The sequence below is a fragment of the Oryctolagus cuniculus genome, chromosome 10, assembly GCF_051225735.1.
Source record: "Oryctolagus cuniculus isolate XC-2025 breed Fujian yellow rabbit chromosome 10, ASM5122573v1, whole genome shotgun sequence".
Lineage (NCBI taxonomy): Eukaryota > Metazoa > Chordata > Mammalia > Lagomorpha > Leporidae > Oryctolagus > Oryctolagus cuniculus.
This window is the reverse complement of record NC_142876.1, coordinates 123,023,878-123,589,387: the sequence shown is the minus strand read 5'-3', so window position 1 is coordinate 123,589,387 and position 565,510 is coordinate 123,023,878. Positions and strand designations below refer to the sequence as shown.

At 52.9% G+C, this 565,510-nt stretch overlaps 3 protein-coding genes and 6 long non-coding RNA genes across 30 annotated transcripts; 3 read left to right on the top strand and 6 right to left on the bottom strand.

The window, feature by feature from the left end:
* Positions 1–15,631: 15,631 nt before the first annotated feature.
* On the bottom strand, positions 15,632–65,849 carry LOC138843993 (uncharacterized). Of its 2 annotated transcripts, none has more exons than XR_016214495.1 (3): positions 63,170–65,849; positions 17,880–18,011; positions 15,632–15,739 (listed from the first exon to the last, which is right to left on the bottom strand). It is a non-coding gene; the product is annotated as an uncharacterized LOC138843993 (long non-coding RNA). The 2 variants fall into 2 exon arrangements; XR_016214496.1 differs by lacking the exon at positions 63,170–65,849 and adding an exon at positions 22,799–22,944.
* A 34,321-nt stretch (positions 65,850–100,170) lies between these two features.
* On the bottom strand, positions 100,171–101,706 carry LOC138843995 (uncharacterized). The gene is made up of 2 exons (XR_011379290.2): positions 101,565–101,706; positions 100,171–100,742 (listed from the first exon to the last, which is right to left on the bottom strand). It is a non-coding gene; the product is annotated as an uncharacterized LOC138843995 (long non-coding RNA).
* On the top strand, positions 101,169–108,883 carry LOC100346827 (histone-lysine N-methyltransferase SETMAR). 2 transcript variants are annotated; one of them, XM_089305671.1, is made up of 3 exons: positions 101,691–101,890; positions 105,037–105,215; positions 106,764–108,883. In XM_089305671.1, the coding sequence occupies exons 2-3, from the start codon at positions 105,066–105,068 to the stop codon at positions 107,532–107,534; spliced, it is 921 nt and encodes a 306-aa protein (XP_089161797.1). In that variant the 5' UTR covers positions 101,691–101,890; positions 105,037–105,065; the 3' UTR covers positions 107,535–108,883. The 2 variants fall into 2 exon arrangements, with proteins under 2 accessions (XP_051687881.2, XP_089161797.1); XM_051831921.3 differs by lacking the exon at positions 105,037–105,215 and having other exon boundaries at positions 101,169–101,890.
* Positions 106,350–195,507, bottom strand: SUMF1 (sulfatase modifying factor 1). 5 transcript variants are annotated; one of them, XM_051831916.3, is made up of 10 exons: positions 195,191–195,507; positions 180,155–180,328; positions 175,855–175,929; positions 157,529–157,611; positions 154,889–155,011; positions 153,974–154,088; positions 151,608–151,721; positions 130,778–130,837; positions 107,778–107,936; positions 106,350–106,603 (listed from the first exon to the last, which is right to left on the bottom strand). In XM_051831916.3, the coding sequence occupies exons 1-9, from the start codon at positions 195,476–195,478 to the stop codon at positions 107,814–107,816; spliced, it is 1,155 nt and encodes a 384-aa protein (XP_051687876.2). In that variant the 5' UTR covers positions 195,479–195,507; the 3' UTR covers positions 106,350–106,603; positions 107,778–107,813. The 5 variants fall into 5 exon arrangements, with proteins under 5 accessions (XP_051687876.2, XP_051687875.2, XP_089161796.1 ...); XM_051831915.3 differs by lacking the exon at positions 106,350–106,603 and having other exon boundaries at positions 107,197–107,936; XM_089305670.1 differs by lacking the exons at positions 106,350–106,603; positions 195,191–195,507 and adding an exon at positions 194,986–195,072 and having other exon boundaries at positions 107,197–107,936.
* Positions 195,508–221,894: 26,387 nt separating this feature from the next.
* Positions 221,895–519,621, top strand: ITPR1 (inositol 1,4,5-trisphosphate receptor type 1). 13 transcript variants are annotated; one of them, XM_089305665.1, is made up of 63 exons: positions 221,950–222,124; positions 222,763–222,844; positions 242,558–242,665; positions 243,834–243,863; positions 246,436–246,506; positions 337,705–337,820; positions 348,834–348,920; positions 350,927–351,085; positions 353,842–353,940; positions 355,374–355,457; positions 355,551–355,697; positions 360,898–360,993; positions 362,225–362,269; positions 365,087–365,241; positions 371,402–371,501; positions 372,240–372,400; positions 373,734–373,875; positions 375,667–375,825; positions 377,118–377,290; positions 378,319–378,438; positions 380,593–380,787; positions 382,970–383,221; positions 383,632–383,773; positions 384,503–384,656; positions 386,021–386,208; positions 389,518–389,656; positions 390,301–390,355; positions 392,502–392,667; positions 392,742–392,912; positions 393,314–393,379; positions 394,012–394,149; positions 396,651–396,776; positions 398,535–398,735; positions 400,304–400,555; positions 403,796–403,921; positions 406,897–407,025; positions 411,186–411,306; positions 413,373–413,557; positions 416,940–417,088; positions 417,814–417,925; positions 422,891–422,923; positions 430,229–430,264; positions 431,343–431,393; positions 435,318–435,450; positions 437,365–437,555; positions 461,545–461,725; positions 462,887–463,140; positions 465,388–465,588; positions 467,001–467,111; positions 469,866–469,961; positions 472,226–472,348; positions 473,279–473,383; positions 475,896–476,088; positions 481,462–481,584; positions 487,859–488,034; positions 491,435–491,599; positions 495,411–495,606; positions 497,205–497,297; positions 497,933–498,072; positions 498,445–498,610; positions 500,863–501,023; positions 514,151–514,312; positions 518,435–519,621. In XM_089305665.1, exons 3-63 carry the CDS (start codon positions 242,574–242,576, stop codon positions 518,519–518,521), a joined length of 8,280 nt encoding a protein of 2,759 aa, XP_089161791.1. In that variant the 5' UTR covers positions 221,950–222,124; positions 222,763–222,844; positions 242,558–242,573; the 3' UTR covers positions 518,522–519,621. The 13 variants fall into 13 exon arrangements, with proteins under 13 accessions (XP_069906114.1, XP_069906113.1, XP_069906122.1 ...); XM_070050013.2 differs by lacking the exon at positions 243,834–243,863 and having other exon boundaries at positions 221,895–222,124; positions 431,346–431,393; XM_070050012.2 differs by lacking the exon at positions 243,834–243,863 and having other exon boundaries at positions 221,895–222,124.
* Positions 439,727–442,885, bottom strand: LOC138843992 (uncharacterized). 2 transcript variants are annotated; one of them, XR_011379286.2, is made up of 2 exons: positions 442,336–442,885; positions 439,727–441,715 (listed from the first exon to the last, which is right to left on the bottom strand). It is a non-coding gene; the product is annotated as an uncharacterized LOC138843992 (long non-coding RNA). The 2 variants fall into 2 exon arrangements; XR_016214493.1 differs by having other exon boundaries at positions 439,727–441,740; positions 442,336–442,875.
* On the bottom strand, positions 510,620–512,519 carry LOC149124470 (uncharacterized). Its single transcript, XR_016214494.1, has 2 exons — positions 512,171–512,519; positions 510,620–511,759 (listed from the first exon to the last, which is right to left on the bottom strand). It is a non-coding gene; the product is annotated as an uncharacterized LOC149124470 (long non-coding RNA).
* A 24,958-nt stretch (positions 519,622–544,579) lies between the features above and the next one.
* Positions 544,580–548,859, top strand: LOC127487213 (uncharacterized). 3 transcript variants are annotated; one of them, XR_016214466.1, is made up of 2 exons: positions 544,580–544,966; positions 548,608–548,859. It is a non-coding gene; the product is annotated as an uncharacterized LOC127487213 (long non-coding RNA). The 3 variants fall into 3 exon arrangements; XR_016214467.1 differs by having other exon boundaries at positions 547,190–548,859; XR_016214465.1 differs by having other exon boundaries at positions 545,909–548,859.
* Positions 548,860–553,750: 4,891 nt separating this feature from the next.
* On the bottom strand, positions 553,751–557,180 carry LOC149124469 (uncharacterized). The gene is made up of 2 exons (XR_016214492.1): positions 555,958–557,180; positions 553,751–553,871 (listed from the first exon to the last, which is right to left on the bottom strand). It is a non-coding gene; the product is annotated as an uncharacterized LOC149124469 (long non-coding RNA).
* Between the last annotated feature and the right edge of the window lie 8,330 nt (positions 557,181–565,510).

Below are 565,510 nucleotides of genomic sequence, written 5' to 3'. Positions count from 1 at the left end.
TCAAAACAGTGCCCATATAATATAGAATTTCAAGTACTGTTATCTACTGATGAGCTTTTTTAAGATAACCTAGCAGTAACTAAAACAAAACCTGTGAGAAGTAGGTGAGTTAACATTTCTGTATAGGAGCTTTAGCTCTTGGCCAACTAAATGCTAAGGGACTTCTGCCAAAACTGATAATTTTTGAAGTAACTCATTTAAAGTAATAAGATCATAGGGCCACCTTCCATGCAGACTGCTCTAAACTTAAAATAATAAAAACTCTATCATCAGCATTTAAGCAAGTGTTTACCCTTCTATTCTCTGTAGCAGGGAAGTAATAATTTGACTCATCCAGGAATAAGATTAAGTCATCAAGACACATATTAACAATGAGAACCTGAACACACCATATTCGGTCCCTGAAGTTATCTACTCTGCCTAGAAACTCTCTAATGATGTGGATTCTGGCACTGGTGTCAGGAAACAAGGTACAAGTTTTATGTAAGTATCAGAAGCCAGCAGTGTATATCTAGGGCATAATCAATTGCTGTACTTAAGCCAAGGAAAGATCAATAAAATCAACAATTCCAAGGCTCTCAAAAAACTTATTAACAAACTGATGAAGCCTATATAATACTGGTCAATAAGAGAGGAGCTGTGCCTAATGTCCAGGGTACTTCCCCTGAAAAATACAGTCATGAGAAATCTCTAATTCCCACTAACCTAAAGGAAACTGACCAATGTTCGGATGGAACAATTTAGAGGAAGCATTCAGCAGTTTCCACTAGACTCATCCCATGTATGAACCTAGCATTTGTTTTCTCACAGGTAACAGAAGTAACAAACACACAAGGAGCTATGCACACCAGGAAAGCAGTGTGGAATATTCCAAAGAACTGATCTTTACCTGTTTATGTAATCAGAGACTATTAGGAGGACCCAGGTCATGGCCTTTAATTTCAAGGAAATGATCGTGGTTTTTAAAACTGAGAATCTGGCTCAATATCACTCTTTTTTATTTGACAGGTAGAGAGAGAGAGAGAGAGAGAAAGTTCTTCCTTCCACTGGTTCACTCCCCAAATGGCCACCATGGCCGGCACTGCACCAATCCAAAGCCAGGAGCCAGGTGCTTCTTCCTGGTCTCCCATGCGGGTGCAGGAGCCCAAGCACTTGGGCCATCCTCCACTGCCCTCCTGGGCCACAGCAGAGAGCTGGACTGGAAGAGGAGCAACTGGGACTAGAACACGGCACCCATATGGGATGCCAGCGCCTCAGGCGGAGGATTAACCAAGTGAGCCACGGCACCGGCCCCTCAATAATCACTCTTTTTGAACACTAAAAAATAAACTAAGAACACATTAATTTTCATCACCTATGCCTTTACTATGGAAAAGAGTTTCTTGCTAATGTACACTCTGGGAGGCAGAAATGATGGCTCAAACAATTGCTTCCCTTCCACCCATGTGGGAGACCTGGATTGAGTTCCCAGATTCAGCCCAGTCCAGCCCCAGGATTTTCCAGCTTTTAAGGAGTGAACCAGCAGATGGGAGCATTTTCTCCCCTCCCCTCCCCTCCCCCTCCCCCTTTCCCCCTCTCCTCTCTCTCTCTCTAATAAATAATTTTTAAAAGCATATTAGTCACCAACTCTGAATTGCACTAAGATTACTAGGATATAACACAGTGGAACACGACAGCTGAGATTGGTTTTTGGATACCACAACTGTACATGACAATTTAGACAATGAGTTATATAAAAGTACAAAGCACTATATTATTAAATGGCACATCAATTAAAAATACTTTAGGCGGCCGGTGCCGCGGCTCACTTGGCTAATCCTCTGCCTGTGGCGCCGGCACCCCAGGTTCTAGTCCCAGTTGGGGCACCAGATTCTGCCCCAGTTGCTGCTCTTCTAGGCCAGCTCTCTGCTGTGACCCGGGAGTGCAGTGAAGGATGGCCCAAGTGCTTGGGCCCTGCACCTGCGTGGGAGACCAGGAGGAAGCACCTGGCTCCTGGCTTTGGATCGGCGCAGCACCCCAGCCGTAGCGGCCATTTGGGGGATGAACCAAAGGAAGAAGACCTTTCACTCTGTCTCTCTCTCTTTCTCTCTCTCACTGTCTAACTCTGCCTGTCAAATAAAACAAAATAAATAAATAAATAAATAAATAAATACTTTAGGCTACAAGGAGCAGAAAATGTGCCTATGACAGCACAAATTTTGGGAACGTATTTCTTCTCACACAAATCAAGTCCAGAAGCACGCATCTGCTGTGGTTTGCCTAGATCCAAGGCTCCTGAATTCCCTCAACAGCTCCTTCAGGGACCCACGTGGGCTTTTATGGCTCCGTCTAAGAGATGCTATCCCAGCTTAATGGAAGATGAAAAGGAGTCCAGCTCTAAGCCAAAATTTTACTTCTGAGTGATCAGGCCAACCACAGGCAACTGCAAGGCTTTTTTAGGCAGGCTTCATGGCGGAGGAGGGGGCTTCCCTCCCTACGTCAGACTTGGTGCACAGCCAGTTCAATGCAATTTTCTGTACTGAGACAACCCCCTATTCATATGCATGTCAGCATCCCTCGTGCCCACTCACAGGCCTCCTTACCATGAGCCTTGGCTACTCCATTCTGACTTAGTACTTCTCTACTTTCCTGGTCCTCCTTTTCTGAGTCCATAAAAAAAGACAGGAGTCTTCTCTATTTGGGACCCCTCGATAATAAAATATTTCCCCATCCACACTGTTACCCCTTGACCCTTACTCAGTGCTGTTCCACGGGAAAGAAAACAGAATACGAGGAATCCAATGGCCACTTTATGCCTCTTGCTCTTTGTCACAATAAACCAATAAATTCTGGATGGTTACTTTCAGTTTGATTCACTATCCTAACTGTCCATCTCAACACCTGGCAGCTTGACAGGACAACAAACCTTCCCAGAGACTCCATGGCAAACTTCTACTCCAACCTTATTCCTGAACAGAGACATACACGGCCGGTCTTAGAAGATGATTACTGTGAAATAAAATTTTGTAGGAGGCCATGGATTCAGGCTGGGCATTTGTACTGCATCCAACAGACTAAACCAGTATAGAGTTTACTCACAATGACTGAGCTACAGTTGGTTAAAAGAGGCCTTCTAGCTAACTGACTAAGCTGTAAACAACTGCCTAGTTAAGCTGTAACCAAGTGACTGGAGGACTAAGTGGTAGCCAGTTGAGTTGTTTTCTATGTTTCCCTTCTGTTCTTCTATAAATACTGTCAGACCATGTTCTCTGGAAGCTATTCAATTTATGTAACATCTTTTGTTATTTTTGCTTTTTTTAAATTTTTTTTTACTCAGGCAAACTCTACTTAATTTAATTGGTCTGAAGAGTTTCACATCACAAAAGGAAAGTTCTGTTTAAACAACCTTCAGGGCCAGTCATAATCTAGAAGTGAATTCTATGAGACAAATGCAGGATCAAGAGTTCAGAAAAGTCTGGGCTCAACTCAAGGGGATGATTTCATAAAAAAGACTGAACTGTGCTCACACAGATAGATAAGGCTTAGAGATGAGAGGGCAAGACAGAAAGAATAAATAGGCCAAGGAAAGGTTTTTGAGGAAGGAATGAACTTCCAGAGAAGAAATTACCTTCTTATCTGGAGAAGAGGAGAAAGCTTTCCATCAAGCTGCCATCCAGGGGATGATGCAGCTACTCTGAGAGCAGAATCCTGAGCAACACTAGTACTGACAAGTCAACTAGGAGATGACTGTAACTCATGGGCTTTTGTCTCCCCAAACACGGGAGGAAACATTCATGCCTAACATGTGGCCTTAATACATGCAGATTATACTTCTCAGGAAAACCAAGTAAAAAACGCCTTGTGCAACATACTGAAGACAGCACCAATCTGCCAGGATCTCTGCTTTGACTCCCACTGTGATCCACAGGGTTTCCATTCACAGATCCAAAGCAGCATATGGTTCCAGAAATACAAGTCTCTGATCTTACAAAGAATAGAGTGATCTTTAAATTAAAACATCAAAAAATGCTCCTGAATAATAACGAGTTTAAGCTGATGATGTCTTTCCTTTTTTTTTTTTTTTTTAGGCTTGCTTTCTTTTTCCTCCTTGTGGTAAAAGAGATAGAAACATTGGTCAAATGAAAAATGCATTCAACAATTGCAGCAGATACAATCAAAGCAATAGTTTCTTTATATTCCCTAAGAGACATGCTTCTCCTGTTCTTTATTAATTGACAGTGAAAATTTAAACAAACAGTGGAGATAAATTCAATGAATGGGATTCTTTTCATGACTGTTGGTTTATCTCCTATGGAGTAACATGCAGCTAGACAACAACAAGCTCAAAGGACAAGATTTCCCCACCACATCTAAGTGAGCTACAGCAGAAGGAAACAGGAAATGTGCAATAATTGCTCTGAGGGAAGTCATCTATTAACTTAGTAAAAGCTCCACTTCAGATAGTTCCCAATAGTCTCACTTGCAAGAAGAAACTTTTTCTTCTCTGACCCCCACTGGTAATTAGATACTCCTGCTTATCTACCCAAGTGACTATTCCCGAAAATTAAAATGTGGGATACTTTCATTATGCAACTGTGCTGCAGACGGAAGAAAATAATGAAGTGTAAATCCATACTATAACCTCCTAAAAGTGAGGAGACCGACAATGGCCCCACAAAAAGAAGACATTTTAATTAATATGCCTCCCTGTGGCTTTGCCTTTCTTCTTGTGTGCTCAGCTGGAGTAATCAGAGGAAAACCTGAGGGGAGCCTGCCCCGGAAGCCTCGTGCCCCCCCCAGCTGAGCCTGCTCTTCCTGAGGGGAGCCTGCCCCGGAAGCCTCGGCCCCCCCCCCCCAGCTGAGCCTGCTCTTCCTGAGGGGAGCTGCCCCGGAAGCCTCGCCCCCCCCCCAGCTGAGCCTGCTCTTCCTGAGGGGAGCTGCCCCGGAAGCCTCGCGCCCCCCCCAGCTGAGCCTGCTCTTCCTGAGGGGAGCTGCCCCGGAAGCCTCGCGCCCCCCCCAGCTGAGCCTGCTCTTCCTGAGGGGAGCTGCCCCGGAAGCCTCGCGCCCCCCCCAGCTGCGCCTGCTCTTCCTGAGGGGAGCTGCCCCGGAAGCCTCGCGCCCCCCCCAGCTGAGCCTGCTCTTCCTGAGGGGAGCTGCCCCGGAAGCCTCGGCCCCCCCCCAGCTGAGCCTGCTCTTCCTGAGGGGAGCTGCCCCGGAAGCCTCGGCCCCCCCCAGCTGAGCCTGCTCTTCCTAGCAACCGCCTCGGCTGAGGAAGAGACTCAGCAGGAGCTGCAATGCACCTCAGCAGGAGCTGCAATGCACGTCTGCTCTGGGGAAGAGTCCCTCCCAAGACCACAGACAGGACCACCATTTAACAGAAGAAAAGGACCTACTCCCTTTAAAAGGAAGAACAAAGAAATAATCACATAGAAACCCTTCTAAACTTTCATCGTGTTTGCATACCTTTCTCTTTGGAAACATACCCTTTCTTAGTAACATTTTAAAGTATGATATGGTAAAATTAACCCACTAGGAGCACACAGTGCAAATGAGTGCAACCATCACCACAATCAAGCTTTAACAAATTTCCATCGCTCAAAAAGTCATTGGTGTTTTTTGTTTTTTTGTTGTTGTTTTTTTGTTTGTTTTTTTTGTTTTTTTTTTTTTTGTTTTTTTTGACAGGCAAAGTTAGACAGTGAGAGAGAGAATGCGAGAAAGGTCTTCCTTTATCCATTGGTTCACCCCCAGAGTGGCCGCTACAGCCAGTGCGTTGTGGCCGGCACGCTGCACTGATCCGAAGCCAGGAGCCAGGTGCTTCCTCCTGGTCTCCCACACGGGTGCAGGGCCCAAGCACTTGGGCCATCCTTCACTGCACTCCCAGGCCACAGCAGAGAGCTGGACTGGAAAAGGAGCAACCAGGACAGAACCTGGCACCCCAACCGGGACTAGAACCCGGGGTGCCAGCACCACAGGTGGAGGATTAGCCAAGTGAGCCCCGGTGCCAGCCCCCTAGTGTTCTTTTGCCATCAGTCCTTGTTCCTATTTCCAGCCCCAGGCAACCAATGACCTTTCTTTCTCTGTGTTTTGCCTTTTCTTAAAATTTCATAGAAATGGGATCATGCAAAATGCATTTTCTTTCTGTCTGGATTCTTTCCCTTTGTATGTTTCTAAAGTTCATTCACATGGTTGCATGCACAGTAGTTTGCCCTTCTTTATACTGAATGTGATTCCATTGTGTAGATTTAATATCTTTTTTTTTAAAGATTTATTTATTTATTTATTTGAAAGGCAGAGTTTCAGAGAGAGGTAGAGACAGAGGGTCTTCCATCTGCTGGTTCACACCCCAGATGGCTGCAACAGCTGGAGCTGTGGCAATCCGAAACCAGGAGCCAGGAGCTTTTTCTGGGTCTCCCACGTGGGTTTGGGGACCTGAGGACTTGGGCCATCTTCTACTGCTATCCCAGGCCATAGCAGAGAGCTGGATCGAAAGTGGATCAGCCAACTCTCAAGCTGGTGCCCATGTGGGATGCCGGCACTACAGGCAGCGCCAGCCCCTTTGCTACCTTTTACCTATTCCTAGCTGATGGATGTCTTAGTCTGTTTTCTGCTGCTATCAAAAAATATATGAGGCTGTGTAATACATAAAGAAAAGAGATTAGCTCACAGTTTTGGAAGGTGAAAGTCCAAGTTAAGACCACAAGTCTGCCAAGGGCCTTATGGATATAGCACAATATGGCAGATGGCAACATGGAGGGAGCATGTGTGACAGAAAGAGGAACAGTCACATAGGCAGGACAGGATTCCAGAATTCAAGAGCTAGCCTTGCTCTCTTTTATAGCAACTCACTTACAGGAACACATTAACCCCTTCTAAGGGGGAGCCCCAGTGACATGACCTTTCATTAGGCTCTACTTCCTAAAGGCTCCACCACCTCCACACTGCTACACTGGGGACCAAGCTGGCAGCACATGAACCTCTGGGGACACAACCATCCCCACACAATAGCAATGGAAATTTGGAGTATCTCCCATTTACAGGTATTACGAATGACATGAACATTCAGATACAAGTCTTCATGTGGACACAGGATTTTGTTTCTCTTGGGCAGCTATATGGAAAAGAAATTACTGAGTTGTGTAATAACCATACATTCAACTTTTCAGGAAACTGCTAGGCAGTTATTCAAAGTGGCTATATTGTTTTCCATTTCCATCATCAAAGTATGAGGTTTCCAGTTTGTTTCTTCATTAGCTCGGTAATGCACATTCCTTTTTGATCACATATATTTTATGAATTACGTACTGATATCTCACAGGAATTTTAATGCGAATTTCCCTAATGCCTGATAGTATTCAGCATCTGTGCTTATTTCCATTTCAGCAATCTTTACAGGTGAGGTTTCTGGCCAAATTTTGATGACTTTTAAACTGTGTTTTGTATCTTCAGATTATTTGAGAATTTTCATATTCTGGACATTAAGTCCATTATCAGACATAATTTGCAAATATTTTCTCCCTTTTATTTAGCTTGCTTTTTTTACATTTTCATAGTGTCATCTTTTTTAAAGCACAAGTTTTACTTTCTATTATTCATGTATTTTTGTGTCCAATCTAAGAAATAATTGCCTAAATCCACAGTCACAAATCTGTTCCCCTCTTTAATTCTAGAAGTATTGTAATTTTAGCTCTCACATTTAGATTTATGGTCTATTTTTACTAGAATTTTATATATGACGTGAAATAAGTGCTAAGATTTGTTTATTTTTTACAGATGCCTACTGTAATGATAATTTTAGCTGTCACCTTGACTGGATTAAGGGACACCAGACAGCAGGTGAAGCCTGACATCTGGTGTGTCTGTGACGGTGTTTCAGGAGGAGACTGTCATGTGAGTCAACAGACTAAGTAGGGAAGATGGCCCTCAGTGTGGGGAGCAACATGCAATCTTCTGAGGGTCTGCGTAAACAAAAAAGTACAGGCAAATTTGTTTTCTCCCCTGGAGTGAGGATGCCCTTCTTTTTCTGCACTTAACATAAAAATCCAAATTCTCCAGCATCTGGACTCTAAGAATTTCACTAGTGGTCCCCAAGTTCCTAAGGCCTTTGGTCTGGGACTGAGAGTTAAATCATGGCCTTCCCTAAGCTGAGACCTTCAGACCTGAACTGAGCCACAGCACTGACTTTCCTGCTTCCCCAGCTGGCTGATAGCCTATCACAGGACTTCTCAGCCTCTATAATATTGTGAGCCAATTCCTCTAATAAATCCTCTTTATATAACTATCTTTCTATACACAAGAGTACTTCCAAAACTTCATGACAGAGCCCAGCATTGTGGTGCAGTGGGTAAAGCTGCAGCTTGTGATGCCAGCTTCCCACAGCGGAGTGCCATTGAGTCCCACCTACTCTGCTTCTGATCCAGCTTCTGGCCAATGTGCCTGGAAAGGCAATGGAAGATGCCCAAGTACTTCTGTCCCTGCCACTCTTGTGGGAGACCCAGATGGAAATCCTGGCTCCTGGCTTTGGACTGGGTCAGCCCTAGCTGTTGCAGTCATTTGAGGAGTGAATACCAAGATGGAAGCTTTATCTCTCTCTTTCTCTCTCTGTATTTCTCCTCTCACTGTCACTCTCTCACTCTGTCACTCTGCCTTCCAACTAGATGACAATAAACGAAGAATAAATTTTGTTAAAGCTTCTTAGAAAACTGATTTACTTGTAAGTTTATTTGGAGGCAAAAAGCACTGGAGGCCATACACATGAAGGCTCTCAAGATATTCATGGAAAATTAATATTATGAGAAAAGTACACATGCCTTTGAAATTTCTTCTGCACCAAAATAAACTTACTTTTTGTCGCTCCCCCTCTTCGTGGAGGAACGACACAGGACCCTGCACTGTTCTTTTGTCTGCTCGGCCCTCCCCGGGTTTGCTGCTGGTTCTTCCCGGGTTGGTTACCGACCCTTCCACCTCCGTGGAAGGGCGGTTCCCCCTGGCCACTTTCCCCACTTCCGCAGGGGAGCGGCACACCGCCGGCCGGCTCTCTCGGGGCTGCACAGGTGTTCCCCTTAGATGTTCCTGGTGCATGTTGTCTCTCTCCTCCTTTATAGTCCTCTTCCACCAATCCCAACTCTGCTACCCACATGCCGAGTATGCTGCTCTCCTCCAATCAGGAGCAGGTCCTACAGTTTATTGGTGGAACTGGAGGCAGCTGTGTAGAAGCTGTTACTCCCTTCTCAGCGCCATATTGTGGGAGAGCAGATGCATAGAATAAGTCTTAATTCCAGTAACTTAGTCTAGTCCGAGTTGCTCCCCACAGATCCCCCTTTCTTTTTATTTTTGGTGTTGATACGCGCCTGTCTTCGGTGCCCCGCGGCACACACTCTGCTCTGCTTGCTAGAGTTGCCCACAGGTGCTTACAAGCCCTACCAATCAGGCAAACCGAGTCCGGGTCCTCTCTTCGCCATGTTGTGAGGAGGTTTTTAGGCGCTGATGCGTGCCTGTGTTCGGTGCCCTGCAGCGCATGCTCTGCTCTGCTAGAACTGCCTGCAGGTGCTTACAAGCCCTATCAATCAGGCAGACCGAATCCAAGCCTTCTCATTGCGGTATTGTGGGGAGACTTATTGATGTTGATTTGGGCCTGTCTTCGGTGACCTGCGGCGCATAAGCTGCTAGCCGCCCGCAGGTGCTCACCACCTCCCTAATCAGGCAGACCGAATCCAAGCTCTCTCATTGCCATGTTGAGGGGAGGCCTTATTTTTCTCTATTTCTCTATCTCCGGGCATTCCTATCTCTCCCATTTTACTTCTATCTGCCAGCATTCCTATTTCTCTCATTTTACTTCTAAACTTGTATTTCTCTTATCCCCGTGGTTTCGCGGCACCCGCCCTGAGGCTGCTTCCCGGCGCCTCATCGCCCCGCAGTGGCTTCCCGGCTTTGCGCCGCTTCAGCCCGCGCTTCTCTCATCTGCGCGGCTTCCCGGCGCCCGCCCTGCGGCGGGTTCCCGGCTCTGCGCGGCTCGGCTTCGCGCGCTCCGCGGTCTCCACGCCCTTCGCGCCCGCACCACGGCCTTCGCGCCAGCCCCGCGTTCCCTATCTATTCACGCCCCGTGCTCTCTCTGCACGCGGCGGCTTCCGCGAATCACACAGCGTAGCTCACGTTTCCGCCACCGGCATTCAGTCCAAGTTCCCCGGACTAACCTGGCGAATTCCAACCTGGCGGCCCACTTCTCTGCCTCTGGTTCCAGATTTTCGCCTTTTGCTCCCCGGGCTGATTTGAAGAATCCCAAGATAGCTTACGTCTCCGCTTCAGCCTGCACTTGCGGCTTCATCCTCCCTAACATTTTTCTCTACCTGGTATGTTTCCCTAAGTTTTCTTCCAACAATGTTCCTCCCTCATTTCTCCTGGCTTCTCCCCACAGTCCGTATCCGAGTCTGTTTGTTCTAGCTTTCACTTTCGCTTTCGACCTTAGAGATTTCTCCCAGCTTCCCCCCGTAGTCCGTATCTGAGTCTATGCCTAGGCTTTTGATAGCTTCTTCCGGCACCTTTTCCGTCCGGCTTTTCCCTAGGCTCTTTGCTAATCTCTCTCTCCGGTATTTTCCCACTTCTTCCCGTTTCTTCCCTCCTAAGTTTCCTATCCGAGTCACGGCACCATTATGTCGCTCCCCCTCTTCGTGGAGGAACGACACAGGACCCTGCACTGTTCTTTTGTCTGCTCGGCCCTCCCCGGGTTTGCTGCTGGTTCTTCCCGGGTTGGTTACCGACCCTTCCACCTCCGTGGAAGGGCGGTTCCCCCTGGCCACTTTCCCCACTTCCGCAGGGGAGCGGCACACCGCCGGCCAGCTCTCTCGGGGGCTGCACAGGTGTTCCCCTTAGATGTTCCTGGTGCATGCCGTCTCTCTCCTCCTTTATAGTCCTCTTTCACCAATCCCAACTCTGCTACCCACACGCTGAGTATGCTGCTCTCCTCCAATCAGGAGCAGGTCCTACAGTTTATTGGTGGAACTGGAGGCAGCTGTGTAGAAGCTGTTACTCCCTTCTCAGCGCCATATTGTGGGAGAGCAGATGCATAGAATAAGTCTTAATTCCAGTAACTTAGTCTAGTCCGAGTTGCTCCCCACACCTTTTAACTCTATGAACTTTGTGAACTACCCTCATGTACATTACTTGTTCTGTCTCTTTGAACAGTCTTGACTAATACTCACCCAACTGCTCCAGCTTAATTTATTGAAAGCACTCATTTTTCCCACTGAATTGTCTTGCATTTTTGTCAAAAATCAAGTAATTGTAAATGTACAGGTTTATTTATGAGCTTAATTCCGTCTTATTGGTCCACAGTTTGTGCAGCTAGCAGCACACAAGCTGGATCACTGTGGCTTTTTAGTAAGCTTTGATAACTAAGTAGCATAGAGTCTTCAACATTGTTCCTGGGTTTTATGAATTTATTTATGAGCAGTTCCATTTAAATTTTAGAATCTGTTTCTCAGTTTCTATAAAATCCTACTAAGATTTTGATTAGGAGAATGTTGACTATATAGATCAATCTTAGGAGACCTTCCATTTTAACTAAATTGATTCTTCCAATCCATGAACATAGTGTATCTCTGCACTTATTTAGGTTTTCATTACTTTCTCTTAGCAATATTTTATAGCTTTCAGCATGCAGTTATCACACTTTTTGTTAAATGTATGCCTACATATTTTATTCTTTTTGGCTCTAATGTAAATTATTTTATTATCTTGATTTTATTTTTGTATTATTTATTACTAGCATGCAAAAATACAATTAATTTGGGGGTTTTGATCATGTACCTTGTGATCTTGCTAAATTCATTTAATAGTTCTAGCACCTTTTTGTAATATCCCTTAAGATTTCCTACATATAAATCATATCACCCATGAACACAATTTTCTTCTTACCTTCCCAATGTTTTTTTTAAGATTTACTTATTTATTTGAAAGGCAAAGTTACAGGGAGGCAAATGCAGAAAAAGAGAGAGAGAGAGAAAGGTCTTCTACCCACAGGTTCATTACCAAGATGGCCACAATGGGCAGAGTTGGGCCAATCCAAAGTCAGGAGACAGGAGACTCTTCCAGGTCTCCCACGTAGGTGCAGTGGCCCAAGGACTTAGGCCACCTTCTGCTTTCTCAGGCCGTACCAGAGAGCTGGATCAGAAGTGGAGCAGCCAAGGCTTGAACTGGCACTCATATGGGATGCCAGCATTGCAGGCAACAGCTTTACCTGCTACACCACAGCGCTGGCCCCTGTATTTCTTATTCTTACATTATTGGACTGATTAGAATCTCCCATACAATATTGACTAAAACTGGCAAGAGGAAACAACCTTGTATCCTTTCACATTTACAGAGAGAAAACATTCAAGTTTGTAATATTAAGCATGATGTTACCTGTAGCTATTAATCAAGTGAAGGAAATTTTCATCTATTCCTAGTTTGTCAAAAAAGTTTACCATGAATACACATTGCATATGTTCAAATGCTTTTCTACCTGCACATATGAAGCCATACATGTAAGAGATTATTCTTTACAAGATTATTTGAATAGAGAAATTACAAAATGACTCAGATGTCCAACAATGGGGATATGCTGGAGTATGGCTGAAAGATATCTTACACCCAAGCAATACAGTAATTTGTAACTTTAAAAATAGAACAAAGGAGCATCTTATGTACTAATATCTGCTGGATGAAACATTATGCAACCATAAAAATATGAAATTATTTTGAAAACGAGATGTCTACATAGTGATGTATAAATGTATACTGATACAGAAAGATTGCCAGAACACATGGAAGTGGTAAAAAATGGTAAAGAACAATGAATACAGAACACAAAATATTCTCAGTTTAAAAAGCAGTAAAGGATGGGACCGGCACCATGGCACAGTAGGTTAATCCTTCACCTGCAGCACTGGCATCCCATATGGGCGCCAGTTCTAGTCCTGGCTGTTCCTCTTACAATCCAGCTCTCTGCTATGGTCTGGGAAAGCAGAAGATAGCCTAAGTCCTTGGGCCCCTGCACCTGCATGGGAGACCCAGAAGAAGCTCCTGGTTCCTGGCTTCAGATCCGCACAGCTCTAGCTGTTGCAGCCATTTGGGGAGTGAACCAACGGAAGGAAGACCTTTCTCTCTGTCTCTCCCTCTCATTGTCTATAACTCTACCTCTCAAATAAATAAATAAAATCTTTTAAAAAAAAAGCAGTAAAGATGTGGGCACTGTGGTGTAGCGGGTAAAGCTGCTGCCGGCAGTGCCTGCATTCCAGGTGGGTGCCAGTTCAAGTCCCAGATGCTCCACTTCTGATCCAGCTCTCTGCTATGGCCTGGGAAAGCAGCAGAAGATGGCCCAAATCCTCAGGCCCCTGCACCCACATGGGAGACCCCAAGGAAGCTCCTGGTTCCTGGCTTCAGATCGGTGCAGCTCCGGCTATTGCAACTGGGGAGTGTGGGGAGCAACTCGGACTAGACTAAGTTACTGGAATTAAGTCTTATTCTATGCATCTGCTCTCCCACAATATGGCAGCTTCTACACAGCTGCCTCCAGTTCAACCAATAAACTGTAGGACCTGCTCCTGATTGGAGGAGAGCAGCGTACTCGGCGTGTGGGTAGCAGAGTTGGGATTGGTGGAAGAGGACTATAAAGGAGGAGAGAGACAACATGCACCGGGAACATCTATCTGAAGGAACACCTGTGCAGCCCCCGAGAGAGCTGGCCGGCGGTGTGCCGCTCCCCTGCGGAAGTGGGGAAGGTGGCAGGGGGCCCGCCCCTCCATGGAGGTGGAGGGACAGCAGCCAACCCGGGAAGAACCAGCAGCAAACCCGGGAAGGGCCAAGCAGACGAAAGAACAACGCAGGGTCCTGTGTCGTTCCTCCATGAAGATGGGGAGCGACAGGGAGTGAACCAGCAGATGGAAGACCCCTCTCTCTCTCCCTCTCTCTCTCTCTCTGCTTCTCCTTCTCTCTCTGTGTAACTCTGACATTCAAATAAATAAATCTTTTTTTTTTTTTTTTTTTAAAAAGGCAGTATGGCCGGCACCGCGGCTCATTAGGCTAATCCTCCGCCTGCGGCACCAGCACCCCGGGTTCTAGTCCTGGTCGGAGCGCCAGATTCTGTCCCGGTTGCTTCTCTTCCAGTCCAGCTCTCTGCTGTGGCCCAGGAAGGCAGTGGAGGATGACCCAAGTGCTTGGGCCCCTGCACCCGCACGGGAGACCAGGAGGAAGCACCTGGCTCCTGGCTTCGGATCAGCATAGTTCCATCTGTAGCACCTGGGGGGTGAACCAATGGAAAGAAGACTTTTCTCTCTGTCTCTCTCTCTCTCTCATTATCTAACTCTACCTGTCAAATAAAAAAAAGCAGTAAAATGAGAATATATGTTCATATTTTCTTCTATGTGCATAAAACACCAGATATACAAAAAGAAATTAATAAAAATTACAAATCACAGCAAACAGGAAATGGGGAAACAGGGCAGATAAGATCAGGGTAAGAGAAACTTCTCATCATATACTATTTGGAAATAATTTTGATCTTTGACCATTTAAATGCCTCACCTACTAAAAACTTTTTTTAAAAAATTAATTGTATCATCAAGAACTGTTCTTAAACATCAAAAACAGTAAAAATGAAGACTTATACCAGTTGGGAAATTATTTAAAGAAGTTATACAGTCAAAAATACAGACAAATCACCATAAAAAAAGATTTTACCTGGGAATAAACAAAGAATAGGATTGTAATCAAGGACACATGTACAGGCAGGGGTGGCCTCTGGTATACTCAAAGAACGATGAAAAATGTTGGGATCTTAATGAGCAAGGAGAAAAGCTACATAAGGTGTTTTGGAAGCAAGTTCATTGACACTTGTGGTATTTGGAGGGGCTGGCAGCTCTGACGGGGGACTGGTGATAGCTACCAGGTAGACTAGTCTTGAGTTATAGCAGGTTCCTCTGTTAACTGAGCTGGCAAACAGTGTGTTGGGCAACTATTCCTGTACAAGCAGCTAATGTCCTCATCCTACCAGCTGTCCTTGTGTGACTTATGTAGTCACTGTGGTTTGCTAAGATTTTCTTGTGATAGTCTCCTATTGTCAGACAGCTTGTATGAGAGCCCTCCTGTGCTTGCCTTCTCCAGTGCCACTGGCCAGGTTGTGACACAAGTGATTTCACTTTGAACCCGACAACTTCCATAAGAGAAAAAGAATGTTCTACAGTTGTTAAAATTAAATTAAATTTTAAAAACCAGGTAAATCCTGATTTGAGATAGATACCCACGTTCACATGTCCACAAATGAATGAACACCTCACTCTGTAATCCTTTGTTCTTTTCTGTGGAGAGGGAGAGGAACAGGGATGGGGTGGGGAAAGTCTCCCAGGGGTTTGACCTGTGCCTGTATTTTATTTCTTTACACAGACAGGAAGGGAAGACCCTAGTGAAAACACTGGAAGACGACAGCCACCCACAAGACAAAGAGCTAGACCTTGGACGAAATCAACTCGGTTCACACACTGACCTTGAACTTCTAACTTCTGAATCATGAGCAAATAAATTTCTGTTATTTCAGCCTCACACAAAATAACAACAATAATAATATATAGTAATGACAGTAATGACATGAAGCAAAAATGGCAAAAGACAATTTTTACCAACCTGGATGATAGGTGGTAAAGTGCAGTTGAGTCCTGTGTGCTGAAGACACCACAGGCCTCTGAGAAGAACACTAGATCTTTTAAATCAAAGCACTTCATTGTTTTCTCTGTGGACAAGCAATACAGAGAAAAATAAACATGGCTGAAAGCAAAACACACACACACAGAGTACATTTAGAAGGCCTTGTCTCATCAAGATGTCAGAATAAAGTCAGCTAGCGTCTCACTCAGCAGTGGAAGCTCAGAACCAGCAAATCCAGCCTTCTGAGTGCCCTGCTGCTGTGACTGGGGGCTGGGCTGAAGCATGAAATGTCAGGATTCATGTGAGGGCATCGATTTACAAACACACCAGAAGCTACTGTTCTTGTAATTCCTGTAGGCAATGTGCATAGTTTCCAAATTAAAAACAAGATGGAGTAACTATGACGCCTTCAGAGACAACATTTTGTGCATATTTCATGATTTCCTTTTAGGGAAATACACAAGGTCTAATTACATAAGCTGTCTATTCTCCTCATTAGCCTTTTGGGTTTCAGCATGTGTGGGTTTTCTTAAGCTTTTCTCACTATTAAACTCAGCCAAATTCATACAGAGGAAGTCAGATGCCAGTCTGCAGCTCTACAGCAGATCTCCAAGCTTCCTAACTCCATGGGGTAATCAAAAACATGCTCTCGGCTGCTAGATGACTTTTTCTTTCCTCTTGCAAATAGCAATAGAGGATTAATGTCAACACACACTCTCCTGCACAGGCTTAGCCTGTTTAACTGCAATTACTCTCCTGAGCAAGATTCTTTTTGCCACTTGGTAAAGGTGAAAAGAACAGAGGGTGAAGAGAACAGACGACTAATGTAAAGAGCACCTGATATTATTCAGCAATCTGCAAAGTTCTAAGCACCATCACATGCTTGACCCTTATAAATCAATGATGAGGCAGGATAGGAATTAACATTTCCATTAACCAATGAGAAAAGCTGAAGCTCAGGGAAATTAAATAGCTAGCCAAAAAAATTATATAGCTCATAAGAGGGTGGAACCCACACTCATCCAGAGTTCTTTCTACTTTGCCAGATATCAGACAGGCTCAAGTCAAAAAATTAGTGACAGCTTTTCCAATTCCTTTACAGCCATTCATAAGTTTCACATTTCCCCCAGTCATGACTGTCTAATATATCCAATCCCTTTAGATGTTTTGTTGATCAATCTTTCCCAAAAATCTCTGTTCCTCCTCTTTGGCCTACCATGGACCTGAATTCCCATCATTTGAGGTCATTTCTCCATGCAGGCCAGTTTTTGTCAGTGTAGTTTCTGTGGTACCTGCATCAGAAATATACTGCAAACGTGTTAAAAATATAAATTTCTGGGCAGCATCCCAAATCCATGGCATCAGATTCTCTTGGGGGTGTGTTTAGGAATTTGCATTTCTAACAGCTCCCCCTCCCTGTCAGAGCTTTGAAGTTGAAAACCACTGCTTTCAGCACTGAAAAGCCTGAGATGTCCTGAGCCAGAGACTGGAATCATCAAAGGCTTATCTTAAGAACACAACCTTGCTGGTATGGTGTAGCACCAACTGGAGTGGAAGCTGACTGGGGTCTAGGAAGAGAGATCACTGTAGCAGCCCAGCTGAAAAGCAGAATGGGAAATAAGGATAAACATGAGAATGAAAATAAAATCTGGAATGGGGTATAAGTAACTGTTATCTCCTTGTTTTCTAAAAAAAATGCCTATCCTTACTGTACATTTTTTTCTTCATTTCACCTAGGTTCCACTAGCCATTAGTTAAGAGGCCGAGTTAATTCTGTGAGCGTATCTCATCATTACTGTGACTCAGCTCCTCTGTGTGTGCCTCACTTCATACTAGGGGATTTTGCTATGGTTCATGCTAGATGCTTAATTAGTCTCCTGTGACCAAAATTGAGTTCTTTTGCTAAATTCATTTAGATGAGAAAAAGCCAGTGAGTTTCCAAAACTAATGTCTGATGCATTTCAATTTCATTCCTGAAACTGCAATCCTCCCACTTTTTCATGTGTGCTGAAGAAGGACAGGGTAGCATTCCAACAAATCATTCTGAGTGACTTGCGAAGGATTTGCTAGGAGTGAAAACCACAAGATGCATTCCGCAGCAAAGTTCTCACTTGCACTGGTTTCCTTTGTCTTGACTTCCTCAATCTCCCCTCTTCTCCTTATCCAAACAGATCTCAGATAAAAATGATACTCAGCTGTTGTTCAAGGATGTCTTCAGTTTTTACCTTTCTCACAGCAGAATCTCACAAACCACATCGGCCTAGAACCCAAGGTCCCTGAGTTCTAGCTGCAGGGACCTCTGACTTGCTATGAGACCTTGAGTTACTCCCCTCCACGTCCAGAAGCTCTTCCTTCACCTGTAAAATGAGAAGATTGGACTGGCTGGTACCCAAGATCACTCTAACCCAAAGATCCTACATTTCTAAGTTGACTTTTTTTTTTTTGACAGGCAGAGTGGACAGTGAGAGAGAGAGACAGAGAGAAAGGTCTTCCTTTGCCGTTGGTTCACCCTCCAATGGCCGCCGCGGCCGGCGTGCTGCAGCCGGCACACCGCGCTGATCCGATGGCAGGAGCCAGGTGCTTCTCCTGGTCTCCCATGGGGTGCAGGGCCCAAGCACTTGGGCCATCCTCCACTGCACTCCCGGGCCACAGCAGAGAGCTGGCCTGGAAGAGGGGCAACCAGGACAGAATCCGGCGCCCTGACCGGGACTAGAACCCGGTGTGCTGGCGCCGCAAGGCGGAGGATTAGCCTAGTGAGCCACGGCGCCGGCCTAAGTTGACTTCTTGGATCTCTTCTAGCAACATGAAAGTGTGAGATCTCTAGATCCACATAGCTGCTTGGTTCATCTGAGTTCAGAGCATTTTCAATGTCTCTGAGAGTGCACCAGAGTCTTCTGCTGCAGCAGTGGAGCTATAATAAAACTGGCTTAGCTACGTAACGGTCTTCCCACACATATTTCTTACCACAACTGCTTTAATCAGATCTAGCAAACAAGATAAGGGAAAGAAGAGGTAATGAAATAAGATGTCGTCTTAGCTTCTGGTCGCATCAGAGAACTATCACACATCTGTTATTCACCACAGGGTCTGCGAGTAGATAATTTTCTATCACCTTCCTCCCCCTACCAACACACTCAACGAGACATGTGTTGATACCAAAGACACACGTGGCACTGTTCTGGCAATACTAAGTTAACTGGACATGTTTCTTGCCTTCCTAGAGCTAGCTGGAGAGACAGGGACAGTGCTAGGAGGTGGTTTGAGTTGCCATAAATCTTGAAGTTAAAATGCAGCCAAAAACACAACTTTTCATTGAGTAAAAGTTGCAAATGGATGTGTTGCATTTTATTTCTGCTTTGGATTTTTTGTTTGTTTAACTGACAGAGGGGAGAGGAAGAGGGAGAGGGGGAGAGGGAGAGAGGGAGAGAGGGAGAGAGGGAGAGAGAGAGAGAGAGAGAGAGCAAGCACATTCTTGGTTCATTTTCCCAAAGAGACCAATGGCCAAAACACTGTCATATGGAAGCTGGAAGCCAAGAACTAAATTTAAATTTTCTTTGTGAGAGGAAACGCAAGACCACTCAAGCCATCCCCCACCCCTCCCAGGGCCTGCATTAGCAGAACGCTGGAGCCAGGACGCAAACCCAGAAGCTCCAGTATGGAACATGGGCATCCCTATCAGCAACTTAACAACTAAGGCAAATGCACACCCCTGGATGTTTTTAATGCACTGATAGTAACACTACCTGGCATCTGTAGTTCTGGAAGTCCTTTCCCATTTCCAAGTGCTTGGACAGCATTCCTATTACCTCCTAATTCAAGATCCATCACAAGGTGGACCTATTACACAGTCATTCATTCACTTTACAATTAAGCACTAAATAACTACCTATCATGAGCCGGGCACTGTGCTGAGAGCTAAGAATTCTCTGACACATGACACAGACATAGTTGACACCTTTATGCTTAAAAATCTGTTTTTTCTGGGGCCAGCACTGTGGTGCAGCAAGTTAATCCCTGGCCTGCAGTGCTTGCTCCCATATGGGCGCTGGTTTGAGACCCAGCTGCTCCATGTGTGATGCAGCTCTCTGCTATGGCCTGGGAAAGCAATAGAAGATGGCTCAAGTCCTTGGGCCCCTGCACCCACGTGGGAGACCCAGAAAAAGCTGGCTCCTGGATTCGGATCGGCACAGCTCCGGCCTTTGCGGCCAATTGGGGAGCAAACCATCAGATGGAAGACCTCTTTCTTTGCCTCTTCTCTCTCTGTGTAAATCTGACTTTCAAATAAATAAATAAATCTTTTAAAAAAATCTTTCTGGGGGTGAGTAGTGTTGGTGGGTGAAAGATACTAATCAAATATCTATGGGAGGCTGGCGCCGCGGCTCACTAGGCTAATCCTCCGCCTAGCGGCGCCGGCACACCGGGTTCTAGTCCCGGTCGGGGCGCCGGATTCTGTCCCGGTTGCCCCTCTTCCAGGCCAGCCCTCTGCTGTGGCCAGGGAGTGCAGTGGAGGATGGCCCAGGTGCTTGGGCCCTGCACCCCATGGGAGACCAGGAAAAGCACCTGGCTCCTGGCTCCTGCCATCGGATCAGCGCGGTGCGCCGGCCGCAGCGCGCCGGCCGCGGCGGCCATTGGAGGGTGAACCAACGGCAAAGGAAGACCTTTCTCTCTGTCTCTCTCTCTCACTGTCCACTCTGCCTGTCAAAAAAAATAAATAAATAAAATAAATAAATAAAAAAATATCTATGGGAATAAAATGTAGTATATGTCGCTCCCCCTCTTCGTGGAGGAACGACACAGGACCCTGCGCTGTTCTTTTGTCTGCTCGGCCCTTCCCGGGTTTGCTGCTGGTTCTTCCCGGGTTGGCTGCCGTCCCTCCACCTCCGTGGAGGGGCGGGCCCCCCTGCCACTTTCCCCACTTCCGCGGGGGAGCGGCACACCTCCGGCCGGCTCTCTCGGGGGCTGCTCAGATGTTCCTCAGGTGTTTCTGGTGCATGTTGTCTTTCTCCTCCTTTATAGTCCTCTTCCACCAATCCCAACTCTGCTACCCACACGCCGAGTACACTGCTCTCCTCCAATCAGGAGCAAGATCAGCTCCTGCAGCTCAGTCAATCAAATTGGCGAGAGGCAACTGTGTAGAAGCTGTTTCCTCCTCTCCCAGCACCATATTGTGGGAGAGCAGATGCATAGAATAAGTCTTAATTCCAGTAACTTAGTCTAGTCCGAGTTGCTCCCCACAGTATATATATTATATATAAATGTTTTTTGCTGTTTTGCAAATATACACATACATACATATATACCTGCAAAAATGTTGGGAAGCATATGCACTCAAATGGTAATAGTAATAATTGCTGAGGGGTAGAGTATTTTTTTCCATCCTTACAATATTTCGTACATCCTCTAACTTTTTGCAACCATTACACTTTAATAATGAGAAAAAACAATTTTTATTGTAAAAATGTTACATTTTTGAAGATTTGTTGACACAGAAAAGTGACATATATTGCTTAAAATCAAAGTTACAAAACAGCAAGTTTAAGATTTAATTTTTGTTATATAATGCAATAATACGAAACTGAAAGGATATGACAAAATATATCAATTATCTTTGATGTGATAATTTTTTTCTTTTTAAGTTTTTACTTATTTGAAATAGAGACAGAGAACTTCCATCCACTGATTCACTCCCCAGATGCTCACAACAAATGAGGCAAGGCCCCGCTAAAGCCAGCAGCCCAGGACTCAATCTAGGTCTCACATGTGGGTGGCAGGGACTTAAGTACTTGAGCCATCACCTGCAGTCTCCTAGGATTCGCATTAGTAGGAAGCTAAAATCAGAAGCAGAGCACTCTGATAAGGGATGCAGGCATTTCAAGCAGTTCTTAACCACTTAAACAAATGCTGGGTAATTTTAAAAATTACCCAGAGCTGTAGCACATCAACTTAAGTCACCACTTGTGACACCAGCAGCCCATATCTGAGCACTGGTTCAAGTCCTGGTCTGCTTGGAATGCCTGCTTCCAATCCAGCCTCTTCTAATCCAGCCTCCTGCTGAGGTACCTGGGAAGGCAATGAATGATGGCCCAAGTGTCTGGGTCCCTGATACCCATGTAGATCTGGATGGAGTTACTGTGTCCTGGCCCCACCTGTGGCTGTTGCAGCCACTTGGGGAGTTAACCAGCTGATTCATGATCTCTCTCTCTCTCCCTCCCAACCCCCCCCAACACGCCTTTCAAATAAAAAAGTAAATAAGTGTTTAAAAATAAAATTATCCAAGATTTCTCTGTCATCTATGTCACCTTTTACTTGTTTTATCTTGGAAGCCCGCCACCTCTGGGAAGCCCCCTCTGACCATCCCCACACTCAGCTCATGTGCTCTGCTGAGATGCCTATGAAACACGTTTCAACTACTGCCCTGCTCACACACAGTAGGAGATGCTGTTTGCTCTTATTCTTCCTGGGAACTCTGTAAGGGGGCCCCAGGTGTTTTGCGTCTTTCACGCACACTAGTATTTGATCCTGGTCAGTAAACACTAGTAGCCACACTGTTTTCTCTCAAATGCTGCCATGACAGGTGAGGGTTCAGTGATGAGCTGGGCAGGCAGCCCCTACACGCGGCTCCCACCCTCTGCCAGTGTGCCTGTGTCTTCATCTGACAGAACCAGCTCTAGGGGGAGGGGCTCCTTTCTATGTCCAGGGTTTTTCATCTTCAGCCCATCAAGGTTCACTGCAAAAACCAGCAGATGGAACCAAAGGAAAGGGCTCATTATCACAGAACATAATGTATTACCCACAGGATTCCTGAGTCTCTGCCACTGGGTAAAGAAATCCAGATTCAGAGAATGTTGAAATAGGTGGATCCCAAGACCCCAGCTGGGGGCAGAGTCACCCCTCCTACTGCAGCATCCTGAGTGATACATTAAAACACAAAATAATCTGCACAAAACCTGCTCAGTTGGCTCTAATTCAGTATTATGTTTCTTATGTAAGGCTAAAGCATTATATTTCTGAATTGATAATTAACGTTCAAACTTCATAGAGCTATATCTTTTTAAAAATAAAAACATCTGATAAACATAATACCTCTTACTAATAGCATTGGCTCTGTGGACAGATTTCTGAGGCCACTTTTTTGGCTTCTTACCAAATTCACGTAGCACCTTCTAGCAGCCAAGCGTGTGGTTCAAAGCGAGATCAGACAGGTTCAAGTTTGCATGCAAATTTTACTTTCACCGGCTGTGTGGTTTGGGCGAGTTAATTAACCTCCTGTGCCTGTGTTCCCTCAGCAGCGGAAGACGGAGGTAAGGGCAGCACATCGCTCACAGGGCTGCCACAGGAATTAGCCAAGTAACGCCTGACAGTGCACAGAGGGAGCTGGAGCAGAGCAGCTGCTCACTCTGCTGACTGGTTTTCATCATCGCCTGCCTGCAGGCTACTGTAACTGCTGCTGCCACTCCCAGGCTGACTTTGTGAACCAAGACAGAAGTCACTCCTCATTCAGCTGCTTCATTCAAGCTGCTTCTGTTCCCTGGAATGGTCTACCCTTTCCTTTCCATTCAAGATTCACCTCTCCAAAATTAGCCCTAAACCCCTGTCACACACACTTCCCACCTCCAAAGTATGAGTATGTGCCAGCTGCGGCGGTCAGGGGAGGAGGGTAGCACAACACTATGAAACACACGAGTGAACACCAGGAGGAAAAAGAACCTGAACTCTGCAGTCAAAAGGCTCTGACTGACACTGCTCTCTGGCAAGGACCAGCTGTGCGGCCGCGAACAGATCCACTTACACTCTGCAAGCCTTCATCTCTTCAGCACGTCTCCAGCCATTCCTTCCACCAGTGCAGCAGAGAAGAGCAACAAGGCTAAGAGCAAATGAGAACAAACAGGAAGACAGAGAACAGAATCAAGGGTGGTGAAAGGGCTGAGAGAGTGGACAGCGAGGCCAGGGAAGATGGTCAGAGCTCAGTTGAGGGGGGAGGCTGGGCCCACATATCCATCATCAGTCTCACTCCCATGAGCAGAAACAGAGAAGCCTCGCGAGAGCCAGCAGGCTGGGAAAGGTAATAGTTTCTATTAGAAAGCCAAGTCTACGGCCCCGAACGCACCCGATCTCATCTGTTAGAAAGCCAAGCAGGTAAGTTCAACATTAGTTAGGGGAAGACCTGGATAGGGAAGGAAAGGGTAACAACTGATCCTACAAACTGACAACAGATGGCCTTGCTGGGAGGCCTGGTTACAAGCTGTGGAGCTAGGAACTGCTTTATACTGAATTCAGCTGCACAGTGTTCGAGGCATGTGTCAGTGGCAATAATGGGTGGTTTCCTAGCACATTTGCCCCCATCTCTTACTTTTACAACAGACCTTGCCATGTGCACCAATACACCCACCCTAGGCTCACAGAGAGACAGATGTCTCAGATCTGGCTGCTCAGAATATCCCCTTTCCAGTGATGCTGCCCAAAATATCTCACAGCCAGAGCATCACTGGCCAGGACGGGTTCCTGCCACAATCATGCTGTCACACTGGCACATGCAGGCTGTACGCAGCCCACCTACTCTCCTGGGCACAGGATGAGTCAGCAGATGACACAAGGCTAACCATGGCCATTCAGATCCTCCTCGAGGAATGAAAAACAGACCTTGGGAAAAAGAAACAAAGCTTTTTACATTAGGACAGCTAAGATGGGAAAATTGAACTGAGAGAGCAGAATGAAAACAATCCCACAAGCAGAAGCGAGCCAAGTGCACAGATAAACCCTCCAAGGGTGTCCTACTCCTCAATGCCTGCTCCTGCACTTTTCTCTTTGATTCTGTTGTCTGCACCGTCACCCTTCCCAGTCACTTGACTGTCTCGTTTTTCTTAAACTTATTCAAATTGGATTTGTCATGTGCAATCATGGATTTTGAAAAACATGTCTCTGCTCACAGTGGCCAAGTAGCTGGGCACAAGAAATATCCGTGTACCAAATTAATCGCAGGGAAAGGCAGGGGCCATTAACAGCACAGAGGAAGGGGAGGCCCAGCGAGTCTGCAGGTTCACTTTTGGAGAAAGTGCACTTTAGAGGAGCATCTGCCAGAAACTGCGCTCAGCAAGCCCCAGTGTGCCCCTCCTGTCACAGCACCCCTGTCCCATGTTCACTCCTCCCAGGCCTCTTGCTTCTGTGCTGTATCTCTGGGCCACTGTTTGCACTGTGGCAATCTGTTTATCTCAGTATCATGGAGCAAAAGATGCCCTGGATTTACCTTCGAGTAAACAGTCACTGAGTGTTTATGTCATAAAAAAAAGGTCACATCCCACACATAAAACTCCACAGCGTCTACCCTGATCAGGCAGGAAAGCTGCCTCCGTCCTACCCATAGGTCTGTTAGATCTACATCTGGGTGACCTTGCTAGTGAGTAGTGAGTAGAGGAGTTATAAACATCTCAGTAGGTTCTTAGTATTTAAGAAAAATCTCTGAAGTACAAAGTTTCAAAAATACGGGGCTGGCACTGCAGCAGAGCAGGTAAAGCCACCCTCTGCAGTGCCAGCATTGCATTTGGGTGTTGGTTCGAGTCCTGGCTGTTCCACTTCCGATCCAGCTCTCTGCTATGGCCTTGGAAAGCAGCAAAAGATGGCCCAAATCCTTGGGCCCCTGCACCCACGTGCAAGACCCAGAAGGAGCTCCTGGCTCCTGGCTTCAGATCCACTCAGCTCTAGCCACTGTGGACATTTAGGGAGTGAACCAGCAGATGGAAGCTCTCTCTGTCTCTAGCTCTGCCTCTCTGTAACTCTGCCTTTCAAATAAACAAATAAATAAGTCTTTTTAAAAAATGCAGGGCTTGAGAAAATCTACACAGAGAATTCTATCAGTTAATCCCCTCTCAAACAAGTTCATCATAATGGTCAGACATCACTAGGCTTACAAATGCTTGCAGCTTACCATAGGATAAACATCAAGGATAGCCAAAAAGACAGAACTATGTAAGATTAATGGCCCCTCAGAGAACAGGAAGGTGGGAGCAGACACAGAGAAGAAGGCATGGTACCATACCCACGCTCTTCCAGGTCATACAGATGTCTGATCAGCCTCCACCAGGATCCCCTAACCTGGGTAAGCTCTTGGTCCACTCCAGATAAACAGGAATCACTCAGTGTCCATTTATATGCAATAATAGTAGCCATTCAATAAATGCTAGGTGTATGCCAGACACTGTGCTAAGCAGTAAGTAAGTTAACACTTGGAAAATGCTTGGCACAGTGTGTAGACACTTAGTAAGAACTTAATAAATGTTAGCTATTCTCCTCATCATTATTATCATCATTTTTAAATTTCATAAGAATTATGTGTCTTTTGTTGCAGCTATTTTGTAATTTAGGAATTCGAGGCTTAGAGAGATTGAGTGAATTGTTCAAAGTTACTCAACAAGCAAAGAAGCCATGAAATTAAACCAGACATCCTGGTTTAAGAGCTTCTAACTACTATGTTCTACAGCCTTGTTTCTGTTCAAAAGGGTGTTTCAAAAAACAACAGGGAACATTGTGCCAGTATTTTATTCTTATTTTTGTTTATGTGAGAGGCAGAGAGAAGACAGAGAAGTTCCATCCACTGGTTCATTTGCTAAATGTCCACAACAGTCACAGCTGGGACAAGGCTGGAGCCAGCACAGCAGCTGGGAATACAACCCAGGTCATCCATCACCTGCTCTCTCCCAGGCTCTATACTAGTAGGAAGCTAGAGTCAGGAGCAGATATGGGCATAGCACGGAGACACCCCAGTAACACTGCAGAATGACTGCCAACCTGAAGGAACACACAGCACATATTTACCAAATGAGCACACAAAAATACATGAAATTTCAAATTGGGCAAGTGCTATGGAAAAAAAGTGAAATTTCCAGAGAAAACCACATTGGAGGCTGCAGTGGAGCTCTTGGCTGTTATTTACCCAGTGTGCATTCTTCCTCTTCCTCCCCTACAAACCTCCTGCCCCACCTCTCCCACATCCCAGATACGTCCTGCATGTGACTCTGGGAGAATGACCTCCATGACATTGCTCTGTGCCTTCCCTGAACCCTGGGCCTAGCCAGGCCAGAATGAGAGACATAAAGCACTCTCTCATGTCAGGCCTCCTTTCCCCATGCCACATGGTAGAAGTCAGCCCCAGAGGGGGAGAATGAGAAGTGAGTCACCCAGCCAAGAGGAGGGAGGAACAGAGCAGAGCTAGAATGCAGGAGGTGTTCTTTTGGAGTCCCTGGAGCCAGTAATGCCTGAGTCAGCTCCATCCCAGGGTTCCCTGGTTCAAGAGAAAAAAAAATCTTTTTCTGCCTAATTTTCATTATTATATTGAGAAATAATCATTATAAACTCAAGAATCTAATTTGTATTTGAAATAAATGCTTCTTTGAATAAATAATGATTAGGTTAATTTGGAAGAACTAAGTAGGAATAGCTAAAGGGAGAGTTGGAAGTTGTAGTTCCTGACATGGAGAACAAGAGACTCTGAGGTCCAGCAGTGAGAAAGAGGTCCCTGCAGGAAGTAGAAACAGAGCTGGCACGAGGACCTCTGTTGTGGGAGAGGATGGGGAGAGATAGTTGGGGTCAGACCATGCAGACTACATGGAGGACCCTGTACCTCATTAACTTATCAATAATAACTACAAATCTGACTAATCTTACAATTTAAATGGAAACAGCTTGACTTACATCAAAGTTAATTTTCCAAAACACCTGCTCTAACTTAAAACACAACTACCCAGGGCCAGAGCTATGGCATACCAGGCTAAGCCTCCACTTGTGTCCCAGCTGCTTGTCTTCCAATGTAACTCTCTGCCTACGGCCTGGGAAAGCAGCAGAAGATGGCCCAAGAGTGTGGGCCCCTGCGCCCACTTGGGACACCAGGAAGAAGTTCCTCGCTTCTGACTTCTTACCAGCCTGGCTCCAGCCACTGCAGCCATTTGGGGAGTGAACCTGCGGATGGCATACCTTTCTCTCTGTCTCTCCCTCTCTCTGTCTGTAGCTCTACCTCTCAAATAAATAAATAAAATCCTTTTTAAAAGTACAGTTATCCACATACCAAGCACTCCGTTCTATCTTCTTCACCCTTTCTCCACACCTGTTTCCTACTGTGTTCGGCTAACTCCAGCTCAATGCCCCTTCTGGCCAAGAAAAAATGCACACATCTTTTGGTAGCAAATGGCAGAGGAGGGAATACCCAGGGTAACACCGTGGCTCTAACAGCTGAGCTATGGAAAGTTGCCCCCTTGGGGCCAATTAGCACCAACTCTAATGAACAGCAGCGGCCATGGTCTCTGATCTGTCCTCACCTTTACACAGCTCTCTTTCACTGCTTCACTAGATCAGGTGTAAGGTGAGTTTAAGGATGGCAGAAAATGTGGTTACTGAGAAGCTCAAACACCTGCTCCCTCTAAGTATTAAGGACATTCAATATTATTTCCTCCAGCATCCCAAGGTCCCAAATCCTAAAACTATGCTGTAAATTCTTTTAAATAGACTAGATTAGTGACAAAGTCCCCACAGCAGCAACAGCAGCCGTAGATGCCTCCTGTGGCCATTATTGATAACGAGCACTGGGAGGAGCCTCCCTAACTCGCCAGCACCTGGCCATGCACATTGCATTCTGTGAAATCCTTGGTTGAGCCCTGACAATTCTCCTTTCTTTTTTTAATATTATTTATTTATTTATATGAGAGGTAGAGTTACAGTGAGAGAGAGAGACAGAGAAAAAGGTCTTCCTTCTGTTGGTTCACTCCCCAGATGGCCACAATGGCTGGAGCTGCGCCGATCCAAAGCCAGGAGCCAGGAGCCAGGAGCCAGGAGTCTCTTCTGGGTCTCCCATATCGGTACAGGAGCCCAAGGACTTCGGCCGTCTTCTACTGCTTTGCCAGGCCACAGCAGAGAGCTGGATCAGAAGAGGAGCAGCCGGGACTAGAACCTGGTGCCCATATGGGATGCTGGCGCCGCAGGTGGAGGATTAACCTACTGCGCCACGGCACCGGCCCCTCTCCTTCCTTAGTAATGTCCACAGCCCCAAAATCCCAAAGGGAGACCACCCCAGCAGGTCTTAGTCATGTCACTTGCCCTCAGAGCTCTGGCTCTATTCCTACTCACTGCGTAGGTTAAGGAAACTAGCTAAGCTCTCTTAGCCTTAGTTTGCTCATCTATGAAATTGCCTGCCCTATGGGTAGCAAAGTGTACACTATGAGGACCACATGAAATAACTCCTGCACAGGACTTGGGATTTGGTACAGAGCCTAACACAATGAATTTTTGATAAATTTCAGCTATTACCAGCAAATGTGTTACCTTGTCCTGCAATTCAATTCAATTTGGATTATAACTACCCAGTTTGTGCCAGACTCGAAGGCCCAGCAGCTCAGCCCCATAGACTGCTCTCAGCCCTGATGCCAACTGCAAGTACTGGGCACCCAGTGCACCCAATCTTTCATCTGCTTTGGTGGCAAAGGCAGTGCTCCCCAGATCCCATCTTTTGGTTTTGCTAATCTGGTAAAATGGCTCACAGAACCCAGGGAAACATTTCACTTAGTTAGCAGTTTGTTGTAAGGCATACAACACAGGAAGGGCAGAGGTGGGCAGCACAGAACCTCCATGTCCTTTCAAGGGGCACCACTCAGCCCCAGCCCCTCCTCAGATTCATCAACCCAGAGACTCCAGGCTCACAGCCTGCGGGATTTCCCAGAGGCTTCATTATGTGGGCACAAGGAATTAGCTCAGCGTCCACTGGTGATTAGCTCAGCACCCACTGGAGATTAGATCAGCATCCACTGGTGATTAGCTCAAACTCCAGCCAGTCTCCCCTTCTCAGAGGCTGGGGACAGTCAGGGGGTGGGGGCCTGAAAATTTCATCCCTCAATCTTTCTGGTGACCAGCTCCCATCCTGAAGCTACCCAGGAACCACTATGCACCTGCCACTTCACTTGTATCAGTCCATAGATTCCAAGAGTTTTGGAGCTTTGTGCCAGGAAGTAGGAAAAAAAAAAAACATATATTTTCTATTGTATCACATGTGGGTACCCAAAAAGGTTCCACAACTTTGAAATAAGTCTGTGATATAAAGAGGGGTATATTTGATTCACAGGGCCTAACAACTCTTGTGCACACAAGAACTCCAGAAGGGGTAAGATTTTTTTCTTACTTTCTAAGGGAAAGTTCTGATACCAGAAAATAAAGGCTCATGCTGCTCATCTCTGGAAGACCAATTTACCTGGGCCAAGAGTTGAAGCAAGAAAATCAAGATTATGCAAAACACTAGTGGCCTTGGGGGGAAAGCAGACTTTTCTGTATCAAAAGGGCTTTTTCCACTTTGCACGTCAGCAGGAGAGCTAAAGCAGGAAAGGGGAGCTGGGGGACAATGAGGAGGATGATGGGCTTATTAGCTGATTGTCAGAATGATTTCTAAGGTCAGTTCCAATCACCATCTTGATGTCGGTTGGGTGATGGTCCCTCTGATCTAAGGCTTGACTGTTAATAGTTGGTTGTGGGGGCCGGTGCTGTGGCACAGTAGGTTAATCCTCTGCCTACAGCACTGGCATCCCATATGGGTACCAGTTCTAGTCTCAACTGTTCTTCTTCTTGTCCTGCTCTTTGTTAAGGCCTGGGAAAGCAGTAGAAGATGGCCCATGCATTTGGGCCCCTGCACCCGCATGGGAGACCTGAAAGAAGTTCCTGGCTTCTGGCTCCTGGCTTCGGATCAGCCTGCTCCAGCCATTGCAGCCATTTGGCCAGCTCCAGCCATTGCAGTGGATGGAAGACTTTTCTGTCTCTCCCTCTCACTGTCTTTAACTCTACCTCTCAAATAAATAAATAAAAATCTTAAAAAAAAAAAAAGTAAATAAAAACTAGGAAAAACTGACCAAAAAAAAGTAGTTGGTTATGATAAATAACCAGGCAGAGATCCCTTTGGCACTGGACTTAGGGGTCACAAATTCCTTCCTTAGAGGTCTCAAAATTCTAACCATTTCCTTGTCATTAATCGCTGGAATTCTTAAGCAAGAATTATTTATCTGTTGAGTCAAATGTAGGTATACTCACAAAGCCAGCAATTAATTTTTCTTAAGCAGAATGTGAAAAGAGAAAAGCAAATTTATTCACTTTCATAACAGTTAACTTTTCTAGACAAACAAGACAACTAGCAAGCCAAAAATTTCACCATGGAGAAGAATGACAGGGAGCAAAACCTTCCAGGAGGGAACCAACAGAGAGCTGGCCTGCTCTAGCCAGGCACCATCCAGTTCTGAGAGATGGGAACGCAATTATTACAAGAATGGGTTGTAAACAACTATGTAATCCTAACCGGACTAAACAACTTTTATTGACTTCAGTTTCCTTGCTGATAAAAAAAAAAGTTATCCACAGATAACTTTTCAGGGCCCCTTTGGCTCTCAAATGCAATGATCCTAGAGAGGCTACCTTTGCCTGGGGAAGACAATCCAGAGAACTTTGCTCCAGTAACACCACACTTCAAACTGAAAGAAAGCTATTTTACTTCAGACTCTACCAGGTAGAGTCTGATCTCTGATTATTTATCAATAATATTAATTAATAATTATTATTATTATATTATAATCACATAATAATATTGTTGTTGTTATAATAAATTATTAATATTAATAATATATTAATATATTTCTATTATTATATAATATAATATGTTGTATAGTAATATATTAATATAATATGTTGGAATATTTTATTAATAATAATTTATTATTGATAATTATTATAATTAATTATTACCTGACCTAAACCAGGTAATAATTTAATCTACAAGAAACCAAACATGAATGGATAGTTCTGAGGTTTAGCGACCTGCCTGTCCCAGTGATATGCCTTTTCCAAAGACAGGAGCACCCTCTGGAGCAGCTGGAGGAGGAGGGGGAAGAGGAGCAAGCATAATAGACTTCTAAGAAATCACTGGAGCTTGATAACATATGACCCTTCATGTTAAATTCTTCGCATTCATCTGAGGAGTATCTTGGTAGCAGCATGCTGTTTGCTTGGCAAGAGAGAATCTACAAACATGAGGTAAACAGGTATGTTACATGGGCATCACATAGAAAAACCATCCTTCCTTTATGCCAGAATCATAATGAATATATCAGAGTGATCTCATTATTGGAGAATATATTACATGTCTTATTAAGTCAAGGAAAATATGAATTTCTTAATCTGTTAAGTTCCAAATAGTCTAGGTGGCACTGGGGAAAATTAATTTAATGGTCAGAACAAGGAACTAAAACTGAGTATCTCACATAGATTCCTCCTGGCACTTCAATGATAAATGTAAAGGGAGTCAATTGTAGGCAAGTAGACTTAAACACATGCAGGCTTGGTGGCAAGCAACAGAAATGTTAACTAATAATCACAAGAAAACACGCAGTGACAGCAGCGAAGTGTCTGGAGGAGCAGGCTTAGAACACCCAGCGATGAAGGGCACTCCAGAGGACACCAAGACAGAAGCACAGACAGATCTTGTTGCTAAGGCAGTGGGGCCTAGATGCCACTGCAGCTGCGCCTCCAGGACAAGCAGTATCAAACTGTACACTGTGTACTTAGATCACGGGCTCAAGATTCGAAGTCCTAAGCAAGCAAGAATCTTACTGCCAGGGTGGGTCAACATGTGCACCCTCAGGAAGCAGAAATCAGAAGGCTCTGTACTTTCTGGATTCCATGGAGGGAAACAGGTGCCTGCAAGTTTACACTCGCAGTAACACCACACAAACTGATGAAAGGCAGTTCAGAGGAAATCAACACAACTACTCAGAAGCAAGAAGTTATGTTTGCTTGCAACCAAAAGAGAAAGAAAAAGAAAGCTATAAGCAATAGAGTGTGTATGTGTGTGCTTGGTTATCATTTAACAAATCCTTCAAGGTCATGTGATGTTACCAAGAAGGCAATTCCAGAGCACAGAAGAGTTCACCAACCGAAAACACAACATCTAATACACTCTCAGCTCCTTAGGTGTCCTGAACCGCTGTGCATTCAGGAAGAAGGGCATCCCAACATGGTTGCTACACCTGTACTAAAGACTAAAATGTCCAAGCACTTGGTTGTGTTTTGAGTCATTGTTCACTGGTTCACTGTTGTCCTTTTCCTACCGCATCTAAAGAAGTTGATTCCACAGGAGTCACCAAGAGTTCCTCATTCTTGAATTGGAGATAACTCATTTATTCACCTACAGTCAACAAAAGCCCATGGTTTTAAGTAGGGCAAACAGCTGCACTCCTTCTTAAGCCAGGTTTCCAACAGTGAATCCAAAACAAATGATCTGGACTTATAAAATGTCTCACTCAGATCCCAGGTACAGACAGGAGTTTGGCAGGAACACACTCTTTGTAGACCAACAAAGGCTACACTGTCTGTGGGAGCTTGACCAGACTTTATTATAAGATCTGCAGATGGCATCGTGAGGGATGTCACTATGGCTGATCACATCAATATAAGTTGATGTGTTGCAAAAACTGTCTATTTTTAATCCTCCTATTTCATCAAAGAAGTGTGATGTACAGTAATAAAACTCCTTGCAAGGAATTTTCATCTATAGAAGACAGTTCTCTTATTATGTATAAGGCATTTTCACTTTTTAATAGAAAATGCTTATAAGCTCTTCTTCCTGTTTCATGAAGTAGCTAACCTAGATATTTTCAGTAAAAAACTTACTATTTTTCAAATGTACGAAACTAAATTGGTACATGTGTTTTTGCTAACATATATAAAAGTCTACTTTGTTCTATTAACAGAACATGTGGGCCAGTGCCACAGCTCAATAGGCTAATCCTCCACCTTGCAGCACCGGCACACCAGGTTCTAGTGCCGGTCGGGGTGCCGGATTCTGTCCCGGCTGCCCCTCTTCCAGGCCAGCTCTCTGTTGTGGCCCGGGAGGGCAGTGGAGGATGGCCCAAGTACTTGGGCCCTGCACCCCATGGGAGACCAGGAGAAGCACCTGGCTCCTGACTTCGGCTCAGCGCAGTGCACCGGCCACAGCGCGCCAGCCGCGGCGGCCATTGGAGGGTGAACCAACGGCAAAAGGAAGACCTTTCTCTCTGTCTCTCTCTCTCTCACTGTCCACTCTGCCTGTCAAAAAAAAAAAAAAAAAGAAAAAAAAAGAACATGTGACCAATTTGAACAGTTCAAAATAAAATATTCAAGTCAGCAATGCTTTAAAATATCACAATGCATTTTCAAAATATTTGAGTCATGGAAGACTATGTGGACACAGATAAGCAGATAAGAAATGCTGCTATAGAAGTTTCTCCAGGGAATCCCTGAACCTGTGTGAGTTAGGAGAGGAAATAAGTAATGAAGTAAGATCCACATCAAACATGCCCCAGAAAGAAGGGTGGGTGGTTAAAAACAAGGTACTGTCATCCCTCCCCACAGCCCAAATAAACTATCAGCGTTTCCTCCAATGCACCAATAAATGCTCAAGTATACCCAGAGTTACCCCAACATTTGCCAGATTCTCCTAGGACTAGTTATTGATCCTGTGTTGTTCATTGGTGTCCTATATCCTCTGAAGTGATTGGTTCCTGGCCTGAAGAATTGCGGCTGTTTTTTGAAAGGCACCTAGATTGGGGGCATGGATAATTTTGCACAGGATGTACAATGCTAATCATTCATGAGTGTTTAATTAAACCCTAATGACAGACCATCAAGAAACAATGGTGCACAAAGGAGGAAAAGGTACACAGAACTACCAGAACGTAGCACAGAGCATTGGCAGGACTGGATGACCAGCTGGGTATGGGAGATGACAAACAGGGAAGAGTGCACGATGGCACCCAACTGTCCTGCCTGAACAATGGTTTCATGGTGATGTCATGCATTGTAAGGCGAGCTGGAGGCAAAGGACAGGTACAATATGGGTTCCATGTTTGAGGTGCCCATTCCAGGAGAGGAATAGCAGACTAAAGATACAGATTCACCAGCATATTTAAGGTGAGGTCAACTAGGGACAACTTGTCAAGAAAGGAGAATACAGAGCCTAGAAAAAAAGCCTTCAGGGGCAACCCAACCACAAAATGGCTAAATTATCTATTTTTTAATTGTATGAACATTTTCAAATACTAAAATTATAATTAGGAAAAATGCGTTATGACTTTCTGTGGCATTTCAGAGGTATACCATAAAACTGAATGTATTACCACTATGTGCTTGTACTTAGAGACATCCTGGCCCTTCTCTGGGTAGACTTAGGGAACCTCAAGCCCTCATATTCTAACAGCAGGAGAAGGCTGCCACAAGAAGCAAGGAAAGCTATTTGCTGATATATTTTATGTGAAAGGACCTCAGATACTTTTTAAATTGCCATTGCCACAGGATGAGAATGCCATCGCCTTCCCTTCTTTTCACTTAGTGCTGCCCTAAATCACTGCCTCTCTCCCCCACTTGCCATCCTGCTCATCTCTGAGCTGTTTCCATGGCAATGAAGTATTGAAGAAGAAAGACAAACACACCACTATCCCAAGATGTACAATACATTAAAATTAAGATGCCTAAAATTTAGTTTAAAATCTGCAATGGAAACTCACATAAAAACCATATATCTGGCCAGCGCTGCGGCTCAATAGGTTAATCCTCCGCCTTGTGGCGCCGGCACACCAGGTTCTAGTCCCGGTCGGGGCGCCGGATTCTGTCCTGGTTGCCCCTCTTCCAGGCCAGCTCTCTGCTGTGGCCAGGGAGTGCAGTGGAGGATGGCCCAGGTGCTTGGGCCCTGCACCCCATGGGAGACCAGGAGAAGCACCTGGCTCCTGCCATCGGATCAGCGCGGTGCGCCGGCCGCAGCGCACCGGCCGCGGCGGCCATTGGAGGGTGAACCAACGGCAAAGGAAGACCTTTCTCTCTGTCTCTCTCTCTGTCCACTCTGTCAAAAAATAAATAAATAAATAAATAAATAAATAAAATAAAAAATAAAAAAACCATATATCCAACAAAAGTTGGCAAGGAATAACATTTGTGATCTAAAAATCTTCATCATTTTAAGCAAAGGCTCAATAAAATTTCCCGAACCTTAGTAGTCAAGGACTAGAGATAGAAACATCTTACACCTACAAGAACTAAAAATATAAATAAGAGGGGCCAGCATCATGGCACAGCAGGTAAAGCTGCTACCTGCTATGCTGGCATCCCATATGAGGACTGGTCTGTGTCCCAGTTGCTCTACTTCTGATCCAGTGCCCTGCTAATGGCCTGGGGAAAGCAGCGAAGCATGGCCTGTTACCTGTGAGGGAGACTGGATAATAATCCTGACTCCTGCCTTTGGCTTGGCCCAACCCTGGCCATTGAGGTCATCTGGGCAGTGAACCAGCAGATAGAAAATTCTGTCTCTCTCTCTATGTCTCTCTCTGTCTCTGCCTCTGTCTCTCTGTCTCTGTCTCTCTGTAACTTGACTTTCAAATAACTAATAAATACATATTAAATATATATATATATAAGAAATGGCCAAAAATGGATATGTTTTCTAATAAGAGGCCTGCAGAAAGGAGAAAAGAGAGGTTTTTTAAAGACTTTGTTTTCTAGAGCAGTAAGTAGAGAGTTCCCATATATCCCCAACACAGAACCTCTCGCAATATCAACATCCCTCACCCCATAGTACATCTACAACCACTGATGAAACACTGACACAATCTTATCCCCTGACGCCCACAGATTACATCAGGGTCTGCTCTTGGTGCTATACATCCAATAGGCTTTGACAATTAGATAACGGCATGCATCCACCATCACACCATACACAGCCCTCTGAGTGCTCTGAAACAGCTGTGCTCCACCTATCCATCCCTTCCTCCCCCAACTCCAACCTCCGGCAATCAACTAATGTGTTTATTGTCTCCATTGTTTTGCCTTTCCCAGAATATCACATAGTTAGAATCATACACTATGTAGCCTTTTTAGATTGGCTTGTTTAAATCTGCATGTAAGATTCCTTCCTTTCTTTATATACCTGAATAATATTTCATTATGCAAATGTGCCACAGTTTATTCACTGAGTAAAGGACATCTTAGTTGCCTCCAACTTCCAGTAATTGTAATTAAAGCTGCTATAAACATCTCTGGGAAGTTTTGTATGTATATACAATTTCAATTCATTTAGGTAAATACCAAGGGGCGAGATTACTGGATGGAGTGGGAACAGTATATTCAGCTTTGTGCAAAACTATCTTCCAAAGTGGCGGGGCCAATCTGCATTTCCACAGCAATAAATAGAAGTTCCCATTGCTCCAGTGCTTACCAACATTTGATATTGTCAGTGCTTGGGCTTTTTGCCATCCTAGTAGATGGATGTTGATATCCATTATTATTTGAATTTGCAATTCCCTAATGACAAATGGGGTTAAGGATCTTCTCATATGTTTATCTGTCATATGTAAATCTGCTTGGGTGAGTGGATCTGTATAGATCTTTTGCCCACTTTGTAATTGGGTTGCTGCTTTCTTTTTTTTTATTTTTTGGGGGGTTGTTGCTTTCTTATTATTGAGTTTTAGAGCTTCTTTATATATTTTTAGATAATAGTCTTTATCAGCGATGTCTTTTGCAAATACTCTTTCCTTGTCTGTGATCTGTTTTCTCATTCTCTTGATAGTGTTAGATTAAAATATATTAAACTCATATGATAGAATGTCATTTTAAAAACTTGAAAATAAAAATGTTTTAAAATAATTTTTTCTTTACTGGAAGGAATTACATAAAATTTTAACATTAAAATATGGAAGGTAGGGGCCGGCACTCTGTGGCATAGTAGGTAAAGTCACCGCCTGCAGTGCCAGCATCCCATGGGGGCACTGGTTTCAGTCCTGGCTGCATCACTTCCAAACCAGCTCTCTGCTGTGGCCAGAAAAGCAGTGGAGGATGGCCCAGGTCCTTGGGCCCCTGCACCCACATGGGAGACCAGGAGGAATCTCCTGGCTCCTGGCCTTGGCTCAGTTCAGTTCTTGCCATTGTGACCATTTGGGGAGTGGGCCAGTGACAGATGACCTCTCTCTCTTTCTCTTTCTTTTTCTCTGCCTCTGCCTCTCTGTGGCCCTGCCTTTCAAAAAAATAAAAAAATCTTGCTGGCACCGTGGCTCAATAGGCTAATCCTCCGCCTTGTGGCGCCGGCACAACGGGTTCTAGTCCCAGTCGGGGCGCCAGATTCTGTCCCGGTGGCCCCTCTTCCAGGCCAGCTCTCTGCTATGGCCAGGGAGTGCAGTGGAGGATGGCCCAAGTGCTTGGGCCCTGCACCCCATGGGAGACCAGGAAAGCACCTGGCTCCTACCTTCAGATCAGCGCGATGCGCCGACCGCGGCAGCCATTGGAGGGTGAACCAATGGCAAAAGAAGACCTTTCTCTCTGTCTCTCTCTCTCACTGTCCACTCTGCCTGTCAAAGATAAACAAATAAATAAATACATCTTAAAAACAAAAAAGAATATGAAAGGTAGATTATATTTTTTTTTCCAGTTCAAAGGCAGAGAGAAACAGCAGCCAAACAGGACAGCTTCCTCTACTGGTTCACTCCCCAAAGACCATACTGCCATCAGTGGCTCAGACTGAAGCCAGGAGCTTAGAACTCAATCCCTGTCTCCAACATGGGTGGCAGGGACCTTCTGTGTCCCAGGGTGTGCATCAACATGAAGCTAGAAATGGGAGTGGAGTCAGGAAAACTCAGGCACTCTGGTATGGGATGTGAGCAAAGAAGTATCTTAACTGCTACACCAAATGGCTGCCCCTATATTTTATTACTTATACATTTTATATGATATGTGTTGATTTGACAATCAAAAAAGAATTTAGAGTTTTTCTTAAGGAATTTAAGTGTCAGATGACTCTTTGAAAAGGGTCTCAGATCAAGATCTAAAGTGCAAAATGACATTTTTATGACCCTGGATAAAAACAGTTATGATCCCTATACTATTGTTATCATGAGATAAATTTAAGCACCCAAAGCACAGCACACATAAAACTCTATCAGAGAAATCAGCAGAAAGTAATCAGTGGTGGTGGCTTTATTAGAGGCAGAATTTAGATAATTAGAAGAGAGAATTGGGTGTTAGGAATTACAGAGGAAGGATAAATGAAAGAATTATAGTCAAGAACCAGAAAAGGCTCTTCAAATATCTCTGTGTAATGTAATATCTCAACAGCGAGACTTCAATGCCTCAGATCCTGTGATAGAAGTCATTACTATGTACAGTCTACCCTCCCGTTTGTCATTTATCTTCATTTTGGGGGCAGAGGCCCTACCCAGCAAAATTTCACTGACCCACTTGTTCCCAAATAATGTCTGCTTATATAAAAAGACGCTTGGCATTGGTGGCATAGGTTCAGAACTGAAGTCTGAAAGTTCAGGTTTAAATCCCGGCTCACTGCATATTTAGGGTATGAGTCAGATAGGTAACATAATCAATATGGGACAGTTATCTCACTTGTTTTTACCAATTCGGTATCTATCACAGAGCTACGATGACTACCAAATGAGATCATATATATATATTAGATATTTTCAATGAAAAACTGAATCCTTAGTTGAAAAGAACTGACAATCTGATCTGTCTGCCATGTGAAGCCACCTCTTCCCCCCTGGCTACTACACATGCAGTACCCCCTGAATCTAGGGCCATTCTTTAGCTGAAATTTATTTGTATATCTGCTTCCAGCCTGGAACTACCAAGCAAGCTCTCACAGGTATCTCCTTCCATGATGTATCGGGATACCAGGTTACTATACATGACATTTACATATAGTATTTTTACATATATATTATACAGGACACCAAAGTTGAAAACATTCCATTAAAATTCTAATTTCAAAACAGCACTTTATTTTCTTGACTCTATTTAAGTAAGACAACATTGGTAACTCAAAATAGTGAGATACTCTTGATGAATCCAACCATTATTAATACTGTTGGGAGAAATTAATAAAGTGAAATGAGTTTTGGGCCATAATTTTCTTATCCTTTTCCAATACGAGGTACCAATAAGTTTTGATTAATGAAAATAATAACATGGATCATAACTGACTAGAAGAACTGAAAAATTCTACCAAGCATCATGAGTCTAAATATCAGCATCTAGAATGGAGTTCTCACAGTATTAAGATATACTACTGTGTCCATCAACAGTGAGATGTCAAAAGTAACTGGCTTGTAATAACAGCAAAAGTATTGAAGTTAGCAGATGATTGATCTATTTGTGGTGGATATCCCTACAGTGACTTCACTCTCACTCATATTCATTCTGAATTGTTTTCTTGCATGAAAGAGAAAAGAGCAGTAATAGCACTGAAATGTTAAGGGTGCACAACGCACAACCTCATCTGTATTAAATGAGATCATCTGTGATATGCTAAAAACCTCACATCATTAATATACCAGTGGATAGGCTGGTGCCACGGCTCACTAGGCTAATCCTCCGCCTGCAGCACCGGCACCCTGGGTTCTAGTCCCGGTCGGGGCACCGGATTCTGTCCTGGTTGCTCCTCTTCCAGGCCAGCTCTCTGCTGTGGCCCGGGAGTGCAGTGGAGGATGGCCCAAGTGCTTGGGCCCTGCACCCGCGCAGGAGACCAGGAGGAAGCACCTGGCTCCTGGCTTCAGATCAGCGCAGCATGCAGGCTGTAGCGGCCACTTTGTGGGGTGAACCAACGGCAAAAGGAAGACCTTTTTCTCTCTCTCTCTCTCACTGTCTAACTCTGCCTGCCAAAAAAAAAAATTAAAAAATAAAAGAATAAAAAATTAATATACCAGTGGAAGTTGAAACTATATTTATTTATCTTAACATTTGTGTGCTATATGTGATCCATATATTTACTTTTCTTCTTTCATACATAGGTATATATATTAAATTTCAAAGGAAGAAAGTATAAAGATTGGTATTTACTTTAAAATTTACTGCATATGGGTAAAATGGTCATTTTCTTCATTGAATTATTGCTTATAACTGTTGCCTATACTCCCACCAAACTAGCATCTTTTTGCTTTCTACTTGATAAATTTATCTGGTGAAGCATTAGCCTTTTTACTGTAATATACATTTAAAATATGTTATCTCAAAAACTGAAAAAAGAAATTAATAAAAGGACAGGGAGGGAGGGCAGAAGGGAATATCATAGTCTTAGAATTGTAACTACAAACTATACTAACTCTGTTAAAAACTAATTAAAAATTTTTAAATAACAATAAATTATTTTCAAAAAAATTTTTTTTGCTTTTTTTTTCTTTTTCTTTTTTATTTTATTTAATGAACATAAATTTCCAAAGTACAGCTTATGGATTACAATAGCTTCCCCCCCCCATAACTTCCCTCCCACCCACAACACTCCCCTCTTCCACTCCCTCTCCCCTTCCATTCACATCAAGATTAATTTTCAATTATCTTTATATACAGAAGATCAATTTAGCATATATTAAGTAAAGATTTCCAGTTTGCACCCACACAGACACACAAAGTGTAAAATACCATTTGAGTACTAGTTATAGTATTAATTAAACACCTAAGAGTAATTGTGTATTTTTTTTTATTTTCAAAAAATTTTAAAAATGAAAGCAGTAACAGATCAAGAAAGCATGAATGGTATACAGACCGACTCAATGCATGCATGAAAATTATGTTGAGGACATTTTTGCTAGTAATTGCACAATAATTATAATTTCTAGGTCCAAAACCATAACATACTACAAGTGACCTATGTGGTAATATTAGTCATGTAACTAATATTTACAGTCTTGAAATTGGGGCTGGTACTGTGGCACAGCAGGTTAAGTAAGCTGCCACCTCTGATGCCAGCATTGCATATGGGCACAGGTTCAAGGCCAGATGTTCTGCTTCCAAGCCAGCTCCTTGCTGCTATGCCTGGGAAGGCAGTGGAAGATGGCCCAAGTGCTTAGGCCTCTGAATCCACGTGGGAGACTGCAGTGGAGTTCCAGGTTCCTGGCTTCATTCTGGCCTCGCCCCAGCCATTGTCGCTATTTGGGGAGTGAGCCAGCAGATGTTAGATCAATCTCTCTGCCTCTCTCTTGCTCACTCTTTCCTTCTGTCTCTACCTCTCACTCTGCAAATCTGTATTTCAAATAAATAAATATATCTTTTTTAAAAATGTCAAAATTGGCTGGCGCCACGGCTCAATAGGCTAATCTTCTGCCTTGTGGCGCCGGCATACCAGGTTCTAGTCCTGGTAGGGGCGCCGGATTCTGTCCCGGTTGCCCCTCTTCCAGGCCAGCTCTCTGCTGTGGCCAGGGAGTGCAGTGGAGGATGGCCCAAGTGCTTGGGCCCTGCACCCCATGGGAGACCAGGAGAAGTACCTGGCTCCTGCCATCGGATCAGCGCGGTACGCCGGCCGTGGCGGCCATTGGAGGGTGAACCAACGGCAAAGGAAGACCTTTCTCTCTGTCTCTCTCTCTCACTGTCCACTCTGCCTGTCAAAAAATAAAAAAAAAAAAGTAAAATGTCAAAATTAACTTTTGTAATCAGAAAAATAAAATCAAGCATTTCATATTTAGTCTTTGGTGTATCAAGTATATTTGCTATTTTTATCACCTGGTAGAGCATAACTCCTAAAGTAAAGATAAAAATCATATTAGTCAGAATAATTGATTTTCCTATATAATCTACAATTTTGAAATGCTAAAATTTGCAAATGTATTACAGATATGCCAGCAGAACAACTTAGTGAGTGTTATGCCCAATGAATAAAGCTTGATGGGATTACTATCGTCTTTACTTCAGATTTCAGCCCAAACTGCTGCACTTGTGGAAGAGGACTAAGCCTGGGAATTACATGTCTCATGCATCATGTCAGAAAAAGTCTGTGGTCATTAAGGCTAGAGACGCAGAGACTGACACAAGTATGAAAGGGTAGGCAGGCACCAAAGGGTCACAGAGTGCTGGCTTTTCACAGGGTTTGACGGGCAGGCGTCTGGGAGTGAGAACACAGCCAGGACAGAATCAGTGGCACAGGCACTGTAAGGACCAAGAACAAGAATTCAGGCTCAGAGACGTAGGAACAGGAGCCAAAGACCAAACTGTGAGAGTGCAGGGTACAGGATGTTAGCTGCAGCTGGAAGGGAACTGAAACCAGGAATCTGACTTCCGCCTCGACCGTGGGCCGCCGGCCAGTGTAGAACAAAGCACGTTCTGGTGGCCATGTGGGGCCCTTACTTCTTATGATCAGAGAATTCAACCCCCTAAGATTAGCTCCCACCTAAACACTCAGAAAAGTGAGGGGAAACCTGCCAACAGCAGAGAATGAACATCATGTGAGAAGCTTCAGAGGGTGGGATGAGAATGACAATCACCCCGTACTCAAATTCTGGCTTTGTCACCAACAAATTGAATTTAGATGGGTTACTTACTCTCTGTGCATGCTGATTTCTTATGAATAGAGATTTTTTAAAAAAAGATTTATTTATTTATTTGAAAAGCAGAGTTAGAGAATGAAGAGAGAGAGAGAGAGAGAGAGAGAGAGAGAGAGAGGTCTTCCATCCGATGGTTCACTCCCCAGACAGCCCCAACAGCCAGAGCTGTACCGACTCAGAGCCAGGAGCCAGGAGTCTCCTCTAGGTCTCCCACGTGGGTGCACGGGCCCAGGCACTTGAGCCATCCTCCACTGCTTTCCCAGGCCATAACAGAGAGCTGGATCAGAAAGTGGAGCAGCTGGGACTCAAGCCAGCACCTGTATGGGATGTTGGCACTGCAGGCAGCAGCTTTAACTGCAACACCACAGCGCCGGCCCTAAGATTTTTTTTTAAAGGGTCAGTAATTCCCATTCCTCAAAGATATTTAGGAAATTAATTGGGAGAATATATGTGAAAGAGCATGGATCCTGGCAAATATCCATTTCTGTACCACCTCCCTTGTATTCGTAAGGGCCAGCACCCATTACCTTCCCCCAACAATGTGACAGTGCTCATTTCTGCTCCACATGCACATTACAAAGCCACAGTGGCCTTTTCAAGAGGTTTCTGTTAATTTCCTTCCTTGATTTTATGTGATACTTCTTTCCTTCCCACACATGTTATGATTGAACAATATTCTTAGTCTTAGAAATGAGTGATTTAGTTTGAAAAAATCTGCACAGTATTCAAACAGTGCGATTATTTGGAGAATAACTGAAAATATTCATTGGTCCACAATGCTGCCCTCAGTCAAGGTGTCCTCAATGCTCTAGGGGCTTCATCGAACCCAAATCACACCTCCATTCAAAAACAAGCAAGAAAAATAGCTGGATCCACTAACTCAAAATCCCTGCTGCTTCTAAAGAAACATAATTAAACTTCTCCCATCTCAGTATCAATGGCTTCAAATGAAGATAATCATAGCTTAGTGATAATGTCAAGTGAACGATGTTATTGTCTAAACTAGTGCTCTTGGGAAGAGCAATTTTCTGAGATATTTGGAAAATAAGGCATTTTTTAAAAATGGTATTTGCTGGGGCTATCACTGTGGTGTAGTAGGCTAAACCTCTGCATGTGGCACCGGAATCCCATATGGACACCGGTTCCAATCCCAGCTGTTCCTATTCCAATCCATCTCTCTGCTACAGCCTGGAAAAGCAGCAGTTCTTGGACCCCTGCAACCACGTGAGAGACCTGGAAGAAGCTCCTGGCTTTGGATTGGCTCAGCTCCAGCCACTGTGGGCATCTAGGGAGTGAACCCGCAGATGGAAGGCCTTTCTCTCTGCCTCTCCCTCTCTCTGTCTGTAACTCTGCCTCTCAAATAAATAAAAATCCAAAACAATAGTAATTATAAAGGTGTTCAGATAACTACAATCTGTATGTTTTTTAGTAGTAAATACATCGCTTTTCCACAGCTATAACTTGGAAACATCAAACCCTAAAGTCAACTCTGAAAATGCCACAACTCCAGTGAATGCTTGCCCTAAATCTGGCCTATCAATAAGAAATCCATGCAAATATAAAACTACCAAGCATTACAACAGCAATAACATAATCCCTATATTTTCCATGTAATTATTAACTGACTCTTTCATTCAATTTTAAAAATAGCAACTGAGCACCTACACATACACAGGATTATGTAACACAGCAAATAATAATTTTATTCCCAAATTAAAAAAAAGAAACATAAAAGCAAAGCTGAATTAAGGGGGTCTAAAGGGGGGAAAAATGGAAAATACAACAAAGAATCAAAATAGCTTAAATTATTTTAACTTTTTATTTTTTTAAGGATTTATTTATTTATTTGAAAGTCAGAGTTGCACAGAGAGAGGAGAGGCATAGAGAGAGCAGTCTTCCATCTGCTGGCGCACTCCCCAATTGGCCACAATGGCTGGATCTGTGTCGATCCAAAGCTAGGAGCCAGGAGCTTCCTCCGGGTCCCCAACGCAGGCGCAGGGGCCCAAGGACTCAGGCCATCCTCTACTGCTTTCCCAGGCCATAGTGGAGACCTGGATCAGAAGCAGAGCAGCCAGACTCACACTAGCACCCATATGGGATGCCGGGTACTGCAGGCAGCAGCTTTACCCACTATACTGTCGCTCCCCCTCTTCGTGGAGGAACGACACAAGACCCTGTCTAGGTTTGCTATCCGAGTCACGGCACCATTATGTCGCTCCCCCTCTTCGCGGAGGAACGACACAGGACCCTGCGCTGTTCTTTTGTCTGCTCGGCCCTTCCCGGGTTTGCTGCTGGTTCTTCCCGGGTTGGCTGCCGATCCTTCCATCTCCGTGGAAGGGCAGCTCCCCCTGCCACTTTCCCCACTTCTGCGGGGGAGCGGCACACCGCCGGCCGGCTCTCTCGGGGGCTGCTCAGATGTTATCCGGATGTTCCCCTTAGATGTTCCTGGTGCATGTTGTCTCTCTCCTCCTTTATAGTCCTCTTCCACCAATCCCAACTCTGCTACCCACACGCCGAGTACGCTGCTCTCCTCCAATCAGGAGCAGGTCCTGCAGCTTGTCAAGTTGGTGAAAGGCAGCTATGTAAAAGTTGTTTACTCCTCTCCCAGCGCCATATTGTGGGAGAGCAGATGCATAGAATAAGTCTTAATTCCAGTAACTTAGTCTAGTCCGAGTTGCTCCCCACACTATACCATAGCGCAAGCCCCTTTAACTTTTTAAGTAGCAGTGTGTATCTACTATTTAAAGTATATATATATATATATATGTATGTATTTTTAATTCATTTGACAGGTAGAGTTATAGACAGTGAGAGAACGAGACAGAGAGAAAGGCCTTCCTTCCGTTGGTTCACTCCCCAAATGGCTGCCATGGCCAGCTGGCACTGCGCTGATCCAAAGCCAGGAGCCAGGTGCCTCTTCCTGGTCTCCCAGGCAGGTGCAGAGGCTATTTAAAGTATATTTTAAATTTCTAACCTCTATGAGAATCAACATATTCTGGTAGATTACTGAAAACTTGATCCTGTACTCTCTACCGAGTTCTATCTTGCTGAGTCCACCCACACTTTTTTTTTCAACTTTTATTTAATAAATATAAATTTCCAAAGTACAACTTTTGGATTATAGCAGCTTTTCCCCCCACTTTTGATAATCATCAGGGCCACTTTTATTCTGGCAAACAGTATTATTCTGGAATCAGTTGCTGGTTTGTATTATTTCTGCTGAGGACATCTCTGCCTTTGTTTCTGTGACAGAAAACTCTGATGAAATATTTCTCTCTCACCCCACAACCTTTTGTTATTTTGTCCACTGAAGTAATTAAATTTCTAAATCTTTGCCTACAATTTGTGTAACAGCTGGCCTTGGAATATGACCTTGTGATACAGGATTCATTAACAACTCACAAAGTCATTTAATACTCCTTTTTAACTGCCATTGTCATCTAAGCTTTTTGCTTTTCTCTCTGTTTCAACACTTTTTATAAAAGAGACTTCATGGCCGGCGCAATGGCTCACTAGGCTAATCCTCTGCCTTGCGGCGCCGGCACACCGGGTTCTAGTCCCGGTCGGGGCACCGGATTCTGTCCCGGCTGCCCCTCTTCCAGGCCAGCTCTCTGCTGTGGCCAGGGAGTGCAGTGGAGGATGGCCCAGGTACTTGGGCCCTGCACCCCATGGGAGACCAGGATAAGTACCTGGCTCCTGCCATCGGATCAGCACTCTGGCCATCAGATCAGCGCGGTGCGCCGGCCGCAGCACGCCGGCTGCAGCGGCCATTGGAGGGTGAACCAATGGCAAAAGGAAGACCTTTCTCTCTGTCTCTCTCTCTCTCTCACTGTCCACTCTGCCTGTCCAAAAAAAAAAAAAAGAGAGAGAGACTTCACAACCCAACAAGAGAAATCACTAAGCTGAAAGTGTTAAACAAGCACCCCCAAATCCTGACATCTCCATATTTCCCTGTGACACAAGAACAAGGTAAACATAAAAGGGACCCAGTGCAGCATTAATTCTGTAGGCCATGGATCTATTTCTTAATTACATATTTTCTTAACCCATCATTTGTTTTAACTGAATTTTAACCATTTTTTTTTCAGGGTTTATAAGTAACTCTGAAGCTTTAAGTACCTATCATGAGCAGTTGGTTTCAAGGCATCTCCATACATTGACTTTCTGTTTTAAATATTAATTTCCAGGGCCACAGCTAAGGTGTAGTGGGTAAAGCCACCATGTGCAGTGCTGGCATCCCATGTGAGCATCAGTTCGAATCCCAGCTACTCCACTTCCAATCCAGCCCTCTGCTATGGCCTGGTAAAGCAACGCAAGATGGCCCAAGTCCTTGGGCCCCTGCACCTGCATGGGAAACCCAGAAGAAGCACCTGGCTCCTGGCTTCAGATTGGTGCAGCTCCAGCCATTGCAACCAATTGTAGAGGGAACCAACAAATGGAAGACCTCTCTCTCTCTCTCTCTCTCTCTGTAACTCTGATTTTCAAATAAATAAATAAATCTTTAAAAAATATTAATTTCCATCATGTTATTTAAATGGGCTCATACAATTAATAAAACAACATGGCAAAGAGGCATACAGCATACAACGTGCACTGCACCATTGCCCAGATGGTGAAATAAATGAGTCAGCAGCAGAAGTGGTACTGAAGACAAGGACAACTAATTCACTGTACAACTTCCAAAGCAGGAAAGATAATAGTTTTTAGGAACATGTTTTTGGGACCGGTGATGTGGCACAGCGGAATTAAAGCCATGGCCTGAAGGGCCGGCTGCTATGGGTGCCAGTTCTAGTCCCAGCTGCTCCTCTTATAATCCAGCTCTCTGCTATGGCCTGGGATAGCAGTAGAAGATGGCCCAAATCCTTGGGCCCCCACACCCACATGGGAGACCCAGAAGAAGCTCCTGGCTCCTGGCTTCAGGTCAGCACATTGCTGCCAACTGGGGAGTGAACCAGCAGATGGAAGACCTCTCTCTGTCTCTACCTCTCTCTGTAATTCTTTCTTTCAAATAAATAATTTTAAAAAAGGAACATGTTTTCTACTATTTCTATATTTGGCCCAGTCTACTCTGAGCTAAGATGTTCTTGATATTTCTAAGAAGAGCATTAATTCAACGCTTCAGCTCCATGCTAGACTGAAATCAACAGGCCCCAAAATAATAATAAAGATCTCTGTGTAAAGTTATTAAGTTTGGGCTCCAAAATTAAAATTCAGAACTTCATAAAGTGGCAGCATTCACTATTCACAACATTAATCATTCAGGAAATCTGTTTATAACCTTGTACAATATATTACCACTACTAAGAAATAGTAATACACAGGGTAAGAAGACAGATGGAGATGTAAAAGGTGGGGGATTGTCTTAGATTTCCTGGAAACCAAGCAAGGCATGAATTGGTGCAAACACCTACCATCAAGTCTAGAATCAGAGGGAAAAGCTCAGCATAAGCAGAGGAAATCAGTCAATAATGGAGGAAAGAGCCAAGGTCCACCAGGCATGGGAAAGTGTCAAGAAGAAAAATGAAGCAACCCAGCGAAGTGCCTATAGGGTCCTGTTGATCCATGAACCAAGACTTTGGTGAAGTGCAGAGAGTGCTTACAGTCACAATGCCTCAGTTCCAGTCTGGAATCAAAAACTCTTGACCACATTTTGGCCTGGGGTTAGCCCCTGGATTCCTCTGCATCTTAATCCCCTCTTACAAAATGGGTTTTTTTTAAAAAAACTACCTTGAGGCTGCTGGCACTGTGCTGTAGTCCATTAAGCCAGGGTCTGCGGTGCCAGCATCCCTTATGGGCACTGGTTCAATTCCTGGCTGCTCCACTTTCAATCTACCTCCCAACTAATGAGCTTGGGAAAAGCAGCAGAGGATGGCCCAAGTGCTTGGGCCCCTGCACCCATGTGGGAGACTCAGAGGAAGCTCCTGGCTCCTGGCTTTGGCCTGTCTCAGCCCCAGTCATTGTAGCCATTAGGGGAGTAAAAGCAGCAGATGGAAGATTCTCATTCATTCTCTCTCTCTCTCTCTCTCTCTCTCTCTCTCTCTCCCCTCTCTCCCCTCTCTCCCCTCTCTCCCCTCTCTCCCCTCTCTCTTTCTCTGTCTTTCCTTCTCTTTATGTGTAACTCTTCTTTCAAATAAATAAATATTTTTTAAAAAAGAAAACTGCATTGCAAAGTTGTGAAAATAATGAAGAACTTCATCAGAAAATGGTTTATAAAATTCAAACTGACACACAAACATCACATTGGGGTGGTGTCATTATCATGGTTTTTTGATATCACTAATATTAATCAAATAAAACAGCATTTTGAATACTGACAGGTAAATCTACAGGCTGGATAAGTCTGGTTGCTTTGCAATCCTCAAATCACTGACGCTAAATCATCCACTGCTTGAGGAAGGAACCCACCTGAAAAACAAGTGAAGCCCTTGCTCAACTTCAACCTTCAAAATAGCCTTTTTAGAGTCATAAAAGGCATATTAATCATGAAAAGCAATAGACTTTTAACTACAAAACCATGCACTTAAGAGGGGGAAAAAGGTTTCCTGAATTCCAGAAGCTTCCCTTTATATTAACTAAATCCTGACTAATCAAGATATAGCTTTGGTTTTTCCTAAAAGTAGGAGCACAGAAAAATACAAAACTTGATGCTAGAAAAACTTCAACTAAAAGGAAGCCCCTCAAAACTATTCCTAACCAGAATAAGAAAAGAGTTAGGAGGCAGGCGCTGTGGTGTAGCAGGTTAAAGCCCTGGCCTGCAGAGCCAGAATCCCACATGGGTGCCAATTCAAATACCAACTGCTCCACTGCCGATCCAGCTCCCAGCTGGATGTGCCTGGGAAAGCAGCGGAGGATCGCCCAAGTCCTTGGGCCCCTGCAGCCATGTGGGAAACCTGAGGAAGCGCCTGGCTCCCGGTTTCAGATGGGCTCAGCTCCAGCTGCTGTGGCCATCTGGGCAATGAATCAATGGATAGAAGACCTCTCTCTCTCTCTCTCTCTCTCTATGTCTCTCCCTCTCAATGTAACCCGGTATTTCAAATAAATAAAATAAATCTTTAAAAGGGAAAAAAGATGGCCGGCGTCGTGGCTCACTAGGCTAATCCTCTGCCTGCGGCGCCGGCACCCCGGGTTCTAGTCCCGGTTGGGGCACCAGATTCTGTCCTGGTTGCTCCTCTTTCAGTCCACCTCTCTGCTATGGCCCGGGAGTGCAGTGGAGGGTGGCCCAAGTGCTTGGGCCCTGCACCTGCATGGGAGACCAGGAGGAAGCACCTGGCTCCTGGCTTCGGATCGGCATAGTTCCAGCCGTAGCAGCCATTTGGGGGGTGAACCAACAGAAAGAAGACCTTTCTCTATGTCTCTCTCTCTCTCTCTGTCTAACTCTGCCTGTCAAAAAAAAAGGGGGGGGGGGAACCACTCAGAGACTATTGGAATTCATAGAAGAGTTTAGTAAAGTAGCAGGATATAAAATCAATACACATATATCAACAACCTTGGTATACACAGACAATGCCACAGCTGAGAAAGAACTTCTAAGACCAATCCCATTCACAATAGCTACAAAAAAAAAATCAAATACTTTGGAATAAACTTAACCAAAGATGTCAGAGATCTCTATGATGAGAATTATAAAACATTAAAGAAAGAAATAGAAGATAACAAAAAATTTAAAAATCTTACATGTTCATGGATTAGAAGGATCAATACCATCAAAGTGTTCATTCTTCCAAAAGCAATTTATAGATTCAATGCAATACCAGTGAAAATACCAGACATTCTTCTCAGCTCTAGAAAAAATGATGCTGAAATTCATATGGAGACACAGGAGACCTCGAATAGCTAAAGCAATCTTGTACAACAAAGACAAAGCTGGAGGCTTTGTCACAATACCAGATTTCAAGACATATTAAAGGGCAATTGTAATCAAAACAGCCTGGTACTGGTACCAAAGCAGATGGATAGACCAATGGAACAGAATAGAAATACCAGAAATCAATCCAACCATCTACAACCAACTTGTATATGATCAGGGAGCTAAAACCAATCTCTGGAGCAAGGACAATCTGTTCAACAAGTGCTGCTGGGAAAACTGAGTTTCCACATGCGGAAGTGTGAAGCAAGACCTCTACCTTACACCTTACACAAAAATCCACTCAACATGGATTAAAGATCTAAATCTACGACCTGACACCATCAAAGTATTAGAGAACATGGGAGAAACCCTGCAAGATATTGGTACAAAGACTTCTTGGAAAAGACCCCAGAGGCACAGGCAGCCAAAGCCAAAATTAACACCTGGGATTGCATCAAATTGTGAAGCTTCTGTATGGCAAAAGAAACAGTCAGGAAAGTAAAGAGGCAACCGACAGAGTGGGAGAGAAATTATTTAAAAATTATGCAACTGATAAAGGATTAATAACCAGAACCTATAAAGAGATCAAGAAACTCTACAACAACAAAACAACCCACTTAAGAGATGAGCGAAGGACTTAAACAGATATTTTTCAAAAGAGGAAATCCAAACAGCCAACAGACACATGAAAAAATGCTCAGGATCATCAGCCACCAGGGAGATGCAAATCAAAACCACAATGAGGTTTCACCTCACCCCAGTTAGAATGGCTTTCATAAGGAAATCAACAAACAAATGCTGGCAAGGTGTGGGGAGCAACTCGGACTAGACTAAGTTACTGGAATTAAGACTTATTCTATGCATCTGCTCTCCCACAATATGGCGCTGGGAGAGGAGTAAACAACTTTTACACAGCTGCCTCCAGTTCGACCAATAACCTGCAGGAGCTGATCCTGTTCCTGATTGGAGGAGAGCAGCGTACTCGGCGTGTGGGTAGCAGAGTTGGGATTGGTGGAAGAGGACTATAAAGGAGGAGAGAGACAACATGCACCAGGAACATCTAAGGGGAACATCCGGATAACATCTGAGCAGCCCCCGAGAGAGCCGGCCGGCGGTGTGCCGCTCCCCCGCAGAAGTGGGGAAAGTGGCAGGGGGAGCCGCCCTTCCACGGAGGTGGAAGGATCGGCAGCCAACCCGGGAAGAACCAGCAGCAAACCCGGGAAGGGCCGAGCAGACAAAAGAACAGCTCAGGGTCCTGTGTCGTTCCTCCACGAAGAGGGGGAGCGACAGCAAGGTATGTGGGGAAAAAAAGGTACCCTAATCCACTGTTGGTGGGAATGCAAACTGGTAAAGCCACTATGGAAGACAGTTTGGAGACAGCTCAGAAATCTGAATAGAGTCCTACCATATGACCCAGCCATCCCACTGCTCAAAATCTACCCAAGGGAAATGAAATCAGCACTTAAGGAAGAACCTACACCTCCATCTTTATTGCAGCTCACTTCACGATAGCTAAGACATAGAATCAACCTAAATGTCCATCAATGGAAGATCAGATAAAGAAATTATGGGATATGTACTCTATGGAATACTACACAGCAATAAAATAATGAAATGCGGTCATTTGCAACAATAAGGATGAATCTGGAAAACATCATACTTAGTGAAATAAGCCAGTCCCAAAGGGACAAATATCATATGTTCTCCCTGATCTGTGAAAACTAACTAAAAGGAAACCTGTAGAAGTGAAATGGACACTATGAGAAGCAATGACTTGATCAGCCCTTGTCCTGTCAAGGAACAGCTTAATATTTTTTTTTACTATTTTCTTTTTATACTTAATACCATTGGTTTAACTCTTTACTTAACACAGAATTATTCATAGGTGTTTAAATCCAACTGAAAATTGACCCCAGTAAAAAATAAAGAGTAGGAATTAGAGAGGGAGGAGATATACAGTTTGGCACACGTTCCCACGTACTCACCCCTAAAGGTAAAGCCAAAAACTTGCCATGGTACTCCAAATCCCATCAAGCTGGGTGGAACTAATGCCATCTTACTAATAATCATTTAAAGTGTGCAACAGATCATTTAGATAGGAATAAGTGTCTAAGTGTTCACATAAATAAGACCAAGTGTCTGCTAATAATAATAGATAGAATTAAAAATGAGAGAATGATCCACGTGGGAAGCAGGCCACAGAGCATACTCATAGAATGACAAATGCCCTAAGTAGCACTCTGGCTTCAGAATCAGCCCTTAAGGCATTCAGATCTGGCTAAAAAGCCCATGAGAGCATTTTAGGCATGGAAAGCCAAGACACTGTGGCAAAAAATGACCTACATGAAGGATCTCTGTGAGTGAGATCTTGGTGGAAAGGGGCCATCAAAGAAGGAGGTACCTTTCTCTAAAGGGAAGAGAGAACGTCCAATTTGCTTATGGTCCTGTCTAAATACTGAGGGAGTTTGTGGACTCAGAAGGCTTCCATGGCTTTGGCAGCTCATGACAAGAGCCTCGGGTGAACACTGACATCATAAGTAAGAACGTCAATTATTAAATCAACAACAGGAGTCACTATGCACTTACTCCCCATGTAGGACCTCTGTCCTTAAAGAGTTGTACTATGAGAATTAATAGTAAAACTTGTCTTCAAAGAGTACTTTATACTTTGTGTGTCTGTTTGGGTGCAAACTGTTGAAATCTACTTAGTAGAGTTGGTCTTCTGTATATAAAGATAATTGAAAATGAATCTTGGGGCTGGCGTTGTGGTGCAACAGGTTAAAGCCCTGGCCTGAAATGCTGGCATCCCATGTGAGCGCCGTTTCTAGTCCCAGCTGCTCCTCTTCTGATCCAGCTCTCTGCTATGGCCTGGGAAGGCAGTAGAAGATGGCCCAAGTCCTTGGGCCCCTGCACCCACATGGGAGACCCAGAAGAAGCTCCTGGCTCCTGGCTTCAGATAGGCGCAACTCCAGCTGTTGTGCTCATCTTGGGAGTGAACCAGTGGATGGAAGACCTCTCTCTCTGTCCCTACCTCTCTCTGTAACTGTCTCTCAAATAAATAAAATAAATCTTTAAAAAAAAGAAAATGAATCTTAATGAAGAATGGGATTGGAGAGGGAGTAAGAGGTGGGACAGGAGTGGGAGTGGGAGAGTGGGTATGAGGGGAAGAACTGCTATATTCCTAAAACCGTACCTATGAAATTTATATTTATTAAATAAAGCTTTCTAAAAAACAGAGAGAAGAATTAGATAACAGTGAAGGCTTTTCCTGCATCTTCTCACACTTCCCCCACATACCTGGAATGGGAGAACAGGATTAGAAACATCCTCAATTGTAGCAGAGACAGAGGACAGTTTATAGACACAGGGAAACAGGTGCAGCCAGAGAAACATGCAAGAGCAACATGTTCTAGAGCCAGCATGCACTGTGGAAGAAAACCAGACCTCCTCAGCTGCACCTCCAGGCCCTGCACAGAGCAGAGGGGCAGTAGCTTCAGAAGCCTGCAGCAGGATAGAGAAAGCATGGAAACCACAGGTGTGGTCCACTGGCACCCCCTCCTCCTCCTCTTCTCATTGAGTGGCATCTCATTGAGATGCACCAAATGCCATTTATCCCACTCAGCTGGTTAAGTCTCCCCTAACTCAGGACTTTCTTCCTTATAGACTAGTATGCAAAATTAGCAGAGAAAAGCCCTGTTCTCTGGAAGACTGGGTGCCATTTGTCTTTCACACTTAGCAAACCTGTATCAAAGGAATGCTGGTCTGCTAGGGACTGTGCATTCCACTGCTGAGCTACAAGCCCAAATACATGTGGAAGTGGGAATTTCCTGCCTGATTTCCTCACTGTCTTAACCCCACTCACCAAAATAAACAAAGAAATGAGTAATGCTGAAAAATCTATTGATGGCTTCTAAGAATGATCTCAATCTCCTACAAAATACAGAGACATTACAAAATGGAGGTAGAACTAAATGTTTGAACTATATCCTTTTCTTCTTCTTGGCCTACATAACTGTCATTTCTAGGACAACCAAACACCCCTGAAAAGTCAACAAGAAAGTAGCAAATAATATTTCTACAGGAGGTTTTAGATTTGCATTCAAATGGACACACATACATATACACACACACACACACACACATCATGGGCTGTCTAAAAATATCTGCACAACCTGCCCACACTGTCTATTATCCCAAATTGAAAAATAAAGTAATCCCTAAATAGATTCACCCTTTGAGACCACTGAACTTTCAAATACTGAACAATAAAACCCTGAGTGGCAGGACTGGGGAAGGAAGGCCGCCAAGCTCATTACCAGCCTTCCCTTTTGCCTCTTCTACTGGTACAATGAAACTTAAAGGTCTCAGGGAAAGAATGAAAACTAGGAAAATTGAAAGTTACAACCTCAAGCAGTTTTCCATCAAACCACTTTCTTCCCAATTTGCTATACGCACCCAGCCAACCCCATTCTTTCCCCTAGGTACCATGGGAAACAGCAAAGTAAAAAATTCTACCTCCAAGAAAAAAAACCTGCAACCTACCAAATGTGGTACATAATCAGATAATCAGTAGATTATCTAGGACTACACTTGTTTTCTAATATGGAAACATAAATATTCACCATAAAAAAACACGCTCATGATAGATTCTGAGCTGAAACACCACATTCTCCAACAAATCATTGCTCTTCTAAAACCAGCATTGAGAAACACTGGACTTAGATCATCTAAATTCCAATGCAATTCATCCCAATTAGTCTTTATTACGTGCTCCTCAATAAAAGTTTTCCTTTTTCCTTTTTTATGACCAGGTAAATTATTTTTCTTTTTTAAAAAGACTTATTTATTTTATTTGAAAGTCAAAGTTACAGAGAGAGAGACAAAAAGATCTTCCATCTCCTGATTCACTCCCTTAAATGACCACAATGACCAAAGTTAGGCCAGACCAAAGCCAGAAGCTCCATTCAGGTCTCCACACGGATGCAGGGGCCCAAGCTCTTCGGTTATCTCCTGATGCATTTCCAAGTCCATTAGCAGGGAGCTAGATGGGAAATAGAGCAGCCACGACTTGAACCTGCATCCACACAGGATGTCAGAGTTGAAGGTTATGGCTTTATCCACTATGCCACAATGCCAGCCCCAAGTCCAGATAAATTTTATGTCTCATGAGATGGAACATAATAAAAGAAAAAAATCACTGTGAAAAAGCTTTGAGTTAAAACACTAACTCTATTTTGTAAGTAATTCTTGATTTACTCTCCATTTCTTGTGTTCCCTTCAAAAAAGGTTCATCTTTTGAGCATGATCCTTGCTTATCTTTAGCAAAGCTGTGCACTGTTCCTGTACCCCCTAACCCTAACCTTTACCCCATAGTTGCCACTGAAACTATAATTTAAATTAACATCAACCTACTTGACTTACCTATTACACAAGGCAAAAAGACAGATTTCAGGGAATCTGCAATTGTGTAAAATGTGATGGTCAATCAACACAAAACAAAAACCTCAAATGTGAACTATTTTCATGTTTACACTTTTTCAACGTAATATTTGTATTAATTGTGGGATATGTGACTTTTTTGGATTGTGGTTTTGTTTTTGTTTCCACCAATAAATCTCAGTACCTTGTCTTTGGGGTTATAAACAGCTCTGCACCATCTAGCAAGGAAATTACATGTCTCAAAATATCAAGCAATGAATAATTCTCCATTCAGTTCTCTTTGTCTAGAGCTCAGCTGTGGTAGTAGCAGGGGCCAGTGCTGTAGTATAATGGGTTAAGCTCCCATCTACAGTGCCAGTTTCAGTCCCGGCTGTTCCACTTCTGATCCAGTTCCCTGCTAATGAGCCTGGGAAAGCAACAGGGGGTGGCCCAAGTCCTATCTGCCTGGCTCCACAATTAATGAATAAAAACAATTAATGACTTGGGAATGCATAGCACTTCTGGATCATCAGCATGAAAATTAATTTTTTATGATAGGGCTGAAGCCATGGAAGGCATAGAATGGGTTTTAAAACTGAAATGCTCTTGGGGCTGGCACTGTGGCATTGCGGGTAAAGCCACTGCCTTCAGCGCCGGCATCCTATATGGGCGCCAGTTCCAGTCCCAGCTGCTCAACTTCCTATCCAGCTTTCTGCTATGCCTGGGAAAGCAACAGATGATGGCCCAGGTCCTTGGGCCCCTGCGCCCATGAGGGAGACCCGGAAGAAGCTCCTAACTCCTAGCTTCAGATCAGCACAGCACCAGCCCTTGCGGCCAACTGGGGAGTGAACCAGTGGATGGAAGATCTCTCTCTCTCTCTCTTTCTCTTTCTCTCTCTCTCTCTGCCTCTCCTTCTCTCTGTGTGTAACTCTTTCAAATAAATAAATCTTTAAATATTTATTTCATTTATTTGAAAGAGTGACAGAGAGGCAGAGACAGAAAGAGATTTTTTTTTTTTTTGACAGGCAGAGTGGATAGAGAGAGACAGAGAGAAAGGTCTTCCTTTGCCGTTGGTTCACCCTCCAATGGCCGCCACGGCCGGCGCGCTGTGGCTGGTGTACTGCACTGATCCGAAGGCAGGAGCCAGGTGCTTCTCCTGGTCTCCCATGGGGTGCAGGGCCCAAGCACTTGGGCCATCCTCCACTGCACTCCCGGGCCACAGCAGAGAGCTGGCCTGGAAGAGGGACAACCGAGAAAGAATCCAGCACCCCGACTGGGACTAGAACCCGGGGTGCCGGCGCCGCTAGGTGGAGGATTAGCCTATTGAGCGGCAGCGCTGGCCAAATAAATAAATCTTAAAAACACACACACACACACACACACACACTGAAAGGCTCACAGAGGAATCAAATGGGTCATATAAATGAGTAGGTACAAAGATCTTGTGCATAGACCTCCTGTAGGTACTACTTAATTCTGGCTCATTTCAGTAAAAAGAAAAGCACTCGTGATCATATTCTCCTGTGTTGTGCTTTACTGAGGCTATTTATGTATGTGTTTATGTGAAATCCCAAAACTTAAAATTTTTCAATTAAACAGTAGTGTTTAAAACATGCATGCCAACCCACATTAATATGAGCCTAATTTGGCCTATGGGTCAGTTTGTAGCCTTGATTATCTGAGATTGGGACAAATCTGAGTAGGATCTAGGTCACATTCCTGATCTAGGGAACAGCACTGGGCAGAGAGCAAGCAGCACAACTGTATAATACTGACAGAGACTCAGGAGTCAACCAAACGGTGCGCAGATTAATGACCCCTCCCCCCAGAGATCTGCATGTCCTAGTCCACTGAACTTACAAATGTCACCTTACAAGGCAAAGAGGACTTTTTGGATGTGATTAAATTCAGGATTATTGGGGAAGAGGGGGAATCCAACCTACTCACATGAGCTCCTAAAAATAGAAGAAGAAAAATGAGTAGGGTCAGAAAGCCAGGCCATGAGAACTCGACCTGCCCCTGCTGGCTGTGATGGTGCAGAAGGGCCACAGCCAAGGAGCACAGTGGTCTCTAGATTCTGGAAAAGGCCAGGAGGAAAGGAACACTGCCCTGACGACACCTTGATTTCAGCTGAGTGAGAAGGGAGGACTTCTGATCCACAGAACTATTAAAAATAATAATGTGGTTTAAGCCACTAAATTGGTAATAATTTGTCACAATAACAACAGTAACAAACTGAATCAGTGGCCCTAGTTTGATATTTTAGAAATTGGAAAACAAAAGTACACAGAGTATAATGTCAAAAATAGAAAGAAAATAGGTCTCAAGAGTTTCTTTCTAGTAATCTGTACTAGACTGCCTTGATAGCTTTTTAGTTGCTTTTATGGAATTTTCTCATAGGAGGAGAATGAATGGCATGGAAGAGAGAAGGGGTGGAGGGAGAGAAGAAGGAGGAGGAGGACAAGGAGGGAGAAGAGAGGGGAGGGGAGGAAACAGAGGAGGAGATTCTGTTTCATTAGGATTTAGCTTGAATAGAAACATTTGGTTTGGGATTCAGAGTTAGGTAACAGCAAAATCCAGTCAGAGGAAGGCATTATGCCTAAAAACACAAAGCTGCTTCAATATATAAAATCAGCCTACCTTCTTACTGCTACCTAATTGCTGACCTTTGATCCTTTGCTATGTAACCAGTTTGGAATCTGCATAAATTAAAACATCCTGGACCTGGGCTGCCCGCCCTGCTGTCTCTGGAGGGTTTGTAAGGGTCTGTTATCCCATGGATTATGCACATTGTGGGTTGGCTTAGGTGTCAGCCATCTGCAGTCTAACTGGAGCTATGATACGCCTGCCGAGATCATGATTACAGTCACAGCTCAGTGGCCCCTGCAATGCCAGAGTCAGCAGCATGAAGGACATCAGAGCTCAAGCCTGCTTAGAAAATCAGTCCACGCTCACTTTTGCGTCCCCTCCCCATGTGCACGAGAAGATCAACATCAGTGCCACACACAGATTTCTCCCAAAAGCCCCACAAAGAGCGCCTGTGCTGCTGGCACCTGAGCAATGATATACACAGCTGGCAGGGACAGGAGACGATTCTGCTTTCTGGCCCTGAAAGTCCACAATCAGTATCCCACTCTAATGAACAGTATACAGGTTGTCCTTTCTTCATCTCTCTGTGATACTCATTTTACCCAATTTCAACAGAGAACAAAGCATATGACATAATCTGCCCCTCCTCTTCTCCAAATGGCCCAAACTGACCACATCTCCAATCTGCTCCGTGCAAACTGCCATTGGCAAAAGTCCATCTGTGCCCCATCTCATCCCATGCAAACAGCTGCAAGGCAGTATGGTTGCCTCTCCCTTCAGAAAAACTGACCTGGAGGGTACTTGGATGTGACTTTTCCTGGGCCCAGTGAGGGAAACACTTCGCTCAGCACACCTTCAGACCAAGGTGTTGAGAACCAAGTCTGATGTACCAAAGCTATCCCAAATAGTTGGCAAAGTTCCCTAGGAACTCCACCTGCAGCAGGAAGACCTCCCAGATCACTCAGCTCCCAAAGAGGGCCTCCTTCCTCTAGGTTCACCCCCTCTCTGGCATGCAGGGGTTGCTCTACGTGTGTTTGTCAATGGCCAAAATACTGTCCAAAGTGGCACAAGTTTAAAAAAAGAATTATTTTCAGACAAAACTGAAAATCCCGTGGCTATAAGCCAACTTGTGGTATGGCCAGTGCTCAAGCAAGATTCCCAGATGGCCGCTCCCTCTGCTCCAGGATCTGCCTTCCCCTGGGTGGCTCCACTCTGAACCAGTTATAGCAAGATGGCTAGCAGCAGCTTTAAGCTCATGTTGTATTTTTCTCAGCAGCCCTGGAGTAAAGCATGCCTCTTTTCCAAACATTTCAACAAAAGTCACAGAATTTAGTCTCTGGTTCCAGAAGGCCTGGCTTGACCCCATCCCCATCCTTAAGCTAATTACTATTGCCAGGGTGATGCGATTGCCCTTACGGCCATGCCAGAATCCTCTTGATACAGCAATAGGTGAGTTCCACTGTCGCTCCCCCATTCGCGGAGGAACGACACTAGACCCTGCGCTGTTCTTTTGTCTGCTCGGCCCTTCCCGGGTTAGCTGCTGTTCCCTCACTCGCGGAAGAACGATGCCATCCCGGGTTAGCTGCCAGCCCCTCCACCTCTGTGGAGGGGCGGCACCCCCCCCTCCCCGCCACTTTCCCCGCTTCCACGGAGGAGCGGCACACCGCCGGCCGGCTCTCTCGGGGGCTGCTCAGGTGTTCCCTCAGATGTTCCTGGTGCGTGTCCTTTCTCTTCCACCAATCCCAACTCTGCTGCCCACACGCCGAGCACGCTGCTCTCCTCCAATCAGGAGCAGGATCAGCTCCTGCAGCTCATCAGTCAAATTGGTGAAGGAGCTGCGTAGAAGTTGTTTACTCCTCCCCAGCACCATATTGTGGGAGAGCAGATGCATAGAATAAGTCTTAATTCCAGTAACTTAGTCTAGTTTCAGTTGCTCCCCACATCCACCACAACCACAGAGCTCAAGAATAGTCTCTGTCTCCAGGGAAAATTGAAGTGCTTCTTCAGGAAGAATGAGGAATGGCCTCCAGCAATGTCCACCGAACTCCAACAGCACCCTGACCTGAGGCCAGAACCATGACAGTAGGATGAGTTGCAGGAAGAGAAGAGCAGAGGATGAGTGTGTTTGTTTTTCTCTCTCTTTCCAACCTTCTGTAAGGTTATTACATTGGCTTTGTTCTTTATATAGGATGCAGACAAGGACTGAAGGCAAAGAAAAGCAATGCTAAGTTCTAAATAAATGTAGATATGATCCTATAAAGGTCAAAGGTCTCCTTCAGAATTAAAAAAGAAAACCCATCTGTAATACATGTGATCTTTTGTAACACTACTCCAGGTGTGTAATAACTATCAATCAGTTTTAAAAGTCACTCTTTGCAAAGATGAAAAATAGGACTAATGACATCATGAATTGCCTTCCAAATGATTTCTGCTCCACTAACATGTATATCTCAGAAATCAGAAACATGACTACAAAATAATTCAAGGTAAATGTGTGCAGTTTTTTTTAAAAAAAAATCAAAGGAAAAAGGTATTTCAACTGGTTCTAAATGCTGTGCTGAGAGATACAGTACTGCCAGGTTACTCAGCTCGCAGACCCAAGACCATCCCTGACCCGCCACTGCCTATCTCTCAAGTCTTGCCTCTAGGCGCACTAGCAGGCACCCCCTACTCAAGATCCTGTTACATTCTTATTCCAGCAACCCTCCGAGCATTCTCAGGCCTCCTATTATTTCACCCAGCTCCCTGATTGGGTAATGCCCCAGCCTGTTCTTTGCCTATAAAACGCTTCTCATCTTTGGCGCTGGTACTGTGGCACAATATGTTAAGCCACCACTTGCAATGCCAGCATCCCATATCAGAGGGTCAGTTTGAGTTCTGATTGCTCTGCTTCTTATCTAGCTCCCTGCTAATGCACCTAGGAAAGCAGCAGATGATGGCCCAAGTACTTGGGCCCCAACCACCTATGGGAGACCCTGATGGAGTTCCTGGCTTTGGCCTGGCCCATGCCTGGCTGTTGCTGGCATTTGGGGAGTGAACCAATGGATGAAAGATCTCTGTCTCTCCCTCTGTGTTACTTCCACTTTTAAAACAAATAGGTAAATCTTTAAAAACCAAAAACTCCTCATCTTTGAAGGCCCAACCAAACATCACGTTTCTAGAAAGCATTCCCTAATCCCACTCATAAGTTCTCTGAGCTCCCAGAGCACACAATGGATTCTCTTCTCTGGCCCTTGCTTTGCTCTGTGTTACATCACAGGTAGCTATGCTCTCTATGTCATCTGCTGCATCACTGGCCTCCTTATCAGAAGGTTCCACGTCCATGGATTCAACCAGTTGAGGTGCAGAAATACTTTAAAAAAAAATGTGCCAGTGCTGATGGTGTATAGACTTTTTTTCTGGTCATTATTCCCTTAAAAATATAGCATTATGGGGCTGACACTGTGGCGCAGTGGATTAAAACCCTGACCTGAAGCACTGGCATCCCATATGGGCGCCGGTTCTAGTCCCACCTGCTCCTCTTCCAATCCAGCTCTCTGTTATGGCCTGGGAAGGCAGCAGAAGATGGCCCAAGTCTTTGGGCCCCTGCACCCACCTGGGAGACCTGGAAGAAGCTCCTGGCTCCTGGCTTCGGATCAGTGCAACTCTGGCCATTGCGGCCATCTGGGGAGTGAACCAGCAGATGGAAGACCTCTCTCTCTGTCTCTACCTCTCTCTGTAACTGTCTCTCAAATAAATAAAATAAATCTTTAAAAAAATACATACAGCATTACAACTATTTCCATAGCACTTACATTATCCTAAATGTTATAAGGAATCTAAAGGCAATTTGAAGTATACTAGAGGATGTGTGTGGGTTCCATGCAAATTTGACACCATTTTATATAAGGGACTTGAGCACCCCAGATTCAGGCATCCATGGGGGTTCTGGAACTAAAATCCCTCAAATACTGAGACGCAACTTCATTTACATAACCTCTTTCCCACCCTTAAGATCACAATTAGAATGCCAAGCTTTATCTTATTGATTGCATTGATCAATAGAAGCCCAAAGAAAAGAAGATAGAGGTGTTCCTCCAAACACTACAGATGGAAGATGGAAGATATACAGGAAATCTGTAGTACTATGCACATAATATTTCAGAGCTTCCTATCATTTCATTTCCTTTTCCAAGTGACAAAAGAGAAGAGGAAAATGGTTATGACCCATATTAAATGAAAAAGGAGCTGTAAGTATGAATCTAGCTCTCCTTACTATAATCTGACTTCAGCCATCATCTGAAATTGGGAACAGAGTTAAACATAAAGCTCTCACCCACAAGGCAGCCAGGATACAGCCCAGTCAGGCTGAATCAGCAGCTTTCCAGAGGTACTTCCCAGGCAGTTAAATACCACCACACACAGCTCTGGGACCAGAGCCGGAAGGCCATTAGGGAGCCTGGAAGGAAGAAGGACGCTGAAAAGAAGAGCTAGCGCAGCCTCAGCTGGGACACCATGCCTCTGAATGCGAGAGTTCCTTTCTCATCTGTAAGCACCACCACACTGAGAAACATGAGAGGGGAGTCTGGGGGAAGAAAAATCTGGTGAACCAGAGGATGTTCCTGGGAGTCTCAGCAGAACACGTTTTGATAAAGGAGAAACAGCAGGGAAAGGCATGTGTTGTATTTTCCCAGATGCAACTTGTGAACATCTAAGTCAGGTGTCCTTTGACTGCTTTAAAGAGACTTTTATTTTGAGAAGAAGAGTACTCCATTCAAGTTTCCCATCAAGCTTGATTAATTGGCAATAACACGAGTACTTCTGCAAAGTGTATCATCAGAGAGTGGGCTCACTCTAATGGTAAGATATGTCAGACAAGGAAAAGTGTTCCCGCAGACTATAAAAGTGATCTTTAACTATCTACTATCAGACCTCATTACCACAGCAATTTCCAACAAGTCTGACCCCTACCCAAGTCAGCTAAAGTACAGGACACGAATGTGTCCAGTGCATCTAAGAGGGGCAAAGACAGCCACTGATGTATGGAAAATTTTGCTGCTGCTGAATGCCATGTTCTCTGAAACACTGTCTTTAGCTCAAAGATCACAAACAGGTGGGCCATATTTTTAGTTTCTTTAGAACTCCTACAGTTACTTACATGTGACTTCAAATATGGCTCATCAGTTTTTTAGCAATACTGATCATGATCCCTCACTTAGAATAATACTTTGTAGTTTATAAAACACTTTTTCACACATGTTATTACTTAAATTCTCACAATGTCTCTGCTAGTTGTTCCAAGCTTACCTAACTAACCCTCAGATACAGCATTTCATAAAAATACAAAAATAATTTAAATCTTATCAATTCATTTTTGAGTAATAAAGTAAAATGTTTTCCTTTTAAATATTAAAAAAAATTACAGGGTCTTATTTCAGAGCTCTGAGTGCTGAATTAATCTATTATTAGTAACACATAGTTAACAAGGGTCTAGAATATATTAGAACCTTAGCATTCCAAATTTTCAAACCTTAAATGCATAAATACAATGTTAATCTAGATTTAGTTATGAATCATAATCAAAGGGTGTTTATAAATATATGCAAATATCAAGCACTCATAACGACAGTACCATATTCCAAATTATCTGACATATACAGAAGATAGGGAAACAGTAACAAAGAGAAAATTTGTTAAGAGGGTACTAAAAATTTTATGGAAAACAGAATCAAAAAATCAATGTGAGACAGGCTCTGTGGCTCCATAGGTTAAGCTGCAACTTGTGACGCTGTTACCCCATATGAGCACTGATTTCAATCCTGGCTGCTCCACTTCTAATCCAGCTCACTGTTAATGTGCCTGGGAAAGCAGTGGAAGATGGCCCAATTGCCTGAGTCACTGCCATCCACATAGGAGACCTAGATAGAGTTCCAGACTCCTGACTCTAGCCTGGCCCAGCTCTGGCCTTTGCAGACATTTGGGGAATGAACCAGCAGAAGGAAGATCTCTCTCTCTCTCTCTTTCTCTCTCTCTGTAACTCTTTCAAATAATTAATAAATAAATCTTTAAAATAAATTAAAAATCATTTATTTTGGTGCAAAAAATTCTGAAATCTATGCATAATTTTTCATATGCATTTTCTATGAACTTTTTGAAAACTCTTTATATGCTTGAATTTCAAGGATTTTTTTTTATATTTACATAGACAGGGAATTGAGAGTAAGGGGAATTTTAATTTAAGGCAAGAAGAAGGTCATCAAAAATTAAATGGCACTGATCTTTGCCTCAGATTTTAACAAAGGACACCAACATATGGGAAGCTCCCTAATCATGCAGAGGGCAAACTGACCAACTAGCTCTGACTACACTATATGAATTTTCAAAGTCACAAAGAAAAAATACTTTTAGATCTATAGAGTTACACACATCACAACACTAATAACAGTAGTATGAGAAATTACCACAATGCAGAACAAAAAACCAAAAGTCCTGGAATATATCAAACTCAGAGTCACTGATAGCATCTCAGAGTGAACCTGATGGACCACAGAGTACCATCACCAGCTATGTTTCATGAGGATCTCAACTGTGTTTTTCCTTCTGAATAAAATGTTTAACATCCTGAAAAACTAGTGACAACCAAAGTCTGAGGATAGAAGATGAAGAGCAAGGTATCGAGTAAAAAGACTAGGCCAAATTTTAATCCTCGGCCTCCCTGGTGCTCTTGGGTAACCCAACCAACCAACTTTTAGCTGCCAAGTATTTTCACCTACAAAATAGCAAGGTTGAACTAGATAAATCCTGGAATTTAATGTTCTCTGATTTTATAAGATATCACTAAATTTCCTTATGTCTACTTTATTCAAATTATTCTACCATCAACTGAAACATTAATTAAAAATGAAAGCCATATCCTGTGCTCAGAAGTGTCTCTAAAAAGGAGTTCCTCACAATTCCTTTTTTTCTTAGAGCATGCAAAATGAAGTTTATTCCTACCTGTCTACTGATCTCTGGTAGATACAAGACAAGGTAGCAAAAATTATTTTTTGAAGAATAAAGTGTTGGGAATTTCTGTGATAAGAAATTCTCTTTTCTCTTCACGTGGCTGCCAGTTTAACTAACATTTCACTGCCCCCTCCAGGCAGATACTGAAAAAACAAGATAATTTCTTCACAGGAACCGGAATTTGGCTTCAGACATCAGTGGAATACAAGGGATATTCAACATGTAAAGTAAGATGTGTATGATGAGAAAGCAGTGCACAGGTTTAAAAAATTTTACAAGAAAATTAAACAAATTTTAATCTCATATTTTCCACATATTATTTGAATATTCTCAAGCTCTGATTCTAGCCAATAGAGGATCTACTTAATTAAAGTAAGTATAAATATAAACTGTAACATTTAAAAGATAGCAATTTGGGGTGAACATGTGCCCTAGCACATATGTATTCCACATCAGAGTTTGATTCCTGCCTCCAAATCCTGATTCCAACTTCCTGATAATGGCAGATCCTGAGAAGCAACAGTGATGACTCAAGTAGCTGGCTTCCTGTCAAACCCATGTGAGAGACCTGGACTGAATTCTCACCCCATCCGTACATTGGCCTTTAGGAAATGAACTAGTAGATAGGCATTCTCTCTCTTGCTTTCTCAAATAATTTTTCTTTTATTGCTTCTGAGGTTGATTTTTCTCAGAAAGCTTATTAGGATGTGCTTTGGGGATCAACCCTATTTCTTTAGAAGAAATGAAAGAGGCAGAGATTGGGCTCTAATGTGGTTCCAACAAAGGCACTTGTTAACCCCACAAAACAGCTCTGAATTTAAATGGCCCATTGGAACTGTCCTGAGCTGGGGCAGGAAGAATGGGCCTTCCTAACCATATATCAACTAGTCACTGGTTACAAGCTGTTTCCAAGGACAATTTCTGGAATGGGCTGACATCGGAGGACACCAGCAAGCAGCAGGGACAAGGGACGGCCCTTCTGGTCCTGAAGGAGAACCTGGATGTGGTGGAATCAGAGTCTGCAGCATAATTACTTTGCACTGTCACTGGTAATTCTGCTTCTTAATAAATGCACAGCAAACACCAACTAATAACTGGCAGATACCAGGAAACTAATCTTATGTATTCTTATACATATAAGGTAAAGTATGAAAAACACAGGAAATGGTGCAGTCAGTTTGGAAAGCAGATGTAAAGTTTCTTTAGAAATTAAATTTACCATATTATCCAGTAATTCCAATCCTTGTTGGAAGACAAATGACAACACATGTCCAAACAAGTCCTCATACAGGAATTATCATAACACCATTATTCATAAATTGTGGAAATCATTCAATGTTCCGTCAACTAGTGGATGGATAACAAAACATGCTATATGCATAGAATAGAACAAAGCACTAATATATACATGCTACAATATGGAAGAAGCTCAAAGATATACCAAGTTAAAAAGCCAAGGGCAAAAGATTATACAATTATAAGATTCCATTTATATGAAACATCTAGAAAAGGAAAACCTAGAGAGACAGAAAGCAGACCAAGGACTGCCTGAGGCTGGGGGAGGAAACAGGCAGCAACTGCTAATGATGAGCACAAGCAATCTTCTGTAAGTTACTGACCTATTCCACAACTGCATTCTGTGATGACATCACTGCAAATTTACTAAAAGTCTTTGAATTGCATACTTTAAATGAGCACATGTTAGATTAAGTAAATTAAACTCAGTAAAGCAGAAAGAAGGAAGAAAAGAGCTAGGGGTCAGCATCACGCTCCTGGGTGGCATAATCTGATCAATATTTTTTCTCTATCTGAACATAGCACATGAGGTGGAAATAACTGCGTGTCTGCATCCGTCAGAATACGTCAGAGCAGCAGGTCCCTGAACCTCAGTGTTAGTGACTACATTCATTTTGGGAGCGGCCCAGCACAGACAGGCCACATAAACAGCGTAATAGATAACTCCTTTAAGGCAGCTGGTAGGAGCCTGGCCTGTCAATAACTTGAAAAATAAACCGTTCTCAGATATATACACTCATTGTAGCTCTACATCTCCATCTTCACCCAATTTGACAAAGCAAACTGCTCTTTCTCATTCCTTCCTAGTTATACTGGCTCAATGCTACTATTTCCTACTTATTTACCTCTTCAAGATTTTCCTTGATTTCAACTTGACGTCACCAAGAAACAACATGGGAGGGGGGCGCAAAGGGAGAAGTGAGGATGGGAGGGGAGAAGAAAAAGATTCTAACCTCTGCTGAAGGCACACTCACTGTGCCAGGTATTCTTCACACATGGCAGCACTTAGTCTAAGAACAGGCTGTGCAGAAAATATTGTTCCTGTTTAATATATGAGAAAGCCGAAGCTCAGAGGATGAGGAGACCTCTTTGGAAGTCTTTCAGCATGGTGGTCAGACAACCAGGAAGACCGCTGTACACACCAGATAATACACAAAGATCGGACTATTCCATGAGGGTCTTTCTGGAGTTACACACTCAAGCTCTGCCCCTATGAATAGGAATGGGGGTTACCCCGAAAAAAAATTACTTGGAAAGAAGTTTTTCTCAAAACTGAAAATGATGCTCCAAAAACAAAACATCTCCTCTCTAGTCCCTTTGCCTGTGACGCTGAAGTTCAGGGCAGTCTGGAACAGTCAAGCAGGATGGGGTGCCCCTGGCCACATACAGGCAGGGCAGCAGGCACTAGGAAGCCAGCCTGGAATCACAGGCTGGATTCTCAGATGATATTTAGGGTACAAGATGTCTACCAGGGAACATGCTCATGAGAGGAAGGAGGCAGGACAGGACAGAAGAAAAAGTTCCAATGTGATGCAAGCCTGCAGAGCCCTGACCAACCTGGTGGGACTCTGGAGCAAGTTCTCTCATCAGAGTCATTCTGTACTGCACATCGCTGTGTCTACCAAACCTAGCAGGAGATGCTGGGGTTGCCCTGGGCTTCTGACTAGCTGAAAATTATTCTGCACACTCTACATCCTTTTCATTATAGTCTTGCCTCAGTAGTGCTCTGAGAAAATAGGAAAAGAACCTGTGACTATAAACGAATAGATGCAAAGATGTAGCAGGAGAGATGTGATAATTAGCATGCCTTCTGCTGCAACTGTAGACAAACTATTTCCATTGCTTGAAATAAGATGTGTATTGTCTCAGACACAGGGACATAAGAGTTAGCATGACTCCAGAGTTTATGTGACTGGAGCTCCACTTCCCTGTGCAGGCCTGGATTTTCCTGTGTTGGCTTCTTTCTTAGGATGGTAGTCAAATAGCAGGTTTATATAATTACTTTGTCATAGTTGCTGAATATTTTTACATTTTGGAAAAGGATTCACTCTAACTCAATAAGTTATAAGAAATGTACAGTATTGCAAGTGAACTAAAGTCACTAAAAAGACATGTATTATAGATCTAAAGCCTATCAAACCAAAATAAAAATAAGAAAACAAAAACAAACAGTTTATTTGTCCACAAATGATACTATAGTACAACATGCATCCTATGAAATCAATTATATCTTGCAGTCATAGACTATGATGATTAAGGGAAGACACTGTGGTACAGCATGCTGCGCTGCTACTCATGATGACCACATCCTACACTGGAATGCCTGCTTTGAGTCCTGGGAACTATGACAAAGTAATTACATAAACCTGTACACAACTATAACCAGCACTGCTTTAAATATGCTCACACCACCAGTCTTCAGGACTTTCCAATGGAAAGTGAGAACAGCGGAAGGCAAAGAAACATGAGGTAAAATATCTGACATGTAGTTTCAAAAGTGGGTAACACTTTGGAGATAATCTATAATCAAATCCACTGGTTCTCAAATCTAGATATACACTCTGTTGCATATGGAACTGGTTTAATATCAACTGTTGCCTCACTCCCACTCCCCAACCCTAAAGAAACTCAGCAATTCTGAAACTGGTGAAACAGACCTTCTGTATTTTTATCAAGTTTCTCAGGGATTCTGAAGCACAGGTTAATTTAGAAGCCATTGCTATGGTTGAAATCTCTTGAATAACAAGAAAAATATTTAAACAAGTCAAATAGTTAAAGAACAAAAGCAAAAAAAAAAAAAATACTCACGTCATCTTTACCAAGTCTGATATTCTTTCCCTTACCTCACCAATCCATGTGTACTATAAAAACAGTATGATGAATACTAAGTTAGGAAACTGGATGATTTTTTTTTGATCCAAGGACAAAGATTATCCAAAACAGAGCAAGAAAATGAGAAGAGCATTAGCTGGCTTTAATACAGAACTAACTAATATAGAACTAACTAATGTAGACCCTAACCTAGTAACAAAAACAGAAAAAAAAGGAGGGGAAAGAAGCAGGAGACAGGAAAGGCAGGGATGCCATTCAAGCTACTGAAAGAGAACAGACAAACACATAAGACCTTAGATGGAACTGAAAATGAAAATCATACTCTATACATCTGGAAACGCTCAATGGAACTAGTATAAATGAGGATGACCGCAGGTGTCCATTCTGTGTTATACTTTCTCATCAGCATATCAGCTGAAATCGAGGATTGCAACAGGGAATTACAAACAGTATTAGACTACTCCAGAGAAAACAGAATGACAACCGGTCACTGGGGCCCCAGAAGAGCTCCCCTGAGGTCCACCATTTCTAGACAAGTACCTTTAACTAGGGCTGCTATAGATACAGTAGGGCTTGTCACCCCAAAACTCACACAGATGTTTAAATTCGGATTCTCAATGTTAATGACTGATGAATTAAGATTAAGTGAAGACTTGATCTAATTACGGCTTCTGAGAGATGGGTCTGGTAGGAGATGCTTGGGTCATCTGGGGGCATGACCTCAGAGGGTGGTTATTTGAGTTCAAATTTGGCCTGGCTGTTTGCTCTCTGCTTCCTGGCTCACCATGCGATCCTCCTCTGCAGACACCTACCACAGGGCCACCCTATGCTGAACTGTAATCACCAAACTGTAAGCCAAAGTAAAACTTTTGTTTCCCAAAGAAGCCCCTCTCCAGTGTTTTAGTTAATGAAAAGTAGACTATTACAAAGGCACATTCCAAGTTTTAAGGCAGTAATTTAATAACCTAAGCATTACATCATCATATTATCATCATCAATTTAAAAATGCAGGTTGAAAGTACAGTAGTTACACAAAAGAAAAATTCCATGAAGAATCCTGGAACTACAAAATGAATTTCTTCTTGTGCTGCAAGATAAAAAAGCAATTTGGTCCCAAGTATTTAAAGATATTTAAATCTATTTAAAGATACTGCATACCCAAACTTGCTTATTTTTCTGATATTTTTGGCACTTTTATGCTCTTAATATTTCCATTAAAAGGACTGTTAGATCTTTTTGATGGCAGGTGAGATAAAAGAAGAAAAGCAAATTTTTAAAATCTGGAAAAATATATGACATATACTGTAACTTTTCAATGTACAAAATACCTTAAGTTGATAAAACTTTAAAATTTTATTTTCCATTTAAAAAGGATTAATTTTATTGCAAGGTCATTTAAATTTACCTATAATTTTAAAGGATAAATAGTTGTAATTAACTACTGGTAAAAACTAAAGATAAATTTTGAACATACTTGCTTAATTTCAAAAATATCCTGAGCTTGTTAAATTTGTTTTTAAAATGTCTTGCTATGGTGGGCCTACCTATTAAGCTTCCAGATGGGACATTCACATGCTATACCACAACATTTGTGTTTTCAAGTCCCAGCTGCACTGATCGGAGGCATCAGATGACACATATCAATTAGTGGACTCCCTGCCACACACAGGGACCGGCACTGAGATCCCAGCTCCCAGCCCCCGGTTTTGGTCTAGCCCAGTTCCAGCCATCAAGGGAATCTCTGGAATAAACCAGTGAATAGGAGGCCTCTTTATCTCTCTGCCTCTCAAGTAAATAAATAATTTTTTGAGATTTATTTATTATTTGAAATGCAAAGTGACAGAGAGAGAAGAAGTTGAAAGGATATGTCATCCACAACATTCATCCAAATAAATTTATATTTTTAAAATCTCTTCCTACATAGCCATAAAATACTTCTGAGACTGGTTTTTCTTTTTTTTTTTTTTAAGATTTATTTATTTATTTGAAAGGCAGAGATGTGGAGAGAGCGAGGAAGAGAGAGAGAGATCTTCCATTCACTGGTTCACTCCCCAAATGGCCGCAACAGCTAAGCTGGGCCAGGCTGAAGCCAGGAGACAGGAGCTTCTTCCAGGTCTCCCGCATGGATGCAGGAGCCCAAGAACTTGGGCCACCTTCCACTGCTTTCCCATGTGCATTAGCAGGGAGCTGGATCAGAAGTGGAGCAGCCAGGACTTGAACCAGTGCCCATATGGGCACTGTGTCACAGTGGCAGTCCCAAGACTGGATTTTCTTTAAGGAGTATTATTAAGATAGATCACAGAGGCCGGCGCCGCGGCTCACTAGGCTAATCCTCCGCCTAGCGGCGCCGGCACACCAGGTTCTAGTCCCAGTCGGGGCGCCGGATTCTGTCCCGGTTGCCCCTCTTCCAGGCCAGCCCTCTGCTGTGGCCAGGGAGTGCAGTGGAGGATGGCCCAGGTGCTTGGGCCCTGCACCCCATGGGAGACCAGGAAAAGCACCTGGCTCCTGGCTCCTGCCATCAGATCAGCGCGGTGCGCTGGCCGCAGCGCGCCGGCCGCAGCGGCCATTGGAGGGTGAACCAACGGCAAAGGAAGACCTTTCTCTCTGTCTCTCTCTCTCACTGTCCACTCTGCCTGTCAAAAAAAAAAAAAAAAGATAGATCACAGAAACAATTTAGATATACATGATCTCCTACAAGTGGCATTATCATCAATCCCACAGAGATTAGGTAAGTTAACAAGCAAAAAGCAATTTTACTTGTTACAATGAAAACATTAAATTTTTATGTATATGGTATTCTTTCAAGTGAATATATAGGAAGGCATTTAACACAAGGAAACACTGTTTCACTTACAACATTTTGTGATGAAACAACAAAAATTTTTAAATGTAATAGAAATTCTGTGTAAAACTTTGAAAAATTTATAGAAAATGAAAAAACTATGTGGGGATTTCAAAAAAAATTTTTGTACCAAATCAACTTATCGTTCAATTCCATTTTCCATAGACTTTTGAAATACCCTTCTGTTCTCAAACTTTTGGTCCCTTTTAGATCCGAAAAAAGACTGAGAGCACCAGACCACTCTTTGAACCACTGTTCTGCATTAATCACCTAAGCTTCTTATTTTTTAATTTCATTTTTTTTAAGATTTTTTATTTCTTTACTTGAGAGGCAGAATTATGGATAGAAAGAGAGACAGGCACAGAGAAAGGTCTTCCATCCGCTGGCCACAACAGCCTGAGCTGAGCTGATCCAAAGCCAAGGGCTAGGAGCTTCTTCCGGGTCTCCCACGTGGGTGCAGCGGCCCAAGCACTTGGGCCATCTTCTACTGCTTTCCCAGGCCATACCAGAAAGCTAGATAGGAAGAGGAGCAGCTAAGACTAGAATATGGGATTCCAGCGCCACAGGAGAAGCTTAGCCCACTACACCAGAGCACCAGCCCATCATTTTTCTCATAATTTGATTTTACTGCATTTTATAAAAGTACTTGTCTGCAAAGGATTAAAAAATAAAAATAAATACAATCTTCCACATATATAGTTGAAGAATTGTTATAAATCAGCCCTGAATAACTAAATTGGACATTTCTATTTCCACCCTGAATGATTCATAGCCACTTCATTTGACAGACTGAGTTTGTTACTATTACATTGAAGTACTATATGAAAGTCATGATAACCTACAGTAGCTCACTGAAAACCAGGTATGTGCAGAAAATCATTTAAATGCTCTTAACATTTTTATTCTGTCAATTCATTACTTCAAAATGAGAAAATGAAAAGGTCAAGGCTCTTAGAAGGGTCAAATATACTTTGTTAGTAGTTAAAAGAATGGAAGCAACTGGCTGGCACCGCGGCTCGCTTGACTAATCCTCCGCCTGAGGCACCAGCACCCCGGGTTCCAGTCCTGGCTGGGGAACTGGATTCTGTCCCGGTTGCTCTTCTTCCAGTCCAGCTCTCTGCTGTGGCCCAGGAGGGCAGTGGAGGATGGCCCAGGTCCTTGGGTCCTGCACCCCATGGGAGACAGGAAGGAAGCACCTGGCTCCTGGCTTCAGATCGGCGCAGCACACCGGCCGTAGCAGCCATATGGGGGGTGAACCAACGGAAAAGGAAGACCTTTCTCTTTGTCTCTTTCTCTCTCACTGTCTAACTCTGCTTGTTGGAAAAAAAAAAAAAGAAAAAAAAAAGAACGGAAGCAGCCTACACGTCCATCAACAGTTAAATGAACTAGGACACATCCACAGAATACTGTAAAGCTGTGAAGAAGCCTGAAGAAGCTTTTGTGTGCTGAAGCACAACTCCCTCTGTTGTACGTTAGGGCAAATGCAAGTGGGAAGGAATATGTGCCATCATCCCATTTACATGAGAAAAAATGGGGGAAGAGGGTAGGTCATATATCTCCGTGCCTAAGTTGCAGACACTGACTTTATATGATATCCCTGCTTCGGGAGAATACTATTAGATAGATATGGTGTGGCTGGAAACTCCCAAGTGGAAAAGGGCCAATCTGCTCCCTAACTCAAGCAACCAGTTCCTGATGCAGGCCTGCACGTCCAGGCAGTCAGACAGCAGAGGAGACCAGAGGTTGCCATCTTGTTGAGGATTACTCCCACGTTGCCAACTGGGTCTATCCAGAGAACATGGTAGAGTCCTGGAAGGAATCATACTATCTAGGGACCACTGGACCTGAACATATTTGAGAGAAAGAAACGCCTCAGCAGAGTCCGTTAAGGTCACCACACTTTCAACAGTGCTCAGTAAACAGAAACCTAAAAGTTATAAATCAGATCTGAGATCGAGGTTTCTAAATGAAAAGGAGTCCGCTTTGAAGAAATGGGATAACGAGGCTGTTCTAACAGATAGTGCCTGAACAGTTATGCAGGTGAACTGTGACTACTCATTCTTTGGGGAGAGGGGATATCATAGCAGAGCTAGAGGCAATAAATGCAAGAAAACAGAACCATTTAGTGTTTATACTCTGAGAGGAGACTGGTAATGCGAACCAAGTTACATATGCCACCCTGCAGGCTGGAAGACAATTGTTTTAATGGGACCACTTTTTCCCAGCTCCTGGTTTTAATTAGAGAGCTCATTTCCTAAAACTCACAACTTTAGGATGCATAAAAATTAGTGTACCAGATGGCATACACACAAAAAATTGCATGGACTCTATTTTTACGAGATATTTTAAAAGCATTTTCTAAAGGTGTTTTTGACTATGTCTTAAAGCTAACTTTAACGAATCCTTGGAGCTGTGTTCCGTAAAGGATTTGACTCCACCATAGTAAAAACATACATAAGAGATGACACAAACCATCTGTAAAAAAAGAGTAATTCCAGTTTTAAAAATCACTAAGTGGCCTCACCACAGAAGAATGATAAGTATGTGAGGTAACGCACATGTTAATTGCTCTATTGAGCCAACCCACAAGGGAAACCTTTTTCAAAGCATGATGGGGCCAGCGCCGCGGCTCACTAGGCTAATCCTCCACCTTGCGGCGCCGGCACACCGGGTTCTAGTCCCGGTCGGGGCGCCGGATTCTGTCCTGGTTGCCCCTCTTCCAGGCCAGCTCTCTGCTGTGGCCCAGGAGGGCAGTGGAGGATGGCTCAAGTGCTTGGGCCCTGCACCCCATGGGAGACCAGGAGAAGCACCTGGCTCCTGCCTTTGGATAGGCGCAATGCGCCGGCCGCAGCGTGCTGGCCGCAGCGGCCATTGGTTGGTGAACCAACGGTAAAGGAGGATCTTTCTCTCTGTCTCTCTCTCACTGTCCACTCTGCCTGTCAAAAAACAAACAAACAAAACAAAAAGCACGATGGTATACATGATAACGACATGCAATGATTACTTTTCAATTTCAAAAATTTAATTTTTTTAAAAAAGAACAATGTCAAGAGACATTTTATGAATGTACTGTTATGGAACCAAGGATCTAATCAAGAACACCTTAAGGCTTCCAGTTCACTTAACATAGGTTTGCCTGGTCCACACACTGTTTTAGCAATCACTGGGAATTCAGAGGTGAGAAGTAGCTGATGGTCACAGTGCCAGGGCCGGAAGTCCAAGATCAAGGTATGTGCAGGCTATTTTTCCTCTGAAGGTGCTGCGTTCAGGGCCTCCTGCCAGCATCTGGCAGCTCCTTGACTTAGGGGAGTGTAACTCTAGTTTTCATATGGCATCTCCCTGAGTACATGGCTGTCTGAGTGCTCTTTCTATAAGTACACAATCAGATCCTGTGAGGGCCCACACTACTGATATACTCTGAACTTGATCATCTGCAGAGACTCCATTTCCCACAGTCACAGGTACGAGGGATGAGGATTTCAGTGTCTTTTGGAAGAAGACATGATTCGGTCCCCAGTAGCCTGTAAGGTAGATAAGCAGGGACTGGGAAGAAAGCAATGAGCAGTACAGCAGGACAAAAGAATTAATAACTTGAGGCTGGCTGAGAAGAGCCTGGATCATAGGTGCATCATATAAAGAGCATCACACACCCTTGGAAGTGCATCCTCTGTGCAGGTGACTTTACGAGCCCAGAAAGAACATTCTATTCCAGTGTGAAAGGAGATGGCCAGGGCTGACCTACAGACAAGAAGACTATCTGTGAGGTTGCTATAGCTTCAATTCAAGGAAGAGATGGTAAACCCTTCTTCAGGGATGGAGAGAGAAAGTGTCGCTCCCCCTCTTCGTGGAGGAGCGACACTAAACCCTGCGCTGTTCTTTCGTCTGCTCGGCCCTCCCCGGGTTTGCTGCTGGTTCTTCCCGGGTTGGCTACTATCCCTTCCACCTCCGTGGAAGGGCAGTTCCCCCTGGCCACATTCCCCACTTCCGCAGGGGAGCGGCACACCGCCGGCCGGCTTTCTCGGGGGCTGCACGGGTTCCCTTAGATGTTCCCCATAGATGTTCCTGGTGCATGCCGTCTCTCTCCTCCTTTATAGTCCTCCTCCGCCAATCCTAACTCGGCTGCCCACATGCCGAGCACGCCGCTCTCCTCCAATCAGGAGCAAGTCCTACAGTTTATTAGTTGAACTGGAGGCAGCTGTGCGGAAGCTGTTTACTTCTCTCCCAGCGCCATATTATGGGAGAGCAGATGCATAGAATAAGTCTTAATTCCAGTAACAGTCTAGTCCGGTTTGCTCCCCACAGATCCCCCTTTCTTTTTATTTTTGGCGTTGATACGCGCCTGTCTTCGGTGTCCCGCGGCACACACTCTGCTCTACTTGCTAGAGTTGCCACAGGCTCTTACAAGTCCTATCAATCAGGAAAACCGAATCCGGGTCCTCTCTTCGCCATTGTGAGGAGGTTTTTAGGCGCTGATGCGTGCCTGTGTTCGGTGCCCTGCAGCGCATGCTCTGCTCTGCCCGCAGGGGCTTACAAAACCTATCAGGCAAACCGAATCCAAGCCTTCTCATTGCCGTATTGTGGGGGAGACTTATTAGTGTTGGTTTGTGCCTATCTTCGGTGACCTGCAGCTCATGCTTTGGTCGAGCTGCCTGCTGGTGCTTATCGCCTAACTTAAATCAGGCAGACCGAATCCAAGCTCTCACATTGCAGTGTTGTAGGGAGGCCTTTCTATTTCTCTATTTCTCTATCTCCGGGCATTCCTATTTCTCCCATTTTACTTCTATCTCCCAGCATTCTTATTTCTCTCATTTTATTTCTAAACTTCTATTTCTCTTATCCCTGCAGCTTCCCGGCGCCTCGCCCTGCCGGCAGCTCCGCCCCGAGGCTGCTTCTCGGCGCCTTGCCGGCTCTGAGCCGCTTCAGCCCGCGCCTCTCTCATCTGCGCTGCTTCCCGGCTTTGCGCGGCTTGGCTTCGCGCACTCCGCGGTCTCCACGCCCTTCGCGTCTGCACCACGGCCTCGCCAGCCCCGTTCCCTATCTATTCACGCCCCGTGCTCTCTCTGCACGCGGCGGCTTCCGCGAATGACATAGCGTAGCTTACGTGTCCGCCACTAGCATTCAATCTAAGTTCCCCGGGCTAGCCTGGCGAATTCAACCCAGCGTACGTCTCCGCCCCACGATTTGGCTTCCCGTCCTTTGCTCCCCGGGCTAATCAGACGGATCCCAATCTGGCTTACGTCTCAACTTCTGGTTTCAACTTTTCGCCCCCTATTCCCGGGCTAACTTGAGAACCCCAAAGTGGCTTTCGTGTCCGCCTTGGCCTGCCCCCCGCGGCTTCAATTTCCCTAACATTTTTCTCTACCCGGTATGTTTCCCCAAGCCTTCCTCCAACGATATTCCTCCCTCATTTCTCCTGGCCTCTCCCCACAGTCCGCGTCCGAGTCTGTTTGTTCTAGCTTTCACTTTCGCTTTCGCCCTTAGAGATTTCTCCCAGCTTCCCCCCGTAGTCCGTATCTGAGTCTATGCCTAGGCTTTCAATAGCTTCTTCCGGCTCCTTTTTCGTCCGGCTTTTCCCTAGGCTGTTTCGAGTCTATGCCTAGGCTTTCAATAGCTTCTTCCGGCTCCTTTTTCGTCCGGCTTTTCCCTAGGCTGTTTGCTAGTTTCTCTCTCCGATATTTTCCCTAGTTCTTCCCGTTTCTTCCCTCCTAAGTTTCCTATCCGTTCTAGGTTTCCTATCCGAGTCACGGCACCATTATGTCGCTCCCCCTCTTCGTGGAGGAGCGACACTAAACCCTGCGCTGTTCTTTCGTCTGCTCGGCCCTCCCCGGGTTTGCTGCTGGTTCTTCCCGGGTTGGCTACTATCCCTTCCACCTCCGTGGAAGGGCAGTTCCCCCTGGCCACATTCCCCACTTCCGCAGGGGAGTGGCACACCGCCGGCCGGCTTTCTCGGGGGCTGCACGGGTTCCCTTAGATGTTCCCCATAGATGTTCCTGGTGCATGCCGTCTCTCTCCTCCTTTATAGTCCTCCTCCGCCAATCCTAACTCGGCTGCCCACACGCCGAGCACGCCGCTCTCCTCCAATCAGGAGCAAGTCCTACAGTTTATTAGTTGAACTGGAGGCAGCTGTGCGGAAGCTGTTTACTTCTCTCCCAGCGCCATATTGTGGGAGAGCAGATGCATAGAATAAGTCTTAATTCCAGTAACAGTCTAGTCCGGTTTGCTCCCCACAGAAAGCACTGGAGAAAGGGAAGAGAAGCTGCTGTGCACTGACTATCCACCACAGGCTACTGGCTGGAGGCTGCCTCATTTAATCCTCATAGCAACCCTAAGTCAGAAATGCAATACTTGCCTTGTACAAACGAACCAACTGAAACCCTTAAATTTAACCCAAAGTTACACACTTAGTTGGCAGCAGAGCCAGCAGTAAGATAAAGGCATGTTTGATCAGAGAAGTCAAACAACCTAGGGAAACTGTTTACAGGTTAGAAGTAAGAGAAGGCCGGCGCCACGGCTCACTAGGCTAATTCTCCGCCTTGCGACGCCGGCACACCAGGTTCTAGTCCCGGTTGGGGCGCCAGATTCTGTCCCGGTTGCCCCTCTTCCAGGCCTGCTCTCTGCTGTGGTCAGGGAGTGCAGTGGAGGATGGCCCAAGTGCTTGGGCCCTGCACCCCATGGGAGACCAGGAAAAGCACCTGGCTCCTGGCTCCTGCCATCGGATCAGCGCGGTGCGCCGGCCGCAGCGCGCCAGCCGCGGCGGCCATTGGAGGGTGAACCAACGGCAAAGGAAGACCTTTCTCTCTGTCTCTCTCTCTCACTGTCCACTCTGCCTGTCAAAAAAAAAAAAAAGAAGAAGTAAGAGAAAAGAGAAAATAATTAGAATAACAATTAGAAAGGCACATGCAGGAAAATCTGTACATAAAGTGAACCCCTGGGGAAAACAGAAGTGAAGAGAATAAATATGTTCTTACAAAAGGAAAAATTGAACAAATTCAGAAGAAACTAACAAAAGTTCTGACCTGGGGAGTACAGAGTAGAGAGGGAGGAGATAAAGAAGAAAAACAGCAGGAACAGGAGTAAGAATAAGGCTCCTTAATACAAATATGTTATATTCTCTTGAGGTTCTTTTCCCTTTGAACACACTTCTTCTTTAAAAAAGCATAAAGCATAAAATATTTTATAAACAAGGAACAATTCAGTATAATAGCAAAGACAGTCAAAATCATATCGCAGAAGATTATATAGGTATTTATCTTTTGGTAAAAACTGACAAGCTAAATTTTGTTTACTTAGCATGCCCAATTTGTGATTATCATTATACATTTTATTTAGAAGAAAAAAACTTCTTTGTAGACTCTGTGTGAGTTTGAAAGATAGCTAATTTCAATAACAATGTAGAAAAGATTAGAATCAGTAATCCCTATTACCATTTGTTAAATCACTAATCACCATGAAACATAAAATCAATGTGCTTATTTAGCCATAGAAAGAATTCATGTTCAAATGTGTACGGTGGAAAGCTTATTGCAGTTTTACCAGATGAAATGTCTGGCCACTAACATGATACAGAATTAAGAATTTAGACTTTTGTTTTCTGAAAGTAAAGAAATGTTTAGGCAGAAAGGACGTAGAGTTAAGGCACTGCTATTCCTACTAAATTTCTATAGTCTTTAATTAGAATAAAATATCAATTCACACAAACCTTCTACAATTTCCCTGTTCCATAATTCTTTCCTAATCAGAGCAAAGGAATAAAACCACTTGGTGGGAAAAACCACTCCTGACAACATGAATGGCTCTTAAACCACAGTTATTACAATTTCAATCCTTTTATACTAAACGGCACTTCCAGTGAAAATAATGATAGCCTCACAAGAGTGGAAGGTGGGAGAACTGTCGCTTAGTCAATTCCTAAATGGAAATACATTTTAAAAGAAAATCTCATTCTGAGTCCTAAAGGTCGGGAAGCACGTCTTTTACAGTAAAATGTCTAGTTTCTGTGTTGCATCCTACAGTCCCTCCTCCCATGACTGCCTGTGGAGGCTTAACATCACCAAACACAGTGCCAAACAAGAACTCCAAAACTGTCTTTATTGACTGGACACTCCACCCAGTGAACAATTTTTTTTTTTTTGTCAGAAATGGCTGTCAGAGCAATTTTTATTACCCTCCTAAAGACTCAATCTGGGGGCCGACAGTGTGGCGTAACAAGTAAAGCCACCACCTGTAGTGCTGGCATCCCATATGGGTGCCAGTTCGAGACTCAGCTGCTTCACTTCTGATGCAGCTCTCTGCTATGGCCTAGGAAAGCAGTAGAAGATGGCCCAAGTGCTTGGGTCCCTATACCCGTGTGCGAGACCCGGAAGAAGCTCCTGGCTCCGGCCATTGCCGGAGGAGCAAACCAGGGGATGGAAGACCTCTTCCTCTCTCTCTCTCTCTCTACCTCTGCCCCTCTATAACTCTGCCTGTCAAATAAATAAATAAATAAATAAATAAATATTTTTAAAAGACTAAATCTGTAATCATGTACCACACTTCTGTACTCTGAGAACAAACTGAATTAGATGACGCCTCTCTTCTTCAGACTCATAGTATGCCGTTTTAGCAGCTCGGAATGGACCCGAAAGGAACTGATGCTCTGCATTTGGTGCCTTCCCCTTGAGGACCTTTATACTCTGAGACTTTCTTTTTTAATTTAGCTTAGGAGAGAAGGTTTGGAAACCTGCTACGAGTTTGCTCCTTCAGGAAAACTGCTTCCACGTGCAACTTCTAGAGACACCAACAAGTGTACAAAACCTTGTGGAAAGAAATTTTCAGATGCATATTTGCATTAGAAGCCACACATAGCACTCCCCTCTTCTTTTATTCTTGTCAAAAGAGATATGTTCAACCACAACTGTGTGACCATCTGACTGAGGGTCCTTCATATCAGCCCTGTCTCCAACCCACCTCAAATTTCAACACTTTCTCAGTTACAGGTTTGCCTTTCTGTAAGTTTTATATTAAAATTCCTGTACAGTAACAGGTTAACCAATCAAAATATCCTAAGTAACTAACCTCTTGAAAGTATCTGGTAATTAGTTAATTTTCCAGCATAACAAAGAAAAGAACCAATGGTATGCACAAGCTTTGATAAAGGGAAAACTCATAAAGTATCAGTCTAAGTACCGACTACCAGCTAGAGAGGACAGAGACAGGAGTTATCACCAGAAATGCAATGACTGGGTCCATTCAGGGTGCCAGAACAGAAAATCTTAGGCTGAGTGACTTATAAATAACATCAGCTTTTTCCTCACAGCTCTGAAGGCTGGAAGGCCAAGTTCAAGGCAGCAGCAGGTTTGGGATCTGGTGAAGACAGTGCCTTCTCCCTGAGTCCTCACATGGTGGACGAGATCAAGAAGCTCTCCGAGGTCCCTTCTCAAATGGCACTAGTCACCTTCAAAATGCCCCAGCTTCTGGTGAATCCTAACCATCACCTTGAGAATTGGGATTTTAACATAAGGATTTTGAGGAAATGCAAACGTTCAGTCCATAGCAGAAACCCTAGAAAAATTACCAAGGGAGAGCTAAGAATAAAGAATGCTGAAAGAAAAGCTAAGAAAATATTTTTTAAATGGGGAAGGGGAGCTCGCCTTGCGTTTCCATGTTGCGTACAGCTGACCCTGATATCAATTTCCATTGTAGACATCAATGATCCACTTTAGAAACTACCTCTGACATATCTTTAACTCCAACGTGATATTCTTGTTGGTTCTTCCAACAAATTCACACTAACATCAACAACTACTTCAAACTAAGGAGGACAAACAAATCTACTGGGTGGAAAAAACACCATAGATCCCAACACAAAAGAGAATGAAACACAGCCTGAGGGCCGGCGCCATGGCTCACTAGGTTAATCCTCCGCCTGCGGCACCGGCATCCCTTACAGGCACCGGGTTCTAATCCCGGTTGCTCCTCTTCCAGTCCAGCTCTCTGCTGTAGCCCGGGAGTGCAGTGGAGGATGGCCCAAGTGCTTGGGCCCTGTACCTGCATGGAAGACCAGGAGGAAGCACCTGGCTCCTGGCTTCGGATAGGCATAGTTCCGGCCGTAGCGGCCATCTGAGGAGTGAACCAACAGAAGGAAGACCTTTCTCTCTGTCTCTCTCTCACGGTCTCACTCTGTCAAATAAATAAAATTTAAAAAAAAGAAAGAAAGAAACACAGCCTCATTTGCTATTCAGGGTTATCTATACACAGTGGTTTTTTTTTTTTTTTTTAAGATTTATTTATTTATTTGAAAGCCAGAGTTACACAGAGAGAGAAGGAGAGGCAGAGAGACAGAGAGAGTCTTCCATACTGGTTCACTCCCCAGTTAGTAGCAATGGCCGGAGCTGCACCAATCTGAAGCCAGGAACCAGGAGCTTCCTCCAGGTCTCCCATGCAGGTGCAAGGGCTCAAGGACTTGGGCCATCTTCTACTGCTTTACCAGGCCACAGCAGAGAGCTGGATGGGAAGTGGAGCAGCCGGGACTCGAACGGGTGCCCATATGGGATGCAGGCACTGCAGGCAGCGGCTTTACCTGCTATGCCACAGCGCTGGCCCCTGCCCACTGTGCTTTGAAAGGAGAATAGTTAAGAGAAAGGGACTGTTCAATGCATTACTTTTTCCTATAGAAGGAGTAAATAATAAGCAAATGACACTTCAAATAGAACGATTTAACCGAGAAATCCTTGTGGACATTCTTGGGAGTGAAGGTTTGCTAGGCATTTGGCAGCGTGTGTAACAGTGTCTCTAAGATCAGCTCAGAACCCTCTTCTCTCAAGTAAAATGAGGCTTGAAACCATTCCTGAGTAGCTTCGGCATTCTTAGAACTCCATGAGTGCAACTCTCTTGTCCCAAAGCCACCAATTAAGGTAGCAATGTCATCTTTTCATAGCTCTTGGACACACCTGAAGTTACTACCACAGCCATAGCCAGATCACAACTGTTCATAAAATCACATGTACCTAAAGCAAGTTGACTTAGTATTTCCTTTTTCACAATCACCAACAGGGGCTATATGTAAAACTTGCATATTCCTAAGATTGTACCTGAATTAATATCTTTATAAACAATTTTTCAAGAGTCTACTTAAAATAATGAATGTCTAAGGTTCTACACTAAAACACTAATGATGGTATTGTTATATGAGGCTACAAATTATTTCTTCCTTGTAGATCTCTAGTTTTTGCTTTTTTCAATGAAAATACATTATTTTAATAATTAAAATATATGTGGCTATTGTTAACCATCTTTTAAAATGTTTTATCTATTCATTCTCATCTTGTTTGAAATTGAGAGAGAGACAGAGACAGAGAAAGACCTTCCATCTGTTGGTTCACTCCCTAATTCCCACAATAACCAAAAGTAGGGTGAGCTAAAGCCAAGAGCTAGGAACTATATCCAGGTCTCCCACGTGGAGGGCAGGGACCCAAGCACTTGAGCCATTACCCGTTGCCTCTCAAGATATGCATTAGCTGAAAGTTGGATCAAAAGAGAAGGGGCCAGCGCCGTGGCTCACTTGGTTAATCCTCCACCTGCGGCACCAGCATCCACCTGCGGCACCAGCATCCCATATGGGTGTCGGGTTCTGGTCTTGGTTGCTTCTCTTACAGTCCAGCTCCCTGCTGTGGCCCAGGAGGGTAGCGGGGGATGGCCCAGGTGCTTGGGCCCCTGTACCCGCATGGGAGACCAGGGAGAAGCACCTGGTTCCTGGCTTCGAATTGGCGCAGCACTGGCCGTAGCAGCCATTTGGGGAGTGAACCAGTGGAAAGAGGACCTTTCTCTCTGCTTCTCTCTCTCATTGTCTCTAACTCTGTCAAATAAAAAGAGAGAGAGAGAAGCCAAGATCCAAACCCAGGCACTCCAGTATTGGATGCAGGTATCACAAGCAGCATCTTAACCTTTGTACCAAATGCTTGCCCTGGTACCAAATGCTTGCCCTGGTTATTGTTAATCTTTGACAATGAGATTTCCTTAACAAAAATGTGTCTCTACATGAATGCAAACTGTATGCTGTTATTAACATTTCTTTTCCAATATTCAGCACTTTCTTCCATATAGTCTACTTACCTGTATAGATATATCACAGATGCTACATATATCTGTGCCTTCATACATAGGGCCTCATATTTGATAGGTGATTAACAGCTCTTTGAGCAATGAATGACACTTCCAAGAATATAAAAGGTTAGGATTGATACAGCTATCCAATAGACACCATTACTGTTAAAACATTAAATATTTAATGTTAGTTAAGAAATGGGCAAAAGACCTCAGTATAGAGATCTCAAAAGAAGAAACATAAATAGGCAACAAATATATGAAAAAATGCTGAATATCACTAGCCATCAGGGAAATGCAAATCAAAACCTCAAGATATTACCTCACCCCTGTCAGGATGGCTTAAATCCATAAGACAGAGTATAATTAATACTGGAGATGATATGGAGAAAGGGGAACACTTATGCACTGTTGGTGGAAATGTAAATTAGTGTAGCCACTGTGGCAAAGTGTGCAGATTTCTTTAAAAACTTAAAGCAGACTTGCCATACGATCTAGCAATCACCTACTGGGTGTGTACCCAGAAACCTGAACACACTGCATCAAAGAGACACCTGCACCTCCATGTTTATAGCAGTATTGTTCCCAACAGCTAAAATTCAGAATCAACCAGGGTGTCCATCATCAGATGAATGGATAAAGAAAATGTAGTATATATATATACAATGGAATATTATTCAGCTATAAAAAAAGAATGAAATTCTACCATTTGCATCAAAATGGATGCAACTAGAGGACACCATATGGCGTGAAATAAGCTGGACACAGTGTGGGGAGCAACTGGGAGCAACTCGGACTAGACTAAGTTACTGGAATTAAGACTTATTCTATGCATCTGCTCTCCCACAATATGGCGCTGGGAGAGGAGGAAACAGCTTCTACACAGCTGCCTCCAGTTCAACCAATAAACAGCAGGACCTGCTCCTGATTGGAGGAGAGCAGTGTACTCGGCATGTGGGCAGCCGAGTTGGGATTGGTGGAAGAGGACTATAAAGGAGGAGAGAGACAACATGCACCAGGAACATCTATCTGAAGGAACACCTGAGCAGCCCCCGAGAGAGCCGGCCGGCGGTGTGCCACTCCCCCGCGGAAGTGGGGAAAGTGGCAGGGGGAACCGCCCTTCCACAGAGGTGGAAGGACGGCAGCCAACCCGGGAAGAACCAGCAGCAAACCCGGGGAGGGCCGAGCAGACAAAAGAACAGCGCAGGGTCCTGTGTCGTTCCTCCGTGAAGAGGGGGAGCGACAACACAGAAAGACAAATACCACATACTGTCACTTATATGTGGGAGCTAAAATTTTTTAAAAAGGAAAAACAAAATTTTAAAAAAGAAATGCCTGTATATATCATATTATAGCAAATATAGTTTTGTAAAATTTTTTATATCTTTGTCAAACCAATGGCTGAGAGTGTTATACTACTAGAGTTTTAATGATCTGTAATTACATTAAAATTTACTGTATAAGGGTAAAATCATCATTTTTTGATTCAATTATTATTTACAGCCATTGGCTATATTCCCACTAAAGTCTTTGTTTTTAATTCATTAAACTTCTTATTGAGTGAAGTATTAAGCATTTTTACTGTAATTTAAGTTTACAATTTGTTATCTCAAAAACTAAAAAAAGAAACAGAGAAGGAAGAAGCGTAGGAGGCAGATAGAGAAAGGAAGGGAAGAAGGGAATATGATTATAATCATAGAACTGCATCTACAAACTATATTGAAGCTGTTAAAAACTAATGAAAAATCTTTAAAAACTGAGAAAAAGCTTTAAAAATGTGTTGTATCTACAAACTATATTGAATTTGCTAAAGCTGTACTCTAGATGTTGTGTGTGTGTAGGTGAAAAATGTTGAAATCAGTGCTTAACATGGAGTTGATCCTCTGTATATAAAATCAAACTAAAAATGAACCATAATGAATAAAGGGATGGGAGAGGGAGAGGGAGGTGGGGTGGGAATCGGGGTGGCAGGGTGGGTACGGGTGAAAGAACCACTATATTCCTATAGTTGTACCTATGAAAAATGCATTCATTTAATAAAAACTTAAAATTTTTTTTTCAATTTAAAGAATTTTTTTCACAGATATATGATTAGTTTATAATATAACAGTAGTTCTAAGTAAGAGTTCTGTTAGATTTTCTTAATTTTTCTAAAGATGTTTCTACTGTATTTCTTGGTCACATTCCAATTATACATAAGTACACTTATTACTTATACAACGTCCAGATTGTATTGGGGCCGGTGCCATGGCTCACTTGGTTAATCCTCCGCCTGCGGCACCGGCATCCCTTACAGGTGCCGGGTTCTGTCCCGGTTGCTCCTCTTCCAGTCCAGCTCTCTGCTGTGACCCAGGAGGGCAGTGAAGGATGACCCAGGTCCTTGGGCCCTGCACCCACATGGGAGACCAGGAGGAAGCACCTGGCTCCTGGCTTCGGATCGGCACAGCACTGGCCATAGGGGCCATTTGGAGGGTGAACCAACGGAAGGAAGACCTTTCTCTCTCTCTCTCTCTCTCTCTCTCTCTCTCACTGTCTGTAACTCTACCTGTCAAATAAATAAATAAATAATCTTTTAAAAAAAATAGTAGTTTCTACCATTAAACTGATTCCATCGGCAGTTTCTAATACATAATATTTTTTCCAGAGAATTAAGAGTTTTGTATGTCTTATCCTCTCCTCAGCACTTAGAATGCTTTATAGAATAGGCCATAATATCCTATGGTCTCAAATAATAAACTCAAAACTTGCTAAAACAAACTCCATGGAATAACCTGCTAGCAATCTATATTTGGAGGAGTCACCGCTCCCTACTCTCACCCCCATTTCCATTACCTCTCTTTAAAACCCTTCCTGAAATAACATCCTGATGTGGCCTTTAGATCACAGACTTTCTAATTTTTCTCTGAGTCCATATAAATCCGGGCTTAAATTTTACAGCAGATTTTAGGCATGCAGATAAGGGTGTCCTGATGTGACTCAGATTTACCTTTGTCACTTAACTGTTAGTGTAATGCCTGCTGGTTAAACAATACAATTGTAATATTTGCAGTTATAACCTATGCCTGTTAAAAAAATTTTTTTAAAAAAAGTCCTTATTTTCATCAGAAAATCCTTGGACTTAGGTGGCTAAAAAGGTAGGGTTATCCTGCCACCTTGTGGACTACTAGAGGATTACTGTGTCTGGGCCAAAGCACTTCTAAGAACGGGAACACTGGCTGCTCCTGCTTTCTCCAATCCTTACCCATTTCTCCAAACACAATAATGTTCCCCTCCTAGAGCATCACTAACAGCAAATGAAAATTATAATAAAACGGATAAATGAAACCACTTCTCTGCTTGAAGCCTTCAAGCCTCCTTATCTGGTTCCTCTTCTACTTTATATTATGTAGTCTATGTCACCCACTAGACTGCAAAGATTTTGAGGACAAGTGAACAATCTCCTTCAGAGATGAGCTGAAGCCGACTCGTACCTATCCTTAAAAGCAGTTTCATGTTCAGAAAGTTTTGCAAACCACTGTTAAACTATTGGTAGCTTGAAACTGGCATGATAGCTGTATGTACACAATGGAAATCAGGAATCACTGCATATCAAAGCACTTAAAATGTTCAACTTGAACCTCTCCACACATCACTTTCTCTACATGTACTACGTAATGGAGAGAAGTGATCTTGTCTATTTCACAATATCGCTGTAACAATTAAATAACCCATATACTCTGTCCAGTATCTAGCAAATAGTTTATACCCACCAAATATTACAGTAATTATTTACTACAGCCCTATTTTTTTATTTTTTAAATATTTATTTTATCTAAAAGGCAGTGTTAAAGGGAGAGAAAGGACACAGAGAGCGAGAAAAAGAGATCTTTCATCTGCTTGTTTACTCCCCAAAAGGACACAACAGCTGGGGCTGGGCCAGGCTGAAGCCAGAAGCCAGGAGCATCACCCAGGTCTCCCATGTGGCTTCAGGGACCCAAGTACTTTCCCAGGCCATTAGCAAGGGAGATGTATCAGGTAGTGGAGCATCCAGGACACAAACCAAACTGATTTGCATAAAGGATGCCGGCGCTACAGATGCTGGCTTTATCTGCTGAGCCATAGCACTGCCCCTCACCACAACCCTACTGCAGTGTCTTGCAAATAAATGGGTTCTTGGGGCTGGCGCTGTGACACAGCAGGTTAAAGCCATGGTCTGCAGTGTCGGCATCCCATAAGGGCGCCGGTTCGAATCCCGACTGCTCCACTTCTGATCCAGCTCTCTGCTATAGCTTGGGAAACCAGAAGATGGTCAAAGTCCTTGGGCCCCTGCACCTGCATAGGCGACCCGGGGGAGTCTCCTGGCTTCAGACTGGTGCAGCTCCCACGGCTGCAACCGCTACCGTTGCAGCAGTCTGGGGAGCGACATAGCAGACAGAAGAACTTTCTGTCTCTCTCTGCCTCTGCCTCTCTTTAACTCTGCCTTTCAAATAAATAAACTAAGCCTTTAAAATCTAGAAAGAAAGAAAGAAAGAAAGAGAGAAAGAGAGAAAGGGAGGAAGGGAGGAAGGGAGGAAGGGAGGAAGGGAGGAAGGGAGGAAGGGAGGAAGGGAGGAAGGGAGGAAGGGAGGAAGGGAGGAAGGGAGGAAGGGAGGAAGGGAGGAAGGGAGGAAGGGAGGAAGGAAGAAAGAGGTCCTCAATAAATATCTAATTGTTAAATGCAAATAAAGTCGAGAATTTCAAAGGAACGTTTTCAGATATGTTAACACTGATGGTAGTTCCAGATTAACAGGCCAAATCATTATAGGTAATACACACACTTTAGTTATAAATAATTCAAATTTTGTCCTTTTCCCTCTCTCCTATCTCCTTTCCCTCTCCCTCCTCCTCTCCCTCTCCCTCCCCCTCTCCCTCTCTCTCTTCCTCTCTCTCTCTCTCTCTTTCCCCCTCCTCCCACCCCAGTCTCCATTTCTTTCCCGTTCTGATTCATTCTAAAGTGTCTTCCTTTTCTCCTACCTGTTTTTACGACTCTATCTCAACCGTAAAATAAATAATTTAGACCTCACTTTATTCTGGAAAAGGTTTGCAGTGAATAATAGATAAGCAAGCTTCATGTTAAGTGAATAAGCATTTTATATTTCTCCAAGGGAAGAAATGAAATAGCTTTGACCACTTCTGTCTCTCAGCCCACACTCCTGTTTCACTGACCTTTGGCAGGAAATGCCTCTTCACATTGCAAAGTTGAAACCTGGACTGCTGTGCGATCCAGACACTAAGAGGGAAGCTGGAGACATCTTTGTCTCTTCAAGCTGACGTGGCCACATTTCTAGACAAGCAAGCTCTCCCTGATCCTCAGGGTACAATCTCTGTATTACACCACCTCTGCCGAAGGTTGCTCACTCTCCTCTTTGGGCTTCTCTCCTGTCTTCACCTACCTCACACCCCACACCTAAACTGATGTCTCCTTAGACACAAACTTCTTCCATCAATGAGGACGTTTAAAGGTCTGCCAGTAGCTTCACTTGCTTGCTAAAAAACAAAACCAAAAACCAAAACAGCTAATTAGATGCAAAAACAAGTTTGGAATATGATTTACTCCAGATGGTTTAGAATCAAATTCGAATTGTTCAAATGCAAATTTATTCATCTAAAATAAATTTCCCTACTTGTCTGTCATTAATTAGCATAAAGATTTTTTGAAAGCAGTAAAAAAATTAAAATATTGGCTTTTCTCTAAGATAGTCATTTGCCCTCTACCGTACAAATACTGCCCACAATGACTTCTGCTTTCAAAACGCACAACTGTTGAAACAAACAGCACACTTAGGAGACAATGGTTAAACGCAAGGCTTTTTGTTCAGTGGCAAATCTACGTCAACGTCAGTGTACACGGAGATGATGCTGTGCCTGACAGCAAGGGGCTTCATCCAAGAAGCAGACATGAGGTGGGATGAATGAGAAGTAAAAATTCCACCTAACCCGTAGGCAGGCATCTGTAAAATGAAGCAATCTATTGGATCTGATTCGCCTCCTGGTCTGTCCCAAATGACACTGTCAAACACAGCTGCCACCATCACGTTGTTTACACTTTGTACTTTCCCATTATGCTCAAAAGCAAAACCTGGAGCAGATGGCTAGAATCTGTGCCAGAGCAAAGTTAAAACTGGCTGCATCACTCATACAGGTACTGCCAAATTTCATTAAAGAAAAAGCCCCAGCAACAAATATCCACAAAATCTAGGGTCTGCAAAGCACAGTCTGACCACCTGAAAACAAAATCCTTCTTCTGGGGAAAGCATTCCTCAGTTTGCAAAAAATAAAGGAAGACTCAGGCCGGCGCCGCGGCTCACTAGGCTAATCCTCCGCCTAGCGGCGCCGGCACACCGGGTTCTAGTCCCGGTCGGGGCGCCGGATTCTGTCCCGGTTGCCCCTCTTCCAGGCCAGCCCTCTGCTGTGGCCAGGGAGTGCAGTGGAGGATGGCCCAGGTGCTTGGGCCCTGCACCCCATGGGAGACCAGGAAAAGCACCTGGCTCCTGGCTCCTGCCATCGGATCGGCGCGGTGCGCCGGCCGCAGCGCGCTGACCGCGGCGGCCATTGGAGGGTGAACCAACGGCAAAGGAAGACCTTTCTCTCTGTCTCTCTCTCTCACTGTCCACTCTGCCTGTCAAAAAAAAAAAAAAAATGATAAAAAAAAAAAAAATAAAAAAAAAATAAAGGAAGACTCACATGTTCCTGGATCACCAGCCTGTAACTTCCAGACTCTGTAAAAGGTAAATCACATTCACTGTTCGTCTAAGCTGAGCCCATGGATGGGTTCCAGAGCTGAAACTGCACTAAAGTGAACATGTTGCAAAATATCTCTTAAAAAATGACACTGAAAATTAAAATTACAATGAAACAGCTAAGTGAAAAGTGAGACTTCCTAATCAAGGAGATTAAAGCCAGAACCAGGAGTAGAGGAGGGAATTCAGAGCTACAAGACGTGCCCAATCATTCATTAACCACATAAGGTAATTACATGTCACTGAAAGAGCTTAGGATTAGAGTGACACTGAAGAGTTCCTCCTACTATGGCAAAGAAAGTTCCATTTCCCATAAAAATAATCTCTGACCTTCCATTCTGAAACTGAAACTCCATTCTGAACTGCAGTTCAGAGAGTCGCCTATTTCGCCTCTCCCAAGTCGCACAGACACACAGTCACCTATTTTGCCTCCACTGACTTATAAGAAAGACCAAAAAAATATAAAGAGAACAGAACTAGAAAATCACTTCTGTGCCCATCCATACAGTGGTGCTTTTCTCAGCATTTTCATTTCATAATGTTTTATGAATGACAATGTTTTCTCAGCACTGTCATTTCATAACCCATATTCATAATAGATTTATGTTATTTAGCATCCTCTCTCAGGTAACTCACAATTAGCAAAACGGCAGCTGATAACAGTTCAATGTTAGAGGCAGAAACCTCAGTGCTCAGGCTTCAAGACTGGGAGGGTCAGCCGTGAGATGAAGCTCTCTTTTGAAGCAAGCTCATTAACCTGAATATATTCTCGAAACACAAGGGGACAACCCCTAGGAAAAAGATCCCCCAAGCTACTAATTACCTTCTTCACATAAAACACAGTGCTTTCAAAGGGGAGGAGACTTGCATGTATTTTTTAATTTCAAGATTATAATCCTTTACTTTCTTCACAGCAGCCAGAAGAAGGCAGCTTCTGAAAGTGGCTAAGTCCTAGTGAATGCTGAGTAACCTTCTCTTCATACAAGCAGTTTCATACCTGGGCCCAAATCCCACTCTACCATTCACACTTAGACCACTGGAGGTAATAATATAGCTGACCATGGAGTTGTTGTGAGGTTTAAATTAAAAATATACACAGCATTTCTTTTTTTCAAATTCAGTTCCCATACATAATGGCCATATTTCACAGCTTCACTAGTCACATGTGGCTGACAAAGCATTTTTATCATCAAAATTTTTTTGGACAGCATTAGAGAATGAGGTAAGAGTTCAACAATAAATGTTCACCTAATATCTGACATTTTCCCTCCTTCTCCTCCTCACCAGTTCCTCTAAGTCCTCAGGCTTAACCTAGGCACATCCTTTTCAGGAAGGAAAGTGACAGGATAAAACCTATCTGTGGCTGTCACGTTCTTCACTCCCATGAATACTGCAATTCTGAAAGAACATTCCACAAGGAGGTTCTAAAGACAGGGGCCTTAGGCATGTCCAGATACTGAAGAGAGTCCTTTTGGACTGAGTGTGAGGAGACAAAAACAGTGAGGAGACAAAAACATAGTACTCCTCAATTCACACAAGAAGACTCACCTACCTATGGCAATGGCACTAACATATCCAGATCTACGGGATAATGAAAAGGGGAAGGGAGGATTTTTCCTCCTGATTGAAATATCTAAAATAAGCAGAAATCATCATTCTTCCAGAGTAACCAAGTTAGTTTTAGACTCCTGAGTAGAATTCCGCACCTTTGATTTTGTGTTTGTTTCTTTCGTTTCCTTCCTTTCTCCTTCTAAATGCCAGAGCTGGGACTGGGAAGGTACCAGTGAAAAAGCTGCTAGGCCCCTGAAAGCTGCAGGATACTAAATTACGAGAAGCTGAAAATTAATACGATCCCTAAAAAGGATTCCAGTCTCAGAGGATATACAGGAGTAGCATGAAATTGTCTCACAGGACTTACAGACCTGGCTTAACTGTTAGGGGTAGGTTTCTGCATAACAGGATGTGTGTGACACTCAGCTTCCGAGAACACACATCTTTGCTTTCACAGCTAAAGCAGAAGAGGAAGCCACGCCCCTCATTACAGGTGAGGAGGAGGAATTAGACTTTACGAGTCAGTAGTGTTTTTCCAAGTTGTATACAAAGCTTGCAGCCTAGAACATGAAGTGAAAATCAGAATGCATGAATGCAACTCCAGACCGTGCTTCTCAAGATCAAGTAGCAAAAAGAGAAGTCTGTTCTGGTCACCTTGGTAATCGTGTTTGATATATCTGGTAACAGACTTGTTCATACCTTTCTCATGAGTGAAATTAACTCCTTCCTTGTGACATTTCAGGTGAAGTGAGTTATGAACCATGAGCCAATGGAGCAGACTAGAGAGCCCTGTTACAAATCCATGTATCTTCATACAGCCAAGTGATTCTGCAAGGACAACCTCTTCAATTAAAGTACTGAGAAAATTGCTTATCCACATGCAGAAGATTGAAACCAGAACTTACCACACCCCATCCTCCCTCTCACCTCATGACAAAATCTACCAAATATGTTTCAAAGATCTAAACACTAAGAACTGAAACTACAGAACTATTAGAAGAAAAAACATGGGAACTATTTCAAGACACTGATATAGGCAATGACATTTTGGGTAACAGCCCAAAAGCATAGACAGCAAAAGCAAAACTAGACAAATAGCATTATATCAAGCTAAGAACCTTCTGCACAACAAAGAAGCAATCAACAGACAGAAGAGACAACTGGGAGAAAACATTTGCAAGCTATTCGTCCAAAAAGGGACTAATATCCAGAATATTTAAGGAATTAAAAAACTCATTAACAACAACAAAATCCAGTTAATAAACAGGCAAAGGATCTGAATTGACATTTCTTAAAAGAAGAAATTCAAATGGCCAACAAATACATTAAAAATGCGCAGCATCGGCCGGCACCGCGGCTCACTAAGCTAATCCTCCGCCTTGCGGCGCCAGCACACCGGGTTCTAGTCCCGGTCGGGGCGCCGGATTCTGTCCCAGTTGCCCCTCTTCCAAGCCAGCTCTCTGCTGTGGCCAGGGAATGCAGTGGAGGATGGCCCAAGTCCTTGGGCCCTGCACCCCATGGGAGACCAGGAGAAGTACCCGGCTCCTGCCATCGGATCATTGTGGTGCGCCGGCTGCAGCGCGCCAGCCGCGGCGGCCATTGGAGGGTGAACCAACGGCAAAGGAAGACCTTTCTCTCTGTCTCTCTCTCTCACTGTCCACTCTGCCTGTCAAAATAAATAAATAAATAAAAAATAAAAAATAAAAAAAATGCGCAGTATCACTATTAGAGAAATGCAATAGAAAGCTATAATGAGGTACCATCTCATTCCAGTTAGAAATAGCTACTATCAAATAAACAAACAACAACAACAACAAAAAACACAGTAGCAAATATATGGACAAAGGGGAGCCCGAATATGCTGTTGATGGGAATGTAAATTAATACAGCCACCACGGACAATTGTACAAAGATGACTCAGAAAATTAAAAATAAGCTGGACATTTGGTGCAATGGTTAAACCAGTTTCAACACCAATATCTCATACCAGAATGCCTGAATCTGAGTCTCAACTACACTCCTGATTCCAGCTTCCTGCTAACACATACAGTGAGAGGCAGAAGATGAAGGCTCAAGGAGCTGGGTCCCGGTGCCGGCACTGTGGCACAGAGGGTTAAAGCCGCGGCCTGCAGCACCGGCATCCCATTTGGGCACATGTTCGGGTCCCAGCTGCTCCACTTCCAATCCAGCTCTCTGCTACAGCCTGGGAAAGCAGCAGAAGATGGCCCAAGCCTTAGGCCCCTGTACCCCCGTGGGAGACCCGGAAGAAGCTCCTGGCTCCTGGCTTCGGACAGGCTCAACTCTGGCCATTGCAGCCATTCAGGGAGTGAACCAGCAGATGGAAGACTTATCTTTATCTCTCCCTCTGCTTCTGTCTCTCTGTAACTCTGCCTCTCAAATAAATAAATAAAATCTGTACATATGAAATACATGAAATTTGTTCCCCTCATATAAGTGAAAAATTAAAAACATTTTTAATAAATAGTTTAAATGTTTTCAAAAGCATAGATCAAGATGCCACAGTGTTTTTTATTCTGCTGAAAACATATTCATTACAAGTCTAAATACAAAACAATCTTTCAGAGAACATAAATAACACAGGCTCATAATTTTTTAAGATACAACCACCAAATTCCCTTAATCATTTGGCATATTTCATCTTACTGCAAAGCAATCCATATGTCTTGAACTCTGACATAAAATTTGAGCAAACAAAAAGATATCTTTTCTAACTTACTTTGCATTTTTGCTGTTTTTAAATAAGACTAGGCACAATGTGGATTCAGAGTATTATTTATCTTTATTATTAACCCTTCCACTAGATAGGAATTTTATGGTTTTTTTTACTACTTTTTGATGCCATAAGTTTCTATTAATATTATTTGGGAGAGGCCATCTTTAGTGAAGGCATATCAGAAAGGTAAAATGGTAAAAAAGAAAAAAACAATAATTTACCGACTTCTAAAATGAACAAAAATTCATAGACATCACCTAATTTTTGTAGAGAGGAAAGATATAATTATGTAGCCTTTGTTTTCCAATATTAACCATGGTAATTATATCACAAAGTGCACAAGGCTTTTGCTGCTCAAATCCTCAGACCAAATTAACAGAAACCACTTTGTGTAAAACCAAAGAAAGAATTTATTATAGAACAAGTATGTCATATCAATCAAAATCCAAATATGGAACAAAAACAGACAGCTGTCACTAACTAAAAAGTCTTTTCTCCCAGTCATTTACCTCTCTTACTTTTCCTTGGAAGGCTGACTTTGCTTTGCCTCTCCATCCACATACCAAATAAAGCTAACTCTCAGCTCCCAAATTACAAACAGTATTTGCTCTTAATTGATCCCAGCTCCTCCTCAGGGGAGTACAATCAGCCTAGCTTGAATAAGCGATGCACCTGGACACCAAAAGCTGGACAAGAGCCATTTAACTGTGTGACAGAAAAATGATTGCCAGGGAGTCTGCCCCCAAATGATGGGCTGGGTGGAAGCTGATATGTTCTCATGAGGGAAATAAGCACTGAACTGGGCAAAAATATTCTCAAGTATCAACTGCTTGTTCTCTTCAACGTGATTTCATTTACACAAGCTTATTTGATGACAGGATCCAGCGCCTATCCTTTATCTACTTAATACTTGGCAGTAATAGTTCTTACTGGGAAGCTAAGATGTTCCAAAACTTTTCTATTCATGCTGTCATCTAACCTAACAAATATGTAACTTCTGCTCACTCTAAAAGTCCCATCAATGGCTGTAAAGTGCATCCAAAATGATGAGGCTCAGATAATGCCAGTGAGACGCTGAAGAAAGAATGGCTCTGAATACAAATCCATGAAGAACTTCATAAAAACCATCACACAGAAGAGTGAGTTAAACACCTCCATCAGAGACCATTTTAAACTTTAAAAAAAGGTCATACCTCATAATTCAGCCAAAGATAATTGAACCTATGGAATGTTGGAGTCCTACATTGAATTCTTTTCTTTTTCTTTAATGTTTCTCTTTATTACTGATTTTATTATGGCAGTGAAAAAGTCAAAAGAAACTTGAATGCTCAATGGAATAGTCAGGTCTAAATCTATTTATAGCAGTAAATCAGGGCAATTCGTTAATGTTCATGGATACTTTTTTTTTTTTCTTTTCACCATCAAGCTACAATGATTTTCAGAGCAAGTTCTGAAGATCAAGGCTGCTGGTCAGAGAAGAGCGGGTGTCTACAGAAAGTAAGATGGGTTTTTAGACCTGGGAAAGATGAAATACAGACTGCTTGGCATTCTGAAGATTGGTTATATCAGCCTGCAAACATCCCCTTATTATCTTAATCTCATACTCTGTGGATCCTTCGCCAATGAGATAAAAAATTAAACTGAAGTTCCCATATGAACTGAGTATCTTATTTTGGAAGCACCCTCACCGACAGCTTCAGAAAAATAAAATAAAATGGATCGTTTGAAACAGTTTTACACTAGACAGATATTACTACCAAGAGCAAGTCAAAAATAGAAACAGCACAATATCTACAGGAGTGTGGTTCCCCTCACAGCTCCCATAATCCTTTCTTATAAAATCCTCTGAATTTATTGCTTTCTCTGAGTGTAACTGTTTACTGGCTTGCAAGCTCTCAGAGCAGCACGTCTTCATATGTGCACATTCCCAACACCGGCAAACACGGAGTTACGCATGTAATCAGTGCTCAAAAGCTTCCTGAAGTGAAAGAACTCCCACTTCTTCTAAGTTGAAGGGACTTTCATTACTTGAAGATGTACAAGATTCTCTTATTAGTCATACTTGCTGAAAAACGATATTTATCTCTAGCCAATGTTAAGTTGCTCTTTTTTATACATACCTTTTTCTTTCTTTGCTCATGCTATCTCTTCTGCCTGGAATGTTGTTTCCTAATCTTCCCAAATCCTATCCCTCCTTCCAGGTCAATTCCATATAGCCTCTTCCTTACGAAACTTTCCCTAATCTCCCCAGCTAGAAGTAATCTTTCCCATTTTTTAAGTTCTATAGCACTTTACGTAATGCATCCTATCTCTCTTAATTACACTACAAGTAGCAAATTTTATTGCATAAGACACTCTCTCTCCTTTTGAGGAAGACCAAGTACATAACCGTATACTGAAGGGGTATGTCTGATAAAATACTTACTAGGCATCCACTTTAAAATCCCTGATTCTGGCCAGCGCCGCGGCTCACTAGGCTAATCCTCCGCCTTGTGGCGCCAGCACACCGGGCTCTAGTCCCGGTCGGGGCACCGGATTTTGTCCCGGTTGCCCCTCTTCCAGGCCAGCTCTCTGCTGTGGCCCGGGAGTGCAGTGGAGGGTGGCCCAAGTCCTTGGGCCCTGCACCCCATGGGAGACCAGGAAAAGCACCTGGCTCCTGGCCTCGGATCAGCGCAGTGCGCCGGCCGCAGCACGCCGGCCACGGCGGCCATTGGAGGGTGAACCAACGGCAAAGGAAGACCTTTCTCTCTGTCTCTCTCTCTCACTGTCCACTCTGCCTGTCAAAAAAATAAAATAAAAAAAATCACTAAAATCCCTGACTCTTCTAATTCAGGCTGCTCTTAAAGCTTATTAATGAGGATCTGTGCTTGCATTTGAGCCACCCTCTGGGAGGACAAAGATGAGGTCCCAGGTTGTTCTGTGCTGCTGTGTGGACAGCTAAAAGCACTGTTTCCAAAGAGAGACAGCTGATGCCTCCGCTAGTAGACCTGGCTTCGGTCCCATACCTTTCTGAGTGAGCCCAACACCATGCGTCGTCCTGTGAATGTGAACACAGAGGAATCTAAAACAGCCCTGTGCTGCGTGTCTGCCATGTCTTATGATGCCGAGTCAGTGAATCAGTACATGGGAAGTGATTTAACAGCGCCTCAGGAGCCAGCTTTCTGGTGCAGATTAAGGCACTGCTTGCGATGATGACATTCCATACTGGAGCACTGGTTGAAGTGCTAGCTATTCTACTTCCAATCTAGCTCCCTGCCAACGCACCCAGAAAAAGCCACTTGGACTCTTTCCCAAATGTCCCTGGCTCCTGTCTTTGGCCCAAACCCAGCCGTTGCAGCCATTTGGGAAGTGAAAAGGTTGATGGAATACTCTTTCTCTCTCTCTCCTTCTGCCAGTGGATGGAACATCTCTCTCTCTCTCTCTCTCTCTCTCTCATATCTCCCCATCTAGAAGTGTCCATATATATCTATAGATATATATAGATAGATATACAGATAAATCAACCTGCCTTTCAAATACATAAATACTTTAGAAATAAAAACAGAACCTGACAAAAAAAAAAAAAAAAAACTAAGTAATGGTTAGCAATTGTTGCCCATGGTTAGGAAGCAGTAGAGTAGGAATGAATTTATCCACGTCTGATTCTAACCGCTGCACTTTGGTTCTTTTCTGTATATGTAATCGCCTTCTCTTCCCCCTAAAAACTAATTTCAAACACATTTTAGTATCAGACACATACTTCAGTGCAAAATTGGGTATATTACCTGCTGATGGACACCCATTTTTAAGTCTGATCTTAGAGCACATACCCAAACCTCTTAATGCAAAGAATAACCGTTTTCATAATATTCTGAGATGATTTAATGAGTGCAAAAAGTTTTTGCCCTCTAGGAAAACAAAATTAAATACTCCAGAAAGACTCAGAGAGGTTGGGGGGTGGGAAGGCACACACACAAAAGTTCTGCCATTCGAAGTAGGTGTGAGGAAAGCGTAAAAGACTAGGAGAGGAGGGACACACCGTGCTCGCATCGCTTCACTGCCTTTCAGGTATGTCCCACTTTAAAGACTCCAAAACTGGACCTCTGACTGAACAGGACATAGAGCTCTAACCCACAGACCACACACAAACTCTTGGCCCTGTATCAAAAGGCTGGCAGATACATGTAACAAAATCATTTAAGTTAAAAACAAAATGTTTCTACCATCTATATATCTATATATATATACACACACATATATGCATATACATATAAGTTTATTATTTCAATAAAGAACTTCGTGGCAATATTAAAGAGGCTATGACAAACAGTTTACCAAGTGGGAGAACCAAAGGATAAAGAGTGACCAATGCCATACGAACAGTCAGGAAAATGACAGGCAAGTGGACATTTGAGCCTAAGGTGTACACACTGGAGACACAGTATGATGCGAACGAAGACACAAAGGCCTGAGTATCATGGCTTGTTAATAAAGTGTCGGTGCCACAAAGGATTCAAAACAGAGTAGCAGCAACAGAGACCAGAGAAATAAATGAGGTAGACTCAGAGAAAACATGGGGCACCCACAGGGTTTTAAGCAGCAAAATATAACAACTGGATGTCCGTCTTCACGAGCTGACTGGGGGCAGGGATCTGGCCCAGTAGTTAAGATCCAGCAAGCCACAGAACCTGCATTTCACGCGTGGCTTCAGTACCTGACTCCAGCTTCTCGCCAAAGCAGACCCTGAGAGGCAGCTGCCACCTGCGTGGGAGACCTGGGTTGCAGTCAGCTCCCAGCTTCAGCCTGGCTCAGCCCTGGCCACTGCGGCTATCTGGGGAGTGAACCACAAAATCGGAAGTCTGTATTTGTCTATTTGTCTCTGGGTTCTCTGCCTCTCTAATCCATCAAAGATAAAAATTGTAGAGCAGCAACAAGGGTGATTTGGGGGGTATGGAGAATGACAGACTTAAAACAAACTCAATACTCCAAGTTAAGCAATGAGCGCCTAGGACCAAGTACGAGAAAATGGAAAACACCATGAACACAAAATCAACCAGACTTGGCACACAGTCCTTAGCTTGAGGATCCAAGGAGCGAAAAAAAAAATACAGGGGAACTTCGGCATGCTCTTCCGGTAGCTCTGCAGATCACCAACAGATTACTCTCCGCGTGTGTTTTTAAGAAGGAAAAGTCAGATTTGCACAAGAATAACTGAATTCCTGTCCTTTAATGTGAACGTGAAGACCCTCCAGAACGACGGGCTGGGCCCGCATCGCCCGAGTGGGGGGGAGGCAGCGTCCGGCGCGGGGTCGGAGAGCCCAAGGGCCACCCGCGCACGTGTTCTCACTGCAGAGCAGCCCCGGGTGGCAGCCGTCCTCGAGTCAGGCAGGGGCCCCGAAGGCCGCTGGCCACGCGCTAGCGCCCGGCGCCGCTGCCTTCCCCGCCCCTGCCTCAGCCCAGCCATCTCGGCTCGGCTCCTCCGGCGGCCGCCAGTGTCCGCGGGCAACGCCGCCCTGGCGCAGGCTCCGAGGGGGCGGCGCGGGACCCCCGACGCGGGCGGCCAGCGCGGAACGGCGTCGCGAGCCCGCGCCAGGCGCCGCCTGCAGCCCCCGACGCTCTGGGGACTGTGGAGGGCCGGGTTCCGTGTCCGTACCTGACACGGGTCCCAGGCTCGCGCAGGGGCGCCCTACAACACGGAGACGGGAGGCTGAGGGAGACGCCTCCCCGGGCTCGCCTGAGGAGAAGCCCACGCTCCCAGCAGGCCGCGCGCCCGCCGGCTGCGGCTCCCAGCGTCCTCCGCGGCCTCGCGGCCGGCCGAGTGCAGCGCCGACCCGGCGGGGACTGGTCGGGGAAGCGACGGCCATGGCAGCGTCGGAGGACGACCGTGAGGCCGCAGCTGAGCCGCTGGATGTTGCGCGGGGCCTGGAGAACTTGGCGGTGAGCGCGTGGCCCCCGGAGGCGAGGCCGCCGCCCTTCAAGGTAGGGAACAGGAACGGGTGGCCGGGAGGGCTCAGCGGCCCGCAGCGGAGACGGGCAGGGAGAGCGGTGCGCGAACCCGGGAGCGGGGTCAGCGGCCGACGGGGCTGCGCGTGAGCAACCCCAGGGGGCGGGGCTGGGCGGCCCTCGGGGCGGTGCGCGAACCCGGGAGCGGGGTCAGCGGCCGACGGGGCTGCGCGAGACCCCCGGGGGCGGGGCTGGGCGGTGGACGGGGCTGCGCGACCCCCCAGGGGGCGGGGCTGGGCGGCCGACGGGGCAGCGCGAGTCCCCCCCAGAGGGCGGGGCTGGGCGGTGGGCGGGGCAGCGCGAGTCCCTCAGGGGGCGGGGCTGGGCGGTGGGCGGGGCTGCGCGAGTCCCTCAGGGGGCGGGGTCAGCGGCCGACGGGGCCGCGGGAGTCCCCCTCAGGGGGCGGGGCTGGGCGGTGGACGGGGCTGCACGCGAGCAACCCCAGGGGGCGGGGCCAGGCGGCCGACGGGGCTGCGCGAAACCCCAGGAGGCGTGGCTGGGCGGCCCTCGGGACAGTGCGCGACCCCCAGGGGGCGGGGCCAGGCGGCCGACGGGGCTGAGCGAGTCCCCCTCAGGGGGCGGGGCTGGGCGGTGGACGGGGCTGCGCGACCCCCCAGAGGGCGGGGCTGGGAGGCCGACGGGGCAGCGCGAGTCCCCCCCCAGAGGGCGGGGCTGGGCGGCCGACGGGGCAGCGCGAGTCCCTCAGGGGGCGGGGCTGGGCGGTGGGCGGGGCTGCGCAAGTCCCCCCCTCAGGGGCGGGGCCAGGCGGCCGACGGGGCTGCGCGAGACCCCAGGGGCGGGGCTGGGCGGCCGACGCGGCGGTGCGCGACCCCAAGGGGCGGGGCCAGGCGGCCGGCGGGGCTGCACGCGAGCGACCCCAGGGGGCGGGGCTGGGCGGCGCGCGACCCCCGGGGAAGAACCTGGTGGCGGAGAGGTGCAGGCTCGCGGCTCCCTATGGACTCAGTTCCGCAGCTCACGGATGCGCGGCTTTGGTCTCTGGCTTTACTGCGTCGTGGGTCTTAGGGCCCCTGTCCGCAGCCCCCGCACCCGGCAGGTCATTTCCCGCCCCGGCCCAGGCTTCCTGCGTTTCCCTGGGCCGCAGCCGAGGGGCAGGCTGAGCCCGGCCCCGTGGGACGTGAGCTCCTGGCTGGGATCTGGAGTCCGTCCGCCTCCCTGGCAGGGCTCAGCAGACGTGCACTGCAGTCCGCGGGCGAGGTGGGCAGGGAGGAAACCAGCCGGGTGCTCAGTGCTGGCCGCCTGCCCTTCTGAGGGTCAGAGGGCCAGCCAGGTGAGACAGCAGACCTGGGAGGACTGGCCAGGCACAGCAGGACATGCACGTCGGACGTGGTCTTTCCCGCGGCTGCCTTGGGCAGTGCCTGGCCCAAGTGCCTGGCTAGCACCACATGACCCCTGAAAGCTTACTCAGTGCCAGCCACATCGTGGAAGGCCCAGTTAAGGCCTCCACCTCCCGTAGTAGCAGGGTGCCTGGGTTCCACGCTGGTGCGACCCCAGGAAACTCAAGGAACCGGTCCCTTCTGCCCCCGCTGGTGTAGCGGTTGGAGTTTCTCCCTCCTCCCAAATCCATGTGCTATTTAACCTGCTGGTATGTTCTTCACTCAGCAAGTGACTGGATGCCCGTATCGTGCAGGGACTGTTAGCTGCACTGCTGTGACCCGTCTTAAGGAGATGTAACGAGTTCTTGCTGAGAACTGACCGTGCACAGGGCGGTGGAGTTCGCTCGCCTGCCAACCTGCCTGCAGATTGTTGCGGGCCCACTTCAGGAGTGGTTTTGAGCGTCTGTGCTTTTAGATGAACTGTAGCTTTTGGTGTGTGAGTTCTGTAAATCCGTTTCAAAACTACAGTCATAGTTTTCTTTGCCATATCCAAGAACGGTTATGAAACTATTTGTTTAATATATCTTCCTTAACTCACTTATTTTAAATATGAAATTATCTTATTTAAGATTAATTTATATAGCTGTCTTCTCTAGAATAATCGTAATTATTAGTGTTCATTAAATCATGGGGTTTGATGTACATTAAAATAAATGCCTGCCTATGAAAAAAAAGGAGCCAGAGCCGAGGAAGCCTTGTGTTTGTCCCTTAGAAATAATTTTTTTTTTTTGACAGGCAGAGTGGACAGTGAGAGAGAGAGACAGAGAGAAAGGTCTTCCTTTGCCGTTGGTTCACCCTCCAATGGCCGCCGCGGCCCGCGCGCTGCGGCCGGCGCACCGCGCTGATCCGATGGCAGGAGCCATGAGCCAGGTGCTTTTCCTGGTCTCCCATGGGGTGCAGGACCCATGCACTTGGGCCATCCTCCACTGCACTCCCGGGCCACAGCAGAGGGCTGGCCTGGAAGTGAGCCGCGGCGCCGGCCTTGTCCCTTAGAAATAAATGAGGGGAGGCGCCGCAGCTCAGTAGGCTAATCCTCCGCCTTGCAGCGCCGGCACACCGGGTTCTAGTCCCGATCGGGGCGCTGGATTCTGTCCCGGTTGCCCCTCTTCCAGGCCAGCTCTCTGCTGTGGCCCGGGAGTGCAGTGGAGGATGGCCCAAGTGCTTGGGCCCTGCACCCCATGGGAGACCAGGATAAATACCTGGCTCCTGCCATCGGATCAGTGCAGTGCGCCGGCCACAGAGCACCGGCTGTGGCGGCCATTGGAGGGTGAACCAACAGCAAAGGAAGACCTTTCTCTCTGTCTCTCTCTCTCACTGTCCACTCTGCCTGTCGAAAGAAAGGAAAGGAAGAAAGAAGGAAAGGAAGGGAGGAAGGAAGGGAGGGAGGGAGCGAGGGAAGGAAGGAAGGAAGTCAGTCAGGGGCTGGCACTGTGGCACAGCGGGTTAAAGCCCCGGCCTATGCCGCCAGCATCCAACATGGGCTTGAGTCTCTGCTGCTCCACTTCCAGTCCAGCTCCTTGCTGACGTGCCTAGGAAAGCAGTGGAAGACGGCCCAAGTCCTCAGGCCTCTGCACCCATGTCGGAAACCCAGAAGAAGCTCCTGGCTTCAGACGGGCTCAGCTTGGGTCATTGTGGCCATTTGGGGAGTGAACCAGTAGTTAGAAAATCTCTCTCTCTCTCTCTCTCTCTCTCTCTCTCTGTAACTCTCTTTCAAATAAATAAATAAAGAATGAGTGAAATCAGGAGATTGAAACTCCATGCCACAGTTATGCGCAGCTCTGGGCCCGCTGGAGTCACAGAAAGAAGACAGGACCCTTCCTCTGGAGCTTCGCAGAAACACGCCCGGAGCGCTGGCGAGAAGAGAAGCCAGCAGTGCCTTCGCGAGCGCAGAGCCGGTCTTACGAAAGGTCAGAACCCTTTGCCCACTCCAGACCGTGCTTTCTCAGATGCATACATGTGCAGGAACTAAGGCATGCGACACGCGAGGCAAAATACCTTCAAGTCTGGTTTGCTTTGAGGTGCAATGTAGAAAAGAACATTAATATGTTCAGATTAGAAACACAGCATAACCTCATCCGTGGAGAAAATAAAAATAAAAAGTAATTCATTTTCTTGAGCTAAGAGTTGGACCTACCCATTTTTCATGTCTCTAAAAGCAGCTTCAAACATTATTTTTAAGACTTTGGGTCTTGAGAATCACCTGGCTTTCATTCTCCTTACAGTTGCCTGGGCCAGAAACTGATTTATGAAGCTGGAGGCCAAGGACAAAGATTGTTGTTGCTGGGTTTCAACACAACCAAAAAAGGAATGAAGATTTCACAACACTTGGTTAAAATTCAGAATTGAAGTCCAGGTTTTCAGCCTAGAATGCTGTCGCCTGCTTCCATGTGGGCCTCCTGTATAGCCATGGCTCACTGAAATTTTTTCTTTTCTGGTGAAAACCTGAATTCTCCACTCAGAGCATCATTTTACCCTGATCACACTGCATTTATGCCCAGCTTCTACCTCAAGAAGAAAAGGTACAGCTTAGGTTGTGACAGTGCAAGAAATGAAAAGCCTCATTCTCCAGGCCCCTCCCCCTTCCTACTGTCCTGGCCATTGTTTCTGAATGCCAGCATGTGCACAGAGCAGGCAGAGAGGCGGTATTTGGGGACTGTGTCAGCTCTTGGCTTTCACCTACCTGTGAGGGGTAAGAAATGGAGGACAGGAAAAGAATCGTGTGGCGTCCTGGCCAGTATTGGTTTGAGTATGGTCCCGCCTGGCAGCTCAACTCCAGAACCTGATTTCTTCAGCACCCTGCTATTGTGCCTGCGTAATTCTCCTGAACACCAGAGTAAGCTTTTGAAGTGGATTCTTGCAAGATTTTTTCTCTTCACAACAACAACGTTCAGGGATGAAGGGCTCAGGGAGGGATGGAATGGTAAGGAAATGTTGAGAGATGAATTTGGCAAATGTGTGATATCATAAGTACAACATGTAAACACAGCATCTGAAAGAAGAGAAGCTAACTATCCTTATGTGGCACTGAGTGCAGCATCAGGTTTTTTTTGTTTTGTTTTGTTTTAAGACTTTACTTGACAGGCAGAGTTACAAGGAGGCAGAAGGGGAGAGAAAGAGAGGTCTTCCATCTGCTGGTTCACTCCCCAGATGGCCACATGGCTGGAGCTGGGCCAATCCAAAGCCAGGAGCCAGGGGCTTCTTCTGGGTCTCTCACGCAGGTGCCAGGGCCCAAGGACTTCGGCCATCTTCTGCTGCTTTCCCAGGGATGCCGGCACCGCAGGCAGCGGCTTTCCCACTGCACCACAGCATTTATGGAAAACACAAATGATGAAAATACTATGCGTGGATTTCAAAATAAACTTCTTTTAATTCCATTTCCCATGAACCTTGGAAGTCCCTCACCTATGAACAGTATGACCTCCCGTGCTGACTCGGGACATCTGTGTTTCTTGCAGTACACTCCTGATCACGTGGAGGGGCCCGGAGCAGACACTGATCCCACTCAGGCTGTCTTTCCTGGATGCGCGTGCACCACGGCTCCCTGCCTCCCTGGCACCTGCTCCTGCCTTCGCTGGCAGGAGAACTACGATGATCGTTTGCGCCTTAGAGGAATAGGAGCCGAAGCAGACCACGCCGTGCCCGTGTTTGAGTGCAACATCATGTGCCAGTGCAGTGACCGCTGCAGAAACAGGGTGGTCCAGCGGGGCCTGCAGTTCCACCTCCAGGTGTTCCAGACGGACCTGAAAGGCTGGGGGCTTCGCACCTTGGAATTTATACCAAAGGGCAGGTTTGTCTGTGAATATGCCGGGGAGATTTTAGGATCCTCTGAAGCGCAGAGGAGAATTCACTTACAAACGATCCATGACTCCAATTACATTCTAGCCGTCAGGGAGCACGTGTCCCAGGGGCAGGTCCTGGCCACGTTTGTGGACCCTACCCACACGGGCAATGTCGGGCGGTTCCTTAACCATTCCTGTGCGCCAAACCTGCTGATGGTTCCTGTCCGAATTGACTCAATGGTACCCAAGTTGGCACTGTTTGCAGCCAAAGACATTTTACCAGGAGAAGAACTCTGTTACGACTACTCAGGGAGGTTTCTTAATCGTTCAGATGGTGAAGACAAAGACGGGCTGGATAATGGGAAACTGAGAAAGCCTTGCTACTGTGGGGCCAAATCATGTACCGCGTTCCTGCCTTACGACAGCTCGCTGTACTGCCCTGGGTAGGAAAGAGATTCCGGCCCGCTGGCCGCCCTGTCCCGTGTCAACAAGAAGGAAGCAAACATGGGGCTCAGCCTCATCTGTGTTCCCCGGTGCAGGCGCCCCTCCGTGCAGGGGAGCCGGTGGCCAGCCAGCTTTGCTGCCCGAGTTAACTAGGCGTGTGGCAGAGACCACAGATGGCTCCCTCAGCATCCTTTCTCCCGTCCTGTAATAGCATCCCCCGTTTTGCCTGGTACATGGAATACTCACTTCCTGTGTGGATGTGGCTCCGTGACTCTGCTGGAGCTAACAGGATAGCAGTAAAAACTGGCATGTCCTTCGGTGGAGCTGCCCTTTCTCCTCTTCCTGTTGGCCTGACTGCATGCTGAGGGCTAAGGCTGCAGCAGTCCTGGAGCACCCAAGATCACCCTGGCAAAGGGCCGAGAATAGCACATGAACAAGATGGAAAGGGAACTGCATCTCTGGCACCACAGAACATCCTATGAGTTGTGGCCTGACACCCTGGACTTCTAAAGATTTGTTTGTTTATTTGAGAGGCAGAGTTACAGAGAAGCAGAGTCAGAGAGGTCTTCCACCCACTGGTTCACTCCCCAAATGGCCGTGATGGCTGGAGTTGGGCCAATCCAAAGCCAGGAGCCAGCAGCTTCTTCCAGGTCTCCCACGTGGGTGCAGGGGCCCAAGCACTTGGGCCATCTTCTTCTGCTTTCCCAGGCCATTGCAGAGTGGGATCGGAAGGGAGGCAGCTGGGATTCGAACAGTTGCCCATATGGGATGCCAGTGCTACAGACGGCAGCTTTACCCGTTACTCCACAGCACCAGTGCCCTCACCCCTGGACTTTTAGATGAATAGTTTCTCCCTTAAGTCAATACTCTTGAGAGTTTGTTAGCACTCACACTAATGTTAATCATTATCCAAGAGAACCTGTAGGTGCATACCTAAACCCTACCTTCTATTAAGTTATGATATTTTTTTCCTAATAATTTATTTACTTATTTGAAAGAAGGAGTGACACGGAGGGAGGCAGAAAGAAAAACAGATATTCCATCCATTGGCTCAGTCCCCAAATGGCTACAAGTACCAGGGCTGGGTCAGGCCAAAGCCAGGAGCCACGAGCTTCATCTGGGACTCCCACATGAGTAGCAGGGACTCAGGCCCTTGGGCCATCCTCTGCTGCTTTCCCAGATGCGTTAGCAGGGAGCTGGATCGGAAGTGGAGCAGCTGGGTGGCAAACCAGTGCTCCACTGTGGAATTCCGGCATCCCATGCAGCAGTGTAACCTCCGTACCACACAGCCCACCCCAGCCTTCTGATCAGCTTTTTTTGGCAATAAAAGTGCTACTCTGATTTCTGTCCAACTCCTGCATCTTATTTCTCTAAGCATGGATCAAGGGGAAAAAAACTACAATTAATTATCACCTGCATGAAGTCTAATAATATCACCAATTATTGTGTTGTCCTTTTAACGTTAATTTACTGTCATCTACTTAGAAGGCAGAGACTATGCAAAGAAACACACAAGGAGAGAGATCTTCCATCCGCTGGTTCACCCCTGAAATGTGTGCAACAGCCATGGCTATACCATGGCAAAGCCATGAGCCCCGAACCCCAGCCAGGTCTCCCACATGGGTGACAGGGCCCCCAGCACTTGGGCCATCATCTGCTGCCCTCCACGATATATCAGCAGGAGCTGGACAGAACACATTAGGTGGGACTGGAACCAGCCCTCCAGAATGGATGTGGGCACCCCACACAGTGGCTTAACCCACTGCACCACAACAGCATCGGTGAGCTTGTTCTTAGCCACTCAACAGCATTATGTTTTGCCTGGCTGCCCAAAGCACAGGTCATCGATAATTTTCCTCCTCCCCACAGCTGGTCAGTCACTGACCAAGTCCCATAAAGACACGCCCTGCACACCCCCTGTATACTCTTCCCTCCTGCTTCCACCACCTCTCCCCTGCAGCAGCCTGGCCGCCCTCCCATCTGTGCCCTGCCGTGCATTCTCCACCTCCCAACCCTTCCAAGACTTCTCAGCACTCCCAGGAAGGTGCCCAAGCTCCTGCATGGGCCGGACGTCCCTGTGGAAGAAGCTTAAAGAAGCAGGATGCTTAAGTCTGCCTTCAGAAAGAGGGAGGCAGGGAGAGTGAGGGAGACAGAAAAGAGGAACGCGTGGTTTCACTTTACATTGTCCTTACCTTGTTTCTCCGCGGAACATCTGGATTCTCCATCCTGATGTTACTTTGGGGTATTTCTGGGGTTTCTTACACTCTTCTTGTTTATATGGCTACTAGGTAGAAAAAAAGGGGGTGGGGGCAGCAATATAATCTATTTCCTGTCTCATTTTCCTTCCTCCCCCCTCCTCCATTGGCCACCAGCCAGCTACCCATCACGGATCAGCCTGCTGTCCCCTTGTCACTCATTTTCCTGCAGTCACTCTCTCAAAGCTGAACTAGGAAAACACAGGTGACTTCCTGTACCACACAGCCAGCCCTGTTCAGTCCTATTCCATGGCCCCTACTTTCTAAGGGCAGCCACTCACAAAGCAGAGTCTATGCACTCTCCCCACCTGGCCCCACCCCTTGGCCACTTGAGCCCTCTCTCCCTGTCTTCTGCTCCATCAAAGCCTCAGTGTATGGCAGGCAGTCATGAAAAGGAGTCCCAAACAAATGTGAAACCCTCCTGCACGTGGACGCCAGGGAGCCCTCCACCTGCCCTCACATTCCAGGAAGTGGTCATTCTTGGGGTTTTCGTGGTCGTGTTTGCTGGCCAGTCTGGATTGTTTTCTTTCCTCCCCAGTAACCAACTCACCTGCCCTCTCTCCCCCAAGCATGGACACGTCCTGCAGCTGTTCAAGGCAAGAAGTCAGGGACAGCTCAGGCCAAGCCTCGATCTTCAGGAGCCTTAGACCTTTCCTGTCCTAACTTGCTGGGCAGTAAACTTCCCAAACTTCAGATGAATGCAAAACAAATTAGTCTCAGTGGCTGAATTGTTGACTCTTTCAGCCTAATAAAAATATTTTAAAATAAACCAGAATTTACTGTCACAACAAAGAAGAGGCCCCTTGGTACAGGGACGCTCAGCACAGTCGCCTGACCCCTCAGCATCCACCACTCGAGCTCTCCCAGAGTTTCTCTCCGTCGGAATAACCAGGGCTCAGTCCGACACACGCTGCTTGGCCCCGATCCCAGAGTGGCTGTTTTTTAATTTTATTTATTTGGGAGACAGAGAGCTCCCATCTCTGTTTGATCCCCAAGCAATCACAGTGGTCAGGGCTGGGCCGAGCCAAAGCTGGGCGTCAGGAGCTCAGTCCAGGCCTCCCACGCGGCTGGCAGGAATCCAAATACTTGATCGTGACCTGCTGCCTCCCAGGGTCTGCATGAGCAGAAAGCTGCGGCAAGAGCTGCAGCCAGGAATGTGAGCCAGGCCCTCCCATGTGGCGTGTGAGGCATCTTAACCCACGTTGTAACTGCACGAATGCCAGCCCCACGCAGAGTTTTTGACTTCATGGATCTTTGGTGGGCTAGAAGTTTCCAGGCAGGGCAGGCCCATCCTGGGGGGCCGCATCACGGGTGAACACACCTGACTTCTCACCATTCACATTGTGATCACTCCGGCCACCTTGTGCCCCGTGGATGCGGCATTGTCTGAGTCGTGTCCCCTAGGAAGGCAGAGCGCCACCAACCACACGATGGTTCTTGTCCCACGGGAAAGCAGATGGAAACCCCAGTGGGGTCCGAGCATAAGGGGCTGGACCACACCTGCATTTCCAGAAGCTCATTGTGGCTGTGCTGGGGAGACTGGCTTGTGCAGGGCTGGGGGGGGGGGGGTGCGGGCTGGGGGGTGCGAGGGGAAGAGCAGAGCAGGGGGAAGGCTGCATTCAAAAGAGCAGGTGTGGGGGGGCACTCTGGCGCAGTGGGTTAATTCCCTGGCCTGGGGTGCCAGCATCCCATGTGGGCACCGGTTCGAGACCTGGCTGCTCCACTTCCCATCCAGCTCTCTGCTATGGCCTGGGAATGCAGTGGAGGATGGCCCAAGTCCTTGGGCCCCTGCACCCGCGTTGGGGACCCGGAGGACACTCCTGGCTCCTGGCTTCAGGTCGGTGCAGCTCTGGCCATTGCGGCCAATTGGGGAGTGGACCAGCAGATGGAGGACCTCTCTCTGTGTCTCTCTCTCTCTCTGCATCTTCTCTCTCTCTCCCTCTCTCCCTCCCTCCCTTCCTCCCTCCCTTCCTCTCCTCTCTCTGTGTAACTCTGACTTTCAAATAAATAAATAAATCTTTAAAAAAAAAAAAAAGACAGGCACAAACGAGATCCAGGGGGTCTTTCGGAGGCAACGGTGACAAGCCTTGGCGATGGACGGCGGCCCAGTGACCGTGCCGTCTCTGCTTGGGCTGCCGTGTGCCAAGGCCAGGTCCTCGCTGCGGAGAGAAGCAGCTTGTGCAGCCCGCATCTGCAGAGCGCTTACAACTGTGTGCATCCCCCAAAATATCAAGTTGCAAAGGCTGGCTGAAAAAGAACTCCTTCCTTGCTCCGTGTTTCTGCCTTCTGCCACAACAACACTGATTTTCCCACACCATGTTCCGAATGTGAGGAAACGGACGCACTGTGGCTTTGGCCTCCAGAAATCTGACCATCAGAAACCGATGGGAAGGCTCACAAGAGAACATCTCGTTCTGAGCCGGCTGTACCCCAGAAGCGACAGAGGACGTCACACAGTCTGGTGCACTTGCCAGGGAGCGCATCCGCATTTTGCCAAATTTGCTGTCCTCAAAGGCAACCTCTGGCCACTGCGATAATAGCACGGAAAAAGGAGAAAACGCGGAGTGAGGACACACTGGGGAGTGGGGCGTACCGGATCCAATGCACACACGCCCGGCGGGAAGCAGAGGGGCTCAGGGAACGGCAGCCATGGTGGAGAGAGTACTGGGTGTGGAAACCCCTAGGCCCCCTCTCGTGAGACTTGGGGATCTGTCCCTGGTTCTGCAGTGAATCTGTATCCATAGCTCTCCTGCATTTTTTGCTGTTGTCTGCCAAGTGGACACACGGTGCTTTTGTTTTCAGAACACAACGGCATTATCCAAGAGTAGGTTTTTACAGTTCTCAAAATCCTAGGAGACTCTGAAGACTTAAACCCAGAAACAATTTGGCACCTGTCGCAGGCAGTGACCTGAGGTATGGCAGGGACTCAGGTGCCTGCTGCTGGACAAACATGGAATGGGTTCGCTCCACTTTTTAAGATGCTTACTTCCAGTTCCATCTTAGAAACTCGATTTCTGTACTGAGACACATGTGCATGGGTGGCTGGCTGAACTCCCTGCCTGCCTCTCCTGGACACACCACAAAATACCCACAGTGAGAAATGCTGTTTGCATTTCTTCTCTTTTTTTAAACTACCAGAAATTCGTTCAGGATACTCCAGTTTCGGTTCCATTTACAAAGAGTGCCACTCTGAGGCCATCCAAGCCGATAACCAATAAACAGGATCCCTCTTCACTCAGTCCACTTGAGCCTAAGAGTCGGGAAGAGAGGATGGCCCGTCAAAGTCCCGCAGCTTCAAGTTCACAGCGCAGAACCACCGGTACCAACAAAGCAAGCACATGCAGTGCATAGCCTCAGGGCTGCAGGGCACGGAGCGGGCACTGGCAGGCAGTGTGGAGTCACCCACAGACTGACCGTGAGTGTCCAGTCCAACCATGTCAAAAGTGCAGGCCATTTAGCCAGCTGTTAACACCCGCTCCACACCAGCTACGGCTGGGGTCTGGGGTGTTCAGTGCAGGAGCTCAGTTTTCAGCAGCTGGGTTCCCCTTCAGGTTCTTTCACCCCCGCAGCCTGGGCACACAAACCCAGGGTGGTAGACTCCTTAGGGAACAGGACCACGGGGCTGACAACGGCCCCATGCCAAGGGAGGCCCACACACGTTCTCAGTCCCAGCTCCCTCCCAACTCCATTATGCAGAAGCAAGAAAGAAAAGGCCAACACAGAAGCAGCACCATCATCCTCCAGGAACAGGGCCACCCAGACAGGCCCAGCGGTCCTCGCGGGAGCCACTCTCCTGGTTGGAAATGTCCCAGCAGGCTCACGTGCCCAAGCGCCCCGCCTCCTCCCTACACCAGGGTCCTCCACACATCCAGCCCGCATTTCCCAGAGGCCATACAACACCCCCAAGGGACAGGGGCCCACAGCCCAGGGGTGGGGCAGCCAGGAGTCTAAACATCCTGGCCTCAATTTCCTGCTCTGGGAAGTGCACTGTGGAGGGGCCAGGGGCAGGAGTCAGGATGGGGAGCCGGTCCCTGCTCTCCAGACCAGGACTGTTTAACTTGCAGGGACAGCGGAGGTCAGACACATCCCCCGCCACGCGTTTGCAGGAAAAGTCAGTGTTCTCAGCTCAGCGAAGGGCCACAGAGCTCAACAGCACAGGGAGAGAAATAACAGGGCCATTACAGGCGGTGAAGAGGTCACTGCGCACGGCGGGCAGCGGGGTGCAGCTTGCTCCTGAACACCGACTTCGTTAGCTGTGAGTCACTCTTGCAGGCTGCAGCCCTGCACCACCACGCTGGGCTCATTAGCATACCCCAGGGTTGGGTGTCAGCCAGAGAAAGCAGGGAGAGTGCCAGCAAGGAGGCCTGCGTCGTGGCACAGCAGCTCAGGCCACTGCCTGCAATGTTGGCATCCCATACGGATGCCGGTTCAAGTCCCGGCTGCTCCACTTCCGATCCAGCTCCCTGTTAATGCCCCCTGGAAAGAGCAGCAAAAGGCTGCCATGTGGCTCCTCCACCCACATGGGAGACTGGGAAGAAGCTCAGGACCCTGGCTCCTGGCAGATGGAAGATCTCTCTCCTCTCTGTCTCCCTCTCTCTCTAACTCTGCCTTTCAAATAAATAAATAGAAATCTTAAAAAAAAAAAAAAAAAAAAAAAAAAAACAACGCAGGGCTGCTTCATCCATTTCCCCCCACTGCCACTACCCAGAGGTTCCCAGACTGCAGGACACAGAAGCCGGCAGGGCAGATTCTCTGCGCGAGGCTGTGGGGCTGCGACACAACAGGCAGACGGCAGTTTATCCAGCAATGCTGCAAGTGAAACAAACAGGTCTGCTGGGACTCTTCACATTGAAAACCAGAAATAACCCAGAGACTCATTAACAGGGGCGGCTTAAATACATCAACTCAGCTATTTATAGAACGAGTCCACTTTGCTTTTACACCTGTGTAAGCTGTACGTACTACGGACGGTTCCTTGGTGTGTGCAGAGGGTTAAAAATCTCTGCATTCAATACACATAGCTCAATGTACACACATACCAGTACCAGATCTTTGTAATTGTGAAGAAAAATCTAGAAAGGCAGACTAATTGCTGGCCCCGGTTACCAACTGGCATGAACTTGGCAGACCAGGACTCACAAAATGAGGAACTTCTAAGTATATTTTGATCAAGTTTTTTTTTTTTTTTAATTTCTAACTTTACCCTGTTCCTCTGATATTTAAAAATACTAATATATATTTTTATAAAGAAATCTGATAATTCAACATAAGATAATTCTCCATAAAAGCAGAAGTTCAACAACAGAGAAGACAAAAAATCACTCCAAAGCCTGCAATAGGTGACATTCTCTTCCCCTCTCCCTCTGTGAATGTTTGTTTATTTTTCTTTATTTGAAAGGAACAGAGACAGAGAAAGATGGTGCATCTGCTGGTTCATTCCCCTATGGCCACACAGCTGAGGCTGGCCCAGGGTGAGGCCAGGAGCCAGGAGCTCCATCCGAGTTTCCCACACAGATGGGTAGGGGCCCAAGCACTTGGGCCACCTTCCACTGCCTTCCCAGACACAACAGCAGGAAGCTGGTTTGCAAACAGAACACCCAGGACTTGAACTCACTTCCATATGGGATGCCAGTGTCACAAGCCAGGGCTTAACCTGCTGTACCACAACAAAGACCCCGTCTCCTTCCTCTCTTGAAAATATAACAGTGGGGCCCGGCAATGCGGCATGGTAGGCTGGGCCTCCGCCTATAGCACCGGCATCCCATATGGGCACTGGTTTGAGTCCCAGCTGCTCCACTGCCGATCCAGCTCCCTGCTCAGCCTGGGAAAGCAGCTGACAATGGCCCAAGTGCTTGGGCCCTGCACCCTTGTAGGAGCTCCACAAGAAGCTCTTGGCTCCTGGGTTCGGATCACCCCAGCTCCAGCAGTTGTGGCCACTTGGGAAGTGAACCAGCAGATGGAAGATCTCTGTCTCCCTTGCTCTGTATGTAACTCTACCTCTCAAATAAACAAATCTTAAAAAATGCAATAGTGTTGGGGCTGGCATTGTGCTTAGCAGGTAAAGCCACCACCTGCAAGGCAGACATGCCACTGGGTGCCGGTTCACATCCCAGATGCTCCACTTCTGATCGGCTCCCTACTAATGGCTGGGAAAGCAGTAGAAAATGGCCCAAATGCTTGGGACCCTGCACCTATGTGGAAGACCTGGGAGAAGCTCCTGGCTCCTAATTTCAGCCTGGCCCAGGCCTGGCTGTTGCAGCCACCTGGGGAGTGAACCACAGGATGGAAGATCTCTCTCTCTGTCCCCCTCCCTCCCTTCCTCTCTCTATCCATCTTTTCCTCTCTCTATAACTCTGACTTTGAAACAAACAATAAATCTTTTAAAAAATGCAACTGTGGAACACTTCAGAACAGTTCTACCTATAGAATAAAGGTTTATGCCTCCTCCTGTATCACACCCCCTCTTCACCCTCCAAAATCTATAGCTCCCCTAAATGCAAGGCTCTCTCCAATACTAGAGGGTGTGTGAGAGAGAGAAACCAACCAAAACCAAACCCCAATCTGGCCACTAGAGGGAGAACACCACCCAGCAAACCAGGTCCTGCCTTCACTTCAGAGGAAAACATTGCCACAGATGGAGGCACGAGTTGGCTCCGAAAGTGCTTGTTAAGGCTAAAAGCCCACAAGCAGTAGCCAGCGTGGTTCAGCCTCCGTGGCTTGCCTAATATGTCCTGAAGCTAAGGGCTTCACTAATAAATATAAAATTACAGATGCGAATGTGGCTCCCACAGCAGCGAGGCCCCCACCCCGGCTGATCCGATGATTTCCAGATGTTCTGAAGCAGAGGCAGACGCTGGCTGGGAAGCTGCCCTGCCACAGCATCTGCACAAACAGCGCCGGTGCTGAGCCCGCCACAGAGCTGGGAGCGGCGAGGAAGAAAGGGGCCTCGTCTCGCCAAGACCCGCAGCTTGCGCTCTCCAAAGCAGTGCGCCCGTGCCCGTGGCCCCCACCGCGGGCCCTGCAGGCTCCACACCACCTCTCCAGCCTCTGTCAGCTGTGGACGGAGCCCAGGGCCAGCATGCTGACAGCGCAGCTGCTGACCCACCTTACTCCAGTGGATGAGTGGCCACTCGTCCAGGCCCTGTCCCACCAAAAGGCAGAAAGAATCCGTGTCTTTAGGGCACAGAACCATTTTGGAAACAGAGGTGGGTTGGGGCCAGAGCTGTGGCATAGCAAGTAAAGCCACTGCCTGCAGCACCCGCATCCCATATGGGCGCCAGTTCGATTCCCAGCTACTGCACTTCCAATACAGCTCCCTGCTATGGCCTGGGAAAGCAGCAGAGGATGGCCCAAGTGCTTGGGCCCCTGTACTCGTGTGGGAGACCCAGAAGAAGCTCCTGGCTCCAGATCGGTACAGCTCCAGCCATTGCAGCCATTTGGGGAGTGAGCCAGCAGATGGAAGACCTCTCTCTCTCTCTCTCTCTGCCTCTGCCTCTCTGTAACTCTACCTTTAAAATAAATAAATAAATCTTTAAAAATAAATAAGTAAAACCGAGGTGGGACATACTGGGGAGGGGAGGAGGGTGGTAAATACACGCCTTTGGAAAACACAGACTTCACCTGGAGCACCCCATTAGCACACCGTGCCTCGGCATCGACCTCGGCCCCACGGACAGCACTCAGTGCAGGGCAAAGGTTCACACGCTCTCGTCCCACACAGAAGCCTCCATAGAAATTTCCAAGTCTGAAGACTAAACCAGCTTAGGAACTCTCCCCGAGACAGCCTGGCTGCAGAGCCCATGCAGCTGTCTGCCCGTCACTCCTGCCCTGTGTTGTCCTCCAGACCATCATCTCCTGCCCCAGAAGTCTCCCCTTGCAACCCACCCCTTCCCACCCCAAACAGAAGTCATGAGATTGGTGCAAGTCCTGACTGGGCCACATCACCTGGGCCCCGAGCAAACACCAGGACCTACTTTTCTGAGTGCCTGTTGGGAATTCCGACCAAAAATATCCAAATCCCCGCAGATTGCTCCGCAAGCTGGACCAGACAGCATCCACCAGGCATCCAGCACAGCTCCTGGCACCTGTCGGGAGCCCAAGATGCTGGCTGGAAGGCCAGCCGGCCAGGAGACAGAAGGGGCAGGCCACAGCTCCCAGCCCCTGCCAACAGGGCCTGCAGCAGACAGGCAACGCGGTGACGCTCTCACCTCTCTCCCTGGCTCTGTTCCACAGCCACCATGAGGTGGCAGGTCCCACACTGGTCAGCAAACCTTGCCCAGTGTGGGCCTCGTACTCATGGGACCCTGCAGGGAGTCCTTCCATTCAGACTGATTTCAGCTACCGGATCGCTGAGCACAGCCCGGGCACAGTCATCCCGCACAGGCCTGGGTCCGCCATCGCCGCCTCCATTAAAGTCTGATGACTCAAGCAGGGCCCTGGGTCCGAGCCCATCTCCAGGGCTTCCTCTCTGACCATTCCAGGCTGAGCAGCTTCGCGTCAGCTCTTGGTCCTGGGTCCGAGCCCATCTCCAGGGCTTCCTCTCTGACCATTCCGAGGTGACCAGCTTCGCGTCAGCTCTTGGTCCTGGGTCCAAGCCCATCTCCAGGGCTTCCTCTCTCTGACCATTCCAGCCTGACCAGCTTCGCCTCAGCTCTTGGCCCTGGGTCCGAGCCCATCTCCAGGGCTTTCTCTCTCTGACCATTCCAGGCTGACCAGCTTCGCCTCAGCTCTTGGTGGGTCTTCCTAGCTAAAGGGAAAGAAATTCACCTGTGCAGCTAGCAGTCCTCGCTAGCTTCTAGCTTCCTAGAAGTGCTCTCTTTTGGTTCTTGTGGTCACCTGAACCCACCTCTCCTCGACTGGCCCCAAGACGTGCGCAGGGGCCGCTTCTCTTGAGACAGACTCGGGCACTCTCAGATCTGGCTTTTCTCCTGGGCCACCAACTCTCAAGTTTCTTGATGTCAGGAACCCTGTAACCCCACAGAAATAAGTAAGGACCCCCAAGAACCTTTGTAATCTAGAGACATTTGACACACTAACAATGAAGCCAGAGGAGTTCTTAAAATATAAAAATAAACAAGGTCACAGCCTGTGAGCCACCGGGCTACTTAGCATGCAGTCACTGGAAATCACTGTACACTCATGAGACGCAAGAACAGAAAAGGCAAATGGGCGGGCCCTGGCCTGGAGGTTAAGACATCTGTACCCGACACGGGCATACCTGGGCTTGGTTCCAAACTCCAGCCCCTGACTCCAGCTTCCTGTTACCACAGACTCTGGCAGGCAGCAGTGATGGCCCAAGTGGCTGAGTTCCTACCACCCACACGGGTAGATCTGGATTGAGTTCCCCGCTGCCAGCTGCCAGCTTTAGCCTGGCTCATTACTGAACGAGCAGACAGGCGCTCTGTGTCTCAAATACATATTTTTTAAAGGCAAATAACTTTGCTGTAAGATAAACAGTTCTGAATCACAGACCCCCTGGGAGGGAGCTCTAGACCCTGGGGCAGGGGGTGGCGGGCAGGGGAAGTCCGCAGACCACACTTTGAGAACCCGAGCTTGATCAAGTCCACTTCACCAACCCTGCGAGTCCTGTCTGACAAACCCTAAACCACCTCCCTTTGGATATCCTCTTGGTTTTTAACTCTGGTAACTTAGGAAGTTGGACCAATAGCCTCAGAGACGGCCTGAATGAGGAGGAGGATGCTGGCCATGGTTGTTTTTTACTATGTTTGACATGGGGTCAAGGTCATGCTTTATATGGCCTCTTTGCTTTTTCTTGGTAGTTCACTTTGATCTCTGTCCCAGACCTGCAACTTCAAGGCAGAACCTGCATTGGCAGCGTGGGAACAAGCGCCACGGCAGCACCCACCCAAGCACCCAGACTTCCTTCCTGCATTGTCTCCAGGCGTTACCGTCACCCCCACGTCACCTCAGACGGCACCACAGCCCAAAGTGAGACGGCGGTGGTGTAGGGCCAGGGTCCCAGACCTCCGCATGCCAAGCTGCTGAGCTGCCAACCATGGCAGGACCGAACACAGCACATTTAAAGGTGAACAAATACAATCTTACTTGGCAAGCGCCTGGGGCACAGAAAGATTGTCGATCTGGACAAAGCAGCCAACCAGGGCTCTCCCCACAGGCGCCGGAGTGGCCGCGGGCACACTTCCCATCAGCACCACCTGCCAGGAGGGGCTTCTCCCCTTTCCCCGAGAGGCTGTGAGCCCGGTGCTCTCCACCCAAGCGTGGGCTCTGGCTTCCAACGTTACCCTGCCGGGCGGCCAAACTGACATGTTGAGAAAAGCTGGGTCTAATCAGCTGTCCACCTCCTTCGGTCAAGGAAACAAGGACTCTTCAGACATGGCCAGAGCCCAGAGCAAGCCCACCCGGCCTCCGACTCCATGCTGTGGGCCCAGCCAGCTAGCTCGCCGTGAAGACTGTGGAGCCGACAACCATGTCGGGGCAGATTCGAATCTGATCTGGGGCTGAAGAATGCCCCCCTTGGTGCCAAGCCTTTGAACTTTCCAGTCATTATTGGGGCAAGTTTCATTCTCTCATTTCACAGCCTACCTGAGAACTGCCCATAAAGATTTTGCTTTATCAAAAAGTAATTAAACTCTCCTCTAATGGTCTGCACACAGAGGAGAGGGGGAAAGGTCTCCTTGCAGTTAGCTATTTCCAGGGTGCTTTGCACTTGCAGAACAGCAAGCCTATAAAACCAGGATCCGCTCTGGGGACGTTTGTATTCCAGAGAGTGAAGTTTTAATAATAAAGTGAAACTAACCTGCAAGAAACCAACACTTCCGCTGAGCTCCCATGTTGATCTGCAAACTCAAGGTCATGAACACGGCTATCCCTGGCCCTGCAGACACCACCCCGGGCTGTCCAGGACAGGCCATGGACAGGAGGGGACAGCCGTCTCAAGGGGCACTGCTGGGTGAGCCAGTGCCCTCCCTCACATCTGCCCACTTCTTCCTAGCACGCTACGTGCCATTCTCCAGACACAAACTCCTGACATTCTGTGCTCCATCAAAGGAAGAACCTTCTCATAATCTGGGTTACAAAGTGGCACCGCACAGGCTGCAGAAGCCATTCATGAGGGCTTCGCAGAGTTTGCTTTCTAACTCTGAAATGGATGCAAATATTAAAAGCTCCAAAGACCGCTCACCAAAACGCAAATATCTGCCCCCTGCTGGAAGCTGTATGACCGTGCAGCCGTGGCTGACATTTCTGGAGGGCATGGGCAAGCACAGATCAGTGACAGCCCCTTTAGAAAGAGCCTGGCGGGGCCAGCACTGTGGCGTAGTGGGTTAAACTGCCGCCTGCAGCACCATCATCCCACATGGCCACCAGTTCCAGTCCCAGAGGCTCCACCTCCAATCCAGCTCCCTGCTAATGCTCTTGGGAAAGCAGCGGAGGGTGGTCTAAGTGCTTGGGCCCTGCACCCGCATGGGAGACCTGGAAGAAGCTCCTGGCTCCTGGCTTAGGTCTGGCCCAGCCCCAGCATTTGTGGCCATTTGGGGAGTGAACCAGTAGATGTGGATTTCTGTCTCTGTCTCTCTGACTTATAAACCATTTAGTTTTTAAGAATTCTATTTGCCACTTGTAAAACAAGGATGGAAACACCATCTAATTAGAAAAGGTGGTTAATAAGAAGCCCAGAATCCTAGGATCCCACAGATGCAAAGCTATCGCAATATTTCTCGTCTCCAATGGCTCGCTTAGTAAAGGCGTTCCCTGGACAACGGAACTTCCCAGTGCGCTGTCCTGCGCCTCCCACCCAACATTTGCATAACAAATGTGCCTTCCATTTCTGTTTTCCTGAAGAGTCACATGAACAACTAGGAAACTTCATCCAGGAAGCAGGGAGGGTAGACGGCAAGGAGAGAAGAAAAACAAGTCTGTATGACAAGGGCCTGCACTCCAGAGTAAGCCACAGGCTGAGCCACACATGGCTTGAGGCTTCTTTGCAGTGCCACGAGTCCCAAGAGGGAAATGTCATTCCTGATTACCACCTCCACCTCTGGCCCCTTCTCATCATGCTTAAAGGCATCAAGAAAGAGGGTACGCCTGCGTGCCACTCAAGCAGATGTGCATGTGCCCCAGTGACAAAGAGAGACTGGCCCAGATTCAGGACCAAACCAATGCCAACAACAAAGCTCAGACTCTCTCCCCACTTCCATGGGGCAGGAAACAAGAGCAGGAAGTCAACCCCACTCCCAATACAACAGGAAGAACAAAACAACAAGGGTTTTAGTCCTGGAACCAGTGCACCAGCTAGACAGTCCGTCCTGCTTCTAGTGCGTCTTCAATGCAGAAGGAGCTCACAATTAGCAAACAAAGGTGGAGGGCAGGGGCAGAGGCGACCTAGGGAGTGTTTCCAACACTCCGCCCCGACTCCCCTGTCTCTGCCCTGACTCCCCTGTCTCTGCCCTGACTCCCCGACTCCCCGGGAGTTTTATTTTTTGTGTGCAATGTTGCAGAAGGAAAGGTTTTTCAGGAACATTGTCTTTAGCATTGAAACCAAAAATCCTTGCATTGTCATTTTGCTCATACTTAGTCTGCAGTGAAGAGCTTGTTTCAAATGCCAGTATTATATGCTGCTTAAGTGCAATTTCAAAGACTATGTCCAAAAACACTCAAAAATATTGACGTCGTGTAAGGCTAATTAACAAGAGAATTCAAAATATACACCCTGTAAATATAACAACATAAAAAGTATACGCAGGTGGGAGGTAAACAGTAAAAAATAAAGAAGAAGAAACTGCACTGGAGTCCTGGTGACTTTAAAAATAAAATACCTCATTTCCTACATTAGCTATTTCCTGCAAATATTTGTTTCTTTCTTCTGCCTAGGATTAATCATCAACTGGTGGCAGTTTGCAGAGAAACATTTTATACCCACAAAGTGATTTACCCCCCTGGCTAAACAGGCTCCACGACTGCGCTCCAGGACAGAGGCTCTAAAACACCAGGAGGCGGTGTGCACAGATGCAGCCAAGGGTCACCCACTACTCACGGACAAGGGAGGGCGGGAGCAGCCAGCGCGCGGGACCCCGGTGTGGCAGATACCAGTTTATTCAGCACAGTGCATGATTCAGGGCTCAGGATGCCCCAGAGCCACCAAGACTCCCCACTTCTCTATCACAAAACACAGCGAAGCTAAGGGTTCCTCTCCCCCGTCTGGAATTGTGCACACATCTCACTCAGCGAAGGCTTGGGGGTGAGGGGAACACAGGGCTGCCAGCCACCCCTGGACCAAAGGCACTTAACGTCAGAGACAGAGCACAGCCGAGGCCCGGGACGCCGCCAGCACGCCGTCACCGGCCATGAGGGACTCACCGTGAGGACGTGAGGTTCGCTGCTTTCCCCAGGAGGACACCGCGCAGCAGGAACAGAAAGCGTGCGTCGGCCCCTCCCTTCCGGAAAACAGCACAGCGCCGAGCTCTGACTTTCTGTGACTGCTATCACCCACATTCAACCAGGGGAACAACGGCCGAAAATAACCTGGCGTAAGCTCTCACTACGCAGTCACCATCGAAGCTGATTGCACTCACAGAATCTAAGAGCTGCAGAGCCTTGGAAGCCAGCTTCCATCCCCCCCATTCGATGGATGAGGGCCCCAAGGCCCAAGAGGACAGGTGCTGGGCCCCAGGCTCCCACCACCCCTTGTTCGGGGTTCCCTGTACTCCCCTTTCTCCCTAAAAGACTCAAAAGTAAAACAGGGCTGTGGTGTCCAAAGACAGGCCACACACGAAGCACGTGCACTTTCGCGGGTCAGCGAGTGGGTCTGTAAGACAGTTCCTTTGGCCGCTGGGCAGGTGTGTGGCCCACCTCGGGGTGGGACTACTTGGCACAAATCGTATGGAGTTCTGAAGGAAGCTGAGCACAGCTTGGTCCCGACGTCTTGGACTCAGGAAGGCTCTCCTTGGCTGTCAGTCCGTGCTGGGCAGACGGTCAGCCGCACAGCGGAATCCCAGATTCGAGGCGGAGCTGTCGGGTGTGTTCTGGCTCCGGGCGGCGCAGCGGTACCTGTAGCAGTAGGACTGCGCAGAGAGAACAGGAAAGGTGAGTGCTCGGGGCCTCCAGCCAGGGGCCTGCGCGCGCAGGGCCTGTGCAGAGTCCCCATAGGCGGGGACTGCAGACGCCTGGCACACAGCCTGCCCTCATGACACTGGACGTGGAGGGGGCATGAGGGGCAGTGCGCTCAAGAGTTAACCACGCGCTACCCAGCATCCTTCGTCTTGCCAGTGTAACATAGATGCAGCACAGAGATGCCTGTGCCAGCGTGACTTGGAACAGCGCGGAAGAACAACGCAATGACCCATGACTACAGAAGTCTGGCACATGCATTTGACGGAAGAGCAGACAACCATCGAAAGTCACGTCCTTACATGACGCTCATGATGTAGGCAATCCTCATGCTCGAACATCAGATGGAAGCGTTAGCGTACAAAACTGTGCATGTCGTGTGACCCCCGTCCAGCTAGCTGCACAGCTCCCCTCCACACAGCAGTTACCCTGGAGCAGCAGGCTTTCAAACTTCCCACACTCAGGAGGCAGTAACTACTGACATTCCACCAAGCATGAAGATAAAGAGCAACCGAGAAAGTACCGAGAACATTAAGCTATCATTTAATATCCAACACACTGGCAGAAATTAAACAGCAAGCTTAGCAACACAAAGTGCAGCACAGGCTGTGTAAAACCACAGCTCTCTTTTAAAACTGGTCTCCTGTGCCTTTGGAGCCTAAATCACAGTAAGCATGAAGCCACACAGTGTGGTTTGTTTTATATCTGTGTAGTTTTTAAACAACAGGGACAGTGTGCCCATGAACACAAACACAAGCAAGGAGCAGCCGGTTCACCCCAGGCACTGCCATCTGCCATTTCATTTGACTGGAACAGCCCAGAGGAACTAAAAACCACCCAATATCACCTAGCTGGTAAAGGGGGCTTCCCAGCTTCCAGAAAGAACCACCATGGCACTCCTGTGGCCTGGGACTGATCTCTGATCCAAAACAAAGGAGGACGACAATGCACGAGTCCCCCTGCACACGGTGAGCGCAGACTCTGAGAGGGCTCAACAGAACCCAGGGCCCTGCCGGCTGGCGACACACACTGCACAGACTCGTGCTGAGTAACGCTGGAATTCACAAAGAAGAGATAACTTGGGGGTGGGGGAAGGCTAGGTCAGCACGCAAGAGTTGTTTTTTTTTTTTTTTAAAGTTATTATTCTCTTGTCTCTCACAAAACTCAAATGCTTCTAATGCTCATAAAAATCAACTCTAAAGTTAACATGGAAACTGCCAGGCGCATTTCCACCATAATACATAGACACAGCGCTTTGCCTTCGATGGACAGTGAAACAGCAGCAACCGATTTTCTCATTTTCTCTGCAGCCAGAGAGCACTAGGATGTATTACCATTCCTGGGGTAGGCAGAGGGAAGATGAGTAAACAATGTGCTTGAAACAATGCAACACTGGGGACGGCACTGTGGCTCACGGTTAATCCTCCACCTGCGGCACTGACATCCCATATGGGCGCCGGGTTCTAGTCCCGATTGTTCCTCTTCCAGGCCAGTTCTCTGCTGTGGCCCAGGAGGGCAGTGGAGGATGGCCCAAGTGCTTGGACCCCTGCACCCGTATGGGAGACCAGGCGAAGCACCTGGCTCCTGGTTTCGGATCGGCGCAGCACACTGGCCGTGGTAGCCATTTCGGGGGTGACCCAACAGAAGGAAGACATTTCTCTCTGTCTCTCTCTCTTACTGTCTGTCTCTACCTGTCAAATAAATAAAAATTTAAAAAATTTAAAAAAAGAAATAATACAACACTGATGGCACCTGCTCCCAGGTGTGATGCACACGCAACGGACACTCTTGCAGGTGACCCTGCAGGAAGACATGGCAGAGACCCTGCTCCACAGGGGGTGATGGGAACAACCAGCTTTGCTAGTTCTAGAAGCAATGCCGTGGCCTGCCCAGGCCCCCGTGCAAACCACACCCGTGAGGTGAACTCCACACTGCAGCAGGTTCAACTTCGGGGGAGGCCGACTAACAGGCGCCTTTGACATTCTTGTCCCATGATTGTGCTGCACGGGACGAGACACAGGCAAGTGTGTGTGCACACAGGGAGGAGGATGGATCTAAGCCTGGGCCTGTCTGTCTGTGCAGAGACCACAGGCTGGTGGAGCAAACAGTGACACATCCATCAGCTCCGGAACATGCTAGGGTCGAACAATTCCGAGCTTCGTAGAATTCAGGTGAAGAAAGTGTCACTGGTAGAATGCCAGTCTTCAGCAATGAATTCTGGGAGAGTAGACCTTGACCTTTGACCTGGGAGGGTGTGCACAATGATGGCAGTGGTTAGGGAGAGCTGCTTTAAAGGCCTGCTCCTGGCCGCACACCCGGAGACTCAGGTTCCACAGGGCTGGGGTGGGGTCCAAGAACCTGCATTTCCAACAAGCGTGCTGGCACTGCTGATGCCGTGAGCCCGTGGGCCACACTCCGAGAAGCACCGATCTACAGGAGCCAGAAACTAAGCAGGAAGGAGTACTAGCGGGGAAAACAGTGACCTCAGAGGCATGAAAATGGAAAAATCCAGCCAAGTTCAGAGGACAGCAAGACCACAGCCTGACCGTGTCAGAGCCTGGCTTTGTTTATTCATTAAACACATGAGCTCTTACAATATGAGAGATGCTATTTTAGGCATGAGGGATATGGTCAGGCAAGACAAATAAAGCACCTGTTATCAGGGAGCTGGCATTCAACAGGGAGTAGTCAGCCAAGAAATAAACCACTTCCGGCCACAGCCATCTGAAGGAAGCACAGGACTGAGAAAGGGGTACGGGGGCTCCTTCCGACAGAGCAGTCTGGGAAGGAGGAGACCTGTGAGCCAAGCAGCTCCAGGGCGTGGAGATGAGAATCCCAGGGAAAAGCTGTGGCAGGAGACTGGGTGGGCTCTAGAATGGTCAAGGACAAGAAGCAGGAAGCGTGGGTGGGTCAGAAGGGTGGAGTCGCATTACAGTCTGCTGGGCAGAGGGGCTGGGGCTTGACACAGATGCACCAGCAATAAGCAAACATTTGTTAAACTGCTCACCAGAAAGGGCAAACCCAGGACTCCTAAGCTCTTTGGCCTTGGGCAAAGGCTCTCTGAATCTGTTCCTTCACAGACAGAGTGGGTCTATAAAGGAATGACATTCAAACCCTTCTCTTCGTCTTTAAGTTAAGAAGTGGAGAACTGGACACTCTGTGACTGTAACTTTTACTAAACACAACATCCCAATCCCGAGGGCTAACTGGGCTCTCTCAGGCTACCCCGTTGGTTAGGCTGCTTCCTTCTAACACAACAAAAGCACAGTCAGCCTGAAAAGTTCACGCTGGACTGCAGGGACTCGTGGCAGCCTGGGCCAGCATCTGAACACGGACACAGCTTTGCTACATAACCAGGACCTCCCCTTGGTCCCCAGAGGTCCCCAGGACCTCTGCTGATACTACACAGGGCTGACATTACCAACGGTACCTGTCTGCATGCCACAAAGCCCAGGGTGGAGCAAGTCCGCTGAACCACTGGTACCTGCCCCCAGCATGGTGTTGAGAAGGATCCTGCAGCCCTAACGGGAGGGCACGAGACCCATGATACAGAAGAGACAGTGATCACTGCCATGGTTGAAAACCCTGGTCAATACAGGTACACAAAACGGTCTGGCAGAATACAATCTACGGGGTTTTTCGGAAAGCAGGATGAGTTGGCTCACAGATAGGATGACACTCAGGAACCTGCATCCCGTATCAGAGTTCCTGGGTTCAAGTCCCGGCTCCATTTCCAATCCAGCTTCCTGCTGATGCACACCCTGGGAGGCAGCAGGTGAGGGCTCAGTGCTTGGGTCTGTGACACCCAGAGTGAATTCCTGGTTCCTGGCTTCAGCCTGGCCCAGCCCTGGCTGCTGTGAGCACTTATGGGGTGAAACCAGTGGAAGGAAGATCTATCAAGTCACCTATCTACCTGTCTACATCTGCTTCTGTCTCTCCTCATCTCTCTACCCTTCAAACAAAATTTTTAAAAAATAAACCTTTTAAACAGAAAGCAGGATTAATGGTTTTTATTTTCATCTTTATTATTTACTTTCTAAATTTTCTGGAATGAAAACGTTTTGTTTCTGCAACAACAGAGAGTTGTTGATCTTCATTAGATCTTAGCAATCCCTGAGACCTCCCCCAAAACAAGGACGAAGAACTGAACTGTAGAAGCAGGTCTCACCACGGAAGTGAGCAAGGAGAGCAGTCAGCTCCCACCATTGCTCCATTCACTCAGCAAACATTTATTAACAGGCCGTTCATTTTAAATTCCAATAATGGGCACCTAATGGAGCACGTAATTAAAGAGGTAAATGGCCTGGTTATGAATGTCCTCGTTGCTCTTTTTTTCCAATTCTACTTTTAGCACCGAAAGTGGTTCTTAAGGACGTAAGGTCTTTGGGTGGCTGAAAAATGGGTCACACTGCTAATGAAGAACAGGGGGAGTGGAAAGTACCTGTTTTAGCCCTGTTTCATCAAAACGGCTAATTACTGCGTGAAACTGAGCTCAGGATCTGTGCTGAGAATGCAGCCCTGGGCTCATGAGCACTCCATTCCAGAAATGACGTCCAGCTGTGGGGTTCTGAAATCGAACGGGACAGCAATGTGGTTTTTCAAAAGGGGGTCTTGCAGTGATAAAAGGTAATCGTAGCTCACACAGTGGGAATCCAACAGCAGAACACAGATCCGCTGGTTTCCCATCCTCTGCTCCTGCCTCTGACACCAGACCAACAACTCGACCTGGTGGGAGGGGAGCACGTCCTCCAGGCTGCAGAGTGGACTAGGACTCCACGGGGATTAATCCCACAGCAGCAACGGACACAACGGATACCTTCGAATATTTACTACAGCAGCTGGTCTAGGAGCTTCTTGTGCACTGACTCACTGAAGCCTCCCAACAGTCCTGTGCAGAAGGCTGCTGTCAGAATCCGCATTGTGCACACGCAGGGTGTTCCCAGAGCCCCTGAGGTCACTGAGTTCACTGTGGGGGACGCAGGACTCCTGCCCCTGCCACCCCAGCCCAAGGCGACTCTGACCCGGACACTGCACTGCCTCATGGCCTCCCTTCCAAGACCATCTCCCCAGGCAACTGAACTTTGGACGGACTTCAACAGAACCATGACCTATCATCAGAATTCACTGCAGCCACACCAACCAGCCTGGCCCAGGACCAAAACTAAGGCATTGGGACCGGCACTGTGGCACGGCAGGTTAAAGCCCTTGCTTGCAGCCCCAGCATCCCATATGGGTGTCAGTTCAAGTCCCAGCTGCTCCATTTCTGATCCAGCTCTCTGCTTTGGCCTTGGAAAGCAATAGAAGATGGCCCAAGTACTTGGGCCCCTGCACCCATGTAGGAGACCTGGAGGAAGCTCCTGGCTCCTGGCTTCGGATCAGCACAGCTCTGGCTGTTGCAGCCAACTGGGGAGTGAACCATCGGATGAAGACACCGCTCTCTCTCTCTGTGTAACTCTTTCAAATAAATAAATATTTTTTAAAAAAGTAATAGGTAATAAGCCAAAAGAAAGAAAATAAAGTGTTAGAAGTTACTTAGGCCAAAAGAAGACAGTATCAGAGAAAAGAACAGACCAAACAGGAAAACTAAAACCAAAACAGGAAGGTGACACACTTAAACTCAACCATGTCAATAATTACATTAAATATAAATTATCTACATATTCATTGAAAAGGCAGAGATTATGTCAATAAATTCAAATATTCAGACAAAATGGACAAAAAGACACAAATGATCAGAGCTTATTCAAGAAGAAACAGATAACCTGTATAGTCTTACATCTATTCAATACATTAAATTATAGTTATAGCTTCAGGCTCAAATGCCACTACCAGGAAATTCTGTCAAACATTTCAGGAAGAAATAATGCTAATTTTATGTGAGCTTTTGCAGAAAACGGATGGTGAGGCAATGTTTCCCAACCCAGTGTATGAAGACAGCAATACTGATACCAAATGTAGAAAAAGATATTCTAAGAAAAGAAAGAGACCAACACAGATGCAACAATGCTCAGCATTTCAGCAAATCAACTTCAAAGTATACAAAATGGTGTAACACATCATGACTAAGTGGTACATATTGCAGAAAGGCAAGGATGGTTTAATATTTGAAAATAAATCAGTGTAACTAACTCACCATGCTAACAAACTGAAAAAGAAAACCTCTTCATCATCTCAACCAATCCAGAGAAAAATTCTAACAAAATCCATGTCTACTGCTGATAAAAAAAAAACTCCTTAAAAACTAGGAACAGAAGGAGCTTCCTCAAGCTGACAAAAGCATCTACGGAAAAGTGACAGCTAATCTAACTATGAAAAACCAGATAAATGTTTATCCCCGAAGATCAAGAATGAAGTACAAGGTACCCCTCCTACTCGAGGAATCCTGGAGTTTCTAGCCAATGCCACACAGCAAGAAAAATATCACAAAACACATTCCGATTAAAGAAGAAGTGAAGTTGTCTATATTCACAAATCATGATTTCTCATGAAGAAAATGTGACAGAATCTACAAAAACATTACTAGAGATAGTATGAGGAGGCTTCCAGAAATCCGTGGATAATGCACATTATCTTGTAATTCCACTTTTCATGAGATTTTTTGAGGTGCTTTGTAGGTAAGCTTAACAAGGCTAGAGGAAACGAGATGAACACAAACGTGGTACAGGGCTCTCAGATGAAGTAACTGACATGAGGAAAAGGGACAACGCTGGTCTCGCAGGGACACGAGTCCGCAGCTGCAGCGTGGAGCTGTGGGTCATGCACAACCTCTGCTTCGCCTGCCGCGCACCCGTGCTATGAGCCGTTCCCAGATTGCCCACCATTCTCTGGTTTGGAAGGTGACCAGTGGATCTCAGCATAAGTGAAGGGGACCCTCTGGGAACACACGAGGGGAGGGACGGCACTGACCTTATGGCACATGTAGGATCCACCTTTCTTCACCCGGTCCTTCCCCGAAGGGGGTCCTTTCTACGGATGGAGAGAAAAAAACACCGTCAGTCCAGGGTACGCGGCTGCCTCTCACACCATGGTCCTCACCAGCCTCCTCTGCTGCTCTGAACTCTCCACACCCACTGCTGCCCCAGGACCTCAAACAGGCTCCTCACACCTCCCCGCCGGTCCAGGTCCCCAGATGCCCTCCTGCCCTTTCTCATCACACCCCCTCCCTTCCCTTGGTGGAGTCTTAAGACCACCGGAAGCGATCCAGGTGCAGCCCCCACAGCACCTCCTCCTGGCAGCGTCTCTGGCCTCATTGCACCCCCTACAAATTCAGCCTGCACTGTGACTGCCCTCACCCAGCCTCATTATAGGTTTTTGTAGGGTTAGTAAACTCTTTGCTGATTGATTGAAAGGATTTTCCTTTTATCTTTAAAAAGAACAAATGGGGTAAGATTTATTGGGGACTTAATTTACAAACAATAAAAAATAACCTTTTTTTTTTTTAGAAAGTAATCGTTACATTGATGGTTTCCTTTCTGTACTAACAGCGACTGTATTTACAGGCGACAAAGCATGGATATACACACACTGATCAAATCAGGCGTATCCCAGCATTCCTCCTTGTTTATTGTTTTAAACTTTATTTATTTATTTATTTGAATGACAGAGTTACAGAGAGGTAGAGACGAAGAGAGAGGTCTTCCATCCGATGGTTCACTGCTGCAACAGCCAGAGCTGAGCCAATCCAAAGCCAGGAGCCAGGAGCTTCCTCAGGGTCCCCCACACAGGTGCAGAGGCCCAAGGACTTGGGCCATCTTCTACTGCTATCCCAGGCCATAGGAGAGAGCAGATCAGAAGAGGAGCAGCCGGGACTAGAACTGGCACCCATATGGGATACCGGCGTTTCAGGCCAGGGCTTTAACCCGCTGAGCCACAGTGCCGGCTCCTCCCCCTTCTTTGACATCACTTTATGGCTGCAGCCCTGGAGCACCTTTCTCCTATTTGCTCACAAAATACATAATAGAATACCCACAATGTAACACTAGGAGCTAATTGATGTTTAATGCACAGCTTGGATAAGTTTTGACAAATAAATACAGTGATAGAATATGGCTTATCTAACTCCTTTAACCAAAACTTTTCTGTAGTGCCTACTCTGAACCAGGCCTGGCTGGGAGCACCTGCAAGGATGGGCTCCTGTGCTCCCCACACAACCCCAGGGCCATGGGTCACAAGTGGCAGAAGAGGCCTTCTGAGAGTACAGTTTGAAAACCTGCTACGGGGTCCCAAATCCCCTTGGGCTCTCCAGGCTCCAGGCTCTGCAGCACTCCACCTGCTTCCAGAGACCAGCAGGGCAGAAAACGACTGTACAAAGAAGGAAGGTGACGCTCACTGTGATGAGAATTAAGAGCCAGACACAGCCAGGCAAAAGGTACGACTGTGTTTCTATGGAGGGCTGAACTGTAAATCAACATGCTGAAGCTCGGCTGCCAGGACCAGAGCCTGACATCAGGCAAGTGCACGCAGACATCTGAAGGTACCAGGAAGCTCCTCCATGCCAGAGCCACACCAGAGCCACACCACACCGGGGCCACGCCAGGGCAGCCTGAGGGTGGGAGTCTGTGCTTCTCATTCATGCAGACAACCCATCACACAGATGTCTGCTCTTTGTTTACGGAAAACAAAAGGCGCCTGGACAACCCTCACCCCTCCACACACAGAAACCCTGGTTTTCCCATTTCTTGTCAGTCACCTCCTGGCCAGGGCCCTGGCCCAAATGGCAGAAGCTGAAAGAACCGAGTGTTCCCTGAGCACGGCTTAACACTGCCTTTCAAATGGCAACTGCGTGGGCAGAAGCGCGTCATTCCTTCAAAGCACTTCCAGATGCTCAAAGGTGTCATAGGCAACGCCACTGCCTAGCCTTCCTTCCTCTGCGTGGCTCCGGCAGTTCCACTGAAAGACCTCAAATGCTTAATGTTACATCACCAACTCTACCAACCGTAAAGGGTCAACTGGAACATGCGAAAGCAACACGTGCAATCAAAAGGCGACTACAGCTCAGCTTTCCCCCCCGAGGCACGGAGAACCTAAAGCTGCGGCGTGAGAGCCTGCTGCGTGAGTTTATGACTCCACACGGAGTAAGCGCTTCACCAGGAAGGCACGGCAGCAGAATCGAGAGCAGTGACGACCGGGCAGCTGCTCCGTGTCAGAGCCACCCTCGCCTAGGTTCTCCAGCTGCTGTGTCTCGACGGCCCACATGACAGTTAAAATTCTGAGCCAACTCTCTCACAGGATCTCCCAGCAAACAAGACTCAATTCTTGGGCCGGCATTGTGGCGCAGCAGGTTAAGCCACCACCTGCAGTGCTGGCACCCCAAACGGGCGACAGTTCAAGTCCTGGCTGCTCCAATTCCAACTCGGCTCCCTGCTAATGCACCTGGGAAGGCAGTGGGACATGGCCCAAGTGCTTCAGCCCCTGCACCCACATGGGTAACCCTGATGAAACTCCTGGCTCCTGGCTTCAGGCTAGCTCAGGCCTGGCCTTTGCAGCCATTTGGGAAGTGAACTATTTCTGTCTCTCCCTCCCTCCCTCCCTTCTATAACTCTGACTTTCAAATAAATAAAATAAACCTCATAAAGAAGAATTCTTTTGTTGAGAAGAACATCTAAGAATGAGAGGGAGCTGATGTGCCCATGGGAAGGGATGCCCTGGGCCAGCCAGCAGCAGGCGTGGCACCTGAGCACGAGGGACTCATCAGATGCCTCCCACTCTGACACAGGGCAGCGAGAGGGCTGAGTCCTCCCTCTAGGGGGCTGCCTGGCCAGCTCTCGCAAATCTAGAAAACAACGCGAAGCCGCCACGGTGCTGAAAACCAGGAAGATTACTAGGAGGGGTGAACGGCGCCCTCAGACTTCCCCTTCACTCAGAGCCCCAGGGTGCAGCCTGATTTGGAGACAGGGGCTTTGCAGACTCGTAACTCTCATAATGAAGGTTAGGACACATCTGAGGACAGCAGGTCCTCAACCCAATGACTGGCGTCCTTTGGAGAGGAGGAGAGGCCACAGCCACGTGCCAAGGAAAGCCAAGGAGTCCCAGAGCCCCTGAAGCCAGGAGAGGAGCGGAAAGACCTCCCTCGGAGATTCAGCCCAGCCGGCTCCTGGGACTGCTGGCCCCCTGGTCTACACGCTACTGGGGCCATCAAGACAGTTTGCTAGGGAGGTTGCAGCGAACCACTCCAGCAGGCGAGGACACCTGCCTTCTATGTGTGAAAGAGAAGAGCAGCACATCAAAGTGAATGCTCTGTCAGTGCCTTCAGCAACCACGGGCACACGCCCACACCACGCGTGGGCCAGCCTGGCGTGCGAGCCTGCGGGAGGGCGCATGTCCCAGGGCCAGCGACAAGGACACACACTCCTGTGCGTTCCTTCACTCCAGTGTACTGGCAAGGTGGCCACAGAAGGGTCCAAGAAGGGGACAAATCCCCACCACCCAGCAGTCGACAAGTGCTATCACTGACCGTGCTGCCGAACGAGATCCGCGGCTGGAACCATAAGCACCCACCGCAAGAATGAGGCTGTGCATGTTTTTGTATGAAAACAACAGCAGCTGCATTTTTTTTAAGGTTCACTTAATTATTTGAAAGAGTTACACAGAGAGAGAGAAGGAGAGGCAGAGAGAGAGAGGTCTTCCATCTGCTGGTTCACTCCCCAATTGGCCACAACAACCAGAGCTGCACCAGTCTGAAGCCAGGAGCCAGGAGCTTCTTCTGGGTCTCCCATGTGGGTGCGGGGGCCCAAGAAGTTGGGCCATCTTCCACTGCTTTCCCAGGTCACAGCAGAGAACTGGATGGGAACTGGAGCAGCTGGGCCTCGAACTGGCGCCCATATGGGATGCCAGCACTGCAAGCAGCCGCCTAACCCATTACACCACAGCGCCGGCCCCAGCACCTGCATTTATTTGACTTTCTTATATAAGAAACACTCAGGGAAATAGGAGAGTTAGTTAGGAGGGAATGAGCCACAAAGAGGAATTCCACACAATTACAGCAGTAAAAAATAACATCCCTGAGAACACCACTGTATATTTAACTCAAAAAAAAAAAAAAAAATCGAGGCATTGAGTACCAATGGCTGCTAGTCACTGCGTGACATGCTGTGACAGATGGGGGGGACAGGCAGGGCCTGCTTAACTACTGGTCAATCTTACTGTCAATCTCACTATAAATAATACCATCTTATCAGCAATCACTACCCCAAGAGCCAGGCAAAACGTGCCTCTGTACTCTCACGTCCCCTACCTCTGATTCAGCTCCAAACTGCAGGAAATACAGGGGTCAGAAGAACACTAAAGTCACACAATGTCGATGCAATGACCAAAACAACGTGGGAAAATTCTTAAAATAACCGAGGGGTTGCAAGGAGCAAGTTTTTCACAGCAAATCAGCAAAGGGTGACAGCAGAAGGGGCCCATCAGCCGCCAGACTCAAAGCACTCATGGGAGAGTAGGAGAGGCAACCCCGCGTGCTGTGACAGCCTCTGTCCTGCACTGTCCCCATGCATGTCTGCCCAGCAACAGTCGTGGCAGATGACCGAGGCCAGACCTGTTTCCTGGGCAGGCTGTGAATGTCACAGGCTGGCGTGTGTACTAGAAACCCCTTCACGCGACTGGGACTTTCCCAGCTCAGGATTGGTCAGCTGTGGCACAGACCCACTGCGTGTTCCCACAGAGTGTAGGGACAGAGGCAAGCAATGTGAACTTGAACTTGTGTTCCCTGCTGCACTGAGAATGGTAAGATTGGCTGACTCCCATACAGGAGTTTTGGTCTTCTGCCAGATCCACAAAACAGCAGCAGTCGGGGCCGGTGCTGTAGCATAGCAGGTAAAGCCACCACCTGCAGTGCTGGCATCCCATATGGGCGCTGGTTCGTGTCTCGGCTGCTCCACTTCCAATCCAGCTCTCTGCTGTGGCCTGGGCGGGCAGTGGAGGATGGCCCAAGTCCTTGGGCCCCTGCACCCACTTGGGAGACCCAGAAAGAGGGTCCTGGCTTTGGATGGACGCAGCTCTGGCTGTTGTGGCCAGTTGGAGAGTGAACCAGCAGATGGAAGACCTCTCTCTCTCTCTCTCTCTCTCTCTGCCTCTCTCTCTCTTTGTGTAACTCTTTCAAATAAATAAACAAATCTTAAAAAAAAAAAAAAAAGTAGCAGTGAACTCATCAGCTCATGAGCAGGGAGGATCTTGGGTCCTTGTAGTCTTGACAAAGACCAATCAACCCCACAGAGTATTACTGCTAGATATATTAAAGTTAGACAAGTGAAAAATTCAATACCCTTATCGCTTTAAATCATCTTGGGTTTTTTCCAAGGAATTCAGAGGGGAGAAAAGCAGTCATGGATGCTTCCCCTGTGTTTGCCTAGCCGCCCTGCCTAGTGCTCGCCAGCCCAGACTGTGCAGCCACGCTACCATCCTTCCAGGAGGGACAAACAACCCAGGGTCTCCAAGATCATGGCAGAACCACTAACAGACTCGCTGGCTTTCTTTATCTAGAATGACTTTATCTTTCCATTAAAAACACTAAACTTTTATATGACGTCACTGTAGACTCACAGGAAATGCTAACAAGTAATAGAGATGTCCCATACCCAGATTCCCCCAGGACCAACCTCTTCCAAAACCATAGCACTGTCTCCCTGGTGGGAGCTGACCGTCCCCCCCAGGTGACCCCCGTGTTGTCTCTCCACGGTCACAGCCACGTCCTTCCTACCCCCAACCCCTGGCCAGCACCTGCCTGGGCTCCACTTCTGTACTGTGCTGTTTTAAGAATGGTGTGTCAGTTTAAGTGTGATCATAGAGACATGACCTTTGTCCCCCAGCAGAGTCCTCTCAGGAGTCGCCTGGCCCACTGCACACGGCAGCCTGCTGCTTGTCACCACCGAGGCACAGCCACGGCACACGGCACAGATGTGCTGGTCTGTTAGACACTCAGCCCCAGAAGGACATCTCAGCAGGTTGCAGCTCTTGCCTATCAAGAACAAAGTGGCTGCAGTGCCTTTGCACCTGCTGTTTCGGGATGAGCATGAGTCTGCATCCCCAAGGAGGTGCAGCTTGGGCTCACAGAATGGCTGGATGTTCAGCTTTTTGTTCCAACTTAATGTTTTAGTTAGTATTTTTTGAGATAACCTATTTTTGATTTACATTATAGTCAAAGGCTATTAACAAGTTCAACAAATAAAAAGTAAAAACACCAATTAACTGCCAAACTGCTTTTCAGAGTGGCTGTAGCAAGCTACATCACCATGCAACACATAGGTGACCCACTTTCTCTGCATCCTAGCCAGCCACCGTTGTTCAGTGTAGCCATTCTGACACATGTGTGATCTGCTTCTCCACCAAAGGCTAATGGCAGTGAGCATCTTTTGTGTGCTGACAAGCCATCTGCATGTCCTCTAAACTCTCAAGTCTCTTCCTGTTCTAAATGGACTGCTGGGCTTTTACCGAGGAGTGCTGAGCAATTTTTTTATATATATATTTTAGGGATGGCAATCAAGAGATGGCTTGCAAATATTTTCCTCCACTCTGCAGCTTGTGTTCATATCCTAAAATATTGGGGGTGGGGAGGCACGGAGGGAGGGCAGGTGACAGCGAGGAGCATCATGCCCGTGTCAAGGAGAATAAATAGTGAGGCCTAGAGGAATGAAGTAAATGCCCCGGTCTGGCAAGGGGTGAGGGCCAGGGCCAGGAGTCTCAGTGCACCACACCACGGCTCCTGCAGGCTTACCGGACCTCCGCCAGAGCAGACTGGCTGTCAGCCAGACCCGCAGCTCCTCTATCCAAGGTGTACACAAGAAAAACAAAGCCAAGTTCCCAAAAGTCACTCTTTGCACCCAACGGCAAACACGACAGAGGACTAGAAGTGTGGGCAGCTGAAAGCGCGACTTTAAACAGATTTCTGGGTTATGGGCAATTTTCATTATTCCTAAGACAAGGACAAGCCAACAAGGGAGCTCCAATTAGCTTTGGTTATTGCATAAAGTAAGGAAAAGGAAGGTGACACCCAAAGAAAGGTCAACAAAGAACTGGAGAGCAAAAGGGAAGGAATAGCACATTTCACAGGCAAAGCAAATTAGCAGCTCCCACGGATGTCCTCCGCAAAGCCAGCATGCCCACCGCGGTGCAACGAATGAAAACAGTCCTTTTCTCCACACTGCGTCCACCCACGCGAGGGTGAACAGGCAGAGAATTCTCACAACTGGTTCAACTGGCTCACGCCACAGTGGCTCCCACCTCCCAGTGAAATGTTCCCTTTCACAGCCCAAGGAGCATGCTGACAACACTTGCATCTATAGAAACACAGCAAACCGGGCACGCAAGCTACCGACTCCAGCTAATGACAAAACGGCAACCAAACAAGTAACAGTGGCAAAGATCCACGGAGCACCTGTTGTAACTCAGCACTGCTTTTTACTGTTCAGTCTTTAAAACTTCCCGAGTGGGCTCTGTTACTGGTACAAGAATCACACAATTTATTGTCCAAACAAGGACATTTTGGGGAGTGAGAGGGCAGGCTGCTAACTGCCAGGTTCAGGCGTGAACCAAGAATCTCCGCACACCTGGCCGTCAGCCCATTTCACAAACAGGGAACAAAGGACAGACAAGTCAAACAGCCCCTGCCTGGTGTCTCCGAGCCAGTGGGCAGGCGAGCCAGGTCTCAAACCCGGCTCCAGACCCATCCTCAGCCACCAGCCACATCTGCTGTGACCTCACTCATAGGTATTCGACTTTTAAAATAAGCTATTCCACTGTTCCAACTTGAGGTGTACAATCTTTCTGTACCTTACAAGCTCCTCTCAAGAAAATGGCAAAAATCTGAACAGAAATGAGGGTCAGGAGTTCATACTCTTCTTCTTTTTTTTTTTTAAAGACAGCCATTAGCTTTTTTAAAAAAAGTTTATTTATTTTTATCCACTTGAAAGTAGAGTGACAGAAAGAGACAGATGGGGGGAGAGAGAGATTGATTTTCCTGTTACTTGCTCACTCCCCAAATGCACACAACATCCAGGGCTGGGCCAGGCCAAAGCCAGGAGCCCAGAACCCCTTCGGAACCAAGTACTTGAGCCATCACGTGCCTCCCAGGTTGCATTAGCAGAGATGCAAGATGGCACGTGCCTCCCAGGTAGCTGCCTCATGTGCTGGGCCCCAACACCACTGCCAGCAGCTTTCTGGTGGGCTTAGACGTGCACCTTCTCAGGTGTGCTTTTCCCAGGCTTTCCCTCAGTCTGGGATATACACGCACAGAGAGCAGCGAGCCTGCGTCTCGGACGACCGCACTGGGGTGCGCACCGCAGGCCCGTGTGCTTTCTGCGGCTCAGGCACCCCCGCCAGGTTTGTGCCTCTCAGCCTCACCGGTGGGGGCGGCTGCTCCATTTCAGGAGTGAGTTGGCAGTTTCACTTTCTCCTGGGTAGGACTGGAACAGTTCGCAGAAACCTCCAAGCAAACCTCACGTCTCAGAGGCAAAGCGCCCATCAGGCATACGACACTGACTTCTCACTACAGGTCCCGCACCCTGCACTGGACCGGAGCTTGGCGCGTCAGCAGCCCGACTGCGGTGGGTGCACTGCTGAAGGCAGCATGCACCGGTGCGTCTGACCCTGCGCCTGTCTTGAGTCCCTCAGTGCCATCTACTGGCCCTGGCCTTGGCTGCCCCCAAGAGCCCTGCAGGGCTCACTCCGTCACAAAGGGTGTCCCCCAGGTATGCTGCAAGAGCGTCCTCTCCCCTTGTCCCACACATCCCTGTCCCCCAGCTGTGGCCTCTGTCCCAGCCTCCCCACACGGAGCTGTCAAACCCTTCAGAATCTGCAGGGTCTTTCTCTTGTAGGCCAAGGAGAAGCAGACAGGACAGGAGCCAGGATTCGAGGGCTGCACTACCTATACCACCCCTCACTGGACACTAACGCCAATCACCAATTCTCTAATCAACCATGCTCAGGTCATGACCCCGCCACAAAAAACGCTAAATCCGCAGAGAGCATCCAGGCCGGTGCCCCAACTCCACACCCTGGCCTCGGGCTCTTTCCCACCGGGCTTTGCCTGCGCTACAGCCTTTATGCAAACTGCTAATCACAAGTGCCTCCCCGAGTTCTGTGAGCACACCATCTCACCTGAACCCCAGGATCTGGAGCTGGCCAGGCACAAGGGTGGGTGGCCTGGGCACCTCTGCAGAGCTGGTGTCTGTACTGAGCCCCGCAGGACCAGTCCTCCACCTGTGCGGTCTGCGCCCACTCTAGGAGTCGGTGCCAGAGCTGAACTGAGTTGCAGAACACCCAACTGGTACTGGAGATCCAGGGAAGGGGTGCAGAAAAAACCCAGACTTGGTGTCAGAAACAATGAACTACGCTACAGTCACACCCCATGACAAGTCACACAGGCACTCACCTCTCCGCTAGGGGGCGGGCCCTGGCAGCCTGGCCTCTGCCCTGTTCTCAGCCTCTGCACGGAGCCCGCCGGGGTCTGAGGCTGGGAATGTCAGCAGGGAGGTGTCCGCTCAGCAGATGCCGCCCTGCATCGAACGTCCTAGGGGCTGGCTCCTGGCTGCAGGGCCCGCTCGGCAAAGGAGTGGGGAGGACGTGAGAAGGTGGGAGCAGCTCCTCCACAATTCACCAGCAGAAAAGCACAAAACAGAGAGCCTTAACCTGAAGACAGACGCAGCAGAAAGCACCTAGGACAAGCCCAGGACGGAGTCAGCGCCAGGGAGCCACTGCACAGGTCGGGAGCCTGGACAGCCAGCTCCGCCCAGGCCTGGCTCTGTCCCCTCACTCAGGACCCGCGTGCCCTCAGCTCAGAGACCTGGTGAGGTCCCTCGTGCACCAGCACTGCAGGAGCCGGTGGACACTCCCCACACACTCCCACCGCACGCCTTTCCCAGCCCAAACTGCTGAGCCCCCCAGGGGAGCTTGCCCTGTGCTCTGGCTGAGAAGTCAAATCAATGACCACAGTCTCCTTCCGGGGGCCTCTGCACTCCAACAGCCACCCCCCAACACAGGCCCCAGACTGGGGACGCCTAACAAGTACAGGTTCTAAGAACGGAGAAATCAATCGTGGCTTTTCAATACAAGGCTAGGAAGCACGGAGGTGCTAAAGCAGTCGATTCAAACCCAGAAGAAACACCTAACTCGTCTGGTTCCTCCAGCAAAGGAGTGGCTTTCTCATCACCTCCTAATAACGGCATCCTGCATGACGGGATTTTTCCTCCTTCAATTATGCAGGTGCTTCTTTAACTTCAGAGAGCTTAACAAGGGAACGCACAAGAGAAAGGAGCATTCAGCTCCAGCCAGTGCCAGGTGGGTGAGTTTGAGAGAACAGAGCAAGCAGCTCACTTCATGCTAAGGGCGCGTGGACGCAGCAGCAGTACAGTAAACAGGTGACTCCCAGGTGAAGGGGAGGCAGCGACACTCCGGGGCACACACAGCTCAGCTGCTGGAAGACCTGCGGCACACTCCACCACATCCGCGTCTCAACAGCTGCAAAACTGCCCCGCCCTGCAGCCCTTAAAGTGAGAAAATGGACGTGCTGAGTCTACTAAGGATTTCTCACGTTCTCCTACCCTCAGAGCCTTCTGAGTTCTCCCCTGGCAATCCAGTGTGGGAGAATACTACTAGCTTACCATGAAACCACACTGTACCTTCACCATTATTTTAAAGAACTACTTGACGACTTGGGTGATTTCACTGGGGTACTGCGCAAGCCCAGCTCTGTCTGCTCAGCGGCAGCGTTGACTGCCTGTCCTGACCACTCGCCCACAGCAATGTCCCTGATAGCCGCATGTGACCCGGGGGCTCCCCTCTGTTCTCCCCGCACTCCTGAAAAGGAGAACACGAGTCTCCATGGAGTTGGTTTCAGAGTGAGGTGCAATCTCACGGCTGCCTGGCTTATTCCATTTAAACATTCATGACATAAAGCACAGTAGGCGTGACACGTTCCCAGCCACCACGTGCATTCCTCCCTAAAACAAGGAGACACGTGGCTGTTCTCGCACACCTGTGCACCTGGTGTGTCTGCCGCGAGCTCTGTGAGGCCAGGGGCCACGCCTGCAGGGTTCCCAGAACCCAGCACACGGAGCTGGCATTCAGCCAATCAACCTGCTAAACGGATCAAGGTGAATGTTTATGTGAAAATTACACATTTCGATACGCATACAGTCACACCCGGGTACTTCAAAAAGGTAGAAAACAGAAGTGTTTGTTTTGGTGCAAAATATTTTGAAATTCATCCATACTTGCATCACAGTATGATTTTACCATGAACTTTCCTAAGAGCTTTGTATATATGATTTCAAAAATGTCTACACCAACATAAACTTATCTTTGTTTAATAAATTATTTTTCTGAAACTTTTATTCATTCATTGGAGACAGAGCGAGAGGCACACACACAGACAGAGAGTAAGCTCACTCATTCTGGCTCACCTCCGAAATGCTCACAACAGCCAGGGCCAGGCTGGGCCAAAGACAGAAGCCAGGAGCTCTGTCCAGGTCTCCCACCTGGGTGGCGGAGGCCCAGTCCCTGAGCCATCACCTCTGCCTCCCAGGGCTGTACTAGCTGGAAACAGCAGCCAGAGCCGGAACCGGAGGCAGGCACGCCAACATGCAGCTCGGGCACCTTAATCAGCAGCTAAGCACCCATTCCAAAATGTACCTTTTAATTCCATTTTTCCGCAAACTTTTCAAGTTCCCTCATACTATAAATGTGTTCACATGAAGAAAAAAAAAAAAAAAAAAAAACACAGCCGACCCTGTACAAGAAAGAAAAACCCAGTAAGTTAGCTGTCCTGTCTTCACCTGTCAGTGACAGTGTCAGCTCTGGATTCTTCAGGGGGAACACGCTGGGGCAGGAGGCACCACAGGTGATCCAGCAATTCCTGCACCATTCGCTAACCAGGTAGATGCCACAGGCAAAAACCGACCCCTCAAGGCAACGATTTTTAAGAATAATCTAATGGAGACAAGAGATTAAGAAGGTAAGAACAAGAAGCTAATTAAAAATCCCAAGATACTGAAAACTACAGGCATAATTAGCTCCCTGCCTTCTCGCTGCCTTTATAAGAAACCTCTGCGTGACACAGCAATTCGCATCTCTCAAATTATCTTTCACATTTACAACACTGTTTGAAATTTCTCATCTAACGTATGTGGTCTCTGATAAAATTTTACAACAGGGAAGCAAGCAGCCCTCCGTGTTTTGTGTGCAAAAGGACACCGAGCGTCCAGCAAACACCTGGATATGAGGATGCACGGATTCATTCTCGACTGCAAACCCTGCCCTAAACTCCACTCCACAAACCATCCTAAGAAATGGGACTGAGACCACCATCTCCCTTCATACTGTCAGGAATATTCTGCAGATATGAGCGAGAAATGGAGAGGGAAGGACAGGGAGGGAGGGAGGGAGACAGGAGGGAGAGAGGGAGGGCAGGGGAGGGAGTGCTGAGCGCCTCAGAGGGAGAGGAGCCTATGATAGATGCAAAGACACACACCGGCTTCACTGCCCCACGGCCGCTGCCCCGGGAAGCCTGGGGTGAAGGCAGGAGACACACAGACCGGGCTGAGCCACCTCCGCACCCAAACCTGATCCACACTATTAGTCTATAAACCACGCGTGGAGAAGGCCCAGGGACCACTCTCCAAGAATAATGAGACCGTGCTTCTCCTTCCCTGGGGTTCAGGGCTGGTGTGGGGAAATGGCCTATCACTGAGTGCTAGGTGGGGACACTGGGAAGACAGGAACTGTTTTCTGGGTCAGAACTCACACACATGTGACCTCTGCCAACGGCTGAGTGACTGTGGTGAGAACTCACACACGGGTGACCTGTGCTGATGGCCTAGAATGACTGTGGGTCAGATACACACATGTGTGACCCGTGCCAATGACCTAGAATGACCGTGGGTCAGAATGCACACATGTGTGACCCGTGTTGATGGCCTAGAATGACCGTGGGTTAGAATGCACACACGGGTGACCCGTGCCGATGGCTTAGAATGACCATGGGTCAGAATACACACATGTCTGACCCATGCCGATGACCTAGAATGACCATGGGCCAGATACACACACGTGTGACCTGTGCTGCCTCCAGTGATCCTCCACACAGAGAGGCCACGGTTCACACTGGGTCCTGCTCTTTTTGGTCAGGCAGAGTCAACAGTTATTAGCATGAGGAAATCTGAAGGAATTACTATCGCAAAGAAGAAACAAGCAGCAATTACATCCTCTTCCAAAAAGTGAGAAGAACAAGCAGTCACTCTTTGGAAGCCAGAAGCATGTGTTTGGAAACACATCTGTGGATCCGTGTCTCCTGGCCACATCCGTGGATCCGCGACTCCTGGCCACATCCGTGGATCTGTGTCTCCGGGACACATCTGTGGATCCGCGTCTCCAGGCCACATCCGTGGATCCGTGTCTCTGGGACACATCTGTGGATCCGCGACTCCTGGCCACATCTGTGGATCTATGTCTCCGGGACACATCTGTGGATCTGTGTCTCCGGGCCACATCCGTGGATCCGTGTCTCTGGGACACATCTGTGGATCCGCGACTCCTGGCCACATCTGTGGATCTGTGTCTCCGGGACATATCTGTGGATCTGTGTCTCCGGGCCACATCCGTGGATCCGTGTCTCTGGGACACATCTGTGGATCCGCGACTCCTGGCCACATCTGTGGATCTGTGTCTCCGGGACATATCTGTGGATCTGTGTCTCCGGGCCACATCCGTGGATCCGTGTCTCTGGGACACATCTGTGGATCCGCGACTCCTGGCCACATCTGTGGATCTATGTCTCCGGGACACATCCGTGGATCCGCGTCTCCAGGCCACATCCGTGGATCCATGTCTCCAGGACACATCTGTGGATCCGTGACTCCTGGCCACATCCGTGGATCCGTGTCTCCGGGACATATCTGTGGATCTGTGTCTCCGGGCCACATCCGTGGATCCGTGTCTCTGGGACACATCTGTGGATCCGCGACTCCTGGCCACATCTGTGGATCTGTGTCTCCGGGACATATCTGTGGATCTGTGTCTCCAGGCGACATCCATGGATCCACGTCTCTGGGACACATCCGTGGATCAGTGTCTCCGGGCCACATCCATGGGTCCGTGTCTCCAGGCCACATCTGTGGATCTGCGTCTCTGGGCCACACCCGTGGATCCGTGTCTCCGGGCCACATCCGTGGATCCGTGTCTCCGGGCCACATCCATGGATCCGTGTCTCCTGGACACATCTGTGGATCCGCGTCTCCTGGCCACTTCCATGGATCCGTGTCTCCGGGACACATTTGCGGGATCCATGTCTCTGGGCCGCACGTGTCCCAGCTGACTTCTGCTTCCTCACAGGTCTTTGTGCTGTTTCTAAGAACCACAGGTAAGCGGCAGTGTGCTAGTATCAGCACTGCCTCAAAGACGAGAACAAAGGTGTTTTCTGAACAGTCCAGCGAGGCTGACATTCATCAGACCCTGCCTTCCTGTGGCCACTTACCACGCACAACTGCAGCCATGCTAATTATCACAGGACCCTCACTAACACCCTCGTGCCTTTGCCATTCTGACTGCGAGGTCACCCCCCATCAGGTTGCTGCATTCACGCCCCTGGGAGATCCTCATGGAAAACACCAGCGAAGGCACAGGGCTGGGCCGAGAAGCCCAGGGACGCACAGAGCTCCCCGGGCTCCGGGCTAACGGATGAAGCTGCTGTGGCAGACTCCACGGAGATGGGTCAGGAGACCGAGGGTGGCCTCCTGCTGTGGACAGCAGCCTGGTGCTTGTATCACACATGGAGACACACGTGGGCAGGCAGGGAGGAGCAATCACGAGTGGCGGCTAGGAGACCCACAGGAGTGAGGCAAGGACAGCCCCATGTCCAAACACGCAGCAGCCAAGACCCACCCAAGGCTGGCACCTGCTCACAAACCAAGAACAGGCATGTCCCCAGGGTGGCCTCCTGTGCCACGTGCAGGTGGACAAGGGCTCAGCAGGTGCTCCCTGGAAACCTGCCAAGTCTAAACTGAACACACAGAGGTCAGCGGGAAGGGCAGCGCCTCCCAGGTCCACTCTCCAGGTGTCTGGAGCCACACCATCTGCCGTACAGTCCAACTCCACAGAACAGAACCCGGCAAGTAGCATGGATTTGCTCTGAGGAGAATCGTGCTGGGACGCTCTCTGTCCCTGCTGGACTCTGAGTGGCCAGGACGCAGGAGGTCCTCCAGTGAGGACGCCTGGGGACCTGCTCATGTTCCTGATGAACCCTGCTGGTGTGAGCACATGATGCTCCCATCAGGTGGCCAACGTGAAGCATAAACAAGAAGAGCAAAACCACACTGTACATAAAAAGTATTATATATATACACATAAAGTATTTTCACATGCACTGACAAACTTCACAACATTTTCATCACTGCCCCCATCTGTTGATAAGGAAATATTCTAAATATAGAGCTATTCCTTAAATGTTAAGTGCAATCCCAGTTATTTTGGCTACTTACAAAACTAGCATTCTTACAAAACTAGCATCTCCCAAGAGGGGAGAACTGCCTAGGAGCAGTGGTGTGCTCTCTGCGAGTGGAGGACAAGCGAGGCCCCACGTGGCTTCCCCACCAGGGCTCAGTAGGCGGGCCTGGGTCCTGACAGTGAGCACAGGGTATGGGAGCTCGGGAGCTTTTACAAGATTAATAGAAGTTTTTACTGAGAGCACCATGTGCTGCCATGGTTAATGTGGGTGTTCGCGTTAGGTACACAAAAAGGAAAAACACAAACCACATTTTTAAAAAGTACTACTTGGGGCCAGCACTGTGGCATAGTGGGTAATGCCGCCACCTGCAATGCTGGCATCCCGTAAGGGCACCAGTTCAAGTCCTGGCTGCTCCACTTCTGATCAAGCTCCCTGCTAATGTACTTAAGAAAGCAACAGAAGATGGCCCAAGTGCTTGGACCCCTGCACCCATGTGGGGGACCAGATGAGGCTCCTGCCTCCTGGCTTCGGCCTGGCCCAGACCCAGCTGTTGCAGTCATTTGGGGAGTAAATCAACACATGGAGGATATTTCTCTGTCTGTCTGTCTGTCTCTCTCTCTCTCTCTAACTCTGCCTTTCAAATAAATAAATATTTTTTTAGAAATACTATTTGGTGGGGCCAGCACTGTGGTGCAGCAGGTAAAGACACCATCTGCTCTGGCCATTGCAGCCAGTTGGGGAGTGAACCAGTGGATGGAAGACCCCTCTCTCTGCCTCTCCTTCTCTCTCTGTGAAATTCCGACTTTCAAATACATTTTTAAAAATCTTTTTAAGGCCGGCGCCACGGCTCACTAGGCTAATCCTCTACCTTGCGGCACCGGCACACCAGGTTCTAGTTCCGGTCAGGGTGCCGGATTCTATCCCGGTTGCCCCTCTTCCAGGCCAGCTCTCTGCTGTGGCCAGGGAGTGCAGTGGAGGATGGCCCAAGTCCTTGGGCCCTGCACCCCATGGGAGACCAGGATAAGTACCTGGCTCCTGCCATCGGATCATTGTGGTGCGCCGGCCGCAGCGCACCGGCCAGGGCGGCCATTGGAGGGTGAACCAACGGCAAAGGAAGACCTTTCTCTGTCTCTCTCTCTCACTGTCCACTCTGCCTGTCAAAAAAAAAAAATCTTTTTAAAAAATACTAGTCGGTTAAAACACAGCATAGCACTGAGCACACCTTGAACTGTGAGTGAAAAGGGGTGAGTGACGCCCTCTCAATGAGGGTGAAGAGAGGCCCTTGCAAGGGACACACATGGAGCTAACCCCAAACCAACTGAGCTTCAGGCAGCCCAAACACCTCTTCTTCTCTCAAGACCCTGGAGCTTCCCAGTGAAATCGGAATCATGACTAACCTGCACTGCCTCATGCCCCTGAAGGGAAAAAGCCACTTTCTAAGCAGCTTTGTCCTCGGGGTGCTGACTTCTGCCAAGCGCGCCAAAGAAGCCTTCCAAGTATTTGTCCTGAAGAGTTAGTCTTGGAGGCAGCATAGTAGGAGACGCTGACGAGGCCGGTTCCTGAGCCGAAACGCTGAATAGTCACTTGGACGCTCTGGCTCAGAACATTCCCTGAAAATGTCTGCTTCCAACCAGCACTTGGTTCTAAAACACCTGGGGTTTGGACAGGGATCTAATTTGAATTCTAGGTAGCTGGAGCCGGCATTACCAGAGGATCAGTGATCACACCAGCACCAGCCTCCTGCTACACACTCGAGCTTCACAGGCCGTTAGGGAAGCAAGGCAGAGCAACTGAAGCCTGGAAGAGGCGGAGGGCTTGGCCGGCCAGGGTGAGAACAGCCCCAGTGTGAAGAACGGAAGGGCTCACAGCCCAGGGAGCACGGCTGCCCGGGAGGGGAAGGCACCCTCTCCACAGCTCTGCCGCTGCCCAGTGGGCGAGAGCGAGGCTGTGGCTGCACAGAGCTTCCCACAGACCCCGGGTGGAACTCAGCAAACGCAGACCTGGCAGTCCAGACCCTTCAGGAGAGCAGCCATGGAACACCCCGGAGCTTTGGTGAACATCCCAACAGCTACGCTCAGAGTGAAGGAGACAGCCCTCAGGACTGCAGCTTCGGCTTGTCTCAGTTCCTGAAAGAATGAAGCTAACCCGAGGCAGAAGAACCCGGAAGCAGAGGTAACTCTGCCGAGGGGGTGATCAGACTATCCAAAGCTCAGACAACCGCTACAACTTCTCACACACTGTGGCTGGCGCTCAATCAAAAACAACCAAGCATGTGAGCAGACACCGTGTGACCAAAAGCCAGGAATGCCAACAGAAGGAGCCAGGCATGACCACCCAACATGAGAGGTGTCACATGCAGGCTACATGTAAGACACGCTGGCTCAAAACCACCGTGAAATGGTGCTGCACACAGAGCAGCGCAACGAAAAATACTGCTAATACCAAGTGCTGACGCAAAGAGTAGCAAAGAAAACACAGGAGCTGTATACCATCTCATAACTAAATGTAAACATCTCATAACTAAATGTTTAAAGAAGAAGAAAGAGGTTTGGCAGAGAGAGATCGGCAAGAGCTACGTCATTTTCATAGGCCCATCCAAGAGTTCACTCCTCCTCCTTCAGACAAGCAGCCTTTAAGGCCTCTAAACGGGAGAGCGGCGACACAAGAGCTGCCCGGTCCACGGTGGTCTGGCAGGGAGGCCGAGGAGGGACCAAGATGAAAGGTGACGGCAGCATTCGCTGGAAACGAAGACCACATGTAAGCCCCTGAACCCAGCTGTCCAGGGGTTTGCAGCGGACTTTCTAAAAGTGTTGACTTTTGGGGCTGGCGCTGTGGCGTAGCGGGCAAAGCCGCCACTTGCAGTGCCGGCATCCCACATGGGCACTGGTTCTAGTCCTGGCTGCTTCTCTTCCAATCCAGCTCTCTGCTATGGTCTGGGAAAGCAGTACAAGATAGTCCAAGCCCTTGGGCCCCTGCACCCACATGGGAGACTGGGAAGAAACTCCTGGCTCCTGGCTTCGGATTGGCGCAGCTCTGGCCATTGCAGCCAGCTGGGGAGTGAACCAGCAGATAGAAGACCTCTCTCTCTCTCTCTCTCTCTCTCTCTCTGCCTCTCCCTCTCTGTGTAACTCTTTCAAAAAATAAATAATCTTTTTTAAAAAAAATGTTGACTTTTATCCTTATCAAATCACATAGCAAATGAGGCCACTGTGACAAAAATACCCCAAAAATGGGAACCATCCCATGAGAGCCGGGGCTGGTACAGAGCCTGGGAGTGGTCAAAGGAAAAATGCAAATATTCCAAGCGGGAAAGGTACAGGCAGTCGGCTGTACTCTGAGGCTCGGTGGGCCCTCACCATGAGCCCAAGCACTGGAGCTCCCGCTACCCCCTTGCACGTGGGCAGACGGTTCAGCCTGACTGTGCCACAGACGCCGAGGCGTGTCCTGCCCGTAGATAACAGCAAGCCGAGCACAGACCACCAAGAGCCCCGCGGCGCCAGGCCCACTCTGGGGAGACCGAAGACCTGCTGCACACCTTGGCCTTCTCACCACAGGTTTCTTGGGTGAAGATGAAAAAGCCAAGTCTCGTCTGCAGGTCCCACCTGAGCAGTCTGCGTGTTAATGGTGCCAAGGAAACTGCACACAGCCCACAGCGACGTACCCCACACTCTGAACCCAGCCTGAGGCACAGAGCCCCATGGTGCCGGCAGGGACTCCCAGCCGTTTAAGCCTCTGTTGAGAAGAGACTGGGAATCTCTCCACCACTGCCCTTCATGCATTTCAAGAGCTTAGGGTCCAAAATCAAGCAGATCAGGTTCCCGGTCTGGCCAGTCCAGGGGGAAACACACATTCCTGGTTGCGAAGACCCAGTTTCCGGGAAATGGGATTCTTACGGGACCCTTCCCCAAGTCTGTTCACACAACCGGAAATACGCAGGCAATATTCTTCTAAAGGAAGCACTTCTACACACGTGCCCACTGCAGTGTCCCAGTTCCCACTATTCCACTAGCAGAGTCGGCTCTAGCGGCAGGGGAGTATATGGTGCGCTTCAAAAAGTTCATGAAAAATGGCATGGAAAGGTAGGTAAATTTTGCTGCAAAAAAAAAAAAAAAATTTGAAATCCACACACATGATGGCTCTTCAAAAGGTTCATGAGAAATGCACATTATGATAAAACTGTGCATGGACTTCCAAATTTTTTGTACCAAAACAAACTTCTTTTACTTCCATTTTCCCATGAAGCTTTTTAAGTACCCATCAAATGCGGGGAGCATGCAGCTTTCTTCACGTACGAGAATACAGAAAACTCGGACAGCTCAGGGGGGCTTCTGCCCCAAGATGAACAGTAAGAGGAGGCACAGGAAACAACTACTGAGTAAGCCACCTTCCTGACTCAGTGTCGACCCAGAAACCAGCCTCTCTTGTTTTCTCCGAATAATAGCACAGAACCAAAATGTCAGCCCTTCAGAATTCAAGCAGCCAGCTGCAGTGGCACCACCACGGGGCAGATTGAAGAGTTAATAAAACACTGATGAGTTCTGCAGTTATTTTTACATCACACTTTGATCAGAGTTGTGAAACTGGAAAGAATTTCAAGTCGAAGGCAGATATCACCCTCACAGAGAAACGCTCACACTTTCACACCACGCTCCAAGGTGGAAGTAAGAAACTAGTACTTGCTGGGGCAGGTGCTGTGGTGTAGCGGGTAAAGCCCTGCCTGCACTGCACGCGTCCCATATGGGCGCCAGTTCAAGACCAGGCGGCTCCACTGCCTAGCTAGCTCTCTGCTATGACCTGGGAAAGCAGTAGAAGATGGCCCAGGTCCTTGGGCCCCTGCATCCACATGGGAGACCTGGAAGAAGCGCCTGGCTCCTGGCTTCAGCTCGGCGCAGCTACAGCCATTTGGAGATGGAAGCCTAACTCTCTCTCTCTCTCTCTCTCTCTCTCTTTCTCTCTCTCTTCCTGCCTCTCTCTAACTCTGCCTTTCAAATAAAATAGATAAATTTAAAAAGAGAGAAAGAGAAAGAGAGAGAGAGAGAGAGAGAGAGAGAGAGAGAAAGAGAGAAAGAGAGAAAGAGAGAAAGAGAGAAAGAGAGAAAGAAAGAAAGAAAGAAAGAAAGAAAGAAAGAAAGAAAGCAAGCAAGCAAGCAAGCAAGCAAGCACGCACGCACTTGCCAGGAAATTCTGGTTACTTTTCAAAGCACGTAAAGACCCTCAGAAACTCGGGAAATCCTCCCAGCACAGGGCCCTGAGCACAGATGCCACCACTCCAAGGGACATGCTCTGAGAACAACCGACACTCACTGGGTTCAGCGTTTCTTCAACAGAGTGGTGACGGGTCCACCAGTCTGAGGTCCACTCCCAGGCGTTGCCCACCATGTTGTACAAGCCGTAGCCATTGGGAGGAAAGGCATCGACCTAAAGACAAAGAAAGGGAAACACTGTGGAACACTCGCCATGATTAGAAAGCCAGGGTCTGCGGAACTAATTCCAGCCCACGAGTATTCACTTACATTCCAGCGGTCAAAAGCGGCCAGTGTGAAAACAAAGAAGGAGAGTGAGACCTCAAAGGAGTTTAGAGACGTACGAAGAGTTCATAGAAATGGTATGGAGAGTGAAATTCTTCCTTAAAGAGGTGATCATAAATTCTATCTGTTTGACAGTGGGCGTCGGTGGGGGATCAGAGGTGAAATTCAGACTATCAAAGTCACTGACAGGAACATCACAGGGGACCAGTGTGAGTCGTGTCACCTGAACTCAGCTTGGCCAGCCTCCAGGCCCTCTCCACCACCCCGCCAACTCACCGGCTCATCTTTAAGCACACCACTCCCATCCAAGCACTGCGGAGATGGTTTCTAACAGAAAGAGGTAAATCTCTGACCAAGTCTTTATAGAACAGACAGTCTGAGCCTTGGCCCAGAAGCCACAGGGAAACCATACACAACCTTCCGGAATGACCATCCATACTCCTAAGGCAGGTCAGATGGCACCACAAAACATGGCCCCAGACATGGAGCCAGGGTGGGGTGCAGGTATCAAACTGAAGGAGAGAGCAAAAAAAACCTCTACTGAACAATTCAAAGGTACTTCAAAAATTTTGTGGGAAATGGAATTGAAAGACCAAAAGACAAGTTTATGTTGGTGCAAAGAAATGTGGGAACGCAGGCATAGTTTCTTATTGATAGTTTCCCATGAACATTCTGAAGCCCCTCATAGAGAACCGCTTTACTCGTGACTTAGAATGTTAAAATTTTATTTATTTATTTTTATTCTGTCTGAAAGGCAGAGAGACAGAGGGAAGAGGGCTCTTCCATTTGCCAGTTCACTCCCCAAATGCCTGCAGCAGCAGGAGCCCAGATACTTGGGCTGAAGCCACAGCGCAGAACCCAACCCAAGTCCCCCCTGTGGGCTCCAAGAGCCCGAGTACTTGGGCCATCATCTTCTGCCTTCCAGGATGCACTGGCAGGAAGCTGGATGGGAAGTGGAGCAGCCAGGCCTCCAACTGGCTCTCTGACATGGCATAAAGGCAACCTAGGCAGTGTCTTAACAGCTGCACCCAACACCTGCCCCCACCACCATTTTAAATTAAAAAAAAAAAAAAAAAAAAAAACTCAAACATAGTGGAAAATTTCTTTCTTTATGTTATGGCTAAAAAGAAAAAGCAAGCTATCCTTGGGTTTCTTTACTTGAAATTCATACTTTTTCCACGCTCATGAAGCGGGGCTGAGGAATGAATCCACCACGGCTCATCTCTGGGGGCTTCTGCGGGTTGCCCATCCACTGCAAACAAGGCAGAGCCACGCTTTGGGCAGCTCAGAGCGTTCAGTCCACGCTGCGGAGCTTCTCTGAATAGATCTTCACCTAGACAACCAAGTCTGATTCATGATTAGTGTTCGGTGTGTGCAACAGTGGGCGAAGTCCAGGGGAGGCAACACATCAATGAGCAAGTGAATGATGCGTGAAGATGCCGGTCAAGATGCCCACGCCCTTGAGGCCAGTGCTGTGGCATAGCAAGTGAAGCCGCTGCCTGCAGCGCCGGCATCCCATATGGGCACCAGTTCAAGTCCTGGCTGCTCCACTTCCAATCCGGCTCTCTGCTGTGGCCTGGGAAAGCAGAAGACAGCCCAAATCCTTGGGTCCCTGCACCTGTGTGGGAGACCCAGAGGAAGCCCCTGGCTCCTGGCTTCAGACAGGTGCATCTTTGGCCACTGCGGCCATCTGGGTAGTGAACCAGCGGCTGAAAGACCTTTCTCTCACTCTTTCTGCCTCTGCCTCTCTGTTGCTCTGCCTTTCAAATAAAAAAATAAAAAGATACCCACACCCCACACCCCACACCAGAGTACGTGGGTTCCATTCCCAGATTCAGCTCCTGGCTCTAGCTTCTGATCACATGAGGCTTTGGGAGGCAGCAGGCGATGGCTCAAGGAGTTTGTCCCTACCACCCACATAGGAGACCTGGGGTCAGTTCCCAACTCTGGCTTTGGCCCAGCCCAGCCTGGCCCAGGCTGTTGCAGGCACTTGGTGAGTGCACTGGTAACCAGGAGCATGTTCTGTGTGTGTGTGTGTGTGTGTGTGTCTGCCTCAAAACTAAATGTAAAAGAAAAAGGGAAAAGAAAGAGATTGGCGCCTTTGCCCCACCTCCCCCCCAGGCTCAGGTGCCCCACACTCACGGGCGCGGTCCCCCGGAAGCCGTCCTCGCCGGTGTTGGTCACAGGAAAGTCGCCCTGCCACAGGTTGGCGTAGTGCTGGCCTCGGGGCTGCAGCTTGTTGCCCCAGGGGAAGAGTCTGGTGGGAGAGACAGAGGCACCCGCCCGCCAAGCGCGAGTGAGAGGAGGAGCCAGAGCACAGCTCGGCGCCCACTCGTCCTGCCAGAGCCATCTACAAATCAGTAGCTACAGCTTTCAGGGCGGACCCGGAAATCTCCCAGTCACGGCCCACGTCACACCACCTCAGTCTCCCCGAGTACTCGGCAGCACTGAAGTCACTGTGTGGCTACAGGCAGGACACAGAGGAGGCTGAGGGTGGACGCGGCTCTGGACGCGGTGGTGGTGTGGCGACCAGGCACCACCACAGCACACTCGTATGCAGCTGGACTATCTGAAGGAGCTTTTCCTAGAGGATGAGCCCACATGTGGGTCTCTCCCTCAGGGATCTTGAGCGGAGAAATACAAGTGCTTCAGAAGACAGCAAAATAAGACAATGTGGAAAGCCAGGTGCCTCCACACTGGGAGGAGCGCCACGGAACCAGGGCAGGCGTGGAACCGGGGCAGGCGCGGAACCAGGAGCAGGTGTGGAACCAGTGCAGGCATGGAACCGGGGGCAGGCATGGAACCAGCGCAGGCGCGGAACCGGGGGCAGGAGCAGAACCAGGGCAGGTGCGGAACCGCCACCACGTGCGCTGGACTACAGGAAGCCCAGCGGGCAGGTTATCGGGCTTTGCAGCTGCAGAGGGCCAGCAACCTGTTCACCAGCATCTCCTCCTGAGTGGCCTCACAGGAACTCCGGCAAGGCCGGAGCTGTGGTTCTCGTCAGCCTCCCAACTAAAACGAGCTCTGGGGTCAGGCGAGGTGAGACTCCCCAAGTACCTGTTCTGCAGACCGCCACGACAACTGTATTCCCACTCAGCTTCTGTGGGCAGCCGCTTCCCCGCCCACGTGCAGTAGGCAACTGCGTCGTTCCAAGAGACGTGGAGTACGGGATGGTGCGGCCTAGGCAAGGGGCAGAGCACAGGTGGGAGTGGACCCGCTGGACAAGCAAGGCCCAGCCCCAACAGGTGGGAGTGGACCCACTGGACAGGCAAGGCCCAGCCTTGGCAGGTGGGAGTGGACCTGCTGGACAGGCAAGGCCCAGTCTCAGCAGGTGGGAGTGGACGCACTGCACAGGCACAGGCCCAGCCCCGGCAGGTGGGAGTGGACCCACTGGACAGGCAAGGCCCAGTCTCGGCAGGTGGGAGTAGACCCGCTAGACAGGCAAGGCCCAGTCTCGGCAGGTGGGAGTGGACCCGTTGGACAGGCAAGGCCCAGTCTCAGCAGGTGGGAGTGGACCCGTTGGACAGGCAAGGCCCAGTCTCAGCAGGTGGGAGTGGACCCACTGGACAGGCAAGGCCCAGCCTCAGCAGGTGGGAGTGGACCCACTGGACAGGCAAGGCCCAGCCTCAGCAGGTAGGAGTGGACCCACTGGACAGGCAAGGTCCAGTCTCAGCAGGTGGGAGTGGACCCACTGCACAGGCAAGGCCCAGTCTCAGCAGGTGGGAGTGGACCCACTGCACAGGCACAGGCCCAGCCTCCACAGGTGGGAGTGGACCCACTGGACAGGCAAGGCCCATCCTCAGCAGGTGGGAGTAGACCCGCTGGACAGGCTAGGCCCAGTCTCAGCAGGTGGGAGTGGACCCACTGGACAGGCAAGGCCCAGCCTCGGCAGGTGGGAGTGGACCCACTGGACAGGCAAGGCCCAGCCTCAGCAGGTGGGAGTAGACCCGCTGGACAGGCTAGGCCCAGTCTCAGCAGGTGGGAGTGGACCCACTGGACAGGCAAGGCCCAGCCTCAGCAGGTGGGAGTGGACCCATTGGACAGGCTAGGCCCAGTCTCAGCAGGTGGGAGTGGACCCACTGGACAGGCAAGGCCCAGCCTCAGCAGGTGGGAGTGGACCCGCTGGACAGGCAAGGCCCAGCCTCGGCGGCCGCCCTCAACTCAGGGCATAAACCCCAGCCGCCCTGATCCTGAGCCCAGGCCCTGAATGCAAGCTCAGCCCGGCCACTTCGGTCACCACCAGGGGTTTCTGATGTCCAGACTCCACTCCCCCATGCATTGCAGTTCCTCTCGGACTCAAAGCACTGCTTCACCTCGCAGACTTGGTTCCCACAGAACCTCATTAGCGCGGTGGGTGGCGAGTCTGAGTTCTGAACAGCGCTGTCGGCGGAAGCATCCAGCCCCTTCAGGGTTCTGCAGGGCTGCAGGAGTTCCCTCAGGGTCCCCAGTGATCCCCACAGCAGAGCCATGAAAGCCCAGTCCCTGTGGCCATCCCAGCCCAACCTGGGGGCCCCCACTGCTGGCTGCGACGTCCCCTTCCCGGGGCCTGCCTGGTGGCCGTGTCTCCGCCCTCTGCCCAGTCTGGCTCCAGCACCCTCCTTGCAGGTCAGGGCCCTGACACTCCACGTGCCACTCTGTGCCTCGGCCCCATTTCACAGGATCCAGTCCTGGCAGCTGGCTTCCACCCCTGCCTGCCCACCTTCCCACGACAGATTGGCAGCCACGTCTGCCTCTCTTGAGCACATCTCGAGCCGGTCTTCCAGCTTCCTGGAGGCAGAGAGGGCTGGAGAAGGCTGCAAGAACTCTGAGGCCCAGGTGGCGCTGGCCGAACTCCCCAGACCTCTCTCCTGGTCCAGGCCTCACAACCCTCTGACCTGGCCACAGCTAGCCCACCAGGTCCCGCGTTTATTCTAAGGACCAGCAGGTGCCCCACAGTGTCCAGCACTGATGGAGGCACTCGCCCTGGAGCTGGACTCACAGTGTTTACGGCATGAATACATCACAGCCCCCATGGGGTCTTCCTTCCTGCCCTCGCTGCCTCCTCTCCCAGAGTTCAGGAAAGGAGACGCCCTCCTGAGGTGCCCGGGAACCCCATGCGTCCACCTCACAGCCTGTTTCCCCACCACGCTCTGAAAGGTTCCTGACCTCTGTCCAGAGATGACCCCGCGCACACCAGCTGCCAGATGGTGAGGGCGGTCACCAGGAATCTTGCTGAAAGCAGGTGAGGAGAGCGGCGTCCCACGCTGTCGGGGCCTAGCCCCCCGCCCTGAGTCTCTATTTCTGTACCACGTAGTAAGTTCCTGGCCTCCCTAGAGACTCACACCCCACGTGGCTTCAAGACACGTCAGGCCAGGACTGAAGGGTCCGGGGGTCCCACAGCGGGGCCAAGCTCCTGCAGTGGCCGACGGCAGGACGCAGCTGCTGGTCCTGAGGCAGACTCCTCCCTCCCAGGACATGGTAAACAGGCCTAGGGCGCTGTCCCAGGGCTGTCGCAGGCAGGAGGCCCGCAAGGTGCCACCCTCCTACAGGGAAGGCGCAGCATCTGGGTCACACAAAGCTTGCTTCCTGCCACGTCCCTATGCCACCCGTCACTAAGAGCGTGTCGCTCACGCCATACAGAGGAAGAGGACCAGGGACTTCTCGGCGCACGGGGATCTCTGTGGGACAGAAACCCACCACCGGAGGAAGCAGCCTCACCTGTGCCGGATGGTGGAGTCGGGCCCCTCTGGGTGTCTCCAGTCAGCGCCTTTCACAGGTAACCACCAGGGAGCAGCCGCAACCTCAGAGAGACAGGACAGGCCGGCGTTAGCCACGACCTCCGGAGGGAATCCCGTGCCTTGGTGCATGCACCCTTGGATCAACCCAGAAGAGGCAGGTGTCGACCATGACCAACTCCTCCTGGCCACAAGGACCCTAGGGAAGCCGCGCCTCAGTACATGCAGTACAAACCTCACTACGGGGCTGAGCTCACGTGTGCATCACCACTTCGCCAGAATCCCCAAAATGAGGACTCACACCTGAATGAATCTTTACTTAAAAAAGGCATATTCTTTCACTTCAGAAAGCACCCCTTAACCAAGTGAGTAGGAATTTAAGTGCTGTGCCCCACAAGAGCATCCCACAGGTGTACTGGGAGCCGGTGGTGAGGCCAACGAGCCCACGAGGGGCTGAGGGCCATCACGTGCGTTTTCCAAAGACTGGACTATGTTTTCCAGCCGTACCTGAGCCGTGGGGTCCTGAGCAATGTACTTGTCTGCCCCTCCCCCAAGTCCTTGCCTGGGAACAGCAGCAGCCCTACCTGTCTCGAAGACAGGGAAGGTCAATCCCATAAGACCAGGAAGTACTTGGCTCCTAATTTGCATTGTTAACCAAAATACCAGTAGCAAGTGCCTTGGCTTCCCAGAGGGTTGAGAACATAGGCCTTGGTGCCAGTCAAACAGACCTGAATCGTGGGCCTGGCAACAGATTTAATCTCCCCAGTCCTGTGACTTCATCGCCACATGGACACAGGAGCACAGCCTACATCTCAGGCCATTACCAGGACACAGCTCACGACCGTGCCCTCAGCAGTCAGCCAACAAAGCAGCAGGCAGGCAGAGACGAGAGCAGCCCTGGGACACAGCTCTGGGACAGTCACAGGGGAGCCACGGCAAATCGTCACCAGTGCCACCAACACAGCCTGAGCAATCTCCCCATGGAGCCAGCACAGACGCAGGGTCAGCCCCAAACGTGAGGCTCTTGTCCACCTGCGTCCTGACCGGCATGGTGAGCACAAGTGAAGGGGACTGCCCTGACCGCCCAGCGACCTGCAACACCACGCCCACTCTCTTCCGTCTGCCTTCGTCCCAACACCACCAAACCACTCACGGACGCCCAGTCACATTCCAATGGGAAAGACAAAACTTGTTCTGTTTCAGCAAAAAGGCCATAAACACTGCTCCTCCAGGTGATGGATTAGACAGTGCACAGGAGAACCAAGGTCTAGGCTTGCACCGCACCTGCGCCACAGCAAGAAGCCAGCCCAGGACACGTGCCGGCTGGGCTGCTCTGTGTTAAGGGGCCAACAAGAGGCCATTGATCCTCCAACAGAGAAGGCACAGGAAGCAGGGTCACCCACCCTGGGTCCTGGGGAGTCTCCAGGTTGCTTGGCCACCACCCCGTGATAAGTCCCACCCGTGCAAAAAGCACCACGTCCGTACTGAGAACCAGCACCAGAGGCTTCTAACTCTCAAATTAAAAAAAAAAAAAAAGGTAAATAAGACAAATATGGAGAAACATGGAGAAACAGTGGCCTCTGCTAACTCTGGGCAGCAGATATAGGAAGGTCGTTTTTTCCTGCAACCTTCAGTGTTCTGGAATAATTCAGTCCCAGCAATTTTTAAAACCTCGTGATTCATTCATTTATCCATCATGCTGCTGAGGGGCAGCAGGCATTCCCGGGCAGGGCCAGGGTGCACTACGCCCCCTCTGACGGCACACAGAGCCATCTCAGGCTTTGGGGGTGTGTACTTCCGCAGACCACACACCAAGGGGTGGAGACCAGGGTCACATGCACTGGTAGCCTCAGCAGACACAGGCTCAGTGGTCCACAAGCCCTGAGACCTCCCACCCTCCTGCCCTTCTGCCCCTTCTCACAGGGGACCCCACAGAGGGGGCTTAGGGATGGGAGACCCAGGGCAGCGGTTTTGGCAGCCTCAGGCCTCTCCCTTCCTGTCCTTCCCTTCAGGTCACCCAGCACCCTAGCAGGGCAGGCAACCTCCCAGAGGGGTTCCACAAGTCCCACAAACCCTCAGAGTAAACGGAAGGCAGGTGCTACATTGATAGTTTTTAAATGATCTATTTTTCCACATAATAGTGAATTCTTTCATGGCAAAAAATAAATGAGGAACAAAATATGAACGCAGTCACCTCATTTCATTCAGAAATGTCTGCAGAATTCGAATTGGTGGGTCCAGGCACCACCGCACACACATCCAGGCTACAGTGTCCGGTTCCTTCTCCTGCGTGCCACACTCCCCGCCTCTCCTCGCAGCCACCCCCTTTCCACTTCTCCAAGGACCTCTCCTTTCTCGACGTTCTCGGCCCACCCCAGCAACCCACCAAACTAACCAGCTTACGAGACGCCAGCCGCGGAGCTGCAGGACAGACACAGCCGCAGCAAGCAGAAACAACACACCAGCCATAGTGAGGGAGGGACCGCCAGACAGCACTGCCCTGGACAAAGGGCTGTGACCTGGTGTTCAAGTCCAAAACATGCCACAGAGTGGGAGGTGAAGACACGCTCTGACCTGGACGTGGGAACAGAACATGTTGTGTCATGAACACTACTACAGAACACATACGTGATTCTGTGCATATCAAACGTATGCAGAAGCATGTGTGCTGCCAGGGCAGGCACCTGGCTAGCAGTTAAGATGCCCATTAAGACACCCACACGCTGTGTGCAGCACCCACTCTGAGTCGTGCCCCCAACTTCCTGCTAACCCACACCCTGGGAGGCAGCGGTGACGGCCCAGCGACTTCGGGGTTCCTGCCATCCACACGGGAGACCTGGATTGAATTCCTGGCTCCTGGCTTCAGCCCTGGCCACTGTGGGCACTTGAGCAGTGAACCAGTGAATGGAGCCCCCTTCCACTCACTCCTCTCTGTCTCTGCCTCTCAAATAATAATAATAATAAAAAGAATGTGTTAGTATCAGGAGAAGGAAAAGGGAAGCCGTGTGGAAGAATGTGTGTACACTGAACAGGAATGAAAGATCAGGTTAGCGTGAGCACAGGCCCTGTAACGGGTGTTCTCCCCGCAGCCCTGCTGATGTTAGGCCAGAGGATTCAGTAACACAGACGCCTGTCTCATACACCACAGGACACTTAGCTGTGTCCCTGGCTTCTACGCCCCAGAAGTCGACTGCATGCTCCACGCCCACCCAAACCGGCACACAAAAGCGTCTCCAGACATTGCCGAATGTCCCCTGGCAGAAGCACAATGCAATAATCAGAACAGAAAATACCAGGGCATGCGCTGGCCTAGCAGTTCAGACCCCTGTGGCCCGACAGGGGGCCTGGGTTGGTGCCCCGCTCCAGCTGCCGACGTCAGCTTCCCGCTCATAAGGACTGGGAGGCGGCAGCAGTGGCACAGGGGCTGGTTCCCATCACTCACGTGGGAGACCTGGACTGGCTTCAGCCCCGGCCCAGCACCAGGCGTCTGGGCAGTAAACCAAGGAAATGAAGTGTGCTCTCATGCTCGCTCGCTCGCTCTCTCTCTCTACCTCTCTGCCTCTCAAAATTTTTTAAAGAAAAGAAAAAGTGCTCTTCTTTCATGTTAACATGGGGTGCACAGCAACACTGTAACAAGAGATTCCCACCTTGGAGCCAGCTGCTGGAATTTCAACAACAAATTACATGAAACAGGATCTGGGCCTCCTAACTTCACCTCTGTGGGCCTCAGTTTACCAATGTGAAAAATGGGGATGAAAAATACTACTACCTACTGTGTGGAGCTTCTGAGGACTAAATAAGGAAACGCATGTAAAGCATCAGAACCCTGTCTGCCAGAGGGTAAGCTGCCGTCATCACTTTACTCGGCAACGTGGCTGCTCGCTGCAATACTGCCTTAGAGCTGTCTTATAACAGATTCTAACAGCTGAGAATCCCCCTGCCCTGATGCTTCATCTGAGCCCTTCCCCCCACAGGCTTGTCTTGCCCAGGCTGAGAACAGTGCTGGGGGCGGGGAGGGCGAGAACACCTGTCACCTCCCAAGAACCCTCTTGAAAAGCCTGTTGTGACTGCCTTCCATCACAGTCCTGATGGAGAACACCTAGACATAAACGAAACCATGGCAGGGAGGCATCCGGGACAATGGGAGGCCAACAAAAGGCCCCATCCCTCAACTGCCAAAGCAAAGCCAGGAGCCTGCAAGAGGAGTGCAAACCACACGGCCGCTGCCTGTGCTGTGCACCTGAGTCATCACCATCTGGTCCAATGCAGAGTCAGGAACCTTGGCCCCAGGTGACAGGCACGCAAGGGAAGACGGGAGCCCCGAGTCTCCCACGGGGAAGAGGAGGACAAAGGAGACAGAGGGGGCCCCAGCCCCCAGCCAAGCTGCCTGCAGGAAGCCAGGGCATTTTCTGGCCAAACTCTGGGCAAACCCCATCTGCCGTCACCATCTATCTTCCTTTCCCAGACACCACCGTCTCCTAAGTCAGCATTTAAAACTTGAAAATCAACGCTGTTCTACTCTGTGTAGGAAGTTACAGAGAATCGCAGCCAGGCTATCAAGGTTCCCCCACAGCAGGAGGCATCCCCAGGCCCTCCTCTGCCACAGGCACCCGTGGGAACCTCATCCTCAGAGCCCCGTTTTCTGGATGAGGCTGTCCGCCGCCACATTTTCTGCTCAGCTGAGACAACTTCCAGAGGCCCGGCACTCCCTTCCAACCCTGGAAAAGGACTTGAACCTGACCTATTTCTAGTGCGCCATCGCCATAGCAACTGTCGGGTTTAAGGTGAAACAGCTGCGCCAGACGAGGCAAAGGGGACCCACGTGAGGGCAAAGACGTCCACTTGCCACCTCTCTCCGAGGACAGAGCTGGACTGGTAGTAACAGCTTCGAGAACAAGACAGGGGAGTACAGCCGTGGTGTCTTTCTTCTGGATAGCAGTGGTAAATCACGTTTCTCACACACATGCGACCTGGAATGAAACCTGCATAGGGAGCCACAGCTGTGTCACCATGCAAATTGACGTGTGAAGACGGCAGACTCAAACTTCACAACTGCGTGCTTGGAAATATACGCATTTAGACAAGGAAATTAAAAAGACAGACGTTTCTTGGAACGTAGCATAAACATGACAGCTACAACTATAAAAACAGCCTGGGAGGATTCTTCAACTGGCACCAGCCAACAATGAGAAAGTGCAGATCTGTCCAAATTCATGAACTACAAATAAAACTGGAAGCGGCTCCAGCTACGACAAGAAGCACACAGAATGGCGGGACAGGGGAGGAGCGAGCTTCATCAACTCCCAGGGCAACGTGGGAAGCCAGAGAACCAGCTGGAAGACTCGAGGAGTTGAGTCTGACAAGTTCACTCAAATTATATCCTAAATCAAGCACCCTGTCGACTTCAGACCATGGGAGAGAAAAATGCATGCTTTTAGACAGGGTACAAATATTTATGAAACTTAAGGCAGACCTGTAATATTTCTGCATTTTTTTTTCATTTCTCAGTACAATTCCTCATACTGCAATAAAATGCATTCCCACAGCGCACAGTCAGGAACGCCCTCAGCACCTCCACTCCCACAGCGCACAGTCAGCTCTCTCAGGGTCTCCCAACCCGAGGAGAGCAAGAAGACAGACAGGGCCACCACCACACCAGGTGTGAAAGGGAGCCATGGAATCCCTGAGAGGCACAGACTTCACACATTTTGAATTAAGACCTGAGCAAGCCTGGTTGGGAGCGGGGAGCTGGGGCTTTGTAAGAAAACAGAAACGAGGCCGGCGCCGTGGCTCACTAGGCTAATCCTCCTCCTGCAGCGCCGGCACCCCGGGTTCTAGTCCCGATTGGGGCACCAGATTCTGTGCTGGTTGCTCCTCTTCCAGTCCAGCTCTCTGCTGTGGCCCGGGAAGGCAGTGGAGGATGGCCCAAGTGCTTGGGCCCTGCACCCGCATGGGAGACCAGGAGGAAGCGCCCGGCTCCTGGCTTTGGATTGGTGCAGTGCCAGCTGTAGCAGCCATTTGGGGAGAACCAACAGAAAAGGAAGACCTTTGTCTCTGTCTCTCTCTCTCTCTCACTGTCTAACTCTGCCTGTCAAAAGGAAAAAAAAAAAAAAAAAAAAAAAAAAACCCTAGGACCTGATGCCTTCACTACTAAATTCTACCAGACATTTAAAGAACTAACTCCAACTCTTGTGAAGCTATTCAAAAAATTGCAAGGGAGGAAGTCTCCCAAACTCCTTCTAGGAAGCCAGTATCACCTTGATTCCTAAACCTGAAAAAGATACAACAGAGAAAGAGAACAACAGATCAATATTCCTGATGAACATAAACATAAAAACACTCAACAAAATATGAGCCAATCGAATCCAACAACACATTCGAAAGATCATTCACCAGGACCAAGTGGGAATTCCCCCTGGTGCTCAGAGATGGTTCAACATTCGCAAAGCAATCAACATGTTACATCACATTAACAAACTGAAGAAGATAAACTATATGATTATCTCAAAAGATGCAGAGAAAGCATCTGACATAATATAACACCCTTTCATAAAGAAAACTCTAAGCAAATTTGGTATAGAAGGAACACTCTTCAACACAATCAAGGCAATATACGACAAACCCATGGCCAGCGTCCTATTGGATGGGGAAAAGTTGGAAGGATTCCCACTGAGATCCAGTACCACACAGGGATGCCCACTCTCACCATTGCTATTCAATATAATCCTGGAAGTTTTAGCCAGAGCCATTAGGCAAGAAAAAGAAATCAAATGGATACAGATTGGGAAGGAGTAAGTAAAACGATCCCTATTTGCACATGACATGATTCTATACATAGGGGATCCAAAAGGCTTCACAAAGAGCCTACTGGAACTCACAGAAGAGCTTGGTAAGATGGTGGGATATAAAATCAACATGCAAGAATCAATAACCTTTGTATACACACACAATGCCACAGCTGAGAAAGAACTTCTAAGATCAATCCCATTCACAGTATCTATAAAAAAAATCAAATACCTTGGAATAAATTTAACCAAGGGCATCAAACATCTCTATGATGAGAATTACAAAGCATTAAAGAAAGAAATAGAAGACACAAAAAAAATGGAAAAATCTTCCATGTTCATGGATTGGAAGAATCAATAACATCAAAATGTCCATACTACCAAAAGCAATTTACAGATTCAATGCAATACCAATCAAAATCCAAAGGACATTCTTCTCAGATATGGAAAAAATGATGCTGACATCCATATGGAAACACAGGACACTCCAAATACTTAAAGCAATCTTATACAATAAAAACAAAAGCCAGAGGCATCACAATACCAGATTTCAAGACCTACCACAGGGCGCTTATAATCAAAACAGCCTGGTCCTGGTACAAAAACAGATAGATAATCCAACAGAACAGAACAGAAATGCCAGAAATCAATCCAAACATCATCTACAGCCAACTTATCTTTGACAAAGGAGCTAAAATCAATCCCTGGAGCAAGGACAGTCTCTTCATCAAATGGTGCTGGGAAAACCCGATCTCCACATGCATTAGTATGAAGCAAGACACATTACACAAAAATCCACTCAAAATGGATCAAAGACCTAAATCTACAACCCAATATCATCAAATTATTAAAGAACATTGGGGAAACCCTGCAATACACTGGCATCAGCAAAGAGTTCTTGGAAAAGGTCCCAGAGGCACAGGCAATCTAAGCCAAAATTCATAAACGGGATTACATCAAATCGAGAAGCTTCTGCACTGCAAAAGAAACACTCAACACAGTGAAGAGGCAACCAACAGAATGGGAGAAATCATTTGCAAACTATGCACCTGATAAAGGGTTAACAACCTGAATATAAAAAGAGATCAGGAAACTCAATAACAACAAAACAAACAACCCAGTTAAGAAATCGGCAAAGGACTTAAACAGGCATTTTTCAAAAGAGGACAGGCATCACTTCCCCTCAGCCGTGCCTATCACGTTCAGACCATTCTGACAGAGGTTCTGAACCCACAGCTGAACAGAACTCTGTCCGCAAGGAGGAGGTTCCCAGGGACCACAGAGAACAACTGGACTCCTCCTGCATCACCTTCCAATCATCCACACAACAGTCTAACTCACCCCTGCTCAGGGTGACAGCCTAACTCACCACCGGTCAGGGTCAGGAACCTGCCTGCTGCCCCGGGATCTCCCATCCTGAATTAAGGCACCACACTCAGGCCTGCCAGCACTCTGAGGCCCTTCTCGGCATCTAGATCCCTCCAGCTGCCCTCTGCACTCCTCCTGTCACCTGGACTTTCCCAGAAGCCCACAGAGAGGTCACAGCCGTCTCCAAACGCAAGCTGCATCCTGCATTCCACCTGAGCGTCAGCAGAAACCCTGGCCCCTCTGTGGTTCACGAGACTCTGCACTCAGCTTGGTCAACTTCTCCAGCCCAACCCTGGCCTGCATAATCCGTATCTCAAGCCTCCCCTTAGTGGGCACAGGGGCCCCAACTGTCCAGGTTTCTGCTCGGTGTCACCACATCAGAACCTAACCCCCCAGACTGCAGCCACTATTGACTTCAGTCACACGCTCATCCATCCGGAGTCGGTAGCCCCTGGGAGAACTCGCCTGTCCCTGATGCCCACTAGCGAGCCCTGATCTGCTACACCAAGTCACTGGCCTCTTAGGTTCACACCGTTTCTAGTCCCCTCCTGCTGGGTCTGGAAAAGACCAGTGCTGGGTCCAGCCCTCCAGCACACTGTGCCTGTACGGGGAAACAACCAGATCCTGGCGTCAGGTTTCCAGCAGAGGCCTGCAGGGAGTGGGACAGCGGGCAGGCCAGCCCTTGGACACTAACAGGTGCCACTCTTTGCTCTGCCTGGTGCAGAGGCCAGCCATGCCCCCTTCCAGGCCACACTACCACCTCTGTCCAACACCTGTGCCCACGTGACTCTCAGGTCCAGCAACCTGGGCCCCTCTGATCCTGCTCGAGGGTGGCCCTGCAGACCCCACAGTAGGGGCAGGGACATGAGAACCACTTGTATTCATTAATCTAAGTCAGGCCTCAAATGACCCATGACTTGAAAGGGAATTCAAGGTCACTTTAAACAGGGTTTTCAAATCTATGCTCATTCAGATCAGGTGCCCTGGGCAAGCTGGCCTGCTATCTGTTACCAACTTGGCCTGGGGCAGGCCACCCTGCCATCCTGCTACTGACCAGGCCTGGGACAGGCCACCCTGCTATCGGTTACCAACCTGGCCTGGGGCAGGCCACCCTGCCATCCGTCTGTTACTGATCAGGCCTGGGGCAGGCCGCCCTGCCATCCGTCTGTTACTGATCAGGCCTGGAGCAGGCTGCCCTGTACTATGAGGCTGGGCTCTCATCTGCCAGTGTTATCAGGCTCCGCTTCCTGAATCCACGCCACACACTGACTCCACAGGGAAGCGAACAACTACTCTTTTCAAAGGCACACAGAAGGCGTGAGCTTCTTATCACACGCACTCAGCCAGCCCTTCTCCAATATCTGAGTCAGTGCAAGTCCATCTCGACCCCGGTGACCAGGCCAAGGTTCTCTGGCCAAACAACAGCTGACCCTGTAACACGAGAGGGGTAGGATGGGGTCAGGTCCATCCAAAAACCAAACGCCCCACAGTGCACACTCGATGGATTTCATCCCACGACAATGTTTTCAGGAAGCTTATCAGGTGAGCTTTAATGTGCTGAGGACGTGGTGGGGAACGGCACAGAGGCAAAACCCCAATTGGGTAATCACAAGGGGAGAAAGGAAATGACAGAGGAAACAGGCAGGGAACTTTAAGTCACACCAATACAAAGTACACGATCTGAAAACCAGAGAGAAAACAAGCAAGGCCTCATAAACCGATATAATAACATCCAAAAGGCTAACATTTATGCCTTGGAAACCCCAAAGAAGAGGAGAGACTGATGTCGAAAAATACATTTAAGGATGCAAATTTACAGACAGAAGAATCTCCACAAACCCCAAGCAGATTAATTCCTAAGAAACAACATCCAACTGCATCCTGTGAAATAGCTGAAGACTACAGATTTGGTACGGCACAAGCACGTGTGGGAACAGTGAGTGCCTGACTGTCCTCAGGAACCACACAGAGGGGACGGCATTTGGCCCAGCAGTTAAGATCAGCTTGGGACACCTGCAGCCCACACTGGAGTCCTGGCTCCATTTCTGACTCCAGATCCCTGGAAGGCAGCAGGTGATAATGGCTCCAGTACTTAGGTCCCTGCTATCCGTGTGAGAGACCGGGACTGAGTCCTCAGCCCATGGCTTGGATCTTGCCCAGCCCTGGCTGTTGTGAGCATTTGGGGAGTGAACAGTGGATGGGGGCAGGGGAACCACTGTGCTAACTCATGCTGGCATGCTCTCTCACTCTCTCTCTCTGCTTTTCACATAAATAAAATATTTTTTAGGAGCCGGCGCCGTGGCTCAATAGGCTAATCCTCCACCTTGCGGTGCCGGCACACCGGGTTCTAGTCCCGGTTGGGGCGCCGGATTCTGTCCCGGTTGCCCCTCTTCCAGGCCAGCTCTCTGCTATGGCCAGGGAGTGCAGTGGAGGATGGCCCAGGTGCTTGGGCCCTGCACCCCATGGGAGACCAGGAAAAAGCACCTGGATCCTGGATCCTGCCATCGGATCAGCGCGGTGCGCCGGCTGCAGCGGCGGCCATTGGAGGGTGAACCAACGGCAAAGGAAGACCTTTCTCTCTCTGTCTCTCTCTCTCACTGTCCACTCTGCCTGTCAAAAATAATAAAAAAAAAAAAATTTTTTTAAAACACAGAGAAATCACATGATCACAAACGCCCAGAAAAGAGCTCTAAACTCAGAACTCTGTACGTATCTAGAGAAGCGTCTTCAGGATTAAAGGGACTTACAGCGTCAGATGAAGAACAACTAGGAATTCATCACCCGGAGACTTTATCAACAAGAAGCACTACAGGAAGGCGTTCAGGCTGTGGGGAAAAGATGCCAGAGGGAGGCGCTGGGCCGGGAGCACAGGAACAGCAACAGTTTGGGCGCATACAACACAGACTCTTCCTTAAAGTCTTGAGACCACACATGCACCACATTCCCAGCAAAAACAGAACACTGTCTCGGTTGTTTGCAGCATACACAGGCATAACACACATGAGCTTTCTAACACAGGGGAAGGGGGAGAGCAGCCCGTGCTAGCCAGGTGTCCACAATGACCTAAAGCTTCAAAATGGTGACTATAAAGGTCACTGCAAGGAGGAGGGACCATGTATTCTGAGAAAAAAAAAATGTTCAGCTCAACAGGAATGCATGCCTAAAAACTGACACTGCCCTTTGCATAGTTATAAAATATAAAGCAAAAACTGAAAAAGAGAAATTACCCAACCTACCATCTCATATGGACACTATTTTTAAGACTTATATTTCATTTAAAAGGCAGAACCACATGCACACACAGAAAGAGAGAGACAGACAGAGAGAAATATTTTCCATCCACTGGTTCACTCCCCAAATGGTTGCAATGATCAGGGTTGGTCAAGGCCAAAGCCAGGAGCCAAGAACTCCATCTGGATCTCCCACGTGGGCAGCAGGGCAGCAGAGCACAAGTACTTGATCCACCTTTCACCATTTTCCCAGGCACATCAGAGGGAACCGGATTACAAGCTGAGCAGCCAGGACTCAAACTGGCACTCCACTACGGGATGATGGTGCTGTAGTCTGTGGCTTAATCTGCTGTGCCACAATATCAGCCCTCTTAAATGGAAATATTAAAAATCTCCCTCAGTGGACGGCGCCACGGCTCACTAGGCTAATCCTCCCCCTGCGGCGCCAGCACACCGGGTTCTAGTCCCGGTCGGGGCACCAGATTCTGTCCCGGTTGCTCCTCTTCCAGTCCAGCTTTCTGCTGTGGCCAGGGAGTGCAGTGGAGGATGGCCCAAGTGCTTGGGCCCTGCACCCCATGGGAGACCAGGAGAAGCACCTGGCTCCTGCCTTCGGATCAGCATGGTGCACCGGCCGCAGCGCGCCAGCCGCGGCGGCCATTGGAGGGTGAACCAACAGCAAAAGGAAGACCTTTCTCTCTGTCTCTCTCTCTCACTGTCCACTCTGTCAAAAAAAAAAAAATCTCCCTCAGTAATTTTTAAGGTCAATCAGAGGGAAAAAAGCTAGTAGGAATATTGAAAATTGGCCCAGCCGCATTAGAAACCTTTCTATAACAAACATGTACAGAATACTCCAGCCAACTGAAGGAAAAGGCACACCCTTTCCAAACACACAGGGAGAGCTGGCCCTGGGGAGTGCTGACACTTGAACAAATAATAAATTTCAAGGACCAGTGCCACACAGACCCAGTTACCTGACCGCAGTACCATCAAGTCAGAAATCAGCACCGAAATGTGAACAAAATAGCTGCAAGTTAAGCAGTAAAAACCTTACACATAACGTAAAGAAGAAATGATCACAGAGGAAACCAGTTGGTGGTAAGCAATCACAATACTAAAATGGTGCATACTAAATGCTGTGCTAACCAAGAGGACTCTGGGACATGGAGAGACACAGGCGACGGGAGCTTGAGCAAGGGCACCAAAACATGGAGGGAGCAAGCTGTGGTGTCCCACGGCTGAGGGCGACCACGGGTGGCAATCACCTACTTACTACATGCCATGGATGCACAAAGCGTCCAAACAGAAGTGACGACGGGGCGGGGGAACCATTACTCACCCTGACTGGGTCAGTACACAAGTGTGGCAGTATCACACTGTGCGCAAAGGAATACGCGGAATTAAAACAACAACGTCGGGGGCAGGCATTTTGCACAGCAGTTGAGACGTTTCTTGGGAAGCCCACACCGCGTACCAAGGTGCCTGGGCGGGTTCCCAGCTCCACGTCCAATCTTCAGCTTCCTGCTGTGCGCACCCTGGGAGGCAGCAGGTGAGGGCTCAAATACTTGCGTCTCTGCCACCCATGTGGGACGTCCAGATTGAATGCAAGGCTCCTGGCTCCAGTGTGGCCCAGCCCCGGCTGCTGCATGCATTTGGGAGGGAACCAGTGATGGAAGATCTCTTTGTTTCTGTCTGCCTGTCACTCTGTCTTTCAAGTAAAATGAAAACAAATATTTTTTTAATGAAATCTGTTTTTAAAGAGGTAAATGACATTAAGAAAATGATACAACAAGGCAGAATTGTGGTGCAGCACGTTAAGCCACCATCTGCGATGCCAGCATCTCAGGAGGACTGGTTCACGTCCCAGCTGCTCCACTTCTGATCCAGCTTCTTGCAAGTGATCCTAGGAAAGCAGCAGAAAATGGCCCACATGTTTGGGCACCTGACACCCACATGGGAGACCCAGATGGAGGTCCAGGCTCTTGGCTTCAGCCTGGCCCAGACCCAGTCACTGCAGCCATTTGGGGAGTTGATCAGTGGATGAACGATCTCTGTTTCTCCTTCTGTCAGCACACTTTTAAGTAAAAACAACAAACCGAAGGAAGAAAGCTAAGTGCTAAAGGTGACAAAGGACACGTCCAAATCTGAAGCTCAGAAGAGGAACAGAGATCTGGAAACAACCGGAAATGAAAGAGAAAGTCACTTCAGAAAGGAACGCAGGTAACTTGAGAGACACAGAAGGAAGAAAACTTCAACTCAAATAAAGATAAAAATGATTCAGAAGAAATGGCAATGTTGCTGAAAATGATTCAAAAGAACCTTATACACGGATCTACATGTGAAGAGCTCCTAAAGAAGAAAACAGGAAGGCACAAGAGAAAGAACTGTAAAGGCTAAAGGAAATGTCTCCAAAGTTTAAGATCCATGTGAAGCCCTACAGTGAAAGAGGAAACCCCGCAGCGAGACAGGACCCACCCCCTCACCAACACCAAGAGCGAGTCGCCTGGAATCACCACCATTAAAGAAAAAGAAAGAATCCTTTTGACTTAGACCACAATGAACAGCTTTCAAGGCAAAGAAAACAAGATTATCGCCAGACTTTTCAACAGCAACACTATTCCACAAGAAAGCAAAATTAGGACATACGATTCTCGAGACAAAGATGTAACAAACACAAGACCCAGCAAAATGGACTCCGTAACAAGCACTGAGGAACCACTGTGCACACAGAGAAGCTCGGGCAAGCCCGTTGCCACGACCGTTCCCAGAAGAACCTCGTAGAGAAGGAGTTTCACACTCAGACAACTGGAATCGACACAGAAGCATTAAAGGAGTGGGTCTCTCTTCACGGCACATGTGCTTCCACAATACAGAAATAGCGCAACTATTTTAATACCAGGGGAGAAACAGGAAAAGCATACGCAAAAGTCTGTTGTTTTTTTAACCTACTCTCAATCATTACTCTGTGATGGTTGCATTAGTATTTTTTTTTAAAGCCTCAGTATGTAGTTTGGGACAAAATGAGTAATTCCAGGCTCCTCAAATCCTATCATTCTCTGTTTCCTGAAAAACAAGGACTCTGCTGCAGAGTAAGGAGGCCAGGGTAACACCGGACAGATGAAGTCACAAAGTATGCAATGCAGACCCAGCGAGACCCTTGGGGCCTGCATCTGAGTTTGCTATCTACCCAAGGGCATGGAAACAACAACCCGACACCAATGGGCACCCTCAGAACCCAGATCAGTCCACATCACGGGGAATGCTCACAGCCCAGGCCAACCCAACACCACCATGCACACTCACAGCCCAGATCAACCCAACACACGAGGTACTCTCACAGCCCAGGTCAACCCAGCACACAAGGCCACAGCACTAAGCACACTCACAGCCCAGGACAACCCAACACCACTGAGCACACTCACAGCCCAGGACAACCCAACACCACGAGGCACACTCACAGCCCAGGTCAACCACAGCACTAAGCACACTCACAGCCCAGGACAACCCAACACCACCATGCACACTCACAGCCCAGATCAACCCAACACCAGGAGGCACACTCACAGCCCAGGTCAACCCAACACCACCATGCACACTCACAGCCCAGATCAACCCAACACCACGAGGCACACTCAGAGCCCTGGTCAACCACAGCACTAAGCACACTCACAGCCCAGACCAACCACAGCACTGAGCACACTCACAGCCCAGATCAACCCACAGCACTGAGCACATGCACAGCCCAGGACAACCCAACACCACCATGCACACTCACAGCCCAGATCAACCCAACACCAGGAGGCACACTCACAGCCCAGGTCAACCCAACACCACCATGCACACTCACAAACCAGATCAACCCAACACACGAGGCACACTCAGAGCCCAGGACAACCCAACACCACTGAGCACAATCACAGCCCAGGACAACCCACAACACGAGGCACACTCACAGCCCAGGACAACCACAACACTAAGCACACTCACAGCCCAGGACAACCCAACACCACGAGGCACACTCACAGCCCTGGTCAACCACAACACTAAGCACACTCACAGCCCAGGACAACTACAGCACTAAGCACACGCACAGCCCAGACAAAGTCCCTGGAATATACTTTCTATTAAACACATGACAGCTTCTCAGAAAAATGGTTAGTTCCAGGCTGGGGGTAGGGTGCTGACAGCTCTTGTCATTGGAGAGGGCACAGCAAACAGGAAGGGCTTCCCAATCCCCTCCAAAAGAACTCAGGACTACTGTCCGGGGCTGCGGTGGGACTGAAGGTTAATGGGCACAAGGCTTCTTTGTGGCCTGGCAGGAATGTTCTAAACTTAGACTGTGGTGGTGGTTGGGCAACCATATAAAAAATCCCCCAAAAAACACCAGTACACTGGATTGTATATTTTCAATGGTAAGTCTTACAGCATGTAAATTGCATCTCAATAAAGCTGTTATAAAAAGGAGAGGAAATGGGTGTTGTGTCACAGCAGGTAAACCAACACGTGAGACACCTGTATCCTACATGGGAGTGTCTGGGAGACAGTCCCACCTCGGCCTACAACCCAGCTTTCTGCTCATGCTCACCCTGGTGGGCAGCAGATGATGCTAAAGCACTTGAGTCCCTGCCACCACCCACGTGGAAGACCAGGGAAGAGCTCCTGGCTCCCGGCTTCAGCCTGGTCCGGGCCCAGTTATTGCAGGCATCTGGGGAGTAAACCAGCAGACAAAAGATTCTCTCTCTCCTCTTCCTCCTCCCACTCCTCCTCCTTCCCCTCCCACTCCTCCTCCTCCTTCCCCTCCCACTCCTTCTCTCTCCCTCCCCCCTTCAAATGAGACAGAGTGAAAAGACAGAGACTCACAAGAACTTAAAGAGTCACCGAATGCCCAACAGAAAAAACTATCCTTTAAAAGAGATCACGATTCAAAGAGAATAAAATCCATAAAACACAAGGGTACTTCAAAAAGTTTATGGAAAACAAAAGAAAAAGAAAATTTTGGTGCAAAGAGTTTTTGAAATCCACACAAATAAGGGGGCTTCAAAAAGCTCCTGGTGCAGGTGGGAGAGGGGAGGGGAGCACCTTCTCAACAGTTACGATATCTCTTGGGACGGCCACATCCTACATCAGAGTTGCTGGTTCTAGCCAGCTCTGCTTCCAATCCAGCTCCCTGCTAAAGCTCACCTTACGAGGCAGCAGAGGTCAGTTCAAGTACTTGGGTCCCTGCATCCACATCGAAGATCTGAAATGAGTTCCTGCCTTCGGCCTGACCTATCTCCGGTTGTTGCAGGTATCTGGGGAGTGAACCAGGGTATGGAAGAACTCTCTTTGTCTCTCCCGGCTTTTCAAATAAATGAGTGATTAAAAAAAAAGTAATTTCATGAAAATAAACAACTTACTAAATTTTAATTAGTACTGTAGCTTGAAGAAGGTGTCGAGGCTTAGTTCTGTGCTAAGAGAGACCAAAAAGTGTGCCTGAGCACCAAGGGCATGCAGGCCACGACAACACTTCCTTGGCAATCAGGTCTTCAAGGACAACCGAAAGAGAGACACTCGCTCAGGAGCTCCTGGGCTTAGCCACCCACCACCTAAAACCACGCCCTGCACCATGTAGAGTCCCAGCTTCTGGGAACTCTGGGATTGAAAGGGCTACAGGGAGGAAAACACGAAGGCTCGCCTCTGCCAGGTCACCTGCAGATTTCCTTCAGGTGCTCAGCACTGCCCAAAGCTTAAAAGGCGTGCTCTTAAAGGAGAGTTGGGCAGAGGGGTGAGCGTGTGAGCACGGCTCCTCGGCCGGTTACCAGCACACACACTTGACCGCGCACTCCACGGGCGCCCTCAGAGCCAGCCCCTCACCTGCGCCTTCACGCCTAACCTGTTCACAGGTTCTCGAGTGACAAGAGGCCCTGGATCTCAAAGTGCTGCTCACGTGAATGAGCGCAATGCCCTCCCTCATTGCGGGCCCATCAACCCCTGCCTGCCTGACCGCAGAGCCCCATGGGGAGGGGTGGCTATCCGATTACGTAACAGGCCTGTAACAGAAGCTTGGCTGTGGGCAAAGACACCGACAGGCAGACAGCAAAACCAGGGTTCTCAGACATTTATCTAAAACACGTTTTAAAAAGTGGCCTGAAGCGCCTACAAATGGCCGCAAAGCGAGCCTCTCTTGGCTTCATCTTCTCCCCGCAGGTGATGAGCAAGAAGAGGGGCCGGGCCAGCCTCGTGTTTCTGCCTCACTGCTCAGAGGACACAGCCACGCTAGCCCAGGAAGACAAGCCCCCACCCCACCCCGCAGCTCGGGCAGGAGAGAGGAGGGGACTCGCAGATCTTTAACACCTGTGTCTCCGGGAATGCCAGTCTGGTTTCTTCCCAGCCTCCTGCCTGTCCCGCACTCCCTCCTCTCTGGTCACTGAGCCCTCAAGCTCCCAGCTCACCCTCACACCTCCACTGCTCCCAGGTTTTCATGACACTGAACCCAGCAAATACACAGATCTGCCCACCCAGGCGCTTAGGGAACTGCACTCCCAGACCTCCTCGGCCAGGGCCAAGGGCAGACCCAGCACACTCCCCACTGCCGCGCCCAGCAGGGACCCCTCCATGATCATTCCTCTGGTCCCGTGAACACAGCAGCTCCGAGACCAAGACTTGAAGAAGAGAACTGAAACCGCTGTCATCAGCCCCTCCACTCCAGAAACAGCCAGACGCGAAAGACAGGCTCAGGTGAGCTCCACGTGGCATCGCGGGACACGACAGAGTCGAGGCAAATCCAGCGCTCCCTTGGATGCCCTCTGCCTCGAGGTAAGGTGACTGAGCCCACGGCCGGGAACACAGGCAAATCTACCATGGAGGACGGCACGGTGCTGGGGGCGGGGGCCCTCCCATGGGGTTTCTCAACCAGCCCGTCTCAGGGAGCCCGCTGGAATGTTACTTACTGCCTGCTGGATGTCAGTCTTCACCCGCTCACTCAGCATGCCTTCGAAGACGAAGGAGTCGCCGAACGTCTCAGCCTAGAGGAAGGTAGAAGACAAAATCCGGAAGAGGCTGTGGTCCCGCATTCCCCAGGGCCATTCCCGTCTCACGGCACTGGGGTGACTCTGCCTGCCCAAACGACTGCCAGACGACTCGCGAGAGCATCTGGCCAGCGTCACTTACAGGACACTTGTCATTCAAGACCCGGTAGGCTGGAGGGATTACTGCTCCTGCTGACGGAAACACACTGCCCGTGTTACAGGTGGCTTCAGAAATGTGCATCCCCAGGACCCGTGCAATCACACTTGAGCTTTGCCCCCCATCCCACCCCTGGAATCATGACGTGAGAAGGCAAGGGCGCCGCCTGCTGCTCTCCTGACACACCTGAGTGCCACGTGGGTGTCAGCCATGCTTGTGAACCTCAAGCAGCCAATCTGGACAGAACAACTCCAACCGACACTGAAATCTCCTCCCCGCAGCTCCCTGGCTCTCTGTGCTGGAAATGGAGAGTTTTGTTTTTTTTTGTTTTTTTTGTTTGTTTGTTTGTTTGTTTTGACAGGCAGAGTGGACAGTGAGAGAGAGAGACAGAGAGAAAGGTCTTCCTTTTGCCGTTGGTTCACCCTCCAATGGCCACCGTGGCTGGTGCGCTGTGGCCGGCGCACCGCGATGATCCGAAGCCAGGAGCCAGGTGCTTATCCTGGTCTCCCATGGGGTGCAGGGCCCAAGGACCTGGGCCATCCTCCACTGCACTCCCTGGCCACAGCAGAGAGCTGGCCTGGAAGAGGGGCAACCGGGACAGAATCCAGCGCCCCGACTGGGACTAGAACCAGGTGTGCCAGTGCCGCAGGAGGAGGATTAGCCTAGTGAGCCACAGCGGCGGCTGGAAATGGAGAGCTTTCTCCTTCGGCTTCCGCAACTCTGCTTCCCTGGTTGCTTCTACTTTCTAGTCTTGAGCTCTGCCCTGGGCTCCCTGTGCCTCTCCCAATGCCGGCAGCTCTCAGACTGTGTGCAGCTGAGATCAGCCACACGGCTCTGACAAAAGCACACAGCTGTCCTGCAACCCAGCAGATCCTGATTCTGGGGGAGCCTGGGCTGAGGCCGAGGAATCTGCGTGTGGACACTGCTGCTGGCGGCTCAAGTGAGGGGACTTGAGGTACAGCGGGTGACCACCGCAGAGCCTGCTCTGGCTCAGGGCTGCAACCACGGCAGTCTAGGAACACGCTCTGATCTCCACCTCTGGTCCTGTCCCGTCTGCACCACAGGGAGCACCGTGTGGACCTAGAGCTGCCGCTCCCACGGGAGCTCATCACCTGTGCTTCACCAGGAGCTGTCTCCTGGATTCCCTCCGACACCAACACATGAGTAACACATCATGGATTCCTTCTACAAACACGTACTGAACACCTACCACGTGCCTGGTACGGGCTAGATGAGCGGGCACCAGGTCAGTACCCAACAGGCGTGGCCCCTGTCCTACCTGTGCTTGAGTGTGGCGCACAGGCAAAAGTCAAGAGAAAGAAAATGACTACAGTTTCACCTTGCCAGGCAGAAGTGTCGAGGACAGTCTCCTTGAGACACTGACACCTAAGCTGGTGCGGCGCAAGAACAAGGAGGAGCCACACAAGAAAGTGGGGAGGGGCTGTGGAGCCAGCCGGGGGGTAGGCTGAGCTCTAACACTGGCAAACCATGACAAGTTCTCAAGGGACAGGAATCAGCCGGCGCCACAGCTCACTAGGCTAATCCTCTGCCTGCGGTGCCAGCACCCTGGGTACTAGCCCTGGTCGGGGCGCCGGATTCTGTCCCAGTTTCTCTTCTTCCAGTCCAGCTCTCTGCTGTGGCCCGGAAAGGCAGTGGAGGATGGCCCAAGTGCTTGGGCCCTGCACCCGCATAGGAGACCAGGAGAAGCACCTGGCTCCTGGCTTCGGATAGGCATAGTTCCGGCCGTAGCGGCCATTTAGGGGGTGAACCAACATAAGGAAGACCTTTCTCTTTCTCTCTCTCTCTCTCTCTCTCACTGTCTAACTCTGCCTGTCAAAAAAAAAAAAAAAAAAAAAAACAAGGGGAAGGGGGGACAGGAACAAGACCAGGGGCTGCAGTGCAGTGAGCAAGGGTGTGTGTGTCAAATGAACACAGAGAGATGGGAAAATTCTGGAAAGTGCCCTCTATCACAACAAGAAATGTTTGGCTCAAGGCAGGGGTTCTGGCCCTTCCTGTGCCCGACACCCCTCTGGCAGGACCAGGAAGCTTCTGGACTTTCTTCTAGAACGAAATGCTTAAACGCACAAAACCAAACCCAAAGAACTGCTAAGAAAACTAGGTGGACTGAAATACCAGTAAAATAACTAAGCTACAGTAGCATACGCACTATTTATTAAGGTCTCTCACTGATCATGCATCAAAGTGGTGATAAATGCAAACTATATTCCAGCACGTGTTATGGCAACTATGCAATGAAAGATGTCCACAGTTTCTGGTGGTGACAAAGTGACGGGCACTGCTGCTACCACTGCGGTTTGCTGTCTGCATCATAACTGAGGAAATGCTAAATTCTACCTAGAGGACAGCAAATATCCAGACTAATTCTCATCCATGTTCCCGGACACCGTGAAGCCAATTATTCCGCCCAATGTTCATGGAAAACCCAGGTCCAGGCAAGGCCTTCCTCCCAGATCAGTCTTGGAGCTCAGTGGACCACGAAGGAGCTCAGCCTGAGAGTATCCTCACAGAACAAAAAGAGCTACAAATCTGCATTAAAAAAATCTAAACCATGTAAATCCCAGAGAAATATGACAATGCAAAACCAAACCTGAATGCTATTCTGCTTTCGGCATTCACTCTCAAATTGCTTTTTTAATTAAAAAAAAAAAGATGTCAGTGGCCTAAAAACATAGAACAGGGACTCCACAAACTAAACACAAGGTAAGGACTCTCAGTGGGAGGAAACTGGAAGTATTTAAAAGACCAGTGTGGATCAGACACTCACAGGAACACTAGAAAGCCTTCTGCTCCTCACGCGGTGAGGACAAACATCAGAACCCTGCCTTGGGACCTAGGGATGGCAGGACAAGGCCTGGAAGCAGCACGGGACAGAGTGGGCGTGGGCATGGAGGCCATGGGATAAAGCTGTAGACGAAAGGCTGTGTTCCAGATCTGTCACTTACGAGCACACTGCCACTATCTGAGAAAGCAGAATGGCCTCACTTTCCATGCCATCGGGTGTCCCGGGACCCTGAGTGGTCAGTGACACTCGCCCACATACGAAGGTATCACAATAAGCAGAAGGGCTCAGCACACACGTTCTGAGGTCACTCCCGGGCCTGAATCCCAGCTGGAACACAAACTGGCCATGCAGGTGCAGGCAAACCACTCTTCTAATCTTCAGTTTGTCACTGGGAAAATGTCCACTTGTGGGGTGACTGTGAGGGGTTAAGTGAAACAGCCATCACTCGCTAGCCAAGGACCCAGGCTCCAGGGCTGCCCATGGACACCAGGATCCAAGGAAACACAAGCCCTTACATAAGATGATATAGTGTTTGTGCAGAACCTACTCCTGTTACCTATAATCCCTAACAAAACAGAAATGCCAGTGAACAGTGGCTGCGTTGCATTGTTTAGGGACCAGTGACCAGGAAAACAGTACTCAGTACAGACACGACCTTTGTGCAACGTCTCCCATCTGTGATGGGCTCAGTTTGCAGATATGGATCCCACTGAAAGGAAAGACTGACTGCATACAAAGAAGCTTTCTAAAGCCCACAGCAGCAATGCATGCGAGAATTTTCCATAATTTTTTTTTCACTTTCTTAAACAGACACATAAAAACTATACATATTTGTGTGATATTTCAATACAAGTATACATTGTGAAATGCCCAATTAGGGTAAACATAACTCTCTGCTCAAAGATTTAAAGTCTCTCTGGTAGAAACATTAAAACTTGTATCTCCAGTTGTTTCATGGAGAAATGCAGGGGACACAGACGTTATCTACAGTCACCTGCTGTGTCAGAGCCCAGAACTGCTACCTCTCCCACAGCCACAACTCAGTGTTCATCCATCAACCTTGCCCCAGTCTCTGGGAACCAACATGTACTTCCAGCCTGTAGGAGGTCCCGTTTCCAGGCTCCCCGTGAACTTCCTGAAGCCCCCTTGTACTGAGCACAGAGCTAGGCACAGGGAGAGACTGGCCAGCGCTAGCTGTGATCACAGCATTCCAAGAAGCTCTGGAAAAACCCGAGTTCTCCTCCCACCCCGAGCCCCATTACCTCTGTCAAATAGCCAGTTGAGTTCACAAACTTCTCAAAATCAGCGTTACTGACTTCATAGGCATCCATGTAAAAGGCGTCGATAGTCACTCTCCTGGCTGGTGCTTCCCCATCCTGCTTTATCTGAGGATCGTCCGTGCCCATGGTAAACACCCCGGCGGGGATGAGGACCATCTGCAGCGAAAGCAGAAACACAGGGAGTCACACGTCACACGTGTCAGGTTCCCAGCACAAGACCAGTCAACCCTGACCACGAAATTGCTGCGCCACCAGTGAAATCCCTCGACCCCTCAGTGAAGGTGTCACTAGTCACAAGAAGAAGCAAAGAAGTCCTCAAAAAAGAAACCTCTCCAGACAAAACCTCTCCAGGCAAAATCCCATGTTACAAATTCATGCACATGACAGGGACAGTCCTGGAATCAGACACGCAGGCTGCTCATACATGGAACACAGGGCAGGGAGACTGTCCCACTTTTTTCTTTTTATATTTGTTACACTTTTTAATTTATTAGGCCCTTGGGGTTTTCTGTTTTTAAGATTTATTTATTTATTTATTTGAAAGGCAGATTCACAGAGACAGAGGAAGAGACAGAGATCTTCCATCCGCTGGTTCACTCCCCAGATGGTGGCAATGGCCAGGGCTGGGCCGGCTGAAGCCAGGAGCCAAGAGCTTCATCCAGGTCTCCCTCGTGGATATAGGAGCCCAAGCACTTGGGCCATCTTCTGCTTCTTTCCCACACCACGAGCAGGGAGCTGGATCAGAAGTGGAAGAGTCAGGACATGAACTGGCACCCATATGGGATGCCAGCTCCACAGGCAGCAGCTTTACCCGCTGCACCCCAAAATCCACCCGTTTTGTTTTTTAAATTACTTTTAGGGGCCAGCGCACCAGGTTAATCCTCCGCCTGCGGCGCCGGCATCCCATATGGGCACCGGTTCTAGTCCTGGTTGCTCCTCTTCCAGTCCAGCTCTCTGCTGTGGCCGGGGAAAGCAGTGGAGGATGGCCCAAGTGCTTGGGCCCTGCACCCACGTGGGAGACCAGGAACAAGTGCCTGGCTCCTGGCTTCAGATTGGCGTAGCTCCAGCTGCTGCAGCCATCTGGGGAGTGAACCAACGGAAGGAAGACCTTTCTCTCTGTCTCTCTCTCTCTCTCTCACTGTCTGTAACTCTACCTGTCAAATAAATAAATAAAATCTTTTAAAAAATTACTTTCAAAAGTTAAAAAAATTCCACAAAAATACGCTCAAAAACCACTGTGTGAATTCTGGAAAAGACTGACGTCACTGAAATGGAAGCCCTGGGAAGCTTACTGAGGATCCGTGTGAGACACAGTTCTTTATTAAAGCCTTTATTACAGTGGAATGCAACCGATCCACCTTCACATGAACTCGGGCTCCAAGAGGGCGGGGACTCGGGGCAGGCGCCTGCAACACCAGCGTCCCACATGGGCACCAGTACATGTCCCGGCTCTTCCACTTCCGATCCAGCTCCCTGCTCGTGGCCTGGGAGAAGCAGTGGAGATGGCCCAAGTGCTAGGGAGCCTGCTACCCACGTGGGAGAACCAGAAGAAGCTCCTGGCTCTTGGCTTCAGCCTGGCCCAGCACTGGCCTTTGCTGCCATCTGGGGAGTGAACCAACAGATGGACAATTTCTGTCTCTGTCTCCCCTCTCTCTCTCTCTGTAGCCCTTTCCAAATAAATAAATCTTAAAAAAATAAAATAAAAAAGAGGGCGGGGACTGTGGCTGCCTTGCTCACCACTCAATTCCCAGCAGTGAGCACAGGGGTGTGAGGATTGCACTGAAAATGCTAGCTAAAGACAACAAGCGTGGGGCCAGTTCTGCGGTGCAGCAGGTTAAAGCCCTGGCCTGAAGCGCCGGATCCCATATGGGTGCCAGTTCGAGTCCTGGCTACTCCTCTTCTGATCCAGCTCTCTGCTATGGCCTGGGATAGCAGTAGAAGATGGCCCAAGTGCTTGGGACCCTGCACCCACATGGGAGACCTGGAAGAAGCTCCTGGCTCCTGGCTTCAGATTGGCACAGCTCCAGATGTTGTGGCCATCTGGGGAGTGAACCAGCAGATGGAAGACCTCTCTCTCTGTGTCTCTACCTCTCTGTAACTCTGTCTTTCAAATAAATAAAATAAATCTTAAAAAAAGACCACAGGGCAAGCTCAGCATCATGAGTCCTTACAGAAATGCACACACAATGAGAGTGAGCCCACCTGATATCCACTACCACAGCTATAACCCCAAAAAGAAGCAAGGGCTGATGGGGAAATGTGAACACGGAACCCTCACAGATGTACAACAGCACAACCACCATGGAAAACAGTCACACAGCTCCCCCCGGAAACAGAGCACACAGCTACCACGTGAGCCTGTACTCCTAGGTGTATACCCAAGGGAAACAAACTCGGTTCACACAAAGCTCACAGAAGCATTCCTCACTACAGGCAAACAGAAACAACCCAAGTGGCCATCGGCTAATAGAATCAGAACAGAACGTAGTACCCCCTTCAAATACAGTAGCAGCCATAAAATGGAATGAAACACCGAGCCACACTACGCTGTGGAGGAGCCTCTAAAGTCTTGCACTCATTCAAAAAACCCAGTCACAACAGGCACATAGTATATGAGTGCATTCACACAAGATAAGAATCACAAAGTCCAAAGAGAAACAAAGTGGCTGAGCGGCAGTGGGATACAGGCTCAGACGCTTTCTGTGAGGATGAGATGTAGAAATAGACTGCAGTGATGGTTAGGACCACACTAAAAGCCACGGAACCGTATGCACGCATGAAAGGAGAACTGTATGGTGCATGAATTTCGCCTCAACCCTTGCGCTCTAAGCCGCACTGCCTCTTCAGGCTGATTCTCTGACTTCATTTTCTCTACGCGACTTGAAGCCTTGTTTATACATCAGAGGCTTGACACTTTCTAGCTCCTGAGAAATCTAATTGATTTTTCACTTAAACGATTTGAAAGCAAGACACTGTGTCTGCAGAGAATGTATTTCTGACAGCTGGTTAGAGACACAAGACAGCTGGTTAGAGACACAATCCTGAAAGAAACAGCAATCAGGAAACAGGAGTTACTGCTTCTACTTTGTATCTCCACTGACCCTCTGTGCTAGTGCAAGCTTCCATGCCATGTGTTTCTGCCTAAAAGTGCTACTACTTTCATCCATGATGTGGGAATAATAAAGGGTGATTTTCCTAAGGGATGACCACTGCTCCCAACCATTATCCTGGACTGCTCGTCCCTGACCCCAGCCTCGCCTGGCTGGATCTCTCCGATCGTCCCCTGCTGCTACTCCCAGGTAACTGCAGCAGCATCACCCAAGGTCTTGCTGTCCCCAGCCTCACCCTCCCACAGCTCTCCTGGCTCCTAAGCCACCTACCTTCCCCGAGTCACTCGCACAACCCACAGTGAGCCCCTCCCAAGCCTTCTAAAAACACTACTCCCCTGGCTCCAGGGCAATCGCGGCTCTGAAAAGCTCTACTGCTCGTGGACAGGTTACGAAGGTTGTGGGCCAACCATACATTAAAATTAAGCAGCCATGGCCGGCACCGCGGCTCACTAGGCTAATCCTCCACCTGCAGCGCTGGCACCCTGGGTTTTAGTCCTGGTTGGGGTGCCGGATTCTGTCCCGGTTGCCCCTCTTCCAGGCCAGCTCTCTGCTGTGGTCCGGGAGTGCGATGGCCCAGGTCCTTAGGCCCTGCACCCCATGGGAGACCAGGAGGAAGCACCTGGCTCCTGCCTTTGGATCAGTGTGGTGCGCCGGCCGTAGCGGCCATTTGGGAAAAAGGAAGACCTTTCTCTTTCTCTCTCTCTCTCACTGTCTAACTCTGCCAGTCAAAAATAAATAAATAAATAAGCAGTCATAAGAAGACAATAGAAGAGGAACAAGAGGACGCTTTTAGAGCATCACCCTGCAGAGACGGCAGCAACATGCAGAGCTGAGAAGCAACGACCTCAGCAGTGCCTGGGCGGCCGCTCTCAGGGGCAAAGGAGAAGAGCTTTGTGTTTCCGCACAGGCAGACGTCCCTTCTCGGACAGACGAGAAACACGGGCAGCAGTGTTCTGAGGGAAGGACAGGAAGCGAGATTTCCCACCACACACCCTTCTATATACGCTTAGTTTTTTGAAACATATAAATGTACCAATTACTAAAAAATAAGATGTCAATCCGATGACACCATTTTCTTACTCAAATTCTTTAGGGATTTCCGTCACCTTTCAGGGCAAGACAGCTAAACCTCAGAACCTAACCTCTCCCCATCTCTGACCCTGTATTTTACCTGCGTGTCCAGGAGCCGCCGCGTCTCTCTGTAAACAATGTCACTGTTGCAGTACCACCATCTCTAGGAAGCCCTTCCTGCCTGCACAGCTCACATGGCCACCCCTGATGCACGCCTCTGTCCATGATGACGGACACACAAGGCATCTGCTTCCCTAGATCCAAATTCCCCTGGGGACCAGAAATACACTCTTCATTTCTGCCTCCCCAGCAACCACACAGTGCACTGCCCACAGTCGACACTCAAAAAATCTTTACCAACTGAACGAGTAAGACTGAATACATGGAGGAATCCATCATCTGAATTACTCATAAATTCTAACTCATTTATAACCCAGTCCCAGACGCAGACAGCGTGTCTGCCTTCGATGAGCCCTGCTGCAGCTCCCACTCCAGGCACACAGCTGCCGGGCGTGTTATCTCCACCATCCTGCAGGCGTGTGGACCCCAGATGCCCCAGTCCCGGCTCTCAGAATTTTAAGCAGCTCAGGGCCAGCGCTGTGGTGCAGCAGATGGAGCCATCACCTGGGACGCTGGTATTTCATGTCGGGCACCACCTGAGCACTGGCTCCTGTTTCCAGCCCTCCTTCCTGCTAATGTGCCCGGTAAGGCAGAGGAAGGCGACCCAAGTGGCTGGGCCCTGCACCCACTCAGCAGCCCAGACAGAATTTCCTGGCTCCTGGCTTAGCTGTGGCCCAGACCTGTCTGTAGTGGTCACTGGGAGAGCGAACCAACAGATGGAAATGCTCTCTTTCACTCTCCCTCTGTTATTTTGCCTTTCAAACAAATAAACCTTGTTTTTTAAAAAAAGGAATGGGGGGGGCAGCACTGTGCCATAGCAGGTAAAGCCACCGCCTGCAACACCAGCATCCCACACTGGAGCCAGTTCCAGTCCCGGCTGCTTCACTTGTGATTAGCTCCCTGCTAACGAGCTTGGAAATGCAGTGGAGGATGGCCCAAGTGCTTATGCCCCTATACCCACTCCTGGGTTCTGGCTTCAGCCTGGGCCGTTTGCAGCCATCTGGGAATAAACCAGTAGATTGAACATCTGTCTCTCCTTCTCTCTCTGTAACTCTTTCAACTAAACAAAACTGAAAAAAAAAAAAAGAAGGAATTGTAGAGAGCTGGTTTTGTGGCATAGTAGGTAAAGTCGCTGCCTGTGATGCCAGCACCTCATATGGGCACCAGTTCATGTCCCAGTTGCTCTACTTCCAATCTAGCTCCCTGCTATGCATCCAAGAAGATGCATGGGACAATGCACCCATGTTGAAGACCTCAAAGCAGGTCCTGGCTCCTGGCTTTGGCCTAGCCCAGCCCTGGCTTTTGCAGCCATCTGAGGGAGTGAACAAATGGATGGAGGATCTGTGTGTGTGTCTCCCTCTAACTCTTTGAAATAAAAACAAATAAACATTTTTTAAAAAATTTTTAAGCACTCCTACAAAAAAATAGAAAAACTGAAGACTTGGGACAAAACCTCAAGAGCATTTTTTTTTTTTTTGACAGGCAGAGTTAGAAAGTGAGAGAGACAGAAAGGTCTTTCTTCCATTGGTTCACCCCCAAATGGTCGCTATAACCGGCACGCTGCGCTGATTCAAAGCCAGGAACCAGGTGCCTCCTCCTGGTCTCCTATGCAGGTGCAGGGCTCAAGCACTTGGGCCATCCTCCACTGCCTTCCCGGGCCACAGCAGAGAGCTGGACTGGAAGAGGAGCAACCAGGACAGAACCAGCGCCCCAACTGGGACTAGAACCCGGAGTGCCAGCGCCGCTGGTGGAGGATTAGCCTAGTGAGCCATGGCACCGACCTAGAGTAATCTTAAAATTACTGTTCAGAGCCCCAACACTGGGGCTAGCACTGTAGCATAATGGGTAAAGCCACTGTCACAGTGCCAGCATCCCACATGGGTACAGGTTTAAGTTCCAGCTGCTCCACTTCTGATCCAGCTCCCTGCTAATGCACCTAGAAAAGCAGCAGAGGATGGCCCAAGTGCTTGGACCACTGCACCCACATGGGAGACCCAGAAGAAACTACTGGCTCCTGGTTTTGGACTGGCCCAGCTCTGGCCATTATGGACATTTGGGGAGTGAACCAGCATATGGAAGATCTCTCTGTAATTCTGCCTTTCAAATAAATACATAATGGGGCCGGTGCTGTGGCGCAGCAGGTTAAAGCGCTGGATTAAGCACCGGCATCCCATATGGGTGCCAGTTCTAGTCCCAGCTGCTCCTCTTCCAATCCAGCTCTCTGCTGTGGCCCAGGAAAGCAGTGAAGGACAGCCCAGGTCCTTGGGCCCCTGCACCCATGTGGGAGACCTGGAGGTGGCTCCTGACTCCTGGCTTTGGGTGGGTACAGCTCCAGCCATTGCGGCCATCTAGGGAGTGAACCAGTGGAGGGAAGACCTCTCTCTCTGTCTCTACCTCTCTGTTTAACTCTGCCTTTCAAATAAATAAATAAATCTTTAAAAAAAAAACAAAAAAAGGCCGGCGCCGCAGCTCACTAGGCTAATCCTCCGCCTAGCGGCGCCGGCACACCGGGTTCTAGTCCCGGTCGGGGCGCCGGATTCTGTCCCGGTTGCCCCTCTTCCAGGCCAGCTCTCTGCTGTGCCCAGGGAGTGCAGTGGAGGATGGCCCAAGTGCTTGGGCCCTGCACCCCATGGGAGACCAGGAAAAGCACCTGGCTCCTGGCTCCCGCCATCGGATCAGCGCGGTGTGCCGGCCACAGCGCGCTGGCCGCGGCGGCCATTGGAGGGTGAACCAACGGCAAAGGAAGACCTTTCTCTCTGTCTCTCTCTCTCACTGTCCACTCTGCCTGTCAAAAAATAAAAAAAAAAAAAAAAAAAAAAATAAATAAATAAATACATCAATCTTGAAAAAGAGGCCCCAAAAGCTTTCCCACAGCACACGGGGAGCTCCTGTCACAAGAGCGGCCGTTCAGCCCTCAGCTCAGAGTCGAGTCCCCGGGAAGCTGCGCCAGTGCCCCCGGTCAGGGTTCACTATCAACCACGTTCCCATCCTCCTCCCCTCACGGTGAGCGTCACCAATGCCTCCACTGTGGACTCCTGGCCTACTTTTCTGTCTCCTGCCATTAACCAGGGAAGACGCCAGAGCTGGGCGAGCCACGTTTCCATCCTGCAGGCTAAGATAAAAATAGCCTGTGTTGCTCTGAGAGGATCATCATTTCCAATTGACACTAATGAAGTTTTCTGTCCTACAAATGTAAAATGTCACTCTGGCGAAATCCAGAGCACCAGGTATCTCACTCGGCAGGACTGAGGCCCAGTGGAAAGAACCACCCCAGTGAGGTCTGCACTCAGGGTCTAGATTCAAACAGCCCATTCTCAGAGCACAAAATGAGTAACAGCCCCTCTGCCACCGCCCCCACAAACAACTCTGTTATCTGTTCCCTTTGGCCCAGTAGTACCCACGTCCCCTACTTCTTGGGACAGCACCTGAAGTCCCATTTGAAAGCCACTTCTTAGGCACCCACAGCCCATGTGCAGAGAATGACCAACTCCACCTGCCACGTCTCAGGCTTGGCAAATCACGGCACACTCTGATCACAGAGCTGTAATGACAGAGAGGCCCATGACCCAATCAAAGTGCATCTCAGCACTTCTACGAGGAGCTGCCAGGAAAGGAGGAACTCCCTCTCTTCCGATTTTCTCAGCAGGAAAAGTAGCAAGGGGCCGGTGCCCTGGCGCAGCAGATTAAAGCCCCAGCCTACAGTGCCGAGATCCGATATGGGTGCTGATTAAAGTCCTGGCTGCTCCACTTCTGATCCAGGTCCCTGCTAATATGCCTGGGAAGGCAGCAGAGGATGGTCCAACTCCTTAGGCCCCTGCACTCATGTGAGACCCAAAGGAAGCTCCTGATCCTGGCTCCTGATAGGCTCAGCTCTGCCCATTGTGGCCATTAGGGGAGTGAACTAGCAGATGGAAGATCTCTCTCTCTCTCTCTACCTCTCTGTAACTCTTTCAAATAAATAAAATAAATCTTAAAAAAAATAAGAAATAAGAAAATTAGCAAGACACAGCCAGGTGCCAGGGCAAGGTGCTGAGGCCCTGGGTCCAGCTGCGTCTGGGCCACATCTACTCTTGGACACTGCAAGCCGGAGATCCCTAAGTGTTGCCTCCCTACTCTCTTCCCTCCGCGTCAGTTTTCATGATCTCCTCTTCACTTGTGCTTCGTACCTCTGTCTTCGCACAGAAGCTCACGTTGCCACGCCACCTCCAAGTCACTCCTCTCCCTTCCTGCCTTGCCAGCCCACCACGCCAAGTGAAAGACCGCAGTCTCGGCAGGAAGCCTGTGAACACCCAAGCATGCGCTCCGGCTGTTCACCAGCAGCTGCCTCCTCCACTCACACAAGGGTTCTCTGTACTTTCCCCCGCCTTGCTGCCCCACACCACACAGGCATCTCAGAGGGAGCCACAGTCAGCCCTTTCCAGCCCTTGGGTCAGCAATAATGAGTTCCCTAAGTCGCTCACTTGTAAAGTGGAGAACACACCTCAGGAAATTCTTGAAGGACGGGTGCAGCAAAAGCACATTTAGAAAGGGTCTTTCAAAGCGTTATCAGACGGTGGGCCAGCACTGTGACACAGCAGGGGAAGCCACACCTTGCCATGACCACAGCAGACCACGACCTGGTTCGAGTTTCAGCTGCTCCGCTTCCCACCCAGCTTCCTGCCAGTGCTTCCTGGGAGCCAGCAGGTGAACACGAAAGAGCCTGGGCCCCTGAAACCACACCGGAGACTGGGGTGGAGTTCCAGGCTCCTTGCGTTAGCCCGCACGAGCAGAAGGGCCATACTTCTCTGTCTCTCTCAATCTGTTAGGTGTGTTACTCTGCCTTTTAAACAGATGAAAAATAAACAAACTTTAAAAATATTGAACAGAGTAGGCATTTAGCCTGGTGGTTAGGACACCAGTTACAGGGCCTGTGTCAGGGGCCGACACTGTGGTGTAGTGGGTAAAGCCGCCACCTGCAGTACCAGCATCCCATGTGGGCACTGGTTCAAATCCCGGCTGCTCCACTTCCACTCCAGTTCTCTGCTATGACCTAGGAAAGCAGAAAATGGCTCAAGCCTTTGGGCCCCTGCACCCATGTGGGAGACCCGGAGGAAGCTCCTGGCTTCTGGCTTCAGATCGGCACAGCTCCAGCTGTTGCAGCCAACTGCGGAATGAAACAACAGATGAAGACCTCTCTCTTCTCTGCTTCTCTCTCTGTCTAACTCTGACTTTCAAATAAATAAATAAATCTTTAAAAAGAAGAAGAAGAAGAAAGCCCGTGTCCAACGGAGCCAGCACTATAGCACAGCACAGCATCCCATATGGGTGCTAGCTTGAGTCCCGGCTGCTCCACTTCTGATCCAGCTCCCTGCTAATGTTTCTGGAAAACAGTAGAAGATGGCCCAAGTGTTTGGGTCCCTGACACCCACATGGAACACCAGGAAGAAGCTCCTGGCTTTTGCCTAGGGCAGTGCCAGAGATTACGGCTGTTTGAAAAATAAACAAGCAAATGAAAGATCTCTCTCTCTGTCTCTCCCTCTGTACCTCTGCCTCTCAAATAAATAAATATTGAAAAAGAAGAGTAGGAGGAGGAAGAGAGAAGGAGGAAGGAGAAGGAGAGGAATGCTGGTGCCCCACACTGAAGTGCCTGGGTTCAGTTCTCGTTCCAGCTCCTGATTCCAGCTTCCTGCCCATGTGGACTCCGGGAAGCAGCCGGCGAGGACTGCTCACGCAGCTCAGTTCCTGCCACTCACATGGGAGACCTGAACGGAGTTCTCAGCTTCAGTCCCCAAAATAACACAGGCATCTGGAGAGTGAACCAGCTGCTAGGAGTTCTGTCTCTCAAATAATAAATAATTCTTAAAGTAGCAAACATCCTTTCTTTCCCAAGTTAATTTCTCAATATTTTCTTCACCAAAAAGGCAAAAAATCATTCAAGAAGGGGCTAGGACTGTGATGTAGAGGGTACAGCCACTACCTGGGGTGCCAGCAACCCATATGGGCAATGGTTCAAGTCCCAGCTACTCCACTTCCAATCCAGCTCCCTGATAGCATGCCTGGCAAAGCAGTAGAAGATGGCCTAAGTCCTTGGGCCTCTGCACTCACATGGTAAACGTGGTAGAAGCTCCTGGCTCCTGGCTTTAGCCTGGCCCAGCTCTAGCTGTTGAGGCCATCTGGGGAGTGAACCAGCAGATGGAAGACTTCTCTGTCTCTTCCTCTTGCTCTCTCTGTAACTCTTTCAAATAAATAAATCTTTTTTTTTTTAAGACGTCAATCAAGAAATTAAATAAGAAGAATTGCCTGTGTACCGCAATGGAGCACCCAGGTTCAATTCAAAGATGCTTACACTGCATAAGACATCTGGGGGGACACAGAGATCAAAATGAGCCCTGGGGCCAGCGCTGTGGCGTGGTGGGTAAAGCCGCCGCCTGCAGTGCCAGCACCCCATATGGGCGCCAATTTGAGTCCTGACTGCTCCTCTTCTGATCCAGCTCTCTGCTGTGGCCTGGGAAAGCAGTAGAAGATGGACCAAGTCCTTGGGCCCCCGCACCCACATGGGAGACTGGGAGGAAGTTCCTGGCTCCTAGCTTCAGATCGGCGCAGCTCCGGCTGTTGTAGCCACTTGGGCAATAAGCCACTGGGTGGAAGACCTCTCTCACTCTCTCTCTCTCTCTCTCTCTCTCTCTGCCTTTTCTTCTCTCTCTGTGTAACTCAGTTAAGAAAGTGATTTAACACCAGGGTCGCATAGGGGAGCATGGGTTCCAGTTCAGGCTGCTCTGTTTCTTTTTTTTTTTTTTCTTTTAAGATTCATGAATTTATTTGCAAGTCAGAGTTAGAAAGAGAGAATGAGAGGCAGAGACAGAGGTCTTCCATCCACTAGTTCACTCCCCAAATGGCCACAACAGGAGCTGCGCTGATCTGAAGCCAGGGGCCAGGAGCTTCCCCCGGGTCTCCGAGGTGGGTGCAGGAGCTCAAGGGCTTGGGCCGTCTTCTCCTGCTTTCCCAAACCATAGCAGAGAGCTGGATCAGAAGTGAAGCAGCCAGGACTTGAACCAGCGCCCATATGGGATGCTGGCACTGCAGATGGCAGCTTTACCTGCTACGCCACAGCACTGGCCCCAGGCTGCTCTGTTTCTAATCCTGATAATGCGCCTGGGAAAGCAGCCGATGACGGTCCAAGTGCTTGTATCCCTGCCATCCATGTGGGAGACCCAAACGGAGTTCCTGATTCCTAGCTTCAGTCTGGTCCAGCCCTGCTGATGCAGCCATTTGGGGAGCGAACCAGCAGATGGAAGATCTTCCTCTCTCACTCTGCCTTGCAAATAAATAAATAAATCTTTTTTAAAAATAAAATATATACACTGCCATCAAGCAACAACAAAAAGTGCTATGGAAACTCGGAGGATTAAAAAAATAAAAAATAAAAAATAAAAAAAACACTTCTTGAAAGACAGTTTTCACGGAAGACACGACGCTCACTGGCCCTCTGAGGCCCAGAGAAGCATGAGGCTGGTCAGAAACTCCCAGCATGGCAACCCTACCCGTGCACACAGGCAGGCACTGACAACGCCAGCATCCTGTCCTCCCAAATGCCTTTCCAGACTCTTTGAAAGATGCAAGATTAAGACATCTTGCTCCCTTGTTACACAACAAGAAGCCAGGTAGCAAACTGCTAGGATAATTTTCTCAAGGAGAATTGTTTTTTTAAACAAAATTTAAGCTAAATTTGAAAATATCTATATTTTTTCCCACGCAATTCTTACTGTCATTAACTTCCCAGTGAAACTGTAAAATCCTTGAGGATAAAGTCAGTGCTACTTACTGCTCTGTGTTCTTCATCCTGCCAAGTGCTCATTAAAAGGCAAAACATTCCACACTTTAAAAGTGTGACATCAGCAGGTGTCATGTCACTCCCAGAAAACCTTTACTCATTCCATTTCCTGAAACACCCCATGTGCTTCCCGGTGTTCACATGCTGATGCTACACTTTTTGGAATGCCTCCAAGTTGACATCTCCAGCTCCTGCAGATGTTCCCCCCCAGGGCTGCCTCAAATGTGTCCCTTTCCTCAAGGAACAAGCTGACGTGCAGGAAGAACGAATCCTTTCTCCCTCCATACATACTCCTCCTGGAGCTCTGTCACCACAGGGACACAGTTTGTGTGACAGAGACAGCCAGCCAGCGAGAGAGCGAGAGAGCTCAGTGTCACAAGAGAACAAAGTCTTTACTTCTCTGTATGCCCAGCACACAGAACAGTCTTATGAGTGTCAAATAAACACCTGTTGAATTAAATCAAATAGAAGAGAAAGAGATCAGCACTGTGGTATAGCAGGCAAAGCCATTGCCTACGACACCAGCATCTCACAGGGCCACTGGCTGGTGTCTGAGCTGCTACACTTCTGATCCAGCTCCCCGCTAACAGCCTGGGAAAAGCAACGGGAAAAAACAGCCTAAGTGTTTGGGCCCCTGCCACCCACACGGGAAACCCAGAGAAGACCCTAGATCCTGACTTCAAAATCCCAGCCCCTTCCAGCCTTCTGGGAAGCAAACCAGAGGATGGAAGATCTCTCTCTCTGGCTCTTCTCTCCCCCTCTGTGTAACTCTGCCTTTCAAATAAGTAAGTAAATCTTTAAAAATAAGTAAACAGAAAGAGGGGGAGTAGATCTACTACTGTTTACCTCCCCAGAAGTCTTGGTTTCCTTGATTTAGAATGGCTTGTCAGAATTAGACCAAGGTCATCTGCATACGAACTAAAATATTTGAAACCAAGGAAAACAGCGATGAAAAGCTGTGTCCTATGAAGTCTCTCACCTTGGTAACAAGAGCTCAACCAGCAGGTTAACAGTCCTGGGGGGGGGGGTGCCAGCGCTGTGGTGCAGGTTAAGCTGCTGCCAGTAACACCAGCATTCTGTACTTGAGTGCCGGTTCAAGCCCCAGAAGCTCTGCTTCCAGCTCCCTGCTAATGCAACTGGGAAGGCAGCAGGTGATGGGCCCTGCCGCTCACCTGGAGACCCAGATGAAGCTCCTGGCTCCTGGCTGTAGCCTAGCCCAGGCCTGGCTGCCATTTGGAACCAGCAGATGAAAGATGTCTATCTGTCTCTCTCCCTCTGTAACTCTGTCTTTCCAATAAATTAAATAAATAACCCTTTTTTGAAGCAGTTCCTGAGGACTTGTGAGCTACCTCCTCATCAGCCATAAACTTCACAATGCTTTGGGACACCTGCAAACATTACCGGAAGTGAACACACAAGCTGGTCACGGATGACCTGCACGGCATCCAGTCAGAACACAAAATCACTCGCTAGAGATGAACAACAGCATTTTATAAATGTAATTCAAAACAGGCTTGCACCTACATCCTCCTCAGGAGCATACAGAAAGATAGCGAGTTTAAAAATGAAGAGTATTCAGTACTGGCCAGAAGGCTCTGGGCAGGTTTTTGACACAATATGTATGAAAGTGTGCTTCAAATAGTCACGGAAAATAGAAGTAAGAGATAGTTTATTTCGGTGGCAAAAACTTTTGAAATCCAAGCATGGTTTTTTCCACACTATGCATGGTTTCAAATCTTTTTGGCACTAAAATAAACTTATCTTTTTATTCCATTTTCTCATGAATTTTTTGAAATACCCTCATATATGCAATTAAGACAGCTGCCCTGTTATCTACAGGGCAGACAAACAGACACAGGCCCTTTTTCCTTAGAAAGAGAGAATGATCATCTGTAACCACACAAGTTAGAGCGAAATTAAAATAAAGTATGGCCAATATACACTGAAACAGCAACTAAGACGCCTCACCATACCAAGGGTGCAGAGCGCCCTCCGAGGAGTAACAGGAGGAAATGAAAGGCCAAGAACCACACAGGATATGGAGAAACAAGGAGTTCAGGTACTGCCACCTTGACTCTGCAGCTGAGATACTAAATCGCACAGACCAGCACCTTTAGCAAGCGCGGGGTCAGAGTGCACACAAACTACGGAGGCGGCCGGTGCAAACACGGAGCGGAGAAGGGGAGGCATTCAGGTAAGGGGGAGGGGTGGGTATCGCTCCCCTGGGTTCTGGACGTGGGTCAGAGTAAACCGAGAGCGAAGAAAGGTGGGCTGGAAAAGGAGCAAGCTGCACCAGGCGTACAGAAAGGAGTACTCGCTCCACAGTGGGAAGCCCGGGTTCCAGCCCCACAACCTGTCGGCACAAACACGCCAGGCCCAAGTCCCTGGCAGGGTGTTACCGTGTATGTAAGCGAGACCCTAACACACCCCACTACGTGAAAGGCACAGATACACAGCAGTGACCCTCACTGTCAGCTTGTCCCGCCTGGGCGGTACTAAGGACAGCAGGATGACAGCACCGGCCTGGCCCTCAAGGGGCGGAGTCCGCCGCAGGAGGCCACAGAGAAGTGGGGCGGCGGAGACAGCGTCCCCAGGGTCCTCGCTTCTCCACAGCCCAGGAGCGGCAGTGAGGTCTCCGTCCAGAGGGCAGCGCGGAGGGAGGAGGAAGCAGGAGCGAGAAAGAAGAAGGGAGGCACAGGAACCTCAAAGTGCAGAAGCGCGCAGAGCCCGAGGCCCAGCCTGTCTTCCGGTGCGGGGCGCGGAGCAGCGGCTGCCGGTCAGACCGGACCCGCAGGTGCACGTCTCCAAGGGCGGGAGACCTTCACCTGCCTTCCGGCCAGCGCCGCGCCGCGCCCCGCCCGGGCCGGCCCGAGCACCCCCACCCACTCCGAGGAACCCAAGGAGCACCTTGGTGGGCGCCAGCGTCCGCTCTCCAGGGACAGGGCCCGGGGCGTTCGCCTCCCGCGAGTACGGGTGCGCGGCCGCCGCACTGCCGTGGGCCCCGGACCGCTGCGGCGCGCCGCAACCGCACGAGCCCGCGAGGGTCGCCGTGCCCGCCCCGGCCCCGGCCTCCTCGCTCCCCGCCGCCCCGCAGAGCAGCGAGAGCAGCGGCAGCAGGAGAACGCGAACGCGACCGCGACCGCGACGGAGCCCGACCGGGAACCCACGAGCCAACCCCAACGCGGGCGCAGCCATGTTGTCCCGCGGACCATGTGACCTGCTGGGCCACGTGGGCCTGCCCTCCTTAAAGGGGCCGACCCGGGCGCGGGACGCGGAAGTGGTGTGGGGTCCGAGCTCTGCTGCCTTCCAAACGCCACGACAGCACGACAAACTGCAGAACCCGAGGCGCCCCCTTATGATTGCGTGGTTGAAAATGAGAGTCGAGTCCAAGGAGCACTGGCTGAGTGCCCGCGGGCAGTGCTGATGGGCTCCATGGAAACTCATTTTTTCCTCCCTGGGACCCTGGGTACGCGGTCACGGAGCGATGCGGGGCCTCGCCGGGGGTCGCGCGGAACGGGATCCGACTCCAGACCTGGAGTTCTAGCCCTTGGCCCGGTCCCGGGACGCGGGCAGGCGCCCTGGGCCGGGGGAAGAGGTCGCGTGGGCGCCGCCGGGCAGAAGTGAGGCACCGCGGGCCCAGGGCTGCCGCGGAACATGGGTGAGGGGCAGCGTGTAGGTGGAAACCCGTGTAGCAGGCAGGTGCAGTGCAAGGGTGTGTCCACAGCTCCGAGGTCATCGGGGAAGCGGGGCGACAGCTCCGAGGTAGTCAGAGGAGGGAGGCCGCAGCTCTGAGGTAGTCGGAGGAGGGAGGCAGCAGCTCTGAGGTAGTCAGAGGAGGGAGGCCACAGCTCTGAGGTAGTCAGAGGAGGGAGGTGACAGCTCCGAGGTCATTGGGGAAGCAGGGCGACAGCTCCGAGGTAGTCAGAGGAGGGAGGCCACAGCTCTGAAGTCATCAGGGAAACGAGGCGATAGCCCTGAGGTAGTCAGAAGAGGGAGGCCACAGCTCTGAGGTAGTCAGAGGAGGGAGGCCACAGCTCTGAGGTCATTGGGGAAGCAGGGCGACAGCTCCGAGGTAGTCAGAGGAGGGAGGCCACAGCTCTGAGGTAGTCGGAGGAGGGAGGCCGCAGCTCTGAGGTAGTCAGAGGAGGGAGGTGACAGCTCCGAGGTCATCGGGGAAGCGGGGCGACAGCTCTGAGGTAGTCAGAGGAGGGAGGCCACAGCTCTGAGGTAGTCAGAGGAGGGAGGCCGCAGCTCTGAAGTCATCAGGGAAACGAGGCGATAGCCCTGAGGTAGTCAGAAGAGGGAGGCCACAGCTCTGAGGTAGTCAGAGGAGGAAGGTGACAGCTCTGAGGTCATTGGGGAAGCAGGGCAACAGCTCCGAGGTAGTCAGAGGAGGGAGGCCACAGCTCTGAGGTAGTCGAAGGAGGGAGGCCGCAGCTCTGAGGTAGTCAGAGGAGGGAGGTGACAGCTCCGAGGTCATCGGGGAAGCGGGGCGACAGCTCTGAGGTAGTCAGAGGAGGGAGGCCACAGCTCTGAGGTCATTGGGGAAGCGGGCGACAGCTCTGAGGTAGTCAGAGGAGGGAGGCCACAGCTCTGAGGTAGTCAGAGGAGGGAGGCCACAGCTCTGAGGTCACTGGGGGAAGGAGGCGACAGCCCTGAGGTAGTGGGGGAGCTGGACCACATCATCAAACTGGATATTTGATAACAGAAAGGAAGGACTGGGCCGGCGCCCCGGCTCACTAGGCTAATCCTCCGCCTGTGGCGCCGGCACACCGGGTTCTAGTCCCGGTCGGGGCGCCGGATTCTGTCCCACTTGCCCCTCTTCCAGGCCAGCTCTCTGCTGTGGCCCGGGAGTGCAGTGGAGGATGGCCCAGGTGCTTGGGCCCTGCACCCCATGGGAGACCAGGAGAAGCACCTGGCTCCTGCCTTCGGATCAGCGCGGTGTGCCGGCCGCAGCGGCCATTGGAGGGTGAACCAACAGCAAAAGGAAGACCTTTCTCTCTCTCTCTCTCTCTCTCTCTCTCTCTCTCTCACTCACTGTCCACTCTACCTGTAGAAGGAAGGAAGGAAGGAAGGAAGGAAGGAAGGAAGGAAGGAAGGAAGGAAGGAAGGAAGGAAGGAAGGAAGGAAGGAAGGAAGGAAGGAAAAAATAGACCACCGAGGGTTTGCTACCCAGAAACAGGTGATGGTGGGAAGAAATGGCTACGCATTAAATCTGATCGACCCTGAGCTGACAAGTGGTGTAGCTGGCTGGTGAATATTTGGGGTTTACTTTACTATTTGCTCTTAATATATGTTTGAATTTTTTTAGCATAAAACAAAGTTCTTTCCTCTTTGTTGTATCTTACAGTTTTCCAAGCATTTTCACACATGTTTTCAAATTGAAATTGCAACCAGTTGACAAGAAATCTATTTTTAGTACAGGATGAACATCCCTAAACCAAAATATGAAACTTTTTGGGCCCTGGGCATGACACCACAAGTGGAAAATTCCACACCTGACCTCATGTGACAATCGCATTCAAACGCAAGGTGCCTGAAAACATTGTGTGGAATTACTTCTGGACAATGTGTGTAAAGTGCTTGTGAAATGTAAACAAATTGCCAGCTTATACTTGGGTCCCATTCCCAAGTTATGCCATTATGCATACACAAATATTAAAAATCCAAAACCTGACACAGCTCTGGTCCCAAGCATAGGGGATGGTCAAGCTGTACACTCATTTCAGAATCGATGAGGCTAAAAAGTCAGTGCCCTAACAAAGGCTAAGCACAATATATACTCCAGGATCTAGGACAGAGATACCAGAGATACCCTATGTCCATTCCTTTTTTTTTTTTTTTTTTTTTTTTTTTTTTTTTGACAGGCAGAGAGAGACACAGAGAGAAAGGTCTTCCTTCTGTTGGTTCACCCCCCAAATGCCTGCTACAGCTGGCATGCTGTGCCGATCCAAAGCCAGGAGCCAGGTGCTTCTTCCTGGTCTCCCATGCGGGTACAGGGCCCAAGCTCTTGGGCCATCCTCCACTGCCTTCCAGGGCCACAGCAAAGAGCTGGACTGGAAGAGGGGCAACTGGGACAGAATTCAGCGCCCCAACCGGGACTAGAACCTGGGGTGCTGGTGCCGCAGGCGGAAGACTAGCAAGTGAGCCACGGCACCGGCCCCCTTTGTCAATTTCTTCCAAAAGATCAGTCTCAGCACCTGCTGTGCTGATGGCACTTCGGGGGCCTGAAGTCTTGGGGTCACCATCATGCCAAACCATTGGACTATGAAATCCATAAAGCTAAGGACCCTTCCAATATCTTGGCAAAATCCAGGCAGAGAAAGAAGTCAGGAAGAACAGGCACTGAATTAATGGATAAATTGAATGCATGACAGAAATCATTACCTATTTCTTTTAAAGGAAAGCAAATTGTTTTCCAAATGATGTAAGTTGCAGACTCAGAGTTGCATTTAAGTGGACCACTTGGGGCTCACGTTGGGATGTAGTAGGTTAAGTCTCCGCCTATGGCACCAGCTTCCCTTATGGGAACTGGGTCTAATCCCAGCTGCTCCTCTTCCAATGCAGCTTTCTGCTATGGCCTGGGAAAGCAGTAGAAGGTGACCCAGGTGCTTGGGCCCTGCACCCATCTTGGAGACTCGGAAGAAGCTCCTGGCTCCTCATCTCAGAGAGGCCCAGTTCCGACCATTGCGGCCATCTGGGGAGTGACCCAGAGGATGGAAGACCTCTCTGTCTCTCCTTCTCTCTCTCTGTAACTCTACCTCTCAAACAAATAAATAAAATCTTTTAATAAAAAATAAAGTCCCACTTACAAGAGGTGGGACTTGGGAAAATTATTTCTCCTTTCTGATCCTATGTTTCTTCCTGAGTGGAACGCGGATCATAAAATCTCCTTAACAATATTAGGAGAGTTAAATGAGATAAATATGGAAAAGGCATTCAACATGTCTTGGAGAAAGTTTGCCATTATTAGCAATCTTTATCAAATGTGGAGCTCTGGGGTCTCCGTGGTGGTCATTCTCTCTAATTCCCGCACATTTCTTTCTCAGTCACTCTCCTCAGTAAGTGGAAAACACTGACGACACGTGCTAGGTGAGAAAGCCTGTGCCACAGGTTAAAGTGAGAGGTGCAAGCAGCAGTCAGCTCTGCACAGATTGGCACAGTGTTACAGGATTTCCCCCGCCCTCCATGTCTCATTTGAGATCCTCTTGTATTTTCCCATCTTCCTTACACCTTCCGTCCCTTGAAACTGGACGACCGTGGTCCTGGGTGTGCTTTGTGCATGCAGTCGTCAGCAAGGCGGCCAGCGTGGCCGCAGCGGAGTGAGCAGGGGGCAGTGAGAGGCAGGGAGGCGGCTGTCACCCTGCTGGCGGGCATGTCCAGGCCACGGCCCTATGTTGGCGGGACTCACGCACTTCCTGCTGAGCGGGGTTCTTTCCCCACCAAATCAGGTGCGCCTCTTCCTGCCTGCTGGTCCTTGAACAAAGGGAATCAGCCCTCTGAGGCAACTGAGGCCCATGGTTCAGGGGGACCCTTGCTGGGCCTACAGAAAGAGAGCCCCTCCTTGGGGATCAGGATCAGCAACTCCGCAGAGCCCAGAGTTGCAAGGATGAGGAACCATGTCCCCACAGGGCCAGCGCGATTGGGAATAAGTGGGGCCGCTCCTTCCACCTCTTATTTCCAGAACCCATAGATTGCTCTTCCTGGGAACCCTGTGTCACATGGACATCACAGGCTGAATCCGCATCCTGCCTGCTCCTCCGTGGTCCCTCCTAACAGCACAGAATGTGCGTCTGTGCCCCCGCCACCACCTGTACGCTGTGCAGGAGCGTGCGCCTGGCTGCTTGCCAGCTCCCAGATGGTAGTGCGGGCTGGGGCTGTGGACCTGGAGCAGGGAAGGCACACTGCAACCACCTGCTGCACTCTGAGCTGATGATGGACATTTGGTTCCAGTTCTGGCTTTTAGGAAAAGCGTTGCCGTGGTCATCTGTGTGGGCATCTTGTGTGGACTTGGGTTTCCATTTCTTCCCGGAAGCCACTAGGAGTAGGACGGCCAGGTCACGTGGCAGCTCTGTGTATCTACTTCTGAGGGCTGCCCTTTGGCTTCACCGCCAGCTCCTGCTTCTCTGCAACGCAGCAGATTCTTGCCTCGCCACCAAAATAAAACACCCTCCTGTCTCAGGCTCAGTGAGTCTTCAGCTGTACTCAGATTCTACTCTGGTTATGGCCCTTTTTAAGTTTTTATTTATTTATTTGAGAGGTAGAATTACAGACAGAGAGAGGGAAAGAGAGAGAAATGTCTTCCATCTGCTGGTTCACTCCCCACATGGCCACAGTGACCAGAGCTGAGCCGATCCAAAGCCAGGTGCTAGGAGCCAGGAGGTTCTTCTGGGTCTCCCACGTGGGTACAAGGGCCTAAGCACTTAGGCCATCCTCTACTGCTTTCCCAGGCCATAGCAGAGAGCTGGATCAGAAGAGGAGCAGCCGGGACTTGAACTGGTGCCCATATGGGATGCCACACTGCAGGTGGAGGCTTAGCCCCATGCCCTAAGTTACAACACTGGCCACTCCCATAGGGCTGCTGCTGGAGGCTATCGGTTGACGGCACACCAGTGGCAAGTTCTGTCTCAAGCACACACCTCCAGCTGCCACCTTGGCCAAGGAGGGCTTCTGCCATCCAACTGCCACCTGCTGTTCTGACCTCAACTTCCATCAACCTGTGCCTCACACCCCATGGCCCAGCCACGTGTGCTCCTACCACACTGAGAACTTATCAAGCACAAACCTACCCCAGGCCTTTGCCCTTGCCGTGCCTTCCACCTGTGGTGCTCTGCTCTGCTTGTGTCTGGCTCTTTCTTGCCCTTCAGGTGCCAGCACACACATTACCTTCTCGGAGAAACCTTCCCGATCCCCAGACATGAGGTGACCCTTCCCTTCCCCACCCTGCTGTCTTATCACCTCTTTTATGGATTTCATAGCACCTGCCATTACCTGAGCTATTCTGTGTGTTCTCCTCCTCCCCGGGGGCATGGACAGCATCTTCGGTTTGCATTTCTGTAACTTACATGCCTACAACAACACTGGGTGTGTTTAAGTGCTAAGTCAACATTTGTTAAATGAAAGCATCATCCAATGAGTGAAACCTTGCAGGCTATGAAAAGATTTAAGTGTGGTTGGGCCGGCGCCGCGGCTCACTAGGCTAATCCTCCGCCTAGCGGCGCCGGCACACCGGGTTCTAGTCCCGGTCGGGGCGCCGGATTCTGTCCCGGTTGCCCCTCTTCCAAGCCAGCTCTCTGCTGTGGCCAGGGAGTGCAGTGGAGGATGGCCCAGGTGCTTGGGTCCTGCACCCCATGGGAGACCAGGAAAAGCACCTGGCTCCTGGCTCCTGCCATCGGATCAGCGCGGTGCGCCGGCCGCAGCGCGCCGGCCGCGGCGGCCATTGGAGGGTGAACCAACGGCAAAGGAAGACCTTTCTCTCTGTCTCTCTCTCTCTCACTGTCCACTCTGCCTGTCAAAAAAATAAAAATAAAATAAAAAAAGAAAAGAAAAGATTTAAGTGTGGACGTCATCCTCCTTGAACAGCTGGGCTTTGAGGCATGGGTTAGGCCGACCTGGCGGTCATGGTCTTTTCCGGGTGGAAGCTTGCTGCCTGACGGTGTCTTTCTCTGAGTCATTTGGGTGTGGCTTTGCATCTTCACGGCCAGCAGGGCCTGCAGTTGACACATCCCCCAAGGGTTCTTCAAGATCCTCTGTAATTCCTTCGACAGCTGTCTCCTGGTAGCCAAGCACTGAAGAATTCTTGGCCTTGTGAAACTGACGTTAAAAAACTTAAAACGTGAAACACTTGGTGCCGAAGATTGGCTCGAGAATCATCAGTTATGATGATTGCTAGTGTCGATTTATTTCACACCTAAAATGACTGCTCAAAAGTAGCTTTTTCTTGGCTGCACGGTTCTTTGATTAGCCTCTCTTCACTGTCACAAGGAGAAATCCCCTGCCTGGAAAGCCCGTTGACAGAAGTTTTGCTAATGTGCACTGTGGCCGATGAGAGAGAGTTACGTCAGAGAACGTGGTGTTTTTGTTGGTTTCCTGGTTTCTTGTCCAAATGCTTTTGGTCTTCTCTCCCGCCCTGAAAACACACACGTGTATGCACACACATACACATTCGTGTACGCACATACTCTTTCACGCACATAGATGCATACATGTGCACACGTGCACACACATACACAATCACAAACACAATCACAAGCACACACAAAGACCATGCAAAGAGCAAACGTGTGTAAGGAGACAGAGACCTGGGACTGCCAGAGGGCAGGAATCAGACTGCAGGGGAGGGGCGTCCTGGGCTGGACCGGAAGCTGCAGCAGCTGCAGGGACCCCAGCAGCCTTCGCTCTGGGGCTGTCCTCGTCCACTGCCCGCCTCCCGCACATTCACTCTTTCCCTTCCGCTTATCTTGCTTTCCCAACCCTCTTGTTGTTGTCTACCTTTATTATTCTGCTGGCTTCACAGCTTCTGCTCAGTGCCAGTTTCAGTTTCCAGCATGCTCGTGAACTTGTGGGCTCAGCTGTGCAGCACAGCCTCTCCAGCCTGGACTCCTGCGGCTGACTCTCAGAGACACGCTTCCTCAGAAGGGAGGCTGCCCTGCCGGCTCCTCTTTCCTACACGAGAGCACACCCGTAAGAAGCTGTAGCTTGGCTGCACTTGCCTCTGGTGGCCGTTAGAGGGTCAGGCTCAGGCTGAGGCCTTCTGGAAGCCCATGCCCAGATTTGGTGGGTCTGCCGTGCCCTGGGAATTCTCCTTTCTAACAGCGCCCCAGATGATACCGATGCTGCTGGTCTGAACTGTTGGTGAACGGCTGCTTTCATGCAGGAAGCCACGGAGCACTCGTGTCCAGTGGAGCGTTTTCTCTTGGCGACACATGGCAGGCCCAGTGACTGACAGCTGCTGGGCAAGCTGTGAGCATCCTGCCCCACCCCCACTTACCTTCCTGATGACACCCAACAGTGGTGATTGGAAGGACGGGTGAGAAGGAGCCAGAAAGGCATCAAAAGAAATTGAGAGCAAGTGTGTGAGAGAGACAGGGCAGAACGACAGAGGAAACCATAGCCCTGGGCCCTTCTGCAGGCTCTTCCTGCGAGGCTCACACTGTCGGGCTAATGGGATGATGGCGTTCTTCGACAAGAAGCACCAGAGAATGTGTCTGTTTGTTAACAATCATGCGCAAGCTTTTAGAGGGTAGGCAGAGGGGGCACAGTTAGTTCAGGGCAACACTAACTCTAGGATAAAGCCAACATTGGCGCCACTATGCTTCTGTAGTCAGCTTGAAGGTCACAGAGCCTACGTAGCCTTCCAGGTGTTCCTTATTTACCTGACTGACAATTAGGAAGCGGGGTTGGGGAAAATGTACCTGGGGTTCTTGCAGCCTGCCAGCAGTCAGATCATAGGGTCTTTCCCGGGGGGCATGGTGTGCCATGCCCACTCAACCTCCCGCATGGGCCAGCCAGGCAGTCTCCCAGCCAGGCACAGGATCACCCACACCCTTCCAGACCCAAACTTTCACGTTTGCAGTCGAATCAGATGGGGGAAAAGAATGATTCCGAGTGTTTCAAGAAAAAGAGCTCACTTGTGAGACCAAGATATGCAAGGACCCTTCAGAAGTCATGGAAACAGAATTAAAGGTAAGTTTATTTTGCTGCCAAAAAAAAAAAAAAAAAAAAGCTCTTGAAATCCATGCATGATTTTGCCATACTGTGTTTTTTCCAATAACTTGTTGAGGACCCCTGGAGCCAGCACGTGGGTTTACATGGACAGACACTGCAAGATCGGACAGTCGTACCTTGGCAGTTTCACTTCTACTGCCCATCCACTTGAAAATCAGAAGTCAAGGAGCTGCCATGGAGGCAGGGATTGGCAGAGGAACCTGCGTGGGAGACCACGGCAGCACCTGTGCTTGGTTGGAAGGTAAAGACACACACAGCCTCTCCAGACTTAGCCAACGCCCAGCAAGCGGAGGGACTCCGTGTCCTTGCAACTGCTCTTTGTTTCGGGGGTCACGGAGGAGGCAGCTGCTTTCCCAGAGGTCAGCTCTGGTCTGGATGTGGTCTGTCCCCTCCGACACTCCTGCCGGAGTTAATCCCCAGTGGGATGCATACAGGTGGGAAGTGATCAAGGATTAGAGAAAGCCCTAACAGAAATCCGGTGGACTTCAAAGGAGAGACCGGATGGAATGCAAGCATGCTGCCTGTCTCACCACGTGGTGCCCTGAGCAGCCTAGGGACTCTGCCAGCAAGAAACCCATCAGCAACCACAGCCCTTGACCTTGGATCTCTAGAACCAGAATAACGTCCCCAGCCGGTGGTATTGTGCTATTAGCAACAGAAAATATACAAAGATGAAGAGTAAGGCGCGGCTTTGCCCTGGGGTTAAGACCTTGTGTTGGGCTCTGGGCCGTGGCATTCATTTCAGAGACTTTTGTCTTAGTTAATCTCCTAGGAGCCTCAGTTTTCTCTTCTTGCCTGCTTCATAATAGTGCTTTGTCGGGATCACCTGTATAGGGATCAGAAGGGAATAGACACTGGGTGATAGTACCGTGGTGCACGACTTTGCTTCTAAGACACATTTCTACCCCATCCTACAGTTCCTAAAATGTGAATCTATGTTCTCATGGTGCTTATTTTCTCTCAAAAAACAAAGTTTGTTTTTTTTGTTGTTGTTGTTGTTAAAGTAGAGATGTGCATGAAGTCATCTTAGAATGGCTGGGAGCACCTGTGTTCATTTTCTCCTCTTGTTCTACCTCCTGGAGCTCTCAGGGTCTCTGATGCTGGACAAGGTCTGGCCAGCTCCCAGACAGCCTTGTGTCATCACCGCTGGTGAGAAGCCTCCCTGCTCAGCATGCAAGCCAGGTGCAGCTGGTTCTCTCCCTGTCATCAAAATCACCCGGAGGGCAGGCGCCTGGCCTAGAGTAAAGCTGTCAGTAGGATGGCTGTATCCATGCTGGAGCACCTGGATTCAATGCCCTGTCCTTGACTCCACCTTTCTTCCACTGTAGCCCCTGGGAAGCAGCAGATAACGGTTCAAGCAGTTGGCCCCCAACAACTCCTGTGGCAGGTCTGAACCGAGTTACTGGCTCCTAACTTCAGCTTTCCACCCATTGCAGGCATTTGGGGAGCAAACCAGTGGATGTGAACACTCTGTCTCCTCTCTATCTCTATCTCTCCCTCTCTCTCTCTCTCTCTCTCAAGTAAATCAATGTTTTCTTAATTGCTGTCCCTGAGGCCTGGAATTTCTGACTCCGTAGATCTGCGACACAGCTGGAAAATTTGCGATCTTAACAGTCTCCCAGGTAGTGCTGATGTTACTGGACCAAGGGCTCTGGTTTGAGAACCACAGGCAGAGTGGGTAACAGCTTGGGATTCAGCCAACCCTTGCTGTGGCCCAGGTGAAAGGTCTTAGGCAACTTAAAATTTGGGAGTCTTCCCTTTCTTCATCCATCAAACAGGATCAGAACTGCAGTGAGGATTAATGAGGATGATCTTTGGAAAGCACACAGTACATAGTTGGGCCTTAAAACATGGCTTTTAGGTGAATGTGGGTATCATTATTATGATTAGTGACAAATCACAAGGCGTAGCAATCAAGACAAGGGGGCACACCCACAGACAAGCCAGTGGCAGAGAACACAAACAGCCCCCACCCCTGCCACTTTCTCCAAGTCTTCTCCACCCTGGGAAAGTCACCTCCCTCTCTACTCAGGACCCCAGAGGAAAGAGTCCAAATCAAAGGCTTCGCCCTCAAAACAGAGTGAAAAGGAAGCAGAAAGTTTAAAATATTCTGTCTAACAATAGAAAGAGGAAACTCATTTGGGTGTGATGCAATGGCTACAGAAATGAATAAAAGTGAAGTGGCCAGGAGCAAATTAATTTGAAAATAATTAATAATTGCAGAGAAGAAAAAGGAACTGTGCCACGCTTTGTCTTCTGGGAAGTCTGACAAGAAAGTAAGGATTTGGGTTTTTTTCCTTCCTGTTCTCGGATAATTGGCACTGCCGTCATGTGAAGAAAAATGAAAGTCACCCTGGGAGGATTTCATTTCCCTTCGATGTGAAGAATTTGTTCTCTGGGCCATAGCAAAAACAGGTTAGGTCATGGGAAACCAGGACGTTCTGGTGATTTCCCCGTGGACAATGTCTCCGTCCTGGTGAATACCTGCCGTGCCAGCGGACAAGCCAAGCACTCGGTGGAATAAAGTTTTAATTAGTTGTGGATTTATTACAATTTTTGTAATAAGACTTATCTAGGGAGGAAAGCAACTACCAATAGGGCTTTAATCATCTCTTCCTGTTCAAAAGGAAGTGCCGGTTGAAAGAACAGATCGAGAGATCTTCCAGGTTAATCGAGCAGTTTAAAGGGCAGAGATCTGCGACGCTGTGGATGGGTCAGGCACCGGGTCAGGCAGTCGGGAAGGCTGGCTGCCGCCCCAGCCTGGTCTTCACGTGGCTCTGTGTTCCAGGTGCTGTCCGGAAGAACTGCAGGCTTTGCAGACGTCAGTTCCCTCATCAGCCAAAGGAGAGGTGAACAGATACGGAAATCACCAAAACTTTCATGACTTTTCTTGTATAAACAATCTTGTTCAATCACTGATCATCAGAGCGTTGCAAGCCAACACCACAGCAAGGTGTGACCTCACTCCGTTTAGAATGGGTGTTGACAAAATGACAAGAAATCACAAATGCGGCAACGATGTGGAGAAAAAGGAACCCTTAGACACTTTTGGCAGGAATTAAATTAGTAAAATCAGTTAGGAAAACAGTATGCAGGTTACTCAAAAACTAAAAATGGAATTACCATACAATCCAGCAATCTCACTACTGGGCATGAATCCAAGAAAAATAAAATTATCTTATCGGCACATTCATGTTTATTACCACACTATTCACAGTGGCCAAGATTTGGAATCAACCAAATGTTGAATGTGGTCTACAGACACAGTGAAATACAGCCCAGCCACTAGTGAGAATGAAAGTGAGAGCACACCATGTTAACTTAGGCAAGTCAGACACGGGGACACCATGTGATCTCGGCAGAGGGCAGAGTGGTGGTGACCCCAGGCTGGGAGGGCAGTCGATGGGTGGCAAGTCACCGTCAAACTGGAGGAGCCAGTTCTGGGGTGCTGTGGCACAGCAGGGGGCTGGAGGCAGTGCAGTGTGTAGGACAACGCAGGTATTTTCTTTTTTCTCTTGATTCTTCCGCTGAGACAGCACTAAAGATGATTTATTATGTATGTGCTACTCCCGGCCACAGCTGAGCACAGGACTAGTCCCGAATGTCACAGGGCCGGGACAAGATTCCACCAGGAGATATTTTGAATGAGCAAGGTGCATCTCTGGTGGGTGTATTAGCTCAGGACCCACTGAGAGACCAGGTACGGTCAGCGCCTCACTGCTTCTCACAGCCTTTGCATTCACTTCCTGCTCAGCCCGAGTCTCTTAGTTTGGGGATATCTAAGAAGATGGTGTTCGGGCCAAGAGGAAAACAATGCTTTTACGCAGAGAAGTGAAGAATATACACAGTGATGGGAATGCTAATTGTACTGATTTGACCATTACATAAAGAATAATATGTGCAGATGTGTCACACTGTGCTGCATGAATGTGTACGGTTATAATATCAATAAAAAAGGCAAGACGTAGCCCTTCCAAATTTTTTTCTTTTCTACCAAAGGACTTCACATTGTGAATAACTTAGTGGAACCAGCAATTTAATTAAGTGCCTTTGCTTACAAGGAGTGAAATTACATGAATAAAAGCAGACTGGATTGAGTAATCATAGCTCTCGTGTGTGGAGCACTTAGTTTGTGCTGCACACTTAGAGACATGCATTATCTCACTTAGTTTTTCCAGTAACTCTAAGGTATCCTTCTGTCATCTGCAGTGGACAGACAAAGGAACCAAGGCTCAGTTTGGATGGCTGGCCCCAATCCCAGCTAGGACATGGTAAGCTAGCATTTCCTTTTTTTTTTTTTTTAAGATTTTATTTATTTATTTGTTTGAGAAGTAGAGTTACAGACAGAGAGAGGGAGAGACAGAAAGAAAGGTCTTTCATCCACTGGTTCACTCCCCAGTTGGCCACAATGGCCGGAGCTGGATGGCTCCAAACTCAGGAGCCAGGAGCTTCTTCTGGGACTCCCACATGGATGCAGGGGCCCAAGCACTTGGGCCATTCTCCACTGCTTTCCCAGGCCTTAGACAGAGAGTTGGATCTGAAGAGGAGCAGCTGGGATATGAACTGACATCCATATGGGATGCGGGCATTGCAGGCAGAGGCTTAGCCTACTATGCCACAGCACTGGCCCCAAGGATTTTTTAAATTACTGTTTTCTTTCTGAGAAGGAGGGAGGGAGGAGGGAAGGAGGGAGGGAGGGAGGGGGGAGAGAGAGAGAGAGAGAGAGAGAGAGAGAGAGAGAGAGAACGAGAACAAGAGAGCACTCCAATCCAATGGTTCACTCCCCACATGTGCATAACTCAATTCAGGCCTCCCATATGGGAAGCAGCCACTCAATTATCTGAGCCCTGATGGCTGCCTCCCAGTGTGCACACTGGCAGGAAGCTAGAGTTGGGAGCCTGGAATCCGACACAGGTGCTCTGATGTGGAATGTGTGTCTCTTAGCCACTAGGCTGAAAATCCACCCTGAGAAGCTGGCTGTGAACAGGGGTGTTGGACTGCTACAGTTTGCCCGGTGCAGCCCTGTTCCTCAGCTCCTGGCTACACAGGCTCACATGGCGCAGGTGCACAAGGCGTGGGCTGAGACATGGCATGTGGAGCTCAGGTGTTCTGGGCTGTGCACCTCCACTCATGCCATCCTCCTTTGTATCTCCTCCACATCCCTGCCTCACGCTGCCGCATGCTCTGTCCCCTAGCAATCACTTCTGTTCTCTCGTCAATAAATACAATCTGCACATGCTCACCAGTGCCTGCAACCTTGAAAATTCAGGCTGCAGTCATTCACCCCTGTCCCTCCGTTTCTCCAGTCAACCTGAAGAGCAGGAATGTGATCGACCCCGGTCATCGTTTCCTGTGCAGCTGTGCTGTGGGCCGCCAGACACAGGGCCTGGTGTGCACCCTCAGTGGTGCACAGTACAGCAGGGTGATGTATGGATGGACCAGGGCCTGGAACCATCACTACAGCTAGCACTGACTCTGGACTTGCCACGTGGGAGGCTTTGTGCCAGAATTCTTTCATTTAATCTTTTTTTAAAAAAGATTTATTTTATTTATTTGAAAGAGTTACAGACAGAGGCAGAGAGAGAGAGAGAGAGAGAGGTCTTCCATCTGCTGGTTCACTCCCCAGAAGGCCGCAATGGCCAGAGCTGCGCCAATCCGAAGCCAGGAGCCAGTAGCCGCCTCTGGGTCCCCCACATGAGTGCAGGGGCCCAAGGACTTGGGCCATCTTCTCCTGCTTTCCCAGGCCATAGCAGAGAGCTAGATCAGAAGAGGAGCAGCCGGGACTAGAACCGGGACCCATATGGGATGCTGATGCTTCAGGCCAGGGCTTTAACCCGCTGTGCCACAGCGCTGGTGCCTCATTTAATCTTTACAGCAAAAACTGAGTGGGGGACACCATGCTGGCCCCTCTTCAGATGGGTGACTTACCGAACTTGGTGCGTATGTGGCAGATGCCAGGATTCTGATCCATCGTGTGACAGCTGAATTGAGAAGTAACTCGTAGACCATGGAATTCACTCATGTGAAGTATACATGAAGTCAGTGGGTTCTCGGATAATTACAGCTGGACAGTCACGATCACAGTCAAATCTGGAGGCATTTCATTTCCTCAGCAACAAATCCCCAACAAATGTGCTCGCGCAGTTAGCCCTGCCCCCGCCGAACACGCCCTCATTCAAGCAAGCACGCCTCTGCTTTCTGTCTGCGGAGCTGTCTGCTCCGTGCATTCTGCAAAACTGGACTCTGTGTGTGGCTCTTTTCCTTGGCACAGCAGCCTCAAGGGTTGTCCATGTATGCTGTGTGTGACGTCTCAATAGCTTTTTCGTTAGTGGCTGACACAAAGTCCACCGTATAGATGTTGGCCTTTGGTTTATGTATCATTTGATGGACGCCTGTGTGTTTCCTCTTTTTGCCTACGATGAGAAACGCTGCTGTTGAATATTCATGCACAGGCGTGTGTGTGACCACATGTCTTCGTTTCTTGCACAGATGCCTTTCTGGGGAGAAGGACTCTGGGCATTTTCACTCCAGGCTGCCTGTGGCCTGGAAAGCCCCACCTACCCTGGAGGGATCAAGTGCATCCTAGTCTAGTACAACTGTCAAGTACATCCTAGTTTAATGAGCAATTTGTGTAAACGCATTTCTCATCATACATGCAGGTGAGGAGTAAGGAACCAGGGCGGCCAGCACTGTGGCTCACTAGGCTAATCCTCCACCTGCAGTGTCGGCACCCCGGGTTCTAGTCCCGGTCAGGGCGCTGGATTCTGTCCCGGTTGCTCCTCTTCCAGTCCAGCTCTCTGTTGTGGCCAGGGAGTGCAGTGGAGGATGGCCCAGGTGCTTGGGCCCTGCACCCGCATGGGAGACCAGGAGAAGCACCTGGCTCCTGGCTTCGGATCGGCGCCGTAGCGGCCATTGTGGGGTGAACCAACGCAAGAAAGACCTTTCTCTCTGTCTCTCTCTCTCACTGTCTAACTCTGCCTGTCAATAAAAAAAAAAAAAAAAGGAACCAGGGGCACCTGGCTTGTTTGTAGCACGTCAGCGCTCTCCGGTATCACTTTGTCTACTCCGGTATTACTTTGTCTACTCCTGGTACAGCCAGATGCTCATGCATGAAATGACTGAGAAATAGAAGGGCCAGACGTGTTTAACTACCAAATGCGTAACAAATCTCATCCACTGTGTGCCCAGTGCTGTGGGAGGAACTGGCGAACCCACCAGCTAAGGGGCACAGCATCAGAAAATGTTCTGAAATCTACCTGTGCATTCTAAGTTCTACCCAGAGTCCCTGACTGCTGTGTGCTTTGTGGACGGCAATATTTGCCAAACAGGTATCTGTAAAAGAATGTCCCACCCTGTGAGCAAAAGGTTCCTGCAGGGACAGACGTTTGCTCTAGCAGTTAGGATGCTTCCTGGGACAACCGTGTCCCATGCTGGACGGCTCAGGTTGGAGTTCAGGCTCTGCGTCCAATCCAGCTGGATGCTGATGTGCTCCATGGGAGGCAGCAGCGATGGCTGGAGCAGTTGGGTCCTTGCCACCACACGAGAGACCAGACTGAGCTCCTGGATCCCAGCTACAGTCAGCCCCAGCCCTGGCTGTTGCAGGCGTTTGGGGAGCGAAGCAGCGGATGGGAGATTGCTGTGTCTCTCTCTGTCTGCCTCTCTGTCTCTCAAATAAGTAAAGTAAATTTTTAAAGATTCCTGCAAGTCCTTGCTAGGCTTCTACTGCACGGGGAAATGACAGAAGTCCTGGATTTCCTCCCTTCACAAAGGGCCCTCGAGGCGCACGCCACTGTTTCCTGATTTCCTCAGACATTTTCCACTTCTGCTACAATTGAAATGCGACAGACCACAGTAAGAGCCAAAATTTAGGGTTGCTTAGGAGTTATTCCACAGGCACCCATTTGGCATAGTGGTAAGGCTAGGACACAGATTCAGAGGACTAGAGTTAAAGTCCCAGTTCTGGCTCCTGACTCCAGCTTCCTGGAGGATGCAGACCCTGGGAGGCAGGGGTGGTGGCTCAAGCACCTGGGTCCCTGCCCCTCATGGGGGAGACCCAGGTTGAGTTTCCAGCTCCCAGCTTTGGCCTGGCCCAGTCCGAGATAATGCAGGCATTTAGGAAGTGAGCCAGCAGATGGAAGATCTCTGTCTGTCTGTCTCTATCTCCCTAACTTTCAAATAAATAAGGAAATAATTTCAGAGGATGGTTTTCCCTTTTTCCTGTCTTGTGGTATGGATTGACGTGTCACCATTGTCACTCTCTTTAAAACATTGTTCTAAAGTAGGTTGGCATTATAAGGTCTTTTTTTTCCTTTTAATATTGGTGCCTCTTCCCTTGAGATATGTTCTGAAAATAAGTTAGGTAGAAGGGAAATGAAGGCCAATTTAATTTGAAAACCTAGTTTCTAAGACTAATTTGAGGTCAGAATGAGCACGTTTTTCTTTAAAAAGGAAAAATTAGCAAGGACAACAAACAGTAGACAAAGATTTGCTAGTAGCAAATTCTCACACTACTTCTCTAACCATGTGAACATTTCCAAAACCATATGGACTTAGACATTTTGTTTTATCCTGAATGATAAAGCGAATGATCATTCAATAATGCACAAATTAAAAGTACCTGGCAGGTTTTGGGCTGGTGTTGTGGTGCAGGAAGTTAAGCCTCTGGCTTGTAACACCAGCATCCCACATTGGAGTGTTGCTTGTGTTTACCACCCAGCTCCCTGCTACCGTGCCTGGGAAGGCAGGAATGATGGCCCAAGTACTTGTGTCTCCACCACCCACCTGTGAGACCCCGATGGCATTCTGGGCTCCTGGCTTTGGCTGTTGCAGACATTAAGGGAGTGAAGCAGCAGATGGAACATCAGTATCTGCCACCTCCCCATCATTTGGCCTTTCACATAAACAAACACTCAGTAAACTCCTTCCGGGATTCTTCTTTGGAAAGCCCAAATGTGTTTGCTTGTCGCTTCGTGGAAGTCTTTTCCTTGAGCCTTATCACAACAAAGAGTGAATGTGGAGCCCTAGTGAGAAACACCTTGCTTTTCCTGCGAGTGGGATTCTTTTTCTCAATACTTTTACTTATTCATCTCTCTCTCTCTCTCTCTTTTTTTTTTTTTTTTTAACAGGCAGAGTGGAGAGTGAGAGAGAGACAGAGAGAAAGGTCTTCCTTTTGCAGTTGGTTCACCCTCCAATGGCTGCCGCGGTTGGCGCGCTGTGGCCGGTGCACCGCGCTGATCCGATGGCAGGAGCCAGGTACTCCTTCCTGGTCTCCCATGGGGTGCAGGGCCCAAGGACTCGGGCCATCCTCCACTGCCCTCCCGGGCCACAGCAGAGAGCTCGCCTGGAAGAGGGGCAACCGGGACAGAATCCGCCGCCCTGAATGGGACTAGAACCCCGTGTATCGGCACCGCTAGGCAGAGGATTAGCCTAGTGAGCCGCGGCGCCGGCCTTATTCATCTCTTAAATACTTGTTTATCATTTATGATAAGATCCCTTATGCTTGTTTAATTTGTTGTGTTAAGAACACATGTTTACCAAATGGCTCGTTGGTTTCAAGAGAGCTGATTTCTTTTCTTCTCAAGGTATTTCAGGTGTTGAAGCCGACCGAGGCTTCCTTCAAAACAGATGCACTCTCTGCTTCTTCCTCCTTCAGAAGGTAGCCAGTTAAAAGGTAAAAGGGGGGCTTGTTTGAAGGCAGCACTGAGTAAAGAATCTCTCAGAGCAAGCTGTGTCTCCTTTGCTTGCTGTATGATTTTTTTTTTTGACAGGCAGTTATTCAGTGAGAGAGAGAGAGAGAGACAGAGAGAAAGGTCTTCCTTCCGTTGGTTCACCCCCCAAATGGCTGCTGCAGCTGGTGCACTGCGCTGATCCGAAGCCAGGCACCAGGAGCTTCCTCCTGGTCTCCCACGCGGGCGTAAGGCCCAAGCACTTGGGCCATCCTCCACTGCCTTCCCGGGCCACAGCAGAGAGCTGGACTGGAAGAGGGGCAACCGGGACAGAATCCGGCGCCCTGACCGGGACTAGAACCCGGTGTGCTGGCGCCACAGGTGGAGGATTAGCCTAGTGAGCCACGGCGCCGGCCCCTGCTGTATGATATTCAACATGTTTCAGCGACAAGGGTCATCTCGATCCTCTTATGGAGATATGGACCTGTCGTGGAGAAACCCAGATGCACAAACAGGTGCCGGGTGGTGGTGAGGTAGCTAAGAAAGGCCTGCAGACTGTTCCCTACATCACAGCTACTCTGCAAAACATCAGCAGCAGAAAGAAGGAAGCCAAGGGCACGAAAGGCCAGCTGATGACGACAGCCCCTGGTAGCAGGCGGCCTGTCTTCCCATGTCTTGTCCTCCAAGCACAGTGCCCAAAATGCCTCCAGAAGGAACGTGGTGATTAAGACAAAGGCAGATGGCAAAAGCCCTGAGCACTCTGGGCTCCCTCCCCCTTCCCTCAGGGCCCAGGGTGCTGCCTGGTAGAGACGTGAGATAGAAGCCCGCTGCAGATCAGGGTCAGACCGACAACCTGCGGCTTAAATAGCCGGGATAGTCCCGGCTGCCGTCCCCTATCTCCCCTGCCCACCCCACCTCTCCCACGAGGACACTCCTGGGTTGAACCCGCATGCGGGTTACCCACGTCCTGAGACAGTGAGTAGATGGAACAACTTCCTACGAGCCGGGTGAGAAGTGGGAACGCAAGCAAGCAGCTAGGCTGCTGAGTTGGATACGCTGAGGCTGCAGCGTCTGCCTGCTGGTGCCTGGATTGTACGAGCCGGGTGCCTGGTGCAGCGGTGACTCCCACTGATCCTTCAGTAACTGCCTTCAGGGAGGGGAGCGCTGACACTCGCAGGCAGTTCCGTGTCGTCCTCCTTTCCTTGCTCCATGCATGATTGCCCTTGCTTTTCTGGTTGATTTGAAGGGACCCTCCAAAGGATATACTGTGGCAAATAGAATTACTCATCACTTGGAGACTGCTGACACAAAAGTCCCTTTCTAACCAGCTTATTTTCCATTGTGACCAAAAAGCCAAATGTAGACTCTACAAGAGTTGATTGAAAATTAAGTGCTACTTCCAAAGGTAAAAAATGACTTCTTTACTGTAACTATGAAACCACAAAAATGTGTATACAAATATTTATTAACACGGCAAGATTGTAGATTATTTTTTGAATAAGGTACACAAGTTTAATGAACAAATAGAAAAATTTTGTATGAAATAGGCAGTAATGTTTTGAGTGTGAGTTTCAGATACCATGAGATATTTTTTAAGAGTTAACAGTATTTATTAGTGTCAAAGGTCTCCAGCCAGAGCGGCATGGAGGGGGAGCTTCCAAGAGGGGAATAAACCCAAAGGGACTGGAGGCAGTGGGCTTCTTAAGTGCAGTTTCGAATACCATGCGATTTTACTTCACGTCTCCTAAGGATTGGGACATTTTCCTACATAACCACAACATCATTATCACACCCAAGAAAACTATCCACAATTTTAATTAGAAGATAATCTATATTCAAAGCTCTCTAGCTACCCAAAAATGTCTTCTACAGATTTTTAATAAATGTTTTTCAATCTGGGATGCAATCAAGGGTTACACGTTATATGTTTGGTTCGGCGTCTTTCATCCTAGATAGTTTTCCCGCCATTTTTAAGAAAAACGTGTGGGATATATTTGGAGAGTGCAGCCCATGTATTCTAGAAGGGCCCACACTCTGGGCTTTGGGTTGCTGCCCTGTAAACACTTGTGGTTTAAACATTTCGTAAGTGACGTCGTCGTGTGCTTTGCATGGAGTCATACAGACGTGTAAGCAGGGTCTGATTGTTGCTGATGGTGCTTTGGATCACTTGGTGCAGGTGGGTGGAGGCAGCACATCTTCACTGCTTGGATCCATTCTTCTCTCTCTCTCTCTTTCTCCTCTCTCTCTCTTTTTACAGGCAAAGTGGACAGTGAGAGAGAGAGAGACAGAGAAAGGTCTTCCTTTGCCGGTGGTTCACCCTCCAATGGCCGCCGCGGCCAGCACACTGTGGCCGGCGCACCATGCTGATCCGAAGCCAGGAGCCAGGTGCTTCTCCTGTCTCCTATGTGGGTGCAGGGCCCAAGCACTTGGGCCATCCTCCATTGTACTCTCTGGCCACAGCAGAGAGCTGGACTGGAAGAAGAGCAAGCGGGACAGAATCTGGTGCCCGACCAGGACTAGAACCCGGGGTGCCGGTGCCACAGGCAGAATATTGGCCTATTGAGCCGCGGTGCTGGCCTGGATCCATTCTTTACCTCGTAGTCTGTAGACAAGTAGGGGGTGATTTTCAGGACCACGAGAATATCTTTTCCCCAGCAACTTTTTGCCCAGGGGATTTGGCAACAGTATTTGTGAATATTAATAATACATAAAAGAAAATTAATTAATACTATTTGTCAATAATGCCAAATTAAATTTTTTAATTACATAGGTATGCATTTTTGGAGAGTGAATTTCAGATACCACTTCATGAGCGTTCACTTTGTGGATTCTTTGTCTAAATAAATCACACCCAGGAAGCTGCAAAAGGGTGATTTTTTCATTTTACTGCTTCTTCTGCATGTGTTCTCTGAATCCTTCTGTAAAGAGCTTAATGCATTTCTCATGACGCAGACTCCACCCTGGTTCACTCACTAAGGGAAGACACCAAGGTCTCGGATCTGCCTGGCCACGGGAACAATCTAGGATGGGAGTCTAGCGGATGGAGGCAGGAGCCAGGAACTGAGTGGACAATGACCCTCTGTTCTGTGAGGTCCATAGACGACCAGTGTGTAAAATAGTAGCTGTTCTGGGTCAGTGCTGCGATGTAGTGCGTTAAGCCTCCACCTGCAATGCCACCATCCCTTTGCACGCCGGTTTGAGCTCTGGCGTCTCCGCTTCCAGTCCAGCTCTCTGCTAATGCACCTGGGAAAGCATCGGAGGATGGCCCATGTCCCACCTGTGAGCCCCGGATAAAGCTCCTGGTTTGGTCTGGCCCAGCCCCAGCTATTTTGAACATTTAGGGAGTGAACCAGCGGATAGAAGATCTTTCTCTCCCTCTTCTTCTTTTTGTGTATCTCTGCCTTTCAAATAAGTAAATAATTTTAGAGAAGAAAGTAGGCATTCCCTTGTCCGGACACAGATGCTGGACAATAAGGCTGCCTTCCAGGTCACTGGGAGTTTGCCCAAGTTCCCTCTACTCAAAGGTGACTGGCCAGCGGGGCGGTTGATCCTGCATTACAGTGAAGGGAGAACAGAGGCAGGGACTTGCCCTGTTCCTGCCTCTGCTCAGCCTCACTGGATGCCCAGATCCGGGACCCAGGGAATATCTTACTGCTCTGAATTTTATCACAAAATGTTCTCTCTCCTGTTCTTGCTCTTTTTTGGACACCAGCTACAATGTGCCTGTTGGGCAGCCACACGTGTGTGGGCTGTGTGCACGTGTGGACTGCGTGCGCAGGCCGTCTTCTGGCCACCCTGCATTTCTTTTTTTTTTTTTTTCTTTTTGACAGGCAGAGTGGACAGTGAGAGAGAGAGAGAGAGACAGAGAGAAAGGTCTTCCTTTGCCGTTGGTTCACCCTCCAATGGCCGCCGCGGCCTCACCCTGCATTTCTAACAGTTACCAAGCCGAGAAATGCCCAACACCTGCTCTGAAGCCAGAGCTGAGCTGGACACTCCAGAGGGTGCGCAAACAAGGGACCCCTGCTGGGGAAGAGTTATTATGGCTGGAGACAAACTCTCAGACAGATGGAAGTGAATCTCGCTGGGGTGTCTATGAGTGAATTTCTTGGGGTGCGGGTGGTACAACAAACTCCAACAACTGGCACCAAAACCATGAATGTCTGTGTTGTGCTGGGACAAGTGTCCACGGGTTTCACAAGATTCTCAGAAAGGACTGTGTCACTCAGGAGGTTAGCCATGACCAAGAAGGAGCAGCAGGACCGGTGATTCTCTTTTCAGATATTTCTCAGCATCTGTGACAGTGTCTGTCACATCGGGCGGGAAGTCAGCACCAAAAACCAGGTGGAATTCTACAGTGGGGTGTCTTGCCATGTAATGAAGAAATACAGTGAAACATTTGAGACTCACGGTGGCATCCACTGGGGAGTGAGGTCTTACCTGCAGGACAAAAACGGCAATGGCACCACCAAAACCCGAGCTTTGGTCTGCAGCCGAGGGCTCTATCGGGCGCAGCTACACCTCCTGCTTCAGGACTTTGAGGGTGAGTTGGCCAGCCCTTCTTGGCGGGCAAGTCAGGTGGCCAGGCAAGGGCCAGCCAGAGTGGCTCTGCAGGTGCAGCTGGCTGTGAAGCCCGGTGTTGCCCGCCCTGTCTGGCTCTGCGGCCAGGCAGCAGTGGAGGTGAGCTTCGGGCAGGTAGATTCCATCGCAGTTCTCGGCCGCAGACGGCTGGCCAGGCCTGATCTATTTGTGGCTTCCCTGGGGTAGTCTGATGTGCTAGTTTTGGACTTTTGCAGACTTCTGCTCCATCTGTAGCTCTGGACCGACATGGCAAAGCAGTCCAGCTTCCCTGTAGGGCGTTTCAAGGGCACGGTCATAAAGGGTCATTTTCACAGTGGACATCATCTTGACTTGTGGCTTTGGGAGTCAGAGCTTTGGTTTTCTAGAACAGCACTATACAACAGAACACAATATGGGCCATAGATGTCATTTTTCATTTCATGATAGCCACATTAAACAAGTAAAATAGAGGCTGGCGCTATGGCACAGTGGGTTAAAGCCCCAGCCCGTGGCGTTGGCATCCCATGTGTGTGTCGGTTCAAGACTCGGCCGCACCACTTCTTTTTTCTTTCTTTCTTTCTTTCTTTCTTTCTTTCTTTCTTTCTTTCTTTCTTTCTTTCTTTCTTTCTTTCTTTCTTTCTTTCTTTCTTTTTTTTTTTTACAGGCAGAGTGGACAGTGAGAGAGAGAGACAGAGAGAAAGGTCTTCCTTTGCCGTTGGTTCACCCTCCAATGGCCGCCGCGGCTGGCGCGCTGCGGCCGGCGCACCGCGCTGATCCGATTGCAGGAGCCAGGTACTTCTCCTGGTCTCCCATGGGGTGCAGGGCCCAAGCACTTGGGCCATCCTCCACTGCACTCCCTGGCCACAGCAGAGAGCTGGCCTGGAAGAGGGGCTACCGGGACAGAATCTGGCGCCCCGACTGGGACTAGAACCCGGTGTGCTGGCGCCGCAAGGCGGAGGATTAGCCTAGTGAACCGCGGCGCTGGCCCGCACCACTTCTGATCCAGCTCTCTGCCATGGCCTGAGAAAGCAGTGGAAGATGGCCCAAGTGCTTGGGCCCCTGCACCCACATGGGAGACCTGGAAGAAGCTTCTGGCTCCTGGCTTCAGATCAGTGCAGCTCCAGCCATTGTGCCATCTGGGGAGTGAACCAGTGGATGGAAGATCCTCTCCCCCCTCTCCCTCCTCTCTCTCCCTCTCTCTTCTCCTCCCCCTCTCCCTGCCCCTCTGTTTCTCCCTCTCTCTCTGTGTAATTCTGACTTTCAAGTAAACAAATAAATCTTAAAAAAAAAAAAGATGGCTCAAGTGCTTGGCCCCTGCCACTCACATTATTGAAGCTCCTGGCTCCTGGCCAGCCCTGGCTATTGTGGCCATTTGGAGAGTGAATCAGTGGATGGAAGATCTCTCTCTCTCTCTAACTCTGCCTCTCAAATATATAAATCTTTAAAAACAAAAGTAAAATAAACAGGCAAAATTCATTTACATTTAAGATGCTATCGCTTCAACATGCAGTCAGCATGCAAATTATAGGTGGGATACTTTGTGGACTATCTCTTTGAAATTCAAGGTGCATTTTACACCTACCTCACATCTCAGTCCAACTGTCCACAAATTAAGCACCTAAATGGTTAGTGGCTTCTGTACGGAAAGGTATAAGTCTAGAAAATTCTTCCAGGAAAAAATGCTGTCAAGGAAAAGCAGTTCCCTTCCCTCCACGGATCACGGAGAATGACATTCATCAATCGCACGTACTCACGGGAGCCCCTTTGCATCGGACTGAAATTGATGTGCAGTGACCTAGCAGCACCCACAGCCTGCAAAGCACTGAGCCGCTCTACCGTACCTGCAGGTAGGCGGGCCCACAAAGCACGCGCAGGGCAGGGGCCACATGTTCGGTGAACACGTTCTGCCGACACTGATTACTATGTCTGCTTGAGTGTGCGCAGCAAGGGTCCAGACCTGCTGGGCTGGGGAAAACAAGCAGGAGTGGACATGGCCGCTGCCCCTGGTGAACCCGTGGTCTGAGAAGGGAAGATGGTAGATCAAGCAGGTAGTGGACAACACAACTGTGGTGAGGATGGAAATGCCCCAGCTCAGCTGTCAGATGCGACAGTGTGGTCACTGCGACACCTCTGTGAGTACCACACCTGTGTCTACGCTAGGAGCACATGCAACCCTAAGCCTAACCCTTCACCCTTCACCGGTCCCATCAACACAGAACGCGGAAAAGCAGAGTCGAAGACTGAAAGTGGAACAGGTTGTCCTCATTAGAGAGAAGACAAAGGTAGGAGCTGCTTGGATATGGCAAGTTGAGCGTGTGTGCATATATGTGTATGCCTGTGCACGTGTGTGCACTTGTGTGCCTGCGTGTGCGTTGGGGGTGCTGTCTGGACGATGGGGAAGGGTGGCATGAGGTGTCAGGCACTAGCTCTACTACCAATCGACTAGGGACAATGCTGGACAGAGAATGACACGTGGACACACGACTTCCATCTCAAAAGCCCTGCCCATTCCGGATGAGGTACTGGGCGCTTCCAGGACCCCGCAAGTCCTAGCGCACCGACCTGGGGAAGCGGCGGGACCCAGGGGTTAGGTTCAGGGTTTGGGAATCAGGCGGCCCAGATTCCTCGTGACTTGACCTTGGTGTGCCTCAGTTGTCTCAAGGGTCAGGAATGGTCGGTCCTTCGATGGGATCTGGTGAAGGCTGGACACACAGAGCTTGCATCCCGACCACCGTCAGCACTCGCTATTACTCCAGCCAGGACTCACGAGGTCCCGAAGCCCTGGTCTCTGCACTCAGCACTGTGGGCAGCAGGCACTGGTGACCCCCTTTGAGACGGCAACGACCTGTCCAGGGGCTCGGGGCGGCTCCAGAAACGCAAGCTGGTGTGAATGTCGCCTCGACGCGGGCTCAGGGTAGCTGGACATGGCCCCCAGTGTAGTCGCGAGGAGCTCCCCGCGTGCACCTGCGGGCTTGCACCTGCCTCACCGCGGCCGTCAGCGCACCTGAGTTCGGAAGGCGGCGCGGCAAGACGCCCGCACCGACCCTGGGGTTGGACGCCTTTGGCTCCCCGAGCCCCGCGCCCACTCCGTTCCCTCGCCCCGGCTCCTGCGCTCTCGGCGGTTCCTCCCCTCGAGTATTCGCCGGCCCCGCACCGCCGGGGCGCAGTAGCGCTCAGCCTCCCCGTCTCCAAGAGCGCGCGCGCGGCGTCAGGACGCCCCGACCCGCGCGGCTCCCTGGCTGAACGCCCGCGCAGAGCGACCCCAAACGATGCCGCGGGGCGCCCCGGAGCGCACGCACTCCGGGCCCGGGCGCCCGTGGCGGGGAATGGCCAGCAAAACTTCCCGCAGCTCCGATAGAGCCAAGCCCCGGCGACGCCCAGGCTCCCGGGAAGGCAACGGAGCGGGGCCGGGGCGCTCCCCGAGGGGACCCTGCCTCTGGGGGCCCCAGCGCAAGGCCGCGCACGGTCGCCGGGGCGCCCCGCAGGGCGCTCCCCGCCCACCCCCCCGCCGCGCGTCTATTTGGGGCTCAGCCCGCGGCCCCGGGGGATGCTGGGACTTGTAGTCCCTCCCCCGCCCCAGGCGCCGCCGCGACCCGGTAGGCGGACTACATTGCCCAGGGAGCTCCCCGGCCTATATAAGGCGCCGGCAGCCGCTTCCCGGCGCAGTAAGCATGTGCCTGGGCTGCTGAGCCGCTTCCTCGGGCTGGCCGGGGCGGGCGGCGAGCGGAGGCGAGGCGGAGGTGGCGGGGAGGAGCGCGCCGAGCGAGGAGCGGCGAGGGCTGGCCTCGGTGCTAGCGGAACGCGCTCGCCCCGCAGACATGGGCTCGGTCTGCGGCCGCTGACCGGGTCCTCGTGCCGGCTCGCCGGAGCGCCGCGGCTCCCCGGGCACCAGGTAGCGCGGGGTGGGCGGAGGTCCGCGGGGCGTGGGCCTGGACCCCCGCGCGCACAAGTTTTCGCCCCGCTGCCGGGGAGTTCTGGTGGGCTTGTGCGCGCTCGGCGTGCACGTGGGGGCTTTTTGGCTGTTATTTCGTGGGAGTCTTGAAGGGCCCCCGGTGCCCTGGACCCCGGTGCGTGGCTCGGGGGGCTCCCCGCTCTGGGCCGGGACGGCGCCCCTCCGCCCCGAGCAGGGCACTGAGGCAGCAGCTGCAGGAAATAGTTGTGCGTGTGTGTGTGTGTGTGTTTTCGGAGGGGGCCGTGGGGGTGTCCTACGCGAGGCAGCCAGCTTCCTAAAACTGCCGCGCGCCCCTGGGGAGCGTTTTCAGAGGCGGACGAGCGCGCAGCTCTGCCCCGCGGGGATGCGGGGTTCGCGTCTCGGCCTCGGCGCGGGGAAGCGAGTGCCTGGCCGGGGTGGGGGGCTCCGGACGCTTCCGCGCGTGGGACCCCCGCGCGCCCCGAGTTGGCGCGGGGCCGTGCGGTCCTGCCCCGTGGGCGCTCCCCAATGCCTGCGCGCTCGGGGTCTTCCCGGGGAAGGGGGCGTTCCTGGGGGAGCGCTGCCCGCGGGGTCTCACGCTCCGCCCTCTGTCTTTCCAGGGTGTAGGCGCTGACCGCGGAGGAGCAGAGCCGCACCGCTGGCTGCGCGTGTTCTGGCCGCTCGGTGCCTGACCTGGGTCAGGTGAGTGCTGCGGGGCCGGGGTGAGTTTTAGGAGGTGGGGCGTGGGGAGGTCACGGTCGCCGCTTTGGGGCTGGGGACGCTCCGGAGGGGGCGGCGTGGCCCGGGCGGCGCTGGCGGCTTCCCTTTGCAAGGGTGCCGTGCGCTTCGTCTGCGGAGAGATGTAACCCAAAATTAACTGCCTCTTGCAAAAATAGTGCCTTTCCCCGTCGCTGTGCGTGTGTGTGTGTGCGCGCGCGCGCTCCACCAGAGTGGGCTGGACCGCAAGAACGGAGAGCGGCTGCGGGCGAATTGAGAGTTAGAGCTTGAAAAGAGGAAGTTCCTTCTGGAAGCAAAACACTGCGGCCGGCCGGCCGGGGGCCCTGGCCCAAGCCCCCCGCTGGCCCGGGACCCGCGGCCCCGTGGTGGGTGGGAGCTGCGGGCCGGCGGGTTTGTGTGTCCACACGACAGCGCCCGTGTTTTCCCCAAAATGGTCAGCCTGCGAGCCCGGGAGAGAGGGAGGTTTCTCCCGGCGTTTTCTCCTGCTCTGGGTCCCGGCGGGGTCGAGGGCTGCGGAGACGCCGTGTAGGTGGCTGGGTCTCACCAGCGTCTTGAACCTTCCTTCCAAATATTTAGCCGTTCCCTGGGCTACAATCTTTGGGCTTCGCTAATTAGGAAACAAAAGCCAGACGCTTCGTTATGGTGGGGCAGGGCTTTTGTTTCCTGCCGATAAGATCTTCAGGGGTCCTGGTGCAGCCAGGGTGCAGTGGGCGCCCGAGTTCTGGCTCCTCCTTGGAGTCCTCTTGTTTACGGCTGTGCCGGCCCTCCCGGGGCTCCACATGGGGTCCGGTTTCTGCCTTCAGACCACGACGGGCTGGAGAAAAAACTGGCCCCTCCACTCTTGTCGCACTGGTTGCTAAAAATAGCTGGGAGTAAGGCTTTGAGTACTTGTGGGCCAGGCCCAGGGCCATTCCTCAGCGAGATCCTGTAAGTCCAGGTGAAGAAGCAGGTGCAGAGGGCAGGCCCGGGTCTGGCGGCCAGTGGGGGAGGGCAGCAGGACCACTGCTGTGCCCCTCACCAGCCCTGAGGGGGGAGGGGAGAATGGTGAACAACTGCCCCGGTGAAATGACTGGCGTATGTCCACCCGTGATGCAATCACAGCTTTGGCCCTTGGTGAGAAGGAAGTGATGTGGCCAGAGACCTGGGTTTGAGGATGCGTTGGGTGCTAGGCTGAGTTCTGTTTGGAGAGCTACAGGTTGAAAGCCTGCACGGGGAGAGTGAAAGGAGACAGCAGACCCGTCAGGAGTGCTGCAGGGGTTCCGTGTCTGGCTGGCCTGCCGTCGAAGTGCACCCTGGGGTCGGAGCGCTGCTTCTGTCTCTGCTTGCTCTGGGCCCCTGGTGTGGCGCGGTTTCCAGGGATTCCTTCGTGTGTGTGTGTGTGTGTGTGTGCATTGCACACAGTCTGATCTGCACTTGGCTCAAATCACAGCAGAAAATCCCATCAAGGCTTCTGTCTGACGGGGCAGGGCAAGTCCCGTTCTCTGAGTGGCTCCGGCCTCTGGGAGCCTTGGGCAGACGGTGGAGTCACTCCTTAGCACGGTGGGGCTGCCCTCGGGAAGCACTGGCTGCTGTGTTTCAGGGGTGAGACGGAGTGTCTCAGTGCCCTTGAGAAAGACCTGTAGTCTCCGAGGGAGACAGGACGGGAAGGGAGCCTGCAGCCCGGTGGTGGCCCCGCAGCTCCTGTGTCGTGAGCTCATGGAAATTCTATCTGATTCGTTCACAGGCAGCTCTTAAGAAACAAACTGAGTCAAACACACACCAAATATGAACAACAGGAAAAACCACCAAAATAATGCTGGGCCTGAAGTTAGGTTTCTGGGTCAGGCTGTCCTTGGGCACATCTAATTAAGGAGTGTGCACAAGGCCGGTGTCCCATCTCATTTGCTGTTGGTTTCATCTTTTCAGACGGTTCACGTTGCATCTGCAGGCTGTCTGAACCAGAAGTGCTATGCTTTTCAAGTTCATTTCTGCTGTTTCAGAGTCTGGCCTGCCTGCTTTGATGAGTGCAGCTGAGGCTTGAAGTCAGTGACACAAGTAGTGTCGCTGTTAAGATTCCTTCTGATTGTCACCGTGTCTGAGGGGTGCGCTGATGAGGGTGTACGCCGCGGTAGCTAGCGCCTGTTGAATATGGGGATTTCCCGAATTGCCCACAGTTGAAGGCCGCTGGGCGGTTGCTGTGTTTGACTGACCCCAGTGCCTGTCAGTGTTGCTGAAATACAGATGCAGGTTTTTTTTTTTTTTTTGTTTGTTTTTTTTTTAAGGTTTATTTGTTTATTATTTGAAAGGCAGAGCTATGGAGAGGCAGAGGCAGAGAGACAGAGAGAAAGCTCTTCCATCCACTGGTTCATTCCCCAAATGGCTGCAACGGCCAGAGATGGGCCGATCTGAAGCCAGGAGCTTCTTCCGGTCTCCCATGTGGGTGCAGGGGCCTAAGGACTTGGACCATCTTCTGCTTTCGCAGGCCATAGCAGGGAGCTGGATTAGAAGTGGAGTAGCCAGGACTTGAACTGGTGCCCATATGAGATGCTGGCACTGCAGGTGGTGGCCTTACCCACTATGCCACAGTGCCGCCCCACCCCCTTTTAAAAAAATTATTTTATTCCTTGCAAAGAGTTACAGAGAGAAGTAGAGACAGAGAGAGGGAGGTCTTCCATCCATTGGTTACTCCCCAAGTGGCCACAATGGCCAGAGCTGGGCCAATCTGAAGCCAGGAGCCAGGACCATCTTCCGAGTCTCCCATGTCAGTGTAGGGGTCCAAGGACCTGGGCCATCCTCTGCTGCTTTCCCAGGCTCATTACGGAGCTGGATTGGAAGTGGAACAGCCAAGACTCAAACTGGCACCCATAGGGGATGCCAGTGCTGCAGGTCGGAGCCTTAAGCCACTGTGCCACAGCGCCGGCCCTCAGGTGTTTCATTCCTTGTGCAGCACATCCCTGGGGCACCTGCTCTGGGCCAAGCGGTGTTCTGAGTGCTGGGGAAGCTGCAGGGGCCACAGTCCTGTTCTTCCCTGGGGACTGGCCAGTCTGAATAACCAAGGGGTCTGACAGGTATGAGGGTGAGGGGGACACAAGACAACCAGTGTGGGCGTGGAGGTGGCCAGGCAGGAGCCTTGTGTGCTGCTGGAGGGGACGTGAGAGGGTGCAGCTGCGGTGTGTGTGGCATGGTGAGTCTTCAGAAAGCTAAACAGGGCTGACATGGGATCTGGCTCCTCCCCTGGAAACCACGTGCCCCAGAGAGTCGAGGGCAGGGACTTGAACGTGTGCATTGGTCACGGTGACCCAGAGGTGGGAGCTGCCCCTGTGTGCAGACGGGTGAGGGAAGCAGCAGGTGGACTGGGCACACCTGGTGTGGTGGCCCTGAACAGGAAGGACGTTCTGACCGTGCTCCCCCCGGGGAGGCCTTGAGAGCACGGTGCTGAGCGGCGTGGGCTGGGTGCAGAGGCTGCTCAGCAGTAATGCTGCCTGCACAGGGAGCCGTGAACGTGCGCGTGTGCGGAGATGGAAGGGAGCGTGGTGGGCGGACGAGCTGTTGAGTGGGTACACAGTGCGAGGGGAGACGCGGGAGAAAGGTCTGGAGATGGCTGCACACACAGTCCATGAGCTTTTTCCTTGTGGTGGTAAAGATGGAGTTGTTTGTTTGCAAGGCAGAGTTACAGAGAGAAACTGAGAGAGCTCTTCCGTCTGTTGGTTCACTCCCCAGATGGCTGTGATGGCTGGGGCTTGGTCAGGCAGGAGCCAGCAGCTTCCTCCAGGTCTCCCACGTGGGTGCAGGGGCCCAAGCACTCCGGCCATCGCCTGCTGCTTTCCCAGGTGCATTACGAGGGTGCTGGCTGGAGTAGCAGGTGGCACATAGTTAGCCCACTATCCCAGAATGCCAGGCCCATTGTGCGTGAGCTTAATGCTGCTGAACTGTACGCTCACAGGCAGTCAGGCATGTGTGTGTGTATTTCATCGCAGGAAAAAAAATGAGCAGCAACAGCAGAACAGGGTGGTACAGCAGAGGTAAGGGGTTGGGAGCCGGGATGTGTCCTGGAGCGGAAATCTGAAGCAGGGGAGCCAGGCACATACCAGGGGTTCAGCGTGTTCCAGGTGTGCAGAGCAGTGAGTGCAAATGCCCTGGGCTGGGAGTGGGCGGCACTGAGGGCCCTGGGCTGGGAGTGGGCGGCACTGAGGGCCCTGGGCTGGGAGTGGGCGGCACCCTGGAAGCCAGGGTGGCTGCGGCTGGGGGAAGAATCGGTGTCCAGGCTCGAAGCGCCAGGTTCTGCAGGTTAGTGGTTGGCCTGTGATTTGTGAGCCCACAAGGGCAGCTCAGCGCGTGTTTCTCCATCACCGAGCTCCGTGAGCCTTTCTGAAGGGGAAGCTGAGGCTGGCAGGTGCGCAGACCCGGCGGAAGCTGGCGGGGCACAACCCACATGTCCAGACTGTCCGGGTCCTCACCGGCCTCACCTGGGGTCGAATTCGCGTCAGTCGCAGAAGTCTCTGATAGGCAGGTGAAGTTGCGGTTGGTTTGGACAAACTCTGAGACCCTAGTGACAGTCCTGGGGCTTTAAGGTCAGCTTTCCGAGCCCTGCTGCCACTGGCCATGTGTCTGGCCAGGTTTTAAGGTAATGCCAGCAGAGGCCTCCTGCTGTCTCCCACATCCTTGGAGACATCTACAAAACAGATTTCCCCATACACGCGCTGACCCCTTCACGTGTGCGAACGGAACCCTCAGCTTGTGTGGCCGCATCGGGAGGCACCAGACACTAGGAGTGAGGATAAGACAAGACACAGAAGTGGTGTCCCTGGGCCCAGGGCCAGGGTCCCGGGCTTTCCCTCTGTGTGCTCCCGTACAGGTGCGGTGTGTTTGAATTTCATCCAGGGGCCGTGCACTGCCTCCCATACTTGACCTTTTCTGCCCGGTCTTACCCACGGATTCTTGCTAGCCTGTGGACACCTGCGTTCTGGTGTTGCTGAAGCTGTGGGTGCGCCTGATGGGATTTCACCCGAGGATGACACAGATGGATCACTGGGGCAACCAAGGCCCAGGGTGGGTTTCACAGCCATCGCGCAGCAGGGGTTTTCCGTCTCGTTTACGTTGTTCCTGTAAGAAGGCTGAGTGGAGACAGCCCTCTGTGCCGGTCGGCTGCCTGCAGAGGAAAGCCTTGTAATCCTCTCCCGAAGCAGACCTTGTTCCGTGTGTTCCCAGGAGGCAGTGGGGCGGGCACTCCCCTCTGGTGTTTGTACTTGACCAAGAGATTCAGGCACAGCGGTTGCGAGCCTGGCAGGGTGAGCCGCTCGTCCCTCGGTGTTCCGCGGACACCATGTGTCGCCAGGCTCCTTCCCGCCTTAGCCCTGTGGCGCACTTCTTTAGTATTTGAGTTTGCGTCTTTAGGTTTGGGATTTTTTTTTAAGTGTTGGCACATTACAATTGCCTGCCACAGCTGTAGAAGAAGTGCAACACATTTCCCTTTTAAGATTATTTATTTATTTTGAAAGGCAGAGTTAGAGAGGGAGAGAGATCTTCATCCTCTGGTTCATTCCCCAGATGGCTACAGTGGCCAGGGCTGGGCGTGGCCAAAGCTAGGAGCCAGGAGCTTCTCCCACATGGTTACAGGGGCACAAGCACGTGGGCCGTCTCCCCCTACTTTCCCTAGGCTATTAGCAGAGAGCTGGATTGGCAATGAAGTAACCAGGACACCAGATGCTGCCCTTACAGGAAGCTGGCGTCACAGGTGGCAGCTGTACCTGCTACGCCACAGTGCTGGCCCCCTACAGAATTTTTTTGAGCATGTGTTCAGACATCTGCATAAAAATGCATACAAGTATTTTATGTACAGTTAGTTACACGTGTATTTAACAGTTTTTTTGGGGACCCAAATGAGGTTTATTGCAGATGGCTTGTGTCTTAGTTTGTGTGTTTCTTGTACACTTCTTTTGTCTGTGCACTTTTTCGGTCATTGAAGAAGCTGGGGGTTAGATTGCTGCATAGCTTGGACTTGGTTGCTTGCACTGATGTGTTCAGTGTATCCTCCGTCTCCTCTGTGGTCCTCATTTGGTGGTCAGACGGAGAGGCTTCGTCAGGGTCAGGTTCCATTTTCTGCCCAGGTTCACTGTGGGAACATATCTCAGGAGCGTGTGGGTGTCGGGAGGTCTCCCCCAGGGGTGCCAGTGACCTCCTTGCTCACCGCCGTGATCCTGAAGTTCGCACGTGCACGCCCCTCGTGCCTCGTCCATCAGCGAAGCTGTGTGAGAAGCCTGCTCTTGCTTTTTGATCACCGTGGAGTGCGGTTTGTACGGAAGAGGGAGCAGCGCAGGACTCTGCCCTGTGCTTTGCCAGCTTCGGTTTCTTGGCTTGCTGCTGGTGCGGCTTTCACCTGGGGACCCGTGGCAGGGTCCGGGCACGTGATTGGAGAGGAAGAGCCGCCGGCACCCAGGCTGCCTTCCTGCAGAGCGCCCGGTGCAGTGTCGGCACTGCCACTGTGGGAGGGCCTGCACCCGAGGCCGGCAGGGGTGTGGGCTCAGGGCTCCGTGAATGCTGGGCTTACACATTGCGGGTCTCCGTGTAGCATTCCGCCCTGAGGGCGACATCGCCTGCTGTGGTCAGCGGGTAGGTGTGAGGCTGTCCACACAGCCCCGGGCGTCTTTGGCGGTGCTCTCGCTCTCTGTGTGATGGAGATGCTCCAGGCTTGTCCCAGCCCAGCCTGTTCTCCGAGAGGTCCTCTGGCTGCTGGGCGGGAGCCGCTGTTCACAGACCTGGGCCACGCGCTCTCCTGTCCTCGTCTTACGGGGGAGAACGCAACTCCAAATGAAGAGAACTTACAGACGGAACGTTGCCTTTTTTTTTTTTTTTTTTTGACAGGCAGAGTGGACAGTGAGAGAGAGAGACAGAAAGGTCTTCCTTTGCCGTTGGTTCACCCTCCAATGGCCGCCGCGGCCAGCGCACCGCGCTGTTCCGATGGCAGGAGCCAGGTACTTATCCTGGTCTCCCATGGGGTGCAGGGCCCAAGCACCTGGGCCATCCTCCACTGCCCTCTCTGGCCACAGCAGAGAGCTGGCCTGGAAGAGGGGCAACCGGGACAGAACCCGGCGCCCCAACCGGGACTAGAACCCGGTGTGCCGGCGCCACTAGGCAGAGGATTAGCCTAGTAAGCCGTGGCGCCGGCCGGAACATTGCTTTTTTAAAGATTTATTTATGTATTTGAGTGGCAGAGCTAGAGAGAGAGAGATCGTCCATCTCTCTGGGTTCACTCCCCAAATGGCTGTGATGGCTGAGGCTGGGCCAGTCTGAAGCCAGGAGCTTCATGCAGGTCTCCCATGTGGGTGCAGGGCCCAAGCACTTGGGCCATCTCCTGCTGCTTTCCCAGGCGCATCAGCAGGGAGCTGGATCGGAAGTGGAGCAGCCAGGACTCAAATTGGTGTCCTTGTGGGATGCCAGTGTCACAGGGGGAGGCATAACCTACTCCACCACAGCTCTGGCCCCTGAACATTTTTAGTGAAGCGATTCCAAACCACAGTGGATGTATCCTCATCCTTTAATAAAGAATTCTGAACATAATCTTAACTTAAAAAAAATAATTGGTCCGTGTGTTAGCCTGTGGGTGCTTGCACAGGGGCACCTGTGTCCTCCCCGAATCAGCAAGAATGTCCCTCTAGTTCTGCAGCTGTGTTGTCAGGCTCACGCACCCTCCAGAGGCCCTGAGATCAGTTTGTTGGCCTTGCTAGATTCTTTCAAAGAAATCTGTTTTATTGAGGCAGAACAGATAACATCAAAGTGTGCTGTGCACATCCAGGTAGAGTGTCCCACCTCTGAAATGCTTGTACCAGTGGTGTTGGGGGTTTCGGATGTTTTAGGGTTTTGGAATATTTGCATTTCATGAGACACCCTGGAAATGAGCGAGGACGTGGAATTTATTTAAGCTTCATGTACACCTCGTAACAGGGCCTGGAGGTCACTTTATCCGGTACTTTAATGATTCTGTGTGTGCGACTGAGTTACATGGTGTGCACTTTTCTAGTTGTGACATCATGCTGACTCTGAAAAAGTTTGAGATTCTTGGAGTTTCGGGTCTGGGATTAGGGAGGCTCAGATGATGGTGAAGAATGGTACATAGCAACAGATCTCCTCCCTCCCCCGTCCTCTGTCTCACACGTACACTCTCGGGGTGAGCGCTGGGTTTAGTCACTGTTGTTTATAAACCGAATTGCAGTGAAAAGTTGGACCCTCTTCTGCATCTGTCCCCATGTGCTCCTGAGTGGCATTACTGGCCCTGTGGCTATTGTGTCCTCTCCGGCCCCATCTGAGACCCATGGGGCAGAATCTGTGTTTTAGCAGCGTCTCCAGGGAGCTGATTCACACCTGAGCCAAGGGTTTACCTGCCGCAGGCTGCCTGTCTCTGGCTTGAGTGGCTGTAGAGAGACAGGTAGAGACCAAGAGCTGCACCTGCGCCTGCTCAGGGATGGGAGGTTGTAGATGGATGCCAGAGGCAGCCTCCTGGAATCGGGTGTGGAGTGTGTGTTAGGAAGCCGCTCAGTGGCTCAGCTCCCTGACAGCCTCATGCTGTGTGGCTCCCCAGGAGGAGGAGGGCACAGGAAGACCATGGCGGCTTGTGGGTTGCTCCGTGTTCTGCGTGTCCCCACTTTGGGAAGTGATTTTTGTTTTGAAGCAACAGCTGAAGAGCATGTTGGACACGTATATCTGCATTGCACAAACTGAAGCCACTCCCCGACGGGCGTGGATCTGTTAGTGCACACGTGTGCACACGCCTGTCCACATGTATGTGTCACCATGCCACGCCTGCTGCACCCCCCGCACCGCTCGGCCGTCGGGCCATCTGTGTCTTGGGGCCCCACCCGGTGCTTCCATTCCAGCAGCTAAGGCCCCTGCTTCTGTTGCCCTCGTGGGACCTTTTACATTTTTTGAACCTGTGGGGTCACCTGTCCCCAGGAGCCGCCCCCAGAGTATTTGGTGAGTGAGGTAATTTGTGCGAAGTCTGGTCCTGCTTAGGAGGTAGTCAGAAGCCTCTGGGGTGGAGACCCCTCTCCTGTGTCAGTCTTTCCTGAACTGGCCGAAAGCCAGCAGGGCCCCTCTGTGTGGAGAGCAGGGTGAGGGCCACGTGGCCTCTGGGTGTCCCTTGAGCTGTGGCCAGGGAACGCTCTCTGGGGTGCCAGCTGTGCCACACTGCTGAATGGTGTTCAGCCCTGAGGCTGTGCTGGCTTACCCAGCGAGCCCTGGGGTAGGCACACCTGAGTGCCAGCACTGATGTCCTGTTGGACGTGCACAGAGCCAGGAGCGCTCGTCTCTTAGCTCTTCTGTGGGCCGGGCATAGAAAGGCCAGCTGCAGGTCATCGCCACCACGCTGTGTAGCACTGGACGCCCGCGGAAGGTCTTAGAAATGAAGTCTGAGCGCATCCTGTGCCCGTGGCGCTGGTTCCCAGCCAGGGCCCGACTGTGCCCTTCAGGGGACGTTTCTGGTTGCCACATCTCGGGATTGGGCTGGGGGTGCTTCTGGCATCAGTGGCGGGGAGGGCCCCCGGAACTCTGCCCCCAGTGTCGGGACGCCAAGGCTGGGAAACCCTGAGCTGGAGTCGCTTCCCTGGGCCTGGGGAGGCTTTGAGCTCCCTGAGGATGTCGCACCTGCTGTGTGGGCAGAGGGGGGTCTGGGCTGACGTAAACGTTTCATCAGCGTAATCCCAGCCTCCCACTTACCCACAAGCACTGACCTCGGTGTCTGGGGCCCCGTGGTCCAGCGTGGTGGCTGATGGGCTGTGTGACTGCTGGGATATCTGTGTACCCCGGGCCGGTGGGTGCTGGCACCTGCAGGGTGAGGGATTTGGGGTGTGTGCCCCCCAGTACTGGTTGTCTGGCCACAGTGGTGGGTTTGTGTTCCTTCAGCCTCGGGGAGCAGGAGACGAGCAGAGGTCAGTGTGGGCATCTTGAGAAGAATCTGTGTCGGTTGTGCACCTGTCACTCAGCAGGCGAGTCGTGGAGGGCGAGCAGGTGTGTGTGTGTGTGTGGGGGGGGGGGTTGATGAGCAGTGTTTCCACCAGAATCACTCTGAGCTTGCATCGACACCTGCTGTTTTAGAGTCGGGACCTCTGACTGCGAGTGAAAGCGGAACGTGACTGCAGAAGGGCCTTTGTGTTGGCATCGGGGACGTGCGTCTGAGGGCGGCCGGGGAGCCACGATGGGGCGAGGGGGCTGGGTGTGCGCGTGTGTACACATGTATGTGCGTGCGTGCACAGGCATGTTGGGGAGGGCTGGCGGCGTGTCCAGGCTGTTCCACTGTGCAGTGGATCTCACCACGTGTCTGCCCAAAGCCAAGCTGCGGTGGTGACCGGCAGTGCCCGGGGACAGGGCCGAGGACGCCGTGCAGAGCGCTCTCCTCCCTCTGGAGCGTGCCCGGGGTTCCTGCCCGTGTCGGCAGCCATGTTACCATATATGTCCCGGGCACGGGTGTCCTCCTGGGGCTCGTGCTCCCCTTGGCCCCAGGCCAGTGGCTCGTCCTCCTGGGCATGCTCCGAGGTTCCTTGCCTCGTGGTTTGCCCGGCACCTTCGCCCCTCTACCTGGGACTGCTTGACCTGGAAGTGAGGCCTGGCCTTGTTGTCTCAGCCCCTGTCCACGGGTTCAGGGGCGGCAGCTGCGGCTGCACGCAGCTCTGGAGTGGTTCAGCCTTTGTTTGTGAGCCCCTGAACTTTAAAAGAGGCTTTTCCGGTGCTGCTGGTTTTAAAGCAAGCTGCAACAAAACCAGCCCTGGAGGGCTTCGGCCAGGGCACTTTGGTGCTGGGCTGGAGGTGGCGTGGACGGGCTTTCCCGATGCAAGGCGGCCCGTCGCAGTGCATGGTGCTCGGCGGTGCAGGGGCGGAGCCTGGTGGCTGCAGGGTCCACGGGAGCAGCTGTCCTGCCCCGCTGTGCCCGGAGGTTCTGGTTTGGTGGGGAGCGGCGAGGAGGATGTTGTGCAGGTCGGTGCTGATGGAAGGAAAAGACGTCCCCTCCTGCATCCTTTCTCTACAGCTGATCCTGCGCTGACCGGGAGCCCTGAGAGGACGAGGGGCTGATGGGAGTGGATGTCGAGCAGAGGAGGAGGTGGAACAGCCCTGGGGGACAGCAGGCTTCCTGTGTCCTCCCTGGGGGCTAAAGAAGCGGGACTTGTCTCAGAGAGAGAGAGAGAGCGAGCGAGCCAGCAAGAGAGAGAGCTCCCATCCACCGGCTCACTCCGCGAGCTGCCTGCCACGGCCGGGGGTCCCAAAGCCAGGAGCCCATCCCAGGTCTCCCACGTGGGCGACAGGAGCCCAGTTACCTCAGCCTTCATTGCTGGCTTCCCCGTCTGCGGCAGCAGGGTGCTGGAGTAAGGGGGAGCCGGAATCCCGCCCGGGCACTGTGCTGTGAGGCACAGGGGTTCCCTCCCGGCCCTTAGCTGCTAGGTGCCCCTGCTTCTCTCTTTTCTCTCACTGAATGCTCAGCACAACTGTCATTCCCATTCTACAGATGAGGACACTGAGGCCCGCAAAGAGGAAGTCGCAAGCACAGGTGGCTGTCTCACGCTGGCTTCTCTCATCCCCGGCCCTGCCTGTGCTTGACCTGGAGGTCACTTCCTGTTTCTCGCCCTCGCCAGGGCTCCTCCTGCCTCCGGGCCTTCGCATTGCCTGCAATGCTTCTTCCGACTGATGTGTTTGCTACTGCCTTGACTTTGAGGTCCTAGCTTAAATGTCTCACCTATTTTTCTTTCTGACCAGCTAAAATTAAGTTGTCGCCCAGTCATGTCATGCAGTTCTGATGCTTGGGGTTTATGTAACCACTGTCTGATTTGCTTGCTGGTTCGTCTCTCTGGTTGGCTGGTTTATTCTCGGAGTGCCTCAGCGCAGCGTAGCTGTCACCGGAGCGGGACCTGGCCCGTCTGGCTTTGACCTGTGTCCCCGGCACCTGGGGCGGTGGTGGCACCTGGTGTCAGCGCACGCGTCCACAGGCAGGGTTCTAGTCTGGACGCCCTCTCTCTGAAGCCCTGGCTGCTGAGGTGTGTGTGCTGCATTTTCGTCCTGTTGTGTCTGACATGCGTCTGCTCAGTGACAGCCCCAGGATCTCAGCCGGTGCCAGAGCCAATCAGAATCAAACAAAAGTGTACACTCGCAAAGGCGAGGGTCTCAGGAGCTCTGGACGTAGCCACAGCCGCGCACTCAGGTGGCTGGGAGGTGCACCCCTATGTATTTACCGTGTTAGAGACAAAATGAGACCTTGTTCCACAGTTAAGGCGGCCACAGTTTTTATGAACAGAAGCTTAGCGAGGAGAGAGAGTTCCTTCTTGAGGGGAGGCCAGCAGGATGCACCTTGCGCCTCTGCTTTGCGTCTTGCGCCCTCTGGAAAACTCTGTGTGCGCCTGGCCGATGCCGAGGCCCTGGTGCTGCTGGGAAAACTTCTTTGACCTTGCAGGTTCCCTGACGGGGTCCTGGGAGCCTGGTGGAGAGCCGCTGGCTCTGAGGTAGGGGAGCTGGAAGGTTGGCTGGTGGCGTGGAACGCTGGCGAGGGGGAAGTGGAAGGCTTACGTGGCAGGGTGCAGATGTCCCCGTGTGTGGGTTTCTAGCAGATCTTTCTGTTCCGAAATAAATGCATGGGGATGCTTTTCAATAGTTTTTGCAAAACAAAACTGCCTCCCAGCTAAAGCTCACCCTGAACGCAAAGGAACACTCAGAACTTGTCCCTGTTTTCCTGTTGAGCGAGATCGCCCTGGGGCGCCGAGCTTGTGCGGTGGGCTGGTCAGTGGGAGCTCCGTGTCCGAGATGGCCAGCTTCCTTCACGGCTGTCCCACTGGACCCGTGCTGGGGGTCCCCGTGGCTTCGGCCCCCCACTGCACTGTGCAGGGCAGGCCCAGTGAGGTAGCCTGGAAGCCGTTTGTCTTTGGCTCTGTTGTGGCTGGGGTTACAACGCTCGGAGGAAGGTCCCCAAAGTTGAGATCCCGTCGCATCCGCCAGCTTTGCGGTTTAAGAAGGGCGATTCCAGGTCAGGCCCTTTGTGTGCTCAGCATGTGATGGGAGGTGAGTGGAGCGGAGGCAGGCGTCGCGGGGGTCCTCAGTGCCTGTCCTCCCAGCTTGCAAGGCCTCACAAGGGTTGCACGGATTCCGGGAAGTCCCTGCCCAGCCCCACTGGCCAGCTGCGTTCCTCTTCATTAGACCAGCGGCAGTCTTTGTGGTGTGGGGACCAGTGACTGCGTGAAGATGGCCCCTGGTTTCCCCCAGACGTCCACTGCTTGTTGGGTCGTGTTGAGAGTTTAGGCTTTGCTGGCTTTTGGGTTCTGAATGTGTGTAGGCGAAACTCCAGAGTTGTTCTTTTAGAAAACAGGGTAATGCAATTAGTGAAGTGTACGCAAGAGAAGTCATGGATGCGAAAAATAACAGCCCATGAGTTTTGTGCAGCAGTCAACGCTTTTAGCAAAAATAAAGTAACAGACACAAACCCCAAGCCTGCTTGGCGCGGCCTGACAGGAAGCCGGCAGTTCTTTGGCTGTGGGCATGGCTGCGTCTGTCTGAACACCACGGCAGGGGAGGCTCTTGATCCCGAGTTGTTGAAGGGCCTGCCGCCGCCCGCCTCCCAGCGGGGCCAGGGTTTGAACTCTGATGTGCCTTCCGGGGGTCAGCCACCGCCTGCCTCGGCTCTTGGCGGGCCCCCGCATTTCCTGCCCTGTGTCCAGCTGTGCTGACCGATGAGAAGCACATTCCAAGTAGGGCACTGCCAGGGTAGGGGCGGAGGTGAGCGGACACAGAGAGGGAACGGAAGTGAAGGCTTCCATGAAGAATGCAGACGTGAGCAGCTGGGCAGGGCCTGGCCACGGGAGACCCAGGGTGGGGGTCAGTGAGCCCGGGGGGTTGTCACGAGGGAGCCGAGCTTGGGAGGACGAGCACACATGCTCTGTTTCTCGGTGTCGCCTCTTGTCACCACTCGCAAGCCGTTTTGGACGTGGGGAGAGCGTGGTCCACGGGACTAAAGTTGGGTTCCTTCCAGGGATAAGAGTTAGGGGTTTGGGGACGGGTGCTCGGTGCAGTGGGAAACCTGTGTCTCACATCAGAGTGCCTGGGTTAGAGTCCTGGCTCTGCACTGGATTCCAGGGTCTAGCTCATGTGTTCCCTGGGGCGCAGCAGGCCATGACTCACTTAGCTGGGTCTCTGCCACCCACATGGGAGACCCAGATTGAGCTCCCAGATGGGGCCTGGACTGGCCCTGGCTGTTGCAGGCATTTGAGGTTTCTGCTGAAAAGTTCGGTGTCCTTGCTCCAGACAAGTGTGTGTACAGAGTGTGGGGCATTCGGGCAGCAGGTAGGACCCCGGAGCTGCGTTCACCTGCTCCCCGTCCCAGGCTGGGTGTGGGGACTGCAATGCCTGTGGTCCTTGAGTTCAAGGGCTGTGGCGCGAGGAAGCAGCTGCAGGGCAGCAGTGTTAAGACAGCGCTAGTGGACCAGGGCTGGCCCGGTGCTTTGTGGAGATGTGCAGTGGGGACCTTGAGCCTAAGTGGCGACTTCTGGCTGGAGCTGTATCTGTGAGTGGAGTTGGCTGCAGCTGGGGGTGGGCGAGGAGCTGAGCGTCTCAGGCACCAGGCCCAGTGTTTGGTGCCCACAACTGCTAGGACTGGGCCGGGAGGAAGCCAGGAGCTGGGAATTCAGTCCGGTTCTCCCACGGGAGTGGGCTGGGAGCCATCTGCTTGAGCCATCATCTACCTCCCGGGGTGTGCCTTGGCAGGAGCTGGAATCAGGAGCTGAGCTAGGACTTGAACCCAGGCCCTGCGATACAGGACAGCTGAGTTGCAAGTGCTGTCTTAACCACTGCATTAGATGCCTGCCTTTCCCAGCTGCCTTTTTTTTTTTTTTTAATATTTATTTGATAGGCAGAGTTACCAGGAGGGTTGGGGGAGGAGAGATGGACACTGTTTCTCTGCCCAAATGGCTGCAATGGCGAGAGATGGGCTGGTCTGAAGCCAGGAGTCAGGAGCTTCTTCTGAGTCTCCCATCTGGGTACAGGGGCCCAAGCACTTGGGCCATCCTTTGCGCCTTTCCCAGGCCATCAGCAGGGAGCCAGATCAGAAGTGGAGCAGCTGCGACTCAAACCACCTGTATGGACTGCCACCCAAAAATGTCTTCTACAGATTTTTAATAAATGTTTTCCAATCTGGGATGCAATCAAGGTTTACACATTATAATATTTCGTTTGGTTCGGTGTCATTTTTTTTTTTATTTGACAGGTAGATCTACAGACAGTGAGAGAGAGAGAGAAAGGTCTTCCTTCCATTGGTTCACCCCCCAAATGGCTGCTATGGCTGGTGCTGCGCTGATCCGAAGCCAGGAGCCAGGTGTTCCTTCCTGGTCTCCCATGGGGTGCAGGGCCCAAGCACTTGGGCCAACCTCCACTGCCCTCCCGGGCCACAGCAGAGAGCTGGACTGGAAGAGGGGCAACCGGGACAGAATCCGGCGCCCTCATGGGAGGCTGGTGTCGCAGGTTGAGGATTAGCCAAGTGAGCCACGGCGCCAGCCCCGGTTTGGTGTCTTTTATCCTAGGTAGTCTTCCTGCCATTTTTAAGAAAAATGGGTCGGATTTATTTGGAGAGTGTGGGCCCATGGTATTGTAGAAGGGCCCACATGCTGGGTTTTGGGTTCCTCCCCTTTAAGCACTTGTGCGATGGCTGGCGGCTTTACCCACTATGCCACAGTGCCGGCCCTCCCAGGTGACTTTTAAATGGGTTCCTTTATAGAGATAACTAGCATTTAGGGATATGAGTATGCCAGCGACTGTACCAAGCACTTCTTTGTTTTCAAGTTGTTTTTATTTGATTTGAAAGAGCAGCAGAGACCAAGATAGACACAGAGACAGAGATCTTGCATCGTGGGTTCATTCCCCAGATGCTGGGAGACCACATCCGAGTCTGTGTCTCCCTTGTGGATGGCAGAGAGCCTCCAACTTGAGCCATCACTGTTACCTCCCAGGGTGTACACTAGCAGTAGGTGGGAACCTGGAGCAGAGCTGGGACCCACACGCCCACATTGTGATACTGGGGCCGGCGTCCCACGTGGAGCCTAGCTGCTCTGCCGAGTGCCCGCCCGCTGGTGCTTTCTTTTATTTTATTTGAGAGGCAGAGTTACACAGAGAGAGAGATAAAGCTCTCACATGCACTGGTTCGCTCCTCAAATTGCCGCAATAGTCAGAGCTGGGCCACTGCAAAGCCAGGAGCTTCTCTCTGGCCTCCCACGTGGGTGCACTTGGACCATCTTCCGCTTCTTTCCCTGGCCATAAGCAGAGAGCTGGATTGGAAGAGGAGCAGCCTGGATACGAACCGGTGCCCATGTGGGATGCTGGTGCCGCAGGCAGGCGGCCGCTTAGCCTACCTCGCCGCAGCACCGGCCCTCCTCGGGCTTTTTCAGTTACTTCATCTGCTGCTCACAGCAGCTCCAGGGAGTGTTGTTCCTGTTTTACAGAGGAGGCACGGGCAGCGGAGGGGCTGACGGCTGACGTGGTGGCTGGCCGTGGAGGCTGATAATGGAAGCTGAGGTGCAGAGGGCCAAGTGGGGCTGGAGCTGAGCCCGGCCTGTCGCCCCACGTGGCAGAGGGGCGCGTCAGCAGAGGCCTGTGTGTCACCAGTGCCCTGCAGTTTTGTGGCGCGTTGGCGCCAGCTGTTTTTTTCTCCTAGGTGGTACCCAGCCACTGTGTGAGTGACAGGCAAGCCCCGCCTTTGCAGGCACAAATGGCCCCTGATCAGATAAGGAGGCACCCCCACCCTGCTCCTGAGCCAGAGGAAGTGTCTGTGGCGGCCTCTCCCCCTCCCACCCTCCAGCCCAGAGGCCTTTGTTTTTCCTCCCAGGATGTCCCTGTTAATTGCACCAGGACCCTCCCCCACCCCCCCATCAAGCGGAGACCTGCAGAGGCCTCTAGCCTGCGGAAGCCTCGCCTGGACTTGTGGGCCAGAGTCTGTCCTCCCCACGCCTGTCCCCAGGTGTGTTACCTGGTGGAGGCTCACGAGCAGGGGGGCTGGCTGGCCTGTGTTTTGGGGAACATGTCCCATGTGGCTGCAGGCTGCCAGTTCACTCGTCCTGCCTATGTAATACGCAGATTGGGTCAAGAGAAGAGGTTTCGTTGTTTTATTTACAAAAGTGTTCTGTGACCATGGTAGAAAAGTTAGAGGATGGCACCGCGGAAGGATTAGAACTCAGAACCCTGCCTACAGAGGAGAGCCTACTCCCCGTCATGTCCTTGGGGTGAGGACCCACGCGGTTCACGTCTGGGCCCGTGTCCGGGTGGCTGCTGCGGACGGCTACACGGGCAGTCTCGTGGCTCTGGCCCTTCTGCTGGCCAACTGCGTAGGTCTTGGGCAGCTTCACCTCTTCGCACCTCGGTTTCCCAGCAGTGAAGTGGGCAGCGCGTGGTGCCTGCCTTGCTGTGGTCCCGAGTGTTCGGACAGAGGTCACTGTGAAGCCTTTTGCCCGGTGGTGCCGTGAGGGTGCCTGATAGACGAGAGTGGCTGCTCCTGGCCACGGAAGCCATGCAGACGCGTGCTGTGGGCGGTCAGCTGCGGGCCACGCCGGCATGTCTCGCCTTGTCTGCTGCCCTGTGTGCTTCTCCCGTGAATGGCCTGGGCTCTTTCAGTCAGGCATCTGGCATCCGCACGCGTCGTGGCCTGAGCAAGCCTGCGAGGAGACTGCCATGCTGGAGGTCGCCCTGGCCCCCGCGCTGAGCACCTGCCTGCCCTCTGCATTCCCCGCCGCCCCTCCTTCCTTCTGGGAGGCTGGCATGTGCAGACATCAGTCTGGTCCCACTCAGAATCCAAATTGATCTCCAGTAATTGGCTGCAGGAGTACACTGGCTTCCTAATTGTTTATGATAAAGCTTTTTAAAAAATTGTTATTTTTAATTTGAAAGGCAGAGCTGGAGAGAGTGAGATCGATGTTCCTTGCTGGTTTCTTCTCCACATGCCCTCACAGCCAGGGCTGGCTCAGGCGGAAGCCCGGAGCCTGGAACTCAGTCCAGTCTCCCCTATGGGTAGTGGGGACCCAGGTGTTTACGCCGTCACTTGCCGCCTCCTAGGGTGGGCATTAGTGGGAAGCGGAGCTGGGACTCAGACCCAGGCCCTGTGACTCAGGATGCAGCTGCCCCAGGGGGCGTCTTGAATGCTGTGCGCCAATACCTGCCCCGGTTACGCTTTTCAGCGTACGGAAAACACGAATGTCCCTTGATGTTGTCACCTGTACCTTCTTTGTGGCTGTGGTTTACAACACTGGGTGGCCATTAGGAAGAAGCTGTCTGGTTCCGGGGAGAGGACCTGGTGACCGACACGAGAGCAGAGCGGGCTGGCCGCACTGTGCCCCCGTGCACTGTTTCTTTGTCTCTCCCCGAGGTGCTGGCCGGGGTCTGTTCTGTGTTCTCAGTCGCTGTCCCTCTGGGTGACCGAGTCACGTGCGGTGGAACGCTCTCTGCCTCTCTGCCATGTCTGGGTGCCGTGGACGCGCAAGGGCGTCTCCTGAGCCGCTCCCGGCAGGGAACGCGGGTGCCGTGGGCATGCAGGGGCGTCTCCTGTGCCACTCCCGGCAGGGAACGTGGTTCCCATGGACGTGCAGGGGCATCTCCTGAGCCGCTCCCGGCAGGGGATGCGGGTGCCGTGGACGCGCAGGGGCGTCTCCTGAGCCGCTCCCAGCAGAGAACACGGGGTCTTCACGCTCGGCTCGCAGCAGCTTCCCCTCCTGCTCGGGCTTCCACGCTGGTCCCCGCTGAGGACCGCTTCCTTAGAGAGATGTGGCACCCGTGGAGCGGCTGGAGGAGAGGGAGTCCTCTGCACAGTGTCACAGCTTCTGCAGCTTGCCCGGTGGACGATGTCTAGAGGGGGTCTGGGGAGGGGCCCGGGGTTTGACGAAGTCTGTTTCAGATGGGTGTTGGGCAGACCCCGGGCAACCTCTGCGTCTCCCCCAGGTGTCTGGGAGCCGCCATCCGCAGCTGCACAGCCGGGCTGCGTCTCTGAGTCCGTGTTTAACGTCCTCCGTGTTTATGGCTGCAGCGAGAGCCGTTTGACCCGTGTCGGTGTTTTTGTTGCTCTTTGTGCGCGTGTTCAGTGACTCCTGGAGCGCCCTGACAAGCCGTGAGCTCCTGGCCGGGGCCTTGTTCTTGCCCTGATGCTGCGGGCTGTGCCAGCGGCTGCTCAGGCCTTCTGGCTCTGGAAGTTCGGGCGTGGAAGGAGGTTTGGGTGAGGCGTGTGCAGTTGCTGAGTTCTCTGGTGGTCGCTGGCATCTGGGGATTGGTCACCTTTGAGTGTGTTTGTCTTGGCGTTTGGTCCCGCAGCCCAGGCGTGGTGGCCTTGCCAGACCCGAGTCTGGTCCTAGGTGTTTCCTTCTGCCTCCCCATTCTGCGCGGGGACTAGAGGACGCGCACGTCTCCCAAGTCAGACTTTCAAGCGCCGTGTCGATCATGGTGGGGTTCTTGGCCGAGTTCACCGCCTTGGTGTTCCAGGGTCGTCAGTGAGTAGAGTCCGGTTCTGGGAGGCTGGTTAGAGACAGATGTTACTGTGCTTGGAATACCTGCAGTCGGACTCCGAGGCGGGTGTGGGCGCACGTGTCCTCCCTGCAAGTGCGACTGCTAAGAAGGGGTCCCCGGCCCGTGAGCTGGGCCAGCTCCTGGGACTGTCTGCACCCTCCCGCCATTGCTTTCCCGCTAACGATGTGCATGTTTTACTTTGTCTAGGACTTTCCGGAAAGACATGTCTGACAAAATGTCTAGTTTCCTGCACATCGGAGACATTTGTTCTCTGTACGCAGAGGGATCAACAAATGGATTCATTAGCACCTTGGGGTAAGAAAATGTGGCTTTTTTTTTTTTTAATGTGGCACGATTTGTTTCAGACATTGTAACAAGCTTAACAATTGTGATCCCCTCCCCCCAAGATAAAAATGCTGCCATTTTCCTCAGCATGTCCAAAGGCGGCAAAATCATAAATAGCAAATCTCGTGTTAGCCGAGTTTAGCCTCTTGCACTGGCAGAGGCTCCCCTCGGTCTGAAGGAGCCAAGCCCAGTCCTTAGGTCTCTGTTCATTCAGAGTCCCGTGCAGTTTGTTCTGTGTGGTGGGGGAGGTGCTGGGTGAGTGCGAGAGGAGGTGAGCGGAGCGTTTGCCCTGCCAGCCAAGGGCCTCTTAGCGGTCCCGGCTCCTCGCTCGCCACGGAAGCCAGGACCAGGCCTCCTGGGATGCTCGTGTCTCTCTGAAGCAGAGCCTTTCCCCTTCGGAGCTGCTGTGTGCAGTGGAAAGTGACAAACCGGGTGCGGCCCTGGACGTCGGCCCCGGCCTGCGTGTGGTGCTCGCCCCAGCCTCTGTCCACCTCTGAGGGGGAAGCTCTGTTGGATTTGTCTCCCCTCCTCGTCCCTCCTGTTGTCCAGAAGAGGAGGTGAGATGTGGGATGGCCCTCGGGGCAGGCAGGAGCCCCGTGGAGACCGGACAGCCCTCTCTAGCATGTCTCCATGCTGTGCCGGAAGGTGCACTTCGGCCCAGAGTGGCCTGGGTGCCTTGGCAGGAGCCGGTTTCTGAGACGTGGGGGGCAGGAAGGCTGCGGGCTCTCCCCGCACCCCCGTCGTCACAGCAGCCAGCTCCTCCTCTTGATGGTGGCCGTGTTGGAAGCGTAGTGGTTGGTGGCAGTTAGCCCAGCACTCCAGGGACTCAGGCTACGTCACCTGCAAGGAGTGAATTATTTCCCCTAGACGACCGTAGCTCAGTTAGACTGTACTGTCACCCTACGAATATTTTGTTTCAAGAAGTCCGCCTTGGCAGCCGGGTAAGCAGTCCCACCTCTTGTTTCCACCTCGGGCTTCTCCGCTCCATGAGCCCCTCACAGATTAGCTCTGGCTTTGCACACAGCCGCCGCCTCCTGCCTGGCCGCCCTGGCTGTCTGCCCTCGCCCTGCCCTGTCCCCGCGTCTGGCTCCTCCCCTGCCATCCCCGTGGTTGAATGCTGCCCTCTTGTATCTTTCAGCAGTGGCATCAGCAGTGATAAGTGGCAGTGGTAAGCGCCCCCTCGTGCCGTGGGTGTTCACGGTGTGCCCGGCACTGAGCTGTGTCTTTGGTCCTCTGCCCTAGTCCTCAGTTGGGGAGCACTGTTCTGGTTGCTGGACAAAGCTGGACCTGTGGGCTTCAGTGGGTGACACCACTTGCCCAGGGTGTCGTGGCTTGGGACACACAGGCCTCCGGGCCCGGGGGTCCAGACTGCCACCGTCCACAGGGCTGTCTCCCGCCCTGGCTTCCCAGAGCTACCCCTCACTGCGTGTCCACAGCTCCTGACTGGTGGCCCTGTCCAGCCTCACTCCCAGGTCTGTCGTGACCTCACGGCAGTGCCCTGCCAAGCCCCTGACACCCGGGTGCCTCTCTCCCTGCTTGCCTTTCTCCTGGTGCCAGCCCTGCTTCCTGGTGTCGGCCGCGAGTGTTGGAGGCGCGTCAGTGCCGAGCCCTGCTCTCCGTGGCAGCGTGCAGGCTGCTGGGTTGAGTCTGGGCTCTGATACTTCCTTCCTGTGCCTGGTCTGTGCCCTTGATTCAGGACAGCTGGTGTCAGATGCATTTGGAAGATTGCATGTGACCTCTGCTGCTGCTCTTTTTTTTTTTTTTTTTAAAGATTTATTTAATTGAAAGGCAGAGTTACACAGAGGCAGAGGCAGAGAGAGAGACAGAGGTCTTCTATCCGCTGGTTCACCCCCCGGATGGCTGTAATGGCTGGAGCTGTGCCAGTCTGAAGCCAGGAGTCAGGAGCTTCTTCAGAGTTTCCCACGCAAGTGCAGGGGCCTGAGGACTTGTGCTGTCTTCTACTGCTTTCCCAGACCATAGTAGAGAACTGGATTAGAAGTGGAGCAGCCAGGACTCAAACCGGTGCCCATAAGGGATGCTGGCACTGCAGGCAGTGGCTTTACCCGCTTTGCATAGCGGCAGCCCCGCTGCTGCTCTCACGTGGCTGGCTGACGCTGCAGCCCTGTCGCGTTGGCGTGGGTGGTGCTTGCCCGCGAGTGGCTTCCTCTCTTCCTTTGCCTTTATAGCAGGCCTTGGGAGATGCTGCCTGTGCCTGCACTGTACTAGTGAGTGGTGGGGACACAGCTTTCCTGACCCGGGGGGAGCAGGTCCTGGTGCTGTTGGGAACGTCACCCTAGTTGGGAATGCTGAGCCCGGCCGGGGTCATCTGCAGAGGAACAAGCCGCAGCAGGGGTGGAGACACTTGTGCTAGGAGCTCCTGCCACCTGCACTTCTGTCGCCTTCTCAGCCTGGGGGCGGGAGGTCCTTCACCCTGCAGCTTTCTCCTCGCATGAGCACTTTATAACTCATTCAAGGCCTGCTTTGGACTTTGGAGTGCGCCCTTTCAAGAATGACGCCCATGCTGCCCCCAGAGCCCCAGGGCCTCAGTGTGGGGCTTTCTCAGGTACACGTTGTGCCCTTGTGTTTGTGGTGGACTGAGCCACTGACCACGCTGTCCTTGCTCATGCTCGAGGTCCTGTGTCTTGAAGCTGAAGGAGACACCTGGTAGGGACTCTGCATGCTTGTGTTCACTCACCCCATACGTGTGGAGCGGCTGCCCTGGGCATCTCCTGGGCCACGCTTCCGGCGGCTCCCAGCCTTCACTGGAGCACGTGGCCTGGAGCACCTGGGGAGCCAGCCAGTGGGCAGAGGCAGCGAGGGCCTGGGGGTGCTTTGTGGAACAGGATGGGCTCTGAGCCAGGGCCTTGAAGGATGGGCGGGGCTTTAGGAAGGAGAAGGAGTTTGGAGGGAAGGCGGCTACACCACAGGTGAAGGCTGAGCGCCTCCTGGTCCCGGTGCTTGGCCCGGGCGGCAGCTCGGGGCCAGGGAAGGAACCCCAGGAGACCCTGGCACGTGGGCTGGGAGCACGTCCTGGGGCCGCCTGGAAAACGAGCCAGTGTCGGCGACTTCTCAGAGCCGTCCTGTCTTCATCTGTTTCGAGGAGCAGGCTTTGGCGCTGGTCGCTTTGGTGGGGCTTCCTTCTTGCCATCCCCTGCGCCTGGTGGATCTTACTTCTCTGTCCCCATGCGTGTGGTCCCCTCACCTGAGACCGCTCCCCTTCATCCTCCGACCCCTTTCGGTCTCAGGCGTGCGTGCAGCTTCTCGGGCAGCTTCGCTCACGGCTCTTCCCTGCCTGCACGGTCTTCTTCCCGCCCTCTGTGGCTCCGCCCCCTCCCTGGGCTCCGAGAGGCGGAGGCCAGCTCCTGTTGCCCTCCTTCCCAGGACCCAGCACAACGCCTGGCGCAGAGTCCCTCCTCTGCCACCTTCCGTCGAGTGCTGTGGCCCCTGCGTCAGCAATAGAGCAAACTGTGCTCGAGTCCGTCATGGGTGTGGCCGGGGACAGGGAGCCCCGCTCCGTGGTAGCCTGATGTGTTCCTCACAGAACAGAACCCTGGGCTCTGGCTTGGGCTCAGCCCCAGGAGTGGGGCTCACCTCCAGCATGAAGAGCTCCCTGGCTGGAGAACGTGGTAGGCTAGCGTTTGCCCAGGAAAAGCCTGGGATGTTGGGTTTTCGCATAGTGCTTGGAGATTGACTTGCCTCCGTGTGTCCTGACGGTGCATTTATCTGTGTCTTCCCTGCAGCCTGGTTGACGATCGGTGTGTGGTGCAGCCAGAAACCGGGGACCTTAACAACCCACCTAAGAAATTCAGAGGTAAGATGGTGGCCTTCCCTTGTGGCCCATGGCTCACTGGGAAATTCACCAAGTGTGTGGCCCCATGCATGTTCTGGATTTCCGTGAATAATCCCAGGTTTACTTACTTGGCTTCTGTGTGGTTTTGACGCCCCCTGACTTCCTGAAAGCTGCATCAGGTCAGTGTTGAGATTGGGATCGCCTGTGTTAGCGTGCCTGTGGCAGGTGCTCACTCAGGGAGACGCCCGGCACTGCCCAGGGGTCTCCAAACAAAGAGGAGTCACGGAGCCAGCAGGAGGAGCGGCGGCCATCCCTGCTGTTCTCGCTGTCCGAGCCGGCAGCCGGGAGGAGGTGCTCTTGGTGCGGCAGACACGGGGCGGGCGGCCCCCCGCAGCCACCGACTGGCTCCCGAGTCTCCTGTGCCGGTGTCTTCCGCCTCAGACAGCCGGGTTTATCACAGGAGGTGCTGGGAATGGGGTTGGTGTCCGCGATGCTGAACACTTGGCTTCTGCTTTTTGTTGCAGTGAGGTTCTCAGCTCTTGGCACAAATTAAAATCATCTGGCAAAGGTTCTGAATTTAGTAAGTGCTTAGGGCGCCACTGCGAACCCCTGAGATTCACCTGTGGAGGTTGGAGCCCGGCCTCCCGGTGTCTGCTACCAGCAGGCCGGGTTCAGGACCCGCTGGCTTAGGCGTTTGACTGCTTCATTCCCCAAGGGCTCAGAGCCGGCCGTTTGCAGATTATGTCGTTTGAGTGCCACATTCTTGTTGTTTAATGACTTAGAACCCTGTTGAATAAAAGCTTTTAAGAAATGAGAACCTAGTGGAAGGAGGCCGTTCTCAGACAGCTGACACCAGACCGTCCGGGTGACGTTTTCACCTGAGGTGGCTGGCCGTCTGCAGCGGGGGTGGTGTGGTTCCGGCGTGCGCGCAGCCTGAGGCAGCTGGCGCCTTCCTGAGTGGAGTGGAGGGGCGGGTCTAGTAAGCGTGACCCGGTCACTCGTGGAGCTGCCCCACCCTGGACGTGAAAAGGGACAGGTGCATTGGCTGTGTTCAGGAGGCTGCTCCGTGTGCTCAGGGATTCCCTCCACCTGCAGGGGAGTGACCGCGTGGCCAGTGCCTTGTGTATGGTCCCATGGCGGCCACGGGCAGGGCGGCCACCGTGACCTGTGACTTCGGCTGCCCCGGGAAGTCACCTGGACAGCTTTGCAAGCCTCAGATGCCGAGCTGCACCCTCGGGAGCTCTGGGTTCCTCATCGCCGTGGGCTTCGATGGCTCCCAGGTGATTCTTCGGTGCAGCGGGGTTAAGGGCCCCTGCTCGCAGCCTGGGCCTCCAACTCTGTGACTGAGGGCTGGCTGATTCAGGCGTGGCTTTGCCATGAGGACCTCAGGAAGGGATCGGGGTTGGCCGCATCGCTTGGGTCCCTGGGAGCTCTTGCGCTTGGGCTGTGGGACCTGGGGATGAACGGGGGAGCGACTTCAGAGCGCTGCACTGCGTGAACCTGTGATGCGTACGCACCTGTGATGCACACGCATGGGGCTTCAGAAGCGTCGCGTGTTTTGCTGCAAAAATACTTGGAAATCCACGTGTAGTATTTTCATAATACGGATTTTCCACAAACTTATCTGCATGGGTTTGGTTGTTTTTTGCCATAATAAATACCAGATCATAATAAATACCATACCATAATAAATGCACCTTTACAATTTCCACAAACTTTTGAAGTGCCGCGAGTAACACGAGGTTTTGAAGTACTTATGAGCAGGATAGCCTGCTGCTTGGGTGCCCGCGTTCCCTGTTGGAGTGTGGATGTGAGTTCCACCTGCTCCACTCCCATCTGCCTCTCTGTTAACGCGCCTGGGAAGCAGCCGGTGATGGCTCAGCTACTGGGGTCCCTGCCAGGTGGGAGACCCGGTTGGAACTTCCGGCTCCTGGCTCGGGGCTGCCCAGGCTGTTGGGGCTGTTTGGGGAATGAACGAGCGGATGAAAGATCTCTTTGTTTCTCCCTCTGTCACTCTGCCTTGTGAATAAATAAATGAATCTTCACTAAAAAATATTTACACATTTCTGGAGTGGCTACATTGAGCTAACTAATGTAATTATTACCTCACATACTTACTTCTTCATAAAGAACCTGTTCTGATGGTCACCAGGTTGTGCAGCGGCTCCCCGCTCCCCGGTTTGTTCCTCCAAGCTGAAGTCGCCCCACCTCCCCACCACGGCCCCTGGTTACTCCTGCGAACCTCCGTCCTCTCCGCTTCTGTGAATAAGGCTTTTGTAGATGCCACGTGTGAGTGGCCGCACAGTCCCTCTGTGTCCTCCAGTCCGTCCGTGGTGGCCGTGTGAAGGCAGGGTTAGAGCGAGCAGATCAGTGGGATCCCGGCAGGGGGGCAGCAGGAAGAGATGCGAGTTCTCCTGACACTGGGCTGAAAGCGCCTTGTGCTGGGATGTGCATCTGGCGGCTGCTCTCGGGGGACGGGTTTGGGGGAACAGCGACCGACCGTCTGACAGAGGCTGTCGCTGCTCGCAGGACAGGGACTTGATTTATTGACTGCCTTTATCCGTAAGTTAAACCCAGAGCTCTCTGGGGCTGAGCTGCTTTGCAGTGGTGGGAAAATCTGGCTCAGAGAGAGCAAGCTCTGTGCTGGCTTTGTGAATGTGGGTCAGGACCTGCTCAGCTCCGCCGTGGGCCAGCCCAGGGCCTCCCGCCAGGGCCGGGGTCCTCGTGCCTCTGCCTCTGTGAGGGCGGGCGGCAAGCACTTAGGCCTCCTCTAAGGCGTCCTCCGCTGTGCTGCAGCACACGGTAAAGGTTTTTTTTTTTTCTAAAAGGAAGAGAGAACGGTCTGGAAGGCCCTGCTGCCTCTCCAGGTAGAAGCGTGCTCCAGGCGAGGTCGTCGTGGTGTTCAGGCTCTGCGCAGAGGGCGGTTGGGCCCTTGCGGGGCTCTGGGGCCCTTTCCTGGTGGGGTTTGCGCCCTGGAGGTTAATAGCAGTGGAAGGAGCCTTATCCGAGGATCTTGAGCCCGTCGCACTTGCTGTGGCTTCCCTGTGTCCTTGCCAAGTTACTTCCTGTATTGAGAGCCATGCTGAGCCATTCTCGGTAAGCGGGAAGCCAAAGCCGTGTTTCTGAGGTTCTCTGGCTTCGCACTTGGGCTTCTCGTTCCGTGAGCTCTGCTGCCCTGGAGGTTACCGGAGGGTTCCTGGTGCAGACCCAAGTTCCGCTCATTCTTAGGCGTGTGACCCCAGTGTTTTGCCTGCTCTCTGCAGACACTGGTTCTCCCATCTGTGGAACGGGAGATGATCATAGTTCTCACCTCCTGGGGCCGAGCGAAGAACCTAGTGCTTGCTGAAACCCTGGTGTTAGTTTCAGAAGAACGTTGTTTGAAAGGAGACTCACCGTTGGCAGTGGGGAGAAGCTGGGGCCAGGGAGATGAATCGGACGCCTTCCCACGTCCCTAAGTGCTTTGTGCGAGTTGGGCGGGGTGGGGGGAAGTCGGACAGCAGCAGGCTAGCCCAGCAGTCCAGTCTGAGCTAACATATTAGGGGTGTTTTTTTGTTTTTGTTTTTAATGTCATAGGGAGGGAGGGAGAGAAGGTTCCACAGTGGCCAAGGCTGAGTTAGGCGGAAGCTGGGAGCCTGAAACTCTGACCAGGTGTCTCCCATGTAGGAGCCAAGGACTACCAGAGGAGCTGTCACCTGCTGCCTCCCAGGGTGCGTGTAGGCGGGGAAAGTGGAGTCAGGGGCCTGAGCTAGGGATCTGCCTGGGGCCCGCTGATGTGGGAGGCGGGCAGCCTGACTGCTAGGCCAGAAGCCTGTCCCGAGGCCCTGCTGTCCACCTGCTGCTGGCCTCGGTGATGGAGGAACAGGATGTGCTAACTGCAGACCTCGGGTTTCCCGGAGAAGCAGACCTGCCTTCCAGATAGTGAGTGCCGGCCATGCCCGGGTGCTGACCGGGTGCAGAACGCTGCCCATGGTGCACCCGTCCTCCAGGCGTGTGACCCACCTGCGAGGTGTAGGCGCTCTTGTCCTGCAGGTGAGCACACGGAGGCGCTGAGACTTGGGTCGCTTGCCCACCTGGTAGGAAGATGATTGCACACGCACTTGTTGGCACCCACTGTGTGCCACCCTCCATCGTCTGTGGGGGAATGGAGCAGACGCTCTTGCAGGCGTGCACAGCTAAGCCTTGGGGGGAGCCAGTTGAGAGTCAGGTGCTGTCCACTGCAGGTAGCAGAGCGCAGTGCACTGTCTTGGTGCTGGTGTGCTGGATGCGTTGGCTGGTGGCCTTTGCCACCTGCGTGTGGCAGCACCTCACACCAGGGCACATGGCTGTCATGGTTTTTCAGCACTTGTTGTGTAGTGCTTTATGTTTTCCAGTAGACTCTAAGCTCCGTGAAGATAGCGGATGTGGATTAACTCCCCAAGTGGCCACAATGGCCAGAACAGTGCTGATCCAAAGCCAGGAGCCAGGAGCTTTCTCCAGGTCTCCCACACGGGTGCAGGGGCCCACGCACTTGGGCCATCTTCACTGCTTTCCCAGGCCACAGCAGAGAGCTGGATCAGAAGTGGAGCAGCTTGCACTCGAGCTGGTGCCCACATGGGATGCCGGCACTGCAGGCAGTGGTTTTTACCTGCCATGCCACAGCGCCGGCCCCCCAACTCGCTGTTTTGAAATAGACGACTTCGTTGGTCATGATTACCTTCCTGTCCAGTTGCGCACCTGCAGGGTCACACCTGTTACACCTGACGCCATTTAGGGGTCAGGATTGGAGCTGGCTCAGCACCACTGACGTGGGAAGGGTGGGGTCAGACCAGAGCCTGCCTCCCAAGCTGGGTCCAGTGCTTTGCCCCTGTGCCCTGTGGCCTTGTGTCCCCTGCATGGTCTGCAGCTGAGGGTAGGCTGCTGTCTGCAGGGCTCTGCCTAGCCATAGGACCACTAAACCCAGACGGAGGCAAGTGGGAGGATGGAGTACGGGCAGTTTTGGTGCATTTTTAAGGCATTGCCAGGACCAGCAGAGGAACAGTGGTGTGTTACAGCGTGACCTGCGTCCTGTTGGAGTGGAAGTGGGGGTGCAGCCATCTGGGGGCACTTGCAGGCTGAGGTGCTGGCTGAAGACCTCCCTGCCACAGGGGGTCCCCTGTCGAGAGTCGGGATGGCCGAGTGGCGTGGCGCGGGATGGGTCCCTATAGAGAGTCGGGATGGCCGAGTGGCGTGGCGCAGATGGGTCCCTGTAGAGAGTCGGGATGGCCGAGTGGCGTGGCGCGGGATGGGTCCCTATAGAGAGTCGGGATGGCCGAGTGGCGTGGCGCAGATGGGTCCCTGTAGAGAGTCGGGATGGCCGAGTGGTGTGGCGCAGATGGGTCCCTATAGAGTCGGGATGGCCGAGTGGCGTGGCGCAGATGGGTCCCTGTAGAGAGTCGGGATGGCCGAGTGGCGTGGCGCGGGATGGGTCCCTATAGAGAGTCGGGATGGCCGAGTGGCGTGGCGCAGATGGGTCCCTATAGAGTCGGGATGGCCGAGTGGCGTGGTGCAGGATGGGTCCCTATAGAGAGTTGGGATGGATGAGTGGCGTGGCGCAGATGGGTCCCTATAGAGAGTTGGGATGGATGAGTGGCGTGGCGCAGATGGGTCCCTATAGAGAGTTGGGATGGATGAGTGGCGTGGCGCAGATGGGTCCCTGTAGAGAATCGGGATGGCCGAGTGGCGTGGTGCAGGATGGGTCCCTGTAGAGAGTCGGGATGGCCGAGTGGCGTGGTGCAGGATGGGTCCCTGTAGAGAGTCGGGATGGCCGAGTGGCGTGGCGCAGGATGGGTCCCTGTAGAGAATCGGGATGGCCGAGTGGCGTGGTGCAGATGGGTCCCTGTAGAGAGTCGGGATGGCCGAGTGGCGTGGTGCAGGATGGGTCCCTGTAGAGAGTCGGGATGGCCGAGTGGCGTGGTGCAGGATGGGTCCCTGTAGAGAGTCGGGATGGCCGAGTGGCGTGGCGCAGGATGGTGCTGAGACCAGCAGTGTCTGCTGCGCTGTGACAGGTGCCTGTGGGCCCTTAAAGCAGGGGTGTGCATTTTAGGATCAGACTTGGGGCCTTCTGAGTTCTACAGGACAGTTCCGTTCAGCGTGCTGGTGCCTGCTCGGGCCCTGGGTTCAGTGGCATGGCTCAGTCGAGAGGGAAGGGGAAGGGTTTCAGATACCTTTATCGTTGCCCTGGAAACCTGCCGGCAGCTCGGAAAGGGGCCTCAGCTCCGGGTGATGAGCGGTCTTTGAGGAGCAGTAGCCTGCTTGCCTGACCGTTGTCTTGCCTGCAGGTTAGGTTGAGGTTCAGATGTGGGAAAGGCAGCGTCTGCCGCACCTGTTGTGCCACCTGTGGGAGTCGGTGACTCCCAGGATCCCTTACAGGCGCAGCCTTGTGCGCAGTGGCAGGCACTGGGTCCACGTTGTGTGGGAGGGCGTTGAGTTCCAGAGCCCTGTGCAGCCAGCCCAGAAGTGGGTTCCTGTGTCCTGGGGATTCTGGTCTCTGTCAAGATCAGACGAGTGATGGACGCACCAGGCCTTGCCCTGAGGCCAATGTGGACACAACCTGCTCTTGGGTCAGTAGGGGTCACCTTGTGGCCGCAGCACACTCAGTGGCTTAGCTTTCTCTCAAGGCGCCCTGTTGGACTGCAGAGTGTTTAAGTTGTTGCTAAGCAACAGTATTTCTTATTTTTCTCTTTGGGAAGTTATTGGGGGAGTGAGCTCTTGTGCATAGGGTGGGGTGTAAGTTACTCTGTTCCTTGGATTCTTTTTTTTTCTTTCTTTCTTTCTTTCTTTCTTTTTGACAGGTAGAGTAGACAGAGAGAGAGAGAGACAGAGAGAAAGGTCTTCCTTTGCCGTTGGTTCACCCCCCAATGGCTGCTGCGGCCGGCGTACCGCACTGATCCGATGGCAGGAGCCAGGTGCTTCTCCTGGTCTCCCATGGGGTGCAGGGCCCAAGTACTTGGGCCATCCTCCACTGCACTCCCGGGCCACAGCAGAGGGCTGGCCTGGAAGAGGGGCAACAGGGACAGAATCCGGCGCCCCAACCGGGACTAGAACCCAGTGTGCCGGCGCTGCTAGGCGGAGGATTAGCCTAGTGAGCCGCGGCGCCGGCCGTGTTCCTTGGATTCTAATCCGTGATGGGTAGGGGACCAACTTTCTGGCTGTCGTGTGAAGTCAGGAAGGTCAGCCTTGAGGTGCTTGGGTGGGTTGTACATGCATGCAGCTGCCTCGCAGGAGAGCTTTTGCAGGTTGTTCTGAATTGACAAAACCAATCCAAATTTAATCAAAGGATTAGTGTAAATAATCATTTCAGATTTCCCAGCTTACGTCAGTCTTGCAGGGACAGACTCCATATAAAGGGAACAGTGCTGTCATTTAAATCTGTTTCCAGGCAACACAGGGGGCTCTTCATGTGTCACGTCTTCCCTGGGGATGGTGCCACTGCCACTCACGTGGGCGTCCCGCACAGGGATCCTCCTTTGCTTTGAGCTGGGAAATGGGGTCCCTTAGGCCCAGGGAGCCCTTGGTGCTTGGACAGCTCATGCACTCATGGAAACAGACCCCAGAGCCCTGCTGATGTCCACTGCCCTTAGAATATTTTTTTTTTTGAAGATTGATTTAATTGTTTGAAAGGCAGAGTTACAGAGAGGCAGAGGCAGAGAGAGAGAGATCTACCATCACTAGTTCCCTCCCTAGACGGCCACTTTGGCTGGAGCTGCGTCGATCAGAAGCCAGGAATCGGGAGCTTCTTCTGGGTCTCCCCCGCAGGTGCAGGGGCCCATGCACTTGGGCCATCTTCTGCTTTCCCAGGCCATGGCAGAGAGCTGGATTGGAAGTGGAGCAGCTGGACCTCAAGTCGGCACCCATATGGGATGCCGGCACTGCAGGTGGCGCTTTACCCACTATGCCACAGTGCTGGCCCCTCCACTGTCCTTAAGATTCCGTGGCTCGGGGAGAATCCCTTTCAGATCGGTTTGTGGAAAATGCCTCCCGTGCCGGAAACACATGTGCTTCTCGTCCACCCAGCCTGGCCACCGTGGCTTCCTCTGCTGAGAGCGACGCAGACTCGGGGACACCAGCAGCCAGCTGGGTCGTGCTGTCACCGTGCCATCTGGGCCCCTGACGCCAGCGTGCAGTGGTTTGGGGCAGGCAGTTTTACCATGCTGCCTTCCGAGCACTGATGAGCCGTGTGAGGATCCCTTGCTCCGAGGGTGATTCTCTGGGATCTAAACCAGCCATTGCAGTGCGGGACGCGGGCATTCCTGCTGTTGCTCCTCTGTGCCTCCTTGTGGAATTGGTGAGCGGAATCGGCGCAGCTCTGCAGATGCCCACTGCGGTTCCCTGGTGCACTTAGGCTAAGAGGCAGTGGACTCAGAGGGCTCGCAGGGCCTGCGCATCCGCCTCAACTTGCCTCGTACCCTGTCTTCAGTCCCCACTCCACGGCCTGAGCCCTGCGTGATGGATCTGCTTGCTCCTGACTGTCAGGCAGGGCCTTTGGCCTCTCGCTTGTGTCTGATGCTCCACCACCTACTCTGGACCCGTCCTCATGCCCACTCCTTGTGACCTCAGGAGTCCACGCTGGGGGTGTTTGGCTGCCCCTCTCCCAGTGTGGACTTGTAAAGGAGATGCCGGGATCGTGACCGTCAGCCCTGCTTTCTCTGGCCTGTCACCATGGTGAAGTGTTGAACCTCCCGATGGCTCTGTGTCCTCCTCTGAAGGTGGGAGACTGTGTGTGCCCCGTGGGGTTTTGCTGAGGATGGTGTGACTGGAGCCGGGAAGCACTGCTCAGGGGTCTGGCCCATCTTCCAAGGCGCCGGACTGTGTGCTGACGTTTGGGTTCGAGCCTTTTGCTGTTTGCCCTCTCTCTTAACTGCGAGCTTGGGGTCCCCGAGGCTGTGCCCGGAGTGGGTGTTTCCGTTAGTGGGCTGGGTGAAGAGAGACCTGCAAGGCGCTGCTTCTGGAACTCACACCTGCGTGGGAAGCGTCAGGGTGCTGCAGTGGGTGTGGGCGGGCCCTGGCCCCTGTGCTTGTGTCCCACTCAGCTCCTGGGAGCCCTTGACAGATGTCGTCACCCTGGGTTCTGAGCCTGGAGCAGCAGGGAGTGAGGCCAAAGGGTCCAAGTGCCCTGGACAGGCATGGTTCTCGGGCCTCAGTGGTCCCCGGCCCCCCTGGGCTGCCCGTCTCTCGGCAGCTCGGGAAAGGGAACTTAATGGGCTGGGGCAGGGTGGGGCGCGGTCCCTCTCGGCCAGCGGTGTGGGTGTTTTCCCACCGCCGGACCCAGCTGTTCCGCTCGCCTGGCTTCCTGTGGAGCCTCTGGCCGGGAGCGCTGGGCCAGCAGCAGCTGGGGAGACTGCAGACCGCGCCGAGGAGCGCAGGAAGCCCCGCCGGTTCAGGCCAGCGGGGTGGGGGACGGGGCGGAGTAGTGGGAAGGGGAGTTCGTGAAGCTTTGCAGAGGTGGACGGCTCGGCTGGAAAAAGCAAAGGCCTTTCCAAGCTGCGATCCTGCTGAAGCAGGTTTTCCGACTTTATTTTTACAGTTTGAGAGGCTGAGAGGAGAGAGACAGAGGCAGGCACAGAGAGGTGTTCCATCAGCTCATTCACTCCCCAGCTGCCCGCAACAGTCACAGCTGGGCCAGGCTGAAGCCAGGGCAGGTGTCCAGTCTGGGTTTGCCACACTGGTGGCAGGGACCTGAGTGATTGAGCCCTCGCCTGCTGCCTTGCCTCCAGCATGCCTGTGAGCAGGAGGGTGGAATCGGAGCAGAGCCGGGGTTTGTGTCCTGGCACTGTGCTGTGGGATGCAAGAGTGCCGGGCACCGTGCCAAGTGCCTGAGTCTGAGGTGCACGGGGGGCAGTGGAACACGGTGGTAGGGAGCATCGGCTGGAGTTGAGTGTGGGCTCGGGTCCCTGCCCCACCAGTTCTCACCGTGTGGCCAGGGCAGGTCCCCGGGCCTCTGTGAGCCTTGGTGCCTGTGCCCAGTGGCTGTGGTAGAGGGTGGAGTGGGGGCTTCACTCAGCACGCAGGCACCGCGTGGACCTGGGGACACAGCGGCCGTGGCTGTTGTGACCGATTCTGCAGCCAGCAGCCTCAGGACGCCTCTTGCCAGGTTCGAGTCTCTTGCAAGGTTCGGACTCGGCTGGCTCCGTGGGGAAGTTCAGCCATGGCGTCCACACAGGCGTGTGCAGGCGGCCAGACTTAGCTTTCCTGAAGGCCTGTGAGAGCTGTGGCCCTGGTGTCCTTGGAGAGGCCTCGGTCAGAGCCTCGGTGCTGAGGGGTCACTTACTCAGGACGGTAATCCTGCCTTCTGGATAGAGTTACAGAGTCAGCTTGGAGAGGAAGTGGTGTTTATCTTACTCCAAACAGCGGGGATTCCAGGGACTCTTGACAGACAGGAGGAAGGTGTCGCCATCTGCTCTTCCCCAGAGCTGCCCCTCCCACCCCGCGCGCAGTTTCCAGTCCCGGGCAGATCCCACCCGTCAGTGTGCAGGGCGGCCTGGCTGGCCTGGCTGCAGGGTGTGGGGACGGCTGCTCCCATGGTGCTGGCCCAGGAGCCAGGGCGAGAGGCCAGCGTGGCTCTCGGTGGCACGCGTGCTCTTGGCCTTGCCTGGGGGTGACGTGAGGAGCGTGGCCACAGGTGTGCAGCAGGGGGTCCCGTGTGGCCAGCACTGGTGGGTTTTCCTCGAGGAAGCCTTAGCCGCGGGTCAGTGCGAGAGAAACTGCAGCTTGACGTCGTGCGGTTACTCCTTTGCTGAGATTCCTAAGTCCTCTCTTTCCCTTCCGTCTGGTATTTTTCCGGGTACATTTGAGTTCCAATTTGGGTGTTTCTGAGTTTTCTGGATGTTTGCCGCTGCTAAAATTACATGTGTCTAAAAATGTGATCAGTGGTGACACTTGCATGGAAGCTCGCTCAGACTGCTGCTCACGGGGGTCTGTGGCTGAGGTCCCCTCCCCCGAGCCCTGGCCACACAGGTGGCCCTTGGGGTCAAGGTAGGAGACGGGCCAAGCTGGCCGCAGTTAGCCGTCAGCCGGTCCCCTCGGCGCAGAATACTGGGGTTTTGTTGCCATAGTTTCGCTGAAACTCTGACCTTAGCCACATAACACACAGTTAGAAAGAACCAGCTAATCGGCTTTCTAAAATTAGTGTTCTCTACTACATAAGCCAGGAGGAGCAGAGCATTTAATTAAATATTCCGCAGGGCTCTCAGAGGCCCAGGAAATGTGGTCCCGCGGCCTGGCGGGGGCGGAGGCGAGCCCCCAGGCCGCAGCCTCTGCTCTCTCGCAGGATGTGACTGGATCTTTCCTAGCACAGATTTTATTTTCAGAGCCGCAAGGAATGGGTTTATTCAGCGTGCGGAGGGAGCGGAGCAGGACACAGGTTATGTGCAGCCGTCGTACAGGGTGCCGGGCCAGGGTTCCCTGGCTGGTGATCTCGCGGTCGGTTTGGTGTGAAGGAGTGATGTCTGGCTGCCGTGCAGGTGTTTCTGCTCGTGTGTGGACTCCTGTTCCTCTGTTGCTTCGTGTGTTACATGGAGCCACAGCCCATCCCGGTGCAGCTGTGTTCTGCTTCCCGCTCCCCCAGCCCATTGAGCCCTGGGCAGTGTTCAGTCTGGCGTCTCTTGTACCCTCCTACCAAGAGTTCCTGCCGTTTGCATCTTGGCCCCAGTAGCTCCAAATGGCACCCGTGCTTCCTGGTCACCTTGGAGAACTATGGTACCGGTGTGGCAGTGAGGTGGCTTCCAGGATTTTCGGGTTCAGACCAGCAGGTTTCTGGCCCCTTCGTGATGTCCTGGTCTCGTTATGCAGCTCCCGCCCTGGGTGCTGCCGAGGGGCCAGCAGCTTCACTTCTGTGCTGGGTTTTTGAACACCTTGACGTTGCTCTGGGTTTTCTTGAACTTGCATTGTTGGATCTTTGTGTATTGATAAATGTTGTCGATTCCTTTTTTTTTTTTTTTGACAATTTCAGCTTTTAAGTTTTACTTTAAGGTAATTTTGCTTGTTTCTAGTAAGTAGCAATGGAAAATATGTCCTTGGCAAGGCTCCTGGAAACACAGCCCGGAAGATTTTGGATTGAGCTGGCATCTTGACGACTCGCAAGGTCACGGCACCTGAACGGGCGGCCACGGTCCCTGCCCCTCAGGAATCTGCCATCTTGGGAGGGAGGTGACTGAGAACTGCTTTGTGGATTGTTCTGGGGAATGTGGAAGCCCAGGCCTGCCTCTGCGCTCTGCCTGCCACTCGCTGTTCCATCGGCTCCCTGTGCCCAAATAAGTTGAGTGCATGATGGTAATACCTGGAGAAGAGTGCAGTAGAGAGCTTGCTGGGGAGGGCACCACGCGCCCTGGGCAGGACTTGTCTGCGTGCACGGAGGCTGTGGTGCGTAGCACCTGTCTGAGACCGTGTGTGTCTGGTTGTGTGGTAGAAGGGAGCCCGTCAGAGCTCCTGATGAGGGTGATGGCTGGTGTGAACTCGCGGAGGCAGAGGGCCTTTTCCTGGTTCCCGCAGTCCCCACCCAGCAGTGGGGTTCCCCGGAGGGCAGGGCTGCTGCAGGGGCTCCAGGAGGGACAGGCGCGTGCCCTGGAGCTGGCGCACCTGCGTGTGCCCTCCCGTCGTCTCTCTCTGCTTTGCTTTCTTGCCTGGTTCTGCTGGTGCGGGTAAGCGGTGTGTTGAAGACGATTCCTGAGGCGTCTCCTCTTTCCCTGGGAGAGCTTGTGCAGCAGTGCAGTGCCCTGTTTCTCAGTGGCAAAACTGTGTGCAGGGCTCACTCTGCATTCGTGCCCTTGGGGCTGTGTCTTCAGGCCCCTTGTCAGTGCTGTTTTCTATAAAGATACCCGCATCCTCCTCACCCTCTGAGGTGACCCAAGTCCCTGAAGTGGCTGTGATGGCTCCCCAGAGAAGTCTGCATCCTTGTCCCAGGAACCTGAGAAGGAAAGAGAGACTGTGGAGGTGAGAGTTGGGGGAGGGTCCCCAGTTCTTCAGAAGGTGTGCTGCTTCCGGCACAGGCCTGCTGGGAGGGCAGCAGTGGCCAGGAGACCTGGGGCTAGGAGTGATGTGGCCACGAGCCGGGAGCACGCTGAGCTGCTGTGGTCAGCGAATGGATTTCCCCGGAGGCTCCAGAGAGGACGCAGCCTGGCTGTGCGTCACATTCCGACTGCCGTGCCGTGGAGCGGTACGTGGCACTGCCAAGGCCACCATGGTTTTGGTCATCGGTCACAGCATGAGAAGGACACAGTAGTGCTGTGTCTAGCTAGTGTTACACATTTGTGTACTTGTTTTTCTGGGTGAATACTGATATATCTTTCTTGTTTGCTCATTAGTCATTTCAAAGAAATACATTTTTTCCTTTATTGATTTTTTTTCCTGTTGTGCATTAGTTTTTTTTTTTAAGATTTATTTATTCATTTGAAGGAGTTACAGAGCGAGAAGGGGAAACAGAGAGATCTTCCACTTACTAGTTCACTCCTCACATGGCTGCAACTGCTGAGGCTGGGCCAGGCCAACCCCATATGGATCCCCAGCTTGGGTGCAGGGCCCAAGCAGCTGGGCCGTCCTCTACTGCCTTCCCAGGCTCACAGCAGGGAGCTGGATCGGAAAGGGAGCAGCTGGGACGAGAACTGGTGCTCAAATGGGATGCGGCGGCTTAGCCTGGTATACCACGACAATGGCGCCTTCATATAACTTTTGAAGTTCATTAATTTCTGCCCTTTTAAAAATTATTATTTCTTCTATTTTTTAAAAAGGATTCCTTGTTGGATAACTAACTTCGAAACCTCTGTCTTCTGGCATGGTGATGTTAATTAAGCGTCTTAAACTGTAAATGCCCCTGAACGCCGCTCTGGCTGCGTGCCACTCGGACTGGTGTGTCGTGGCGTTTGTCCTCGCTGGTTCTGATCGTTTGCTTGCATTGACTACATGTGCTGTGCTTGTGAGTTACATGGCTGTGTTTTTAGTTCTCTGAATTGTGTGCAGAGTTTGTAGTTTGTTCTTACTGCTCGGATACGTGTTGGCTTGTGCTGGAGGAGGCCTGCAGACCCCACGGGCTTGCTCTGCCATCTGTGTGATCGGCCTCTGCGCGTCGCCCTGGTGGTTGCGGGAACACGCGTGTCCCAGCCCGGGGTGCAGCGTCCTCACATGAGTTCCTGAGCTTTTTTGTGCTTGCTTGATTGATCAGTTGTTGGAATCACTTGCTGAAGTTTTCCACTGCTAGTGTTTTGGGTTGTGAAGCTTCTAGATCCTGGTAATGGTGGTAGTTGTGTGAAGTTACACGTGTGGTAAGACTCATTAGAACTGCACGGAGCAGAGGAGAGGCGAATTTTCCTTTAAAAAAAAAAATCCCCGCCGGCACTGCGGCTCACTAGGCTAATCCTCCACCTTGCGGCGCCGGCACACCGGGTTCTAGTCCCGGTCAGGGTGCTGGATTCTGTCCCGGTTGCCCCTCTTCCAGGCCAGCTCTCTGCTGTGGCCCGGGAGTGCAGTGGAGGATGGCCCAAGTGCTTGGGCCCTGCACCCCATGGGAGACCAGGAGAAGCACCTGGCTCCTGGCTTCGGATCAGCACAGTGCACCAGCCACAGCACGCTGGCCGCGGTGGCCATTGGAGGGTGAACCAACGGCAAAAGGAAGACCTTTCTCTCTCTCTCTCTCTCTCTCACTGTCCACTCTGCCTGTCCAAAAAAAAAAAAAAAAAAAAAAAAAACCCACTATGGTAGCAGTTTCACCTTGTAGTTTTGTTTTTGATGTTTTTCTTCAGCTTTTATTTTTTTTATGTATAATGAGGTTATGTTAGTAGGGCTTATACTTAAAATGCTGTTTAACTTCCTGATGAACTAAATATTTATTATTTTATAAGGAACATTTTTATCTCTAACAATGTTTTATATCTTAAAGTCTGCTTTGTCTAATATTAACATACCCACAAAGATTAAGTTAATAGTATAATATTTTAAATTGGGCCTGGTGTTGTGGCACAGCGAGTTAAGCCACTGCTTGTAGTGCTGGCATCTCAAATCCGCATTGGTCCAAGTCCCAGCTGCTCCACTTCCTGCACAGCTCCTTGCAAATACACCTGGCAGGGAGGTAGAGCATGGCCCAAGTACCTGAGCCCCTGCTACTCACGTGGGAGACCTGTGTGGAGCTCCAGGCTCCTGGCTTTGGCCCAGCGCAGCTCTGTCTGCAACCACTGGAAAGTGAACTCACGGGTGAAAGATCTCCTTCCACTACTCTCCCTCTCATCCTTCTGCCTTTGAAATAGAAAAATGTTTTTAAGATAAAAAAAAATTACCTGTTCTTCTGTTTTAGACATTCATAAATTGTCCGTACCAGATATTTTAAAAAGAATTTATTCATTAGTTTGAAAGGCAGAGTTACTGAGAGGCAGAGGAAGAGGTAGAGGTAGAGGGAGAGAGAGAGAGAGAGAGAGAGAGAGAGACCGACTGACCGACCTTCCATTTGCTGGTTTACAACCTGAATGACTGCAGTGGTCAGAGCTGGGTGGATCTGAAGCCAGGTGCTTCTTCTGGATCTCCCCCGTGGGTTCAGGGGTCCAAGGACTGAGACCATCTTCCACTGCTTTCCCAAGCCCATTAGCAGGGAGCTGGATTGGAAGTGGAGCTGGTGGGACTCAAACCAGTGCCCATGTGGGTTGTTGGCACTGTAGGTGGTGGCTTTACCTGCTATGCCACAGCACTGGCCCTGATTTTTAAAATTTTTAAAAACCATGCTGACAGGCCGGCGCCACGACTCAGTAGGCTAATCTTCCGCCTGTGGCGCCGGCACCCCGGGTTCTAGTCCCGGTCAGGGCGCCGGATTCTGTCCCGGTTGCCCCTCTTCCAGGCCAGCTCTCTGCTGTGGCCCGGGAGTGCAGTGGAGGATGGCCCAAGCACTTGGGCCCTGCACCCCATGGGAGACCAGGAGAAGCACCTGGCTCCTGGCTTCGGATCAGTGCAGTGCACAGGCTGCAGCGGCCATTGGAGGGTGAACCAATGGCAAAGGAAGACCTTTCTCTGTCTCTCTCTCTCACTGTCCACTCTGCCTGTCAAAACAACAACAACAAAACCGTGCTGATCACGTTTACCTGTGAATGGAGATGTGTGGTCCACTTACCTGTGTGACCATTTCTGATCCTGCCCCCTGCTGACTTGGTCACGCTGTGTTACAGCAGTTGCCCCAGGTAATGCAGTGTGAACACTTAATACAGCGTGAAGTTAGTTGCTGTCCTTATTCTCTCCCATAGCATTGGAATTGCCGTCACCCTCCCTAACTCTGAGGCCGCTTCAAAAAGTTTGTGGGAAATGGAGTTAAAAGATAAGTTTATTTTGGTCCAAAAAGTTTTAGAAATCTTTGCCTAGTTTTTGCATAATACTCCTTTTCCGCAGGCATTTGGAAGACCCTCTGGCTGTGTTCATGTTAGTGTGTGTTTTTTAATTGGGATGTGGGCGTTAGGTAGAATTTTGGTTTCTTCAGTCAGTTTTGAAAAACTGGTGCTGGGGAGCAGCAGGTTGAACCACCGCCTGCCTGCATCCTGTGTGAGCACCTGAGTCCCTGCTGCTCTGCTTGTGTGTGTGTTTTTTTTTTCTAAGATTTATTTTATTTGAAAGAGTTACACAGAGAGGAGAGGTAGAGAGAGCGAGAGCGAGGTCTTCCATCCGCTGGTTCATTCCCCAGATGGCCCCAATGGCCGGAGCTATGCCGATCAGGAGCCTCCTCCAGGTCTCCCACACGGGTGCAGGGGCCCAGGGACTTGGGCCATCTTCCACTGCTTCCCCAGGCCACAGCAGAGAGCTGGATCAGAAGAGGAGCAGTCGGGACTAGAACCGGCGCCCACATGGGATGCCGGCACCGCAGGTGGAGGGTTAACCTAACGTGCCACAGTGCCGGCCCCTGCTCTGCCTCTGATCCAGCTCCCTGGGGAAGCAGCAGAGGCCTGGGTCTCTGCCGTCCACGTGGGAGACCCAGACGGAGTTGCAGACTCCTGGCTTCGGCCTGGCCCGGTCCTGGCCATTGTGGCCATTTGAGGAGTGAAGATATTTCACCCTCTTTCTCTGTATCTAAGTCTGCCTTTCAAATAAATAAATAAATCTTTAAGAAAACACGTTGTCTCTAAAAATTTGAGTAGGTGAGAAGGCTTCAGGTCCCCCTCTGTCCTCCTTTCTTGCGGCGTCCGGGTATAGGGTGCCGTCTCCCTGTGCATGCCACGCTGGGGCCTGGGAGCCAGTGGGTTTGGAGCTGCACCTGTGGGCTTGTTTGTAAACCAGGTGAGGTTAGGGTCCTCCTGCGAAGTGTTTGTTCTGCTCCCTTGCCTGACAGGCTGCCAGCTCAGGAGGGCCTTAAGCCAGGGGTGCTGTTTGTTACTTTGTTTCGTACATGAGTTTTGGGGTCTCCTCCACGACTCCTCACAGTGACAGCTGCGCCACGGGCCCTGTGGTCATGCCGTGCTGAGGGTTCTCTGGGTGGCGCCCAGTGCTGGAGTCAGGATGCTTAGTACCTCACCCTCCTCCTCCTCGGAGTGGGTGCATTGCAGGTGTGAACCTCATGGGAGGAGGTCGGTTACCTGGGGTAGGGCACAGCTCTCTCCTCTCCCCAGAGGTGGGATCTCGGCTGCCTGAGCCGTTGTTCTGCAGGTGGATGGCGGCCGCAGGGCTGACTCACCCCGCGCTGTTGCCCGCGTCCCTGCCGCTGTCTCTGGGTTCCTCGCCAGCTGACTGCCCTGGCTGCGTTGCGTTGCCGTCAAGCTGTGATACCATTTCTCACCTTCCTGTGCCTCCTGCGCTGCTCATTTGGGGGTGTGGGCTGTCAGCCGCCAGAGTGGAAGGGAGTTGCCTGCAGCTTTTTGTCTGACTGCGCGCATTTTCTGAGTGACAGGGAGCAGGCTGCTGGTGGCTGCTGCACTTCACTAGTGCACAGAGACAAACGTGAGGACACCATTTGCTGGTGAGTTAGAAATCCGGAGGTGGGTGCCATCAGGCTTGGCTTTGCTTTGCATCGTCAGAGTAACTGCTTTTCCTGCGTGTTTGTGTTACCTCATGCTTGCAGAATGGCTGCAGTTGCTCCGTGTATTCTGTTTGCTTTCATGATGAAGAGTAAGGGGTGAGGGCAACACGGGGAGCCCTTCTGTCTTTCCTTTGCTTTGTACACGGCAGCAAGCAGTTAGCTCTGTGCTCCCCGCAGTTTGTTGTCACTTCAGTGGTCAAAGCTATGTTTCGTGCTTGTTACCCCTACCCACACTGCGTTTGAAGAGTGAGGTTCCGAGCCTGTGTCTGAGGGAGCAACCAGGGAGCGAGGTGTTGGAAGTGGGGTGGGTGGACGACAGATTTCTGAATTGGGCTGTTGGTGCCGTTCTGGGAGGGCTGGTGTGGTTTCCTTCCATCTGCCAGGGTCTTGGTCCTTGAAGACCACTGGCGTCTCCCAGTGGTGTCTGCACTGCCCCGTCCGTGTGCTGGAGCAGGTGTGTCACTGTTGAAGTGACTCGTAAAAAGTGTGTGCAGGTGACCAGACGCGTCTGCTGCCTGCCAGCGTCCATCATGGCCACGTAGGACTGGGACTGCCAGTCACAGCAGGAACAGGACCATACAAATGGCCACTTCCTGTGTTTGGCGGTCTTGCTTGGGGGAGTGCGTCCCCCGTGGTGGAGTCTGCCCTGTTTGCCGTCCCCAGCTGCCCCTCTGGGTCACTTGGCAAGGGCTCGCTGTGTCGCTCAGGTGACAGAGCTGTCAATGTGCCGCTCCGTCCACTCGCCTGCTCTCTGGAGCAGCTTTTTACACCCTGAAGCGCGCTTGGGGCGTCCAGGACAGTTTGTTGAGTAACTGTCGGCCTCAAAAAGGAGAGAGAAGGCGCCGAAGTGAGCACGGAGATCCGGTTTCTTCCAACGCCGTTGCCCATCCTGTGCATCACTGGGCTGTGGGTGTGGGGGCGCGAGTGCTTTTACTCCTGGAACCCTTCCCTTCTTTGTGTCTGGCGTGGGGTGGAGGTTCCATGCGCCTCGGGATGAGTGTCCCTCTGGAAGCCCCGGTTGTGAGTTCAGATCCTGACTACAGTGTGCCCTGGAGTCAAGTATTTACTGTCTGGATTTGCTCATGTTACTTGGAAACCACACAACCTGGAAGGGTGTGGGGCTTAAAGGGAACATGGACTGTGTGAGGAGCACGGCCCGGTGAGCTGTGGGCGTCGGTCTTGCCTGCCCTCTCTCTTCCTCCGCTGGTCAGAAAGGAGCATTCTTTTCCTGGGGAGGACAGGGGCGCAGGGCGCTGGAATGTTACAGTGTACAGCTGGTGAGCGTGCACACCCTCAGCCCTGCACTGCTGCAGCCAGTGAGTGTGCACGCCCTCAGCCCTGCACTGCTGCAGCCGGTGAGCGTGCACGCCCTCAGGCCTGTACTGCTGCAGCCAGTGAGCGTGCACGCCCTCAGCCCTGCACTGCTGCAGCCAGCGAGTGTGCAAGCCCTCAGCCCTGCACTGCTGCAGCCAGTGAGCGTGCACGCCCTGAGCCCTGCACTGCCCCGAGCCCTGCACTGCCCCACCTGTCAGTGCATACTCTCAGCTCTTGCAACTCCATTCTCATCAGCTTTTCCTCATTTCAGCTTTGTGTGCTTGCTACATTATACCCATTTTCTTGGCCAATGGAAGTTGACCTCATAGGTTATGTAACTTGGCCCAAATGAAAGCTCTAGGCACAGGTAGGCTTGTGGCTGGAGGCTAGGAGTCAGCTCCTGGTGGGTATCCTGGCTGGCTTGCGCCTACCCTAACTCAAACTTCTCTGACCGCTGGCTGTGGATGGTGCCCTGCCTGCAGTACCCAGACGTCTGCCAGCAGATCTGTGCTTTAAGCCTCATCTGTTTTGTGGCTCTGCCTTGAGAGTGGTGAATAATCTAATGGCGGAGGTGTAGCATAGTGCTGGAAACTCGGGACAGAAACCCGCACCGAGACAGCCACAGCTTTTCTCTCTGGAGTTGCTGTGTGCCGTGTTGTGCCGTCAGGCTTGGTGGTCACCCTGGAGGCAGCTCTGCACTAATGGGAGTGAGCCCCAGCACAGAGAGTCCGAGGGCTGGCTCACGGTGCTCAGGTTAGGAGCTGGAGCCCTCGAGTCCTACCCTCCCCTGTGCCCCTGCCCAGCACCGTGACCCCCAGTGTTGCCTCTGCTCCTTCCCCTGTGATGTGTGTTGGACCAGAGGATGCAGCAGAACCCAGCTTCCCTCGCATGTCCGTCCCGCGCGAGCCCGGGCGGCTGCAGTTCCGTCTTCAGTCGTGCAGGTGCCCTCGCGCTCCGGGGGTGTCCTGCTCTCTGCTTTGTGGAAGGGGAAGCCTGGCATTTTGCTTTTCTCAGTTTAGGAAGCTCTTAAGAATCCTCCAGCTTATCACCCACGTTTAATGTATGAATAAGCAGCATCCCTGCATTTATTAAAACTGCTTCGCAAAGAAGGTAGACATTGTGCTGAGCTTACTGTCGTGGGAAGCTCTGACGGACGCAGAGGAGGGACCGCTTGTCTTCCTACCCTTGCGTTCTGCTCCTGGCGTCCCTGCGTCCCTGCGCCCCAGTGGACACGGCTCTCCCTCTGCAGATGTTGTGAGGCCTGGTGGCGAATCCGGAGACCGCATAGCTCAGCCTGTGTCTGGTACTGACTGCTGTTTCCTGGATGCTGACGCTTTGGGAGCCCAGTGACTTAGATGGTCCCAGAATCCTCGTCACAGAAGGTGCCTCCTGGGTCTGTTGCTCACCTTCTGGGTGAGCATGGAGCCCCATTCCCAGCTGCCCTCCCTCCAGTTACATCTGGAGTCAAAGCCACTTTCCGGGACAAGGAGTTCGCCCTCAGAAGCACCACAAACGTCCCCATCACCCTCCTGCAAGACTTACGGGGAGCAGGGCAGGCGTGGTACAGTGGTTCAGAAGTCACTTGGACCGGTGCCGTGGTGTAGCGGGTAAAGCCACCACCTGTGACGCTAGCTTCCCATACGGGCACATGTTCGTGTCCCTGCTGTTGCATTTCTGATCCAGCTCCCTGCTAATGGGCTTGGAAAAGCAGCAGAAGATGGCCCAAATGCTTGGGCCCCAGCATCTATGTGGGGGATGGGAAAAGAACTCCTGGCTTCTGGCTTTGGCCTGGCCTAGCCCTGCCTGGCCGTTGGAGCCATCTGGTGAGTGAACCAGTAGATGGAAAATCTCTGTCTCTCTCTGTGTCACAATCTCTGTGTAACACTAATTTAACATGGGCTTTTCTGAAGCCAGGAGCTTCTTCCAGGTCACCCATGTGGGTGCAGGGGCCCAAGTATTTGGGCCATTCTGTGCTGCTTTCCCAGGCACATTAGCAGGGAGCTGGGTTGGAAGTGGAACAGCCAGGTCTCCAGCCAGCGCCCATAAAAATCACTTGGGTTGCCCGTAGCGCATATTGCAGCGCCTCTGCGTCCAGTTCCAGCTTCCTCCTGCTGCACATCCGGAGAGGCAGCATGACCTGAGAGGTCGTGGCAGTCGGGCTGGGTTCCCGCATCCATGTAGGAGACCCTGATTGAGTTCCTGGCTCTTGGCATTGACCTGGCCAGTCCCAGATGTTGCAGTCATTTGGGGACAGACCCAGTGGCTAGAGATCTCTCTTTCCCTATCTTTGTCTCCTCTGTCTGTCTTTCTAATAAATAAAGTAAATAGATTTTAAAAATCTACAGTGTTAGTTTTGTAGGTAAGATGTGAAACAGGATACTGGCCTGTTTCTTTGCAAGAGGGCCTTTGGCTGTCATTTAGATTATTTTGTTTCATTCTGTTAAATTCAGATTATTTCCCTCTCCACTTAAGGGCGTAGCTACTCGACTGTTTCAGGCTGGGTACCCTCTCCCTTGTTTCTTGTGTCAAATTAATGGTCAGATGTTGTCTTGACTGCACGCACTGGTGAAGGAAGACTCCGGGGCAGTGGGTGGGCACTGGCCCCACTCACAGAACACATCATTTTTTCATTGCTCTCCATGGAGCATTTCTCTGAGCTCAGCTCAGGTTCGGTTTTAGTAGTGGCAGAAGTTAATATGACTTTAATCTGACCATAAGTGGAAAGACGCTGGTGAGATAAAATTCCAGTTGCATGGAGACCGCTGAAATCGAATTTGGCAAAGTCATGAAGTTGATCACCAGCTCTTTACCTCTGCTGCAAGCGGACCCAGGGCTTGGGGGCTACACATCCGGTTTCCGTCTCCCCAGTGCCTTCCTCGCCCTTGGGAAGCACAAGGGGTGTGCATGTGTGTGGAGCAGGAAAAGTCGTGTGTGTCTTCCCTCTAAGTACTCGGCTCTCCATTCCTCGTTCTTGTGTGGTGTTTGGCTTTAATTCAGTCCGTCACGTCGAGCGGCTGTTGTCTCCCTCATGCAGAAAATGAATCTCAGCACCTTTGCCTGAGAGCCCGTATGGCTCCCGGCGAGGCGTGCAGGCGGCGGTGAGCCGACTCTGTCCTGCTGTTTGGACCGGTGCCGGTGACCCTGGCCTCAGTCACCTCAGCTCTTTGAAGGTGCCGTGAAAGGCGTTGGGGTGGGGGTGTCACTCAGCTCACGAGGTCTGTGGGGGCAGGGGACTCCGTGACCCTGGGCCCTGAAGGGCTCTGAAGGGCTCTGGGGACCGCGTGCTCTGTGGAAGTCACAGAAGCAGCTTGCTGTGTTGCTGCTCCGTTTCTCGCCGCGGCAGGAACCCCGTGTAGACAATCTGAGTGTGAGCTCCCCCTTTGCGGGGCGGCTTCGCACGCGCTCTCCTCCTGCTCCCATATGTGCCCAGTGCAGGGCACTCTCGGCAAAGTCCACAGGAAACTGCCTAGGCCACGTTGACTTACTGATATTCAGGAAGTACTGGCTAACGGCAGAATTGCACTTTTCACAACCAGCACTTTCAATACAGGTGAAGCTTTCCCTTTTCGTAAGAGACAGGCGCACCCATGGGAGTCCGCTGTGGTCCCCCTGTGCGTTTTGTCACCAGCACATGGAAAGCGGAGTTCACAGACAACTGTACGACTCCCCGAGGCTGCTTCAGTACAGCCACCTGAAGTGGTTTCTTTTCTGTGTCCAGAAACATTTAAATCAAGGACTCCGAAGCTTCTGGAAATCGTGACGGCTCCACAGGAGTGAAGCTTTCTACGCTTTGTGTGGTGAAGTTTGGGTGTTTGGTGTCCGTGAGCAGGGCTGCTCCCGGGCGCGGGGACCCCGTCTGCGCTGAGAACTGGGCCACTCTGCCCCAGTGGGGGTGACTGCAGCCTCTCCTGGCAGCGCGTGCTCCGTGCCCTGGGGTCCCGTGTCTTGCATTGTGATTGTGGCTTTTGGCTCCTTTTCCCCCAGAACTGTCTTTCATGTGAGACACATGGTCGGGATTCGTTCGTGTTCACTGTCTGTCTCTTGGCCGTTTCTCTGTGGTTCCAATCTGGAACGTGGCCCGCGCCGTAGGAGCCTTGGAAGAAGGAAATGAGCTAAGAGAAAGGGACACGGATGTTTCTGCTAACGGAAAAGCCCGAGTGGTTTTTTTCCCCGGCCCCCCCACCCCACCCCGAAAACAGAGCGAGAGCCTCTTCTTCCGCAGCCCTTCGGTGCCCCGTTGGCTTTGGAGACGGCTTCTGCTGATGAAGTCAGCGTCTGTGGTGTTTCCTGTGCGTTCCGTCTGTCTTCCTCATTACGGCATTCACCTGTCAGCAAAGCTGTGGTCAGTGAAGCTGCGGCCAGCGTGGCACAGCCAGCAGGGAAGCCGTTGTCGGCAGGTGATTTCCGGTGCTGGCAGTTCCCGGTGACCCTCAGCTGTCTGAGCATGGCAGCTGTCCTGCAGCTGGGCTGTTTATTTAGAGCCTGCTCCCGGGAGCAGCACCCAGCTCCCTCCTCGTGCAGGGGCGCTGCAGGTGCAGTGCCAGGAGCACACGGCGCGGACACACTGCCTCCAGAGTGCCTGGCGTCTCCCCAGCCGTGCTCATGGGCTCTTGGGGTTTCATGAAAGCCACGTGGTGCCAGGTACATAAGAAAGGCTCACAGCCCCTTGTTGTCCTTGCCTTGGGCATATGATGCATGTGTTTGGTTTGCTTCATGCAAACAAAAACTCCCGTAGAGCACAGTTTGACCAGTTGTCTGCAGGTCAGGTTCCGTCTGTGACCACAGAGAGAGGCACACAGAGAAGGCTGATTGGCTGAAGGGAAGATGCCCTACCAGGAACTGCGGGGCCGGAGCTGGATGGCACTGCCAGAGCTCGTGTGGCTGGCCTAGGTGTGCTGGGCGTGGAGTAGACTGCCGTCATGCCCGCTGTGGGGTGGCCACCTGCAGGGGGACGTACCAGCCACAGCCCTCACCGTGCAAGTCGGGAGGCCAAGGACGAGGGTGCAGGAAGGAGCTTCTCTGCCACATGTGTTTCGTTGGCTGCGTTCTGGTCTCCATGTGCTTGTAACAGAAAGAAAAGACCATGTGGAGTGTAGATGGAAGAACACTGGGAGAGGAGACAGTGCCGTGGGGTCGCGCGGCGGCGCCGAGCTCGTGTGCTTTGGGGCTGGGTCGAGCGGCGTGAAGCTGTGGAGAGATTCAGAAGGGCTCCCTGGGAAGATGCCATCTCCTGATGGCCTTGGCACGCAGGATGTGTCGCGAGCACGGAGCGTGCTGACAGTGCTGGCCGGAGTTGCCCGTGCTTCCGGGTTAGAGAGCGGACCGGTGTTTCGTTCGTGAAGGGTTGAGGTGCTGCAGTGTCGATGTTGGTCCCTGCTCATGGAACGCGGTCACAGCAGAGCTGCGCCCTGGCCTTGGCCGCGGCTTGGCTGTCATTCAGCAGACGCTTCCTCAGCTCCTACTAAAGTGGCAGTGCAGGCTCCTTCGTAACGGGGCGGGTACCGAGACGGTTCCCCTGGTGAAGTGCTCTGAGCGTCTCTGACTGCCCCAGGAGTCTGAAGCACGGAGGGGCAGGTTCTGCAGCTGGTGAGTGAGAGCCATCGCCTCAGCCGACCTGGCCTTTCTCTGCCACTCCTCTGCTCCCAAATGCTGTAACCTCTGATCGGCTAACTGGTAAGTTACTCTGGAGTGCCGCCTTGCAGGCTTGCAGTAATCTGGGTCTCTCTGATTCTGACGTGATTCGGTTTTAATGAAGAAATTATTTGGATGGTGACTTCTGTAGCTCCCCTGCTGGGCTGTGGGCAGGGACTCTGTGGACCCCAGCACAGCAGAGCAAAGCGTGTGCCACAGAACAGGTCCTGCATGGGAGCTGCTGTCCAGGGTGCCATGGACAGAGGGAGTTGGCCGGGAGGGCCTGGCCATCACAAGCAGGGAGCAAGGTGTGTTGAGCTGCGGTCTCAGACAGAGGGACAGGAGGGGGTGGAGGGCCAATGACAGGACAGCAGCAGAGCCCCAGGTGCCATTCCGATGGGTGTACGGGGTGTAGGGTGTGTGAAGTTGAGGCTGAAGTGGTTGTTTCGTGCCAGATTGTGAAGTCCTTGATTAAACAAGATGTTTGCTTTTGTGCTACTGTTATCAGTTTAAATTTCATATTTGTTTTTATTTGCTTATTTGAAAGGCATAGATGGAGAGGGGAAGGAGCAGGAACAGAGGAAGAGAGAGATTTTCCATTCGTTGGTTCATCCCTCAAATGCCTATGAGAGCCAGGTCTGGGCCAGCATGAAGCCAGGAGCCCAGAACACACCCGTGTCTCTGTGTGTGGCAGGGGTCAAGTACCGGAGCCACCACCTGCTCCCTCCCCGGCGTGCACTGTGGGATGCGGGCGTCTCAAGCACCATGTCATAGCTGCACCGTGCCTGCCTCCCGTTAGGGTTTCAAGGAGAACGCTTACTGCTCGCTTGCTTTGCCTTGGCGTGGTCCCATGAGTGTGGGTTGGTGTCCCGTCTTCCGGACGAGCAGCAGCAGCTCATGACTTTCATTAACTTGACCAGGGCTGCAGTTGGTGGCAGTCAGTGATAAATTCTGTTACTTTCAAAGTTTTTTTTTTCTCATTTTATTTGGAAGACAGAAATGAGAAAGAGCAGGATGTTGCATCTGCTGGTTTGCTCCTGAAATGCATGCAGCAGCTGAGGCAGGGCTTTCCGAAGCCGAGAGCCCAGAACTCCATCCGGGTCTCCTGTGTGGGTGACAGGGGCCAATCACTTGAACTGTTGTTACTTCCCAGGGTGTGCCTGGTGAGGAGGTGGGATCCGAGGCAGAGCCAGGACTCAAACCCTGGCATAGCAGGCATCCCCAGTGGTGACTTAACTTCTCCAGACACCCTCTCCCCTGCGGGTGGGGTCAGAGGACACTGACATCTCTGAGGTCATGAGCCCTGGCCTCTCTCATTATGGTCAGAAGTGAGTGCAGTGCCTGGCATGTGGTGGGACTGTGGGGTTTGAGATACGGAGTTTCTGTCCAGTCCCTTGTTACCAGTACTTTAGTTACCAGTACTTGATGAAGATGGCATGGCAATTGTGTTGACCGTTTTAGTAGAGCTTTTCATGGGCCATGAAGCAGCTGAATTAACATTTAAAAAAATATTTATTTATTTGAGAGGCAGAGTTGCAGACAGTGAAATGAGGTCTTCCATCCACTGGTTCACTTCCCAAATAGCCGCAGTGGCTGGAGCTGGGCCCATCTGAAGCCAGGAGCCAGGAGCTTCTTCTGCTTCTCCCACGTGGGTGCAAGAGCCCAAGCACTTGGGCCATCTTCTGCTGCTTTCCCAGGCCTTCAGCAGGGAGCTGGATTGGAAGTGGAGCAGCCAGGACTTGATCTGGCACCCATATGGGCTGCCGGCGCCACAGGTGGAGGCTTACCCTGCTATGCCACAGTACTGACCCTGAATTACCATCTGATGCTTTCTGTGTGCCAAGCAGTGTCCTGGGTGCTGGGGACCTGTAGCGGTGAGCTCCATGGTGGGCTGGGTTGGAGCGAAGGATGTCACTGAGGGTTCAGGAAGGGCAGATGGGGAGGGGTGAGGTGAGGTCGCAGGTTGGAGCAGTGAGAGAACCGGCAAGGCCAGTATGGGGAACAAGGACTGCGGTTCTAGCTCACGGGGTGACCTCAGCTCACCCTGAGTGCCGGAGACCAGAAGTCCCTCTCAGCAGTGGCCACCGGATGGATGATGCAGGCATGGCCATGATTTCTTTTAGTTAAAAATGTTTATTGTTTATTTATTTGAAAAGCTGAGAGTGAGCGAGTGAGAGAGAGAGCGTGATAGGACGCGCGCGCGCGCACAAGAGAGACAGACGTTTTCTGTTTGCTGGTTCCCTCTCCATAAGGGACAGGGTCAGGCTAAACTGAAGGACCTAGAATTCAGTCCGTACCTCCCAAGTGGGTGGAGCATCACTGCTGCCCCCCAGGGTGTGTGTTAGCAGGAAGCCGCAATGGAGAGCGGAGTCAGGACTTGAACTCTGTGCTCTGTTAGCTGCTGTGCTGATTGTCCATCCCAGCACAAATTTCTTGGCTCCCACTTGTGGGTGGGAGACACTTGTGGGTGCACCTGTTGGTGAGTGACAGTGTAGATGTGCTTCTGATGACGGTCTGAGAGAGCGCAGGATGGCGGTGTGGGTACCCTTGCCCGTCCATCCCTTGGCGGAGTTCCCTTTCCTCTAGCAGGTGGCACCAGCTGGGGGCTGGGAGCGAGAGGATTCTCTTAGCAGGCGAGTGATGTCGGCTGTTTCCATCTGGCACCAGCTATGCTGTCACAACGTACCTTATACCAGAGGGTTTCCAGGTTGTGGTGTTGGAAACCTTAGTGATTTTATTCCCAGGCTTACAGAATCCCGTCTTGAAGATCATGGTCCCTGGGGGCTTGGACTCAGTTGGAGGTGTTCTGGTTTCAGCCACGCCTGCCTTCCCTCTCTTTTTAATGCAGAAGCTGCCTTAGGTGTGATCTCTGTGTGATGTGAAGGTGGAAGTAAAATTGTGTGTTCTTAACACACTTTACTTTTTGTAGTAGTTTTAGGCTCATAGGAAAAATGAGAGGAAACACAGTGCTCCTAAGCCCCTTGCCCTGCTCTGGCTGCCCCTTGACTGACGTCCCCACCGGAGTGGTGTGTTGTTAGAGGTGTTGAGGGGAGTGGCATTGTTGTTACAGATGTAGAGGGGAGTGCTTCATTGTTACAGGTGTTCAGGGGAGGGGTTCATTGTTATAGGCATTGAGGGGAGTGGCATTGTTACAGGTGTTGAGGGGAGTGGTGTGTTACAGGTGTTTAGGGGAGTGATGTGTTACAGGTGTTGAGGGGAGTGATGCGTTGTTACAGGGGTTGAGGGGAGTGGTACATATTTACAGGTATTTAGGGGAGTGGTGTGTTACAGGTGTTGAGGGGAGTGGCAGATTACAGGTATTGAGGGGAGTGGTGTGTTACAGGTGTTGAGGGGAATGGTACATTGTTACAGGTGTTGAGGGGAATGGTATGTTGTGAGAGGTATTGAGGGGAGTGGTGCATTGTTAGAGGTGTTGAGAGGAGTGGTACATTGTTGCAGGTGTTGAGGGGAGTGCTGCATTGTTACAGATGTTGAGGGGGGTGGTGTGTTGAGAGGTATTGAGGGGAGTGGTACATTGTTACAGGTGTTGGGAGTGGTACGTTGGTACAGGTGTTGAGAGGAGTGGTACACTGTTACTGGAGTTGAGGGGAGTGGCATGTTACAGGTGTTGAGGGGAGTGGTGCGTTGGTACAGGTGTTGAGGGGAGTGGTACATTGTTGCAGATGTTGAGGGGAGTGGTGTGTTACAGGTGTTGAGGGGAGTGTTGCATTGTTACAGGTGCTGAGGGGAGTGGTACATTGTTAGAGGTGTTGAGCGGAGTGATGCATTGTTAGAGATGTTGAGGGGAGTGGTACATGGTTACAGGTGTTGAGGGAAGTGGTGCGTTGTTACAGGTGTAGGGAGGACTAGAGTGACCCGCGAGCTGGACATTTTGACAGTTGACGAGCGCTCTTTGACATGCTTGTGTCTCCTGCAGTCTGTAGTTGACAGAGGTCACTCCTGGTATTGCATTCTGTGGGCTTGCACGAATGTGCAGTGCTGTGCAGCTGTCTTTGCAGACACGGAACAGTGTCACAGCCCTAAAACTGTCCATCTGTCTGTCCCTGCCTTCCTCCTGCCCCTGGCAACCTCAGAACAAGTCACCGGGTCTCCAGGATTCTCGTCAGTGGAGTCTGCAGCGCAGCCCTGGCAGAGGGGCTGCTTTCCCTAGTGGTAAGCACCCAGCTTCCTCCTGTCTTCAGGGTTTGGGAACGCGGTTCTTAGAGCGTCGGGTCGGGTCGTATTCCATTGTCTGGATGAAGCCCGGTTGATGTTGCACTTCTGAAGGACAAACTGGTTGCTTCCCGGTTTTGGCAGTTTGAGTGAGTCTGGTGAAAACACTCTTGTGCAAGCTTTCGTGTGCATACATATTTTTAGTGCCTTTTGTTAAATGCCAAGGATTCTCAAAGAGACTTTCTTTTTTTAAATGGAGAGATGGCTAGACATGCAGACATTGGACGGCTTTTGGGTGTTGGTGACATTGGTCACCAGCCTTTATTAACGCTGTGCTCAGCGCTTTGTGTCACCTACTCGGTTCCCGTGACACTTGGCAGACGGAGACTCCTCAGGGAAGTGACAGTGGCATGGAACGTCGAGGGTTCCCTGTCCCCGTTTGCTGAGTCGCCCATGTAGTGAGTCACACTGGTGACTTGAACCCCGCGCCTCAGCTCTTCATCTCTGTTGATTTCCTTCTGCCTGCTTTCTCTGGCCTCTCTCATGAAATGTGTCGGCTGAAGCTTTGCCTTTGCTTCTAAAGCATTGACTTGTGGCTTTCTGAGCTGAAAGAGTTGTATGTTTGTTTGTTCAGGGTGCAGAGTTCAGCTTGTGAAGAAAATGCCCTCAACATCGTGGGCTTGGCCGTGCTGCAGCTGGGAGCCAGAAACTCCATCCGGGCTCACACGTAGGCAGAGCACTGGAGCCTCCCAGGATGCATTGGTGGGGTGGGACTCACCGTGGCACTCGGTGGGATGCGCGTGTCCCAAGCGGTGACTCAGCGCTCCCACCCCTCGATTATTCGAAATGTAAATGTGACTTAGAGCGTTCCTGTGGCCGCCTGGCTCACTTCGCAGATGCGGGTACTTCACTCACCGTGTGTTCGCACGTTTGTGGTGTGATCCACTGAGCCGCGTGGTAAGCACAGCAGGGGCGAGCTCCCTCCGTGCCCTCTGAGTGTCTAGAACTTGCTGCTTCCGTCCGTGAGGCAGCGTCAAGGTGGTAGGCCCTGCTGTGGAGCAGGGTTCTGAGTGAGAACTTCTCCCGTCGTTGCACGGGCGTGGTGTGTGCAGTGAGGGTCTTCCAGCACGATGCCTGGTGGATGAAGAGTTTGGAGCAAGTTGAGAACGTGCGAAAGGCAAATGGTGTAAGAACAAAGAAAAGCGCTCAGAAAGTCCAGGAAAACCCAAGACCTTCCTGTGACACTGGATGTGCCTTGGATGACATTCCCATGGCCATCAGTCTATGGGTGCAGAATTGGTTCATAGACAAGCCCAGAGCCCACGCTTCAACAGCAGTGACGCTGATGGTCGCCCCCAGGGACGTAAAGGTGTCAGCGTGTAGCTGGTCAGAGAGGAAGGGCACACACGAGCCCTGGCCGCCTCAGGGTTGGGTGGCTGAAAGAGCCTGTGCTGTTGAAAATACAACGTGAACAGAAATGAGCAGGCCGCCGGCTGCAGTGGAGGAGCGCAGCTACCGAGCAATGACGGAGAGGGCGTTAGGCGTGGAAGGCAGCTGCGGGGCCAGTGCAGGGTGCTGTCCTTCTCACCCTAGGGTGATTTATCTGCAAGCTGCTTTTGCAGTGGGAATTCTCAAATCCCCCCAGAACAGTGAGGTGCAGTCAGAAACCATGCACCTGCAGCTTCCAGTGTTCCCCACTGCACCCTGTGTTTCGCACGTGCGTGCGTGTGTGTATGTGTTGCTAGTGCATATCTTTAAAAACCCAAATTCCATGCTGTTTCACTACCAAATAAGGGTTTAGTTCATGGAAAAAATAGCATTAGGAGATAAGTTTATTTTGGTGCACCATATTTTAAATCAACGTGTAGTTTTCATAATTCTCATTTCCTGGTTGGCACTGTGGTGTGGTAGGTTAAGCCTCTGTCTGTGGTGCCGGCATCCCATATCAGCACTGGTTTGTGTCCTGGCTGCTCCTCCTCTGATGCAGCTCCCTGTTGATGGCCTGGAAAGACAGCAGAAGGTGGCTCAAGTATTGGGCCTGTACCCACATGGGAGACCCGGAAGAAACTTCTGGCTTAGGTCGTTGAATCAGCTCAGTTCTGGCCCTTGCAGCCATTTTGGGAGTGAACCAGCGGGTGGAAGACCTCTCTGTCTCCCCCTGTCTCTGTCACTCTGCCTCTCAAATAAACACATACATGTTAAAAAATGTTAAAACATTCTCATTTTCTGTGAACTTTATGATGACTCCTTGTACTCCTAAATGCACTTGAAAATGGAAGTCTTCTGCTGAGGTGGTCACGGTTTCTAAGTGCTGCACTGTCACCCCTCCAGAACTCAGCACTGCCATGCTGGGTTTTCTTTGCATCAAAAGCACTTGGGTTCATGTGTTCCAGTAGGTTACCCGTGTAACCTCTTCTTTTTAAGAACAGTTTGTCTGAGAGGCAGAAACAGAGTGCTGCTGTCTGCTGGTTCATTCCCCGAATGACACAGTGGCTGGGGTTGGCTGAGGCTAAAGCTGGACGCTGGGAACTCGGCCCAGGCTTCCTGGAAGCAGGAGTGGCGGAGGCCCAAGTCTGCTGGCCCCGGGGTGTGCGTTAGCAGGAAGCTGGACTCAGGAGGTGGAGCTGGGACCTGCGGCCAGGGGCTCTTCTGTCCCAGGTCTCCAGCCAGGCCCAGCGCCCACCCCCTTGGTTGTCATCCTCCTCCTCTCCAGTTTCCTTTGAGCTGTTTCAGTCTGGCACAGTCTTCTTTCCGCTTCCATCATGCCACTGACTTCCTGAGGAATACTTGCTATTAAAGTTGTTAGCATGAGTTAATGTAGTTTAACCTATTTATAAAATTCCTAATTCAATCTCTTTATATATTAATAAAAATTCCTTTTCAGTGTCTAAACGTAGATACCTGTGGTGCAGGGAATTGGTTTGGGTATTTGGGACAGGGTCATCGGTCTGGTGGGCGAGGCCTGCGTGCCGATGTACTGGGCCACAGCTCTCAGTGTCTGGTTCCTGATTAGGTGCTGGGGGTGTGCTGAGAGCTTGGATGTGTTGCTGGCAGATCCCTGCTCATGCACACTGTGCACAAGCAGCCCGGATCCCGGGAGGTCACCACAAGGGGTCACCCGGCACCTGGGCGAGGCTTTGCGATACTGTGAGCGTATGCGCTGTGTGCTGCTTCCTACTGGGACCTGTGCCTTCTCGCCTCTGACCTAGCACCACACACTCCCACTGGGCTCTGGGACGGTGGGAGAGTCCCTCAGGCGTTCTGGGTGTCGGTTTCCCCATCTGTAGAATGGGAGACAACCATCCGGCCTCCTAGGGTCTCAGTGAGATTCAGTGACTTCCTGTTTGTGAAGTACCTGGGACGGTGCCTGCATGAAGTACACAGTTAGGCACAAAAGCTGCAGTGATCGTGCGCGGGACACTGCTCCTGGCATGGGCACCTGCAGGAGTGGGCAGGATTGTGTGGGGGACACCGCCCCTGGCATGTGTGCCCGCAGGAGTGGGCAGGATTGTGCTGGGACACTGCCCCTGGCATGCGTGCCCGCAGGAGTGGGCAGGATTGTGCGTGGGACACCGCCCCTGGCATGCGTGCCCGCAGGAGTGGGCAGGATTGTGTGGGGGACACTGCCCCTGGCATGGGTGCCCGCAGGAGTGGGCAGGATTGTGTGGGGGACACCGCCCCTGGCATGCGTGCCCGCAGGAGTGGGCAGGATTGTGCGTGGGACACCGCCCCTGGCATGCGTGCCCGCAGGAGTGGGCAGGATTGTGTGGGGGACACTGCCCCTGGCATGGGTGCCCGCAGGAGTGGGCAGGATTGTGCTGGGACACTGCCCCTGGCATGTGTGCCCGCAGGAGTGGGCAGGTGGGGAGCCCTGCGCAGCAGCTTCCGGGCTGCTTTCCCTGAGGGGAGCTCCCTCACGCACTAAGGGGTGTGTGTGTGTGTGTGTGTGTGTTTTATTATCAAGTCCCAGAGTCATTTTGGTAACTTTGTGAACTTGGCAGTTACTTGTCGACAATTTGTGCATTAAGAGCTGAAGCCTGTGAAAATGCGTTTCTGGGGTCAAGCTTACCACGTTTTTTGTGTTCACTGTGCTAAACTGACCTAAAGGAAGGGAGAATATGTATTCATTTTATCTCTGATTTTTGGGTTCATAATAGGTTTTGGGATGTTTTAAATTTGTCTGGAAATTTCTTTGCTGTGCTCTTTTTCCTCCATCACGGTTTTGCCTTAAAACGTTTATGGTTTAGTAAGGAATGACTTAAAGGATTTTTGAAGAAATTTAATGTGGGTTAGAGAAGCAGGGCCAATAACTATTTTAAAATATAAACAGACAGTATTTGCTTGGCTGTAAAGGTCACATTCAGAATTCAGAGCCCCTGAATCTCAGGGTGACTGTTGTTCTTAGAGAAATGATTTAGACAAGGCGAATCGAACACCTCCCAGGTCATTGGCATTTGTTCAGCTTTGTCGTTAATGCGTGTTCATTTTCTGAACATGTGTGATTGGGGTTTCAGTCGCCTTCATCAGATACCTTGGTATTCTAAGGCTCCCTTAACTGCTGTTTTTGTAAGGAGAGTGGCTAGGCTGCAGTGTTGAGTTGACACAGGCAGCTTTGCATTTTGCGTAGTGCACTTGAGGGTGTGTGTGCTCGGCCTCTGTGAGGATGACGCTGGAGCTGGGTGCTGTGATGTCCCTGGCGCTGAGCTTGGTGCTCCTGGTTGCCTGGCTGGCATTAATCACTGATTTTCATTTTTATGTCTGCTGATTGTGTGTGCAAAATATACTGCATGGGAGAAGCAGTTGAACTAATTGTTTAAACTGGGGTTACTTAGGCAGGGCTGCCTGACGTGTTTGTGTTACACGAGCACGTTGTTTATAGTGGAGATCATTTAAGCGCGCATTGCCATATCTCGGGTTGTAGATTTACCAGCGCCTGTGTTGAGATTTTCCAACAGCTGGTGGTTCTCCCCCGAATTAACTGCAGGACTTTGGGTTTAGGAGCAAAAAGCTCACTTCTGCAGGTGGCACCCATGTCTACACCACACCCACCGTCTGACAGGTGGACTCTGCCCTCCAGAAGTGCCTGTGCCCTGGGGGGACGCTGTCCAGGGCCAGCAGGTGGCTTTCCTACAGGGTCGCCGCCAAGAGTGAGGCTCTGTGGAGTGTGCCCAGAGTGGGACTGGGGTGAGGCGACAGCGGGGCGGAGTGGGTGGCGGGACATTTTCTGTTAAGGCTAAGGCTGTGCGGATCCAGCTGTGTGCCTGAGGGGTGTGTGAGGGACCTGAGGTGAGAGCCGTGCCGTGGGTGTGGCTGAGCAGGACAGCGACTGGATGCCCTGGCCCGTCCGCACCACGTGGACCAGCGTCCCTCTGTGGACAGTGGGAACTGGTGGGGGAATTGGGTTCTTTGGTCCCTTAGGGTTGAGGTGATGAGGTTTGGTTTCCTGCTGAGCACTTGTGCCCTTCACCTCAAGGTGTGCTGTCCCTGGGGACACCGTTCCTGCTTTCCCTGCCCTTGTGTGTTAGGGGTATTTTGGGGACCTGTGCATCCACAGGCCAGTGTACTTGGGTGTGGGAAGTGGCGAGTTTGTGGTCGTTGAGTACACCAAACTGACGGTGTTTACAGGTTTTAATAGGGTTGGTGCCACAGCCCAAACAACAGGTGTTTGTCATCTCCCCTAAATTAAGGTGCCGAAGAGTGGGTCCCCTTTGAGGGCTTTGAGGCAGTGCCTTGTCTCTTGTTGGGCTGGCAGTGGCTGCTGTGGCCTGTGGCATTTCTGGCCTTTGCTGCTTTGCTCCCCAAATTGCTGCAACAGGCAGGACTAGGCCAGGTGAAACCAGGAACTCAAAACTCCACCCGATTGTCCGACGTGGGAGACAGGGACACAGGTGCCATCATCGCCCCCTAGGGTGTCCATTAGCAGGATGCTGGAAGTGGAAGTGGAGCTGGGACCCAGACCCAGGGACTGCTTTATGTGAAGCTGCGACTTCACTGCTGTGCCAAGCCGTTGTCCTCAGTTTACCCCTTTTATAGGAACTTCAGTCATTTTGGAGTAGGGCCTGCCCTTCTCCAGGGTGACCTCATCTTAACTAATTACACCTGCAGGGAACCCATCACCGAACCAGACCGCATCCCGCAGTCTGCTGGCACCTTGGTCTTGGAGCTGAGTCTGTAGAACCAGGAGAAACGAGTTTGTGTTGCTTATGAGCTGCGTGGTTGGCAGTGCTGGTGTGGCAGCTGGCGCAGGCCTGGTTGTGTTCTGGCGTCCTGGGCTTCCACACTGGGTGGACACAGCTCAGCCCACAGCAGAGCTGCATCCAGTTCCTGCCCTCTCACATGGGACAGACGCAGGCGCCTGTGAGTTTGTGGAAGCCGCGGAAGCGGTGTTTGAGCCCGGGCACCTGGAGCCCTGACCGTGTGTGCAGTTGATAGTGGCAAGTGTGTGCTGGGCACTGCCGGGCTCCAGACTTCTCTGTGATGGGGTCGCGGGGGACGCTTCCCATGGGGGCATCTCAGCACCCCGACCAGGCTCCCTGGCCTCCCGTGGCCCTGCAGGGGCCCACTCGGCTGTGGAGGGGAGCTGTGGCTCGGGGGCTCACTTTCTCGCTGACTTCAGACCCCGTGCCTCGTGGGGTGGTCTTGCCCGCCGTGGGAGACTCAGTGCTGCAGCAGCGTCTCAGCGTCTCCTCGGCTCTTTGTGCCCGAGTGGTCTCGCGCCGATGCAGCCGTGCGGAGTCGCCAGGTCGTGTTAGCGGAGCCCTCCGAGGCAGAAGCACTCACAGACGTGGCTCGCTCCGCTCCTGCTGCCAGACATGCCCAGTCGTCCTCCTTCTTGCAGGGTTCACCGGCTCCCCGCGAGCCAGCCTGGCTGTGCGGATGATTGTGCAGGGGCCAGGTCTGCGAGGTCTCCGGTTCTCCTGTGCACCCATCTGCATTCCGCAGACTGAAGTGGCGTGGAAGTGGTGCCGAGACGGAAACTGGGCTTCGGTGGCCGCTTCGAGGGCATCCCATTGAGTGCAGCCCTGAGAGTTGAGTGTTGGAGCAGTTTGGGGAGTGGTCGTCGTGTTCCCTGAGAACGTAGCGGCCAGTGCGAAGCGGACAGCTCAGGACCGGAGGTGGTTCTGTGAACTTCCCATCGGTCACTCGGACCCAGGGTTTGTGCGGGATGTTCAGCTGGGCTCATAGTGAGTCTGGGGTGGTGCTGAGATCGGCTCTGCTCTGTGATGGTCTTCCCGGGGACAGGACCCCTTTCCCAGGCACTTGGGCAAGTGTGGCAGTGAGGGGACAGGAAATGGTGAGTTCACAGGGCAGTAGGGAAGCTGGTGACTTGGAAGGGCATGGGAGCCCGGGTTCAGGCCAGAGCTGACCCGTCCTCAGAGACAGGACGACCGCATTCCTGCCTTGTGTTGGACGGGTATTGGCGACGCCGGCCCTGGCTCGTGCAGCCGGCTTTTCCCCAGGCAGTGCTTGAGTGAACCCTGGCTGCAGATATGGGCGACGCCGCGTTGCCCGGGAGCTGTTTTCCCAGGATGTACTGACCTTCCTCCCAGTCTCCCTCACAAGTGAGTTGCTGTGCGTCGGCTCCTGGAGCCCAGCTCTGAGTCCATAAGGAGCTTAAAGGTAAGGAGCCAGTGGGTCAGCTGAGGCAGGAGTGCGGCCAAGTCAGAGCAGCGGTCAGAGCGGGGTTAGAACGGGGCATGCAGAGAAGGAGCCGGCACCGAGTGGCCCCGGGCACGTGGGTGCACGCTTGCTTGCTCGGCCACCCTCACAGTACCTGGACACATGGCACAAGCACAGACGTCCCCCAGGTCCTCACCTCCGGCCCATACTACGGACACCTTCCACCCACCCTCCCCCTGTCTCAACTGTGGGCATGGCTTTGGACGGTCCCCAGCGTGTCCTGCACTGCGGCCACCACCAGGCATCTGGCACCAGGAGCAGTGAGACCAGTTTGCCTTCTCTTTGCTTCTTTCCGCCTCTTCGTCTTCCCCAGCGTGGGTGCACCTGCCTGGGTATCTGTGTGCTGTGAGAGGGAAGGCACTGCCCGTGGAGCTGTCTGGCTTGCAGACTGGCTCTGCCACCTTGGCCTGTGTGACCTGGCAGCGTCACTTCCTCTCTCCCTGCCTGGGCTCCCCGACTGTGAGTTGGAGGTGTCCCTAGCGCCAGAGTGGGGATTCAGCGAGTCTGTGTGCCGGCTTTCAGGGCGTGACCTGAGCCCTCAGCAGGAGTGAGGCTCCCGTTCAGTTCCTCTGGGGTGGGGCATCCTCCACTCTTCTCTTCAGCTCTGCCTCAGTTTCCCCTTCTTGCAGCACCAGCGATGAGCAGGGCGGCCAGCTTGCTGCTGTAATGCTGCAGGTGGGTGGTGACAAGGTGATGATGAACAAGACGGACTCCTGTTTTCTTGGAACAGAAGCTGGGGCGGGGCGGGGGGTGTCTCATCCACGAGGGATCCAGCACACTGTGGCAGGGGCCGGGCACTAGCTGCAAGCCAGGCACAAATCCGGTACCTGCCATGGCCTTGGGGGCTGGGCTCCATCACGGAGGGCTTCACAGAGGAGGTGGCACGAGCTGGTTCTCAGGAGAGTGAGAAGTTTGCTGATGGAATATTTAACTGCGCTGACACCCAGGATGAATCCGATGTGTTGAGTCCAGAAAGGTGCCCATTAGAATTGGCAGAGACCTGGTCTCCTGAAACCTCAGCCAGAGTCCCTGTGGCCCGTGTGGGGGCACCCAGGTCTGCTCCTCTCACACACTTGGGCCGCGCAGCCCTGGCAGTCACGTGGTGCTTTGTGATGAGACCTTCTGGTGCACAGGAGGCTGCGGGGAGCTACAGGAGACCCGAGGAGAGGACGCCTCACCGTGCTCAGCGCCTGCACAGGAGCCTGGAGCTCCGTCGCTGGGCCTGCACACACTGGTGTCAGCTTCCCTGTGACTTTCCTTCCTCTTCCTCCCCACCCTCGCTCACTCCCATGCCAGGGCTTTGCTGGACACCTGCTGGCTGCCCTGGGTGCCTCCCCGAGGGGAGGTGGTTGTGAGGGATGCGTGACAGTGCCCAGTGTGGCTGGTGACACGGAGAGCTGTGTGGGAGAGAACAGAGCCCGGCCAGAGCTGAGGGAAGGGGCTGGCTTTGAGGTGAGGCAGGTCTTGCCATGTGGATAGGGACCAGCGAAGTGCAGGAGCCCCCCGCCCCCAGCAGGGGAAGGGGGCTGCGAGTTCTCAGAGTTGGGACGGGCAGTAGCTCGAGTGTGGAGTATGCTGTGGGCGTCCCTGGGTACAGGCACTGGTGCCTGTAGGTGGGGCTGGAAGCATGTGGAGGGCTCCGCGGTCAGGATCTCAGGCTGCATACGGACTGCGTGCTGCAGGATCCAGGGATCCCACGAACACTGTGAAGCCAGAAAGTGGCATCATTAACTTTGCTTCTAAGGAAGTTAATTCCATTGATCGGGTGGAAGTAATGCAGTCTGTCAGTCTTCTGTGTAATTTGTGAAATTTAATTTTGATGACATTTGTAATTTCTAATACTACGACTGTATAACATTATGGTGGCAGTTGTGCACATTTATAAACTGGTCATACGCTAGGTTTTTGTGCCCACTGTTTGCATGGAACAGTGAATACCGAGTGTCAGAGGGCAGAGCTTGGTGTACGAGAGGTTCTACGTGGGGAAGGGTGTGTTTGGTGCAGCCAGCAGCTGCAGGGTCTGCAGTGTGCATCCTCGTGGCCTTGAAATAGGTGCTCCGCTCTGTGTCGGTGGCTGAGAGGTCTGCATCCTGCAGTGCCTGGCTCCGATTCTTGCCTCCAGCTCTGGCTCCAGCTTCCCATCAGTGCAGACCGTCATGGCTCAAGTAGTTGGGTTCCTGTCTTCTCTGTGGATGGGAGACCTGGACTGAGGTCCCAGCTCCAGGCTTCAGCCTGGCATTTAGGGAGTGAACTAGCAGATGGGAGTGCTCGTGCTGAGTGTGTTTTTGTCTCTCTAGGGCCCTGTACTTTTCTGTGTGTGTATCATTGGGGATTGTGGACCCCATAACCCCCAGACTGGGAAGCATCTGCCAGCACAGCTTGTGTGGCTGTTGTGCAGCTGTCCTTGGAAGCATTCATGGATGTTTTGGTATCTGGGAACAGATCTTTGAGACGGTCATGGGCCTTGTATAGTTCTGAAAGCAGGTCTGAACCTTAACCTTGACCTTGGTTCTCTTGGAGCTCTAGAACAGCTGTGGGGCTTGAAAACCAGCTAGTGAGAGCATCCCTGCGTATTTAATTAAGCTTTCCGAATGACTGTCAGAGCTCTGAAGACAGCCGTAGGTAGGTTCAGGGACAGCACTTTCTGGGAGAGTTTAATGTTTTAGGCCACTGGCCAACCAGGACCGGTCTCTCCTGATACTCTGGTTCCTCTGAGTATGAAGCCCGAGAGCAGGGGCTCACACTTGCTCCGTCCATGTGCCCACCTCTGCTCTCTGCAGCCCAGCTGGCCTGTGGGCAGGAGCCCAGTGTTTTTCCATGCTTGCGCTTCGAGGCTTCCTGTTGCAGTATGTGGTACAAATCCAGTTGCCAAGGGCAGTGACAAGATTCAAACTCAATGGCAAAGAGGAGGCTCTGGGCTAGGCTTTTTTGCAGTGTTCCAAGCTCGTGGGCCGCGTAGTGTTACCAGGTTAGAATGGAGACCACTGGAATATCAGTTCCGGTTCATTGAGGACTTTTACCCTTCTCCTAAAGTTGCCAGCCCTGGGCTCATGCGCTGGTGCACACTCTGCCCATGTGAGTGCAGAGGACTGGTCTCTGGGTGCTGCTTTTGGCGTGATACACAGTATAGGGAGCCCTGCCACCACGCATCGAAGATGAATGTGCATTCTAACAAAAGGACTTTGTTTCTCGAGTCTGAATCCTGATTGCCTTCAGAATTATTTTGTTTGCTTATTTTACAATAAACCCTATAATTATGGCTAATTCTGCAGTGGCTGGGGACAGATCAGGCAGATCCGGAATTATCTCAATCTTTCTGGAGCTCTTATCAGTTACATTTGTCTGCATTTGACCATTATGGGGGCTAAGTTCTCAGTGGATGGGGGGAGTTGATGAAGCCCATCAGTGTTGTGTCTGTTGGGGTTAGGTGGCAGCATGGCTGGCTGTTGGTGTGAGGTGGCGGCATGGTTGCTGTTGGGGTGAAGCATTGGCTTGGCTTAGCTGTTGGGGTAAGATGTTGGCTTCACCTGGCTGGGTGTTGGGGTGAGGTGGCAGCCTGGCTGTTGGGGTGAGATTGTGGCATGGCTGGATGTTGGGGTGAGGTGTTGGCATGGCTGGGTGTTGGGATGTGAGGTGTTGGCTTGGCTGGGTATTGGGATGTGAGGTGTTGGCTTGGCTTGCCTGGGCTGTTGGGGTGAGGTGTTGGCCTGGCCTGCCTGTTGGCATGAGGTGGCAGCATGGCTGAGTGTTGGCATGTTGTCTTTGCCTGGCTGTTGGGGTGAGGTGGTGGCATGGCTGACTGTTGGGGTGAGGTGTTGGTCTGGCTGGGTGTTGGGGTGAGGTGGCAGCCTGGCTGTTGGGGTGAGGTGTTGGCCTGGCTAACTGTTGGGGTGAGGTGTTGGCTTGGCCTGGCTGGGTGTTGGGGTGAGGTGGTGGCATGGCTGACTGTTGGGGTGAGGTGTTGGTCTGGCTGGGTGTTGGGGTGAGGTGGTGGCATGGCTGGCTGTTGGGGTGAGGTGGCATGTCCTGGCTGTTGGGGTGAGATTGTGGCATGGCTGGCTGTTGGGGTGAGATTGTGGCATGGCTGATGTTGGGGTGAGGTGTTGGCATGGCTGGGTGTTGGGATGTGAGGTGTTGGCTTGGCTTGGCTTGGCTTGCCTGGGCTGCTGGGGTGAAGTGTTGGCTTGGCCTGGCTATTGGGGTGAGGTGGTAGCATGGCAACTGTTGGGGTGAGGTGTTGGTGTGGCTGGGTTTTGGGGTGTGGTGGTGGCCTGGCTATTGGGGTGAGGTGTTGGCTTGGCCTGCCTGTTGGCATGAGGTGGCAGCATGGCTGAGTGTTGGCATGTTGTCTTTGCTCGGCTGTTGGGGTGAGGTGGTTGCCCGGCTGGTGGCATGAGGTGGTGGCATGGCAGGGTGTTGGAGTGAGGTGGCATGGTTGCTGTTGGGGTGAGGTGTTGGCTTGGCCTGTTGGGGTGAGATGTTGGCTTGGCCTGGCTGTGCTCATGTGGTTTTCACTGTCCAGCACTTGTGATGATGGCTGTGGCTCCAGCAAGCGAGCCTTGGTGTACAAGCCCGTGAAGCCACTGCATGGTATTTGCTGAGCCCACATGTCCCTGGACACCCACAGTCAAGGGCACGACAGGCCCCTCCTCCTGTGGTAGGTTGCCAGGGTCCATGGCAGAGGGCGTGGGTACAGGGTGGACTGAGGATCTGGGGACACATGATGCAACTTGGGGGTTAGGTTAGGACACTGTACTGAGACTGAGCGCCTCACTGCTTCCAACAGGGCTTCTGGAGGGGTTGCTTGGTAGATGAGAGCAGAACCCCCCAGCATTGGCTTTCGGATTCCTGTCCACCTAAGGGGTGAGCTGCTCCCTGATAGCTGGGGAGGCTCTCCCTATGGTCTGTGGGAGTCCGCGGCCCTTCCCTCCACTCTTCTCTGTTCCCGCTGGACCTTATGACCCAGTGTGGCTGCCTCATTCCCAACTGTGTGCGACCTTGTGGCCTTGAGTGCACCATGCTTTCGCTGTCTGGGCCTGCCTCAAGGCCCAGAGTCCTCAGAGTGTCGGGCTGAGTCTTCTCTCCTTGCTGTCCTGCTCCAGGGCCATCTGCCCAGATGCTGACGACTTGTGAGTTTCTGTCCCCAGCTTCGACGTCTCCCTCCAGCCCTAGATTCCTGTGTACCAGTGTGACTTCCTCTTCCACATCTCAGTGGGGCATATCTCATCACATCGCAGCTGACAATCAGAACTGGTCATTTGACTTCCCCTCGAAAACCTGCCTCACCCAGTCTTCCCTCAATGATTGACAATTACCATTTCCCACTTGGTTAAGTCTTAAGAGTGTTTTTAGCACAGTGGGTTAAACTACGGCTTGGGATGCCACGTCCCATATCAGAGTGCTGGTTCAGGTCCCCACGGCTCAGCTTCTGATATTTCTGATCCAGCTTCCAGTTAATGTGTCCTTGGAAGCAGAAGATGATGGCTCAAGTGCTTAGGCCCCTGCCAGCCACATGGGAGATGAGGATGGAGCTCCTGGCTCCTGGCTTTGGCTGGCCCAGCCCTGACTGTTGCAGACATTTGGGGCGTGAACCAGTGCAAAGGTATCCTCCCTCCCTCTCCCTCTCTCCCTCCCCCCTCCCTCCCTCTCTCCCTCTCTCTCTCGTTCTGCCTTTCAAGTAGATGAAAATAATTACTTATAAAACATTGTTAATTCAGAAGATTATTGTGGGGTGGGTGGAGAAAGCACACACACAAGCTGGACACCTGCTCACTCCCCTAGTGCCCACAGTGACTAGGCTGAGACTAAACCAAGGGCTGAGAATGGTGGGCACCTGGAGCTATCATCACTGTGTCCCGGATCTGCGTTAGCAGGAAGCGTGAATCAGGAGCTGGAGTTGGGACCCAAACACAGGTACTCTGTTGTGGGCATCTGAGCTAGAGTCTTAGCTCCCAGGGCAAATGCCCACCCTCATATTTTCTATACAAATGATAGTCCTACTGTAGTGCATACATTATAAAACAAATTTTTTAAAAAAGATTTATTTATTTGAAAGAGAGACATAGACAGATCTTCCATCAGCTGGTTCACTCCCCATATGGCTGTAACGGCCAGAGCTGGGCCCATCTGAAGCCAGGAGCTTCTTCTTGATCTTCCACGTGGGTGCGGGAGCCCAAGGACTTGGTCCATCCTCTGTTGCTTCCCAGATGCATTAGTATGGAGCTGGAGTGGAAGTGGGGCAGCTGGGGCTCGAACCGTCACCCATATGGGATTCCAGTGCTGCAGGCCAGGGCTTTAACCCTGCGCACCACAGCACTGGCCCACAAAACTTAATCTGGTAACAGATGGAAGAAGAATTGAAATTTTTTTCAAGGTTGTTTAGTATGCTTTGCATTTTCGTTTGTTAACAATAGATAGTTAACACGTGTTGCTTGTTTTCAGACTATGCTCAGAAACAAGATTGACCATCACAGGCACTGTTTGGTGTCCAGCTGCACGTGTTACGAATGTCTGTGCTGCTGTGAAACGGCTCCACAGCCTTTCTGTCTTGCAGATGTGACCCTGTGCCCCTGTGCCCAGTAACAGGCCATCTCCCTGCCCCGTTCCCCAGCCCGTGGTAGCTGCTACTCTGCTGTTCTCTGACTTGGACTACTTGTACTCATCTAGTGTCATCATGTGACACTTGTGTGTGACTGGGTTATTTCTTACCAGGTAAAGTCCTCACAGTGCATCTGTGCTGTGGCATGTGGCAAGTTTCCCTTCCGCTTTAAGGCTAAAGAACAGCCCGCTGCATGTATGTGAGGGTCCTTTTCCAAAACCTCATAGGAAAATGGAATTGAAAGCTGTGTTTACTTTGGGGCACCAAAGCTTGATATCCACACGTTGGCTTTTATTTTCGTAGTGTGCATTTTCTGTGAACTTCGTGTAGTTCCCTGTGTAGTGTATTTTGTTCATGCGTTCATGCATCAGTGGGCGTTCGCTCTGCTTCTGACTTGGGCCGTTGAGAACAGTGCCGCTGCGATCACCAGTGTGCAGCTGCCTCTCTGAGACCTCGCTCTCGTTGTCTGCATGTCTGTTCCCAGAAGTCTGACTGCTGGAACATATGGGCATTTTATTTTTAATCTTTGAGGAACCTCCATAATTTTCGCCCATAGCGGTGGTACAGTTTGGTAATCCCACCAGCCCTACACAAGGACGCTCGTGTCCCAGCTCAGCCTGGGTCTCCTTGTTCTTGTTTCTCTTGTCCGTGAATGCCGGCCATCAGCACACCTCTTGACTTCTGCTCTAAACACATCACCCGTGTGCCCGCTTCTCCTCGTCCCTCACTGGACCCATTTTCCTGACCTCCATTGTCTCTTGACCCAGCCGCCGTCGTTGTCTTCTAACTGCTCTGTCCCTTCCCAGCCTTGCGCCCTGCAGTGCGCTCTCCACGGAACATCCGGAGTGGCCGTTTTAAGCCATGAGCCGGTCTGGTTACCTGTGCTTAGCCCTTCCTGCGGGGATAAGGTCCAGCGTGGTCGTCCCGGTGTGTAGTGTCTTCAGTGTCCTCCCTTCCTCGCTTAGCGTGAGACCCCTTGCTCTCTGACTGTGCCTTACCCTGTGTGCTGAGGGCCTGATCTGGGTGGCCACTGACAGACATTGCTCGCTTCACCCGTGCCTTGTGACCTCTCCAGCCCCCTCTGTCACCAGACGCTGAGCCCTTGCCCCTCTGGCACCATCGTGGTATATGGACTTCATCTTGGCTGTCTCCAGCAGGAGGCTACCCACACCATGAGTGCAGGGCTCTGTCTCGGCATTGGCCAGTGCCTGGTGCTTAGAAGGGGCTCGGTAAATATTTGTGCAGTGAATGAGTCACGGACTGCTCTCTGCCCTGGGGTCTGACGGGCTTTGGCTGTGGTGGCAGACATGACTGTGTGCACGTGGTACTCTTACTCCAAGGCGAATGCCTCTGAGATGTCACCACCGAAGCTGGTTTCTCTGGCTCTTGTTTGGTTGTGAGACGTGGCTTCTGAGGATCGAGAGGGAGAGTAGAGATGTGCACCCAGGCTCTCCTGAGGCTGGCAGTGCAGGGGTCCCCACTCTTAACCGAGGCCAGGCTGCTCTGTGACCCCCTGCAGTCACATTTCCCGTTGTGAGGAAAGGAGCAAGGGCAGAGCCTCATTTGCACAGTGAATGCTGGAAGTGTGTGTGTGTCTGTGTGTTTTAGGTTTATTTATCCGAGAGACAAGTTAGAGGTCTTCCATCCTGTGGTTCACTCCCCAAATGGCTGCAACGGGCAGGGCAGGGCAAAGCCTAAGCCAGGAGACATTAACTCCATCTGCATCTCCCCCGTGGGTGCGGGGCCCAAGCACTCCGGCCCTCTTCTGCTGCTTTCCCAAAGGAGTAGGTGGGACTCTAACCCATGTCTGTGTGCCATGCTGGGGTCCCAGGCAGCAGCCTAACCCACTGCCCCACCAGCCGGCCCCTGGAAATGGGTTTTGAGTCATCACCAAGGCGAGGCTGGAAGCTGCGCCTGCAGGAGGTTGCTGGGTTGACATGCCTGAATCACACGATGGAGTCTCCCTCTACCTTCCTTGTTAAAGCTTGTTCAAGAAACCAGAATATCTGCAAACAATGGGCTTTTCTTCTCGTTTGCTCCGGATATTCCTGGCATCCTCCTACCTGCGGTGTTATCCCTGGGGACTCTGGCATTGGAGTCACGTGGACGAGCCTCGTGTTCCCTGCTTGGACTGGGGATGAAGTTACTCCGGTGGAATCGTTGTTAATGTTGGAGGACCTGCGCACGCGCACTGAGCTGAGTCCGCCATGCCACGCGTTGCCTGAGAGCGTCTGACAGGGTGATTCAGGTCTGCGCACGCGCACTGAGCAGAGTCCCGCCATGCCATGCATTGTCCGAGAGCGTCCGACAGGGCGATTCCAGGTCTGCGCACGCGCACTGAGCTGAGTCCGCCATGCCACGCGTTGCCTGAGAGCGTCTGACAGGGTGATTCAGGTCTGCGCACGCGCACTGAGCAGAGTCCCGCCATGCCACGCGTTGCCCGAGAGTGTCTGACAGGGCGATTCCAGGTCTGCGCACGCACACTGAGCAGAGTCCCGCCATGCCACGCGTTGCCCCAGCGCGTCCGACAGGGCGATTCCAGGTGTGCGCACGCGCACTGAGCGGAGTCCCGCCATGCCACGCGTTGCCCGAGAGCGTCTGACAGGGCGATTCCAGGTCTGCGCATGTGCACTAACAGAGTCCCGGCATGCCACGCGTTGAGGACCGTGTTCCAGGGCCGATGTGGGGGGCCTGAACGCTGGCTCTGCCTCGTCCCAGGCCTGAGCAGTGCAGCCCAGCAGTGATAATGAAGACCTGGTCTCTGGTCTGTGGGGCCTGCCAGGTAGCCAAGACTGTCCCATGCGCGAGATCCAGGGTGGCTGCAAGCGCCGGCCAAGGGCGGCTTCGAGAGGAGGAAGCACGTGTGTTTCTTGGTGTAGGTACCGATTTTACCTCCTGAAAATCCAGATTCTCTGCTTAGGATTTAGGTAATTACTCAGGAGCCTGAGTAATTACTGAGCCGTGGTTGATGGCCGTGAGGTTTCCTGCTGCGGTTGGCTCACCTGCTCCGACCAGTGCTGGGTGAGGGTCAGGGTCCGGGGGATGCCTCAGCGGGGTTATCGGTCACCTGTCCCTGGCCTCCCGCATGTGGGACAGGGCTTTGGCCCCAGGGAACCAGAACAAGCAGGTTCGATCCTAGTTTTACGGTAACACGCTTGGAAAATAAAATGTTGTTAGAAACCGGAAATGACACGAAGACATCAGAACTCTGAGGGAGCCGGGTGAAGGTGGTCTCCCCGGCCTCTCTCGCTCTTGGCCTGGATAGCGAGCTGGTTGAAATGAGTCAGCTGAAACGCAAGTCTGTTGATGTTGGTGTTTTGTTATTGTAGAATATTTAATATTATTAAGAGCTGACAGTGACCCTGTATTGGAGGAGGGTGCTGTTGATGATGATGATGTGTGTGATAAACAGTGGAGGCGTGATACTGACTAAAACAAAATTGACTTATCTATTTAAAAATATATTGTTGGCCAGAAAAAAGGCTTGTAATCCTGAGAGACAAAATGGTACTGTGGTTTCCTTCCATTGTCGTGAATGGATGATCAGCGTTGTAACAAGCAGTAGTTAGCAAGCATTGGAAGGTGGCATAAAATGAATTTCTTGTCCGTGAGTACACCCAGCTCCTAGCAGGAGCTCTGGGGGTGGGAAATGGCCCTGTTGGGCAGTTGGGTATGGTGGTGTCCATGGCACCGTTGGGCAGTGGGTCTGGTGGTGTCCATGGCACCGTTGGGCAGTGGGTTGCTCTGGTGGAATTGATGGGACCCTTGCACAGTGGGTCTGGCAGAGTAGATGATGCCATTGGGCAGTTGGGTTGGCAGAGTTGACGGTACCCCAGGTGTGGCCCTGTTAGGTAGTTGAAGGACGTAAATCCAGACTTGGAGTGCCTAAGGATTACCTTGGTCACTAGTGAAAAATGCCGGCTCCTGCAGCTTCTCCCACAGTCTGTGGACCTGGGTAGGGCCTGGGTTTACAGATTCAGAGCCATACTTTGAGCAGCGATTACAGGGATTTCCGTATGGCGAGAGGACAGGGACTGCAAGTAAAAAATGGCAGCACTCAGTGATAAAGAAGACTAATTCCTTTTTTTTTTATTATTTTAAAGAAGATTTATTTATTTGAAAAGAGCACGAGAGGAAGGTGGAGATAGATCTTCCGTCTGCGAGTTCACTCTCCAAATGGCCGCACCACCTGAGGCTGGTCCAGGCCAAAGCCAATAGCCTGGAACTCCGTCCTAGTCTCCCACATAGGTGGCAGAAGTCCAAGTACTTGGACCGTTACCTGCTGCCTTCCCAAGTCATTAACAGGGAGCTGGATCAGAAACAGAGAAGGGGCCAACGCTGAGGTGCAGTGGGTTAACGCCCTGGCCTGAAGCGCCGGCATCCCATTTGGGTGCCGGTTCTAGTCCTGGTGGTTCAAGTCCTGGTGGTTCGAGTTCCGGCTGCTCCTGTTTCGATCCAGCTCTCTGCTATGGCCTGGGAAAGCAGTAGAAGATGGCCCAAGTCCTTGGGCCCCTGTACCCACATGGGAGACCTGGAAGAAGCTCCTGGCTTCAGATTGGCACAGCTCCAGATGTTGCAGCCATCTGGGGAGTGAGCCAGAAGATGGAAGACCCCTCTCTCTCTCTCTCTCTCTGCCTCTACTCTCTCTATGTAACTCTGACTTTGAAATACAAATAAATAAATTTTAAAAAGAAGAAAGAGAAGCCAGGACTGAAACCAGTGTTCCAGTATGGGATATAGGTATCACAAGCAATGGCTTAACCCACTGGCCACAGTGCCAGCCTCCCAGGCTAATTCTTGAGACAGAAAAAGAAAATGTGGCAAGCAGCCTGTAGCGTCAGAGGCACTGGTGGTGGAGCAGGGAGTGACAGTTGATTCTGTTATGCAGTGCATGCACAGTCTAGCTAATGTTCTCATTCGAAGTTGGCTGCAGAATGAAGTTAATGTTTCAATGGGAAAATCACTTTCGATGCTTTTGCATATCTAACATGTCAGAGCTGGAATAAAACTTAGATTTGGGGGCCAGTGCCATGGCTCAGTAGGTTAATCCTCCAGCTGTGGTGCCCGCATCCCATATGGGAGCCAGTTCTCGTCCCAGCTGCTCCTCTTCCAATCCAAGTCTCTGATGTGGCCTGGAAAAGCAGTGGAAGATGGCCCAACTCCTTGGGCCCCTGCACCTGCGTGGGAGACCCAGAAGTTTCTGGCTCCTGGCTTCGGATTGGCACAGCTCCAACTGTTGCGGCCATTTGGGGAGTGAACCAATGGAAGGAAGACCTTCCTCTCTGTTTCTCCCTCTCACTGTAACTCTGCTTCTCAAATAAATAAATAAATAAATAATCTAAAAAAGAATTAGATTCACTTTTTGTTCTACCTAGTCATTTAAGCATTGGCAGAGGTTTGGCTAAAATTTTTAAATTATTACTATTATTTTTATTTATTTGGGAGGCAGAGAGAAAGGGATGGATGGATAGAGTGTTCTCGTCTGCTGGTTCATTCCCCAGAGGCCTGTGGTAGCTGGCGCTGGCCTGGGATAGATGCTGGAAGCTGGGAACACATCCAGGTTTCCCATGTGTGTGGCAGGAAACCAGCTACTTGAGCTGTCACTGTTGCCTCCCGGGATCTGCATTGGCAGGAAGCTGGGGAAAGGACCCAGGCTGGAAATCAAGCCCAGGACTCTGGTGTGGGACTTGGGCATCTTAACTGCTAGCCGAAACGCCTGACTAATGCTTTGACTTAGGTTAGATTTTTTTTTTTTTTGGTCAAACCCTAAGTAGGTACCTACTGTATGCTCAGCCATGGGCTAGGCTGTGGGTATCTACTATTTGAAAACATAATTCATACAGTCCTTGCCCTCCTGGAGTTTACAGTCTGATGAAGGTGTTAAGCCTAGGAATTTCTGCTGCAGTGAGTTACCGTCTCGTGGTGCCAGGCCATTATAATTATAGGAAGGTTGTTTTATTAGGAAACACACCTGGTGTTACACAGACCCCTACTGACTTTGATATTGAAATGGTGAGCCATGCAGCTGTATGCACAGCTGCCCTGGAGTGGCAGTGCTGGCTGGCCCTGAGTTCTTCTGACTTACTTGGGGGGTGTACAGCTGTGCTCCTGAACTTTGGCGGGATTTTGCTGAGAAGGGAGATGGCACGTGTCTAGAGGGAGGGCCCAGGGCCTGCCTTTCCAACCAGCTTCCTTAATTTGGGGACGCTGATGCTGTGTGGAGGTGGATATCAGCACCTGGGAGGTCAGGGCCTTGCTGTGTCAGGGAAGGCCTCCTCATTTTGATTTTCGTTAGTTTGGATGTACCGATTTGTATTTTTTTTCAGCTTTAGTATACTATATATATAAGAGCTTGTAGTAACAAGATATTCCATGGCTATAGAAATACCTTTGCTGCTGAAATTTGTCCAGAACAATGACTTCATGATTCAGAGTTCTCTCTTTTCTAACCCTAACCCTTTTTTACCACATGAATAAAATTATAATGTCATCTGAGGGAGGAAAAAACACACAGGGTTTCTTAATTTGCCATTTGTCATCTTCTTGCAGATGAGCCTGTGATTACAAGGGTGATGATTCAGGAAGTGTCAGGGGTGCCAGGGGTGTCCATGTGTGGCCTGAAACAGCTGGCTGGTTTCTCTTCCCCTTGCCCTCAACCCTGCACGATGCCCGAGGAGCAGACGCTGCGCTGGGAGTCTTGCGGGGCATTAGCCTCCAGGCCTGAAGCGCCTCAGCGAGCCCCAGCACAGAAGCACACGTCCCGTGTTCACCTTGCAGCGTTAGCCTTCTGGATCACAGTTTGTTCATAGGAAGCAGCGGAAGAAGCGCCGCGTGCAGACAGTTGGGACGCTTGACACTGTTCAGCTCTTTGAAGGTTGGAACTGAATAAAAAGAGCTTCTGTGTGGGCGCGACACTTTAAAAATTGATGCAAGGTTATTAATTACATAAGATTCTGTAAAAATAGATTTTTTCTTCCATTTATTACCATTTTCTGGTTTCTGCCATTTTCTGGCTTGTCCTTTGAGTGACAGTACTCATGAAGGTCTCGGGGTGGGGGGGTGTCGTTCCCTTTGACCTCCTTGGTGTCTCTCTTCCTGTTGTGTGTTGGTCTCCACGTCGAAGTGAGAAGTTCCGTGCCTGGCCTCACAGGGGCTAACCTGCTGGTTCTTCCAGGTTGCTTTGCCTGCACGGTTTGTGAACATCATGGTATAGCCGAAGCATGGCCAGCCCAGGGCTTTGTGTGCCTGCGTGGGCTGCTTCAGTGCCATGGCCATATTCAGTACTGTTCCCCCCAACGTTTGTGCTTGAGACTGGAGTTAGGAGGCTGTTGTGACTGCTGTAATGGAATGGGTAGAGTTTGCAGGGAACACAGGGCTTGTAGATGGCCAAGCCTCCGTTTGTCCTCTCTGTGGGTATTTAATAATACCTTTTAGGTCGTCCGTGTCAGCACAGCCCTGTGTGGTCTTAAGCACTGCCGAAATGGGTGCCAGTGAACTCAGTGTCACGGGAGGAGTGGTACTCAAGGGCTCCAGGCCCCTTTTGCTCCGTATGTTGTCATTCCGCGGAGTCTACCTTTGTGACGAGAGCAGATACTTGGTTGGCCACGTGGTAGTGTTGGTTCCAGCCATCAGAATGTTTCATTTGTTTCCACCTAATTAGTCGAGTGAGTCACTCAGTGACTGTCATGACCAGGATGTTCTGATACCCAGGGCTGTTTGGGGCTGGCTTTATGTGATGGACTTGGGATGAGACTGACTGGTGTGGTACCCAGCCCGAGCTCATGAGCTGTGTGATCTTGGGAAGACACCTGACCTCACCCAGCATCAGCTGCTTCTAAAAGAGGAGTTGTTCTGGTGGCGAAATGAGATGATGCAAAGCACCTCCTCAGTGCGCTAAACGGTGTAAGCCTTGAACTCCAGCCGCACAATCGCGCGTTTGTTGAGCTCCGTGAATATTACTGTGTGACGATGATTGTACATTTTAATGTCAGTTCATGTTTCTAAATGTTTGTTATATGTGACGGCTTAATTTGTGTATCTGTATAATACATGAGGGAACCTCACAAAGTTAATGGGAAATGGACCTCAGAGATAAGCATTTTATTTATTTATTTATTTATTTATTTATTTATAAAGATGTACTTCTTTGAAAGACAGAAAGAAGGAGAGGCAGAGGCAGAGAGAGAACTGGGACAGGCTGAAGCCACGAGCTTCCTTCAGGTCTCCCACATGGGTGCAGAGGCCCAAGTACTTGGGCCACCCTCCGCTGCTTTCCCAGGTGCATTAGCAGGGAGCTGGATTGGAAGTGGAGTAACCGGGACTTGAACAGGTACCCTATATGTGCATCTTAATGTTTCTTGCACTGAAATAAACTAACTCCCCCCCCCCCCCAAATAAAGTAAGTTTAGTTATTTGAAAGGCAGAGTGACCAGAAAGAAGGAGAGTCAGACATTTTTCTCTCTGCTGATTCGTGCCCCAAATGCTCACAACTGCAAGGCTGGGCCAGCCCAATGTCAGGAGCCCAGCGCTCAGTTCAGGAGTCCCCACACGTGTGGCAAGGACCCAACTACTTGAGCTGTGGCCTCTTGCCTCCCAGGTGCATTAGCAGGAAACTTGATCCAAAGCAGAGGTGGAAATTGAACCCTGTATGGAATGTGGGCATCCCAAGTGGCAGCTTAACCTGCTAAACCACAACGCCTGCCCCTAAGCTTACCATGAAATTCCGTTTTCCACTAACGTTTTGAAGTAGCCTCATGGATACCTTCTGCAGCTAAAAACCGTGGAGCAGCAAGTTAGAGGAAGCATCATGTAGGTCCCGTAACTTGACCCACAAGGCCTAACTTTGTGGAAATATATTTTCTTCCTTCAGGATAGGTGGTGTGACATTGCTGGTCGCTTCCTAAGGTGGTCAGAGAGCAGAAGTAGTGGTCAGCTGCCAGTCGAGTATGTCCGTCTGTGCTGGTTTCCCTTTGAGTAGACAGTCTAACTGTCCAGGCTCTGTTCTGTAGCAAAGTTCACGTTAGCCGGTGTGTTGAGTGTCCTCACCTTGCGCCGTGTGGTCACCCTGGGCCCACACAAAGAAGGGTGGACCCAGACTCCACGTAGAGTTGTTTGCTTCATCGCTTTCTTTAATGTGTGTCCCCAGTTCTGCTGATTGCTGGCGTATTTTATCCGGATTGCACTGTTAGGTATACTAGGTAGAATTGACTTTGACTGTTCAGTCAAGCCTTTGAAGAGATTTGCTTGCTTGTTTTTACCATATAGTATGTTTCTCATGTTCCTGATGGAGCATGTTACCATTATCAGGCGCTTTGGGTTGAGGAGGACGGCTGCATGTCAGATTATGTAAGGAACCGTCCAGCGATGGTTCCGACGGGTTTTGTCCAGTGTCTCACTGAGCTGTTCCTGGTACCCATGTCACCCCTTCAGAGGTGCCTGCCCACCCTCCCACGTGTTGTTTGTAAGAACTGTCGAGCCTGCTGTTGCATGGTTGTTATCACTGATGTCTCTGGCAGTGAGGATGGGGAATTCAGGAGGGGTGGTGTGGACAGGTGGCGTGGCGAGGGCAGCTCGTGTCGTTCTGCACTCACTGGCTCATCCTGCTGCCCCAGGGTTTGGTCCTAGGCCCCCAGGAGACCACTGTAGGGACAGTTCCTGGAGCTGAGCTGATCCAGACAACCTCTCACTATGGGCAAGCCATAGGGTCCCAACTGAGCATGCCCAGTGTTCCTCCATGACCTGCCAGTCACTGCATGGAGCCTGCCCCTGGGGAGAGGGTTTGAGGGGAGCACTGTGAGGCAGGAGCTGTGCCCTGGGACGATTACAGCAACGAAGCAGACAGCAGGCAGCGGAATGAGGGCTTAACCTTGGACAGGCAAGCACTTTTTTTTTTTTTTCTGTAAATGCCATACATTGCTTCAGGTGTTGACGCAGATTAACTCTGCATCTGGACCGCACAGCTCAGAGGACTTAACATCTGACATTCAGATGTAAGCCAGTCCCTACTCCGCTACATACCAACTCGAGCATTAAAGATATTCAGATACCACCTGCTTCAGGTTGTGATGCAGTTGCCAAGTACTGCCCCCAGGAACTGCTGGGAAGGGACCCACACCTGCACTGCAGCTCGGCCCCTGAGCCGTCAGGAGCAGGATGAGGATGGAAGTCCAGGGCAGCCCCCAGTGTGCCAGAGAGGCCCCGAGCTTCTTGTTCAGGACGCTGCCTGTGTGGGTGAAGCACACCCACCACGATGCCCTGGGGCTGCGCGCAGCTCTGGGAAAGACTTGTTTGTTGGTGCCAGGCCAGTGTGCGGTGTGTGGGTTATATTAGTTTTAGTCACTTGCCATATTCTCTGTAAACCTCCTTCAGGGAGATCTGGGGTGGAAGTGTAGTCTGTGCTGGGAATCAGCCCAGTTCTGTATCAGAGGAGTCTGGGACAACAAGCAACGCCCACCCCATTACAAGTTTTATATGAAGCAAACATCTATTTTTGCTTTGTGCAGACTCCACTGGATGAAGGGCTAAAAATAACCAAACGCTCAGAAACCATTTGTGATGCAAAATGACTGTAGGGAGAACTGTGCTGTTGTCTGCCCTGGTTATAGCTGAATGGTCCAGGCCAGCAATGATGTCCCAGAGCGTCCTGGCCAGGTCTCTGTAAGCCTTTTCTGGTATGGGAGGGACTCACAGCATCATCTTGCCCACACAGACTGTTAAACCGAAAATAATTTAGAGGAGGGTTTTTTTTTTTTTTAATTGTGGTAGAATATTGGTCCATTTCTTGAAGATTTTCTGAGTTTTTTTTTTATAAGGAGTTATTGGAAAAAAGGGAAATGGAAACAGATGAGAAGTTAGTACGTCCAAAAGAGTTGTTTTGCCTCTGAAAATGTTGGGTGCATTCTCAGTGCTGGGGTTGCTTCTTAAGCTGTGCTATGCACGGGACTTAAGTTGTGCAGTGCGTCTGGGCTGGCCTGAGTTGCCGGTGTGTTGCCAGGAAGTGTGTTGTCCCATCAAGCGTGTGGTGTCACATTGCACAACTGGCGTGAGAAATCCAACTCTGAACTTGGATTTGGGACTCCTCTTTTTTCCATCAAGTGGCTTCCCTTGCTCCCCAGCAAATGAACAGGCTTTCAGATCCACAAATGCTGGAGCACGCCGAGGGAACCACTGCCTAGTGCAATGCCGACACTGGGCTGTGTTCTGTAGGAAAAGATGAGCCAATTGACCCGATTCCCAGCGTGCCGTGCAGGGGTGGATGGGCGCCTGCTCCGCCACCCCCCCTGTGTGCACACTGCATCCGCTCACTGTGGGCACAGGATGGAGGCGGGCAGCCATGGGTGCCTGTCTCTGCTGCTCAGCTGTGCTCCATCCTCATCCTTTAGGGAAAACTCAGCCGAGCTCCTGAGTGGCTGCCTGTGTTGCGTGGAGAGGAAGTGGGAGTCGGGCTGGTGTTCTGGAAGGAGCGTGCCACGGAAGGACCAGCACTGTGTCTGAGCCTCCTCACCCTCGGTGCATGATCCTTTTAGGCGGTGGAAGCGCCTTGCCATCTGCTAGATTCTGCCCTGAGACGGTTCCCTTTCAGAAGCCGAAATGACTCAAGGAAAGTGAAAGCAGTGCAAGGCTTTGTGGAAAAATTTATGGAATGCGTCCTCCTCCTCCCAGCTCTGTGTGTGCTGAGGGGAAGGCACGTCCTCCGGAGGGCTGTCCGTGCTGCTGCTGCCTCCAGGAACCTGTGTAAGACCCTGGAGATTCCCATTCCGGACCCCCGAGAGAGGCCACCCTTACTGCCCCCCCCCCAAGCCTTCAGGTTGCCATTCTTTCCAGTATTTGCTTCACTTCTCGTCAGTGTTGAAAGAACACTAGGCGTAAGGGGGGGGGGGGATTTTAAATATCCAATCCTTTCTCCTGGAGGGTAGATTTAAGCCAGCAAATTGGATTCGAAGCTTCTTAGTGAGGAAAAAGAAAAAACCACGGTTACGTAAATGTTTAAATGGACAGAGTCTCACAAATATTTCCACTGTGAGAAGTGGGAATGTGCTGTGTAACTCCCGTGTGGTGCTGCCTGCGCTGTGTCTGAGTGCTGTGCTGTTGAACCACACAGACGCACAGTCAGGAGCAGCAGAGTGGGGTCCGGCTGGTGGCAGTGACGGGGCAGTTCACTGCTGGTGTTTCACAAGGGACAGCGCCGCTACTCAGGACTTCCTGCAGGCTGCCATTGGCCGCGGCAGGGCCTCCGGGCCTGTCCGTGGTGAGGCATCCTTCCGTTGTAGTGTCTTAGGTTTTCTCTTCCCCTCGCAGTGCAGGCTGCAGGAGATGGAGCCTCGTGTCTCTGCGTCCAGCTGGCTGGTTCTGGGGAGATGCAGCCGGGCCTGTTCCTCCCTGGCTTTCAGCTTTCATTTGCCTTATTTGGTAAAGCTGTGTGCTTCGTTATTCCTGGAAAGGGCTGTTTCTCCACATTCAAGGACCGTTTCCCGCTTCCTCCAGTTTTGAGCTGAGAGCTCCTGGTGTCCGCTTTGTACCAGGGGAAGCCTGGGGCGTCATCAGAGCGCTTGCTGTTTGCGGGGCTGCTGTACCGCTCCTCAGCCTGCCAGGTGCTGCCACGTGACGTGTGCATCACTGTGTACTTGCTCACCACTCACTGATCCTAGCTGTGCGCCTCAGAGTCTGCTATGGGCACGCCTTACTCCTGTTTCCTGGGGTCTTTTCTGGGCTGCGATGTCCTCAGTTCGTCCCATTTCTGTGGTCTTTCCCCTTGTTGGAGGCTTTTCCATCCCCTTTACGTAACAGTTTGCTCATGTCAAGGGCCCCAATCCTGAGCTTCAATAAAGCTCACAGTTGATTAGCCCTGAGCCCCTCCTGCAGTGTTCTTGATAGGAACATGTGTTCTTGTCATGTTCTTTGTATGTGCGTGGTAGATGAAGCCATATTCTTGGCTTCCCCTCCCTAACAAAGCAGAATCTGACAACACATCTTTCTCTGAGATCTAGCTTTGTTTAAAAAAAAAAAAAAAAAGAGCTCAAGTTTGAGAGAGAAGGGAAAATGTGGCTGTTTTCCTGGAGCTGATACTTGTTTTGCGTTTTAGCCTAAAAAGGAAGTCTGTAGACCCTCGGTGCTTCGATAGCTGTGTCCTTTGTGCTAGGAGCTGGGGATGCGGGGGGGCAGGCCTGAGGTTGATGTAAGCAGACCTGCCGTCTGCCCGGGAGCAGCCCTGACTTTCTTTTTTTCTAAGTAGAAGGAAGTTGAGCTTATTAAGGGTTTGTTGCAGGGAGGGGGCGAAGGAATGTTCTTCCCTCTGGGAGGAGTGCGGAGGCTGCCGCTCAGTGGGAGACTGGGAGAAGCTCCTGAACTCACTTTGATTTTTGAGAACTTGTTGGTGGAGCCTTTTCTGTCTGCTGCCTCCTCTCCTCCTGCCCTGCCTGTCACTGGGAGTCTTCCTGTTCTCCTCCCACCCCCAGCGCCCTTCCTGCGGTGTGTGTTAGCCCCTGGGTGCTGCGTCATCGTAGGGCATCGCAGGAGGCCAGTGAGGAGGCCCATGGGTGACACCCAGCAGTTCCCAGGGTGGAGAAGAGAAGAATGACGGGGGCCAGCCTCTGGCGTCTGCCTGGCCAGTGCCTTTCTCACCTTCCCAGACCTGTAGGAGAGCCTTGGGGGTAACTCCCTGAGAAAGAGCTGTATGCTTGGCCGGCGCCGCGGCTCACTAGGCTAATCCTCCGCCTAGCGGCGCAGGCGCACCGGGTTCTAATCCCAGTCGGGGTGCCGGATTCTGTCCCGGTTGCCCCTCTTCCAGGCCGGCTCTCTGCTGTGGCCCGAGAGTGCAGTGGAGGATGGCCCAAGTGCTTGGGCCCTGCACCGCATGGGAGACCAGGAGAAGCACCTGGCTCCTGCCATTGGATCAGCGCGGTGCGCCGGCTGCGGCGCGGTGGCCATTGAAGGGTGAACCACCGGCAAAGGAAGACCTTTCTCTCTTTCTCTCTCTCTCACTGTCCACTCTGCCTGTTAAAAAAAAAAAAAAAAAAAGCTGTGTGCTGCCCCCTGCCTGGCCAGTGGGTTAGGCGTCTGGACCCTCAGAGCATCCCTGTGTGGTTTGGAGATTTGTTTCCTTTTGAGAAAGCCACGAGTAGATGGAGATGCTTGACAACAACCTGCTGTGGGTGTGCTTTCATGTCTGCCTAAATCTGGGCCAGCCTGGAGACCCAGGCAGAACCTGTCCTCGCAGGACGGGCCCCGCCGCTGCTCTGCAGAAGCGGTCTCCTGGCACACCTCACAGGTCCTGGTCCTGGTCTCTGTCACACAGAGTGACGATGACTGTGCCCGCTAACACACGTTTCACGATGCCGTTGTCCAGAGTGTTACCCGCATGCCGACAGCACGAGGCTGCTGCTGGCCGTGTCCTTGTTTAACTCTTGGGGAAACAGGCGTCCAAAGCAGTGCTGGTCAGCACACGCGTCGACCTGGCAGCCTGGCTCTAGAACCCGTGCTGTCTTTCCCTCCTGCCTCTGCCTCCTCTTCCTGGTGTGGTCACTCTTAGGCCGCATGTGGCTGTGCTCCTGGGACTCAGCTGACATCTGGAGCGTGTGTCGTTGGCACTGCCCAGATCATATCAGCTGTCGGCTGACTGCTGGTGGCTCTGTGAGGTCCCTGTTGCTCCCCTGCATTGCCACATGCTTGTTCCGCTCCCTTCCAGTGCTTGTCTCTGCCCCTCCGTTGCCCACCTCTCATGTTGGTCTCAGACCTGGGCTCCATTGCGGCTTTTGTCCCTGAGCCTGGCTGGCCTGGAACCCCCTGGAAGACTCCCGTAAATTACAGCCCTGGGACTGGGGGCTGGTGGGGTAAGACTTGGGTCTGAGTGCTTCTTCCATTTCCCTGGAGATCGTGATGCTGCTTACTTGGCTGAGGACATTGCTCCCCAGACTGCACTGCACGGGGGAGCTGCATGGGAATCTTGTCAAAATGCAGCTTCCGGAGTGGTCTGTGTGCCCCCTGATTTGCTGTGGGGCCCACACTCCTGGTGCCCCCATGCTACTGGCTCTTGGTCTTCCTTTTCAGTAGCTAGGGCCTGGAGCACACATCCTGCTCTTTCAGTCCGTTCTATAGTTCTATAGGTTGTGTCCCAGGGTGGCTCCTGACAACCCACTTGCCTCCAGGGTTAAGTGACAGGAAGGAGCAGCAAGGATTGAAAGTACAGCCATCTGTTTGTGGAAGGACTGGTTGGAGAGGCGGGCAGGCCTTGTTAATTAGCGCTGCCTGGAGTTGACTTGAAGACAGCTGTGCTGCACAAATTTGCAGCACCCCCCCCCCCCCCCGCGAGCTGTGTGCAGTGCCTGATGGAAGCCAGAATGGGAGCCATGTTGGGGGACTCAGCTGGAGGGCATTCCAGCTGCTTGGGTGTGCTCTACAGAGGCTGTGTCAGCTCCCCTGGTGTGAGGTCAGCCACGTGAGTTCCCTAGGCCCACCAAGATGTTTGGTCCTGACACTTGTACTTGAGTGCCCCTTGGTCATCCCCACCCAGTTATGAGAAGGCCTGGTTGCGTATCAGGAAGGTATCCTGTGCAAGAGAGGGGTGTCTGGTGTTGCCGTGAACCAGCGAGGTGCCCGGCACAGGTGGAGACTCCCTTCTCCTTTTCCGACCGTGGACTTGCGTGTTCTCACCACGTTGCTCGGTAATTGCCCAGCGTTTGCCCTGCGTGTTCTCCTACCCATATAAAACAGAGCTGTTCCTCAGGGTGTTGGCACTGGCGGTGGGTTTTGAAACCTGTATTCCACGCAGTGAGCCCTGTGCGTGTGAGGCTTGTGAGGCTTGCTGGCTGTTGTCCGCTGGCGCTCAGGCACATTGGCTGTCCACACCTTCCAGGTCCTCGTTGTCACTGTTTTGTGTGGGTCTAGTCCTGGCCCTCATCTTGTCCTTGGCCTCCTGCACTCCCTGGGTGATTCCCTCCAGTCCTGGAAGGTGAGTGTGCTCATGAGTAACACACTTGCCTCTCCTGCCCCACCTGTGTCCCACGCACTCAGCCTGTGCATCCCACTCTCTCAGCAACACCTCCACGTAGACACCTTACAGGTGTCTGCCGTGAACCTGGACCGTCTCCCTGCCGCACCCCTGCTCTGTGCCAGGTCTCCTCCTCGAGACTGGAGACTGCTTGTGTCTCACACCTTGCAGGGTCTGACCCGCTCCATTCTGCACACATCGCGTCGTGGCCCTTGAATGCATGTTTGCACTGTCTTCCGTCACGGCCCCCACCTGCGTGCTTCTCCCCCATGCTCCGAGCTCTTGTCATCTCTCAGCCAGACCCAGGTTTCTTAAGCTTCCTTGACAGTGTCCAGGAACTGTATTTCACGCTGCCACCTGGTGACATACTCATGTACAGACGAGCAACACCTTCCCAATGCAGCACCAAACCTTTCTGCTGGCATGGAGTTCTGGGAGCATTCTTTATTTCACAGAAAGCACTCAGTGCATTCTGGTCACAACACGGGTCTGTGCCTTTGTCCTTGAAGGTGATCCGTCGAGCTGGCACCATTGGCATCGACTCAGCTTTCCAGAAATGCCCACATCAGCCCGTCTGTGGGCCCCATGGAATCATAACCCGCATGACGGGAGAGCCACAGCAGCTGGCAGGAGAGGCACTGGGCTGGCATGGCTGTGGGGGCTCCTTTTCCAGCCAGTGCCCTGGCGTCCAGCCCTGGTGGCCTGTGACCCACTCCACTGTGTGTAGGGCTGGACTGCCCTGCAGTAAGATCACGCCTGGAGGAATTAAAAAATCAACATAAAGTAGAACCCAGGGTCTGGGATCCTCACAGTTGTTAGATCAGAACTCCCTGTGCAGCTGGGACTGAGAAGTCCTGTTGCCCGAGGCCTGGCCCCTGCCTTCCTCTGCAGGTAGACCTACCTGTGGCTCCTGCCTTGCTCGGCTCCGGTCACACTGACCGTGTTGCTGTTCCTTTGTGCATGCCTGTCTTCCTGCCCAGAGTTCTCTGCGTCATTCTGCAGAGTTTCATGTCTCAGCACAGGTGCTGCCCCCCAGGGGTTGCCACCTTCCTTCCTTTCCCTCCTCATCCCTTTGTCTGTCTCCGTCCTTCCCCGTCGTCGTCATACCAGCCCCTGCTCCTGGTGCCATGTTGGGCACTGCTTGCTTGTTGACTCTCTCCTGCTGTGGAATTGAAGCTTCAAGGCTGGGGCCCTTTGTGTCTTGCTCACCACATTGTCCCTGGTGCCTGGGCCAGTGCCTGGCACAGAGACAGAGGCTGGGTCGGCATTGATGAGTGCTTGAGGTGGGGGAGGGTAGCTGTCTTCCGCTCTTTCTGGCTTTTTTCCACCGGGTTGCCCTTGCCACACAGAGGCAGGAAGATTGCTTTGTCCCTGGCCATCCTCTATCCTGCGAGTTCTGACACTTAGCAGGGGTTTGCTGGGTTTTCCAGGGGAGAAGCAAAACCTGGCTTTTGGCTTGAGCAGCCCCACCTTTCCTGTCCCCAGGTCTTCACTTTGCATGGGCTTTGCTTCTGTGGTGGGCCTGGCAAGCTGTTGCCACCCAGCCCTGCAGTTTTTTTCCTTTGGAGAAGTTGATGCTGTGTGTTCAGTGTCAGACCACATCGTGGTCTGCAGCTCTGGGTGTGCGTGCTCTTCTCAGCTGTGCTAGCTCTCGGTCATGGAAATCCGGTCCCTCTGGAGCCCCAGGTCTCAGCACAGTGGCCAAGGGAGTGCCGTCCCACCTTCTCGAGCTGGGGAGGGGTCACAGGCCCATACCCTTGGAACAGGGGCTTTGAGGGGCAGAAGGCAGGCTTGATGAGGGAGTGTGAGTGGCAGCTTGGAAGACAGAGCTATTGTCAGCAAGGCAGGCTGAGAGTGACCTGGGCTGGGTGTCTGGTGCAGTGATGAGGATGTGGTGCAGTGATGAGGATGCTGTTTTGTACGCCACCTTTCCATGCTGTGCCGAGTTCAAGGCCTGGCTGTAGTCCCAGCTCCAGCTTCTGCACACCTTGGGTGGCAACCGGTGATGGCTCAGATGCTTGGACCCCTACCACACAAGTGGGAGCCCCATGTTGAATCCCGAGTTCCTGCTTCCAGGCTTTGGCCTGGCCCATGGCTTGTTCTTGTGGGCACTGGGTGATTGAACCAGCGGATGAGAGCTGTGTCTGTCCCTCTCAAATAATAATAAAAAAAAAATTTAGAAAAAGAACCACCAGCTTGTCTGTCATCACCGCTGGGGAACGGCCTGTGCGGTGTGCTGGGGTGCAGGGGTTCAGGGGAGGCTCACTCCAGGACAGAGGTCCCCGCGCTTGGTGTGGGGTCCCCTTCCTGTTACCTTGTTCTGGTGTGTGCGGGGCTGAAGGAGATCTCCACTCTCCTGGTTGTGGCTTTGGCACTTGGTGCAGTGTCTGACAATGTCAGCCCTTGATACTTTGCCTGTAGTTCCCCCTGTGAGATGGGTTCCCGTGTTTTGTATATTTGGATGTTTCATTTCCCTTCTCTGCGTCACTGCTCTGTGTAGACTGGCCATGTGGACAGGGTTGCTTTCGCCCTGTTGCCTGATGCTGTCATTGAGGCCACGCTTTCCATTTTCAGAGAATGAATATGAGACTCAACAATGCAAGCAGTCAGCGCCTGTTTCGTTTATGACAAAGGAGTGTCTACAGCAGCAAGGGGACCAGGGACAGATGACTCTTTTTCTTGCAGCCTTGAATTTGATTCAGAAATGTCAATTGGATAATTGTGTGTGAAGGTGTGACGTTGGCTCCTTGGGAGGGTACAGGTGTGAATAAGATGGCCATGTTCCCTGTGGGCGTGTTGAGTACCAGGAAGAGGAGGGGCAGCTTGTCCATTAGAATTTTATGTAAACGCCAGGCAGACTTGTGTCCTGTGTGGGGGCCTCGGTGCTAAAGGAAGTACAGTCAGACCGGACGACCATGGCTTCTGTACCTAACTGCTTGCGGAATGCAGGTGGAGGAGTTTGTCTTCTGTGGTTTTACCCTGTTTTTCCCTAAATAATACAGTTATTTGAATTGTACTTCTGTGTTAGGTGTTACAAATATTAAACCATATAGGAGGAAGTGTGTAGGATCTATCTTAATATGCCATTTTTTAAAAAAGATTTATTTCTCTATATGAAAGGTAGAGTTACAGAGAGGCAGAGGCAGAGGCAGAGAGGTCTTCTGTCTGCTGGTTCACTCCACAAATGGCTGCAACAGCTGGGGCTCAGAATCCGGAGCCAGGACCCTGGAGCTTCTTTCAGGTCTCCCACGTGGGTGCAGGGGCCCAATGACTTGGGCCATCCTCCACTGCTTTCCTAGGTGCATTAGCAGGGAGCTGGAGTGTAAGTGGTGTAGCCGGACTTGAACTGGCACCCATATGAGATGCCAGCACTGTAGGCAGAAGCTTAACCCACTACGTCCTAGCGCTATCCCCAATACCATGCCAATTTTAAAGATTTATTTATTTATTTGAAAAACGGAGATTGTTGATCAGTCTTCCATCTGTTGGTTCACTCACCAGATAGCTACAATGGCCAGGCAGAAGTCTGGAGCCAGGAACTGCATCTGGGCCTCCCACTTGGGTGGCAATGGCCCAATCATTTTCTGCTGCCCTCCCAGGCATATTGGCAGGGAGTTGGATCAGAAGTGGAACAGCTGGGACTCGATCCTGTTCTCTGATCGGGATGCTTGTTTCACAGGTGGCAATTCAACCCACTGTGCCAAACACTGGTCCCAACCATGCCATTTTATGTAAGGGCTTGAGTGTCTGTGGATTTTGGTGTCTGCAGGGCATCCTGGACCTGATCCCTCATGGATGCTGAAGGAAAGCTGCGTAAGATCTGTTCAGAACACACAGGAGAGGAGGAGGTGAAGCCGGTGTGCGTGGAGACCCTCAGGTGATTGCTGTTGCAAGGCACTCTGGCCTTCATTCTGGGCAGGGGGACCCTGTGCAGGTTTCTGTGTAAGGAAGCACACGGGCACAAGAGATTCTGAAAATCGGGAGACTGGCGTTCAGGAGACTATGGGAGGAGATGTGTAGGTGGTGGGACCTGGGCCTGTGGCTTTGAGTGGAAAGTGTGGGCTCCATTCATTTTGTTCATTGACTTCTGTGGATGCGAGTAGAAAGGAATCGAAGGTAATGTGGCAGTCTTTCCCTACCAAACAGAAGACGGAGGTGCAGTCAGTCAAGATGCAGGGTTAGGAGAAGAGGTAGACTGGGCTGTGAACAGGGACAGAGACGGACTTCACAGTGGCTTGTGTGGCCACAGCCATGAGGCACGTGTTGGTCTTGGAGATGCCTGGAGGATCTGCTAGGGTATGAAGCAGACTGGACACCTGCACCAGGTGCTTTTGTTCTGCTCTGGGGTTGAGGAGCGAGGTGAGAGCTGGGGGTGCTGCTGTGGGTTGCTTCAACCCAGAAGTTGTGTTTCTGAGAGCCTGGTCTGGAAGTGCAGATCCCAGGAACTTTCCTGTTCACATTCCAGGAAGCAGGAGGGAGAGGGGGGTGAAAGGTTGCACCTGTCCACTGTGTGGCCAGAAGCTCCTCTCCTTGGCCATCTCAGTGTGTCGGGCTGGGAAGTATCTCTGTGTGTGTGTGTGTGTGTGTGTTCAATCTGGGCCTGTTACCATCTCCCTTGATAGAGTGGTCTTGAATAAGGAAGGAAGGCGTAGTAGGGACTAAGTGAAGAGCAGCAGTCTTTGCCACAGAAGCTCAACCTGAAATTCCAGATGTAGGTGCCAGTGTTCCCAGAGGGTGTAGAGGGCGGAGTCGTGGGAGCATGCAGCAGGTGTAGGTGCCAGTGTTCCCGGAGGGTGTAGAGGGCAGAGTCGTGGGAGAAGGCAGCAGGTGTAGGTGCCAGTGTTCCCGGAGGGTGTAGAGGGCAGAGTCGTGGGAGAGTGCAGCAGGTGTAGGTGCCAGTGTTCCCGGAGGGTGTAGAGGGCAGAGTTGTGGGAGAGTGCAGCAGGTGTAGGTGCCAGTGTTCCCGGAGGGTGTAGAGGGCAGAGTCGTGGGAGAGTGCAGCAGGTGTAGGTGCCAGTGTTCCCGGAGGGTGTAGAGGGCAGAGTCGTGGGAGAGTGCAGCAGGTGTAGGTGCTAGTGTTCCCGGAGGGTGTAGAGGGCAGAGTCGTGGGAGAAGGCAGCAGGTGTAGGTGCCAGTGTTCCCGGAGGGTGTAGAGGGCGGAGTCGTGGGAGCATGCAGCAGGTGTAGGTGCCAGTGTTCCCGGAGGGTGTAGAGGGCAGAGTCGTGGGAGAAGGCAGCAGGTGTAGGTGCCAGTGTTCCCGGAGGGTGTAGAGGGCAGAGTCGTGGGAGCATGCAGCAGGTGTAGGTGCCAGTGTTCCCGGAGGGTGTAGAGGGCAGAGTCGTGGGAGCATGCAGCAGGTGTAGGTGCCAGTGTTCCCGGAGGGTGTAGAGGGCAGAGTCGTGGGAGAAGGCAGCAGGTGTAGGTGCCAGTGTTCCCGGAGGGTGTAGAGGGCAGAGTCGTGGGAGAAGGCAGCAGGTGTAGGTGCCAGTGTTCCCGGAGGGTGTAGAGGGCAGAGTCGTGGGAGAGTGCAGCAGGTGTAGGTGCCAGTGTTCCCGGAGGGTGTAGAGGGCAGAGTCGTGGGAGAGTGCAGCAGGTGTAGGTGCTAGTGTTCCCGGAGGGTGTAGAGGGCAGAGTCGTGGGAGAAGGCAGCAGGTGTAGGTGCCAGTGTTCCCGGAGGGTGTAGAGGGCGGAGTCGTGGGAGCATGCAGCAGGTGTAGGTGCCAGTGTTCCCGGAGGGTGTAGAGGGCAGAGTCGTGGGAGAAGGCAGCAGGTGTAGGTGCCAGTGTTCCCGGAGGGTGTAGAGGGCAGAGTCGTGGGAGCATGCAGCAGGTGTAGGTGCCAGTGTTCCCGGAGGGTGTAGAGGGCAGAGTTGTGGGAGAAGGCAGCAGGTGTAGGTGCCAGTGTTCCCGGAGGGTGTAGAGGGCAGAGTCGTGGGAGAAGGCAGCAGGTGTAGGTGCCAGTGTTCCCGGAGGGTGTAGAGGGCAGAGTCGTGGGAGAAGGCAGCAGGTGTAGGTGCCAGTGTTCCCGGAGGGTGTAGAGGGCAGAGTCGTGGGAGCATGCAGCAGGTGTAGGTGCTAGTGTTCCCGGAGGGTGTAGAGGGCAGAGTCGTGGGAGAGTGCAGCAGGTGTAGGTGCCAGTGTTCCCGGAGGGTGTAGAGGGCAGAGTCGTGGGAGAAGGCAGCAGGTGTAGGTGCCAGTGTTCCCGGATGGTGTAGAGGGCAGAGTCGTGGGAGAAGGCAGCAGGTGTAGGTGCCAGTGTTCCCGGAGGGTGTAGAGGGCGGAGTCGTGGGAGAAGGCAGCAGGTGTAGGTGCCAGTGTTCCCGGAGGGTGTAGAGGGCAGAGTTGTGGGAGAAGGCAGCAGGTGTAGGTGCCAGTGTTCCTGGAGGGTGTAGAGGACAGAGTCGTGGGAGCATGCAGCAGGTGTAGGTGCCAGTGTTCCTGGATGGTGTAGAGGGCAGAGTCGTGGGAGAAGGCAGCAGGTGTAGGTGCCAGTGTTCCCGGAGGGTGTAGAGGGCAGAGTTGTGGGAGCAGGCAGCAGGTGTAGGTGCCAGTGTTCCCGGAGGGTGTAGCGGGCAGAGTCGTGGGAGAAGGCAGCAGGTGTAGGTGGAAGGGCTGTGGGCAAGTGCCGATGGCAGGATCCTTGGCACATGTGGGAGGCTGGGTGAGGCGGGGGATGTCCAACTGTAGCTGGGATGTGGTTCTTTATTGGGACATGAAAGCCCTTCCCCAGTGCTCATGTTAGACTGGTGTATAACTTGGGCCGGTCTCTAAGCCTCAGTTCCGTCTGGGACTCCCGGCACAAGATCATTGGGAGGAGTTGTAAAGGTGGCTGCCACGCGGTTAGCCTGGTCTTGCATACTTGGGTGTGTGTCCGTCCCAGCTGATGTCGTCACTTCGTGCAGGAGGAGCAGGGACATGGACTTCAGTGGTCTGTGAGAGGAGGAGGTGGCGGTGAACAGAGTGTCTGTGACTGAGAAGGTTGGGTTGAGGGCTGCTTCTGGGGAGGGGATGAAGGGGTCCCGCGGCCCTGAGCGCGGAAGGAAGAAGCCGGACGAGTTCCGCGCTTGAGGAGCTGTGGGAGCGCTCGGGTGCAGGGCTGGGCAGCAGCCTGAGGTCAGGTCTGTGGCCCTCGTCTCACAGAGGGGCATGGCAGATGGCTGTTTCCCTTCCGAATCTGACTGCGTGTGACCCGCGTGTCCCCCACGACTGATGGAGTAAAATCCAGACGCTTTGAGTTGTGAGGCTTCCTTGTGGGCACCAGCAGCATTCAAAGAATTGGGCCGAGTCTGAATTCAGACAGATGTTCTAGAAGGATCTCTGAGTGTTACAAAGCTTAACACTTCAGTTGCTGTCTGTTTCAGCACGGTAAACTGCTTTGAGCACAAGTTGGGGGAAGTCCCATAGAGTTTCTTGTAACAGATCTGCCTTCATAGGGAAAGCCAAATTGACATACAAACTAATGAGCTCTTCCAATACGTTTTCCTTTCTTGGTTTTTTTTTTTTTTTTTTTTTTTTTTTTTTTTTACAGGCAGAGTGGACAGAGAGAGACAGAGAGAAAGGTCTTCCTTTGCCGTTGGTTCACCCTTCAATGGCCGCCACAGCTGGCGCGATGCGGCCGGCGCACTGCGCTGATCCGAAGCTAGGAGCCAGGTGCTTCTCCTGGTCTCCCATGGGGTGAAGGGCCCAAGCACTTGGGCCATCCTCCACTGCACTCCCTGGCCACAGCAGAGAGCTGGCCTGGAAGAGGGGCAGCCAGGACAGAATCCGGCACCCTGACCGGGACTAGAACCCGGTGTACTGGCGCCGCTAGGCAGAGGATTAGCCTATTGAGCCGTGGCACCGGCCACCTTTCTTGTTTTTAAGGTGTTAGATTTTAGTAATGTCCACATTTGCCCTTCATGCCCTCATCTATGGGGACAAATCTCTGGATTTTTGGCTGAGTGTGCACTGGTCTCCTGCACTTGTCCCTGGTGTTTACCCGTGCTGATGCCTTGTCTGTAGGTGGCATGGTGGGGACGCGGAGTAGGGGTCCACAGATGGGTTTTCGAGTGGTTATTACAACAGGTGCAAGGTGTCACTGTGCTAGCCTGGGTCTGTGTGGGTTCAGTGAGTGGCCTCTTTGCCAGAGTTCTTTACATTTTGGTTTATGGAGACCTCTCCCCTCCCTAAAATCGCTCTTGGGATCAGAGCAGCTCCTCACCACCACCTTTCTTTTTATAGCGTGGCAGGCTAGAGCCCAGGCGCTCCCCTGTGGTAGAACACACAGGGTGAGACAGAAGTCACTCCAGGGACGGGCAGCAGTGTGGTTGTTAGTCCCGTGGAAACATTGGTTTCACATTGTCTTTCTGGTCAGTAAAGCTGTGCGGGCTTCTAGAGGCCGGCATCCCGCTGTGTTGGTGCGTCTGCAGCAGGGCGTGGGTTCTGACACGCCCAGGACGGGAGTCAGGACTGTGTGGGCAGTGGACAGCACTGCAGCTTAAGGGGAAGCAGTGAGGAAGTAGCTGTCCAGCCTGTCCCGGGGGCCTCTTCCGCACCTCCGGGCACTTGCTGCTCTGCAGAAACGAGCCCTGTGCTGCCAAGCCTTGCTCTGGGTTTGTTTGACTGCAGAGCTGGGGAGGTGGACTTGAATATGGAATCGGGGGTCTAGTGGTAGTGAACGCCCCAGTCGATATAAAGCTTCGAGCAGGGGGAACACGTCTGTGCACTGGGCGTGGCCTGAAGTCCACCAGCAGGCAAGTTCTGCTTCAGGTCATGGGTTCTGAGTGGAGCTACTTGTGCATTCGTGTGTCCAGGGGAGAGCAGCAAACAGGGTTCTTCGGGGCTCAGGATTTGTCTGTGATGCAGACATCCCTGAAGCCTCTGGGGAGCTCTGAGTGCAGGAAGGACATGAGGCAATGCACGAGGCCGCAGGGGTGCTGGTGCCCAGGGAGGGGATGGGGAAGGCAGTCACGGGGGCTCCTGGTGTTGCAGAGGCGACTCGTGGCTGGCCTCATGGAGGCTAGAGGGTGCTTTAGTTACACTGTGCAGCCGCTGCAGGGGCGCTGTTGCAGGCATCACAGATCAACATTGTTGAGCCCGCTGTGTTAGGGAAATGGCCAGTGAGCTGGTCTGCCAGAGGTCACGAGGTTAATTTTCACCTGTGGACTCCATGTGGCTGCTGTTCTTCCTGCCCACACTTCCTGGTGTGGCTGATCCTGGCTGGCTGATGGCTAAAGTTCACTTACGTTCACCTCTGCACTTGATTCTTGCAGACATCGCAGAGGCCTGTGCATGGGCAGCATTGGAAGGTTCAGGCTCAGAGCTGGGCTGCCAGCCCCACCTGTGAGGGCGCCTGCTGTGTGCTTCTCTGCCCACTTCCACCAGCTTGTTTATCTTTGGTCTGTGCCTTACCTGGTAACAACAAGCGTGGCCTTTCAGCCCCTCTCCACAGTCCGCGTGGCTCTCGTGGCTCTGGATTGCACCAGAGCTGGACTTCAGTGAGTCCTCCCAGCTAGAATGTGTGGCCTTCACCTCCCTCCTGGGCTGCCGGGTCTTCTCCCCGCTTGCTTCCCTGGCTGGATGAACAGGTATGAACAGGGAGGTGAAAAATACAGGTGGAGCTGTTTGTGCAAGCCTCGTGAGTACCTGTGTTGCCTTTGTGTTGCACCTAATGCAGGTGAGTAGTAGGTGAGTTCCCACTTTGGCCTGGGAACGTTGTCACACCTCGGGCCCCTGTGCTTCCGGATTCCAGCCTGTCCCTCGTTGTTCTTTTAGCAGTGTGGTGTCTGCAGCCACAGTCATTTTCCAGGAGTAGACTTGGTACACGGGATCATTGCCAGTAGGTTTTTTGTGTTTTATTTATCTCTTTTTCTGGCAATTACCTATTTTTGGAAGAAAATCTATCGAAATACTCCCATTTGGAGAATGATAATGGTAATCGTTTTTTAAAGATTTATTTATGTATTTGCAAGTCATAGTTAGGGAGAGAGAGAACACATACTCTTCTAACCACTGGTTTACTCCCTAGATGGATGCAACAGCCAGGGCTGGGCCAGGCTGTAACCAGAGCTTCTGCATCTCCCACTTGGGTAGCAGAGGCCCAAGCACTTGGGCCATCTTCTGTTGCTCTTCCCAGTGCCTTAGCAGGGAGCTGGATCAGAAGTGGAGCAGCCTGGGAAATGAACCAGTGACCATATGGGATGCCAGAATTGTAGAGGGCAGGTTTCCCTGATAACGCCACAGTGCTGGCCCTGATAATGTTTTCTAAGGGTTTCCTACACATAAGACATGTCTCCTTTACTGCAGTTCTCAGGTGCAGACCCATCACTGACAAAGTTCCTGTTGAGGATATGGGATCCTGGAGAGGATGACACTTTGTTTACCATCACAGACCTGGTGGCAAAGGAACTGCTCTTGGATCAGAACCTGTGTTCATAGCCTCAAGTTTGCTGTTGCAAGTTAGCAACCCAGAGGCTAATTCTCGTGCACTCTTGTTTTTTATTGTTTAACCTACATTGTGTTTTACACTTAAACCTTATGAGATTTTATACTTGAAAAATTAGTTCTGACTTTTTGGGGGAAAGATTTGGAAGTTGTAACCACCCTGAGTTAGGTTCCCAGAGGGCAGCTGGCTGACCTCCGCCCTCCTGTGAGCTGCACCTTCAGTGCCTCGAGTAACCATTGTGGACCATTGTGTGTGTGATGCTGCGGCTGAGTCATGGCAGTGGGGGACAAGAGAAGCCACTGATCCCAGAGTGACGGTTGTGGACTCAGATTGACTGAAGCCTTCACTTAGGCAGTGGTGACATTTTTACAGCAGGGGTCCTTGGGCTTTTAGCCTTGACTTCTCTGCCCCTGGATCAAGACAGACCTGCTCTCCACGAGTCAGTCCTGCTGAGACGAGATCTTTGCGTGCCACTGTGCACTGTTGCAGGGCGGTGGATGTGGTTGTTTTGTGTATGTATTTTAATAGCTTTATTGATGTGTAATTGCATATAATAAAGTCCACCTTTTAGAAGTGTACAGTTTGATAAGTTCTGACGTACGTGCACGTCTGTGATACCAACACCACAGTCAAGACAAGCAAGTTCTCTGTTGCCCACAGCAGCCTCTGCCTGCCCCTAGTGATACCCCTGCTTCCTGCTTCCTGCCCCATCACCATAGATGGGTTTGCATTTCTTAGGACTGTGTACACAGCTGGAGCCCTCCAGCCTGTGCTCTGTCCTTTGACCTCTCAGTGTAACCTGTCCATGTGCGTCGCTGCAGTTCTGTGTGTCAGTGTTCTGGTCTTGTTTTCAGTGCTGTGCACTGTTGCATTGTATACTGCAGTTTCCACTCAAGGTAGATATCGGTGCACTGTGTCTTCTGGTTTCTAGTTCCCACATCCCCAAATTCCTTGGTGGGGTGGAGTTGGTGTTAGGATTTCTAAGGGTTAAGTTGATTCCATGGTTCTAAGGCAGTACCAACCCCAGGGCTTTTTTTTTTTCTTTTCAAGGTTTATTATTTGAAAAGCAGAGGGAGGGAGGGAAGAAGGGAGAGAGATCAGTCTTCCATCTGCTTTATTCTTGAATTGCCCACAATAGCCATGGCTGGCTTTGCCTGAATGCAGGAGCCAGGAACTCCATCCAGGTCTCCCATGTGGGTGGCATGGGACCAGGTCCTGGGGCCATCATCTGCTGCTTCCCTAGGTGTGCTAGTAGGAAGCTGGATTGGAATCCGAGTATCCAGGACTCAAACCAGCGCCCTGATAGGGGATGCCAGCATCACAAGCAAGAACTTACCTGCTGTGCCACAACACTGGCCCTGACCCCCAGGCTTTCTGCCGGGTGGCCTTTCAGTTTGAAGGTCTGTGGGCTGCAGCTCAGAAGCACACTGTCCCCTGGGACCTTCCTGTTTTGCACTTGTGGTAAGAGTTTAAGTAGCCTCAGTCTTGAGCTTCTAAGCTGAGAACACTTTGCTGGCATTTATCAAGTGTATGTGAATGTTTATGTGTCTGCGGGCCGTCTCACACTTGTGGTGTGGAGATGATGGTGTGAAGGGAGGCGTTCTGGGAACGGCAAGTTCATGATGTAGACATATTCCTTGGAAGAGGTCAGGATTGTGTCATTGGAGCTGACTTCGTGGCTGTCCCTCCGAGGGGGGCCTGCTCTTGGAGAGCAGTTCCTGCAGTCACCGGGAACCGTCACAGCACAGGGATGGAGAAGGAGAAGTGTGAGCACAGCTCATGAACCACTTGGTGATTTCATGGCCTTCCGAGAAGTTCATTCGGTGTTACAGATTGCATTTATTCCTGGAAGATAACTTGGTCCAAGCTAACCTCACCAAATATGGTGCCGCATCCATCGCCTGAGTGCCATCGGTGGAGGAGAAGAGAGGATGGGGCCGTTGTCTCACACCGGCCTCTGTCCCCAGGGTGCTTCTGGAAGACCTTTCCTCTTGCACCTGACAAGCTGGGTTTTCAGTCCTGGGCACTGCCCCTCACGTTCACGTACGTCGTAGTGCATCCTTGATGGCAGTTTTGTTTGTGCGTGCTTTAACTTTCGGAGAGACTATGCTCATTTTACGTTTTTAATAAAGTGTTTATTTTTACTTGTAGGAGTTCTTAGTTCCTGTAATTTTAAAAACTAAGTGATCAAGAAATCATTTTTTTCTCTTGGTGGTGACTGGGTATGAGGAGGGTTTGGGTATTAAGAGAAGAAGAAAACCCTTAACTTAAGGTCAGTGTTTGTCAGCACAGGTTCTTCTTCTTTTTTTTTTTTTGACAGGCAGAGTGGACAGTGAGAGAGAGAGACAGAGAGAAAGGTCTTCCTTTGCCGTTGGTTCACCCTCCAATGGCCGCCGCGGCCGGCGCACCGCGCTGATCCGATGGCAGGAGCCAGGAGCCAGGTGCTTCTCCTGGTCTCCCATGGGGTGCAGGGCCCAAGCACCTGGGCATCCTCCACTGCACTCCCTGGCCACAGCAGAGAGCTGGCCTGGAAGAGGGGCAACCGGGACAGAATCCGGCGCCCCAACCGGGACTAGAACCCGGTGTGCCGGCGCCGCTAGGCGGAGGATTAGCCTAGTGAGCCGCGGCGCCGGCCATGTCAGCACAGGTTCTAAAACCACCAGGTGGGGACTAATGCTGTCTTCATACATGATCCGGGACGTGTGGGTTTCTTCAAGTCAGAGAATGGAACTGGATATTGGTCTTGTACTGTGCACAGGTGTTCACTTAAGGTGGATCAGATGTTAAATAGGAGTTGATTTCCTTCTAGAAGAAGATAGGTGTAGATCTCCATGGCCTTGGGTTAAGGGGTGTTTCTCGATATGAGACAAAAGTGTGTAACAAAAGATGGATCAGGTAGATGGTGCTTGATCAAAAATCAAGCATCTGTGCTCGAAAGGCTCCCGGCAAGAGAGTGAAGAGACGGCCCCCGGGGACGGAGAAGTATGTGCACGCCACTTCTTGCTGTCACACCAGTGTCCAGGATATATGCAGAACTCTCACAGTTCAGCCGCCAGAGACAGATAACGAAGTTGAATAGCAGACAAGACCCTGAGGAGACATTTCTCCAGAGGCAAGTGGCCAGAGGTGCAGGAGGAGATGCTCGGGATCGTCGGTCATCTCCGGGGAACGGGACCCTGCAGCGAGAAGTCGCCAGGGCGACCCGGTCAGAAAGAGGCACAAGGAGTGTTGGGGACACCCAGACGTCGGGGCCCTCAGCCATCGCTGCTGGCATTTTGTGAAGTGACGGATCCGTGTTGTATGGCATTCTGGCTGTTCCTCAGAGCTTACACTTATAATTACCTAATGACTCCTAGGTGTGTACCACAGAGAATTAAAAACACAAATCTACAAAAACGCACAGGCGTTTTTAGCAGCATTGTTGATAAGAGCTAAAAAGCAGCCACAGCTGAAATGTCCATGACCTGATTGACGGGTACGTCGATGCAGTAGTGTGGACATGCAGTGGAGTATCATCCAGCCAGAAAAAGGAGCATAGTGTAGACACAGGATGTGGCAGGGATGAACCTTACAGACGTGCTTGGTGAAGGAAGCGTGTTGTAGAAGGCTCGATATGTTAGGACCCTGTTTGGGTGAAGTGCCCAGCACCAGAGACAGAAAGTAGACTACTGGATGCCAGCCAGTAAGCGAGGGGTAAGTGAGGAGCCAGTGTTAACGGATGTAGGATGTCTTTTTAGGGCAATACAAATGTTCTGGGATTAGTTAGTTAGGTGAGGGCTGTCCCAGCTCTGTGAATTTTCTAGAAACTGCTGTGTTGCATGCTCTCAAAGGGTGAATATTGTTGAATGTGAGTGAAACCTCACCTTGAAAAATGACTACATGGAGAAAATAGGCATGGATGCTGATCAGACATAACATGTGCATGAAAAACTGATCAAGTCATAAAACATCAACTTGTTTTTTTAAAAACAAGTGAAGGGGCCGGTGCTGTGGTGTAGTTGGTAAGGCCACCACCTGCAGCGCCGGCGTCCCATATGGGTACCAGTTCGATTCCTGGCTGCTGCACTTCGGATCCAGCTCTCTGCAATGGCCTGGGAAAACAATACAAGATAACCCAAGTCCTTGGGTCCCTGCACCTGCGTGGGAGACTGGGGAGAAGCTCCTGGCTTCGGATCAGCACAGCTCCGGCTGTTGCAGCCATCTGGGGGAGTGAACCAGTAAATGGATGGCCTCTCTGCCTCTGCCTCTGCTTCTGCCTCTCTGTAACTGTGCCATTCAAATAAAAAAATTAATTTTTTTTTTTAAAAGATGAAGAGGAAAGAGGGCATTATCTGCTGTTGAGATGATGGCTTTCCAGTGTGTCTGAAGACTGGTTCTGAGGTTACTGAAGCCGGGTGACAGGCAGGCCCCAGGGACCCAGAGCCCTCTCCTCCCCACATGCTCTGCTCCCTCCAGGTGGGATCAGAAAGCCAAGTTGGGTGCTTAGGGGTGGGGCAGGCCTGCTGAAGGTGTAAGGCAGCAAGGGAACGGGGGGGGAGTGGAGTAATCCTGGGGCTGACCCTCCTGGTTCCTGAGTTGGTGCTGTTGGCATCAGTTGCTGTTATCAAAGGTGACAATTCTCGCCTGGGGCTGGTGTCGTGGCACAGCAGGTGAAGCCGCTGCTTACCACGCTGGCATTCCACATCAGAGTGCTGCTTTGAGTTCTGGCTGCTCAGCTTCAGATCCTTTCCCTGCCAAGATGTGCGGGGAGACAGCAGATGACGGCTCAAGTAGTTGAGTCCCTTCCCCTGCATGGGAGACCCAGATGGAGTCCCTGGCTCCTGGCTTCAGCCCAGGACTAGACCTGGGTGTTGTGGACATTTGGAGAGTGACCCAGTAAGTGGAAGATCTCACTCTGTCCCCCTGCCCCAACTCTGCCTTATAAATAAATAAATAATCTTGAAAAGAAAACCCATTGCCCATTGACTAAGTTTTGTAGCGCCCTGGGAGGACACACATGTTTTCTGATTCTATCCCATGAGTGCTGAGTGGTTGACACCCATGCTGGGGACCAGTGGAAGGCAGGATAGAATAGAGGCCATCTGGAGGGCTGGAAGGGGAGTGCTGACCCCTGTGGGGTAAGGAGAGGCCAGGCGCATTCTCCCTGGGGAGCTGAACTGTGAGGTGCGCCCGAAGTGCAGCGCATGAAGACGCCCTGTGTGGGAAAGGGCGTGAGCGGTGATGCTGGTGGAGGCGGGGAGAAGCCCGGGTAGGGCCTGCAGCAGTGCTCTGGGGTGCGGTTCCGAGAGAGCTGATGTGCACTCGCAGTGACTGCAGTGAGCCGCCTTGAGAGGACACTGCCAGAGTGAAACTGCAGAGGACATGAGGGCCACCCGTGGCATCTGAACATTCCCGTTTCCAGCTTTTTGAGGCGGGTGCCCCAGGACTCGGGGATTCACCCTGGCTGCTGGCAGGGACTGAGCCTTTCCCAGAGTCACGGCTCCCAGCGGCCCTGCATGGGGAGCCTCAGCGTCACCCGGAACGTGTTTGACGTGCACTGCACTATCTGCTCCTCCAGCCCTCCTGAGTCAGGGTCTGCAGTGAACAGGATCCCTCGATGATAAGTCTGCGGGCCGTGGTTTCCTTCAGATCTGTGTTTTTCAGTGTGGCTGGAGCTACTTGCATTAGAATCAAGGGGAGAACTTGTGGGGGAAAAAAGGATTTTGAGGCCCACCCCTCCTCACTGTGTGGTTGCTGCACTGCCTGGAGCAGGATCCTGGCGGAGTGCTCTGCCTTGAAATCAGCGAGGCGTGGAGTAAGCACTGTCCAGACCGCTCAGTCTCCAAGGGCGTGGCCGGAACACTGTCACTTCCAGGCCTTCCCACGTGAGGGTGCGGAGCAGCCAGGGTTGGGAATCACAAGCCAACAGGATTTTAAGATTTTGAGAAAGGGAATTCCAGCCTCAAGTAGAGTCGCAGGTGCTGCACTCTCCACCGAGCTGAGCGGGAGTGCTCTGCGCTCTGTCTCGCTGACCGCCCCTGCTGTCCCTTGGCTAACTTTGCGGAGCTGGTGTCGCGCAGGAGGGGCAGGGGGCTTAATCTTGTGGTTCTGATGGGTGTCCTTTGGTAGAATCTGGAAATAGTTTGTTACTTTGGGGAGTGGGGTGCAACTGACAATGTACAGGCCACTCTCCAGCAGAGAATTAAAGGAGGGCCCAGATGGTAGGGGTGGCATAGGGAAACCAGCTAATCATCTGTCTTGTGGATTGATGGCTCATATTTAAAAAAAATTCATATATTTGAAAGGCAGAGAAAGAGTGAGAGATATTCCATTGGCTAGTTCGCTCTCCAATGGCCACAACAGTCAAGCCAGGAGCCAGTAACTGCCTGCCTGTCTCCCACAAGAGTGCAGGGACCTAAGCACTTGGAGTCCTGGGCTGCTTTGTCAGGCCATTAGCAGGGAGCTTGATTGGAAATGGAGCAGCCATGGCCGGTGCCACAGCTCAATAGGTTAATCCTCTGCCTGCGGCTCCGGCACCCCGGGTTCTAGTCCCTGTCGGGGCGCCGGATTCTGTCCCGGTTGCTCCTCTTCCAGTCCAGCTCTCTGCTGTGGCCTGGGAAGGCAGTGGAGGATGGCCCAAGTGCTTGGACCCTGCATCCGCATGGGAGACCAGGAGAAGCACCTGGCTCCTGCCTTCGGATCAGCGTGGTGCGCCGGCCGTAGCAGCCATTGGGGGGTGAACCAATGGCAAAGGAAGACCTTTCTCTCTGTCTCTCTCTCTCACTGTCTAACTCTGCCTGTCAAAAAAAAAAAAAAAAAAAAAAAAAAAAAAAAAAAAAGGAGCAGCCAGGACTCACCAGTGGCGCTTACATAGGGATGCCTGTGTTGCGAGTGCAGCTTAAGCCCACTGCGCCACAACACTGGCGCCTGGTTGGAGCCATTTGGCAGGTGTTTTCCTGAGGGTCTCTGCTGTCAGAAGCTACTGTTTGGGGTGGGAGTGTGTGGTATCTTTGGGGTGGGTATTCTGCGGCAGGTCAAAATCTTGGAAGTCATTGTTCTTGGCAGACACTTGGACTTGACAGTGCTGTTTGGTGGTAGGTGTTGGCCAGAGTAAAAATAAAGTGTAAGCAAAGGAGACGTAGTGCGTGAAACAAATCGTGGAGCTGAGTTCTGTGTACAAGAGGTGCGCATAGGTGGCGTCCTGTGAATCCTGAAGGGGTGGTTCCTTCCTGCTGGGCTGCTCTGAGGAGCGAGGGCCCCCTTGGAAGGAGCCTGTTCCTGAGGGTGTGCCTCTGTGCGGGAAGGTCACGGTCTGTGACAGAGCACACAGCCACTCTTGGGGGGGTGGGAGGACCACGGTGGGCGTGGCTGAGTCACCATGTCCTCAGTGCGAGTAAGCAGGATGAACAGGCTCCCTGGGGTTCTCAGCTGTGCATATGTAAGGGGTCCAGGTCAGCAGGGACAGCTGACTTGGTGGTCTTGCAGTGGCAGCCCAGTAGGGGATGGAGAGGCAGCAGGGGCGTCCTGGCTGTTCCTGCTTGGGAGCGCGTCAGAGACCTGGGCCGCTGCACAGAAGAGCAAATGAAGTCTGGGGCTGCTGTGCCACTGTAAAGCAGCCGGTTTCTCAGTCCCTCTGGCTGCCTGACCATTGGCTTGCCCAGGCTGAGGTCAGGAGCCAGCTGTGCCTGCCCCTTCCTCCCTCCCTGTGGAAGGCTGCCTGTGCCTCTGCTGCAGTGCCCCAGGTTCCCTGTTGACTCTGCTGTGTGCAGCAGGACCTCGGGGCTGCCAGGCGGCCCTGACTTTGTACCTGCAGTACACAGGCATGTGCTGAAGTTGTCTTGGGATCAGCTGCTTTTCCTCTGTGTGGTGGGAGTATTTGGGGGGATGGAAAGAGAATTTTCCAGGAGAGGATTGGGATGGTCAGCCCAGTGGCTCATGGACACGTGTGTTCACACCAGCAGGCCCCCGATTACTTTTCTGTAGGTGTGCTGTGTTCATCCAGGGCCCCGGGACTGAGCATGCTGGAGCCCCCTGTGCCTTCAACTCTGAGAGGTGTTGAGGTCGGGACCCCGAACAGCAGGGTGTGAGCCTGAAGCCCACGTTGCTTGCTGTTCACAGGGTCCAGCATGCTCTCTATTTTTTTGGTGAGCTGTGTGGGTTGAATTTCGTACTTGACAGCACCTACAGCTGTGACCCCCTTTCTAAAACATCTTGGTTTTCAGCTGGATTGGAGACTTGGGCCAGTTTACATATAGAGGGGTGCCCCTCCCTTTTTCCCTCCCTTTATTCCTAAATTACAAGTAAAGAAAGACAACATTGCCTTGAATTGTATGGGTACTTGTTCAATTTTTGTGAGAATTTTGTACTTGAAAATAAATTTATTGTAGGTGTGTGTTTTTTTTTTTTTTTTTTTTTTTAAGATTTATTTATTTATTTGAAAGAGTTACAGGGAGTCAGGGGGAGAGGGGTCTTCCATCCACTGGTTCTCTCCCCGGATGGCCTCAACAGCCGGAGTTGTGCCAATTCAAAGCCAGGAGTCAGAAGCTTCTTCTGGGTTTCCCACATGGGTGCAGGAGCCCAAGGATTTGGGCCATCTTGTACTGCTTTCCCAGGCCATAGCAGAGAGCTGGATTGGAAGTGGAGCAGCTGGGACTTGAACCATCGTCCATATGGGATGGCGGCACTGCAGACAGTGGCTTTACCTGCTGCGCCACGGTACTTGCCCCTGTGGGTGCGTTTTGAAACTTGGTGTTATACAAAAAGTGAAGGCTGTGTGTATTTAAAACAAGAAGTGTGTGGTCAGTGTGCAGGTGTCCAGCACCTGCTGTTGGCGGTTCCCTGCTCACAGCCAGTGGTGTTCTGACCCCACGTTCCTCCTCCTGGTTATTGTGGCACGGGTATCATGTGCCAGCAGTTTTGTCTTTCGACTGCTGACAGTGTGGAAGCTGTTCGCTTGGACCAGGGAGCTGGGGGCAACCCTCCCATGTCCTAGACATGAGGCTTTAGGCCCAGCAGACCCATGGGCTGGGTGTCCTGGGGCCATGCCTTTCCTCTTCTCTGTGATAAACAATGTCCCAAAGCCCCAAATCTGAGAATACAAAGTGTGTGTTTCCCAGCAGTGCAAACCAACCAAGGGAGACCTATTTTCCCACTATCAGCAATATCACCCTCCTTTTTGTGAGAGTGTGAATAGTGTTTTACTACTTCATTTCACATACAAGGATACTAGAAAAGGTTGGTGGAAAAATGGAATAAAGCTAAATTTATTTTGGTGTGAAAACGTTGAAATCCACCTATAGGTTTTTCATAACACACATTTCCCATGAGCATTTTGAAGATCCCTCATTCGTATAGATTTTTTTTTCTTTTTAAAGCTTTATTTATTTGAAAGGCAGAGTTAGAGAGGCAGAGAGAGAGAGAGGTCGGTCTTCCATCTACTTGTTTACTCCCAGATGGCCTCAATGGCCAGAGCTGCGCCGATCCGAAGCCAGGAGCCAGGAGCTTCTTCCAGGTCTCCCACGCAGGTGTAGGGTCCCAAGGACTTGGGCCATCTTAAACTACTTTCCCAGGCCATAGCAGAGAGCTGGATTGGAAGTGGAACAGCCGGGACTTGAACCGTAACGCATATGGGTTGTTGGCATTGTAGATGGTGGCTTTACCCGCTGTGCCACAACACCCACTCCCTATATGGAATTCAACGTCATTTGCACCAACATAAACTTAATTTAAATTCCACACTCAACAGACTTTGTGTAGTGCCCGTGTGTATGTGTGTGTGTGTGTGTGTTCATTCCTCTCTGCATGTTGGTATGTCAGTGTCCGCATGTCTCACACATGAGGCATGATGGGAATTCTTCAGGCAGAGACTCCCACATGGCCCCCACGCAGGTGGAGACAAGCAGCGCTCCCCGCAGCCAGTGCTGCCTCCCCGCAGTGGACACTGCTGTTGCGGCCCTGTCATTGTTGATGTTGCCTGTTCTTGAGCTTGGGGTGAATGGGTCCAGTCCATGTGGTGAACAGCCTCTTTCTGCTTGGGGGTGTTTGCCCTGAGCGATGTCTGTGAAGTCCGTCTGAGCTGCCTGGTGTACAGTGACTTGGTGATTACAGCAGCCCCTGGCGTGGCCGTGTGGCCCAAGCGTGCCATTGGTTTGGCCCTCCCTGCTGCCCTCAGAGCTGGAATTGATTGAGTGTTCACTTTGGGCCCGGAGCTTTTTGAAAGGGTTTGAGCGAAGTAGTTCATTGACTGTTTTATTTATTTATTTATTTTTAATTTTTTTTTTTTGACAGAGTGGACAGTGAGAGAGAGAGAGACAGAGAAAGGTCTTCCTTTGCCGTTGGTTCACCCTCCAATGGCTGCCATCGCGCAGATCCTAAGCCAGGAGCCAGGTGCTTCTCCTGGTCTCCCATGCAGGTGCAGGGCCCAAGGACTTGGGCCATCCTCCACTGCACTCCTGGGTCACAGCAGAGAGCTGGACTGGAAGAGGGGCAACCAGGACAGGATCCGGCGCCCCGACCGGGACTAGAACCCGGTGTGCTGGTGCCGCAGGCAGATTAGCCTAGTGAGCCGCGGCGCCGGCCTCATTGACTGTTTTAAAAACTACCTTGGGGGAAAGCCATTGTGGTCATGCCTTTGTTGGAAGCAGGAGACAGAAACAGAGCACTCAGGTAGTTCTCCCACAGCTACGCAGCTGCCTGGGGGCAAGCTGGTCTGTAAACACAGCGGCCATGTTGCAGGCCCCAGTTCCCTTGAGCACATGGGGTTGGCCTTTGCTGTGACCTGTGACCCTGAGCATGAACTTCTGCGTATGCCATTCCCACTGCTATTGACACTGGGACAAGGCTGCTCATCCAGGCAGGGGTGGAACAAGGCAGTGAGTGTGTTCCCAGATGCCCTGGCTCCTAGGTTTTCTACACTCTCTTTGGCATCAGTTTCTACTGCCAGTGGAGAGTTGTTTGTTGAAGCTGTGGGTCAGCAGGCTGCAGACAGCTAAAACTGATGGACTAAGGCCTAGGGGTGCTGTTGAGATGCAGCGGGTTAAGCCACTGCCTGGGATGCCAGCATCCTGTAGCAGAATCCTGGCTGCTCTGCTTCTGATCCAGCTCCCTGCTGATGTGCCTGGGAAAGCAGTGGAAGGTGGCCCAGCTTTATTTGGAATCCTGCCGCCCATGTGGAGAATCTGGATGGTTTTCCGGGCTCCTGGCTTCTGCCTGGCCCAGGCCTGGCCACTGTGGACATTAAGAGAGTGAAACAACAGATGGAAGGTCTCTCTAGCTCCTCCCACCCCCCCATCCCCGCTCTCTTTTTAAAGATGTATTTATTATTTTAAAATAAGAGAGGGAGACATGTGTATACATACACACACACACACACACACACACAGAGACAGAGAGAATGAGAATTTTCCATCCCCAAGTTGCCCCAATGGTCAGGGTTGAGCCAGCCCTAAAGCCAGGGACCAGGAGCTTCATCCAGGTCTCCCCCATGGGTGGCAGGAACCCAAGCACTTGGGCCATCTTGTGCTGCTTTTCCCAGTCCATTAGCAGGGAGCTGGATCAGAAGTGAAGCATCAGGATATGAACTGACAGCCCATATGTGATGCCGGTGTTGCAGGAGGCGGCTTTACCCACTAAGCCACAACTCTGTCCCCCGGCTTCTGTTGCTCTGCCTTTGAATAAATAAACAAATGAAAAAATAAACCTCAAAGGAAACTGCTGACAGATGTTGGCTGGGTCACAGAATCAGCAGAGGGGGATGTAGGGACACGGCTGAGCTCAAGCTTCAGAGCCATTTGCAAGGATGCTGCCTGCCTCTCAGGGCCTCCCCCTGTTAAGGGTGCTGTCCACCTTGCTCCTGGACATTCAGCCCAGCTGCCGCAGAAGGCTCTTCCTGACCTGTCTCTGTAGGGTCTCTCCAGGCAGGGCCAGGGCAGAGCCTGGGATTATCCAGGCAGGCACTGTCTGTGCCCTGGCCACTGGCCTGGAGGGACTTCCGGTCCCTGTGTCTTCCACAGTCGCAAGGGGCCTGGCCTTCCCAGCTGAGGTACCTCTGCCTTGCTTGGGTCAAGCTGATCCACGTTCAGTGATGCTTGCAGGTTGAGGATTAAGAACATGACTGCCCCAGCTGGAGGAAATTCTGAGAGAAGTTTCTCTTCACTTGCCAGCTGCCCGGCTGATGGGCTGGGGAGTGGGGTGCCACAGGCGGGACAGATGAGGAAAGCGGTGGCAGCCTGCGTTTGCCTGTCTGAGGTGTGTGTGGGGCAGTGGTACCATATCCTTTGTCTACGAGTAGCAATGTCTGTGTTTTCTGCAGACAGGGAACAGGAGGTATCTTTGGCAGCCCCCCTTGGAAGATGTCCCTTGTGGCTTGGAAGGGGGACTCAGTGGGCAGCAGATACGGGCAGCTGGGATTAAACGTGAGCGTGTTTCTTCCTAATAAGAGCTGTTCAAGCTTTCTTCCCCCTTCCATGTCCTGACCTTGCCTCCTTGGCCCCGTAGTGACCGAACGCACTGGGGACAGAGGCTGAGATGCGGCCGGTGAGCCCTGTCCTCCCGAGGCTCGTGGTCTCCTGAGTTTGTGCCAGGGTCATTCTTAGGGGGTTATCTTATTACCTCCATCCCTGTTGCAGAACTCCCCATAGATCTTAACCACCTTGGTGGGGAAGGAACAGTCCCCCTTTCCTACGTTGATGATCTTTCTGCTTTCATCATATTCTGTTGCCTTTGACCATTTTTTTTAAACAAAAAATTATTCATTTTGTTTATTTGAAACAGGGAGAAGGACAGAGATTTCCATCTGTTACTTATTCCCCAAATACCTGCAATAGCCAGGCCTGGGTCAGTTCGAAGACAGGACCCCAGAACTCCATCTGGGTCTTTACATGGGTGACAGATACCTGAGTACTTGAGCCATCACCTGCTGCTTCCCAGGGTGTGCATCAGTAGGGGGGTTGAATTAGGAACAGAATTGGTAGTCAAACCCAGACGCTCCCACATGGGATTACAGGCGTCCCAGGTGGTGACTTAACCACTGCACCCGGTGCCTATCCCCTATCCTCCATTGGTTCACCCCTAAATGGCCGCTACGGCAGGTGCGCTGCACCAATCCGAAGCCAGGAGCCAGGTGCTTCCTCCTGGTCTCCCGTGCAGGTACAGGGTCCAAGCACTTGGGCCATCCTCCACTGCCTTCCCAGGCCACAGCAGAGAGATGGACTGGAAAGGGGGCAACTGGGATAGAATCTAGCACCCCAACCAGGACTAGAACCTGGGGTGCCGGCGCCGCAGGCGGAGGATTAGCCAAGTGAGCCATGGCGCCGGCCTCCTGTTGTCCTTTTCTAAACAGGCAAGTTGTGAATGACCAGATGTAGAGCAAGTGCACCTCCTCCTTGCGCTGTTCCTGGACCATCCTGCTTGTGGTGCGTGTGAGGGTTGCTTTGCAGCCTGTGCCCACTGGGGGATGCTGGGTTGTCCATCACAGGCTGTGAGTGTGAGTGTGCACTTAGTTGGACTCTTGCTGGTTGCCTCATCGTGACTGCCAGCCTGTGTACAGAGAGCTTTGTGTCTCCAGTTGTACTGGGCAGGGTCCTGTCTAGGTCTCAGTCCATTTGGGCGACTCTCAGGATGCTCCAGACTGGATAATGTACAATGAACAGAAATGTCTTTCATGGCTCTGGAGGCTGGGAGTCCAGGGTCAAAGCGTCAGTGTCCGGTGTCTGATAAGGTGCTGGCTGTCTGTTCCCTGGATGGTGCCTTGAACCTCTGCGTCTTCTGGAGGGTAGGGGCACAGCGCTGTGTCCTCAGGGGACAGAAGAGCCCTTTGGACCATTTGAAACCCACCTGGGGTTGTGCAGCCCTGAAGGCCCCAAGGCCCTGCCTCCCAGCAGCATTAGATTGGCTGTTAGGTTTTGACCCGAGTTTTGGGAGGCAGACATTCACACCGTAGCATCTGGCTTCTGCCGTCATCAGCCTGTGCTCACAGAGTGGGCTCTGAACAGCAAGTGCGTAGCTGCTATGGACCGGGGTTGAGCTGAGGGATGTGAACACTGGCACTGATTCCTGCTCATCTTTAAAGAGTGAAGTGTGGGGTCCAGGGCCGTGGGGAGTAACGGCCTCACCTGTCTAGGGCGTCTTTGGGATCCAATGGAGAGATCCTGGAACTGAGCAGAGATGTGCATGTCCTCAGGGCCACAGTATTCTGTGCTTGAAGACGGCTCATTTTATGTTCTGTGGATTTCATCTGATACCCAAGCGCTGTCCAGGTCCGTCAAGTACTGATTAAAACACAGCGAAAAGAAACACCTGTGTCGCTCACATCTTCCTGCTCTCCACAGGCAAAAGCACAGATATTTTCTTTATTTTTCCCCCCAAGTTTCCGGATGACACACGTTGGGACGTCTGTAGCCTGACCTGTTTGGAATACCGTCTGTGACTTACTGCTGCTGTTGGTTGTCTCCCTGACCCTGTTGTGTTTTTGACCACGGTAGCGGGTGGCCCTTTCACGAGCATGACTGAGTCTAGCCTCCCTTAAATGCTCACTGTGTTCTTGAGGGGACAAGTGCATGGGCTGTTTCCCTGTGACTCCACCCAGCCCCTCCGTGCCCAACACTCCCCCTCCCATCCTGGCCCTGTGCTGCAGTGTGCAGCAGAGCTGGGACCTGCACGGCGGTGTTGTGGGACTTCCTCGCCCACATCTGTTGGTGACACTGATGACCAGCTCTGAGTGGGACATTGGAGCTGGGCTCGACCTCCTCTTTGATCCCCGGGTGCCTGTTAAACAAAAGCTACCTTCATTTCTGGGGGAATTTAGCTTGCCACAGCTTCCTGATTCGGGCTGGACTCTGCTCTGCTCTCCTAAGTCACTGGGATCAAATGCAGCTCAGAATTCGAGGTTGAGGGTTACTTGGGGTCAGTATTGGGCAGACACCACCCCATGTGTTGAAGCTGCCAGATGGTTAGGGGCTGCTCATGTTGTTCCTGCGCCTGGTCGTGGTAGGAGGGTGGGGGATGCGAGTGCCCCATGAGACGCTTGTGCCCGGGACTCAGTGGGCTCTGACCTGCAGAGTCGTCCTCCAGTTCCAGGGTGCTTCCTCATTTTTCTCTTGGGTGATTTCTACACATTCAGTTTCTTGTTCAGAATCCTACTTAACAGGTGGGTTGACCTGTTAACTCCCTTCCTTTAGAATCTTCTTTCTGCCTCCTGTTTTCCTCTCCATCCCTTTCTTTCCTGTTTTTTTTTTTTTTCCCCATGATTTTTGCTTTCTAGGAACGTGTTTCAGATTTCTACGGCATTTTGCAGTTTTTGTCACGGTGTCTCAGATTTTTGGGTTCCTCCTTGAGTGTCTTGAGGGCCATTGCTTTTGTTGTTTGTGGCTGTTGTTTATAGTTGTGGTTTGTGACTGTCTTTTCTATTTGTGGTCTGTGAGTATATTTTATAGCTTGTTTGTGGGTCTAGTTTATAGCTGTGTTCTGTGACTAGTTTGTAGTTTGGTTTGTGACTGTAGGTTATAGTGTGGGTTGTGTCTATAGTCTTTAGTTGTGGTTTGTGGCTGTCATTTATAGTTGTGGTCTGTGAGTGTAGTTTATAGTTGTGGTCCATGACTGTAGCTTCTAGTTTGGTTTGTAGCTGTACTTGATTTGATTTGTGCCTGTAGTTTATAGCTGTGGCTTGCGAATGTAGTTTTTAGTTGTGGCGTGTGGTTGTAGTATATGCTGTTGGCTTATGGCTGTAGTTTATAGGTGTGGCTTGTAACTAGTTTATAGCTGTGGCTTGTGGCTGTAGTTTTTAGTGGTGGCTTCTGGTGATGGTTTATAGTGGTGGGTTGTGACTGTAGTTTATAATTGTGTTTTGTGGCTGTGCTTTATAGTGTGGCCAGTCTTGCCTCTGTGAGTGTTGATGACAGGTTTTCCTTTCTTCACCGTTGCCCTGTTCTCTCTTCTCTGGACTCCTAGTCACTCTGCCCAGTGTTCTTTGTCTCTCCTTACAGCTGGAAGGTTGCATCACTCATCCTCTATGCCTGGCCACGTATCCTGATTTCACAGGGAGGCCCCACATATGTACTGGGGGTTCTGGGAACTTGGAGGTGGGCTGCTGCATTGTGAGTGCCACTGTGAAGTGGCCACGTCATAGGCCATGGCACTCATGGGCCTTACCGGAGCCCTTGACATCTTTTCAGGAGGACGTCTAGGTCAGGGGTCAGCAGACATTTCCTGTAAAAGACCAGACAGGAAATAGTTCAGACCTTGCAGTGCCACAGACAGAACTGAGGATGTGACGTGACATGAGGAAGAACGTGCTCCAAAGTGCTTTCTTACCCAGAGTCGTGCTATTTATGGATGCTAGAATTTGAATTTCACGTAATTTTGTGTGTTATAAAATTTGTATTTTTTTCTTAACTATTTGAAAACAGTTGCATAGTTCACAGGCCACTCACAGCTGGCTACAGTCTGCAGACTGGGCTTTGGTGTTTGCTTGGAAGAGGGGAGGCTACTGGGGTGGGACCTGGGCCTCGCACCTGCTGTGTGTGCAGCCGTGTTGAGCCCTGATGGCTGTGTCTGTTCCTCAGTCCTCTGTGCCGTTGTTGTGCCGTCTCCAGCGCGCGGTTGAGGAGGGGGACGGAAGGGTCTGACTTCCTTTCTGTGTAGTTTCTGCCTGTCAGCTGTCTGTTCCAGCCTCCTTAGCTGACTCCTGGCACCCTTGGTGTCTGGCGCCACTGGTTCTGGAGGGTTCCGGGGCTGGGCGTGCACAGTGACTTTCTTCCCTTGGGGTCCTCTGTGCACACGCAGGCACCACTGCCTCTTGCCCTCATCCTTTTCCTGGGAGGAGCAATGCGGGTGGGCTTCATGAGGTTTTTTTTGAAAAGTGGGTAAAGGAAATAGACCGGTTCTCACCCTGCTCAAGCTTTCTGTAGGCTGCCAGGAACAGAGTTTGGAGATTTGTGTGGGGGACAGGGCCCTCCCTGGTAAGAGGACTGGCTGTGCTGTGTTGCAGGCCTCACTTCCTCCAGCGCCTCTCCAGCCACCTGCCTTGCCTTCCACTCCGCCTGCTGTCCCGACCCTGCACTCTTAAATACCTGGCTGTTGGGGTTTCCAGCCTGCTGGTTGACGGACAGCCTCCTCGCTCCTGAGAGGCACCTGAAACAGCCTGGCTGGGCTGAGGTTCTGGCTTTGGCTCCTCGCCCTCGGGCATGCTGGCCCCTCACTGGCATGAAAGCGCCTTAGACGCCTGAGCCGGACCCAGTGCTTCCTACGCCTGGGCCTACGGATCTCCCCACTGCCTCTGGGATGGCTTGGCTGCCGCCTGCCTGTCCAGGACAGCTTCTGCTAGCTTCTCTGGCCACGTCCCATCATTCTTGCTTCTGCCCTTGACCCTCCAGTCCCTGTCCTGTTCTAACATGATCAGTGCATTTTCTGCCGCAGGGCCTCCGTGCTTGCGCCCCCTGCCCAGGAGGCTTCGTGCAGATGTTCACCATGGCTGCTCCTCCTCCCCACCCATCAGTTCCGTGCTCAGAGGTCGTGGTCCTGGAGCGCCCGCCCCATGGCTTGTAGCATGCCAGGTGTTGCACCTCAGTGGCACCGTGTCCATACACGGGAGCCTGCCGACTCCATGCTTTTCGCCTGTGCTGTCAGGCACCTTCTCTGTTGGGCTCCTTTGCCCCCAGCACTGGACTTGCATACCCTGAGCAGCCTCCTCGGTCCCTGCCCGCAGTGGGCCCTTGAGTCAGCAGATGCTGTATCTGCGAGCTGCAAGCTGGGAGTCACGCTAGAGGACCTGCCTGGTGTTACGCCTGGAGTCTGGGGTCTGCATGCCCGGGGAGGGTGGTGTGGTTGGGGGAGGTCTCAGCTGTTCTTGGCCTACTGCTTCCTGACTTTCCGACGACACGGATACCACCAAGGACCTGCTGGTGGCTTTCCTTTCTGCCCGCCTGCTGCCCCAGCTCAGGGTGCTCCAGGCACATTCACGTCTGCTCCGTACCTCTTTGCTCTTAGCTGTATGCTTCAGGTGCTGATGAGGTGTTTACTCCTCTGTGAAGCAGTTGAGCCAGGCCCTGGGTACTGTGTGGATGGTGGGTGTTTGTCTGTGGCTTCTGCTCCCTGCTGTGTGGCTCTTGAAGATTTGAAAGACCCAGGCGCACCCCTCTGTTCGGCTAACTTCTCTTAGGCCAGCTCACTCTGGCAAATGCTGAAGCTTTGGAATATTCCAAAGAAATCTCTTCAAAGCGTAGCAGAGTTGATTCCTCTACAGCCTAAAATAACACCTGTCACATAAGAAATTCTTCTTGGCATTTCTTTGGGAGGAGACAAACCGCACTGTGTGCTGGTGCGCGCGTGCTGGTGTTGCTTCCCCTTGGACACAGTCTGTGTGTTCCGGCTCCTCTGCTTGGCACGGGGCCGGCCCAGTGGAACTTGAGCTTTGCCCTGCCGTGCCCTCTGAGGGGCAAAGGGCAGCACAGACAAACCAAATGACAAATTTTGGAAGTCTCCTTGAACATTACATTTGAATTGCTTAATTCAGTCTCCACTCTGAATCAGTTGCTAGGCAACCAGAAGACAGGGAAGAATCAGCAAGACTAATCTGGTCCTGTTAGTAGCATGTTACCGTGTCTTACATTTGCATTGACAGTTGGTTGCGAGTGCACCACATCCAGCGCAGTGCTCAGCTTTGCCCAGGGAAAGTCCTTGGTATGGAACGCAAAGCCAGGCTGTGGTTGGATTCGCCCAGGGTAACCCACACACACCCCTTGGGTGATGCACGGGCCTCTGCGGCAGTGGCGTCTGCTGTGGCCAGCGTTGCCGTCCGTCTGGTGTTAAGCAAGGTCGTGTGATGAGCTGAGCAGGGTGCTGCCTGCTGCTTCTCAGTCTTCAGCATTGTGGATCCAGCCTGATTGTTCCAAAATGACCGGAAATGAAGTTGTTTTGAAATGAAGCCCATGTAGCTGTCATCCTAGGAAGTCTGTTAAAAAAAAAAACCAGAAAGATAGTTTTACTCTATCTTGTTGTTGATGGAAATTGAAACTGCTGACCCCACTTGGTCCATAAGTAAGGCGTGCTGATGAATGAAACATGGTGAGTGCTTTTCTTGTTTTAAGTCATGTGCATACTTAAGGAAGTCACTGTGGCCCAACCCGTGCAGCACGTCTCGTCCTGTGTTGAGGACAGGACATTGTGTGCTGGCCGAGAGCCTTGTGATCGTGTGTGGTGAGGTACCGTGAGAGGAGAGCCTTGTGATCGTGTGTGGTGAGGTACCGTGAGTGGAGAGCCTTGTGATCGTGTGTGGTGAGGTACCGTGAGTGGAGAGCTCACCCACGTCCAGCAGGCCGAGAAGCTCTGTTTCTCTGTGCTGTCATTGCGTCGCCACTGCTGGACACAGATGGCCACGACCTGGGCCTGTGGCATGACATGTGCAGACCATCCTTGTCTGAACTGGAGTCCTCCCTTGTCTGTTGTTCTCTGAGGACCTGGACAGCGTCTTCCATGTGCAGCAGCAACCACTCTCAGCACGTGGATAAGAGTCTTGTTAAGACAGGTGTCGCTGGTCTTCTATTTCCCTCGAAACCGGCCGGGGCAGGGTAGACGTTTGAGTGATGAAGTTTACCCGAAAGGAAGAAAGTGCCTTTGGTTGCTGCAGTGGACTCTCCTTGGGGTTTTCCCAAGCTGGGTTGAGTTGCTGTGTGCTGTGTGTAGTAGCAACAGTTGATGCTGGCTAGGATGCAGGCAGTCTGAGTTAGAGGAAAATCCTGGTGTTTAACATGTGAGTTTTTCTTACTTTGGGATAGTTACATGGCCAGGATGATAGCCAAGTGTTTACCCATCCAAGGCCTTTTAAGGGAGTCTGCGTACATATTCAGTTGTAGCCCACTCTCTGGGGGCGATTTTCCCAAAAGAGTGCTCACCCCAAGTCTTAATTTTGTGCTACGAATCCTTTCCTTTTGAACACCCTGTCTGCCAAAATGTAAACTCTACAGGGTGTGATATTGAGTTTTTTTTTTTAAGGCTGATTTTATTTATTTAAAAGATAGAGTTTGAGAGAGAGGGAGAGAGGTGGAAATCTTCTATCCTTTGTTTCACTCCCCAGATGGCCACAATGGCTGGAGCTGGGATAGGCCAAAGCCAGGAACCTGGAGTTTCTTCCAGGTCTCCCACAAGGGTGCAGGGACCCAAGTGCTTGGGCCGTCTTCCACTGCATTTCCCAGGCACATAAGCAAGGAGCTGGATTGGAAGTGGAGCAGCCAGGACTGAACCCAGCGCCCGTATGGGATGCCAGCACTGGACGTGACAGCTTACCCTGTTAGGCCATAGTGCTGTCCCCAAGAGCAATTACTTCTAATCTGCTTTGATGACATAGCCCTCTCCAAAGATACTGTGTGCATGCACTACCCTCTTGACATTCTCTGTGCACTGTAAAACAAGCAGGAAAACAAAAATTCTTGAAGGAGGTGAGAATGCGATGGTCATGGCCCCTGGGAATGGTGACTTCGTAGCATCATTAGTGCCTGAGATCAGGGGGCTGCCTTAGGGTAAGGTTCATTGTCAAAGACAACATTCTAAATGTTTTTTTTTTTTTTTTTTTTTTTAATATGTTTTTAAACGTTGGGGTGCCTGTTTCTGGATCTGATTAGATCATTGTTTTTAAGTGTTAGTATGGTGCTTCCATGTTCTGGTTCACGTCCCAAATGGCTACAAGAGTTGGAGCTAGGCCAGTCCAAAACCAGGAGCTTCTAGGTCTCCCGCTTGGGTGCAGGGCCCAAGAACCTGCTTTCTCAGGGACATCGTCACGGAGCTTGGTTGTAAGTGGAGCAGCTGGGACCCTAACCGATGCATCGCAGGTGGGCAGGGGGCAGCTTTACCCTCTGTGTTACAACACCGGCCCCTTGATTTCTTTAGAAAAATCTTCAGAAGTCAAGCTGCCTGCATCATGAGGCTGGCTGTCCCATGCAAGGCGGCGGGGAGTCACTGTAGGCCAGGGTTTCCAAAGAGCCCGGTCACGGGCCACAGCCCATTTCCTTGCATTTCCTGTGTTGCTTCCGGTTCTCCAGATGGTATCTCACACAGGACACCCAGGAGGCTGCCGTAAGCTTCCCCTACACCAGCTCTGTTGGCTTTAAAACATGGAATGGGACCAAAGAGAGTTTAGTGGGTGTTAGGAGAGGCAGGTCTGTGTGTATGGCAAGGGCTGTTGGACAAAAAGAAGTGAGCGGGCTGTGGTGGGCTCCAGGGCCTTGGGGTCAGAGGCCACGTGGAGGCTCTGGCCTCCACAAGCTTTGGGACTCACTGCTGGCTTTTTCAGCCTCCATTTCCTCTTCTGGAGCCTCCCACAGTGCGGGTCAGGATGAGACGCGTGCAGGGCCCGGTCCAGTGTCACCTGCACCACGCGTCTGGGTGACCGTGGAAAGCTGCCTAGCTCGAATGTGTTGTGGCTCCGGCCTCAGTAACCGTCCCTCTGTGTCTTGCCTGCAGACTGCCTCTTCAAGCTATGCCCCATGAACCGCTACTCGGCCCAGAAGCAGTTCTGGAAAGCAGCCAAGCCCGGCGCCAACAGCACCACCGACGCAGTGCTGCTCAACAAGTTGCACGTATGTATGGGCCTTTGGGAGGGGTGTGTGTGTGTGTGTGTGTGTGAGAGAGAGACAGGGGGTGTGTATGTGTGTGTGTGTGTGTGAGAGAGAGAGAGACAGGGGGTGTGTGTGTATGTGTGTGTGTGTGTGAGAGAGAGAGAGAGACGGGGGGTGTGTATGTGTGAGAGATGGGTGTGTATGTGTGAGAGACGGGGGGTGTGTATGTGTGAGAGATGGGGGGTGTGTATGTGTGAGAGACAGGTTTGTGGACTTGAGATGACATATGTGCTCCTGTGTTGGTGTGTGTGTGTGTGTGTGTGTGTAGAAGTGTATGAGTGTATGAATGTGTTGCGGGTGAGGTGTATGTGTGTTAGGGTGGGTGGGGTGTGTGTAGTGGGGTGAGTGGGATGTGTTTGTGTGGGAATGTTGTGTGTTGGGGTATGTGTGTGTGTGAATGTGTGTTGGGGTGTGTGGGTGCATGTGGGGGGTGTGTGTATGAATGTGTTGTGGGTAAGGTGTATGTGTGTTAGGGTGTGTGTAGTGGGGTGAGTGGGATGTGTTTCTATGGGAATGTTGTGTGTGTGTTGGGGTGTGTGTGTATGAATGTTGGGGAGTGTGGGTGCATGTGGTGTGTGTGTATGAATGTGTTGTGGGTAAGGTGTGTGTGTGTTAGGGTGGGTGGGGCGTGTGTAGTAGGGTGAGTGGGATGTGTTTGTGTGGGAATGCTGTGTGTGTGTGTGAGTGTGTGTTGGGGTGTGTGGGTACATGTGTGTGTGTGTATGAATGTGTTGCGGGTGAGGTGTATGTGTGTTAGGGTGGGTGGGGTGTGTGTAGTGGGGTGAGTGGGATGTGTTTGCGTGGGAATGCTGTGTGTGTGAGTGTGTGTTGGGGTGTGTGGGTACGTGTGTGTGTGTGTATGAATGTGTTGTGGGTAAGGTGTATGTGTGTTAGGGTGGGTGGGGTGTGTGTAGTGGGGTGAGTGGGATGTGTTTGCGTGGGAATGCTGTGTGTGTGTGTGAGTGTGTGTTGGGGTGTGTGGGTGTATATGAATGTGTATCGTGGGTGAGGTGTGTGTGTGTTGGGGGGGTGTATGTGTATCTGTGTGTGTCAGGAGCTGGGGGACACTGTGCAGCCTCCACCTCCAGCCCCAGCCCCTCTTCCATGAGGAGAGAGATCCTAGGCATCTGGAGACATTGGGAGAGTTGTTCTTGTGACATCTGTGGCCCTCAGGGTGCCTTTGGGTGGGCAGGGTCGTGCACACAGGTTCTGGAAGCGTGTGCCTGAGCGGAATCCCTAGCTTTCTAGTCCTTGTCCGCTGACCTTGAGCAATTCTGCCCCCTTGTTGGTAAAGTAGGGGTGATAGTGGCCACGTTGGGATTGCTGAGCATTGCTTTGTAGAAGACGGCGTGGCCCCTACTGGACGCTGCCTTGGTTTTGGGGGGCGGTGTGTTTCTTCTTTAACTGGCATTGAAGGCAGAGCTCAGCCCACGGCTGAGGGCTGTGTGACCATGGCATGTGTCTCAGCCCTTCTGAGCCTGTTCTCCTGTAAGATGATGGCGTTGCTCCTCCAGTACCTGCATCTGAGGCTCCAGGTGTGAGTCTGGTGGGAGGTCCTGACGCGTGTCCCGTGTGGTCTCACTGCCCTTGTAGCTCCTCTCCTACCCTCCCCCCGCCCCGTGATGCTTGTTGTGGTCTTTCTGACATGTTTGCTCCCTGGAAGGTAAGAGCAGCAAGGCCTTGCGGTTCTGTCCCTTTTCCTTGTTTCTGTGTCCTGGGCCCACGTGGAGTTTGTCACACACTTGCTGCTTGAACAGTACCTGAGTGAACAGCGCTGCTTCCTAGGCGCAGTGCCCGTGAGCTTGCAGCGGCTCCGGGGTCTCCCTCCCAGCCAGCCCTGTTTTTGAGTAGCCTGTGAGAGAGGCCCAGCACCCAGGTTTGGCGCAGGTTGGAGTGGGGTGGGGGTTGGTAGGGTCAGACTATAGGCACCCTCATTCCTCGCTCTGGGTAGCAGGAGAAGCCAGGGTTCCTCGGCCCGGCGTGAAGACATGCACACAGCACTCCTGCTTGGTCCTTGTCTGCAAGGTCACCCCGGTGTGGGTCCGGCTCCTCTGAGACTGGGACCTGCGTCCCAGCGGTCCTCGCTCCCACCACTGCCGTTGCAGTCTGTTTCCTGAGCACTGTAGACTCTGAGCAGGCTCCTGACCCTCGCTGCCCAGTTTGTCCTCTGGGGGCATTCTTCTCGAGACCCTCCTCAGCGAGGGCCTCGGGCCCTGGTGATGGCACAGGACACCTCCGCAGGTCCTCCCCGGCCCTGACCAGAAGGCCCCACTTGTTTATTCAGTCGCTGTGCCCAGCTGGGTCTTCCCAGGGCTGGTGTGCTCGGCTGTGATTGGCACCTGTCACTTGTCAGAGGCCAGGGCATCACCTCTCTTGTTCACTGGAGTGTCCGTGCCCATGGGTAGGGAACAAGAGCAGGCGGTGCTCAGGTGTCTGCTGAGGGGAGCGGGTGGGTGCTGTGCTGGATACTGGTAGAGAAATGGGCACAAAGTTCGTACTCTGGGGCTCACAACAAATACCCCAGTAGTGACAAGATGGTGCGACGAGGACCGCATCCAGGCCACAGAGAGTGGCGCCACAAACGACCTCCGCTGGGTGAGGATGTGTGGTCCAGTGGTCAGAGAGGGCTTCCTGGAGGAAGAGGGACAGTCAGCCTCTGCTTGAGGCCCCTGTGTGAGTTAGAGGATTCTTTGAAGGTCTTGCTCACTGCATTCTTAGTATTCCAATGTTTGTGTTAGACATTCTCAATCTCCGAAGACTCCTTGCTCTCTCTCTCTTTTTAAAAACAGAGATTATAATTTTACTTATATGATAGAGATATGATAGATATGATAGACAGAATGATAGAGACAGAGGGAAAGTCAGAGAGCCGAGAGAACGTGCTTCCATCTGTTAATTCATCCCCCAAATGCCCACAACAGCCAGGACTGGGCCAGCCCAAAGCCAGGAGCCCAGAACTCCATCCGGCTCTCCATGTGGGCGGCTGGGACTCAAGTGCTGGGCCGTCACCAGGCACAGTAGCAGGCAGCTGTGTGCAGGCGTCTCAGACTGCAGCTGTACTCACCGCACAACACTGGTTGCCACTGCTGCTGCTTCTGGCCTACATTATACAACCTTATGAATGTGAAATAAGACTCATAAATAACCAAGACCCAATTGAAGGCAATAGACTCTAAAGGGAAAATAAGAGGGAAGCAGCAAACTGTATGGCAGGCTGTGTGCTGTAGCTGATGCGTGGGAACGCTGCTGGGTGAGGCGTGAGGACGTCAGTGCTGGCACCTCTCTGTGCAGGCCCCGTGAGCGACACGGCTGCAGTGGGCGACGCGAACAGCATGCCGCTCTGACGTGATTTTCCAGAACACGTGTGAAGCATGCAGACCACACGCTTGCCTTTGTTAGGGAGGACTTGCACTTTTGGAAGATGTACAAGGGTTCTTCAAAAAGTCCATGGAAGCGTGTATTACGAAAAACCTGCATGGATTTCAAAAAATTCTTTAGCCCCAAAGCGAGCTTGTCTTTTAATTGTCCTTGTAGTTTGTCTTTCTGTTTTTGTTATTTGTTTGGAAGAGTTAGAGATCTTTTGTCCTCTGGTTTACCCTCCAGATGGCCACAGTCCCCTGCTGAGGCCAGGAGCCTAAACCTCTATCCAGGTCTCCCATGTGGGTGCAGGGGTCCAAGCACTTGGGACATCTGCTGCTGCTCTCCCAGGTGCATTCGCAGGGAGCTGGATCAGCGATGGAGCAGCTGGGACTTGAACTGGAGCTCATGTGGGCTAGTGGCACAGGCGGTGGCTGAATCTGTTGGGCCCTGTGCTGCAGTACGGGCTCCTTAATCACCCTTTTCCGTGAACTTTCTCAGGTAGTGTCATACTAGCAACAGTATCAATGAAGCCGGTGCGCAGCTGTGCTTCGTGTTGAGAGGCAGATGGAGTGAGGTCCTGGTTCTGATCAGTTTTTAGCCTAGACGACCTCCAGCTTATGTGGAGTGACGGCTCACCCTTGTGTGGGGCGCCACCACCCACGCCCCTGACCCCTGTCTACTGAGTAGCGCTTCCTCCTCTCATGTTAGTGCAGTGTCCGCTGAGGACTGTGCTGGGAGCAGGAGCGTCAGCTGCACGCTGGGGAAGGTTGCCCGGCCTGCAAGTGTCCCTGTGGAGAGCGCTTGCCTGCCCATGTGGAAGGGCTGCGTGTCTTGGGTTGTCCTGCTCTGCTTGGCTGGTGCAATGTTCCTTCTGTTCGTGGAGATCTTGTCAGTGTGCCTCCCACTCCTACTCCTCCTGTGCTCTTCACAGCAGGGCTTGCTGGTTCACATTCCTCCTGGCTCTGCAGGACGCCAGCGGGAATGAAGGGGGCTGGAGGGGTGTCGCCGTGTGGGAGGCTGGCCGGGGCCGCTGCCGCCCCTCTGGGTTTTCTCCAGAAGATACACATTGGTGCTTTTATGTGTGGTATCTGGATTGCTGAAACATGTGGGTGGCTAATTCAACTAAGGCTTCCAACATGCATTGAGGGCAACAGAAAACAGCCCTGGTGGGGTGAGGTCCTTCAGCCCCACTGGCACCTGCCCATCAGATGTTGTATTTGATCAGCAGTTCTCTTTGATGCCTCTGCCTGCAGATGAACAGAGGAGAAGCAGTGCAGGTGGAGAGAACCCAGCCCTAATGATGCCCCAGAACTTCAGCTCCTTATTAAGAAAGAGGGAAGTTGAATGAGCTCTTCTGTGCTGATCGCGGATGTCTGAAACCCTGACACCAGTGCTTTCTCCTGTATGATGCTTCTGAGGAGACTCCCGGGTCTGGAGTATGGACTTGGTGCAGGTCCGTGTTCCTGCGTACTTGAGGTTATCCCGCCTCGTGCCCGGAAGCCGTCCTCGTGTTTCAGGCAGTGGTCAGAATGAGCTTTTGGGCAGCCACCTGCCTCTGGGGGCTGCTGGCCATTTCCCAGTGGGTTTTCATTTTTATTTTTTGTCAATTACTGTGCATCTTGCCAGTGCAAGTTAAGACTGTTGTAGATTAATGTCGTATAATGGCTTTGCTGTTAATGACCGCTACACTGCCTTGTGGTGACGGGCAGCCCCGCACCCCTGAGGGTGTGGGCATCTCGAGGGACAACGGCACCTCGAGCCCGGCGCGGTGTGTGCTCCTTCTCGGGAACGTCTGCCTTGTGGCCCTCTAGGTGCTGCTTTCCTGGAGTCCTTGGCAGATGAGCTGCCCCGGCCCGCAGGCCGCGCACTGATCACTCCTTGGTTGCTGTGTGCTGACGCCAGGCCTGTTACCTTGACTTAGTTACCGGCACTGCTCTGGTGCTGGGAAGCGATCGCTTAAGCGGAGCTGCAGCCTTGGCCAGCGGGGAAGCACCAGGCAGTGACCAGCCCTTCCTGTCTTGGAGGGCCTGGCCCTGCACTGCCTGCTGTTAGAGCCGTAGCTGAGTATCCCTGACATGCTTCAGAGTTTGCTCACCTTAAATCAGAAGCCTTTCCTTGCGGTTCCAGTGACCTCTCTGCGGTCATTTGATAATGGTTTCTCTGTGTGAAGTGAAAGGACAGGTGAATGCCAGGGGGCTGACCTTGATGTTGCTGGAGAACGTGGTGTGGTAACCGCGGGAGAGACTCTAGTGTAGACTTCTTTCTTCCTTAGAAGTTAGAAGCAGTCCTCAACACGCTGACCGAGGGAAGAGGTTAACAGATATCTCGATGATGAGACATTTTGAAAAATGAAAGGGTAATTTAGGATGATATTTTGCAAGATGCTAGCTACATGTCACAGAAACCTGGTGGTGATTTTTTTTTTTTAAGATTTATTTATCTTATTTGAAAGGCGGAGTTGCAGAGAGGAAAAGGCAGAGAGAGAGAGAGAGAGAGAGAGAGAGAGAGAGAGATTGAGAGATCTTCTATCCACTGGTTCACTTCCCAGATGACCACAACAGCTAAGGTTGGGCCAAACTGAAGCCAGGAGCCAGGAGCTTCTTCTGGGTCTCCCACATGGGTGCAGGGGCCCAAGGACTTGGACCATCTTCCACTACTTTCCAAGGCTAACATTAGCAGGAAGCTGGATTGGAACTGGTGCCCATATGAGATGTTGGCACTGTAGGTCTGTAGGTGGTAGCTTAACCTGCTGTGCTACAGCACCGGCGCCCATGGTGGTGATTTTTTATTTATTTGGAAAGCCTAGTGGCATAGAGTGAGAGAGATCTCTGTCAGCTGCTTCAGTATCCAAAAGGCCACAACCCTCAGGTCTGGGCCAGTCCAAAGCCAGGAGCTCCACTCTGGTCTCCCACATGGATGGCAGGGGCCATCTTCAGCCACATCACAGCTGCACTAACAGGAAGCCAGATCGAAAGCAGAGCATCTGGAGCTCACATTGCTGCTCTCATACAGGAAGCTGGCGTTGCAGATGGTGGCTTAAGCTGCTGCACCACAGTCCCAGCCCACATGTTGATGATTTTGAAGAAATTACACACACGAGTGTTGCAGGAAAAAGAAAAAAAAATTGATATTCCTCAACCCTAGGCCTGAGCAGTAGCCTTGGTTTTCATTTCCATTCTGTCCGGTGTTGCTGCCTTTTCCTCTCAGGGAAGCTGCTGCCCGCCTTCCTCCAGCTGTGTTAACTCTCGTATGTCCTGCCTGAACAGGACTCTCTGGCCTGACTCTTAGGCTCACATGCTCACTGCACAGCGTGGCAGGACTGTGGTCGTAGATAGGCAGTCCCAGTGGGGACTGGGGCTGGAGTGGGGTTGAGGATCCTGATGGTTGCTGGCGTTTCTGAGACAAAGGTCTTCTTGTGTCAGGTTCCCTGCTTGGGAGTAGCTCCCACAAGTGGGAATGCTCGGTCCCTGTGAGGCTTGCCAGAAAGCTCACCTGGCCGTGCTGCCTGAGCACCCAGAGAAAGGTGGTTCCAGCTCACTGTCTCATGGTGGGAGCTGTTCTTGGAATGTACTCAAGAGGTTCAGCCTATGAGATCTCGTTCTGTTCGGGGTGGAGGCCACCATAACCAGTGAGCCGAGGCATGATGTGTACCTTGCTACCTTTTTAAGAAGCTAGAATTTTGAGACATTGATGAGAGACAGACACACACAGGTAGTGTTTTGGCTCTGTCCCCAGGTGTCCATGATGGCAGTGGCAGGGGCTGAGCTGAGGGGTAGGAGGGCAATCTGGTCTCCCATGTTGGGGCAGGAACCCAGTTAACTGAGCTGTCACCGCTGGCTTCCTGGGCCCCTGTGGCCGGAAGCTGGAGTCAGAAGCACCAGGTGTCAAACCCTGCTGCTGTAGTACGGGAGACAGGCACCTCCACCTTGTTCCCTAGTCATCAGCCTGCCGCCATGCTCATCGTACCTGAGGGTCCTGTTGGATGTTTTCTTCTGAAAACTGAATTTGAGTTTGAGGGTAGTTACCTAAGACAGAGGTGTGAACGCATTTGGTTATTTATGGGTTTTGTAAATGGTGAAATGAATGAAGGTTTTCTTCCTAAGAACTTAACAGGAAGTCTGGTACCCCAGTGCATTGCCTGTTTCCATAGTGGTATTCTGGCTGGGTCGTCGTGGGACTTTGGTAACAGATCTGACAGCTTTGACTCTTCCTTCAGCAGGGTTTTAGATGTGGTCTTCAAGAATATCTTTTTTTTTTCTTTTTTTTTGGACAGGTAGAGTGGACAGTGAGAGAGAGAGACAGAGAGAAAGGTCTTCCTTTGCCGTTGGTTCACCCTCCAGTGGCCACCGCGGCTGGTGCGCTGCGGCCAGTGCACCGCGCTGATCCGATGGGAGGAGCCAGGTACTTATCCTGGTCTCCCATGGGGTGCAGGGCCCAAGCACTTGGGCCATCCTCCACTGCACTCCCTGGCCACAGCAGAGAGCTGGCCTGGAAGAGGAGCAATCCGGCGCCGCAACCGGGACTAGAACCCGGTGTGCCGGCGCCGCAAGGTGGAGGATTAGCCTAGTGAGCCGCGGCGCTGGCCGCAAGAATATCTTAAAGAGAAGTCCTTAGGTATTTATTCTTAAGTTTTTTTATTTTCTGTTCTGTCTTTACTTTTTGTATGTTTGTAGATAAATACCCTTGCTTTTCAGAGCTGCTGCTGGTTAATTAAATACGGAATATTTGCTCTCTTAGTGGTCACTACTATGTTTCTTTTTAGATAAACCAGTGAGCCCTGAAATGCTGCTTTTATACTTAGCTTCTGCATAGATAGGAATTTTATCATTTGGATTCCTGTTCCTTAAGCAGAAGCCCTTGGGAATCCTTAGGGTAAGGAGAGACCCTAAGAGTTTTCCTATTACAGAGCTGTCCTTGTATCATTTGAGTCCAAGAAATGGGGCTGTGATGTTGAGCAGAGAAAGCTGCTTTTGCATGCTAGACATGGTTACATTCCATTTTACTGAGTCCACGGCTTAGCCACGCTTCCCTCTTGCGTTTCCCAGCAGCATGGCTCAGCAGAAAGAGCAGGCGACTCCCTGCAGACCCTCACCTCCATTCCCAGGGCCTGCAGCACGCGGAGATGTCGGCAGGGCCGAGAACCGGGAGCAGTGTGGGAGAGGCCACATACAGGGAGAGGGCAGGTGTGGTGTGTGGGGCAGGGGCTGTGTGCGGAGAGAGCCTTCGCTGAGGACGCCCAGGTTGCTGCTGTTGAGTGCATGACTTCTGAATGCGTCTGGAGCACAGGAGGCTCTGTCCTCCTGTTACCACGCAGCAGGCAGGAGCCTGATCCCTCGGGCGTGGGTGAGCATCTCAGCGCACCATGCCCTCGGCAGTTGCACGGGTGTGGTGGACTGGAAGAGACCCATGTGACCAAACGTCGCTGATCATGTGCCACCTGTGAGATGGTTGGTTTCTGTTGAGGATTTTGTCCTGTGATTTACTTTTCTTAAAAGGTGAACCTTCCCACAGATGCTCCGACTCCAGGGAGGTGCAGCAGAGCTGAGCTTGAGGTCCTTGGATGGATTCTTAGCTCAGCCAGCCCAGCTGATTGTTCAGATCTTTCCTTGTCAGAGCATTTCTTAGTTTCAGACACTCGTGCATGACGATGCTGGTTAAAGTTGGTACTGGGAAGCTGTTACAGGTCTGGAGCACATCTTGTCCAGGTGTCTCTGCTGTCCTGGGTTTGCGTTGGGCACACGGAGTGAGCCTCGTGAGGTGTCATGACCTGGGCACGGCGACAGCTGGTGCGAGGGGAAGCCTGAGGAAGTACAGACACACTACCCAGGAGCAAGGGGCCCTTGGCAGCCCATGGATGGGGAAGCTCAAGGAAGGCATCGCGGGGACACTCTGAAGCGTGCCCCTGGTCGTCGGTCATGTTCATTATTAATTCTGTCCCTTGTACTTCATCCCTCTCTTACCTGGTCTAGGTTTGGGTCAGCACAGCAGGTTACTAGTTGCTTTGGAGGAAAGCAGCTGCCTCCGGCATCGTGGTTGTATGGGCGCAGTGCCCTCAGGTGCATGAATGAACAGTGGCTGTCGGACGGTGGCTCTGGCAGGCTGTCCTGGAACCCTCTGCTCAGCCTCGCTGCATTCCTGGCATGCCGTGTCTGAGCCGGGCATGTCTCCCAGCCTCATTTGTCACTGTAGAGACTTGGAATTGACCCAGGTCTGGGGTTGGGGATTATCTCTGCCGCTTAATAAATGTAAGATTAAAAAATGTTAAGCAGAATTGCACAAGTAACAGAAATAGGGAAAATAGTGTTAGAACCCCTTTTGGGATGGTGAGTGAACTTTTTTTAAACATGTCTTGTGTCAGTTTCTTCTTCCTTAAAATTGGGAAAACTGTCTTTCCGTTGAGCGACTGTGACAGTGGTGAGGTAATGACAACTGCTCATAGGCCATGTGTGCCCTGGGAGTAGGCACTGGGCTGTGGGGCGCCTCTGAGGTGTAGGTGCTACATTTATCCTTTTTTTTTTTTTTAAGATTTATTTGAAGGTCAAAGTTACACAGAAGAGAGGCAGAGAGAGTGAGAGTGAGAGTGGGAGTGAGAGATCTTCCATTCATTAGTTCTCTCCCCAGTTGGCTGCAATGGCCAGAACTGAGCTGATCCAAAGCCAGGAGCCAGGAGCTTCTTCTGGGTCTCCCACACAGGTGCAGGGGCCCAAGGACTTGGCCAGTCTGCTGCTGCTTTCCCAGGCCATAGAAGAGAGCTGGATCAGAAGTGGAGCAGCTGGGACGCAAACTGGCACCCGTATGGGATGCCAGCACTGCAGGCAGCAGCTTTAACCGCTACACCACAGTGTCGGCTCCCACATGTATCCTTGTTTACAAGAGAGGACACTGAGGCTCGTAGATGTCGAAGGTCAAAGTCACAAAACTACAGACCACCCAAAATCAGCCTTAAGATCCAGTTATATCTCCCTCCACAGCCTCAGAGAGGACTCTTTTTAAAAAATGTTTGTTTTTATTAATTAGGCAGAGTTATACACACACACACACACACACACACACACAGATCTTCCATCTGCTGGTTCACTCTCCAAGTGTCCACAACAGCCAGTGCTGGATCAGACCAGATCCAGGAGCCAGAAACTGTCCAGGTCTTTGATGTGGGTGGCAGGGACCCAGGTACTTACGCTGTCACCTGCTGCCTCCCAGGGAAGCCGGAAGCCGGAAGCTGAATCAGAAGCTCAGGCAGTCTGAGATGGGATGTGGGTGTCCTGAGTGGTAGCTGTACTGCTGCACGCAGAGAGGACTCTAAGAACTCATGGGGGGTTATGCAGATTCCCTCTGCTGCTTACCCATATAATCATTTGACTTTCCTCTTAAACAAATGTTCATACATTCCATAAAGGGAAAAATACATTTTAAAGAAGCTGAGAGGGCCAGCAAAGCAAAGGTGACAAGGCTTGGCTTTGAAGTGCTGGGCTCGTTTGCTGTGGTCTTGGGAGTCCCTGGAGGCTGGCGTGTTTCTTTTGCTCTTGTGTTAGGCGGGCACGTGCATTGTGCACCATCGCTGCAGAGAGCTCTAACCCACTGCGCTCTGTGACCATCTTCCTCCTCCTCATACAGCACGCTGCAGACTTGGAAAAGAAACAGAATGAGACAGAAAACAGGAAGCTGCTGGGGACCGTGATCCAGTATGGCAACGTCATCCAGGTGGGTCGGGGCAGCCGCTGTCTTCCGGAACTTTCATGTGCCTGCGAATGGAAAGTGAGCCCTTGGCACGGGGCGAGACCCCTGCGTGGTAGGAGCCGTGGAGATGGCCGGGAAGTACGGTTTCTTGACAGGTGCTGTGGACTTGGGAGTTTGGGTTAGTTCTATCACAGTGCAAGGATCTACCCCTCTTCTGTTAGCTGATAATTGACAGGTCCAGACAGTTCATTCAAAAGGAGTCTGGCTGTTAGAGTTTTGATTTGTGTTGCTGGAAGCTTCTTCCTGTGTGGTAGAAGTCGATTTCCCATCAGTTTTATCTCTTGGTCATGAGATGTTCTCGGGAAGTCGTCGGGGAGCATCCTGGACCTTCATCATTTTAAAAATTGATCATTCACTTGGATGCACTTTTATTTGTGGCACGTAACTGGTAACCATGTGTATCTTGGTTCGCACATTATAAGGTTCACTTGGCTCGTGGGAGCAGGTGCAGTCCAGGCAACAGCTTTTACCAGCGCTGCTCCGAGGATGTGTCTGGTGGACTCGAGCCTTGCACGGTGTGTGAGCCGGCGCCACACCCATGTCCTTCTCGACTTGTCCAGTCGCCGGATCTCTGGCCCTGGCTCAGAGGGCAGATAGCACTTCCCAGCTGGGGAGCACCTGACCCATTTGCTTATCCTGCTTTGTTATTTTATTTCTCTCATTGAAAGGTTTTGCTTATTATTGCCTTAGCTTGACTGACTACAAAGGAAACCCTTCCCATTTTCATCGGTATTAGGAGTAGAGCAGTGCTAACCAGAGGGAAAACCAGAAACAGCTGGTAACTGAGCTTTGTGTTTGAATGGGTTGTTTTACCTTTTGAGACAATGAAAGTGGATGCCAAAGCTTCTTAGAAGGTTAGCTCTTGCCTGTCCACTCTTCATGCTCCAGTTCCACACAAGTGAGAATGGATACGAGGGCCGAGTGAGCTCCGAGTTCACGTGGCCCAGCCAGTGACCTGGGGCTCAGGTGCAGGACTCGCTGATGAGGTCAGATTGGGCTTCACCTGAAGAGGAAAGAGGCACCTGGGACAGGAAACCGGCACTCCTGGGTGATTGTGAGATTTGGGACAAGAAATCTTGCTGTGTCTTAATTGTTTGTGAGTGAAATGGGGATGGTCATGGTGTCTGCTTCCCAGGGTGTCTGAGAGACACCTGCCACAGGGGACACTGTATTTGTAGACTAACCTTGGTCATCATGACTCCCCCAGCCCGGGTCTTGGGGTCTGCCTGTAGGTACTGTAGGTTTGTAAACCTTTGCCGTCACCTTGACAGGTGTGTGGAAGGTCAGCGACCAGCTTGGAAGATGCTGGCTTCCCCTTGTCTGTCTTAGCCAGGGGATATGAGTCAGCCACGTAACTGCTTCTGTTAGAAGATTTGGGTGCCTGTTAGGATGCCCCAACCCCTGTGTCTGTTGCCATGGGAGAGGGGCATTGGCAGGGGACACCCTGGTCTCAGCCTTTCTCAAGGGACTGGCTGGGTGCATTTCTCTTCTTTTCCCTCGGCAGCCTGTTGAGTGGGGAAGCCCTGCCTTATGCTTCCCTGTGTGCAGCAGCTGTCCAACACCTCACTGCCTGCCTTGATCTGTTCCTCCCACCCCTTCTTGTCAGCACTGCCCAAGAGCCAGGTGCTTGCAGAGTCAGAGTGGGAATGCACCTGAAATGACAGCCCCTGGCGGAGCTGCATCCGTCTGCCCCACCTGGGGGAGGCTGAGTGGGGGCTGCAGCTCCTCGGCCCCTCCCCACTAACAGAGGGCTATGTTGAGAAAGAAAAAAATATTTCTCTACTCTCTGCCCTCTGCTTCTGCTCCCCATGCCCTTGGCTCCTCTGATGGTTCCCAGCCATGGGCACTTCGTGCTTCCCTCAGTTCACAGTGGTGGGAGGCAGGTTTGATCCGTATTTCACGTGCCCGAGAGAGAAGCCGCGGGATACGCAGAGCCGCGATGCTCACCTTGTTCGCTGGCTGGGTTTCAGCTCCTGCACCTGAAGAGCAATAAATACCTGACAGTGAACAAGAGGCTCCCGGCACTGCTGGAGAAGAACGCCATGCGGGTGACGCTGGACGAGGCGGGGAACGAAGGCTCCTGGTTCTACATCCAGCCCTTCTACAAGCTGCGCTCCATCGGAGACAGCGTAAGTCCCAGCCTGCCACCGGTTTCGCGCTGCGCCTCCCACCGCCCTGGCTGCCGGACTCACCTTGGGGAAGTGTGAAGCTGGAACCGGAGGCCTGCCCGGGATGCAGAGGGCGTTGCTGTGGAGACGGGAGTGTGGACACGGGGCTGACCGGAATACACCGCTGTGGTTTTTTCTGGGCCTCTGAAAGTATCACACACACAGCCCGTTACCTCACGCACTGAGCCCAGAAAACAGCCGTCCCACTGTAGCGTTCGGGAGGGTCCTGTCTCCCGGTTCCTGCCGTGGTGCAAAACTGGCTTCTCGCTTTGGAATCTGGTTGTGAAGAAGGGTGGGGCAGACATAGCTGGTGTGGGCAGAGGCGTGATTTCAGGACCAACCTCACTTGTTCCCAGGTGGAGAACAGGTGGTGGAAGTGGCGCCTCCTATAGTGGCTGTCACCGGCTCTGGCTGGGCCCTGTTCCTGAGGGCACAGGCATCCCTTCTGGGGTGACTTTGTACTATGTATTTGTCAGCTTAGTTCCTAAGCCATTGTGTGGGCTCAGAATTAACAGGGAGTCTTTAAATGCCATCACCTGTGATTTTGACCTTGCAGGATTCTGAAATAGTGGCTTTTCCTTGAAAGGAAATAGGTGCTCAGCCTAGCCTTAACCTAAATCTGAGTTCTGACACTTTCTGGTAGTGCCATTTGTGTTTATAAGCTTTCAGCAGTTAATAGGTGTGTGTGTGTGTGTGTGTGTGTGTGTGTGTGTGTGTGTGACTGCATTACATGTAATGTACATATGCAGAGATCACCGATATCCATATCTATATCTACCTTCCTGTCTGTCTCTTAGATTGCTTAGGGTCCAGTGCCGGACACTTGACTCACAGTGGGTGTGTTGGTTCCTGACTGAGGCCAGAAGGAAAAGTCCAGAACTTAGGTGTCACCACAGTGTGGGTGGCGCTGACCTCGTATTCATTTGGAGTTGAGAAATTCTGTCTTGTGTGTTCCCCAGACAGATCAAACAGAAAATAGACAGGTTTTGCATCTTTTTTTTTTTTTTTTTTTTTTTTTTACAGGCAGAGGGGACAGTGAGAGACAGAGAGAAAGGTCTTCCTTTTTCCGTTGGTTCACCCTCCAATGGCCGCTGCGGCCAGCGCACTGTGGCCGGCACAAAGCGCTGATCCGAAGCCAGGAGCCAAGTGCCTCTCCTGGTCTCCCATGTGGGTGCAGGGCCCAAGCACTTGGGCCATCCTCCACTGCACTCCCGGGCCACAGCAGAGAGCTGGCCTGGAAGAGGAGTGACCGGGACAGAATCCGGCGCCCCAACTACGACTAGAACCCGGGGTGCCGGCACCACAGGCAGAGGATTAGCCTAGTGAGCCATGGCACCGTCCAGGTTTTGCATCTTAAGCAGCCTTCTCCTCCCATTCCTCTTCCTTCTGCCCCCAGAATAAAATTGTTGTCAGTTCCATCTTCAGCAGTGCCGCTGCTTTCCTCTGCTTTAGTCTCTGTGGCTGTGACTCTGTTGAGAAGAGATGAGGACTGGATCAGCGGGGCTTGTCAAGCAGTGTTTCAGAGATCGTGGGTCATGGGGTGAATTTAGTGGTTGTGAGTGTTGTCTCAGAAAATGGCTGTGTGACACGTCGTGAGGATAAGTGTTGCTTTAGGGCATGGTAAGCAGGTGCACACAGGCTCGTGGCTACACGCATGGCAGGGTCATGGTGGAAAGTGTACTTTCTCTTCATTTATTTATTTGTTGTATTTGATTACTTTTATTTGAGAGACAGGGAGGGAGAGAGGAAGAACATGCTTCTGCCTTCCCATTCACTTCCCAAATGCCCTGCATCAGTCAGGGCTGGGCTAGGGCCCAAGCTGGGAGCTGGGGACCCATTCCAAGTCTCCCGTGTGGGTGACAGGAAGCCAAGTACGTGAGCCATTGCTGCTGCCTCCTTGGGTGGAATGAGCAGGAGCTGTGGGCAGGGCTGGAGGTTGAGCTGAACCCAGGTACTGCAGTGTGACCTGTGGTGTAGCCAGCTAAACCAAGAGGCCTAACACGTGCCCAAAAATGTACTTTTTTTTTCTTTCTAAGATTGATTTTGAAAGAGTTACAGAGAGACGGGTAGAGACAGAAAGAGATCTTCTGTCCACTGGTTCAGAGGGCTGCAAAGGCTGGCACTAGGCCAAGCTGAGGTCAGGAGCTGGGAACTTCGTCTGGGATTCCTGTATTATGGCAGGGTCCCAAACACTTGGGCCATCCTCTGCTACTTTTCCCAGGCCATTAGTGGGGGCAGGGTCCGAAATGGAGCAGCTGGGACTGCTGAACACATGAGCTGGTGCCCTGTGGGATGCTAGCGTCGCAGGCAGTGGCTTTTACCCATTGTACCACAACGCAGGCCCTTAGAATGTACTTCCTAATGAGGGTTGCAGTAAACACAGATGTGACTGCTTTAAAGACATAAAACTGTGGCTTTGTTTTTTCACAGATAAAGACTTAGCTCAGACAGTGTCCTGTTCTCCGTAGAATTTGGTTTGACCTCACTTCTGCAGATAGCTCAGCTGAAGGTAACAGATGAGAGTGTCTTCTCCCCACTCTGGTTCCCTTGGAACAGATCTGTGACCACTGATGCGTGTGGGACAAAGCAGCCTTAGGCAGATGCAGGAGCCCACTGGTGCCTACTTCAGCTGGCCCATGAGGCTCTGCCCAGAGTGCTCCTGGTGAGCCTGTGGCATTGGTGATGAGTGAAAGGCTCTGTGCTCCCTCCCTGTGCAGGTGGTCATCGGGGACAAGGTTGTGCTGAACCCTGTCAATGCTGGTCAGCCCCTGCATGCCAGCAGCCACCAGCTCGTGGACAACCCAGGCTGCAACGAGGTAAGGGGACTGTGTGGTGACTAGGGGAGGGTCACGTGCAGGAGACGCCGTCCTGGGCCATGCTGACAGGGATGCTGGCAGTGATGTGGGCATTGTGAGGAAAGCTAGACTCAAGATTGGGGCTGTCACATAAGGCTGTGCAAGTCTGTGCTGTGGGTGACAGGTGTGGGTCTGTACCCACCCCTGCAGTGTGGGTGGCAGGTGTGGGTCTGTACCCACCCCTGCAGTGCGGGTGGCAGGTGTGGGTCTGTATCCACCCTTCTAGTGTGGGTGGCAGGTGTGAGTCTGTATCCACCCCTGCAGTGTGGGTGGCAGGTGTGGGTCTGTATCCACCCTTCTAGTGTGGGTGGCAGGTGTGGGTCTGTATCCACCCCTGCAGTGTGGGTGACAGGTGTGGGTCTGTATCCACCCTTCTAGTGTGGGTGGCAGGTGTGAGTCTGTATCCACCCCTGCAGTGCGGGTGGCAGGTGTGGGTCTGTATCCACCCCTGCAGCGTAGTGACAGGTGTGAGTCTGTATCCACCCCTACAGTGTGGGTGGCAGGTGTGGGTCTGTATCCACCCTTCTATTGTGGGTGGCAGGTGTGGGTCTGTATCCACCCCTGAAGTGTGGGTGACAGGTGTGGGTCTGTATCCACCCCTGCAGTGTGGGTGGCAGGTGTGGGTCTGTACTCACCCCTGCAGCGTGGTGACAGGTGTGGGTCTGCATCCACTCCTGCAGTGTGGGTGTCAGGTGTGGGTCTGTATGTACTCCTGCAGTGTGGGTGTCAGGTGTGGGTCTGTATGTATTCCTGCAGTGTGGGTGTCAGGTGTGGGTCTGTATGTACTCCTGCAGTGTGGGTGTCAGGTGTGGGTCTGTATGTACCCCCTGCAGCGTGGGTGTCAGGTGTGGGTCTGTATCCACCCCTGCAGTGTGGGTGTCAGGTGTGGGTCTGTATCCACCCCTGCAGTGTGGGTGACAGGTGTGGGTCTGTATGTACCCCCTGCAGCGTGGTGTCAGGTGTGGGTCTGTATCCACCCCTGCAGTGTGGTGGATGTCAGGTGCAGGTACAAATCTCTCTCCTCCAGTGCTCATTTGCTGAACCTGCTTCACTGGTGGTGGGGGTGGGGCATCCTTCTCAGTGTTAAGCTGGGGAGGGTCCCTTCCACCATTTTTTTTTCTGGGCAGTGGGGCATCTTTTTCTGATGCCTAGGAAGGGTGCACCCCAGAGTAGCGGTGCCCACAGGGGGATCCAGTTGGGACAACTCGATCCAAGGAGCCAGACTCCAGAGTGCTCTCGCATCGGAGCCTTGTGAGCCCGGTGTGGGTTTTGCAGCATTTTGGGTTTCAGGTTTTCAAATTAGGATGCTTGTCTGGTGAAAGTCTCTTCTGATAGTAGAACACACGCAGCTGTTAAGAAGGCTGCGTGAGAAACGGGCTCTGCCATGTCCCCAGGTCAACTCCGTCAACTGCAACACGAGCTGGAAAATCGTGCTTTTCATGAAATGGAGCGACAACAAGGATGACATCCTGAAGGGGGTAGGTGGGCGCTGGGGGCGGGGCGGGGCGGCCGGGTGAGGTGTGGCATCTGTCAGGGCGGCAGCGAGGTCCCTGTCTCTTGCTGGCGCGCAGGGAGACGTGGTGAGGCTGTTCCACGCCGAGCAGGAGAAGTTTCTCACCTGTGACGAGCACCGCAAGAAGCAGCATGTGTTCCTGAGGACCACTGGCCGCCAGTCGGCCACGTCGGCCACCAGCTCCAAGGCCCTGTGGGAGGTAGAGGTGAGGAGCCTGCGGTGTGGCCGGGTGGGCACGCGTGGGCTCACAGGATGCATGCCTGTCTCTCTCTGCGTGGTCCTGCGACACTGCAGGCCCCTGCAGCCCGCCCCATTCTGGAAGCACGCAGGGATGACTTACTCAGTGGCAGCACACGGGCGTTCACCCACAGGAGATGGTGCAGTGCTGCCAGTGCTCTGCAGCTGTCAGGGAGGGAGAGGCTGTGGGCAGGTGTGCAGGAAGACTTCCCAGAGGCAGTGCTGCCTCACTGGTAGCTCTCGCGTGACTTTGTCTCAGAAGGGTTGCGCCTCCTGTGAGAATGATGTGGGGGTGGAAGGATGGGGCAGGCTGGTGACTGCATGCAGTAATGGTGTGAGGTGGGTGGTGCAGGGCAGGTGTGGGCAGTTGGCAGCGAGGGAGTAGCATCCTCCAAGTACTGATTGGGAAGACAGGTCACCGTGCCCACAGCACATGGTCCTGCGAGTTGTGTGAATTTTGCCCCTGGCCACTTTTCCTCCTCTGTACACCCGCGATGTTGCCTCCGTTGTGAGGTCGCATCTCCCCTGTCAATCCTGCTGGGTGGTTAGCTCCTTGAAAGCTAGAACTCTGTCTTGGATGTTGCAATTGAGAGTTGGTATCCCATTTGTCCCTGCCGCAGGGTTTTATACGTTCTGTGCTGTGTCTGAAAACCACTTTCCCATGCTCTTTTCATGTGAGGAAAAAGACTTTGATCATCTCTCCTCTTCCCAAATTATTTTAAAATAGTGAATGTAAACTAAGGCAAGAATTGCAAATCAAGCCACCAGGGACACGTGAGGTGTCCTTGTCCTAATTCAATGCGCTCACCGCCACTGGGCTGTTTTTCTGTGGACAGGATATTTTTTGTGAAGTTGACATCACTTTGTAAACACGTCTGCCCCTTTCTTTAATGTGTTCTCACAGACCAAAAAAAAGTACCTGTGTCAGCCCGTGACGGAAGTCATTGCGGCTGACTTCAGCAACAGAAAGCAGGTGCTGTGCCTTTTTCTCCTACAGGGGATGGAAGTGAATGGAAGATGGTGGCTTTCTGTGGGGAGCCTTTGAGGTCTGGTTTGTAGAAGTTCAGGGTGCCGAACCGGGTAGGCCTCTTGAGAGCCTTTACTGTTTTTTCCCTTCTAAGGAGAAACAGCTGTCTCATTCTTACTCCGCCAGACGCTGTCTCCTGCCAGTTTTCTCATGAATTTCCTAGGAAAGCACTGAATATCTTTCTGTACATTTTTTCCCCCTCGTGATTCCTGGGAATTTTGGTGGTTTTTTGTTGGCAGCCATCATGTTGGGCTCTCGTTGCACTTGGGCAGCTCACTGCTGCTGGCTGGCACCATGCAGTCGAGCCCGGTGGCGTGTGTGCACCGTGGGAGCCCCACGTTGCCATCTCCTCTTCTCCTGTCCTCTCTCTCCAGGTGTCAGAAGCCCAGTGCACTGGTACCTGCTATGCCTGGTTCAAACGGTCACTGAACAACTAACCGAGCACCTAAAAGGAGACCTGTAAAAGTGAAATGGATACTATGATAAACAATGACTTGATCAGCCCTTGTCCTGACTGTTGAGGAATAACTTACTGCTTTATTCCTTTTAGTATTTTTTTGTTCTGCTTAACACCATTGGTTGAACTATTTTTCTTAGGCATTTAAATGTAACTGAAAAGTGATTCCTGTTAAATATAAGAGTGGGAATAAGAGAGGGAAGAGATGTACAGTTTGTTACATGCTCACTTGAACTTACCCTTAATGGTAGAGCTAGAAATGGGCCAGGGGATTCCAATTCAGTCCCATCAAGGTGGCATGTACCAATGCCATCTTACTAGTCAAAGTGATCAGTTAAAGTTCATAATTGATCATAATGATAGGATTAAATGTCAAAGGGAACACATAAACAAGACTAGTGTCTGCTAATAATAACTGATAGAATTTAAAAGGAGAGAATGATCCAACATGGGAAGCGGGATACACAGCAGAACTCATAGAATGGTAAAAGCCCTAAACAGCACTCTGGCCTCAGAATCAGCCCTTAAGGCATTCGAATCTGGCTAAAAAGCCCATGAGAGTTTCTCAGGCATGGAAAGCCAAGACACTGTGGCAAGAAAAATGACCTAAATGAAAGATCTCTGTGAGTGAGATCCCAGTGGAAAAAATGGGCCATCAAAGAAGGAGGTAACTTTCTCTGAAGGGAGGAGAAAACTTCCACTTTGACTATGGTCTTGTCTAAATAAGATTGGAGTTTGTGAACTCAAAAGGCTTCCATAGCCTTGACAGCTCATGACAAGAGCCTCGGTTGATTACTGACATCATCAATAAGAGTGTCAATTGTTAAACCAACAATGGGAATCACTGCACTCACTTGCCATGTAGGATCTCTGTCTATAATGTGTTGTACTATGCAAATCAATGGTAAAACTACTACTCAAACAGTACTCTATACTTTGTGTGTCTGTGTGGGTGCAGTCTGTTGAAATCTTTACTTAATATACTTAGTATATTCTACATTGATCTTCTGTATATAAAGATAATTGAAAATGAATCTTGATGAAGAATGGGGTGGGAGAGGGAGTGGGAGATGGGATGGTTGCAGGTAGGAGGGAGGTTATGGGGGTAAAATCCGACATAATCCAAAAGTTGTACTTTGGAAATTTATATTTATTAAATAAAAGTTGGTAAAAAAACAGTCACTGAAGATGTGAAGGCAGAAAGGAAGGCGAGCACAGGAGGCAGCCAGTCTCCATCCTTGCGCTGTGCTCATTTGTCTGTAGGTGCAGGTCTGCGTCGTCTGGCATCGTCGCTTCAGCCTGAAGAACTACCTTTCTAGCAGATCGGGTCTGCCCATGACACGTTGCCTCCTCTCCTTCAGCTTCCTTAAAGAATTCTGTTTTGCTCCAAGTAGCACTGCATTGAGCTAGCAGTTCCCATACCACACATTTAGAGGGCACAGTTCAGTGTTTCTAGGTTCGTTAGGTTGTGTGTCTGTTACCATAGTAATATAAGAGTATCTTCATTATCCCCAGAGAAACCCTGGTGCCTGTTGGGAGCCGTTCTCCATTACCCCTGGTGTTCCCTCCCTGCTGCCTCTGCAGGTGAATCCCGCCCGCCACCCCCACCTCCATGGCTGAACCTGCACTGGGCCTTTCACAGTGGTGGCAGCCTGTAGCAGGGGGCCTTTGGTGTCTAGTTTCTTTTATCTCCGACGCTGTCTACATCTAGCTCGGGCTGCTGTAAACCAGAGGACTTAGAAACAGCAAAGGTTGTTTCTCGGAGTTCTGGAGCCTGGAAGTGCAGATTGAAGGCCCCCCCCCCAAGACTTGGTATCTGCGAGGGCACTCTCGGCTTCCCTTGCATGCCCGGGAGAGATGCCAGTCTTGGGGGTCCCACCCATGGTGGTGCTCCTCCCATTTGTTAAGATTCTGTCCTGACACCTAAGTACCGTTCCCTCCTGCGGCCAGCTTTCAACATAGGGATGTGGAGGCTGCCAACATTCAGAGTTGGTTTCCAGAGCTGGTTCATGCTGCCCCCTGATGGCTGGCTCTTACGGTGTGTGCCGTTGTTAATTTACGTTTGGTCTGCAGGCACTGGGGCCCCTGTGAGGTGTGCTGCTGTGAGCCATCAGGAGCAGGCTTTTGTGTGGGGAAGAACTGTGGCCATGTGGTGACTGTGGTTGACCTTGGGAGTAGCTGGCAAGCTGTGTGGCCCAGTGGCTACACCAGGTCACGGTCGCCCCCAGGGCCACATGACAGTTCCCACTGCTTCTGCAGCCTTTGTTTTTGAAGGTGTTTTTGCTGGGTGTGGGTTTGTAGGTGGAGTTTTTCCTTGTTGCAATTGGAAGATTCTGGTCTGTTATCTCTTAGCTTGGCTGTTTCTGGTGTGAATTTGTAATTTTTGCTCCCTATCCTCCAGATTCTGTAAAGATTTTTCTTTTGTTTCTGGTGATTATGATGGGTTTTGAGGTGTGTATCTTACTGGAGCTCCTTGAGTCTGTGGGCATGCATCAGAATGGGAAAACTTGAAGTCACTGTTTCTCAAAAACCTTCTCATGCCCCCCGCCCGTGTCCTGGATCGTTGTCTGTTGCCCCAAAGGTCCCTGCATTTGTGGGCCGCGTTTGCCTGACTGCCTGTCCTCTCCGGCTGCTTCACAGCATGTAGACTCGGGGCTGTCAGGCAGGGCTATCTGTGGTGGCTCTGGTTTCCAGGCTGTTTCCAAGCGTCAAGAGGCCTGGTGTGGTGCACCCTTCACAGGGGCTGATCCCCAGGTGGGCTCTTTCAATGTCCCGGTGAACGACCAAGGGGGTCCCCAGCATCTCTGTGCTTTGAATCATGGAATCAGGTCCTCTTACAACCCTGTATCAGGTCTAAGAATGTTGAGGTTTTGGCTTCTTCACTTGTTGTTTGGCCTAACAGGGTCTCTCTGGACCACCTGTGGTCCTAAGCGCAGAGGAGGCCCTGTGCAGAGTTCTGGAGCTTCCCTGTATGTAGCCCTGCACCTGCCAGTCCTCTGCCTCCATCCCCCAAATCCCATCCATCTGCTTATCCCCGTGAGCCCCATGTGCTCTCTTGCGTTCCCCTGCCTGGGCTGCCCACCAGCGAGGATCCCAGGCCAGCCACAGAGTGTTCCCTGTTTGGTGCCTGTCCCGAGAGAACCCGTTTCCCGGCTGTCTGTGGTAGCTCCTCCACGTCGTGTGGTGTCAGATGTCTGTGGCAATACCAGCACAGCCTGTTGCTGTGTCCTGGCGGGAAGCTGCCATGAAGTTAGCTCTCCTGCTCAGTTGGCTGGGTCCTGGTGAGCTCCTGTGTCGGCGTGCAGTCCTGTGTGGGCGTGAGGGCACGTGAGGGCACACACACATTGCTCCGTGGCTTCTCTGACTTGGTGCATGAATTCCACACCTTAGTTTCTGCTTTGTTGGGACTAAGGCTCAAAATCAGAAAAACCACTGACATTTTTCCTCTCCATGGCATACTGACTGGAGACTGTTCCTTCTTGGGATACACCGTGGGCATTGCGTACTCATTTCCGTCCATCTGAGCTGGAGGCTGCCCGCTCACCGTGGGTTTCCCAGAGGACACTGATGTTTGGGCACCAAATCTCAGTGCTGAGCTGTGACCTCCACGCAGTGTCGCACATTCCATTTCCCCCTGGTGTGGGTTCACCTGTCTTCTGCAGCTGACAGTTCTTCCTCTTACAGGTTGTCCAGCATGACCCGTGTCGGGGCGGCGCCGGTTACTGGAACAGCCTCTTCCGTTTCAAGCATCTGGCCACGGGGCATTACTTAGCAGCAGAGGTGAGTGGCGGCCCTGTGGTGTTTTCCTTTGCAGGCTCACATGTGCGGCTGACCGCTCACTCACCGGCAGCCTCGGGGGACTCTGAGTCGGCTTGCTTTCCTTCCTCCTTTTCTGTTTCCTGCTGCCTCATTTCCCTAGAAAAGAGCAGGCCAAAGTGGTGTGCACTTTCTAGTGCTAGACGGGGGTCCTGCTCACGACGTGGCGCGAGAGTCCGTTACAAAACACAGCTCATCGGTTTGGCCCCTGTAGGCCACCTGCCCTGCGTCTCACATGCCGGCCCCTGCCTGATGTCAGCGCCTGTGCCTCAGCTGTCATGGAGACGGGGCAGGTGGTATGTGAAGTCGGGAGTGCCCTGGTGCAGCGAGCAGTAGGAGAGCTCCTGGGGAAGTGTGAGCCCGCGACGCCGTACTGGAACAGACGGGCTTGTCTGTTGTAGGAGTTTCAGAAATCAGAGTTCACCCGACCTTCTGTGTCTCTGGAGGGTTTTTGGAGAAGGAGAGTTCCCATGATGCCGGACCGCACAGGTGCACTTTTATGTTAAACCGTGAAGCAACCTGGGGTGTGGCAGACACCCGGCTCTGTTCTGCTGGAGGGTGGTCTCCTCATCCCGGCAGAGAGCTCTGTGCTGTTGCTGCCCCGCGACTGTTACAACGGTGCCAGTGCTGCTTCTGTGACCCGCGACTCCCGAGCCCCCGCTGGGGCTCCCGATGCTTGCATGAAGCAAACATTTCTGCAGCATTTAAGAACTGACGAACAAGACATCTGTGTTGAAAGTTAAAATGGCGCCGTAGGAAGTTAGAGACCCAGCTAAGCAGCTGTGAGACATGTTGATGACGTCATTTGCCAAGGATCCCTGGTGGTGGCGTTTGTTCACTGTGTTTGAAGGTCAACCTAACACTTTCTGGAAGCGGAATTTTTTTTTTTTTTAATTTTCAACTCAAAACAAGATTGTCGATGGCTGTATATTGATCTTTTGTTTATTTCAGGCTTTCTGTTGCTTTGCAAGTGAGTTCACTGTGGTCTCCTCCTGCACTTGGGAGCCGTGCAGTGGGCACTGGTGGCCTGTTGTGTGTACTGTGCTCGTGTGCCGCGTGTTGTGCTGTGGCATGCTGGTCCCGTGAGTGGAGGGAAGGGAAGCGGCGTGTGCAGGTGTTGACGTCTCCTGCAGGTGGGGGCCGGTCCAGAGGATGCCGCGGATGCTCTAATCTCCTCACGGTTCTTTCTCATCAGGTAGACCCTGACTTTGAGGAAGAATGCCTGGAGTGTCAGCCCCCAGTAAGTATGGGCACAGGAGCCTTCTGGTCTTGGTGCGGTAGGGTGAGGCCAAACCACCTGGAACCCATGAGGAGGTGGGCGCTGTGGCCTCCGAGTGCTGGGGGAGGGGTTAGCTCAGGCTTCCTTGTGTCCTGTGGCAGGAGATGGAGCCTCCCATGTCCTCATTGTTCCCAGGGCCCGTTGGCCATGGCGTTCTGCCTGAGTGCTTGGTCAGGGTCCCTGTCTGGAAGTTGGGGAAGCCCATGGGGTGTTTTGCAGCACTCCCGGGTGTGGACATGATGGCCTTTCACACCCTGTTGTCTCTGTGCCGCTCACTGTATCAGGAAGAGGTCTGCATGGTGGGTTGTGACCCTGAGACCCGGGTAATGTGCACAGCCCGGTGCCTTGGGTGCCTGACTGGGCCCTCTCCACGCTTCTGACCTTGTTCTCCCCAAGTCAGAGGTGGGCTTCTCTGTACGGTGTGGTTTGGAGGCCCTCTGGACGTGTGATTCTGACTGTCAGGGGTTCAGGCATCCATGCTTGCAGGTTGGGGAAGGCAGCGGCTGTGGTCTGGAGAAGTGACAGGTGTGAGTGAGTCAGGCTCCTGTGGAGCCCTTGATCCTGGTCTGGGAGGGATGCAATAAAACGGCATTCCAAGTGGTGGCTGCTGTGTCGGGCAGTGCCCCCGTGTTTTTCTCTTTTAAATAAAGCTTAGGAAAATGTGCGGGTTTAAAACAGACTAAGGGAGGGGATTGGGTGGAGAAGACTGTACACGTGGTTGTGTTTGCAAAGCGCCGTGAGCTGGGTTTGGGACGAACCTTGGCTCTGAAACGGATTGCGCTGGTGCTGGCTGGCGGTTTCTGCTCTCAGCGCAGGTAGGCCCGGGAGCTTCTCCACTCTCTGCCCTCTTCCTCTTGGGACCCTCGTCATCCTTCCTTCCGGCCTAGCTCTGCCGGGATGAGGAGACCGAGGGGTTTCTGTGCTAGGGGCCTGCACGCTGCAGGAGGGAAATCCCAGCTGGCAGATGCTTGTTTTCCCTGCACTGGGCTTGTCCTCGAACCTGCTCTGTTTCCAGAGGGGGAGCTGCCACTGTGGGGACAGAGTGGTCCTTTCCTTGGGGATGGGGTGAGCTGGGGCTGGCGTCCCTGGGCCCCGCTGGCCTCTGACGTGTGAGGAGGACTGCCCTGTGCCGTGTGGGGGAAGGGCACTGGGGGAGCGGACAGACCTGGCTTCCGGTCCCAGAGCTGCGCTTCGTAGCTGGGCCCTGGGTTGAGTGTCTTTGCTGCTCTGAGCCGTGCCTCCCTCGTCTGCACAAGCAGCATTTTGAGCACTGTCACTGCCTTTGCATCCAGCGGGGCGTGTGGGCCGCTGCAGGTCAGGTCCTGACCCCTCCTGTGCTGGGCTCTGGTAACGCGAGGTTATTCTGTGCTCTCCGGCTTCCCTGGGCCAGGGTGGTGGATGTGCGGGGAGGCGGGCTGTGGATCTGGACTGTGGAGCTCTGGGTAGCCCGATGCTGTGCTGGTTGTGGTCTGTACACGAGGAAGGGTGTGGGAAGGGGGCCGACCCCACACCCATGAGGCCAGCTTCTGCGTCCGTGGAAAAGCTGGGTTTGTGTCAGCCTAGGGAAGATGCCTCTCGCACCACCCTGCCCTTTGGTCTTCCCTAAGTTTTGTCTTGCAGGCACCTTTGTTTTCCACTAGGGGGCGGGCGCCAGCCGCAGTTGGTATTTCCCCGTAGGATGTCCTCGCCTCTCTTGGACTGCACTGCCAGCCTGGCTGCCCTGAGTCTCTGTGGTTGGGTCAGTTTGTTTGGAAAGTGGGATGAGGGGTGCTTTCCCGGGTAGCAGCAGTTTGGAGCCAACACCTGTTGGAGATCCGTCCTCCTGAGCCGGGGGCCGCAGATGTCCTGGCGCTCACCAGATGCAGACAGGACAGAGGTCCGGGCTTGTCCAGGCAGAGGAGAAAGCAGAGGCAGGGAAGTGCCGAAGACTGGGGGCCTTGAAAGGACTCCGGTGTTTTTCCGTTGTAGACAGCTGCTGCTGCCTCCGCTGTCCCAGGGCGGGGCTCGCTGCTTCTTTACCTCTGATGTGATTTCCTTTTCTTGATTTCTGGTCTTGCTGGTGCTGTCGCCTGCCTTCCTGTTTGGGAGGGAGGCATTGCTCAGGCTGGGCAGCCAGCGTGGAATGTAAGGAGGAAAGCAGGCCGATGTGGTCTTGCAAGGACGTTCAGCAGGGAGAACAGTCCTGGGGTCCCAGTGCTGTACGAGCTCCTGCGCCCTCTTGAGCAGGTGTCTGAGCCCGCCTGCTCCCTGACTCAGGCAGCTCAGATGGGGCCCAGAGCTGCTGTCCCTGTCTCGGCCGCGGAATGCTCCTCAGGCCCCTTGCCCTGCGTGTCGTCGGCAGCCCTCCTAACCCGCCACGGATGTTTGTTCACTTGTTTGGATTTCTTCTTTGTCCTGGGAAGGAGCCAGGTCTTACTGTTGGGTGCACCGTTCTCGCCGTCGGCTCACACAGCCCCTCGTAACCAAAGCCACGGACCAGGTTTTCTGCGGTGGGGCCTCCGTGGCTGCTGCTGGGGGCGACTGCGTGACATGCGTGCCCCATCTCGAGCTCTCACCTGACATCTCTTACTGCCAGCCCGCGTGGCCATAGCGTGTTTAGGCAGCACGGGCAGCAGTCGGCGCTCTCGGCTCAGGCAGCTACAGGACTGCCCTGGAACTCTGGTCCTTTCCTGCCAGCTGCTGACGCTGCCGTTCCTTGCCCATTCCTGCGGATTGGCGTGATTGTGACGGGTGAGGGACTGGTGCTCAGAGTTGTTGACGTGATCTCTTCCTCCTCAGGTGGACCCTGACCAGGATGCCTCTAGAAGCAGGCTGCGGAATGCCCCGGAAAAGATGGTCTACTCACTGGTCTCTGTGCCTGAAGGCAATGACATCTCCTCCATCTTTGAGCTGGACCCCACCACCCTCCGGGGAGGCGACAGCCTGGTCCCAAGGTCTGATTTTAAGATTGCTCATCCTGAGAGGAGTTTGGGCTGGTCCAGTGGCCTGGCCACACGTCTGGGCATCCAAGTCATTGTTGGCTTTTCTGAAGTTCTCAGGGAGGGTTTGATGGAAGGTGTGGCCTGGCTGCCCAGTGTGTGGTCAGGTTGTTTTCGTGGATGGACAGCACTAGTCCCCAGCAGCCGGACGAGAAGCTCGTCTCTCAGTCAGCAGCCTAAGCCGTAAGCCCAGGCGGCTCAGGATCCCAGTTTCTATTACTCCCTTCCTCTTCCCCTATCCTGGGGGCCCTCTAGGCCAGCTGAACAAATAGATGGAATTCTGGAAAATGCAAACTGTGCAATTCACTGTGTGCATAGGGAATGTTGTTTAAAGTGCTAAGAAGTTCTGCAGGTATCCTTCAGTTACATTTAGCTTCTAGTTCTCTTGCCCTGGATCACATTGTTTGAGATACAGCTGGACTGCGCATGGGATGGCAGCTCCTTGGAAATTCAGAAGCAGTGTATTATTAGTCACGGCAGCACTTGCTGAGCCTGGCTCCATCCCAGGTGCAGTGTTCAGCACATACTTGGCTTACGTTACGTGATTGCATCCTCCTGACAGTTTCTCTGAGACAAGTCATCTGCCACTCACTCGTTCTTACTGATAGAGACTGAGGCTCAGAGAGCCGAAGCAGCTCACGCGGTCAGGGAGTCCTGCAGCAGAGCTGGAGTCTAAACCGTGCCTGCCTTGCTGCGCGTCCACAGCCGGCCCGTGACACCGTCGGCTCAGGCTCGGGTGCTCTCAGAGTTCAAGGAGAACCTCATCTTCTGCTGTCTCTGTCCATGGGACGACACTAGGCAGTGTCCTGGTGGAAGGCAGCCTGAGGGAGCCTGCAGGGCTTGGTGGCCGTTCAGTGAAATGACTGCCCGTTCGTAAGCTCTGCTGCGTCCTTGCTCCTCTGCTAATCCGGTGAACGCCAGAGCTGAGAACCCCAGGCTGCGCACCGCTCTGCACTGTCCAGGTGCACACAGCTCTGCAGCTCTGAGGCCGTGCTGAGGTCATGTGAGCGTGCCACACAGCTGGCCTCGACCATTCCATTCAGGGAATTGCTAGACCAGCAGAGCTGCGCCACCAGATAGAAATACCATGTCCCGTTAGTCATCTCTGCTTCCCTCTCCCAGGCTTAGGCTGATGGGCCTTCTGTTTCCTGTTGACTGGTCGATTCTGGACGTTTCTTATAAATGGGGCTGTATGTCACACCGTCTTCTATGGTGGTTTCTTTTCCTTAGTCCTGTATTGGAGATTCATTGTGCTGTAGCGCATCAGTACTTCACTTAATTTTATTACTAAGTCATAGTCCACCATTTGGCGAGTCCCATACTTGAGCCATTTGTTAGCTGATTTCCGTTTGTTTTAATTTTTTGGGTGCTGTGTACATCTGTGTCACATTTTTGCGTGGTCACCTGTATTCAGTTTTCTCTACCTGGGAGTGAAATTGCCAGGTCATCTGTTAGCTTGCTGTTTAACCTGTTGAGGAACTACCAGACTGTGTCTCTAAGTGGATGCCCCAGTTTGCATTTGCACCAGCAGTGTGGAATGTTCCAGTTTCTCTGTGTTCTGCCCAACACTTGCCACCATCTTGCTTATCCAAGCCCTCCTGGGCAGGCTGCGAAGGCTGCTGTGGTGGTTCGGTTTGCATTTCCCTGTGCACTGGTGATGTCCACCTCTTTGTCAGCTTATTGCCTGTTTGTATATCTGCTTTTGGAGAAATACCTATTCACAGCCTTTGCCCCGTGTTGACTATTTAAAAGAATTGAGTTGCCTTTTTCTTACTGAACTGTAGGTGTTGCAGATACATGATTTGCAAATACTTTCTCCTGTTTTTTAGGTTATCTTCTCAGTTTCTTGGAAAAGTATCTTTTGAAACATCATTTTTATAGTCGATTTGTCTTTTTTTCTCTTGATTACTTATGTGCTTGGTTTTATATCTAAGAAACTGTTGCCTAATCTGAAGTCACAAAGATTTATGGTGACATTTTTTCGAAGAGTTGTTGTTTGTTTTTTTTTTTTTTTTTTTTTTGACAGGCAGAGTGGACAGTGAGAGAGAGAGAGAGACAGAGAGAAAGGTCTTCCTTTACTGTTGGTTCACCCTCCAATGGCTGCTGCGGCCAGCGTGCTGTGGCCGGCACATCACGCTCATCTGAAGCCAGGAGCCAGGTGCTTCTCCTGGTCTCCCATGTAGGTGCAGGGCCCAACCACTTGGGCCATCCTCCACTGCCCTCCCGGGCCACAGCAGAAAGCTGGACTGGAAGAAGAGCAACTGGGACAGAATCTGGCGCCCTGACCCGAACTAGAACCCAGGGTGCCGGTGCCGCAGGCGGAGGATTGGCCTGTTGAGCCACGGCACCGGCCTGGTTTTTTTCTTTACACTGCTGATTCCTTTTGAGATAGTTGTTACATGGTTTGTGGTGGGGTTTGTGGCCTCGCTCCCTTCCCCTTTGACGTGGTGCAGGATAGGACCAAGTTTGCAGAAACAAACCGTGTTTCAGTGTAATTTTCTGCATGTTGAATGTCTGTTTTGCAAGTTGTTTAAGCACATGACTTACACCATCCCGTTAGTCTTGCTGGCATCCCTGGGGCCCTGGTGCTCTGTGCTCCCCTGCAGGCTGGAGCCCCACTGTGGTCCCGTGGGAAGGGACAGCGTGAGGTTCTGGTTCACTGCTGGGTGGCGTTGACTGCTGGAGCCCCTGGTTCTCTGCTCTTTCCTTCAGTGCAGTTCTCACTGAGCTCTTTGTGGGCAGGTGTCCTAAGGTAGATGAGTTACAAACCCAGAAGCCCAGGAGCCGCAGGCCTGGCCCCAGCATGTTCACTGACCATCGTGCACTCTATCTTTGCTTTTTACGTATTCATTTATTCCTGAGGTGGGCATTTGACGCAGCGGTTGGGATGCCACTTGGAACACACACGTGTCCTGTATTCGAGTGCCTGGTTGAGTTCCGGTTCCTCTGTTTCTCACTCAGCTTCCTGCTGACGCACATCCTGGGAGGCAGCAGATGATGGCGGAAGCCCTTGCATCCCTGCCACTCACGGGGGAGACCTGGGTTGAATTCTGGGCTACGTGCTTCAGTCTGGCCCAGCCCTGGCTGTTGTGGACATAGGGGAATGAATCAGCTGATAGGAGATCTTTCTCTGTCTCTTTCACTATCAGATGAAAAGAAAGAGATTTATTTAAAAAAATTTTCAAAAAGTGTTTCCCTGCCCTTGTTCGCCCACCTGAGAGTGAGAAGAGCACAGGGCCCGTGGTTCACTGATCTCTGGGTTGTTAATCCCCCAGGCGGAATGCAGTGCTTTCTTTCAACAAGTTCAGTTTTTGAAGATGAGAAAGTCCAGGGTTCGATGTGTGCGTGTCCATGTAATGTTCACAGCTAAGGGCTTCTGTGGTGGCAGCTGGTGGAGGGAGCCGTGAGCCAAAGTGAAAGCAGTAAACCTGGGCCCCCTGAGCAGGAGCGGTTACGTGGCAGTAGTGTGGAGTAGGGACTGAGGTGAACCCCGGGAGACGCCTGCCCTGCGGCTCTCTTGCAGCTGTCCTGACGCCACGGGGGGACAGCGGAGGAGCTGATGGGCATGCTCTACCCCTCGGCACACGTTGGTCTAAACCTCTAGACTGTGGTCAGCATGGCCCCTGGCTTTGCTTATACCTTAAACATGAAGCAGTTGGAGGCAAGTCAGGCTTTCTGTCAGTCCTTTTTTCCGTTCGTGGTAGTGAAAGTGAGAGTGAGTGGCCTCACCGAGAGCCAGGAACTCACTCTGTGGTGCCAGGAGCCGGCTCCTGCAGCCCTTGCTTGCTGCCTCCCAGGATCTGTACTGGCAGGGAGCAGGGGTCGGGAGCAGACCCAGGGATGAAAGCCAGACACCGGGATGTGGTGTGTGGATGTCCCAGGTGGCGTGCTTGTCAGAGTCCTTGCTGCCACCTCTCCGGCCATCTTGGTGGATTCGAGAGGTCCAGGGAAGGGCAGGAGAGGATCTTCGGGACTGGGCTGGGTCTGCCCCTCACTTCTCCTGGGCCCATGCTCTCATCTCCTAAGAGCCTGAGCGTGGGACTGTGTGATGAGAAGATGGACACACTGTGTGTGCTCCATGGCCAGGGGCACCTTGCCATGCTCACACCGCCAGCGCCTCTGCCGCTGCTGATCCTGGCTCTGCCCGTGAGCTCTTGGGAAGCAGAGGAGTGGATTAGTAACCTTTTCATCCCGGGTTGTACTTTAGTTTCCTGAGACTCCTTTTTTCCCTCAGCATGATTCATGATTGTCTGTTTCTCCTCTACAGAGGGTAGAAAATGGAAGCTGTGTGATAACTTATCTTCCTTCTACTTGTAAATTTGAAGGTCTCATATTTTGTTAAAAACACTTGAAAAGTTTTTGCCTGCCACCAGTTCAGTAAATACTTGGTCATATTTTCGTCTACAAATTCTATTTCAATTTTTTTCTTTATGGTTCCATAAGTAATTTATCAGTCATTGCTTTATCAGTTCTGGTGACAAACACCAGTACACAATTAGTACACAGTAACACCAGTACACGGTCATTACACGGTCAGTACATGGTCAGTACATGGTCAGCACACAGTGAGCCTACATAGTCAGTACACACTGAGCCTACATAGTCAGTACATGGTCAGCACGCAGTCAGTACACACTGAGCCTACATAGTCAGTACATGGACAGCACACAGTCAGCACGCAGTCAGTACACAGTAAGCCTACATAGTCAGTACATGGTCAGCACGCAGTCAGTACACACTGAGCCTACATAGTCAGTACATGGTCAGCACGCAGTCAGCACGCAGTCAGTACACACTGAGCCTACATAGTCAGTACATGGTCAGCACACAGTCAGCACGCAGTCAGTACACGGTGAGCCTACATAGTCAATACATGGTCAGCACGCAGTCAGTACACACTGAGCCTACATAGTACATGTTCAGCACGCAGTCAGTACACACTGAGCCTACATAGTCAGTACATGGACAGCACACAGCACACAGTCAGTACACACTGAGCCTACATAGTACATGGCCAGCACGCAGTCAGCACGCAGTCAGTACACAGCCTACATAGTCAGTACATGGTCAGCACGCAGGCAGCATGCAGTCAGTACACAGTCAGCACATGGTCAGTACATGGACAGCACACAGTCAGCACGCAGTCAGTACACACTGAGCCTACATAGTACATGGTCAGCACGCAGTCAGTACACACTGAGCCTACATAGTCAGTACATGGACAGCACACAGTCAGCACGCAGTCAGTACACACTGAGCCTACATAGTACATGGTCAGCACGCAGGCAGCATGCAGTCAGTACACACTGAGCCTACATAGTACATGGTCAGTACATGGTCAGCACGCAGTATATTCTCAGTACACAGTAACACCAGTGCACAGTCAGTACATGGTCAGTACGCAGTAACACCAGTACACAGTAAGTACACGGTCAGTACATGACCAGCACATGGTCAGTACACGGTCAGTATATGTTCAGCACATGGTCAGTACACAGTAACACCAGCACACGATCAGTACAGTCAGTACACGGTCAGCACAGTCATTACTTGGTCAGCACATGGTCAGTAACACCAGTACGCAGTCAGTAGTGTCAGTACATGGTCAGCACACAGTACAGGGTCAGCGCATGGTCAGTACTGTAACACCAATACATGGTCAATACATGGTCAGCGCATGATCAGTACACAGTAACACCAGTGCATGGTCAGCGCATGGTCAGTACACAGTCAGCACAGGTCAGTACATGGTCAGCACACAGTCAGTACACAGTCAGGACTCAGTCATCACTTGGTCAGCACACGGTGAGTAACACCCGTACACAGTCCGCAGGCGCTTCCCATCGCCCCACCCCAGGAGGCTCTGTGCTGAGGGGCGTACTCGTAGGTACCGTCTCGTGGGGAGAAATGAAGCCTGCCACGTCAGCTTAGAGTCGCTGTGAGGGGCTCTCTGTTGTCAGTAGATCCCAGTGGGACTTAGGCTGGCACCGTTTGCTGCTGGGGCACCTCTTCCATATGTGGCCCTTGCTGTTTTGAGTCGGTAGACAGCAGGCCAGTAGCTGCCACGCAACCCTCGGTGTCCCTGTCCCTACATTCCTTCCTTCCTTCCCTGTAGGAACTCCTATGTCCGACTCAGACACTTGTGCACCAATACCTGGGTTCACAGCACCAACATCCCCATTGACAAGGAGGAGGAAAAGCCGGTGATGCTGAAAGTAAGTCCCCGAACTTGGCTGGTCCCTGGGTCACGTGCTCCTGATGGACGGCTCCTGTGAGCAGACGGGACGTGCAGTGTCTGAGGGTGTTGTTGCTTTGGGAGGAGTGAGATCCTCACATGGGATTCTCGCCTGCGGACCTGGGTGAAGCCCATCAGAACCCTTGATTTTCCTCTGTGGTTTCTGCCCTCGTGGTGGAGCAGTGTCTGCATTTGATGTCTGTGTGCAGCGTGGTTTTGGCTGGATGGTGCGTTGTGGTACAGCGAATGTGTCATTGATTTCTTTCTTAAATGTGCACTTGTGTTTCCTGAACGTTCTCCCAGTCACTCTCCTTTCTCTCTTCACTGTTTCTTCCTCATCGTTTGTCTGTAGTGTGACGGCAGTGCTGATGGTGAAGGCAGCTGGCGTGGTTTTCTACCTTCCTGAACGTTTTCAGGCCTGTAGGAAAGCTGAAAGCACCAAATAGTGCCTCCTTCGGAGTCACTGGTGACGTCTGCTGTGCTCGCCTTTCTCTCTGTGCTCACGAACGCGCTCTTCAAAGGCAGGGCTGTGGCCTGCTCCGCGTGACGACCACGGCTGTGGAGTGGCCGCAGTGCTCCCTCTGCTGGCTCTCCACTGCCCCAGCACCAGCGTGGGCACGGCTTTTGCTGGCCCAGAACCCTGTAAGCAAGCACAGTGTTGAGTAGTCTTGCCTGTCCACCCTGGAGAGTCCCCCACAAAACCCACCTTGAATTTCAGATCGGCACCTCCCCTGTGAAGGAGGACAAGGAAGCGTTTGCCATTGTTCCTGTTTCTCCTGCGGAAGTGCGAGACCTGGACTTCGCAAATGACGCCAGCAAGGTGCTGGGCTCCATCGCTGGGAAGCTGGAGAAGGGCACCATCACCCAGAATGAGCGCCGGTGAGGGCCCCACGCTCCTGCAGCTGTCCTCACCCACAGGCTCCCACCTGTGCACAGCCGTCCTCACCCACGGGGCTCCCACGTGCATAGCCATCCTCACCCACGGGCTCCTACATGCACAGCCGTCCTCACCCACGGGCTCCCACATGCACAGCCGTCCTCACCCACGGGGCTCCCACCTGTGCACAGCCATCCTCACCCATGGGGCTCCCACGTGCATAGCCATCCTCACCCACGGGGCTCCCACCTGTGCACAGCCGTCCTCACCCACGGGGCTCCCACTTGTGCACAGCCGTCCTCACCCACGGGGTTCCCACCTGCACAGCCGTCCTCACCCACAGGCTCCCACCTGCACAGCTGTCCTCACCCACGGTGCTCCCACCTGTGCACAGCCGTCCTCACCCACGGGCTCCCACCTGCACAGCCGTCCTCACCCACGGGGCTCCCACCTGTGCACAGCTGTCCTCACCCACGGGCTCCCACATGCACAGCTGTCCTCACCCATGGGGCTCCCACCTGCACAGCCGGCCTCACCCACGGGGCTCCCACCTGTGCACAGCCGTCCTCACCCACGGGCTCCCACCTGTGCACAGCCGTCCTCACCCACGGGGCTCCCACCTGTGCACGGCCGTCCTCACCCACGGGGCTCCCACCTGTGCACGGCCGTCCTCACCCACGGGCTCCCACCTGTGCACAGCCGTCCTTACCCACAGGGCTTCTACATGCACAGCCATCCTCACCCACGGGGCTTCCACCTGTGCACAGCCGTCCTCACCCACGGGCTCCCACCTGCACAGCCATCCTCACCCACGGGCTCCCACCTGTGCACAGCCGTCCTCACCCACGGGCTCCCACCTGCACAGCCGTCCTCACCCACGGGCTCCCACCTGTGCACAGCCGTCCTTACCCACAGGGCTCCTACGTGCACAGCCATCCTCACCCACGGGGCTCCCACGTGCACAGCCATCCTCACCCACGGGCATGTCTGCAGTCCTTGTAGGGAAAGGGAGGGGCTCTCTGAGCATAGCAGGTCTTAATGTGTACAGGTCTTCAGTCTGTGATTTCTACGAAGTAGCTACATTTACACTCACTCTTCTGAGACTCTAAAGTGGTGAAATCTGTCCCAGGAACCCTGTTACTGAATGTCCGGGCTGTGGTTACTCTGAGGTGAACTTGGGCGGCTGATGTTTTGGGAGGGGACCATCTTTTGGTGGACAGTTTTTTGCAGATAACTGCCTGCATTTCACTCTTTTTGGAAATGGGTGGGAGGGCGAAGCCCCTGTTGCTGTGGCCCTGGTGCACTCCCGCCTCTGATCATTGCCCCACTCCCAAGGTCTGTCACCAAGCTGCTGGAAGACCTGGTTTACTTTGTCACCGGAGGAACCAACTCTGGCCAAGATGTCCTTGAAGTGGTCTTCTCTAAGCCCAACAGAGAGCGGCAGAAGCTGATGCGAGAACAGAACATCCTCAAGCAGGTCGGTGAGCCGTGTGCACAGGAGCCTGTCTCACACTCAGGCGCCGGGTCACTGCTGTGGCAGGGATGGGTGTGACGGCTGCGGCTTAGGGGGCTCAGCCAGCCAGCTCCTCTGAGTAGCCGGCCTCGCACTCAGGCGCCGGGTCACTGCTGTGGCAGGGATGGGCGTGACGGCTCCGGCTCAGGGGGCTCAGCCAGCCAGCTCCTCTGAGTAGCCGGCCTCGCACTCAGGCGCCAGGTCACTGCTGTGGCAGGGATGGGTGTGACGGCTGCGGCTTAGGGGGCTCAGCCAGCCGGCTCCTCTGAGTAGCCGGCCTCGCACTCAGGCGCCGGGTCACTGCTGTGGCAGGGATGGGCGTGATGGCTCCGGCTCAGGGGGCTCAGCCAGCCGGCTCCTCTGAGTAGAGCTGACTTGTTAAGTTGTGATTCACAGCAAAACTTAGGTAGCAAGTGCTGGGTCCCCTTAGGCCCCTGTCCTGGACAAGTCCTGCCTCCCACACTGTGCACATCACGTCTAGAGGGTGCGTTGTTGGGATTCGTGAACCTGCGCTGACCCGCCAACAGTTCGGTAGTCCACAGTGTGTGCCAGGGTCCACTCTGAGTGCCAAGTGTTTTGTCGGTCTGGGCAAAGGCCTGGCTTGGACCCCCCTTTCTGGTCCCACACAAAGGGCTGCCCCCGCCTGAAGTCCTCTGTGTCCTGCTGATCCCACCCTCCCTCATCCCTAACCTTGGAGACTGCTGAGCTGTCTCCATGGTTTTGCCTTTTCCCAAGTGGGACATCGCTGGGCTCGTCCCATCTCGAGCCTGTCTGGACTGGCGTCTGTCGCCTCTTTGCTGAGAACTGAAGCCTCCTCCGTGTCTTTGCGTGGTACTCATGCTGGCTGTGCCCCCTTGTGAGAGTGCATTGTCAGGAATCTGAGGAGCGCTTGCCTGACAACTTTGTAATGCACAACAGTGAGACAAAGGGCACATGTCGTGATGGCCAGGTCTCTTGTCGGCAGGTGTGGGGTGTTCGTAGACTCAGAAGGTCTCGGAGCGGTGTCTGAGTCCTGGGGAGATGCTTGCAGGGGACGTGGGGGGCACCGTTCAGTGTAAACCTGACACACTGCGCGTGCAGACAGACACGGAGGGGTGAAGCCTCAGAAACGTGCACCCTGTTGTGCTCTAGACCTGCTGGAGGCTGGCGTGCGCCTTGCCATGAAGTCGCACCAAAGCTAGGCGAGAAGCATGCAGGTCACAAGTCCCACAGGTCACTCACCGCAGAGGCTCGGCCCTTGGGACTCCCTCGTGCCTGCTGCTCTGTGATGGACAGAACCTTCAGTGCTCCGTTGTGTGTCAGCAAGGTCGTCAGGCCGGGTCTGTTAGGGCTGGGGTTTCACGTGTGGACTCCCACCTTAGATCTCCAGTCAGCACTTTGGTTCACCTGCACGGTAGTGGCTCCGCGCAGGCCCGAGTGCAGGAAACGTCGTTACTCACATGCCCACTTACTGTCCGCGTTGACGTGGACGACTGCCCTGTGATGTGCGTGTTACCTCTCCCGTTTTGCTGATGAGAAGACAGACACTGACTTTGCTTGGGATCTGTACCGCTCGGAAGCAGCGAGGTTCGGAGTCTGCGCCCTGCACGCTGCCCTGTGGAGTGTCTGGGGCCCTTCACATGCAGGGGGACCGAGGCAGGGAATGCCCTCTCCCGCCGAGAGTGGGGGCAGCTGTGGGTCGCTGATGTGTTTGGAGGGCAGAGCTTCCCAGCACGTGCAGTGAATCAGCTGCTCCTCCTCTGTTTGTGCTCCCAGATCTTCAAGTTGCTGCAGGCACCCTTCACCGACTGCGGCGACGGCCCCATGCTGCGTCTGGAGGAGCTGGGGGACCAGCGGCATGCACCCTTCCGGCACATCTGCCGCCTGTGCTACCGCGTCCTGCGGCACTCGCAGCAGGATTACAGGAAGAACCAGGTGGGGTGTCGTGGGTGGGCGTGACTCTCTTGCCTCTTGAGTTTTCAGTGTGCATTTACTGAGTCCATATGGAACTGGTCACTGTTAAGCCTTCTCTTGGAGGGAGACACGTACTGGAAGCCTGGGACGAGTGTGTGTCACAGAATCCCTAACCAAGGTCCTAGAGAGACAACACATGTTGACCATTCATCTGTACAGTTTTGATGATCAGCTGGACAAAGATACCTAGGACTTTCCCCTTCTGCAGCTGTCTCAAATGAAATTGCTGGCTTTGCGGCACCGTGGCTCAATAGGCTAATCCTCTGCCTGTGGTGCCAGCACCCTGGGTTCTAGACCCGGTCGGGGCACCGGATTCTGTCCCGGTCGCTCCTCTTCCAGTTCAGCTCTCTGCTCTGGCCCAGGAGTACAGTAGAGGATGGCCCAGGTCCTTGGGCCCTGCACCCTATGGGAGATCAGGAGAAGCAGCTGGCTCCTGGCTTCGGATCAGCACGGTGCGCCGGCCGCGGTGGCCATTGGAAGGTGAACCAACAGTAAAGGAAGACCTTTTTCTCTCTCTCTCTCTGTCTAACTCTGCCTGTCAAAAGAATATTTAAAAAAAAAAACTGCTGGCTTTGAAGTTGGCAGTGCAGCGATGGTGTTTTTATGTTGTATACCATGAAGGTTTGTGGGTGAAGTGACTCCTGTTCCTGTGTATATGTGCTGGGCTCTTTCCCTTCCTCTCTCTTGCCTGTTCTCCCTCTCTGCTGGGAACTTTGCCTTTGTTTTCTCTCTGGTTTCTGTTTTGTGATAATCAGAAATCCTTCTGTGTGTGTGTGTGTGTGTGTGTGTGAGAGAGAGAGAGAGAGAGACGCATAGGGCTGTGGCATTTTACCAATGACAGAGAAAGCGGAGGGGGCCACCTTGGTCCACACCCAGCTGTGCTCAGTGTGTGTTCGTGCAGCATGAAGCCTTGGGCACAGTTAAGTCCTCTTGAGTTAGTAACAAGTTCAGAGCTGAAAAACAGTTAGTGACCTTTCAGGAAGAGTCGTTGGGTGGCAGTGTGCATGGGGTCTTCGTTTCCACATGCAAGAGGAAGGGGTTTTGCTGCCGGACGTCGTGCAGCAGGCCAAGGAGAAAGAAGGCTGGGAGGGCGCTGGCGGCTGCTGTCCAGGTGGGAGTTGAGGAAGGTGCTGTCTTCTCACTGCCCCCGTGAGGTCATGTTTGTCACGGACGCTGCTGCTTCCCTTGTTCTTAGCCTGACCGTGTTGTCTTAAGTGCTCCGTGCTCATCTCTCTTCTCTGGCTTCCTGGAAGGAGTACATCGCCAAGCAGTTCGGCTTCATGCAGAAGCAGATCGGCTATGATGTGCTGGCCGAGGACACCATCACTGCCCTGCTGCACAACAACCGCAAGCTGCTGGAGAAGCACATCACCGCGGCCGAGATCGACACCTTCGTCAGTCTGGTGCGCAAGAACCGGGAGCCCAGGTGAGGCGCGGGGAGGGCGGCAGCGGCCGGGGCACTGCCTGCGCCCTGAACGTGGAGGCAGGGCCGGGAGGGACTTTGCACCTGGCTTGACCCATGCTGGGCAACAAGTAGCAGGTGTCCATGGCTCTGCGATGCGTGGTGGCAGGAACACAGTCCTGGATCAAGACCCTGGCTGTGATTCCCGGCTCTGCGGTTCACCAGCCAGTGACCTGGGCTGTTCGTGGAGCTGATCGTGTCTTCTGTGAAATAGGGAGTTGTGAAAACTAAAGGAGAGTAAGTGCCTGGCATGTGGTCAGTGCCTGGGAAATGGCTCTAGTGTAGGCCACTCGTGCACTGGCCAGCGCCCCTAATGTTGGCCAGAACTCTGCCCTGCCCAAGTACCAGTCTCTCGCACATGAGGCTGCTGCCCAAGAGTTTTTATCCTCCGTGAGTGAGTTCTCCCACAGTTGGTGAATTCCCACCATTGCAGGTGAGGGGAAGCGGTGGGCATCCAGGCATCCCAAGGGCTTGCACTGCAGGGCAGCTGTAAGACAGGCACGTGCCGCTGCAGGAGCAGCTGGCGTCTCCCATAGCCCACCAGTGCCCCGCGGTGAGCGGAGGCTGGGCTTTACCTGTGCCGTGTGTCTGAACCCGCGGCACAACTGAGAGGTTGTACATTCATCCTTTCTGTAGAGGAGGAGCGAGAGCACAGTGGGGCTGGGTGGTTTCTCCAGGGCACGGCCCCTCACAGCACCCCCATCAGTGTCTGTTCCCGCCAGAGCCTGGCCCCTGCTCTGCTTGCCCAGCATTTCCCCCGCTGCTTTCTTGTGTGAGCTGCTAACTTGTTGTTTTCCTTCAGATTTTTAATCTCTCTACTTGGCTTCTCTCTCTCATGTTGGGGTTTCTGGCAGTGCTGTGGATACTGGCACTGAGGCCTGTGTTGCCGACCTCTGTTCCAGGCATGGCAGGCCTGCCCTGAGGAGGAGTGAGGCTGCAGGAGCCAACCTCTGCTCTGTCTCACACCTCTTCGCTTTGTTTCCTCTGCGTAGGTTCCTCGATTACCTCTCTGACCTCTGTGTGTCCATGAACAAATCCATCCCAGTGACCCAGGAACTGATCTGCAAGGCTGTACTGAACCCTACCAACGCTGACATCCTCATCGAGACCAAGTGAGTGGGGCTGGGGCGCTGCAGGGTGAGGGACGTAGGAGGGTTTGAGGGCAGTGGGCAGTGCTTCCATGGGCGTGTGCCCTCCTATGGTGTGCACGCTTTTGTGGTGTGCCTATTCCTGCAGGTGTGTGTGCTCCTGTGGTGTGCACAGCATGCACGCTTCCATGGTGTGCGTGCTCACACGGTGTGCACTCCTGCAAGTGTGTGTGCCTGTGGTATTATGTACAGCATGCACACTTCCACGGTGTGCGTGCTCACACGGTGTGCACTCCTGCAGGTGTGTGTATGCTCTTATGGTGTGCATAGTGTGCTTGCTTCCATGTGTGTGTGCTTGTGTGGTGTGTGCAGTGTGCACGCTTCCTGGTGTGCGTGCTCGCATGGTGTGCACTCCTGCTGGTGTGTGTGCCTGTGGTATTATGTACAACTTGCACGCTTCCTGGTGTGTGTGCTCGCATGGTGTGTACTCCTGCTGGTGTGTGTGCCTGTGGTATTATGTACAACTTGCACGCTTCCTGGTGTGTGTGCTCGCATGGTGTGTACTCCTGCTGGTGTGTGCAGTGTGTGTGCTCTTGCTGTGTGGGTGCTCAGGATGGGGAGTTTGGCAGTCAGTTCTTCAGAGTGAGTCTCCAGGAGGCAGCAGGCGTTGGGTCTTCGTTCGGTACCTTCCTGGGTGTGGGAATTGTTGAAGTGTTGTATTCTGGCTGCCTCTGCATGGTGATGTCACTCACTTTGTACCTGGATTCAAACTCATGCAGAAGAATACTATAGAAAGTTCACATAAAGATGGAGAGTTAAAAGGTAAGTTTATTTCTCATGCCAAAATTCTTTGAAGAGTGTGTATAGCTTTTTATGGTATCCACTGTCTATGAACTTTATGATGAGCCCTTTTAAAGTCATCAGGAAGCTTTTGACACACATTTAGTGTTTGTAACTTTAAGGTGGAGAGCCAGAGATCTGCCCCCCCCCCCCCACATGCACACGGGCAGGCAGGGTTCCCATTCACTGCTGTGATCCTCAAATGCTCACAGTGGTGGGATCTGGGCGAGAGCCAAAGCTGTGAGCCAGGAACTCAGTCCAGGTCTCCCACACGGCTGGCAGGGACCCACTTGAACCATCACCTCTGCTGCCTCCCAGGGTGTGCATTAGGAAGCTGGAGTGAGTAGCTGGGCTGGGAGCGATACCCCAGAACCCCTATGCGGAACACGGTGTCAAAACGGCTAAGCTAAATGCTTGCCTCAGATTTGAACCTTCCTCAATGTGATCAGCAGTGTAAAATTCTCAAGAACCTAAGTAATAGTCAGTGTTGGAAGGAGTTTCCAGTGAGCAAAACATATTTTGATGGTCCACATGAGTTTAGTTAACGCATGTCACTCATTCTGGGCAGAGGAAAAGTTGTCATAGTGCCAGTCACATGGGAAGTATTTTTAAAAGGCATATATATTTATATATTTAAAAGGCAGTGATACAGAGAGACAAGGAGACACAGAGGGAGAGATTTTCCATTTGCTGATTTATTCTGCAAATGGCCCCATGGCCAGGGCTGGACCAGATCTAAGCCAGGAACCATGAGTTTCTTCTGGGTCTCCCTTGTGGGATCAGGGGCCCAAGCACTCGGCCACTTTCTGCTGCTTTCCCAGGTACGTTTGCAGGAAGCTGGATCAGAAGTGGAGAAACCAGGACACGAACCATTGCCCATATGGCATGCCAGTGTCGCAGGTGGTGGCTTAACCTGCTGCGCACAGCACCAGCACCATATGGATAGTGACAGTATTAAAGAAGTGCTAACGACATCAGTGGTTTCTGTTTGCGTGTGTGTGTATCTTATGAATGATTTAATTTAGGGTACAGGTCCATGCAGGGTTTCTCCTCCTCAGTGCTTTGGCTTTGGAGGCCAGATGACTGGGGGAGGGGTCCCTACTCTGCTGTCGGCGGCCGTTCTCGCCACTGGGTGCCAGCAGCCCTTTCCCTTGCACTGGTGTCTCCTGTCGTCCACTGCTGGATGTCCACTGGGCGGCACGGTCACCGCCGGGGGGACCCTGGGTTGCAGTCTGAAGAAGGTGACAGCTCTGTGGGTCTGTGCCGGGGGTGGTCTGGTGCCTCAGGCTGAGGCGAAGCTGGCGTCCAGCAGTGCCGAGTTCTCCTCGTCTCTTGCAGGCTGGTTCTTTCTCGTTTCGAGTTTGAAGGGGTGTCTAGCGGAGAGAGCGCCCTGGAGGCTGGCGAGGACGAGGAGGAGGTGTGGCTGTTCTGGAGAGACAGCCACAAAGAGGTGCGCAGCAAGAGCGTGCGGGAGCTGGCCCAGGACGCCAAAGAGGGACAGAAGGAAGACCGAGATGTCCTCAGCTACTACCGGTGAGCGGCCGCGCGGGTGCCGGTCAGGGCAGGCTGGCTCGTGTCTGCTGGTGACGCCAAGGCGTCTGCCGTGACCACCGGGCGGAAAGGCAGGCGGTCTCCCGATGGCCAAGTGTGTTTTCATCCTAGCTCGGGGAGTCGGTTGCTGTCGGCTGTCTAGGCCCCAAAGGAGGATTGCTCCCTCGCGGCAGCCCGAGCTGTGGCGCACGTGGATTGTAGGGGTCAGGCTGTGGGGTGAGGCTGCCTGGGTTCCAGTCCCGACCTCTCCCCTTACTTGTTCTTGGACTGCTCCAGTTTCTTCATCGGCACCTGGAGGCAGTCATGCCGGTCTCAGAGTGTTTATAGGCAGCTAGAAGGCGTGTGTGCAGTTGTGACCTCTATGTGTGCCGCCGTGCGCCAGAGCACGCACTTCTCCAGCACCTGCAGAGGCCGCCTGGGCTGTCCTGGCTCCCGCTTTGCCGCCGTCATCCCCATGGTGGTCGGCACTCCCAGGTGTTCTCTCCTTGGTGCGTTCCCGCTTGTGCCGCTTGTCGCCTTCCCTCCCCAGTGCCTCCTGGGCCCTGCTCTGAGGCCTGCTGGAAGGGACAGGCAGGGAGTGTGTTGAGCCAGTAAATGGTCAGAGAAGAAAAGGGAGGGGCGGGGAAGGTGCAGTGGTACTCCAGGATCCCTTAGTGATGCTGAGGCTGCCTCCAAACACCCCTCCTCACTTCCTGTCTTCTGTTCTTGCGCCTCCCGTTCTTGTGTGTTGTTCACGTGCTCAGTGCTGTGTGTTTTACTCCGTGTGCACCTGTCAGTCAGAACGAGTATTCCGTGTGATGAATTTGTCAACGCGGCCCCACAGTCCGGGTACCATTCTGAAGCTTGCTCCCTTCCTCAGTGGTGTTTCTGTGTTGGGTGCTCCTTGCCTGTCAGTCGTAGTACAGAAACCCCTTGTTCATGCTGGAGGTTCCCATACCGGAGACGTCGTCATGCACATCTGTCCCTGTGTGTCTGTGAGTGTCTGTCTCTTGCACACCAGGAGCTGGGTCGGACGATACTCTTATTTTGAACTTCCCTAGAGAATCCTACACCACATGTTAGCGTTGTCCATTCCCTTTGTTGTGAGTGGCAGCTTTTGTTTCCATTGCCCTTGGCTAACTTTGCTATTGGGATGCCTTTTTTTTTTTTTTTTTTTGACAGGCAGAGTTAGTGAGGGAGAGAGACAGACAGAAAGTCTTTGTTTTCCGTTGGTTCACCCCCCAAAATGGCTGCCATGGCCGGCGCGCTGCCCCGATCCAAAGCCAGGAGCCAGGTGCTTCCTCCTGGTCTCCCGTGCGGGTGTAGGGCCCAAGCACTTGGGCCATCCTCCACTGCACTCCCGGGCCACAGCAGAGAGCTGGCCTGGAAGAGGGGCAACCGGGACAGAATCCGGCGCCCCTACCAGGACTAGAACCTGGGGTGCTGGTGCCGCAGGCAGAGGATTAGCCTAGTGAGCCGCGGCATGGGCTGTTGGGATGCTTTTTAACCTCTGCTCATCCTAAGATTATGGAGTGGAATCAGTCTGCAGTTGCCTTTCCCCAGTACCCGGTGGGCTGAGAGTCTTCTCAAGCCATAGTCACTGGTGGTACTGAAGGCCAGTGTTTGCCGGATGGGAAGCTCCTGGTGCTCTGACCACTTCACACGCAGGTGTGCCTCCTGTCTGCTTCCTGCATCTTCCTGCAGGTGCGTGAGGAGGGTGTCTGTCAAGTTCCTGGAGTTTCCTGGTGAGTGTGCGAGGAGGAAAGGGAGGCACCTCCCACCTGACTACATCACGTGTTGCTCAGGTGTAGGAATTAGAGAGTGGCTAGCACGACAGAGCATCCTAAACATATAAAAATTTTAATCAGACTCTGTGTTGGTGATAGCTGGTCTCTGATATACTGTGTGAAGACACAGCTGAAGTGAACCAAGCAGACAACATCTCAGGTGTTTTGTAATATAAACAAGGGAGTAGTGAAATACAGTCAGAGAAGTCCCTGCCCGCCCAGCTGCATAGACATGTGTAGGGTCATCCCCCAGCCACTGTCCCTTCTGGGCACAGAGCTGCAACCAGTTGCCACCTGGCCATCTAGGGAGTTGATGTCCAAGTCCTGGGAAGCGGGACCCCTTCCTCAGCCCTGGTGACTGCTGGAGAGTGACCCGGGGGCTGCTCTTCTCGTCTCAGGTACCAGCTGAACCTCTTCGCTAGGATGTGTCTGGACCGCCAGTACCTGGCCATCAACGACATCTCGGGCCAGCTGGACGTGGACCTCATCCTGCGCTGCATGTCGGACGAGAACCTGCCCTACGACCTGCGGGCATCCTTCTGCCGCCTCATGCTGCACATGCATGTGGACCGAGACCCGCAGGAGCAGGTCACGCCTGTGAAGTACGCCCGCCTCTGGTCAGAGATCCCCTCGGAGATCGCCATCGACGAGTGAGCACCGCTCCTTCCCCTGCTCTGCGGACCCGGCCACGCCCCGTGCAGTGCTGGAGACGGCCTACAGGGGCCAGTAACTCGCAGCAGAGGGGTGTAGTTCAAGTCAGACTAAGTAGAGGGCACCTATTTCATCCTCTGGAATATGCAAGACACACGACTGTTTTCCATCTTGTTTCTGTCTGTCTTTTGTTCTGCAAATACTTGTGTGTGTGATGCACAGCTGTCTGTGCAGGGGTGCAGGCACTAAACAGGTGCTGAAGCATACAATTGGTTGTGGTGCTGAGGACAGAGGTGCAGCAAGGTCACTGTCAGGCATTGAGGGTGTTGACTTGGGGCTCAGGAGCCCTGGAGGCCTTCAGTGGGAGGAGCCGAGGGTCTCACTTCCCTCCTTCCTCCTTGTCTTTCAGCTATGATAGCAGTGGGACTTCCAAAGATGACATCAAGGAGAGGTTCTCCCAGACCATGGAGTTCGTGGAGGAGTACCTGCGAGACGTGGTTTGCCAGAGGTTCCCATTCTCTGATAAGGAGAAAAACAAGCTCACCTTTGAGGTAATGCTCAGTGAAGCCATCTGTGTGTGTTGTCTGCTTCTTGTTGGCCGTTGTTCTACTGAGAAGACAAAAAATGTTTCAGTAGGTGGTGCTTTTTCCCACCATGCTCTGCTTTTAATGAAAAAGAATTGAGCCCAGTGCTCTTCCAGGATAACTCAGAACTGATAATCGCTGGCTTTGCCTAACAGCTGTTAGGTACTTAAAAGGAGTGTGCAAGGTGAATGGAATCATGGGAAATGATGGGGTGTTAGGCCTGCAGTGTTCTTGGTTGTAAAAATGGTGGGAGAGAAACACTGTCCTCGGGGTCTGCTGTGGATGAATGAGGTGGCAAACATGATAAGCAATAAATCCTCTTTACCTGGCAGTGAAAACGCGGACAGCCCTGGCCTTTTTGGAGTTTTTTTTTTTTTTTTACTGGTGATGGCTCTGTTGTTGCTGATATCTGTGACTTGCTGGGTGCAGCTTGGCTGGCGCAGTGTTGGCCTTGGGAAGCCAGGCAGATGGATTCATTTGATTGCTTTAACTCATGAAAGCAAAGAGTAGTTTGGTAGGTTTTAATTTTTTTTTAAATTCTTCTCTTTTCTGAATTTTATGCAGACACTGCAAGCATAATGCGTGGCTTCTCTTACATGGGGAAGGTTAGAAGAGCTGTGAAGTATGAGCTGGTTTCATCCAGGGAGCCAGAGGACGCTGCTAGTCTAATGCCATCTTCTTTTCTCTATACAATAGGTTGTGAATTTAGCTAGGAACCTCATATACTTCGGGTTCTACAATTTCTCCGACCTCCTGCGGTTAACCAAGATCCTCCTGGCCATATTAGACTGTGTGCACGTGACGACCATCTTCCCTGTCAGCAAGATGGCCAAGGGAGAGGAGAGCAAAGGTACCTTGGTGGGCAAGGGGTGGTATGGGCAGGCCTGGCGGTGCCTGCGTTCTCAGCCCATCCGGTGCTGCCCGTGTTGCACCTCCCTGTCTTCTTCCCTTCCCCAATCTGCAGTGTCAGCATTTTATAGACAAGCAGATGGCCAGTGCCATGGACACCCATACCCTGAGACTTAGAGCTAGTGGTGAGCCCCATGTTGCTGTCTTTGCTCTGTGATTAGACATGGGAGTCTCCATTTTGCTGAACACTTTGAAAAAATCACCTTGCTTTGTGATGTGTATCTCTCTTTATGTTCATGAGTCCATTGATGATAACATTCCCCAGTGATGAACTAAAACCTGGCCTGCATCTTGATATCTAATTCTGTTAGGCAGAGAGAAAGAACGGGGCCAAGCAGGAGCATTAACAGTCCCGGTGTGTTATAGAGCACAATCCTCCCCTGCCCCGGTCACGTTGTAGGTGGTCCCAGCCTCCCCCATCCTCCCATGGAGAACATCCCAGAAGAATCCTCTCTGCTCAGGGCCAAGTGGGTTACCCAGTGTGATAAAGTCAGGTTACAAAACCTTGGAAGGAATTTGACCAGCCCTAGTCAAAGAAGAAGCCCTGTGTCAGGGAAGAGCAATGACAGGGAGAAGTGCACCCCACGCCCTTACAAATCCCAGTGTGGACGAAGCCTGGAGGCGGTCTCAGATTCATCTGAAGGTGCCTGGCCACTCTGCCGGATGCACTGCCTCATGCCGCCTCACTTTCCCTCTGCTCCCTGCCTTCCGTCTTACTCCGACGGGAAGTCGAGTGGCTCTTCTCCAGCCGCACCCACTCACACCCCTGAATGGAGAACCCCACCTTGGTCTGTCTGTAAATACATGTTTTAGAGTCAGGGTCTGCATGTGCATTCACTGGGTGTGAATGACTGCTCACTGGCCTTCCGCAGCCGCAGCACAGGACACACATTGCTCTACCGCCCACGGCTGGCTGGGTGCTGGGCTAGGTCATTCGGCATTTGCAGCAGCTTCAGTCCTGCCCTCGAGTGTCCTCATCCCCATTCGATAGATGAGCGGCCTGAGCTCTTGGAGTGGCTGTAGTGCACCCCGGGTGAAACGGCGCCAGGGACTGTGCAGCGTGGCCTCTCTGGCCTCGTTCCCTGCACGGTGCACGTGCGCAGTAGTTATCTGTAGAATCCCCACAGAAACGCTCCTGGTGGATTCAGGAGCCCACTGTCTGCCCACCCCTCCCAGAAGACCCCTTCCTGCTGGCACCAACATCCCAGTCCCCGAATGCTGAGGGCCATGGAGTGAGGCGCCCTCCCCACGTGTGCAGAGCGCTGTGGAGCGTCATCCCGACCCTGGTCTCCCCTGGCCCTGCAGGCAGCAACGTGATGAGGTCCATCCACGGGGTTGGGGAGCTGATGACCCAGGTGGTGCTCCGGGGTGGGGGCTTTCTGCCTATGACCCCCATGGCCACCGCACCTGAGGGCAACGTGAAGCAGGCGGAGCCCGAGAAGGAGGACATCATGGTCATGGACACCAAGCTGAAGATCATCGAGATCCTGCAGGTACCCGTCGGCCTGGGCGGGGGCGGGGGCGGGGCCGTGGCGGGAGGTTGCTGCCTCGCTTTGCCTCGGTGGAGCCCGGGAGCAGCTGATGGAGTCCTGAGCTGCTCTTCAATGTCGATGTGAGCAGCTCCTCTTAAACCCTTCAGCTGTCCCCTCCTCCCCACGGCTCCCAGCCGCACCCCTGTTCCTGCGGCGCCCGCGACTGCCTCAGCCTTGGCTTCTGCTCTTTCCCACCTGCCCCGTGCCTCAGACTTCACTCCCCTTGCCCTGTGCCGCCGGACCCCTGCCTGGTGTTCATCACTCGGTTCAGGGTTCCCTTAGCTCTAGAGACTGCTTCCCCTCTCCTCCCTCCCGCCCTCCGTCTTTCATTCAGCCAGCATTTACTGAGACAGATGGTATCAAGTGTCTTTAAGCACTGGGGATGCACCAACAAATGAATGGATCGAATTCCTGCTGCTTGGGGACCTGATTCTGGCCGGGGCGTGGGCGTGTACTCGGCTCAGCCTGAGCCGTGTCCCACGGTAGAGGGGCTCTGGCTGCTGCAGGATCCTGGAGGACCAGGGTGGCATGGAGACCTCTGTGGCGGAGGGTGGGAGTGCTTTCCTTTCTGCATTAAGATGATGTGGTCGGGGCCAGCGCCACGGCTCACTAGGCTAATCCTCTGCCTGCGGCGCCGGCACACCAGGTTCTAGTCCTGGTCGGGGCGCTGGATTCTGTCCCGGTTGCCCCTCTTCCAGGCCAGCTCTCTGCTGTGGCCAGGGAGTGCAGTGGAGGATGGCGCAAGCACTTGGGCCCTGCACCCCATGGGAGACCAGGAGAAGCACCTGGCTCCTGCCATCGGATCAGCGCGGTGCGCCGGCCACAGCGCGCCAGCTGCGGCGGCCATTGGAGGGTGAACCAACGGAAAAGGAAGACCTTTCTCTCTGTCTCTCACTGTCCACTCTGCCTGTCCAAAAAAAAAAAAAAAAAAAAAAAGATGATGTGGTCGGAAGTGAGGAGTTAGCTGGAGGGCCACCCAGGAGGTACTCAGAGCAGAGGGAGCAGCGTGAGTGTGGAGTGCGAGGTGCGGACACGTTTGGGAACAGGTTGGTCCCTGAGGGCGTGAGAGATGAGTCAGGGGAGTTGGTCACCACTCAGGGAGTGAGGTTGGTACCAAGAAGCTGTCTTTTTGTCGTTGTTTCAGTTGAGAGAGGCTTTGTGTGAGAGAGCATGGTTGTCAGGGCCAGGTCCTGTGTAAGCAGGAGGGGGTACAGTCCTGGTGGGAGACCCTCACAGTTTCCAGGGGGCTTGCAGCTCCCCCAGCGGCCTGAGCTTCTCTCCTGCTCCATGGCGCAGGTGTCTGCCCAGCAGCGCCTGCCTCTTCCTGCAGAGAATCCTGCTGGCTCCTTTCTCCCCGTTGCTGTGTGGCTTATTCCTGTCCTGGGATACAGTCAGCACTCACACATGTTCGTGCCTGAGATTGCACTTGCCGTAGCCTTGAGAGCGTCGGTGAGAATGCACCATGTAGGTCACCCAGGGCGGGAGGAAGCTCATGGAATCTGTGCCTGACCAGAAGTAAGGAGAGGCATCCGGGCCCTGGGCTGTGTATCCCCAGAGACACAGGGTCAGGCTGATCAGGAGTGACAAGGCATAGGCTGCTTGCCATGGTGGTCAGCCGGCTCCTTTCTGCACGTGTTGCTGACTGTGAGTCGTGTGTAGGGCGTGGGCTGGCCCTGGGAGGGCTGCAGAGATGACTGGGACGGGTTCCGCCCAGGCCTCAGGGTCTCCTGGGGCGTGGGCTGGCCCTGGGAGGGCTGCAGAGATGACTGGGATGGGTTCTTCCCAGGACTCAGGGTCTCCTGGGGTGTGGGTGTCCTGGAGCTGTGCGCGCCGGAGGTTGTGTTGAGAGGAGAGGGCTTCTGACTCCGTGTGGCGGGGGCAGAGAGTGTCCGTGGAGGAGGCAGGAATCCGGCTTTCGGCAGGGGTGAGATCTGTGCAGAAGCAAGGGGACCTTGCTGGGGTTCTGGGCAGCTTATGCAGGTCACTTTGGGCTGAGAAGGCATGGGACCGCAGGAGGGGGAGCAGCGTGGCGCACGCTCGAGGAGGCACTGGTGCCTGCAGTGTTGAGTGTTCCGTCTGCCGCGAGCCCCTGTGCAGGTGCTAACCTAAAAACGAGTGCCTCCGGGGGGTGAATGGCAGGGGCGGGGTTGGTTCTGTAAGTGGCCAGGGGAGCATGATCAGGGGTCTGGACTGTGGCAGGGTGGGCCTTGGGCGGAAACCATGAGTGCGGCAGAGGGCGGAGCAGCAGGAGTGAGCTGCCGAGGTGAAGTGTGTGGCACAGACAGAAGGGTCGATGGTCCTGAGGTTGGCCGAGGTTGAGGGAGCCCAGGCAGGCAGCAGTAAAGGCAGGGCTGCCTCCGAGGGTGTCCCAGGGTGGGGTCTGCAGAGGATCGGAACCCGCAGAGTTGCACAGGAATGCCTGAGGGGTTTGGACCGAGACTGCCTCGTACAGCTGTGGGGCTGGGCGCTGTGCTGACTCGGTCTGAGTCTTAGGCCTGAGGCCCACGCGGAGCTGAGGGCTGGGAACTTGCAGCTCTGAGGTCCCAGCTCCTGGAGGGAGAGGGCAGATCCACCCCTCCCTGCCCCTGCCTCTGCTTTCCTCCAGCCCTCAGTGGCTTCGGTGACACCCACCCATGTTGGATGAGAGTGGGGCTTCCTCCTGCCGCGAGCCCTGTGACTCAGAGGCTGTCCCCTCACCGGCTGCCCAGGCATCCTCCAGCCCAGTTGTGATGACACCTAGAACTCCAAGTTTACCCAAGATACCAGAAAGGTGTCTGATGGTTGGCGGGACACGGGCCGGTGACCGTGCCTGGAGAGGTGCAGCTCCGAGGTGGGGCCAGGTTGTCCCTTGGGCTCAGCATGGACAAGGGGAGAAAGGAAGGAAGGGTGTTCCTGAGCCCTCGAATGGTGCTGGCTGATGGGACGTGCCCTTCGATCCTGGTGGCAGTCAGCAGACCAGGGACTCTGCCGTGGTGGGCGGGGGGTGGGGTTCAGGAGATGCAGGCGGAGGGGGCCGGCGTTTGTGCCTCTGTCAGAGCAGGCAGCTACGTTTTGGTAGTAAAGAGTGAGTTTGCTCGTCTGATCCCTCCGTTCACAGCAGCTACCTCGCTCTTCTCAGTGCTGGGCCTGGAGCCGGTGTCGCGTGACGTGGGTGTGGCCAGGGTGCAGTCTTGGTGCTGGAGGCCCTCGGCATGGCTCTTGGCCTGGTTGTGTGTGGAGAGTGATGGGGCTGTGTAACCGGTCTGTTGCTGTCCCCGCTTGACCCCGCAGTTCATTTTGAACGTGAGGTTGGATTACCGCATCTCCTGCCTCCTGTGCATATTCAAGCGGGAGTTTGACGAAAGCAACTCCCAGACGACAGAAGCGGCATCCGGAAGCAGCAGCCCTGAAGGGCCCAGTAATGTCCCAGGTCAGTGACCCCGCGTCATCAGGTGTGCTCGGGCTGGCCTCAGGAGAGCTGGGTACACATGGCAGCTTCCAGAACAGCAGAGGACGCATGCCTCTGGGGATTATTGTAGTCAAAGCAGCTTGCTAGGATTCGCTGATTTTGAGCCAGGGGCATCATGGGACAAGCCCAGATTCCTTTTGGGATAAGTCTCATTTCCTTCTGCTAGACACGTGGCAGCCAAGGTTTCCACTGTGTGTTTGCCTACAGCATACCCCTCCTCCAAATACCCCGAGCCCCCAAACAAAAACTGTCACAAGCAAAAGTCTAAGGGACCTGGGTGTGCACTGCATCCCGTCCTCACACTGGCCCTTCGTCCCTGCCCAGGAAGTAGCGGTGACGGTCAGGGAAGCGTTGTTGGGCACCCCCACTGCCAGGCCCCAGGCTTCCTTGGCACAAGGTTGCTGCTGTCCAGCGGCCTGGTAGCGGGCAGGGAGGGCCGAGCGCAGGCCATGGAGCGCTGAGTAGGGTCTCTGGGCTCGCCTGGCTCCCCGGCATGGCAGTGTCTGAGTCTGAGGATTTGGGATGAGCCCAGTAGCTGCGTGCTTGGAAGACCAGCTCTGTGCTCAGGCCTTCCTGCCCCTGAAGCGGCGTCTCTGACTTTGCAGGTGCTCTCGACTTCGAACACATCGAGGAGCAAGCAGAAGGCATCTTTGGAGGAAGGAAAGTGTGTTTTCAGCTGCTGTTGCGGAGGCGGCTCTGCCGTTTGGAAGGCTGCCCTTCTGCAGCTCTCAAAGGCATTTCTGTGACTATCGCAGTAAACGTTCAGTCTCTGGGATTAGGTGGGGCTAGTGCCCTCCTGGGGACTCCTAGTACTCAAGCCAGAGTCACCTTAGTTGGCTGGACTGTGCACATGGACATGCACACATGTGTACACGTGTGTGCGTGTGCGTGCACACATCCTGCCACAGCCAGAAAAGCTCTGTGGTTTTCTACAATAAGAGGGTCCTCAAAAAGTTGGTGGGAAATGTGTGTTCTGAAGAAACGTTGCATGAATTTCAACGTTTGTTTGCACCAAATAAACCTAACTTGTAATTCCATTTTTCTACAAACTTTTTGAAGGCCCCTTATGCATATGTACATTTCAAGATTTTTTTAAGTGAAGGGGAAATTGCAGCAGAACAAAGAGCTGGAAGAGAGCAGGCTAGAAACAGATCGGGGTTTGCTCATGCTGTCCCCTGGAGGATGCGTCTGACCCCTGTGGCTTTCCCGGCTCCCTCAGCAGAGAAAGCACAGGCGTGTCTGTCTCCCTGCTGCTGGCGTGTGAGCCCTTAGGAGGCATCATGTTGCTCACTGCTGGCGTAAAACGTTGTCTTATTTATGTGAACGCATCTGCCCAGAGCCTAAAGTGGATGGCAGTACCCCCTGCTCCTGGCTCTTAGAGCCAGCACGCTTGGATTGGTTGCCGGTTGCTGGTAGAGTCGACTTCAGCAGCCTGAGGAGTCAAGCACCGGGTCTGATTACCTCTCGCAGTTCCCTGAGCTGAGGGGGTGATCTGGCTCCTTCTTCTGTGCTCATTGCCGGGCCTGTGCTGTGAGTTTCCTGAGGTCACTTCCTGGGGCCAGCATGTCCAAGTTGTTGCTTTACTCAGCTTTCTGGCCCCTTGGCAGGGGTATCTGTCCCCTGCCCCACTGTGGGTACCCTGGGCTTCCTGCCAGTGTGGCAGCCGGCATAGGAACGAGTCTGCCGTAGGGACGAGCCTGCTGTATGCAGGTGCTCTCACATCTGTGCTTGCACTGTACTTGCTCCTGTCCTGCTCCCCTGAGCAAACCCCACCGGTGAGCCTGGTGTTGGTGTGGGAGGGACTGCATGCAGAGTGCACGCTGCCAGGGAACCCCCAGTGTCAGCCATACTTAATATTAAAACCCATGGCACTTGGGTGTGCTACATTCTTCCTAATGCTGGAAAATGTATTTCTGAAAAGCTACACGGGATGTCTGGGTCCAGCGTGATGGCACTCCTGCAGGAGACCCGAGCCTGCCGTGCTCCCCACACCTCCAGAAGAGAGCAGGGGTGCAGTAATCCCTGTTCAGCCCTCTCATCAGCCTGTGACCAGGGAGTCCAGCCCATTTGTCACCTCTCTGAGTGCAGCCAGGGGCTGGCACAGCCATTGGGTAGCAGTGCCCACTGGTGATAGTGTCTGCAGCTTGACCCAGGATGTGCTTGTCAATCTTTCAGTGACATAAATTAACACAGAGTCACCTCACAGGCGTTGAAATAACCTCGGATAGGTCCACTGTGCCCTGTGAGGTTGGTTTGTGGCAGCGCTTCTCCAGGAGGGCCCTCTGAGTGCATGGTCATGCCTGTTCCAGTTTGTGACAAGTTAGGCACAGAACAGTGAGCAAGTGGGCCTTTTTAGGCATTAAAGCCTCCAAGTACATGATCAGGGGACTTGGGATGTGCCAGGACATCAGAGAGCTGCAGACTAGAAAGCCAGCAGGCTGGGCCTTCACTCGAGAGTCTGCAGGGTCTGGAACACGCAGGAGCCCCGGGACAGAGGAGAACCACGTCTGTTTGCAGTCCTCAGAGTGCAAGTGAAGCCCGGTGGGAGAGCCCTGTGATTCTGGCGGGGGATCTGGCTATGCTGCCAGTCTTCCTGCCACCAGAGGGCCGGGGCTTTGGTTTCAGGTTCGGCCATGATGACATAGAGTCATATAATCTCTGCAGTGTTGAGGACACGTCCAGATGGTGTTGGCGTAAGGAGAAGTCAGCACACAGAGAGTGGATAGAGCACCAGACATCTAGTCGCCGGGGGTGGGGGGGAGAGGCACTTGTGGCTCATGTGGCCTGTCCCTCTCGTGCTCTCTAGTGAGGAGAACACGCCGCTGGACCTGGATGACCACGGCGGCAGGACCTTCCTGCGCGTGCTGCTGCACTTGACCATGCACGACTACCCGCCCCTGGTGTCGGGGGCCCTGCAGCTGCTCTTCCGGCACTTCAGTCAGAGGCAGGAGGTCCTACAGGCCTTCAAGCAGGTAGATGGAGGGCCGGCGCCAGGCTGCACCCCTCAGATGCCCCTGTGCACATCTGATGGCTTGTGTTCCTTCAGGTCCAGCTGCTGGTGACCAGCCAGGATGTGGACAACTACAAACAGATCAAGCAGGACCTGGATCAGCTGAGGTCCATCGTGGAGAAGTCGGAGCTCTGGGTGTACAAGGGGCAGGGGCCCGATGAGACCATGGACGGTGCTTCTGGAGAAAATGAACACAAGAAAGCAGAGGTGAGCAGAGCCTGTGTTGGGCTGCAAAGCAGACAGCAGGTGTTGTGGGCCAGGATGCATCCTACGTGGGTTGAGTAAATGCAGGAAGGGCTGGGCTGAGGCCTGAGAGACCAGCCTGTAACATCCCAGAGTGACAGCTGTCTCAAGACTTCAGCTGTAGAGTGGCTGAGCACCAGGTCACCTGTACAGAAACATGTGACCATGAACTTGTGCTGTGGCCCTGGCTGGCCTGGCCTCTATCACAGAGTGAGTGTGAGTAAATGACGTGTACAAACCCATACGACTGCTGGACACCGTGTACAGCCCCCGTTCTTTCCTGAAGGGAGTGCTCACCCCAGCCAACAGACAGTGGTTTGTTTGAAAGCTGTGCGTGCCACAGCTGTCTTTGCTTTTCTCCGTAGGAGGGGAACAACAAGTCGCAGAAGCACGAGAGCGCCAGCAGCTACAACTACAGGGTGGTCAAGGAGGTGAGCTGGCCTGCTGCTGTGGGCTCTGAGGTGCTTTCATTTCCTCCAACGGTCAGCTTGAAGCAGCAGACGCTCCAGGTTTTTTGTCTGGACGTGAAGTTGGACAGGGTGAAAGGGGAGACCAGAGGGTAAGGGTCAGATCCGCACTCTGCCACTGGCCCTGCACTGGGCCGTGTGTCTGCAGTCCCTGCACCTGTTGCGGGCCCCAGGTCCTGCCGGAGCTTTGCACCAGAGCGACGGATTCGCTGTCGGGATGCGCGCGTGCCAGCCACCAAGAGCTGCAGTTCCTTAGGAAGGGTCACTTGAGGATGTTCGGGGGGGGGGGGGGGGGGCTTTGTGCATTGTTACCCAGGAGTGATCTCCCCGCACCGTCCAGGCGGTGGTTCTGGTCGTCTGCTTCGCCTGATCTCTCTCAAACTGGCCCTCTGGCTGTTGAAGCCGTAATCCCTGCCTGTTCTGGAAGTTGTGTCCGTAGTTGTCCGTTGGTTGGGTTCCGTGCAGGGAGGAGGGACACTGCCTTTCCTGGTGGCGGTTTCTGTGTGTTGTGACCCCGTGTGCGTCCCTGCCCCCTGCTCCTGCGCCCTTGGCCAACTCTGGTCGCTGGTTTTCTGAGACCGGTGTTTCTCTGCCAGATCTTGATTCGGCTCAGCAAACTCTGCGTGCAGGAGAGCGCCTCAGTGAGGAAGAGCAGGAAGCAGCAGCAGCGACTGCTGCGGAACATGGGCGCGCACGCCGTGGTGCTGGAGCTGCTGCAGATCCCCTACGAGAAGGTGGGCGCCCCACGCTGTGACTGTGACAAAAGCGGTTTCAGGGCAAGTGCAGGAACCGCACGGAGCGTGGTTCAGATGCCCCTGCGGGCGTGCGGCATGGCCGCTCGGAGTCCTCGGTGGTCAGCCCACAGCAGGCCCTGTGTTCAGGTTGCTCTGGGGCTCTGTGATCCGAGTTTCCTCCCCACCGGCTGGAAGTGGGGTTTGCCTCCTAGGTGTTGTCTTTGGTGGGGCTTCGGGGAGGGGAGCAGTGCTTAGCATCTGTGTAGGGTCACACGGCACCCAAGAACACATGTGAAGCCCACTGAGGAGCTGTGCTGGGCCCGCTTTGTCGATAGGCACCCTGGGGTTTGGGGAGCTTCCACACGCCAAGGCTCAGTCTCCAGCCTGTTGGGTTCACAAGTGACCGTGAGAGAAGGCCTTGATGGGCATGAGTGGCCTGAAGAAGGCCGTCTGCCGACTGCTTGCAGGGAGTGGGCCTCAAGGTGCAGCCTTTGCATTGTTTAGCTCCTGTTGTCCCCGAGAACCCAGCCGAGGGAGCTGGCTCTGTCTTCAGCTCTGTGTTAGAGGAGGCCTGCGGTTCTAGGGGCTCAGGACGGCCCACGTGTGTGGAGCCTGGGCCTGCACCCGCTCTGCACCTGCTGCCTCTCTGTGAGCTGCCCCACAGGGAACCCTGTGAAGAGGCGCATCCCGCCTTTCCACAGCCATAAGGCACACCAGGCTTCGTCCCTCTGAAGAGGGCAGGTGCGTAGCTGACTGGCAGTTACTGTGGGCTTGCTGCCCTCTGAACTCGCCTGGTGTCTGGACTGGGCCTGCCAGTCCCTCTCCCTCCCCAGGTGTAAAGGACCTCAGGGGTAGTTTGTGACCATGGCTTTCTCTTGGCTGTTGTCGGTTTCCTTAGTGAGAGACAGACGTTCACAGAGCACTGTTGGTCTACAGGCACACGTTTGTGTGGACACACACGCGGAGAGCACAGATCCCACCAGGCTGTGATAAGATGTCTCCTGAGCTTTCTGGCTTTGTAAAAATCCACCTCGGCTAGGAGGCTCCGGAGTCCTTGATGCCAGCAGACTCGCTTTCCAGTGGAGGAGATGGACGCACGCACAGCTGAGGCCACGCTGTCAGCCGGCTGCAGCTCTCTGTCCCTCCCCTCTCAGTTCTTAGAGCTGGAAGGCCCCCCGCAGCCCCGGTTAGTGAGAGACACAGGTAGTGCAAGTCCCTTCTAGTTGCTCTGTGTATTTGCCATGTCACCTGTGCTAGACAGTTGTGTCCTGTGTTCTCAGCTGTTTTAGACCGGAGGTGGGCAAAGTGCAGACCTGGGTCGGTCAGAGCCGAGCACCTGTATACAGCACTTCAGCTGTGGTTGGTGGTTAAATTCTAGGTGCTTACAGGAGTACTTGCAGGGGGTCTTGAACTCGGCTTCTGGAACAGGGCACCTGACGTATGAACTGCGTCACCCCGAGGACAAAGCTTGCTGAGCTCAGTGTAGATGAGAACCAGTTGCTGACGTTCAGTGAGTGCTCGCTGTCCAAGCCTGCACATGGGTGTTGTCAGTTTGTCTTCATGACACATAGAGGAAACGTGCGCTTCCGTGTCTGAGGAGGTCAGTGTTTCTCCAGGCCGCACAGCCAGGAGACCGTCTACCCTGGATGAGATGGGTGCCTGCATTCCTCACGGCTGCACAGTCCTGCCCGAGCGCAGCTGATGACGCCCAGAGTCAGGGGGACGATCGTGGGTGTGTGGGTAGGAAGGACGCGTCCACTCTGCTGTGCTAAATGTGTGCTTGTTTAGAATTGGGCAGAATGGCCGTAGGTTTCTGAAATGCTGCTCCCTCTGAGTGTGGAACTCGACCTGTACTGACTGTGCTTTTAGTCTGGTGTGAGGGTCACAGCATCTGTTGAGTAGAATCACAGAGGCACACGAGGGGACTGCCCAGGCAACTGTTGTCCCACTTGGCCAAAGGCAAACCTCGGGCTCAGGGTAAAAACGTGGGGAGACAAGGGAAGGAGTCACGGTCAGCACAGTTGCCTCAACTTGAACTCAGGGGCATTCCCACTCTGCCAGAAGTTCAGGTGAGACCAAGTGTGCTGGGCACCTTGAGCAGGTGAGCCAGGGGCCTGGTGAGAGAAGGCCCCACCGTGTGTGTGGGGTCAGCCCAGCTCTGTGGTCAGTGCCTGCATCTAGAAGTGGCTGTCAGAAGGTTTGGTCATTGCTGTACAGTGGGGTCCCCCGGATGCTCACCCAGCTTGCATTCTTGCCTTTGTCCTGAGTAAAGCTGTTTTTACTCAGGACTAGTGGGAAGAACTCCTCTTTATTGGTAGGGTGTAACAGGACTGGCTGCTGCTCAGGTTGGGTGCTGCGGTGCCTCTGTGCTGCCGTCCACACGCAGCAGGCCCTGAGCAGACCCTGCGTGAGCCCTGCCTCGCTGCAGTGCTGGGATGCAGGAGAAGCTGGTGTCAGCCTTGCGGCCACAGCTCTCTCTCTGTCCTTCTCCTCCCACACAGGCTGAGGATACCAAGATGCAAGAGATCATGAGGCTGGCTCATGAATTTTTGCAGAATTTCTGTGCAGGCAACCAGCAGAATCAAGCCTTGCTGCATAAACACATCAACCTGTTTCTCAACCCTGGGGTAAGGCGGGAGCCTGTGTGCATTTCCCTGGGTGAGGAGTTGGGGGCGGGGGCAGCACGGTCTGTGCCGCCGGGCGCTCTGGAGGTTGTTCCTTCCAGAAGGGAGCATTCCGACCGCCTGCCTGGAGGACATCCGTGCACCCTTCCGGGGGTGCATAGGAGTGGCAGGGGAGGGCAGGGTGGTGGGGACAGTGGCCTTTGTTTCTGCCTCTTGGTCCCATTCCTCATTGTGTAAACCTCAGCTGCACAGAGCAGGGGCTCCTTCTCCACCTGCTCCCTGCGGACAGGCCTGCCGTCCGCCCACAAATGCGTATCCACAAGAGACAGCATCTGTCACGCGTTCCAGTTAGTTGTGTGTGACTTCAGTTTGTTCATTGAGCATGGTATGTTCTCTAGAGAAAAATAGCACCACCTTCTTCATATTATCGTGCGTCTCGCTTTTCTCCCGGGGTGCACTGTGCTGCCCTTGCAGACTGGAGAGGTACAAGATTTCCTCATTGTTCTTCACAGCTAAGTGGCGTTGCAAAGAGTGGCCATAGGGTTTTGCAAACATTCCTTCGCTGGTGGGCGTCCAGGCAGGGTCTGGATTTTAGCTGATGAGCAGGGCTGCAGAAGACACCTTTGTGCTCATGCACACGCGTCCACTCCTCAGCACTGGGTCGTGGCATGGACCTACCTGTCACGATGAGGAAAAGAAAAGGCAAGAGCTAGAAATGTAGAAGCCTCTGCTTCATACCAGACATAAAAATCAGGAGCTGAAAACGTTGTGTGAAAAAATAAGAAGTGAATCTTTTGAAAGATACGATGAGAATGTCTTCCTCACTGCGTGGTGAGCACAGCTGGCTGATGCACTGCCGGGAGTACACTAATTAGAAAGGAAAATCGTGTCAAGTTTGTCTTCTTCAAACTGTCATCAGCTGACCCAGTTAGGGACCAGGCAGAGAGAGGAAAGGCGTTTGCAGTGCACACATTCAGCCGAGAATTCATCCCAGTGTATTTGTAACAAACAGCACCTGGCTTTTCAGATGGGCAAGAAGGGAAAGATCACGACACTGCAGAGGAGCTCCCAGGGGGCTGTGAGCAGGATGAGGTGGTCATCAGAGAATCGGTGAGGTGTGACCGCCAGTACTAGGTGGTCGCAAGGATGTGGGAGAGTCGTGATGTAAAAGGTAGATGGTTGGTGTTGTGCCTTCTCAAGGCAAGTGTAATTTTACTGTGACCCAGCAAAACCCGGGAGAAGTGTGTCCCTTCAGTTCACGCACAGGCACACCCAGAGCAGTGCTGTGGGGAGCATTTGTCACGCACAGGAGGCTGCAGCTGGGGCTGCCCCGGTGCCCTCTGGCCGTGGACTGGATGCAGGCATCATGCAGACTAGCGTGCGGGAGGACACATCCGTTCCTACACACAGCTTCCGTACCTGTCGGTGGGAAGAGTGTGTGAGGTTTGGGAGCAGGTGACACTCCCCTGCAGCCGCAGAGGCGGGAACAGTCAGTGGTGGAGTGGGACAGGGAGGCTGTGCTGTTGCTTGGTCCAGGGCTCGTGCTTGCTTCAGTCCCTTAGCTGGGCACTCAGGATTGTATACTTTCTATGTTTGTTACCTGTCACTGGAAAAGTTGAATAAAAAAGAACAGACTGAGATGGGGAGACCTGGCTCCCAGTGTTGAAAAGCTTCTCTGCTCTTAGTGCATTCTTCTCTTTGTCCCTCGGCTCTGGCCCCATGTCCCTGACTGGCCTGTGTCCCCTGTGCTCACTCCTGTAGATCCTCGAGGCCGTGACGATGCAGCACATCTTCATGAACAACTTCCAGCTGTGCAGTGAGATCAACGAGAGAGTTGTCCAGCACTTCGTTCACTGCATAGAGACCCACGGCCGCAACGTCCAGTATATAAAGTTCCTGCAGACTATCGTCAAGGCAGAAGGGAAATTTATTAAAAAGTGCCAAGACATGGTCATGGCCGAGGTGATGATTGTGGATTTCTCTTCGCCTCCATCTGTTGTTCTGTAGAAACCTAAAAAGTTCTGTCATGTTAGCTGTAGGAAGGCCCCTCTTCGGGAGTCCAGGAGAGGTTGGGGAGAGTGTATGTGCACATGCCTGTTGGGTTGTGTGTGTGCATCAATGCTTGTTGGCGAGTTTTGGCTGTTGACAGAGAAGCACAGGTCTTGCCTGACACAGCAGCATTCAATCTGCCTGTGTGAAGGAAGGCTGGCTGGAACTCCTCTGAGAACAGACAGATGCAGCGTAGTTAGGGCCCTGCTCGACGTCCTCCTGCTGCGGATTAAGACGTCGCCTCTCACCATTCCCCTGACTGAGGTGATACAAGAGCTTCTGCTTGGCAGTTCACGAGGAGACGCTGGTCTGTGCGCGAAGGAAAGCCCTGCCTGCTTCTCTAGGGGAAGTGCGTGTCTTGTGACACAGGCACTGGAGAGAGGTGCCCGGTTCCATGGTGTGGCATTCTTCCAGCTTTTTAAAGAGGAAAACCTTGAGTGAATCTGCCTGGTGCTTGCTCTGCAAGCCGCGTCCGTGTGGCAGCCCAGTGACAGGTGGGGCTGGTACGATGAAGAGAGTAAGTTTGACCTGCGATTCGAATGTCACTGTACCCTTTCTGCTGTGGGGCCCTTGGGCAGCTTTTCTGTAGGAGAAAGTGCAGTGGTGTGCACCTGCAGGAAGTGATGGGCAGAAGTGAGAGGGTGACATCTGCTGGACACTTGCTGCACTCCAGGCGCTGTTCTCGGCAGCTGGACTGACCGTGCCCTTCATCCGCACAACAGCACCTGACTTGGGTGTTGCCCTTGTCCCCGATTTACAGATGAGAAAACTGGGCACGGGGAGGTCCATGAGCCCACGTGGAGTTTCCTTGGCGTCTGGACATACAGTTGTGTTAACGAGCAGCGGATGATGATCATACTTACTTTGCCTTCTGTGGCAGCCCCTCATGGCTTTGTTTCATGTAGTGCCGCAGTTGCTTTATTCCTTGGGATTGGGTGAGAGACCACTGCCTCTGGGACAAGTTATCAGTGAAAAAGGCTGGAGTCTTTGTTGAGTGTTGAAGAGAGAGCACAGCTTAACTAGCAGTGGATCCTTGCTGACTGAAGAGGCAAGACAGTGCAGGAAAGATTTGTAAAGGGGGTACTTCGTAAAGCATAAAAAGGTGGGAGCATTTAATAAAGAAGAATTAGCCTGATTGTTGGGTGTGGACGTGCAGGTGCAGCTGTGCAGTTGGTATTCTGCATGAATGCCTGTGTGCAGACTTTCTCTGTCCTAAGTGTTTGCAGGACCCCTGTCGTCTTCCTGCATCTGTGCGTTGCAGTTATGTTGCTGAGGGTTTGTTCAGTTCTCCATGGGAATGGGATCCCAGTGTACGCAGCTGTGCCGGTGAGACAGGTCTTGGAAGGTGTGCTCAGAGCACGTTGCTTTCTGCTGACAGATACCTCCAGGCCGCCCCAGCCTTGCTCCTCCTGCAGCTGGTCATTCGAGGCCGCCCCAGCCCTGCAGGGCCGCGGTGTGACCCAGCCCTGTTCCTCCTACAGCTGGTCAACTCCGGAGAGGATGTCCTTGTGTTCTACAACGACAGAGCATCTTTCCAGACGCTGATCCAGATGATGAGGTCGGAGCGTGACCGCATGGACGAGAACAGCCCACTCATGTACCACATCCACCTGGTGGAGCTCCTGGCCGTGTGCACCGAAGGCAAGAACGTTTACACGGAGATCAAGTGCAACTCCCTGCTCCCGCTGGACGATATCGTCCGCGTGGTCACCCATGAGGACTGCATTCCCGAGGTGAGTGCACCCGTGCCGGCGCGCCCCCTCAGCTCTCTCTCAGCAGCGCCTGGGGCCTTGCCCTGCAGAGCCCCACAGTGTCCGTGTGGAGACCTGCAGCTGATGGGAATTTCAGTTCACTCAGAAGATAGACCCTTGAGTGTGTGGTGTGTATGGTAGGAACGCAGGGGACATTGGTCTTTCCTCTGTGTCCTTCAGGCAGCTAGCAAGCTCCTGCCTTATGGAGTTGACTCATTGTGACAAGCAGAGGAGAGCAGGTGATTGAACTTCAGGGACGGGAGACAGAGTGCATGGGGCACAGGTCAGGTAGGTGTAAGGCTGTATCAGTCATTCTCTACCACAAAGCTGGCCACAGCAGTGATGGTTACCACAAGAAACAATGTGGCAACTATAAGCCATCATAAGGAAGTTAAATAAACTATAATTCTACCACACACAATAAGTACATGACTTTTTAAAGGTTAATTTATTTATGTGAAAGGCAGAGTGGTAGAGTCATTTTCCAAATGCCCGTAAGAGTGGCACTGGGCCAGACCAAAGCCAGGGGCCAGGAACCCCATTCTGGATTTCCCACATGGGTGGCAGGAACTCAAGTACGTGGGTGGTCATCTGCTGCCTGTCAGGTGGATTAGTAGGAAGCTGGATCAAGCACAGAGTAGCCCAGCCTTGAACCTGACTCCTGAATGTGGGATGTGGTTGCCCCTAGAAGCTGCCTAACCCACTGCCCCACAGCCCCTGCCCACCTGTAAGATTCAGAGCTGGTGCTTCTGGACCTTCCTGTTCCCGTTTCTGTATGTTGGTAACCGAAAGACAAAGTCTTCTCTCCTAGTGTGTTTAAAAATATACACTATTTCTTTCTACTGTAAATTAATGAATTTGGCATATACAGCATGTATGGTATCAGATATCTGTACTATCAAAAATATCTGTACTGTTTGGCTTTTTTTTGAGACATCCAAGTATCACAGATGATGAAAAAGGAAGAATCTCCCAGCTTGTTTCCTCCACCCACCCCACAGAAAGTCTTTATCATGTCCTTTGATATCCTTCTAGAGTTCTGCATATAAGCACAGTGTATACGCCCTATTGCCCCATCCCTGTTTGGTACTGTAGCACTGTCGCTTCTTCCGTATCAGTCCCTAAAGGGATTACAGATTGCTTCTTTATAGTTGCGTACAATTCCAGCCCTTGAATGTCCCCGGTTGTGTTCTGTGAGTGTTGAACTAACGATATCTAATGAGATAACACATGACAGTCAGTAGTTACAAGAAGAAAGGGTGGCATGTGTGTCACACGCCTGCCTGTGTGTGCAGCGTGGTATCCGACGTCTGGATTCTTGTAGGTGAGATAGGTGGACGTGATGTTTCAGCACAGATTCAGTTTGCACTCCTGTTAGTGCGGTAAGGGAGCTAGAGTGTGTGTTGCAGGATTGCTTGGAAAAGAATTAGAACAAGTGTTCGCTTGCTCTTGACCCTTCTTTATCTGAAACACAGCAGGAGGCAAGACGTAGTAACTATCCATTACCAGGAGGATTATAAAGGGCACAGCCCCGGGACTTGCACCCAGGTGAAGAACACAGAGAACGGCATCCCGTGCTGCTTCCCTGGGAGGGCACCCTGCTGCACCCTTGAACTGTGGGGTTTTGTTCGCCAGGCTTTGTTCTTCCTTTGTGACTGTGGCACCCTGACTGACCTGGCCCAAGGTCCGTCAGTCCCAGCAGGGGCTCGTGGTGTCCTCTCAGGCTTCATGTGCTCTTTCCCTCGGTCTGCAGGGTGACTTGGCCTTCTCTCCTCCAGTCCTTTCAGTCCCAGCTCTTGGCTGCCAGGATCAGCACAGTGCATGTGTCTTGGCCCAACATGCAGTTCTGTGTGCTGTGGGTGTGCCCAGTGTGTATACTTCTTTCTGCTGTGTGCATCCTGACCCATGCATACATTATGCCTGGTGCACGTGTCCTAGCCCCTACTTAGGCTTCTGTGCGTGGTGTGTATCCCATGTGTGCATCTTGGCCCCTGCATTCACTGTGTGTTGTGTGTATGCCTGGTGTACATATCCCGTCCCCGTGCACACTTCTCTGTGCTGGGCGTGTGTGTAGATGTGGACGTGCAGGGTTGTGGGGTGCAGGTCTTCACTGTGACTCGGCAGGGCTCTGTCGTTGCTGGTCCGTTCCACTTGCCTCCTTCCGCCCTCCAGGGCTCCTGCTGCTCCACAGCGTGCCCACAATGCCCACAAGCACATCTGCTTGATTGCTTTCCGTGTGGCGGTATCTCAGCGTGGTTTAAATTTTAAAAACTTTATACAGATACTTACTGTACAGTTCCCGCCTTTAAAGGCTACACGTCTGAAGTTTTCAGGATATTCTGACTTGCGCAGTCCCTGTCACAGCTTGCGCCCGCTTGCAGCCACTCTCTTCCTGTGTCAGCACCCCCAGCCCTGGGCATCAGTGAAGCTTCTTTTTGACTTCACGGGTTTGCATCATCTGCACGTTTCCTTTGAATGAAACTGCACTATGCGGTCTTCTCTGTTGGGACCCTTTGGTTTCGTGGGATTGTTTCAAGGTCTGTGCCAGGTTATCTCACATGTCAACACTTGGTATCTTTTTATTGCTCAGTGGTACTCCATTGCACGGTTCATGTGGAGTTGTCCTTACGTACTGAGTTGCTTCCACCCTGTGGCTGTTGGGAACAGTGTAGCTCTGAATGTCCCCGTGCAGGATTTTGTGCGGACGTGTTCCCGCTGGTCATGGTGGCTTCCATGGAACGTTAGAGGAGGTCCAGCTCTGCCCTGTCTCGAGTGCTTTCTGGACACACGATGTTCCTCTAGGAACTGTTGGGTTGCTGTTTTCCTTCACGTTCCTCATGGGCTGCCTGTTGCTCCCGGACAGATCTGTAGATGGCTGGGGACGGCGTATCTGCTGCAAGCATGGCCCAGCCCGCACCGTTTCCCTTGCTTCACAGTGCCTTTTGAAGAAGAGGACTTGTTTACTTTAGTGCAGTCAGACTTCCCTACTTCAGTGGTCAGAGCTTTTGCATCATTCTTTGCTTTGAGGTCATGAAAATATTCTGTTCCAAAGCTTTTTTTTTTTTTTTAACTTCACAGGTGTGTGTATTGAAAACTAGCACGTCAGAATGCAAGCCGGCGGGAAAGGGAGTTGGCCGTGTCTGTCTTGCTTCTCACACAGGAGATGTGCTCATCAGTCCCACACTTAGATTTGAGTTTTCTTGAACCTTGTCTCTGTGGCAGGTGAAAATCGCGTACATAAACTTCCTGAACCACTGCTACGTGGACACCGAGGTGGAGATGAAGGAGATCTACACCAGCAACCACATGTGGAAGCTCTTTGAGAATTTCCTGGTGGACATCTGCAGGGTGAGGCCTCCAGGGGTGTGTGTGAGCGTGTGTGCACGTATGTGTCACGTGGCAGCCCGTGTGGATGTGAGGAAGATGGGTATGCCTTGTGGGAGATCATGCCATTTCAGGACCGACGTGTGAGTGAGGACCTGGGGCAGGGCCAGTGGCCTTGGTCGGGTGGTCTTTTCCTTGACCACACGTGGCTCAGAGGACACGACTGAGCGCGAGCACTCCCTCCTGCAGTTTGGTGTTGAGGACTCTGCTGAGTGCTCCTCTCCGTTGGCTTCTCTCCTCCCCCAGAGCTGGCCGGGCTTCCAGGTGTTTGACTTGGTTGTACCCTGAGCTTCATGTTTGTTCTACAGCCAGGAGACCGCTGTGTGGCAGAGCACACTGTCCATGGAACTGAGCCGGTGAGGTCGGTCCCGAGATTACTCTTAGGATAGTTGTGAGCCACGTCCCAGTGTCAGAGTCTGACGTGAAGAGGAGGAGGTGCGTGGGGGTCTACCAGAACATGGTGTCTTCTGCGTCACTGTGCAGTTCTCAGTGTGAGGCAGGAAGCCTGCGTGGACTTACTTTCCTTCTAAGAGAGAACTACATTTAATACTGCAGTGTTGTCCCTCCCTCCCTCCCTCCCTCCCTCCCTCCCTCCCTCCCTCCCTCCCTCCCTCCCCCACACACACACACTCAGATTTCTCCCAGTCTTTTAATCCAGTAATAGGGGGCTTTGGGCCATATCTTTGTGGGTTTTTTGTTTGTTTTTGTTTTTTAAGATTTATTTTCCTTTTTTAAAAAATTATTTATTTATTTGAAACACAGAGTTATAGAGAGGCAGAAGCAGAGAGAGAGGTCTTCTGTCTGCTGTTCACTCCCCAGATAGCCTCAATGGCTGGAGCTGTGGTAGTCCAAAGCCAGGAGCCAAGAACTTCTTCCAGGTCTCCCACGTGGGTGCAGGGGCTCAAGGACTTAGGCCATCATTTACTGCTTTCCCAGGTCATAGCAGAGAGCTGGATTGGAATTGGAGCAGCCAGGACTTGAACCGGCGCCCATATGGGATGCTGGCACTGCAGGCAGTTGCTTTGCCTCCCACACTACAGGCTCCAGATTTATTTTCTTTATTTGAAAGAGTTGCAGACAGAAAGGGTAGAGTTAGAGACAGAGAGCTCTTCCATCTGCTGATTTACTCCCCAGCTAGCTGCAGTGAGCAGGGCTCGGCCAGGCCAGAGCTAGGAGCCTGGAGCCTGATCTGCAACCCCCCACCACCTCCGCCTAATTTTTGGAATTTGGAAAGTTTTCTGGTTAGGACCGTGTGGTGTATGTGTTCAGTTCTGCATCTGTCACAGCCCCTGGTGGCACCCACACAGCCGTGAAGTGCGTTGACAAAGCAGCAAGTCTGTGCAGTCCAGCTGTGTTCATGAAGCAGCCCCAGCCGTAGCTTGCTGACCCCTCTGCTGCCTAGTCCAGGAGCTGCCAGCCCGGACTCCTTTCCCTCTGTAAATGCCTCCTCACGCTGCAGACAGCGCCAACATGTGTCCACGAGGCTTGGTCGGTTTTTCTTTGCTTCATTCATTGTTTATGACAGAAGCAAATTTGGATCTAATTAATGAATTTGGTAGTAAAACCTGACTTAAAAAAATCCAACCTCCTAAGTGGCCAGTCTCATACAGCGGAGTTGAGTAGGGTGCAGGTGAAAGCTCAAGTGAAAGCTGTGGTCTAGACTTGCCAAACACGGGCACGAAGCTGCAAGCGATGGCCTTGGCAGCCCTGCGCCGTGTGAGTGTTGTGTGATTCTGCACCGCAGCGTCCACACTCGTTCTGCTTTTCCCCCAAGATCGGTTTTTTATTCTCTCTCTTAAATTACGGCCTTCCAGCTCTAGTATTTTTTTTTTTTTTTTTTTTTTTTTTACAGGCAGAGTGGATAGTGAGAGACAGAGACAGAGAAAGGTCTTCCTTTTTGCCATTGGTTCACCCTCCAATGGCTGCCACAGCTGGCGTGCTGCGGCCGGCGCACCACACTGATCCGAAGGCAGGAGCCAGGTACTTATCCTGGTCTCCCATGCGGGTGCAGGGCCCAAGCACTTGGGCCATCCTCCACTGCACTCCCGGGCCACAGCAGAGAGCTGGCCTGGAAGAGGGACAACCGGGACAGAATCCGGCGGCCCGACCGGGACTAGAACCCGGTGTGCCGGCGCTGCTAGGTGGAGGATTAGCCTATTGAGCTGCAGCGCTGGCCTCTAGTATTTCTTTTTAAGATTTTATTTATTCATTCAAAGTTAGAGTTACGGAGAGACAGTGAGAGAGAGAGGGAGAGGGAGACAGAGAAAGATCTCTCCCATCCTCTGGTTCTCTCCCTAACTGACCACAAGGGCCTGGAGCCCGGAACGCCATCTGGGTCTCCCACGTGGGTGGCAGGGGTTCAGGCATTGGGCTGTCATCCGCTGCTTTCCTGGGTGGTCTAGCAGGGAGCTGACCTGGAACTCGACCAGCCAGGACTCCAGCCGGTGCCCTTAATGGGATGGCAGCACTGCAGGTGGTGCCTTCATCTGCTGCCCACAGCTCAGGGCCCCTTTTGTTGTGCTCTTAGGGAAGAGGTTAGTGACCTGCAGGCCTTTGCCTTCCAGTTGTGGGGTCATGGTTTCCTTTCCTGTCCTGTCCTGTCCTGTCCTGTCCTGTCCTGTTACTTATTTGAAAGAGTTACGGAGAGAGAAGGAGAGACAGCTGGTTCAGTCCTCAGATGGCTGCAGTGTCCAGCACTGGACCAGGCTGAAAACAGGAGCCAAGAACTTCATCTGAGTCTCCCAGGTGGATGGCAAGTTCCCAAACACAGTAGCCGGGAGCTGGATCGGAAGTGGAGCAGCCAGGTCATATGGGATTCCAGTGTCACAGAAGGCAGTTTGACCCACTGTGCCGTAGCACCAGCCGCCAGGGTCATGGGCTTCTTGCTGTTCCAGGGTAGTTTTAGCTGTGAGGTTTACAAGCATGTGGTTGCCTTGCAGGCCTGTAACAACACAAGCGACAGGAAGCACGCGGACTCGATCCTGGAGAAGTACGTTACTGAAATTGTCATGAGCATTGTCACGACCTTCTTCAGTTCTCCCTTCTCGGACCAGAGCACAACTCTGCAGGTACAGCAAGGCAGGGTGCCCTGGAGACCCTCAGTCGTGGCGCAGGTGCTGGCAGGTGGGGTGGGGAGCACTGGCAGGGAGCCACCTTGCAGAGCCCTGGCTTTTAGAGTTTCTCTTGGGTAGGGAGGTATCCAAAGTTGTCTGCTGCCTAGTGGCTGTTGGTTGTTGATTTTCTCCATAAAATCCTTTGTTGTTTTTTTTCCCCTCCATCTCGTCCACCCCTTTGATCCCGTGTTAGAAAACCAGCTCTCAAATTCATGCTCCCAGATTATTAGCACAGGATATGTGTGTAAACACCCGGGAACCGCTCTCTCATCTGAGGGCACACGTGCCTGCTGATGCTCACAAATGCTGTGGCCAGAGCAGGACGCTGTTCAGCTGTGGCTGCACGCTGCCTGCGTTTCGCAATGTGCAGTATTCCTAGGGACTGGTGGCGGCCACAGGGCCAGCGATCGAGTGCAGTGCGCACAGTTGCCAGCTGCCTGACCGTTGTTGGGGCCAAGGCACACGAGTTCATGGGATGTCCTCCCCGAGCACTTTCCTGCCCGGAACTGCCAGGAAGCTGCTTTGCTTAGCAAGGTAGGATCTGCTTCTCTAATAATAGGAAGAGACAGTTTCCATGGCAACTCCCATTCTCCTATAGGTCATGAGATGATATTGCAAAACCAAACTGTCAGAGTAAATCCACCGCAGGAAACGCAAAGCTGTTAGCCACATCCTCGCCCCCTACTCTTTCCTTCTTAGCCTGCTCTGTTGCTAATCCATTTTTGTCCTACTGACAAGGAGGAATTGTCAGGGAGGTAAGTGTTCGCCATAAATGTTACAAATCCCTAGCGAGGCCCGTGTTGTACAGACGTGTTGAGAGTCCAGAGTCCAGTTTGGTCAGGAGGTGCCTTAAGAGTTTATGGAGTGTGGATTGCGAGCAAAACGACTTGCAGTGCTTTCGCAGTCTGTCTGATTTGGTTTCCTGTTGAAAGGCTGCCCTTAGCTCCCTGGCTGGATCGACCCTCCCTTCAGTACTTGGGAGGAAGGAACATGAACTTGGGTTTGGCTGTGTTTTGTTGAAGACGTCAGTGGATTCCCAAGTGGTAGCCAGAAATGTGGAATCCTGGGAGCAAGAGTGGGACCTGTTTACTCATCCTTTGTACTCGCGGAAGGGAGCAGTAAATACAGGTTCAGAGGAATGAGCTTCACCAGAGGACACTGCTTCCTCAGACTGTGGGGTTCCCATCCCCATTCCAGCACTCGCCACCCAGCAGGGCCAGTCATGAGGCCACGGGTGACTTCACAGGGTCATGGTCAGGGGCAGCTGAGGGATATAAGAAGCACTTGACTCCTGGCCTTGCTGCTAGGGAGTGCTTGGGAGAAATGGCAAGGCCCCTACTTGGCTCCCTTGGAGTCAGCACAGGGACCACTACACCACTCAGAGCTGAACTTGAGGTTTTCTCAGTCACTTCCATGGAGTTGTTGGAAACCCGTCTCTGATGAGAGGCAGCAGGTGCACAGTGGAAGGGCTGACCTAAGGAAAGTACAGGACCCGGCCCCCAGGCGCCCTTGTGGGAAGAGTGGTTGCTCGCTGGCTTCCTAGGGCTGAGGTCCACTCTGCTCTGCGGTTCCTCCTCAACCCTTCATGCTTTCTCGTGCTGTTTCTGGGCCATTGTGCTCATCTGTGTGGAAGGGGACTCCTGTGTCGCAGAACTGGCACCAAGGCCCAAATGAGCTCCTTTGGGGCACCTGCAAGGGTACTCCAGAAAGTTCATGGAAAGCCAAATTAAATTTTTTTTGTACATAGTTTTGAAATCCATGCGTGCAAGGGGTCCTCAGAAGGTTTGTGCAAATGCATTTTTATGAAAACACTGCTTGGATTTAAAAGACTTTCTGCATCAAAATAGACATAGCTTTTCATTGCATTTTTCCACGAGCTTTTCAAAGTATCTTTGTACTGTAATACTCTCTGTAACTAGAATTCAGCTGAACCATGTGTGCAGGGAAGGTTCTGAAGGTTTTCTCATCAGTTTTTAGACTTTCCTTTCCCACCAGCACTTCCCACTGTTTTTCTTTCTTAGAAACCTCCTGAGAGTTTTTCAGCACTTTCGTACTGGCTGCTGCTGCTGCTGCTTTTTTTTTTTTTTTTTTTTTTTTAAGATTTATTTTACTTTGAAAGAGTTAGTACAGAGAGAGAAGGAGAGGCAGGGAAAGAGAGAGAGGTCTTCCATCCACTGGTCCACTTCCCAGTTGGCTGCAACGGCCAGAGTTGCGCCAATCCAAAGCCAGGAACCAGGAGCTTCTTCTGGGTTTCCCATGCATGTGCAGGGCCCCAAGCACTTGGGCCATCTTCCACTGCTTTCTCAGGCCATAGCAGAGAGCTGGGTCAGAAGTGGAGCAGCTGGGGCTTGAACTGGCGCCATATGGGATGCCAGCACTGCAGGCTGTGGCTTTACCTGCTATGCCACAGTGCCGAACCCCTGTTTTTTTGTTTGTTTGTTTGTTTTTGTTTCTGTTTTCTTTTAAGATTTGTTTTACTTATTTTAAAAACAGAGTGACAGAGAGGGAGAAACAGAGTGATCTTCTGTCTCCTGGTTCACTCCCCAAGTGGCCGCAGCAGCCATTGTTGGGCAAGGTTGAAACCAGGACCCAGAATGTTGTCCAGGTCCCTTACACAGGTGGGAGGAGCGCAGGTACTTGGACCATCTTGTGCTGCCTTCCCAGGTGCAATGGAAGGGAACTGGATAAGAAGTGGAGCAGAGGGGACTAAAGCCAGCCCTCTGATATGGGGTGCTGGTGCCCCAAGTGGTGACCCAAACCACCGTGCCACACTGCCAGCCTCTCCTGCTGTTTTCTGGGTGGCATTTTGTCCCTCATCTCCCCCAGCCATGGGTCGGAGGTGTAGCTGATCTCACAGAGGCATCTTTGCCTCCTGAGTCTGAAGCTCCCCTTTGGGACCGAAATGATAAGTTTTGGTGCATTCTCAAAGTCAGTGTCAAATTGATTGAGGGGCTCTTTGAGTTTCTGTACTCTGAAATGCGTGCTGATGTCTCCCTTTGTGGAGAGAGTAATTCCTCTGCTCAGCTAACTTCTGAGTGCTCCTCTGTAGTGAGTGTCTACGCACAGGGCCCACCAGAGCTCCCTGGTCCGTTACATCATTGAGAGTCTCTGCACAGGGCCCACCAGAGCTCCCTGGTCCGGTACATCATTTAGAGTCTCTGCACAGGGCCCACCAGAGCTCCCTGGTCCGTTACATCATTGGGAGTTTAGCACAGGGCCCACCAGAGCTCCCTGGTCCGTTACATCATTGAGAGTCTCTGCACAGGGCCCACCTGAGCTCCCTGGTCTGGTACATCATTGAGACGTTGCAGACAGAAAGAGGTAAGCAGACTCAGCTGAGATCGCTTGTCAGTTTGTTTCTGCTGATGCCACTGTGGTGCTGCTCAGGGTGTCGTGTCTGGAGAGCTGCAGGGTCTGTGTGCCTCAGTCCGCGTGTCTGTACGTGGGATGGAGCCGAAACTTGAAGAGCGGTTTCCAGAGTCACTTAGCTGGCCAGTGAGTGGACAGAGCACTGTCCTCACAGTGCCAGTCACGGTGCTTAGTGCCCTTCCTGAGCTCAGATGCACTTGATAGCATCGAGCTTCTGTGTTGCCTAACTGCTTCTGCAGTTCTTCTCCCTTGGCCAGGCAACTTCCTTTTAAAGATTTATTTATTTATTTGAAAGGCAGGTAAAATTCAGACAGAGAGAGAGAAAGGTCTTCAGTCTACTAGTTCATTCTTGAAATGGCTGCAACAGCTGGGGTTGGGCCAAGATGAAGCCAAGAGCCAGGAACTCCATCTGGTCTCCCACCTCGGGGACAGGAACCCAAGCACTTGAGCCATTCACTGCTGCCTTTTCAGACAAATTGGCAGGTGCTGGGTCAGGAGTGGAGCAGCCGAGACTTGACCTGGTGTTCATGCGGGACACCAGTGCTGCAGGCAGTGGCTTAACCTGCGGCACCTAACACTGGTCCCACATCAACTTTATGAATCTGGCTACAGCTCCTGTCCAGGCACACTTTTGTGCCACTTGCTCAGGGGTCCCTGGGCCATGGTTCAAGGCAGCACGTGTTTCTGGTCCGATCACAGGTGTCTGCCAGGGACAGCCTTGTGCTCACGCTGCCTCTCTCTTGCAGACTCGCCAGCCCGTCTTTGTGCAGCTGCTGCAGGGTGTATTCAGAGTTTACCACTGCAACTGGCTGATGCCAAGCCAGAAGGCGTCTGTAGAGAGCTGCATCCGGGTGCTGTCTGACGTGGGTAAGGCCTCTGTACAGTGTGGCTGTCACATGGTGGAAATGAGCCCCCTGTTGCATAAGGAGTGTCTGCTGTGGCTCTTGCCAGGTGATATAGGCAGAGCCTGAGCTAAAGCCATCATCTTCTGCTTCCTCAGCCTCCCTCTTATCTCCCAAGCCAGATTCACCCCAAGTAAGAGCCAGGAAACCCCAGAGAAAGGCAGTCTTGAGAAGCAAGCTGCCATGGCTCTGTGTTGGGCAATTCTTGGCGAGTGGCAGTGCACACAGCTCACCTGAGGGCCCAGGAAGTCTGCCTGTCAGGATGTCCAGTCCAGCAGAAGCGTGTGACCACACAGAAGTGCCCCCGGAGAGCCGCCCTCACAGTCCGGGGATGCCTCTGCTCAGAAGTGGACCTCCGGCCCCCTAGCCCCTGTGTCTCACCTCCTGCGGCAGCTCTGAAAGGAAGCTGACAGAGTGGCTCCCCTCCCCAGCTCGTCCCTCCGTTCCGCTGGGTCCCTGCCCTGTGAGGCCCTGGCGGCGTTCGTGTCCTGCCTGCAGTGCCACGTGCAGAATGTGACGCCCTCCTGGTGGCTGGCGGGGAAGTGTAGATGGCACTGCTTGGGGCCCAGCCCACTGCAGCGCTCACGGGTGTGTTTCTGTTTGTTCCTTACGTGGCAGCGTCTCACAGTGAGGTGACGCTCTGGAAGTGTGTGCGCGGCAGGGTCACGGCAGGAGTGGCATGAGCTCTGAGAGACAGGGCCGAGGTGGCGAGCGTGGGTGGCCCTGTGCTCTCCACACACCTGCTCATCCTCAAGACGGCTGCTTGAGACCAGAGCCGGCGTGGCAGTGATGCTCGCTGCAGGTTGGAGCTGGTGAAAATCTGAGCGAGCTCGAAGTGTGCAAGGCTCAGTAGAGAGATGCACTCTCCTTGTTCTTGGTGGTGGTCAAAGACAAAGCGGGCTGATGTCAGCATAAAAACAGCACAGCCCTGGGCGCTCGTACACCCCAGAACTCCGCCTGTTCCCCTTGGGAGTCTCGTGGCTAAAACCACTCCAAGGGCACTTGCTGCAGTTATTGAATGGAAATAGAGCATTCCGTGCAGAAGGTTCTAGCTGAGGTCATTCATGTAAGATTTAATGTAATTTATTTATTTGAAAGGTAGAATTCCAGCCAGAGAGAGGGAAAGACAAGAATGGTCTTCCATCCGCTGGTTCCCTCCCCAAATGGCTGCAGTGGCCAGAGCTGCGCCGATCTGAAGCCAGGAGCCAGGAGCTGCCTCCGGGTCTCCCACGAGGATGCAGAGGCCCAAGGACTTGAGCCATTTTCCATTGCTTTCACAGGCCATAGCAGAAAGCTGGATCAGAAGAGGGGGCAGCTGGGACGTAAACCGACACCCATGTGGGATGCCGACATTGCAGGTGGAGCCATAGCCCATTATGGCACAGCGGCAGCCTGTCAAAACTTTCTAAACATTTATTTATTTGAGAGAGAAGGAGAGGGAGACATGTGTGCGCATGTACACACACACACACACACACACAGCTGTTATCCGCTGACTGACTCCCCAGAGGCCCACAATGGCCAGGGCTAGGCTGGGCTCATTCCAGATCGCCCACATGGGACTCAGCTACTTGGGCCATCATTGGTGCCTCCTAAGGTCTGAACTAACAGGGATCTGGACTCAGGAACTTGAACCAGAGATCGAACCCAGGCGCTCCAGTGTGGGATACTGGAGTCTGAATCACTACCTAAACCCTGAGGCCCAGTGCCCATCCCTTTATAATTCCTAAAATGCACACCCACCCGCCGCCCTGTGAAACTGTTGGTGAGGAAACACTTTGAACTTCAGCTCTGGCTTGCCCGCACTTGATGAGCAGGGAGCATTTTGGTGTTGCTCCCAGCTGCTGTCCCCCACAGCTCACCTCGGAAGCTCTCATCTACAGGTGGGTGGGGCTGAGATGAGCTCCTGCGGCTTCGTAGGGAGCAGGAGACAGGCCGGCCCGGGACAGGGGAGGGGACTCCTCCTGTGGGTCCCACATGCAGGAAATCTGTAGATGTTGTGAGTTCACACATTGTCTTTGTCCTGTGCAGCCAAGAGCCGGGCCATTGCCATTCCTGTGGACCTGGACAGCCAAGTCAACAACCTCTTCCTGAAGTCCCACAACATCGTGCAGAAAACAGCCATGAACTGGCGTCTGTCCGCCCGCAATGCTGCCCGCAGGGACTCGGTGCTGGCGGCTTCCAGAGACTACCGGAATATCATTGAGAGACTGCAGGTAATGCAGTGCCGAGGCAGTGCTACCTGTCCAGGCCCATGCTGGGTCCCACACACAGCTCAACTCCCGCCATCCAGGGGACATGGGTGCTTGGCTTTAGTCAGTGAATGACTTGCCCGCTGTCATAACACATGGAGGATCATGGGCACAGAGATGCTTGAGACAGGAGAGGTCCTCAGAAAGTCACGATCATCAGAGGTGGTTTGCAGATTCACAGATTTCTTTGTGAAGACTGAGGTCTCTGCTCGGACAGGGGAGGAATATTTAAGTATTAGAAGAGGTGGCTTGGAGTAGCACCATCAAGGTTCGTTTCTTTCATCCATCTGGGATGGTTAACCTGTTAAATCGGCAGGCACACACACTGAGTGCAGATGAGTATGAGAATGAGCCGGGTGATGATGAAAGTGCTGCCCAGTGGGACCTGGATCCTCCCCTTTTCCTTCCGGTAGCCGCAGGATGTCTGCTCTGAGTTTGTTCAGGCGTGGTCTCGGCCACATCCTGCATCCATGTTGTAGCCCTGCTGCTTAGACGTGGAATTGGCTTGAGTGCTCGTGCCTCCCTCTGCAGCAGCGTGCCCGTGGTGGAGTCAGCCTGGTCTTGAAGGGCTGTAGCGTACGCTAGCTCTGTGTGTCTGTGGGAACGTGCCACAGCGGTGACTGGATTCTCTGACTCCCTGGAGGTTGACTGGGCTGAGGCAGGTGTTTCTTGCTCAGGACCTTCAGTGAAACTGCAGTTAGGTGGTGGCTGTGCAGGCCTCATGGGACTGTGCTCCTTTGCTGTTGAACACTGGTGTTCGTTGTCAGCAGGCCGCTCAGCTGGAGTTGGTGGCTGAAAACCTAGTGCAGCCTCCTCATGTGGTTCCTCACAGCATGCTGCATGGCCCCCAGGATGAGCTGTTCTGCAGAGACCAGCGGAAGCCACGTTGCCTAGCTCGGCCGTCCCACGCTGTCAGTCCTGTGCTTTCCGTCCCGGCTCTCTGAACCTCAGGCAGATTCAGCGCAGCCCTGGGTTAGTGTCCCGTTGTGCACAGTGTGTTATGGTGGCTCAGCTTGGCACACAAGACACTGGAGAAGTACGTAGGGCAGCGCTGGCTTGTGGTGGGTGCTATCAGTTCAGAGGGCATGTTAGAATCGTCACTGTTGTTGCTGTTGTCATCGCTGTGGCTAATGACAATCACCAGAGTTAGGTGGGATAACTGGCCCTGTGAGGTTGCGTAGCCTGCCTGGTGACAGGTGAGTTCAGTGATTTGTTTGTTGGCCCTGTTCTCAGAACGGGCGTACAGTGGCGAGCACAACCAGGAATGGGCTTCGTGGCTATGGCCTCCTTGTCTGGAGGGGCAGTGATGTCCGTCCTCCCATTACACAGATGAGATCAGACAGCGAGGGGCCAAGCGGTGCCAAGGAGGAGGGGTAGTGTGGAGAGATTGGGATGAAGGCCCTCGTCTTGCCCCGAGTGGGAGATGAGGGCAAAGGAAGGCATTGCGGAGGGAGTGGTGTTCTAACCAAGATTGGGAAAGGAACCAGCATGGAGGAAGATGGTCAGGTGGAAGAGAATAGGGGGCATTTGAGCACGAGAGGAAATCAGCGTGGGGCTGAGGCTGGGGCTGGTAGAGGCGGCAGGGATGGCCGGGCTGCTGGGGTCCAGTGTCGGCCCTTGTCAACACAGAACCCCATTCTTGAGCAGAGGTAGCCCGACGGGTGGAGTGCTTCCTGATGCCTCTGCTCTCTGAGCATGTGTGACCTGGACTCAGACTCCATGCAGTGCAGATAAATTACCTGTAGTCTAACAGGTTTTGCGTGCTCTTGTTAGATGTGTTACGCATGTCAGATAAAACACGCAGGTGAGTGTGAGTCCCTGAAGTCACGGGACTGCCTTCCACAGCACAGGTTGTCAGAGAACAGTCGCTGTCAGGCAGTGCACTTGTGTGGGAGTCCCCGGGCAGGAACCCCCTAAGCTAACACAGGTGTCTTTCCTTGCTCGTCACTTTGCTGTCTTTGTCGGTCTCTCCCTGATTGCCAAATGCTGCACATTTGACAATTCAGTGTGAACCCATTGCAGTTTAATTTCAGCAAAACATGGGATTTCATGAAATTCATGAGTGTGGTCTTAGAGAACCCCTGCGGTCCCATGCAGAGGCTGCAGTCAAAGAAGACTTTCCTGGAGTTAAGAAGAGCAACTGCTAAATATGAAGCGTTGCCTGGGGGTTTCCTGCGGGGGGCTGGTGAGCGCCTCACAGGGCTTTGCACAAGCAGCCCTCTTTGCTCAGTGCCGTGCAGCCCCAAGTAAGTCAGGGGCTGCTGCGAAGTAGCCTGGTTGGGAAAATCACCTGCTCTCCCAAAGAAACTGGATTCATTCATCCATCCTTCGCGTGCCCCAAACGCCACTGAGTGGCGACAGTTGTGTACGTTTTGTGAAATACGAAACTCTCTCCGTGAGGTTTGACTTCCAGATAAAGGAGCATTCTGTTCTTCCTTGACCCCACTTGGGTTCCCGACAGAGCTGAATGTGATCTGAGTGGCTCTTCCCACGCGTGTGTTAGGTTAGCCACACCCTCCCGGGATGTCTGCCGTGTGGTCCCTGCCTCCTTCCGGCTTGCTTCGAGTCAGGGTCTGCACCAGGCAGCGAGCCGGGCGCAGCATCTCGTGAAGACGATCTCGCATCTGTTCTCTATCGTTTGCCTTTAAATGGTGTTTGCTGTGCTGGTTTTGCTGCCCGTTCACCTTCTCTGTTTTCCTTTCCTGCAGCTGTGTGTTTTACGTTTGAAGACCATCATGCTCTCGGGGTACATGTATTCAGCATGTTGATATGGCATGTTCTCTTGTGTGTGCTCATGTTGATAAGACTTTGCGTTATGTGATAACTCATGCTCACTGGAAGTAATCAGACAATACCGACAAGCAGCACTGTGGAGGGAGCTCCATTAGGTAGAGCTCCCAACAGGCCCGCCATCTGGAGAAAGCCAGTAGTGATGTTTTACTAGGATTTGCCCTATCCCCTGTAGATAACATTCCAGTTATAGAAACAGGGTCATGGAACCCAGGCTGCCATTTGACCATCTATATGCTCATACTGTGCATATCTTTCCGTGTTGTTAAATAAATTTTTGAGTCATATTTTCAGACACATGGAATGACCCTTTGGGTAGCATAAAATCTCAGAGCAGGGGAGGAGGGGGTTGTGGGTTTGTCTATGCTTCGTTTTTGGTGTCGGGAGATAGACCTTCAGGTAACAGCCAGGCAGTGTCTAATCGCTGGGGAGTAGTGCCAGCCAGTGCTGCAGTGCCTCCCACCCGGCCCGCCTGTGCACCACGCTTTAGGGCAGAAGCCAGTATTCTCCACCTCTGTCTGCGCCTGCGCCGATTCACGCTCTGCTTCCATTCCAGGACATCGTCTCGGCGCTGGAGGACCGGCTCCGGCCCCTGGTCCAGGCAGAGCTGTCTGTGCTCGTGGATGTCCTGCATAGACCCGAGCTGCTCTTCCCGGAGAACACGGATGCCAGGAGGAAGTGTGAAAGTGGCGGCTTCATTTGCAAGTAAGCAGCCCTGTCTGAGGAGCTGCGATGCCCAGGCAGACACCTGCCTTGCTGAGTTTTAGCTTTGCTGGCTGCGAGGTCGTGTGCCAGAGTTCTCATCTCCCCTTCCTGACACGGGTGTGTTTTTAGTGAGGAGTGCTCATTGCAACCACATGCCCGTTCAGTCCCTTTCCATTCCAGTGTTGACAGCACCCAGCATCTGGGCCTCCCGTGACGTCATCATGACCTCACCATCTGCTCCTGTTTTGCTGTTGCCTGGCCTATGCCTCGGGGTGTGATGGGATAGGAATAGCTGGTTCTGTGAGCAGATATCTCCATTTAGTTTTCACCCCATGGTTGGTTGGTCGGCCAGAGAGTGGGCTCTGTTTGGTTCCTGTATCTCTGGGCCACTCTGAGGACTGCAGATGAGGGAAAAGTGTATCAGCCTCCTGAGGTTCTTCAGGCTTCTGGCACGTTTTAGGCATTAAACCAACAGTCCTGAGCGGGTTCAGCTCCTAAGCCATATGGGCAGAAGCCTACCCGGCCGCGTCACCCTGTTGCCTGTCCCTGTACACAGCCGACTCCGCTCAGCAGGTGTCGCTGCTGAGTCACGGTTGCCAGCCAGCTGTGCGTGCGCCCTGGCGTGTGCATGGCCATGGAGCTCTGTTTGTCCCATAGCTGACCTGGGATAGCAAGTTGAAGAGCGTTTTTCTCTGAGTCTCAGGACTTGTGGTTTTCCCACCCAGGTTAATCAAGCACACCAAGCAGCTGCTGGAAGAGAACGAGGAGAAGCTGTGCATTAAAGTCCTGCAGACCCTCCGGGAAATGATGACCAAGGACAGAGGCTACGGGGACAAGGTGCCGCCCTGCTTTGCTGTTCTGTGGGCGGGAGAAGGAAGAGGGAGCAGCGGGGGTGAGAAGTCCCCCAGCTCAGGCGCGGCCCACTGAGGCGCTCACTTTTTCCCAGGCTGCTTGTCCCACCAGTAAGGGAGGCTAAATCGGGACTGTGGCCTTTAAAGCCAGGTACTTAAGGGTTCCTCAGAAGTTCATGGAAAAGTGGAATTAAAAGATAGTGCACATTTTCCATGAACTTTTTGAAGTCCCAGATACAACGCCGTCACTTCTAGGTTGCTGGCTGTGCAATCTGAGGCTGGAGGCGTTGGTGATGAGGAGACCTTGATGTGCTTGATGCCCCATGAGAAACGAATGCCCATGTCCCTCAGGTCCCGTACTCTTGAGTCCTGGATTTGACAGAGCTGCCTGCGGGTACACCTGCTGCTCTCCGTGTGTGGCTGTGCAGCCCTCCCAGGCACCCCGAAGCTGCCTGTGGTTCTGAGTGGAATTCGGGCTGGCAGACAGGTCACTGCTGGTGCCTGAGGTTGTGCGGAGCCGTCCCGGGATGCAGTGCTCCTCCGTGTGTGCGTTCCTGGTGCCTCTGTGTTGGGCAGAGGAGGCATAGGCAATCCTGTTGTCTCTCCTGGCAGCCCCCAGCAGAGAAGCCCCAGCAGGTGTGAGTTTAGGTCTCAGCAGTTTCTGTGTGAAGGTCATGATGGCTGGTCTGAGGAGTGCAGTCCCAGTCGATGGGATGATGCACTGCCTTAGAACACCCTGTTCCTCGTGTCCCAGCTCCAGGGAGAAGTCTGCAGCCGTCCTTGCCACGTGTGCACCACTTGGGTCATGGCAAGCATGGAGGCCAGCAGGCATCTTGCTTTCTAACATGAGCACCGTCTCCTGTGCACATCATAACAAGTTAGCAAGAGTCCCGGACAAGAGAAAACAGAAAAGCGGTCATCCCTTCTCGTAGGGCACCTCCCGCCACTGACTCAGATCACAGGGATGTCCCTGCGAGTTTTTTACATGCACAAAGAGTAGGTAAATGCTGACTACCCAGAAAATAGGTCCCTGCTGCTCAGCAGAAATTGGTGGTGGATGTCTGCCAGATGGTTTATCAGCACCAGCAGTGGGAGCGAGACAGCCCGGTGAGCTGGCTCTGGGGCTGGCTCCACGCCTCTGCAGGCAGCTAAGCAGGCCTGCTCCAAGCAGAGAGGGAAGGAAGGACAAGAGGGAAAGGCCAGGGACGGAGAACACACTTCTTACACAAACCAGTAGCAACCGCTGATTTCACAAAAGGGTCATTTTTCTTAAAGTAAGCTTTCAGGACTGTTCTCAAACTGACTGGCTGGAGAAACCCACTCCCACGGTGGGGTCCGAGGTTGCCAGGGGGCCTCGCCAGCCCGGTGAAAGTCTTTGCATCTGTGGGCGCCAGATTGACCTCCTCTTGCTTGGAGTGTCTGCTCCACTCTGGCCAGGTGTTCCAAGTGTGGTGGCCCACCCCCACCATGGCTGTTAGCAGCTGCAGTCCTGCACGTGTTTCCCTTTGGTTTCCTTGGCATCAGAGAGAAGCACCGGGAGTTGCTGAGTCCCTGATTTCTGGCAGATTACATCCTCAGGCCCTTTGGGACCGTGGGGAAGGGATGCTGACCCCTGCCTAAGCTTCCCCTGGACCTCACTGGGGGACCGGGTCACAGGCCCCAGTGTTGTGGCCCTGCGTGCTCCAAAGCTCGGAGTGGGTGATGGAGCCTGGGGTGAAGGGGTCAGAGAGGTGGGCACTGAGGAGGAGCTGCTTGTGCCCTGGCTCACGTCCCTCCTTGGCTGGGGAGGACACTGGCACACGGAGGCAGAGAGGTTTGGAGAGAAGCTGGCACCTCCCTTGCAGGCCCTCTGCAGCTTCCCTCCCCATTTGTGAGCATGGGAATACTATGGGCAAGTGCGGGAGTGCCCTGAAGCCAAGGGATGTGCTGGGATCCCGTGGGAGTCTGTGGCTGCAAACCCTGCAGGTGCCCCAGGCCTGATGGTCGCGTGCTGCAGGTGCTGCTTAGCTGTCGGCCTCCCTGGGACTTCAAGGGCAGGGGTGGGGGTCTGTTTCTCCTGGCCTGGTGGTTGGGATGGAACCTGCCTCCCTGGGGCTTCGGAAGGAAGAAGCTCTGGGGGGTGGTGACTGAAGACGGGTGATGCAGGCGTGAGCTGACCTCTCCAGGGCCAGAGATCACGCAGAGCTGCGAGCTCAGCTTTCTCCAACGGCCTGCTTGGCTATGGGGGGAAGATGGGCCCAGGTACTGCGGGTCCCAGGGCATCTGGAGGGAGCTGTTGGCCTCGTCCCGTCCAGTTTTCCTCTTCATGGCCCTTATGAGGAGCTCATCCCGTGACTGACACCTCCAAGCGGGTGTCCAGAGTTGCCCTGCTCCCCTTCCCTCCTCCTGATCTTCACAGCCGGAGAACGGGGTATGGGGGCGCCCTCACATCATTTCATCCTGCCCCTTCTCTGCGGACCAGGAGGCCGGGAGCTGGAGCGACTGCCCGAGGTCACATGGGAGGTTCCTGGCATGGTCAAGACCGGTGTCCAAGTGTCCTGCCTCCTAGCCCCCACCCCAGGCCAGGTCCCTGTGTGTGGGCCATGTTTTCTTGTCTTCTTCCTCAACTGTAATCCATCAACAGAAGACTTGGGTGCCATCGCTTGTCTTTTTCATTCAGCTTAGAGACGTAGTCAAGGTCACAGATGAACATGAGGCTGAAATGCCTAATTGCTGTGCTGGTGTGCTTGCTTGTGCCACCTGCCTGGGAGCTTTCAAAGGCCAGTGAGAGCCATCGCCCCTGTTACCAAAGAGGCAAAACAGTGGATTGGCCTCCTCTTCACTGCCAGCCACTGTAATCAGCATGTTCCTTCCTGTCTCGGACCAGCCTGGGAGTAGTCAGCACTGCTGGTGTTCACCTGAGGGAGAAGACAGGCCTGGAGAAGCTCAGAAGCTTGCCTAGGGTCATCTGCTAACCAGGAAGCCAGGGAACACACCGGTCTGCTGACCAGAGTCCCGGCTCCTGAGCACCACATCGTGAGCAAGTGGGACGATGTCACTGGAGCATCGTGGGTCCCGCCACATGCAGAGGCTCGTTAATGTCACTGACAGGCGCCACGACACTGGAGCATGACAGCAGTGGTGCTGGAACGCCAGGCCTCGGCTCCCTGCTCACAGGCTGTAGTCTCTGGCTACGCCAAGTGGTCAGTGGTTGTGATGGTGCCATGGCCATCCAGGAGCCTCCGTTTAGGTCAGCTGTCACGCAAGGCGTTACAGGAGTGAGTCCCCAGCTGATGTCCCCTTGTCTTGATCCCCACCCCAAGAACTCCCAGAGGGGCCGTGAGGAGTAGGGCTGGCTGAAGAAGACTGTCAGCAGATTCTGACTGATCACTCAGGAATCAGAAAACACGAATCTTCAACTGTCACAGCTCCGGAGCACAGAGCCAGACGTGTGCGTTCTTCTCAGTGGTAAACAGAAAAAGAAGTATTTACAGTTGTCACCAGGGGCGGATACTGTAGCACAGCAGGTTAGGCCACCTCTTGGGACACCTACATTCCATATCAGAGAGCCTGGATCAAGTCCTGCTCCTCTGCCTCAGGTTCAGCTCCCTGCTGATACTCCCGGGGGGCGGCTCAGGGCCTGAGTTCTCGGCCACCCCTGTGGGAGACCCAGATCAGGCTCCTGGCTCCTGGCTTCAGCTGGCTGTTGGAGCCACTTGGGCAGTAAACCATTGGATGGAAAATCTCTGTCTGTCTCTGTCTCTCTCTCTCTCATTCCACCTTTTTGGAGAAAAAAAAAAAAAAAGACATAAAACTCTCACTAAAGTACTGGTGCGCTAAGGTTCCGTACGATACTTGATGGTGTCTCTCTGTGTGTCAGAGTGAATCCCTGTGTAGTTTCACCAGGGCTTTGAAAACAACCCTCTGTTGCCTGCTATGCTCTGATTTTAATCTGCAGGTTAAGCCATGTCTGTGCTTTTTTAAAAATTAACCTTCTTTTGCAAAACGTCTCTAAAGTTTAATCTGAATCTGTCTGTAGTGCACCCTTCAAGCCCCTCCACCCTCCCTGAAACAGGAGCCTGGCTGTGTTCAGTGTCAGCCTCTCTGGGGTTTACGACAGGTTTTCGAATGAGCTGCTGTTGGCTTGCGCTCCTGGTCAGGGATCTTTTTAGAGAAGCTCAGAGGCCTAGAATGAATGTAAAAGGATATCTCAGCGTCTGTTTAAAATCCCCTTTTCCTTCTGGATAGGTGTAGCTGGTTCAGTCCTGGAGAGTCCCTCACCTCGGCACTTCCTGGCAATTCATGTCTGCACGCTGACAGCCCCCCTGGTAACAGCCACAGCTGCTTTGCCCCGTTTCTGACGGTGGCTTAAATTGGTCAGATGTGCTAAGTATTAACAGCGGGTGGCAGGAGTCAGATGCGGAACGCCTGGCGTCCTTGGCAAGCGTCCTTGTGGCCTTTGCCTGGGTCGGGGTGCTGCAGGATGGCTGCTCCGAGGGCTCCGTTCCGGGGAAGCAGAGTTTTTCAGTCCTCACAGCGCAGGGCTGGGCTGTGTGGGTCTCATTTCCTGCCGCAGGTAAATGAGCCCCAGTGCAGTGCACGCTCCTGACCCCACTGAACTGTAGAGCGAGTCTGAAGAAGTAATTGTCTCCTAAGATGGCCTAATGCCACTCCAGCCTCTTAGTCTCCTCTGTCCCCACCCTGCTCTGATAAACACTCGTCCCTGGCCTGGTCACAGAGAGCACAGGGCTGGTGCGCATGAGTGACGTGAGAATCAAGTGAGGCTGCATCTTATTCCTGTGGCCCAGAGCAGGCGTCCCTGGGAGCTGCGGTGGTGCAGAGATGGCTGGAGCCCGCAGGGTGGGCGCCTTCTCCCGCCACTGTGCGGCGAGAGGCACAGCAAGCTCTGCGCTGGCTGCTCTTTGCTCTCCTAACACTTCTTTCTTTTTCTCCCCCCTCTTCTCTTTTCTAGCAAATTTCCATTGATGAAGTGGACAATGCCGAGGTCCTAATTTTGTGTTTTGTTTCTTCATGTCCCCTGGTGGCGTGTCTGCGACACCCTCCCAGTTAACCCTGTGGTCTGTGCCTCCTGTCTCTGCAGCGTCTGGTCTCTGGCTCCGTGGGGTCTGTTGTATCCATGCTTGCCTCATCCCTGAGCTTGTGTGCCACCCGTCCTTGGAGATCCTAAACCGGTCATTCAGGAAATAGAACCCTAGCTGAATGTGTGGTTAATGCTGGCCAGTAACTCTGCTCTGAAATTTGATTTTTTTTTCTTATGTTAAAATAAAGAGCTTTCCTATCTGAATGGAAGTCTTCTGATATAAAAAGTTTGAATGTACCAGTAGAGTTGGAAAGTAGTGAGAAAACCCTACAGAATCCTTTGGTATTGACAAGTGTTAAGTGTGAGGATCGTGTAAAATTTTTTGAGAGGCATTGTGAATTCCCAAGTGTGGGAGCAGCATGGGATTGGGAATGCATTGTGTCCATGGCCTATCTCCTAGAAAGGCTACCTACAGATTCAGAAATTGGGCTGTCAGCCCCTGGCTTCTGAGGGTGGTGTCATATCTGCCTCACTTGGCCTGTAGCTACCCTGGCAAGTGGGAGGAGGTAATTTTGTTTGGATTTTGGGATCCTCATCAGTATTCTGTTTGGGGCATTTTTTCCTGCCGTACCTTGCTGTGGTTTTAGGCAACAGTGCATCCCAGGTCATGGGCACCCCGTGTGTGTCACTGAGAAGGTTTTGTTGGTTGGCAGGTGGAGCACTCTGGAATGAAATCTTACTTGACTTTTAAAAATCATTTTTATGACCTGCTTTCAATGTCTAATCAATTGATAGCTTATTTTGGATGAGACAGAGAGCTAGTAGACGGAACGTGCTGTCTGTTCTGGAATCTACTCAAGCCAGTGGGTCATGAAGGCAGAGCCAGTAAGGAACGGTTCAGACCCAAGGGAGGCTGGAAGCGCTTGTGGGACCGCACACCACACAGGTGCTTGAGAGTTTGCCCCACAGTGCTGAGAGAGGTTAAATGGGTGCTCTTGGCTCACACGGCTGACCCAGCCCAGCGACCCCGGCTTGCCTCTTGTCATCTACCTCCAATTGTTCCCCTTCTTTTTATCCAATGTGAACAGCTGTGGGGGCCATGCTTTCTGGGGGCAGCAGAAGGTCAGCGAAACAAAGGGGGTCCAGCAGCTTCATTAATTACTCTCCTGTAATTTTTACCATTTCCTCCTCAGTTTTCCCTTTTCCGGCTTCTTTATGCTGTCAGAATGCCCTCTGCTGAATTTTCGTATTCCCCTCCCGGATGCACCTGCTCCCGCCTGGAGCCGAAGATGCCTCCCTGGTTTGAAGTTTCCTTCTGATCTGCTGGGGCTGAGTCTGTGTGTGCTTAAGTCAGGAGAGGATGCCCTTCCCTCTACAGAGTCTGTGGTTATTAATACACTGTTTTGCACCATAGTAATCAGTTGATGTGTTTGCCTGCTCGAGATAGAACTCGGCTCTCCTGGCTGGGAGTGGATGGCTTGCTTATGGAAAGATTCCGCAGTTGGAGCAGGTGCGTTTATAATTATACTCTAGGAAACAGAATACTGTCTGTTTATAAAAGAAGAATGTTCTGGCAGGCACTTCAACCCTTTGAAAATTCCCTGAGGAAGCAACTGTGGGTCCCCTCTGCCCTGTTACCCCTGGCAACCGACAGAGCCCTGGGACACCAGCACCCTGCTCCCAGCCCCCCGGCTCCTCGCTCTGGCCCTCCTCCAAGCGGAGCTGCCTTCTTGGCCTGTGTTCTGGAAACTGCCACAGCTCCCAGGGCTTCTCCTGCCAAGCCTGTGATGAGGGTGTGTGTGGAAACCTGCGCTGTCAGCCGGGCCTCTGCACATGCCTTGCCAGAGCCCTTGCTGGCCCAGGGTAGGGCAGCCTCACACCTAGACTGCAGGTTCTGAACCCAGAAGGAAAAGCCCTGAGAACTGCTGTGCAGGGCCTGTGTGGCCCCTGAAGTGGGGAGGGCCTTGGAGAAATGCACCCAGCTGCTGTCTGTCAGGGCTTTAGGAAAGTGAGCAGCATTGAGCAGCAGTGAGCAGCAGTGACCCTGTAAAAAGCATGTCTGCTGGGGACCTTCCTGGCTGCCCTGTGGGACATGTTTTTGTCTGGACCCAGAGCAGGGAAAGGGGATTTTTTTTTTAACAAATAGGCAGCATGTCTCCATCTTTCCCCCCAGTTGGATGTTTCTGTTGGGGGCTGGGGTCGGAGAAGTCAGACATGTGTGTACTCCTGGATAGCCACCACCCCAGTCAAGGTAGAGAATGTTTCAATCACCCCAGAAAATTGCCTCATCCACCCCCTCCCAGGGGGTTTTAAACAGACACAAATCAGGGTGAAACATACGACCTCTTAGATTGAAGCACAGTACATGGAGTTTGGAGTCAGTGCTGTCCTAGAGAAGCACAGTACCTGTTCTGGAGCTTACAGATTTGGGCGGGAGATGGTCACACAGATTATTCCACAGGGACAAGCAGGGAGGTAGGGTTCTGGCCAAGGCAGTGAGTGAGCCACAGGCCGGTGCAGCCAGCAGGTGCTCATGGGTTCACACTTCAGGCTTTATAGTGCTGTGTGCAAGTTTCAAGTGGAGAACAGAGCGGAGCCCTACCTCGTGTGCATGCATGTGTGTCGTGGGAAGTTGCAAAGGTGTTTGCCGGAGCTCAGGGGATATGTCCTTTTCTGTGTGTGAGAGGTGTGATCTCTTTTGAGTCATGATTGCCAGGTGCCCTGGAGCTTCCGGAGCCTGCGGTAAAGGCCAGCGGCTCTGCCTGCCCTTCCAGACCCAAGTTCCCGGGTGCCTGCCGGTAGCTTCCCCCTCCAGAGACAGCTTCCACCAGCAAAAGATGCCGCTGACAGGGAACTCTGTAAACTTCAGAGCACAGAGAGCGCTGTGAAAATTCACCAGGTTCACCTCCAGGGGGCGTTCTCAGGACGTCTAAGGCGGGGTGGAGGTGTCCTACTTTTCTCAGGGCAGTGCACGGCTGGCTTGGGCACCTGCCAGCGTCCGGGCGGCAGTTACATAAGAGCGCTCTTTCCTGGAATTCAGGCTCGCTGCTGCTGTGTGACCTTCAGTGGAATCGCCAGTAAACGTGGTGGTGCTGTTTGCTGTCAGACGCCGGGGACCGCAGGGCGGGCTCGGGGCAGACTGTGCAGGGCTCTGGGTGTTGGAATGCTGAGGTTATTCCATCCTGACTAAATTTGTGTGATTGTGTCGAGTCAGAGTACGTTTTTAAAAATGAACCTCAGTGTTGAGTTCTGATGAACTCATTCTGTAAAACACAAGTGGGGCGACTGTGTTGGAAGTAGGCGGCTTCTGCTGCTTGGTGTTCCCTAACCACAGTTTCGGTCAGTACAGAGAACCATGCTAGCAGCTGCAAAGGCCCAAACTTGTTCTGTTCCTGCTGGAGACTTAGGCCGGACTCGATTTCCTTTCAGGCTTCGTGCTCTGCTACGAAGGAGTTGCAAAGGCTTGAGAGGGACAGGCCTGGCAAGCTTACGTGCAGCCCATTCCTGGTCTCTTTCCCACCTTACAGTTTATGAGCTGGTAGAGAGGGACTGAAGACCAACTCACAGGGGTTGGAGGTCACTCGTCGTCTGTAACGTGCTGCTCTCTCGATCTGTAGCGAGGTCCGGGTCTGCACTTGGGTTCCTGTTCTGCCAGGGCAGCTGTGGAAAGAGACGTCCGTTTTCGAAGGAATATTCTAGAAGCCCAGAAGAACACGTGGGATCTCTGTGGAATGCCAGAAGCAAGCAAGGGGTATTGGCAGGCAGGGCTCTGGGTGGACGGTGTGGGAGGGCACCGCTGTGCAACACCAGAAACAGTAGCCATGGGAAGTCTGTAGGCTGCTGCTGCTGCTTTAAGAATGGCGAAGTCTTCTCTTCCTTGATAGCAGGAATGCGTCCCCTGGTCAGAGGTGGGAACATGATGTGTCTGAAGTGAGTGTGTCGGGGCCTCACACCCACATGCCCGGTCCCTGCGGCAGTGCCGGGGTTGCCCTGCCCTGAGAGGTGGCCTCACGGGAAGGGCACGTGGGTTCGGTCCCTTGAGATGCAGTTGAGTTTCTGTTTCAAAGCCAGTCATTTGCAGTCCTTACTCTGTTGGTGTTAGTTGTTGCTGAGCTGGCCTGAAAACACTGAGGAGACTGGAGATCGCACCGCCTGGCGGAGCAGGCGCTGAAGGGCAGTAGCTGGGTCCCAGCTTCAGGAGTGGCCATGGTGGATCACCTGTCAGGTTGGGTCAGCCATCCCAGGTGCAGGTGGCAGCACAGTTCCGGGATGGAGGAGGGAGACGAGAGGGAGTGGGAGACGTGCTTATGCCCTCATTCTCCATTAGTATGTGTTCCTTGAAGACCTCTCTTTTCCACTAGGAAAAGCAGTAACTCATGATAACACTGTGCCAGGAAACCCCACTCATTCGTTTATTCACATTCTCTCTTGTTGTGGGCATTCCCCATGGGTGTGTGTGGCTGTCACACAGGGCTTATTGGAAGGCTTACATTTGCCAGAGTTGCAGCCTGTGCCCGTAAAATGCCCTCCTCCTCAGGAGGAGTGCCCTCAGCAGGTGAAATGCTGGTTTAGGCTGTTGGTTATTCACCCCGTTCTTTACCAGGTGTGGTCTGTCCTTTTCCCTGCCTGAAAGTGTTTTATGTCTCAGCAGATTGTAATGTTTTGGGAACTTGCCTGTTAGATATTATGAAACGAAGTTTATTGAAAATATACCAGGGCCGGCGCCGCGGCTCACTAGGCTAATCCTCCGCCTTGCGGCGCCAGCACACCGGGTTCTAGTCCCGGTTGGGGCGCCAGATTCTGTCCCAGTTGCCCCTCTTCCAGGCCAGCTCTCTGCTGTGGCCCGGGAGTGCAGTGGAGGATGGCCCAGGTGCTTGGGCTCTGCACCCCATGGGAGACCAGGATAAGTACCTGGCTCCTGCCATTGGACCAGCGCGGTGCACCGGCCGCAGCGCGCTGGCCGCGGCGGCCATTGGAGGGTGAACCAACGGCAAAAGGAAGACCTTTCTCTCTGTCTCTCTCTCACTGTCCACTCTGCCTGTCAAAAATAAAAAAAAAAAAAAAGAAAAGAAAATATACCAGACATTGCTTAATGGTGAAGCCAAAAGGAATCCCCAGCAGTATCTGCTCCTGTGACCTTGAGCTCCTGGAAAATCTCAGGAGGTGGCAGAAGCCCCTGGCACAGAAAGCCAGGGTGAACACGGCCCCGTGATGCCTGTCCAGTGCTCTCAGGCTCCCATTCCGTTCCGTAAAGGCCCGGCAGGAAAGATGGCAAATGGTGATTCCCGCACCTGTGCAGCATCTTCTGTTATCAGATAGCCGCATGCAGCTCTCAAGGGGAGGAAAAAATAATTTGAATTTAATTTTTCCTTTAAAAATGAAGTAAACTAGTTTTAAGACAAGCATGATGGCAGTTTAGGGAGGAAGCAGAGTGTCAGTACACTCGAAAATGTCAGAACTGTCAGAACTCTCTGTTCACTGAGAGGGAGCCCTTGGAATAGAGTCTGCAGTGTTTGTCCAGTGAGGGTGTGTGCAGGAGAATTGAATCAGAGAACACACTGAGGGTCTGGTTCTCTTCTCTGCCTGTACCGTGGTTGTGTCTGGCAGGGGAGTCAGAGCAGCTCTGTGGGCTCCTGTAGTAAATCCCCCCGTTTCGCCTCTGTTCTGTTCTGCTGGGTGACTGGGAGCACGGCTGACGCAGCAGGGGAAGAAGCTGCTCTGCCGTGTCTCTGGCTGCTCCACGTGTGGGCAGTCCTTCCCCCCAGGGCTTCTCCTCCTCTGTGTCCCGTCTGCAGGAAGGGTAGAAAGCAGCAGCGAGCACGCGAGTTGAATTCCGTAGTGGGCCGGGTGCAAGGGCAGAGTTGACTGCGTTCGTGGATTATGCCTTTACATCACTCTGGAAACAGCACCTGCTCTTCTCTTCTTGCCACACTGTGGTCCTGGGTCCCACTGTGTCCCTCTGCCCCCTCGGGGCTCCCGCTGACTGAGATAGTGCAGCTCATTGCCGGCAGGGGAGCCTTCCATCCGACACTGACTGAGCTGCCCTGCGTCTGTGCGTGTTGGCTTTTCAGAGATGCCTCAATCCTATTTCATTTCACCTGTTGGAAAATAGAAGAAAGATGGATATCATTAGGCTCTGCAGCGAGAGGATTTTGTACATTTTTGGGATCAGACTGCTGAAGGAGAGAGGGTTGAGCTGCACTGAGACCCCACCTGATTTCACAGCTTCAGTGTCCCTGTGCTTTCAACACGGGCTCTGGCCCCACTCCCAACAGCCTCCTCCTGGCCTCCAGACAGGTGTCCTGCGTCTCTGCAGTGCTGTCGGAGGCCAAGGTCACATGATTGCAGCCTGAACCTTGGCTTCACTCCAGTGCCCGGACGGCACCTTGCACCCAGCAGCCATGCCACCTGTGCGTGCCGGCTGTCCAGTGTGGACGGGTGGGGTCTGGCTTACCTCTGACATCAGGCCCTGCTCCAAGCACGTGTCCTTTGGGAGGACACAGCCGTGGCACAGTCTCCACCTGGGCTGAGCCCTTTCCTCTCCTCACCTCCCTTAGCCGCCGTACCCCACCCTCCCACACCCAGTACATTTGCCCATCTTTTGGGTGCTGTGGGCTAGGTGTTAGGAGATAGCAGAGAGTAGTGATGGAGGCAAAGGTCTGTGGTGGCCAGGGAGGGGCCGGGAAGTCTCGGCCCTGAAGCTTCCAGGTAGCCTTGAACGCAGAGACCTCCGAGAGGAGTTGGAGGGGAGCCTCGTCCCCTGCGCCTGCACCAGAGCCTGAAGTCTTACCCTCCGCTCAGGACAGGCTGCGGGAAAAGGAGGCGCCAGGAGAAAACCTGGACCTTGGAAGGCACGTGTCGCGGGAGTGGCCAGGTATAGTGTTCTGAAGCTGCTGCCCCGTCCTCCTGGTCTCTTTGAGCATGGGTAGTGTCTCTGTCTCTTGCTGCGTGACCAGAAGGACACAGATGGTGGTGGCTCTTTCCTCAGCACCCTTTGGTTTTAGGAAATAGCTCCTCGGATTGCGGTGGGCTTTCTGCTTCTTCGGTGGTTTTAAGTGTGTGTCCCATCCCAGGCCAGTCTCTTGCAGTGCGATCACACGTGGCTTCCTTTGTAGGAGCAGGTGTGTGATCACCTGCACAGTGCAGCCGGTCACCCTGTCTTTGATCTTCCCTTCTGTGTTCTGTCCTTGAATGTTGTTCTCTGAACTTCTCTGTGGCCCATGAAAGGCAAGCGCTGTGACTAACGTGCTCCGTTTTACTCCCACCCAGCTGCCACCAACTCCGGATTCCGACAACTCCACAGAGGTGTGTTGCCCACCTATATTTGTGGTGCCAGCAAATATGGGTGTTTCTCAGTTGTCATGGTTGAATGTCTGACCTGTTGTGACAGAGTGTCTGTCTCAGTGGTAGACGTCAGAGGGAGGTCTCCAGGCTGGCTGTGATGGGGGTGGCACTGGGGCAGGAGTGACCTTAGGTTCTCCAGGAGAGAGCTTGTGGCTCTGCGTTGTGAGATGGTCCGCTGAGAAACTGAATGTTGAGACCCTCTCACTGTCACGTGGCACTGACGGGACCCTTGGCTAAGATGATGTGATTTTTGAAGGTCTGAGTCTCAACAGTTTTGGTACAAGCCGCCAGTGAGCCTGTAGTTCCGCAGTGCACTCCTTCTGTCCTAGCCTCCCCTGCTAACGAGACTTGCCAGATGAGGCCCCGGACTTTACTAAGTGTGTGAGATCGTATAGGAGCTGTTGGGGGAGGCGTATTTCCAGATATCCAAATTGGCTTTCAAAAAACTGCTCTCAAATCCCAGCGGTGTGCACTAGAGTGAAGTACACTTTATGTGAAAGGAGTCTGTTGACAGTTTTGAAAATGAAACACAAATGATGGCGTGGGGGTGTTCTCTAGTGATCCGCCTCTAGTGTTCCTGCCGAGCTCTGCATGGTTCCTGTCTGGATGGGGCACTTGTCTGCTGGTGGGCAGGGCGGGGTAGGGAAGGGGAGCTGTGGGCCCGTGAATGTGTCTGCTCAAGTGTGGGCCTCCATGTGCTGTGCATGTGCTGTGCAGAAATGCATGTGTGAAACCTGCAGGACTGTGCGAGTGTTTTGTGTAGCAGAATGTAACGGAGAACTTCCTGTTCATAGTCCTTGCAGAAAGTCGTGCGTGTGCTCATTGTACACGGTGCTCCAGGGCAGGGGGACCGGGTCATTTGGGAAGCAGTGTCTGAAGTCATTGCACACGAACCCTGGGGAGAAACACAAACAGGCCTGTTCTCCTTCTGCGTGGCACCTGGCTGTGTCTGAGCTCTCGGTGTGTGTTGTTTGTGACTGTGGCTGAAGATGGTAGTCTCCTTGGTGTCGTCCTTAAAATGGAATCTCTGCATACTTAGCAGGAGCTTGAACCAAGTCCACCCCTGAGGCAACTGGAAGACCATAAAAGGGTACGTAGCCGCGAGTCCTGGTGCAGGGAGCCAGGGACTGCGACCCCTCCCTGGCTGTTCCTGGAGACAGCTGTTGCTGCTGTGGCTTTCGTTCCATCAGTAATTGGTACAGGACCAATCACAGCGTTGCTGCCAATGGCAAAGGCCTTTCCGCCAGGGTTCTGCCTGGTCTGAGCGCCGGCGTTCCCGTTCCTGCCCTCTCCTCTCTGGCGGAGGCCTTCCGCCCAGTTGATGTCCAACAGTTTGCTTCCTGTAACAACTGGTGATCATCACAGATCACGTATCATAAGCAAGAAGCTATGATCTAAGAGTTAGTGATTGCTCTCCCCAGCCATAAAGCTGCTCATGTCCTCATATCCCCTTGTCTCTCTTTTTTTACACATACGAGCGTGTGTGTCAGCAAGTGTGGTTGAGATTGTTCCAAGTGCACAACTTCCATACCCTGCTTCTGTCATTTAAATCCTGTCTGAGCGCTTGGAAAAGAAAGTCTCCGAAAGTTCACAGCTGCCGAAAAGCACCGGGTTAACAAGTGGTTTATGGCTTCTTCCTTTGACAAAGAAATGAGTAATTGTGTGCGTCTTGGAATGGATTCCTCAGGGGGGAATTCCTCACCCAGGACGGAGGACGCATCTCTTGTTGAGGTGGTGATGGTGCCTTGCTAACCGTGGTCTAGCAGGCCGTGTGCGGGCACGAGCGTGCTGACCCGCGCCGCTCCTCCCCTCGTGGGGAAGCTGCGCTCATGCCACGTTTCCTGCCAGCCGCGCCTGTGCCCGTTACTGCACCAAGGTTTGCCGTGTGTCTGACTCAGCAGCGTGGCCTTGACCCTCATTTTACTGCTCAGGAAACCAGACCCAGACCGATAGGCCCCTTGCCCCTGGGGCGGGAAAGTGGAGAGGCGCCCTGAAGACGGTCTTGGGGAGCAGGTGCCCGGGGAGCCTGGCCGCTCCCTGCGCAGTCCCATCACATCCCACGTGCTTTCTGGTCTCTTGCTCTGATGAGGAAATGCACCGTGTGATTTCTCAGACAAGGGACAGAGAACGGCTGCAGGCCGCTGTGCCCCCCACCCCAGCTCTCTTTCTCCCTGACCATGGCCACTTGGCATTCGTGTTTTCCATTTTGCCTACCTGTAAGAACTGCCATGGTCCTGTAAGCACTGTCCCTGGTCTAGGGGCACACTCGATGCAAATGACCCCCCCTTTGTCTTTTTCTCATCTTCATTGGGAATGTGAGTTGTTGGATTTCCTACCTGGGACAAATATCTGGTGCCTGAGCGCCTCCTGGAGGTGTCCTCCCTGGGGAGGCCCCTGGTGTGATTGCAAAGGGCTGCACAGCCCAGGGTGGAGCTGAGAAGGGAGCCTGCCTGCCGGGAGGTCTCCTGTTGGCTGTTGAGACTGATGTTGAAACCTCCAGGAAGGCTTTCCCAAATTAGACCTCTGGCTCAGAAAAACAGAATTTTCCTTCAACCTAAGTTTTCACACCAGGGATTTGCATAACTTTTAATAATCCTTACCCATTTTCTCTTTCCTCTTTTTGTGAAAATTTCTCATTCCTTGTTCTTAAAAAAAAAAAAAAACTTTAAAAAACTGCAAGCCCTACTTGCTCCTTTATTTGTTTATTTATTTTGGCTTTCTCTGCATTAAAATTTTGTAGAGAGATGGTGAGCTGAATATATGCCAAAAAGCTTATAATTAAGAGGGAGAAAGATAAAAGTTTGTGGGGCGGAATGTGTTCTTTTTCTTGCATAATGAGCACGTTTCATGAGACTCCCATGGGGGAAAGTGTACACTGGATGCATCAGTTGCTATGGCAATGGCTGGGACTCTTGGAAGGGAGAGCACAATGCTGACACACACCCAGGGAGTCTGCCCTGGCTTTCTGGCTACAACCAGGGGGCGTCCCCTCGTGCAGCCCCTGCTCAGGTACGGGCTGACCATGGCTTTGCTGTTTAGTCTAAAACCCTGAAGGGTTGAGAAATAGCCGTTGTTGCCATCCTGGGCATTAGGGGACTGAACTAGTGAGTGGACACAACCAACCAGTCTTTCTCTTACTGCCTTTCAAATGAATGTTTAAAAATATGTAAACATTAAACAAAGAAAAGGAAATCAAGTTTAATGGATCGTGTTCATCATGAACATGGTCTTTCCTTACCCACTCGCGTTTCTTTCTTATGCTTTCTTGAATGTTACTTTCCGACTTGTGTTTCTCTTAGAGAACTGGCCCCCGGGTTCCCAGTAAGTGCTTTGCAGTGGGCTTCTGGGTTTATCCTGGTGCCTGACACAGGAAGCCAGGAAGGCTTCAGCTTTACCCGAAAGGCTGTTTTCCAAGCTGAAAAAGAATCTGGTACCGAAATTTTTCCCTGCCTAGCAAGCAGTTTAAATTATTTAAATAGTACTTGAAGCCTTCGAAGTAACTCTCTTATTTGAAATGCTCCTGGAACTTTGGGTTTACATCCCATGCAGGTGGAAGTGAGTCTGGCGAGTGGGTAGAAGTTACTGTCCCTTGCTCAACTGCCAGAAAAGACACATACTTGTCAGTGCACTGGAGAAAGGAAAATTGAGATTTTTCATTTCTGCATGCTCATTTAAAACGTCAGCACCTGCGTATGTCCCCATCGCCTCTCTCCTGTTTGTCTTTCATCATGTGGCACCCCAGAGGTTTTGACCAGCAGCATGAGTTACAGAGATAAGCCTGGCCGCAACCCTGCAAGTAGCAGGTCTCCAGGAGTTCCAGAAACCCTGCGAGCTGCCTGCACCGTGGCCTCCCCGTGGCGCCCCTCCCCCTCTGTCTGGAAGCCTCAGAACTCATGAAGGAAGTCACTGTTCGTTCTGCTGACTGCTGTCACAGCTGCAGGTGTCATCAGGGCGACTCTGGGGTCTCTGCTTAGAGACCAGCTCCGGATCAAGTCCTCCTCTCTCCCTCTGAGAGCTCTCCTCAGGCTACACCCCCTCCTCCCTACCGGGGGTTCCAGACCCTGCTGCTTGTCCTGGGGAACAGACCAGGGGCGATCACAGAACTTAGAGATTGGGTGGTGGCCAGGAGTGCTAGGAGCTGTGACTGAATCCTGCCTCTGTGTGCTGGCTGGCCACTGCAGGTAGGTGTTAGCGACCACGTCCAAGTAGGGTTCTTGGTTTCTTGGGTAAGAGAAAGGGTTAGTCCACTCCCTGTCCAGGAGTGCTTTGCTCTGATGTTGATCAGGTGTTGCATTATGAGAGAAGTTTTGGGGGGCTTGAGTCCCAGTGTGTGGCTCGACCTCAGCACGCCCCACTGCTGTGTGTTCTCGAGCGTCTCCCCTCGCTCAGCTGTAGTATTTAAGGCAGTGGCGGGCACGCTGTGGTTTCCTTCCTCACGCTCAGTGCTGTGGATTTATTTCCGATGGCACTGTTTTTTCTTCGTGTGGCCCCTGGGCTCTTTGTAAGAAAGGCTTCCTCTTGGCCCCGTGATCGTATGTCAGCTCGTGCTCTGCTACTCTGGTCTCTTAATATCTTCCAAAGATCCTGGGAGCAGGCCACACACGCAGGGTGACATTTTTATAACGCCGTGTGGGAGTTCACCTGTGAAATTTTCAGTTCCTCCAAATGTTATCAGTTTACCCTACAGAGATTCTTGTTGGTGGTGGTTGCCCTTTTAAATTTCTGTTCTTTCTTTATGACTGCGTGTGACAGTACTTCAGATATTTCATATCAAGACTGCCCTCTGTGTGTGTGTGTGCATGTGTCTGAGAGAGAGAGAACATCGGGTTTCCTGAGAAAATAGTGAAGTTCACGTCACAGTTCTCACATGCTTTTAGTAATTTATTTTTTCACTCAGTGAAACTAGGCCAATTATAACTGAGCACCCCTGTGGTTTTTTTTTTTTTTTTGAGTATTATTTGCTTAGTTATGCATTAAGTTCAGAACCTGATTTCATTATCCTGTTTGAATTAAGGGTGAGGCGCTCAGGCAAATTTTGGTCAACCGTTACTATGGAAACGTCAGACCTTCGGGAAGAAGAGAGAGCCTGACCAGCTTTGGCAATGGCCCGCTGTCACCAGGAGCCCCCAGCAAGCCTGGGGGAGGAGGTAGGCTGTGTGGTGTGCTAATGAGCATCCCGTGGGAACCCCGCGTGTCACAGGGCAGGCTGACATGCTCGCAGGTGACTGCGTTCCAGGCTGTCCCTGAGCAGCTTGCTCTGTCTTTGGTCTGCCATCTAACTGTTGCCCACGCGTTTTCCTTGCAATTAGATATTGGCCAATCCTTCTGCCCCTTTCCCAAGCAGTGACCCTGCTGGTGATGTGAGAGTGATTCAGGGAACTTGATTTTCCTGAATATTTTCTTGTGGTCATTGGGAGTCACGTCTTCCCATAAAATGGTGAGGATGCTGGCAGCAGGGGTGGTGAGAGCTGCCATTCATTACACACTTGCTGAGTGCCAGGGGCTTTCCCAAGCCCTTTGAGTGCTTGATCTCATTCTCTCCTCCAAGTTACTCATTATGTAGTTACTGTCTTTATCCCAGTTTAACAGAGGAAATAGCAGCTCGTTAGTGTCTGGTCTGTAATTGACAGCTGTGTGTCTAACTCTCAGGCCCATGTTCTGAGCACCTGTAAACTCTTAGAGGGGCTTACAGAAAACACCCCTGTACAGAGGCGCTAAGAGCACCAGGAGCTGTTTGGGATAGCTTTATGCATAATTATGGAGGAAGCTGGGAAAGCCCTGAGCAGCAGCGGGCCTTGCCTAGTTTGGGTTTGAGGACAGCCTGTAGCTCAGTGCTGAGAGCACGGGTGGGAGGTCTCTGAACTGTGCCTTGTGGTGACTCTGGGGCGACTCAGGTCCTGGGTGGGTTCCGTGCACAGCACGCCGATGTGTGGCTCTGGAGTAAAGGTATCTGAGCAGCTTCTCAGGCCACGGGTTGGGTTTCTTGCCAGGTGCAACCCTACTGTGGACCCATGGGACTGGGTAGGTGCAGCTCTCAGGGCATCTAGAGCTTTGCTTTTGGCATCCTAGACTCCCCCACATTCTCAGGCAGAAGCTCCTCTGAAATGGCTCAACAGATCCCCCTTCTCTGCGGTCAGATCTTCCAGCACATGGGTGCGGCACCATGGGGTAGAGAGGGGGCGCTTGGAAGTGCACCCACCCAGGTGCCATTTCAAGGAGCTGAGGCGAGGAAGATGTGCAGCCCAGTCTGCCTGCTGCCATGGTACAAGGGCGACAGGCATTAAACTGGGGCATTGAGCTGAGTTCTGCAGAGAAGGACTCCTGGGTAGTTTTCTGCTTTCTGAGACTGATGGGCGTATTTCTGCACGTGTGTGACTGTTTCAGTTACTGCCAACAGTGACGCAAGGCAGGTTCTCAAATAAGTGCTTTAGAAACGCAGCTGGAATCTGGGCCACCAAATGGCTAGGCCTGTTCTTTCTGGGAGCGTTTGTCTCACCTGCAGCTCTGGGAGGACAGGGCCTTCATTTGTTGGGCTCACTCGCCTGTCCCCAGCTCTTGGCCATGTGCCAGGCACTGAGGAACTATTTGTTGAATGAATGAGTGAACAGATACCTTATGGTAGAGTCTGACATTGGGGTTAGATGTGTGTGCTTAGCAGGAGGGATAACAGTTGTGACTGGCTGTTTTGGACCGTGTTTCCTTGGGAGTGTTCTACGGATGCTTAGGTTTGGCTTGTCTCTCAAACTCGAACTAGCTCTGCATAATTCTTCCCTAAGCGGCTGCATTTGGATGTCAGGGAGTCTGCTGGATGGCGTGAGGTCACTCACAGCAAGTGTGTCGTGCTCCTTGCTCGGATCTGCCTGAATTCAGGTGCTTGTAAGTCGGGTGTCCCTGGACTAGTGACTTCATCTCTGTTCATGATCCAAACCCTCACCTGGGGTTGCTAAGAGGATTACAATAGGTGATGCATAGTGTCCCAAGTGTCGATGCGAATTTAAGTGTGCAGTAAATGTTAGGTCCTCTGACTGTGCCTCATGCGGCCAAATGTTGTGTGTTTCTAGGAGGAGGTTCCGGATCCAGCTCCGTGAGCAGGGGTGACATGAGCCTGGCCGAGGTTCAGTGCCACCTTGACAAGGAGGGGGCCTCCAATCTGGTGATCGACCTGATCATGAATGCCTCCAGCGACCGGGTCTTCCACGAGAGCATTCTCCTGGCCATCGCCCTTCTGGAGGGAGGCAACACCACCATCCAGGTAGGAGGGCAGCCAGGCTGCTGGTGTGACATCCTGCCCGGCACAGGAGAGCCTCCTGTGGGAGCTGCAGCCACGGGGGCCCGAGGGTTGTGCAAGGACGGTTCCTTCTGAGAGCGCAGGTTTCTGTTATTTTGAGAAAAGCTCATTCTGCAGGCCCACTGTGATCATTCAGACTCAGTTCCAAAGCATGGTTTTATCTGAAAATTGATAAAATGCTGAGGATGCGCTCAGAAAATTGTCCCGGATCTGGAGGTATGAGAGGTCCTTCATAAATATTTATTGGATGAGTGATAAAATGGACTTTGTTTTCATTTAAGTTTATAGGAGGTCTTGTCACAGAATGACCCTCGGGGAGTCTGGATTGTGTGTGCGGTTCAGAAGGTTTGATTTTTAATTTTAGCAACTCCTATCTGCTGGGAATTTCTCTGCCTTTTAAGGATTATATTTAAGAAAAAAAGAACTGGAAATCTTGGTAGAAGTACTTCAAGAAACAGTTACAATGATTGTAGTAGCGTATTACTGATGTAACTTTTAATAGAAATAGCATTGAAAGTGACTTCTTGCATTTACTGTGCTTTGCTGGCCCTCAGGACGAGGGTCACTTGGATGTTTGTACATGGACCTGTGCACGCACACACACACAGATACAAGTGCTTTGATAAAAGTTTCATTGAGATACTTGCACGTATGTATTTGACTTGACGTTTTCTTGTCTGAGTTGAAATGTGGAGTCTGGGTTGGTGAAGTATTGATTCTTCACGTGAATTAGAAAAGGGTGTTTCTTCCTGCGGACACAAGTACCCCTGGCCAGTGCCGCTGGCCTGGCAGGTACAGTCGGGTTGGATTTCAGCCTCCACTCCTACACTGACCCCAGCAGTCCCCTTCTCAGCCTCCAAGCCCCTGGGCCCCACACACATGGCACCACGTTGAGATTGGTTCCCATGACCAGGTCTGCTGCTTTCTGCTTTTTGTGGGAGTGTGACATGAGGCGTGTGCGGGGCTGCCTGGTTTGGGCACAGGTGCGTCTGGCCTGAGTGGGCGCTGCCCCCAGTGCTGTGTTCTTAGTGTTTGGGATCTATACGCTGGATGGAAGCCATGCATCCTCTGACCTCATGGGCTGGACTGAATATCCCCATGTCCCTGGTGCTGTCCTTGGGTTCGAGGGCAGTGGTTTCCCGAACTTAATCCTGACACGACAGGTTTGAAGGCATGGGCCGTGTGGTGGACTTTCATGAATCTGTGTGTTCAGTTTGAAGGGCTGTGTGAGCACATGATTCTGTGCTTACCACCCTCCAGTTTGTATTGCTTGGTCCACTGTCGCTAAGGAAATGCTGTTGATAATGGGTGATATATTTTCTCCCCTGTGGCCATGAGAGAAGTCGGAAACCCTTGATGGTTCTTTCCCTTCCTCATTGTTCTTAAAGCTTTACTCACTGGGGCGATTTCAGAATCTGAGGCCCGCAGACTTGAGCAAGTTGAGTATGTGAAGGAGTCAGAGTCCGTCACAGGCATAGCTGAGTGCTGAAGTTACTGGGGTGCTTTGGAGCCATCCACGAAGTGACAGCTTCTGCAAGAGGCTCTCTGCTGAGACGGACTCTGGAGTGCAGCTGTGTTCGGAGAGGCAGAGGCTGGGCCTGGAGCTGGGCATAGGGGCTGGGCCGCAGTTGACACAGGCGGAGGCTGAGGTGCAAGGCCAGCAGTTCTGTTCACAGACAGGGATGAGGCCTTGCAGATGAACTGTGCTCAGGAGAGGCAGAGGGACCTGGAAGGGGGCCGCGCTGTGTGTGCAGTAGCAGCGCAGCCTCTCAGGGCCTCGGGCTGCTGTTGGGAACCATGAATCTGGCAGTATGGGGCAGACTGATCGAAGAAGCAAGGTATGGCGCAGGCCATGGTTACTTAAAAATTCATCAGCGAAGCAGCAGGTGCGTCGGGCAATCAGGTCTACAGATGGAGTGTCCACAGTGCAGTCCATCAGTAATGAATCCATGTGTCCACTGACCCAGGACTCCTGGTGAATGAGCAGGCTCAGCTGCTCTTGCCAGCAAAACCGGGAAGAATGGGTGACCCTGGGAGAGGGTGGTTGTGCTAGTTGACTTCACCCTACTGGCCTTTTTGGTTCCATGTATATCCCATAGTATTTTGTTGTTTACTTTAAATATACACAGTGTAGCTGAGTTTTTTAAGGTTTATTTTACTTATTTGAAAAGCAGAATTACAGAGCTTGGAGGGAGACAGAGATATAGTCCACCCAATAATTTATTCCCCAAGTGGCTGCAATGACTGGGGCTGGGCCAGGCCCGAAGCCAGGAGCCAGCAGCTTCATCCAGGTCTCCCACATGGTACAGGGGTCCAAGCATTTGAGCTGTCTTTCTGCTGCTTTTCCCAGGTGCATTAGCAGGGAGCTGGATTAGAAGTAGAGCAGCCTGGACTTGCTTGAACCAGTGCCCACATGAGATGGCACTGCACGGCTTTACCTGCTACGCTAAAAATGAATTTTTACAAGTTAGTGAGCAGTAGTTTAGCAAAGAGCCTGAAGTGACAAAAAGCATCTGATGGAAGTTCCTGCTGGGGCCAGGGCTTTTGCAGGGAGAAGCCCAGGGAGCATGGGATGTTCCCATAGCCATCTGAGTCCTGCTTACCCAGGTGTGCACAGGTTTGGACCCTAAGAGCCACACTCTGAAAACTGGTGCTTTCCTGCCACCGAGTCATGACTTGGTGCATACCAGAAAACACAGGGGAGATGGCCCGAGCCTGTGGAGGCCCAGAGAGGGAAGAAGGATAGGACATCCCCTGTGAGACTCCCATCGCTGCCTTCCTGGATCCTTGGGCACCTCCGGGGCTCCCAGAAAACGCTGGCCGAGATGGCGCTGACATGGGTGTGGGTACTGGGCAGGTCAAGGGCCTCATTGGCTCTGGGAGCTCTGCTTAGTGGGACTGAGGTGGAGTCTGAAGGCAACGTGGGTTTCTGGCGAGGAAGCAGTGGGGCAGATGCCGGTGGTGACTCCGCTCCCGTCAGGTCAGGGTGGCTGCTGGTTTGCTGTGCACACTGCCGTGCCAGCTCCATGTGAAATGCTGCACCGTGGAGGGAGCTGTTAGTGCTCGAGCAGGTGGGTGGTCCAGTGTGGTGGTGGCCTTGAGGGTGTCTCCCCTGGTCTGACCCGCCACCCCATAGATGCCCTGGGGTTCCCAGAGGATTTCTCCAGCCTGGGGTGACCTTGGGAGGGACACCTTGGATGCAAGGCTATATCTGAGGCCAGCAAAGGCTAGGACCTGAGGCTTGAACTGATGGAGACTTTCCACTTCTCGTCTGGAGCCTCTTCAAAGGAGGGAATGACCAGTGAGAAGGGTGGGCATTGGCTGCTGCTCATGCCCAAGTGCCTGGCCTACAGCTTGGCTTCTGCTGGAATGCCCCACCCCAGCCTCCCCGTTTGCCTGATGCGGTGCTCAGGAAGGGGCACTGTGACAGGCTGGGCCTCCTGAGGTGGTTTTTTCCCAGGACCACGTGGAGGAGAGGGCAGCAGCTGGGCGGCACAGTTCCGGAACTGTGTGCCCCTGCCCTGGCAGCCTTGGCCACACAGCACCTCCTGCAGGCTTTGGAACTGTTTCCCAGGGAGCACAGAGACGGGGCCTCCAGCTCTCGTCTCTCGAGGGTGACGCACGAGGGCTTCAGGTCACTTGCGGCTCTGGGCTGGGATGCGTCAGCAGCTGTTTCCCCAGGAGACTCGGCACTCAGCAGTGATGGGCAGCAGTTCCACTTCTACATCTTCAAGGCCATTGCTGGGCGCATGGTTCCCTGTGGAGCTTGGGCTTCTTCAAGCCGGGAGCCTGGGTTCTGAGGCTGGTGTTGCAGACACAGGAAGTGGCAGCTGCCTGTCCTTTTAAGGGGATGTCATTTTGGCCACCTTCTGCTGTTCAGAGCTAGCACAGTTGGAAGGGGCAGGTGCAGGAGAGAGGGGTTGGTTGGGGGCCTCCACCCCTGTGCATGTTGAACCCCTGCCTTGGTCAGTGGAGCCCATGAACTGGTCCAGAGCAGCAGAGCAGGGGTCACTGTTGTCTGCACTTCAGTCTTGCCGAGACATTGACTCACTGCCTTCCCTGCCTTCAGGCTGAGATCCTGGGGGCCGACTAGCCCTAGACACTCTGAATGTCGTGGTCCAGACCTTGGAGGAGAGAATTGATGGAAATCTACAGATAATAACATTACAAGCCCTTGGTTAGGCACCTTGATCCTGAAACCCTGTGCCTGAAGTGCCTGGAAGCCAAATGCAGCCTGTTTCCCAGTCTGACACGTGGGCTTCATTCTGGCACCTGCCGTCCCAGCCCTGACTCCTCTGTTGGTGGGAACAGCTGAACGCACCTCCCCTCCAACTCTCCCACCTGCTGCTGTCAGAGCAGCTTGGCCCTCCTGCCGTGCCCTGTGCTCATGGGAACCAGGCGAGAGCAACACAGCCCTCCTCCGAGTCTCCTGAAATGGGCGCCCCCCTTGTCAGGCTAGGATTGGGCTCATCTTGGAGAGCACCCTGCTTCTCTCCCCATGCTGGTGCCAACCTCTTCCTGCCAGCCGCTGGGAAATATTTCCTTTCTGCCTGATGTAGTGTGGCAAGTGGGGAACTATACGATAAGCACTTGCCTGTGAATTAATCTTTGGCACACAAGGTGCCTGGTATTTGTCCTGCGGCGGCCTGCCAGTTTCTCTTCCTTCCTCCTGGAATATGCTCCCACCAGCCCCTGGGTCCCTGTCTGCACGCCCTGCCCTACAGGAGGACTGCGCCACCCTTACCTGGAACAGGGAGAAGGCGAGTCTTTCAACTTCCTGTTTTATTATTTGTTAAACACCAATGCAGGTGTTTGGGGGTGTTTGTTCCAGCGTGGCCTTGGAGAAGCACAGTGTGCATTGCGGCTGGGGACTGACTGCCCCCAGCTACAGAAGCGCAGGGCACCGCGTGCTGTCCAGGGCTTTCCTCTGCCGAGGGCTACGGCCGCAGACACACCCAGAGCGTTTTCCTCTCTGCACGTCCGCAGTTCCACATGGAAACTGTGAGGAGTCTCGGCAGGCTCAGTGGGGACAGGGACCCTATAGGCACGGAGCCCCCCTCACCCTGTGCCTGGTTCCGAGGCCAGCTGCAAAAACCACCCCGAGAGCCAGCCTCGGACGCAGTCTCACGCCCCTCCCGGAAGTTGCCGTTGGTCGAGCTGTGGGGAGAACACAGGAGGGCGGCCACCTCTGACCCCAGCGAGTGGGGGGAGGGGAGCAGCTGGGAAGGGTGAGGAAGGCCGGCATGCGTGGGAGACTGGCCTTGCTGTGACAGGGCCGTCACCCTGAGGAGGAGGAGAGCGGATGACGTAAATGGGTGTTGTTCCTGGCAGGGAAGTGAGAAGTGAGTCACTTGGAGCGGTGTTCTCTAACCTCAGCTCTCATCCAGTGGGCAGTGCGGGCAGGCAGCTCCTTCCCCGTGCAGCCAGGCGCTTGGCGCACGTGACAGGGGAGGCAGTCAGCAGGGCCCCAGCGTGGCTCAGGGGACGCCTCCTTGGTCCCTGGAGCTGCTTTGAGAATTGGTGGCATGAAAGTCGAGGTCTGGGGAGACCCCATCAGAGGGCCCCCTCTGTGGGAGTGAGCTTGTCCTCTGGGCTGGGACCGGGCTCTGGCCTCCCCGCCTGCCATCACCTTGGCCTTCTCAGGACTGCCTGGCCCCAGCTCTTCATCAGTGAAGCAACGCTGCAGAGAGGGGGAGAGGTGCACGGCCTGCTGACCCCTGCGGAGCCATGGCTGCCGTGGCGTGGGGCGGGCCAGAGCCACCCTTGACCCTGCTGGGCCCTGGGGTGGTCACACAGGTGGTTCTCAGGGAGGGCATCAGGCAGCACCTGGCTCACACAGGGTTCAGAACGGGGTGTTTCTCATCCTGTGAATGAAATTCCTGTTACTGAAAGCCCATAGTTTGTCAGACTTGCTTGCCATCAGGTGTCCCCCTGCAGGTGGATTTTTTGGGTGCAGGTTTGTCACCCTGTGGCCTCTGTCTCGTGTTGTCCTTTTTTTTTTTTTTTTTTTTGACAGGCAGAACGGACAGTGAGAGAGAGAAAGGTCTTCCTTTTCTGTTGGTTCACCCCACAAAGGCCACTGTGGCCGGTGTACCGTGCTGATCCTAAGCCAGGAGCCAGGTGCTTCTACTGGTCTCCCATGGGGTGCAGGGCCCAAGGACCTGGGCCATCCTCCACTGCACTCCCGGGCCACAGCAGAGAGCTGACCTGGAAGAGGGGCAACCGGGACAGAATCCGGCACCCCGACCGGGACTAGAACCCGGTGTGCCAGTGCCGCAGGCGAAGGATTAGCCTGTTCAGCCGCGGCACCGGCCTTGTTGTCCTTCTTATCACTGTGTGTTTTAAATGACCTGAGAGGTCACTGCCTGGGATGGTGTTACCTACACCGACACCTGGTCTGCTACAGGGTGAGATGGACACTTCTGTGTGGTTTCAGGTGCTCTCTGGGGCAGGTGTTTGGCGCAGCACTTCACACACCCGCGTCCATACTGGAGTGTCCCATACCCATACTTGCGTTCAAGGCCCGGCTCCACTTCCAGTTCCAGCTTCCTGCCAGTGGCCCCCCTGGGAGGTGGTTGGGTCCCTGCCACCCGTGTGGGAGACCCAGGTAGATTCCTGTCTTCTGGATTTGGCTTGGTCTAGCCCTAGCTGTTGTGCAAGCATTTGGAGAGTGAACTAGTGGATAGAAGCTCTCTATCTGTCTTACCCTGTTTTGCTCTTTCTCGGTCTCTCTCTCTCCTTCAAATAAAAATCAAAAGTTTTAAAATTTTTTGAATAAAAGTATCTCAAAGCATAAGTATAAAAGAGAGGGGTAAAAGTTAAGGGTTTTTTGACCAAGACCATTGTGTGTGTGTGTGTGTGTGTGTGTGTCCTGTTTTTTCCGTAATTATGCCTTTGACATGAACACTTACCTGTCTCTGCCTTCCCAGGAAACTCAACAAGGGTCATTTGGGATAATTGGTCTAAACCTAGGTCTTGAGGCTGAGATCCGGATTTGAAAAGCAGTTTACCACCTGGGCATACTGGAGTTGGATGCCTGGGAAGATGGCCATCCCCTGGCTCAGTCCACATACCATGGGCACTGGGTACTGCATGGCTGCCTGACCCACACTTCTGCAGTCCAGGTCGAGATCCTCGGGAGTGCCATCAGCTTCCCTGGTTGTAGATCCTCACCGCAGGTGTCCCCGGGGGAGTGTGTGTCCTGGCTGCTCTCTGTTCAGGAACTGGAGACCCGCAGGGCTCGTTCTCCTCCTTTGCTGATAGCACGTGGCCCCTCCAGGAGTCTGCTCTTGAGGCCTTGCCAGTGAGCCTGTGGGAGGGGCAGGGTGAGGCGGGGCGATCTGTGGAGGCCACGTGTTCCTCTCCTCCCTTACCACCCAGCCTGTAGGCTGCGATTCATGTCTGTAAGGAGATGGCATCAGAGGGAACCTCAGGTTCTCCATGGCCTCTCAAATGTGATGGAAGAGTCCAGGGAGAGGAAAGAGAAGACTTGAAGGTGGCCTACTTCAAGCCTGAGTTTGCCTGAACCCCTTTGGACCTGTAGCGGGTGCACTGTTTGCCCATGGCTGTTTCTTCCTCTGGGTCAAACAGGAGGTCAGTGTACCCACCCCCAACTTGCCTTAATGACCTCAGAGGCCAGACTTCCTCTTGCCAGCTGCCATGCCGGCATCAGATTCTGCTCTGTAACCTTCTGCTATGTTTAGAGATTGGCCAAGGACGGCCCCAGGGCTGAATCCTGCCAGCCCTCTGTGTTTATAAATAAAGCTTTATTGGGACACAATTCTGGCTGTGGCTGCTGTTGTGGTGCGGGGTTGAGCTGCTGCCACAGAGACTGCCCGGCTCATGGAGGCTGAATGTGTGCTAGCACCTGGGTCTTTAATCCCGGCTTCCTGTATACTCAGCTGCTGATGGGAACAAGTCGTGGCTGTTCCCTTTTTCTGCATTCCTATTCCCTAGTAAGGCAATGACGGGTTTTAGGTGAACATTCATCAGGTGAGCACTATCCTGCGTCCCAGGATACTTTCTCCACACCTTGGCTAGTAGGTGGGGACTGGGGATAAAAGGTCACTCCTGTGTCCTGGTTTGCTGAGCAGGTGGAATTCCCTGTGGAAGGTGTCCCTTGCTGCCATGCCCTCCCCCTCCCTCTTCAGGGCTGTTTGGAAGTCAGGGCAGGATAGGGCAGGGCAGGGCATTCCTTCGGGAATTGTGTGTGGCTCAGAGTGTAGATACCTGAGAGTCCAGGCGTGGGGTGCCAGAGCCTCTCCCAGTGTCCTGCCCGTGAGCGACAAATTCCTAGGTTAGTCACTTCCTCATGGTGCAATGTTGGGCTGTTTTCTGTGCCTCCTATGGAAGTTTTCCTAGAGGTAAAAACAGGGACCCCTTGGCCACATAGGTTTACCCTTAGTACATCTGGCCCCCAGGAACCTGGTTTGCAGCTTGCTTCTCTTCTCTCTGGTTCTGCCTTGTGACCTTATTCACTCCAGGGCATCCGCTGCCGCCATTAACAGCCAATGCTCCCAGAGCCTGAGTTACCATGACCACAGGCACACTACCGCCCCCCACCCCACCCCGCACACATATTCTGTCTGCCTCTGGTCCTCCTGTTTTGCTCAGTGGAGTCCCACTGCCAGCCTCCTTGCATAAGCTGAAGTCCTCCATCTTGTATCTGCCTGCCTGTCACCAGGAACTCATTCTCTGCCCGTCATACTTGGCAGGGTTTAACAGCCAGGGATCTGGGGGTCTGTGGACTCACAGTGGGCCCGATCGTGGGCCTATGGAGTCAACGGTGTCCCCTGTGTGGGCTGGCTAGCTGCAGAGCCTGGGTGCACTTGGCTGTCTCCGTGCTGAGGGAGGCCTCCGCCTCCCATCTTTGCCAGGGGAATCCCTGAACAGGAACCTGACCACCTCTCTCACCATCCTGACAGCCTTTGGTGAGGGATTGAGTCCGTTGCCAGTATATGCAAGGCCCTGGCGTCCTGCCTGTTGTGTCCACTCGGCTTTCCCGCGGCCTACCTCCACCCATCCTCCTGCACCTGCGCCCGTGTGCTTGTGAGGCCCGGCATTGCTGTGGTCCAGGTGTCTCTGCTTGCTCATGGGAGACGTGCCTTCCTACCCTTTGCCTGGCAGGCTGCCCAACCCTGAAGGAATGCCCGCTCCCTGGAGGGTTCCTCTGGCTCCCAGGGGCAGGGCAGGTGATGGCTCGGAGCGTGCCGGGTTGATATGAGACCCTCAGGCATGCAGACCATGTGTGTCTGCACCCGGGAGCCCTGGAGAGATCGGCCCAAGTGATGAGCCGGGGTGGACAGCGCTGCCTGGCGGCCCGTAGTGCTCACCATGGTGCTGGACCCTGCGTGTTTGTTCCTCAGTGGCAGCTCTGGTTCCTCATTTTATTCTAGTTGTTCAGGAGCTGAAGTGTTGGTTAAGGCTTCTCACATGCAGGATCCTAGCCCTAGGCACAGAGGTTCTCTGGGCGTAGGGTCTTCACATAGAGCAGCCACAGGAGGACGATTTCCTGCCTGTCCACTCCCTGAGGGAGCTGGGGTGGGGACCTGTGTGTCTGTTCCCTGTCCCATTGACCCAGGCATGCAGCCCCTCCCAAGGCCAGGCCCAGTCCGCTCCTGGGCACCTGGCTATGATGAGTCTTCTGAGAGAGCCCAGTGCCCCCCCCCCAAGCCTGGGCAGCGTAAGGATGCATCGGTGGTGGCAATTGCCATGTCACAGGGTGCCTTCCTCGGGGCTGGGAGGGAGACAGACGGTATCATTTGGGAGGAGTAACCCTGCCCCACCAGAAATGCTGGAGGGTCTGTCTCCCTGTATTTCCCACAGTGACTTTGGCCAGCAGTAGGAGCAGTCCCACAGTCTGGGTGCTTGGGGCTGGGAGCCAGGCCAGTGGCCTCTGCCTGGTCTGGTCCACCCTGCACAGTGGTCTGGCAGTGGGCACAGTTCAGGCTGCTCGCTCAGCCTCTCGGACCTGCCCCCACCCGTGAGAAGCTTCCCCGTTTCTCACGCAGGGAGGTGGCGACACCCATGCTTCTGTGAGCTGGGCAATCAGAATTTGTGGCTTTGCTTTCTGTTGTTCGCGTGGGTGGTGGGCCCTGTCCGGCGTGTAGCCTGCTCTCCTCGTCCTCAGACAGGTGGGGCAAGGGTCAGTGGCTGTGCTTTGTTGAGTGACAGAGCAGGAAGCCTGAGAGATGGCTACTTGCAGGCTGGGCACCTCATTTGACAAATAAAGATCTGTAAAGGTTGGCAGCAGAAAGGCCGCGTGGAGCTCCTGCTCCCTGGAGGCGAGGCTTCTCTTCTGCTCGGGCCCTCGGAAGAGTTCCTTCATGCTCGCATCTGAAGGACCGTCTCTGCCTGGGCAGAGGGTGAGGCTTCCTGGGGCTCAGCTCTTGCCCGGTTTTGCTCACAGATGCCCGGTACCGTCTCCCAGGACCCCTGTCCTTGCTGTAGAGTATGCACGTATGCATGTGTGTGTGTGTACCTGGGAAGGGAGGGGAAGGAGAGACATGTTGCCCTTTTCAAGATCCCACTGCTGTGCGTGTTCCTGGGCACTGTATTTTGGCTCCGTGGGCAGCCTGAAGGGAGTTGCCCTGTGGTGCTCCAGAGTTGGGGTTTGCTTACAGATCGGGGTCCCTCAGGAGTCTCCTGATAGCCCCCACCCCGGGCTGCATGTGTCCACGGGAGTGTACCACTTCTTACTTGGGTGCCGCCTCCTTGAGAGCAGTGTCCATCTTGTTATGGTTGGGGTGGGAGTCGGCTGTGCTGCTTGTTGGATCGAAGAAGTGGAGTCACACCTGGCTCTCCACTGAGTGTCACTTATGTAGAGATTTATTTGTTTGAAAAGAGCATCACAGAGAGAAACAGAGACTGAACTCCCATCATCTGATTCACTCCCCCAACTGGTCGCAATGGCCAGGGCTGGGCCAGGTTGAAGCCAGGAGCCACGAACTCCATCCAGGTGTCACCCGTGGGCGGTAGGGGTCCATGTGCTTGGACTGCCATTGGTCACCTTCCCAGTCTCACTAGCAGGAAGCTGGATTGGATGCTGAGCAGATAAGCCTCAGCCCAGCGCTGTAATTTGGGATGCTGGTGCTGTAGACAGTGGCTTAGCCTGCCGTTCCAGGGTGCCGGCCCCTGCGGTGGATCTTAAGGGTACATTGCAAACCACACCAAGGAGCCCATTCATCTCCATGACAGAGTGAACTGTTCTCAGTTTCTGCTTCTGTCCTCTTGTGAGCTGCCTTTCCTAGTTGGAAGTGAACTGGTCCCACCTGTCGGAACAGCTCTTTCTCTGTTCTGTTGCTTCAGGTTTTCGGGAATTCATCTTAAGGGGGGGCGTGGGAGCTGGGTGGCCCTCTGTTTTGCTGTCGCAAACCCCTCTACTATTTCCAGTGAGCGGTTATGTGTGTGAGTTGTATGCCTGGCTTGTGTTTACAAGAGGAAGTATCCCGTTTAATTTTATTTTCACACCAGAAGCCCAAGTGTGAAGAGAACATGGTGTTTTAACACTCCCTCGGTTATCAGCTGCTGCGCGGAGGCTGTGTATTGTCACATACAGTTTTCCCCGTGTGTTTCTACATTTGTTACCAGGCAACGTTGCTGCACAGGCACGTGGAGTCGAGCCGGTGCCTGCCAGACCCCCGCTGCGCGAACCACAGAGCCGGTCCATGGGGACCGGGAAGAGGATGGGCACAGGGCTGGTGCACTGGGGTGAGGGACAGGCTGTAGCACCATGACCACAGGCCAGGGCTTGGGGCAGCAACTGCGGCTTCTGGAGCATGCCTTGCTGAGTGTCTCTCCCGGGTGAGACGAGAGTTTGTAGTGGGTCGCCGGAGGTCTGCTGGGAGCTTCTTGGCCTTCTTAAAGCCGAGCCCACAGTGTACTCTTGCTCTGGTCATTTTGGGTGCCGCGTGGACACCTGGAGTGGTGTAGTGGCGAATGAGCGTGGTGCAGGGGCTGCTCATGGTGGATGCCCAGTTCTCTGTCCAAGTTTGTGCCTTGTTAAATTTGCCTCCCACTGGTTCTGCTAGAAAGGAAGTCTTGTGGTCAGAGCACCAGCTGCAGCGACCCTCACTGCCGGCCCCTCTGACACTGCACGATGAATCTTGCTGTGTTCACTGATGTGTTGACAGCCCTGTAGAGTCTGAATACTCTGGTGGGGCAGAGCCCGGTCCCCCGCAGCCTTTGCTTTGTGCCTGACAAGGGGACATTTGTGTCCGGGACCCTTGCTGTCAAGGGTCAAACTCACCTTCTCAGGCTCAGAGGGAGCTGGTCGAGGCCAATACGTTGGATCCCCAGCCCGTGGTGGGTTTCTGGAAGTATCTCCATGGCAACAGCTTTTAAAAGCGTTTGGTGACACCAGCAGGTTAGGTGAGCAGTCGGAGTCAGCTCGGCTTCACAGAGTCAGAGAAGCATGTGGCCCCCGGGCGAGTCTGCCCTACGCCCCGACAGGCTCTGTGGGTCTGGCCAGCTCTGGGCCCTTGGCTCGAGTTTGCTTTGTGGGGGTCCTTGACGTCAGTGTCTTCAGGGAGACGACCCTTTGCCCCCACTGGGCACTTTCTGTCTGTTTTTGTTAAGAAAGAAAAAGGTAACGGGTTGAGCCTGAGTGGGGATTTAGAAACAGTTATCTTTAATTTTATATATTTTTACAGGCATAAATACAACTTCAGCTTCCTTTGGAAAATCGAATATGCCTTGTTCACGGGCCTTTGCTCTTGGGTGTTAAATTCACTACTTAATTTTCATCAGGAAATGTTGAGGGAGGAGGCCCCGGATTGCTTACCTGACCTCTTCTACATAGCTACTTTATTTTTCTTGTATCCTTGAGGAGGACTGGACTCTGAGGGCTCCTGCCTTGGGCTGTCCCGAGGGCCCTGAACTTGGAGATCTCTATCCTGCTGCTTAACCTCTACGATGACTCCTGAGTGGATTCAAGTCCTCACCCGCAGGCTGAGGCAAAGCGGAGAGAGCCAAGGTCGAGCTGTGTGTTTGGGAAGCACGGGAGTCAACAGAGACGTTATGTAACTCCTATTTATATCCTCCCCCCGCGCGGCAGGCTGCTCGGGCGGGAGCCGCCGGCAGGGGCTGCAGAGGCTCTGCTCTGCGTACCTTCCAAGGTGCTGGAGACCAGCCTGCCCTCCATGCCTGCTCGGGGAGGGGGGGGGGGGGATCTGGCTCTGGGTGGGTGGCCGTGGGTGGGCTGAGCTGTTGCCATGGTGTTTTCAATCCCTCCGTCGCTCAGGGAATTCACTCCTCCTTCCCCCACTCTCTCCTCCCCATCCTCCCCACCCCCTTTTTTTTTATTTCTTTTTTTTTTTTTTTCAGCCCATAAGCTTCCCTGTTTCTCAGGCCCACGCACGATTCTTGGAGCTGTCTCCGGAAACAGGATATTTTCCCTGTCCGTCCCATGAGCTCTGTCCTGAGGTGCATTGTCTCCTCTGTCCGCTCTCGCTTTCCTGTTAGGTTTCACTACCAGTCCTCTGTGTCAGGGCCTGGTCACAGTGTTCTCTCCCCTCTCCAGGGTTGGGTTGAGCCCTGGAGGCAGGGGCGTGTGTGGTTCTCCTCTCTTCCCTCTGCCCCCACCCCGAGCAGCCTGATGGCTCCCCTGAGTCCTCTGGCCTGTTGTCAGAGTGACGCACAGGAAAACAGGAGCAGCTGTGTCTCTCAGTGACAGCTCCTGGAGCTCGGGCAACTCCCATCACCTGAAGGCTGCAGGTTGCAGTTACTCAGCCTGCACTTTGTTAAAACGTGGCTGCTCCCAGATTCTGGGCAGGGAGGCCTAGGGAGCCCTAAGAGAACCCGACTGCCCCGGGGACACAGCGCCTGCCGCTGGTGGCCGCAGGTAGCCGAGACAGCCATGAGCTATCCCTTGCTTCCTGCTGGGCAGAGATACTGAAGGTGTGCAGGGAGGTCTCCGAAGGAGGAGTTCCTTGAGAACGGGTTTCACGTTTTTTTAAAAAGCCAAACCCACCCTTGCCCAGCCCAGTGTTGTGCAATTCCGCCGGGAGCCGGCAGCCCGCCCTGTCAGCTTCTGTTGGAGACGTCTGCATGAGGCACCCCGGCTTCCAGACCCAGGCGCTCGCTTCTTCCCTTCTGGGCCGCGGGGGGGACTTTCCTTGGAGATCTTCCAGGCGAGTCCGCCTCGTGGTGGCGGCGCTCCTGAGACGCCCGCAGCTTGCTTCTGCCCTGGGGATGTCTGGGGCGCCCCACACTCCGACCCGGGCCCGACCTGAGGTCACTGCCCCGGCTCTGCTGTGCCCTGAGGACGCCTTCTGCACTTGTCCACTGTCCTCACGGAGAGGCCCGGGTCATGGAGGCTCTTGCCCTGTCCTTCCGGGTGCTGGTTGGGAAATACGTTGGTTGAGCTTCCTTGCCACGCGAGCCTGCCATGTGGAATCTGGGAGGGAGATGGGTCCTGAAGCGAGGTAACCACAAAAGACCTTCCGTTCTGCTCCATAGCCAGCAGGCAGGTGGTGAGCCAGCCGGCTGAGGGTCTGCACCAGGGGCCTGGGGGAGGTTGCACTGTCTGCAGCCACCGTTGCGAGTCTCCAGCCAGCTGTGTCCCACCCCCCCACCAGCATGGTTGAGCTCTCATACAGAATCTGGTCGCTGAGGGAAACCACAGCTGCTGTGGGTGCTGCGCCGTGCTTGGTGGGAGTTTTTCCACAACTGTGCCTCCTTTGGGATCCCTGCTCACTGATTCACAGTGAGGATTCGCAGTGGTGACCACCCCGGGGGAGCTTCCATCCTGTGGGAAGGCGCTGGGCCCTGTGGGCTGGTCAGGGACGGCTTCACTCCTTCACTCAGAGCTGCCCTTGAGGTGGAGCCCAGCAGATGAGAGCTGGGAGTGTCCCTGCAGATGCCCCCAGGCTGCTGGGGAGCAGGGAAGTCAGCCGGGGGTGGGGGGAGCGCAGCAGGGGTGGGGGCCAGAGGCCGCTGCTTGCCCGTGGTAATGCGCCTGTCATCAGGAGGGAGCCGGGTCAGGTGACCCCACAGACCCTGCCAGCCCCTAGTCAGTGCTTCTAAAGGGCACCAGGTTGGCTGGCGGAGCCTCGGCTTGGGTCTCGCTGTGATCCCCAGCAGTGCTTCCAGAGCCGCGTGTAATTTCATCTGCCCGTCTCCACGGCCCCATGGATGTTACCTGACCAGCCCGCACGCAGAAACCAGGCCTGCGGGGTTGGGACATGGGAATTCCCAGAGCGTGTCCACTGGGGGCCAGCCTCGGGCTGTGGCTGGGGCAGCTGGGGCTGACTGGGGGTGCTCTCTCTGTGGTGGATGGTCAGCTGTTTGTGAGCTGTGTCCTGTCCCCTGGTGGGCCAGGGTTTATTTTTCTTTGGATTGTACGGTCCAGTGGACTTGTCACAGGTGTGAGCTGTGGCTGGGCCCGTATCCCTGTGGCAGGACAGGTGCTGTGGGCTCTCATGTGTGCCGTCCTGTGCTCTGCCCAGCAGGCCTCTCGGGTGGTTCTCATGCTCACCCCCCCCACACCTCCTGAAGCCCAGGGGGCAGTTATTAAATGTCCTTGCAGACCCTGTCCGTACACTGGCACCTTGAGAAGAGTGCAGGATGTGCAGAGCCCCTGACTGCGGAGACACACGAAATGGCTGGACCGGGGATGGGTGCTGCCACTGGTCCAGATCTCAGGTTGAGTTCTCGGGGAGCCAGGGAGCTCTGCAGGCAGCAGAAGTCGGTCGGTGCTGATCAGGTGCCCCCAAAATGGAAACAGGACCTGAGGACCGGCTCCTCCGACTCTGGCTGGGCCTGCAAGAGGTTGGCCCTGTGGGGCGTGGGAGGAGCAGGGTGCGCACACTTGTGGGTCTCCAGCACGGGCCCTCTTCCCTGCGGTGAGTCAGGGCTAGCCCGAGCGCCTCCTTGCTGATGCTTTCCCAAGGCCCTCTGGCATGCTTCTTTGTAGGTCTCATGCTGCAGCCTGGAGCTGTGGGAAGCAGGCCTCCAGGTGCTCCCGGCCACCCACAGACCCCGCAGCCAGAGTGCACGGCCAGGATGGGCCCCGAGGGTTTCTCACGAGCCGCCTGAAGCCACGTGTTGTGGAGTCCGGGAGCAGTCATGGAGAGTGTCCTCCCGGCCCCAGCCCTTGGTTCCGAAGGACGGTGGTTGTGCTTTTCCCAGGAGTAACTGTCCTGGACTCCAACGCATTCTCTCCCGAGAGCTAACCAAGCCAGCTTTGGCTTTAGAGTGACTTTGTATTTATTTGCTTATTTTTATTTAATTCATTTGTGAGGCAGAAAGAGATCTTCCTCCACCAGTTCACTCCCCAGATGCCTGCAACAGCCAGAGCTATGCCAGGCTGAAGCCAGCAATCAACTGAATCCGAGTGTCCCCCTGGGTGGCAGGAACCCAAGTACTTGAGCTGTCACTGCTGTCTAGCAGGGTGGGTGTTAGCCCCAGAAGCTGACATTGGAAGCTGGACCAAGACTGGAACCCAGGCCCTCCAGTATGGAATGTGGGCATCTTAGCTGCAGTGCCAAGTGAAGCACCGGCAGAACAGCTTCTGCTCACCTGGCGGGTCACCGCGCAGGTCCTACCGTGGTCCCTTTCTCCGTGGATGAATTTGCAGGGTCGTAGTGTGCAATTGTTTCACTTTTTTCCGAGGGGTCGCCTGTCCCTTGTCTTCTGTGTGTTTCTCCCTAGATGCTTCCATCTTCCTCCTCTTGACTGTGGTTGGAAGACTCAGTACAGCCCCACAAACCATAGGGCCCGGGGCACTGGTCAGAGGCGTCATTGCTGAACCCAGCAGTGTCCTCACACTGGGTTCTTGAGCCCCTGGGCAGTCTCTGTGCTGATGGAGACTGCCCACCGACAGCTTCACTGTGCCATCAGAGCTTTGTACGGCGACACCGCCTTCATTTTTTTAGAAAAGTACAGTTTGTTGGTTGAGCGGTTGTTGATGACTGTGTGTGAACCATAGGCGCCCTGGTTCGCACAGGGAACCAGTGTGCTTGGGAGACCAGGCAGAGCGTTCCAGCGAGTGCTGGTGTTCAGGGCAGAAAAGGAGAGGCACAGCGGAGCAGACTGGCCTTGCTGATTGCTGGAAAGCTCGTGAATTCACCCTGAAAAGTGTCCTGAAGATCCGCCCCTTGGCCTTGGCGCTCAAGCCCTTGGCAAGGTCCAGCAAGTGGACTGAGTAAAGCTCTTCATCCGCACCTCGTCGGGAGCAGCAAGGACGACCCCATCCACACCTGGCCTGGCGGCCTGGGAAGTGACGTGCCGTGTGCGCCAGGGAGGAGCTCGCTTTGGAGAAGGAAGTCGGAGCGTGGATGTCTTCCCGCCCTCGCTTCCCTCCCTCACGTGGTAGAGGTTTCCTGTACTTCCGAGCGCGTGCAAGCAGCAGACAGCCCCAGAGGCTGGTAAACTGGGAACTCCATTTGAAACCCCTCAAACCTTGGAGAAACTCCGCCTCTTCGAGTGGGTGACAGTTCAAACCGAATGCCTGTTTGGTAATTAACGTACCCTTTTCATACACAGACCTTCTCATACAATCAAGAAGGACTGAAAATAGTGGGAAGCAGTTCCTGCTGGAAGACCTGGACTGTATCTCAGCCAAGGATCTGACACCGGCCTGAATTCTGTCCTGGGGTGTATTGGGCTTTGAGAAAGAGGAGCAAAATATTTATCCGTATGGCGACAGAAATCCAAGTGGTTCCTAGAGCTAGTGAAATTCCAGCAGGGTTCTTTTTTAACTTCCTGTGTTGGGACAGCTCATACTGTCAGTCCAGAGGCCATCTTGACCCACCAGGACTGGCTGGATTTGTTTTTCTTCATCAACCAGACTTTGGTCATCACGTGACACGCAGTCCTTGCTGGCCCACTGGTCTCCTCTCCGCTGGAAGGGGCTTGCTGTGTTAGGTTCCAGCAGCAGCCTGCGTTTCGGTAGGAGTCACACTTGTGCTTTCCTGCCTGCAGCCTTCCTGGGCTCCCAGCTTCCACGGTTGCAGACAAGGCGGGGCCCAGGGCACAGGTGAGGCTGAGTAAGTCGTCCAGGGTCACGTGCCTGGTGATGGAGGCGGCCAAGCTGGGATGCAGGTTTCCGGAAGGCGCGCTTCCCCAGGGCACCGTGCCTAACCAGGTCAGGTGTTTGATTACCTAATCCATGGCTCTGGATGTTTGAATTTTGATTGCTATCACTGGTTTCTAGGAAAAGGACTCAGACCCAGAGCAGTCACTGCATGACAAGGCTTTTGTTTGACCCCTGGCCCAGGCACAGGTGGTGGTTTGGGGGCCCCTGTTAGTGAACGTGTTCAGCGTTGTGGTGCTCACTTGTGCACCCGACACGTGGCCCTGCACTGTGTGCTAGCCTGGGTTTATGTCTTCGAGAGGTGTGGGAGTGAGAGAGGAGGGCAGCTCATACAAAGCCTAGGTCTGTGGCGAGCATTATGGGCCCTTGCTCAGGTGTTTCCACAGAGCAGGGAGGGTGAGAGCGAGGACAGCATCTGGTATCGCCTCCCCTCACCAGGTGCAGGGCTTGGGGAGTAGTTTACCACCCCTGTGCCTGGGTTTCCTCATCAGTGAAGTGGGTGCCATGGCATGCCCGCCGTGGGGGGTAGTGGGGAGGGCTGAGTAAGATAGTGTAGGGCGCTCAGACAGGGCCCGGCACTCTGGTGCCTCTGTAATGTGATCCAGAGATCGCGTCCCAGAAGGCACGGAGTTCCCATTAATCTCAGGTGGAGACTTGACACTTGGGTGACCACCACCGTCCCTGTGTCACCCCTGCGCCTCTGTGTGAGGAAGGCCAAACTGGCATGCGGAGTTGTGGGGCTGATATGGCCTCAGAGTCCCAGAGACAACCCCCATGCCCCGGGGCTGGTGTGAAGAGCAAACCCAGAAGCCTCCTGGAGGAGATGTTGGCTCACTGCCCAGCGGCTGCATTTTTAAAATTCTCGCACTTGGCCTGAAACCTGACACATTCTGCAGCAGATAAGTGACCACGTGACCACGTGCAGGGAACAGAGCATCCTGGGCCCTGCTTCTCAGGGCAGTGCCTTACCTGGAGGTCAGGTGGAGAATCTTGTCTGATTGCCTCACCGCCTAGGTCCAGCGGCTTTCCCTGGGGGGAATCAAGGCCCCCAGCTGTGCTGGAGCTCTGGGCTTGCCACGCCCCCAAGGCTCCATCAACCAGTCCTGGAGCCGAGCTGCCACAAAGGGCATCTCGCCTGAGAGTGCTCTGTCTCGTGCCCATGCAGGTGTGTAGATAGGTGCGTGTTCTGGGAGCCCCGTGGCCCTTGGCGCTCACAGCTGGTCTAGTCCTTTATTCTTGGATGGCTGGTGGTGGTGGTGGGGGGGGAATTGGGAGTGGTACTTTCCTTCTTGACCTGCCTTCCCCAGGTCTGTGTCCCAGCCAGAGATTTTTCTGCCTCAACCCCTTTCTCAAATCCTCTAACTGGTGCTGTGACCTCTGGAAACCAGAAAAAGAAGCCCGTGCCCCACCCCTCCCCAGGTCTGCAGCGTGGCTGCCACTGTGCACCAGGCCCTGCTCAAGTCCCCGAGCTCTCTGCACCTGGGCAGCTTCCTGACGGGTGATGTCTTCTCGGCTGTCTGCCCAGACAGTGCTGACAGTGTCTGGAAAAGCTTTGCATCAGACACGCCCTGTGGGGAACCAGAGGGGAGTGGACAGGGTGTCCGGGGATGGGCAGTGGCAGCCAGCCTCCAAAGGTGGCCCCTGGTCTGGAGCGGTGGCCAACCCCCCAGCTCTCTGGGACCAAAGTGGGCTTTCTTCCCCTCTGTTTTTATGATGATGTGATTTATATAAGGGGCCATTTCACAAAGTTTGTGGGAAAATGGAACTAAAAGTTTATCTTATTTTGGCATCAAAAATCTTTTAAAATCCATGCCTATTTTCTTCATAGGATGCATTTTCCATGAACTTGCTGAAGTGACTGGGTACAGTCATGAGTGTTGACTTTGAGTGTAGGCTCGATTAGGCTTGACCAAGGGTAGGGTCCCTGCTGTTGTAGCTGTCTACAGCTGCTGTGACAGTTGCTACAACTTAGTAGCTTAAAGTGACCAAATGTATTATGTCCCAGGTTCAGTGCCAGTCCTACGCAGCCAGCAGGGCTGGGTTCCTCCTGGAGGTGTCCAGACCCTTCTTGGTTTCTGGGGGCCATCTACCCACCTTAGCTCAAGGCCCCGTCCTCTGTCTTCAGGTTCAGCCACAGGAGGAGTCGGGTCCCTTGCATGCTGTGCCCCCCATACCTCCCGTTCCACTTGGAAGGACCCTGTGATTACAGGGACCCTTCTGAGCAGTCTGTGGTGGTGGTGGTTTAAGGTCAGGTCATGAGCAGCCCTCCCGTCTGCCTTGTCTCGGGACACACAGGTTCCGGGGCTGGACAGGAATGTCTGTGAGGGCACCAGGGTTTCATGTACCACTGTGTCTGTGGAACGGAGTCCAGTAGGGTCAGGGAGAGGAGCAGGCCCGTGGCCAGGTGGAAGCTGAAGGACCATGGTCCTGGGTCCTTCAGGGGGCTCCTCTCTCTCCCTGCGAGAACTGCCCGTTATGGGGGAGCTTGAGTGCACAGGTCCAGGTGCAGGGCTCTGCCTTCCCCACGTCTGCCATGCACCAAGCAGCAGAGAGGGCAGGCGAACGTCCCCACAGCCACAGCTGCGCCCAAGCCCCTCGCTGAGGACCCTGTCCCTCAGCCTCGCTTCCCTCCCTCGCCCACCCTTAGAGGAGGGCCGTGTCTTGATTCTTCATTTGCACTGCCCTCCCCCTGCTGTGTACTTCCGGCACCCGACAGAGTCTTGGGGTCCCTGGGGGAGGCCAGGCTGCCCTGTCAGGGCTGACCCCTGAGCCACACCTGGCTTGGTGCTCTGCGTGCTGGCACCTGGGCGTCCCGGCTGCCTTCTCCGTGGTTCATTCGGGTGTGTGAGGTGGCTGCTGCCTGCAGTCCCTTCCGTCTCCTGCAGGGGCATCATGGCCCTAAGGACACAGCAGGTTTTGTGTGACGCTGTGTGGGAAGCCTTGCCTGGGGCCCCGGGAACTCTCAGTGGTCAGTACATGTGGACTGCCTGCTGCTGTGACAGCTCACCCGGCCTCTGTGATCACCAGGAGGTGCTGTTGTCATGCCCATTTTGTAGATGAGGACGCTCGTGTATCAGAGACTGTCCCTTTCCAAGGTGACACTGGCCAGTAGTAAGTGGTCGAGCTGAAGCTGCAGCCCCAGCGCCTCACAGGCCAACCTTCAGGGTGGTGGTCTGAGAAACACAAAACAGTGCAGTGGAGGGGGTGGGAGGAGTGGTGGTGCCGAGCACTTGGCCTGCACCCTGGGGGCCCTTTCTCAGCGGTTCAGAGGCTGACAGCTTGGCTGTGGTCATAGGGTGTTCAGACCCAGGCGGTCAGGGGAACTGCTGCCTGTGGACCCCTCTGTAAAGAGCAGTGTCCGTCACTGGGGACAGCGGTCAGGTTCCTCCTATCCATCTGAGCAGCATAACCAGTAGGCCCCTCCTGTCAGCTTGTGTGGCGCTGGGTGCCACACCACAGCCTCCCTGACGGCCCCTTCCCAGCCTTCAGTCCCCACCCTCTCGGATTCCGGTTTTCCAGGCCCAGCCTTGTCTTCCGGACCAGCTGTGCACTCTGATTTTATCGAGTGTGTTCTTGATAGAGCTGCTTCATCTCTTTTGAGTGAGCGACTGAGGCCTGGCTCAGGTGGTGCACAGTAATCTCCCGGCCACGGCAGGAGCACATGTGGGGCCCCGACTGTGTCCACTGACATCCCTTGGTGACGCAGCTGACCCTCAGGAGGTGGGGCTCACAGCAGGCTGTCCCAAGCGCTGCCCTGCAGCTGTAGCGAGTAGCCCATCCCTCCCCTCTGGGCTGTGGGTGAGGTGTTGCCTGGCTCGTCTTGGTGGAAAATTTGGTCACCGTACTTTGGCAGCTGTGGGTCTCAGGTTCTTCTCCATTTGCCCCATTGTGTTTGTCTGTTAGTCTCTCGTATTTGAGCGACTTCCCAGATTTAGTTTCTTTGGGGGTTTACTTCTGTCACACCCACTGAAGAGAAGGCTCTGGTCGGGGGAATCTGTTGGGAGGGGCCGTGAAGGTTGGGCTACAGTCGGTCTCCTGTCAAAGAGTCACGGAGGGCTTCTGTCTGTGGGGCCTCCCAGGTGCTTGGGGCAGCTCTAAACTGGACAGGAGAGGAGCCTACCTTCCCAGGGCAGCCACACGAAGCACTGGTGTCCCAGGGGCCTTCACTGCTGTGAGGAGAGGACAGCAAGGCACATGAGGACAAGAGTTAGCTTAGGGAGCAGCTTTAGGGGTGGCCTCCCTGAAGCAGTGACCACAGGGCTGACACCACAGATAGCAGCCCCCTCTTCCCATGGGAAGAGCCAGAAATGGCCCGGGGAGCAGGCGGTGGCACTAAGTGTCGGTCACTAGGTAGATCAGGATGAGTATTGAGTACTGTGACTTTTATTCATGGAGCGTCCAGTTTCATGAGCAGGAGGTCTGGGCCCCTCTCTGTTCATGAACCATTGTGTCTCTGTAGCTCATGAAGTGGATCCAGCTCATGTCAGATGCACAAGGAATGGTGGGTGGGTAGATAGGTGGGTGGATTGATGGGTAAGTTGGTAGATGCATAAATGGATAGGTGGGTGGGTGGATGGTGGATAGGTAGATGGTAGATGGGTAGGTGGATGGATATTAGAAAACTTAAAAGGGAATGAAAGGCGGGCAGGGGCAGTGGAGGACCCTCGAGGCTTGAGCTTGGCTCCAGAGTGGGCGTCTCTGAGGACTCAGTGAGACCCAGAATGACGAGGCAAGTCGTGGGAGGTGGTGCTGGTGTGTGGCAGTGGCTGGAGGGAGGAGGTTGGATCTCGGGAGCACAGGTGGGAAGGACAGCTCCTGTGTTGTATGTAAGAAAGACTGAGACCCAGGGGAATGGCATGACCAAGAAAAGCCTGGTGGACGCCCAGAGCAGTGTTAGGTGGGTAGCTTAGGGGCCCTGGCTGGCAGAGGGCCGGGGACCGAGGCCCACATTGGTGGCCGGAAATAGGGGACCTGAGGGCCGCTGAATCAGGTGGTGGAGGTGTGTGGTGGGTAGTCTGGGTGGAGGGCTTTCTGGGATGGAAGCCTTGTCCTGCCTTCTGCAGGGGAAGGGCTGTCTTTGCAAAGAGCAGATGTGAAACGGGAGGTGGAGATACCTCCTGTGGAGCTCTGTTGTACTCTGGAGAGGATCACATTATATTTGTATGTAAATAATCCACAACAGCATGTTGTTTGCAAGGGGTGCAAAGCAAACCCTCTTGAGGAAAGTTGAGACACCATATTGTGTTTCCCCATCAACACTGTGTACTGCCGTTTGTGAAGGGTCCAGAAACAAATTCGCACGCAAGAGGCGAGCTCCCTGTTGGTTTTGAGCTGCTCCGTCTCACCATTCCTTACCTGTCCCTTTCGGGCTCATTTGCAAACACCCCTTTTCACGAGGATGTTAGGGTCCCGCCAGCTCAGGGTCATCCATGCCCACTCGAGCTCTGTGATAGTCGTGTGACTGCCTGAACGCTTTTCGCCTGGCTGTGGATGCATCCTCCCGCACTGTTCCTGAACCTTGCTGGGGCAGATGGCCTGTCTGCGTCCCCTCTGTCTGTCCCAGGACTCAGCTGGGTGCATAGATGCCCTTGAACAAGTGGCTGGCCCTGTGGCAGTCACAGAAACACTCCCATTTTCATTGTTGGCGGGGTTGTGTGTCGCGTGTACAGTGTGGCAGGGGGCCGAGTCTGCCCAGCACATGGTGGCTGTGTGTGTGTGTGACCACCCGCTCCGTGGGGACACCTCCAGCATCGGGACCTGGAGATGCGTGGTGTGTGTGGAGCAGCTTTCAGCCATGGTCTGAACATAGGTGTGGGTGGGTTGTGGGCTGGCTGGGTTCTCTTTGTGCTTTTGGGGCCGTGAGTGGGGCTTGGTGCCTGGCCTTGCTCTCCATGCTGAGATTCTCTGGTTTCCTCCCAGCATTCTTTTTTCTGCCGGTTGACTGAAGATAAGAAGTCGGAAAAGTTCTTCAAGGTCTTTTACGACAGGATGAAAGTGGCCCAGCAGGAAATCAAGGCGACTGTGACGGTGAACACCAGTGACCTGGGGAACAAGAAGAAAGACGACGAGGTGGACAGGGATGCCCCGTCTCGGAAGAAAGGTGAGCGCTCTTCTGCGGCTTCCAGATGCCCACGCTGCTTCTCACCCCGGCCCCAAGGAGAGGAGTACCTCCCTGGCTTGGTGGGATTCTCACTGAGGCCCTGTGCTGCAGAGCCATGGCACCTTCTTCTGGGCCAAGCTTGAGGGTCCACCCAGAGTCTGGTCCTGCGGCTCCCATTTCGTGTCAGAGGAAGCTGGCCCCTGTCAGGTGACCTCCCTGTACCATGTGAGATATTTGGGAGTTGTCACAGCTTCCTGTCTGTAGTCTCCCTGGGAGTCCAGTCAGCCAAGGCCAAGGGTGTGGCCAGGCCCAGGGGGCTGGAGTGAGAAGGCCAAAAGTGTGTTGATTGACATCTGGGAACCTGAACCCCACTGGCCCAGTTGGGGACTCGGCTTCTCTGCCATAGCACCAGTGACACCTGGAGGCTGCCATGTTGCCAGATGTGTCCTGTGCAGCACACGTGGCCTCGTTCCCCAGCCCAGGTTGTCGGCATGCAGTGCAGCTGTGCCCTGGCTGGGGTTGGGGGAAATCACCCCTGGTCTAGAGTGGAGTGACAAGAAGGAAGACGAGGGAAGAGGGTGTCTGTGTGCCCTAGGTGCCTGCTGTGAGACGCCCCTTACTGTTACCCCACTGCATAGCTGAGCCAGGTGAGGCTCACAGATGGGGATGCACTTGCTCAGGGCCCAAGGGAGCTGGTGTTGGAACCCAGCCAGTCTTCTCTGCTCACCCTCAGGCCATGATTAGCTTCTGGGGCTAGTCTGACGATTGGGTGAAATACTACACACCAAGTTCTAGGTCACGGTGCCGTGGCACCTGGGAAAGGGTTAATCAGTGGTGATACTGTAACAGCAGTTATTGTTGTGATGAGCAGGCTTTGGAGCCTCACAGGGACTTTGTCTAGGCAGAATTCACTTGTCCCATTGCGCAGGCGAGGAAGCTGAGGCCCAGAGCCTTAGCGTTGTGAGGATGACAGGACTTGTGTGCAGGCTGAGATCAGTGTTAAAACTGGGAGCCAGGAGTCCAGGCCCGACGCACAGTGTTAGTGCTGTCCAGGGACTGAGGGAGGCCCTAACTTCACGGGTCTGTAGTGAGCATGGGGTCTCGGGTTGCTGACCGTCCTGAGGACGCAGCTGCACCTGCCGTCCCACACTTGCCTTGCAGCCAAGGAGCCCTCAACCCAGATCACGGAGGAGGTGCGGGATCAGCTCTTGGAGGCGTCCGCTGCCACCAGGAAGGCCTTCTCCACGTTCAGGAGGGAGGCTGACCCAGACGACCACTATCAGCCGGGCGAGGGCGCACAGGCCACGGCCGACAAGACCAAGGACGAGCTGGAGATGAGCGCCGTCATCACCATCATGCAGCCCATCCTCCGCTTCCTGCAGCTGCTGTGTGAAAACCACAACCGAGACCTGCAGGTGAGATGGGCGGGGCAATCAGGCCTTCCCCCACCCCCTCCCACTTCCCCTCCTCTTCACCCCTCCCTCCAATCATTGTCCCACTGTCTCCACAGGGCTAGAGAGGGACCCTGAGTCTCCCCCACCTGCTCTGTGTGCAAGGGGACTTCAGAAAGTTCACAGAAAACTTAATTTAAATATAGGTTCATTTTGGTAAAAAATGTTTTGACGTCCGTGCATAGTTTTTCAGTAATACACATTGCCATGAACTTGTGTATTTGCTTAGTATGCATGGGAACGCGGGAACGTGTGCAGGAACGTGTGCACGTGTGTCTGGTGCTCTGCCACAGTTTGGCATCTGGGTTCTCGGATTAAAGTTGGATGGGTGACAGAGGGCTAAGTAAGCAAGTGCGTCAGCTAGGTGAGGTTGACAAAACCTCGGGCATGGAAAGTTCTGGTGGCAGCACTCTGCTGCGTTGCCGGTTATAGCACAACCTGGGGGAGGGCTGGGTCAGGGACACGATGCGCACACGGTGACGGACTCGACTCATGACGTCCTTGTTGCTCAGGGCTGTGTGGCTACTTCCAGTGTGTCATGCAAACGGGTGCTCAGATCTTTGACGGACTGACTGCTCCAGATACCTTGTGCTCATTTTGTTGTTGGTTCTGGGTGGCCGCAGTGGCCAAGTGTCGTCAGGCAGGTAGATGGTCTCAACCAGCGAGTGGTGTGGTGGGGCCGTGAGGCAGTCAGGCGTTGGGAGCGATACTGTCAACGTCAGTCTCGGAGGGTCCTTCCTCTTCTGCTCCTCCCCTGAGTGTTCCTCCCCAACCCTAGTGTGCGCAGGCCCGACCAGCCATCTTGCCATGGGAGCTGCAGCAAGCTAGACGTGCCTGGGAAGCCCTCTGGCTCCTGTGGCCGTTAGGAAGAGTCACACGCTCCATCTCCCACTTCGGCCTGGACCTGATGATGGCTGTTAAGTGCAGGGACTTAGGTTAAGTTGTGGGGGGAAGGGATGTTTATTTGATGATGTGTTGGCTGTTCAACTCAGTTGTCAGTTACAGGTACTTTAATTGTGCCAAGAATACAGGAGTGTGTCCTTTTTCCAAAGGTTTCAGTGAAAGCAAGTTTTCAGTGACAGGAGCTTCTTTGCACAGAGAGCTGTGCTGCTCTGGACTGCATCTGTCAGTCCTCTTCTGTGCCTTTGGATGGGAGCGTGTGGCGGACACTCTTGTGTTCTTTGCCTTTTCTTTACTTGACCCTGGAGCGGGTTATGCTGGGACACAGGAATGGATGTGGAGCTTCCCGTCGGTGCTCTTAATGCTGGCGGCTCCCGTGTTTAGTGCACTGCCGGTGGGCCTTTAGGCTGATTCCTGTCCCCCACCGTTGCACAGTGAACAGTGAGCTCCAGCACATGCTCTGTGAGTGGATGCAAGTGTTTCCTAGAAGTGGGGTGACCAGGTCCACCCCTTGTATAACAGTGAGATGAAGAATGACCATGTTCCTCAAATTATGTTTGTGAAATGCATGAAGTTTGCATACCTGAAATAGAAGGTTTTGGGGGGAAAAAAGAAAAAGAGTATTGTGGTAAATTGTTGCTTGTTTTTGAGAATTGATGCTGGAATCTGCCAAAAACCTGTTCGCTACAGTTCACTGTTTGGTGAGGCAGTGAGCCTGCTCTCCCTGCTTTGTTGAGGACGTGCCTTGCTTCTGCACCCCCCATCGGCATCCTCCGTACCTGGAAGACACATCCTTGGAAATGCACGCACAAGCACACACTCGCACACTCCTCTTGCCCCTCACCTTAGTGTGGAAACAGGTTCCCTCCAGGCCCTGGGCTGTCGCCAGCCTGTTACACCCTTTGCAGGAGAACTGTCTCCAACTCACCGTCCAGACCACACAGTCGTCTCTTTAGCATGCTCTCTACCCTTGGCAGTGTCACATGCCTCTGAACTTAACCCCTGAAGGGAGAGCAGTATGCAGGAGCGGGGGCGGGGTAAGGAGTGAGTGGAGAAACGAGAACTCCGGAAGTGTCTTGGTGTCTGGGGTCAGTCCTGAAGGAGAGGAGCTGCTTCCCCTGAAAAGCAGCTGGAGACCCCCTAGAGAGCAGGCCCGAATGCTGATGGCCACCGCCGCAGCCCAAGGCCTCGGGTTGGTGACACTGGAGGGCCGTGCTGCACCAGCTACGTGGGGACTGCCAGCACAGTGAGTGAGTGACTGCCCTCCTTCCCTCTGTCTTTCTCCCCCACCTGGGCGCTGTCCACCTGCAGAACTTCCTCCGTTGCCAGAGCAACAAGACCAACTACAATCTGGTGTGCGAGACCCTGCAGTTCCTGGACTGCATCTGCGGAAGCACTACGGGAGGTCTGGGGCTCCTCGGCCTGTACATCAACGAGAAGAACGTGGCCCTCATCAACCAGACCCTGGAGAGTCTGACCGAGTACTGCCAGGGGCCGTGCCACGAGAACCAGGTACTCACACGTGGAAGAAGGGTGGTGTTTCGGGATGTCGTTGGCAGAGACTGCTTCAGAGGCCACGTGCTCTCTGTCCGTCAGGAGTCAGTGGAACCGGGGGGGGGCCTCTGTGCAGCAGTCGAGAAGGTGCTTGGCACGCTGAGACTTCAGGGGTCAGCCTCGGTCTCTCCGCGTGGCCTGCACTGGTTTGGTTTGGTTTAATTTAGTTTCATCGTCCTCCAGTAACCGGCCTGTGGGGGGGGGTGTGTGTGTGTGTGATAAGGTGGGAGCCAAATAAGAACCTGGAGACTGATCTCTTAAATGCTAGAAAAGATTGAAGAACTGGCTGCCTGAGAGGGCTTGAACGTAGCTGAGGAGAGAAAGGAGTCTCTGCCACGAGGCTACTGGAAGTCACAGGGGAACACTGAGCTGAGGTCTGAGTACCCGGCCTCCAGGAGAGAAAGCCCAGGTAGCTTTGAGGCGGGCTCTCGAGGGGTGCCGTGGATCCTCACTCAGGCGTCTCTGTTCCTGAGCAGGCATGGCTGAGTCAAGGAGTCAGGGACTGAGTCTGGGCACTGGTGTTAGGGATTTTGACTCCAGATGTGGCTTCTTCCTGGCTGGAGCGGGCTGGGCAAGGCTTGAAGTGGTCAGTCTAGACCCAGTGGGCAGAGGCCAGGGCAGGTGGAGCTGCTGTGGCCCTTGGGGAGCTGGGACCTCCTCTGGGGGATCAGTGGTGGTGAGGACCAAGCCCCCAGTACTCCAGATCCTGCTGGCTCTCGTCTGTAGCTGCAGGCAGGGCGTCGTCTTAGCTGTGCTTTCTTGCTGTGTCCCTGATGGAGTGCGTGGTGTCAGCCTAATGCAGATGGACAGAAATGGGGCGGGCTTGGGAGAAAGGCTTTATTTGACGCGTAAGTGAATTCCCTTATTTCCTCAGGTTTGCATTTCTGCCCGACAGGCCTGCTCAGGGGAGTGGGCTGAGTGGACGGTGCTACGAGTAGGAGCCCTGCGTGGGGGGAGCGATTAACTTTGATATTGTGTGCATTAAACAGGAAACTGGCAAAAGTACCAGATATGAAAAACGAGTGCTGAGGGGAGAATGGAACACACTTTCAGAGGGGGCTGCCCAGAATCTGGTGTACACCATGACCCCGTGTTCCTTAAGAACAAAGGCCAGCAGCCCGCGCTGTGTGGATTAGACACGACCATTTGATCAGTTCCAGTGCATGGGGACTTTCCTGCTATTTACTGTTAATTCTGAAACCAGAGATCTTCATCTGTCTTATTTTTACCACTTTCTCACGGAAAATCTGCAGCTCCCCCCTGAGACATGACTGGGAGCGGCGAGCCTGGTGTTGAAATCGCCCCGCAGCCTGCTGGTCTTTGACGTGTGATTTACGACCGTGTCTCTGTCACTCTCTGTGTTTGCTCAGAACTGCATCGCCACCCATGAGTCCAATGGCATCGACATCATCACCGCCCTCATCCTCAACGACATCAACCCTCTGGGGAAGAAGAGGATGGACCTGGTGCTGGAGCTGAAGGCAAGTGGCAGGAGGGCAAGACTGCGCGCGGCAGTGTGCACTTCTGCACTTTGCCCCCAGCGCGCCACGGCCAGTGTTGTGAAACAGAGCAGCAGAGGTGGTGTCTGTCCAGCAGAATGCGTGGTCCAGTGCGAGTCTCCCTCCCAAACAAGGGCCCTGTGAGACGGTCAGGTCGCGTGGAACGCAGTCGCATTGCCCAGGCTGGGGAACAGCGGCAGACAGTGCGCAGAAGCTGGAAGCCACGGGCAGAGAAGCAGTGGGATCTCCTTTCCGTCTGAGCCACCTGAGAAAGGGGCAGTTAGTGGACTGGACCAGCGAGCCTCTAGAGGAAGCATGTTTGCACTGGATCAGGCCAGCGCTCGTTCTCCCCTCTCACTGACTGAGCAGACGTGCCAGTCTGTAGAGTGAGTGTAACGCAAGATGTCCGCTGACAGAGGATGTGCTACAGGCCCTTCTAGTTTTCTGTAATTGTGTTCAATGGTAGATGCTTGATAAGGAAGCACCAGTGGTGTTCTCACTCCCTGATGAATCCCACAGTGGTTTGTAGGTGTTAAGAGTGGTGACCCAAGGGCGTCAGCCTCCCGGGTGTGTGGGAAGCCGATTCGCCGTTCCTGGCAGTGACAGGTTACCTGTGCCCAAGAGTGCCCCTGTGTCGAGGGCTTCCATAGGCTCTCTAAGAATCCAAAGATTGTGTTCTGAGAATTGAACTCGCAGCCCAAGCTGGTATCTCAAGGACATTTCCAAATGAGACAGCCTTACTGAACATATGTCTTCTGTAACCATCCCCGCACGGGGCGTTTTGCAGTCTGGCCCCTGTCAGGCCTGTGTGTGGTGTGAAAGAGCCTAGACCTGCAGAGTCTCCTGGCAAAGCCACTCTGTATTCATTGCATTGAGAGCCTCAGAGGGAAGAAAGACCTTTAGGGGAGGTGGTGACCCAGGTCCCAAGGGCATGCCACACTCACTGGTTTTTATGTTAGTATTTAACACTGGAGGTCCAAACTAAGATGATTTGAGAGTGGTTCAAATGGAATTTTTGTTAATGTCTATTTTTCATTTATTTGAAAGGGAGAGTTAAAGAATGAGCGAGATCTTCCATCTGTTGGTTCACTCCCCAAATGGCCACAACAGCTGAGGCTGTGCCAAGCTCAAACCAGGAGCCCAGAGCTTCTTCCGGGTGCTTTCCCAGGCACATCAGCAGGGAGATGGATCAGAAGTGGAGCAGCCAGGACTCGATCAGGCACCCATATGAGATGGCAGCAGCATGAGCTGCAGCTAAAGCTGCCGCCCCGCAACGCCAGCCCCAAGATGGAACTTTGTGTTTCACTATTTTTTTTGAAAGATTTTATTTATTGCGAGGTAGAGTTTACAGAGAGAGGGAGAGACAGAGAAAAAGGTCTTCCATTCACTGGTTCATTCCCAAATGGCCGCGATGGCCAGAGCTGGACTGAGCGGGAGCTGGGCTGTACTTCCAGGTGTTCCACATGGGTGCAGTAGCCCAAGCACTTGGACCATCTTCTGCATTCCCAGGTTACAGCAGAGAGCTTGATAGGAAGAGGAACACCCAGGATGTGAACCAGTGCCCATATGGGGTACCAGCACCACAGGTAGAAGCTTAGCCCACTGAGCCACAGCGCCAGCCCAGTGTTTCTCTATTTTTGACTCCTTTTGGCAAGTTTTGGTTTAACTCGACTTGATCACAGCTTATATGCCTGACTGACATTTAGCAGAGTACCTGGTGAGCCTCTGAGGCCGGTGAGAATGGCCTGGGTGCCTGCATCCGCGTTTCAGTGCCCTTCTGCAGTAATCTCTGGGTTGTGGCAGAGGTGTCTGCCCTGTGATGGGCAGCTCCCTGACCCAACTGCTGTGACCAGGCTTACGGAGGGAGGGGAAACCCCCCCACTCCCAGCAAGGAAAAAAAATACCACCAGCTTTTGAGTGCTGCACAGAAAGACAGACATTATCGTAGCCCAGGACTCAGCGAGGCCAAGCCGAGAAGTCCAGGGTGTGGATACGTCGCCGTTTCAAATGTCGTGAGAAATGACGGCTTGGCAGGTGTCCCTGCCAGGGGACTCATGAGTTAACTGCCCCCAGCTGTGCCCTCACAGCGGCTGTAGGAGGTGAGAGTGCAGAGCCGTGGGTTATGACCAGGAGGAATTGCCTGCAGCGCGTATGTCCTCAGCCTGCAAGGCCAAGTGCCCGTGTGTGACCACACCCACCACAAGACGTTGTGGGTTGGTACAGCAGGGTCATCGTGGGGTCATCATCACAGCACTCTCCAGATCCTGGGCTCCACAACCCGACTGAGCCAACCGTGTATCAGAAATACTTGGGAAGGAAATCATTTCTGTGCTGGACCTGTGCAGACTTCTTGTCACTATTCCCTGAACAGTGCACCTCGACAACTGATTGCATAGCGTTAAGTCTTCCAGAGAGTGTATGGGAGGCTGTGGGCAGTGACTGCGGGTAACTGCTAAGCAGATACCAAGGGGTGAGGGGACCCGCAAGGTGCCTGTTCTTCCGTCTGACTTCCGCCAGGGCTCACTGTGGCTCACAGCGCGGCGTAATGTGTATGCCTCTGCAGATAATGCACACATGTGTCCTGGGTCAGAAGCGCCTGATTCTCTGGGTGCAGATAGCTTTTGATGGGCTTGGCCCATGGCTGATGTCCCCGTGTGTCCACCAGGCCAGTGCATTGATCAGGATCAGCTGTCCGTTCCACTCCTCCATGTGCTTTCCCTTTGCTTTTCCGATTAGAACAACGCTTCCAAGCTGCTCCTGGCCATCATGGAGAGTAGGCATGACAGCGAGAACGCCGAGAGGATCCTTTACAACATGCGGCCCAAGGAGCTGGTGAGTGGAGGGATCCCTGGTGGCGGCCCCACGCGGGCTCCCAGCTGCAGGTCTGCTGCCTTGAGCTGCCTGAAAGGGTCCCCATGTCAGAAGTGTGATGAGAGCGTTGAGTCAGGCCTTGCCAGGGAGAGAAGAGCAGGACAGCACAAGACCACAAGTGCAGCTCCCCTCCCTCATGGTCCCCCATCTGGGAGCCTAGCAGACCCAGGTTCACGGCCACAGCTCTGCCCCTTTTGGCCATGTTGCTTTGGGCAGGTACTGGTGCCTGTGAGCCATCGTAGAGAGCTGGTGAGCTCCCCGGTCCAGACGAGACGCGTGTGCAGCCCTTAGAGCCATGCCCAGTGTGTGTGCGACCTGCAGCAAAGGAGGCGCCTTCCATTCGTGCCCAGTCGTGGCTGGGTTTCTGCTGTTGTTGGAGAGGACTTGGCTCTGTGCCAGCAGTCTGGGCCCTGGAAGCACGTGCCTTGGAGGCTGGGGTGTGTTCTCTTGATTTGGGGAGTCATTTGTAGAGAAAGCCTGATCTCATGTGTTCTTAAGGGGTGACATTCACAGTCAGTGGCAGTGCTGCTAGCTGTGAGATCAGCCACTCAGCGACAGGGCCACCAGGCGAAGGCAGAGCCCTCGCCAGCTCCCCTTTCCCCTCGGCAATAAACCGTAAACCGTCACTGAGACTGAAGTGAGGGCAGTAAAGCGTGGTTGCCTCCTGGTGTCCTGAGTGTGCCCTTGGGGCTGGGCTAAAGTCCTTTTATGAATCACTTTAAATAACGTGAACAGCAGCCTGGACTTGGATCCCCGAGGTCAGGGCAGGTGCGCAGGCGGCGATGGGCGTCCTCACCAAGGTTATGTAACTGCCTGCATACTGGGTGGCCCAGTCAGCGGGGCTGTGGTTCTCGAGTGTGGACAGAGGAACTTTGCAGGGGCCTGTGTCTGGGTTCCAGGAGTGAGACCAAGCCCCCGCTCTCCTGCCTTGGGTGTAGGGCAGCCAGCAGCTGACAGTCTGGCCAGACCCGGCTCCCAGGGTGCCCTCTGGATCAGACACGATCTCTGGCTCACTGGAAGAGTCAAAGCTACCTGGAACAGATGTGGTTCTGAGAGCCCAAGTGGCTGAGAAGTTCTGATACCAGAATGCATGTGTGTACAGGTGTATGTGTCTGTGTGCAGGCCTCCATGTGTGTGCCCTGGCCCCGCCTCCTGTTCTGGAGGAACCTGGCAGGGAAAGGCCAGCAAGTGAGGCCCTGTCTGCACACCTGTTTCCAGGGCCATCCCTGTGTCAGCACAGGCGTGCGTGGTGTGGTCTGCAATGACAAGAAGTCACTGCAAGTCACGGCCTTGTGCAAGGCAGGAGGCCCGAATGCCTCCCAGATCATCAGAAAGGACTCATTTCTAATAGAACATAGAGGGCAAAGGTACTTTCTTCTTGGAGCAGTCAAATCTGAATGGTTCCTTTGTGAGCTGGCCATGCTGTGGGGCACTGCACCTGGTGCTAGGGCAGGGTTCGGGTGTGACAGTCTCCGCCCCTCTCTCAGGGCTGCAGTGAGTGGCAGGAGGTCAGAACAGGAGGTGAGCCACAGGCCTGGCTGCTCGGGGCAAAGCCATGTCTGTGTGGGATGAGGAGCCAGGGTCACCCCCAGCCCTGTTGCCATGACTTCAGGTGTGTCCTTGTGTCTCTCTGTGTCCTCATCCCTGAAAGGTGGGGGTTGTCTGAGGCGTGTGTTAAGGTGTGGCTAAGCCTGGGGCTTTTCACAGGAGAGCTGCCTGGTACTGCTCTCGCTCAGGCTGCTGTTGCTTGTAGTGTGGGCCTTGGGGCCCAGGGGAGAGTCTGGAAGCAGAAAATAGTTTGCCCAGCTGTTCCTTACAGCTAAGCAGTTTCTTATTGGTCTTCCCTGAGATGGCCAGAGTTGGAAGTGGGGTGAGTGGGTGGAAGCAAAGGCAGAGACAGGAAAAGGCCAGCTTCCGGCCTACTTTGGTGTCATGATTTTTTGAAGACACTTTTTCAGCCAATGCTCCCTTCTAAGGTACAAGGTATGAGCCGGCCCCAGGAAGTCTGTTGGTCCAGGCAGAGCACACGGGGTTCTGTCATGCTGTTGGGGAGGCTAGGCTGATGGGTACTTACTGCCCGTGGCAGTGTTGGGCAGGATTCTGAGACAGCAGGAAAAGAGGGAGGAGATCTGCCCCAGCTGGGGAGGCTGCCAGCCTGGGAGCTGAAGGTGCCGTCCTTTTGGGTCTCCCCGAGTCAAGAATACTGTTCTGGGCTCTTCCTGCAGGTGGAGGTGATCAAGAAGGCCTACATGCAAGGCGAAGTGGAATTTGAAGACGGAGAGAACGGCGAGGATGGGGCCGCCTCCCCAAGGAACGTGGGGCACAACATCTACATCCTGGCTCATCAGGTGTGGCCCCACCCCCACCCTGCCACCCCCCAAACACACACACACGGTGCCTTCCTGCTGTGCAGAGTGGGGTGCAGCATCTACATTGTGTCTGTGCTGGCAGCAGCCTTGCCTGAGAGCTGTCCTGGGCTCTGAGAGGGGCTCCCGGGAGCTCCTGGCAGCAGGACCCAGCGTGCTGAGTCCCAGGACTTCTCCACCCCCCGCCGAGACGGGGCCACAGCCTTGGAAATGCCCGTGCTCATTAAAGGCACCCGCTGTGGAGCAGTGACCTCCGACCCTTCATGCGTTTGGAGACACTTGCAGGGAGCCCGGGCTCCTCATGAATGTGGGTGAAACGTAGGGACTTGTCCTTATGCCGCCCTGTCATTTGCCGTACGCCAGATGGTGAGGCTCTCTGTCGTGCCATGGCACTCCTGTGCTCTGTTTCATCACTCTCTTCCGCGGTGCTGGCGTTTTGAAGGTACTTCTTCTCTTTGCAGGCCAGTGTGCCTTGAGCTATTTGGGCAGGTGGGCAGGTGTAACCTGCTAGGGGCTTGGGTTCCTGTCCGTTTGCCTTTTTGAACCTGGGGAGAGGAGTGAGGTCTGTGATGACGATCGTGTTGGTGGGCCCCTGCTGCGCATGCTGGCTGAAGGACCTATGCCCTCTCCCTGGCAGCAGCCCTCAGAACGGGTGTCTGCGCATTCCAGCAGAGGTTCTGTAGGGCTGTACAGGAAGCCCCATCTCCCGCCTGTGTGACTGAGGAAATTGAAGGGAGGCAGGACCTCAGTGGGCCTGAGCTTCCCCCTCCCCACCCAGACTCCCCAAATAGCCCATGTGCACAGTACCCTCCAGCGGCAGGTTGCAGGCCTCCTGGGCCTGTGGAGTTAGACAGGAGTGTGTACTCTGCTGGGAGAGGCCTTGACCGCTGTGATCCTGCCCTTGTGTTGCAGTTGGCGCGACACAACAAGGAACTGCAGAGCATGCTGAAGCCTGGCGGCCAGGTGGACGGCGATGAGGCGCTGGAGTTTTACGCCAAGCACACGGCACAGATAGAGGTGAAGGCAGAGCCGGCTCTGGGTGCGGGGCTGCGTTGAGGCCTTTGGGGTGTCCAGTGCCGGGGCTGGTACATTTGCATTTGTTTGTATGATCACCCCATGCCCCATGTGAAGTGCTGGCGGGTAGGGAGGGGCAAGGCCAGAGTGAGTGGGCGGTATGGTGGGAGGGGCAGGCAGGGGCCCTGGCTGTGGGAGCAGCACAGTGTGCAGAAAGGAGCTGCTCAGACCTGGGGAGTAACGGGAATGCCCGGGGGCGGGGGGGCGCTGGAGCAAGGCCCGGGGCAGGGGTCCCTGAAGAAGAAGGAGAGCTGTGGGACAGCAGAGAGGAGATGAGTAGCCCAGAGCCCGAGTGAGCTGCCTCCCCTCCCCCTGCCCTGCCCCTCCGGAGGTCTAGAATTCAAGGAGCAGCAGGGAGCTCCTGGGAGCGCTGTGATCACACCCGTATTTTAAACAGAACGAGGACACACGGACTGAATGAACGCAGCTGCAGCGGGGCTCAGGAAGGCTGGATCCTTGTCCCGTTGTCAGTGCGGAGCTGGCTTGCTGGTTCTGTCCGTCTGGCCCCAGAACGTGGGCACATTTTGCATCACCTGCATCGGCACTTGGCAAGTCTCAAAGGTCCTGTCCGGGCTGCAGGCTGTAAGGGCGATGTGCCGTAGTTTGGTAATGAGGACATGCACAAATTTAATCTTGGCCCTTCAGACTCAGAAGGACTGACACACTCCCCTGGACAGTGTAAAATGTTCAGTATGGAGCTCTTTCGGAAGTCTGCTCTCAGCCCGTGTCTCAGGTCCCTGGACAGAGTACCTCACTTCAGCGGCTGTCAGCCCTGACAGTGCGTGTGAGCAAATGGTGTGTTGTCAGCCGTGCCAGGGTGTGGGAGAAGCTGTACTGGTACGTGTGAGGAGACGGTCCCGTGGCTTATTGTTGCCTGGAAGCCGGGCCCAGGGGCTGGCTGTGTGCCCAGGAGGCCGTAAAGAGCGGTGTGAGGCGCCTGGGGCAGTATGTCTGGGAGACATGGAGGATTGGTGGTCGTTGGCTGAACCGCTGGGCTCACAGGAGAAGGCTGCAGCTCGGCCAGGTGGAGGCAGGGGTGAGGAACCTCTCTTGTGCCAGGGCCCATTCGGATATTTGTAACTGCTCCGGAGTGACTGTATTTTGAGTCCCTCCTGCTTGCCTTGGCAGGACCGGACCGCATGACTTCATGGGCCCTCCAAGGAGGCTAGAACCCGCTGGAGCGTGCGGGCCTCGTGTCCACCTGCCTCTTGTGCGTCCTCGTCACGTCCCCTCAGCTGAGACTGAGTTACGGAGCAGGAGCGGTCTGATAACTCTGGCCAGGCTTGGGAGCCCCTCAGCTAAAGTCCACGCCCCTCAGGCCTTCTGGAGCCCGGGCTGTGGGAGCCTGTGGCACCTCTGGGACAGCCTCCCGCAGTGGGACCTGTCACAGCTCTGGGTACATCAGGGAGCAGGGTGTCAGGAGGGCAAGCACCAGCTCATCTGCCGTCCTGGGCCTCAGCTGCTTTCCTGACTGTGGGGAGGGAGGTCAGTGAGAGACCCTCCACGGTGCTGTGGCTGCAGCCCTCCTGAGATCCCTGAAACCAGCACAGGCTGCCCGAGTTAGAGCAGGTGGACCAGCCGGGTGCAGAGAACACCCATCTGCTGTCCCCCAGGCCCAGCCCAGCGGGTTGAAGAGCAGCAGGTGGGACCCAGAAGGGGCAGGCAGTCGTAGGTGGAGATTGCTGAGGCTGTGGTCAGAGGCGGGGGGTGGCAAGGGGTTGTTACCAGGATTCTTCTCTTCACAGAGGACCTCGGGTGAGGCTTGGCACACCCCTGCAAGGTACATCCCAGCCGTTAGCCGCATGTGGCTGTTCAGTTAAAGTTAAATAAGTATTCCTTTGCTTGGATGAAGTAGCCTCCTGCACTGGTGCTCAGTGGCTGTCCCCTGGGCAGGGCAGAGCAGAGCCATCCTGTCGTGGCAGGAAGTTCTGTTGGACCACGCCAGCTTGTCTAAGTATGGGCACAGGCTCTGTGTGCGTAGTTCCAAGGGTAGCGCTTAGCCTGGCGGTTAGACACCCACTTGCTGCATCAGAGTACCTGGGTTTGAGTCCCAGCTGTGACTCCTGACCCCAACCCCCTCCAGTGCGTATCCTGAGGCAGTGGGTGATGGTTCTTTCACTCGATCACTGCCACCCATGTGATAGACCTGTATTTCTGGCTTCTGGCCCCATCCCAGCCCCTGCAAGCATTTGGGGAGTTAAACAAGGAATGGGACTGTTCTGCATCTGTCTTTGTCTCTCAAATGAAAAATAATTTTTTAAAAAAATTTTAGGCAGTTGAAAAAATTAAGAAACACGTGGACCAGCACCATGCTTTGAATAAATGTAGGTGGCACAGAGCCTGCTGAGGTTAAAAATCTGAGGAGCTATTTTTCTAGCCGATCTCACACACCTCGCGCATGCTTGCAGCCAGTAACCCCAGTGACAGGTGTGTTCGTCCCGTCCTTCCCCCTCAGATCGTGCGGCTGGACCGAACCATGGAGCAGATCGTGTTCCCCGTGCCCAGCATCTGCGAGTTCCTGACCAAGGAGTCCAAGCTGCGCATCTACTACACCACCGAGAGAGACGAGCAGGGCAGCAAGATCAACGACTTCTTCCTGCGCTCCGAGGACCTCTTCAACGAGATGAACTGGCAGAAGAAGCTGAGAGGTGGGCGGGCCCGGGAGCAGGAGCGCGCTGCCGGGGATCCTGCTCGCGCCTGCCTCTGACCACCAGGAAGTCCAGAGGCTCAGGTGGCCCAGCAGGGGGCTGCAGCCTGGGCGTGGGGCTCCCCGGGCTCAGCGTGGATGGGCAGCTGCCTGCAAGCTGCCGGTGCCTCTCTTGAGGTCTTGGTGTAGAAAATAACAATGGGGAGGGGACCCGACAGGCCTGCGCATGAGCCGAGGTCAGGAGCTCAGAGGCGCTGGCTCACCCTCCCTCGGGAGCTTGGATTGGAGCCCCTGGGTAGTTTGACAGGTGACAGGCTTGCGGGCCAAGTGAGATGCTCACGGCTCACTGGGGACATCTGGGCTGGGATCCTCGTTTTGAGCATGTGTGGAGCTGCCTCGCTCTGGTTTCTGTTGGGGTTTCGAGGTGACCCTTCACCCCCACAGGGCGCTGGGCACCACCCCCACGAAAGGACCCAACTCTGTTTCCATCTGCCCACCAGGGGCCCTGGCTTGCAGCTCACGTGTGAGCCCTGGACTGTGGATGGCTGGGGCTCATCTGTCTTCTCTCCAGTCCCTGCTGGTCTGGGTCAGCCTGGACCAGCCTCCCCATCTGTGTTTCTGCTCTACTTCCCCCACCTCTCTGCACCTCCAGATGCACCAGTGGCAGAGAAGTTGTGCACACCCCTGTGCACTGACTCCGTTCTCACTCTTCTCTGAGGGGTGCCTTTAAAATACTCTGACACATCCGGTGGGACCAAAGCCATCCTCCCCAGCTCTGTGTCTGGTGACTGCCCGAGGGCCAGGGCACCTTCAGCAGGTGCAGGCTCTTGCCTTGCACTCAGGCACTGTATGCCCAGCAGTCAGTGTGTCCCTGGGCCTCCCATGGATCTGGAGGAGGGTCCTCCAGCTCAGCCATCGTCTTGAGCACTGGGACTCTGGCCCAGTGCTCTGCTTGGGCAGTAAGAGAAGACACGCCGGCTCCCTTCATAATCCCGTGTCCTGGTGTCCAGTTGCACAGGGGGGAACTTAGTGGTAGCTTCGGTCCTTCCCTAGAGTGCTCTGTCCCTGCAGCAGTGGGGGGTAACCCTGAATCCAGGTGTCCCATGCTCCGTGACAAGCAACTGATTTTTGTCCTGACTGGCATCTGACATTGATGAGCTTAGCTTGTTCTCTCAGAATGGTGTTCTAAGGTACATTAGTAGCGTGTGGTTTTTATAGCTTCTCCAAAAGGCTCATGAATCAACACAGCGGTTCCGCCTCTGCCAGGAGGAGACGGATCCTCACAGCTCTTCCTGGGAGGTGGGCACCTCGGCCCCAGGGCGAGCTCTGCGTCCGCGCCCGGTGACTACGCTGCTCCCAGATCCTGCCTGTCAGGCGGGCACTTGGATGAGCCGGCGGGCGGGCGGGCGGTTCCGGGAGGGCCGTCTCCTTACTCCAAGCCTCACGTTGCCTTGCCGCTGACTCCTTCCCTGCCTGTGGCCTTGGCTTTCTCAGCAGGTTTGTGTTTCAGCGAAGCCTAAGCACAACCATAATTGTCAACCAGGGGGTTTTAATTGGCTTCAGAGCTGTCTGCTGGAAGAAGGGAAATTGAAAATAACAGAATTAAGTATGATTTGCATATTTAGGAAAGGGAGAAATGTACTCGTTAGAAGTGCGATTGAAGTGAAATGCATTTTTCTCCAGTAAGTAGCTTACTTCTCTGCTAATAAGTCTGCTGGAAAGATTCTCTGGCTTCTTCGTATGGCTGCTTTCCCCTTTCCCCCAGTTTATCAGAGTGGTGGTCACCTTTAAACCCGTAGTTAGGACTCAGGCACAGAGTGGGGTCTCTGGCAGGTGCTTTCTTGTGCAAATTTTAGAGCACCCAGTTCCTCTGCTTCCACATGCCCCCTTCCCTGCTCTGCCTGCACAGCATGCACACACACGCACAGGCACGCACACACACCTGTGTTGTACACCTGCTCTCTGATACCCTGCAGCCCCTGTGAAGTGAGCACTTGGGACTAGGAAAATGGAAGGCAGTGAAAGACGACAACCAGGCCGAGATGCCTGCGAAGAGCCCCCTCTGATGCCTCCCTGCCCCAGGGTTTTCTGTCATGGTTTTCACACTGATAGGAATAGAACTGGGAAATTCTGTTTCTGTAGATGTGTGTGCTGAGCCGCTGAAGTCACTGGCAAGCCCCAGTTCCTTTAAGGTAAAGGAGAGCTATGCAGGAGTTCACCAAGAGCTGCCTGGCACTGCTGCCTGTCCAGGCTGGTGATACTCCCGTCTCTGGGCTACAGTGTTCCGGGTATGTTGTCCCAGCCAGCTCTCAGCCCTTGGCAAGTAGGAAACACACAACCGGATACGGTGGGGAGTTGAGCAGTGCGTGGGCAGTGGCTCCCTTCCAAAGGAACTTCCATCCAAGGAGGGCAGACGGCACAGCCCAGCAGTGATCGCCAGGGCCGTGATGCAGCAGTGGCTACATTCATGAGTGGGGGAGGGGAGGCTCAGAGGAAAAGCAGGATGCATCGCCCAGAAGGACCACTAGGACTTCAAAGACACAGCCTGATAGGTCGGGCAGGGCAGGCAAAGCCCTTTCCCATTGCATCTGCACCAAGTCACCACAAGCCTGCAACTGATGACAAAGGAAACCGGTCAGCTTCCTGCTCTGGAGGTCGGAAGTCTGAGCAGGTTCTTGTCCACTGCAGTCAAGGTGCACGTGGGGCTGCGTCTTGAAGGCGCCAGCCTTTCCCAGGCTCTTCAGACCTGGGCATCCCTTGGCTCCTGGCCCTTCCTCTGTCCTCAGCCCCAGGCGTGCCCAGGGAAGACTTTGTCCTGCTTACCCCTAGCTCCCGTCATTCCATCAGCACCCTCCCCTAATAATTCCAGGAGAGTCTCTCCATCTCCATGTGCTTGGTTCATCCCACACACACGTGAAGCAGCACATTCATGGGTTCTGGGGCTGGGAAGTGGACGTCTTGTCCAGGGTGGTAGTGGGAAGCAGGGAGGGACTTATTTCTGCCTATCAGAGGCTGTGTTAGTGGCTTTCTGTCACTTAGTAACAAGTAACCTGGTGGGTTAAAATAAGCAGTACTTTCTCACAGTTTCTAGAGGTCAGGAATTGGGCGATAGGTTGGCCAGGTGGCTGTGGGTCAGGATCTTTGTTGGCACACGGTCTTGGAGCATGCCTCGCTTGGTGCTCACACAGGGCAGCTGTCAGGGGCCTCTGTCCCTCTGCTGTGGGCATCTGTGTGGTCCTCTCAGGTGACTTTGTAGCGTGGCATGGACTGATTCAAGGGAGAGGGCAAGGCGGAAGCCACGGTCCTTCTGTGACCTGGCCTGGAAGCAGGCCCCCACATCTGCTGTGGTGTTTGCCGGAGGCGAGTGATCAAGTCCAGCCCACACTGGAGAGGAAAAGGAGTGAGCCGTTCTCTGGCAGGAGGAGTAGCAGAGACTTGGTGGGCAGATTTGTAAGTCCCCAGAGGGAGCATGTGCAGCCTGGAGACTGCGGGTGTGTGCGGGCAGCAGCAGAGTGTGTGGCCAGGGTGTGGGAGCACAGGGCAAAGATAGGTGGCTACCTCACCCCCCGGGCTGCGGGAGATGAGCGGCTCGACTCCTCTTGCACCCGACCCGGGTGGAGGTGGGTGCCGGCTTCCCCGTGCCCTTGCTGTGCAAGCAGACGGTGGCCTCGTGTAAAGGGTTGCTCTGAGTCCTTGCCCCTGTTGGAGTGCTTCATGCCGCTGTTTGGAGGATGCTCTGGTACTTGGTATTGAGAGGCCCCTCTGTCAAGGATGCTGGCTTCCGCAGAGCACCCCGCGCTTTTCCAACTCCTGCTGCTGTTTGTGTTTCCCTGCCTCTTCTTGTGAGCCTTTGTGTACATACCAGTGTGCGCCTGCCCGGCGGTGTCCATGAACCAGTGTGCCTGTACCCTGCTGTGTGCGTGCCAGTTCTGTCCGTGCCCAGCTGTGTCCATACCTGGCTGTAGCTGTACCCAGCTGTGTCCATGAACCAGTGTGCCTGTACCCTGCTGTGTGCATGCCAGTTCTGTCCGTGCCCAGCTGTGTCTATACCTGGCTGTAGCTGTACCCAGCTGTGTCCATGATCAAGTGTGCCTGTGCCCTGCTGTGTCCGTGCCCTGCTGTGTCCGTGCCCAGCTGTGTCCTTACCTGGCTATGTCCATGCACTGTTGTGGAGAGGGTGCTTCAGGTTTTTTGGCTTCAGCAGTGGTCACCTGTCCAGCAGTTGTGTCTCCTGTCTGCTCTGGAGTTTCCTACCCAGATCAGATGTGGCCTACATCCCAGAAGAGATGGCAGCACTTGTGTCCGGAGATGATTTGCCACCTTCTGTTTGCCTCGGCAGTCACTTCCCCAGGTGCACTGTTCTGTTGAGTCTCCTGTAGAGCTGTGACGTGAGTCACTTGGCCTTATCTCTGCCACCGACCCCAGCAGGTCACTCACTGCAGAACTCAGGTCATCGCGGCCACTGCCCTTGGCTGGGCCTCACTCTGCCTCATCATAGGAGGGATTGTCAACTAGAGGACTGCTCAGAGCTCTGACACTGTACTCTCTGGGAGCATTGCCTGTCACCCAGCGCAGACATGATGCAAGGAATCATTCAGTTACCCAGGGTTCTGCTTATAGTACTGTATCTTGGTGTTGGATGGAAGCTTCTGGAAGCTTGGCTGCTGCTCCAGGCATTGCTGTGGATCTGATTCGGCCATGGCTGCAGTCCTGAAGTTTAATAGTGACTCACAGGAAGAAGAGAGGCACAATAGAGCCACGGCCTCGCATGCTCAGGCTTCTCTCTGGAGGGAGGTGTCATGGCGTGAGGCTGTCTCGTGGTGACGGCCACTTGCGTGGTCGTGGAAGTTACCCTGTCCCTCCCACCCGTGAGCGTCAGCCTGAGCATCAGGCGCCCTGTGTCCACAAGTGCAGCAGCTCACCCTCCTGGGTTCCCGTCCCCAAGCCCTTTAGGGAGCAGCGGTGACCAGACGCAGGCAGAGGCGTCGCAGTCTCGCTTTGCGAGCTCATGCAACGGCCTGGGCAGGAGGCAGCATCCGTCCTGGGGCACGGCACAGCAAGGCCAGCTCCAAGTGCTGGGTCCCCCACTGCCCACACTTCTAAAATCCTGGCTGAATTCTTGGGCCCCCGGGCGTCTCCTCTGGCCCTAGAGAGAGCCTCGGGGGAAACTGAGGCCTCTGAGCTGAAGTCCAGACGAGTCCCCGGCTCCAGGGCTGGCAGTGCTGACTGGGGCCCGCGGGCTTCCCCCTTCTCTGCTTCCTTGACCCTGTGCCCTGCTGCGTGCCCAGACAGAAGTGTGCCGGTGTTTTCTCTGCGGTGGTGGGCGTGGGGGCGGGTCAGGCTGTGCCGCGGCCTCACCCTGCTGTCCCCACAGCCCAGCCCGTGCTGTACTGGTGTGCACGCAACATGTCCTTCTGGAGCAGCATCTCCTTCAACCTGGCCGTGCTCATGAACCTGCTGGTGGCCTTCTTCTACCCGTTCAGAGGCGTGCGAGGAGGTGAGGAGTGCGAGGAGGTACCGCTTCCTTCGTTCCGGGGGGGGGGGGGGGGGGCGGCTCGGAGCCGCGGGGAGGCGGTCGCGTGCACGGGACGTTCAGAGGTTTCGTCTCCAGTGCTGCTGAAAGTGAGAGGACTGTTCATCGGGTGGAGCTGGGCGTGTCTCTCTCCTGTGTTCTTTATAGGCCTTCACTGTTTCCCTGCTGGACGGTGGTCTTTATCTTTTATTGGTTGAACTCTTTATTTAGCAGTCATTAAGCCTTTCCCTATCATGTAAATTATGTTGAAAAAAGACGCTGGAACCCAGCACATAGTAAGCACTCAATAAATGTTAGCATTAAGAAGCATAGGTTTTGGCCGGCTCCGCGGCTCACTAGGCTAATCCTCCACCTGCGGTGCCAGCACCCTGGGTTCTAGTCCTAGTTGGGGCGCCGGATTCTGTCCCGGTTGCCCCTCTTCCAGTCCAGCTCTGCTGTGGCCTGGGAGTGCAGTGGAGGATGGCCCAAGTGCTTGGGCCCTGCACCCACATGGGAGACCAGGAGGAAACACCTGGCTCCTGGCTTCCGATCAGCGCAGCATGCCGGCCGCAATGTGCCGGCCGTAGCGGCCACTTTGGGGGTGAACCAACGGAAAAGGAAGACCTCTCTCTCTGCCTCTCTCTCACACAGTCCACTTTGCCTATTAAAAAAAAAAAAAAAAAGCATAGGTTTTGTATCCACATGGGCTGTGCACGTGGCCTGTGAGGAATCATCTGTTAGCACCGTGGTTTTCTCCACTGGGAGGTGACGTCCCGGAGAGGTTGAGAAGCCCAGCCAGGGTCACACACTTCTGAAGCATGAGGATTTTTATATTCCTCCAGCACAGTTGAGAACTCAGTTTCAGCCTAGAATTGCAGGAAGTGTCTGGAGCACGTGCACATTTCTGTTTCCTCCAGGGCTTGGAGGGCAGGCGGGAGTGAGACGGCACACTGTGCATCCTGGTTTGGTGAGCCTGTCCCTGGCCACTGCCGTCACGCACAGGCCGGCGTGGGAGGTCCCCGGCCTGTGTGGGCTCCCTCGCCCACTACCTCTTCCTGCTGTCCATCGGAGCCTTACGCTGTGCTAGTAAAGGCGGGTGGGCGGCAGGGGCTCAGTCTCGTCGGTGGCAGACTGGAGCTGTCACTTTTCTGGGGCTCTGGTGCCAGACGTTGAAAAAGCTCCTGCCAACGTGCATGACCTCTTTTCTGGGAGGTAGACTTTTTTTAAGATTTATTTTATTTATTTGAAAGGCAGAGTTACAGAGAGAGAAGGAGAGACAGAGAGGTAAGGGCCCAGCTACATGGGTCATCTGCTGCCTTCCCAGGCACGTTAGCAGGGAGCTGATCAGAAGTGGAGCAGCCGGGACTTGAACCGGCACCCACTGGGATGTCAGCATCACATGGGTCGACTTTTCAGCTGAATGTGAAGTTTTCCTCGGGACCTTGGGCAGAGCCCCTGTGTGTGTGTGTGTGTGTGTGTGTGTGTGATGGGAGAGCCCAGAAATAAGACATAGAACCAGCGCCCGAGCCTGAGCAGGCACCTGTGGCCATAGCCACGCGTTGCAGGGCCAGCTCGGACATGGTGGCATGTGGGATCGCCCAGCTAAGACTTGCTCATTTAAGGAGCTGGATTTCTGTCTGGCCTGAAGTTACGGCGCAGATACCGTTTGAGTGATGTTTTCCTTCCCAAAGCACGACCTCAACCCAAGCCCAGAAGGGAATTTTCTCACAGACACCTGGTCAGGGGTCACAGCCCTGTGTATGAGGACGGTGAACCAGAAGGCAAGGTCTCCCCCGAGGGACATCAGCCTGACCCAGGCTGCCGGTCAGCACTGGTGTAAGCCGTGTGGAGCCCCTGATGAACTCAGGCGGCTGGGACAGTGGCCGGCTCTACCTTCATCATGGAGACTGTCAGGCTCTTCACGGCTGCTGATTGGACCACTGGCCTCTGATGGCTCTTACTCCCATTTCTTTAAACATATTTCAGATAGGTGCATATTCCTCCCCTTGACCATCTCCTTTAGGGGTCACATGTGGCAGTGTCCAGGAACAAGCTTCAGGCAGGGAGACCTCTTAAGAAGTGCAGGGGTTTGGTGCTCAGGCCCAGTGCTGCCCCTCCTTGGCCCTGTGACCTTGGGCAGGTCATCCCAGTGTTCGTGCCTGTGTGTGAAGCGATGCTGAAATCGAGCCAATGGCTATGAGACCTCGGTCTGGCTTCAGAGATGCCTGCAGGGCCTGGGGGTCAGTAGTAGCGGTCCTTGCCGGGATCCCTGAAGTGTCCTGTTTCTTGCCCTTGGAAGTGTGACTCCCACTGCATGGGATGCCTGTCTACAGGCCTTCCACCACCACTCCCCCCTTTTTTTTCCTTAGGATTTTATTATGTCTATGAAAGAGAGAAATCTTGCATCTAGGTCAGTCCCCAAGTAGCAGCAATGGCTGTGGGCCCGGTGGAAGCCAAGAGCCAGGCACTCCATTTGGGTCTCTCCCGTGGGTGCCAGGGGTCATCTCCTGCTGCTCTCCCAGGTACCGGCTCACAGGCCACAGCTTAACCTGCTGTGCCACAGTGCTGGCGCCATCCCTTCCCCTCTGAAAGGGTGAGTTCTGAATGTGCCAGTAGCTCTGACTTCTCCCTAGAAGCCAAAGCTTCTGGTTTTGGAACCATGGTCCTTAGCACCTTGCGCTGGTGGACTATGTGAGAAGTGTGGTGAGATCGGAGGGGAGGCAGGTAGAGTCCCTTTCGTTGCCAAGTGGCCAAAACAGCCCAGACACGGCAGTTTCTCCTCGGGGACTTTGGTTCTTTGTAAGAAGTGCTGAGGGCCTTCCCTGGAACCAGCGCTGGCCACCTTCGGGAGAGGGTGTGAGATCTAGCTTGTTGACAGGAGGTTTTTCTTGGGGATCAGTATTTGTCAGCATTTGTTGCAGCCTGAAGATGGGACTTACAAAATGTTCCTCTTGAATGTGTGTAATGACCTTGTTACGTGTGCCAGTGTGATTTTGTGGCTTACAGAGTTTGTGGCTGCCCAGAACACGGTGGCCTTAAAAGCTCCTTTCCAAGGGCCCATTCTCCCCTCCCCCTTATGTTTATTTCAGAGTGAGGAGTCCCAGTCTTTGAAAAGCATGACAGTTGGGCACCTACGCATTGCTTGCTGTGAGCATGTTCTGATGATTGAAGTAAATAGTGGTACTTTGTGAACTTGCTTGTTACTGACATTTTCACACAGATAGGCAAGAAACCACAGCCTAGGTAACTGGCCCATATCTGCCAGTCCAGCTTTGACAGCGGTCATTCTGCTGGTATTGTTCTGTCCATTCCTCTGCTTTGTTTTCTGAAGCATTTTAAAGTCTAGACATCTTGTTGTTTTGTCCATAAATATTTCAGCATGCCTCTCTCACTTATAAGCATACTTTAAAATATGTGTGATCACCATACCATTATCATAGCTCTAACAAAACTAACAGCAAGTCTTGTAATAGTCTGTCCAAATTCAGATGTCTCCAACTGTCTGAAAGATGTTGTTCAAGAGTTGTTTTTCTGAAATCTAGCACTTTTTTTCACACTGTTTTTGTGGTGGGGAAAAGGCTTGGTTTTATGGTAGCCTTTTCAGAATTTGAGGTCATTGCTTCTACTCATCACATTTGTTATCCTGAGTTCTTTTTTTTTTTTAAGATTTATTTATTTACTTTAAAGAGTTATACAGAGAAGGGGGGGGAGAGAGAGAGAGAGAGAGAGATATCTTCCATCCACTGGGTTACTCCCCAAATGACCACAACAGCCAGAGCTGGGCCAATCCGAAGCCAGGAGCCACAGCCTGGGAGAAGGTGTTTACAAAAGTTATTTGAAAGGCTTATATCCAGGATATATAAAGAATACTTACAACTCATTAATAAAAAGACTGCCCTATTAAAACAGTGGACAGAATGCATGATCCAAAGTTCATGAAAGAAGATACATAAAAAGATGTTCAATGTCACTGATTGTCAGGGAAACAGAAATTAAAAACACAATGACCATCCCACTACACACATGCTAGAATGGCTAAAATGGGACAGACTGACAGCACCAAGTAGTGGTGACAGTGTGAGCAAGTAGACTCCAATGGGAAGGCGCCGGGAACGCAGTGTGCTTGGGGTCCCACCCTCTGCGTCCACATACTTTCCACAAGAGTTGAAAGCATCTGTCTACCCCAAGATTTGTACCTAACTGTTCTAGTAGCTTTCCTCGTAATAGCTCCAGGCTGGACAGGACTTTGTTGTGTGCTGTTGGCTGGATAAAGCGTAGCCCGTCCATATGATGGGGCTCACCTCAACAGTGAAACCAGTGAAATACCAGTGCATGCACCAACTTGGGGTCTGGCCGGGGGAGAGAAGGCAAGTACGAAGACCGCCTCCTAATATGGGGGTGTCCTCCATTTTGATGAAGTCCTAGGAGATGCAGGGAACAGATCACTGACTTGTGTTGGGGATCAGGGAAGGGTGGGGTAGGGACCAGACATAACTGTGAACAGGCACAAGGAACGCAGTCGTCACTATCTCGATGTGGTGATAACTGCAGTGGTTGGTGGTTGCACAGTTGTACTAACTGCTGAAGTTCACCAAGCTGTGCCATTAAAAAGGGTGGTCAAGAAACACTGGCTTCAGGAACATAGGCCCTCCAGCCATTCACAGTGTCATCGTGGGCCAGAGAAGGAAGTGGAGACTCTGAGCCCTTCAGAGCGAGATGGAGAGGACAGGGCCAGCCTGGTAGGCAGTTGGCAGTTGAGAGGTTTAGATAAATGACAGCCAACACAGAGAAGGCCCTGTGATGGCTCACGCTCGTTCAATGCCTGCAGGGACTGATGTGTGCCCCCAGGATCCACTTGCAGGATTTCTGAGGAGCTCCTGCCTCTTTGTGTCCATGTCTCGTCAGCTTTCCCCTTGGAGGGTGTTGGAAAAGTAACAGTTAGCTTTCCCCTTGGAGGGTGTTGGAAAAGTAACAGTTTGGGGCAATGGTTGTTGATGAGAAAATAAGTCCTGATTGGCATGGACAGAGTGAGCCAGAGTGGCTACAGGAGGAGCTGAACAGCTGGGCTGGCCTTGGGGCTGGCGCTGGGTCCCTGCGGTTCGGAGGAAGTGGACCCTGTGTGCAAGTGGCCTTGGCCACGGCCTGCCACTTGTTTACACCTGCAGGAGGCTCACTGTGTGATCACATTTGCAATCCGGGCTATTTTTTTTAATGAATGTTTTACAGAACTGTATTTTTAGCCATGTTGGTTCATATTATGTAACTGAGCTGTCTTGTGGGATGTTCTAAATAGAATTTGCAAGAGCAGGAGATGACAAAAACCGGTACAAGTTCTGTGTCTCCCAGGATAATCCAATTGTAGGACGATGCTCATGACAGGGAAGTTGCTTCCTCCTTCCCTTGAGGAGACTCGAGGCAGGCAGGGGCCTTGCAGTGTTGTTCTGTGTACTTCTAATAGAAGCTGAGTTGAGGCTTCTGCATCGCCACTCCGAAGGGTGAAGAGTGGTGCACAAATGGGTTTTAGTTCTTGAGCCAGCACCTGTGAGTGCCTCCTGGGCACCAGGCACTTCCCTAGGGGAATTTCCTTGGGGAGGAGAGAGAAAACTGACACTTAGAAAAGAGTGTTTGTCAGGCCAGCATTTGGCGCGGTGGCCAAGGTGCTACTTGGGATCCCCGCATCCCGTATCGGGGTGCCTGGTTCTAAGTCCTGCTCTGCAGGTGCCCCCATGCTAGTGGTGTGGACTCGCAGAGGGTTCCAGTGGTTGGATTCCTCCCACCCTGGGGGAGACCCAGATTGAGTTCCAGCATCCTCACTTGAGCTTCCTGGGTTACAGGCATTTGGAAGATCTTTGTCTCTGACTTGCTAAGAAAAAATTAATATAAAAGCTTGTTTTTAAAAAGAGAAGGAAGATACTTGGGCTACAAGTATACACACAGACACACACACATTCTAAGTACACAGTGTTCTGTAGGGATGACCAGAATCTGAGGGGACCATGGAGAAGGAGGGAGCGCCTGGCAGCCCCTCGTGAGCAGGAGGAGGGGAGACCTAAGCCCTAGGAGGTGTGGCGAGGAGAGATGGATTCCCCCAGGCAGAAGGAGGCATGGAAGTCAGAGCACAAGAGTGGCGCTGGACTGTGCCTGGGGCAGAGGACTTGAAATGACAGTCGGAACTGGGGAGATACGAGGAAGCCTGCCCTGGTCTGCTGTCCACCCTCAGTGGAGTCTGGTCCATGAGCCCCCTGCCTTGTCCCTTCAGGAACGCTGGAGCCGCACTGGTCGGGCCTCCTGTGGACGGCCATGCTCCTGTCCCTGGCCATCGTCATCGCCCTCCCCAAGCCCCACGGCATCCGCGCCTTAATCGCCTCCACAATCCTACGGCTGATATTCTCGGTCGGGCTGCAGCCCACGTTGTTTCTGCTGGGAGCCTTCAACGTGAGTATGCCATCTCCATGGACACGTTTCTGTCGGCTTCTGTTCCGTCACCTTGCACTCTGCTCCTGGAAGCTTTGCCCAGGGCTTTCGTTGAGAACACCATGTGGGTAAGGCTGTTAGAACGGCAGGAGCGGGAGACTGCTGCAGGTGCAGACCTCCCTCGTGACCCCCTCCGGGGGCAGGGAGCCTGCTCAGGCCTCCTTGGAGCATCCGCAGTCTCGGAGTGAAGGCACAGCCCTCCTAGCAGGTGCATGGGAAGGAGGACAGAGTGAAGGCTTGCTGCCTTTCTTCCGGCTCAAAGGATTGTTGGAACGAGAGACTGTAGCCATCAGTGAGGTGATCAGAGGGTAGCAGCACCCACCTCTGGCAGGGGTCGCATCTGTTCAGACACAGAGATGGAGCAGGGGGCATGGGAAGGAGAGGTTCAGAGAGGGTTCAGCGTGACAGCCCCGGGAAGTGCTGGTGTGTTGCTACAGTCACAGGCTGCACCCGCAGGATCTTGCTTAGAAGGGGGCTGCCTGAAGTGGGACCCTGCCTGGGAAGGAAGGAGGAACTGGGACAGGCGAGGCCCTGTGGGCGTCAAGAGTGCTCTCTGAGGCTTCCGCTCTGGGCAGGTGAGGAAGCTGCACGCAGAGGGAAGTGATTTTTCAAAAGAGGCTTGGTTTGCTGATCCTGTGCAGCAGAAAGCAGCCTCAAATGGCAATGGTCGCAAGGCCTTCAGGGAACCAGAAGCCAAACCAGGGGGTGGGCACGGGGCGGGGCAGGGCCAGGAGCAGAGGAGCCTGCTGATTGCTGTCTGTGGCCCCATCGGCCAGAGCAGCGGAGCCCAGGACATGAACAGGAGACCTGCAGAGCTGAGTTCTGCCTCTGTGCTGCGCTCCAGGCCCATGCACAGCTCCGGGGCGCTGGGTTCTGCACCCTCCGGGTCTGTGTGTCCACAGAGCGTTCCAAGTTAAGACAGGGTGCCGTGGTTCAGTCAGTGTGGGAGTTCTGGCTTAGACAGAATGGATTTCCCAGACTGAATGCATGGACGTGACTCCTCAAGCTTCCCGAGAGAACCAGTGTGTTGGTGCTTCTCCATCAGGACAGGGGTGGCGTGGAAGAAAGGCTAAGAAACTATTTCCAGGAGTGGGAGGGGCCTGACGTGTTTGAGCCAAGCAGTGATTTATCCAAAGAAGCATTCTGGAGGTTTGCTCAGCCCGGCACACAGTGTGGATTCAGGTGGGAGGGACTGGAGGCGAGGAGTGCCCTGAGGCTGCAGTGGAGGAGTCGGGCCACGCCACACACTGTGCGGTGGGTGTAGGGTCGGAGCCTGAGCTCAGCAGGCTGCCGCATCGAGTGTCGCTGTCTTGACGGGGTGACGTAGGAGAACCCATGCAGCCAGGGACGGCAGTGCCACTAAAATGGAATCACGCCCAGACCCAGTCCTCAGGGGAAAATACACTGAATCTGTCGACTTAGGGGCTTGAGGTGATGAGACACACTGGCGCTTGGCAGTGCACGGCCGGATGCCCGTGTTGGGGAGGGGACGTGGTGTGGCTGCAGCAGGAGGGACGGGACACTGGGAGTGACTTGGGACCTGAGCTGGTCTCCCGGAGACCGCCTGGATCTGGTGTGCCTGACCTTGAATCCTTCCACATTCGCCCTTTCCAGCTGATCTGGAAATACTGAGAGTGCACTCTCAATATTGAACTAGTTACAGTGCTGGGATAATTACCTAGAGAGAATAAAGAGGGGAGAAATGCCCCAGGAGCCAGGAGAGCAGCCAGGGACAGGCAGACAGGGTGTCAGTGGTTTCGGAGCTGGGGAAGGAGGCACCCAGTGCCATGAGAGCTGTGAGGAGGACGGGGAGCTGGGCCCTGTCGTGCTGCCAGGAGCCAGGCAGACGCTCCAGGCAGGCGGGAGACATGCCACGGCCCTACCAGCTGTTTCTCTAGGCAGGAGAGGCTGGAAAGGCACGTCTGAGAGCAGCCGAATGTAGCCAGTAGGAAGTGGGGGAGCAGGCTGAGGCCTTAACCAGGGACGACTGCTGATGGAGCAGGGGAGGAGGTACAGGGGATGGGGGTCCAAGGGAAATGGGGTGCTCTCTTGCTAAGAGCAGGAGCCTGGGCGTGTGTGAGGCCCTGGAATGTCAGCCAGAGTGTGGTCCCCTACCTCTGCCCTCCCCGTGCACACGCAGTCAGCGATGCTTTGCTGTGCGCTTGTGGAGGGCAGGCCGAAGCTGGAGGAGGCTGGCAGATTGAGCGCTGAGCTGTTGGAGAAAGCCAGAAGGCCTTTGTGGTGTGGCCTCCTCGTCTGTGTGAGTGCAGGGAGCTCGGATACTGTGATGGCCCAGGTCCTGCAGCACAACTGTCCTGGCACCGGTGGCCGAGGGAGCTAGGGCAGCCACGTGTGATTTTAGCAGGTGTGTCCCTAGAGCCGTCTCCCTCCTTGTCCTCGTCTGAGTTTGCTGTCGTCCTGTCACTAGAGCTGGACTTGAGGCCTGGGTCTGCCACCCAGCCAGGGCAGTGCTATGCAGTGGATCCTTTGGGCTGCTCTGGTCACTGGGTCATGGTCACTGAGGTGTAGCTGAACCCAGGGACTCAGAGCGTGGCATCAGGACCTGGTTGCCTTCCTGGTCTCTCAGATGTAGCCTGTGTAGTGGAGGTGTCCGCAGGCCTGGGGCCATGTGGGGGCTGCCAGCCTCTCCAGAGCTTACCTCCTCTTGGGTTCAAGGGCAGGAGGGAGTGAAGAACAATGGCAGGATTCCCAGGGAGGAACCCAGTGGATCTCATTGGCTGCATTTGGTCACATGCCTACTGCTGCACCTGTCATTATGCTTAAAACAATGCAGCGTTGTGATTGGCCGGGCGGAGTCCCACCCAGCCTCCAGGACTGATCTCAGAAATGGTGGCTCCCTGAAGATAATATGGGAGAACAGAGCTCCTCCCGAAGTCCCTTGGCTTTTTTCCACCAAAGTTCCAGTTTTCCCTGTCAGCTTAGGAGCAAGACAGTTGTTGGCTGCGGCTCGTTAAACTGAAATCATTAACGATGCATAGAGGTTTGTGACCTTGCTGATCTCAGGGCTCCTGGATTGAGGTGACGTCTGTGTTTGACTAACTCATGTAAGAAGCTTGCAAATGATTCATGCCTCATATTGAAAATCCTAATCTTGCTACGTGTTAACTTTGTTTTGGCTGTCGACAAACACTGCTGATTGCTCTTGCCGTGAGGTTACATGACTGCCCTGCCTTCAGTTCCATGCCTGAAAAGCAGAGTAGTGAAATGACTTAGACCCACATGGTGGTTCTTAGTGGGCCTGCCAGGGCCTCCATGCAAAAGACAGCCTGTGTGTGTTTGACAGAAGCGCCCTTTGCACACTCAGTCTGCGCCCTTTGACCTCTCCTGTCATTGTTGTCAGGTCTGCAACAAAATCATCTTTCTCATGAGCTTTGTGGGCAACTGTGGCACGTTCACAAGAGGCTACCGCGCCATGGTGCTGGACGTGGAGTTCCTGTACCACCTGTTGTACCTGCTCATCTGTGCCATGGGGCTCTTCGTGCACGAATTCTTCTACAGCCTGCTGGTGAGTACCTGAGCCGGCATGTGTGCAGGTGCACAGCTGGCGTGTGCTGTGTGTGCCGTACCCCCAGGCCTTCTCTTCAGCGGGGATGGCATGCCTGGCCCTGCAAGATGGAGGCCCCACTCCCTCAGCCGTCAGAGGCTTGGAGAGGGAAGTGCAGGCAACAGGCCTGCCGCCGGCCTCCCGCAGGCCACACCGCATGCTGCCCGTCACCTCCCTCGCTGCAGGAGGACCCGCCCTTGGCCTGGCTCGCATACCCCTTCCCTTCATTTCATAGAGTCAGCCTCGCGTCCCCAGGGCAGTGCGTGGGGACCATCGTGTAACTGTCCTCACAGGGTTGCGTTCTCCGTGCACACTTGCAGTGACTGACTGAGCCCCGGGACAGTGGTGCAGTGGGGTTTCTGGTCCAGGAGACCTTTCCCGTGGAAGGTGTTGTGTTCCTCCGGAGCCAAGCGGTTTGCATGCTGAGGGTCCGTAGGGTGGGCTTTCTGCCTCCCCCTCCTAAGCAGGGGTGCTAGTTCCAGGTGCAGTGGCAGGTGTCCGGAGCGTGCAGGAGCCTCGGCCTGCAGAGCTGTAGATCAGAAACATTGGCTCGTACCCACAGAAAATGCAGGGAGCAGAGCCGACCTGTGTGCTAGCAGAAGCGTGAAAGACTGTGAACAGCAAAGCGTCCTGGAGGGTCAGGGACAATCAGGACTGGGAGTGTGGAAGAGGGATGAACACAAAAGGCAGGGCGGCGAAGGCTCTTGGGGAGGTGCTGTCCATGTGGATTCTGGACAGTTTACTTAACTGCCTCATGCCTCAGTTTCCCCATCTACAAAATGAGACAGGCGTATCCCCCCATGGGGCTGCTGTAGGAGCTACAAAGAGCTGTTAGGTCAGGGCCTCAGAACTGTGTCCACTGTCCTCGTCTTCCTGTATTCCCTCCCCTGCCCGAGACAGTGTGAGGAGGTAGCCAGCATTCGCTCGTCCTTTTAGTGGTGAGTGTCACTGGGCTTCGGGGACTCATTGTAGAACAGGTCTGGCTGTCCTTTGAGGTCAGGATTTACTTGGACTTGCCATTGTGTGGCCTGTTCTGGTCCCTGTGATCCCGTGTCCATGTCTGAGAGTTGTGGCACATGGTCATGTCCACAGTGCCGTGTCCTCCCTCAGCAGGGCTCAGGGGTTCTCTGTGCCCACTGCAGGGTGTCCATTCCGAAAGATCAGACAGCGCTGCCTCCCTGGTGGAGAGCTGGACTCGTGCTCAGTCTGCTCTCAGTCACTGCGGCGCCAGCCGAGGCAGGCGCCAGGGGCAGGGGAGCATGGTGATGAGCCTGCTCCCTGCCCTCCCCACCAGCACGGTCTGCAACACAGCGGTCACCCTTTCTCTTGGCTCCGTCTCCACCCCTCACGGCCCCCTTGGAGCTAAATGCCACCTTCCTGTCCACTGAGGAAGCTGGGACTCAGGTCATCCAGTCAGCGGTGGCCAAGCAGAAGGGCAACTCCCGTCCGAGGACATCTAAGCCTGGTGAAACCACGACTCCCCGTGCAGCTCAGGTCCCTGCCCCCAGACCCCTCCCCGTGCCCAGAGAGGGAAGAGAACGCGTGGCCCAGGCACTCCCTGAGTGCGCTTCGCTTTTGGAGAACAGACAGGATCAGAACAGAGAACTGGTCCAGGTGGTGCCTAGATGCCCCTCGTGTGTGCTCCTGGGGTGTCTCCACCTTCGTGCCTGTCTGTGCAGTGCTGAATGTGGCTGGTGACAGCTGCAAAGTGGCCACAACGGCTGGGCCTGGGGCTGGGGCTGGGTCAGGCCAAAGCCAGGACCCTGGAACTCCATCCGAATTGCCCCTGTGGGTGGCAGGGGCCCTAGCTCTGTGGCCGTCTTCCACTGCTTTCCCCAGGCACACTAGCAGGGAGCTGGATTGGAAGTGCAGCCACCGAGCCTTGAGCGCGTGCTCATGAGGGAGGCCGTGCCACGTCTCAGCCGTGACTTGCTGTGCCGTAATGCTGGGACTGTTCGTGGTGTCACTGTCAGGAATCACCGACCAGTGAAGTCTCTGGTTTGTAGTCATGGAGCACACGCACTTGGCCTTCGTAATCTGTGGTGGCTCTGAGTCCTGCTGCCTGTTGAGCTGCTGGAAAATTTTTAACCAACGATAACAGCCGTGCTTAGGCCTTTGTACTCTTTCCCCGACGCGTGGCTGCTCTTCACCCCCTCTGACGACCCCCCTCTACCCAGAGCCCTCCCAGTCCTGCTCAGCTTGGTGTCAGGGTGGTGGGAAGTTAACTGAGGGGAGAATGACCTCAGATAGTAAAACGCGGACTTGGACCCACAGACAGCTGGCCCCGTCCACTCATTGTGGGGGTAAGGAAACCGGGCCCCGCAGTGGGCTTCTGGCTTCATCCCATCTCAGCAGATTCAGGGGTCAGGACCCAGCCTGTGGGAGAGGACTAGATGTCTTCCAGAAGCCAGATTGCAGGCTAGCTTCCGAGGGGCAGATGGGTTCACTGCCCTGGCTTCATCGTTGCACAAGTCCTGCGTACTGATCCATAAAAATAGGGGTGGCCATTTAGCCTAGTGGTTAAGGCACCCGAGTCCCACATCCAAATGCCTGGGTTTGATTCCGGGCTCTGGCTCCTGAGTGCAGCTTCCCACCACTGCAGACGCTGGGAGGCAGCAGTGGTGACTGAGGTAGCTGGGGTCCTGACCACCACGTGGGAGACCTGCATTGTGGGAGACCTGCATTGAGTTTCCAGTTGCTGGATCTTGGCTTTGGCCCTGGACCAGCCCTGGGTACTGAGGATGGGAGCACACATGTTCTTTCTCTTTCTCTTCCCCCTCTCCTCCCCCCACCCCGCCCCGATAAATAAATAAATAATAATTACAATCTAAGAAAGTAAAAACCAGCCTTCAGGCCTGAGAGTGACCCCAGACAGCTCTCCCCCATTGCTCCTTACCATCCCCCGCCCCGGCAGAGATCTCACCCTGGGCCTGGAGCCCACCCCCTCCCTCCGCCCTGCTTCTTCCCCCAGGGAGCCTCCATGTACCATGAAGCTAAGTGCTTGCAAAGAGTAGGTCCAGCAGAGGGCAAGCCCAGACTGTGGGCCTGATGGGGACTGCGGGGATCTCCCTTACTAGGGGAGGGGGCTAGGAGTTTGGGCTCCCTGGTGTGTCCACCACACAGGCCCCTGCTGTGTGCTAGTCATGTGCCCCTCCTGCCCAGTGTCTTCATCAGAAGTCGGTGGTGATGCCCACGGCACTAACACACAAGTGCCCCTCTGTATTCAGCCGTCTGTGCGTTTCTTCTTGATGAGTCTACAGGTGAGGAAATGGGCTGCGAGGGAGCGGGCAGCCCCGGCCCTGTCTCCGGAGCCTCTACAGCTGAGCTGTGACGCTCTGCCGAGTCTCTCTGGCTGGCTGGGATGTCTGCCTTCCCCAGGAGAACTTGGGCTGCGGGAGCAGGCGCATGGCCCTTCACCGGCACTGGGTCGGCCTGTCCTCGGTGTGTGTGGGCAGAGACCCTGGCACTGCCTCTTCCTTTGGTCTCTGGAACTCGTCTGCCTGGTGGGGTCTCTCCCATCTCCAGGACCTGCAGGCTGCTGTGAGTGTTACCTGAAGTCGCGCCTGTGTCCTGCTCCCCCTCCCCTGTTTATATTTCTGATTTTTGCCAGACCTGTTTTCGCTGCTGGACAGGAAGCCGGGTGCCTCCTGGGTGACTCCCAGGAGGGCGGGCAGCCTGTCAACCGGCGGCTTGTTGTGTGGTACTGACGCGTATCAAATGAGAGGCATCTTAAAAACCACCTTGTCACCTTGTCGTCCTTCTGTTTCTAAAGCTCTTTGATTTAGTATACAGAGAAGAGACTTTGCTCAACGTCATCAAGAGTGTCACCCGCAATGGCCGCTCCATCATTCTGACGGCAGTGCTGGCTCTGATCCTGGTCTACCTGTTCTCCATTGTGGGCTACCTCTTCTTCAAGGATGACTTCATCCTGGAGGTAGACAGGTTACCCAACGAGACAGCTCTCCCAGGTGGGTATGCAATCTTGATTCTCCTGCTTTTCAAAGAGTATTTCCTGATTATGACGGAATTGAAGAAAATGGTGATGTTAGCAGTGTAGCCATTCCCCTGTTGTATTTCTTGTCACACATAGCACGCAGCGGCTGGGACCTGGTTCCCACTCGGTTCAGAGGGCAGTGCAGTGTATCAGAGGCTGAGGGCGAGTGGCCAGGTGTCCCATCCAGCTGGTCACTCATGGCTTTTTAAACTAGTGCCACTCAACTTTGTCACAGAGCAGGGGGACCATAAGTAGATACTGAAAGTGAGAGGAGTGTACATTGGTAAATCCACTCGCAGAAATGTAACCTTAAACACAGACTGCTGACTCTGCACGTGGAAACAGACATGTTTGGGAGGATGCGCATGGTGGGACGAAATTGTGAACAGTCTCCGTGTCAGGGGCTGTTCCACAGAGTGCGGTAATCCCACGGCATGGAGTGCCCAGTCTGGTGTGCATCTCCACAGACACGCATGCCGACCTACCCAGAAGGTGGAGTAGAATCACTGCAGTAGGGTCTTTAATCTGGATGGAGCCAGCGCTGCGATGCTGTGGGCAGAGCCAGCACTGGCAACGCTGGCGTCCCGTATCGGAGTGCTGGTTTGAGTTCTAGCTGCTCTGCTTCCAGTCCAGCCCCTGCTGATACGTTTGGGAAAGCAATGGATGATGGCTCCTGCACATGGGCCCCTGCCACCCATGCGGGAGATCTGGATGGAGTTCCTGGATCCTGGCCTTGACCTGGCCCAGACCTGGGTATTGCGGCTGTTTGGGGAGTGAACCAGCAATGACAGATCCCTTTTTCTCTGTCCTGTATGTTTATGTGCCTGCCTGCCCCTCTCCCCCCCCCCCCTTTCTCTTTCTTTCTCTCTCTCTCTCTCTCTCTCTATATATATATATATATATATGGCTTTTTCAAATTCTCTGTCACTCTTTGAAATTAACACATCTTTAAAAATATGAATGAATATATCCCAAATTGCTGGCAGTGCTGTCTCTGGGGCTTGATTACAGGTACAGGTTTTACCGTGAGCTTCTGCCATGTGTACACAGAGCACGAGCAGAAGATGCTGGAGCCCCGAGGGGTGGTTAGGACCGCTGGCACTCCCCAGGGAAGTGCTCCCGGCTCTGCATCTGACATCTGAGTCTGGAGAAAGCACGGGGCATGGCGGGCTGAGCCAGGCAGGCTCTGTGTCCCCCTCCCAGAGGCGGTCACGGCCTGTAAACTCGAACCGCCAGGTTGATGCCAGGTTAGACTTGGGATCCGAACTGGGCTGGGCCAGGACGCTGTACAGGGCCCAGCGATGCCACTGCTCCTCACGCACCTAGTGTCGGTCCTGCTGGGGTCTGTGCCGTCAGCCGCGGTTGTCTTGCAAGCTGGAGAGGTGCCATGAAGTGCAGTATTTCTGGCAGGCTTAAGTGACACGTCACTGTGGGGAAGTGTACGTCACCCCTCTGCTGTGGGCTTCCGTGTTTGTGTGAAGAGTTGTCTCATCAGCCGTGAACTAGGTGCTTCACACATGCTAGCCATGCGCGCCAGGCTGCCATCACCTGCCATTTGCTTCTCCCTCCCAGAGTCCGGCGAGAGCCTGGCGAGCGACTTCCTGTACTCTGACGTGTGTCGGGTGGAGACAGGGGGCAACTGCTCCTCCCTGGAGCCCGGGGAAGGTAGGACCTCCCGCGTGGCCCCCTCTTAGATGAGCAGGCGGTGCTAGAAGCAGATAAGAGCAGCATCCAGCCGGGAGCAAGAAGGGGGGCGGGGGGGGGGGGGAGGTAGCTAGCAGCTGCTCAGTGGGTCGTTCCTGTGTTCGGTGAGGCCCGCTCTTGCCTGCGGCTGTGGCGTCCTGTCCACACAGTGATGAGGGAGGCAGCTGGGCAAACAGGGACTCCCGGGAGGAAGCTGCCGGCTGCGACTGGCAGTGTGTGCGGGGGAAGGGTCACCCTGGTGTCACCTAAGCTGAAGCGGAGGAGCCATGGCCAAGGAGGAAGGTGGAGTTGCAGGTGCAGGCAGCAGCGTATCCGAAGGCTTCGTCCGTAGCTGGGATGAGAACTGAGGACCCCGAGGAGACAGGCGGCGTCTTGGAGCGCACAAGGGAGGGCAGCACTTCCCAGGCTCGGGAGGCAGTGGTGCGAACAGAATGGCCTCAGGCGGCCTTGCTTTCAAGGGAGACGTTTGACCCTGGGCCTGGCAGGCAGCTGGTGATGGCGCGCGGGGAGGTGGGGGGTGCTTCCGGCCCGGCCCGCAGTCCTGCGGCACGTGGGGGTGTCCTTGCCGCCTCTGAGCCGTGACTGCCGTGTTGCAGAGCTCATCCCCGTCGGGGAGACGGAGCAGGACGAGGAGCACACGTGCGAGACGCTGCTGATGTGCATCGTCACTGTGCTGAGCCACGGGCTGCGGAGTGGGGGCGGCGTGGGCGACGTGCTCAGGAAGCCGTCCAAAGAGGTATCCTCGGCCCCAGGGGAGGGCGGGGTGGGGCCAGCAGGGGCTGACAGACACAGGGGCTGGTGGAACCTGCAGGTCGGGGCTTCTCCTGTCCCTGCACCAGGTGCAGTCCACACAGGGCGGCGGGGTGGGGCGGGGTGGGGGGTGGCTGCAGACTTCGTGGCCCTTCGGGGCGACCCCATTTCTACGGTCCTCCCAGGTGAGTCCTGTGCACCTGGGGAGTTCAAATGCAGGCCGAGGTGTGAAAAGAGGCACTGAGACCGTTTTCAATGTGTCGCCTGCTCTAAAACCCGTCTGTGTTGACAGTGGTGCCCTGGGGTGGGCAGGCGTGAGGGTGCCCCCCCCAGCGCATACCCCCCCTCGCCCTCCCAGGAGCCCCTCTTTGCCGCGAGAGTGATCTACGACCTCCTGTTCTTCTTCATGGTCATCATCATCGTCCTCAACCTGATTTTCGGGGTCATCATTGACACCTTTGCCGACCTGAGGAGCGAGAAGCAGAAGAAAGAGGAGATCTTGAAGACCACCTGCTTCATCTGCGGTCAGTGTGTGCGTGCTGCTGCTCCCACCCCTCCCGTCCCTGCCTGGCACGCAGTAGGCCATCGCCTCTGCTCTGGCAGGGCTGACGGCTCTGGGCAGCTTGCTCTCAGGAGCGACGTGACCACACAAGTTCAGAACCAGTGCCTCGCAGGCCGGCCGGCCCGCCGGTGGGCAGCCTGAGCGTGCCTTGCCCCGTTCTCAGAGAACTACAGGGGCGAGCTCTCCTCCAGCCCTGGCCTGCGCATCAGGCCTGCATGGACAAGATGAGGCCCCGAAGCTGGTTGTAGAGTTGAGAGCTGGTGCTCAGGCAGCAGCCCCGGGTCCTGACGGCTTCCGCCCTGCGTGGCCACGTGGCCGCAGGTCTGTCACTTGCCTTCTCTGACCGTTTTCCTCACCTGTAGCACAGGTGCAGTAAGAGACACTTCGCATTCTCGTGAGAATTAGGGCCAGAGAACTTACTAACAGTCGTAGCATAGAGCTACAGGAACAACCGTGGTCACCTGGAATGCCAGCGTGCAAGTAGACGCAGGCCAGCTGGGTGGCGAGCTAGGCACCAGGTGGTCATTTCAGGATTACTCAGGAAGTAGTCAGTACATGGAGGAGTTCCTTCTTGGTGTGTGCATTTTCAGATGAGCATTTTCCACTTCCAGACTTAAATCCTGTCCTCTTTGGCCCCTGTGAAAGCTTTCCAAGCATTCTGCTGGGGATTTCAGGTTGCAGGGCAGGCGGGGGCAGCGTGAGGCGTCTGTGCCCGCGCCCTCGGCTCCCCGGACTCCGGCCCTGGCGTCTTGGCTTTGTCGTGCCCGTGCTCTGTGTGTCTGAGCAGTCTGAGTGTGAGCGGCTCACATGACGCCGTTTACATCTTCTCACGTGTGCACAGTGCAGCTGTCGCCGCCGGGAAACTGACACGGGCTCGGGACTAGCGTCTGAGCCGCAGGCCTCACTCCCACGTCTCCCTCACCCAGCCGTCCTCTCACAGCCCCCATGGGCACGGGGGCGAGCTCAGGGGCTGCGCTGTGCCCTGATGTTGGGCGCATTGGAGTTTGCTCGTGGTGGCAGAGGGCAGAGTGTTTCCTGTAGGAATGCGCTGGGCCTGTTGTGCGTTCTGTGGAGAGGCCCGGGACGCCAGCCCACCTCACACCTGGTGATGCCACCTTGGGGAGGGTCTGACGCCAGGCCTGCACTGGGACGTGACTTGGGGTGGGGAGAGGGATCTGTGGGCGCCCCAAACGCTTGCTGTTGCCAGTGCTGAACTTGCTCGCTGCAGTCGGCATCCATCTGTGACTCGGCTGTCGACTAACGATGCTTATGGCGCATTGTTCCTCCTGCATTTGTTAGCTGGCTTTTTATTTTAAGGAAAAACGTCGTTGTTTGCATTTGTAACAGCATGGACTCACGGGATTCTGCTTTATTTCGTTGGTTCTGATCCAGTGCTGACGTAATTTGTTGTCTCAGACCACACTCAGTATGGCCGTGAGAGCCCCTCCATCTCACGTCCTGCCACCGTCATTTTCTGTGACTTGCTTGCTTTTTGGGCCAAGACAGTCCCAGCCCAGACTCTCCTCTCACCTTTGGTGACCCAGCCCGCCTGGGACCTCGGTGCCAGGTATGCCGGCACCGCCAGGGCTTGCGAGGGCCCCAGCCGGGGGCAGAGGCCTGTGTGTGCATGTGTGTGTGTGTTCACACACACCTGTGTTAACGTTGTATCTGTGTGTGCGTGTGGACAAGGTGAGTTCATGTCGATGGCTCCAGCGCCAGTCCCTGACGTGCTGCCGTGCGCCTCTCAGGAGGGGAGGAGTCTGTGTGTGTTATCCACGCTATGTCTGTGTGCTTGCTCGGTCCTAGAGAGGGTGGGAACTCACTTCAGGGTCGCTCAGCAGGCCTCTGCAAGAGATAAACCCGCCAGGTAGAGTCCCAGGCGTTCCCCGCGTCTGTCTGGGCGGGCAGCAGGAGTGGGGAGCCGGCCTTCTCTGGTTGCCTGCCAGGTGGCAGGCTTCTCACTGGCTGACAACTGAGGCAGACAGGGGTGACGCAGCACCTGGTGAGTGGCAGAGGTGGGAGTCGGCCTCCAGCCAAACGGACTTGCCTGTTGTCATGGCGCCGTGCGGACAGGGATGCGTTTGTGAGGCCAGCAGAGCCCACGTGGTTGTAAAGCGGGAGGGAGACCGTGGCCGCCTCCTGGGGGCGGTGCCGAGGGCATGGTTTCTGTGCCCGGGCTGCTCACGTGGGGCCTCGGGTTTTGTGTGTCTTTAGGCCTGGAAAGAGACAAGTTTGACAATAAGACGGTCACTTTCGAGGAGCACATCAAAGAGGAGCACAACATGTGGCACTACCTGTGCTTCATCGTCCTGGTGAAGGTGAAGGACTCCACCGAGTACACGGGGCCCGAGAGCTACGTGGCCGAGATGATCAAGGTGAGTGGGAGCAACCACCCGGCGCAGGTGTGGGCACTGCCATTTCTGCTCGGCTCAGAGCGTGGTCCCGGCGCCGAGGGCAGCTTCAAGGTGGAAACAGGCCCTTCCCAGGGGGTGGTACTGCCCCCTGACCTCCGGGTGCTCCGCCCTGGAGCATGAGCAGGGCCTGGAGGAAGCCACCTGCCCTCCTCAGGCCAGGCTGCATTTCTCCTCCTGACGCCCCCGCGCTGTTCTGCAAGGAGCACTCCAGTGTCTACCAACGCAGGTGCGAGTTGGCCTCCCCCAGCATTGGTCAGCGTGGCCTCCACCATGCGTCCCACAGGCACTTTGTGACTCCTAGGAAGAGACCCTGTGCTGGAGGAGCCAAGTCCCACTTCATCTTCCTGTTGGGGGGCGGGGTGCCTGCGGGCTGCCAGCCCCTCGCCTGGGGTTCTGGGAAGGCAGCCAGCGTGTGCTGGCACGTCCCAGACCGGGTGCCTCTGAGTTCCTTGCACGTGATGCAGTGGGAGGCATGAGCACCAGCGCACCCTGGGCAAGGTGGGCGTGAGCTTCCAAGAAGGCCGCGGTGATTCACTGCCTCCGCTTCCTCCTGCTGCCCTGGACGGGAGTGCTCGTCAGGCTTCCCCGAGCCAGCCCTTCCGCAGGTCCATGCCCAGGAGAGTCTCTCCAGGCTTGTCCTGCCGTGCTCCCTGAGGCCAGGTGTGTTCCTGTAAGTGTCGCCATTCACGTGCCAGGTGCAGGAGTGCGTCTCATGCCCTGCCTGCAGTCCCGTTGTCAGCCGGGCCCCCGTCTGGTTGTGTGCGACTCAGCTGTTAGCAGCTGTGTGGGTCATCCGGGAGCCTTGTGAAAATTCACATCCTGGCTCAGAGTCTGCAGCAGCCGTGGGTGCCTGCATCCCCTTTGAGAAGTAAGGCTGCAGCCAGAGGGATTAGCAGCCAGGCCCGTTAGGTGCGAGCGTAGAAGTCGTCCTGACTCTGTCTGTGTGTTCAGTCCTCTTCTGCTTCTGAAATTCTTTGCCGTCCAGTCCTGTAGCCGCCATTAGGACCAGGTAGGGACCAGAGAAAGAAGAGAGCGTGCACCTGACTGACTCGCAAGGGGGCGGAAGGGGGAGGTGACGACACGGAGCCTGAGAGCAGCGGAGGGGAGACAGAGATGCCGTCTGCAATGAGATGGCCGCTGGGAGCAGCTTGGCAGGGCTGAGCCAGGGAGCGGGGCTGACGCCAGGACTCAGGCCCTGGGAGCTGTGCTGCTGATCTGGGCCCCTGGTTGTCACAGGCGCCCGTGGCAGTCCTGGGGCCCTTCCTGCCTCTGCATGTCCCCTGGTGCCAGGTTAGTGCCTGGCTGTGCAGTCACAGCCCGGCCACTCTGTGGGTCACAGAGACTACAGGAAGTCCTGTGAGTGGTCACTGATGAGGATTACGGACCCGGTGACCTGTGTCCTGCCCCGGACCCAGCCAGGCCACCAGCACCCTGTCCTTCCCCATCGGCCTCATTCACCAATTGTCTGAGACTTACTAAGAGAAAGCCCCAAACCAGTAGCGTATTCTGAACTCTGAATGTCACAGTTGCCAAGCAGCTCAGGGAAGCGTGACACACAACTCCGCCCAGCCAGAAGCAGGGCGTGACCCTTGCCAGGACTCGTCCAGGATCCTGTGATACCAGCGTGCAGGCTGCGTGAGCCTTAGCATAGTGGCAAAGCATTTGCAGTTCACCCATGCGCAGGCTCCCTTGGGCCGTAAACACTCTTGGTGACTTGTGGTGCGCAGTGCAGCCTGAGCGCCATGCACAGAGCTGTTAGACGCTGCCCTGCGAGGGAACAGTCTGCTCCTGTTCAGTACACAGTTTGTTAAAAATATCCTCCATCCACGGTTGGTTAAATCCGCACAAGAGGAACCCAAGAAAGGACATGGAGGGTAGTCGCAGGCATCTAGGCCTGGAGCCACAGGAGTCCCTACCAGGTGCCTAAAGAGAGTGCCACCCACAGGGGGGCAGGGAGGGGCTTGGGTGCTCATCTGACTCCTGCAGCAGGGCCAGAGCCCCAGGGGTCCACAGAGCTGCGGCGGAGCTCGACTTGGACCCTGCCTGGAGTGCCCCTGGGAAACAGGCAGAGCGGCCGGGTCTCCCGGGCCTTCTTGCCAAGGGGGAGACCTCCCACCCACCGCTTCTGCAGGTGCAAGTCCAGCCATCGTTCTGTGGAGGGAGGGGCCTGCCTGTACCCGTGCCCCAGGTGGGCAGTGCTGGCACACACACTCTCCCTGGTTCCTTCTGGAGCTGTCCTGCCGCCGTGGTGACAGCTCTTCTCTCTCCCGCTGGAGATGGTGTGTTTCTCGCCGGCCCTGAAGGAACTCCCAAGAACCCCTCGGGCCCTGCTGTGGGTGCGGTGGCTGCTGTCTGTGCAGACCCCACAGAACGTGCAGTCTCCTCTACGCTCTGCTTTCACGGGAGGTGGGACATCTCTGGGAAGCCAGCCTGGTGCCCACCAGTGTGAAGTGTGAGGTTCAGCCCTGCTCCCTCCTGGCCCGTCAACCTGGGCAGATGGGATGTTGCTGACCCAAATGCCCCATGTGCACACTCGTGGGTGGGACACGTGAGAGCCACGAGTGAGACCTGGTGGGTAAAACGTACTGGAGTCCAGTCGTGGATTGAGAATACTCTGAGCAAAACCATGTGCTGAACAGGAACAGACTTCCTTCCTCCTCATTGTTCCCTGAGCACCTGCAGGCAGGTGTTTGCATAGCATTTCCATTGCAGTGGGTAGTCCTGCCATCTGGAGAGGAGCAAGGTCGCCAAGAGGTGCTGGGCTGGGTGCAGGTGCAGCCAGCCGGGGCCTGGCAGTGGCCTTGGCAGCGGTGGCGTTTCCTGTAGCTCCAGGACCACGAGAGGCCCAGGCCCTCAGACATGAGATGGCCATCTCAACCCTAAGAACTTCCTCCTGTGGAAAATCCCTCTGTCTTCCTCTCTCGAAACTATAAATCTTTCGGTGACCTTAACTTTTGAGGTTACAGTTCTTTCTCTGTTGAGTTGGTCGCAGATTCTTGTAAAGTCCAGCCACAGGTTTTGTTTTGCTTTCATGGCCCAGTTATGGCCTCACTCGGTTTTGGGAGCGGGAGTCTGCGTTCAGCGGATCACAGCCGAACGGTCGCGGATATCGTGAGATTACACTTGGGTCCCTGGCAGCTCTGTGCCTTGGCCCAGGCACCTGCTGGCGGGCGGTGCTGGGACTCGCAGGCCAGAGGAACTATAATGTAGAGTGCCGGGAGGACACTGGACACAGGACGGGCGCAGCCTCGCGCTGCTCATTCAGGCCCCAGCCGGCTGCGCTCCCAGGGCACTGTCACTGTCGGCTGACCACGCCTGACCCCGGCTTTCAGGAGAAAACCCCCTCCTTTTCCCGCAGGGACTTGGATCTTGGTGCTGTCGGAGTTTTGCTGATAGCCTTTTGCAGTGAGCATGCGTCGCTCAACCTTGATAGGCACGTACACTTTCACAGTAATGGATGTGTCGCTCAGCCCTTTTTTGAGGGATTTTAGCACTGTTTGGCTGCATTTCTCCTGCTGTAGATGACAACTTAAAGGGATGTATTTGTGTGAATACGTAGGAAATTGATCCTGAGTGCTGAGGGTTTGGACACCGCACCAGCAGGGGCGCGGTGCAGGCCAGAGCAAGGGCGCAGCTGTGCAGGTCCAGGGCAGGAGGCTGTCGTCCTCAAAAGCTACAAACTCGGGAAACTGAAAGGGGAGGCTGCTGAAGATGAATTGGTAACTGAAACCTAAGGCCTCTCTTTGGCGAACGAAATACAGACTTCATTTCCAGCCCATGGACTTCTGCCTCGCTGCCCTGAGTCTGAAACGACACACATAAGGCAGGGGATCGGGTAGACGGCTGGCCGCCCACACTGCAGGCCCCCGGGAGTTCAGGCTGCTCCATGGCTTGTCTTTGCTGGGACAGCACGTTCACCAACTGCTCACACGGAGGGTAAGACGGGGGGAGAGCCTACTGCACCGTAGGGGCCGAGCAGCCGAGAGTGCACCAGCATGCAGTTTTAGAAGGAGCAGGCTGAGCTGACTGGATGTTAGCTGGTAAGAGGTTGTGTTCAGGTTCTCCGTGTGGAATAATCCCCTTAGCTGTCACTGCAGTATAGTTGGCAGCGCTCTCGGCATTCATACCAACAGGTCATACAGGCCACACAGCCGGAGCAGAGGGGCTGCGTCAGAGCCTGACCACACGTGCAGGTGTGGCCGCCAGCAGGGTGGCCTCCGTGGAGGCACTCGCAGCCCTCCCTGTCACACGCTGCGGCCACTGGTCCGGCTGCATCTGGCTTTTCTGACCAGGCTGGCTCATCCCCTCGCCCCCACCCCCCCCCCAGCAGTGCTGGAGCTGCTGACTGTGGAGGAGGTCAGCTGAGAAAGGCCGCACGGGGCAGGGAGCAGAGGGAAGAGCTAAGCTGGAAATCAGCAGGACAGCCCCGTGGCGAGGTGTTGAATCCTGGTGGATGAGGGTTTCGTTCTCAGCTCTGCCCCCAGCACAGCGCCACTCCTAAAAGTGCACGAGAAGTGGAATTAAAAGATGTGTATTTTGGTGCAAAAAATGATTTAAACCCATGCATGGTTTTTTCTCAATATGCATTTCCATCAGCTGCCTGAAGACCTCGTACGCATGAATTTCAAACATTTTCTGACCAAAATAAACATCTCTGAGTTGCATTATGCAGCAGCCGTTGCGAAGTCTCCTCATGCTGCAGAGGGTGGTGGAAAGGGCGTGAGCGCTCCTGAGAGTGGCTCGTGAATGCCTGTTCACCTGAGGTTGCTGAAGTCAGGTAACTGCTGGGCCCTCACCTAAGCCTGACACGGGCGGCCTGTCTCTGCCCGCCAGACTGCGGGAGAGGGAGCGGCTGTCTGTCACAGGGCAAGGGACTCAGCAGAGCCTTAGCCAGATAGCAGCTCCACAGCCCTGTGACTCATCACGACAGAGCAGCTCCCGGCTCGGACAGCAGGGTCAGCCGTCACCCTGCAGGCTTCTGCCGACTCTCACAGCTGGGAGACAGCCCTGTCTCCCTTCCTCTTCCTCTCTCCCTCTCCCTCTGCCTTCCCACACATATACACAGTACCCTATGGGAGGTCATCTTTTAAAAAATTATTTTCTTGGAAGATCAAGTGACACAGAGATCTTCCAACCACTGGGCCAGGTCCAGAATGGTCACAGCAGCTAACGCTGGACAAGGCCAAAGCCAGGAGCCCAGAACTCCATCCAGCTTCCCTGCATAGGCCACTCGGCCCATCTCCCACCATTTTCCCAGGCGCATTGGCAGGGTGGCCGGATTGGAAGCTGAGCAGCCAGGACTGGAACCTGTGCTCCACCATGGGACAGCCGTGCTGCAGGCAGCAGCTTTAACCCTGCACCGCGGCGCTGGCCCCTGCGGGAGGTTCTCCACCGTGCTGCGTTCTTTGTGCGCCTGAGCCGTACGGGGAAGTGAAAGCAGAGGAGTGATTGTCCAGACCAAGAGAGGGGAGCCCAGGTCCTGCACCCCTGTGTGCCCAGTGCGTTCCTGGCAGTCAGGAGTCTGCACCAGAAAGCACTGGAGACCTCTCCCGGGCATAGTCCCCAAGTACAGGACATGAGGGGCACCAGGCGCAAGGGACCCTGGCCCCAGCCCTTGGCTCGGCCTCTCCGTGGAGTTGGCCAGTGCCGTTCACAGAGGCCAGACTGGGAGCTGAACCACCTCCCTCTTGGAAAGGGGAGCTCGTGGCAGCCTCGCCCCTCTGACGGCCAGGAGAGCCGGGTGTGCTGCACAGCCACAGACGCGCAGCTTTCTGCCTGCGGAGCTCGGCGGCCCGGTGATGGGCCCAGGGAGAGGGGCTCTGGGCAGCAAGGGAGGCCCCAGATTCCTGTGGCCCACAGTCAGACGGGATCGAGGCCCTGGGGTGCCGGGAGCAGGGCTGGCTGAGCGAGGAACTGAGCCAGGAGACGCAGCCGTCGTGAGCTCAAGGACGTTGGAAATGAGAGTCCCTGCCAGACGAGACTTGGGCTGCAGAAGAGAGAGCGAGGCACCCCTGACCTTCCCTGCGCCCGAGGTGTCCCTGTTGCCTGGCAGGTAGATGGGCAGGGCCTGGCAGTCGGCGAGGTGAGTGGGCACCCTGTGCCTTTTGCAGGTGGGCAGTGACGGGCACAGACTTCGCCCCAGGCTTCTGGTGAGGCTGCGGCAAGGAGGGAGTGCGCTGGCGGCTCCTGGGCCGAGGCTCTCGCTGTGACAGTGCTGTCACTGCTGTACCAGCAGCTTTCCTGCCGAACCCTGGAGTCCAGGGGTGTCTGGTAAAGGTCACTCGGGCTCCCGACAGCCCTCCATGGGGGACAGGATACAGGCTGTGCCGCCCTGTAAACCCGATCCCCAGAATGCGGCCCGAGGGAGGGAGGCGTGAAGAGGGAGCTGGCGTTGGCTTCTGGGTCGTGGAAACGGTGCGTCAGCACCACCGGACTTGCTGGCTTCATGGCCAGTGAGCTCTCAGCCTGCCCTGTGCTCCTGAGCTGGCACTCCGAGGTGGCGGCTGCACCACGCAGCCCCAGCTTCCCCGCCTGTTCTCACCGTCCGGCGTCCAGGGAAAGCAGTCTGCTCAGCCTGCGCCCACTTCCTGTCTGGAAGCCCCTGGCACATTGTGCTCTTCCTGGAGGGTGCGGAGGGGCTGGGGTTGCCAAGCAGAGCTTGTATGGCAAAGCAGCGCCCAGGAAACCAGGGCTGCCCAAGTCTGACCCTGGAGACCTTGGCCTTGGGATGCAAGGTTGGGCACAGCAGGTGTCAGGTACCACCTGAGGGGGCCACGCTGCTGGGAACCAGTTCTCCCCACTGCTTAGTTCACCGGGTCGGGCAGGGGGCTAGATGCTAAGTGTCACCTGTGTGTGCACATCTTGGAAAATGTGCATTCTGTTCTTGTTCCAGGAGCTGTCGGAAGTGCCCTCATGTAACACAGCTGCGTGCACACACATTTCTGCCAACTCAGCATGTCTGAGCAGCTCCCCCTCCGCTACCCCCTCCCCAACGGGCCTGTCCCATTTGCCCTACAGTGCCACACCCCCGGTGACAGTTTTAAGTCCTTTGCCTTACGTAACTCCTTTGTTTCCTGTTGGGGCTAGCGTTGGCCGAGACGGACGGGGCTAGGCTGTGGTGTCACTTGCTGCTGACAAGTGTAGCCGTGAAAACGCTCTTACCTGGCGCACGCTCCCGCCCTGACTGGCCAGCCATGAAGCACGTCCCCGTAGCTGCCTGCCTTGAAGCGCACGTCTTTGAGTGCAGCCTGCTGGCACGTCCCGGGCACACCGGGACCGGGAGAGGACAGCACAGTTGGGGGTAGTGTAGTCACTGCAGTGGAAGGTGTCAGGGTTGGGCCAGACACTGAGGTTTCTCACTTTGCACAAAACCTATCTCCTCCAGGCCTCAGTTTTACCACCTGTAAAATGAACCAGGTCCCTGATGCTATCTGTAGTTCTCGGATGCCGCGAAGCAACTTGCCACATGGCGCCGGGAGTTTGTGTAGGTGCACTAGGGAAGAGAGGGAGAGGGGCAGGCAGACCTGTGTGGGCCAGCGTGCAAGGGGCAGGCGTGGGAAGAGACTTGGAAGGGACCGAGGAACTGGATTAACAAGGACATGAAGCCATGCGGCCCCCCCAGCCAGGCACAGCGGTGGTGACTTCGAGCAGAGCCGCTTCAGTCCGGAAGTCTGCCAGAGACTGAGCCCTCACCTGGCACAGCTTAGCGGGACCCTGTCATGTACACGCCGGCCTTTTTGTGCAGCTAGTGGGTGTGGGGCTGTGGTCAGACAGTACTTTTCCCAGGAATAGCAACAGAGAACTTGGAAAGCTGTGGAGGCCTCAGATAAACAGTGGATACTATATAAAAGTAAGAGATCAGAGTTCGGACTGACAGGGTCCAGAAGGGAACAGGAGAGCACCACTCGAAATGGCGACAGCCCCATAGCCATGAGAACATGATGGAGGTTTCTGTGCCCTCAGCTGAGTGAAGACAGTGGTGTTGCCTAAGCAGAATGTCACAAGATGGCTTGGATGCTGATTTGGGAGAAGGGTGACTTAGCCTGGTTCTTGGTTACTGATCTTAGCTGCTCGGGCCCGACTCTGGACCCTCTGGAGGGCAGCTTCCCCCACCCCCAACATCTGGTATCTCCAGCCTGTCAGCCCCAGGTGCCCAAGACCCTGCCGGCCACTCCCAAAGCGAGCCCGGCTTTCTCACGGTTGCACCTGTGGCCCCAGAAGGACTTGAAGAGAGTGATCCTGTAGGTGGCTCTGCCCAGGGATTTCATCAGAAATGGGTGTGGTTCTCTGTGCTGACGGGAGCCTGTCTTTGAACAAACCGTGTCTGGGAAGGGTAACTGCCCAGCCCAGCCCAGCGGGAGGTTTTATAACGCAGCCTACTGGGTCACACTGCCCAGAGCTTAGCAGCTCAACAACCTTTACCTGGCGAAGTCGGTAAAAGAGAAATCAGTAGCTCTGAAAAAAAATTTAATTTTTTATTTCAAAGACAGAAGGGGAGACAGGGATTCCCCCATGTCCGGTTCACTCCCAGATATGCACGACAGCGGGGGCTGGGCCAGGCAGAAGCTAGGAGCCAGGAACTCCGTCTGAGTCTCCCATGTGGGTGACAGATAACCCTGGTACTTGGAACCATCACCGGCCACCTCCCAGTGTTAGCAGGAAGCTGGAATCGGGAGTGGAGCTGGCACTTGAACCCAGGCCCTCCAGTGGGGGATGCCAGTGCCTCAAGCAACATCTTGAACTACTGTGCCAAAAATTCACCCTGCTAGAATTTTTTTAAAGATTTATTTATTTGAAAGGCAGTTGCAGACAGTTAGAGAGAAGGAGACAATGGAGATGATCCACTGGCTGGTTTGCTCCTCCACGTGGCCACAATGGCCAGGGCTGGACCAGGCTGAAGCCAGGCGCCTGGAACTCTATCCAGGTGTCTCATGTGAGTGGCAGGGCCCCACACACTCGGGCAGTCATCTGCCGCTTCCCCAGGAGCATTAGGGAGCTTGATTCGAAGTAGAGCAGCCTAGACCCGAACCAGTGCTGATACGGGATGCGGCATCACAGGTGGAAACTTACCCCTCTGCCACAGTACTGGCCCTGTCTAAAGTTTTATCCAAAGCAAGAAAGGAGCTCCCTTTGCGCTGACATCGGAGCCAGTCTGTGGCCCACGGGGCTGCCCGTGCTCCAGCGCTGTGACCTGGCGCAGATGACAGCGATTCATAGCACACAGGTGCTTCGAGAAGCCCTCGAAAAATGGAATGGACAGTGAAGTTTATTTTGTTGCAGAAAACTATTTGACATCCATTCGTAGCTTTTGTTCATCAAATGCATGCTGTGAACTTTTCAAACACCTCTTATCTGTTTAGAGTTTCTAAATGTATTTTTAATTTTTATTTCTTTTGAGAGGCAGAGAGAGCGGCACAGAGAGCCACCATCGAGTGGTTCAGTCTCCAAATGCCAGCAAAAGCTAGTGCTGGCCTGGGGCTGCAGCCAGGAGCCAGGAACTCTATGTGGATCTCCCGCGTGGTGGCAGGGGCCCAAGTCCTTGAGCCTTCGGTGCTGTCTGCTGGGGTCTGCGTTAGCGGGGACTCAGGAGGCGGAGCTGGGCGTTGAACCCAGGCACTCGGAGGTGGGACACGAGTGTCTTCACCGGCATCTTACCTGCTAAGCTAAACGCCACCCAGATTTCTAAAAAGTTTCTGCAGCAAGATGAGCATCTTGAATTCCGTATTCCATGAACCTCCCATCAGTCAGTCCCTCCTCCTCCTGCATGGCGCTCTCCGGTTTATGGGCAGCACTCCCCCGTCGGACCCTCACAGCGAGCACGGTAGCGGGCTGACTCAGCCCCTCCGTCCTCAGCCTCAGCTCCGAGTATGTGACGCTGCGGATCGTGCTGACAGATGGCAGTGGTGAGTGTGGCACAGATGCACAGAGCTCGTGAGAAGCGGGGATCCTCTGTGTGAGTTGGGTCTGCGGAGCTCTGCACTCGGGGCTGACCCACACATGTGAGGTGCGGGATCCGTTTCCGACTTAGCAGACGGCATTTCTGGAGCAGGACCTAGGCCGTGCTCCCCTCCCTCACGCTGCCCAGGTGGCCGCGGGCCGCCTTCGGCGTGGCTGTGGTGTGTGTTGCCACCGACAGACCAATCCTGCGTCTCCTCCTGTCTGAACTCCCGCGCTTCTGGTGCTGATGGACGCGGGAGAAGTGTCACCCGGAAGGGTTTCGTCATAAAAATCCTCAGGGCCCCAGCTCTGTGTCCCTCTCGCTCCTGGTCCCTGGGCGGGTGTGTGAGGCTGTTGAGCAGAGAGGATGTGGCAGTTCGAGCCACTGAACACAAGTATCGCCGTGAACATCATCCGCTCAGGCTACCGGGTTTTTTTTTAATTTTTTATTTTTTTGCTCTGATCCTAGAAAAATGAGCTGGAAAGAGTCTGCCCTTTGTTCTTGCAGGTGGCAGGAGCAGGTGACCCAGGGCGCCGCGTCTGCCCCCCTCCCTCTGCTCACTGCTGTCACCTGAGCATTGCAGGCGGCCTGGGGACATCCAGCTTGCCTGCCTTCCTGAGGCTCTGGCCTCTGCCTGCTCGCAGTGTCGCCGCCCTGCTGAGCCCGCCGTGTGGGGCAGCAGGGTCCTGGCCCTGAGCTCACTGCCTCGGAGGTGCCGTTTGCTCTGGAGGCTTTCTCAGAACAGGCTCTTCAGTGGAACCTAGGAAAGGGAAAAAAACGCTTCTCAGAATGATTAGCATTTGCATCACACAGTCCGACTTCCTCCTCCCCCTCCTCACACCCCCTCCCCTTTCCAGTCAAGGACACAGTACGGGCTGGTCAGTGCCGCCCCCATGTCTAAAACTCCCGTGTTTGCTCTGCGGGGACTTTTCCAACTTTACCTAGAAAAGAGCTCACCAGAACCTCAGCACTTGCGGCCAGCTGCTTCCTGCTGCCACTTCAGTGTCAGCGGCGGTGGAGGGAGCGCCCGCACGGGCAGGGCTGTGGGAGCACCGGACCCGCAGACGCTGCCTGAGGCCCTTGGTATGCAGCAGGCACGGAGGAGCCGCAGCCGGGCTGGCAGATGCATCGCAGATGTGCCCCTCCTCCGCCCACGACCACGCACACTCACCCAGGATGAATTCGTGTGTAAACACTGTCTGGGAGGAAGTGCACTTCCCCAGCACTGCACGGGCGGTGAGCAGGAGTCCGGAGCTCGCACACAAGCCCGCACTTGGTCCTCAGGTCTTGGCTGAGCAGGGCCCAGCTGGACTCGGGTGCTCTCGGCTCCCATACTAGCGGTTGGGAGAGGCCAGCACTTCGATTCCAGAGCGCCGATCCCCTGCACCGAGGAACCCTGCGCCGCCGCAGAGCTCGCCCTTCTGCTCAGGATGCAAAGGCAGCTGGAAACGAGAGCGCAGGAGCTAGAATGGCCGATTAACTTTAACGGCTGGGCCCTCCGTGGTAACCTGAGATGTCATGCAACAGCCCAGAGTGATTATTTAATTAAAATACTGGCACTGCCCACTGCGTGCAGCCACGGGGACCGCGCAGCCTCGCAGGCTGAACCTTCTGTGCAGTTGAGCTGTGTTCCGGGCTTAGGGTTTCAGCAGGATGCCACCTACCCCAGCGTTTCAGTATTGGGTACCCAGGGAGACCCTGCGGGCAGGCACCTGGAGCGGGTCTCCTGTGCAGTCAGCGCAGGGCCCAAGGTGACCTGCAGCAAGGAAGATGGTTCTTGGCAGTGTTCCGCTTGTTTCTCCAAACTTGATTCAGTGTGATGTCCTGCTCTAAGACGTGTGGGCTTCACCGTGGATGTTGGCAGCTGTTTGTTATTAACTAAACGTTCTAAAAAGCAGCTTTCTGGTTTCAGCCGCGTGCCCCATCTGGGCAGCCCCCGTGGGGAAGCAGGGCGCAGGGGCCTCCTGCGTGCAGGCTCAGACGCTTGGGCCCAGAGCTGGGGCCGCCGTCTGCACTGCTCGTCTGCTCCAGAGAGCCCAGCACAGGAGCAGTACGTGGCTGGGAGTGCAGGCGGCCTGGTTTTCACAGACTTCCCTGACTTCCCCCGCGCTGTGAACGAAGGGGGGATCGGCTGGGAGACAGTCTTCCTCTGTAGTCAGCCAGTCGCTTGTTCCAGAGAGTCCGGGCGCTGAGGGTATTAAAATGCCGGGTATAGGCTCCGGCATGAGCTTCCCGGCATCTCTGGAGGACCTCACTCAGGTGGGCACCACTGGAAACCTCTGTTCTGTGTTTATGTAGGGCTTGCTCAGCAAATGAACATAAGGAAGATGTTGAGAGCCGGGTTCTGGTGAATTCGCTAACACTCTGGGCAGTTGAGGCCCCTTTTGCATGTGACAGAACTGACCCACAGCCGAGTTCTCCGGCTGCTGTGTGTGTCCTCAGGCCCACCTGTGGGCCCTCCCCCTCTGCTCCTCTTCCACCTGGCCTCCACGCCCTTGCCACCCACACCAGGGTCACCTGGGGACACCTGTTCTCCCTTTGCAAGGCCAGGTGCTAGAGTGCCTGTGCTGTGAACTGCAGAGTCACACGGCTTTCCCCAGCCCATGTCCTCTCCTCCCACAGCCACGATGCGCATTCGTCAGTGGTGCCCATGCAGGAAGCAGGGGAACCAAGTCCCTGTTGTGTTCTGGTTGCTCAGCCGAGCTGGGCTCCTGCTTCCTGGGCCCCTGAGGTTTGGGGCAACTGCTCTGAGAGGAGTCGCAAGGTGGCTTGGCTTGTCTGTGCTGTTTTTCTTTTTTTTTTTTTTTTTTTTTGGTCCACTAGTGGTTCTCCGTATGGCTGTGTTCGGTAGTACACAGCCTGGAGTCCAGACAGTTGAATGGCCTTACTGTAATACAGGGAATTGTGATTTGCTGTAAACAGGTTACCATCTCCTGTGCATCACAGAGAGTAGCAAACTGGCTGGGGCCATGCCCAACCTGCGCCAGTATTTGTGAATAAAGTTTTATTGGAACGCAGCCCCACCTGCCCAGTGCAGAGCACGTGACTCGTGCTGGACAGCAGAGATACTCATGAGGAAGTACAGACACACAGTTCTGCCGGCCGCGGCCTCCCCGTGACGCCCCTGCGTTTGTCTCCCTGTGGGCCACAGGAACGCAACCTCGACTGGTTCCCACGGATGCGAGCCATGTCCCTGGTCAGCAGCGACTCGGAGGGCGAGCAGAACGAGCTGCGCAGCCTGCAGGAGAAGCTGGAGTCCACCATGAGACTGGTCAGCAACCTCTCGGGGCAGCTGTCGGAGCTCAAAGACCAGGTGGGTGAGGGCGCGAACCCGTCCCGCTGCGGCCCCATGCACCTGCTGGTGCTGCCGGGGACGGCTCCTCACTGGAAGCAAAACCAGAGCGGGGGCGCGGTACGTGCGCTCCTTCACTCGGACTGTACACATAGCCGCGTGCCGCCATCGCCCGCATCCTGCCGGGGGGCCGGAGAGGCGACCCCGTCCGCTCCGCCCCTGCGCCCCGGGACCTCAGGCTCCAGGCCGGCCAGAGGCGTCTTGCCCACGGGCCGGCTCCGGCAAGTTTCTGGCTGAGGTAGTTGCTCAGTGCGCCTACATCATCTTCACTCCTCCGCACCCAGGAAGCCCGCAGGACCGCCTGAGAGCCAGCCACTCTTGGAGGGGCTTCTCAGGCTTGAGTGTGTATGCGTGTGTTTTTTTTTTTTCTTTCTAAAATAATTATTTTTTGTTAGTTTGAAAAGTAGGGGGCAAGAAATCTTCCTCATGCTGGTTCACTCCTCAAATGCCACCAAGAGCCGGGAGCCAGAAACCAGATGCAGGTCTCCCTTGCGGTAGCAGGGACCCAAGTACAGGGGCAGTCACCTGCTGCCTGCCCTGGAGTGTCAGGTGTGGGAGGCCAACGCCCGTTCTCCCCGAGTGTCTGTAATAGTGAATCTGATTCCTGTCCAGCCCCGGGATGCCGTCAGGTCTCGGGGTCTTCCTTGCATCTCAGTACACACCGGAGCGGACTAGTGAGAAAAGCCAGGCCTGGGGTAGGAGGGCTGCCCGCAGCTCTGAGCCCACTGACAATGAGTAATCAGCGGGACGCAGAATGACGGAAGACGCCCCGATTACTGTGTCTTACTCCGCGCCCCTGCTGTGTGACACGTGACACGTGATGCACGTGACCGAGCGGCCCGCGCCCAGGCTGTCTGCTCCCGCTCCTGCCGTGCCACCCCCTGGCAGGCTGCGGCTGCCTTCTCCCCGTGAGACTGTGGCCACAGAACTGAGTCCAGCCTGGGTGCCCGAGCTTCCACGTCACAGACACTGAGCGAAGGAAGTGCTCAGCTCTCTGAGCAGCGAGGCAGGCGGGCTGTGACTGCCGCCCGGCGGGCAGGCCTGCAGCCCTCGTGTGCCAGTGCAGCCGAGCTCCGTCCTGCACACTCCCCTTCCCCCTCCCCCTCCCGGAAGGTCTTTGCTGGCTTGTTCCTGTTGAAATCAGAAACCAAGCGTGTCCAGTTTAGTACAGAGTTCTGGGTCCGGGGTGCTGGGGCAGTCTGGCCGCCCTCGCCTACAGGGCTGAGACCTCACGGTGTGATTCGCTCGGGCAGCGGTGCCGCCCGCCTTGCAGACAAGGAGCCTCGCTGGAGGAGTGAGTGGAGGCGAGGGGTTAGCAGGACCAGGGCGACCGCTGTCCTCTCCCCGCGCCCGCCTTTCCTCCCCTTAGACCCCACCCAGCCCCATGTGACGGTGCAGGCGCTGCTGATGCCCCCGTCGGGGCTCGCTCGTGTGCAGATTTTGGTCTTCGTCTGCTGGGTTCCGTGAGTTTACTCTGCCTGTCGTGGTTGACTGCTGAAGGTGGTGGTCAAGTGTCAGGGCCGTGTCATCGCTGAGGACACGGTGACTGCCGTGTGCCACCTACCGGACCACGGCACAGGCGTGGCATTCTCACGGTCCAGGGTCGGGCTGTTCTGCACGTGTGCTTCCACAGCTCCGTCCAGGCTGGGCTTACTCTCAGATCCCTGCATTGTTTCCTCATGATGCTTGTTTCTTTTCCCCTGCTCTTTGTTTAGGATGCCTTGTAGTAAACCACAGCACTGGCTTACGTGGTCGCACACGGCTGAGGTCCGTGAAGGTACTAGAATGGTCCTGTTTAAATGGCTTTGTTCCAGCTCTTGGTACCTTTTTGGGTGCCCTCAGTCCTCCTGTCTCACGTGCCTGTGTGGAAGCCACTCCAGGGGCAGTGCTGGGTACAGAGATGGGCCGTGTGTTCAGTTTGGGAGACAGGACTGACGAAGCACACCGAGTGTGGGAGGAGGTGGCAGTCTGGCGGCAGGTGGTGCAGGAGCTCAGTGGCCGGGGACAGACAGGCCATCACCCCCTCCTGTCCATGTTCAAGCACTTGTGTTCCCGTTTGCACACTGCTCAGACTGCACACACGCCAGAGCCCCAGGACCTGACGCGCCCTTGTGACACCAGCTGACGCTCGCCTCGTGTGTTCTGGGGCCTGGGTGAGCATGCGCTCGGTTCTTGGCCCCCTCTGACTGTAAACCCGGTGTCCTGGTGGCTTAGACTGCAGCCCAGGCGGGAACAGCCAGTCCAGGCTCGGTTCTGAATGTGAGAAGTAACCCTAGGTACACAACCTAGGGTTAGAGTCCCCCTTCTGCCGGTCCCCCTCGGCCAGATGGGACCTTGCACAGCGCCGAGAATGTCTGTGTGTCAGCACCTCAGGGTTGCTATAGGCGCAGGGTGAATATTCCTGTCGCGTCAGTTGTCTATCGCAAGTCTGGAGAGACGTGAGATGCTGGTCCTTCCTCACGTGTGTTTTGATACAGGTAAGAATGACACGCTAATGCTGCCTCTTGACACGATGCGTTCACATCGCATGTGTGAGAACAGGCAGAGGGAACTGATGGCAAGCTGTGTGGATGGGAATGTCGCCTGGCTTTCTTCGGGTCCCCTCTTGTGTCCAGGGGTTTTGCAGTCTGAGATCCTGGTGGTCCCCTTGTCATTGTGACTGGCTGACGAGCACTGTCCAGAGGACCATGCGCCTGAGTGCTGGCCCAGTTTCTTCTCATTTGTCCCTTCGATGCCCGCCATTGTGGTGACAGACGCAGCAGCAGCCAGGTGGCTCCGCCCTGTGTGCTCTGTGCCGAGTCTTCAAGGCCTTCTCTCATCCAAAAACAAGGGTCAAGTGCCCCAAAGACTGTTTGGAAAACGTGTTAAAAATACACGAAGAGACCCTGGCGTCGCCTTGGCCAGGCCGGGAGCTGATGAGGGAAAAGCTCTCGGCCAGCAGTGTCTCCTGCCTGGCACTTGTCAGCACGGCGGACGGCGCACGCACGGAGCACGCACGGAGCCCGCCTCTGCCCGGCGCCTGGATCCCGCACACCGCGTCTGAGCTGCAGCAGGCAGCGCCTCTCCCGGGGAGCCCCCAGCAGCGGCTGCCGCTCTGCCCTGAGCACTGAGACACGCCCGGGGGACTTTCACAGCACACATTGGCTCCCGTGAACCCCACTGAAGCGCGTGCTGCGCGGCCAGCCCTGTGCCGGGGAGGTCAGGAACACGGTGCCCGTCTCCGAGGGAGGGTGCATGTCCCCCTCCCTGTGTGGGCAGGGGCGGGGAACCACTTTTCTGCCAAGGGACAATGGGGCGGGTGTCACATCCTCCCCGGTCCAGGCAGCGTTGCCCACGTGAACACTAGGCTGCCACGCGTCTGGTGACTCACTCCCGCCCGCAGCCAGCGGGGCACGGCCCCCACCCTGGTGTGGGTGAGGAACCAGACTCGGAGACAGTGGGCGACCGAGGCGTCAGGAACGAAGTCTCCCGGATCCCCACGGCTGCGTTCTGAGTCCTCTGATTTTAGGAAGCCAGAAACCTGCGAGTCGCAGCTTAACCCCTTGCAGCCACCAGTTCTTCCCTCAGCTTTCACTCCCAGGCCGGACGCGAGGGGCGAAGGGAGGAGCTCAGTGTGGCGGAGCCAGTGTGCCCCGAGGCAGCCCGGCCGAGTGGAGTCTGCGTCTCTGGGTGTGGGGAGCCGGGCCTGGTGTGTGGCTGGAGGCCCTGGCTGTACCCACGGCCTTGACTCCTCTGCCCTGCAGTGGGGTTGTGTCCCCTCTCCTGCAGGGTCTGGCTCATTTTTCCCTCTAACCAGCACATCCACAGTTACTGGGGACCAGGGGCGTGCCGGTCCCGCTGGAGCAGGCGGCACTGTTGGGCCTGGGAACCCATCAGAAAGCCAGAATCCTGTGCTGTTTGCTTTATGAAAGCTCCCTCGCATGACTGGGCGGCAGAATTCCCCGCCGCGCCCTGGGTTGTGAGTGACGCGGTAGAAAGTGGGTTTCGGAATAAACCCCAACCACAGAGGTCAGCGCGCGGTGCTGTGCAGCCTGACGCACAGGAAGTGTCTGTGTCTAATGATGAAACTTCTTAACTTTCCAGATGACAGAACAGAGGAAGCAGAAACAAAGAATCGGTCTTCTAGGACATCCTCCGCACATGAACGTCAACCCGCAGCAGCCGGCCTGAGCGGGCGCGGCGCGGCTCGGCGCAGCTGTGGGTCCTCGGTGGAGGAGCGCCCCGCCGGGCCCGGGGTACGTGTCGTAATCACGTGTCGGCAGGACGACGGTCATCTGTGCCAAAAACGCTACCATGCCTTTTTTGGAAGGACGAAACAAAGCACCTGATTTGCACTTGAAACCAGATCATAGATTTCAAAGTATATGACATGTATTTTGTATTTAAAGCTAGAATAGCCAGTATTTATGTTTTTTATACAACTGTGCAATACAAATTATGCAATCACCACGAACTTGTAACTCCCGAGTGTCCTGCCGGGAGTCACGTCTTTGAAGCTGGTGTGTTCATTCTCTGTCAAACGGTCAAGCGTCCAGTCTGCTGCTGCCAGACGCACACGCAGCCCAGGCCCCGGGCCTGCGGGCCGTGCCCCTGTCCTCCAGGGAGGCTGCAGCTCCTGGCGCCAGGGCCTTGGGGGCCGTGCCCCACCCATGAACTGTAAAGTCAGCGCTCATTTTAGGAAAAGCAACTTTAGTTTCAGAGATACTTTTAGGCTTCTAAATAGATCATTTAATCTATTTCTTTAAATAAAAGAGCCGTTTAGAGGCTCTTACTTTAGCTTGTGAGGAAGTTACAGAATTTTTTAAGGGAACTTTCTATGCAATGTTTGGGATGAATGCACAGCGCGGAGCGGTCCGTGTCACCTCGTGCGTGAATTCTGACCACGGCAGGAAGAACCGCGTGACGGATGGCTCGCAGGTGACCTAGTGCAGGCCGAAGCAGCATAGCACAGTAGCTAGAAGTAGTAGCGCTATATGCAACCGTGTAGGGGCAAACAGGAACCACCCTGTTAGAATTCACAGCGGGACACCGACGTGCCCTTCCTCTGAAAGCCGCGTTTGGGTTTTGTTTCTTCGCCACCCTGATTGCTTGATGGATGAGAAGTGTGAAAGGAGACTTTTCTATCTGTTGCCCAGTTTTGTATCTGGATCTCATTTTACAAGAGAATCTCTGCACAGAAGTTTTAAAATGTACTGAAAGCAGAGTCCTGAAATGAGTACAGTTTGTAAATGCATATATAAACTATTTAATAAACTACGCGAAATAAGAAACCGCGACCGGCTGCAGGCTCTCACTCAGCGTGCCTCGCGCCCAGCCCCAGGCTTTCTCTGCTCAGCTGCTCGCCAGGTTAACTCGGGAAATGCTTAGAGGACGCTGCCTGTGCGGCTCGGAGCACCATGAGCGAGCCTCGGAGCCCGCGCAGTCCTCGCTCATCTGGCTGCGGGCAGGAACGGGCTCTGCCCCACTCCACACCTGCTGCCGCTCAGCCTGTGCTGGCCCCAGAGCCAGAGCGGGCCGTGCTCGGTGCCCTTTTCCACACTGACTCCTCTACACACCGACAATGAGAACCATTACCACCGTGTTGGGAACTGGGTCCCGACCAAGTTCCCGTGGAATGAGCAGCTTCATTGCCAGTGCCTCCACTTTATAAATCTGATAAATTATAAACTAAATGAATGCTTTTCCAGTCAGCACAGCGAGGCGCTTAAGAATTTTTCCATAATAAGGCAAGTCCCAGATGGACACACTTCCATCTGCAATCCCAGCACGATGCCCTGAAATCCCCCGACACTCTGCCACCAGCAGGGACCTGGCCCCGCCCCGCCCTGTGGTCTCCATCCTGCACCCCGACATGGACTCCCACCAGCAGGGACCTGGCCCCGCCCTGCCCTGTGCTCTCCACGCTGCACCCCGACACTCTGCCACCAGCAGGGACCTGACCCTGCCCCACCCTGTGCTCTCCACGCTGCACCCCGACACTCTGCCACCAGCAGGGACCTGACCCTGCCCCACCCTGTGCTCTCCACGCTGCACCCCGACACTCTGCCACCAGCAGGGACCTGGCCCCGCCCCGCCCTGTGGGCTCCACGCTGCACCCTGACACTGCCACCAGCAGGGACCTGGCCCCGCCCCACCCTGTGCTCTCCACGCTGCACCCCAACACTGCCACCAGCAGGGATCTGGCCCCGCCCCACCCTGTGCTCTCCACGCTGCACCCCGACACTGCCACCAGCAGGGATCTGGCCCCGCCCCGTCCTGTGCTCTCCACGCTGCACCCCGACATGCACTGCCACCAGCAGGGACCTGGCCCCGCCCCACCCTGTGGTCTCCATCCTGCACCCCGACACTCTGCCACCAGCAGGGACCTGACCCTGCCCCGCCCTGTGCTCTCCACGCTGCCCAGCAGGCGGCTGCCCTCAGAGCCCATCCCATGCACAGCTCAGGATGTGACACCTTTCCCTGGAAGCCTGCCAGCAGAGGGGTCTTTGTGAGCTCTGCCAGCTTTAGAAGAACATGAGTTGGAAGGCACTGCCCACAGACAGGAGCCCCTGCCCCTGGGATTCCCCAGGAACACCGGGCTAGCATGGCCAGGACCTCCGTTCAGGCTGCTGGGGCTGTGTGTGCTTCCTCCACTTGGGGCTTGAGTATCAGAGGCCAAGTCACCTGCAGACACCCTGACAAAGGACCGGTGGCGTCAGGCTGTGCCCCAGGAATGAGAAAGCCATTGGCTGTGCTCATTCAGAGGTGGTAGCACTCATTCACGTTTCTAGCTTTCACATCTGTATTGGGAGGGGGCAGCCAGAAGCCAGGAGATCTTCTGCTATTTCACTCCCCAAATGGCCACACGGCTGGAGCTGGACCAGACTGAAGCTGGGAACCCAGAACTTCTAGCACTTGGGCCATCTTCCACTGCTTTCCCAGGCACATTAGCAGGGAGCTGGATCGGAAATGGAGCAGCCGGGTCTTGTACCGGCACCCATATGGGGTGCCAGTATTGCAGGTGGAGGCTTAACCTGCTACTCCACAACACTGGCCCCTGCACATTTTCTTCACTAAGCCATCTGTTCAGTCAAAGGGCCTGGGGAACGCCACTCCATGTCCCCAGCAGTGGTGGCAGCGTGCGGCCCCTGAGGTCATGCAGTTGTGAACCTCTCGTTCCTGGAGGTGCAGCTCGCACCCTTGGTCTGCAGCGGTCCTAAAGCTCTAATCAGCGCCGGAGAGCGTCCAGCCCATGGCCCAGGCCCCCGCTACCATATGGTCTGGCCCTGCCAAGGCAACCATGGTGAGGCTTGAGGTTCAATAAACCTGTAGCAGGATAATTTTTTAAATATTTATTTTGAAACAGGGAGAGCAAGCTTCCATCTGCTGGTTCTCACCCCACATGGCCACAGTGGCAGTGCTGGGCCAGGCCAGAGCCAGGAGCTTCATCCAGGCCTCCCACAAGGGTGGCAGGGAGCCACCCACATGGGCCATCAGCAGACATCTGGATCAGAAGTGGAGCAGCCGGGACCCTCAGCGGCATTCATAGGGGATGCGGGTGGCAGAGGCGACAGCTTTACCTGCTACACCACAACGCCAGCCCTTACGTGGGCTAACTTTTAGGCTGGTGATTTTGTGCGGCCCACGAATGCTGCTATAAATATGCAAATAGCCCTGGCAGAGAAAAGGTTCCCCAGCCCCGCCCCAAGTGCCATTCCTCAGTGCACACTTTCTCAGAACTGCCCATCTTTGCTCCCCCTCCCCGACATACACACAAAACCCAACTTATAGTTCCATCCTTTAGAAACATGATTTGGCTGGCGCCGTGGCTCACTAGGCTAATCCTCTGCCTGCGGCACCAGCACACCGGGTTCTAGTCTCGGTCGGGGAGCCGGATTCTGTCCCGGTTGCCCCTCTTCCAGGCCAGCTCTCTGCTGTGGCCCGGGAAGGCAATGGAGGATGGCCCAGGTGCTTGGGCCCTGCACCCCATGGGAGACCAGGAGAAGCACCTGGCTCCTGGCTCCTGCCATCGGATCAGCGCGGTGCGCCGGCCGCAGCGTGCCAGCCGTGGCGGCCGTTGGAGGGTGAACCAACAGCAAAAGGAAGACCTTTCTCTCTGTCTCTCTCTTTCACTGTCCACTCTGCCTGTCAAAAAATTAAAAAAAAAAAAAAGAAACATGATTCAATAACTTGGTTTTCTTCCCAGTTCATGCTCTGTAATCATTGTTCCTCATTCAGGCAATTATTTAAGTTAGGTTGTACTTCCTGATAGATTGCTTGAGCTCACGTCTGTCACACCTGCTCTTTCACTCTGTGTGAGTGTTCCCAACATAAATTACAAGCAGTCACTGTTGGTGGATCGAAGTCCACGACCCAGCCTTTGCAGCAGCCAACTAAACAAAGCTTCACTTGTGCCTAACTGTCAAGATCTTGACAGAAAATGAAGAAAGTAACCCATGAAAAGCTGAGCTCTAGAAACCGGTATCTTGCTGTGGGTGGGCCGCAGGAGGCAGGAGTGGGGCACAGCCGGAAGCTGTCTCCAGTTATCCCAAGGCTGAGCAGGAGGGTGTCAGTCCAGAAGGAAGTTTACCCCCCAAACAATGGGGACATGTGTAGAGGTGGTTTTTACTAACATATTGCTGCTACAGATTTTTTTTAAATGTGTACTGTGGCGCAGTGGGCTGGACACCTGCCTGCAGTGCCGGCATCCCACATGGGCACCAGTTCCAGTCCTGACTGCTCTACTTCCGATCCACCTCCTTGCTAATGCTCCTGGGAAAGCAGCAGCAGGTGGCTCAGATACTCGGGCCCCTGCACCCACGTGGGAGACCCAGACAAAGTTCCAGCTCCTGGCTTTGGCCTGGTCCAGCCCTAGCCATTCAAGCCATCTGGGGAGTGAACCAGTGGATGGAAGATCTCCCTGCCTCCCTCTCTGTAACTGTGCCTTTCAAATACACAAATACTCTTTGAAAAGCAATGATTTTACAAAGAAACGTGCTTGTGAGAAGACTTGTAAGCGGGTCAGGCAGGCGGTGGACAGGACGCTGCCGGCATCTCCCACGCGCGGCGTGGCGCCGGGACCTGACCAGAGGGCCGCTTCCCCAACACCCCGCCCTCCTCCTCGGTTTTGTACGGAGAGGAAATCAGAGGGCCCCAGGATGAGTGTGTGGTGTAGTCGGAGAGCTGCGAGGCGAAGGTCAGAGGCCAGCGAGCTCTCAGTCGCCTCCGCGCGGCTCGCAGCCCCAGGTAAGCACCCAGCGCAAGCGCACACCTCGGCCCAGCACACGCCAGCCTGACAGCCGGGCAGCCGGCACCCCGGCGCTGGAAACCCCCGCGAAGATTGCGATGTTACAGAAAGTACCCAAAATTCCACTGGTTTTGCCTCACAAAGCAGTGGTTACCGTGAAGTTCTGAGTAGCAGCCCTGCGTGTGGTTTCTGTGGGTGGCTGTGGCGCACAGGCTGGGGGTGTCAGCTACCTGCGGGACAGGGCTCCGCGGGCAGGGACTGGCAGCAGCCGCGGCCGGCACGGGGCTCCTGGAGCCACTGAACTTCAGGGGACAGCTCGTCTCCCCCGCCGGACCCAGACCCGGACCCGGACCCGAAAGGCCTCACTTCTGCTGTGGCCTGGGAAAGCAGCGCAAGATGGCCCAGTGCTGGGGCCCCCGCACCCACGTTGGGGAGCCGGAAGCAGCTCCTGGCTCCTGGCTTCCAGTCAGCCCAGCTCCCGCGATGTGGCCATCTGGGGAGTGAACCAGTGGGTGGGAGACCAACCTGTCTGTCTCCCTCTCTCGTTCTCTCTCCCCCAACTCTGCCTCTGAAATAAATAAATAAACTAAAAAAGGAAGAAAAGAGAAGAACCGGCAGGTAGCGTCTTCAGGAGCACCCGGGCCAGCTTTTTAGTTCCACAAATCCCCAGCTGTGCGGGTGTGGCCTCAACCACAAGGCCACCCAGACAAACCTGCCCTCTGCCAAGGCCTCTCCGAGGCGTGAGAGAGAGAGAGAACGCTCACGCCTCCCAGTGAAACCACGTCCCCGCCCACTGAGAGAAGGAAGCGAGCGGAAACCCCAGGAGAAGTCTGAACAGAACCAGCTCCGCCCCTCCGGCCACAGCAACTGACGCAGCCCGGGACTCTGCCTCCTTAGCCTGCCTGCCAGCCTCCCACGGTGCCGCACCAGGCCCCGGCTGCACAGGGCTCAGGAGCCGTGGTGGCCAGCAAAGGTGCGGCCAGGCCGTGAGCCTGGCAGAGTCCACGGGTGCCCGTCCCCAGCTGCTGCCACGTCACAACTCCCAGACAGTGTGTGTGGCTCACAGCCCCTGGCTGTGTGCAGGGCCCACTTTGTAACGTTCTGTCTCCCAACGAGACACAATGCCGTTTCAATTGTAAGTTTCAACTGACTAAATCGTAAATTGAGAAACTGATCAGATAATTATGCTAATGGCTGTGATCAATGGGGAGCTCAAATCTCAGTTCTCTTTAAAAAGACCACCCCAGAAGGATGCTGATCGTGGAGGTGGAGACATAGGGGCGGGGTTCGCTCTCCCTGCACTCTCAGCGGACCCTCCCACCCCTGTCCTTGACACCTGCCTGGTGTTCATCTGATCCGTGCATCGCCCTGGACTGCAGTGGCCCCGAGACCTCTCTGATGATCCCAGGCTCCCCAGGAGGCTGCTGGCACTGTCCTGGCGTCCCTTGTCACTGTGTGATCCCCAATCCTGATCCCTACACACTTCACCCCTGGGGTGCACTCGGCCCCCTCTCCCTTCTGGCCCCACAGTGCCAGTAACACCTGCGGTTCTCACAGGCACGCCTGTGCTGGGGCAGAGCACACGGATGGAGAGCCATTCACAGCAGACAACCGGCAGCCGCCGCCCGTGACGCCGCATCCCTTACCAGAACTGGTTCAGGTCCCGGCTACTCCACTTCTGATCCGCTCCCTGCTAATGGCCTAGGAAAGCAGCGGAAAGTGACCCAAGTGCTCGGGCCCCTGCACCCGCGTGGGAGACCCAGATGGAGTTCGAGGCTCCTGAGTTCTGTCTAGCCCAGCCCTGGCCACTACCACCATCAGTGCAGTGAACCAGTAGATGAAAACCTCTCTCCCTCCCTCTTTCTGCCTCGCCTCGTCTCTCTTTCACATAAATAAATAAATCTTAGGGGAAAAAAACCACCACGAGAGCTCCCTGCTTCTTCCTCCTGGGGCTTCGCCCACAACCTTCTGCTTCAGCTTCAGTGAAAGGAAGCCTTGCCTCTCGCCTGTGTTCCCCAACCGTGCTCACCTACAGCCGCTCTGACACAAAGTTACTTATTTGGAAGGTCGGAATTATAGAGAGGAGACACAAAGGTATTCTGTCTGCTGGTTCACTCCCCAGATGCCTACAAGGGCCAGGGCTTGGCTAGGCCGAAGCCAGGAGCCAGAAACTCCATCCAAATCTCCCATGTGAGTGCAGGAGCCCAACACTTGGGCCATCTAACACTGCCTTCCCAGGCCATCAGCAGGGAGCTGGATCGGAAGAGGAGCAGCCGGGACTTGAACCCAGCACCCCATGGGGGCGGCATTGCAGGCTGCAGCTTAACCCCCTGTGCCGCAGTACTGGCCCCGTACTTCTACCATCCTTAGATTACAAGTCACAGAGCCAAGGAGCTTCTGAAATAGCAAGTTTTCTTTCTTATGTGCCCCTTACTGTACAGAAAACAAGGACCTGCTTTAGGGAGTTGAAATGATTCGGCCAAACTACAGTCCAAGCCAGCCCCTTTGATGTCACTCGTTTTGTTTTCTTTTGCTTTCGAGAGTGAGCGCTTGCATTCACCAGGTCACTCCTCAAGTACCCGCGACAGCCGGAGCCGGGCCAGGCCTAAGCCAGGAACTGGGGACTCGGCCTGGACCCCGACGTGGGTGGCAGGAACCCATCTACTGCAGCCCTCACCACTGCCCCTGGGGCCTGCATCAGCAGGGAGCTGGAACGGGGGCCCACCAGGCACTGCAACGGGGGCCGTGGGTCTCCTCACCGGTGGCTCCGATGGCCCCAAGCCCTCCCCGCACACACGGGCTCGTGGTCCTGCACCTCCACCTCGCCGCCCGCCCGCCTGCCTGGGGGAAATCTGAGGGTCTCGGATTCGAGTTCCCGGAGATGCCAAGGAAAGGCAGCGTTCTGGGGGATCGGGGCAGCTCAGGACCCAGCCCAGCTCCTCCCAGAGCTCGGACTTGGGCACATGGGCAGGGAGAAGGCTGTCTCTGAACGGCAGGGCTTCCGAGTCAGGGCCACTCTGGAGCGTCTAGCTGTGGCCCCGGGGGTGCACATGGGTCACATGGGTGAGGCCCTCCCTGCCGTGCTCAGCCCTGGGACCACACCCCACACCCCGGACCTGCTCACCCCCTCTTCAGTTCCTGTGAGTGAAAGGTCTCCAGGAACCTGTGTACCAGCCGCACCTGCACAGCTGCAGCCCCTCCCCCACCGCTGCACTGCCACCCACTGACCCTCCCGATGGCACCCGGCCACGCTCGGTGCACAGGGGAAGCATGGCCACTCAGAGGAGGGCGCAGAATCAGCACCCACTGCCAGGGGAGTCCCGTGTCCATCCCTGAACCGCGTTTTAACAAGCTGCCTCAGGGCCTCTGCTGTGGGAAAGGCGTGGGGAGGGGATCTCCCCTTGCTCGTTCTGTGAATTTCTCCCGTCCTGAAGCTGGAAGGACACGTGGTGCAGCCACTGGAAGACCGTTTTCCAGAGCTGTTTTTTAAATACACACACACACACACACACACACTTAACAGAGGAGCCAGAAAGTCCACCACCCATTATTTATCGAGAAATGAGAACTGTACACCTGCCCACAAACCTGTGCCCGAATCACCTGCAGCCGTACTGTCATCGCCCCACGCTGGCCGCAGCCCACACGTCCAGCAGCTGGAACCGCACACGGCGCTGGCAGCACGGGTGTGTGCGCGGGCTCGCCACACCTAGATCCTGCATGCACACTCCACGCGCGCCCCGCGAACTACTTCTCAGAGCTGGGGAGAGGGAAGGGCCGGAGCTGCACTCACGGAGTGCCTGGTGAGGTGGCACTGAGGCTCAGAACAGAGAACCGGCGCGGCTCTGCCCCCATCAGTGCGCACACGTGTGGTCCCGCAGGGGCGGGCGAGAGGCACACGTCTGTCTCACACAGCTCCCTGCGTCTGCAGCCTGTCTGGGGAGAACCCCCTTCCTCGTCCCGGCGATCCTGCAGGCCGCCTGTGTTCCTCCCCCGTGGCCGCATTCCCGCTTCCACAGCCCCAAGTGGCTGCTGGGTCTTCCCCGCGCTGCCGCTCACCCCTCAGCCTCCGTGTTCCCTGGGAGGGAGCCCGCTGAGGTCACTGTCTTGAGGGTCAGGGGTCACGATCAGGGCACCATCAAGGGCACCACCGTTCTGCAGAGCACGTGGGCCTAAGCAGAACTGAGGACCAGAGAAACTCGGTGCGCTCCTGCCTCCCAGCTCTCACTGCTGTGGCCGTGAGCAGGAGGAACAGGCGGACCAGCCGTGGTCACACAGCGGGAAAGCCACGTGGGTCCAGGCTGCTGCCTCCTATGGCACCGACCGGGCACCGGGGATGGCCAGAGGCCACTGGAGCGCTGCCCCTGTGTACACACAGCCCTCGCTGGGAAGGCCCCACCGCCCGCCAGGCACCACCTGTGAGGATGAGCAGGCTCCAAGTAATAAAGACCCTGAAAGCTACAAAGATTACAGAACGGGGTCGCACACGGCCCAGCCGAGCAGCCCTCGCGACGAGAACAGGACGCAGGCCCGGTAGGACTCAGCTAAGTCCTGCGCCTCCCGAGCCACCGCTTTAGCGCAGCATCTGCCCGCATTCTTGCTTCCTCTCTGATGACTCAACAAAGCTTTGTTTTGTGTACCCTGGTTGCCAGCTCTTTATTAATTACATTTTGCAAACTTCATTCCTGCTCCGTGAACCTTCATTTTCTTCCCAGAGTTTTCTGCACACCACAAGTTCTTAATTTTGATTAAACCCCAATTTATCCATTTTCTCTGTTACTGCTCTTGCTTTTTCTGTCCTCAGAAGGCTTCGGCTGACTCGGACCCCAAAGGTTTCCTCCCATGCTGTCTTCTAGAGAGTTCTCTGTGTGGAGGGAAGCACTGCCCTGCCGGTGCTCACCAACTCGGCTCAGCACCACCACCCAGTTCCTGAGACTAGACGACCCACAGCTCAACTCGTGCTTGTATGTAGCTGTAATTGGTTTAAGCACCAAACAGCACAGGAAGCTCTAGAAGTATTACAGCTTTAGATGTCACATTTTGGTCTACAATACACTTTTTTTTTTTTAAATTTGACAGGCAGAGTTAGACAGTGAGAGAGAGACAGAGAGAAAGGTCTTCCTTCCATTGGTTCACCCCCCAAATGGCTGCTACGGCTGGCACTGTGCCAATCCAAAGCCAGGAGCCAGGTGCTTCCTCCTGCTCTCCCACGTGGGTGCAGGGACCCAAGCACCTGGGCCATCCTCCACTGCACTCCCGGGCCACAGCAGAGAGCTGGCCTGGAAGAGGGGCAACCAGGACAGAATCCGGCGCCCTCGCCAGGACTAGAACCCGGTGTGCCGGCGCCGCAAGGCGGAGGATTAGCCTAGTGAGCCACGGCGCCAGCCTACAATACACTTTTGAATAACGTCTGTATCAGCACAAACTATGAGTCAAGGTTAGCTTTTTAAAATAGGGACGCTCAATTTTCCCAGCTCTGTTTAGTGGAAAGACTATCTCTTCCCCCATGACTTTCCCGGGTACACCTGTAAGAAAGCAGCAGGTCATCTTTGTGTGACCCAGTCCCAGGCTCTGTTCTGGAAGGCTTCCCCGCTGCTGCCCCGAAGTGTACTCAACAAGAGGGCCCAGAACACACCCCACGGGGGAGGGGCTCTTCCACAGGGGAGCTGGGGACACCGGACACCCATGTGCTCAACAATGAAATTGCAGGCTTATACCACACACAAGAAAACCTCAAAATGCATTAGACTTAAAAGGAAAGACCTGAAATTGCAAAAGCCCGGTGCGGAGTGGGGGTGGGGGAGGACAGAGTGAACGCTCATGACACAGTCCGGGCAATGGTTTCTTGCATGTGACACCACAAGCACAGGCAACAAACGCAAAACGTAACCAAGAGGGGCTGCATCAAGTTGGCAAAGTTTCGCACAACACAGGGAACCAAAAGGCAATCTACGGGAATGTACACCATGGGAGAAAACACTGGTGAACCAGAAACGTGATAAGTTCTCACAGACAACATGCGTGAGGAACTCCAGCAGCCCAACAGCCATTGCAAAATGGGCCAAAACTCAGGCATTCGCTCTGTCAAGACACCTGCATCCCACACCAGATGGCTCCAGCCGCGAGTCCAGCTTCTTGCTAACGCAGACCCGGGAGGCAGGGGTGACAGCCCAGGTCACTGTGTTCCTGCCACCCACGCAGCAGACCTGACCTGTGTCCTCGGCTCCTGGCTTCAGTCCAGGTCCAGCTCCAACTGTTCCCAGCCCTTGGAGATCGAAACAGCACATGAGAGAGTGCTCTCTCTCTCTGCCTCTCAAATAAATACAATCAAAGTGTTTTAAATGAGCAAAAGCATTTGAATAGACATTTCTACAAATGATACAAATGGCTAACAGGTGTATGGAAAAATGTTCAACCTCACTAATCATCACGAAAATGCAAATTAAAACCGCGAGGAGCGATCACTCGCATCTGTGAGACGGCTCTCATACCAAAGACGTAACAACACCGTGGGGCTTCGGGCAAGTCTGGAAGCCGCGTGCGCTGCTGCTACTAACGCCACGATGCCGCCAGCACGGAGAACAGGTTAACACTGCCCAATGATCCGGCAGCTCCACTTCCAGTTTATTTGCACCAGAGAAATGAAGTCAGGATCTCCAAGATGTCTGCACCACTACGCCAATTCCCAAAGGGCTGAGAGGCGGGAGCTGCGGGAACGTCGCTCAGCGTGGACAACACCACAGCTGGAACGGACACATGAATACAGAAAAGGCAGCGTGGGGGAGGGCGCTGTGGCGGCCAGTCGGGTCTCTACGTACCATGCCAGCGTCACGTCACAGCACCGCTTCCAGTCCCACAGGCACAACCAGCCCCTGCCGCTGCTCCTGGGAAAGAGTGGGAGCGACCCTCGCACTTCCACTGCTCCTGGGAAAGAGTGGAGACGACCCTCGCACTTCCACTGCTCCTGGGAAAGAGCGGAGACGACCCTCGCACTTCCACTGCTCCTGGGAAAGAGTGGAAGCGACCCTCGCACTTCCACTGCTCCTGGGAAAGAGTGGAGACGACCCTCGCACTTCCACTGCTCCTGGGAAAGAGTGGGAGCGACCCTCGCACTTCCACTGCTCCTGGGAAAGAGTGGGAGCGACCCTCGCACTTCCACTGCTCCTGGGAAAGAGCGGAGACGACCCTCGCACTTCCACTGCTCCTGGGAAAGAGTGGAGACGACCCTCGCACTTCCACTGCTCCTGGGAAAGAGTGGAGACGACCCTCACACTTCCACTGCTCCTGGGAAAGAGTGGGAGCGACCCTCGCACTTCCACTGCTCCTGGGAAAGAGTGGAGACGACCCTCGCACTTCCACTGCTCCTGGGAAAGAGTGGAGACGACCCTCGCACTTCCACTGCTCCCGGGAAAGAGTGGGAGCGACCGACGCACTTCCACTGCTCCTGGGAAAGAGTGGGAGCGACCGACGCACTTCCACTGCTCCTGGGAAAGAGCGGAGACGACCCTCGCACTTCCACTGCTCCTGGGAAAGAGTGGGAGCGACCCTCGCACTTCCACTGCTCCTGGGAAAGAGTGGAAGCGACCCACGCACTTGGGCGCTTCTGCCCAGGTGCGAGACCCAGACACAGCTCCTGACTGCTGCTTCAGCCTGGCCTGGCCGCAACCTCGCGGCCAGCTGGGGGTGGACCACTGGAGGCATCAGAGACCTCTCTGTCTCTCTCAATGTGTCACTCTGCCTTTCGAATGAGTGTTTTGAAAAGAAAATGCAGCATTCGGATCAGAATACTATTCAGCCAGGAAAAGGAAGGAAACACTGGTAAACAGTGTGATGACCCACACGCCAGTGAACAGCTGTTCTACATTGTTTTGTTCTATGTTGACCAAGTGTTTGGAATAATGACAAGGAAAAAACCTGTGCATGTTCAGGGTAGTTGTGTCTTCTTTTCCAAACACTTTCCGTTGTTGTTGGAATCCACGGATGTGCAGCCCACAGTGTGCAGGCCGGCCTTACGTGCGAAGCAGAATCGAGAGGTGAGTTTATTTTGAGGCGAAAAGTTTGTGAAACCTGTGCATACGACAGCTCGGCAAGGAGTGCACGGATACGCATATGGTAAACAGCCAGGCACGGCTATCCACTGGAACAAACCTGTCGTCTCGTGCCATCGCACGCTGTTTCAAGGGCTTTCCTGTCTTGTTTGAAAACGTGCTGTGTGCAGAAGGACGTGGACCTGCAAGTCCCTCTGCACACCTCTGCCTGGTTTTGGTTTCAAGGTCATGCTCGCAGTTTCGCCATCACCTGGTCTCTCTGTGATGGTTTGCATGTGGTTTTAGCACGTTCCTCAAAGTGTCACAAGCCCGCCCCAGGGAGGGTGGCACTGGGAGGAGGTGTGAAGTCTCGAAGAGGCAGGCCCTGGCAGAGCGTCCCTGGGCCAACGGCAGGGCTCCCCTTGGAAGGGGCAGGGCGTGCGCATGTCCCCCCACTGGCTCCAGCGGCAGGGCGGCTGCCAATGCCTGCCCCAGGACGCCAGCCGAGTCTGCAGCTGCCCGCCTGGCACTGCCGCTGCTTACTCACTGCCACGTGCCACAGAGCGACTCAGCCAAGCCGATGCCACACCATGCCTTGGGATCCACACAACTCGAGCTAAGCAGACCTCTTTTTCCTTAGTGGGTCTGCACACGTTGTTGGGTCAAACAGACACGCCGCCCGGAAGGACTCACGGTATCGTCCACCGACAGGAAGCCTGCTCACGCTCCCTTCACACAGACACGTTAGGCGCTGCGGGAGCTGCAGTGGGTGCCCCTTTCCACTGTGCAGAGCCTCCGTCTCCTTCCTCTGGACTCCTGGGACCTCTGGCTAGCGGCTCTTCAATTTTACCTTCAAGTCCCAGCTCCTGGTTTTCAGTAACTTTTTCTATTTTTGTTTTCAATTTTATTTCTGCTCTTATCTTTCTGACTGCCTAGCTTCTGCTCGTTTGGGGCTTTATTCTTCTCTTCCTTCTTTTAGGCTCAAAGCACCCACACTGGACATGGGCCTTTTCTGTTTCCTAGCCTCAATGTCGACTGCTTCCACTCAGTGCTGCCTCGCGGTCCTCTCCGACACCTCCGGACGCGATGCACCTCCAACACCATCCCACGCGGAATTCGCTGTAACTTTCCTCATCTCTGACTCATGAGTTAGCTAGAAGCGTGTTGTTTAATTTCAAAAAAAAAAAAATCTGGCATTGTCTAGATTACCAATTTCTACTTTAACTCTATTTTGATAACAAATATATCTTGGGGCCGGCTCTGCGGTATGGCAAGTTAAGCTGTAACCTGCTCCACTTCCAATCCAGCTGCCTGCCTGGGAAAGCAGTGGAAGATGGCCCAAGTGTTTGGGCCCTGGAACTCCCGTGAGAGACCCAGATGAAGCTCTTGGTTCCTGGCTTCGGCCTGCCCCTGCCCTGGCCATCGTGGCCATCTGGTAAGTGACCCAGCAGACGGAAGACCTCTGTAGCCCTCCCTCTCTAACTCTTCCAAATAAAGAAATAAATCTTTGGGGGGAAAAGTTATATATATGCCCTTGCTCCAGAACAGGGCGTACCTGGGTAAAAAGGACACTCGAGCTGCTGCCGTTACGTGGAGCGGGCACACAACCCAGCAGCCGGGCTAGCCACGGGGCTGCCCAGCTTGTTCGGGCCCCTGCCGGGTTCCGTCTCGGGTCTGCGCAGCACTGAAGGAGGAGCACACGGTCTCCACTGCAGATCACGAACGTGTGGCCTCACCTTCAGTCCTTTCGGTTGTGATGGGGCAGCCACGCTGCCGACGGCTGCACAGTCCTCACCAAGCCACCCTTCTCGGCACGCACTGCCCCCTCCTCCTGCTAATCCCCCTGGCTCTGAAGCACGAATCCGGCAAACCTGCGGGCCCGGAGCCCCAGCGCTACGTGACGTAACGCTTCCTCATTCTGGAGGTGGCTTACAAACTTGTCATGCAAATTCAACACGCTACCTTTCTTCAAAAAGAGCCAGAAATACATCTGACATTTCTTTCTCTCAGTCCTCAGAGAGCAAGCTGGATCTTCCAAACATCCCCGCAAGACCCATCCACAGCTCGAATCCCCCAAGTCACCAGCAGGCCCACCAAGTCTAGACGCCCCGAGGCATGGGATCGAATGGGAGCAGCACCCCCCCCGCCCCCGGCAGGCTGCTCCTCCCAGCACGTGCCGGCAACCTGAGCCTTCCTCGGAGCGCAGGAGCTCTGTGCTGCCTTCTCCCCACCCCAGGCTCACAGCCACATCAGCTCCACCGCCACGGCAGGACCCTGCCTTGGCCCCATCACCTCTGCCGTGCCACGCGCCAGTGCGGGCGGGCATCACTCGGCACCTGGACTTTGCTGCGTGCTGTGCTCCCTCTCCCTTCAGCCACTACCGTCTCTTGAGTCCACGGCCTGTGGTCACCAGCACCATGCGTCCCGGGCCCTGGAGCGGCAGATGCTGGCCCCTGCACCTCATCTTTCGGCCTGCTGCTCCTGTGCCCGGGCAGCCGGCTCTGCTCGCCCTCACCTGACAACCTGACGCATCCTTCGGGGTCCGCGGCTCTCGGTTATGACCCCCATCTCCTGGGAGGCTTTCCCTGACACCCTCGCTGGGCCAGGTGCTCCTCTGCACTAACGTGGAGTTACTGTGGCCTCTGTCTCGCCCTGCCCATCAAGACTCCCACAAGAGCTGGGGCTGCGCTCTGCGCCTGCCATTGTTAAATTCAGGAATCCTTACTGTATTCACAAAGACAGAACATCAGAATGAGAGAGCCAACGGCACAGCAAGGGTTCTCGCGGAAGGGTGCTGAGCCTTGGTTGCTGCACCCACCACGGCTCTGCCGCGCCAGGCCACTGCGTCCTCTCATGGGGCTGGGAGATGTCACAGGACCTCGCCAAGTCCCTTCATCCTCTGCCAGCTGGTTTCGTTTCTCACACGCACTGAGCAATCCCTGCCTCAGTCCCACAGGAGAGACGGGCGCAGACAAGGTGAGCGTCCTGCACCCGGAACAATGATAACCACCATGCACACCCACCCGTCCCTCCCTCCTCTCTCCCCTACCAGCCACGGTGCCGAGTCTAACCGACCCATTTCCTCTAGCAGTGTTTCTCACCAGTATTCATCTTCCACATTTATTTTCAGAAAGCACAGGCCCGATGCACATAAACCCTGATTACTGCGATGCTTCCCTGAGAAAGACACGTTTCCGTGAGCAGGTGCATAGACTGACTCCGCACGCACCAGCCCCACCAGGACCAGTCATTTCCCACTGTCAGAAAGCAGGCAGCAGCCTCAGTTAACACAGCTACTCCTGCAAAAGCTGCTCCTAAAACTGGCAGTGGACGACGAGGGTTCCAATGCGAGTTTTAGACCTGATAGCACGAAAGGGAAATACCACAATTAAAAGGTGTAACTTGGGGCCGGCACTGTGGCATAGTGGGCTAAGCTTCTGCCTGTGGCACCAGCGTCCCATATGGTGCCAATTCAGTCCTGGCTGCTCCACTTCCAATCCGGCTCTCTGCTATGGACTGGGAAAGCAGTGGAAGATGGCCCACGTGCCTGGGCCCCCAGACCCTCATGGGAGACCCTGGCTCCTTGCTCCTAGCTTGGATCTGCGCAGCTCTGGCTATCATAGCCACTGGGGAGTGAACCAGCAGAAGGAAGACCCTTCTGTCTGTCTCGTCCTCTATAATTCTGCCTCTCCAACAAATAAAATCTTAAACAAAAGGGATAACTTTCTAAGACTTTTTAAATACACATAAATAAATAAAGCAATGCACAAACGTCCCGAGCTGGAAGCACACTCAGCCAGCGCTGCCCAGGACAGCGAAACAAAATCCTGAACATAAATGTAAGGCGCAATTCTCCCGGAGGCGCAGGTGCGGTGGTGACTCGGCACATCTCACTTGTCAAGGAACCCGTCCGGAACCGCACCGCGAGTCCCCGGGAGGGCCCGCACCTCCACGCCACCTTCAACTGTCCATTTCTCAGGCATTAATCAGACAAGACCAGCTAACGGCCCCGTAGGAGGGGGCCAAGGTGGCTGCTCCGACCTGGGGCAGGCCTCACGGGGCTCACAGCGTGAGTTCTGCCAGAAAGTTCCACGTACTCCACACGCCGCGACCACGCGCACTTCCGCAGCCCAGTGGCTCTCGTGGCGGTTCCGGGCAAGCAAGAGCGAGGCTGCGGCCACGCTAACCTCTGAGGGCCACTGAGACACGCGGCAGGGGACAGGCGCCTCGTGGGGCTCCCCGCCCCCCAAAACGAGCCACAGCGCGGCGTGCGGGGCGGGCGCGGGAGAACCGCCGCACCGGGGGTGTCCCCAGTCGGCCAGCGGCGGCCGCAAGCGCACCAAAAGGACCACGCGTAAATACGTTTTGTTTAAATAAAAGGTTTCCCTCAGCTTTTCTAAACCAAAGTACGACTTAAAGATCGGAGCACAGTGCGGAGGGCGAGGAAGGCTTCCCACGGCGGGGCTCCGGGGCTCGCCCGCTGCCTGCCCCCGCAGCCTGGACCCTGCGTGGGAAGACCTGGGACACCAGGCCCGGGCCCGTGACGCGCGGGGAGCGCCTCGAGGCCCGGCCGGGCATCCACTTGGCCCCCGGGCCAGCTTCCCCGGGAGGGACCCGGCGCCGCTCTCCCTGCCGGGCCTCCTGTCCGCAGCTTCCCCCGGCGGGGATGCGGTGGCCCCCTCACCCACAGCTGCGGCCCCGCGCCAGCAGCACGCAGCTGTCCCCAGCCACGCCCGCGGGGACTCGCCACGCCTCGGCCGGCCCCGGGGGCGTCTGCGCGTGCGCACCGCCCTGCTCCGCCCTCCACCCCCGCGCTCACGTGGGCCTCCACCTGGGCAGCCGCCGGGGGCGTGGCCTCGTGGTGGCCACGCCCCCTCCGCAGCTGTGCCCACCCAGCCGGAATGGAGCGCGGGCGGGTGCTGAGCAGGGTCCTGAGGGGAGGTCGCTCCCGCTCACGCCGCACAGCGCCCCTCAGGCCCAGCCCGCAGAGGCGCGCCTGGCCCCTCCTGGAAGAGGCAGCCTCCCACGGTCCGCGGGAAACACAACCTGTCAGCAGGCGGGGTGTGTGGACGCCGCGTGCTGCGCCCCAAAGTCATCTTCGCGCGTGTGCTCTCCACCCGCGCGCAGCCATGCAAGCCCGGAGCGCGGGGCTCTGTTAATGGCTGGTTTGAGCCTGGCGCCGAGGCTGGCCTGGTGCCTTGCGGGGCGTTGGCGGGCGGGACCCGGTGACCACGCATCCCCACGGCCACGCCTGCGTGCGGGTCTGCCTCCATCCCCCCAGGTTCATCCCCTCTCTGCTTCTCCCCCTGCCCTCCCCTCCCGCGCAGGTTCCCACGGGTTTACCAGGGACCAGAGAGGGACTAAGGGACTAAGGGACACGGGGAATTTAACACAAAACCCCTTGTGGGTGCGGTGCGTGCTGCCCACTCCCCCTCCGGGGGATGCGGGACTCGGGGGCACGCGCCCACCCTGCATCCACGCCTGGCCTTTCTCTCCTCGGCTCTCTGACCCCCGTGGGGAGGCAAGACCCCATCCTGGGAACACAGGGTCTTGGTTGGAGACTGTGACAGCTCAGGGAAAGACTGAAGACCCCCGCCCTGCCCCCCAGTACAGCAGATGGCAAATCTACCAGATAGAGTAAGCCACATTCTTGAGGGTGAGGATGGTGTGCTGTGACCCCCAAACAAGACTGTGTCCTCTCTCTGGGGGTCATTTTGTTAAATGCTGGCGAGTAGGCTAGGAGGTACACAGGGAGGGGTGAAGCTCAGTGCCTCCGCCCCCAAGTCACCATGCCCAGCCCCCTGGTCTGGGGGTCTCAGAGCCAGGGACTGGAGACCGTGCTAGAACCTGAGGTTGCTAGTCAAGTCCTAGAGCAGGTGCAGCCAGTCGGCGCACACGCGGCACCTGCACAAACAGAAGGCACCCTACCGGCTTGCCCACGGCTGGTTGCTGAAGGTACACACCACGTGGCCCTGGCTCAGCGATCACACATGCTGAGCCTCAGCACAGACTGGTCAAAGATCTCGTCCGGGGACCCTGTGGCAAGGAAGCCTGTTGACCGTGCGTGCATTGCATACTCCAGGATCAGGAAGCACACGGCTGGAGGTGCCTAATCTGTTTGCTTTCCAAGTCCCTTCTTGCAGCAGGCTCCCTCTGGATGACGCAATGTTTATGGAGCTGATCAATCAGCTATCTGGTCAAGATAGCAAATTCTGTCCAAATAGCAACTTTCCATCCCTGGCTGGAATCCTTACCCCAACTCCCCCAGGAATCCTCAAGCTTCCCACTCCCCGTGGAAGACAGCATCCTGGCTGGAAAACACAACTGTATCTTGATTTCCTCACTGGTGAGACTGAAGAGGAATTAACTGGCGCAGGAGCAATGTCCCAAGAACAGGACCAGGCCTCGAAAGCTGAGGTCGTGTGGCTGACAGCGGTCAGAGTGGAGCACAGCACAGGGTGGATGACAACGTGGCTGAGCAGGGCCCGTCATTCAGCCACCTTGCTCTGTTCCCACCCACTCTCTCCCACCCTCTGGGCTGTTGACGTGTCTGCCGAATGGTGGGGTTGGGCAAGAACTCGGAGCTTAGGACTCAGTCTCCTCACCTGTCATTTGAGCACATGGATTAAGCGGTACTAAGTGCCCTAGCTAAACCACGCAGCTACTTCACGTCAGAGTCAAGATGAGAACAACTCTTCCCGCCCAGTCATCATCAGTTCCTCCCCCCTCTGCGTGTGACAGCATGGCGTTCATCAGCAGGAGCAGTCTCTCCCAGGACTTGGGATGTCGCCTCACTGGACTGACAGCGCACATCAGGAGGGACATCCTGGGACCTGTGAGGGCAGGCCACAAGAGCTCTGGCAGCCTCTGCTTCCAGCCCTGGGAGCCAGCCTCTGTGCTGGCGTGGGACTCGGAGGCCACGTGGAAGGGCCGTGAACACACCAGGAAGGAAGCCTTCCGGAACCACCCTGCTCAGCTCCACTCCAGTCTGTGACCCGGAGCCCCATGAGAAGCAGACACCGGACGACTGCCACACCCTTGGCCTGTCTTAATGAACCGGAACACCAGCAGCTCTTTGAGACAAAAGGACTTTCTGCTTTAACTCGGGTAATAAAACTGTAATCTGTATTTATTTGAAAGGCTAAGATAGAGGACAAGGGGAATGGGGATCGGGAGGGACTTTCCTGTCCTCTGGTCTGCTTCCCAAATGCTCGCAACAGTGGGAGTCAGACCAGGCCAAAGCCAGGAAGTCAGTCTAGGTCTCCTGTGTGGGCAGAGACACCCTTCTGTAAGGTGGTGTAACTCCTGCATAATAGAACCTGCACACATCTTTCTGTACACTTTAAGTTCTTTCTAGATGACCTAGGACACCCAACACAATGAATATGCTAGAGAGCTGTGACGCAGTACTGCCACTGTTCATGGGATAAGAAGAAGTCTGTACGTGTTCAGGACAGATGCAGATTTTTTTGAGTTTTTTTTTTATTTGACACGCAGAGTTATAGACAGTGAGGGAGACAGAGACAGAGAGAAAGGTCTTCCTTCCAGTGGTTCACTCCCCAAATGGCTGTTATGGCTGGCGCTGTGCTGATCCGAAGGCAGGAACCAGGTGCTTCTTCCTGGTCTCCCACGCTGGTGCAGGGCCCAAACACTTAGGCCATCCTCCACTGCCCTCTCGGGCCACAGCAGAGAGCTGGCCTGGAAGAGGGGCAACCAGGACTAGAATCCAGCGCCCATATGGGATGCCGGCGCTGCAGGCGGAGGATTAACCAAGTGAGCCACGGTGCCAGCCCCTTGAGCAATTTTGATTTGTAGGTGGTTCACGCCACAAATATAGAACTCATGGATATGAAAGGCCCACGGTATTTCTTTTACTGGCCACTTTGCAGTTGAGACAGGGCACCACTGGCCTCTGCTCCGCTAGGCATCAGCTGGGACCGAAACTACTGGGCAGCTGGTGCTCTCCTGAGGTTGGTGATGGGAAGGAGACCAGAGGCCCTGGGATGTCCTCTCAATGGCACCGTTGGCATGGTCTCCCCAGCCAGGGCCCCCACAGCACAGCTGCGAGGAGGCAGCTAGGCGAAGCTGCAGCACCAAGTCTAGACTCAGCATCACTCTGCCCTGCCGTTGGCTCCCCACAGCCGGGGACCGGACAAGGCCCCTCTTGTAGGAGAAGCGCCAATGGCACAGTTACAAGAGCGAATGGGGGCAGCTCCACCCCAGGGGGAGGCACAATCCTGCTCACCCAGGATCCCACTCTGCCTCTGCTTCTCCTTTTGTGAAAGATGTATGTATTTGAAATCAGAGCTCCAGATAGAGGGAGAGAAAACACTTCCACCCGCTGGTCCATGCCCCAGATAGCTGCATCAGCAAGGGCTCGGCTAGGTCAAAACCAGCTGTTTTATCTGAGTCTCACGTGCGGGTGCAGGACAATGAGCACTTGGGCCGTCTTCCACTGTTTCCCAGGCCATTAGCAGGGAGCTGCATCAGAAGTGGAGCCGCCAGGACTCCAACCAACGCTCATCTCGGATGCCAAGTTTACCTGCTACACCACCACGGCAGCCCCACGTGCCTGCATTTTTTGCTAGGAATAAAACTGTAGAAAACTTAATTCCAGGAGGTTTGAATTTTTTAAATGCTATGACTAATTGTAACACTTATGAACGTTAATTCACCTCTCCCGAGGGTGACTCATGTGGGGCTACAGAGTGTGTCCTCGTCCTCTGGGGGTCTGGGTCACAGTTTGAGAGGAAAATATGAATAATCCACGGTCAGGGCTGCTCTGTAAAGAACTCTCCTCAAAAAGCAGCTCCATTCACGGCTTGTAGCTGACTGCAGAAGCAGAGCACTCCTAGCAAGGATGACAGTTTACAGATTTCATCTGGGCCGGCAGCCACATATATTGAAGGCAGTTATGTCCAGTAACGAATTACGGGTGAAACCTTACACTGTCTGCACACATATGCACATTCATCACATACACGCACACTCATCCACACAGATTCATGCACACTCCTGCATTCATGTACTCATACACACATTCATGTACACTCATGCTCACATTCATGCACACTCATACATTCATGCACTCACACACACTCATGCACATTCATACATTCATGCACTCACACACACTCATGCACATTCATACATTCATGCACTCATACACACTCATGCACACTCATACATTCATGCACGCACACACTCTCATGCACATTCATACATTCATGCACTCATACACACTCATGCACACTCATAGTTATACACCCACGCACACTCATACTTTCATGCACTCATACACACTCATGCACACTCAGTCATGCAGACACATGCACACTCATGCACACACACTCATGCACACTCATAGTTATACACCCACACACACTCATACTTTCATGCACTCACACACTCATGCACACTCAGTCATGCAGACACATGCACACTCATACACACACACTCATGCACACTCAGTCATGCAGACACATGCACACGCATACACACACATTCACGCACACTCAGTTGTGCACTCATACATATTCATGCATACTCACACATGCACATTCATGTACACTCATACACACATTCATTCACACTCACAGTCACGCACTGATACACACACACACTCATACCTCACACACACACACATTTGTGCATCCTTTACTCCCAAGGGAATTCCAGCCTCTCAGACCGGCTTTCCTGGCATCATTTTTCTGAAACCTCACCGCGCCACACCAAAGGGACATGGCGCCTTTTTAATTGTGCCTGGCGACACTTGATGGTCAGGTCAGGGAGCGAAGCGTGAGCATCTTACTCACCAGCAGGAATCCCATCATGGCTAGGGTTCAATCCGCCCGGCTGAGGTTTCTGTGTGAACGGGAAAGCTAACCTATCACTGCAGAAACGTGCCCCAGAACACGTAGCGCTGGAGGAAACCCGCCTTCCTCTGCGCGGCGGCTCACGGAGCTGCTCCGAGCAGACACGGACCCGGTAAACATCACCCACGGATTTCCCACAGACTGGTGTGAACCCGGTAAACATCACCCACGGATTTCCCACAGACTGGTGTGAACCCGGTAAACATCATCCACGGATTTCCCACAGACTGGTGTGAACCGGTAAACATCATCCACGGATTTCCCACAGACTGGTGTGAACCCGGTAAACATCATCCACGGGTTTCCCACAGACTGGTGTGAACCGGTAAACATCATCCACGATTTCCCACAGACTAGTGTGTGCGCGCCAGGTCTCACCTCGCAGCCCCGAAGTCCAGGATGAAGCAGGCTAACTTGCGTTTCCAGCCCCATCGGAGGACACAATTCTGAGGCTTCTCCACTACCTCTGTGGATTCACCAGGAAATTACCCAAATCGCACACCTGAGCACACGCCAAGTGTTTGCATCGCAAATTCTCTCTCGAGAGTGCGATTTCAGAGATGGAGTCCCGGCATCTCGTGGTTGTAAATTAAAGTGTCACCAACAGAGTCCATCAGTGAAGAGAAACGTCTCCGACCGCTGGACCCCTCTGTGGCTGCTCCCTGGGAGCGGGCGTTCTCAGCTGCTGCTTCTGAAATCTGGGCGATTCCAGAGCACTTGTGCAGAAGCCACAGAACCGGGACTGGACCTGTCCCTAGCCGAAACATTCCAACATCTCAGTCCATTCAAAAGGGACGCAACATTTGTTTTCAAATTTCTTATCCGGGAAAGGAAAACTGAGCAAAACGCCTAAGCAGGGGAAAAGAACTCTTGAGGGGCAGCTATGATGCAGAACAAGAAACACGCCATGAAGGACGGCAGGCAGCAGGCACCTCCGTCTCACGTCCACGGCGGGCGGTGCCTCTCAGGTAGCCAAGGCCGCCCTGGTCCCAGAGGGCCGGCGAATCAGCACATCCCCTGCCACGGGAGGCCAGGGCCGGCCGGCCTCCAGTTCTCTGCGTGCCCTGTGGCAACGCCACACTGGCCAAGCAGTTTGGATTTCGCCAAGTCGCCTTCACAGGCTACACTTCCAAATGAGACAGCCACAGGAACCATGGCAGCCCCCACCCCAGAAAAAACGAGGACCAACATGGAGCCCGCCAGGGGTGTACAGTTCAGACGCAACGCACAGGGTGTGCGACGGCGTCGGATCTTGAATGTCCCGGCTTGACAGGTGTTTCAGGTTCCCCGTGTCTGCCCCACCCTAGAGAAAGGTGCCTGGGAACTCAGCCCAGGGCCTCTTGCCGGCATTAACGCTGTGACTGAGCGTGGTCTGAAAACCAGAGTCACTTGTCACTCCAGCTCACGTCCCCGAGCACCATGCCCCTCCCGGGTAGGACGACCAGCATCCCACATGGCCTACTTTTTCACAACTGTGCCGTGGGAAGAATTCAGACATGGAGGAACACACGAGGCCAATGTGACGGCCACTCAGCGCCCCCGAGGGCATCATGAGCAGCGTCCCCCTAGGTCTTCAGCCTGGTCTGAGCAGATGGTTCCATAGACCAAATGGAGGCTTCGAGAAGGTCAGGGCCCTCGCCCAGGCCAGCGTCAGATGCTGCAACCTCTAACCACTGAGCTATGCCACCTCTGTGTAACACGCAGGAAAACAACCATAGGGGCTAGCACTGTGGCATAGTAGCTTAAGCCTCCGCCTGCAGTGCTGGCATCCCACATGTGTGCCAGTTTGAGTCCTGGCTGCTCCACTTCTGATGCAGCTCCCTGCTAATTGTCTGGGAAGACAGTGGAAGTTGGCCCAAGTGCTTGGGCCTCTGTACCAGCCAGCTCCTCTTAGACCAGCCCAGCTCCAGCCATTGCAGCTACCTGGGGAGCGAACCAGCAGATGGAAGACCTCTCTCTCTCTCCCTCTGCCTGTAACTCTGCCTCTCAAATAAATAAACCTTAAAAAATAAAAATAAAATAATGTGCTTATTAAAAAAATAGAGAAAGAAAGCAAACCACCAGCAATGGTGAGGCGCTGGATAGACATCAGGTGTCACTGTCAGTAACGCTTTATTTAAAATTCACATGTTGGGGCAGGCGCTCGGCACTGTGCTGAAAATGCCACTTGGGACACCCACATTGCACATCAGAGAACCTGGGTCTGCGTGCCACCTCTGCTTCCAGTCCTGCTTCCTGTTAAGGCACCCTGGGAGTCAGCTGGCCGGCTCAGGTGCCCGATGCGGGAGGCCTGGGTGTAGCTCCTGACTCCTGCTTTTGTAGACACTGGGGGGAGAACTGATAGATGGAGTATCTCTATCTCCCTGTCTGTCTCTCTCTCTACCCCCTCAACCTTTCCAAATAAATACAAATGAAAATAGCAAACAGGGGTCTGGTGCTGTGGTATAGCAGGTTAAGCCTCCGCCTGCAACAGTAGCATCCCACGTGGGTGCTGGTTCAAGTCCTAGCTGCTCCACTTCTGATCCAGCTCCCTGCTTATGCACCTGGGAGAGCAGAAAACAGCCCAAGTGCTTGGGCCCCTGCACTCACATGGGGCACCCTGAAGCAGCTCTGGGCTCTGGCTTTGGCCTGCCTGTTTGGAGAGTGAACCAGCAGACAGAAGATCTGTCTCTCCTCCTCCCTCTGTAACTCTGCCTTTCAACTAATTTTTAAAAAAATCTTTAAAGATCTTTTAAAAAAAAACAGAATAAAAACAAGTACTCTGTAAAAGTCAGAAGAACATACATAAAAATGTTTAATACAAAAATTAGAATTCCATGACATACACATGTATATCTCTGTGCACTGTGTTTCTGTTTTTATCGACTGAGGGGCCTGATGTTTTTATTCAGGTGACTTCTTTACGACAGCCAGTTAAGATCAGTGTACAAAACCCACAAAACCCAGAAGCGTCTGGACCAAAGGGAGAGCGAGCAGGCCGGCAGGTCACCCAGGGAGACACAGCAACCGCCGTTTCCCACGGGAGGGGGCCAGGCACAGGCAGGCAAGCACGGCCTGGGAATTGCGGCCCGGCGCGGGGGGGGGGGGGGGGGGGGAGGGGCAGCACGACCTCGTGAGCAGAGCAGAGCAGTCCGTCACCCCACGAAACGAACGGATCGCCGAGCCACAGGCAGCGTGTGGCAGGGGCTCCGGACGCGCCGACATCTCCCCCCCGAGATGTGCATTTGTGGAAAATCCAGATCTGCGACGAAGAGTCTTGCAGCCCAGAGTGGCCACAGAACGGTGCAGGATCTGCTTTCGGTAAAGAAGGGCCTGAGTGCTGAGTCGGGCCATGTTTTCCTTCTGGGACCAGAGCAAGGGGCAGGAAGGTTCCTGGAATCCTGAGCCGCACCTTGGACCACGGGGGTTCACCGGAGGCAGACATTCAAGGGAGCCGAAGAATGAACTCTGACCGAGCCGGCTTCTCTTTGAAGAGATGATCACTCAGGTGAGCCGCCGGGCGTGTCTGTGCCGTGCCGGCTTGGGGTTCCTTGCCGAGATGCCCATGGGCAGGAGGGGCGCCCTGGGGCCTGCGGGACGCCTTGCTCAGAGATGGAAGGGCCAAACAGTGGCTTCACATCTGGGGGCTACAGATAGACCTGGTTGGGACAAGTCTGTCCCCATCAGCCTCTCCAAACCGTCTTTGCCACCATCAGACCCAATGTGAGAAGCAGGGAGTCTCAGAGGGAAAAACGACTGGGGCCGGGAGGGCACACACTTCCATCCTGCGTGGCTGTCCCCCTGGGTCAGCCCTGCTGCCCTCTGCCCGTGCCTGAGCCCGCACGCAGCCATGCCATGCCCACACCCTGCCGCACTCACTCCTGCTCCACTGTGGGCAGCCTCGGGCCTGGGGGAGGCCGCATGGTGGTGCAAGCCCTTCCCAAGGTCCTTTCCAGACTCCAACACTGGGGCAGGGCACAGCGCCAGGGCCTAGCATTTATCTAGCATAGGAAGCATCCACTTTAATTCCGGGATTGATATTCTGACCAAAGTTAGAGAGAAACTTCGCTTTATGTCACATTCTCAGTAGGATTCAGCCCAGGCATGTTGCAGCTTGTGCTGACAGCCTGGATACTCTTTCTCTTTTCTCACCGTGCTGTGAGGTTCTTCCCCCATGCACATAGCCCCTGCAGTCTCACTAGTGCCCGTGTCTCCATTAAACTTAATACATGTTTGGGACATAACTGATTAAACCCTGCAAAACTAATATCTTTGCCAGGAAGAGAGAGTGAGCTGAGTTAGGTCTGTGCCATTGGCAGTGACAATTCAGCAAACTAATTGAGGAAAAACAATATTCCGGTTCCTGTTCCATCCATTTCATTTACAGAATGCCAGCTGGTTTGAGAGCTTCCCCGTTTACGCAAACACTAATTTCACGCCTTTTGTACAGACCTTACTTGGTGAAGCAAAGTCAGGAATAGAACACGAGCGGATGCTTACGACCAACTCAGGAGACCCGGGGCTACCAAGTTCCAGCCAACCTCCTGTTCTCAGGTGTGTAATCTTCCAGAACACGCCCCAGGGAGAGCCGGTCACCAAACAAACCTCTGCCTCCACTTCCCACTCTCACACGACTCTACATGTGAGGATTCAAAGCGTGCAGGCCCGATGCTTACATGAAAACCCTGCAAATACAAGTGTTGCATAACCAGCCTGCTGCTGTTGCCAAGTAAAAAATATTTTTTCAAGTGACAAAACCACACTGCAATAAATGGGATGCAAAGTTAAGTCTCCCAATCACATGAGGGTTCCCACGGCAGATCTGACACCTACACTTTCTTCCAACTCTTTGCCCGTTTGAGCCATCTTTCACAGTAGAATACATTGTGCACAGGCAACAAGTATTTCCAGTTTGAGTCTACAGACGTACTTCAGAGAGTCCACAGAAGCAGGGCATCGCGGCACAGGGAGTTAAGCCAGCGCTTGCGACACTTCCAGTCCCAGCTCCTCTGCTCCCCATCTAGGTGCCTGCTAGCATCCCTGGGAAGGCAGTGGATAACGGCCAAAGACCTTGGACCCCTGCCACCCACATGGGAGACCAGGATGGAGTTCTTGGCTCCTGGCTTCAGTCTGGCCCAGCCGCTGGCTACTGCAGCCATTCGGGGGGGTGAACCAAAAGATTTCTGTCCCTTCCTCTCCGTCACTTTGCCTTTGAAATAGATACTTTAAAAGAAAAAAAAGTCACGGATATGCAATTAAAAAAAGTTTATCTTAGGGGAAAAAATTAATGAAATCCAAGCACATGATGGTTCTTTACACGGTCCACGGAAACAGCACATTATGAAAAATGCAGGGGTTTCAGAATGTGTTGCACTAAACTCATTTTCAAATTCCATTTTCCACTGAGGGAGGTTCCCCGAGATTGAGGGGATTTCACTTGAAATAGATTTTCCTTTTTCACAGGATTTCAGCGTTTTGCAGAATTAGCTCTGATATGAATAATATTTTCACATAACTGCAAACACATTTTTCACTCCATATAAATCTCTAAAGACATTGCTTAAGAAAGCAACTAACACAAACTTTGTGAACAGGAAAAACCAACTTTACAACAAAACATCAAACACTTCAGGTGCCTGAACAGAACCTAGAATCACAAATAGCACGGGGAACATTTTCAAGAGTTGTAGCTTGTAAAAACATGTTTTGTTTTGTTTTTTTTTTTGTTAAGCAACTAAGTTCAGAAATTGATCCAAAGAGATACGGGATAAAAACTGCACCACAAGCCACTTTGGAAGAGAGAGTTCAACGTGTGATGCTGACGTGACCAGGTAGCGTTCTAGGAGAAAAGCCTGCCTGATACCAGGACAAATTCCAAATGGTTTCAAAGTTTAAAGGTAAACACTGGAAACCACGGCACACCCTGGAAGAAAAACAGGATACCCTCCTAATGCCCTTGGACGACAGCAGTCTTTGTAACTCCCAGTCCAATCCAGGAGGCATGGAATAAATTTTGATAAATTCTAAGGATGAGACGAGATAAGGTCATTTGCAACTCGCACCAGTCATGAAGGACAATTTCCCCAACAAACAAGGCTGCATTACACTGAGAAGAAACGGGGAGCCCTACAGAAAATCTACAGGAGAAAGGGTGAGACGCAGTCTTCCCTAACCACTCACAAAACATGCAGCCATTTAATAACAACGGTGGAAAAGCAGCGCTCCCCTGTACTGCTGGCTGAAGAGTGTTCTGGCAACATCCACCAAAATTATTCATGGTTACTGCTTTACTCGGACTTCTCTGTAGCTAGGCCTCTGAAGGTACCACACACAAGGCCTCTCATTGCAACCATTCCGAACACCGACCACTGGAGACTTCAGATCATCCCATGTCCACATAAGGGAATAGAATACAGCTAGAAAACGCAAAGCCAAGGGTCCAGAATGGATATAAAAAGACCTCCAGGCAGGAAGTGCAGAACCAAGAACACAGAGGGTACAGCAGTGCCTGCAGTGGGCTGCAACTCAAGTTCATAGTCAACGACAGGTAGTTTTTACCCAATCTGCGTCGCGTAGATGGTTCCATGGATTTACCTTTCATTGTATATTTATTTAACGGTGCATTCTAAAATGAATTGTTTCCTGAAACCATTACTGAAAGAGTAAGCTACATTATTTGATCGTATACTTGACTTTTCATGTACTTAAGCTTCAAACAGAACCATTTCATTTTGCTTAGACAAACATGAGAACATTCACTCAGCAAGGAGCCCAACTTTGTCACTGAAGGAATCTGAATCGACATGAAGCTTTCCTAAGCACACTGGGGTCTTGTGGTTGTTGGCATTCACATGCTGTACCACAGGTGTGAAGGTGGACGGAGAGGTTAACTGGCCATCCGAGTCTCGTATCTACTTGGCTTCTTGCAGAGCGCTGTGTCCACCTGACTTTTACCACAGGGCTAAAAAGCATTCCTGCAAGCAGGAGGGTGTTGTCTTCAGGGCAAGCAAAAATGCCTGGTACTTCAGGAAGCTCATGCGGAAGTGGAATTAAAAGATCAGAAAAAAAAATTTAAAAAAAGATCAGTCAGGGGGCTGGCACTGTGGCGTAACAGGTAAAGCTTGGGCTGTGGTACTTCATCCCTTCCAGGTGCTGATCCACTTCCGATCCAGCTCTCTGCTGTGGCCTGGGAGAGCAGTGGAAGATGGACCAACTGCTTGAGCCCCTGCATCCACGTGGGAGACGCAGAAGAAGCTCCTGTCTTCAGCTTGGCTCAGCTCTGGCCACTGCAGCCGTTTGTGGAATGAACCGACAAACAGAAGACCTCTCTGTCTCTGTCTCTTCCTCTGTATGTCTGTAACTCTACCTCTCAAATAAATAAATAAAAACTGTTGAAAAAGAGTTAGTGCAGAACAGTTTTGAAAGTTACTCACAGCTGATTTATGACAGGCACTTATTGAGGGCCTCCAGTACCCTCATGCCCATCTAAGATTCTCACCCAGGCTGTACCTTGTTTCTCTTGGAAATCTTTTGACCCTTGACCTCTAAATACAAGAGCTCTTCTTCTTTTTCAAAAAAACCATTTGGCACGTTTCAGAACTCACTGCAGTTTACCCCACACACAATGTCAAAAGAAAGCTGCCTGCTCCACCATATTCACTGTACACCCCCAAACCACGCTGTCGCTATCTGGGACACACCTCACCCAGCTGTTAATAATCACAGCACAGTTGCTCAGTTCATGTTTTTCTCCTGGATAGAATGTGAGGACAGCAACCATGTACGTCTCCCCCCCCACACCAAGCAGTGGCAGCCGCCTGCTGGCCCACACTCAGTCGGGTCTCAATCTGAGTGTGTTGAAGAAATGAGCTGCTGGCAGGTGCTGCTGCTCAATAGGCTAATCCTCCACCTGCGGCACCGGCACCCCAGGTTCTAGTCTTGGTCGGGGCACTGGATTCTGTCCCAGTCGCTCCTCTTCCAGTCCAGCTCTCTGCTGTGGCCCAGAAAGGCAGTGGAGGATGGCCCAAGTGCTTGGACCCTTCACTTGCATGGGAGACCAGGAGAAACACCTGGTTCCTGGCTACGGATCAGCGCAGCACGCCGGCCGCAGTGGCCATTGGGGGGTGAACCAATGGTAAAGGAAGACCTTTCTCTCTGTCTCTCTCACTGTCCACTCTGCCTGTCAAAAAATTAAAAAAAAAAAAAAAAAAAAAAAAAAAAAGAAATGAGCTGCCTGTGTTCCCTCCCAGTATCTTTCCATCTATTAGAACTGCAAACTTCTCGAGGTCAGAGATTGTTTCCAAGGAGATGGCTAGGTACGGCCAGCACAGTATGGCACAAAATTATATCCCTAATTCATTTATCATTCACCAGCAGCAAAACTAATATTGACAGACCCAGTAGTTCAACATCCTTGGAGACCTGGGACTCAGCTGGCTCGATGCAAAGTGACGATAACACTTTCAAAACATCCTTTGCACCGATCACGCTGACAACGAACTTGCTTCTTAGCCTTCCTATCAGCCAGAGCCAGGAGGCCACCCAGCAGGTAGTTCAGTGTTTTCAGAACGACCAGCAACCCGAGCGAAGGCTGGATCCTAAGAATATTTGCAGTCGTACAAACAAACGGAAAGTGTATCTTCCATTCCAAACTGTTTAATTTTCCTTGGGTTGTTATCGTGACAACTTCCTTAACCTGATAACAGATTTTCTCAAATGTAATCATGTGTTTATTTTATGGTTTTCACAAGATGTACCTTTAGTACATCCAGATTTTCAGAGCCCGTCAGTTTTTCAGAATGTGTTATGGCAGGATATTCTGGAACTGCCAAGAAAAGTGGATTCACAGAGCTGCCTGCAAAGCACTAACTATAACAAATTAGCATAAGCAGCTCTGTTTTAGAAGGCACACAGAAAGATAGTGTGGTTTTGCATTTCTACCATTAAAAACTGCCCATGCAGCGTCTGGCTTCCCCGAGACTATTAACCATGGCCACGTGAGTCAGTGCCGCCGGCCTCGCCACGGTGGACCTCCTCCACCGACCCTGTGCCTGCGCCTTGGACTAACCAGGAAAACTAGCCAACAAGTACCTATTTTTATGGATTTTCCCCCCTGACTTTAAAACATGCATATCGAAACCTCTCAACACTTGTCAGCTCTCCTGTGAACATACCATATAAATGGCCTGGCACCGGCCGCCAGGAAGCGCCAGAGGCCAAATGGCTCTCTCCCACCCACGCCGCCAAGTTCAGAGAGAATCTGTCGTCACCCCACACCACGCCGAGCGTGCATGCGCGCAAAGCCATTAAGCTCTGCAGGGTCGCCTGCACCAGGGCCGACCCCTGCTCTTCCTCGCCACCGCTACGGCTCAAACACCTTGGCCAGTTGTCCGCGCACAACACACAGGGAGTTTCCAGCGTCTTCTGTACTTGAACTCTTCACTCGGGCCACACCGCAGGGCCAGGGCGGCACCCCCACCCTCGGGCCTCTCACTCTGGTGGGCCCTGGGCTTGTTCCTGTGCCCCTCCAGCCCTGTGCTCCCTGCCTGTGTTCCCTGTGGCCCTGAGAACACCCGGTCTACACACCTGGGCGGCAGGTCAGCCCCGCCCAAGTAATCACTGGTGACAAACCCCAGCGCCGTCCCGGGCGCCCCTGGTTTTGAGAGCTACTTCCTGAACGCCCGCCTCCTGCCCACGTCATGTACTGTTTGCACCCCAACATCCGGTGCTTCCCACCATCCCTCGCTGATCCCCGGCTCACCTCCCTCTTCGGTGGCTGGCCTCTTCCATCTGGGCGCTCAGGACGGCCTGTGGGTCAAGCCTGGAGACCCCGTGCCCGCGCTTCGCCCTCTGCCAGGAGGCCTGGCCTCTCCCGGTACCCAGCGGCACCAGCTCCTCAGGCGCCCTACCTCCATGTACAGGCCCAGTCCTTGGAGAATGGTGCCTGGCGCGCTGCACACCCGGTCTCCGCACTGGGGCTGGGAGGCCGCTTCCTGCGGGAGGCGGAAGCTCCCGGGAGCTGGGCTGACCGCTCGCCACTGGCCAGGCCCAGGCAGAGCACGGGCACGGGCACGGGCACAAGTGTAAGCACTTGTCAGGGTGGCGTCTGACGGGCCTGATGCAGCGCACATGAGCCAGCGAGGGTTCACAGCTGCCTAGCTTTCTGCCCTAGATAGCGCGGCCCACACACAGCCCCTGGAGGCAGCCCCAAGTCCTTGTCAAGCCGGGAAAGGGTGAGATCTTATATCTGCAGAGCTGGTGCTGAGGACCAGGAGTGGCCTTGCTTTGCACATATAATGTAAAATAAATTTACTTTCCTTGTGTGTGTGTTTAAAGATTTTATGTATTTATTTGAGAGGTAAAGTTACAGGGATTTTCCATCTGCTGGTTTACTCCCCAAATGGCCGCAACAGCCAGAGCTGGGCCAGTCCAAAGCCAGGAGCCAGGAGCTTCTTCTGGGTCTCCCATGTAGGTGCAGTGGCCCAAGCACATGGGCCATCTTCTACTGTTTTCCCAGGCCATAGCAGAGAACTGAATCGGAAGAGGAGTAGCCGGGACTCGAACCTGTGCCCATGTGGGATGCCGGCATGGCAAGTGGAGGCTTAGCTTACTACGCCACAGTGCCAGCCCCACTTTACGTGTTTTATAAATTCCTGTGTTGCTGTGAGAACAGGTGACCGGTGACACGGAACAGGAAGGTGAGGGGATGCTGGGAGGACAGAATCAGGGAACAGATGTTCTAATCACACGCGTTGCAACCTCTGGAATTTCCAGTGATGTGGACTAGATGTCAGAAGTTCGGAAATGAAGCAAAAACCCAGACCTGCAGGTCCCCCCAGACTTGCAGTTCCCCCCGTCCCTCCCTGGAGGTTCTGGTTCATGAGGCAGGGGTGAGGCCTAGCACTCTCCATTCCTCACAAGCTCCCTGGATAGACGCTGGTGACCAGGCAGGGGGGGAGCAGTGTGGACGCCGGACCTAACGGCAGAGATCAGACAGCCCAGCCCGCTGGTTCCAACCCTGCGTGACGTCCTGGCTCCGGAGACCCAGGGGAGGGGCCAGGGAAGCCAGGAGCTGAAACACCCTCAAAGATTCAGCCGTGGCAGCTGCTACGGGGGCCACCGATCCAGCTTCTGCTGTGTCTCTCTGGCTGGGGTCGCCGGCTCCAAGAGCCCCGCGAGAGCCCCTCCTCCTGGGGGGTGCAGCCTGCTGGCGCCCCTCCCTCCCTGCACAGGGGGACCTGTATAGCCAGCAGGAATCATGGGAACGACGGGCCTGGCCTCTGGGGCCAGGGTGTACGCAACACTGTGGTTCCTGCATTGCTCTCTTGGGTGGGAGGGCACCTGGGCAGCCAGTGTGGAGCAACGGGACCCTCCCCCCGCCGCCCCAGAACCACACTGAGGCATCTCCAGCAGTGTCTGCGAAGTGGCTCCACGTCCACTGAGGAGGCGTCTGTGGCCCTGGCGGGCGCCTGGCTAGAACAGGACCTGCAGCTCAGCGGCCCTTCAGAGCCCCCCGACTAGGACGGTGTGGGGCCGATGGTCAGTTTTATTCACCACGCAGGATACAGAACCTGAGTACACCCCTCCAGCACGCAGGCCTCCGCCGGGTGTCCCTGTCTCTCGCAGCTCCCGTGCCTGAGCCCCCAGGAAGGCGCTTCCCTGATGGTGCCCAGCTGAGCACAGTTGGTTCTCAGTGCCACGGGGGTGGGGGGACTCACCGACCTGGGCCCTGCCTTCGTGCGCGTCCTCTGGGTCCCCATGTACACAGAAGGCAGGGGACCCTCAGCGCACCTGAGCACGACCTGAAAACACTGGCCTCTGTTCTGACAGAGGCACACGCACGTGATTTGCATGTGTGGCAAGTTTTACGTGTGCAACGTCCCAGATTCAGAAGGAGCATTACACAGACAATGACAACGCCAAGTCCTGGGAGGACCCCGGGTCCTTGGAAGGAAGCGCCTCCTTACATCTGGGTGTCCCCTGCAGAGTCAGGGTGCAGGACCCCACAGTGTGCCCCGTCCCAAGCAGCCCCCTGCCCTTTTGCGCCAGTGCCTGATCCTCAGGGCCGTCCTGCTTTGGTCTGGTGGACACATGGTTATTACGAAGCCCCACGGGTGTCGTTCTGCTTGCAGACACAAGCCAAGGTCCGCCCGTGGAACCTCAGGCGGAACTGGGAAGATGTGGGATGCTGGTTGGCGTTGCCTAGCAATGTGGTTAGGGCACAGGAATCACAGGACGAAGTCACACCCACAGGGAGACCGGATGATTCACAACACAGGCGCAGGCATCGCTGGGGGAGTGTTACGAACGAAGAGCTGCGTGATTGGCTGTTCATCGTCAGCGCCTGCGTGAGTGCGTCTGTCACTCAAACGCAGGCCATGTTACAGACCTGTGAATGGCGTTACCACATCCTCCTGCCAATAGAAGCACACGCACACTTTCAGAATGGACATGCTAACAATAAGATGGTAGGAAGCAAAAGGGGTCTCCAAACAGTTCACAGACAATGCACATGATGGGCAAACTATGCATGGAGTTCTAAGTTTTTGGACCAGAATACACTGATCTTGAATTCCCTTGCTCAAAAACTATGTGAAGTACATTCACATTCAACATCTGAAAACAACTTCAAATACGTCTGCTCAACCTTATTTTAAAATACTGAGGTCAGGCCACCACTGTAGCATAGCGGGTAAAGTCACCGCCTGCAGTGCTGACATCCCATATGGGCGCCGGTTCGTGTCCCGGCTGCTCCACTTCTAATCCAGCTCTCTGCTATGGCCTGGGAAAGCAGCAGAAGATGGCCCAAGCCCTTGGACCCCTGCACCTGTGTGGGAAACCCGGAAGAAACTCCTGCCTCCTGATCGGCGCAGCTCTGGCCATTTCGGCCAGTTGGAGAGTGAACCAGCAGATGGAAGATGTCTCTCTGGTCTGCCTCTCCTTTTTTCTCTGTGTAAATCTGACTTTCAAGTAAAATAAATAAATATTTAAAAAAAATACTGATGTTTGCCATAAGTCCTCCTCAAAGCTAAATATGGTGAAAAAAAAAAAAAAAGAGCCATCAGGGCTGGGCTGTGAGGAAGCGGGTAAAGCCACTGCCTGCAGTGCCCGCATCCCATATGGGAGCCAGTTCAAGACCTGGCTGCTCCACTTCTGATCCAGCTCTCTGCTGTGGCCTGGGAAAGCACTGGAAGATGGCCCAAGTCCTTGGGCCCCTGCAACTGTGTGGGAAACCAGGAAGAAGCTCCTGGCTCCTGGCTTTAGATCAGTGCAGGTCTGGCTGTTGTGGCCAACTGGGGAATGAACCAGTGGATGGAAGACCTCTCTCTCTCACTGCCTCTCCTCTCTCTGTGTAACTCTTTCAAATAAATCAATATTTTAAAAAATCAACATCACATGCTTGATCCCAAATCCCAACTTTTTTTTTCTATGTGACCTGAATTCCCTCCCCTCCCCTCCTCTCCTCTTTCTCTCTGAGATTTATCTATTTGAAAGTCAGGGCCAGCGCCGCGGCTCACTAGGTTAATCCTCCGCCTAGCAGCGCCGGCACACTGGGTTCTAGTCCCGGTCAGGGTGCCTGATTCTGTCCCGGTTGCCCCTCTTCCAGGCCAGCTCTCTGCTGTGGCCAGGGAGTGCAATGGAGGATGGCCCAAGTGCTTGGGCCCTGCACCCCATGGGAGACCAGGATAAGTACCTGGCTCCTGCCATGGGATCAGCGCAGTGCGCCGGCCTTTGGGGGGTGAACCAATGGCAAAAAGGAAGACCTTTCTCTGTCTCTCTCACTGTCCACTCTGCCTGTCAAAAAATAAAAATAAAATAAAAGAAAGAGTTACAGAGTGAGAAAGAGAGACAGAGGGGTCTTCCATCTGCTGGTTCACTCCCCAGATACAAGCAACAGCAGAGGCTGAGCCAGGAGCCCAGAACTCCAGAACTCCATCCAGGTTTCCCACGTGGGTGGCAGGGACCCAAGCACGTGGGCCATGCTCTGCTGCTTTCCCGGGTGCATCAGCAGCGAGCAGTCAGCACTCAAATCAGCTCTGATAGGGTTTGCCTGTGCTGTTTAGCTGCCGAGCCACGTGCTGGCCCCCAGAGCAAGTTGACTTCTTTCCCGGCAGCTGAGTTTCCTCCTCCACACGGTCCAACCCCTGCAGCCTTGGTCAGGCCTTGATGAGCGTGCGTGGGCGGAAGGCTGCTGCCCGGCTTCCAGCACCCGGAGAGGCCACCCGGCAGCCCAGCCAGGGTGCTCAGTGGGGGGTTTGTGGTCGGAGAACTTCAGGGCGATGGAAGAGGCGATGGTGGCCCCCGGCCCCTCCCTATGAGCAGCAGGTGAGAAAGTCCTCCTCCCTTCCCTCTCCAGCCCCATCCATGGCGCTTCCAAAGCCACAGCCAAGCACCCGGCTCTGCCAACGCGGCCACTTGGGGTGGACGCTCCTGCTACATGGCCCAGCACCCTCCTGGCTGCAGACGCCCCTCAGCCCAAGGCCTGCACCGCCAGCTTACAGATCTGGGGGTCTTGTGGAAGGCACCGGTCTTTCCCCGTCCCAGCTGACTGTAGGGATGCTCTCCGTTCTTCATTTCCTGGACACCATGGCTCCCCTAGCTGGCACGTGGGGAGCAAGGGCAGCCCTCAACTGCCTCTGGGGCCTCAGCTCTGGTTCCCAGGATGTTTGTCCCTCAGTTGAGAAAGACCCAGAACAGCTGAGCCGCTCGTCTTCCCTGCGGGAGCGGGAGCCATGCACAGAGCAGCCGGGAAGGGAAATCTGCAAACCGGGAGCAAAGGAACCGAGAAAAGCTGCGGACCCCAGTCAGAGTCAGAAGTCGGCCGGGAAGCATCTTTTAATAGAGCTATTTTAATCCATTCCTAATGCCGGTTTCCTTGTGTGAATCTGGGAACTGTTTGAGACAGAATTAAATCTGCAACCGTCATTCCCAAGGTCTCGTTTATTCAGATACAACAAATGCCTTCCTGGCTTTTTTTTTTCTTGAAACAACATCAGGTGAGGAACAGGACTGATCCCCTTTGTATTAACAACAGGAAAAACATTAAGTTCCTAGGAATAAGCTTCAGAAGTAAACAAAAGCTATGTGAACAGAGCATATTTTTAATTAATTTATTATTAGAGAGAGAGAGAGAGAGATCTTCCATCAGCTGATTCATTTCCCAAACACCTGCCACACCAGGACTGCACTGAGCGAAAGCCAGGAGGCTGAAACTCAGTCCGTCTCCCACGTCAGGGTCAGGGCCCAAGTGTTTGAGCCTTCACCTCCTGCCTCCCAGGGTGCTCATTAGCAGGAGGGTGCAATTGGAAGCAGAGCCAGGACTTGAACCCAGGAACTCTGATTTGGGAAACAGGCATTATTATTAATTAGAGATGTAGTTATGTATTTGAAAGAGTTAGAGAGAGAAAGGAGACAGAAAGAGAGATCTTCCATCCACTGGTTCACCCTCCAAACAGCTGCAATGGCCAGGGCTGGGCCAGGCCAAAGCCGGGAGGCAGGAGCTTCTGGTTCTCCCACGTGGGTGCGGTAGCCCAGGGACTTGAGCCATCCTCTACTGCTTTCTCAGGCCATAGCAGAGAGCTGGATCTGAAGTGGGGCAGCCGGGATGCCCCCATATGGGATGCTGTTATCATCACAGGCGACAGATTAACCCATTACACCACAGTGCTGCAACCCCCCACCCCCACCCCCGCCCCCAGGCAACATCTCAACTGCAGCGCCCAGTGCCCACCTCTGGAGAAGACTCCCCCACCCCCGAGGGCCAGAGAGGACGCCTTGAAAGGGACGGTGAATGTGCTTCTAGTTACAAAGACTGAGCTACGTGAGGGCATCGGTTCTTCCTAATCTGCACATACGAAACACTCAAGACCGGAGTTGTAAACTGCCCAAATCCATCGTAACATTAATACGGAAGCTCTGACAAGGGAGGGTACGCAAAGAAATCCCGAAAAGAAAAGCAAGGGCTTCTTCACCGACCACTAAAGCGTGGCCTAGGAACAGCAGGCAGCCCCACGGCTCCATCTCTGCAGAGGACATTAGTGCAGGATCAAGCAGCACCTCTTTTTCTGAAGGCTTGTTTACGCGCCTGGCGCTGTGGTGTAGCAGGTTAAACCTCTGCCTGCGGCACGGGCATCCCATATAGATTAGGGTTTGGGTTAGGGTTAGGGTTAGTCCTTGGGCCCCTGCACCCACATGGGAGACCTGGAGGAAGCCCCTGGCTCCTGGTTTCAGATGAGCCCAGTTATTTGGGGAATGGATGGAAATGGATGGAAGATCTCTATCTCTGTCTCTCTCTCTCTGTAACTCTGCCTCTCAAATAAATCAACAAATCTTTTTTAAAAAGTGTATTTATTGGCCGGCGCCACGGCTCACTAGGCTAATCCTCCACCTTGCGGCGCCAGCACACCAGGTTCTAGTCCCGGTCAGGGCACCGGATTCTGTCCCGGTTGCCCCTCTTCCAGGCCAGCTCTCTGCTGTGGCCTGAGAGGGCAGTGGAGGATGGTCCAAGTGCTTGGGCCCTGCACCCCGTGGGAGACCAGGAGAAGCACCTGGCTCCTGCCTTTGGATCAGTGCCGTGCGCCGGCCGCGGCGGCCATTGGAGGGTGAACCAACGGCAAAGGAAGACCTTTCTCTCTGTCTCTCTCACTGTCCACTCTGCCTGTCAAAAAAAAAAAGTGTATTTATTTATATGAAAGTCAGAGTAACAGATAGATAAACAGAGAGAGAGATCCTTGATGTACTGGTTCACTCCCAAATGGCTGCAACAGCTAAGGCTGGGCCAGGCTGAAGGCAGGAGCAGGAGCTCCACGCAGGGCTCCGCGTGGGACCCAAGCATCTGAACCAGCACAGCTGTCTCCCAGGAGCACCAGCAGGAAGCAGCAGGAAGCAGAGCAGCCAGGACTGAAACCCACGCAGGACTCAGGTGCCCCAAGCACCAGCCCAGCTCCTGCACCGCAATGCCTGCGCCTCCTCCCCACCCCGCCCCCACATCTCTTGCTGTTGGCGAGAGGTGCACCACTCAATACATGAGGTCGCATAGCTTCATATCCTCAGGGCAGAGAAGTTCACGTTGGTTCCAAAACTCACAGATCTCATCATGACAAATCCCAATGGATTGGGGCCAGCGTTGTAGCCTAGTAGGCTAAGCTTCGCCTCCAGTGTTGGCACCCCATATGGGTGCCAGTTCTGGTCCTGGCTGATCCTCTGTCAATCCAGCTCTTTGCCTATGGCCTGGAAAAACAGTAGAAGCTGGCCCAAGTGCTTAAGTCCCTGCACCCATGTGGGAGACCCAGAAGGAGCTCCTTGATCCTGGCTTCAGATCAGCTCGGCTCCGGCTGTTGCGGCCATTTGAAGAGTGAACCAGCAGATGGAAGACCATTCTCTCTGTCTCTCCCTCTCTCTGTTTGTAAACCTACCTCTCAAATAAATTAATTAATAAATAGTCTTTTTAAAAATCCAATGGATTAACGTTCTTAGAAAATCATGACAGTGCCAGAATAAACCATCAAATAAGTTTAAAAATTACAATCTTGGAGAGCCTTTTGACATATAGAATAAAATACAGAATCCTTGAAAGACAGATTTATACACCAAATCAAACATTTCTGTATGGCAACAAACAAACCCCAAATCCCACCATCGGCAACGCCGACCCACAGCCAACAAGCAGAGGAAAAACAACTACGATCCACCAACAGGCTGAGCATTCCTGCAAACCAAGAAGAAAAACAGCAACATTTCCATTTTCTAAAAAAAGGCCCTCTGCAGTGAGAAACACCAGTGGGAACTTCCCTCCTTTGTGGAAGGGCAGCAGCACCCCATCAGGCGGAATGCAGCCCTGCGGAGAGCGCGTTCAGACACTGCCCAGCCGCATGGCGGGCGACGTAGCCATGCAGGGGAAACCACCCGCAGGCTCACATCTGGGCCAGCCACTGCGTCAGCAAGACCGCCCGTGCCGCCACAGGTGGACAACGGCACTCAAGGTCAGTGGACAGGTTTCCATCACGGCAGAGGGCCAGACACAGCCTAATCGCGGAGTAGCTGTGTTGAGTAAACCACACTGCACCTGTTCAGTGAAATCGTGTGCCGCCTCCTGTGCAGCCAGAGATGATGTCCGTGATGAGAACCCAGAGCCTGCTTCGTCCTCAGAAAGCTGAACACCCTCGGTGCACTGTCTAATCCAACAACACATACGTAAAATTTAAGATAAATAGGGGCCGGCATTGTGCCACAGTGTGCATGACACTGGCTTCCCATATGAGCGTGGGTTTGAATCCCAGCTGCTCCACTTCTGATCCAGCTCTCTGCTAATGGCCTGGGAAAGCAGTGGAAGATGGCCCAAGTGTTTGGGCCTCTGCATGTGGGAGACCCAGAGCCTGGCCCAGCCCTGGTCCTTGTGGTCATCTGGGGAATGAACCAACAAATGGAAGATTTCTTTCTCTTTCTCTGTCTCTCTGTCTCTCACTCTCTCTCTCCCCCCCCCCCACCCCGTAACTCTGCCTTCAAATAAGTAAATAAATCTCTAAAAAAATTTTAAGAATGGCCTTTCCCACTTTGGTCGCATCGTGGTACAAAGCTCACTGTTGCACTGGGGGTGCATGGCAACACTTCTACAGCAAACATCAACCAATCTTTCAGAATTTTTCTTATTAGCTTTGCATTGAAGGAGTCGAGTTTTAGCTACAAATTGCACCCCAGCAAGGAGGAGGCCAAATAAAGCCCATTTCTCCTGCGTGGGGGATTTCCTCCCGGGAAAATCACCTGGTTCAGTTGTCCAGGCAACACAGGCGGCGGACGGAATTCCGCGCCTCCAAGTTCGCTTGATTAGAACACGGCCACACTGCCATGTCCACGAGGTCTGGGTGCTGCTTCTGTGTCACACACAGCAGCTGACACAAGAAGCTGGACGGCCTGGGAAACTTATTTTCGCACAAAGCTAAAGCCTGGGAAGCTGAGGAAGAAAGCAGCAGCCGTCTCAGCGTCTGCCGAGGCCACTTCTGGGTTCACACTCAGCCACCTGCCCGCCATGTCCTCCCGTGGCCCAAGGGGTGGCCCAGCTCCCGCAGCCTCTGTCATGGGGGCACTGGGGCACCGTGACGGCTCTGCCCTCATAACCTCCTCACCTTCCCCATGCCCACCTCCCCATCCCAGAGTTCAACAGATGGACTTTGGGGAACAGGCATCCCCCTCAGCGACCCCGCTCGCAGCAAGCCGTGCCCGACAGCTACAGAGACACACAAGCCATTACCATGTGGCTCTGTGAACTGCACCTGTTCAGTGAAATCGTGTGCCGTCTCCTGTGCAGCCAGAGATGATGTCCGTGACGAGAACCCAGAGCCTGCTTCGTCCTCGGAAAGCTGAACCCTCTCGGTGCGCTGTCTAATCCAAAGTGAACGTATTTGCGTGACGTCGCCAAACCCAGACAGCAACTTGACCCCCTCGGTCACGACCCCCGGCTCCCAGAGACAGCCCCGTGCAGGCGTCCGCCGGGGCAGACCCTCACCGACTTGTCCTCCCCAATTCTGAGCTCCGTGCATATGGCCTCACACACGTGTGCCTTTTTGTGTCTGGCTCCCGCTCTGGGGAAACTCATCTCTGACGGGCAAGATTCATCCATTCTCACGGCTCCATAATGCACCACCGTAGGATTACATCACGGCTTATTTATCCACCCCGCGGCTGACGGACACTTGCCTTGTTTCCGGTTTTTAGCTGCTAGGACGAGGGCTGCTGTGAATGACCTAATTTCTGATGCCTCTATAGATGTCCACCTGCTGCAAGGGAACTGTGGGTCCCTCACACGCGATGAACACAGGAAGGTACACAATGTAACACGTGAACATCGGGATTAACTTAGCAGAGGACTGGGTTTGAAAGACCACATACAAGAAAGTAACTGAAAATTTAAAACAATTAAAAACAAGCTGATTTCCCTTCCAGAACCTAAACCATTGCTTTAAGGAATTTCAAGCTGCGTGCTTAGAAACTGATTTTTTAAGCAGCTGAATTCACATGGGTGTTCCCTTGGGAGCTCCGAGAACAGCTCAGACAGACTTGGAGCTCTGTGGAGTCACACAGGCACATCCTCAACCTTCTGCTGACCTTGAGGAGCCAGAGATGAGAAGTTAGGGGGCCGGCGGTGGCTCACTAGGCTAATCCTCTGCCTTGCGGCGCCAGCACACCGGGTTCTAGTCCCGGTCGGGGCGCCGGATTCTGTCCCGGTTGCCCCTCTTCCAGGCCAGCTCTCTGCTGTGGCCCGGGAGTGCAGTGGAGGATGGCCCAAGTGCTTGGGCCCTGCACCCCATGGGAGACCAGGAGAAGCACCTGGCTCCTGCCTTCGGATAGGCGCAGTGTGCCGGCCACAGCGCGCCGGCCGCAGCGGCCATTGGAGAGTGAACCAACGGCAAAGGAAGACCTTTCTCTCTGTCTCTCTCTCTCACTGTCCACTCCGCCTGGAAGAAGAAAGAAGAAGAAAGAAGAAAGAAGAAGAAAGAAGAAAGAGAGAAGAAAGAAGAAAGAAGGAAGAAGAAGTAGTTAGGGGACCTCGGGTGGCAGCGCCTCACTGTCTCTGAGCTCCAACACAAAAGAAAGGCAGAGCTGCCACAGCCAAATCCCACTGACTTCCCACGGAACAGCCCTATCGCAAAGAAAAGCCACAGTGAAGACTTCCTTGGCAGGTGCTCCACCCTGGCCCGAGCCCCACTGACTGCTACTTCCGCCTGCCAGGCTCCCAGGGCCGGAGAATGGCTCATCCCAGGTGCTGCTGTTGTGTGCCAAACAGGGTGGCAGGATTCAGAGACAGGGCTCTTAGCCACTCAGGGAAACTGAGACAACCAGGAAGGGGTTCGGGTCACCGGGCCTGTGCACCTGGTCAGGGTTCCTTTACCCTCGCACCGGTGATCAAAGCAGCAGAGAGGGCTGGATCTGATCATTATCTGCCTGAGTCACGGGGTCAAGCTCAGGGCTGTGTGGTTTTGAGTGGCTCTCCTCCCAGGCACAGAGCAAATGCAACTGTCTGAGCCTGCGTCTCCGTTCTGCCGAAAGGCAACATGTCTGCAGGAGAGCGGAGGGGAGACGGGAGGGGGTGAGGGAGGGAGAGGAAGAGGAAGGCCAGCATGCTCAACAGGATCCCAGGAAACACTTCGGCACCTGCTCCCAGACTGGCAGCGTTCACCGCAGAGGCCACGCTGCTGCCCTTCCGGCTGCAGCCCCCGCCCCGTCCTCGCTGGGCAGATTCTGAAAGCCTCGGGAGCAGGCAGGCGAGGCCCAGCTCTGAAAGCACAGAGAAGCAGAGGTGTGGCCGCACTGTCCCGGGGCTGCTGTCCGATGCTGAATATTCTCAACCATCAGTAGGAAAAAAAAAAAAAAAAAGCATCGACACAGAGGCGAGCTTAGCAATCTGCACGCGGAGCATCCTTGGGCAGCAGATGCATCTGCTGTGCAGAGCTCCTGGGCTCGTCTCATTCCCCTCCAGACAACCGACGGGAGCACCCCACCTCCGTCCGGGGGCACTCCCGGCGAGCGGTCTCTGCAGACACTACACATCCACGACCCCACTCCCCAGAGGCGGCTCAGGGCTGCCCTGCCCCCGTTATTGCTGAGGAGGCTGAGAGAGCCCGCGGTGAGCTAAGGCCACGCACAGAGTGCAGGGCGAGCTCGCGGTGGGACCCAGTGCTCCTGCCAGCCTCGCCTCTGCTTGAAGCTCTGGAGCACCCTACAAGGGAGGCCATATGGCCACGCTGCCTTCTCGGGAAACAGTGCTTGGGCACTGCCGTATTAGCGCTGCGCGTGGACCAACAGTCAGAGGCTGTGCCCGGCCTGGACAGATGCTGCTGTGTGACCAGGAGACTGCGCGGCACCCACTGTCCCGCCAGCCTCCAGGGACTGCCATCTCCCTCGTGCAAACTCACTCTGCCTCGGGCTGGCCCTGCGCCACCTGGGGCCAGGATACCTCGCTGTCCTCTGGGTCTCTGACCCTCCTCAGGCCACCTCCCTTGTCCTTCAAAATCTCTTATGGGGCCGGCGTTGTGCCCTACCAGGTTAAATCTGCCTGCAGCACCGGCATCCCATGTGGGCTCCGGTTCCAGTCCCAGCTGCTCCACCTCCAATCCAGCGCCCTGATGATGGCCTGGGAGAAGAAGGCCCAAGTGCTTGAGCCCCTGCACACATGTAGGAGACCTGGAAGGCGTTTCTGGGTCCTGTGTTCAGCCTGGCCCAGCCCTGGCCATTGTGGCCATTTGGGGAGTGAACCAGTGAAGAGAAGCACACTCTCTCTAGCCCCTCCCCCACCCTCCGTTAAGGACTTCCAAACATGTAAAATGCAGAAAACCAATCTCTCATCGCCGGGCCAGCAGCTGCTCCACAGCCACCAGCACCCTCTCGGCTCCTCTGAAGCCCTTATCTGACACCATCATCTATTCTCATGCCTCCTGGCCCTGCGCCCCTCTTGCAGGCCCTGACCTCACAGCAGGGGCTGAGCGGGCAGAGGGCAGACACCAGGCCCCTGGGGAGGCAGGTCTCCCTGCCAAGGCCCAGCCGCTGAACAATTTTAGCCATGTCGGCCACCAGTGGTTCTGGTTGAGTCTTTTTTACGGTCCTTAAAAAATATGAAAAGATGATGGCCGGCGCCGCGGCTCACTAGGCTAATCCTCCGCCTTGCGGCGCCGGCACACTGGGTTCTAGTCCCAGTCGGGGTGCCAGATTCTGTCCCGGTTGCCCCTCTTCCAGGCCAGCTCTCTGCTGTGGCCCAGGAGTGCAGTGGAGGATGGCCCAAGTGCTTGGGCCCTGCACCCCATGGGAGACCAGGAGAAGCACCTGGCTCCTGCCTTCGGATCAGCGCGGTGCCCCGGCCGCAGCACGCCGACCGCGGTGGCCATTGGAGGGTGAACCAACGGCAAAAGGAAGACCTTTCTCTCTGTCTCTCTCTCTCACTATCCACTCTGCCTGTCAAAAAACAAACAAACAAAAAAATACGATAGGATGTCAGTTGGGATACCTGCATCGCACATCAGAGTACCTGGGCTCTGCTCCCAATTCTGCAGCTTCCGGTCAACGCAGACCCTGACGACTCAGATATCTGGATCCCTGTTACCCTCGTGGGAGATGTGGATTAAATCCTCAGCTCCTAACATGAGCCTGGCCCAGCCCAGCCCAGCCCCAGGCCCAGCCCCACCCCAGCCCCAGCCCCAGCCCCAACCCCAGCCCTGCCTGTTGCAGACATTTGGGGAGGGAAACAGCAGATGGAAGCTTTTTCTCTGTATGTTTCTGTTTCTCTACTTTTCAAATAAATAAAACATTTATTTTAAAAAAATATGTATAAAACCCTTCTTAGCTTTCAAGTCAGCTGGGGCCTGGGTTTCTGACATCATGAAAACCATTTTCCACACATACAGACCAGATACACTTTTATACTCTTTGTTTTTTGCACTTTTAGGAGCTTTTTCTCTGAAATTACATTTTTCAATATCTGCATTGATTCTGTTTTGGAAATCTAAGCAGCTAGGTCACAGGTGAAGCCCAGCATTTATGGATGTTGAGAGCACGAACTTGCAAAATCCATGCATGCATCCTTTTGCGTCACAAAGGGGCCAAATTCCATGAGCTTCATGGAGATTCTTCCCTGCCTAAGCAGGGTTCATGGCTTTTTTAGGAAGTGGGATCATAAAATGAGCTGGGCAACACTGATAGGATTGTTTTTTAAGGTGTTGCAAGATGTTTCACTTGACTGCAGGATCTCGGGAGAAGTTAATATTTATAGCGCCTGGAACTACAGAAAGCAGTTTAAACGTGCCTGAGGCACCTCCCTGACCAGGGCTCCCATGAGCACCTGCACGGTGCCACGCACACCACCCCGCCGGCTCCAGGAAGGCAGCAAGTAATGCGCACCAAGTGTTTAGTCATTTCCTGGTTGCCCTATTGCTGCCTCCCCGTTAGCATATCTGCCCGCCTCACCGTTCAAACAGCCGTTTCCATGTCAGCGGCTGCTTGCTTTACCATCTTGCCTGCAGAGGTGCCACGGGAGCTGCCGGAACACCTCGGTGCCCAATCCAGCCCG

Coding starts and splice junctions, on each gene's coding strand:
- LOC100346827 (XM_089305671.1), top strand. CDS start 105,066: ATGCCACAGTTATGCGCAGCTCTGGGCCCGCTGGAGTCACAGAAAGAA. Junction 105,216..106,763: donor CAGAGCCGGTCTTACGAAAG/GTCAGAACCCTT, acceptor TGTTTCTTGCAG/TACACTCCTGATCACGTGGA.
- SUMF1 (XM_051831916.3), bottom strand. CDS start 195,478: ATGGCTGCGCCCGCGTTGGGGTTGGCTCGTGGGTTCCCGGTCGGGCTC. Junction 175,930..180,154: donor CAACTGGCTATTTGACAGAG/GTAATGGGGCTC, acceptor ACCTTCCTCTAG/GCTGAGACGTTCGGCGACTC. Junction 151,722..153,973: donor GCTTCCGGGGGACCGCGCCC/GTGAGTGTGGGG, acceptor CTTTGTCTTTAG/GTCGATGCCTTTCCTCCCAA.
- ITPR1 (XM_089305665.1), top strand. CDS start 242,574: ATGTCTGACAAAATGTCTAGTTTCCTGCACATCGGAGACATTTGTTCT. Junction 371,502..372,239: donor AAAAGCCGGTGATGCTGAAA/GTAAGTCCCCGA, acceptor CTTGAATTTCAG/ATCGGCACCTCCCCTGTGAA. Junction 413,558..416,939: donor ATATCATTGAGAGACTGCAG/GTAATGCAGTGC, acceptor CTTCCATTCCAG/GACATCGTCTCGGCGCTGGA.